We start from the raw sequence: 549,692 nt of genomic DNA, 5'->3' as shown, positions 1-549,692 counted from the left end.
CCTATTTGAGGAATAATCATTGATTAAAAGCTTCGTTTTTAACTTTGAAAGTCTTTATTTCTTTAGTTTTTGAAAGTCTTTGTTTCAGCTGCTACACTGTAATTGGCTCAGTTTGAAGTAAACACTTTAATCACCAAATTCTAAAATCAAGATATACTATCTATGAACAATTTGGAAAGAGAGTGAGATTGAATAATTGATTGAAATAACTATGCAGATTAATTTTCTTGTTCTCGATTTTTTTTGTTTTTGTTTTTTTTTTGGAGACATGGTCAGTCTCACTTTGTCACCCTGGCTGGAGTACAGTGGAGATGTTTCGGCTTAATGCAGCCTCAACCTCCTGGGCTCAAGCTATCCTTGCACCTCAGCCGTATGCTCGGCTAAATTTTTATTCTTTTTCCTTTTCCCTTTTTTTTTTTTTTGTTTTTGTTTTTATGGGATAGACAAGGTCTCACTATGTTTTCGAGGCTGGTCTCAGATTCTGGGCTCAAATGATCTTCCTGCCTCAGATCCTCCCGAAGAAGTTGGGTCTGTAGACATAAGCTGTGTTGCCTGGCTCATAGATCAACATGTTTTTTTATTTTTTATTTTATTTATTTATTTATTTTGAGACGGATTTTCACTGTTGTTGCCCAGGCTGGAGTGCAGTGGCGTGATCTCAGCTCACCGCAACCTCCGCCTCCCGAGTTCAAGCAATTTTTCTGCTTCAGCCTCCTGAGTAGCTGGGATTACAGGCATGTGCCACCACACCTGGATAATTTTGTATTTTTAGTAGAGACAGGGTTTCTCCATGTTGGTCAGGCTGGTCTTGAACTCCTGACTTCAGGTGATCTGCCCGCCTCAGCCTCCCAAAGTGCTGGGATTACAGGTGTGAGCCACCATGCCCAGCCCAGATCAATTTTTTTTTTTTTTTTTTAACCCCCGGAGACAGAGTCTTACTCTTTTGCCCAGGGTGGAGTGCAGTGGCGTGATCTTGGCTCACTGCAACCTCTGCCTCCCAGGTTCAAGCACTTCTCCTGCCTCACTAGCTGGGACTACAGGCACGTGCTACCAGGCCTGGCTAATTTTTTGTATTTTTAATAGAGATGGGGTTTCACCATGTTGCCCAGGCTGGTCTCAAAACGCCTGACCTCATGATCCACCCACCTCGGCCTCCCAAAGTGCTGGGATTACAGGCGTTGAGCCACTGCACCAGGCCTATAGATCAATTTTTATTAGCTTTAACCATACGATGTAATTTATTCTTCTGTGGTAGTTCAGTGATTATTAGTTTTGCGGTTATGTTCTAATCTGTAAGTAAGTTTAAAAAAAACATGTTATACTTCCGCTTTAGATGCTTCTTAGGACATATTGACATTGTTGTTACAAATACTGTTTACCTTTTTGTTTCTAGGCGGTCTATGCTTGCTTGGTGCTTATGCTGACAGTGATGACGATGACAATGATGTTTCCGAAAAACTAGCACAATCCAAAGAGACAAATGGAAACCAGTCAACTGATATTGATAGTACATTGGCCAACTTCCTAGCGGTTAGTGGTGCTTTCGTTTGGAGTTTTAGTTACTGAAGCTACTTTGGGACCTGGATCTTAAGTGGTCAGCGTACTTGTCAGTTCAATGTCTTCCTCCTCCTTTCTCCCTCTCCCTCCAACACTCTCTTGTATTTCTCCCGATCTCTATCTCTCTTTTTGTTTTGTTTTGTTTAACTTTAAGAGATGGGGTCTCACTGTGTTGCTCAGGCTGGTCTTGAACTCTTGGGCTGAAGCGATCCTCCCACCTCGGCCTTCCAAAGTGCTGGGATTATAGGTGTGAGCCATCACACCTGGCTGTCTCTCCTTTTTTTTTTTTTTCTTGAGATAGAATCTCACTCTGTTGCCCAGTCTCGAGTGCAGCGGTACGATCTCGCCTCACCGCAACCTGTCTCCTGGGTTCAAGTAGCTGAGGCTACAGGTATGTGCACCCGAGTAGCTGGGGCTACAGGTATGTGCCACCACACCCAGCTGATTTTTGTATTTTTGGTAGAGACGGGGTTTCACCATGTTGGCCAGGCTGGTCTCAAACTCCTGACCTCAGGTGATCAACCCACCTCGGCCTTCCAAAGTGTTGGGATTACAAGCGTGAGCCACCACCTCCCTTTTCTTTTTGTAAAGCTTTCAAAGAGAAGAAAGGCAAATTAGAAGAGACTGGGGAGCTTGTATAATTGGAAGATGAGGGTTTTGATTTGAGAAGCTTAGAATGAGTATCTAGAATTTTTTTTTTCTCCCTCGAGACTGGGTCTTACTGTCACCCAGGCTGAAATGTGGTGGCGTGATGTTGGCCCACTGCAACCTCTGCCACCCAGGTTCAAGTAATTCTCCCACCTCAGCCTCTTGAGTAGCTGGGATTACAGGCATGTGCCACCACGCCCGATAATAATTGTATTCTTTTTTTTTTGTTTTTTGTTTTTTTTGAGACAGAGTCTTGCTCTTTCACCCAGGTTGGAATGCAGTAGCGTGATCTCGGCTCACTGCAATCCCCGCCTCCCAGATTCAAGCAATTCTAGTGCCTCAGCCTCCCAAGTAGCTGAGATTACAGGTGCCCACCACCACATCCAGCTAATTTTTGTATTTTTAGTAGAGACAAGTTTTCACCATATTGGCCAGGCTGGTTTTGAACTTCTGACCTCAGGTGATCCGCCCGCCTTGGCCGCCCAGAATGCTGGGATTACAGGCGTGAGCCACCGTGCCCAGCCTAATTTTTTTTATTTTTAGTAGAGGGAGATTTCACCATGTTGGCCAGCCTGGTCTCGAATTCCTGACCTCAAGTGATCCACCTGTCTCAGCCTCCCAAAGTGCTGGAACTGTAGGTGTGAGCCACTGTGCCCGGCTCATGTAGAATTTTTAAAAAGTGATTGCCATTTCCTTAAGTTTCTTGTTTTTGATATAATTACTGCATTTGTTACTCTTTTCATACTGAAGGAGATCGATGCCATAACAGCTCCTCAGCCTGCAGCTCCTGTAGGAGCTTCTGCTCCACCTCCAACTCCACCTCGACCAGAGCCAAAGGAAGCAGCAACATCTACCCTTTCTTCTTCTACTTCAAATGGAACAGACTCCACCCAAACATCTGGTTGGCAATATGATACTCAGTGTTCACTGGCAGGAGGTAAACTTGATCCTTTGATTTTTAAAGAAAAGTAAAATCCTTAAAGGGATTCTAGGCATTCACTTTTCTGGTTTTTTGTTTGTTTGTTTGTTTGTTTGTTTTGAGATGGAATCTCGCTCTGTCGCCCAGGCTGGAGTGCACTGGCGCGATCTTGGCTCGCTCCAACCTCCACCTCCTGGGTTCAGACAGTTCTCCTCCCTCAGCCTCCTGAGTAACTGGGACTACAGGCGCACACTGCCATGCCTGGCTAATTTCTCTTTTGTATTTTAGTAGAGACGTGGTTTCACTGTGTTGCCCAAGGCTGGTCTCGAACTCCTGAGCTTAGGAAATCAGCCTGCCTTGGCCTCCCACAGTGCTAGGATTACAGGTGTGAGCCATCGCTCCCGGCTGGCATTCAGTTTTCTAAAGATGAAAGCCCAGAGACTTTAACCTTAGACTTTAGGATTCTGTCTTTTTATTTTTATTTATTTAATTGTTTTTTTTTTTTTTTGAGACTGAGTTTCACCCTTGTTGCCCAGGCTGGAGTGCAGTGATGCGATCTCGGCTCACTGCAACCTCCGCCTCCCAGGTTCAACCAATTCTTCTGCCTCAGTCTCCTGAGCAGCTGGGATTACAGGCACCCACCACCACGCCCAGCAAATTTTTTGTATTTTTAGTAGAGATGGGGTTTCACGATGTTGGCAAAGCTGGTCTCGAACTCCTGACCTCGGGGGATCCACCTGCCTCGGCCTCCCAAGGTGCTGTGATTACAGGTTTGAGCCACCGCGCCCAACCTCTGTCTTTTTAAATAAAGCATGTTGAAGATGGTAGGTAGGATAGTCGGCTCAGAAAACTAGTAGGATGTAATTTTTATCTTTTAAAAAGTAATTGCTTGTCCTTGCCAGTTGAATAAGAAAAGCCATGATATTCAAAGTATTTTAGGTACATTTTTGGACCAGCAAACTGCTTTTTTCTATTTACTAATTTAGAGGTGGAGTTTTGCTCATGTTGCCCAGGCTGGAGTGCAATGGTGCAATCTTGGCTCATCGCAGCCTTTGCCTCCCGAGTTCAAGCAATTCTCCTGCCTCAGCCTCCCGAGTAGCTGGGATTACAGGCACGCACCACCACGCCCAATTTTTGTATTTTTAGTAGAGACAGGGTTTCTGCATGTTGATCAGGCTGGTCTCAAACTCCCGACCTTAGGTGATCTGCCCACCTTGGCCTCCCAAATGCTGGGATTACAGGCATGAGCCACTGTAGCCGGCCAAACTGTTTTTTTTTAAAAAATGTGTTCAAAGGTGACTCTAAATGTTAGATATTGAGAAAATAATTCTTGGTGTTAGGCCAGTGGTTCTCAACCAGTGTTGGGGGGTGCCCCTAGGGGATATTTGACAATGTCTGTCAAATATTTTTTATTGTCACAATGTAGGAGGCAGGGTGGATGGGAGTGCTACTGTATCTAGTGGGCAGAGGCCAGGGGTGCTGCTAAAACCTCCACATAGGATTGCCCCTCCACAACAAAGACCTGTGTGCCCAAAAGTTAACAGTGCTGTTTTGAGAAACTGTTAGGTGATTTTGGCTTTTGAGCTTATATGTAAGCCAGAATTGTAGAGGGATTTGTGCTTAAAATTTGTTTTATCTTCTAGTCGGAATTGAGATGGGCGATTGGCAGGAAGTCTGGGATGAGAACACGGGATGTTATTATTATTGGAATACACAAACAAATGAAGTGACTTGGGAGTTACCCCAATATCTTGCCACACAGGTACAGGGATTACAGCATTACCAGCCCAGGTAAGAATAAATTTAAAAGTGAAATTGCCTAGAAGGAAATTGAAGCCTTATCTTTTGCTGATAGTATTTGTCTTATATTTCTCTTGCTAAGTATATATTTTTTTAGTTCTGTGCCAGGTGCTGAAACTAGTTTTGTGGTAAATACAGACATATATTCTAAGGAGAAAACGATTTCTGTTTCCAGTAGTAAAAGTGGACCAGTCATAGCCAAGCGAGAAGTTAAAAAGGTCAGTGTCGAAACTTACCTCATTTGTTTATTTTCAGATCTAATAAGCGTTACTCTGAGCACAGGAGTGGAAGCCTTCTCTTAATATTTTATGTCATACATGTGAAATAGGATAAGTTTCATAACTTTCACTTTGTTTCTGTGTATTATGTAGCCTTTATAGCGGTTACTCACTTGACTTTTTCTTTTTTCTTTTTTCTTTTTTTTTTTTTTTTTTTTTTTTTTTTTGAGACAGAGTCTCGCCCCGTCACCCAGGCTGGAGTACAGTGGTGCGATCTCAGCTGACTGCAAGCTCCACCTCCCGGGTTCACACCATTCTCCTGCCTCAGCCTCCTGAGTCGCTGGGATTACAAGCACCCGCTACCACACCTGGCTTATTTTTTGTATTTTTAGTGGAGACGGTGTTTCACTGTGTTAGCCAGGATGGTCTCGATCTCCTGACCTCATGATCCGCCTGCCTTGGCCTCCCAGAGTGCTGGGATTACAAGCGTGAGCCACCACATCTGGCCTTTTTTTTTTTTTTTTTTTTTTTTTTGATATGGAGTCTCGCTCTGTTGCCCAGGCTGGAGCGCAGTGGTGCTGTCTCAGCTCACTGCAACCTCTGCCTCCCAGGCTCAAGAAGTGATTCTCCTGCCTCAGCCTTCTGAGTAGCTGGCATTACAGGCACCTGCCACCATGCCTGGCTAATTTTTGTATTTTTATTAGAGGCAGGGTTTCACCATGTTGGTCAGGCTGGTCTCAAACTCCTGACCTCAGGTGATCTACCTGCCTCAGCCTCCCAACGTGCTGAGATTACAGGCATGAGCCACTGCAGCTGGCCCACTTCACTTTTTCTTTGAGAGCTTTAGGGTATCACAGAGGCCTCTTGGATCATTGCAAAGGACGTGGGAGCAGCAGTCCAGACAGGGCTCCACTTCACATAGAATCATTCTATTATTTTTCGGATTCCATATATAAGACATTTTAAAAATATAAAGGTAACTACTTTAAAAACTACTGCAGGTTGAGTATTTCTTAATTGAAATGCCTGGGATCGGAGATAATTTAGATTTTGAATTTTTTTGAATTCTGAAATATTTGCGTTATACTTAGCAGTTGAGTATTCTTAATCTGAAAATGTGAAATCTGAGATGCTCCAGTGAGCATTTCCTTTGATCATCATGTCAGTGCTCAAACGGTTTCAGATTTTGGATTTTTCAATAACGGATACTATGTTAGTGAAACCTGAGCATTTCTATAGCCTAATTAGTAAGAAAAGTAAGTTGTATTCCTTAGGGAGTGTATATTGAATTCCAATTTATCTTCAATTTTAAAGACTTTTTTGCATCAAAATATATTTTAATTTTAATTTTTTTCTTTTTGAGACAGAGTCTTGCTTGGTTACCCAGGCTGGAAGGGAGTGGCGCGATTTCAGCTCATTGCATCCTCCGCCTCCCAGTTTCAAGCAATTCTGCCTCAACTTCCCGAGTAGCTTGGATTACAGGCACAACGCCTGACTAATTTTTCTATTTTTTTTTAGTAGAGACGAGGTTTCACCAGTTGGTCAAGCTGGTCTTGAACTCCTGACCTCAAGTGATCCACCTGCCTCAGACGCTGGGATTACAGGCACAAGCCACCGCACCTTTCCTTTTTATTTACTTATTTTTGAGACAGGATCTGACTCTGTCACCCAGGCTAGAGTACAGTGGCACGACCATGGCTCACTGCAGATTTACTCTCCTGAGCTCAAGCAGTCCTGCCTCAGACTGCTTAGTAGCTGGGACTACAGGTGTGCACCACCATGCCAGGTTTTGTTTGTTTGTTTGTTTGTTTGTTTGTTTTTTGAGAGACGTGGTCTCACCATGTTTGCCAGACAGGTCTCAAACTCTGAGCTCAAGTGATGCTTCTGCCTCGGCCTCCCAAATTGCTTACATTATAGGTGTGAGCTACTGCATGTAGCCCAAAAAAAATACTTTAAAATAATATAATTGAGCTTGGCGCAGTGGCTCACACCTGTAATCCCAGCACTTCGAGAGGTCAAGGCAGGCGGATCACTTGAGGTTAGGAGTTCAAGACCAGCCTGGCCAACATGGTAAAACCCCGTCTATTAAAAATACTAAAATAACTGGGTGTAGTGGCACATGCTTGTAGTCCCAGCTACTTGGGGGTCTGAGGCAGGAGAATCGCTTGAATCTGGGAGGCAGAGGTTGCAATGAGCTGAGACCGCACCACTGCACTCCAGCCTGGGTGACAGAGTGAGACTCCATCTCAAAAAAAAATTTAATAATAATAATAAAATAATAATTTAATCAGGGCAGGAAGATGGCTTGAGTGCAGGAGTTCTAAACCAGCCTGGAAAACATAACAAGATCAACCCCATCTCTACAAAAGAAAAATTACCCAGGCAAGGTAGCACACACCTGTAGTCCCAGCTACTCAGGAGGCAGAGGCAAGAGGATAGCTTGAGCCCAGGAGTTCAAAATTATCATTGTGCCAGTGTGTTCCAGCCTGGACAGAGTGAGACCATCCAGAAATAATAATAATAACTTAAATTTACAGTTACAGAAAGGAGGATAGGACAAGTGTTACCCCAATGGGAGAAGCAGATACTTTAATCACAAATTTCATTTCAGGAATAGTTCATTTTATTTTATTTTATTTTATTTTTATTTTTTATTTTTATTATTTTTTTTTTCTTTGAGACCTAGCCTAGCTCTGTCACCCAGGCTGGAGTGCAGTGGCGCGATCTCTGCTCACTGCAACCTCCACCCCCCGGGTTCAAGCGATTCTCCTGCCTCAGCCTCCCGAGTAGCTGGGAGTACAGGCGCCTGTCCCACGCCCGGCTAATTTTTGTAGTTTAGTAGAGACGGGGTTTCACCATATTGGCCAGGCTGATCTCGAACTCCTGACCATGTGATCCTCCCACCTTGGCCTCCCAAAGTGCTGGGATTACGGGCATGAGCCACCACGCCCAGCTATTTTATTTTTTTGAGACAGTCTCTCACACTGTCATCCGAGCTGGAGTACAGTGGCATGATCTCAGTTCACTGCAACCTCTGCCTCCCAGGTTCAAGCGATTCTTCTGCCTCAGCCTCCCGAATAGCTGGGATTACAGGCGCACGCCGCCATGCCGGGCTAATTTCTGTATTTTTAGCAGAGATGGGGTTTCACTATGTTGGCCAGGCTGGTCTCAAACTCCTGACCTTGTGATCCGCCTGCCTTGGCCTCCCAAAGTGCTGGAATTACAGGCATGAGCCACTGCGCCCGGCCTAGGAATAGTTCACTTTAGTCTAAATCACCTTCATGGCATACTTACTAAATTTTCTTATCAGGCCCAGCATGGTGGCTCACGCCTGTAATCCCAGCACTTTCGGAGGCTGAGGTGGGCAGATCACCTGAGGTCAGGAGTTCAAGATCAACTTGGCCAACCTGGTAAAACCCTGTCTCTACTAAAAATACAAAAATTGGGCCTGTTGCCAAGGTGGGCGGATCACCTGAGGTCAGGAGTTCGAGACCAGCCTGGCCAACGTGGTGAAACCCTGTGTCTACTAAAAGTACAAAAAAAATTAGCCAGGCTTGGTGGCTCTCGCCTATAATCCCAGCTGCTCAGGAGGCTGAGGCAGGGAAATTGCTTGAACCCGGGAGGCAGACGTTGCAGTGAGCCGACATCACACTTTGCACTCCAGCCTGGGCAAGAAGAGCGAGAGTTCGTCTCAAAAACAGAAACAAAAATGAGCTGGGTGTAGTGGTGCATCCCTGTAATCCCAGCTACTTGGGAGGCTAAGGCTGTGAGGCTGGGAATCGCTGGAACCTGGGAGGCAGAGGTTGCAGTGACTTGAGATCACGCAATTGCACTCCTGGGCAACAGAGTGAGACTCTCTCAAAAAAAAAAATTTCTCATCATACAGAAGAAGGTAAAGATTTATCCAGTCATGTTATGAGCTGACAAAATACTGATCTTAAATCTATCTCTGTTTACTACTAGTCTGCCTTTTGACATCCTGAGAATAGCAGGGAGGATATATTTGAATCCTACCTAGAACTAGGCTCTCATTCAGTCAGTGTCTGTCTAAAGTAATAATGTAATGGTATAAATATATACTCACCTGTTGGGAGTAAGTGGTTTTGGCCGGGCACGGTGGCTCACACCTGTAATCCCAGCACTTTGGGAGGCTGAGGTGGGCAAATCACAAGGTCAGTAGTTTGAGACCAGCCTGGCCAACGTGGTGAAAGGCCTCTACTAAAAATACAAAAAATTAGCTGGGCATGGTGGCGGGCGCCTGTAATCCCAGCTACTTGGGAGGCTGAGACAGGAGAATAGCTTGAACCTGGGAGGCAGAGGTTGCAGTGAGCCAAGATTGTGCCACTGCACTCCAGCCTGGGTGACAGTGCGAGACTCCATCTCAAAAAAAAAAAAAGTCGTTTTTACCTTGAGTATTCAGCTACTGAAAACAGTTAATATGAATGTGTGTGCAATTGAATGTATGTGCAGGTGAGATTTGTTTCAGAATTAAATGAGACTAAATTATTTTGTTCTTTATAGGAAGTAAATGAAGGAATTCAGGCTCTCTCAAATAGTGAGGAGGAGAAGAAAGGGGTGGCAGCATCGCTGCTTGCTCCTTTATTGCCTGAGGGAATAAAAGAAGAAGAAGAGAGATGGAGAAGAAAAGTAATTTGTAAAGAGGAGCCAGTTTCAGAAGTAAAAGAAACAAGTACAACAGTAGAAGAAGCAACAACAATAGTAAAGCCACAGGAAATTATGTTGGACAATATAGAAGACCCTTCTCAGGAGGATCTTTGCAGTGTTGTCCAATCTGGAGAAAGTGAGGAGGAAGAGGAACAAGATACCCTTGAACTGGAGCTAGTTTTGGAAAGGAAAAAAGTAAGCTTTTGAAAGTTACTTGTAGAATGTTTTTTCCTCAGTACTACTCTACAGGGATCATTGTGCTTGACTTACAACCATTATTGGGATTTTGTTTTTCTTATCCCATCATCTAGGTATGTTGAAGCTTATGCAGCAAAAACTTTAAACTACAGAGGTGTAGGTTTTTTGGTCCTTGATGATACTTTTGGTAGTTATCGGGGGAACTCACCCCCAATATTTCAACCTAGGTTCTTTCTATTTTCCATAAGTGTCGGCCAGCTGAGAAATAGAAAGAGTATAATGAGAGGAATTTTACAGCTGGGCCGCCGGGGGTGACATCACATATCGGTAGGACTATGATGCCCACCCGAGCCTCAAACCAGCAAGTTTTTTATTAAGGGTTTCAAAAGGGGAGGAGGTGTAAGAACAGGGAGTAGATCATGTGCTTCAAAGGGCAAAAAGGTACTGATAAGGGTCTATGTTCAGCGGTGCACATGTTGTCTTGATAAACATCTTAAACAACAGAAAACAGGGTTCAAGAGCAGAGAATCAGTCTGACCACAGACTTACCAGGGCCGGGTTTTTCCCCACCCTAATAAGCCTGAGGGTACTTCAGGAGACCAGGGCGTATCTCAGTCCTTATCTCAACCGCATAGGACAGACATTCCCAGAGCGGCAGTTTATAGACCTACCCCCAGGAATGCATTCCTTCCCCAGGATATTAATATTAATATTCCTTGCTAGGAAAAGAATTTAGCGATATCTTCCCTACTTGCATGTCCATTTATGGGCTCTATGCAAGAAGAAAAATATGGCTCTTTTTGCCTGACCCTGCAGGCAGTGAGACCTTATGGTTTTCTTCCCTTGTTCCCTAAAAATCACTGTTACTCTGTTCTTTTTCAAGGTGCACTGATTTCATACTGTTCAAACACGTTTTACAATCAATTTGTACAGTTAACACAATTATCACAGTGGTCCTGAGGTGATGTACATCCTCAGCTTACTAAGATAACAGGATTAAGAGATTAAAGTAAGAAAGGCATAAGAAATTGTAAAAGTGTTATTTGGGAATTGATAAATGTCCATATTAAAATGAAATCTTCACAATTTATGTTCCTCTGCCATGGCTTCAGCTGGTCCTTCCATTCAGGATCCCTGACTTCCCACAACAGGTAGTTGATAATCAATAAAGAGACTTGACATTACTCAGACTTATACAAATGGGTACCAGAAAAAAACCAGAAAGAATGAATAAGACCTACTATTTGATAGCACAGTAGGGTGACTAGTCAATAATAACTGTATATTATAAAATAACTTTAAAGAATGAAGTTGGATTATTTGTAACTCAAAGGATAAATGCTTGAGGGGATGGTTATCCCATTCTCCATGATGTGCTTATTTCACATTGCATACCTGTGTCAAAACATCTCATGTATCCCATAAATATATACACTTACTATGTACCCACAAAAAAATGGGCAAAATTAAAAAATAAAAATAGAGTGAGTAGGCCGAGTGCAGTGGCTCATGCCTGTAATCCCAGGACTTTGGGAGGCTGAGCAGGAGATCACTTGAGCCCAGAAGTTGAGACCAATGTGAGCAACATACCCAGATATCATCTCTTACTAGAAAAAAAAAGTATGATGACATGTGCCTGTAGTTCCAGCTACTTGGAAGGGTGAGGTGGGAGGATTGCTTGAGCTCAGAAGGTTGTAGCTACAGCGAGCCATGATCATGCCACTGCACTCCAACCTGGGCAACAGAGGGAGAGCCTGTCTCCAAAAAAAAAAAAGTGCTTTCTGTTCTCAAAGAATTTAAATTTCAACAACATAGTCTTGTTTATTATTCTGATTATACATATTAATAAGCAGTTAATGACACTAACTTAATTGTCATGTTCTTTGTAGGCAGAGTTGCGAGCCTTGGAGGAAGGAGATGGTAGTGTGTCAGGGTCTAGTCCACGTTCTGATATCAGCCAGCCAGCATCTCAAGATGGAATGCGTAGGCTTATGTCTAAAAGAGGAAAATGGAAGATGTTTGTTCGAGCTACCAGTCCAGAATCTACCAGTAGGAGTTCTAGTAAAACTGGACGAGATACTCCAGAAAATGGAGAAACTGGTAATTTGTGCTTCACATTAAACTTCAGAGTTGAAAGATATAGAGGGGAAGGAAACTCTTGTCTTTTTTTGTTTCCTCTTCAACAAAACAGGAGATTGTACTTTTACTCTTTGGGAGAAGTGCTGGGAAGGAAGCTTCCATCCACCTCTCTACCTTTTCCAGATCTTTTTCTAGTAGAGGAGTAAGAGCCTGAGAGGCTGACACCCACTGGATGGTGGTGTATTCAGAGTCCAGTCCCATTTCTTCTCTCTGTCTACGTTGCCCAGCCTCTGTGTGGGTGGGTAGAGAGTTTGATTGTGTCATGAGGACCCAAGTTGTCTTCATTCAGGTAATAAGGACCTTATCATTCATTCATGGTAAGGTCGAAGAGCTCCTGCTGCATTTTTTAATCTATTTTCAGAGATCCCTGGATGAAGCTAATATTTTAATCTCCATTTGGCCCTAATTATTTTTTTTTCTTTTCCTTTTTGAGACGGAGGTCTCACTCTGTCACCCAGGCTGGAGTACAAAGGCATGATCTTGGCTCACTGCAACCTCCGCCTCCCAGATTCAAGCAATTCTCTTACCTCAGCCTCCCGAGTAGCTGGGATTATAGGTGCCTGCCACCGCGCCTGGCTATTTTTTGTATTTTTAGTAGAGACGGAGTTTCGCCATGTTGGCCAGGCTGATCTCGAACTCCTGATCTCAGTTGATCCGCCCGCCTCCCAAAGTGCTGGGATTACAGGCGTGAGCCACCGCTTTCAGCTGTGGCCCTAATTCTGTAGTGGAAAGTCAGCAGTAAGATAAGGACGCCAAACCTTAGTTGAGTACACCTAGAAGAAAATACTTTTATGGATCGTGGTTCAAAAACAGCCCAGTGCTGCTTCACAGGAAACTGAGGCAGAAGGATCCCTGGACCCTAGGAGTTCCAGGCTAGCTGGGCAACATAGCAAGACCCTTGTTTCTTGATAAAAGAAAAAAAAGAAACAAAGAACCAAACAAAAAAAAAACAACAATACAGGTGTTAAATAAAGAAAGACATCCTTGTTTGAATTTTTTCTTTTCTTTTTATTTATATTTTTTGAGACGGAGTTTCACTCTTGTTGCCCAGGCTGGAGTGCAATGGTGCAGTCTTGGCTCACTGCAACCTGTGCCTCCTGGGTTCAAGTGATTCTGCTGCCTCAGCCTCCTGAGTAGCTGGGATTACAGGCGCCCGTCACCACGCCCAGCTAATTTTTTGTATTTTTCAGTAGAGATGGGGTTTCACCATGTTGGCAAGGCTGGTCTCGAACTCCTGACCTCAGGTGACCTGCCCACCTTAGCCTTGCAAGGTGCTGGGATTACAGGCATGAGCCAGCACCCCTAGCCTGAATTTTTTCTTTTCAGTTGGCAGTTCGAAATAACATAAAGGAAAATTCTGTAAATCCTCTTTATCTTTTCATTATTCTCATTCCCTACCCCGTGGTCCTTTTTTTTTTTTTTTTTTTTTTTTTTTTGAGACGGAGTCTTGCTCTGTCCCCCAGCCTGGAGTGCAGTGGTACGATCTCTGCTCACTGGAACCTCCACCTCCCGGGGTCAAGCAATTCTCTGCCTCAGCCTCCTGAGTAGCTGGGATTACAGGCGCCTGCTACCATGCCCAGCTAGTTTTTGTGTTGTTAGTGGAAATGGGATTTCACCATGTTGGCCAGGCTGGTCTCAAACATCTGATCTTAGGTGATCTGCCCACCTTGGCCTCCCAAAGCAGTGGGAGTACAGGCATGTAATCCCAGCTGTGCCCAGCTATTTTCTCTGTCCTTTATAAACATATATCCTTCCAGACCATGTTCTTTATATACGTTTACAGTTAGGTATGTATGAGTGTGTTTATGTGTATATATGTAAATTTTACCATATATGAGAGCATATAGATTATTAGGCAACATACAGTTTTCACTTAACAACGTGCCTTAAAAATTATTGTTCATTGGTTAAAACTGAGTGGTGTAGATGTGCGTATTTAACTCTGCCCACTGTTGATGGACATTTAAATTGTGTCCATGTTTCACTAAAAAAAATTGCTGCATTTGTGCTATGAAAAAAAACCCTATAGAGCACTCAAATGTCCATTAGAGGTATCATAGATAAATTGTGGTGCATTCTTTATTTTTTTATTTTTTTTTGAGACGGAGTCTTACTCTGTCGCCCAGGCTGGAGTGCAGTGGATGATCTTAGCTCACTGCAACCTCCACCCTCCGAGTTCAAGCGATTCCCCGGCCTCAGCCGCCCGAGTAGCTGGGATTACAGGCGCCTGCCACTGCGCCTGACTAATTTTTGTATTTTTAGTAGAGATGGGGTTTCACCATCTTGGCCAGGCTGTTCTTGAACTCCTGACCTTGTGATCCACCCGCCTCAGCCTCCCAAAGTGCTGGGATTACAGGCGTGAGCCACTGCGACCAGCCCTGTGGTATATTCTTAGAAAGGAATACTAAGCAGCAGTGACAAAGTGAACATACCATAGTTATGTGCATCAATGTGGCTTAATCATAGAAACAATAATATTTACTTTCGGAGGGCAAAGCGGAAAGATCATTTGAGGCCAGGAGTCAAGACCAGCCTGGACAATATAGCAAGACACTGTCTCTAAAATGTTTTTTAAAAATTAGCCAGTGTGGTGGCACACGGATATAATCCCAGCTACTCAGGATGTTGAGGGAGGAAGATAGCTTGAGCCCAGGAGTTCGAGGCTGCAGTGAGCTATGATTACACCACTACAGTCCATCCTGAGTGACAGAGCAAGACCCTGCCTCAAAAGAAAAAGAAAAACAGACTGGCGCACGGTGGCTCACGCCTGTAATCCCAGCACTTTGGGAGGCCATGGTGGGTGGATCACCTGAGGTCAGGAGTTCGAGACCAGCCTGGCCAACATGGTGAGACCCCGTCTCTACCAAAACTGCAAAATAGGCTGGGCGTGGCGGCTACTTGGGAGACTGAGGTAGGAGAATCTCTTGAACTGGGGAGGTGGAGGTTGTGGTGAGCTGAGATGGCACCACTGCACTCCAGCCTGGGCAATAGAATGAGACTCCATCACACACACAAAAAAAATGTGGCTGGGTGCAGTGGCTCATGCCTGTAATCCCAGCACTTTGGGAGGCCGTGGCAGGTGGATCACGAGGTCAGGAGATCGAGACCATCTTGGCCAACATGGTGAAACCCCGTCTCTACTAAAAATACAAAATTATCTGCACCTGGTGGTGCTCGCCTGTAATCCCAGCTACTTGGGAGACTGAGGCAGGAAATCACCTGAACCCAGGAGGCGGAAGTTGGAGTGAGCCGAGTTTGTGCCACTGCACTTCAGCCTAAGCGACAGAGTGAGACTGTCTCGGGGAAAAAAAAAACAAATACATATGTATGTTGTGCTTAAAGATCTGTCCATGAGGAAGCTAAAGGAACATAATGACTGGCACCATGAGGGTAGAGGTCATATCTGGTGTGGCTGTGATGGCAGAGAAACCTGGGAAGACTCAATATTAACATGTTAATATTTTGATATTTTAATAAGCCATGTTATATTTACTTTTTTTTTGAGACGGGGTCTCACTCTGTCACCCAGGCTGGACTGCAGTGTCACGATCGTGGCTCACTGCAACTTCCACCTCCCGGGTACAAGCAGTTCTATCTCAGCCTCCCGAGTAGCTGGGATTACAGGCGCACGCCACCTTGCGCAGCTAATTTTTGTATTTTTAGTACAGACAGGGTTTTATCATGTTGGCCAGGCTAATCTCGAACTCCCGACCTCAGGTGATCCGCCCGTCTCTGCCTCCCAAAGTGCTTGGATTACAGGCGTGAGACACTGCGCCTGACCAATTTACTTGAATTTTTGTTTCTTTTAAGAGAGAGGATGTTGGCCTGGCTCACGCCTATAATCCAAGCACTTTGGGAGACCGAGACAGACGGATCACCCGAGATTGAGAGTTCGAGACCAGCCTGACCAACGTGGAGAAACCCTGTCTCTACTAAACAAACAAACAAACAAACAAAAATACATAAAACTAGCCGGGCGTGGTGGCGCATGCCTGTAATCCCAGCTACTCGGGAGGCTGAGGCAGGAGAATCGCTTGAACCTGGGAGATGGAGGTTGTGGTGAGCCAACATCGCACCATTGCACTCCAGGCTGGGCAACAAGAGCAAAACTCCCATCTCAAAAGAAAAAGGAGACAGATTTTACTCTGTCATCCAGGCCGAATATAGTTGACATAATCATAATGCAGCTTTGAATTCATGGGCTCAATTGATGCTCCTGCCTCGCTCCCCCAAAGTGCTGGAATTATAGGCTTGTGCCACCTCACTGAGCTAATTTTATTCTTTATATTATATGCATTTGTTAACCTGTTTCACAATAAATAATACTGTGGTAACATCCTGATGAATATATTTTATGTACATTCTAGTTTCACAGCAGTAAAGATTCCTAGTGGTATATTGCCAGGTCAAAGGGGTGTGTGCATTCTAATTTAATAGAGCCTGTGTACTTGCCCTCCAAAACATTCTAGTCTTTAACTCTAGCCATCCTTAAAATTGTTAAATTCTTGGACCTGCCACCAGATAGAAGACTTTTAATATATAATGGCATTAAAAATTAATAAATGGGATTAGTGGGAAGATTTTGTTTCAGACAATTTGATAATAAAGAGGGAATATTAACGATCAGGTAAAAGGAGAGCCAGGCTATTATATTATAAGGTTAAGGACTTAATAAAAAGTTTTAGGCCGGATGCAATAGCTCAGCTTTAATCCCAGCATTCTGGGAGGCTGAGGCATGGGGATTACTTGAGTTCAGGAGTTCGAGACCAAACTGGGCAACATAGTGAGACTTTGTCTCTACTAAAAAACAAAAAATGAGGCTGGAGGAGGTCAAGACTGCAATAAGCTGTGATCATACCACTATACTCCCACCTGGGCAACAGAGTAAGACCGTGCCTCAAAAAAAAAAAGCCAGGCGCCGTGCCTCACATCTGTAATCCCAGCGGTTTGGGAGGCTGAGGTGGACAAATCACTTGAGGCCAGGAGTTTGAAACCAGCCAGGCCAACATGGCAAAACCCTGTCTCTACTAAAAAAAAAAAAAAAAAAAAAAAAAAAAAAAAAAAAATTACCTGGGCATGGTGGCAAACACCTGAAGCCCCAGCTACTTGGAAGGCTGAGGCAGGAGAATTGCTTGAACCCAGGAGGTTGAGATTGCAATGAGCCGAGATAGCTCCACTGTTCTCCAGCCTGGGCGACAAAGATTCCATCTCAAAAAAAAAAGTTTAAAATATTAAAAGCTATTTAAAGTTACATTTTTACTTTTAATCCTGAAGATGAAGGATTACCCAAAGTCACGGTTTTCACATTTGAGGTATTTTTGGCTTTTTAAAAAATTATGATGATTTTTTAGACGGAGTTTTGCTCTTGTTGCCCAGACTGGACTGCAATGGTGCAATCTCGGCTCACTGCAACCTCCACCTCCCAGGTTCAAGCGATTCTCCTGCCTCGGCCCCCTGAGTAGCTGGGATTACAGGCGCCCAGCACCACACCCAGCTAATTTTTTGTATTTTTAGTAGAGGCAGGGTTTCACCGTGTTGGCCAGGCTGGTCTTGAACTGACCTCAGGTGATCCACCTTCCTCGGCCTCCCAAAGTGCTGGGATTACAGGCGTGAGGCACCATGCCCGGCCATTTTTGGCTTTTTAACTGGCAGTCATTCAGACTGTGTGAATTAGTTTGAGTATGCAGGTGTTGGAAAGCAAAGATAAAAGAGTTCATATTGTGTGCTCCGTTTTAAGTTGGTAGACCTCTTCTCTTTTGGAGATTCCCATTACCAATAGCACCAACTAAGTAGGTGGATTCAATATAGATGTCTGTAGGTCTTCACCAGTTCAGGAAGGAAGTTACCAGATGGTTTGAAAATAATGATGCATGCCGGGCGTGGTGGCTAACGCCTGTAATGCCAGCACTTTGAGAGGCCTAGCCGGGCGGATCACCAGTCAGGAGTTCGAGACTAGCCTGATTAACATGGTGAAACCCCATCTCTACTAAAAATACAAAAGTAGCCAGGCTTGGTGGCACATGCCTGTAATCCCAGTTACTTGGGAGGCTGAGGTAGGAGAATCACTTGAACCTGGGAGGTAAAGGTTGCAATGAGCTAAGATCACGCCACTGTACTCCAGCCTGGGCAACAAGAGCGAAACTCCATCTCAGAAAAAAAAAAAATTATGATGCAGCCTGGGTGCAGTGGCTTACACCTATAATCCCAGCACATTGGGAGGCTGAGGCAGGCAGATTGCGTGAGTCCAGGAGTTTGAGACCAGCCTGGGCAACATGGTGAAACCCCATCTCTACTAAAAATACAAAAACTAGCTGAACACGGTGGCACCTGCCTGTAGTCCCAGCTACTTGGGAGGCTGAGGTGGGAGGATCCGTTGAGCCTAGGAGGTTGAGGCTGCAGTGAGCCGAGATCATGCCACTGCACTCCAGCCTGGGCGACAGAATGAGACCCTGTCTCTAAAAAATAATAATGCTAATAATGTTGCTCTTTTGAGCACCTTCCCCTGCAACTTGTTAAAGAATTCTTACATACTCAGGTTTGCTGTCTAGCTATTATAAGTAATTGAAGCAGTGGTATTCTGGAAGAGAAGATTAGAAAAGATGTTAAGGAGAAGGGGAAAGCAGAAACTTAAGGGTAATTTGATAGGCTAAAGTAAATTTTACTTATAGATGTATTTTAAGAAAGTTGATTATAAAGGATTTTTATTTTATTTATTTATTTTTTGAGATGGAGTCTCACTCTGTCACCCAGGCTGGAGTACAGTGGCGCAATCTCGGCTCACTGCAACCTCCGCCTCTCGGGTTCAAGCATATCTCCTGCCTCAGTTGGGACTACAGGCACATGCCACCATGCGTGGCTAATTTTTTGTATTTTTAGTAGAGACGGTTCTACTGTGTTAGCCAAGATGGTCTCGATCTCCTGACCTCGTGATCTTTTCACCTCCAAATGCCAAAGTGGTGGGATTACAGGCATGAGCCACTGTGCCCGGCCCTGAATTGTTTTTGGGTTATATAGACAGTAGGCTGACATGTTTGAAGAGTTTTAACAAGTAAGTAAAACAGGCAAGAGAGAAAGAACTAATAATCTTTTGCAGATATCTGCTATGGGGGAAAAGGTATATAGTGTTCTATAAGTATTGGTACTTTGGTTTAATTTTACATGTTTTTTTTACAGCAATTGGTGCTGAAAATTCAGAAAAAATAGATGAGAATTCAGATAAAGAGATGGAAGTAGAAGAATCTCCAGAGAAAATAAAAGTACAGACAACACCAAAAGTAGAAGAAGAACAGGATTTGAAAGTATGTATATTACTTAATGCAACTTGACAAATTTTTATTATTATTATCATTATTTTGAGACGGAGTCTTGCTCTGTCACCCAGGCTGGAGTGCAGTGGCACGATCTCAGCTCACTGCAACCTCTGCCTGCCTCCTGGGTTCAAGCCATTCTCCTGCTTCAGCCTCCCCAGTAGCTGGGATTACAGGCACGCACCTCAACTCCCAGCTAATTTTTGTATTTTTAGTAGAAACGGGGTTTCACCATGTTGGCCAGGCCGGTCTCGAACTCCTGGCGTTCATGATTCCCCCACCTTGGCCTCCCAAAGTGCTGGGATTACAGGCGTCAGCCACTGCGCCCGGCCCGCCAAATTTTTTTTTTTTTTCTTTTTTTTTCCCAAGAGAGAGTGTTGCTCTGCCATCCAGGCTGGAGTGCCGTGGCCCGATCTTGGCTCACTGCAACCTCTGCCTCCCACGTTCAAGCACTTCTCCTGCCTCAGCCTCCCAAGTAGCTGAGATTACAGGCACCCACCACTACGCCTGGCAAGTGTTTTTTTTTTGTGAGTCGGAGTCTCGCTCTGTTTCCCAGGCTGGAGTGCAGTGGCATGATCTCGGCTCACTGCAAGCTCCGCCTCCTGGGTTCACACCATTCTCCTGCCTCAGCCTCCCGAGTAGCTGGGACTACAGGTGCCCGCCACCACGCCTGGCTAATTTTTTTATTTTTAGTAGAGATGGGGTTTCACCGTGTTAACCAGGATGGTCTCGATCTCCTGACCTCGTGATACACCTGCCTCGGCCTCCCAAAGTGCTGGGATTACAGGCATGAGCCACCGCACCGGGCCCCATTTTTTTTTAATGCCATTTATTAAACTGCTTTCTGTTAACAAGTAGTAAAAATAATCTTTACTGTTTCCAAACCTAAATTGTTTACTTGGTTAGGTGAAAAGATCATATTTAAGTCTGAAATAATTAAGGCTGACTTGATACTGAGAAATTATCTAAAATTCTAACTGCTCAATTGCTTTCTTCAAATTAAGCCTCTTGTTTGAGAAGCAGTAGCTTATAGGCTTCTCTAGTTTGGGAGAAAAGTCACAGATTTAATTCCTGTGTGAAATACTTGTCTTTACACAAAGGCAAATTTAGTTTGAATTGCATTTCTAACCTAATCTCATGGGAGAGTTAGACCAAATAAGTATTAGCTATTTAAGGGTGGTCTGTTGGAAAAACCACTTAACATATTCTTTTGACTTGAAAGAGTATCCAGTTACTAGTTAGGGAACAACCAAGTAGAAGGGACTGGAATAATTAATTTTGTTTCAGGCTTCAGCAGGTGGCTAATATAAGCAATTAATGGATAAATGGCAATTTGACAATATTGGTATTTATATCATTCAGGATCTATTTTTTCCAGCTTTGTTGAGCTGTAGTTGACTATACATATATCTTGCATGTACTATGTCATAATTTGTTATATGTATATATTATGATATGATTATCACAAACCAGGTAAAGTAACTTACATATCACGTTACCTTGGAGAGTTGTCTTGTGTTTGTATGTGGGGATGATACATCAGATCTATACTCTTAACAAATTTCAGGTATTGTTAACTGTAGTCACCATGCTGTGCTTTAGATTTCCTTTTTTTTTGGGGGGGGGGGTGTTGGGGTGATGGAGTCTTGCTCTGTCACCAGGCTGGATTGCAGTGGCACAATCTTGGCTCACTGCAACCTCCACCTCCCAGGTTCAAGCAATTCTTCTGCCTCAGCCTCCCGAGTAGCTGGGACTACAGGTGTGCACCACCATCCTCACCTAATTTTTGTATTTTTAGTAGAGGTGGGGTTTCACGATGTTGGCGAGGATGGTCTCTATCTATTGACCTTGTGATCCACCTGCCTCAGCCTCCCAAAGTGCTGGGATTACAGGTGTGAGCCACCACACCCAGCCCCAAAATTTATTTTATAACTGAAAGTTTGTATTCTTTGACCAACATCTCCCCATATTCCCCTGTCTCCAGCCCCTAGCAACCACCATTCTAATTCTACTCTTTGAGTTTAGCTTTTCAATATTGGGATCCATTTGCAACTATTGAATTCCATGTTGTATTAGAATGCATTATGATGGGCTGGGCACAGTGGCTCACATCTGTAATCTCAGCACTTTGGGAGACTAAGGCAGGAGGCTGACTTGAGACCAGGAGTTCAGGAGCATCCTGGGCAATAGCAAGACCTTTGTCTGAAACAAAATAATTGTTTTGAATAATTTTTAAAATGCATTGTGATTATGTAGATATGCATTTGATTCCTGTCATTATTTGTCACTTTGTTATGTGTATTATGTTACTATAAATTAGAATTTTATATTCTGGATAACTAAATACAGCTGTTTGGGGAAGGCTGTTTATAGGCAGACCCATATTTCTAATATCTATAAGAATAAATGAAGGATTGTACATAATACAGAAAATGTTACGGATTCTAGTTTTACTTTTTTTCTTTTTTGCATTGTAGTTTCAGATTGGAGAACTGGCAAATACCCTGACAAGTAAATTCGAGTTTCTAGGCATTAATAGACAATCCATCTCCAACTTTCATGTGCTGCTCTTACAGACTGAGGTAAGTCTTTTTTTTTTTTTTTTTGGCATAAACAGTTAAGTGTTTGAATGAAATGCTGTATGTGTTAACGATTCTGTCTTGCTTACATTTTAAGCCTAAATTTAAATTTTTAACCTTGAAGAATATTTGAGCCGACAATCCAGGAAATAAAACTGTGTTAACCAAAGCACAGTAAATAGACTTTTTTCTCACAAATTAAAATTATATTATCATGGTCAGATGAGGCCATGTAATGTTGAAGGTACTTTGTAAGTGTTAAAGCATTATAAGTCTGTTTAAAGAGAAAAGTTGAGTCCTATTTGTAACCTGCATACTTTACAAAATGGCAGGGCAGGATTAGGTAAGGAGCTCCTGTAGGAAGCTGACTGATTTTCTTAAGAACTGAACCCTTGGCCAGGCACGGTGGCTCACACCTGTAATCCCAGCACTTTGGGAGGCCGGGGCAGGTAGATCACCAAGGTCAGGAGTTCGAGACCAGCCTGACCAACATGGTGAAACTCCATCTCTACTAAAAATACAAAATTAGCCGGGCGTGGTGGCACATGCCTGTAATCCCAGCTACTCGGGAAGCTGAGGCAGGAGAATCGCTTGAACCCAGGAGGTGAAGGTTGCGAGCAGAGATTGCTCCACTGTACTCTAGCCTGGGCAACAGAGCCAGAGTCCGAGTCCGTCTCTAAAAAAAAAAAAGAACTGAATCCTTAACTGTGATTACTAACAGTACTGGAATAAGTGAACTATCTCCCAAAAAAAGTAAAACTACTGGGGAAACCAATCTTAATAAGTCCAAAAGGGAAGACAAAACTACTACTACTCATTTTCACACATATTGGAGAGTTGGTAGTGTTAAAATATACTGGAGCCCAATTTCATTTTTCAGAACTCTGCTGCGTACTTGGGATGTTTTTTGAGACGGAGTTTCACTCTTGTCGCCCAGGCTGGAGTGCAATGGCATGATCTCGGCTCACCACAACCTCCGCCTCCCGGGTTCAGTTGATTCTCCTGCCTCAGCCTCTCGAGTAGCTGGGATTACAGGCGCCTGCCACCAAGCCCAGCTAATTTTTGTATTTTTAGTACAGACAGGGTCTCACCTTGTTGGCCAGGCTGGTCTTGAACTCCTGACCTCAGGTGATCCACCCGCCTCAGCCTCCCAAAGTGCTGGGATTACAGGCGTGAGCCACCATGCCCGGCCTTAAGATTATTTTATGAGATGAAGATGGGGTTTATTTTCCTCTCTGGTCTACTGTCCTGCCAGAGCACAGGGATATAGTCTTGGAGCAGAAGGTTTATATCCCCTTTGCCTGTGTCTCCTGACATGTAATAATAAGTCTTTAACTTATTTGTCTGTTTATTCTAGACTCGAATTGCAGACTGGCGGGAAGGGGCTCTTAATGGAAACTACCTTAAACGAAAACTTCAGGATGCAGCAGAACAACTAAAACAGTATGAAATAAACGCCACTCCTAAAGGCTGGTCCTGCCACTGGGACAGGTACGCACTCTTCTCCCCTTTTCACCTTTCACCTTTGACATCTCAGACATGATTTGTGATCACCACCATCTGACGACATGACAGCCTGTCTGGAGACTGAGAGCAGCTGCAGTTAGCGGTGCTGGGCAGGCAAAGCACCGCAAGCACAAAGTTTGGCCAGCCACACATTGGAGAAACAAAAGCAATGTTTAAAGTGTTCCATGTAACGGATTTTTTCCCAAGATATGGACAAAGCTGGTTTTTACTCTCCAGAGTGTTGCACGGAGTAGGGCGGGCTTGGGGGTTAAGCGCATGCGAGAGCTCTGTGCGCTTTACAGGACCTCTGGAAGCAACTACTCCTGATTAACCTCGGTGAAGTTAAGGAAAACTTCGTGGCTGAAGATGTGAATGAAGAACAAGATTACTATCCTCTGCCAGCAGGTCAGATGAAAACATTTCTTTATATATTTGGCTTTTCTTGATTTTTTTTTCGTTATTTGAAATCTTTGCTCTTTTATTTTTCAGCTCCCAGATCCTCTCCCTCTCTTTAGCTTTCACTGTGTTTGATATCAAGAATATGAAATGTGAATTCCACGGTCCAAGAGGGGAAGAGTCACCTTTCACAAACTTCGTTGTTCTCTTCTTTGGAAGGGAAATTAGTGTTCTAGGCGATTGAGTCCCTTCATTAATGAAACTTGAAACCCTGTTATGCATTGGCAAATCACAAAAAAAGAGAAAAGTGTTTTCTAAGTCTCATCTGTTGGAGTGAGAGGGTTCAGGGCTGTATTCACAGAGTTGCTGGCAGTGCAAATAGCTTTGAATTATCCTTGGTTCTCCATTCTCAATTGTCAAAGCTCTTTGTTGCCTTTGTGAATAGCAGTCCATTAAGAGGTTCGTCCCTGTGAAAGCAGACTGCTGTCCTGGGACAGGACCAAATGGAAGTGTCTTTGTAGGAGAACGGGTTTTAAAACATGTGTTTTCTTTCTTGTAATTTAGGGATCATAGACGGTATTTCTATGTAAACGAACAGTCGGGCGAGTCTCAGTGGGAGTTTCCAGATGGTGAAGAGGAAGAAGAAGAAAGCCAAGCACAAGAAAATAGAGATGAGACTCTTGCCAAACAGACCTTGAAAGACAAAACTGGCACTGATTCAAATTCAACAGAATCCTCTGAAACTTCCACAGGTGAGACAATTTACCTTGTACTAATTCAGCCAAAATGACTTTAGAGGAAAAATCTTATTAATTTACATTATTAAAAGATTTTATGTCATAATAATATAAGCTTCTGATTGAGAATAGTGGTGTGAACTAAAACAAGGAATGCATGAGTTATTATGGTTGGAAATCAGCATACTATTGTTATCACGTGTAAAACTGTGCCCCAAAGTGAAAAGATAGGCTAACAGATTTTGATTTTAAAAAATTGTTTTATAACCATTCTATCATGCCACTGACTAAGCTGTGGGTCTCCAAAAATAGGAATGCTTGTGCTGAGGAACTAGATAGTTGAACTGTCAATATATGTGGCATGCTGAGATTTGTTATACATTTCTATACAACACTTAGTCTGTTCATATTGCAACCTCATTTCTCACCTCCACTAATCTTACAAAAAGCGTGGTTGGTACAAATCAAAATGATATGAAGAAATGCCATTAGTACTTGTTTCAGAGAAGCAAAATAATTGATCATGAAAAATCACCAGCAATCTTCTGGTCTAAAACAATTGGCAATAGGATGTCTCATTCCATTTTTAAGGTACTCTTGGAAGAATTTAGTTTAGTTACATACATTTTTTAAAAGATAGGCTTTCATGCTCCTCAGTTCCTTTAGTTTTTAAAAAGTTTCCAATGTGTAAAGAAACTTCCACCTGTTAATCTTAAGAATTGGTAGCTATTTGTTAAACTGATGGCATATGAAGGCAAGAGTCTATGAGTCGTTTCTAAAGTAATAGATCTTTGAAAATTTTAAAAAGTGAAATTTGTCAATAACAGAGTTAAGAGCTGAATTCTTTTGTCTAAAACTTATCGAAATTGATGCTTGTACTCTACTGGCTCCCTGATGATAGTAGAAAAGCACTAGTAATGTACCAAATGAAACTGGTTGTGTACCAGATGATTTTGTTAACTTCTTAAATAGCCTAGAAATCGTCAGCAGGTCACATACAACTGCAGTGATAATTTCAGAACATAGCAAAAGGCTGATTTTATTCTACTTCACATTTTAGAAGTGCATTTTCTCAAGTTACAGGGCATTTCACTTCCCTTTTACATGAAGAGATTTTCTTTTGAATATTTTTCCTCTCTTTTGGTAGCAGTGATAGACATGACTAATAATATATTGGTTCTTTTTGTTTGCTTTTTAGCAGTTAATGAACTGAAGAGGCTTGATCGTAGTTCTGGATAGGTGGCTCCACTCCTGACCACTGTCAACATCCCTTATATGTTCCAAAGTTGAAAATTCCACTGTTACCAATTCTGAATGTTCTGTGAACACTTTAGATGAGTATTAAGCTGTTTTCTCCCTTTATGACACACATAGTTGATACTGTCTGGTAAAAGGAGGCTCTTGAGCCATTCCTATTTAATTAAAACAGAACTAGTTGTAGTGTAGGAAAAAGCCACTGATAAAACAGGTTATATTCTTAAGCCTCTCTTTATTGAGAACCCCTAGAATTGCAGGATAAACTTGATCGAAGTAAAATCCAAATCTTAAACTAAGTTCTGTGAGATTTAAGAGCAATAATCAACAGTTCTAAGCCTAATAAAGAGAGCTCTTAATCAGCTCAGTGGTGGTTAAAACCAGCTATCTTTTAAAGAAGAGAAAAAACAAAACACAGCAATGCCCTGTCTCTTCAGAAAATTGTTTTAAAAAGTTAGCCAGGCATAGTTAGTGGCCCACGCCTGTAGTCCGAGCTGTTTGGGAGGTTGAGGTGGGAAGATTGGTTGAGCCCAAGATTTTGAGGCTGCAGTAAGCCATAATTGTACCACTGCACTCCAGCCTGAGCGACAGAGAACAAGACCCTGTCTCAAAAATAAAGTGGGGGAAGGGGTGCAAAATTACACTGTGAGAAGCCAAGAAGTTTCAAAGTTCTATTTATTTTTCTAAGTCATTTTTAATCATTATTTGTTGTTTCAGTGTTTGAATTTAACATTATGTTTTTAAAGATGGAGTGGATTCTAAAGATGAGTTGGGTTCAAGATATCCAACATATCTTTTATATTGGGCTTATGTCACTTAGGTGAAGTTGAGCTCCTTTTTCTTTTTAATCTCCATGGAACAATTTGTATAATTTCTTGATTTAAATTGCTAAACTGAGCTCTTCATTCAAAATACTAAACAATAATTTCTCTTTGGGGGGAAAATTAAGGAAGGCTTTCTATACATAGAAATAAAGATGCCTAGGCCGGGTGCAGTGGCTCATGCCTGTAATCCCAATACTTTGGGGGGCTGAGGCGGGTGGATCACCTGAGGTCAAGAGTTCAAGACCAGCCTGGGCAACATGGTGAAACCCTGCCTCTACTAAAAGTACAAAAATTAGCTGGGCGTGGTGGCAGCTGCCTGTAATCCCAGCTACTCGGAGGCTGAGGCACGAGAATCACTTGAACCTGGGAGGCGAAGGTTGCAGTGAACCAAGATCATGCCATTGCACTCCAGCCTGGGCGACAGAGCAAAACTCTTTATCTAAAAAAAAAAAAAAAAAAAAAGACGCCTACAGAAGCAAGGTTCTTAGGTGCAGTGACTCATGCCTGTAATTCCAGCACTTTGGGAGTTTGAGGCAAGAGGATCACTTGAGCTCAGGAATTCAAAACCAGCCTGGGCAATATGGCAAGACCCCATCTTTGCAGAATATTAGCCTAGCTTGGTAGCACGAGTATGTGGTCCTAGCTACTTGGAAGGCTGAGGTGGGAAGGATCACTTGAGCCTGGTAGGTTGAAGCTGCAGTGAGCTATATTCACACCATTGCACTCTAGCTTGAACAACAAAGTGAGATCCTGTCTCAAAAAGAAAAAGGAAAAATTACAGCTCACGGCTGTAATCCCAGCACTTTGGGAGGCCAAGGCGCGCAGATCACTTGAGGTCAGGAGTTTGAGACCAGCCAACATGGTATCACCCTGTCTCTACTAAAAATACAAAAATTAGCCAGGTGTCGTGGCGGGTGCCTGTAATCCCAGCTACTCGGGAGGCTGAGGCAGGAGAATCGCTTGAACCCAGGAGGCAGAGATTACAGTGAACCAAGATGACACCTCTGCACTCCAGCCTGGGCAACAGGCTTAAAGACTCCGTCTTAAAAAAAAATTAAGAATTTGTATTCTCATAACATATTCAGTTTTAAGCTTGTAGCTTTTAAATCTTTGAGCACGTAATAAAAGCTGCGTAGGCCAAGTGTGGTGGCTCATGCTTGTAATCCCAGCACTTTGGGAGGCTGAGGCAGGAGGATCACCTGAGGTCGGGAGTTCAAGAGCAGCTTACCCAATATGTAGAAACCCCGCCTCTACTAAAAATACAAAATTAGCCAGGCGTGGTCGCATGCCTGTAATCCTAGCTACTCGGGAGGCTGAGGCAGGAGAATCATTGAACCCAGGAGGCGGAGGTTGTGGTGGGCCAATATCACACCATTGCACTCCAACCTGGGCAACAAGAGCAAGAGTCCATCTAAAAAAAGAGCTGTATATACCACTTTAATCTGTCCTTGGGCTTCAGACTTAAATATTCTCTTAAACAGCAAAAATACTAACTAAGTTAAATTTAAAAGCAAGGAGAAGCATCATTGTAATACGACATCCATGTGTATTCAAACTAGAATTTTCTGATGGTCTTCGTAAGATAAAGGAGATAATTGTCATTTCTATGACACAGCTTTTATAATTTGAATAAACTTAGTTGGAGATTGGAGTATTTTTATTATTTATTTTCATGTGAGATGGGTAATGTGCTGACCTCATAACAAAGTTTGAGGGAGACACATTGTATGTGAGAATTTGAAGTGCTTATGAAGTACAAAAGCAGAGGCCAGGTGCTCACATCTGTAATCCCAGCACTTTGGGAGGCCAAGGCACACAGATCACTTGAGGTCAGGAGTTTGAGACCAGCCTGGCCAACATGGCGAAAACCCCTCTCTTACTAAAAATACAAAAATTAGCTGGATGTGGTGGTGTGGGCCTGTAATCCCAGCTACTCGCGAGGCTGAGGCAGGAGAATCGCTTGAACCTGGCAGGCAGAGGTTGCGGTGAGCCAAGATTGCGTCACTGCACTCCGGCGTGGACAAGAGAGTGAGACTCCGTCACAAAAAAAAAAAAAAAAGAAGAAAAGTATTGGATTCACATATTCTAAAAATGCTCGTCATTTGTGGCTAATTTTATCAAGTCTAGTTTAATCTCATATTTACAGAGTTTAGTTAATTCTAATTAGCTTTGTTGGAGGTCATAAACCACATTATTAACCTTGAACCGACTCTGTGTTTACTTGAGTTCCTCTGCATAATAGCATGTCACCACCATCATAAACATGTTGGTATTGCATTATGCTTCTAGAGGAGACATCCACCAATATTTGAAAATCTGGCTGGTCCGAGTGCAGTGGTGTTTACAACTAATTAATCACAACCAGTTACAGACTTTGTTTCTTCTCCAGTCCTGCTGCTTCACTTGACTAGCCTTTTAAAAAAAAGAAAGAAAATAGAGAAAATCTTAACTTATATTTACTTACTGTATGTTGTGATTAGTTTAATAGAAGGGAGTTTAATCCTTAATAATTAAGTTAGTCCTCAACGTTTATTGACTTAGTTCTGATGTAGTCCTTGTGTACTATTGTATAATGTAGACTACTTGGCCATACTTGATTTTGTCTAAAAGTTAATGCATAAATTAATATTAAATATGGCCAAATATAAAAGTTTAATGAGTCATTTGAGGTCATTTAGCCAGAAAACTGCATTTATGTTCCTGGTGAATTTTTTTCAATGTCCTTTTCCAAAAGTGGCAGTAAGCAGCTGTCTTAAAATAAGGAGACAGTGGGAATGATGTTGTTAAAGTCTTTTATACAATGTATTGTCTGTCTGTTCCATAAAAAGTAAAACTACTCTATTCGTGACCAGCTTGGGCAACATAGTGAGACTGTCTCTTTAAAAAAAAAAAAAAAAAAAAAATTAAAAATTAGCAGGTGTGGTGATGCACACCTGTAGTCCTAGCAATTCGGGAAGCTGAGGTAGGAAGATCGCTTGAGCCAAGTGTTTGAGGTTAGAATGAGCTATGATCGCACCACCTACACTCCAGCCTGGGCAACAGAGCAAGACCCAAATGGCTCATGGTTGCTTTGTTTGTTTTACCTTGTTGAGTGCCAGTGTGTATTTTGAGCAAAGCAGTGTAAATGGCCTTCTTGCCCTAGAGTCTTTCATAATTGAGCCTTATTTAATCTACCACTTTTGACCATGAAATTTAACAGGTGACTTCTTCTGGGTATCTACTCCAGGTGAAGTGATATTTTTTTTGACTGAGATGTCTAAAGCTCTTGGATTCCTGGTATCTCACCAGGACATCTTAGTAAAACAGCAAGTATCAGATGAGGAATCAGACTTGAGTTCTAGCTCTGGTCTGGCCACTAACATTGATATGATCTTGGGCAAGTTAGTTCCTGCCTGGGTTTCATTACCTTTAACTGAGGAGGTTGAAATAGATGATTTCTCATGTCTCTTCTACTCCTAAATTCTATGATTTTAGGGAGAAAATCCCCTTCAACATTCCTGGGATATATATCTAATAGTCCCATATATTGTGAAACTTCCCTATTGACGATAAAGAGGGCTGGGGAAGGCTACAAGTAAGTATATCCTATTTTCTCTAATCTTTAAAGGTTTTCCCAGCAGAGAAAAGACAGTAATCAATGATGGCTTTTACAAAGTTTGAGGAAAGCTGATCCTGCAACTTTTCAGCTGCAATTTCGTAATGTAGACTTCAGCAACAGCAATTTCAAAACCACTGCAGTTTTAAAAAATCTGAGTTATATACTTTGAAGATTTATCTTCCTAAATTTCTCTTTTATCGCAAAAGTAAAAATTGCCATCCCTAACTTGTGTCTCTGTGATATCACAAATGAATGTAATGTATGCAAGGGTGTGAAGGAATGATATAGTTGACAGTAGCACCTTGCAAATGGATTTTTTAAATTTAGTAACCCAAATTAAACACAATGGGTAGAACTTTCCCGAGTATTTTGAATGAATATTCTGGGTTGTCTTTACTCACTTTGTCTAGCTCACTAAAAAATAAAGTATGTGTAATAATTACTGCAGGTGCACATTATTCACTCACTCCTTCACTTTTGAAATAGACTCCAGACTATTACCTTTTATTTGTGTATGTTGAAGCTTGTGAGTGTTTGAAATCAAAAACTTCAAACTACAGATTCAGATGACTGCATTTCTCGTTGAGTTGATGTAATATTCTTCTACTCATCCATAAATATGGACCCGAAGGACAAGTATAATACAGATGGGGAAGGTGCTATGAAGTTCATAAATTTATCTTTCCGTGGAAGTCATTTCTGAACTGAGTTGTTCAATATTTTAGCGATATCAGTATAGAATAGATGCCTGTGGGCCAAATTTTTTTCAAGGAAGGAGCCATTCCCTGCTGTTTGACACCACATTCTGTATTGTTTTGTACACTGTGCTAGGTTCCTATAAATGATTATCTTACTGACCAGTTGAACATTTCTATGAATATAAGCCAGGGAGTTTTTTTCTTGCTTTTTCCCTGACTCTTACCTGTTTTCATAGGTTCTCTTTGTAAAGAATCCTTTTCTGGTCAAGTTTCTTCTTCATCACTCATGCCACTTACTCCATTCTGGACCCTCCTTCAGTCAAATGTTCCTGTGCTTCAACCTCCATTACCCTTGGAAATGCCACCACCCCCACCTCCACCTCCAGAATCACCTCCACCCCCTCCTCCACCACCTCCTCCTGCGGAAGATGGTGAGATCCAGGAGGTAGAGATGGAGGATGAGGGAAGTGAGGAGCCCCCTGCCCCAGGAACAGAGGAAGATACCCCTTTGAAACCTTCAGCACAAACCACAGTTGTAACTAGCCAGGTAAGTAATTCCCTTTGGCATTCTGAGTGATTTTGAGGACTGGAACATGATTGACACCATGTTTTATTTTAGAAGCATATGTTTAAAGGCCGGGCACGGTGGCTCACGCCTATATCCTAGACCTTTGGGAGGTCGAAGCAGGAGGATTGCTTAAGCCCAGGAGGCTGCAATGAGTCATGATCTCACCACTGCAGCTTGTGCAACAGAATGAGAGCCTGTCTCAAAAAAAGGAGGTGGGAGCGGGCTATGTTTAACCATGGCCTTCAGCCACTGATAACAAATGTTTGTGTTTCAGAGTTCAGTTGATTCCACCATCTCTAGTTCTTCTTCCACTAAAGGAATAAAGAGGAAAGCTACAGAAATTAGCACTGCAGTGGTTCAGAGGTCAGCTACCATTGGCAGTTCTCCAGTTCTCTATAGCCAGTCAGCTATAGCTACAGGTAATTGTGCATAGAGCGTGGTTTTTCCTCAATGTATTGTTTCTTTTCTTTTCAGCATTAGATGCCATAAAAACTAAAGAAATGTTAAAGGCTCTTGATTGCAAAGACTGTCAGTATGCATTTATTTTACTTAAAAAAAAAAAAAAAACTTTTGACAGTTTAGCTGACCGTGCACAGTGGCTCACACCTATAATCCCAGCACTTCGGGAGGCTGAGGCAAGCGGATTGCTTGAGCTCAGGAGTTGGAGACCAGCCTGGGCAACACGGCAAAAGCCTGTCTACAAAAAAGACCAAAAATAGCCAGGCATGGTAGTCTGCACCTGTAGTCCCGGCTACTCAGGAGACTGAGGTGGGAGGATCACTTGAGCCCTGGAGGTTGAGGCTGCAGTGAGCTGTGATCACACTGCTATACTTCATCCAGTCTGGGCGACAGAGCAAAACTCTGTCTCAAAAACACAAAAAACGTTCAGCACATATGCTTCCAGATTGTCTTGTATATTTATGTACATTGATGATTTCGATGTTTAGGTAGTTTAATGCCAAGGTATTCAAAATTAATATATTTTGCTACCAGCAAATATGGCTATGCTTTTTAGAAAAGGATATATTGGAATCATTTTCTATGTGATCTAATCCCCACTTCTCTTTTCATTGCATCTGTTCTTGTCATGATGTCCTTTTTATAGTATCATTTTATGTTTTCTGTGTTAGGTCACCAGGCAGCAGGGATTGGAAACCAGGCAACAGGAATTGGACATCAGACAATACCAGTTAGCCTTCCAGCAGCAGGAATGGGTCATCAGGCCAGAGGAATGAGCCTGCAGTCAAATTACCTTGGACTAGCGGCAGCACCTGCAATTATGAGTTATGCAGAATGTTCTGTCCCAATTGGAGTGACTGCTCCCTCATTGCAGCCAGTTCAGGCCCGAGGTGCTGTGCCTACCGCTACCATTATAGAACCACCACCACCACCTCCTCCTCCTCCTCCTCCACCACCACCAGCTCCCAAAATGCCACCACCTGAAAAGACAAAAAAAGGAAGGAAAGACAAGGTATAATAAATTTCCCTTTTTAAAAATTTATTTTTAAAAATTTTATTGAGGTTATATTCACATAACATGAAATTATCCATTTTCAGGCTGGGCACTGTGGCTTAAGCCTGTAATCCCAGCACTTTGGGAGGCCGAGGCGGGCAGATCACCTGAGGTCAGGAGTTCGAGACCAGCCTGCCCAACATGGTGAAACCCTGTCTCTACTAAAAATACAAAAATTAGCTGGGCCTGGTGGCACGCACCTGTAATCCCTGCTACTTGGGAGGCTGAGGCAGGAGAATCGCTTGAACCCAGGAGGCAGAGGTTGCAGTGAGCCAGGATCACAGCACTGCACTCCAGCCTGGGTGACAGAGCAAGACTCCATCTCAAAAAAAGAAAAAAGAAATTGAAATGTCCAGCTTACTTTCTCAGTGGGGGGACCTTATTTAAGAAATCTGTTTGTCTCAAGTGCTGGGAGGAGAATCAGCTTGGGCCCCCATACCTAGTCCTCACATGAGTACAGCACTCAGTCATGTCAACTCCTACTTGTTGAGCCAGCATCACCCAGACGGGTCTTCAAACATACAACTGCTTCTCTTAAAAAGCATAGGGATAAGCTATTAAAGAGGCTGAGGCGGGAGAGTCGCTTGAACCTGGGAGGCTGAGGTTGCAGTGAGCTGAGATCGCACCACTGCATTCCAGCCTGGGTGACAAAAGTGAAACTTTGTCTTAAAAAAAAAAAAGAAAAACGGGGATAAAAATTGGTCTTATCAATATCTAATATATTTGTCAGATACTCTCCCTAGGGGCTTAGGATTTAGCAGTACATCAAACAGACAAAAAAAAAAAAAACCCTCTGCTTTTGTAGAACCTTTCTTCTGGCAGGGGGTGGCTTGGGAGTAGATAAGGGAAAAATAAATCTATGAGAAATATTTTTTTTTCCTTTTTTTTTTTTTTTTTTTTTTTTTTTTTTTTTTTTTTTTTTTTTTGAGTCAGAGACATCCGCCACCACCCCCAGCTAATATGGCAGTTTGCTTTGTTGGTCTTTCCAGCTTTATTTTTTAGCTTTTTTTTTTTTTTTAATCATTTGATAGGAATGCTGCATCTATTTAAAATTTGAAAATGGGAACGCTGTAATTCTGAGGAGACGAGATAAAGGCAATATTTTGAATTGCATAGGGTAGGGAGGTTAAAGGAAATTTATATGACCTGATTTTATAAAATACCACATTTACAAATACCACCTTTTGAAACGGAGTCTCAAGAAAAGGGGCAAAAAATCTGTATGTTTATTATAGACGATTTAGACAATGAAGGTAAGCGAAAAGAAAAAATATTATATCATTATACCTTCTCTTAGAACTAACTGTATCATTGATTTTTTTTGGCAGGGGGAGGGGAGACAGAGTCTCTGTCACCCAGGCTGGTGTGCAGTGGCATGCTCTCAGCTCACTGCAACCTCTGCCTCCCAGTTCAAGCACTTCTCATGCCTCAGTCTCCTGAGTAGCTGGGGCGACAGGCATGTGCACCACCATGCCAGGCTAATTTTTGTATTTTTTATATTTTTAGTAGAGGTGGGTTTTTGTCATGTTGGCCAGGCTGGTCTCAAACTCCTGGCCTCAAGTGATCCACCCACCTTGGCCTCCCAAAGTGCTGAGATTACAGGTGTGACCCACCATGCCTCGCCCCATTGATGTTTTATTTTATTTATTTATTTATTTTTATTTATTTATTTATTTATTTTTGAGATGGAGTCTTGCTCTGTCGCCCAGGCTGAAGTGCAGAGTAGCTGGGACTACAGGCGCCCACCACCACGCCAGGCTTATGTTTTGTATTTTTAGTAGAGACGGGGTTTCACCGTGTTAGCTAGGATGGTCTCGATCACCTGACCTCGTGATCCTCCCGCCTCGGCCTCCCAAAGTGATTACAGGCATGAGCCATCGTGCCCAGCCGATATTTTTAAAAATCTGTTTGCTTTTTTTCATATTTAATTATGGCTATTTATTTATTTGAGACAGAGTCTCACTGTGTTGCCCAGGCTGCAGTGCAATGGTGCAATCTTGGCTCACTGCAAACTCTGACTCCCGGGTTGAAGCGATTCTCCTGCCTCAGCCTCCCAAGCAGCTGGGACTACAGTCGCCCACCGCCGCCGCCACCGCCCCCGGCTAATATGGCAGTTTGCTTTGTTGCTCTTTCCAGCTTTATTTTTTAGCTTTTTTTTTTTTTTTTTAAATCACTTGGGAGGAACACTGCATCTATTTAAAATTTGAAAACGGGAACACTGTAATTCTGAGACGCGATAAAGGCAATATTTTGAATTACATAGGATAGGGAGGTTAAAGGAAGTTTATATGACATAATTTTATAAAATACCGCATTTACAAAGCTTTATAGATTTTATTTATTTATTTATTTATTTATTTATTTTTTTGAGACGGAGTCTCCCTCTGTAGCCCAGGCTGGAGTGCAGTGGTGATCTCGGCTCACTGCAAGATCCGCCTCCCAGGTTCATGCCATTCTCCTATCTCAACCTTCCGAGTAGCTGAGACTACAGGCGCCCGCCACCACGTCTGGCTAATTTTTTGTATTTTTAGTAGAGACAGGGTTTCACCATGTTAGCCAGGATGGTCTCGATCTCCTGACCTTGTGATCCGCCCGCCTCAGCCTCCCAAAGTGCTGGGATTACAGGCTTGAGCCACCGCGCCTGGCCTGCTTTATAGATTTTTAACCAAGCCTTTTTGTTTATAATTGGTAAGAAATTTATGGCAAGAACTTAGAATGGTATTTACTTTCTTTTTTAAAGTGTGCATATTCTTTAGAACTGGGAAAAGGATCCTGACCTCCATTGTAGAGGACGCTTATCCTTATTTTATGTTTTCTATTCCTTTTGACCTTTAACCTTTGTTACAGGCAAAGAAGAGTAAGACCAAAATGCCATCTTTGGTAAAAAAGTGGCAGAGTATCCAGCGTGAGTTAGATGAAGAGGACAATTCTAGTTCCAGTGAAGAGGATCGGGAATCAACTGCACAGAAGCGAATTGAAGAGTGGAAACAGCAGCAGCTGGTTAGGTAAAAGAAAAGGAAACACAGATGAGATGGGGTTTTGGAGTAGGTTGAGACCTACTATGAGATGGAGTAGGTTGTGGTTGTTATAGATGCATTAGAATAGACATATTCTTAAAATCACAGCTTGTAAATTTATCTAAAGGTTTCTAATTTATAAACATGTTTAATTCCTTATAGAAATTATGGGCTAGCCTTTTTTCAAAATCAGAAACAACAGAGTTGTAATACTTTGTCCAGTTGATTGTTGGTCTTAGGCAAAGGCCTGTCTTAACTCTCAGTACATCATTTACTATCTAGATCCAGTGGACCCTTTTATACACACACACACACACACACACACACACACACACACACATACACACATAACATATTAACTTATTTTACAAATAATTTATAGAATTAGACCCTTTTATACACACACACATTATTGTACAAATGATTTACAGAATTAGAATAAAGTTTTTCCCCTGTCCCTATATTTCAGTCAAGCAGGGTAGAATACAGAGCTGCCTTCTCAATTGCACTTATTCTAGAACAGAAGTTAATGAGAGAGCACACCACACTAGGAACTAAATGAACCTCTTCTAGGTAAGAAAATCCTTCACTACCTTGCTTGACTAGAATAAAAGGATAGGGAGAACTGGCTTCAAGTAATTGCACCTCAGCCTCCCAGAGTGTTGGGAATACAAGTGTGAGCCACCACACTCAGGTCAGAAATATTTTTTATGATGAAAGCACATGTTGGGCTGGGCACGGTGGCTCACGCCTGTAATCCCAGCACTTTGGGAGGCCAAGGCGGGTGGATCACGAGGTCAGGAATTCGAGACCAGCCTGGCCAACATGGTGAAACCCCATCTCTACTAAAAATACAAAATTAGCTGGGCCTGGTGGCGAATGCCTGTAATCGCTGAGGCAGAAGAATTGTTTGAACCCGCGAGGCGGAGGTTGCAGTGAGCCAAGACCGTGCTATTGCACTCCAGCCTGGACGACAGAGCAAGACTCCATCTCAAAAAAAAAAAAAAAAAACATGTTGGGTGGGCACTGTGGCTCACACCTGTAGTCCTAGATGCTTGGGAGGCTGAGGCAAGAAGATGGCTTTCTCAAAAATTCTAGAAATTTTAAAGACTTTAGACACAGCAAGTACAATTTTTTATTTCATATTTTCCTTGTTTTGAAGGTATACATTCTGAAATGGGCAGCATTCTTTGACTGCAACTCACTGTTCATCAATTGTCAGTGTATAACCTAGAATATAGCTGTCTATTACTGATGCCAGATTTCAAATTAATCTCTGATAGGTTCTAGCTTAGTTTTTATTAAAGGTTCTAATGCATCCATTCTGTTAATTGCAAGATAGAATTTGAATTTTAATCCTTACAAATAAAACTACTTGAAAGAGAAACTCAAAAACATTAGATCCGGCCGGGCACAGGGGCTCACATCTGTAATCCCAGCACTTTGGGAAGCCGAGGTGGGTGGATCACGAGGTCAGGAGTTCGAGACCAGCCTGGCCAACATAGTGAAAACCTGTCTTTACTAAAAATATAAAAATTAGCTGGACATGGTGGCAGGCGCCTGTAGTCCAAGCCACTTGGGAGGCTGAGGCAGGAGAATCGCTTGGACCTAGGAGGCAGAGGTTGCAGTGAGCCGAGATTGTGCCACTGCACTCCAGTCTGGGCAACAGAGCAAGACTCCATCTCAAAAACAGAAAAAAAAACATTAGATCCCAGGGTCCCTGTTGGTAGACTGAGGATTAGATATATCTGCCCTGAAGAATCATAACTCCTGTGGGCTAAGAAAAACTCTAATAGAACGTGTTTCATTTCTTCAGTGTGCCTTTAATGGTTATTGGAGGTATATTTATATAAAATAAATAAGGCCGGGCACGGTGGCTCACACCTGTAATCCCAGCACTTTGGGAGGCCAAGGCAGTCAGATCACCTGAGGTTGGGAGTTCGAGACCAGCCTGACCAACATGGAGAAACCCTGTCGCTACTTAAAAAAAAAAAAAATTAGCCAGGCATGGTTGCACATGCCTGTAATCCCAGCTACTCTGAGGGGAGGCTGAGGCAGGAGAATCGCTTGAACCTGGGAGGCGGAGGTTGCGGTGAGCCGAGATCGCACCATTGCACTCCAGACTGGGCAACAAGAGCAAAATTCCGTCTCAATCAGTCAATAATAAATAAATAAATATGCACTTAGACATATACGTAAAACTGGGGTAGTGTTTGGTTGACCTATCAGAATGAAGAAGTTTGATGAAGAATATACTGATGTTTGGCTGAGAAACAAAAGATTTTCATAAACATAGACGTGATAGATCAGGTTTTTAATTTCAGTTAGATTTTTATTTGCTGGGAAATGAATACTTTTGTTAATTTTTCTTTCCACTAAAATAATCTGTATGTTGTTTTCACAGTGGCATGGCAGAGAGAAATGCTAATTTTGAAGCCCTTCCTGAGGATTGGAGAGCAAGGCTGAAGAGAAGGAAAATGGCTCCAAACACATAGTTTTTAAGTTTTTAAAACTTTTTTGTATTATTGTTTGTTTTGTGTTCAGTTCAAAGTCTTAACCAGTTTTATTGTCAAATAAACTATAAATGTTATGGGGGAGATCTTATAAATTTCCTGGGCAAGAGTGTATGCATACAAAGTTTTCACTTTTGTGAAATGTAATTTTTCTGTTTTTGCAAAGGGATGAGGTGATTGGAATTGCTTTGACCATGCTGCCTTTATTCTCAAACTGGCAAACTTAGCATGTTAGGTGTATTAACCTCATCAGTCTTGAAGAACATGTGGCTCATGAGTATAACACTTCTGTAGAGGACTCCCTGACAAAAGTGAAGAATTAACTTCTCCTCCAGAACAAGTGCAATTCAGAAGGCAGCTCTGCATTCTACCTTGCTTGACTGGAATTGTCTGAAGCTTTTTCTGGCCTCTTTTCTCTAGTCGGCCACCCCTGAAGTGCTGAGGTCTAAGTGGTTTACCTCGTGCTGATAGATGGCCACACTCTTTAGAGTAGTTCTCATAAGTTCTAGAACTGGTAGCTCGGTCGTTTCGCACACTAGGTGGCATACAGGCAGCAGCAGGTGTTCATATCCTTGATTTTGAGAATTTCCCCTCAAGTATGTGGCAGTAAATACAACAAGACACTCTATGTATTAATGTCTCCATTGTCTTAACCCTGTTCCAAAACAAAATTCACCTCCTTTCTTTATGTGAATGTATTCTCCATAAAATTCCAGTATTTAAAAAGCAGTTTACTGTTCTGTACTTTCTGTTGTATCACAATCAGGTAAAAGTCACTTTAAACTGAGGAAACGGCAAATTGTGTTTTAAAGCTCTTTGTATTTCTCCAGTTTCTGACCTTGTAAATTTGTATATATGCACTAATAAAGCTTTTTTTATAATCCTGATGGGTTATCCTTTTGCTCGTCAACTCCTGTTATTCTGATTATGTAACCAGGACTTGTTTTTTTTTCTAAGCATATACAATGCAAGGTGCAAACATTTAACAACAGCTTTCAAGAAAATGAGCAGGAGATCTTTAATGGGGAGTGGTGGGGCCAGTTTAGACAAACAGGCTTCTAGTCCCAGATGGTGCTGTGTGATCAAAGTTTTGGGGTCTAATATTATCTATAATATCTAGATTGGTTAATAGCCATATTAGATAATATTTTACCTACTTAATTCCTGGCAATGATGTAATATGGTTAACATTTCAGAAAAAAAGGTGCTTTATAGCTTTTTTCCCCCCACTGATAAAAGTAACAGATACGGTTATATTCATATATAGTTAACCAAAGACACGTGTTTGAATTTTATTGTAGTATATTTATTTTTTTGTTGTTGGTTTTTTGTTTTTTTTTTTTCTGGAGACAGAATTTCGCTCTTGTTGCTCAGGCTGGAGTGCAATGGCACGATCTCGGCTCACCGCAACCTCCGCCTCCCAGGTTCAAGTGATTCTCCTGCCTCAGCCTCCCGAGTAGCTGGGATTACAGGCATGCGCCACCACACCCAGCTAATTTTGTATTTTTAGTAGAGATGGGGTTTTTCCATGTTGGTCAGGCTAGTCTCCAACTCTCGACCTCCCAAAGTTCTGGGATTACAGGCGAGAGCCACCGCGCCTGGCCTGGAGTAAATTTCTATGCATATAATTGATTTTTTTAAACCTAATCAAAATGTGTGATTTGAATTTGTTAGCTCTGTTTCTTAAGATTTGCAGTGTAGAAGGTAATTTTTCCTTTCTAGCTGTGCAGTGGAGAGAATGTTAAGGTGAAAGGAGAGAAGCAGCAGCTCTCTTAGAGCAAATTATGCATAACAGTTATCTAAAGCCAACAGCAAACCAGCTTGGAAGTATGTTGAAGGCTACTGGCATCGTACTCATCAATGCGGTTTCGATTCCGAGGCTGGGGCTGTGATGTATGAGGGGAAGAAAGCCGCTGCCCGCCATACATGTTGCAGACCTTCCCGGGGTCCCCGCTCCCTCCTTGGGGGCGAGGCCTAGCTCCCCGGAAGCGCCCGACCGCCCCGCCCTTTCTCCGCTTCCTGCTTTCGGTTGCTAGACTACCCGGGCCCTCACAGAAGGCGGTGGCGGGCGGGTGCAGCGAGTTTGTCCCCTTGCCCGCACACTGCTTGGCCTCTGTACTTAAGTGCGGTGGCCGCCTGCCTCGCTGGAGCTTCTCTGCCGCAGCCATCCGTGCTGCTTGGGACGGGCCGGGGCGCGAAGGCGGTCGCATCCATCGCTCTGCCCTCCTGGGAAGTTTCTGCTCTCCTTCCCCGCTCCTACCCTTAGGAAACCCCCTCACCACCTGCCCCAGACCAGGTTCCTCTGAACCCTAAATTCAATCTTTAGGGCCCACTTTCCCAACCCCCTGACCTTTTTCCATCGGCACCTACCGAGACGACTTCGTCGCGTGCTCCCATACCCATTTCTTTCACTTTCCTGTGGCGAGCATCTCCTTTCTCAGGGAAAGGGAAGCATGGGGCCAGCACCTTGGGAAGAAGAAGCGGGAAGATACGCTGCCCTCCCTGTCTCAGATGCACCTCTGGCCTCGGCGTGACCACCTTGTTTAGCTGAGGAGAAGCTGGGTTGGCAGGGTTTTCTGAAGTCAAGAGGGAGCTGGGGGGCGCCCGGGGAGGTATTGGCAGTTTTTTCACTTGTCCTCTTGTGGCTTTGTAGCTTCTCTTGTGTAATCAGCTGCCTATTTGGAAATTGGGCAGGGTTTGCGACTGGATGCTAATGTCACTGACTAGTTTTCAGCCTACCATCCAGAAGTAACATGTTCCCAGCTTTGGAAACGCACCTAAAGCAGGTCGGTACACAACACGGAAAGCCACAGAAATTTCTTCGGGGAACTCCATTTCTTCGGGAACTCCACAGAAATCTGCTACTAGATGAGAAGGGATGTTCTGGTGGCATCTTTTCTCAGCTGGAGATCTTGATCCCCACGATAGAATAATTCGCATGGAATGCAGCTCGCTTGGTTTAGTCTAGTCCTATGCAACAACGCTCATGTACTTTTTGTTGAGTCTATTATGGTTTGAAAACATTATCTTGATTGAAGTGGCCTTTCCTTTCACAGACTATTCCTGATCCTTATGAAGACTTTATGTACCGTCACCTCCAATATTATGGCTACTTTAAAGGTAATACCATGTTCTTATCTAGTATCACCTTTCCTGGACTCAAGAGGAAAATTGCTTCGTTAGCTGGGAGGGTTGCACTTGGGTAGACTAATAAATAATTTGCATTGACAAATAAATACTTTTTCCTCTACCATTAGTGAAAAGTACTTCCTTTCCCCATTGATCTGCGGGTCACCTCTGTCAAGTAGACAGCATCACTTAATACAAAGGTCTGTTTCTGGGCTCTCTATTCCATTGGTCTGTTTGGCTATCCTTTACCAGTATCACTGTCTCTTAATTACTATATGGCATTAAAATAGTCTTTATCTGGAAAGACATGTCTTCCCACCTTGTTCTTCAGAAGTGTCACGGCTGTTCTTGAGTCTTTGCCTTACTATATAAATTTTACAATTGGCGGCCGGGCACGGTGGCTCACACCTGTAATCACAGCACTTTGGGAGGCCGAGACGGGTGGAGCACGAGGTCAGGAGATCGAGACCATCCTGGCTAACACGGTGAAACCCCGTCTCTACTAAAAATACAAAAAAATTAGCCGGGCGTGGTGGTGGGTGCCTGTAGTCCCAGCTACTGGGAAGGCTGAGGCAGGAGAATGGCGTGAACCTGGGAGGCGGAGCTTGCAGTGAGCCGAGATCAAGCCACTGCACTCCAGCCTGGGCGACAGAGTGAGACTCTGTCTCAAAAAAAATAAATAAATAAAAATTTAAAAAAATAAATTTTGCAATTGGCTTATGACATTTTATTTTATTTTTTATTTATTTTGAGATGAAGTCTCACCCTGTCGCCCAGGCTGGAGTGCAGTGGCACGATCTCGGCTCACTGCAACCTCTGCCTCCCAGGTTCAAGAGATTCTCCTGCCTCAGCCTCCTGAGTAGCTGGGATTACAGGCACGAGCCACCACGCCTGGGTAATTTTTGTTTCTTTCTTTTTTTTTTTTTTTTTGCGATAGAGTCTCACTCTTTTCACCCAGGCTGAAATGCAATGGCGCAATCTCGGCTCACTGCGACCTCCACCTCCTGGGTTCAAGAGATTCTCCTGCCTCAGCCTCCCAAGTAGCTGGGATTACAGGCGCCCACCACCACTCCCAGCTAATTTTTTTGTGTATTTGTAGTAGAGACGGGGTTTCAACATGTTGGCCAGGCTGGTCTTGAACTCCTGACCTCAGGTGATCCACCTGCCTAGGCCTCCCAAAGTGGTGGGATTACAGACGTGAGCTTACCGCGCCCAGTGTTTTTTTTATTCTTGAGACGGAGTTATGCTCTTGTTGCCCAGGCTGGAGTGCAGTGGTGCAATCTAGGCTTGCTGCAACTTCCACCTCGCGGGGTCAAGCGATTTTCCTGCCTCAGCCTCCCAAGTACCCAGGTAGCTGGGATTACAGGCGTGTACCACCATGCCTGGCTAATTTTGTATTTTTAGTAGAAACGGTTTCACCATGTTGGCCAGGCTGGTCTCGAACTGACCTCAGGTGATCCACCCACCTCAGCCTCCCAAAATGCCAAGATTACAGGCATGAGCCACCACGCTCGGCCTAATTTTGGTATTTTTAGTAGACACAGGGTTTCCTCATGTTGGCCAGGCTGTTCTCGAACTCCTGACCTAAGGTGATCCACCCACCTTGGCCTCCCAAAGTGCTGGGATTACAGGCGTGAGCCACTGTCCCCAGCCCGCTTATGACATTTTAAAAGATTATAGGAATTGCATTAAATCTGTAGATCAAATTTCACAAGAACTGGCAATTTTTCAACACTGGGTTCTCCAATCTATGACTATAATATTTATCTCCATTTACTTAGGTCTTTAATGTCTCCCAATAAAGATTTATAGTTTTTCATAATACTTCATATTTTTATGCTATTATAAATATTGATCTTCTTAAAATTTAATTTCCTAACTTTGTTACTGGTATATTGAAATAAGATGGAGTAATATTCATTGTATTAGTATTAATTTTATTTCTATCAAAGAATGTTGTTAAACTTTTTTATTAACTACATTAGTCCCCCCTTATCTACAGGGGGGAGGTTCCAAGGCCCCTGGATGGCCTGAAACCACTGATAGTACTAAATCCAAATCACTGTCATTCAGAACAGACTTCTATCTTCCACCCACAAATTTAATGCCTTTTCCACCATAACTAAGTACTTATGTACTGTGGCCATTACTTTTGCAATATGAAGTATGACAGCAAAACTATTATGATATTTATTTATTTATTTTTTAGACGGTCTGTTTTTTGCCTTGGCCGGAGTGCAATGTTGCAATCACAGCTCATTGCAGCCTTGACTTCCCAGGCTTAAGCGATCCTCCTACCTCCCAACTAGAAGGGAACACAAGCACATGCCAGCACACCCAGCTAATTTAAAAATTTTTTTTGTAGAGACATGGTCTTACTATGTTGCTCAGGCTGGTCATCATACAATTTTTTACTTTCCATACAAAGTCAAGAACTTCAGGCCGGGCGTGGTGGCTCACGCCTGTAATCCCAGCACTTTGGGAGGCCAAGGTGGGCAGATCACCTGAGGTCAGGAGTTCGAGACCAGCCTGGCCAACATGGCAAAACCCTACCTCTACTAAAAATACAAAAAATTAGCTGGGCATGGTGTTGCACGCCTGTAATCCCAGCTACTCGGAAGGCGGAGGCAGGAGAAATGCTTGAACCCGGGAGGCAGAGGTTGCAGTGAGCTGAGATTGCGCTACTGCACTCCAGATTGTTGAAGTTTCAATACCCTCTTCATGGGGAGAGAGACATTCAGGGAGGGGTTGTGTAGGCAATTGTGAAAGGTAGTAAATGATATTCAGGAGAAACGAATGAGCTCCAAAAACCATGTCCTGGGACAAAGTTCCTCTGAGCTCCGGGGAGGGGTGGCAAGCAAGTGAGGGGAGGAGCTTCACTGAAGAAAGGTTGTCTTATGCAAATAGTTGCCCAGGTAATCTCTGAGTTGCCCTCAGAATTGATGAAAAGTCTATCTGGGTGTCGTGACAATTTTTAGTCTCCTCTTCGGTGGTTCATCTTTAGTGGTTATTTGATGAGATTCCTAGGGAAGGGGTCTTAAAATAACTGCTTTTCTTTTGGAAAGAAGTTTCCTTAGAAGGAATTCCAGAGAGGAGTCCCTTCCTGCTCTTGGGGTAGTGGGGAGACAGGAGAGGTCAGAAAGTCCTTGATTCTGAGGCAGCTTCTGCAAGCCTTTTCTATTTTTTTTTTAATTTATTTTTTCAACTTTTATTATAGATTAGAGGGTACATGTGCAGGTTTGTTACATGGGTAAACTGCATGTTATTGAGGGTTGGAACCCTTTCTATGTTGAATTCAAAGTGTTCAGTATGCCAAAGTGCCAAACCTTTGGGCCATAATTTTTTTTTTCTTTTTTTTTTTTTTTGAGACAGGATCTCGCTCTGTCACTCAGGCTGGAGGGCAGTGGCCTCCACATCCCAGGCTCAAGCAACCCTCCCAGCCTTTGGCTATCATTTTCTGAGTTCCAACACAGCCCTTGTAGCTTCAGAATCTTTCTGCCTGCCAAGTCCTTTCTCACTCCACTACACCAGGCTGCTTCTCAAGTCTCCTCTTCACATCCATTTCCTCAGCTGTAAGGTGGGGATAATTATGCTTCACTCACATAAGTTGGAATATGAAAGCTCTTTGAAAAATGCAGTGTATTCATTGCAAAGGGCTGTGGTGGTGGGTGGTGATAAAAGGAGTAGTGGTTTGGTATTGACCTAGATGTTAGAAGTGATGAGTCGGCCTTCCAGCAACTTTAATTAAACTGCCAATTTTTAGCTCAGAGAGGCAGTTTACCAAACTCTGCTACGCATCAGCATGTTCGGAAGAATAACCCTCAATGCCTGTTGAATGGCTCTCTTGGGGAAAAAGATGATTTGATACCAGACACCCTGCAAAAGGAGAAGCTTCTATGTGAGTAACAATCAGTATGTGTGACCTCTAGAACCTCATTGCCTAGTAACTCCTCTGAGTATTCAGAAGAATCTGCTCTAACATGGGAGAGGCCAGGGAGCAGCCTTGGCCTCTGTTTCTAACACCATTCAAAACTTCTCTCTAAATCTACTTTGGATTACAGGTTTAAATCAAAATACTGTATTTTCTAGCCGGGCATGGTGATCACGCCTGTAATCTCAGCACTTTGGGAGGCTGAGGTGGGAGGATCACTTGAGGTTAGGAGTTTGAGACCAGTCTGACCAGCATGGCAAAACCCCAGCTCTACTAAAAATATAAAAATTAGCCGGGTGTGGTGACACACACTGGTAATCTCAGGACTTGGGAGGCTGAGGTGGGAGGATCACTTGAACCCAGGAGGCGGAGGTTGCAATGAGCCGAGGTTGGGCCACTGTACTCCAGCCTGGGTGACAAAGTGAGATTCTGTTTCAAAAAAAAAAAGAGTAATACACCTGGCATCGTGGCTCACGCCTGTAATCCCAGCACTTTGGATTGCTGAGGCAGGCAGATCACTTGAGCTCAGGAGCTCGAGACCAGCCTGGGCAACACGGCAAAACTCTGTCTCTACAGAAACATACAAAAATTAGCTGGGCATGGTGGCAGGTGCCTGTGGTCCCAGCTACTGGGGAGGCTGAGGCAGGAGGATTGTGTGAACCTGGGAGGCGGAAGTTGCGGTGAGCTGAGATTGCGCCACTGCATTCCAGCCTGGGCAACAGAGTGAGACCCTGTCTCAAAAAAAAAAAAAAAAGTAATACATTGATTTTTACAGTTTGATGGATAATGCTTACTAAGGCTCTTTGCATAGGAGCAGTGGAAAACAGTTCTAGCTAGCTTACACAAAAAAATAATTTTTTGCAGAGACACAGGTTTCTTCTAAAATCCAAGGGGAGGAATCCAGTTGAACTTCTCCCTCAAACCAAACACTGATCCACCCCTCTTTTCTCTACAACCCCCCCTGCTTATCCCCAACCTCCACCGCTACCCTTACACCCCCACCCTCAGAGTCCTACCACCTCCCATCCAAGCTGTCATCATTCAGCCTCCTAATTGGTCTCCTGGCTCCTCTTGTTCTGTGCTGCCCCGCCCCCTCCAATCAATTTTCCACATAGCAGTGTTTTTTATATGCAAATCTGATTAGGTCCCTTTTTTACTTAAAACCTTTGAATGACACAAGATCTGAAAACCGTAAAATACAATATTGTTTTGTTTTGTTTTGAGACGGAGTCTCGCTCTTGTCGCCCAGGCTGGAGTACAGTAGCACTATCTCAGCTCACTGCAACCTCTGCCTCCCGGGTTCAAGCTATTCTCCTGCTGCAGCCTCCTGAGTATCTGGGATTACAGGCGCCCGCCACCACTCCTGGCTAATTTTTGTACTTTTAGTAGAGACAGTGTCTCGCCATGTTAGCCAGGCTGGTCTCAAACTCCCAACCTCAGGTGATCGGCCCACCTCAGCCTCCCAAAGTGCTGGGATTACAGGTGCGAGCCAACACACCCAGCCAATATTGATAATTTTTTTTTTTTTTTTGAGACAGAGTCTTGCTCTGTCAAAAGGCTAGAGTGCAGTGGCTCCATCTCGGCTCACTACAACCTCCGCCTCCTGGCTTCAAGTGATTCTCCTGCCTCAGCCTCCCGAGTAGCTGGGACTACAGGCACGCGCCACCATGCCCAGCTAATTTTTGTATTTTTAGTAGAGACGGGGTTTCACCATGTTGACCAGGATGGTCTTGATCTCTTGACCTCGCGACCCGCCTGCCTTGGCCTCCCAAAGTGCTGGGATTACAGGCATGAGCCACTGTGCCCAGCTGATAATTTTTAAAGGAAAAATTTAAACTTCTCTTTGGAAAAAATACCATTGATAAAGTAAAGGACAAACTAAAAAAAAAAAAATTTGCAACAAATATGCCAAAGGGTTCATTTCCTTTACATATAACAGCTCTTTCAAATCAGTAAGTGTTAATAAAAGATGATTGGGCTGGGCACAGTGGCTCATGCCTGTAATCCCAGCACTTTAGGAGGCCAAGGTAGGCGGATCACCTGAGGTCAGGAGTTCGAAGCCAGCCTGGCCAATTTGGTGAAACCCCGTCTCTACTAAAAATAGAAAAATTATCCCAACGTGATGGTGCCCACCTGTAATCCCAGCTACTCAGGAGGCTGAGGCAGGAGAGTCGCTTGAAATTGGGAGGCAGAGGTTGCAGTGAGAGGAAATTGCACCACTGCACTCCAGCCTGGGTGACAGAGCGAGACTCCATCTCAAAAAAAAAAAAGATGACTAAATCTGAACATGGTGGCAAATGGCTGTAGTCTCAGCCACTTGGGAGCCTGAGGCAGGAGGATCATTTGAGCCCCAGAATTGCCCAGGATTTTGAGTCCAGCCTGGGCAACATAGAGAGACCCTTTCTCTAAATAAACACAAACAAAAAAGATGACCAAATAGAAAAATGAGTAAAAGACATGAACAAGTAGTTCATGGAAAAACATAGTCAATAAGCATATGAAAAGATTCTCCACTACTAACTGAAAATGCAAATCAAAATAGCAAGTTACCATTTTTTTAAATTATGAGATTTGGGCAAAATTTTAAAGAAACTTATACGTAGTGTAGGTTAGGGTATGGAGGAACACACTTTCCTATACTGCTGTTGCCAATGTGAGTAAGTAGACTTTTAGGAAGGCAATTTGGCAATAGCTGGTGATATTGTTTGGCTGCGTCCCCACCCAAATCTCATCTTAAATTCCCACGTGTTGTGGGAGGGACCTGGTGGGAGGTAATTGAATCATGGGGGCAGGTTTTTTCCATGCTGTCCTTGTGATAGTGAATAAGTCTCACGAGATCAGATAGTTCTATAAGGGGGAGTTTCCCTGCACAAGCTCTCTCTTGGCCTGGTGCCATTTATTTAAGACATGACTTGCTCCTCCTTGCCTTCTGCCATGATTGTGAGGCCTCCCCAGCCACGTGGAAGTGTAAGTCCATTAAACCTCTTTCTTTTGTAAATTGCCCAGTCTCAGGTATGTCTTTTTCAGCAGTGTGAAAATGGACTAACACAGCTGGGAAAATTAAAACAGTAATTTACCCTTGATGTAGTATTTCCCTTTTCAGGTATGTATCTTATACGTTTGCTTACACCAGCCCAAAAGTTTCCTATATTCTGTGTGCTAAAGCTCCTGGCAGGGAGTAGAAAGGCACGATCTCTGCTCACTGCAACCTCCACCTGCCGGGTTAAAGCAATTCTCCTGCCTCAGCCTCCCTAGTAGCTAGGATTACAGGCACGTGCCACCATGCCTGGCTAAATTTTTTTTTTTTTTTTTTTTTTTTAGTAGAGACAGGGTTTCACCATATTGGCCAGGCTGGTCTTGAACTCCTGACCTCAAGTGATCCGCCTGCCTTGGCCTCCCAAAGTGCTGGGATTACAGGCCCGGCTAATTCTTTTTTTTTTTTTTTTTTTTTTGGAATAGTAGAGACAGGGTTTCACCATGTTGGCCAGGCTGGTCTCGAACTCCTGACCTCAAATGATCCGCCTGCCTTGGCCTCCCAAAGTGCTGGGATTACAGGTGTGAGCCACCACACCCAGCAACCCTGTCTTAAAAAAACAAAAGAGAAAGCCTTTTCATATGAGCACCACAAACAAAACAAAAAACACATTCTTTTGAGGCTGGACTCAAATTCCTGGGCTCAAGTGACCACAACCCAACCCCTACCCTGCAGCCTCTGGACTAGGTGGGACTATAGGCACACGCCACCTCTCCTGCCTTTACCCCATTCTTTATAAGGGCACCTGTCATATTCCACAATTATTTATTTTTATTTTTATTTATTTTTTTTTTGAGACGGAGTCTTGCTCTGTGCCCCAGGCTGGAGTGCAGTGGCGCAATCTAGGCTCACCGCAAGCTCCGCCTCCCGGGTTCACGGCATTCTCCTGCCTCAGCCTCTCGAGTAGCTGGAGCTACAGGCGCCTGCCACCACGCCGGGCTAATCTTTTGTATTTTTAGTAGAGACAGGATTTCACCATGTTAGCCAGGATGGTCTCGATCTCCTGACCTCGTGATCCGCCCACCTCAGCCTCCCAAAGTGCTGGGATTACAGGCATGAGCCACCGCGCCCAGCCGGCCAGGCTGGTCTTGAACTCCCAACCTCAGGTAATCCGCCCGCCTTGGCCTCCCAAAGTGCTAGGATTACATGTGTGAGCTACCGTGCCCAAACTGCTTTATATTTCTTTAGTTATGAGTGACATTGTGCAGCTTTACTATCTTTTCAAATGTTTATTTCCTTTTATTTCCCCCATTAAAGTATGGGAGAAAGATTTAGATAGAAATGCAGGGGTCCAGAGTGAGCATAGGAAATGAGAAGGGATGGGGATAGCAGACAGAAGAAAAGAAGACAACGATCCCTGACACCAAGGGTGCCTCCTCTTCCTCTTTCTAGGGCCTATCAGTTTATCTTCAGCTGTGCACAGACAGATAGAAGCCATCAACAGAGGTATTTCATGTCCTTCCAGACCAGAAGATTCAAGCTCCTTTTTTGGACTATGTCTTCATCACCTGCTGTTCCCACCAGACCTAAGAATTACCAGACAGGAATGGGATTCATGCCTGATGAGCACTGAAGGACCCTCAGCCTTTAGTTCCCCCTTTCATTTCCATTTTTTTCTTTTTTCCTCATTCCCTTTCTTCTTTTTCTTTTTCTTTTTTTTTTTTTTTTGACACAGACTTTCACTCTTGCCTGGGCTGGATGCAGTGGCGCGGCCTCAGCTCACTGCAACCTCCACCTCCCAGATTCAAGGATTCTCCTGCCTCAGCTTTCCGAGTAGCTGGGATTACAGGCATGTGCCACCACGCCCAGCTAATTTTTATGTTTTTAGTAGAGACAGGATTTCACCACGTTGGCCAGGCTGGTCTCGAACTCCTGAACTCAGATGATCAGCCCGCCTCAGCCTCCCAAAGTTCTGGGATTACAGGCTTGAGCCACCACGCCTGGCCCCTCCTTTCTTTTTTATCTTCCTGAAAGCCTTTCTTTTCTTCCCTTTTTTCTCATTCTTTCTTTCCCAAGAGCTCTTCCTCTCTTCTGCCCCATCTCATGCCTTCTCTCCCCTTCCTCTTTCCATCTTCTTTGTTTTATGTCTGTCTTTCCTTTGTATGGTTATATTATGGCCCTGAAATTTTATTTATAGATTATTTCACTATAGTTGATAAAAAAGAAGAAAAAAAGAATAAAGTTTTATGTAATTTTTTCTAAAATGCTAATGGATATATTGAAATTTCCTCTCTTGCCACTAGCTAAACAAAAATAATAAAACATATTAAGTAACTTCTTATTCATTGTAACCCACTGTTGAAATGTCTTGGACCATTAAATTTAATTTTTAAAAGGTTTTTAATTTACCCTAAAGCTTTATATTTAAACATTTAATAGACTGTGCAGAATTTTAACGTTTTATAATTTTGAACCTGTTATTCTGGACTAAATCTTCTTGAAGGAGAAACATGTCAGAGAATCACATATCTGTGCTAATATTTTAATATAATGCTTAAAATAGTTTCATTGTTATAGATGAGCAGTAAAGTTCCCAAGGAGGAAAAGGAAGATGTTCACTTACTCTCTTTCCCTTTGGCAGATTCACATATGCTGAGTTTACCACATCTTAGGAGCAGACAGCTTCTTTATGATGAGTTGGATGAAGTAAACCCACGTCTTCGAGAACCCCAAGAGCTCTTTTCCATTTTGTCTACCAAGAGGCCACTGCAGGCTCCAAGATGGCCAATTGAATGTGAGGTCATCAAGGAAAACATCCATCATATTGGTAATATGACTTACTCACAGTGGTCTTGCTATTCTGCCTGACTTTTTTTTTTTTTTTTTTGAGACGAAGTCTCACTCTATTTCCCAGGCTGGAGTGCAATGGCGCAATCTCAGCTCACTGCAACCTCTGTCTCCCAGGTTCAAGGGATTCTCCTCCCTCAGCCTCCTACTGAGTAGCTGGGATTACAGGCGCACACCACCACGCCCAGCTAATTTTGCATTTTTAAGTAGAGACGGGGTTTCATCATGTGGGCAAAGCTAGTCTCGAACTCCTGACCTCGTGATCCGCCCACCTTGGCCTCCCAAAGTGCTGGGATTACAGGCATAAGCCACCAAGCCCGGCCTTCTGCCTGACTTTATTACAAGATCTGAGAATGTTAAGTCCTACGTGCTTAAGTATAAGGCAGGACAGAGTCAACATTTATTTATTTATTTATTTACTGAGACAGAGTCTCACTCTGTCACTCAGGCTGGAGTGCAGTGGCGCAATCTCGACTCATGGCAACCCCCACCTCCCAGGTTCAAGTGATTCTCCTGCCTAAGCCCCCCAAGTAGCTGGGATTACAGATGCCTGGCCACCACGCCTGGCTAGTTTTTTTTTTGTTTTTTTTTTTTTTTGAGACTGACTTTCGCTCTTGTTGCCCAGGCTGGAGTGCAATGGCATGAGCTCGGCTCACTGCAACCTCCGCCTCGCAGGTTCAAATGATTCTCCTGCCTCAGCCCCCTGAGTAGCTGGGATTACAGGCATGTGCCACCACACCCGGCTAATTTTGTATTTTTAGTAGAAACGGGGTTTCTCCATGTTGGTCAGTCTGGTCTCGAACTCCCCAACCTCAGGTGATCCACCCGCCTCGGCCTCCCAAAGTGCTGGGATTACAGATGTGAGCCACCACACCCGGCTAGTTTTTTATTTTTATTAGAGTCAGCGTTCCTCCATGTTGGCCAGGCTGGTCTCAAACTCCTGATGCTAAGTGATCCACCCGCCTTGGCCTCCCAAAGTGCTGGGATTACAGGCATAAGCCAGTGCACTCAGCCTAGAGTCAACATTTATTAACTCACCCTGGAAAAAATTAAACTGTGAGAAACTGATATAAACTCACCAAAATCAAGTTACACTAATGTGTAAACTAGAATGCTTCTGAGTTTTTCAGAATGAGAGGATACCTTCCTAGAAGCCAAAATATATAAATACTGAAATCTGTTTTCTAGATTAACCTGTTTCAGTGGTTTTTTTCTTTTCTTTTTCATTTTTTGGAGAGAGGGCATAGCATCTTATCTAAAAATACAGGGGTGCTACCCTGTCTCAGTATTAATGTGTTTGGTTGTGTGGTATTTTTACCAGTCTTGGTATAATTGAAGACTACATATACCACGACATAGTTTTTACAGTTTTTAATTAAATATAAAATTAATTTAATTTTATATTTTGAGTTTATTGGAGTTTTCTTGTCGGAATGGTGGAGACTTTTTTATGACATTATGGGTCATACCTGTGAGCTCTTGGAGCAAGTACAATCTTCTGCATCCATTTTATGGATTAAGCATTTATGGAATTGGGTTGCATTAGAAAGTGGGGACTTCTCTAATTACCAGAACAAGTCTAGCAAACATCACGTATGTCTCTGCTTTATACTACTGAATAAACAACTGGATGTTCCTTTTTTTTTTCTGAGACGGAGTCTTGCTCTATCACCCAGGCTAGAGTGCAATGGCTCCATCTCGGCTCACTGCAACCTCCGCCTCCCGGGTTCAAGCGATTCTCCTGCCTCAGCCTCTGGAGTAGCTGGGATTACAGGCACCCACCACCGCACCCAGCTAATTTTTGTATTTTTAGTACAGACGGGGTTTCACCATCTTGGTCAGGCTGGTCTCGAACTCCTGACCTCATGATCCACCCGCCTCGGCCTCCCAAAGTGCTGGGATTACAGCCATGAGCCACCGCACCCAGCTGGATGTTCCTCATTTTCTGTCTCCCTGCTTTATAATATTCGTTCATATGTGTTGTTATATGCTAAGTACAGTGCTTGGTGCTAGAGATAGTAGTGATGAGCAAAGTGGAGAGTTCATGGACCCAGAGTTCATGAACTAGTGGGGAAGTTAAACATTTTAACAGACAATTGCATAGTGCTTGGTCCCTCTGAGCATACCTAACCCAGCTTAGAGATCAGCATAAGTTTTCAAAAGGAGTTGACAACTAAGCTGAGATCTAAAGGATGAGTTCGAAATGATCCAATTAAGAGGGTCAAAGAAAAGTATTTCAGTTGGAAGAAACAGAAAAAGAGCATGGCATGCTTGGGCAACCATAGAACATTGAGCATTAAAAACAAGAGAAGAGTCTGAAAATATAGGGAAAAAATAAAAGTAGAGTTTATTTGACTTTATATTTTATTTTTGAGACAGGGTCTTGTTCTGTCACTCAGGCTGGAGTGCAGTGGTGCAATCATAGCTCACTGCAGCCTTGAACTCCTGGGCACAAGCCATCCTCCCCTCTCAGCCTCCTGAGTAGCTAGGACTATAGGCGTGCACCACCATGCCTGGCTAATTTTTTTTCTTTTTTTTTTTTTTTTTTTGAGAACAGAGTCTCGCTCTGTCGCCCAGGCTGGAGTGCAGTGGCATGATCTTGGCTCACTGCAACCTCCGCCTCCCAGGTTCAAGTGCTTCTCTGCCACAGCCTCCCAAGTAGCTGGGATTACAGGCACGTGCCACCACACTCTGCTCATTTTTTATATTTTTGGTAGAGACGGGGTTTCACCATGTAGGCCAGGCTGGTCTCGAACTCATGACCTCAAGTGATCTGCCTGCCTCAGCCTCCCAAAGTGCTGGGATTACAGGTGTAAGCCACTGTGCCCGGCCACCTGGCTCATTTTTAAATAGTTTTTTTGTAGAGACACATGGTCTCACTATGTTGCCCAGGCTACTCCCAAACTCCTGGCCTCAAATGATCCTCCTGGCCTCCTAAAGTGCTGAGATTACAGGTGTGAGCCACCACCCCCAGCAAGGACACTGGAATTTAATAACCAAGTTAATGCTGTGGTAATTCACTAAACTACAAGATCTTTTTTTTTTTTTTTTTTGAGACGGAGTCTTGCTCTGTCGCCCAGTCTGGAGTGCAATGGCACAATCTCGGCTCACTGCAACCTCCGCCTCCCAGGTTCAAGCAATCTCCCTCCTCAGCCTCCTGAGTAGCTGGGATTACAGGTGTGCACCACCACGCCTGGCTAATTTTTTACTTTTTTTAGTAGAGACGGGGTTTCACCATGTTGGTCAGGCTGGTCTCGAACTCCTGACCTCATGATCCGCCCGCTTCGGCCTCCCAAAGTGCTGGGATTACAGGCGTGAGCCACTCACTGCGCCCAGCCAACTACATGATCTTTTATAAAGCAATTTTTAAAAAAATGTTTCAAAGAAACTTATTAACAAACACCTTATTGTTTAAACTAAATTGTATTAATAAGCACCTTATTGGTTGTTTGTTTGTTTTTTTTTTTGAGACAGAGTCTCACTCTGTCGCCCAGGCTGGAGTGCGGTGGCACCGCGTCAGCTCACTGCAGCCTCTGTCTCCTGGGTTCAAGCAATTCTGCCTCAGCCTCCTGAGTAGCTGGGATTACAGGTGCCCACTGTAACTCGGCTAATTTTTGTATTTTTTAATAGAGACGGGGTTTCACCGTGTTGGCCAGGCTGGTCTCGATCTCCTGACCTCATGATTCACTCTCCTTGGCCTCCCAAAGTGCTGGGATTACAGGCATGCAAGCACCTTATTGTTTAAACTAAATTGTGAAAGCCTCATCACTTCCTATAATCTTCGAGAAAATAAATTCATGTAATATTTGACTGAGGTGTATCTTTATATGCTCTTGGAATTCATCAGTGGCTACTCTTCTAAAAATGATATTGAAAAGTTCAAGTTCCGTAAAGGAAATGTTTGTTTGTTTGTTTGTTGGTTTGTTTGTTTTAAATTTATTTTGAGACAGAGTCTTGCTCTGTTCGCCCAGGCTGGCACGCAGTGGCGTGATCTCGGTTCACTGCAACCTCCGCCTCCCAGGTTAGAGCGATTCTCCTACCTCAGCCTCCCGAGTAGCTGGGACTACAGGCACATGCCACAATACCCGGCTAATTTTTGTATTTTTAGTAGAGGCAGAGTTTCACTATGTTGGCCAGGCTGGTCTCGAACTCCCGACCTCAGGTAATCTACCCACCTTGTCCTCCCAAAGTGCTGGGATTACAGGCATAAGCCGCTGCACCCAGCCAAAGAAATCTTTTTAAATTCAGTGTTAATGAAAAAGCCTTCGCTAGGCACAGTGGCTCACACCTGTAATCCCAGCAGTTTGGGAGGCAGAGGAGGGCGGATCACCTGAGGTCGAGAGTTTGAGACCAGCCTGACCAACATGGAGAAACCCTGTCTCTACTAAAAATACAAAATTAGCCGGGAGTGGTGGCACATGTCTGTAATCCCAGCTACTCAGGAGGCTGAGGCGAGAGAATCGCTTGAACCCGGGAGGCGGAGGTTGCGGTGAGCCGAGATTGCACCATTGCACTCTAGCCTGAGCAATAGAGCAAGACTCCATCTCAAAAAAAAAGAAAGAAAAGAAAAAGGCTTGCTTCCTCTGAAACAATTGATAGACCTAGTCCTCTATGGTAATAAAAAAAATTATGTTAATGACCATATTTTGCTCACTTTAAGGAAACTCAGGGCCAAATTTTGAAGAGCTGTTGCAGCAGCTATATTGACCTTTCTGACTTATTCTTAGGTCTTCTATGGATAGTTTATATTTCATTTTATATGCTCTTTGTTAAAAGTGTCCTCATAAGTCTTTATAGAAAGAAACAAGACATAATTATTTTATAAACAAGCAGGAAATTTAGGGTGGGAATTTGGTTTGATTCAACCAAACTAGCCATTTGAAAAATTATTATTATTATTTTATATTAGTTCTGATAGTGCCGTTTACATTATTTCTTATTTTGTACTTTTTAAAATGTCTTCTTTCAGAGTGGGCTCCACCTCAACCAGAATATTTCTATCAGCCTAAAGGAAATGAAAAGGTACCAGAGATTGTAGGAGAGAAAAAAGGAACAGTTGTCTATCAATTAGATTCAGGTATTGTCATTACACTGAACAATGAATGGTTAATCATGACAAAGTTATAATAAACATATGTTCCATAATAAAAGTGATTTTAAAAATCCATAGTTTAGTGGTAAACTCTTTTCCAGGCCAACATGAGTGGGAGCCTGGAGGAGGAGTCATAACCAGTCTGCTGCAAAATTTCGATAATTTTCTAAAATCAAAGTACATTATTTTTAATAGTTCTAAGTCCATTTTACAGCTTCTCTCTTGTTATTCTCCTTCCTGAAAATCAGATGTTGGATCATCTTTGGGGAGATTTCTTTTCTCCACCTGTTATACGTACTTTAGTGAGTACTTTGTTCTATGTGCATATGACTGTCATTTAGTAATGCAGTTTCCTGTGTTGAGTTTTAAGCTTCTAAGGATTGAATATATATCTTTTATAGAAATATGCAGAACACCATACCTAACAACAACAAAATACTCATTCTTTTTTTTTTTTTTTTTTTGCCATTCCTACTGAAGTCATACACATTCTTTTTAAGGGTACCTGTTAGATTCCCCAGGATAAACCATATGTTAGGCCGTAATGGAAGTTTTTATACATGTAAAAGGATTAAAATAATACAAAGTACATTCTCTGACCATAATAAAATTAAGTTAGAAATCAACAACAGAATGAAATATGAGATATCCATAAATATGTGGAAATTGAATAACATCTTTCTAAATAAACTGTGGGTTAAAGAAATCACAAGTAGACTTCAAAAATATTTTGAATGTAGTGAAAATAAAACCATAACATATCAAAAGTTATAGGATGCAAAACAAAATGAACCAGTGCCAGGGATATTTATGGGTATTTATGGCTTTAAGTGCCTGAATTTCAAAACGAAAAAGGCTTCTTATCAATTACCTAAGCTTCTACCTTAGTAAACTGGAAAAATAAGAGCCAACTAAACCCAAAGCAAGCAGCAGGAAAGTAGTAATAAAAATAAGAATGTGGCTGGGCGCTGTGGCTCACGCCTATAATCCCAGCACTTTGGGAGGCCGAGGCAGGCAGACCACCTGAGGTTGGGAGTTCCAGACCAGCCTGACCAACATGGAGAAACCCTATCTCTACTGAAAATACAAAATTAGCCAGGTGTGGTAGTGCATGCCTGCAATCCCAGCTACTTGGGAGGCTAAGGCAGGAGAGTCTCTTGAACCTGGGAAGCAGAGGTTGTGGTGAGCCAAGATCGTGCCATGCACTCCAGCCTGGGCAACAAGAGTGAAACTCCGTCTCAAAAAAAAAAAAAAAAAAAAAATTATGTAGACTGGGCTTGGTGGCTCATACCTGTAATGCCAGCACTTTGGGAGGCCAAGATGGGCAGATCACCTGAGGTCGGCAGTTCGAGACCAGCCTGCCCAACATGGTGAAACTCTGTCTCTACTAAAACACAGTAAATTAGCCAGTCATGGTGGCAGGCGCCTGTAAACCCAGCTACTCAGGAGGCTGAGGCAGGAGAATCGTTTAAACCTTGGGAGTTGGAGGTTGCTGTGAGCCAAGATGGCGCCACTGCACTCCAGCCTCGGCAACAAGGGTGAAACTCCGTCTCATTAAAAAAAAATAAAAAATAAAATAAAAAAAGGCCGGGCGCGATGACTCACGCCTGTAATCCCAGCACTTTGGGAGTCTGAGGCGGGCGGACGACGAGGTCAGGAAATTGAGACCATCCTGGCTAACACGGAAAAACTCCGTGTCTACTAAAAATACAAAAAAAATAGCCGGGCGTGGTGGCACACGCCTGTAGTCCCAGCTACTCGGGAGGCTGAGGCAGGAGAATGGCGTGAACCCGGGAGGCACAGCTTGCAGTGAGCCAAGATTGCGCCACTGCACTCTAGCCTGGGCGACAGAGCAAGACTCCGTCTCAAAAAAAAAAAAAAAAAAAAAAAGTAGGCTTGGCGAGGTGGCTCACGCCTGTAATCCCAGCACTTTGGAAGGCCAAGGTGGGCGGATCATAAGGTCAGGAGATCGAGACCATCGTGGCTAACATGGTGAAACCCCATCTCTACTAAAAATACAAAAAATTAGCCGGGCATGATGGCATGCGCCTGTAGTTACAGCTATTCAGGAGGCTGAGGCAGGAGAATCCCTTGAACCTTGGGAGGTGGAGGTTGCAGTGAGCCAAGATTGTGCCACTGCACTCCAGCCTGGGCGACAGACCGAGACTCCATCTCAAAAAATCATCATCATCATCATTAAGAGGCTGGATGTGGTGCCTCATACCTGTAATCCTAGCACTTTGGGAGGCTGAGGTGGGTGGATCACTTGAGATCAGGAGTGTGAGACCAGCTTGACCAACATGGTGAAACCCTGTTTCTACTAAAAATACAAAAATTAGTTGGGTGTGGTGGCATGCCCCTGTAATCCCAGCTACTTGGGGGGCTGAGGCAGGGGAATTGCATGAACCCAGGAGGCAGAGGTTGCAGTGAGCCAAGATTGTGCCACTATACTCAGCCTGGGTGACAGAGCGAGACTCTATCTCAAAAATCAATAAATAAATAAAAAATAAAAAAGGAAAGCATTGAATAGAAGACAGAAAACTGATGGAGAAAAACAAACCAAAAGTTGGTTGTTTGGAACATCAACAAAATTGAAACACATTTGCTAACCCAAGAAAGGAAAAGAGGCACAAATTATCAAAATCAGAAATGAAAAAGGTAACATAAGGACCAAACCTGTACAAATCAAAAAAATTACAAGGTAATACTATTAACAACTTTATGACAACAAATTAGACAATTTAGATCAACAGGACGAATTGCTAGAAAGTTACAAAAACTGACTCAAGGAAGAAATAAAAGGTTTAAATACATTATAACAAAGAAATAATAATTAGAAATCTTTCCACAAAGAAAACCCAGGCCCACCTGGGGCCTGGTAGTTCAGGCCTCTAATCCCAGCACTTTAGGAGGCCAAGGCAGGTGGATCAGCTGAGGTCTTGAGTTTGAGACCAGCCTGGCCTACGTGAAACCCTGTCTCTCTACTAAAAACACAAAGAAAGTAGCCTGGTATGGTGGTGCGCACCTGTAGTCCCAGCTACTTGGGAGGCTGAGGCAGGAGAATTGCTTGAACCAGGGAGGTGGAGGTTGCAGTGAGGCAAGATCACACCACTGCACTCCAGCCTGGGCAACACAGCAAGACTCTGTCTCAAAAAACAAAAAACAAACAAACAAACAAACAAAACCCAGGCTCAAATGACCTACTTCACAAGGTTTGTTTGAAATCTTTTTTTTTTTTTTTTTTTGAGACAGAGTCTCACTTACTCTGTCACCCAGGCTGGAGTGCATGGCACTGCAACCTCCACTTTCTAGGTTCAAGCGATTTGTTCCTCAGCCTCCAGGGTAGCTGGGATTACAGGTGTGCGCCACCACGCCCAGCTAATTTTTTTTTTTCTTTTTTTTTTTTTTTTTTTTTTTTTTGTATTTTTAGTACAGACGGAGTTTCACCATATTGGCCAGGCTGGTCTCAAACTTCTGGCCTCAAGTGATCCACCTGCCTCCGCCTCCCACAGTGCTGAGATTACAGGCGTGACCCACCACACCTGGCTGGTTTGTTTGAATTCTGTTAAACATTTAAAGATGAAATAATACCAATATTTCACCAACTCTGAAAACAGAAGAGGAAAAAATGTTTCCCAACTATTTTTTTTAATTTTTAGACAGGATCTTCCTCTGTCGCCCAGGCTGGAGTGCAGTGGGATGAACATGGCTCATTGTATCCTCCACCTTATAGGCTCAAGTGAATTGTCCAACCTTAGCCTCCTGAGTAGCTGGGGCTACAGGCATGTACCACCCTGCCCAGCTAATTTTTTGTATTATTAGTGGAGACAGGGTTTCACCGCTGCCCAGGCTGGTCTCAAACTCCTGTGCTCAAGCAATCTACCCACTTCAACCTCCCAAAGTGCTAGGATTACAGGTCCCATTCCCCTCAACTGTTTTTTTTTTTTTTTTTTTTGAGACAGAGTTTCACTTTCGTCGCCCAGGCTGGAGTGCAGTGGTGTGATTTCGGCTCACCGCAATCTCTGCCTCCCAGGTTCAAGCGATTCTCCTGCCTCAGCCTCCCAAGTAGCTAGAATTATAGTTGCCTACCATCACACCTGACTAATTTTTGCATTTTTAGTAGAGACAGGGTTTCACTATTTCAGCCAGGCTGGTCTCTAACTCCTGACCTCAGGTGATCCACCCACCTCAGCCTCCCAAAGTGCTGGGATTACAGGCGTGAGCCACCATGCCCAGCCTTTGTTGTGGCGTTTTTGTTTTTGTTTTGTTTGTTTGTTTTTTGAGACGGAGTCTCGGTCTGTTGCCCAGTCTGGAGTGCAGTGGCGCAATCTCGGCTCACTGCAACCTCTGCCTCCCGGGTTCAAGCAATTCTCCTGCCTCAGCCTCCTGAGTAGCTGGAATTACAGGCACCCGCCATCACACCTGGCTAATTTTTTATCTTTTTGGTAGACACTGGGTTTCACCATGTTGGCCAGGCTGGTCTTGAACTCCTGACCTCAAGTGATCCACCCGCCTCAGCCTCCCAAAGTGCTGGGATTACAGGCATGAGCCACCACGCCTGGCCTGTTGTGCCATTTTTGTTTGCCCACTTACTATTCCCCATTCCCCTGCCTAGCAGAGGTCATGAGGATAGCAGCCCGCCATCCTGATGTGGAATGCTGGTGTTGGAAGTGGAAGAGGGGAGGAGGACAATGTAGACCTTATTCTCAAACTGGTCGTGACTCTTTTTTACCTTTCTCACAATTCCTTGAGGAGCCAGAGGAAAGACTGACTTTTGTTACTGCCTCCCTCAGGCTAAAGCAGTTTTTCCAGGTGCCATCTGCATCTATCAAATTTTAAAGTGTATTTAAAGACATACACTGCTCATAGCTACCTGGGGCAAGGGATAGCAAATAGGCAAGGAGCAGATAGGCCCAAAAGCCTGGGAAAGAAGCTGAGGAGAAAGATTCTTGGGGAAATGAGCACTTGGAAGGGCCTCCACATATACTGGAGAACGCAGTATACATGGCTAGGGCTGGACCCACATTCAGAAAAAACCTGAGAGGATCCTAGGCTTGCATCTCTGGTTGGTGGTTGGGCTCTGTGCAACTAAAGAGGAAGGCTAACATCGAGTTTTTGGCAGCCTGACTTAGTGTTGAGGAGTGCCTCACCTCAAAGCCAGTCTGCCCAGACTAGGAAAGTTTTGTGCTTTTTTTTTTTTTGGCTTGGGAGTGAGTGAATGAATGAATGAATGAATGATAGGATCTCACTTTGTCACCCAAGCTGGAGTGCAGTGGAAAAATCACAAATCACTGCAGCCTCGACCTCTCAGCTGAAGCAATCCTGCCGCCTCAGCATCCCGAGTAGCTGGGACTACAGGTGCACACCACCACCCAGCTAACTTTTGTATTTTTTGTACAGAGTATATCACACGACATTTTGCCATGTTGCCCAGGCTGGTCTCAAACTTCTGAGCCCAAGCAATCCTCTCACTTCAGCCTCCCAAAGTGCTGGGATTACAGGCATGAGCCACTACACCTAGCCAAGCCCTGGTTATTGAAGAAATCTCTGTCTGGTCACTGGCTGACCACTGATATAATGGAACGGAGAAGACACCTGGTGACCTACACATGACAAGAATAACATATTCAGTGGGGAAAGACTGAAAACTTTCCCTCTAGAATCTGGAAACTTCAAAGGGCTTTTATGCAGAACGAAAAGATGTTCCTCAAATTTATATGGAATTGTAAAGGGCCCTGAATAGCCAATACAAAAAAAGAAGTACAAAATTCGAAGATTCACATTTCTTGATTTCAAAACACTACGAACATACAGTAATCAAAACAGTATAATCCTAACACAGGGTAGGCATATAGGTCACTAAAACAGAACTGAGAGTCCAAAAATAAACTCATATTTTTGGTCAATTCATTTTTGACAAGGGTGCCAAGACTGTTCAGTGGAGAAAGAATGGCCTCTATAACAAATGGTGTTGGGATAACTGTATAGCCACACTCAAAAGAATGAAGTTGAATCCCTACTTCATACCATATTTAAAAATTAACCCAAAATGGATCAGTGGCCTAAAGATAAGTACTGAAACTATAAAAATCTTAAAACAAATGAGCCGGGCAGGGTGGTGCACGCCTGTAGTCCAGGCTACTCAGGAGGCTGAGGCAGGAGGTTCACTTGAACTCAGATGTTTGAGGCTGCCATGAGATATGATTGTGCAACTGCTCCAGCCTGGGTGACAGAGCAAGACCCTGTCAAAAAAAGGAAGGAAGGAAGGGAGGGAGGGAGGCAGGGAGGGAAGAAAGAAAGAAACAGGTATCTGCAGGATGCAATGGCTCATGTCTGTAAACTCAGCACTTTGGGAGGCTGAAGAAGGAGGATCGCTTGGGCCCTGGAGTTCAAGAATAGCCTGGGTGACATAGTGGGACCTCATCTCTACAAAAAAATTAAACAATTAGTTGGGTGTGGTGGTGCACTCCTGTGGTCCCAGCTACTCAGGAAGTTGAGGTGGGAGGATCACTTGAGCACAAAAGGTAGAGGCTGCAGTGAACTGTGATTCACGCTGCTGCATTCCAGCCTGGGTGATAGAGTGAGACCCTGTCTCAAACAAAGAAAACATAGGGATAAATCAAAACATAGGGATAAATCTTCATGACCTTGGATGTGGCAGTGGATTCTAGATATGACACCAAAAGCATAATTCATTTAAAAAAAAATTGATGTTGGATGGCCAGGCGTGGTGGCTCACACCTGTAATCCCAGCACTTTGGGAGGCTGAGACGGGCAGATCACAAGGTCAGGAGATCGAGACCATCCTGGCTAACACGGTGAAACTCCGTCTCTACTAAATATACAAAAAAATTAGCCAGGCGTGGTGGTGGGCGCCTGTAGTCCCAGCTACTCGGGAGGCTGAGGCAGGACAATGGCATGAACCTGGGAGGCGGAGCTTGCAGTGAGCCAAGATCGTGTCACTGCACTCCAGCCTGGGTGACAGAGTGAGACTCTGTCCCAAAAAAAAAAAAAAAAAAAAAAAAAGATTAAAAGTCTCTGCAAAGATAGTTGAAAATTAGAAATTTCATTGTTGGTCTAGAATAGTGTTGACCACTTAGAGGGGCCACTTAAGTATTTGCTGAATGAGTGGATTCTGAGTAGAACCTAGCCTAAATATATCTTTTCTCTGCAGTGCCTATAGAAGGTTCCTATTTTACCAGTTCCAGAGTGGGAGGCAAACGAGGAATTGTCAAGGAACTTGCTGTCACGTTGCAAGGACCAGAAGATAATACTCTACTGTTTGAATCAAGGTTTGAGAGTGGGAATCTGCAAAAAGCTGTCAGAGTGTGAGTAACAATTTCTCAAAGGGATGATAATTGGAGTGACTAGAAGGTGTCTTCAGTAATGATATTAGGAATCAGAAGTACTTGCAAAAAAGAAAGAGGTGATGGGGAATAGTTATGGGTATGAAGAAAAATGGAGTAATTATTACTCATTTTTTCCCCAAAATAAAATGTTTTCTAAATTGTTTACTTTGCTTATAGAAGAAATTAGAGCTCACCTAAAATTTGTATTAGTAAAAATATGTAACATAAAAAGTCCTATAGTCATACTTCCTAGATGCAGCAAATATTAAGTTTAGTGTATATGCCTTAATATTTTTCTGTGTGTGTATATGTAATATGCACAAATTATATATATATATATATATATATATATTTTTTTTTTTTTTTTTTTTCTTGAGATGGAGTCTCTCTCTGTTGCCCAGGCTGGAGTGCAGTGACATGATCTTGGCTCACTGCAAGCTCCGCCTCCCAGGTTCATGCCATTCTCCTGCCTCAGCCTCCTGAGTAGCTAGGACTACAGGCGCCTGCCACCATGCCTGGCTAATTTTTTTGTATTTTTAGTAGAGACGGGATTTCACCATGTTAGCCAGGATGGTCTCGATCTCCTGATTTCGCGATCTGCCCGTCTCGGCCTCCCAAAGTGCAGGGATTACAGGCATGAGCCACTGTGCCCGGCCATTTATATATTTTTAAAATAAAAATTGATTAATGGTGTATGTACATATTGTTTTGCAAATTGGCAAATTTTTTTTCCACTTCATAAATTTCAGGTGTTTTTCTATGGCAGTACCATAGATATACTTCCTTATTGTTTTTGTTTGTTTGTTTGTTTTTTCCTCAAGATGGAGTCTTGCTCTGTTGCTCAGGCTGGAGAGCAATGGCACGATCTCAGCTCACTGCAACCTACACCTCGTGGGTTCAAGTGATTCTCTTGCTTCAGCCTCCTGAGTAGCTGGGATTACAGGCACCCGCCACCACACCTGGCTAATTTTTTTTTTTTTTTGTATATTTAGTAGAGATGGGGTTTCACCATGTTGGCCAGGCTGGTCTTGAACTCCTGACCTCAGGTAATCAGCCCGCCTCAGCCTCCCAAAGTGCTGGGATTACAGAGAATAAATGATTAAGGTAGCAGATTTTTCTGTTGTAATAAGACCTGTTTTTACCAGGAGAAAACAACATTTTCCCAATTTGTTTTTTAAGGCAGGGTGTAAGCTTACAGAGTTGTTCTATTTTCTCCATTACAGAGACACCTATGAGTATGAACTCACCTTGCGAACTGACCTCTACACTAACAAACACACTCAGTGGTTTTATTTTCGTGTTCAGAACACCAGAAAAGATGCTACCTATCGCTTCACCATTGTCAACTTGCTAAAACCCAAGAGTCTTTATACTGTAGGGATGAAGCCACTCTTGTACTCCCAATTGGATGCCAACACCCGCAATATTGGCTGGAGGAGAGAAGGAAATGAAATCAAGTACTACAAGAACAACACGGATGATGGGCAGCAGCCCTTCTACTGTCTCACGTGGACCATTCAGTTTCCATATGACCAGGACACTTGCTTCTTTGCACACTTCTACCCATATACATACACTGATTTGCAATGCTACCTCCTGTCAGTGGCAAACAACCCTATCCAGTCTCAGTTCTGCAAGCTCCAAACTTTATGCAGGAGCCTAGCAGGAAATACCGTTTACTTGCTCACCATCACCAACCCATCCCAGACCCCTCAAGAGGCAGCTGCAAAGAAAGCTGTGGTCTTGAGTGCCAGAGTTCACCCTGGAGAAAGTAATGGCTCCTGGGTTATGAAAGGCTTTTTGGACTTCATCCTTAGCAACTCCCCAGATGCCCAGCTCCTCAGAGATATTTTTGTCTTCAAGGTGCTTCCCATGTTAAATCCAGATGGTGTGATTGTGGGGAATTATCGGTGTTCCTTGGCCGGAAGGGATTTGAACAGGCATTATAAAACCATTCTGAAGGAGTCTTTCCCTTGTATTTGGTACACCAGGAACATGATCAAAAGGTGAGACTTTTTATCTGTTGATCTTTCTGTGACTGCTATGAGTCCTAGCACCAGATATCCCTACCTGATGGGGTATGAGGTCTCTTCTGTTGTTAAAGGAATTGAGTATGACTTTGGAGACAGAGCCCTTACCAGTCTCTTTGTAGTCAAGTGACTTTGTTAATTTTCAGACTTTTAAATCATGTCTTGTCTTTGGGTTGAAACTGGACATGCAACATTTCAGCAAGAGTCATTTCACTTGTAAGTGAAATAATTGAATGGAAAAGGTCAGAGTTCAGGGGAGTTCATAGGTCTTCATGATGAGACTTGTATCATAATAATAGTAGCTAACAATTAGTAAATGTGTATGCATGAAGTGGCAAGCTGTATGGTAGGTGCATTACACACATGACTCATTTAATCTTCACATTAACATTATGAGGTAGGCACAGTCAATATCGCATGTTGTATGATACAGAAATTGAGAACCTAGGCCAGGCGTGGTGGCTCACGGCTGTAATCCCAGCACTTTGGGAGGCTGAAGTGGGCGGATTACCTGGGGTCAGGAGTTCAAGACCAACCTGGCCAACATGGCGAAACCCAGTCTCTGCTAAAGATACAAAAATTAGCCAGGCGTGCTGGTGGGTGCCTGTAATCCCAGCTACTGAAGAGGCTGAGGCAGGAGAATCGCTTGAACCAAAGAGGTAGAGATTGCAGTGAGCCAAGAGCGTGCCACTGCACTCTAGCCTGGGTGGCAGAGTGAGACTCCATCTCAAAAAAAAAAAAAAAAAAAATTGAGAAGTGGGTAGGTTAAGTAACTTGCCTAAGGTCATAAAGCTATTAAGTGACAAAGTAGATATTTAAATACAGGCTCTCTCTCTGGTTCCAGAGTCTAAATTCCTTTTACGATCTTATATTGCCTATCACAAAGAAAGAATCATAACATCAGTCAGCAGTTTTCAAGCCTGTATAAAAGCATTGAAGGCTATAATGTAATAGCACCCACCTTAAAGGAATTTTCATGCCATTGGAAATGAAAATACAGCATATAAGAATATGTGGGCTGGGCTCAGTGGCTGACACCTGTAATCCCAGCACTTTGGGAGGCTGAGGCAGGCAGATCACCTGAGGTCAGGAGTTTGAGACCAGCCTGGCCAACATGGTGAAACCTCGTCTCTACTAAAAATAGAAAAATTAGCCGGGCATGATGGTGGGTGCCTGTAATCCCAGCTACTCAGGAGGCCGAGTCAGGAGAATCACTTGAACCTGGGAGGCAGAGGTTGCAATGAGCTGAGATGGCACCATGGCAGGCATAGCTAAAGAGCATATGTTTCAGAGTCAGACAGGCCTGAGTTTGAGACCTGTTTTTACTGCTGGCTGGTTCTGTGACCTTGGCTAAGTGATTTAATGTGTCTGAGCTTCAGCTTTCTCATCTGTAGAGTGGAAAAATAATACCTGCCTTGGGTGGTTACTGTGAGGATTGAGATAATCACATGATCTATTTACTATAGTACCCAGCATATTATAAATGTGTAGCATTGTTGTTATTATACTCATCATGGGGAAAGTGAACATATTTGGAAAGCTGGAATAGGTGTCCTGGGTGATCATGAGACAAAGAAGAGCTGAGCCTTGTAGGAACTGGCCCTCGAAAGTCAGGAATCAAGGCTTTCTTTGGTTCTTTTTCTTTCCTGCAACTGCCCACTCTCTGCCTCCCTCTCTTTCTTCACAGGTCTGCACCATGGTGAGCTTTTTCTCAATAGGCTTTTTTGCACTTCCTTGTCAACTTACGCAAGGCTACCCACCACCCCTTTCCAAATCAGAACTTTTCCATTTCTGGTCAGGCACAGTGACTCATGCCTGTAATCCCAGCACTTTGAGAGGCCGAGGCAGGAGGATCACTTGAGCCCAGGAGTTGGAGACCAGCCTGAGCAACACAGTGAGACCCCGTGTATTAGGTTGTATTTGCATTGCTATAAAGAAATATCTGGCCAGGCGTGGTGGCTCATGTCTGTAATCCCAGCACTTTGGGAGGCTGAAGCAGGCAGATCACTTGAGGTCAGGAGTTTGAGACCTGCCTAGCCAACATGGTGAAACCCCGTCTCTACTAAAAATACAAAAATTAGCCTGGCATGGTGGTGCACGCCTGTAATCCCAGCTACTCAGGAGGCTGAAGCACTAGAATTGCTTGAACCTGGGAGGCAGAGGTTGCAGTGAGCCGAGATCACGCCACTGCACTCCAGCCTAGGTGACAGAGTGAGACTGTGTCTTAACAAAAAAAAAAAAAAAGAAAGAAAGAAAAGAAAAAAGAAAGAAAGAAATACCTTAGACTGGGTAATTTATAAAGAAAAGAGGTTTAATTGGCTCATAGTTCTGCAGCTTTACAAGAAGCATGGTGCTAGCATCTGCTCAACTTCTAGGGAGCCCTCAGGAAGCGTACAATCATGGCAGAAGGCAAAGAGGGAGCAGGCACATCATATGGCGAAAGCAGGAGTAGGAGAGAGAGAATAAGTGTAGGGGAGGTGCCACACTTTTTTTTTTTTGAGACGGAGTTCATTTTTTTTTTTCAATTTCACATACATTTATTGAATATTTACTGTGTGCCAGGCACTGTGCTAGCAGCCAAACTAAATATTCTTTAGTTTCAATGAATAATTGATAACGGGAATGTTTTTCCATCATTTCTAGTATAAGTGGGGTTCTTTTTCATTTTTAGTAGAGAGCTATATTTTTGTAGGACAAAACATATAATACTGTCCCCTCTGTTGATATTAAGTCAAATATTTTATCTGTTCAGTCAAAGCCCAGTTCTGGTGTTAATGGGCCTGGATTTAATTAATTAAAGGATTAACTTACTGTATCATTACCTGTGTGCACCAGGCACCCTTCTGAATTGCAGACAGCATGTAGGAAGATCTAACTAAACTTTATTTTTTTTTATTATTTATTTATTTATTTTTTTATTATTATTATACTTTAAGTTTCAGGGTACATGTGCACAATGTGCAGCTTAGTTACATATGTATACATGTGCCATGCTGGTGTGCTGCACCCATTAAGTCATCATTTAGCATTAGGTATATCTCCTAATGCTATCCCTCCCCCCTCCCCCCACCATTTTTTTTTTTTTTTTTTTTGAGATAGAGTTTCACTCTTGATGCCCAGGCTAGAATGCAATGGCGCAATCTCGGTTTACTGCAACCTCCACCTCCTGTGTTCAAGTGATTCTCCTGCCTCAGCCTGCCAAGTAGCTGGCATTACAGGTATGCACCACAACACCTAGCTAATTTTGTATTTTTAGTAGAGATGGGGTTCACCAGGTTGGTCAGGCTGGTCTCGAACTCCTAACCTCAGGTGATCCACCCACCTCAGCCTACCAAAGTGCTGGGATTATAGGCATGAGCCACCGTGCCCGGCCAGTGTCACACATTTTTAAACAACCAGATCTTGTGCAAAGTCAGAGTGAGAGCTCATGTATCACCAGGGGATGGCCCAAGCCACTCATGAGGGATCCACCCCCACTATCCAAATACCTCTCGCTAGACGCCACCTCCAACACTAGGGATTATATCTCAACCTGAGATTTGGGCAGAGACAAATACCCAAACTCTATCACCCTGCCTCTACAAAAAAAAAAAAAAAAAAAAAACCAGAAACAAAAATAGCTGGGTGTATTGGTGTGTGCCTGTAGTCCCAACTACTTAGGAGGCTGAGGTGGGCGGATGACTTGAGCCCAGGAGGTCAAGGCTACAGTGAGCCATGGTCAGGCCACTACACTCCAGCCTGAGCAACAGGGCAAGACCCTGTCTCAAAAAAGAAAAAAAGAAATTTTCCATTTCAAGTCCTTCTGACTGGCAAGGCAAGCTGATGACATGTTTTCTGCAGTGGCTGAGAATGGAGATAGGGTCCATTGAAGGCCAATGGAGTTGAGATTTTCTTAGGAGGGAAAGTATTAACAGCTGTATTTAAGGAAGAGATACCAAATGATCCTTAATTATTTGTATGCATTTGGGTGTCCACTGAGTCCTTTGTTTGCCCCCTCAATAGACTTCTTGAAGAAAGAGAGGTTCTGTTGTATTGTGATTTCCATGGCCACAGTCGTAAGAATAATATCTTCCTGTATGGCTGTAATAACAACAATCGCAAATACTGGCTTCATGAACGAGTCTTTCCTTTAATGTTATGCAAAAATGCACCAGATAAGGTAAGCACATAATGTAATTTTCTCTCCATTGAGTTAGGGACATGGGAACTCACTGCTTCCTATATGTAGTGTTTTATTTGGCATTTTGTATCTCTTTTTATTATCTTTGGTAAATCCGAGCAACCTAGACTTCAAGAATTTAGAAAAGCGTGGTTTTAAGAATTGCTGTGGGGCCAGGCACAGTGGCTCACACCTGTAATCCCAGCACTTTGGGGGGCCAAGGCAAGCAGATTACCTGAGGTCAGGAGTTCGAGACCAGCCTGACCAACACGGAGAAACCCCATCTCTATTAAAAATACAAAAAGTAGCCAGGCATGGTGGCACATGCCTGTAATGCCAGTTACTTGGGAGGCTGAGGCAGGAGAATCGCTTAAACTTGGGAAGCAGAGGTTGCAGTGAGCAGAGATCGTGCCATTGCACTCCAGCCTGGGCAACAAGAGCAGAACTCCATCTCAAAAAAAAAAAGAATTGCTGTGTCCTGCCAGCTACAGTGGCTCATGCCTGTAATCCTAGCACTTTGGGAGGCCGAGGTGGGCATATTGCTTGAGCCCAGGAGTTCAAGACCAGCCTGGGCAACATAGGGAGACCCCTGCCACTACTAAACAATAGAATAAAAAAGAATTGCTGTGTCCATCAACCAATCAACAGATAAATAAAATGTGGTATCCTTTTTTATTTTTTTTTTTGAGACGGAGTCTCGCTCTGTCGAGGCTGGAGTGTAGTGGTGCAATCTTGGCTCACTGCAACCTCTGCCTCCCAGATTCAAGCAATTCTCCTGCCTCAGTTTCCTGAGTAGTTGAGAGTACAGGCATGCACAACCATGCCTGGCTAAATTTTTTTGTACTTTTAGTGGAGACGGGGTTTCACCACGTTGGCTAAGCTGTTCTCAAACTCCTGACCTCAAGTGATCCGCCTGCCCCGGCCTCCCAAAGTGCTGAGATTACAGGCGTGAGCTACTGCGCCCCTCCATAAGTTGAAATTCTTGCATATACAGTTATCTATCACCTATCCTGTGGTGGTTGACCCTGGAAGAAGAGATTGAAGGACAAGCAAAATGCTAATGTCATGAGTCTTCATAGGAAAGGTTATATACTAGAAGATCACAAATAATTGTAAGATATTAAAGAGCTTAATGAAAACAATATAAAAGTTTTTAATAATTGACTAATTTTGTGACAGGCATATACAGGTAATCTTCATTGGTGTAGAAGCTGGTTTTTCACATCATAAATAGATCCACAAAATGTAGCTTTCAGAAGAAGAAAGTAGATTGGATTTTTATTTATTTATTTATTTATTTTACTTATTTTTTTTTCTTCTCCTTATTTTTTTTTTTTGAGACAGAGTCTTGTTCTGTCGCCCAGGATGGAGTGCAGTGGCGCGATCTCGGCTCACTGCAACCTCCATCTCCCAGGTTCAAGCAATTCTCTGCCTCAGCCTCCCGAGGGTCTGGGATTACAGGCACCCGCCACCACACCCAGCTAATTTTTGTATTTTTAATAGAGACAGGGTTTCACCATCTTGGCAAGGCTGGTCTTGAACTCCTGACCACCCGCCTCAGCCTCCCAAAGTGCTGGGATTATAGGTGTGAGCCACCATACCCGTCCTTTTATTTATTTTTTCAAGACGTAGTCTTGCTCTGTCACCCAGATCGTGCAGTAACACGATCTCCACTCACTGCAACCTCCGCCTCCCGGGTTCAAGCAATTCTCCTGCCTCAGCCTCCCGAGTAGCTGAGATTACAGGCAGGCGCCACCATGCCTGGCTACTTTTGTATTTTTAGTAGAGATGGGGTTTAGTAGAGATGGGGTATTTTTAGTAGAGATGTAGGCCAGGCTGGTCTCAAACTCCTTACCTTGTGATCTGCCCGCCTTGGTCTCCCAAAGTGTTGGGATTACAAGCTTGAGCCACCACGCCACGCACGGCCTAGACTGGATTTTTTTAAGTTTTTTTTTTTTTTTTTTAATAGAGACAGGGTCTCACTATGTTGCCTAGGCTGGTCTTGAACTCCTGGGTTCAAGCAACTCTCCCGCCTCACCACCTCAGCCTCCCAAAGTGCTGGGATTACAGGTGTGAGCCACTGCACTGGCTTTAGAAAAGTATTTTAATTTTTTTTTTTTTTGAGATGGAGTCTCACTCTGTCTCCCAGGCTGGAGTGCAGTGGTGTGTCTCAGCTCACTGTAACCTCCACCTCCTGAGTTGAAGTGATTCTCCTACCTCAGCCTCCTGGGTAGCTGGGATTACAGGCACAAGCTACCACACTTGGCTAAATTTTTTTGTATTTTTAGTAGAGACGGGGTTTCACCATGTTGACCAGGATGGTCTCAATCTCCTGACCTCATGATCCACCCACCTCGGCCTCCCAAAGTGCTAGGATTCCAGGGGTTAGCCACTGTGCCTGACCGATATTACAGACTTTTTCCCATAAAGATATATGATAAAAATATTTTGTATTGTTACTCTTATTTGTTTAAAAAAAGAAAAGGAGGAAGCTTTCCTTCCTTCCTCTCTCTCTCTTTTGTTTTTTGAGTCTCGCTCTGTCGCCCAAGCCGGAGTCAGTGGCACGATCTCAGCTCACTGCAACCTCCTCCTCCCAGGTTCAAGTAATTCTCCTGCCTCAGCCTCCTGAGTAGCTGGGATTACAGGTGCATGTTGCCATGCCCGGCTAATTTTTTTGTATTTTTAGTAGAGTCGGGGTTTCGCCATCTTGGCCAGGCTGGTCTCAAATTCCTGACCTCAGGTGATTGGGCCGTCTCGGCCTCCCAAAGTGCTGGGATTACAGGCATGAGCCACCATACCCGGCCTCTCTTTCTCTTTCTCTTCTCTTCTCTTTTTTCTTTTCTTTTTTTCTCTTCTCTTCTTCTTTTTCTTTCTTTCTTTTCCTTTCCTTTCCTTCTTTTCTTTCCTTCTTTTCCTTCTCTTATCTTCTTTTCTTTCTTTCAGGAAATCACACCCAGAACCCATATCTAAAACAAACTAATTGAAGCAGGGAACTCTGTCTCCTCTGCTCCTTCCCTCCATGAAGCAGAAATGCCCTGAGGCTCCTCAATAGAACCCCTGGATTCCACAGAGCACAATTTAAAAATCGCTGGACAATGAGATACTTTCCAACTGCAAAATCTTTTTAGCACGATAGGGTGGATAGAGAGAGGTGCCAAGTGTATATTACAAACTCCAAGTGACACACAAGGGCTGAGGGGTCATAAAAGATAAGGGAGGATATTGAACTCCAAGTGATAAGATTAGTGTAAGGGAGAGGGTTCCAGGCAGAGATTATGGGGGTAAGGAATACACATCATAGACAGAAGATAAACACAACTAGATTTAGGGGTTCAAGTTGGGGAGTGGCAGAAAATAAGTCTTAGAAAGGTTGGCTAGTGCCTTGAATGCCAAACGGATGTTCTAGGAAACCAATTCCTGCAAAATTCTCCTTAGGGGAGTGGGGTGGGGACAACAGGAAGGAAGAGTTCATGGGCAAAAATGTTTGGAAAACATATTGCAAATATACTCTCTTCCCTTTGGAAGATTACAGTCCTCATATTAAACACTCTAAGAGGGCTTGCAGAGAGAGCCTGTTTAGTTTTGTTAACCCTTCATCTCCCTGACTAACATGACCACAGAACTCCTTTTTCCCCTGTAATACCTGTTAACATCCCTCCAAATTAGTATTTTGTGGAACATGCTTTGGGAAATAACATATGGACCCCAAGGAAATTATTCTTGTATCATATTAATGAATCTTAGATATTTTACATTTGCTGATTTATGATTAACAGAAAATTTGGATTTCTTTTTAGTTCTCTTTTCACAGTTGTAATTTTAAGGTCCAAAAATGCAAAGAAGGAACAGGACGAGTTGTTATGTGGCGGATGGGAATCCTAAACAGCTACACCATGGAGTCTACCTTTGGCGGGTCCACCCTGGGTACATTCTCTTTTGTATATCATAGGCCAGCATAGGAAGGGAAATCCAAGCAAAGCATCAGGGAGATAAAATGCCTTTGAATGCTGGGGAGATAACTGATCTAGAGGATTTCTTTGTCTAGACTTATGCTAAATTTGAGTGCCCAACATATGAATGTGAAATATATTTGATGAGGCAGTATGGCATAGTGGTTGCTAAAGACCTGGAATCAGGCCAGGCGCAGTGGCTCACGCCTGTAATCCCAGCACTTTGGGAGGCCAAGGCGGGCAGATCACGAGGTCAGGAGATCAAGACCAGCGTGACCAACATGGTGAAACCCCATCTCTACTAAAAATTAGCTGGGCGTGGTGGCACGTGCCGGTAGTCCCAGCTACTCTGGAGGTTGAGGCAGGAGAATCGCTTGAACCCGGGAGGTGAAGGTTGCAGTGAGCCAAGATCGTGCCATTGCACTCCAGCTTGGGTGACAGAGCGAGACTCTGTCTCAAAACAAACAAACAAACAAACAAAAAACCTGGAATCAGGCAGATAGGGGGTTGAATTTCAGCTGCATTAACAAGTTTTGTGTTCTTGGGTAAATTATCTGGCCTTTTTGAACTTCATTTTTTCTTTCTTTTTTTAATTTTTATTTATTTTGTTTTTTTGAGACAGGGTTTCTTTCACCCAGGCTAGAGTGTAGTGGCATGATCATGGCTCTCTGCATTCTCAACCTCCCAGGCTCAAGCGATTCTCCCACCTTAGCCCGTCGTGTAGCTGGGACTATAGGTGCATGTCACCATGCCTGGCTAATTTTTTTATTTTTTTTGTAGAGACAGGGTCTCCTTATGTTGCTCAAGCTGGCCTCAAACTCCCTGGCTCAAGCAATCCTCCTGCCTCGGCCTCTCAAAGTACTGGGATGGCAGGCATGAACCACCATGCCCAGCCTCATTTTCCTTTTACTGCAATAATAATAGTACTTGCATTGTAGGTACTGCTTAGTGAGATGGTGCATGGAGTGCACTTCCCATAGTGCCTAACATGAAGTAAAAACCCCAGTAATTAGAACCATCATGATTATAATTTTTTCATTGCCAAAGATTCTTCTGAACCAAACTAAAACTAGGAGAGCTACACTCTCCTGAAGCATAATATTCTAGAATAAGAGGTGTTTTGTTTTGTTTTGTTTTGTTTTGTTTTGTTTTGTTTCAGGGTCTCCCTCTGTTACCCAGGCTGGAGTGCAGTGGCGCAATCCCAGCTCACTGAAACCTCGCCTCCCTGGCTCAGGCGATCCTCCCACCTTAGCCTCCAACCTCAGCCTCCTGAGTAGCTGGGACTATAGGCACATGCCACAACGTCAGGCTAATTTTTGTATTTTTTGTAGAGACAAGGTCTCACCATGTTGCCCAGGCTAGTCTCGAACTCCTAGGCTCAAGTGAAGGGCCTGCCTTGGTCTCTCAAAGTGCTGGGATTATAGGCATGAGCCACTGTGCCTGGCCAGTGGTGGTATTTTTTTATTTTTTATTTTTATTTTTTTGAGACAGTCTTGCTGTGTCATCCAGGCTGGAGTGCAGTGGCACGATCTCAGCTCATTGCAAGCTCCACCTCCCGGATTCACGCCATTCTCCTGCCTCAGCCTCCTGAGGAGATAGGACTACAGGCTACAGGCGCCCACCACCACGCCCGGCTAATTTTCTTTGTATTTTTTAGTAGAGACGAGCTTTCACCATGTTAGCCAGGATGGTCTCAATCTCCTGACCTCGTGATCTGCCTGCCTTGGCCTCCCAAAGTGCTGGGATTACAGGCGTAAACCACCCCGCCTGGCCAGTGGTGGTATTTTTAAAAAGATAATCATAAATTAGATTTACATTCAGTCACTAAGATTTAATTGGAAATGTTTGCGGGGTTTTTTTTTTTTCCAGGTAATAAAAGAGACACCCACTTTACCATCGAAGATCTGAAGTCCTTAGGTTATCATGTCTGTGACACCCTTCTGGACTTTTGTGATCCTGACCAAATGAAGGTAAAAATGGGGTTTCAAGAAATGTGATGAAGGCCAGGCATGGTGGCTCACACCTGTAATCCTAGCACTTTGGGAGGCTGAAGTGGGTGGATTGCCTGAGCTCAGGAGTTCAAGACCAGCCTGGGCAACATGGCAAAACCCTCTCTCTACTAAAAATACAAAAAATTAGCTGGTCGTGGTGGCATGTGCCTGTAATCCCAGCTCTCGGGAGGCTGAGGCAGGAGAATCACTTGAACCTAGGAGGCGGAGGTTGCACTGAGTCGAGATCACACCACTGCACTCCAGCCTGGGGGACAGAGCGAGACTCAAAAAAAAAAAAAAGAAATGTGATGATGATGCTGTGGTCAGTTTCACATGGGTCCAAAGTGAGCCCAGTGGAATTATAGGCAATCTTTATTTTCCTCTTACTAGTTTTCTGAAGTTTTTATAATAAAAGAAAATAAGAAAGCCCCCAGACTGCATACTGTCTACAAATGGTAAGACCTCATAATTCACCAAGAAGATGGAGACAGTCCTTTGGAACACCTCTCCCTCACTTCTGGACTTAACCTATGGCAACACCTATTCTTTTTTTTTTCTTTTGAGACAGGATCTGACTCTGTTACCCAGGCTGAAGTGCAATGGGGTGATCACGGCTCATTGCAGCCTCAACACCTTAGCCTCCCAAGTAGTTGAGACCACAAGTATGCACCACCACACACAGCTAATTTTTAAGCTTTTATAGAGACAGGGTTTTTCCGTTCCCAGGCTGGTCTCCAGCTCCTGGGCTCGTGATCCTCCTGCCTCAGCCTCTCAAAGTGCTGGGATTACAAGCATGAGCCACTGTGCCCAGCTACAACACTAATTATCTTTCCTTTTATTTTAGAAAATCAGGTGTCTTTTCTTTTTTTTTTTTTTTTTTTTTTTTTTTTTTTGAGACAGGGTCTCCATCTGTCGCCCAGGCTGGAGTGCAGTGGCGCGAACTTGGCTCACTGCAATCTCCACCTCCCAGGATCATGCAATTCTCCTGCCTCAGTCTACTGAGTAGCTGGGATTACAGGCGTGCACCACCACGTCCGGCTAATTTTTGTATTTTTTAGTACAGATGGGGTTTCACCATATTGGTCAGGCTGGTCTGGAACTCCTGACCTCAGGTAATCTGCCCGCCTCAGCCTCCCAAACTGCTGGGATTATAGGCGCGAGCCACTGTGCCCAGCCAGGTGTCTTTTCTCTTCTCCAAAGTTAGCCCTGCTCTGTGTACACTTGTTGACTTCCCCTATGGCCTTTCTGAGGTCTTGCCTCATTAATTATGTCTTCCCAAACAAACAAACAAACAAAAAACTAATAATAATCATCATCAGGCCGGGTGCAGTGGCTCACACCTCTAATCCCAGCACTTTGGGAGGCTAAGGCTGGCAAATCACAAGGTCAGGAGTTCGAGACCAGCCTGACCAACACGGTGAAACCCCCATCTCTACTAAAAATACAAAAATTTAGCCAGGCGTGGTGGCAAGCGCCTGTAATCCCAGCTGCTCGGGAGGCTGAGGCAGGAGAAACACTTGAACCTGGGAGGCAGAGGTTGCAGTGAGCAGAGATCATGCCACTACACTCCAGCCTGGGTGACAGAGCAAGACTCCGTCTCAAAAAAAATAAAATAATAAAATAAAATAAAATAAAATAAAATAAAATAAAATAAAATAAAATAGAGTATTGCATTGTTGAAGAAGTTGGCAGCCAGGCATGATGGCTCACGCCTGTAATCCCAGCACTTTGGGAGGCCAAGGCGGGCAGATCACGAGGTCAGGAGTTCGAGACCATCCTGGCCAACGTGGTGAAACCCCATCTCTACTAAAAATACAAAAATTAGCTGGGCGTGGTGGTGTGCGCCTGTAGTCCCAGCTACTCAGGAGGCTGAGGCAGGAGAATGGCTTGAACCCAGGGGGCGGAGGTTGCAGTGAGCCAAGATCACGCCACTGTACTCCAGCCTGGAGACAGAGCAAGACTCTGTCTCAAAAAAAAATAAAAAAGAAGAAGTTGGCTCTAGTCAGAGAAAAGTGGCTAGAGCAGTGCTCACTGATGTTCTGCCCTAAAAAAATTTCTATTTGTTCCTCCCGCTCATGTAATTTTCTGTTAACATGTCCTTACTAGCAGGGGTGCAGGTTATTCATCTTTGTGTTCCCAGCAATAAATAAAATGCCTTTCAGCATATACTTAGTAAATATTTGATGAATAAATAAAATGGGCCAGGCATGATGGCTCACGCCTGTAATCCCAGCACTTTGGGAAGCTGAGGCAGGTGGATCACCTGAGGTCGGGAGTTCAAAACCAGCCTGACCAATATGGTGAAACCCTGTTTCTACTAAAAATACAAAATTAGCTGAGTGTGGTGGGGCATGCCTGTAATCCCAGCTACTTGGGAGGCTGAGGCAGGAGAATCGCTTGAACCCAGGAGACAGAGGTTGCAGTGAGCCAAGATAGTGCCATTGTACTCCAGCCTGGGCAACAAGAGTCAAACTCCGTCTCAAAAATAATAATAATAAATAAATAAAATAAAATGAATTAACAAAATAGTTCTTTTTTTCACTTTCATAGTTCACTCAGTGTCTAGCAGAGCTTAAGGAGCTTTTACGACAGGAAATCCACAAGAAATTCCATGAACTTGGACAAGATGTAGATTTAGAAGGAAGTTGGAGTGACATCTCTTTGTCTGACATTGAATCCAGGTAACAAAGAAAAAACAGAGTTTTGTTTTTTTTTAAATACTTTGTTGTTAACCTGGGTGATATAGTGAGATGTTGTCTCTACAAAAAATACAAAAATTAGCTGGGCTTGGTGATCTATGCCTGTAGTCCCAGACACTGGGGAGGCTGAGGTGGGAGGATCACCTGAGCCCAGGAAGTTAAGGCTACAGTGAGCCAAGATCATGCCACTGCACTCCAGCATGGGCGACAGGCTCAGAAACAAAAAACAAAACAAAAGAGTGAATATTCTTTGCCAGCCTCTGTTTTAGCCATTAGAAAGGAGTAGGGAGTTGGGCAGGCAGTTTGTGTAGGGCCTTGTAGGGAACTGCAAAGCCTTTGCCTTTCACTCCAACGGAGATGGAAAGCCTTTGGAAGGTTTTGAGTAGAGAAATATCATGGTTTGACAGGTTTTAGTTTCTTTTTTTTTTTTTTTTTTTTTGAGATGGAGGCTCGCTCTGTCGCCCAGGCTGCAGTGGCGCGATCTCCACTCACCGCAAGCTCCGCCTTCCGGGTTCAGGCCATTCTCCGGGCTCAGCCTCCCGAGTAGCTGGGACTACAGGCGCCTGCAACAACGCCCGGCTAATTTTTTGTATTTTTAGTAGAGATGGGGTTTCACCGTGTTAGCCAGGATGGTCTCAATCTCCTGACCTCGTGATCCACCCGCCTGGGCCTCCCAAAGTGCTGGGATTACAGGCGTGAGCCGCCGCGTCCGGCCCCAGACAGGTTTTAGTTTCAACAGGAACACTGGCTGCTGTGTGAAAAGTAGATCATAAAGAGGGAAGTTCTAAGCAGGGAGACTCAATAGGAGGCTCTTGCAATAATATAGGTAAAAGATAATGGAGGCTTAGACCAATAATACAGGTAAAAGGTAATGGAGGCTTAGACCAGAGTAGCAGCAGTGGTTGTGGGGGGATGTGTGAATTGGTTGGATTCTAGATATATTTTGAAATTATAAACATTAGGATTTGCCTGTGGATTGGATATGGGCATGAGAAAAGAAGAGAATGACTCCACAATTGGTTGGATGGAGTTGCCTTTAGCTGAGATGGGAAAGATCAAAGGAGTGGAAAAAATTAGAGAGGTAGTGAAGATCAGGAGTCTAGTGTTAGGCTTGTTAAGTTTGTAATGTCCATTATATATTTAGTGGAGACCTCGAACAAGCAGTAGGCTATATGGGTCTGGAGTTCAGTGGAGAGGTCCAGTGGACCAATGAGAGAGTCATCATTGGATAGATGACTTTTTTTTCTTGAGACAGGGTGTTGCTCTCCACCCAGGCTGGAGTGCAGTGGTATGATCTCTGCTCACTGCATCCTCAACTTCCTGGGCTCAAGCAATCCTCCTGCCTCAGCTCCCCAAGTAGCTGGGACTACAGGTGTGCACCATCATGCCCGGTTAATTTTTGTGTTTTTTGTAGAGAACAGGTTTTGCCATGTTGCCCAGGCTGGTCTCTAACTACTGAGCTCAACGGATCTGCCCGCCTCAGCCTCCCAAAGTGCTGCGATTACAAGCGTGAGACACCATGCCCAGCCTGGTAGATAATATTTAAACCTTAACACTAGATGGGGACTGGATGAAGTGGCTCACACCTGTAATTCCCACTCTTTGGGAGGCCAAGGCAGGCGGATCACTTGAGGTCAGGAGTTCAAGACCTGCCTGGCCAACATTATGAAACCCCATCTCTATTAAAAATACAAAAATTAGCTGGGTGTGGTGGCACATGCCTGTAATCCCAGCTACTTGGGAGGCTGAGGCGGGAGGGAGGATCGCCTGAACCCGAGAGGTGGAGGTTACTGTGAGCTGGGATTGCGCCACTGCGTTTCAGCCTGGGTGACAGAGTGAGACTCTGGTCTCAAAAAAAAAAAAAAAAAAAAAAAAAACTTAGCAGGGGGTCGGGGTATGCACCTGTAGTCCTAGCTACTTAAGAAGCTGAGGCAGGAGGATTGCTGAGCTCAGAAATTCGAGGTTGCAGTGAGGTATGGCCGCGCTAGTGTACTACAATCTGCGCTATAGAGTGAGACCCTGTCTCAGAAAAAAAAAAAAAAAAAAAAAAAAAGACTGGTGGGATCTCAAGGAAGTAAGTGCAGATAGAGAAGAGGTCCAAGTCTGAGGTTTGAGCTGGATAATACAACTTTAATAGGGGAGGAGCCAGCAAAGGCGACTGAGACGAAGGGACTAGCAAGGCTGAAAAAAAGCAGAAGAGTGATTTTTTAAAAAACCTAAATCAGGCGCGGTGGCTCACACCTGTAATCCCAGGACTTTGGGAGGCCGAGGCTGGCAGATCACCTGATGTCAGGAGTTCAAGACCAGCCTAACCAACATGGAGAAACCTCATCTCTACTAAAAATACAAAATCAGTTGTGTGTGATGGCACATGCCTGTAATCCCAGCTACTCGGGAGGCTGCAGCAGGATAATCACTGGAACCCGGAGACGGAGGTTGCAGTGAGCCGAGATCGCACCATTGCACTCCAGCCTGGGCAACAAGAGCGAAACTCCATCTCAAAAAATGAATGAATAAATAAATAAATAACCTAAATCAGATAATATCATGTATCTGTTGAAAGCACTTCAGTATCTCCCCGACTCAGTTTTAAAAAAAGCCAAAGACCCTACAATGGCCTATAAGGCTATAAGCCTCCTGATACCTCTATGGCCTCCACCCTAACCCTTTTTTTTTTTTTTTTTTTGAGACGGAGTCTCGCTCTGTCACCCAGGCTGGAGTGCAGTGGCACGATCTCAGCTCACTGCAACCTCCGCTTCCCAGGTTCAAGCAATTCTCCTGCCTCAGCCCCTCAAGTAGCTGGGACTACAGGTGCACGCCACCACGCCTGGCTAATTTTTTGTATTTTAGTAGAGACAGGGTTTCACTGTGTTGCCTAGGATAGGCTGGTCTCGAACTCCTGACCTCAGGCAATCTGCCCACCTCGGCCTCCCAAAGTGCTGGGATTACAGGCGTGAGCCACCGCGCCCAGCCAAATGCTGCCTTTTTCAACATGACCTACACACATTACTCTAATGCTACAACTTACTCCCCTCCTTCACCCTCCTGCCACTCCTTATCCCCCTTAGGTGCTCTACTTTTTTCCATAGCATTTATTGCCTCTGTCATTCTGTATCATTTAAGTCTTTACTATATCTGTTTTATTTATTTATTTATTTTTGAGACAGACTTTCACTCTTCTTGCCCAGGCTGGAGTGCAATGGCGTGATCTCCACTCACTGCAACCTCTGTCTCCCAGGTTTAAGCTATTCTCCTGCCTCAGCCTCTCGATTAGCTGGGATTACAGGTGCCCACCACCACGGCTGGCTAATTTTTAGTAGAGATGCGGTTTCACCATGTTGGCCAGGCTGGTCACGAACTCCTGACCTCAGGTGATCCACCCATCTCGGCCTCCTCAAGTGCTGGGATTACAGGCATGAACCACTGCGCCTGGCCAATTTTTTTTTTTTTTTTTTTTTTGAGATGGAGTCTCTCTCTGTCACCCAGGCTGGAGTCCAATGGCGTGATCTCAGCTCACTGCAACCTCCGCTTCCCGGGTTCAAGCAATTCTCCTGCCTCAGTCTCCCGAGTAGCTGGGATTATTACAGGCGCCCACCACCATGCCTGCTAATTTTTTTTTTTCTTTTTGAGACAGAATTTCGCTCTTGTTGCCCAGGCTGGAGTGCAACGGCACGATCTCGGCTCACTGCAGTCTCCACCTCCCGGGCTCAAGCGATTCTCCTGCCTCAGTCTCCCAAATAGCTGGGATTACAGGCATGTGCCACCACGCCTGGCTAATTTTGTACTTTTAGTAGAGATGGGGTTTACTCATATTGGTCAGGCTGGTCTCGAACTCCCGACCTCAGGTGATCCGCCCACCTCGGCCTCCCAAAGTCCTGGGATTACAGGCATGAGCCACTGCGCCCGGCCATCTAATTTTTGTATTTTTAGTAGAGATGGGGTTTCACCATGTTGCCCAGGCTGGTCTTGAACTCCTGACCTCAAGTGATCCACCCACCTTGGCCTCCCAAGGTGCTGGGATGACAAGCATGAGCCACCATGCCCAGCCAATATCTGTTGTTTATTGTCTGTTTCCCTCTACTAGGAGATAGGTTCTGCAAAGTCAGAGATCTTTTCGTTTGCTCTGTATCTCATGCACTTAGAATGGTACTGTTCTGTACCTAGCACAGAGGAAGAGCTCAACAAATATTTTTTGAATTAATTTAGCATTCAGGATCTCATCTGTACCTTCATAGTCTCCCCAGCTATTTAGGAAGCCCCCAAAAGGTTATGTCTCCCAGGTATGCAAGAATACCTTCTACTCTAACTTACTGGCTAAAGTGCCTCGTGGATGACCCAGCTGCTTTCAGGCTTCTGAGCTGGCGTGGAAGTCTTCTGACAGAGGCTGCACTGTAGTCTGTGGTGGACAGTGGAAAAGGGATGGCTCTTCCACCCACTCTATGGCACATTGACATCTGGGCCCAAAAGCAATTCTGAGTCTCACAAATATTTCTTTGGGGACCTTAAACTAGGCCATCAGACCAGGTAGTGTGCCCCATTCACCATGTCATCCCTTCCACTCTCTCAGAATCCTATGCCTAACTCACCAAGACCTCTGCACCAACCCCTCTCCAAATACACCCTCAAAAACAAAATGCCGGCTGGATGCAGTGGCTCACGCCTGTAGTCTTAGCACTTTGGGAGGCCAAGATGGGCGGATCACTTTAGCCCAGGAGTTCAAGACAAGCCTGGGCAACATGGAGAAACCCTATCTCTACAAGAAATGCAAAAAGTAGCCAGTCATGGTGACTCATGCCTGTTGTCCCAGCTACTTGGGAGGCTAAGGTGAGAGGATCATTTGAATCCAGGAGGTCAAGGCTGCAGTGAGTCAAGATTGCACTACTGCACTCCAACCTGAGCGACACAGCGAGACCCTGTCTCAAAAAAAAAAAGTGTGCTCTGCATATCAACTCATAGAAATAGTGCCCAAGATGTGGCTAGGCATGATGGCTCATGTCTGTAATAACGGGTATGATGGCTCATGTCTGTAATCCCAGCACTTTGGGAGACTGAGATGGGAGGATTGTTTGAGGCCAGGAGTTGGAGACCAGCTTGGTCAACATAGTGAGATCCCATTTCTATTTTTTAAAAAATTTAAAAAGAAATAAATAGGGCCCAAGGGGAACCAATTCAGAAACAGGCAGACTCTACAGTCTAGTGGCTCAGCAGGGACACTCTGATGCATATGGTTAAGAATTATTGAACCCAATTTGCCAGCCTCTGCCTCAAGAAACTGGCTGTCACAGTCTCCAGTGGGGTTCCACCTATTCATTGTCACGATTGCAAAGGAAAGCAGACTGTGAGTGTACAAGCCCAGTTTGAGTTTGCTCTGTGTGTGTACACACAAAGGTTTTGACACTTTCTGGGACATACTGCTTTTAGTGCTTTTGTCCCATTTGCTAACATTTTCTACCAACAGGACTTCCAGCATCCTAAAAGGCTACTCCTTGACTAGAAAAACACCTTGTGAGAACAGGGAATTGGGAATTAGGTCAGAGAAGATGGGGTTTTCTTCCTGCTGTCTTTCTGTGGGACTACTACTCATTGTGCACTGAGAGGTGGGAGGGGAGCAGAAACAGAATGAAGGCCTGGGCAGCTGAATGGTTTGAAATCCTGACTTCTCCCATGTGATTCGAGCTCTGTGCCAATAAGTGTTTTTTGTTTGTTTGTTTGTTTGTTTGTTTTTGAGATGGAGTCTCACTCTGTCACCCAAGCTGGAGTGTAGTGGTGCGATCTCGGCTCACTGCATCACTGCAATCTCCACCTCCCGGGTTCAAGCAATTCTCATGCCTCAGCCTCCCGAGTAGCTGGAATTACAGGCACCCGCTACCACACCCAGCTAATTTTTTTTTTGTATTTTTAGTAGAGATGGAGTTTCACAATGTTGGCCAGGCTTGTCTCGAATTCCTGACCTCAAGTGATCTGCCCATCTCGGCCTCCCAAAGTGCTGGGATTACAGGCATGAGCCACCGCGCCTGGCCTTGTGCCAGTAAACTGTGTGTATAGACCCCTGTCATAGAGAACAGCTCTTGGTTCTAGCCAACTAAACCCCAGGAAAGGGGAAAATATAATGTGACACTTAAGCAAAAGACATGAAGAAAGAAAGGTTTGATTATTTAAGTTTTCATTCATCCTAGCCCTTGCAGAAAGGGGGAGGACACAGTTTGTGAGGGAAGACTTTAGATTAGTCTAGATGAGCATCCAAACCTTTTTTTTTTTTTAGAAAGAGTGTCGCTCTGTCGCCCAGGCTAGAGTCAGTGGCGCAATCACAGCTCACTATAGCCTCAACCTCCTGAGCTCAAATGATCCTCCCAGCTCAACCTCCCCAGTAGCTGGGACTATAGGCGTACACCACCACACCTGGCTAATTTTTGTATTTTTTTGTAGAGACAGGGTTTTGCCATGTTGCCCAGGCTGGTCTCAAACTCCTGGGCTCAAGAGATCTTTAAGCCTCAGCCTCCCAAAGTGCTGGGATTACAGGTGTGAACCACTGTGCCCAGCCACCCTTTTTTTTTTTTTAATAGAGACAGGGTATCACTGTGTTGCCCAGTCTGGTCTTTAATTCCTGGCCTCAAGTGATCCCTCCTGCCTTGGCCTCCCAAAGTGTGGGGATTATAGTCATGAGCCACCATGCCTGGCCTCATTCAAAACTTTTGAAGGAAAATTGGGGTGATAAAAGTAATCTTGGTCTCTGACCTGAAGGTTCTTTTTGTTATTTATTTATTTTTTTAGATAGTTTCTTGCCCTGTTGCTCAGACTGGAGTGCAGTGGCACAATCTCGGCTCACTGCAGCCTCAACCCCCTGGGCACTAGTGGTCCTCCTATCTCAGCCTCCCAAGTGTCTGGGACCACAGGAGGCACCACCATTACTAGCTAATTTTAAAAAAAACATTTTTTGTAGATACAGCGACGTACTGTATCGCCCAGGCTCAGATTCTTTATTAAATGCATATGTTTATATATTGAATACATTTCTTCAGAGTACCTGTTAGGATCCTGGATTTCTGAATTGGTACCAGCCAAAGAGGAATAAATGAGAAAGATCCCTTGTTTTCAAACAAATGACAGTCCTCTGCTGTTCTCTAGGCCTGCACATTGAGAATCCTGTAGCCTCTCACAACCTCCACCAAGGGCAATTCTGCCCATCTGGCCAGTATTTGCTTTGCCATATGGACTGCAAACTCTTTGGTGCCAGAGGCTCTGCCTCGTTCATCTGTGTTCCCTGTGCCTAGCACACTGCTTGGCATGCAGTAGGTGTTCGGAGTGAATGAATGAATGTGCTTGTCAAGAATTCTTTTTTGGGTACCGGGTACAGTGGCTCACGCCTGTTATCCCAGCACTTTGGGAGGCCGAGGCGGGAGGATCATGAAGTCAGGAGATCGAGACCATCTTGGCTAACACGGTGAAACCCCATCTCTACTAAAAATACAAAAAATTAGCTGGGCATGGTGGCGGGCACCTGTAGTTCCAGCTACTCGAGACGTTGACATAGGGAGACTCTGTCTCAAAAAAAAATTTTTCTTTTTTTTTTTTATTGAGACAGCTTCACTCTTGTTGCTTAGGCTGGAGTGCAATGGCGCAATCTCGGTTCACTGCAACCTCTGCCTCCCAGGTTCAAGCAATTCTCCTGCCTTAGCCTCCTGAGTAGCTGGGACTACAGGCGTGCGCCACCACACCCAGATAATTTTTTTGTATTAATAGAGACGGGGTTTCACCATGTTAGTCCGGGTGGTCTCAAACTCCTGACCACCTCCTGACCAAGGTGATCCACCCACCTTGGCCTCCCAAAATGCTGAGATTACAGGCGTGTGCCACCGCACCCAGCTGTCAAGAATTCTTAGTGATTGCTTGGGCGCAATTTCTCATACCTGTAATCTAAGTACTTTAAGAGGCTGAGGCAAGAGGATCGCTTGAACACAAAAGTTCAAGACTAGCCCAGGCAACATAGTGGGATCCTGTGACTACAAGAATTTTAAAAATTAGCCAGGCATGGCGGCATGAGCCTGTAGTCTCAGTTGCTCAGAAGGCTGAGGTGGGAGGATCTCTTGAGCCGGGGAGGTCAAGGCTGCAGTGATCTATGATCACAGTACTGCACTCCAGCCTGGGTGACAGAGTGAGACCCTGTCCCAAAAATATAAAAAAGGAAGAAAATAATAATTTTTAGTAATTGAAGCATAGACAATGAGAGAAATAGTAGACTAGAAGATATCCTAATCCTAATCCCATACAGCTGGTCTGGTAAATGTTATGCTTCCTAGACATATCAATGACAGTTATTTCCTCTTCTTTTTTTCTTTTGGAAACAGCACCAGTGGCTCTGACAGTTCTCTCTCAGATGGTCTTCCTGTTCACCTAGCAAACATAGCAGATGAGGTAAGCTGAACTCTTATACCCAGGAAATAGCAGCCTTAAAAAAAAGTCATGACACTACCAGACAATTTGTTGGAATTTTCCAACAGTCCTAAGACCTGCAGAAAATATACAGTAATGTCCTAACTAGTCACCTTGCCCTAAAGTCTCTTGTTTTGTCCTTTATAACTTTCTTGCTTAATTTTTAAGGCCATCTTAAGGTAACACCCAAACTGAATCTTTTAACCACACATTTAATGATCATTAATATCTGGGCCTGATATTATTGCCATAAGTAATCTGATTTCATATTGTAAATCACAGATATTTGGTTATTAGTATAAGTGCCCCTTTGTGTTTTTTTGTTTGTTTGTTTGTCTTTTGAGATGGAGTCTTGCTCTGTCTCCTAGGCTGGAGTGCAGTGGCGCAAACTTCCGCCTTCTGGGTTCAAGCAATTCTCCTGCCTCAGCCTCCTGAGTAGCTGGGATTACAGGCACATGCCACCACGCCCGGCTAATTTTTGTATTTTTAGTAGAGATGGGGTTGGCCATCCTGGTCTCAAACTCCTGACCTCGTGATCTGCCCGCCTTGGCCTCCCAAAGTGCTGGGAATATAGGCGTGAGCTGCTGCACTGGGCCTTTTTTTTTTTTTTTTTTGAGATGGAGTCTCACTCTGTCGCCTAGGCTGGAGTTCAGGGGCGTGATCTCAGCTTACTGCAACCTCCACCTCCCAGGTTCAAGCAATTCTCCTGCCTCAGCCTCCTGAGTAACTGGGATTACAGGCACCTGCCACCTCACCCGGCTAATTTTAGTATTTTTAGTAGAGGTGGGGTTTTACCATGTTGGCCAGGCTGGTCTCAAACTCCTGACCTGAAGTGATCCACCCGCTTCAGCCTCCCCAAGTGTTGGGATTACAGGCATGAGCCACCATGCCCAACCATAAGTACCCCTTTGGCAGTTTATCTGTAACAGTGTGATTTGGGGGTATTAAGTAGGAAGCATCCTCCAGTAAGGAGGGAACTGAACTGTTTGTTTATTCTCCAAACCAACACCACAAATCTGCATACCGAGTTAGCCTTTGTGTCTTGAGTGTTGCATGAAGAGTGCCACATGTGGGTGGGCCTAGTTCTGGAATCTTCAATGACCAGTTTCTCTACTTTCTGGAATAGCTGACTCAGAAAAAGAAGATGTTTAAGAAGAAAAAAAAGAAGTCACTTCAGACTAGGAAACAGCGAAATGAGCAGTATCAGAAAAAAAATTTGATGCAGAAGTTAAAGTTAACAGAAGATACCTCAGTAAGAAAGACTTGCTGGCTATTTCTACTGTCTAGTTTCAGACCATTCCATAGAGGGATAAGGAAAGGGGGTTAAAGTTTACTCTAAACCAAAAAGGGGATGGAGATTGGGGCAGAGGGAGACTTTCTGTTTTGCGATCAGAACCCTTCCAGGGGCCCTCCGGACATCTCCGAGCAGGTTTTGGCCTTGGCCCACTGAACCTCTCCTACACTCTGGCATAAGAAATCTGGGTTTTAGCCAAGTCTGAATTTCCAGAGAAAATACATGATACTGGAATGGTAGTGGCTAGAGCTAGTCAGGAGTAGATGGATGGCTGGGGGCCAGGCCTGGTCCAGGCTAAGACAGCTGGATAGCTCATCAATCTTTGTCCAAGCTGCCACACTCCCACCATACCCTCTGCTTTCTAAAGACAAACGTGCTTTCAGAAGTACAAGTTTTGCTGTTGGGTAAATTGGATCAATTTTGAATAGATCAATTGAAAAAGATTCTCTTTTCACTCAATCCTAGGAAAAGGCAGGATTTGCTTCTACTCTGCAAAAGCAGCCAACCTTTTTCAAAAACTCAGAGAATTCCAGTTTTTTACCAATGAAAAATGAAAACCCAAGGTTAAATGAGGTAGTATTTTTGTTTTTGACTCTTTGTCACACAGATTCTCTAACCTCTCGAATTAGCACCTCTCTCCCACAATGTGACAAATGTAATAGCCATTTACGTTACCCTAACCTGACAGTGCCACTGGGAGCAAGAAAACATTAAAACTGGGGGAGACATTGACACTGCTTTGGATTAGACATGACTGAAGTCTGGAATCAAATATTGGTGATTTGTGATTTTACACCAAGAACATAAGAACAGGCTGCCTTACTTACCATCCATTCATCCCTCTACTCACCCATCTACTCAATCAGCAAATGTTATTTTAAAATAAATCAATGAATTTTATTGGGCACCTACTACATGCCAGTCCCTTTACTGGATGCTGTGAATGCAACCTTGAACAAAATACTATCCCTGCCTCGGGGACTTCAGAATCTGGTGGAGATTTCAGCAAGTAAGTAGGAAATTGTATCACAGAGTAGGATGCAGTGGCAACACAGAGGAGAGACACTCAGCCAATGTTTAGTACTTTATAGTTTTATGGCTATAAAATCTTTGATTTTTTTTCTTTTTTTTTTTTTTGAGATGGAGTCTTACTCTGTTACCCAGGCTGGAGTGCAGAGGCAATCTCAGCTCACTGCAACTTCCACCTCTTGGGTTCAAGTGATTCTCGGGTCTCAGCCTCTGGAGTAGCTGGGATTACAGGTGCCCACCACCATGCTCGGCTAATTTTTGTATTTTTAGTAGAGACAGGGTTTCGACATGTTGCCCAGGCTGGTCTCAAACTGCTAAACTCAAGTAATCCACCCACTTTGGCCTCCCAAAGTGCTGGGATTACAGGCATGAGCTACCATGCCCAGTCAAAATCATTGATTTTTTTGTGTAAAAAAATAGGCTGTCCGGCCATGGTGGCTCACACCTGAAAGCCCAACACTTTGTGTGTTTTCTTTTTTGTTTCTTTTTTTGAGACAGAGTCTCATTCTGTCACGCAGGCTTGAGTTCAGTGGCGCGATCTCAGCTCACTACAACCTCCACTTCCCGGGTTCAAGTGATTCTCCCGCCTCAGCCTCCCGAGTAGCTGGGATTACAGGCACATGCCACCTTGCCTGGCTAATTTTTTATTTTTAGTACAGACGGGGTTTCACCATGTTGGCCAGGCTGGTTTTGAACTTCTGATCTCAGGTGATCCGCCTGCCTCAGCCTCCCAAAGTGCTGGGATTACAGGTGTGAGCCACTACGCCTGGCCAAACCCAACACTTTGGAAAGCCGAGGCAGGAGGATCACTGGAGCCCAGGAGTTCAAGACCAGCCTGCACAACATAGTGAAACCTCATCTCTACAAAAAATAAACAAAAATTAGCTGGGCATAGTGGTGCACATAGTCCCACCTATCTGAGACACTGAGGTGGGCAGATCACATGAGACCAGAGTTGGAGGCTGCAGTGAGCCATGATCATACCACTGTACTCCAGCCTGGGTGGCCAGGCACGGTGGCTCACATCTGTAATCCCAGCACTTTGGAAGGCTGAGAGAGGAGGACTGCTTGAGTCCAGAAGTTTGAGACTAGCTCTGGCAACATAGCAAGACCCCATCTCTACAAAAATTTTTTTTAAAAATTAGCTAGGCATGGCTGGGCACGGTGGCTCATACCGGTAATCTCAGCACTTTGGGAGGACAAGATGGGTGGATCACATGAGACCAGGAGTTCAAGACCAGCCTGGCCAACATGGTGAAACCCCACCTCTACTAAAAATGCAAAATTAGCTGGGCATGGTGGTGTATGCCTGTAGTGGCAGCTACTCAGGAAGCTGAGTCACAGTAATTGCTTGAACCTAGGAGGCAGAGGTTGCAGTGAGCTGAGATTGCGCCCAGCTTGGGTGACAGAGCAAGACTCTGTCTTAGAAAAAAAAAAAAGAAGAAAAAAAATGAGCTGTGCATGGTGGCGCATGCTTATAGTCTTAGCTACTTGGGAGGCTGAGGTAGGAGGATTGCTTGAGCCCGAGAGGTCAAGGCTACAGTGAGCTGTGATCCTACCACTGCACCCCAGCCTGGGCGACAGAGCAAGACCTTGCTAAAAATTAAAAAAAAAAAAAAAAAAGGTGGGAGGTGGGTTTTGAGGTCAGGTACGGTAGCTCACACCTGTAATCCCAGCACTTTGGGAGGCAAAGGTGGGAGGATCACTTCAGGCCAGGAGGTCAAGACCAGCCTGAGCAACATAGCAAGATCCTATCTCTACAAAAAACTTTAAAACTTAGCTGGATGTGGGCTGGGCACAGTGGCTCATGCCTGCAATCCCAACACTTTGGGAGGCTGAGGCAGGCGGATCACGAGGTCAGGAGATTGAGACCATCCTAGCTAACACAGTGAAACCCCGTGTCTACTAAAAATACAAAAAATTAGCTGGGCGTGGTGGTGCATCGCTGTAGTCCCAGCTACTCGGGAGGCTGAGGCAGGACAATCACTTGAACCTGGGAGGCAGAGGTTGCAGTGAGCCGAGATCACGCCACTGCACTCCAGCCTGGGCAATAGAGCGAAACCCCGTCTTAAAAAAAAAAAAAAACTTAGCTGGATGTGGTAGCCTGCCCCTGTAGTCCTAGCTACTTGGGAGGCTGAGGTGGGAGAATCACTTGAGTCCAGGAGTTTAAGGTTACAGTGAGCTGTGATCCTGCCACTGCACTCCACCCTAGATGACATAGTGAGACTTTGTCCCAAAAAAATAAAAAAACAGTTTTGGTACAATAGTTAGTAGCTGATTCTTAGGGGATAGGGTGCAAAATGGGCCCTCCTCATGTGAAACACTACCCTATGGTTAACAGTGCTGCCCAGGCACGGTGACTCACGCCTGTAATCCCAGCACTTTGGGAGGCTGAAGTGGGTGGATCACCTGAGGTCAGGGGTTCAAGACCAGCCCAGCCAACATGGTGAAACCCTGTCTCCACTAAAAATATAAAAATTAGCCAGGCGTGGTGGCAGGCGCCTGTAATTCCAGCTACTGGGGAGTCTGAGGCAGGAGAATCGCTTGAACTCAAGAGGTGGAGGTTGCCGTGAGCCAAGATTGCGCCATTGCAACCAGCCTGGGCGACAAGAGTGATACTGTCTCAGAAAAAAAGAGTACTATAGGCTGGGCACGGTGGCTCATGCCTGTAATTCCAGCACTTTGGGAGGCCGAGGCGGGCGGATCACCTGAGGTCGGGAGTTCAAGACCAGCCTGACCAACATGGAAAAACCCTGTCTCTACTAAAAAGACAAAATTAGCAGGGCATGGTGGCGCATGCCTGTAATCCCAGCTACTTGGGAGGCTGAGGCAGGAGAATCGCTTGAACCCGGGAGGCAGAGGTTGCAGTGAGCCAAGATTGCGCCATTGCACTCCAGCCTGGGCAACAAGAGTGAAACTCCGTCTTAAAAAAAAAAAAAAAAGAATACTATAATGAGGCCTCACTGTGTAATACTGGGGAATCCCCACAGAGCACAGCTGGTGGCAAGAGCATACATACATTTTGAAGTCTGCCTTGAGTTCAAATTTCAGCCCCACTATTTAATATTCTGTGAGTCATCTGACCACCCTGGGGTTACTAAGTTTCTGCATCTGAAATACTGAGGTAATAATATCTACATCCTAAAGTTGTGTGAATTAGTGTGAAAGGGTAAAGCACCTGGCATATCGTAGGTACTCAGTAAATTAGTCACTTTTCCTCCTTTGAATTGTTTTTCCTTCTTTGAATTATGTTTTGCCTGTCCTTTTATGTGGGAATATCACAATGAATCAACATGTATGAATAAGAAACAAATGAATAATGTATATTCACTGTAATCACACTTGCTCAAGTGGAAAATTTAGTGAGGATATGTTCATTTATTTTAGACAAATTTAAATAGAAGAGACAAAGACACCCCCCTGGACCCATCAATGGCCACCCTGATTCTGCCTAAGAATAAAGGGAGAATGCAGGTACTTCACCTAATATACTGTATATACTTATATGCCAGTGATTAATTTTAATTAGTTCTCAAATGTATTATGTGATTTGGAGGGCGGTGATGCACAGTCCAGTTTTACCTTCTCGGATTCGTTCTGCGCAGGTGAACATCTAAGGCATTTTGCACCCTCAGGCTACAGTTACCACTGACCATTCAGTACCAAGTTTTGTGAATTGTTTGCTTTTTTAAAAGAGTAAGTTTTAGGCCGGGCACAGTGGCTCATGCCTGTAATCCCAGCACTTTGGGAGGCCAAGGCAGGCAGATGATTTGAGGTCAGGAGTTCAAGACCAGCCTGGCCAACATGGTGAAACCCCATCTCTATTAAAAAATACAAAAATTAGTTGGGCATGGTGGTGTGTGCCTGTAATCCCAGCTACTGGAGAGGCTGAGGCAGGAGAATCGCTTGAACCCGGGAGGCAGAGGTTGCAGTGAGCTGAGATCGTGCCATTGCACTCCAGCCTGGGTGACAGAGTGCGACTCCGTCTAAAAAAAAAAAAAAAAGTGAACGAGTAAGTTTGGTCAGGTGCAGTGGCTCACACCTGTAATCCAAGCACTTTAGGAGGCTGAGGCGAGTGGATCACCTGAGGTTAGGAGTTCCAGTTCAAGACCAGCCTGGCCAACATGGCCAAACCCTGTCTCAACTAAAAATATAAAAATTAGCTGGGTGTAGTGGTGCATGCTTATAACCCCAGCTACTCGGGAGGCTGAGGCAGGAGAATCACTTGAACCCAGGAGGCAGAGTTTGCAGTGAACCAAGATTGCACCACGGCACTCCAGCCTGGGTGACAGAGTGAGACTCTTTCTCAAAATAAATAAATAAATAAAATATAAAAACTTTAAAAAAAGAGTAAGTTTGAATGAATTCATATTTATCCCTATAATAACATTCATCATGCTCATTTGCACTCACATGTTTTTTCCTGAAAGGGAGGAAAAAAGAGGTGGTGAGGCCAGGCGCGGTGGCTTATGCCTGTAATCCCAGCACTTTGGGAGGCCGAGGTGGGCGGATAACCTGAGGTCAGGAGTTCGAGACCAGCCTGGCCAACATGGTGAAACCCTGTCTCTACTAAAAACCAAAAAATTAGCCAGGTGTGGTGGCACACGCCTGTAGTCCCAGCTACTTGGAAGGCTGAGGCAGGAGGATCACTTGAACCCGGAGGTGGAGGTTGCAGTGAGCAGAGATCGCACCACTGCAGCCTGGGCGACAGAGTGAGACTCTGTCTCCAAAAAAAAAAAAGGTGGCAAAACAGCTAGTAAGCTGTTGTTTCTAATAGCCCAGGGAATGTGTACAGGAGGGTGTTGTTCACATGAGTCTGGGTAAAACACAGGTTGAGAATCAGTGGATTATGTTAGGTGTACTAGATATAGAGTAGATGGTTCTCCCAATGGATGGAGTCCCTGCTGTCTTCCCAAGTCTGTTGCTTGGGAATTCTTGCACTGATGCTCTCATTTACCTATCAGTGTCTTCTAGTGTCTACTATGTGCAAGGCCCTTAAAAGACATGAAGACAAGATCCTCTAGGAGTGACAAGACTGATAGTCCAATCACCATATTATGACAGAAAATGAAGAGCGGCGAAAAGATAGGCTTAAATAAAGTCAAATTAAAGAGAGTTTCAGTCCTGACAGACTAATCAAGAATGAGCTTGTCCTCTTTCTTCACTTAGCATTCATTGCTGGAAGGCTATGAGTAGCAAAAACCATATCCCAGAACTGAAACATACTAATTAGGTTGTAACATATAACCATGAATTCAGTTAAATCCAGTGTAGTGGATGAATGTTATCCAAACCTTTATCTTTAGTTCATTTTCTTAAAAAAAAATTTTTTTTTTTGAGACAGGGTCTTGCTCTGTCGCCCAGGCTGGAGTGCAGTGGCATGATCTTGGCTCACTGCAACCTCTGCCTGCCAGGCTCAAGCGATTATCCCACCTCATATTTTCTTAAAATTTATAGTGTGATACTTGTGTAACAGAGATGTGGGTATTTAATTTCTATAACATGTCAGATAAACATAATTGAAAAAAATGAGGCAATCTGCCACCTTGACAGATTGTTTTTCTATTTTTTTGTGTAATGTTTCTAGACAGCTTATAAAATGCAGTCCTTCTGCTTTTGGGGGCAATTAAAATGTTGCCCATGTTGGCCGGCGTGGTGGCTCACGCCTGTAATCCCAGCACTTTGGGAGGCCAAGGCAGGAGGATCACTTGAGGTCAGGAGTTTGAGACCAGCCTGGGCAAAATGGCGAAACCCCATCTCTACTAAAAATACAAAAAAATTAGCTGGGTGTGGTGGTGCACGCCTGTAGTCCCAGCTCCTCGGGAGGCTGAGGCAGGAGAATTGCTTGAGCCCAGAAGGCAGAGGTTGCAGTGAGCTGAGATTGTGCCATTGCACTCCAGCCAGAGCAACAGAGCAAGACTCCATCTCAAAAAAAAAAAAAAATGTGTCTCATGTTGACCTTGATTTGGCTAAGGGACCAGGACAAATGCTCAATTCACCTCTGTTCTGTAACATTGTCAACTACTTTTATATTTGGGGAAGAAATGCAAATATTTCTCACCAGCTCCTTGTAAAGCCAACCCCAACCCTAACTACATATTTGGAAATGGCAAAATAAACTGAATTCAACTTTTTAAAATCTTATTTGCACAGAATAAGAAGCCAGGCTTTACAGTATCATGCTCTCCAAAGAGAACCATAAACTCCAGCCAAGAGCCAGCTCCAGGTATGAAGCCAAACTGGCCTAGGAGCAGATATCCTGCCACAAAGAGAGGCTGTGCTGCCATGGCGGCATACCCATCCTTGCACATATACACATACCCGTAGGTGAGCCTGGGCTGTGCCACACAAGCACTTCATCGGGGGTTTTGAGATTAGACACATTTTATAATGGGGGAGATGTATGACTGGGAACTGCATTTACTTGTGGTATACTGTGTTGTGCACTCATGCACTGACCTTACACTTTGTACTTACACTGTGGGCATGTGGTCAAGATGCATACCTCATGAATTCAACTATTTTTTCATAAAATGAAATTTTATTATGATGTGTAAAAATGCTTTATCAGAAACTGAAGTGTGTTCTCATGGCACACTTCATGGCAGCACAGATATACCTCATTTTAACCAATAGATATTCTCTCTAAAATTATGTGCAAATCAATTTTTAAAAATCAAAATCTATGTTAAACACATTTTGGCAGTGTGCTATAATAAAAAAAAGTGTTGTGTCAAAGCTTTCTAGTGACGGTCAGTCCTACTGCTGTATGTCAGGTTTGCTCACAATGAGGTATTCCCACATAGAAATAACAATGCATGTATTACCCAGAATTTAATGTTGCGTACCTTATGTTCAATGAGGTTTTGTAATTTTTTTAGGCTGATGATTAAAATTCTTTCTCTCTAACCAGTTGTTTCCTTTGATTGGTTAACTGCATAATTTTATGTGAACAGATATTTTTTATCCGCCTTTTCTTTCCAATAGCCTCTCCTGAGCACCAAGCAAAGTCGGCCAGCTGCAGCCTGTCATGTCAACACGCTGGAGTCATTTACAGGGGTGGTCACTCCAGCTCATGCTAGGAGCCCTATTTTGACTACTTTTTTTCTATCACATGGGATTGAAAGTTTTCTAGCACATTTTTCATTATCACTTTTAAACTTTCAGCCACCATCACTACCTGGATTACTAGTGATTAGAACCACATGACAACACAAATTTTATTGCAATCCTAGTGTAGGAGTATTTTAAAAATATTTTAGAACAGTTTTAGATTTACAGACAAATTGAGCAGAGAGTACAGAGAGGTCCTAGGTGCAGCTACCCTCAATCTGTGAGTCTTTTTAAGGGCAATATCAGCCCATACTTTTTTTTTTTTTTTGAGATGGAGTCTTGCTCTGTCACCCAGGTTGGAGTGCAGTGGGGCAATCTTGGCTCACTGCAACCTTCGCCTCCCTGGTTCAAGCAATTCTCCTGCCTCAGCCTCCTGAGTAGCTGGGATTACAGGCGCCACCACCACACCTGGCTAATTTTTGTATTTTTAGTACAGACTGAGTTTCACCATGTTGGCCAGGCTGATCTCGAACTCCTGACCTCGTGATCCTCCCACCTTGGCCTCCCAAAGTGCTGGGATTACAGGCATGAGCCACCATGCCTGGCCCCCATACTCTTTATATAGGGAGTTTGCAAATGGCCTTCTCCTATGCCGCACCTTACATACATCCTAAAACTATTAGCATTTTAAGTATCTAGAAAGCACCCAGCCAAAACCCCACTTTTTATCCCTAAAAGGATATCCTTAAAGGACAAGTCCCAAAAGCAAACCTTGTTTGAAAGTTGTTCAGAAATTCAGCCGGCAGCCTTTGGGAGGCCAAGGCGGGTGGATCAGTTGAGGCCAGGAGTTCGAAACCAGCCTGGCCAACATGGTGAAACCCTGTCTCTACTAAAAATACAAAAATCAGCAGTGTGTGGTGGTGTGTGCCTGTAATCCCAGCTACTCTGGAGGCTGAGGCAGGAGAATAGCTTGAACCCAGGAGGCAGAGGGTGCAGTGAGCCACCTGGCCTATGAACATGGTTTCTTTCGAAGCCTTACTCTTTGGACCACAGGGCCTAATGAAGGTCCTATCACCATCTGGTGGCAGCATATCTTTGTTTTTGGAGAGAGGACAACATCTCTTGAAAGTGAGATAGGCCAGGCATGGTGGTTCATGCCTGTAATCCCAGCACTTTGGGAGGCTGAGGCAAGTGGATCCATTGAGCCCAGCAGTACGAGACCAGTCTTGGCAACGTGGTGAAACCCTGTCTCTAGCAAAAAAATACAAAAATAGCCGGGTGTGGTGGCACATGCCTGTAGTCCCAACTACCCTGGAGGCTGGGGTGGGAGGATCACTTTAGCCCAGGAGGTGGAGGTTGCAGTGAACTGAGATCATGCCACTGTACTCCAGCCTGGGTGAGAGTGAGACTCTGTCTTTAAAAAAAAAAAAAGACTGGGTCATGCCTGTAATCCCAGTACTTTGGGCTGAGGCAGGTGGATCACGAGGTCAGGAGTTCAAGACCAGCCTGGCCAAGATGGTGAAACCCTGTCTGTACAAAAAATGCAAAAATTAGCCAGGTGTGGTGGCAGGGGCCTGTAATCCCAGCTACTCAGGAGGCTGAGGCAGAGAATTGCTTGAACCCGAGAGGTGGAGGTTGCAGTGAGCCGAGATTGTGCCACTGCACTCCAGCCTGGGCAACAGAGCGAGAGTCCTTCTCAAAAAAAAAAAAAAAAAAAAAAAAAAAGGTGCATTGAGCAGTGATTTACTTAGGAACTATGGAGAACTGCCCCTGTGTTTAAAACCTAGATGGAGAACAAAGACTAGTAGGCAAAACAAAGCAGTCAGATGTTTTGCTAGGTTCAGAACATTGTAGTGAGTTAAAGAGCCACCAATGTGGCATTTAGAACACCTGAGTTTGAATCCCACAGAGGCTGGGGGCAAGTAGGCATGGGGCAGTTGCTTAATAGCTCTGCACTTTTACTACCCGACCTTAAAAGTGAAAGGTGAAATGATCTCTAAGGTCCCTTCATTTGACCACTACTCTTAGCTGTTGATCATACATTGCAATAATGTGCTTTAAACAGTTTCCCTCTTCAGCCTGAGCTAGCTAGGTCTTCTCTCCCTCAATCTCTGGTCTTTGGGGAAACAAGACCTCTTTGGTTGCTCTGAGTACAGTTCTTCTCATCTTGTCGCTAACCAATTTTGATACATGCTGGCCGGGTGCGGTGGCTCATGCCTGTAATCCTAGCACTTTGGGAGGCCGAGGCGGGCGGATCACCTGAGGTTGCGAGTTTGAGACCAGCCTGACCAACATGGAGAAACCCCGTCTCTACTAAAAATACAAAAAATTAGCATGGTGGCACATGCCTGTAATCCCAGCTACTCGGGAGGCTGAGGCAGGAGAATCGCTTGAACCCAGGAGGCGGAGGTTTTGGTGAGCCGAAATCACGCCATTGCACTCCAGCCTGAGCAACAAGAGCGAAACACGGTCTCAAGAAAAATAAAATAAAATAAAATAAAATAAAGATAGATGCCATCTCTCCTCATAGCCCCCTGAACTGCTATTCCTAGATTATTGGATTTAGTGACCAGAAATCACATGAATAAACCCCTTCACAGCTCCAGTCATTCCCCTTTCTCTTGGCTTCATTTCTTCCCCAATTCAGCCCAGACTCCAGGGTTCGTGACATCAACCATTCTCTTGCCAGCACCCCAGTGTCCTCACACTCTGTCCTTCTGCCACATCCACCTGGTAGTTCCCCAACTTTGGATCAGCCAGTCATCTCAGCCATCTGTCTTCTCTACTGTACCCAGGCTGCCAAGATGGCTTCGGGAAAATATGCCATCAAGTGGTCCTGGGCCAGCACACAAGTATCTCCTTCAGCCTTGGAAATTTATCTTCTGCTTCTGAAACTGAAGTTCCCGCACCTTTCCCCCTCCGTGGCTATTTCACACCTCCATTTCAAGTCTCTTGCTCCCTCTCTGCTGCCACCTTCCTCCGAGCAAACAGCCATACTAGTCAAGACTGGTTCAGAAGCTAGGCTCCCGTGAGGCAGGGGTAGGAAGATAACTTCAAACAAATTCTGAAGTCTCTTTGGTAGGTTTGTTTATGTAATGGCATTGGCAAATCAATTCTGAAACATTTTAGACATATTATATGCTTGAACAAATGAATAAATGTGTTGATGTTGTTGAAAGCCAAGAACTCATTATTTCTTTCCTTTTTTTTTTTTTTTTTGAGACGGAGTTTTGCTCTTGTTGCCCAGGCTGGAGTGGAGTGGCACAATCTCGGCTCACTGCAACCTCCACCTCCTGGGTTCCAGTGATTCTCCTGCTTCAGCCTCCCAAGTAGCTGGGATTACAGGTGCCCACCACCACACCCAGCTAATTTTTTTTTTTTTTTTGTATTTTTAGTAGAGACGGGGTTTCATCATGTTGGCCAGGCTGGTCTTGAACTCCTGACCTCAGAACTCCACCTGCTTCAGCCTCCCAAAGTGCTGGGATTATGGGCATGAGCCACTGCACCTGGCCAGAACTCATGATTTCTAAAACATGTATATGTCTGAACATACACATGTATGTATACACAAGTATGTATGTGCATGTGTGTATGCATATTCATATATGTAGATAATGTGTGTATGTGTATTCAGCTGTATCTGCTAAAAAGGGCTAAAATCAAATACATCCCATTAGCAATAAGAACATTTTGCACTGAGATCTTGGTCTCTAATACATTCCTCACTAAAAGGAATCAGGGTTCATTAGAGAAATGTCTGGGGCAATGTGGATATGAGATGAGGAGCCTGAAATGTTGTGTTATGTCAAAAAGTAAAAAAGTGCTGGGGGCATGTCACAGGATAAAGGAACCAACTTTAAGGAGCTCCCACTGGCCAAATCTGGGATATTAGGGCACCAAAATGATTAAGGACATTAATAAACTATAACCCATTGAAAAAATAGGAATCATGAGTTCATATCAATGAGAGAGAAAGAGAGGAAGAGCGCTCTTGTTTAAGAAGAATGAAGCTGAGGTCGATGGTGAATGTAGAAGTAGTGCTGCAATTGGGAATTCATTATTTTGCAATTATTGTAGTAAAATGGATCAGGCAAGAAGTACCTATGGATGCAAAATTTAGGAGGAAACTTGAGGAGCAAGATAATTGCATGGTTTTAAAGTGTCTCCACTCAGATTGCTTATTAGTTGGAAGGGAAAAAGTAGTGACTGTATAATAGGGCAATTGGACACCACCTTAACAGTGTGATTGTTTAGGGACAGATGGACATTCTGTGCCCTCTGATGGAAAGCCTGAGACGAACACATCACTTAAGTAGTATTCTGGTTGGAAATGCATATCTTGAATCTAATCATGAAAAAACATCAGATAAAACAAAAATAAGGAACATTCTGCCAAAAAGAATCTAGACTCTGGCATCAGGATGCCTGGGCTCAAAGGCTGACTCCATAGCTTTATGACCTTAGGCTTTATGACCTCTCAAAGATTCAATTTCCTCATCTGTAAAATGGGAACACAAACAAGACACACTTTTCAGAATTGTTGGGAGGACCGGACAAGAAAATGTATATAATGCACTTAGTAGAGTGCTCTACACACAGAAAACACTCGGGAGTGGTGAGCTGGCATCACTCTTGTCCACCCTTACTTCTGTTCCGTTCCTTTGTTCTATTTTTTTGAGACAGTCTTGTTCTGTCACCAAGGCTGGAGTGCAATGGCACCATCTCCGCTCATTGCATCTTCTGCCTCCGAGGTTCAAGTGATCCTTATGCCTCAGCCTCCCAAGTAGCGGGATTACAGCCACGTGCCACCATGCCTGGCTAATTTTTATATTTTTAGTAGAGACAGGGTTTCACCATGTTGGCCAGTCTGATCTTGAACTCCTGACCTCAAGTGATCTGCCTACCTCAGCCTCCCAAAGTGCTGGGATTACAGGTGTGAGCCACCATGCCCGCCCTCTTTCCTTTGTTCTTAGAGAAAAAAAAGTGCCCAACTTTGGGTTTAAGGCTAATCTCTCCACCTTATGCTTCAATTCAGTCTCTCTATTTTCCCAAACTTTCTGCATTGCTTTACCCCCTCTTGTCTTTCTCCTTCCCTACCAGCAACTTCGCTGTGGCCTCAAAACATGCCAGGCTTCTTCCATATTTAAAGAAAGAACATGCAGGCCAGGCACCGTGGCTCACACCTGTAATCCCAGCACTTTGGGAGACCGAGGTGGGTGTATCGCCTGAGATCAGGAGTTCGAGACCAGCCTGGCCAACATGGTGAAACCCGTCTTTACTAAAAATACAAAAATTAGCTGGGTGTAGTGACAGGTGCCTGTAATCCCAGCTACTCAGGAGGCTGAGGCAGGAGAATCGCTTGAACCAGGGAGGTGGAGGTTGCAGCGAGCCGAGATCACACCATTGCACTCCAGCCTGGGCGACAAGAGCAAGACTTCATCTCAAAAAAGAAAAAAAAGAAAAAAAAAAAAAGAACATGCCTTCTGATCAGTTGTGAATAAATAAATATAAAGAAAGTGCAGGCCGAGCACAGTGGCTCACACCTGTAATCCCAGCACTTTGGGAGGCCAAGGCAGGCGGATCAAGAGGTTAGGAGTTCGAGATCAGCCTGGCCAACATGGTGAAACCCCCGTCTCTACTAAAAATACAAAAATTAGCTGGGCATGGTGGCAGGAGGTGGAAAGTGCAGTGAGCCGAGATCACACCACTGCACTCCAGCCTGGGCAACAGAGCGAGACTCCATCTCAAAATAAATAAATAAATAAATAAATAACTTGAGACTGGGTAGTTTATAAAGAAAAGAGGTTTGAGCCGGGCACAGTGGCTCACGCCTGTAATACCAGCACTTTGGGACGCCAAGGCAGGCAGATCACCTGAGGTCGGGAGTTCAAAACCAGCCTGACCAACATGGAGAAACCCCATCTCTACTAAAAATACAAAAATTAGCCAGGCATGGTGGTGCGCACCTGTAATCCCAGCTACTTCGGAGGTTGAGGCAGGAGAATCACTTTAATCCAGGATGCAGAAGTTGCAGTGAGCCAAGATCGAGCCATTGCACTCCAGCCTGGGTGACAGAGTAAGACTCTGTCTCAAAAAAATAAAGTGTCTTCCTAAATTCTGCAAACCGTTCTAGTGTTGACAAAAAGAGCCAAACTTTATGTAATATTTGAAGAGATTTATTCTGAGCCATATATGAGGACCATGACCCATGACACAGCCTCAGGAGGTCCTTATGTGGTTCACAGCCACATGTGCCCAAGGTGGTTGCATTACAGCTTGATATTAGGGGGACAGAAGTTATAGGCAGACATCAATCAATACATATGGGGTGCCGGCTCAGTGGCTCATGCCTGTAATTCCAGCATTTTGGGAAGCCAAGACGGGAGGATTGCTTAAGGCCAGGAGTGTGAGACCAGCCAGCCCAACATGGCCAAACCCTGTCTCTACTAAAATGCAAACAATCAGCTGGGCATGGTGACACGTGCCTGTAGTCCCAGCTACTTGGGAGGTTGAGGAAGGAGAATCACTTGAACCCGGGAGGTGAAAGCTGCAGTGAGCCAAGATCACACCACTGCACTCTGCGTGGGCAACAGAACAAGACTCTGTCTCAACAACAACAACAACAACAAAATGTGGGGTATACATTGGTCCAGAAAAGCAGGACAACTCAAACTGGGGAGAGGGAAGTGCTTCCAGGTCATAGGTGGATTCAGAGATTTTCTGATTGGCAATTGGTTGAAAGAGTTATTATATAGACAGATCTGGAATAAAAGTTTTTATTATGTAGATAAATTGTATGTAGTTTTATTATGTAGATGAAGTCTCATAGGTGGCCACCCTTAGAGGCAATAGGTGGCAAATGTTTCCCATTCAGACTTTTAAAAGGTGCTAGATAGGCGGGGCATGGTGGCTCATGCCTGTAATCCCAGCACTTTGGGAGGCCGAGGCAGGCGGATCATGAGGTCAGGAGTTTGAGACAAGCCTGTCCAACATGGTGAAACCCCATCTCTACTAAGGGAGGAGAATCGCTTGAACTGGGGAGGTGGAGGTTGTGGTGAGCTGAGATGGTGCCATTGCACTCCAGCCTGGGCAACAAGAGTGAAACTCTATCTCAAAAAAAAAAAAAAAAAAGAGGTTTAATTGGCTCAGCTCTGTAGGCTTTACAGGAAGTATGATGCTGGCATCTGCTCAACTTCTAGGGAGGCCTCAGGGAGCTTACAATCATGTAGGAAGGCGAAGGAGGAACATCACATAGCAAAAGCAGGATTGAGAGAGAGAGAGGGAGGGGGAGGTGCCACATAATTTTAAATGACTAGCTCTCATGAGGACTCAATTATCACGAAGACAGCACCAAGCCATGAGGGATCCGCCCCCATGATCCAAACACCTCCCGCCAGGCTGCACCTCCAGCATCCATGGTCATAATTCAACATGACATTTGCACAGGGATAAATGTCCAAACTATATCAGGGGTTTTATTTTTAGTTTACACTAGCAAATTATCAAACCTTAGGAGAGGACTGTGGAAACCCTGATTTATAACCAGTTGGGCATAAAGGTCTTTATAAAAGGGAGGCAGGAGGATCAGACTCAGAAAAAGGACATGTGAATGATCCAGGATTTATGCTCCTTAGTTCAGCTAAATCTGGGTTCTTGTCTCATGACCAGGAAAAATTAGGCATGTGGCCACATTGAAGAATAGAATAGAATTTATTAAACGAAGGGAAAGCTTTCAGCAAGGAGAGGGGTCCTACAAAACAGTTTCCACTTCACAACTGAATACAAGGGCTCCCACACATGAGCTGAAGAGGCAAGGCTCCTCTCCAGCATACAGCATGAAATCCTAGTAGCTCCACCCTGATCCCCCCAGTGCGCATTCGGGCATGCCCACACAAGCCATGGGTAGTATCAGAAAGGCAACATTCAATTGGTTGAAAGGCATTATTCAGAGACAATCAATAGGGAAAGGGCGAACAAACAAGGGCAGAAGATCTCCCTGTGGGTTGCAGGTTTCATCTGGAACAAGCAGTCCGGTCTTTTAGCCTTCAGGCTGTTTTAGGCTTGAAGGTGGGGTTTTCACCAGGGACCCTTCCCTATCTGCCCAGGCATTTGTCTGCCTCCTGCCTCTATCATGAAGACAGAAGAGGTTGAACTGATGCCCTTTGAAGTTGGAGGAAGTGGCCAGAAGGCAAGGAATGCAGATGGCCTCTGGAAGCTTGAAAAGGGAAAGACACAGTTTCTCCTCTGGAAACTGCGGAAGGAATAGCGCCTTGGCAACACCTTGATTTTAACCCTTTAAGACTCATTTCAGGCCAGGCATGGAAGCTTATGCTGGTAATCCCAGACTTTGGGAGGCCAAGTCGGGTGGCTCACCTGAGGTCTGGAGTTCGAGACCAGCCTGGCCAAAATGGCGAAACCCCGTCTGTACTAAAAATACAAAAATCAGCCAGGTGTGGTGGCAGGCCCCTGTAATCACAGCTATTCGGGAGGCTGAGGCAGGAGAATCACTTGAACCCAGGAGGCGGAGGTTGCAGTAAGCCGAGATTGCGCCACTGCACTCCAGACTGGGTGACAGAGCGAAACTCCATCTCAAAAAAAAAAAAAAAAAAAGACTCATTTCAGGCAGGGTGCAGTGGCTCAGGCCTGTAATCCCAGCACTTTGGGAGGCCGAGGTGGGAGGATTGCCTGAGCCCAGGAGTTCGAGACCAGCCTGGTCAACATGGTGAAACCCTCTCTAGTAAAAATACAACAATTAGCCAGGCATGGTGCTGCACGCCTGTAATCCCAGCTACTCAGGTGGCTGAGGCAGGAGAATTGCTCGAACCCGGGAGGCGGAGGTTGCAGTGAGCTGAGATCATGCCACTGCACTCCAGCCTGGGTGACAGAGTGAGACTCCATCTCAAAAAAAGAAAAAATAAAGACTCATTTCAGATTTCTGACCTCCATAATGGTATGATAATAAATTTGTGTTGTTTTAACCCACTAAGTTTGTGGTAATATTCACAGCAGCGAAAGGAAATTAACAGCACTTAAATATTACAAAAAAATAGACCAGGCACAGTGGCTCACGCCTGTAATCCCAACATTTTGGGAGGCCAAGGTGGGCGGATCACGAGGTCAGGAGGTCAGGAGTTCGAGACCAGCCTGGCCAACATAGTGAAACCATGTTTCTACTAAAAATACAAAAATTAGCTGGGCATGGTGGCACACACCTGTAGTCCCAGCTACTCAGGTGGCTGAGGCAGGAGAATCGCTTGAACCCAGGAGGTGGAGGCTGTGATGAGCCGAGATTGCGCCAGTGCACTCCAGCCTGGGCAACAGAGCAAGACTCCATCTCAAAAAAATATATGTTTTTACAAAAAAAATCAATATGATATTTTGAAAATGAGATCACTGAGGTCCATTCTGGAAACTGGTCAGGGTGTACTAAAGAAATAAACCGCATACTTCATAAGGCCAGGGCATAAAGAAGGGTGGCATCATTTACACCTTTGGCAAAATGAGACTTAAGGTGCCCCAGTGTCGTGTGGGAGATCCTAAGTCTGTGTTGAAAACAATGACTGAGGCTGGGCACTGTGGCTCACGACTGTAATCCCAGCACTTTGGGAGGCCGAGGCAGGCGGATCACCTGAGGTCAGGAGTTCGAGACCAGCCTGACCAACCTGGAGAAACCTCGTCTCTTCTAAAAGTACAAAATTAGCCGGGTGTGGTGGCACACACCTACAATCCCAGCTACTCGGGAGGCTGAGGCAGGAGAATTGCTTGAACCTGGGAGGTTGTGGTGGGCCCAGATCATGCCATTGCACTCCAGCCTGGGCAACAAGAGCAAAACTCTGTCTCAAAAAAACAAAAAAGAAAAAAAGAAAACAAGGACCGATGCCAAGAAGGAGAATAATTTTTGCCTTTCCTCCAGTTCTCAGGATTGGAATCCAAAGACAGCATCCACGACTGTGCTGCCAGGCAACATGTTCTTTGTCATTTTTCAGACTTCTCTAGCGAACAAAGATAGGAAAGTAATGTTGAAAGGCTAGTGGAACCCTAACCAAACCAGAAAAATTTGCTATGCTTGAAAAGGAAAAGGGAAAATACTTTCCAAATATGGCTCCCAAGCTGAGATATTTGAAATAAATCTCTAAAGCACACAGATTTTGTGCAAGAGATGGGCTTCTCATGACACTATGCAGGGGAACTATACTTTTCAAAGGATGTTCTCTCTAAGGAACTGTTTTACATGCAAGATAACAGTTTTATTTTTTATTTTATTTATTGATTGATTTTTGGAGACAGAGTCTCACTCTGTCACCCAGGCTGGAGTGCAGTGACTTGATCTTGGCTCAACGCAACCTCTGCCTCCCGGGTTCAAACGATTCTCCTGCCTCAGCCTCCTGAGTAGCTCAGACTGCAGGTGTGTGCCACCATGCCCAGCTAATTTTTTTGTATTTTAGTAGAGTCAAGGTTTCATTGTGTTGGCCAGGCTGGTCTCAAACTCCTGAGCTCAGGTGATCCTCCCACCTTGGCCTCCCAAAGTGCTAGGATTACATGCATGAGCCACCGCGCCCGGCAAGACAATATAGATACTTCTTAGGAAGCTCGAGAAGGACAGGAGGAAAATGTAAGGCCAGCAAAGAGAGTTTGCCTATCCCTTTAGCTGGGTGACCCTTTTCAGTCATTCTAAGACAAATTGAACTTAAGTTGGTGGAAAGAACCCGAGAACCCCAGCTGTCAGGACTTCCCTTCCTTTCGTAGATATTGTGGTCGGCTCCCTAGCAACCCAGATCCTTAGGCAGGACAGGATTTCTCCACAAGTATAGTACTGATGTCTCCAGATACAGGGGTCAAGGGAAGGCCCCTTTGCCCTCTGAAGTTTTGCTGAAAAATCAACTCAAAAAAGGCAGATTAACTGGAAAAAAAAGGCATAGAAATTTATTGACATTAGCATGGTGTGAATCACAGAGTGATTGTCCACCCCTCTAGGTGGTTCAGAAGTTAATATACCATCCTAGAAAAACAGGTTGTAGGAGGGGGAAGAAGAGGAATTTGCTGTTGTTTTGAGACAGGGTCTTGCTCTGTTGCCCAGGCTGGAGTGCAGTGGCACGATCATGGCTCACTGCAGCGGCACGATCATGGCTCACAGCAGCGGCACGATCATGGCTCACTGCAGCTTCAACCTCCCTGGCAATCTTTCCACCTCAGCCTCCTAAGTCACTGGGACTACAAGCACACACCGACAAGCCCAGTTAATTTTTTCTTCTCCTTCTTTTTTTTTTTTTTTTTTTTGAGACGGAGTCTTGCTGTTTTGCCCAGGCCGGAGTGCAGTGTCGCAATCTCAGCTCACTGCAAGCTCCGCTTCCCAGTTTCCCAGCATTCTCCTGCCTCAGCCTCCCAAGTTGCTGGGACTACAGGTGCCTACCACCACACCCGGCTAATTTTTTTGTATTTTTAGTAGAGATGGGGTTTCACCGTGTTAGCCAGGATGTTCTCGATCTTCTGACCTTGTGATCCACCCGCCTCGGCCTCCCAAAGTGTTGGGATTACAGGCGTCAGCCACCGCGCCCGGCCTATTTTTTCTATTTTTTTGTAGAGCCAGGTGTCACTATGTTGCCCAGGCTGGTTTTGAACTACTGGACTCAAACAGTCCTCCTGCCTAGGCCTCCTAAAGTGCTGGGATTACAGGCGTGAGCCACTACGCCCGGCCAGGGTAAAGGTTTTGGGAGAGATTATAGGAGGGTGAAAGCCAGGGAGACCTTGATGCTTTTTCAGTTCAGTATGTCAAAATACCATACATTTTGGGGTATTGGTTTTGGAGCCCTAACACAGACTTTGATAAGTATCCCCTGAGGGCCAAAATTAACCCTGTTGAGAACCACTAGTCTAAGCCAATCATTGGTTTAGGTGGTGGTGGGTGACTCCTGTCCAGTAATTCATGAGAATTCTGCTGGGGAGGTTTCTGAGAAAAGGTTTCTTCCTCCAAAAAGAGCCAATTTGAGAGCCAGGCATGGTGGCTCATGCCTGTAATCCCAGCACTTTGGGAAGTTGAGGCGGGCGGATCATCGAGGTCGGGAGATCGAGACCATCTTGGCTAATACAGTGAAACCCCGTCTCTACTACAAAAAAAAAAATTAGCCAGGCATGGTGGCACATTCCTATAGTCCCAGCTACTTAAGAGGAGGAGGCAGGAGAATCGCTTGAATCTGGGAACAGAGGTTGCAGTGAGCCGAGATCGTGCCATTCCACTCCAGCTTGGGTGACAACGTGAGACTCCGTCTCAAAAAAAAAAAAAAAAAAAAAAGAGCCATTTTGTGATGAGCTTTGGTGTGCCAAAAAAGAGAGAACTATTTTTAAAAAGACACCTTCTCGAAGGCTGGACGCGGTGACTCACACCTGTAATCCCAGCACTTTGGAAGGCCAAGGCAGGCAGATCACCTGAGGTTGGGAGTTCGAGACCAGCCTGACCAACATGGCAAAACCCCGTCTCTACTAAAAATAACAAAAATTAGCTGGGCGTGGTGTTGGGCGCCTGTAATCCCAGCGACTCGGGAGGCTGAGGCAACCTCCTTGAACCCGGGAGGCGGAGGTTGCAGTGAGCCAAGATCACACCATTGCACTGCAGCGTGGTCAACAAGAGTGAAACTCTGTCTCAAAAAAACAAAAACAGAAACAAAAACCCTTCTCTCTTCTTCCTCTGACTATCAGTGTTGCATATGAGGCTCAAAACTATTTTGATACCGGCCTAAGGAGGAAGAGCACAGGGATGGAAAGAATCTAGGTATTTGGTAAGACTCTTGTGTCACAGCCTCATCCAACTCAGAAGGCTCCTTGAACTCAGGTCTTCCTATAAGGCAAAATAAATATAATAAATATATGCCGGCTGGGTAAGCTGGTTCATGCCTGTAATCCCAGCACTTTGGGAGGCCGAGGTGGGAGGGTCACTTGAGCACAGAAGTTCAAGACCAGCCTGGACAGCCTTGGACCAGGTTAGGATTAAGACAGGGGCTTGAATTTTGCTAAGATACAGGCCCAGTTAAACGATAGCTAGTCATTATTCTGGCGATCACGAGATATAGGAGTAACTTTCCCAATTACTCCTATAGATAACATCACTATTGTACAACTTAAGATTGGCCTTTTACGACGTTTTTCAATTACTTGAGGTTTTTTGGTCTTTTTATTTTTCTCCTTTTTGTGGAAAATGGGGTCTTGCTGTGTTGCCCAGGCAGGTCTCAAACTATCCTCCCACCTCTGCCTGAAATGCTGGGATTACAGACGTAAACCATCACACCTGGCAGAGATAACATCACTAACATAGAATCTAAGATTGCCTTTTTGAGATGTTTTGGTGGCTACTGACTCCACTCAGACCCACCACTCATGACATCTGGTCCTGTGGCCTCCATCCAGAGGCTGTCAAGGACCGCTTTCTATACCCCTATGATTTCATCCCCAACCAATCAACATTCCCCATTTGAGCCCCCTGCCACCAAAGCATCCTTGAAAAACCCTCACCTCTGAGCCGTCGGGGAGAGTGATTTGAGCGATAACTTAAGTTCTTCCACATGGCCCACACTGTGTTAATTAAACTCTTTCTTTACTGTAATGCCACAGTCTCAGTGAACTGATTTTGTCTGTGCAGCAGGCAGGAAGAACCCACTGGACAATTACGTGATCTCTCTCCCAAGTCAGACCGCCTCCCAGTCCAGGAGACTTTTTTTTTTTTCTTCAAGACAGGCTCTTACTCTGTCCCCCAGGCTGGAGTGCAGTGGTACAATCTCGGTTCACTGTAACCTCTGCTTCCCAGGCTCGAGCAATCCTCCCACCTCAGCCTCCTAAGAAGCTGAGACTACAGGTGCAAGCCACCATGCTCAATTAATTTTTTTTTCTTTTTTGCAGAGACGGGGTTTCACTATGTTGCCCAGGCTGGTCTCAAACTCCCGAGCTCAAAGCAATCCACCCAAGTGCTGGGATTACAGGCATGTGCCCTGCTCCCAAGAGGCTTTTAACTGGTAAATCCATTCAGCCTTCCCTGGGCTTCATTTTTTTCTGAGATGGAGTTTCACTCTTGTTGCCCAGGCTGGAGTGCAATGGCATGATCTCGGCTCACTGCAACCTCCGCCTCCCGGGTTCAAGCGATTCTCCTGCCTCAGCCTCCCGAGTACCTGGGATTATAGGCATGTGTCACCACGCCCGGCTAATTTTGTTTTTTAGTAGAGATGGGTTATCTCCATGTTGGTCAGGCTGGTCTTGAACTCCTGACCTCAGGTGATCCGCCCACCTCAGCCTCCCAAAGTGCTGGGATTACAGGCGTGAGCCACCGCGCCCGGCTTCTGGGCTTCATTATTGACCTCTTGGAAGCTTTTGACATATTGACTATCCTTTCTTTTTCCAAACTTTTCTGTTGACTTCAGTGACATGCTGTTCTAGTTCTGTTTCCTTCCCAGTTAATTCTGCCCCTTTTGACTTCCGTTATTCCTCTCACCACTGCAATATGGGTCAGCAAATATAACCCATCTTAGGGTCATCATACTGAACTGTATCAGGGAATGCCATTCAGATCATAGTCTTTGTGACTGGCCCCACTCTGAGTTATGCAGTGCACAGCCTAGGCAGCTGTACATAGCACCTCTTCCCTTATCTATACTGCTGACTTCGGTTACCTATTCTCTGCAGATTCTTCCCAAAACCTCATCAGCAGCTTCTGCCTCACACCATTGGAAAATATTGTGGAGCAGACTGAATCCCCCAACCACCCACCCCTGGCAAGAGGCTCTGTGCCTCCCCATGCTCACTAGCATCAGTGGGACAAGGCAATATTATTTGGCACCATCAATGCACAAATCCAAGAATAAATAATCCAACCAGGTGTGGTGACTCACACCTGTAATCCCAGCACTTTGGGAGGCAGGTGGATCACTTGAGTTCAAGAGTTTGAGACCAGCCTGGGGCAACATGGCGAGACCCCATCTCTACTAAAAATACAAAAAAAATAGCTGGGCATGGTGGTGCACACCTGTGGTCCCAGCTAATTGGGAGACTAAGGTAGGAGGATCGCTTGAGCCCAGGAGGTGGAGGTTGCAGTGAGCCGAGATTGCACCACTGCACTCCAGCCTGGGTGACAAAGAGAGACCCTGTCTCAAAAAAAAAAAGAAAAGAATCCCCTGCTAAATAGTCTCTCTGGCTCAGCTTTATGTTTCTAGATTCAGTTAGAAGCAACTTGTTTCTTACAACTTTATTTTTTATTTATTTATTCTTTTGAGACTGAGTCTCGCCCTGTCACCCAGGCTGGAGTGCAATGGCGCAATCTTGGCTCACTGCAACCTCCAACTCCCGAGTTCAAGCGATTCTCCTGCCTCAGCCTCCCGAGTAGCTGGGATTACAGGCACCCGCCATCACACCCAACTAATTTTTGTACTTTTAGTACAGATGGGGTTTCACCATGTCGGTCAGGCTGGTCTTGAACTCCCGACCTCAGGTGATCCACCCACCTCAGCCTTCTAAAGTGTTGGGATTACAGGTGTGAGCCACCGTGCCCAGCCAATATCTGTATTTCAATATAAAGTTTTTTAAAAAAAACCCTTTCCTATGCATAATTTCACTTAATGCTCATAATAACCCTGAGAGATACACAGTAGTGTTAGATTTAGATACAAAAACTGGAAATTAAAGTAGCTAAAATGACAAATGGATGCAGTGGAAAAGCCAGGATCCAAATCCAAGTCTTTCCCCTACAGTACTTCACTCTGCTCCAAGCTCAGATTCACCAAATGTTGTTTGATAGAACACGTGAGCTGGGGCTGAAGGAGCAGGGACAATGCCTTTTTCACTTTTGCCTCTGATAGCCTGTAGACTGGTAGGCACTGAAGTATTTGTTCACTTGTGCAATAAATATTTATTGAGCACCTCGTATGTGCTGGGCACTGAAAACACAACCGTGAACAGAGGCTGTCACGGTTCCTGAACTCATGGAGCTTTCATTCCAGTGGAGGAGACATAATTTCAGTGATAATGCTACGACGGGGCACAATGTGGGAGAAAATAAGAGGGAGGTGGCCAGGCGCGATGGCTCCTCACTCCTGTAATCCCAGCACTTTGGGAGGCCAAGGCGGGTGAATCACGAGGTCAGGAGTTTGAGACCAGCCCGGCCAACATCGTGAAACCCCGTCTCTACTAAATAGACAAAAATTAGCCGGGCGTGGTGGCGTGTGCGTGTAATCCCAGCTACTAGGGAGGCTGAGGCAGGAGCATTGCTTGAACCTGGGAGGCGAAGGTTGCAGTGAGCTGAGATCGGGCCACTGCACTCCAGCCTGGGTGACAGAGCGAGACTCCGTCTCAAAAAAAAAAAAAAAAAGAAAGAAAAAGAAAAGGGGGAGGTAATTTTAGAATGGTCAGAGAAGGTTTTTTTGAAAAGATAACATTAATCAAACGAATAAATGAATGAAAAGCCACTCGCTAGCGGATTCATTATTTGCTATACTTATTTAGAGTTTGTCAGTCACGAGACTGTTACGGCTCTGATGCTGAGTATCTTTTGAATCCTATGTTGATGATGCCCAAAAGGCAAGTGCAGAGATGAAGCATAATGAAGAATCCTTTTCAATTTCTTTTCAGTCCTCTGACCTTGCCTCTGCCGTCACGGTCACACTCCCCCACTGACACTCCCATTCTTCTGTTTCCGGACACTTGCGGCCTGGAAGCGCATGTGCAAGAGAAACCGTCATTCCTGGTGAAGGGCGAGCCCCCGGCAGAACGCATGCGCCTCTGTCCCTTAAGCCCCGCCCCGACCTCAGCGCCCCCTCGCGAGCGCCTGCCGTTTCTCGGGGCGGGACGGGGGGGCGGGGACTGGGCGGAGAGGCGCGTGCTGCTGCGTGCGTGCGCGCGCGCCGCGGGCGGGCCAGTGAAACCGGCGGCCCTGGCACGTGACCTAGGACCGGCTCACCGGGTCGCTTGGTGGCTCCGTCTGTCTGTCCGTCCGCCCGCGGGTGCCATCATGGCGGACGCGGCCAGTCAGGTGCTCCTGGGCTCCGGTCTCACCATCCTGTCCCAGCCGCTCATGTACGTGAAAGTGCTCATCCAGGTATGAGGCGTCGCCGCTCCCTACCCCGCCCGGCGCCCCGTTCGGTCGCTGCTGCTCAGGGCGCCTGAGGATCGGCTCAGCCTTGCGGGCCTTTCATTCTCCCGAGATGCTGCTGCTCCTCCGCTGCCCTTTACCTCCCCGCAGGGACAGCTTCCTCAGTCCCGCGGCCCCGCTTGGGGGCCTCGCCGAGCCCTCGCCTCGCCGCCCAGCGTTGAGGCCCTCTCCTCCCTTAGCCAACCGCCACCCGGCCCTGCCCTGCCCGGCGGATCCTCTGAACTTTGGTTCTTCGTCACTGAGGTGGATCCTGGCCGGTCGCCACCAAAGGCTTCCGAACCCTCCCTCTCGCCCCTCCGAAATTCACATTCACCACTACTCCCCCCAAAATCTCAGACGCAAAACACGAAATACTCAGTTGAAGACAAATGTGAAGTTAGGTGGGAACCAACATTTTATTTTTTATTCCTTTTTTTTTTCTTTTTATGCTACTGTTACTACTGCTTTTCTGTTCCGAGGTTTTCGCACCAGATACTGAGAGAAACACAAGGAGCTCATTCAGAAGTGTTAATGAAGGGGTTGCTCTGTCAGATTTCGGAAGGATGCATTGAGCGCTTTCCAGCAGCGGCCCATGTGGCTCCTGACAATGAAAATCACATTTGTCAGAGCTGGAAATTAGTGAAGCTGAGTTTTAGCGAGTTTAAACATGGGAGTTAGTTTCTAATCTACTGTCAAATAATTATTACATGGTATTTTATATTCACATGCAGGTAGGCCAAGTAAGTGATAGACTTAGTGTTTCCAGTTCCTTTGCTATATCCCTGTAATGGGCAGGTCATTCTTTTTTTTATGCTTTTACTGAGAGTTGACATAATTACCTCATGCACTGTGCCTAGGAATGGAACAGTTTTTAGAACCCCTGTCTCGCCGTCTACTTTTCTGTAAAAAATAGGCAAGACACTAGAGAGGGCCCCATTTCTTATTCTTGAGTTGTTGGGAATCCAAATTATTTCTTGCTGAGTAGACCTGTGTGAATTCAGATTCCATATGTTAAAGGCTATTGCAAATAAATTCTTTGTACTTAGAACAAAGACTGATTAGAATGTACTGTAACATCCAAAACAGAATTGGCACATTTGGGGCTAGATAGCATCGGAGGTGACAGCATGTTGCAGTATATAGTAAGAACCCTTGGGGCCGGGCGCGTTCGCTCACGCCTTCCCAGCACTTTGGGAGGCCGAGGTGAGCGGATCACGAGGTCGATGTTTGAGACCAGTCTGACCAACATGGTGAAACCCCGTCTCTACTAAAAATACAAAATATAGCCAGGTGTGGTGGTGCGTGCACGTAATCCCAGCTAGTCGGGAGGCTGAGGCAGGAGAATCGCTTGAACCCGGGAGGTGAAGGTTGCAGTGAGCCGAGATCGCGCCATTGTACTCCAGCCTGGGCAACAGAGCAAAACTCAGCCTCAAAAAAACAAAACAAAACAAAAAAGAACCCACTACTCAATACTTCTCTGGGAGACGGGGTTTTCTAATGATGTTCAGAGCTCTTGCCCCAAAAACTTTGAATATTCTTAATTCTGATTTCACAACATCTATGTGTTGCCAAGTAGCCCAGGAGTTTTGGTGAAATTCCCAAATGCTCAGTTGTAAAAATAGTTACTTGGGCCGGGCACGGTGGCTCACGCCTGTAAATCCCAACACTTTGGGAGCCTGAAACAGGCGGTTCACCTGAGGTCAGGAGTTAAAGACTAGCCTGGCCAACATGGCAAAACCCCCTCTCTACTAAAAATACAAAAATTAGCTGGGTGTGGTGGTGGGTGCCTGTAATCCCAGCTACTCAGGAGGCTGAGGTACGAGAATGGCTTAAACCTGGGAGATGGAGGTTGCAGTGACCTAGATCGTGCCACTGCACTCCAGCCTGGGCGACAAGAGCGAAACTCTGTCTCCAAAAAATAAATAAGTAACTAAATAAAAATAAAAATGGTTACTTGGTAGCACTTTCAGGGAGCTCAGACAGGAGTTATTTGTTTATTTATTTGTTGTTGTTTTTGAGATGGAGTTTTGCTCTTGTCACCCAGACTGGCATGCAATGGCACAATCTCGGCTCACTGCAACCTCCGCCTCCCAGGTTCAAGCGACTGTCCTGCCTTAGCCTCTTGAGTAGCTGGGATTACAGGTGTCCGCCACCACACCTGGCTAATTTTTGTGTTTTTAGTAGAGACAGGGTTTCACCATGTTGGCCAGGCTGGTCTTGAACTCCTGACCTCAGGTGATCCGCCCACCTTGGCCTCCCAAAGTGCTGGGATTACATGCATGAGCCACCACGCCAGCCCAGGAGTTACTTAATAGGACAGATTAAGAGTCACAACAATAATCAAAACTATGTCCTACAGCATTCATTCTGTCAAGTATCTGTAGTGTTAAAAATCCTGGGTATATTGTACAAAGACCATGGTAATCATTAACTATATAAAATGGACTTCATTAGCTGTTAATGACAGCCTGTGTTTTTTTGTTTGTTCGTTTGTTTGTTTGTTTTTGAGATGGAGTCTCGCTGTTGTCGGCCTCGGCTGGAGTGCAGTGACACAATCTCGGCTCACTGCAACCTCTGCCTCCCGGGTTCAAGTGATTCTCCTGCCTCAGCCTCCCAAGTAGCTGAGATTACAGGCGCCCGCCCCTACGCCCGGCTAATTTTTTAGTTCTAGTAGAGACAGGGTTTCACCATGTTGGCCAGACTGGTCTCGAACTCCTGACCTCAGGTGATCCATCCCCCTCGGTCTCCCAAAGTACTGGGATTACAAGGCATGAGCCACTGCGCCCGACCGACAGCCTGTTCTTCTAACATGAAGTTAGCTTGTAATTCTTTCCTAAGTGAATTATCCAGCTATATCTGCATTTGCCTTTTGAGTGTTTTGTCTGGGTTGCCAAATATGCAGCTGATGCTGGCGTAATGGATGTCTTCTAGTTTTGTTCAAATACAAAATGTGCCTTAGATTTTATTTAGAAGGTATTTTTGAGCCCCCTTAGTAAACTGTAGCTTTCCTAACGCAAAAGTTCCCTTCTTTCAGTTTGATATTAGCCTATTTCAGCTACATGGTTTACGTCATAGAATTTGAACCAAAATGAAACTTGGAGTTTATTGAACTCAGTATTACCAACAGAAGAAAAACCTACAAGAATGATGCTTCATCATTGCCTTGGAAAACCTATGCTGCATTTTTACTTGTGTTTAAAAATAACCCAAATTGTGTTCTTTATTCAAGACCTTGCAAGCAAGACATTTCTGGAAATATTGCTTTAATATTGATATATTCCATTGTTTTTAAAGGTGGGATATGAGCCTCTTCCTCCAACAATAGGACGAAATATTTTTGGGCGGCAAGTGTGTCAGCTTCCTGGTCTCTTTAGTTATGGTAAGTGCCTTTGATTTATTTGGGTTTGCATGACGTTGAGGACTGTGATAGGCAGGAGTTGTTATTGAAAGAAAATATATAGAAAGCTTGTTTCTTTGAAATTGTAGTATATCCATTTCTCTTGACCAGAACTTGACAACATCTCTGACTTGTGTTCTTAGCTCAGCACATTGCCAGTATCGATGGGAGGCGCGGGTTGTTCACAGGCTTAACTCCAAGACTGTGTTCGGGAGTCCTTGGAACTGTGGTCCATGGTAAAGTTTTACAGGTAAGAGGAAAATTAAATCAATCTTCCCATAGATGTTGCTTACCTGTTATGCATAGTTTGTTCTAAATATCAAGAGCAATTTAAAAGATACATTTATAACCCTGTCCTTTCTTCCTCTTGAAAAACACTTTCTTTTTTTTTTTTTTTTTTTTTGAGATGGAGTCTCACTCTGTCGCCCAGGCTGGAGTGTAGTGGCGCGATCTGGGCTCACTGCAAACTCCGCCTGCCGGGTTCACGTCATTCTCCTGCCTCAGCCTGAGTAGCTAGGACTACAGGCTCCCGCCACTGCGCCCGGCTAATTTTTTGTATTTTTAGTAGAGACAGGGTTTCACCGTGTTCTCAATATCCTGACCTCGTGATCCGCCCGCCTCGGCCTCCCAAAGTGCTGGGATTACAAGCATGAGCCACCGCGCCCGGCGGGACTCAGTGAAATTGTTGCTGTTACTTCCATGAAATTTACATATGGAAAGGCAGTTGTCATCTAGCCAAAGAGGTTTGTGTATAGACTTAGAGAAAAAGAGAAAGTGCTGCTTGAGACTAAGTTACTTTATGTAACTGTAAAGTAAGACAAACTTGAGGTAACCAGGTACCCTGAATATGTTCCAAATGTAGTCCAGTGAAATATTACAGGGTTGGTACTACACTTAGCATCCAAAGCTGCTTGTACAGTCAAGAAGAAGGATCTATGCAGGGCTGAGAAAATTATTAACCTTTACAAGAAATAATTTTGTAAACTGAACAAGAATTAAAATGAAATTCAGGAAATGTAGAAGACAGGTTAGATAATTATATCGATGGAGTAAATAACAAAGTATAGAAACAAGTGAAAATTTAGAGACCTGAAGCTATTAGAATTAATTCTAGCCAAGGACCTGGAATTTGGCCAAAATACATTACTTTGCTTTATCTTCACATTTGTTCTCTTGCCCGTGATTTTTTTAAACACAATTCTTTTTACAAGAGAAAATGTTGTCTATTTTTGAAATCTGATATGGCTAGAAAATAATAAAACTGACATTAAAAAATAAGAAAACAATAAAACTGGTGGTTACACAAGAAGGAGCTCTCAATTGATAATTTTATTTTCACCTAGCTCACATTCTATTTCCAAAATACGCCACAAAAAATTCCTCTTGCAAGAATTTTTCTCTGGGCTCTGGCAGTATTCATGATCTCTTCTCTAGAAGAGAAAAAAAAAACCTCTTGCTTGTTTTAGAAACCATCAGATACAAAGGAGAAAGTGAGGCGATTTCAGCTCTTCAGTCTTAATATCAATTCTCTGTCCTTTTATGCAGGGAAGAAAAGAGTCTTGCCCTAATTTGGTATTGGTCATGCGTTTTCCATGAGAAAAGTGGGAACCCTGGGCTATGTTTTTACTGACTTATTTTCTGTTAAAACTGAAAGTTCTTGGCCAGGCGCAGTGGCTCATGCCTGTAATCCCAGCACTTTGGGAGGCTGAGGCGGGTGGATCAGCCGAGGTCAGCAGTTTGAGACCAGCCTGGCCAACATGGTGAAACACTGTCTCTACTAAAAATACAGATGTTAGCCAGGCGTGGTGGTGGGCGCATGTAATCCCAGCTACTCAGGAGGCTGAGGCAGGAGAATCGCTTGAATCTGGGAGGTAGAGGTTGTAGTGAGCTGAGATTGAACCATTGCACTCCAGCAGTGAGCCGAGATTGCACCATTGCACTCCAGCTGGGTGACAAGAGTGAAACTCCATCTAAAAAAAAAAAAAAACAGAGTTCTTGAATTTTCTTTTTTGTTGTTGTTCTTATTTTGTAATTATTTCTTTAAATTTATTATTATTTTTTTAGAGACAAAGTCTCACTATGTTGCCCAGTCTGGTCTTGAATTCCTGGGCTCAAGCAGTCCTCCCTCTTCGGCCTTCCAAAGTGTTGGGATTACAGGCGTGAGTCACTGCGCATGTTCCCTTTTCGTTTTTTGGGTTTTTTTGTTGTTTTTTTTTGAGACAGAGTTTCACTCTTGTTGCCCAGGCTGGAGTGCAATGGCATGGTCTCGGCTCACTGCAGCTTCCACCTACCGGGTTCAAGCAATTCTCCTGCCCCAGCTTCCCACGTAGCTGGGATTACAGGCACCTACCACCACGCCCAGCTAATTTTTGTATTTTTAGTAGAGAGGGGGTTTCGCCATGTCAGCCAGGCTGTTCTCAAACTCCTGACGTCAGGTGATCCGCCTGCCTCAGCCACGCAAAGTGCTGGGATTACAGGCGTGAGGCACCATGCCCGGCCCCTTTTCTTTTTTTCTGAGATGGAGTCTTGCTCTGTTGCCCAGGCTGGAGTGCAGTGATGTGATCTCAGCTCACTGCAGTCTTTACCCCCCGGGTTCAAGCAATTCTCCTGTCTCAGCTTCCCAAGTAGCTGGGATTACAGGCGCCCGCCACCAAGCCCAGCTAATTTTTGTACTTTTAGTAGAGATGGAGTTTCACCACGTAGGCCAGGCTGGTCTCAAATTCCTAACCTCAGGTGATCCACCTGCCTTGGCCTCCCAAAGTGCTGAGATTATAGGCGTGAGCTACCGCACCCAGCCTTCCCTTTTCTTTTTTTTTTTCTTGAGACGGACTCTTGCTCTGTCACCTGGGCTGCAGTGCAGTGGCGTGATCTTGGCTCACTGCAACCTCTGCCTCCTGGGTTCAAGTGATTCTCCTGCCCCAGCCTCCCTAAGAGCTGGGATTAAAAGCGTGCGCCCCAATGCTCCGCTAATTTTTGTATTTTTAGTAGAGATGGGGTTTCACCATGTTGGCCAGGCTAGACTTGAACTCCTGACCTCAGGTGATCTGCCCACCTCGGCCTCCTAAAGTGCTGGGATTACAGGCATGAGCAACCACACCTGTCCCCTTTTCTTTTTTCAAAGAAGAGTTTTCATGACCATTTGCTTTTCTTCCAACTGACCAATATGTTAAACTTAGCAACAAGTTTATCTTGGAGATCCATATTTCCAGTTGATTAATGAGTAGAAGTTAACTGAAGATTTGCAGCTTAAAAAAAAAAACAAAAACTTTAAAAAAAACTTCAGCTAATTTACTTTCTGTCAGTAGAGTTTTCATTTTATGTCTTCTTTCACATGACACTGTAATAACCCTAATCATCCTTTTTCTTTTTTTCTATAGCATTACCAGGAGAGTGACAAGGGTGAGGTATGTTGGAGCTGATTTCTAAGCATGAGGGCCTTTCCCTTGCAAGTTGTTACTGCTTTTGGGGCCTCTTTTGGAGAAAAGCCAAGTAGTCAGTCTCCTATTCATCTCAGTGAGTGTTGTCCTATGGGGTGGCCACCAGTTTGGACAGTTCTGTTTGAAACCATCAGGATGGCTGGGCATGGTGGCTCATGCCTGTAATCCTAGCAGTTTCGGAGGCCAAGGTGGGAGGATCACTTGCATCTAAGAGTTTGAGACCAGCCTGGGCAACATAGACCCCTTCTCTACAGAAAATCAAAGATTAGCGGGGCCTGGTGGCACATACCTCTGTATCTCAGCTACATGGGAGGTTGAGGTGAGAGGATCACTTGAGTCCAGGACGTCAAGACTGCAGTGATCCATGATCACATCACTGCACTCCGCGTGAGTGACAGAGCGAGACCCTATCTCAAAAGAAATAAAAACCGTCAAGATCGGCCGCCCATGGTGGCTCATGCCTGTAATCCCAGCACTTTGGGAGGCCGAGGCAGGTGGAGATCACGAGGTCAGGAAATCGAGACCATCCTGGCTAACACGGTGAAACCCCGTCTCTACTAAAAATACAAAAATTAGCAGGGCGTGGTGGCGAGCACCTGTAATCCTAGCTACTTGGGAGGCTGAGGCAGGAGAAGCACTTGTACCCAGGCGGTGGAGCTTGCAGTGAGCCGAGATTGTGCCACTGCACTCCAGCCTGGGCGACAGAGCGAGACTCTGTCTCAAAAAAAAAAAAAAAAAAAAATCAAGATCTCTATTTTCTTTGATTTTGATTTCCAGGAGTTAGGACCTGGAAATGTACAGAAAGAAGTCTCATCTTCCTTTGACCACGTTATCAAGGAGGTAAGAGATGAATTACATCCTGTGCTGTTTGCCCAGATCAAACTGTGGTGTTGCAACTATGGAATCAGAATCATCAGGCCTGTGTGTTCAGTGTCTGTTCCCAAATGAAATTAAACCTTCAAATTAATTTGGGCTTTACTACATGTATAACATTAAAAAGAGAGAGGATCAGTGCTTGCTGTTCAGAATAGATGCATTTCAAGAAAACTCATTTTGCCCACACATTCCGTCTTTAGAATACTGAAAGTCTTCTAATAGTGTTGAAAACCTCAGGAATAAAAGTGTTAAAATAGGCCAGGTGTGGTGGCTCACGCCTGTAATCCCAGCACTTTGGGAGGCCAAGGCAGGAAGATCACTTGACCCCAGGAGTTAGAGACCAGCCTATGCAACATAGTGAGACTTCCTCTCTACAAAAAAAATAGAAAAATTAGCTAGGTGTGTGGTGGCACATATCTGTAGTCCCAGGTACTCGAGAGGCTGCGGTGAGAAGATGACTTAAGCCCAGGAAGTTGAGGCTGCAGTGAGCTATGATTGTGCCACCATACTCCAGCCTGTGTGATAGAGCAAGACCTTGTCTTTAGAAAAAAGTATTAAAATAGCGACCAGGCCCTTTGTATGTTGGATAGTATCTATGCAGAAAGGCTCTTTTGACATTTTTCTGACTCTGAAAAGTTCCTCATCACCCATTTCCCACCCCCATATGCTGCCATAGGTGTTTCTGTGCCTGGCTTTCAGAACTATTCTCTTATTACTTAAGTCTTCACATTGTCTTAATTGTCATTAATGAAGTCACAATTATCCAGGAAATGCAGCCATCCAAAATACATATTCCAAAGGCTGGGCGCAGTGGCTCATGCCTGTAATCCCAGCACTTTGAGAGGCCGAGGCGGGCGGATCACCTGAGGTTGGGAGTTGGAGACCAGCCTGACCAACATGGAGAAACCCCGTCTCTACTAAAAATACAAAAATTAGCCAGGCATGGTGGCGCATGTCTGTAATCCCAGCTACTTGGGGGGCTGAGGCAGGAGAATGGCTTGAACCCGGGAGGCAGAGGTTGTAATGAGCCAAGATTGCACCATTGCACTCTAGCCTGGGCCACAGGAGTGAGACTCCATCTCAAGAAAAAAAAAAAAAAAAAAAAAAAATATATATATATATATATATATTCCAAAACAAACATTACTAAAGGTCTGGAAACCAGATAAATTAGCTCTATTTTCTGTAAATTTTCATGAAATTAGTTTGCTTAAAAGCAGGGATACGGCCGGGCGTGGTGGCTTACACCTGTAATCCCAACACCTTGGGAGGCCGAGGCGGGCAGATCACGAAGTCAGGAGATTGAGACCACCCTGGCTAACACGGTGAAACCCCGTCTCTACGAAAAATACAAAAAAATTAGCTGGGCATGGTGGCAGGCGCCTGTAGTCCCAGCTACTCGGGAGGCTGAGGCAAGAGCATGGCGTGAACCTGGGAGGTGGAGCTTGCAGTGAGCCAAGACTGCGCCACTGCACTCCAGCCTGGGAGACAGCGAGACTCCCTCTCAAAAAAAAAAAAAAAGCAGGGATACATGTATTACTATGCAATTAGTATTTTCCTTAGTTTGCCCATCCAGTCCCATAGGATCTTATGCCCTTGGAGAAGGGGTGAGGGCTGTCTTAAAACTCAGTGACTAGGCCGGGTGTGGTGGCTCACACCTATAATCCCAGCACTTTGGGAGGCTGAGGCGGGCAGATCACGAGGTCAGGCATTCAAAACCAGCTTGGCCAACATGGCGAAATCCCATCTCTACTAAAAATACAAAAAAAATTAACTGGGCATGGTGGTGTGTGCCTGTAATCCCAGCTACTCAGGAGGCTGAGGCGGGAGAATCACTTGAACCTGGGAGGTGGAGGTTGCAGCAAGCTGAGATCGCACCACTGCACTCCAGCCCGGGCAACAGAGCAAGACTCTGTCTCAAAAAAAAAGAAAAGAAAAAACTCAGTGACCATAAAGATACTGTTTAAATGCAAAAGCCGGCCAGGCACGGTGGCTCATGCCTGTAATCCCAGCAGTTTGGGAGGCCGAGGCGGGCGGATCATGAGGTCAGGAGATCGAGACCATCCTGGCTAACACGGTGAAACCGTCTCTACTAAAAAATACAAAGAAAAAAAATTAGCCGGGCATGATGGCGGGTGCCTGTAGTCCCAGCTACTTGGGAGGCTGAGGCAGGAGAATGGCGTGAACCCGGGAGGCGGAGCTTGCAGTGAACCGAGTTCGCGCCACTGCACTCCAGCGTGGGTGACAGAGCAAGACTGTCCTAAAAAAAAAAAAAAAATGCAAAAGCCAATGGTAGACCTGCTTACATTTGCAATCCCAGAACCTAAATGCAAAGATTATAATTTAATTTTCTTTATTACTTCCTTACAGAGCCCTAGAGTAGAAAGATAAACTAGGAAAAACACAGCAGCTCTAAGATACTGCACAGTTACTGGGTTGTAGTCACAAAACAAAATTGTTCTCTTCTCCCAAAAATGTGAGTAGAGACTAAATGGAGCCTGTCATTTATCTAGAATGATGTCAGACTCTCCAAAATCACTTACCAATAAGAGAGCAACTTAATAATCTCAATAAAGGCCTCATATTTTTTATTTCAGCTTAATGACTTTGTTGGTGACCTTTCCTGTTTCTTTATTTTTTTCTCTTACCTGTAAAATTGAGAAAACAACAGAAGCCTGCTTTGCAGAGAAATTTTGAGAAGTAACTATAATAGAACATTGAGATCCATGAGTGAAAAGTATGATAAAATGACAATGAATGAGATCTTTCACATCCCATTCAAACTCTTCTTGACTCCAGCCAGGGCAGGAGGGCTGTGTCATTCACTTTCTTATCCTATACCACGATATCCACCCACATTCCTTCTCACAGGCATTTGAGTGTCATTTGTTTAGATTTCAGAAGTGTGTGTTGATTGTTTCTAGACAACTCGAGAGATGATCGCTCGTTCTGCTGCTACCCTCATCACACATCCCTTCCATGGTATGTTTGCAGTTGACAACTGACCTTTCTTTTATAACCTGATCTCTCCTGACCACTTAGATAGGTTGACGTGGGAGTTGACTAAAATGCCTTGCCTGCATGTTTTTGTTTGCTTGCTTGTTTTGGCTTTTATCCAATTTATCCAGATAGCAAAATGTCTTTAGGTGGAAAATCTTTTTTTTTCCCAGGGCTATCAAAATCTATCTTAACATAGTTTTTTTTTGTTTGTTTGTTTTTTGTTTTTGAGACGGAGTTTCACTCTTGTTGCCCAGGCTGGAGTGCAATGGCACAATCTTGGCTCACTGCAACCTCAGCCTTCCGGGTTCAAGCAGTACTCCTGTCTCAGCCTCCTAAGGAGCTGGGATTACAGGTGCATGCCACCACGCCTGGATAATTTTTGTATTTTTAGTAGAGATGGGGCTTCATCATATTGGTCAGGCTAGTCTTGAACTCCTGACCTCAGGTGATCCGCCCACCTCGGCCTCTCAAAGTGCTGGGATTACAGGTGTGAGCCACCGCACCTGGCCTTAACATAGTTGTAAACATCTTTTCTCTATATTCCACAGTGATCACTCTGAGATCTATGGTACAGTTCATTGGCAGAGAATCCAAGTACTGGTAAGTATTTTTGTTTTCACATACTCAAGGAGATCTTTTGAAGCCAAAGTACTAGAATAATACTACTTTGTATTTTTATGATACCCTTACAATTTGTAGAACAAATTCGTATCTGATGTCATTTGATCTGCACAAAAAACAATAAAATGGGAGAAAATATACCCAGGCAGGTTTAGTAGCCTACGTAGGATTTCAGAGTAAGTTGCAGAGCCCCTGACTCCATATGACTATACCCCTAGGTAGTTAATATTTTCACTTCTATCTCCAAATTTAGCTATCTTTGCAGAGTGAGAGAGTGCTAGAAAAGTGTGAGGGAAGGAGGTCGTGGATTTGACCTTGTCCAATGTGATAATTGAAATTATTTTGTTTATAGCTCCAAAAGAATCTTAATATATTTTACCTTTTCTTCTTGTGTACGTAGTGGACTTTGTGATTCCATAATAACCATCTATCGGGAAGAGGGCATTCTAGGATTTTTCGCGTGAGTAAATGTTGATTAGTGTGTAATTTTTGCATGAGTGGGAAACGTTTTCTGAAAGTAAGAATAGTGAGTCTTTGTTTAATCCTTGGGGAAAACGTACTCCCTGGGCTTACCTCACGTTACATTCTATTTAGGCCCCTTATTTTTTTTTCTTTTTTCTCTGCAGAAAGGCATATTTAGGCCCCATATGACTAGAATTATCTTGTAAAGATCCCAAACCTTTACTTCTAGATACTTAAAACATTTGAGGCCGGGCGTGGTGGCTCACGCCTGTAATCCCAGCACTTTGAGAGGCCAAGGCGGTTGGATCACCTGAGGTCAGGAGTTCAAGACCAGCCTGGCCAACATGGTAAAACCCCACCTCTAGGTGTGGTGGTGTGTGCCTGTAATCCCAGCTACTCGGGAGGCTGAGGCAGGAGAATTGCATGAACCCGGGAGGTGGAAGTTGCAGTGAGCTGAGATTGCACCACTGTACTCCAGCCCGGGTGACAGAGTGAGACTCCGTCTCAAAAAAATAATAATAATTAATAAATAAATAAGGAATTTCTTTTTTTAACAAAGGACTTAATTCCAAGTTTCTACCCTTGTAGTAAACTCCCAATTCTATATAGATAATAAAATGAGAAAAATTAAATGTTGAAAAATGGGGAAATCATCTTAACTTGTATTTTCCTTACCGTAAAAGAGTAAGTTTTTGCAAGGCTTGAATTTACTTTGGAAGAACTTAGACTACTACCCTCATTCTTCTATGAGGAAAAATTTTGCATCATTACCGAAATGGTGTTTTTTGTTTTTTTTTTTTTAATTTTCAGAGTATCTCCCCATACGGATTTTGAATATCATAAATACCCTGTGAGATAGGCAGGACAGCTATAATTAGTATCACTTTAGAGATTAAAAAACATTGATGCTCTGAGAGTTTCATCTGCTGCCTGTCACATCGCTGCTGAGTGCTGGAGCTGGCATTTGAAGCTGGTCTTCAATCCGTGGGGAAATGCTCTTCCCACTATTCCATGCTGCCTCACCTAGGTCACCCAGACCCTAGAAATGTGGTTTTTGATGCCTCTCATCTGTATCTGTACTTGGGACCATTCTTGCTTTGTAATTTTTCTCGTCTTTTGCTCTGCCAAATATGAATATCAGATAGCTTAGCAAAATCATTTTTTTAAGCTAGTCAAAGCAAAACAATATTTAAGTCTCTTCTGCAAAGCACCTCGCAAATCTTTTGCCTCCCTGCTTACAGTTATGAATAGTAAGGTGAGCCACTGAGGGTATAGCCGACCTGCATTTTAAACATAGGAACAAAAGTCACTGGAGATCAGCTTCAAGTACAGCTGTGTTAACGAGAATGAACTAGGTATGCGGGCTGGATTCTGGTGTTTGATTCCTTTTTTACTTCCCTAGAATGTTTTGTGACCTCTAATTATTTGACAAACATTTGTACTGAAGAGCCTGTCATGTTACTGATCACATTTTTTGGTTCTTATTTTTATTGTTTCTTCATGTAGGGGTCTTGTTCCTCGCCTTCTAGGTGACATCCTTTCTTTGTGGCTGTGTAACTCACTGGCCTACCTCGTCAATACCTATGCACTGGACAGTGGGGTAGGTTGTGACCTTCGTGAGATGTGCTCACCTTGGCTTTAATCTGGCAGCTAGATTAGCTTTTAAAGTAAGATGGGCCGGGCGAGGTGGCTCACACCTGTAATCCCAGCACTTTGGGAGGCCAATGTGGGCGGATCACCTGAGATCAAGAGTTCGAGACCAGCCTGGCCAACATGGTGAAACCTCGTCTCTACTAAAAATACAGAAAAAATTAGCTGGGCGTGGTGGTGCGTGCCTATAGTCCCAGCTACTTGGGAGGCTGAGGCAGGGGAATTGCTTGAACCCAGGAGGCGGAGGTTGCAGTGAGCCAAGATCGCGCCACTGCATTCCAGCCTGGGTGACAGAAGGAGACTCCATTTCAAAAAATAAATAATAAATAAATAAACAAGATGACAGTTTGCTACATGCCAGACTGAACAATTATATAGCTAAAAATTATCAGTCAAATTTTCAAATGCTAATGAAATGAGCATACTGTTCACTGTAGAACGATACTGTTTACTGTAGAACGATACACGTTAAAAGTCCGTAAGATGTGACAGAGTATACCCAAGAGACTTAGCCCTGTGTTACTTCAGGGCTTTAAAGAGATCACTTCTTTACTGATACTTAACTTGAGAGAACCTGGGAAAGCAGGACATCTTTATGGTGTATCGGGGGCTTTTCATCTAATCTGGACTTAAGAGGGTGCCTGTATTGGGCTTTCTAGAAACCTCAGCCTTTTGAGAATCAGTCTTATCTAGAAGTTGTCTTTCTTATCTCAGCAGTTGTGGGGCCTCTTGTATGTCGGCAGCTCCATAGCATGATGATAAATTGAACACATCACAGGGTATATGACTAAATCCATGTTGTAAACCTCTTGAGTACAGAGAGGGATTTTCTTCAACGCATCTGGTAGAAAGCTAGCTGTGTAAAACAAAGGTAGTGAATTGTCCCTTAGATATACTATAAATGTGGTTTTCCAGGGACTGTATTTCTAGGATGTGTGAAAAGGTTATCAATCTCATTTTCTTTAGTATTTGAAATCCTTTTACATTCGTCCCTAAAGCATTTTAGTATAATATGAATTTGTCTGTTAATATTGAATCAGGTTGATCATTTTGACCACTGCCTTATTATTCTAATAATCAGTGTTTTATGGTTTTGTCCTCAAAATTAGTTTTAGACAGGTGTGGTGGCTCATGCTGTAATCCCAACACTTTGGGAGGCTGAAGTGGGAGGGTCACTTGAGCCCAGGAGGTCAAGGTTGTGAGATCACAGCTCACTGCACCTCCAGCCTGGGCAACAAGAGAGATGAGATCCTGTCTCAAAAAAAAAAAAAAAATTAATTTTCAAGCTGTCAAACTGATAATTTAGAGATAGACTATATTGACATGGAGAGCAAGGCACAGTAGCTCCAGCCTATGATTCCAGCGACTCAGGAGGCTTAGGTGGGAGGTTTGCCTGAAGCCAGGAGTTTGAAACCAGCCTAGGCAACATAGCAAGACACCGTCTCTTAGCTGGGCATAGTGGCTTATGCCTATAATCTCAGCACTTTGAGAGGTCAAGGTGGGAGGATCTCTTGAGCCCAGGAGTTTGAGACCAGCCTGGGCAAACATAGGGAGACCCTTATCTCAAAAAAAAAAAGACACCATTTCTTAAAAAATATTTTGAAATTAGCTGGGCGTGGTGATGTGTGCTTCAGGAGGTCACTGCACTTCAGCCTGGGTGACAGAGTGAGGCACTGTCTGAAAGAAAAAAAGAAAAGAAAAGAAAAGGAAAAAAGAATATATTGATGTGTTGTAGTGTTGTAGGTAATTAATTTAAGGCTCTTTTCCTATTTTAGGTTTCTACCATGAATGAAATGAAGAGTTATTCTCAAGCTGTCACAGGAGTGAGTTTTTTAAAATCCTTTTAACCTTCTAGGAATAGTTGTGTTTTGTTTTGTTTTCCTTTTAAATCTGGCTTGTGTCATCACTGCTTTAAGATAACCAGATGTCTCACTGGGACATCTCCCTGAAATTTGTTATATTTGTCAAAGGTAAGAATAACTCAGTTTTCGGCCAGGCGCCATGGCTCATGCCTGTAATCCTAGCACTTTGGGAAGGTGAGGTGGGCGGATCACCTGAGGTCAGGAGTTCGAGACCAGCCTGGCCAACATGATGAATCCCCGTCTCTACTAAAAATACTAACATTAGCCGAGCGTGGTGGTGCATGCCTGTAATCCCAGCTACTCGGGAGGCTGAGGCAGGAGAATCACTGGAACCTGGGAGATGGAGGCTGCAGTGAGCTGAGATCACGCCACTGCACTTCGGCCTGGGCGACAGAGTGAGACTCCATCTCAAAAAAAAAGAGAGAATAACTCAGTTTTCGAAGGAACCACAGACTCACATGTGAAAATAAAGAGAGTAAGGCAGAACCCCTGCCTCACATCCTGCATGGTTTGGTACTGCTTAGCTTTCATAAGGGGCGTGCCTTTCCTCCGAAATAATATTGTTCAGGCCAGACATGGTGGCTCACACCTGTAAACCCAGCACTTCGGGAGGCCAAGGAAGGAGGATCACTTGAGGCCAAGAGTTCAAGACCAGCCTGGGCAACTGAGCAAGACCCCATTTCTACAAAAGTGAAAAAAAAAAAAAAAAGCTGGGGCAGGCGCGGTGGCTCACTCCTGTAATCCCAGCACTTTGGGAGGCTGAGGTCGGGAGTTCGACACCACCTTGGCCAATTTGGAGAAATCTCATCTCTACTAAAACTACAAAATTAGCTGGGCATGGTGGTGCATGCCCGTAATCCCAGCTACTTGGGAGGCTGAGGCAGGAGAATCGCTTGAACCCCAGGAGGCGGAGGTTGCAGGAGAATCGCTTGAACCCAGGAGGCGGAGGTTGCAGTGAGCCAATATCACACCATTACACTCCAGCGTGGGCAACAAGAGGGAAACTCCATCTCAAAAAAAAAAAAAGTAGTTGGGTATGGTGGCGTGCGCCTATAGTCCCAGCTACTCAGGATCAGAGAATTCTTCTGGCCTTTTGTTAAAATGTTGGATGCAGTGGTGTGCTAAGAGGAAGAAGCATCTCCAGGCTCAAAACTGTAACTGTTGTCTTTCCAGGGTACCGATGAAGCGAGACAAGTGTTAGAGTGTCTCACCGCAGTGGCACTAGGCCTTTAAGGTAAAGGAAAGGAGAATAAAGACTAGGAATGATCTAATAACAGCTGCCTTGTTTCCATTTTACAGTTTTTTGCGAGTATGTTGACCTATCCCTTTGTGCTTGTCTCCAATCTTATGGCTGTCAACAACTGTGGGTAAGCACTTTGTATTTCTTATTCTAGTAGGTGGTTGACTGTATGCTGACAGGCGGAGCAGCCTTGTAGAAATTTAGGAAAGATGAATGATCAGTATCAATCTCTGATTGGTATTTTTTTAAAAAGGGGGGGAGGAAAAGTATAATTGATACCATTAGAAGATTCCTAATTTTTTTCTTTGTATGCCCTATGCAGCAGCAGCCTCAATTTGTATTTATTTATTAATTATTATTATTATTTTTTTTTTTTTTGAGATGGAGTCTTGCTATGTTGCCCAGGCTGGAGTGCAGTAGCATGATCTCGGCTCACTGCGACCTCCACCTCCTGGATTCAAGTGATTGTCCCGCCTCAGCCTCCTGAGTAGCTGGGATTACAGGCATTCGCCACCATGCCCAGCTAATATTTTTGTATTTTTGGTAGAGACAGGGTTTCACCATGTTGGCCAGGCTGGTCTCGAACTCCTGACCTCAAGTGATCCACCCGCCTCAGTCTCCCAAAGTGCTGGGATTACAGGCATGAACCACCATGCCAGGCCAATTACTATTATTATTTATAGTTTTTGTTTTTGTTTTTGTTTTTGTTTTTTGAGACAGAATCTCACTCTGTCACCCAGGCTGGAGTGCAGTGGTGCAGTCTCGCTCCATTGCAACAGACACCTCCTGGATTCAAGCAGTTCTCATGCCTCAGCTTCCCAAGAAGTTGTGATTACAGGCATGTGCCACCATGCTGGGCTAATTTTTGCATTTTTAGTAGAGATGGGGTCTTGCTATGTTGGCCAGACTGGTCCTGAACTCCTGACCTCCGGTGATCTGCCTACCTCGGACTTCCAAAGCGCTGGAATTAAAGGCGTGAGCCACTGCACCTGGCCTATTTTTATTTATTTTTAATTTTTTTAGAGATAGGGCTGCAATGTGGTGGTGAAGTCCTAGCTCACTGCAGCCTTGAACTCCTGAGCTCAAGGGATCCTCCCATCTCAGCTTCCCAAGTAGTTGGGAGTACATGTGCATGCCACCATGCCTGGCTAATTATTTTTTGTGAAGACACAGGGTCTCACTTTGTTGCCCAGGCTGTTCTTAAATTTCTAGGCTCAAGTGATTCTCCTTCCTCAGCCTCTTAAAGTGCTGGGATTACAGGGGTGAGCCACCATGCCCAGCCAACATATTGTTATTTTAAATCTTTATCTTTTCTATGAAAGTGACAAAAGGTATATCAGGGATTAAATGACAATCCATACCTGTTTTTCCTAGGGGCTTTATGGAGAAAGTGAGTTTTAAAGAACCAGAATTAGGATATTTAGTCTATGGAAAGTTTGATGACCTTTTCTCTGTATTGGTTAGAAGGGCAGGTTTTGGTATAGTGGTAGACTCCATTGATTTCCAAATTCTAGATGCCAAGTGACTCTACTGAGTTGGGCAAAATTTTGCCTTTTTTTTTTTTTTTTTGAGATGGAGTCTCACTCTGTTGCCCAGGCTATAGTGCAGTGGTGCAATCTCGACTCACTGCAACCTCCACCTCCCAGGTTCAAGCAATTCTCCTGCCTCAGCCTCCTGAGTAGCTGGGATTACAGGTGCCCACCAGCATGCCTGGCTAATTTTTTGTATTTTTTTGTTGTTGTTATTGTTGAGACAGAGTCTTGCTCTGTTGCTCAGGCTGGATTGTGGTGGCGCGATCTTGGTTCACTGCATCCTCCACCTCCTGGGTTCAAGTACTTCTCCTGCCTCAGCCTCCAGAGTAGCTGGGATTATAGGCACTTGCCACCACCCCCGGCTAATTTCTGTATTTCTAGTAGAGACAGTGTTTCACCATGTTGGCCAGGCTGGTCTCGAACTCCTGACCTCAAGTGGTCCACCCTCCTCGACCTCCTAAAGTGCTGGGATTACAGGCGTGAGCCACTGCACCCAGCCTTGCCTTTTTTGTTTAATTCAAAATTCTTTTCCCATATGGTACCTGACATATCATTAAACATGTTACTGTTTTCAAATAAGATCAGATAGCTATGTGGAGTTTTGAACATTTTACATTGTTTGTTTTCTGGTTTTGTTTGTTTCATGTTACTCCTGGCAAGCTGTGATGTTTTCTGATACGTAGAGCAACTGCCATTTTTTAGCACAGTGTAAACTTGAAGGATGAATTAAATGTATTATTATTATTTACAGTTTTTTCAAGATGAAGTGATTATACCTAAGTAGGAACATATATATCTACTGTTTATATCCGTTTTCATGTTTAGTATCTTTGTGAACACCAGTTAGTTTTTAAATCTCCTTTCCCTGCTCTTTTTTTTTTTTTTTTTTTTTAAAAAAAGACTGGTTCTTACTCTGTCACCCAGGCTGGAGTGCAGTAGTGCAATCTTGGCTCACTGCAACTTCCGCCTCCTGGGTTGAAGCAATTCACATGCCTTAGCCTCCCAAGTAGCCGGGATTACAGGCATGCGCCACCATGCCAGCTCATGTTTTTGTATTTTCAGTAGAGATGGGGTTTCACCATGTTGGCCAGGCTGGTCTTGAACTCCTGACCTCAAATGATCCACCTGCCTTGGCCTCCCAAAGTGCTGGAATTACAGGTGTGAGCCACCGTGCCCGGCCACCTTTCCCTGCTCTTTAATCATGTAAATGCTGTGTTCTGGAGTTTCATTTGTCCACAAAGGAAAAGTCTAAATGTTTTAGAAATTAAGGTTGAAGTTTATGTTTATTTATTTATTTGAAACCTAAATATAGGGGAGGAATTCTCTTTTGGATGCTTGATCGTTCCCCTGCTTCAATATGATTTGTTTCATTGAACTAAAATGATCTCTCAGGGAATCTTCTGTGCAGCAGAATATTTTGACAAGGTTTATCAACGTCTCAAGAGAATGGTTAATATTAACATGAATAGCTCCATGTTTTTTTCTATTTTAGTCTTGCTGGTGGATGCCCTCCTTACTCCCCAATATATACGTCTTGGATAGACTGTTGGTGCATGCTACAAAAAGAGGTATTTCTTTTTCTCTGTCTCTCTCATTTTATTTTGTTTTATTTTTATTTATTTGTTTTCTTAAATATTGTCTCTGGAATCCCAAGTTAACTCTTGTAGCTCACTTTAGCTAGAGTTAGTCTAGTCTGCCAGTTAATGTACACTTTACAGTGTTCTGTGTTTTCACTTTGGCATAATAGTAAAATGTGATGTTTAGAAATCATGAGCAGGAGTAATGAAGAAGAAAGAATCCCTAGATGAGACCTAGAAGCCATTTGAGTGCCCACATTCAACTTACAAATACGATCCAGGTAGATTATTATCCTGGTAAAATGATGGCCTTGATTTTAGACTCTTTTTTTCCCCCAAACTCACCTTTCATAACCACTTATTTGTCACAGTGGTATTGACAGAGCTGGTCTTATACTTCTAGAGTCTTGTTAGTGGATGATTTTGCCTAGATACCAATTTAGGGTTTGTTATTACTATGAGGTGTATAATCTGCAACAAAAAATTATTTATTATCTAGGCAAAGCTTTATTGGAAAATAAAATAATGGGCTGGGTGCAGTGGCTCACGCTTATAATTCTAGCACTTCGAGAGGTCTAGGTGGGCAAATTGCTTGAGCCTAGGAGTTTGAGACCAGTTGAGGCAACATGATGAGACCTCATTGCTACAGAAAATACAAAAACTTAGCCAGGCATAGCACCTATAGTCCCAGCTACCCAGGAGGCTAAGGTGGGAGGATCACCTGAGCCCAGGAGGTCAAGGCTGCAGTGAGCCAAGATTGCATCACCGCACTTCAGCCTGGGTGACAGAGTGAGACCCTGTATCCAAAAAAGGAAAATAAAATAACGGCTAGGTATGGTGGCTCATGCCTATAGTTCCAGTTACTCAGGAGGCTGAGCCAGGAGGATCACATGAGTCCAGGAGTTTGAGGCCAGCCTGGGCAACACAGCCAGACGTGTCTCTTAACAAAAAACTACAGGCCAGGTGCAGTGGCTCACAGGTGTAATCCCAGCACTTTGGGAGGCCAAGGCGGGCAGATCACTTGAGGTCAGGAGTTTGAGACCAGCCTGGGCAACGCAGTGAAACCCCATCTCTACTAAAATACAAAAGAAATTAGCTGGGCGTAGCAGCGTGTGCCTGTAGTCCCAGCTACTGGGGAGGCTGAGGGAAGAGAATTGCTTTAACCCAGGAGGTGGAGGTTGCAGTGAGCCAAGATTGTGCCACTGCACTCCAGCCTGGGTGACAGAGCAAGACTCCATCTCAAAAAAAAAAAAAAGACAATAACAACAACAAATGGATTGGCTGTGGGCTAAATTTAGCACAGGATCACTTAAAATGATTATCAGTTTAAAGCTGTTTTTGAAGGGGGGTCCACTTCTTAAAAGATTGTAGAAGAAAGCGTATAAAGAAGCTCTTTGTTGCATTATTTTATAGCACTAGTGATATATAAGAGAAAGGCCTTTGAAATCTGAATGAAAAGGCCTAAGTGTTGTTTGTAGTTGCTCTTGCTTAGTGTGCCCACAAAGCCCCTCTGTGAATCCAAGCTTGAATACTTGAATGATTTCAGTACAGACCTACTATGAACATTGTGCATTTCATTCTGAGTTTTACTCTCTATTGTACAGTGTGGTCCCTGTTTAAATGGAAAAAATGGCCTTTCCTTCCTTCCTTTTCTGACTAACACTCTGTTATAGGAAGAAAGCAGACAGAGAATGGATTACGGTGTCAAACACACTTAAAGTAGGAACAGTTGTTCCTGTAGGTGCTTACAACAACAGCAAATCTTGATTGGGCATTTACTGTATACCAGATATCATGCTAAGAGCTTTTCTTACATCAGCTCATGTAATCCTCAAAACAGCTGTGTGAGAATAGGTGTCATTCTTAATCACCCATTTCACATATGAAGAAACTGGGGCTTAGAGCAGTTTAGTGCCAATTACATAATGCAAGGTCACATGGCCTATATTTGGGAAGGCTCAGATTTATACTCCAGAGTGTACTCAGTTGCACTCAGAACATTATTACTTTATTTTTATTTACTTATTTGGTTCTTTATTTTTTAGAGACAAGCTCTGTCGCCCAGGCTGGTGTGCAGTGGTGGCATCACAACTCACTGTAGCCTCAAACTCCTGGGGTAAAGCAATCCTCCTACCTCAGCCTCCCAAGTAGCTAGGACTACAGGCATGCTTCCACCATGTCCTGTTAATTTTTTTGTTTTGTTTTGTTTTTGAGACAGGGTCTCACTCTGTCACCCAGGCTGGAGTGCAGTGGCATGGTATTGGCTCACTGCAACCTCTGCCTCCTGGCTGAGGTCTCTGGCTCAAGTGATCGTCCCACCTCAGCATCCCAGGTAGCTTGGACTACAGGCACATACCGCTAAGCCCAGCTCATTTTTTTGTTTTTTGTTTTTTGTTTTTTTTAATTTTATTATTATTATACTTTTAAGTTTTAGGGTACATGTGCACAACGTGCAGGTTTGTTACATATGTATACATGTGCCGTGTTGGTGTGCTGCACCCATTAACTCATCATTTAGCATTAGGTATATCTCCTAATGCTATCCCTCCCCCCTCACCCCTGTTTTTTGTTTTTTGTTTGTTTGTTTTTTTGTTTTGTTTTGTTTTGTTTTGTTTGAGACGGAGGCTTGCTCTGTCATCCAGGCTAGAGTGCAATAGCACGATCTTGGCTCACTGCAACCTTCACCTCCCAGGTTCAAGCAATTCCCCTGCCTCAGCCTCCTGAGTAGCTGGGATTACAGGTGTCCGCCACTACGCCCGGCTAATTTTTGTATTTTTAGTAGAGATGGGGTTTCACTATGTTAGTCAGGCTGGTCTCGAACTCCTGACCTCAGGTGATCTGCCTGCCTCAGCCTCCCAAAGTGCTGAGATTACAGGCGTGAGCCACCATGTCTGCCCAATTTTTTGTATTTTTTGTAGCAACGGGGTTTTGCCATGTTGTGCAGGCTGGTCTCAAATTCCTGAGCTCAAGTGATCCTCCTGCCTTGGTCTCTCAAAGTGCTAGGATTACCGGTGTGAACCATCACACCCGGCCTTTAATTTTTTAATTTCTTGTAGAGATGGGGTCTTACTATGTTGTCCAGGTTGTTATTACTTTGATTATAAGATTTTATAAGTAGTCCTTAGAAACATGATTTCATTTCATTAAGAAATAAATAGGCCGGGTATGGTGGATCACACCCGTAATCCCTGCACTTTTGGGAGGCCAAGATAGGCGGATCACTTGAGGTCAGGAGTTTGAGACCAGCCTGGCCAATATGGTGAAACCCCACCTCCACTAAAAGTACAAAAATTAGCCAGGCACGGTGGCGCGTTCCTTTCCCAGCTACTTAGGAGGCTGAGGCAGGAGAATCGCTTGAACCTGGGAGGCAGAGGTTGCAGTGAGCCGAGATTGCACCACTGCACTACAGCCTGGGCAACAGAGCGAGACTCCATCTCAAAAAAGAAAAACAAAGAAATAAATGAAAGCTAGCACTTACTGAATGTTAGGCACTGTTCTACATGACTCATTTGCTAAGCCAGCTGGAAAGTGGCAAAGCCAGAATCCAACCTGGGCGTTCTGTCTGCCCAGAGTAAGAACTTAATAAGGAGAAATTGTAGTTAGTTCATAGTAGCTCAGCCTTTCAGAGAATACTAATCCTTGTTCTGTAGTGATAGTCCCAGTTTTGTCCTAGATTTAGTCACGTCTCCCAATTGGACCTCTCTGCTGATTTGGATTGGCTGATCTCATCTCGCTAGATATTATTTGTGTTTTGTTTTGTTTTGTTTTCCAGGGGAATATGAGCCGAGGAAATAGCTTATTTTTCCGGAAGGTCCCCTTTGGGAAGACTTATTGTTGTGACCTGAAAATGTTAATTTGAAGATGTGGGGCAGGGACAGTGACATTTCTGTAGTCCCAGATGCACAGAATTATGGGAGAGAATGTTGATTTCTATACAGTGTGGCGCGCTTTTTTAATAATCATTTAATCTTGGGAAAATTCAGGTGTTTGGTGTCTGCCTTTTTTGTTCTTTTTTCCAGCACAACATAACTTACCACTGATACTCCCCCTTTAGTTATTCTGAATTAGGATATTTTTGCTCCAAATTCTTATTTTACTTAACCAGAAGGGAAAAAAAGTTGTATTTTCCTGAAGCTACAGGCACTTTGTCATGTGATTTTTGAGTCTCAATTTAAGGCTTTGTAAAATGAAGAGTAGAATTCCAAGAAAAATGAGAAATAATTTTGTAAAACTTAACAAAATCACTAAATTAAACTATATGGGAGGTTATGAATTACTTTTTCTTGGGTAGACCCTAAAATGTCAGTAGCATGCACCAGAATCTGACTCCCATTATGCTTCTAAGCACATTTCATTGACCTTGTCTCTCATACTTCAAGAAAAGGACAGTACATTGCTACATTACCCTAGAAAGTCTGTGTGAGGATCTGCCCCTTCAGTCTGTTATTGCAAAGTAATAAAATGTCACCTACAGGGAGCCTCTGAGCCTACTCTAGTTCAAGAGGCTACCTGAAAAAAAATAAATAAGATAAAGGGTCAGCAACAACAAAGAAAAAGACAATTACAGAAAATAAGCAAGATTTGGAAAGGAAGTATAATGGCACTTTTTTCCTCAAAGGAAGTTCTTGTTTTCACATAAAATATGAAAAGCAGATCCTGCAGGAGTAACCCCCTTCTTTAAGAGCCAAGTATTTGCCAGTGCTTAAATTACACCATACAGTTCTAATTATATATAATCTTTTGTTCTTCAGTTTTTTGTTTTGTTTCCTTTTTGTTATTGTTGCCGAAGGTGAGTAGTTTTGCATTTCTGATGACAGCCTTGGAAAGTATATTTGTAACTCCATGTCTGGTAATGCCAACCCAAGTCGACATGGGTCTTAGGACACTGACCACCTCACATGCCATACCCTCAGTTAAGCATGTTAACATTTATAGGAGGAAAAAAATCACTTTGGGAGAAAATAAAATTCAACTCAAGCATAAAGCTTCTGTTTACTCAGGCCTTCTAAAAAGCAGGTTAAAATGCTCTAAAATGAGAAAGCCTGTGGTTTCACTTATTTATATAACTCACTGGGACATTGCCAAATGAGTAAGCACTTAATTCGCTGCTTCTGAGACTTCTCTGTCAAAACAGCCCCACTGATAATATTAGACAGAACGAGAATGCAGGGGTCTCTTCCCTCCCCTGGGGTTTAGGAAGCTCATGAGGAGCTCGGCTTAAAATGTCTTTGATGTCTCTTCCTTTGTCTCAAAAAGTAATGTCAATTTTATATACTATTTCAATATTACTATCTGCATTTGTTTTAATATAAAAATGTTTGCTGCCTACCTTTTTCTCCCAAAAAATCTTTAAGTAAAGATGATCTGGGAAAATGTGCCATGTTTATCCTGTGGCTTCTGTGAACTTTCATGCTTGCCTATTCCTAGTTGAGAAGCATGTCTGACTCTGATAACCAGTCTACCACCAGAGGACGCCAAGGCTTCAGTTTTTCCTGTGCAAGTTGGGTGGCTGAGAAATTTCTCCAAGGCCTAGGATTGCTCAAAATACTAGTCCAGCTGTTTCAGTCTTGCTGCATCCAAGCTAGAGGTCTAGTCAGAGTCCTATACCTATGATCCTCCATAATATCTTACTATAAGCTACTAACATAAAAGTCTAAAGATATTCAGGGGCTAGGAAATGCAGGTAGGTGCCATTAAGAAACACATGCGACCGGGCGCAATGGCTCATGCCTGCAATCACAGCACTTTGGGAGGCCGAGGCAGGTGGTTCACCTGAGGTCGAGAATTCGAGACCATCCTGACCAACATGAAGAAACCCTGTCTCTACTAAAAATAACAAAATTAGCCGGGCATGGTGGCACATGCCTGTAATCCCAGCTATGCGGGAGGCTGAGGCAGGAGAATCTCTTGAAACCCAGGAGGTGGAGGTTGCAATGAACTGAGATCACGCCATTGCACTCCAGCCTGGGCAACAAGAGTGAAACTCCCATCTCTTAAAAAAAAAAAAAAGAAAAAAAAAGAAACACATGCAAGAAATAATGAACTCAGTAAGTAATATGAACTTAGGCTGGTTGTGGTGGCCCATACCTGTAATCCTAACACTTTGGGAGGCTGAGGCAGGTGGATCACTTGAGGCCAAGAGTTGGAGACCAGCCTGGCCAATATATCTACTAAAAATACAAAAAAATTAGTCGGGCATGGTGGCACGCACCTGTAGTTCAGGAGGCTGAGGCAGGAGAATCGCTTGAACCTGGGAGCTGGAGGTTGCAGTGACCCAAGATTGTGCCACTGGGTGACAGAGTGAGACTCTGTCTCTTAAAAAAAAGAAAAAGAAAAGTAGGGGTTCTCTAGTAAGCCACTTGTGAAACTGGTTTTCCTTTGTGGTACCAAGCTAAGTTGCCACAAACTGTTCCTCTAGAGTATGTGGTGACCATTGAAACCTTGACTTAAGAAGAGTGTGGGGTGGGCTGGGGGCAGTGGATCACTTGAGTCCAGGAGCTCAAGACCAGCCCGGGCAACATGGTAAAACCCTGTCTCTATTTTTTAAAGAAATAAAGGGAGGAAAATTAGCTGGGCGTGGTGGCACATGCCTGTAATCCCAGCTACTTGGGAGGCTGAGGCATGAGAATCGCTTGAACCCAGGAAGCGGAGGTTGCGGTAAGCTGAGATCGTGCCATTGCACTCCAGCCTAGGCAACAAGAGTGAAACTGCATCTTAAAAATAAAGAAGGTATGGGTTTCCTGGAACTTTGGGGGATCATTATAAAAATACTAGGGTAAAAAAGCAACCTTAGTAATCCCAGCAATTTGGGAGGCCGAGGCGGGTGGATCATGAGGTCAGGAATTTGAGACCAGCCTGACCAACATGGTGAAACCCTGTCTCTACTAATACAAAAATTAGGCGTGGTGGCGGGCACCTGTAATCCCAGCTACTCAGGAGGCTGAGGCAGGAGAATCGCTTGAAATCGGAAGGTGGAGGTTGCAGTGAGCTGAGATTGCCCCACTGCACTCCCGCCTGGTCAACAAGAGTGAAACTCTGTCTCAAAAAAAAAAAAAAGCAACCTTAGGATGAAAGAAACATTCAACATAAGCCCTATATTCCATCATCTCTGTTACCTCAGCATACCTTGACTTAACTATAATTTCCTATTCTAGAAATGTCCTCCCCCTCTTGCCAGTGACATGTTTCTGTACTGTCAGATTCAGTTCTAGTGCCATCTCTTTGTGAAGTCACTGAGAGTCCCAACTGGGTGAGAGGGCTGTGCCTTCAAACTCTCCCTCCTTCAGAGCATGTAATGATAGTACAAACTAACTGACAAAAACTACATCCAACACCAAGTTCATGTTTTATACAGCAGGAGCATTACTTCTCTCTGATTTGAAAATCTGTGGGGGAAAAATATATATTTAGTCCTTTAAAACAGGCCAACTAAAACAGCCTGCTTGGATAATATAGTGAGACCTTTTCTCAACACAAAAATTTAAAAATTAGCCAGGCTTGGTGGTGTGCACCTGTAGTGCCAGCTACACAGGAGGCTGAAGTGGGACGACTGGTTGAGTCCTGGGAGGTTGAGGCTGTACTGACCTATGGTCGCACCACTGCACTCCAGCCTAGGTGTCAACTGAGAGCCAAAAAAAAAAAAAAAAAAAAAAAAAAAAAAGCCTCACTGGGCTTTATAGAAAAGCTAGTGGGGTCGTGGCTGGTCTAAGTGCAGCAGTATTGCAACTAGTTGATCACAACCAGTTAACAGATTTTTTTTTCCTTCTCCCTTTCCACTGCTTCACTTAGCCTTTAAAATGTATATTAAAATAAAAGACTGGGTGCGGTGGCTCACGCCTGTAATCCCAGAACTTTGGGAGGCCGAGGTGGGCAGATCACTTGAGGCCAGGAGTTCGAGACCAGCCTGGCTAACATGGTGAAACCCCATCTCTACTAAAATTACAAAAATTAGGTATGGAGGCGCATGCCTATAATTCCAGCTACTTAGGAGACTGAAGCAGGAGAATCGCTGAAACCCAGGAGGTGGAGGTTGCAGTGAGCCAAGGTTGCGCCAACGTACTCCGGCCTGGGCAACAGAGCAAGACTGTCTCAAAGAAAAAAAAGAGGCTGAGGCAGGAGAATTGCCTCAACGTGGGAGGCGGAGGTTGCAGTGGGCAAAAATGGTGCCATTGCACTCCAGCCTGGGCAACAAGCAAAACTCCGTCTCAAAAAAAAAGAAAAAAGAAAAACTAGCTGGTCAAGTGGTAGTAATTGTAGGTGGTCATTTTAAGGTACTGTGGCAGATAAGGGAGCAAGACAGGAGAACAGATTGGTTAGTAGTGACTGCCAAGCCTGTTGTAGAAGTTCTAATTGTCATGATTTTTTGGTAGGATAGGCATCCTCGTTTTATGTGAGACTCTAATTAAGCAACTCACTCGAAATCATAGTCAGGAATTTTCAGGGCTGAATTCAAACCAGGGTCTATCAAATTCCAAGGTTTTTTTTTTTCCTTAATAATTCTTCCAGGACATGAAGCCAGTCGAGGCATTTTTATTCTTTCGTGGAGGCTATAAAATGCTAAAATTGTAGCCAGTAAACCACATTGTGTTTTTGTGTTTGTTTGTTTGTTTGTTTGTTTTTGAGACAAGGTCTCTCTCTGTCTTGCAGTGGCTGATCTCGGCTCACTGCAACCTCCACCTCCTGGGTTCAAGCAATTCTCGTTTCTCACTCTCCCAAGTAGCTGGGATTACAGGTGCATGTCACCACCCGCGGCTCATTTTTTTGTATTTTTAGTAGAGACGGGCTTTCACCATGTTGGCTAGGCTGGTCTTGAACTCCTGACCTCAAATGATCTGCCTGGGCCTCCCAAAGTGCTGTGATTACAGGCATGAGCCACTGTGCCCAGCCAAACCAAATGTTATGTAAGCCATCCATCTGAGGAAAGTGGGCCTGCATTTGTAGTCAAAGCAGTGAACAAGCTCCCAACAGAGTAGAATGGTCTTAAATAAGGAAAGACAGATCTTGCCTCTGCAGAATTATAAATAGCGGAAACAACTGAAAATAGAAATGATCACCATTACTTTTCTAGACTATTATGATGGTTTATATAGATGAAAAGCTAAGTTACTGTATGGCAAGGATTTCTTCCTAGAGAAGAAATCTTCCTAGAGGTACCATTAGTTCAGTGTAGTAGAACTCCTAAGACATTTGGCTGGTAACATTTCTTGAAACTGATCTATGTGTCAGCACCTCTACTGGGTGCTTCTAAAACATCCTTGCAGAATGGATGGGTTCATTCAGGCTGCCTCCCAAGGTGGCATGGTAGTTTCTATTTTGGCATTTTTGTTTTTGTTTTTTTAAATACAAAGATATTTGTCTTACCTCCTTTTCAGAGCTCTGTTTAGGCTTTCCTAAAGAAGTCACAAGTGCTGGGTGCAGTAGCTTATGCCTGTAATCCCAGCATTTTGTGTTTTTTTGTTTTGTTTTGTTTTGTTTGTTTTTGAGACAGTCTCAAAAACACTGTGCCCAGCCAATCCCAGCACTTTGGGAGGCTAAGGTGGGAGGATCACTTGAGTTCTGGAGTTTGAGACCAGCCTAGACAACATAGTGAGATCCTGTCTCTACTAAAACTAAAAAAAAAAAAATTAGCCAGGCATGGTGGAACACATCTGTAGTCCCAGCTACTTGGGAGGCTGGGGCCAGAGAAACCTGAGCCCAGGAGTTTGAGGCTGCGGTGAGCTATCATTGTGCCACTGCACTCCAGCCTGGGTGACAGAGCAAGATCTTGACTTAAAGGAAAAAGTCACATGTGACATCTCATTTTATATTTTTCCCCCTTCTATTCATCTCTCATCTTATTTTTCCCTTTAAACTTGAAAGGAGTCAGAATCTTGCACTCTGATTTTTGCCCTGGAGGGGAAGTTGCCAGTGAGAGATTCTTTTACCACCAACCAAAAATTAGCACTTCTTTTTTTTTTTTTTTTTGAGATAGGGTCTCACTCTGGTTGCCCAGGCTGGACTGAAGTGTAGTGGTGCAGTCTCAGCTCACTGCAGCCTCCACTTCCCAAGCTCAGATGATTCTCCCACCTCAGCCTCCCAAGTAGCTGGGATTACAAGTGTGCGCCACCACATCTGGCTAATTTTTTTTTTGAGATGGAGTCTTGCCCTGTTGCCCAGGCTGGAGTGCAGTGGCACGATCTCGGCTCACCGCAACCTCTGCCTCCCAGGTTCACACCATTCTGCGTCAGCCCCCAAGTAGCTGGGACTACAGGTGCCCGCCACCACGCCCGGCTAATTTTTTTGTATTTTTAGTAGAGACGGGGTTTCACTGTGTTAGCCAGGATGGTCTTGATCTCCTGACCTCATGATCCGCCCATCTCAGCCTCCCAAAGTGCTGGGATTACAGGCGTGAGCCACCGCGCCCGGCCCACACATCTGGCTAATTTTTTTTTGTATTTTTAGTAGAGACAGGGTTTGCTATATTGTTGCCCAGGCTGGTCTTGAACTCCCGGACTCAAGCCATCTGCCTACCTAGGCCTCCCAGAGTGCTGGGATTACTGGTGTAAGCCACTATGCCTGGCCAAAAAATAGCTTCTTTTCAGGAGACTATCTTGGCTAAGAATGAGGATTAATTTTCTAAAGTGAGTGAAAGTTTTCCTTCTATCCAATCTTCCCCATATGACAGCTTCCTCATACATTTGCTGTCTAGAGAGAGGTCCTAGGGAGACCCCTTCCAGTGCATGAGTTAAGTGTTCTGGTCGCCAGTGTCCCATGATTATAAGATGGAATTGCAAAGAGCCCATCTTGCCTTGGTCTAAGTAGAGTCCTCTGTACTCTGGGCACCAAATCTCTTGTCTGGAACTAAGCAGATTTTGCATGAAAACTGTAATTGCTCTGGAATCATCTTATTGCAACTCTGAAAAAGAATGTTTTTAAGTAGATTCCGATCAGTACCATACCACAATACGGTTAGAGGTTGGTACTTGAGAGAGTGGAAGAAGAGGAAGAGAAACCAGTGTGACCTGCAGATGTTATTCAGGACTCAGCAGCTTCCTGAGAGGCAGCAAATAAGGAAACAAATCTTGTCCTCTCTCCAAGTCTCCAAGATGACACGTGGACGAAAGAAAAGTTTGTAACACCAGCCTCTGCCTCGCCAAGGCAGCCAAGAGAATGGACTATTCCCTGGCAGTGCCACATTTCCATGGAAAATCTATTAGGTATTGCTTTTATTTCCACACAGAGTAGCATGAAGAGCCAGAGGTTGGATAAGGACAAGCCAGCACTGCACCTACTCTGGCTGGCCATCTAGCCGGGGCCCTGCCCTTCTGGCATCAGACTGGTGAGAGTGTCCTTTGGCTGGAAAAAAGACAGAGGGTGAAGATGGAAACAACAGAACCATGCCTCACCTCAGACTGCTCACTTTTTGCTGGAATCTCATGCCTTTCCTCCCCCTGAGGGGCTCACATTTAGAGTTTATAAATGCAACTGTCAGTCATTAAGTGAGTAGCTTGGGCAGAGTTCTGTGCGAGGGGCAGCAGAGGATGCAAAGGCCTATAATCTCCCTGTCCTCTTTGGCGCTTACTGTCCACTGACAGGGAGGCAGAATGACAAGAACATAAAACTCTAGGAGTATTGGAGGATTAAGTGAAACCATATGTACAACAGTGAGGCCTGGTGCCCTGAAAGAAGGTATTCGTTGAAGCTCTTTTAACACTCTCTGATGATGGTTCTACAAAGCAGGATACGGCATGAGAAGCCGGAACCAAGCACCATGGGATGCACAGAGAGAAAGCTTACATCCATTTGGGGAGATCAGAGACTTCATGAAGAAGCGGCTCCGATTGTGGCTTTGTCAGGATAGTGGGGATCTTGGGTGGCAGGATGATGGGATGGCAGCAATTTCTAGCTGTCACTAGCTGTGAGACCTTGGGAAAGTTGGTCATTTTAAGCCTCAGGCTCCTCATGTCTAGAATGCAAAGTAATACTCATTACAGTTTTCTTTTCTTTTTGAGACGGAGTTTTGCCCTTTCGCCCAGGCTGGAGTGAAGTGGCTCGATCTCGGCTCACTGCAACCTCTGCCTCCTGGGTTCAAGTGATTCTCATGCCTCAGCCTCCTGAGTAGCTGGGATTACAGGCACGTGCCATCACACCCGGCTAACTTTTGTATTTTTAGTAGAGACGGGGTTTTGCCATGTTACCCAGGCTGGTCTCAAACTCCTGACCTCAGGTGATCCACCCTCCTCGGCCTCCCAAAGTGCTAGGATTACAGGGATGAGCCACCATGCCCACCCTAGAGTATTAGATTTAGTACCATGTCTGGCATAGAGTAAATATTTGGTATGTGATAGTTATTAGAATTTTAAGAATTAGAAGGGAGGGGCTACTTTCCAAGTATAGACAATAATATGGGCAAAGTTACGGCGTTAGTAAAGGCTAAAGCATTTGGAGGCAAGTGGAATTGCATCTCTTACTGTCCTAACCTTTCTTCAAAGCTGGATTTCTGCCATATAATGAGCACCTAGAACAGGGACTGGCACATGGTAGAGACTCCACAGATGTGTGTTGAACAAAGTCAGCTGCCTCCTAGCTGTATCCACTGAATATCCACTGAATGTCCTTGAGGATCCCCAAACTGAGTTACATCTCAAGCCCTCTTCCCAAGCCTGTGGTGGTACTTGCACTCTAAATTCTATTATAAACACAGCATTATGCCCCTATTCCCCAAGCTAGAAACCCTGGAGATGAGTTTGTGTCCTCCCTACCCCTCCCTCTGCTTCTAGAAAATCACTGCTGGATTCTCAGAAACGCCTCTGAATTTGTCACCTCCCTTTCTTTCCCGTCGCCTTTAGGCATCATCTCTGCTCAGCTGTTGCTGCAGCCTCTATCTTGTCTTCCTGCTGCCAGCTCAAGGCAGTAGGCAGTAGATAAAGCTGGAGTTCTACCATCTTTGACCAGGGTACAGAGGATGGCCATGACTCTCCTCTACCTACACAGGCTTCTGGCAGAGGATAAAATACTGCTTTTTGACCCAGGTTTCTTAAGATTTCTTTTCTTCTCTTTTCTTTTTTTTTTTTTTTTTTTTTTTTTGAGACAGAGTCTCGCTCTGTCACCCAGGCTGGAGTGCAGTGGCACGATCCCAACTCACTGCAACCTCCGTCTCCCGGGTTCAAGTGATTCTCCTGCCTCAGCCTCCCTAGTAGCTGGGATTATAGGCACCTGCCATGATGCCTGGCTTTTTTTTTTTTTTTTTTTTTTTGATACAGAATCTCACTCTGTCGCCCAGGCTGGAGTGCAGTGGCACAATCTTGGCTCACTGCAACCTCCACCTCCCAGGTTCAAGCAATTCTCCTGCCTCAGCCTCCCAAGAGTAGCTGGGATCACAGGTGCCTGCCACCACATCCGGCTAATTTTTTGTATTTTTAGTAGAGACGGGGTTTTGCCATGTTGCCCAGGCTGGTCTCAAACTCCTGACCTCAGGTGATCCGCCCGCCTCGGCCTCCCAAAGTGCTGGGATTATAAGCGTGAGCCACCGCGCCCGGGCTCCTTGAGATTTTTTTTTCTTTTTTCTTTTTTTTTTTTTTTTTTTTTTGAGACAGAGTTTTGCTCTTGTTACCCCAGCTGGAGTGCAATGGCGTGATCTCAGGTCACCGCAACTTCCGCCCCCCAAGTTCAAGGATTCTCCTGCCTCAGCCTCCCAAGTAACAGGGATTATAGGTGTGCACCACCACACCCTACTTTTTTTTTTTTTTTTTTTTTGAGACAGAGTCTTGCTCTGTCGCCCAGGCTGGAGGGCAGTGGCACGATCTCGGCTCACTGCAAGCTCCGCCTCCCGGGTTCACGCCATTCTCCTGCCTCAGCCTCCCAAGTAGCTGGGACTACAGGTGCCCACCACCACGCCCGGCTAATTTTTTGTATTTTTAGTAGAGATGGGGTTTCACCATGTTAGCCAGGATGGTCTTGATCTTCTGACCTCATGATCTGCCTGCCTCAGCCTCCCAAAGTGCTGGGATTACAGGCATGAGCCACCGCAATCGGCCAAGATTTCTTGACCTAGCGTCTTTAATCCTTCCGCCCCAAGCCCACATGCAGCCCCAGTTCCCCAACAGCCTCTGCTCTGTACATTTGTGCCGCACTGGCAGCTGCTCTCTGTGTCTGTTGTCTTCCACGGAAGCCTTGTGCAGGAGGAGCTGAGCTGAGAGACAGGGCTATTTATAAATAGAAAGTGGGTGTAAAGTTCTGCAGTCACAAGTGTTTTAAACAAGACTAATTCCATCATCTCCCCCAATCGAACTTTGAAATTTCTGTCCACCTCCTCATCTCCCATCTTTCTCAAAAGCCTGCAAGTTCTTCTCCTCTCCTTGGTCAAAGCCACCATAAGCCTGGATACCATGGTAGCTAAGAGATGTGACATGGAACAAAGTGTAGGAATTATATAGATTCAGCATAGTCAGAGTCAAAGCTACTGACATAACATAAATGTTCCTACCACCTAGTAATATTTAGTGATGGCTCACCATGTGCCCTGCCCATGTCGCCATTAGCTCCAACCCATAAAACAGCCATATAAGCTAAATACTGCTCCCATTTTAGTAGTGGAAAAGTGAGACTCAGAAGGGTTCATTGATTTGCCCAAGACTGGTGGTAAATAGCAAAGCCCAGATTCTGATATGGGTCTGCAAATCTGGAATTTCTAATATGGCACGCACATGCATTGCGTCCCAGTATTTTTCTGCATGATGATCGGAGCACAGATTTTAACGAAGAGTGAAGTATGAATCTTAATGAGAGGAGGGAACTCGTGGTTTTATTATAATAATGAAAGGATCAACATTGTATGCTCAACAGTTAGTTAGATGCCCAGAAGCCCAACTCAAACTGGCTACATTGGCTCAAGTAATAAAAATGGCCAGTGGTGAATCTGGGGGTTCAAACAAGGGCATCGGGATTCGGTCTTCCCACCCCTCGGCTGGTTTCCCTCTCCGACGGGCTCTCCACATGGCAACAAGATGCCAGCTGGCAGCTCCACTCACATGGCTTCTTAGAGCTTGTGATTCCAGAGAAAGAGCAAAATCACTTTGGAGAGCTCCAGCAAAAATCCCCAGGAGGACTCTGGCTTGAAACACACACCCATCTGTAAAGCATTTGGTGTGTCTGGGAGACGCTAGCCAGGCCTGAGTCACAGGCCCATCTGAAGGGGTAGAGGTCCAGGGTCAGCCCCAGAACCACATACATTCTGCTGTTCTGTTCTGTTTCCTGTCCTCCGCCCCCACACTCTTCTCAGAGCTGGACTGTTTTCTAGTGGGATGCATGGCTCATCCAAGGAAGGTTCACTGGGCAAAGACATACATTACACCCTGTCCAAAAGAAACAGTTTTAATAGAAAGGGAAAAAAACAACAGTTCACCCAGAACATGTGACACGTGAGACTCCATGAAGCTAAGCTGAGCACAGAAGCTGGTGTGTTTGAAACCTTCCATGCACAGGTACATACATATGTCAGCTCAATCACCCCATGAGCCTGATAATAGCCACTTTTTCTCACTTTTTAAGTGAGAGAAATGGAAGCTCAGAGATAAAGATTTAAGTGACTTGCTAGTAAATAGCAAAACTAGAATGCAAACCTGGGTATATTGGAGTCCACATCCTGCAAGCTTTACACCACAGCACACTGCCAAATTGGAGGAAACCAGGTGTTGAGGGTGAGACTGCTAGATGAGCTCGTGGAAGTCGTGTCCCCAGGGAAGCACACATCTGACTGCCTGACGTGCTCTGAGAGCAGCAGGCACTGAGCTGGAGACTGCCCTGTCCTGGTAACTACAGTCTCGCCCAGCTAGTCGCTGAGTGGCTGATAAACTCTTCACATTCATCAATGACAGTTTCCTCTCAGCTGGAAGAAAAAGCTGCCAGGGAGCTGCTCCCCCAACCTTCCTTCTGATGGGGAAAGACTCCCCTGGTGCTGTTGATGAGACAGGAACCAAAGGAGAAAGTTGGATTTGGAAGGAAGGGCATGTGGGCATGGGATGAATGGATGATTGGATAAATAAATAATCCCAGAAAAATGATTTGAAAAGTTAGAAAAAAGTTATGATTCTAAGTTTAGAGACAAGATGGCAATATGGCACAAGAGGGATAGGAAGCTCTGGGATAAATTAGGCTATCGCATTTGCTGAAAATCCCTGTGCAGAGAAAAGGAGAGCCAAAGAAACCAGTGTGGCTCTGTAGAGAGCTCTCTGATAAGTTCAAAATTTAAAAGGTGGGGTACAAGAGACGGAAGGAAAGGTGAAGTCCGTGATAAACTGAGACTTGGAAAAGGTGCAGACAATAAAAGATATTGCTGGTTATGTTCAAGCAAGAGGAAAAAGGAGAAGACAGGGTTCCATCTGGGGATGAAGATGTCAGGTTGGCAGTTTTCAGAGAAAGCAGAATACTCAACTCTGATTTTCCTCTTTCTCCCCCGAGGAAAAGCACTTCCAGACTGGGAAGAGTTCAGCAAAACAGGGGTTAGAGGACATTAAACCCCAAATAGAAGAAAAGATAAGAGAAAACCTAACCACCTAGCCATTCAAAATGAGCTGCAAATCCCAAGGTGATGACAGACCTTTGCAGATAAGATCCAGGGACCTTTGCCAATGTGGCTATGAAAGCTGCGGCGAAAAGGACAGGGGCCACAGTCCTGGACAGCTGCAAATACCCTGACAAAAAAGAAGAAAAGGGAGATCCTGGGCACATTTCCCTCAAAATCTATTCTAGAATATAACATTAAACCATGGATTTGAGAACACCTTGCTTGAGAACACCTAGAAAAATAAGTGGTATCTTCACAAAGAACAAGATGCGGCGAAAATGATAAAAATATCAACAATAATTTGTTACTTATTTACTCAGAAGGCCACTAGGAAAATTCCTTGGGCCATACATAGTGTTCCTTGTTTCCAGTTAGACATTGATTGTCTCACGATTGAAGAGGCTAGTAGGAAAATATCGATCTCAGAGACTGCCCAGTCAGGTGGATTCATGTAACTGCTGTGCTCCTTCACCCCAGTTGGTTATCCGATTGCTGCAGAGCTTGCTGAGGAAGTATCTCTAGTTCTGTGCTCCTAGACCCTGGTCAGCCTAGTAGTGGTCAGTGCCCACTACACTTGCCAAATTTGCAGAAGGCACCACTGTTGGGATGAAAAGCTAATATTTCAAAGTCAAGATTCTAAAATAACTTGAAACAGTGGGCTGAAACCAGCAGGATGAAATTTAAAAGAGTAAGTGGAGAGACCTGCATTTAGATTAAAAAAAAAAAATCAGCTGCATAAGCATAGGATATAGGAAGTTTGGTTTGCCAGAGGTGCCTGAGAAAAAGGCTAAGGGCTTGCAGCTGATCTCAGGTTGAATAGAAACCGGTAGGAATGGAGCAGCTGCTTAAAAAGATAGTGGCTCTCCCCACCTCTTGTTATTTTAGTTACAAAGGGGTGAAACAGTGAAAAATATGGGAGACAGCCGGGCACGGTGGCTCACACCTGTAATCCCAACACTTTGGGAGGCCGAGGCGGGCGGATCACGAGGTCAGATCTAGACCATCCTGGCTAACCCGGTAAAACTCTGTCTCTACTAAAAATACAAAAAAATTAGCCAGGCGTGGTGGCAGGCGCCTGTAGTCCCAGCTACTCGGGAGGCTGAGGCAGGAGAATGGCGTGAACCTGGGAGGCGGAGCTTGCAGTGAGCCAAGATCTCGCCACTGCACTCCAGCCTGGGAGATAGAGCAAGACTCCGTCTCAAAAAAAAACAAAAAAAACAAAAAAGAAAAATATGGGAGACATATTAACAGCAACTGCTGTTAATGGTTTCTAATAGATCCCCTCAGAGGTATTCATTCCAAGTACACATAAGCAAATGCATGCTTTTTATTTTTTCACATAAATGGTGGTATGTTGTGCACCTTGTTTTTTATTTCACTTAACTAACAGCATTTCTTAGCGATTATTTCATCAGTATACAAAATGATTCCTCATTCTTTTGTAGGGATGCATCGTATTCTACTGTATATATGTATCATAATTTATTGGTCCTTTTGCCGGACATGTAGATTATTTCCAGTATTTTGCTATTACAAACAATGCTGCAATAAATAACACGTCATTGCTATTACAAACTGTTTGCTATTACAAGCCATGCTAAAATGAATAAGATGTAATTCCCAACAAGTGGGCATGTATCTGAAAAACATCTCTTCAAGAAGTAAAATCACTGACTTAAAGGGCATGCACATTTTTAAACTTGGTAGATACTGTCCAATTGTGTCATTTTACCCTCCTACTAAAAATGTATGAATGTCTGTTTCTCTACATCTCACCAATAGAATGTATAATAAACCTCATTGATCTTTGACAGTTTGAGAGGTAAAAATAATAACAATAGCATCTTATAATTTTTTTTTTTTTTTTGAGAGAGAGGGTCTTGCTCTATTACCCAGGCTGGAGTGCAGTGGTGCAATCATGGCTCACTGCAGCTTCAACCTCCTGGGATCAAGCAATCCTCCCACTTCAGCCTCCTGAGTAGCTGGAACTATGCGTGTGTGCGACCAAGCCCAGCTAATTTTTTTCTTTTTTTTTTTTTTTTGTGGAGACGGGGTTCTCACCATGTTGCCAAGGCTGGTCTCGAACTCCTGGCCTCAAGTAATCCTCCCACCCTAGGGCTCCCAAAGTGTTGGGATTACAGACATGAGCCACCACGCCCAGCCCACAATACTTATAAGTTTGGTCTGACAGGATTGGCATCGGCATCCCCTGGCTTCCAGAATAAAGTCTGGATGGCATAGGCTGGCACTTGAAATCCTTCATGAGACTGGGTGTGGTGGTTCAGGCCTGTAATCCCAGCACTTTGGGAGGCCAAAGTGGGCAGATCACCTGAGGTCCGGAGTTCGAGACCAGCCTGATCAACATGGAGAAACCCCGTCTCTACTAAAAATACAAAATAAGCCAGGCGTGGTGGCACATGCTTGTAATCCCAGCTACTCAGGAGGCTGAGGCAGGAGAATCTCTTGAACCCGGGAGGCGGAGGTTGCAGTGAGCTGAGATCACACCATTGCACTCCAGCCTGGGCAAGCAGAGTGAAACGCTGTCTCAAAAAATAAAAATAAATAAATAAAAAATCCTTCATGATTGGATTCAACCACATTTTTCTGGGCCTATCTCCCATCAGTAGCTCCACATTCCATACTGCAGCCACACCGATATTATTACTCATTTTTCAAACACACCAAACAGTAGTAACAGCCAACACATACTGAGTGCTCACAGTATACCAGTCTCTGTGCTAAATGTCTTTAATCCTTGCAGCAATGGGGCATACTTTTATTATCCCCATTTCACAGGTGGGGAAACAGGTCATACAAATAATGAAGAAGCTGGGATTCAAACTGAAGCAGTCTGATGCCAGACACTACTCTTCACCATGATTCTGAATTGCCTAAGAGCGTTACCTCCTGCTCCCTGCTCCTTTCTCCCAGAATGCTCTTCAGTCTATTGTTACCTGTCAAAGTCCAGTGCAGCCTTCACTGCTTCGTTTAGGTGTTACCTCTCTGATTAAGCCTAGCTGCATTGCTCCACTTAGAATTAATTTCTCTTCCTAATTTCCACCCAGCCCACAAGGAATGGAGTGCAGGTGTGCCATCTTGGCTCACTGCAGCCTCCACCTATTGGGCTCAAGTGATCCTCCCACACTTTCTGGTTTGTATTTCTGCCTACTCTTTTAAAAACTGAGGGGGCACCCCGGCCAGGCGCGGTGGCTCAAGCCTGTAATCCCAGCACTTTGGGAGGCTGAGGCGGGCGGATCACGAAGTCAGGAGATCGAGACCATCCTGGCTAACATGGTGAAACCCCGTCTCTACTAAAAATACAAAAAATTAGCTGGGCGTGGTGGCGGGCGCATGTAGTCCCAGCTACTCGGGAGGCTGAGGCAGGAGAATGAACCCAGGAGGCGGAGGTTGCAGTGAGCCGAGATCGCGCCACTGCACTCCAGCCTGGGCGACAGAGCAAGACTCCGTCTTAAAAACAAACAAACAAACAAAAAACTGAGGGGGCAATGATAAATTGCTATAAGCCTCTCCCTGCCCCCTTCCCTCCTCCTCCAGCAGTTACTCAACTGGGTTGTAGATTATGTTTACATTCAAGTTGTCTCACCAGTCACTCAGGACTCTTCTGACCTACACTCTGGCAGGCACTACACTGGGGTGAACACAGACAAAGCAATTCAACACAACCCCTCACCAGTCAGAATCAGAATGTGACCAGACGTAGTGGCATGCACCTATAATCCCAGCTCCTTGGGAGGCTGAGGCAGGAGGATTGTGTGAGCCTAGGAGTTCAAGGCAGGCGTGGGCAACAAAGTGAGACCCTGTCTCAAAAAAAAAAAAAAAAAAAAAAGCTGGCCGGGCAAGGTGGCTCATGCCTGTAATCCCAGCACTTTGGGAGGCCGAGGTGGGTGGACACTTTGGGAGGCCAACGCAGGTGGATCAAGAGGTCAGGAGTTTGAGACCAGTCTGGCAAAGATGGTGAAACCCCGCCTTTACTAAAAAAATACAAAAATTAGCCGGGGGTGCAGTGGTGGGCACCTGAAATCCCAGCTACTTGGGAGGCTGAGGCAGGAGAATTGCTTGAACCCGGGAGGCGGAGGTTGCAGTGAGCCGATATTGCGCCACTGTACTCTAGCCTGGGCAACAGAGCAAGACTCTGTCTCAAAAAAAGAAAAGAAAAGAAAAGAAAAGAAAAAAAGCCACAGGGCTTCTCTCTGTTACTCACCTTGGCAGGACACAGCCTTCCTTTTCTCCCTTCCTGCAGGCCATGGAGACCCAAACACTGTCTCCTGCCAGTGCCAATACTACCACTGTTTCAGCTCACAGAAGAGTGGGTTTTTTCTCCAACCTCTCCAATTGAAAAGCTGACTTTTGTCCCCAAAGATGTGCAGATCTTGGTGTCAATGTGCAGCATTCCATAGCCAGACATAGGATTTGGGTCTCCTGTCAGTCTGGAGTTATTTGTGCCTCCAATGTCTTCTGCTAACATGGGTCAAGGAGAACATGCAACAACAGTTCAGGGAATGAGCCTGGGTATGGGGAGAAACTTGGTGGCTGTCCTGCATCTTCAGCCAGTTTTGATCAGGTCTGGTTACCCCAGTGTTCCAACTCTCTGTTGCTACAGTAACCCAAAACTTACTGGTTTAAAACAGCAACAGTCGGCTGGGCGCGGTGGCTCACACCTATAATCTCAACACTTTGGGAGGCCGAGGCAGGTGGATCACTTGAAGTCAGGAGTTCAAGACCAGCCTGGCCAATACGGTGAAACCCCGTCTCTACTAAAAATACAAAAAAAATTAGCCGGGTGTGGTGGCAGGCGCCTGTAATCTCAGCTACTCGGGAGGCTGAGGCAAGAGAACTGCTTGAACCCGGGAGGCAGAGGTTGCAGTGAGCTGAGATCGTGCCACTGCACTCCAGCCTGGGTGACAGAGTGAGATTCCGTCTCAAACAAACAACAACAACAAAAAGCCCAGCAACAATCATCTTTATTCCTTGTGGGTCTGGTGGAGTACTAGGTTCAGCTAGGCAGTTCTCATTCAGGGCCGCTCACACAGTTGCAGTCAGAGGCCAGGCCTGGTGTCCTCTTGAAGGCTTCCTCACATCCACATCACTTGCAGTGATGCTGGTACCGCAGCTGGGGCCAGGGCCAGCTTCGTGGCCCCACAACTTGCATGGCTGAGCAAGGTGCCACACTTGGAAGAGCCATATGCTTGGTTTAAAGCTCTAAATTCTTAACTTTTTAACAGTACCCTCCACCTTCTTTTTTTTTTTAAGACAGGGTCTTGCCCTGTCGCCTAGGCTGGAGAGCAGTGGTGCAATCTCGGCTTGCTGCAACCTCTGCCTCCCAGGTTCAAGCGATCCTCATGCCCCAGCCTCCCGAGTAGCTGGGACCACAGGTGAGTGCCATCATGCCCGGCTAATTTTTTTTTTTTTTTTGAGATGGAGTCTTGCTCTGTTGCCCAGGCTGGAGTGCAGTGGTGCGATCTCGGCTCACTGCAACCTCTGCCTCCCAAGTTCAAGCGATTCTTCTGCCTCAGCCTCCTGAGTAGCTGGGATTACAGGCACGTGCCACCACACCTGGCTAATTTTTGTATTTTTAGTAGAGAAGGGGTTTCACCATGTTGGTCAAGCTGGTCTCGAGCTCCTGACCTTTGGTGATCCACCCGCCTTGGCCTCCCAAAGTGCTGGAATTACAGGCGTGAGCCACCACACCTGGCCACTTTTTGTATTTTTTTTTTAGAGACGGGGTTTCGCCATGTTGGCCAGGCCAGTCTCAAACTCTTGGCCTCAAGTGATCTCCCTGCCTTGGCCTCCCAAAGTGCTGGGATTAAAGGCATGAGCCACTGTGCCCAGCCACTCCACAATTTCATTTTGCACTGGACTCTGCAAATGATGTAGCTGGTCCTGACTAGGACTGTTGGCCACAATATTTACACGTGGCCTTTCCATGTGACCTAGGCTTCCTCACAGTCTGATGGCTGGGCTCCAGGGATGAGGGTTTCAAGAGAGAGATCCAGGCAGCAGCGGCATCACCTTTCAATGACCTAACGTAACTCCTCCTTTTCATGAGGACTGGCAAGGTCACATTGTAAGAAGAGCAAGTGGGATGGGAGATGACACTGTCGCATTTGAAAATGCAATTTGTCACATCAGGTCATGAGCAGGTCACCTCCTGGTCCATCTGCAGAAGGGGCCCAGGGGATTCAGTTCTGCCTTCTAGGAAGGCCAGTGTTGGGATCTTAGAGCCCTGCTGGGAAAAAGGCCAGGGGAGAGTTGGGAACTTGGTCTTCACAAGCACTCCCAGCTTCCCCTCTCCGGGGTCATTTACCAAGTGCTCAGAGGAATTGGAACCAAGGGCAATGGGGCCAGGAGCGTGACCAGGAACCCTAAAGTCTGCTCCCCTGGAGGGCTGAAATCTCCGAGAAAGGCAGGGACTCAGCGCCCAGACGTATGTTTCTCCTGCTGGCATCTCTGCTTGGCTAACATTCCTCCTCTTTCATTTCTCCCTGGGGCATGTTGTTGTCTTTCTCATTAATTTCCCCTCAACTCCCAGCAAGGTCCCTAGACTGTGAGCTTTGCTAATTCCCTGTAATCCACTGGCAAAGCAGGAAGCTAATTAAATTGTGAGCTGTGTGCTCACTCTGTCAGTCTCTGAATCTCTCTTCTCAGTCCCTCTCCCATCTGTCTCTTCCTTTCTCACTGCCCCTGGATAGTTTACTTTCATCTGGACACTTTCAGTATCTTCTCACCCATCTGCCTTCCTCTCCCCTCTTCTTTCTCCTGCTTTTCAATCTGCAGAGTAATCTTCTTAAAATACAGCTTTGAGCACACCTTCTTCTCCTCTACTGTAAGGTAAAAGCTCCTTAGCTCAGCAGTTAAGCCCCACACTCCTTACCATAACTTCCCATCACAAACCCTTATCCACAACCAAGCCTGGTACATTTCCTTCCCTAAGCTCCACCTACGCCACCTCCTCACCTTGGTTCACATTCTTATCTTTGACTGGATCCCACCCCCTCACTCCTCCATCTCCACTTCCATCTCACCCTGTCAAAATCCTCACCATTATTTAGAAAGAGCCTCTTCAGGCCGGGCACGGTGGCTCACGCCTGTAATCCCAACACTTTGGGAGGCCGAGGTGGGTGGATCACGAGGTCAGGAGATCGAGACCATCCTGGCCAACACGGTGAAACTGTCTCTACTAAAAATACAAAAAAACTAGCTGGGTGTGGTAGTGCACACCTGTAGTCCCAGCTACTCAGGAGGCTGAGGCAGGAGAATCGCTTGAACCCAGGAGGCAGAGGTTGCAGGGAGCTGAGATCATACCACGCACTACAGCCTCTGTCTTAAAAAATAAAAATAAAAAGGCTGAGAGAGAATCAGAGAAAGGGAGGCTGCAGAGTATACTGGTTAAGGACTGGGTTTGGGAGCCAGATAGCTCTGAGTTTAAATCCTACTCCTGCATTAACTTTTCTGATCCAGAAGGGACACATGGCCCTAAGAAGGGCTGCATGGCCCTAAGAAGGGTTGTGGCTGCCCTAGGTTGGCTTCCAGCCTTCCCCAGCTCTCCTGCGGCATCCCTGTGTGGCTCATCCCACCCTTACCATGCCTCTTGTCTTCCCCATAGTCTTGGGGCCCAAGCTTTTCAAGCTGGTGAAGGAGAGAGTTGTGATCCCAAGAAGCGGAGTGAGCGAGCGGGGAAATGAGACAAAGAGAGGAAACAGAATAAAGTGCACAGATAGGCCGGGCGCAGTGGCTCACACCTGTAATCCCAGCACTTTGGGGGGCCAAGATGGGTGGATCACGAGGTCAGGAGATCGAGACCATCCTGGCTAACACAGTGAAACCCCATCTCTACTAAAAATACAAAAAAAAAAATTAGCCGGGCGTGGTGGCGGGCGCCTGTAGTCCCAGCTACTCAGGAGGCTGAGGCAGCAGAATGGCGTGAACCCGGGAGGCGGAGCTTGCGGTGAGCCAAGATCGCGCCACCGCACTCCAGCCTGGGCGACTGAGCGAGACTCCGTCTCAAAAAAAAAAAAAAAAGCGCACAGATACCAGTGGGTTTTCACCATGGAGAACTTAACTCTGCTGGAGTCTCTCTGAGTCTGAAACATGACCTGGAATTGGGAATTGGAATGCTCCCATCGAGGGACCAGAAAGCTGGGGTATTTACCCCTAACTCTGGACCATTGGCTGATGGTTGCTCTGGGGGTATTAACTCTACAGCCCTTTGGGCCTGCCCCACACTAACTCCCATAGCTGAAAATGCCCTCAGGAGGGACACAGGAAGTAGGCGCCTGGTCAGGAACTGTCTGTGGGTGCCCTCCTGGTAGGCCTGGAGGTGTGGGTGGGCCACTGACAGCATCTACTACACTCAGTGAAAGGAACCTGCTATTAAAATTATTGTTGTTGGCTGGGCACCGTGGCTCACGCCTGTAATCCCAGCATTTTGGGAGGCCGAGGCAGGTGGATTACTTGAGGTCAGGAGTTCAAGACCAGCCTGGCCAACGCCATCTCTACTAAAAATACAAAAATTAGCCTGGTGTGGTGGCATACGCCTGTAATCCCAGCTACTCAGGAGGCTGAGGCAGGAGAATCACTTGAACCCAGGAGGCGGAGGTTGCAGTGAGCCGAGATCGCACCATTGCATTCCAGCTTGGGTGACAAGAGTGAAACTCCATTTCAAAAAATAAAAATAAATAAAAATTATTGTTGTTTATTAGCTGCCACGTGGTGGCAGGCTGACGGGGGAGGATCACTTAAGCCCAGGCTGCAATGAGCCAAGATCGTGCCACTGCACTCCAGCCTGGGTGACAGAGTAAGAACCTATCTCAGCCAGGCGCAGTGGCTCACTCCTGAAATCCCAGCATTTTGGGAGGCTGAGGCGGGCGGATCACCTGAGGTCAGGAGTTTGAGAACAGCCTGACCAACATGCAGAAACTCCATCTCTACTAAGAATACAAAATTAGCCAGGGTGGTGGTGCATACCTGTAATCCCAGCTACTCAGGAGGCTGAGGCAGGAGAATCACTTGAACCTGGGAGCGGGAGGTTGCGGTGAGCCAAGATTGCTCCATTGCACGCCAGCCTGGGCAACAAGAGCAAAACTCCATCTCAAGAAAAGAAAAAAGAACCCGTCTCAATTTATATATATTTTAATGTTAATTTTTTTAACTTTTTTTTTAAGTGATGGGGACAGCTGGGCGCGGTGGCTCACGCCTGTAATCCCAGCACTTTGAGAGGCCAAGGCGGGCGGATCACGAGGTCAGGAGTTCCAAGACCAGCCTGACCAACATGGTGAAACCCCGTCTCTACTAAAAATACAAAATATTAGTCGGACATGGTGGCGCGCTCCTGTAATCCCAGGTACTCAGGAGGCTGAGGCAGGAGAATCGCTTGAACCCGGGAGGCGGAGGTTGCAGTGAGCCAAGATCGCAGCATTGCACTCCAGCCTGGGCAACAGAGCGAGAGTCTGTCTCAGAAAAAAAAAAAAAAAAGAGAGAGAGAGATGGGGTCTCACTCTGTTGCCCAGAGTGGTCTCAAACTTCTGAGCTCAAGCGATCTTCCCACCTTGGCCTCCCAAAGTGCTAATATCATAGGCGTAAGCCACCATGCCCAGCCATACCCGTCTCAATTAAAAAATAAATAAAATAATTGTTGTTTAAGACCAGCCTGGGCAACAGAGTGAGACCTCGTCTCTACAAAAAATTTTAAAAAAAATTAGCCAGGCATGGTGACCTGCACCTGTAGTCCCAGCTACCTGGGAGGCTGAGGTGGGAGAATCACTTGAGCCCGCAAGGTCAAAGCTGCAGTGAGCCAAGATCATACCATTGCACTCCAGCCCAGGTGACACAGCAAGACCCTCTCTCAAAAATAAATAAAATTGTGGCTGCAAAACAAGAGAGGAGGGAGCAGGGACTATAACCAGCCTAGGGCTTTTCTCTGGATCCTGCTGCCACCTCTTCTTAACTCCCATTCTGGAGCCCACCCATCTGCCTTACACCCACCAGCTCATGGCATCATCTTTCTCTATATCCCTTTCCCAGTGGCTTCCTCCCTATCCCAGTCCCCTGATGCAAATCCTGATGTCATCTGCCCCAGCCACCCATCTCTACCTCAACCCTCACTTCTCTGGTGAGAACTCTTGTGGATCCAGGGAGTGTCAAATCCCAGCCTGAACCAAACCTCAACTGAGATTATATTATCCTATAATATACCTTCTCCCCTCCCCTCCCCTCCCACCATTGGAATCACCCTCAGGAGAGCAGCTCCACTCTTCTCATCCAGAAGGGGCCCATGGCCCTAAGAAGGGCCATAGATTGCCATAGGTTGGCTTTTGGCATCCCCCAGCTCTCCTTCGACATCCCTGTGTGGCTCATCCCACCCTTACCCTGCTTCTTGTCCTCCCCACAGTCCTGTGGCCCAAGCTTTTCAAGTTGGTGAAAGAGACAGTTGTGATCTGACAAGGGCTAGACAGGTGCTTCACCCTCTGTCACCAAATACCCTCATTATCCAGCCCAAAACACCTCCATTCATTCCTTTCTATTCTGGCACATATTCGTTAATTCATTCCATCATTCACCTAACACCCTTGAAGCAGAGCCAATCACCTCTACCAACATCTTCCTAGAGACAAATAGATTAACTGGGGTGGGGTAAACTTTGAGAGCTCCAAAAGGAAAGCTCCAGAGGACGGGGGTTCTGCAGGGGTCCAGGCCTCTCAGGGACCACAGAGCAGACCTGCAGCAGAGGCAGAATTAGAGCCCATGGCTCTGGAGTCAACCAGGGCCAGGCAGAGGGCACCAGCTCTTGGCTGCTGAAAGTAGAGCTCTTCAAAAGTCATCCACTCAGTCAGCATCTACTGAGTGCCAGGCAGTGTCGTCACCTCTACAGCCGTCAGGGGAGAGAACAGCAGCCTAGAGAAAGGGAGTCTGAGCCCCCATCCCACGGGCTCGAAGCCCAGAGTAGAGGCCAGCACTAGTGCCTCTGGTGAGTATTACCATGGGAAGACCGCTGTTCCCAGCCCGGGTGCCCTGCTGGACTCTTGCTAGCCTGGCCCCAGCGAGGCAGGGCATCAGTTTCCCTCTCCAGAGGCCTTTCTTCCCCACCTATTGCCCTCTCAATCCTGTCCCTTCTTGCAGGAGCAACCTTCCCAGCAGAAAATTCCATTCTGCCCCAAGGACTCTCCTCCTTACTGCCCCTCACCCCGGGGAACGCAGGCTGCCCCTCTGATGCCTGCAGACTCCCTTCTCCCTCTTTCCTAACCGACCGTGGGCATTTTCCAATTTGGAGGTGAGGAGGAAAAACTAGGTTATTTTCAGCTCTTCCTTTACTGGCAACATTGACCCATTTATCCTTCTCTTCCTTCAGACCTCTCCCCCAAGGCCACTTAGCTTGGACATCTGTCCCAGCCAAAATCTCACCTTCCACTGTCCTTGCAGCCCAAAGGCTAGTCCAGCCTCTGAGTCCAGCTCTAGCCCTCTCTCCCCACACTAGGAAGGAAGCTGGACTGTAGAGCGCTCTGGGCCACCCCGCGTTAGCTGCTGCCTCTGGCCTCAGTTTCCCCAACTGCTCAGATTAATGATGCCTGCTCTCTAGACCCAGAGGACGAAGCTCTAAGGAGGTCACAGATGAGGAAGGGTCCAGTGCTCGGCGCAGACTCCGTGCGGAGCCCCTAGGCCCCGCAGCTCGCCCCTCCCTCTCCCCTACTCCCCTCCTCTCCCCCTCCCGTCTCTCCCCCGCCTCTTCGCTCTCGCTCGGCTCCCTCTCTAGCTGACCTTCCCTTTCCCTCACGCCTCCCCACGCCCGGCCCCTGGCCCCAGCACCCTGTCCGCTGCCGCCTCAGAGCCGGGAAAAGCAGCCGGAGCCCCCGCCGCCCCTGCCGCAGCGCGGGCGGTCAGCGCGCAGCCCGGCACCCGCAGCCTGCAGCCTGCAGCCCGCAGCCCGCAGCCCGGAGCCAGATCGCGGGCTCAGACCGAACCCGACTCGACCGCCGCCCCCAGCCAGGTGAGGGCAGCTGAGGGGAGGCAGGGAGCCGAGGTTCCCCCTTTACTGGAAGCGAGGGCTGGGGAGGCGCGGGGAAATTGGGTCCTTTTTCCTTGAAAGGAGGACCTGGGAGCCTTTTCGTGAAACAGGCACAAGGGCTTTCATTCCAAAGGGATGGATGGATGGAGGGAAGGTCTCGGGGGAGAGGGATTGGTTTTTGTTTTTTAAAAATAAGGATTAATTGGCTTCTGTGAAAGTGGGACTTCTTGGAAGGATGAGGGGCTTTCAAGGTAGGTTGGGGAGGGGGCTCTGGCAGGGCTTGAGGGAAGGGTTAACTGGTGAGTGGCAGGGCAAGGGGGAACTCTGCGATCCCCTCAGCCTGACATCGCTGCACCTCCCGCCTTGGCTCCGGGGCTCTGGGTCTCTCCAGCTCTGTGTCCCAGTTTTTCTCTTTGAAGATGACTATTTTGAACCCCACCTGGACAGAGCCAGGAACAGCCATTTCCTTCCCTGGAGCTATGACACCCACCTGACACACCCTCCCACACCTCTGACCTGCTCAGGGAAGGGGGTTCAGGGAAGGACGAGGATCCAGGGATCTGGGAATTGGGCAGTGTGGGTGAAACGGAGGCTGGGTACTGGGTGCACAGGAAGACCCTTGGCACTGGTGGGGTGCACCAGCCTTGGTCAGGAGGTTGCTGGGCAGCTGCTTCTGGGGCAGGACCCACTAGGAAAGCAGCGGTATGGAAAAGCTGAGCTGTTTTCCGTGTTCCCAGAAGACAAAACACTAGAGAATGTGTTTGCTTGCTTTTGTTTGGTTTTGCTTTCTGTCTTCCTCACCCTGGATCCCAAGACTCATTCCTCTGATCTCCTCTCCTAGTTTTGCAAAAAGGTAAACTGAGGCACAGAACAAATTGGCTGGACATACCTGTGTCTAGGAGGGAAGAGTGACAGGAAGGCATACGGAATTTGAGTCAAAAAACCTCAGTGCTCCATGGGTGACCTTGGGCCAAAATGCTTTCCCTTGTTGGGCCTCAGCTTTCTCATCTATAAAATGGGAGACGGCCCACCTGTCTTGTAGGTTTGCCAAGACCATGTGTCTAAAAGAACTTTGTAAAAGGGAATGCACTGGACACTTGTGAGGTGCCATCTTCACCACTGTGGATGGCCCCTTCCCTCCTCCCTGTCCTAACCAAGGGACACCTAACTAATCCATAGGACACCTTTGTGAGAATTACAAAAAGCACCTCCTCTGGAAGGAGACAGCATTCAGTTGGCTAGCAACTTGGGGTCTTTAGTATGAGAATGAGAAGGTGGCATACTTTACGCCAGGTGCTGCTCTAACATGTGGAGTGTGAGCTAGATTCTAGCTGGGACGTTCTGCACATCTACACCTGACAACCCTTCTCAGCAGGTCCCTGCTGTCTCTAAGAGACACAGAGCTACACATACAGGGCATTTTCTAAAGCAGCCCACATCCCAGGCTGTCTCCAGCTCATTTCTTTCCTGTTTTGTTTCCACATCAGGGCTTTTGGGTATTCAAGCCCCAAAGCACGTGCCCTACTAGGAAGCAGGATGGAATCCCTACATCAGAGAGTGACTCCTTTGAGTTAAGCAGTGCCTTCACCAAGCTCTCAGGGGTAGGAGTGACTGAGTCCCTAAACCCTTACGTCAAGAACTGGACCAGATCACTTTTGTCAGGGCAACCGACAGAAGCATCTGCACACCTCAGCACTGCCGTTGACAAACCATGTTCACACCTATCTCAGCACACCCCCACAGCAAGCCTGTGTGTGAGGTCTCTTCCCCATTTACATGGAGGAAGCCATGCCCAGAGAAGTTAGGGAACCTGCCCAAGGTTTCACAGTGTGAGTGGTAGAGCCAGGACCTGAACCCAGATCTGGCTATCTGTCCTCTCCAATCCATCACTCCCAAGGAACAAAGCTGCTGACTTCACAGCCTTGCCAAAGCCCTGCTGGAATTGTTGCTGTCCCTGTCCATCCCCAGTAGCCCCTGGCTCGCCACTCCTTCTTCTGAGTAACCAGCCTCCAAGCAAAGAGAAAGGAGTCACCTTCTCTTTTACTCTGATTTCAAGGGGGAGGAAGCTACCTCAAAGCCCAACTGTTCTCGCCTCCTCTGTGCAGGAAGGGCCCCTGGTGAGGCCAGGAAAGGGGTCAGGGAGCAGCGATTTCCTTTCCTGCTCAGATGGGGCTTAAACAGTAACGGTCATGCAGAGCGTTGACACAGAGAGCCAGTGCCTGCGTGAGTGGCAGACCAAGGACCATAAAATAACCACAGGAAAATGCAGCCAACTGGAGCTGAGGGGAACTCAGAGACTCCCCTGAATCCCCCGGGTTACCAGGGCCCCTGAGTGTCAAATGGGAGGTGTAGGGGCAAGCCCAGCAGACAGGGCTGTAGGCCTCTTTAACCAGAGTGTTTCTGCTAGTCTGTGTTCAAGCTTTCACTTAAGAAAGGGGTTTCGGCCGGGCGCGGTGGCTCACGCCTGTAATCCCAGCACTTTGGGAGGCCGAGGCAGGCGGATCACAAGGTCAAGAGATCAAGACCATCCTGGCCAACATGGTGAAACCCTGTCTCTACTAAAAATACAAAAATTAGCTGGGTGTGCTGGGTGCAAGCCTGTAGTCCCAGCTACTTGGGAGGCTGAGGCGGGAGAATCGCTTGAACCTGGGAGGTGGAGGCTGCAGTGAGCCGAGATCAAGCCACTGCACTCCAGCCTGGCGACACAGCCAGACTCCGTCTCAAAAAAAAAAGGGGGGGGGGCGGGGTTTCAAGGCCAGGCGCGATGGCTCACGCCTGTAATCCCAGCACTTTGGGAGGCTGAGGCAGGTGGATCACTTGAGGTCAGTTCAAGACCAGCCTGGCCAACATGGTGAAACCCCGTCTCTACTAAAGATACAAAAAATTAGCTGGGCGTGATGGTGCGCACCTGTAATGTCAGCTACTCAGGAGGCTAAGGCAGGAGAACTGCTTGAACCCGGGAGGTGGAGGTTGCAGTGAAACGAGATCGTGCCACTACACTCCAGCCTGGTTCACAGAGCGAGACTCCATCTCAAAACAAACAAACAAAACAAAGAAATGCAAATTATCAGGCCCATCACAGACCTACTGAATGAACTCTGGTGATGGGGCCCAACTATGTATGTTTGAACACGCCCTCCAAGTGACAGTGAGGCTCGCTAGAGTTTGAGAATCCAAGGATGTAGGAAAATTGAAACCTACTTGTGGGTCAAGGGCAGGGCTGGGAAGAGAACCCTTGTCTCCCGGTGGAGAGCCGGGCGTTTGGAAGCCGCCCCTGCCAACACTCCACTCTCGCCCCTCCGTCTCCCTCCCAGGCGCCATGCTGCCGCTTCTGCTGGGCCTGCTGGGCCCAGCGGCCTGCTGGGCCCTGGGCCCGACCCCCGGCCCGGGATCCTCTGAGCTGCGCTCGGCCTTCTCGGCGGCACGCACCACCCCCCTGGAGGGCACGTCGGAGATGGCGGTGACCTTCGACAAGGTGTACGTGAACATCGGGGGCGACTTCGATGTGGCCACCGGCCAGTTTCGCTGCCGCGTGCCCGGCGCCTACTTCTTCTCCTTCACGGCTGGCAAGGCCCCGCACAAGAGCCTGTCGGTGATGCTGGTGCGAAACCGCGACGAGGTGCAGGCGCTGGCCTTCGACGAGCAGCGGCGGCCAGGCGCGCGGCGCGCAGCCAGCCAGAGCGCCATGCTGCAGCTCGACTACGGCGACACAGTGTGGCTGCGGCTGCATGGCGCCCCGCAGTACGCGCTAGGCGCGCCCGGCGCCACCTTCAGCGGCTACCTAGTCTACGCCGACGCCGACGCTGACGCGCCTGCGCGCGGGCCGCCCGCGCCCCCCGAGCCGCGCTCGGCCTTCTCGGCGGCGCGCACGCGCAGCTTGGTGGGCTCGGACGCTGGCCCCGGGCCGCGGCACCAACCACTCGCCTTCGACACCGAGTTCGTCAACATTGGCGGCGACTTCGACGCGGCGGCCGGCGTGTTCCGCTGCCGTCTGCCCGGCGCCTACTTCTTCTCCTTCACGCTGGGCAAGCTGCCGCGTAAGACGCTGTCGGTTAAGCTGATGAAGAACCGCGACGAGGTGCAGGCCATGATTTACGACGACGGCGCGTCGCGGCGCCGCGAGATGCAGAGCCAGAGCGTGATGCTGGCCCTGCGGCGCGGCGACGCCGTCTGGCTGCTCAGCCACGACCACGACGGCTACGGCGCCTACAGCAACCACGGCAAGTACATCACCTTCTCCGGCTTCCTGGTGTACCCCGACCTCGCCCCCGCCGCCCCGCCGGGCCTCGGGGCCTCGGAGCTACTGTGAGCCCCGGGCCAGAGAAGAGCCCGGGAGGGCCAGGGGCGTGCATGCCAGGCCGGGCCGGAGGCTCGAAAGTCCCGCGCGAGCGCCACGGCCTCCGGGCGCGCCTGGACTCTGCCAATAAAGCGGAAAGCGGGCACGCGCAGCGCCCGGCAGCCCAGGCCCCTGCGCTGTCTTGACTGCGACGCATTCGCCGGCGGCAGGCGGGAAGGTGCTGACTACTGCGGGCCCGCAGGCCCGGGGAAGGGGTTGGAGGTTGGAAAGCAAGGTCCCCTTGGACCCTGGGAGGGTGAGGAGGTGGGAATTTGATGGAACCACATTCGCCTAGTCCGTTGGGGGCCTCCCTTTTATATCCCTACCTCGTCTAGCCCTCTGACTCATCATTGACCTACGACCTCAGCCTTAGCCCCCGGCTGATGCCTTTCTGTGACAAGGAACAGCACCCCATTACCCCACAGGGTGCATGGGATTCAAGGAAACAGTGCATTCCTTCTTCCAGCAGGGCGTGGGAATGAGATGAGGAGTTGATACCTGGTTGCCCTGACTCTTGCCTTCCCGGGATGGGGAGAGTGATTTGCCCAGAGCAGGGGTTAGACGCTTATTCCGACATAGAATGACACAGGCTCCAGGAGGCCGAAACAGAACATTTTATGAGAAGAGCAACACAGAATCAGGGCCACACCTGCTCCAGCCCACCTCCGCTTGTCTCTCCTTGGTCTCCCAGCCTTACTCCCCCCTCTGAGGTATTCACCCGACGCTTGTTGAGATATTGCCTCCCTACCCCAAAAGAGATAATGTTCCTCCCTCCCCCTGCTTCCCTCCACTCTTCCAACTGACAGAACTCAAAAAGTCGATTCTCCCAACCCAGATGGGAACTTGGAGGCTCAGAGACCCCAAATCCTTGGTTGTGCCTAAAAGGGGATGCTCAGCACCTAGAGGATTCCTGTGAATTCCACAGGACCTGTCACAGACTGCCAGGGTAGGAGTTGGAAGGTCTGACCAGGCCTTACTTGGGGCAGCTTCCCTTCAGCATCTCTTGAACACACTTCTCAACCCTGACCCCTGATCTCCACACACACACACACACACACACACACACACACACACTCACACACACACTGCCTGCAAGTCGTGCCCTTAGCTCTGTGCCCACTCCTTGCGCACTCCTTGCGACCCAGAGCCTGGGTTCTTAGCCTCTCAAGATCTAGGAAACAAGATCTGGTCGGGGTAAGCAGAGAGGGGGTGTCCAGGGTGCAAGCCAAGCCCAGAGATCTGAACACGGTGAAAAGAATCAGATGCCAGACAGAAGCCCCTGCGCAAGATGGGTCTGCCTGGGGGGTTGAGGAGGAGATGGGAGGGGGTAATGGCAGGTGAAAGAACAAAAGAGGAGGGTCAGGGGAAGGGGTCAAGGATGGAGGCCCAGGACCCCAGGGAAGGGGGCCGGTCCTGGGGGCAGAAACCTTTGCACAGGTCCCAGAGTGTTTCCTGTGCCAGGAGAGCGAAGACCTGGGCCCAGCGGCCCCGTTCCTCAGCCTCACTAGCTGCGTGGAGCCGGTAGACGCAGGACAGGCCTGTGAGGAGCAGATGTTCAAAGTCCCAAGTGCTAAGAGGAGGCCCCTTCCGCAGGTCCTGGAGCTGCTGCAGCCACTGCTCAGTGCCCTCCAAGTCACTGGGCACGTGGTGCTGCAGGAGGAGTCTGAGTCGGCGGCCTGGGTGTGTGGACGCTAGTTCCTCATCCTGGATGTGCAGCTGCCCCATGACATCCAGCTCCAGCCCAGCCCAGAGCAGCTGCAAGGGGAGCCATGTAAGGGGTGGGCTGTGGCCTGGGGAGCAGGGCAGGGAGCAAGAGTGGGCTGGGGGAAGGGGCAGAAGCAGGCAGCAGGACGCATGCTGGCTTGCCCCACCCAACCCTAGCAGGTCCACCCTGAGACATCCCCCTTCCCAACCCTGAGCTTAGGGACCTCTGGACGTGCCCACCCCCATGTCCCAGGCTGGGAGGAAAGACCTCAAACATCACTTCCGGGGCCTCTGGCTCCTGCAGGCCACCTCCCACGCTGGTGCTGTCCATGGGCTGCCCTGGGGCAGCAGAGAGGAGTCAGGCCCCTGCCATGCTACACCATGAACACCCCAGCCTCCCAGAAGTGCCCCTCTGCTGCCTGGTAGAGGTCCCGAGTGCTTCATCATTCTACAAAAGGGCAGGAATGCCATCCCATGCCCTCCTTTCCCCTCCCTCTCACGCACACACATGCACATTGACATTCACCCTCCCAGGCATAGGTCCTCTGATCTCAAAAGCATCATTCCAAGCCCAGTTACCATGTTGGCAAATGCCCAGGACACCTCCTTTAAATTGCACAATGCCCTTGTTAAAGAGCTCCAGGCCAACGGGTCACAAGACCCTTCCCCACCCTCCTCCCCTCCCTATAGTCATCTGAGGATAAAGTCACCTAAAACAGTGCCAGTGACTCTCCCAAGGACAAAGACCTCTTTGGAAAGAGCCTACTCTCCCTGCTCCTCCTCAGCAGTAAGGGAGGGAGGAGGAAGACAGGGCAGGGAGGACAGAGCAGGGGAGGATGTGAGGCAGGGAGGACGGGGCAGGGGAGGATGTGAGGCAGGGAGGACAGAGCAGGGGAGGATGTCTGTGGCAGCTCCGTCCGGCCCACACCTTGGGGTGTTGCCTCACCCTTGCAATGTTTGTTCCAAGCCCAGGCAGGTCAAGAGACCCTGCTTTGGGCATCAGTGGGAATGAGCCCAGGGCCAGCATTAAGAGCACCTAGGGCTATCTCCCTAGGTGTCACCTGTACCTTTCCAGTTCTGGGGGTGGGGCCCACACTGTCACCCACCACAGCACACATCAGCCTGGTACCCACCATGCCCACGCTTCTATGCCCGACTAGCCTCAAATAGAGCCAACTGTTAACTGCTGTCAGCCAGCAGCCTTGGCTCCTCTCCACCCACCCTGAAGCCTGGTACCTGCATGGGGCTGGGTTGTAGTCACACCAGAGAGGAGACAAATGGCTACCACCAGGCAAACCAGGAACTGCAGGGTCGCAGCCATGCTCAACCACGTCCTCTGAGTCTCACTCTGTTCAGCAGTTCTCTGCTCCCTCATCTGCCTGCCACACACCTCAGCTCCAACTTTCCACTGCGGGCTGCTCCAGAGCTCTGTAATGCGTGTCATTCTTCAGTGCTGAACAGGGAGGGGCTGGCTGTGGCCTCGGTCACCTCCCAGGGGCTCTTTCCATCCTTTAGAAATGGGGAATCTTTGGTTGTTGGCAGGAGCCTGGCTCCCTGCTTGTCAGGCCCTCAGCCTGTTCCTGCCCAGCTGGGCGGTATGCTTAGTTAATAGGAAAAAGGTGTTTGGTAGCAAATAGCTGTAGCTTGGCCCTCCCAAAGGGTAGGAAAGAGCTCAGGCAGTAAGACCATCTTACTGTCTGCGCCCTCAAAATATCCTGCGACTGAGGCCAGCCCCGACACCCAGTCTGGCCCAGCCCAGCCTCCAAGGAGCCCCTCAGCTGCCAAAAGCATCAGCTGCAAAGTCTTCCAACTGCATGGTGGGCTGGCTGGGCGGCCCCACAGACAGGCAGAGCCAAGCACTCCCCTCTCAGGCACTCTGCCGCAGGCTGGACAGACAGATCAGCTGGGCTAGGGCGTATTGTCCCCTGGCAGACAGACAAATCTGCAGCTCCTGAGTGGTTTTTGCCCCAGCCCTGGGACCTCTTGTTTCCTAGCAACATTCTTAATTCAGAGCGGGCACGGTGGCTCATGCCTGTAATCCCAGCACTTTAGGAGGGCAAGACAGGAGGATGGCTTGAGCCCAGGAGTTCAAGACCAGCCTGGGCAACATGGTGAGCCCTCATCTCTACAAATAAATTAGCTGGGTATGGTGGTACACACCTGTGGTCCTAGCTACTCAGGAGGCTGAGGTGGGAGGATCACCTGAGCCCAGGCAGTCTAGACTGCAGTGAACCACGATCACACTGCTGTACTCACTCTAGCCTAGGTGACAGACCAAGACCCTGTCTCAAAAAACCCCCACCAGCCTGGCGCGGTGGCTCACGCCTGTAATCCCAGCACTCTGGGAGGCCGAGGCGGGCAGATCACCTGAGGTCGGGAGTTTGAGACCAGCCTGACCAACATGGAGAAACCCCATCTCTACTAAAAATACAAAATTGGCCGGGCGTGGTGGCGCAAGCCTGTAATCCCAGCTACTCGGGAGGCTGAGGCAGAGTTGCTTGAACCCGGGAGGCGGCGGTCACAGTGAACCAAGATCATGCCATTGCACTCCAGCCTGTGCAACAATAGCAAAACTCCATCTCAAAAAAAAAAAAAAAAGAAGAAGAAAAAAAGAACCCCACCATTCTCAGCTCAGGCCAGAAACCAGGGAGATTCCTGTAGCCCAAGAGTGATTGGCTACCATGCCACACCCATCCTGAACCCTGTGGACTGTGAGAACTTTCAGTTACAGCTCCAGAATCCCTCTCAGAAATACATCCATGCCTGCAGGCCACCACGTCTGCAACTACACTCTTTAGTCCCATTAAAATAGACCTCCGGCTGAGTGTGGTGGCTCACGCCTATAATCCCAGCACTTTGGGAGGCCAGTGTGGATCATTTGAGGCCAGGAGTTCGAGACCAGCCTGGGCAACATGGTGAAATCCCATCTCTACAAAAACTATAAAAACTAGCTGGGCGTGGTGGCGTGCATCTGTAATCCCAGCTTCTTGGGAGGCTGAGGGGGGAGAACCGCTTGGGCCTGGGAGGTGGAGGTTGCAGCGAGCTGCGACAGCACCACTGCACTCCAGCCTGGGTGACAGAGCGAGACTCCATCTCAAAAAAACATAAAAGAGCTGGTCACAGTGGCTCACGCCTATAATTCCAGCACTTTGGGAGGCCGAAGCAGACAGATCACCTGAGGTCAGGAGTTCAAGAACAGCCTGACCAATATGGAGAAACCCCGTCTTTACTAAAAATACAAAATTAGCCAGGTGTGGTGGCACACACCTGTAATCCCAGCTACTCGGGAGGCTGAGGCAAGAGAATTACTTGAACCCAGGAGGCGGAGGTTGTGGTGAGCCGAGATCACGCCATTGTACTCCAGCCTCGGCAACAAGAGCGAAACACTGTCTCAAAAAAAAAAAAAAAAACCCATCAAAGACTCCCTGGTTTAGTAGTGCCTCTCTAAGAGAGCAGGGAAACACCCCTGCCTGCCTGTGTCCCCCCCAAAGCATCACTTCTCCACATTACAAGCACACACAAAGTGGTAAGTCTAAGTAGGAATTTATTTACACGGACACTCAATCATAGATAAGGCGCTGTCTAGGATCCACATGCGTTCCCTGGAGCTACTTGGCATCAGGCTTCTTGTCTCCGGCTTCAAGCTTGAGACTCTCCGGGGGTTGGCGATAGACTGGGAAAGCCTCCCAGGGGCTGTTCAGGTCAAATTTGCGGAACTCTTGGGCCAACTCCACCGGCTCTGCCACCACCCGCTTCACTTCATCATCATAACGTAACTGCAGGAGCAAAAGGCAGGCTTGAGCACTAAGGAAGTCCTTATTATAGCTACACAGGAGCCTACTTTTCACAAGGCTATTGGTGACTTCCCCAGCCCATTCCTCTCGGTTACTGACTCCTGTCCCAGCCTCTGTCAGTAAGTCTCCATCCATACCTGTGTTACCCGTCAGATCACATCCCAACCAGCTAGAGTGTGTGATTCCAAAATGTAGGATACCTCTCATGCCCTGCCAGCACCAGTCAGATTCCCCTGCTCACCACTCCCACATCAGGAGCTCCGAACTGACTGCTCACCCACCCACACACTCTTACAAGGTAATGGTAAGCATTTGCCCAGGATTAGGGAGTAGTCGGTGGCTGAAAAGAGTAAACCTAAACTGGCAGATACACAACCTCAGGCCCGGTGCCCTTGGCATATTCACAGTCCAGATCTAAAGCAGTACATTTGACACAGCTTTTCTTGTTACTTGGGGATCAAATGGATAAGGTAAGGATCATCAGGTGCTAGAGTGAAGAGGCAAACCAGGTGAGGCAGATAGCAGGAGTGGGGTGAAAGGGAGAAGCGAGGGAGATAGCCCTGCCCAGAAGTAGCCCAAGAGGGAAATAGGAGCATGCAAAGCACTAACACAGCAGGAGTGACTGGGAACTAAAAGAGCAGGGCTGGAGCACCACATCTCTGCATTTCTAAACAGTTACTTTGCTATAAAATTCACGAGTGATAATATTACACACTATCTTCCTGCAAATAACCTGCAGCACCACTGAAATTCTTTATTCACGTTACTGGTCCCACCTCAGAGGTAATTTTTGAGGGCTAAGCATCTGGTGTCTTCCCCGTCACTGCCTTCCCAGAGAGTCAGGGCAGGGTAAAATAATCCTCTACTTTCAGGTTTTAGGGACAGACTGTGTCGTCAAGGCTGCCTTGATCATTAAAATGATCATTACAATAATGGATAACACTGGCCAGGTGTGGTGGCTCACACCTGTAATCCCAGCACTTTTGAGAAGCTGAGGCGGGCAGATGACTTGAGCCCAGGAATTCGAGACCAGTTTGGGCAACATGGAGAAACCCCGTCTCTACAAAAAATACAAAAATTTGCTGGGCATGTTGGTGCATGCCTGTAGTCCCAGCTACTCGGAGGGCTGAGAGGTGGGAGGATTACTTGAGCCTGGGCGGTCAAGACTGCAGTGAGCCATGATCGCACCACTGCACTCCATCCTAGGTGACAAGAGTGAGACCCTGACACACACACACACACACAGCATCAATTGAGCCTTTACAATACAGCAGGCTTCATACATCATTTATTTATTTAGAGACAGGGTCTCACTCTGTTGCCCAGGCTGGAGAGCAGTGGCGTGATCTCGGCTCACTGCAACCTCCGCCTTCTAGGCTCAAGCGATCCTCCCACCTCAGCCTCTTGAGCAGCCAGGACCACAGGAATGCACCACCATGCCCCGTTAATTTTTCTATTTTTTTGTAGAGAAGAGGTTTCACCATGTTGCCTAGGCTGTTCTCGAACTCCTGGACTCAAGCACTCCTCCTGTCTTGGCTTCCCAAAGTGCTGGGATTACAGGCGTGAGCCTACACATACATTATTTAATGCCAGCCACAAATCTATTAAAGTGCTATTATTATTGCCATTTTAAGATGAGAAAACTGAGTTACAGTCAAACCAAGTAACTTGCCCCAGGTTACAAAAATGAAGCTAGGATCTGAATCCAGGGCCCATGCTCTTAAACCACCACAATCCACAGACCGTATTTCTTGCCATTCCCAGGGATCCCCTGGGTTCTCTGCAAGTCCCTCCCTGAGGCTGCTGTCCCAGTTCCAAGGCTCCTACCTCAACATAGCCAGATAGAGGAAAGTCTTTCCGGAAAGGATGTCCCTCGAAGCCATAATCTGTCAGGATCCTTCTTAGATCAGGGTGGTTAGCAAAGAAGACTCCAAACATGTCCCAGATCTAGGAAAGAGACCACCTCAAACAGCCAATCCATCAAGACTAACAACAGGGGGAAGGGGCTACACTGCATCCCGTAGTCTGAACCAGTTCTGCAACTGTGGCCCAGAGGCAGGTCCACCATATCCGGTAACTCACCTCCCTTTCATACCAGTTGGCTGCCTTGAACACAGAGACAGCAGACTCAATGGGCGTCAGCTCATCTGTGTAGGTCTTCACACGGATCCGTGAGTTGAAGCGCAGAGACAACAGGTTGTAGACAATCTAGGGAGAACAGAAGGATCTGGAGGGCTGAGATGGGAGTCCCTGATTGGGAGAGTTCTGCCCTGTGACCCTGCCTTCTATTCTGAACCTCAAAACCTCAAGATTCTCCTATGCTTACAACTACTTCCAAAGGCCCAGGCCACAGCTGTAGCTTAGCATGTCAGCATGCCTGTGTTTGCTCATGCTATTCACTTTGTCAGGAATATTTCCCTGGTCCATCTCACAAGGCTACCTGGTCTCCTACTCATATTTTAGATTCAGCACAAACATTCTCTCTTTTCAAAGAAGCCTCCCAGACAGGGCCAAGTGCCCCTCCTGCTTTCTTAAAGCATCCCTCTAATATCCTTTGTATTATATGTTACTACAGTAAGCTGTTTAGGTGTCTTTCTCCTTCACTAGAGTGTAGGGGACTCCTGGAGGACAAATACTTCATGTTATTTCTCTCTCCATCCCAGAGTCTGGCAAACAGTAGATAATCAGTAAAATATTAATAGCTAAATGTATTGAAAACACTGTGTGCAAGCAATTTACTTGAACTATCTCATTGGATCCTTATAACCATTCTATAAGATAAGGACAGCTTTATATTTATTTTCCCGGTAAGAAAATGAAAGCTCAGAAAGATTAAACAAGGGCCGGGCATGGTGGCTCATGCCTGTAATCCCAGCACTTTGGGAGGCCAAGGCAGGCAGATCACGAGGTCAGGAAATTGAGACCATCCTGGCCAACATGGTGAAACCCAGTCTTCACTAAAAAAATACAAAAAATTAGCCGGGCGTGGTGGCATGCACCTGTAGTCCCAGCTACTCAAGGGGCTGAGGCAGGGGAATCGCTTGAACCTGGGAGACGGAGGTTGCAGTGAGCCAAGATCATGCCACTGCACTCCAGCCTGGCGACAGAGCAAGATTCCGTCTAAAAAAAAAAAAAATTAAACAAAATATTTGAGTTATCTGAGGTCCCACAGCCATTTAGTGGCAGAACCAAGATCCAACTTCAGATCTACTTGACTCTGAAGTTCCAGTTTAACTGCTGTGTTCTATTGTATGTTACAAACTGAAATTAATATCCTTACCCCCAAAACCTTCTCAGATCTCCCAACTGACCTCAAAACGGTTTTGCCGAGTTGGGACGTCCACTGCTGTCAAGTCAACCAGAGATTTGAACTGTGCATTGGTGTGATCCCTGAGGAAAGTCAGCACTGGGATGACGCCATCAGGATGGATACAGACCTCTAACTCATTGAAGCAGGACACCTGCACACATGAAAGTGAGGGGAGAGGGAACAAAGAGCTACTGAGGGAACAGCTAACTTCAGCTGGAGTCACCTGGTTTAATGCTGAGAGAAAAGTCCAAGCTTGGGATGGAGGAATCTGTAGTTTCTTTGAAACAAGTCTGCCCACTCCCACATGCCCTGCGAACATGGTTCTTTCTTGACCCAGACCCAAATAACATTAGTAAGTATTACCTGAACTTGTTGGACATACTTGGGCAAGATTTCAGCCACATACTCTCCAAAAGCTGAGAGCTGCTTGTGGGCCACATCATTCCGTGGTCTGACAGTGGCTGGAAGGAAAAGGCATATTTAAAAAAGAAATGGAGAAGGCAAAAGCCAGCCCTGCATGCAGTCTCTTAGGCTTGTAAGGGATGTCAAATCCAGGAAAGGCTCCCTGAAGCACCTTGAGAAAGGTGCATGTGAAAGGTTTCCCTTCTAGGGAATACAGTGATGAAAACTTGGGGAAAGTGCCACCTTAACTACACGGTCCTCAGAAAGACTCTTACTATAGCAGCTGGGGTGTTCACCTCTTCTCAAAATTACTCCACAGTTCTTCCCTCACATTGCCTGCATTTCTGCTAAAGCAGTAGTCTCAGTTCTCCTGTCAGACTAAGAGCTGTTTGAGGATGGGAACTGAACTTTTGCCTCTCTGTAGCTCCTTAGCACGCAAGTTTATACCAGGTTCTCAAGCTAAGAACTTCAGGGCTTGAAGATCCCTCACAGACTCTCTCTCTCCTTAAAAGTGTGTGTGTGTGTGTGTGTCAATGAGAAAACTGAGGCCCAGGTGTGTGTGTGTGTGTGTGTGTGTGTGTGTGTGTGTGTGTGTGTGTCAATGAGAAAACCCAGGAAAGGAGAAATGCCAGGTCTCCTAACTCCCAGTCCGTGTATCTTGACTGTAACATAATATGTACATACTCATTCATGCAACCCTAAACCACTGAGCAATCACACATCACAAGCTACAGAATAATGGTTAGGTGTTTCTGCCTCTGGCAGCAGGCAGGCCTACTTTGTCATTCACTAGGTCTTTGACCCTGGGCAGTTTAATTCTTTGGACTGTTTCCTGATCTATAGTAAGAAGAGTAAGATGCTATCTACCCCATAAGGCTGTTGTGAGGACGAAATAAGATCATTCACTAAAACGCTTAGCGAGGTTCCAGGCACACATTAAGCACTCAATTAACGCTAGGTACTATTATTACAGGGCTCTGAGGCCTAAAGGTTATATTGCTTGCTTTCAAAGAGCTGACAGTTTAATCAGACAAAAAGGGGATGATTGAAATGGACAAGGAACAATCAGGGCCATAACAGGCCTAAGGGCACAGGGAGGGCTCGATTCTGCATGCAGGGTGAAGACCACTGCAAGTCAGATCTCCAAGATTTGCCAGGAGGACGTAGGGAAGGGCATCCTAGGGCAAGGACAGGCATCTAAGGGGCCCCGCCGATAGTTCAGAGAAGAGCGCTGCCCGCACATACTCACGGCGCGTGTCGGCCCCGGCGCTCTCCCGCCTCACCGGCAGCAACAGAACGGAGGGTCGCCCAGTCCCTGCACAGGGAGATAAAAGGCACAGACGCGCGGGATGAGCCCTGAGGAGCTCTCTGCACTGGGCACGCCGCTGCGCCTGACCCCGGTCTCAGCTGGCTGCCCGTGCTCACCCCTGGTCAGCGCCGAGGCCCCCAAGATCCCGCGCCACCACAGCCTGGCTACCGCCGCCGCCGCCATGTTACTCAGATGCAGACTAGGCAGCGGACGGAAAGACAGCAGGACACGGAGCCCCAAGGGCACGGACCGGAAACGGAAGTGTGCAGCAGATCTTCTTCCGGGCGGACGTGGAGCCGGAAGCGGAGGTTCCGGGCTCCGGGATGAAAGGAGGGAACGCAGGTGAGAAAGCGAGACAGGCAGGTAGGGAAATCGTGAGGTGAGCGTGGTCCTAGCTCCTTGTGGCAGAGCCTAGAGAGAAGGCGAGGACGCTGAAGAACCAGGCGGGTGAGAGGAGGGGAGGGGGCGGGCGTTTTGGGTTCTACGCTACACACCCCTCCCCCGCTCTCTGAGCCAAGCTTTTGACGAGGGCGGGCGGGCCTGAGCGGGAAGAACGGTTTCCCTGGCGACCGTTTCCAAGACGACTCAAGGTGGAGCGGGGACATTGCACAGGGTGATGGGCCTCCCAGTGCCCCGGCCTGGGGGCGGATGGACTCAAGTTCTGGGACGCAGCCATAGGGAGTCTTTCGAGCGAGCGGGGAAGTGTGGGGGAAGCAGCTCAGAAGAGAGCAAATGTAAGACCCACGGATATCCCAGGCTAGGCTTCATATGGAGCGTCTTAACTCCATGCGCTGGGAAGGAGAGGACCTGGCCACTAGGCCGGGGCCAGGGGTCCTTTTTGTCTGATTCTACTGCCCCTGAGCTTCACTAGTTTTATGCCCCAGTTATTTGGTTAGTAAGGCTTTTACGATCACAGGCCTCTCCCAGCCCTTTGCTTTCATATATTGACCTAAATCCCAAGTCTTTTGTTAACATTATGGAAAGGAATTATTCCGTGTTTTCTCAGGAAAACACCCAGAGTTGGAACTTTTATTTATATCATTAGCGGAGGGGCGCCACTGGGGATAACGAACCCAGATTTGGTTAAAGGATAGCGTCAGGGACATCATGGACAGGGCCAGGACTAAGGCCAATCTGGACCCACTTTGCTCTCACTTCTTCCTTTTCCCTCCCTGAGTTGGACAGTTGGATTCACAGACTATGGCTGTGAATTCCTCAGGTTACTCAAGATGGTGTTGCTTTGCAGACAGCTGGCAGAGAGAGAAGTTGGCTAGCATGGAATCACCAGAGGAGCCTGGAGCATCCATGGATGAGAACTACTTTGTGAACTACACTTTCAAAGATCGGTCACATTCAGGCCGTGTGGCTCAAGGCATCATGAAACTGTGTCTAGAGGAGGAGCTCTTTGCTGATGTCACCATTTCGGTGGAAGGCCGGGAGTTTCAGCTCCATCGGCTGGTCCTCTCAGCTCAGAGCTGCTTCTTCCGATCCATGTTCACTTCCAACCTGAAGGAGGCCCACAACCGGGTGATTGTGCTGCAGGATGTCAGCGAGTCTGTTTTCCAGCTCCTGGTTGATTATATCTACCATGGGACTGTGAAACTTCGAGCTGAGGAGTTGCAGGAAATTTATGAGGTGTCAGACATGTATCAGCTGACATCTCTCTTTGAGGAATGCTCTCGGTTTTTGGCCCGCACAGTGCAAGTGGGAAACTGCCTTCAGGTGATGTGGCTGGCAGATCGGCACAGTGATCCTGAGCTCTATACGGCTGCCAAGCACTGTGCCAAGACCCACCTGGCCCAGCTGCAGAATACAGAGGAATTTCTCCACTTGCCCCACCGCTTACTCACAGATATCATCTCGGGTAAGTTTAGGGAGGGGACACACCATACCCAGTTACTTGGCTATGATGTTCAGTGAATGTTCTAGTTTAGGAGAAAAGAACCCTCAAGCTTCCTGGTGTTAGTTTACATTATTATTCCTGCATTCTTACTGAGATAACCTGCTGAGAAAGATTGAGGTGAGATTCAGTGTAATTGCTGTCAGAGACACAGTGCGTTAGAGGAAGAAGTCAGGAAAATTAAAGCACAACATTTAACCACACAGAGTAGTGAGGAGTGATTTGTATTATACTCTAATTTATCCTGTACTTCGTATGTCCCAGTGGGTCTAATTACCTATGTAAATTGGTGATGGGGCAAGATATCTAAGACTAAAAACTTTTTTAGTGATGGGCCAACGTTAGGAAACAATCCTAACCTTGCAAGTGAGATATAGCCATACTTAAGGTGTGAGGTTGGCCAGGCATGGTGGCTCACACCTGTAATCCCAACACTTTGGGAGGCCGAGGTGGGTGGATCACCTGAGGTCAGGAGTTCAAGACCACCCTGGCCAACATGGCGAAATCCCGTCTCCACAAAAAATACAAAAATTAGCTGGGCATGGTGGCTTGCACCTGTAGTCTCAGCTACTTGGGAAGGCTGAGGCAGGAGAATCACTTGAACCCGGAGGCAGAGGTTGCAGTGAGCCAAGATCACGCCACCGCACTCCAGCCTGGGCGACAGAGCAAGATTCCATCTCAAAAAAAAAAAAAAAAATGGTGTGAGCTCTGTAGCTTAGTAGGTTGCTTCCATGGCAGATGGGAAAATATCGAGTCATCCATTTTGATTTTAAAAAAGCAAGGCACATACTCTGGTTTCTCTTCAGATTGTATAAATCTTTTACCTTTTACTAAAGATTTCCATGGAGAGGAACGGTTATGAGTCTTTACCCAACTTTTTGAGGGCTCATGTAACACATGAGACTATCTTTAAAAAAGAGCAAGGTACGGGCCAGGCGCAGTGGCTCACGCCTGTAATCCCAGCACTTTGGGAGGCCGAGGCGGGCAGATCACGAGGTCAGATCAAGGCCATCCTGGCTAACATGGTGAAAGTACAAAAAATTACCTGGGCATGGTGGCAGGCGCCTGTAGACCCAGCTACTCGGGAGGCTGAGGCAGGAGAATGGCGTGAACCCGGGAGGTGGAGCTTGCAGTGAGCCGAGATCACGCCACTGCACTCCAGCCTGGGCAACAGTGCAAGACTCCATCTCAAAAAAAAAAAAAAAAAAAAAAAAAAGCAAGACCCGCCAGGCATGGTGGCTCATGCCTGTAATCCCAGCACTTTGGGAGGCCAAGGAGGGAGGATCCCTTGATGGCAGGAGTTTGAGACCAGCCTGGACAACAGTGAGACCTTGTCTATACAGAAAATAAGAAAATTAGCCAGGCGTGGTGGTGCACACCTGTAGTCCCAGCTACTTGGGAGGCTGAAACAGGATTGCTTGAGCCCAGGAGGTTGAGGCTATGGTGATGGTGATTGCGCCATTGCACTTCTGCCTGAGCGACAGGGTGAGACCCTGCCTCAAAAAAAAAAAAAAAGCAATTTTAGGTTAATTTCATGTATATGTGTATGTATGCATGTACACATATACACATGCCCAGCAGTAGTCTAATAAAGTGGTTCACATCTTTAAAGTCCCTTACTCTGAATTTCTCTTTCGGATTGTCATTGACCATGCCTTTCCTCTGGCTCTCACAGATGGAGTTCCGTGTTCTCAGAACCCAACAGAGGCAATAGAAGCCTGGATCAACTTTAATAAAGAGGAAAGAGAGGCTTTTGCAGAGTCACTCAGGACAAGCTTGAAGGTAAGGCAAATCTCTTAATTGTTGAGACTGCATACTCTCCATGCATTCTTGCCATCAGTTAATTTGGCCTCTTTTTTTTTTTTTTTGAGATGGAGTCTTGCTCTGTCGTCCAGGCTGGAGTGCAGTGGCGCAATCTCGGCTCACTGCAAGCTCCGCCTCCCGGGTTCACACCATTCTCCTGCCTCAGCCTCCCTAGTAGCTGGGACTACAGGTGCCCACCACCACGCCCGGCTAATTTTTGTATTTTTAGTAGAGACAGGGTTTCATCGTGTTAGCCAGGATGCTCTCGATCTCCTGACCTCGTGATCCGCCCGCCTCCGCCTCCCAAAGTGCTGGGATTACAGGCATGAGCCCCCGCGCCCGGCCTTTTTTTTTTTTTTTTTAAGACGGATTCTCACTTTGTTGCCCAGGCTGGAATGCAGTGGTGCAATCTCAGCTCGCTGCAACCTCCACTTCCCAGTTTCAGGCTATTTTCCTGCCTTAGCCTCCCAAGTAGGTGGGATTACAGGTGCTGCCACCACGCCTAATTTTTGTATTTTTAGTAGAGATGGGGTTTCACCATGTTGGCCAGGCTGGTCTGGAACTCCTGATCTCAGATAGTCTGCCTGCCTCTGCCTCCCAAAATGCTGGGATTACAGGTGTGAGCCACTGTGCCTGGCCTAACCTGGCCTCTTTGTGTGTCTGTGTGTGAGAGAGAGAGATGGGAGTTTCGCTCTTGTTGCCCAGGCTAGAGAGAGAGAGATGGAGTTTCGCTCTTGTTGCCCAGGCTAGAGTGCGATGGTGCGATCTCGGCTCACTGCAACCTCTACCTCCTGGGTTCAAGCGATTTTTCTGCCTCAGCCTCCCGAGTAGCTGAGATTTCAGGCGCCCACGACCACGCCCAGATAATTGTTGTATTTTTAGTAGAGATGGGTTTCACCATGTTGGCCAAACTGGTCTCGAACTCCTGACCTCAGGTGATCCACCCACCTTGGCCTCCCAGAGTCTTGGGATTACAGGCATGAGCCAATGCGCCTGGCCTAACCTGGCCTCTTTTTGATGGCCAGATTATGAATGGTCGTCTCTGTTTTTTGTTTTGTTTTGTTTGTTTGTTTTTGAGACAGAGTCTTACTCCGTCTCCCAGGCTGGAGTGCAATGGCATGATCTCAGCTCACTGCAACCTCCGCCTCTCAAATTCAAGCAATTCTTCTGTCTCAGCCTCCCGAGTAGCTGGGACTACAGGTGCATACCACCACGCCCGGCTAATTTTTGTATTTTTAGTAGAGACAGGGTTTCACCATATTGGTCAGGCTGGTCTCGAACTCTTGAGCTTAGGTGATCTGCCCACCTCGGCCTCCCAAAGTGCTGAGATGACAGGTGTGAGCCACTGTGCCCGGCCATCTCTTGTTTTTTTAATTTTTTGTATTTATTTATTTATTTTTGAATAAGTTATCTCTGGCTTGAAGTTGATATGAGCTGGGGAGAAGGATGTCTTTGTAACCCCAGTACCACCAATCTATGAGCTTTCAAAGTTCCTTGAGAACTACTGTCATCAAGTTAACAATCTTAATCACCCTTTGTCTGAAGCACTAGCTTATGAGAGTTTTTTAAAAGCTACAAGGATGAATACAACAGATTCTCCGCCCGGCATAAATTGCCTCAAAGAAAGTGACTAGAGGAGAGTTGGATGCCATACAGTAATTAGAGAGTAGTATGATAAAGCTAGGAACAAGTGTGAGGGCCAGGATCTTAAGGATATGTGTCTTAGCTGAGCCTTAGCCTAGAATTTAACAGCTGTCATATAATTTTAATTTTGCCAATAGGAAATTGGGGAGAATGTGCACATTTACCTGATTGGGAAAGAGTCATCTCGTACCCACTCGTTGGCTGTGTCCTTGCACTGTGCAGAAGATGACTCCATCAGTGTAAGTGGCCAAAACAGTTTGTGCCACCAGATCACTGCGGCCTGCAAGCATGGTGGAGACTTGTATGTGGTGGGAGGGTCCATCCCACGGCGCATGTGGAAGTGCAACAATGCCACCGTTGACTGGGAGTGGTGTGCTCCTTTGCCTCGGGACCGGCTCCAGCACACCCTGGTGTCTGTGCCCGGGAAAGATGCCATATATTCACTGGGTGGCAAGACACTGCAAGATACCCTCTCCAACGCAGTCATTTATTATCGCGTAGGTGATAATGTGTGGACAGAGACAACTCAGCTAGAGGTGGCTGTGTCAGGGGCTGCTGGTGCCAACCTCAACGGGATCATCTACTTACTAGGGGGGGAGGAGAATGATCTGGACTTCTTTACCAAACCTTCCCGACTCATCCAGTGCTTTGACACAGAGACAGACAAATGCCATGTGAAGCCCTATGTGCTGCCCTTTGCAGGCCGCATGCACGCAGCTGTGCATAAAGATCTGGTGTTCATCGTGGCTGAAGGGGACTCCCTGGTGTGCTACAATCCCTTGCTAGACAGCTTCACCCGGCTTTGCCTTCCTGAGGCCTGGAGCTCTGCCCCATCCCTCTGGAAGATTGCCAGCTGTAACGGGAGCATCTATGTCTTCCGGGACCGATATAAAAAGGGGGATGCCAACACCTACAAGCTTGACCCTGCCACTTCAGCCGTAACTGTCACAAGAGGTATTAAGGTGCTGCTTACCAATTTGCAGTTTGTGTTGGCCTAAGGCTGTGGGGAGGGGAGGAGAACTGCTCACTCCTTTTCCCTCCCCATACAAACTCAAAGTCCCCTGGGCCCCAATTCAGAGTTATGTTTTTTTTGGCACATACTAGAAAGGCAGTGCCTCAGCCCTTCCCTGAATCCATGGAGGTGTTCTGTTTGGGGCTTTTTAGACTGCTGCTGCTCAGCTGGTTGCTTGAACTGACAGTAGGCCAGCCTGTTCTCTGCCATTCCCTAGTCATCCTGTGCCTCACCACAGCTTGCTTAGAGCAAGCCTTTTCTCAGACCTTAGGCACAGCCTCTCCTCTTTACCTGATCAATGTTAAATGTAAGCACCCCTGATCCCAGGACATAAGGAAAGATGCCCAATTGTACTTTTGTTCTATAGCCTGTGAAATGGCTAGTTGATCATTTTTCCACAAAGAATTAGGTGTTAAGAGTTTTCCTTCAGGCTTTACTTAGGAGAATGGACTAAGCTGAAGGTGTACTTCACCAGCAAGAGTCAACTCTAGAATTCAGGATGTTCCTTCTATTGTTTTCTTATCCATCTGTCAGGAAATGTAACTTTGGTTTTATTTTTGGCTTATTCCAAGGGGTAAGCCAGAAAATAGAAATGATTATTTCTGATTAATAGCAGAAACTTTTTCAATCTCAAATATATAAGGTGTCTGCTCTTTTAAAAGCTCTAAGCTAAGTCAAGAGCTAGGAACTGTTGATACAAATAAAAGTTTTTGAAGGGATATGTGTGTCTGTGTTGAATTCCAAAGGGGTGACTTTGAAGGGGTGAGGGTGTTTCATTCCCTCAGGGGAACTCATTACGTACCATCACATGGCTCAGTCTGCAGCAGTCCTGACTGCAGCCCATGCTCCCACTTCTCCAGATAGGATCCCTACTCCACAGGGCCAGTGAGATTCAGATTCTGACAGTGGCAAAGAGCCAGAGGTGAGTCTCCTTTTTTCAAGTGCTAAATGTTTTTTGAGTTGTGGTGCTAAATATTATTAGGCACAATATTAGGTACATAATAGATTTTTGTTAAAATACTTCTTTAGCCCTATTCAAGAAAAGATGATAGCCCCATCCCTGTCCTGTATCCCATGAATACAAGCCACACTAAATCTTTTCCTTTCTAGCCACACAACAGTGTTATTTCAAGAAAACAAAACAAGTCAGAGAAAGAAAAATTACCTATTACCTATTGGCACATTTCTGTTACGTCAAGTCTGGGCTTAAGCCCTGTTGGTCCTGTTAAGCTCTTTTTGTTCTGTATCAAGCAGGAGTGTCTTGAGTTCTTTCTAATCCCCATACATCATGTCTTTGAAATGACAAAAGTCCCATCCTTTGTTGCCCGTGCAGTAATCTGCTTGTGGAACTCTTTAAGAACATCCAGCTGGCCAGGCCTGATGTGGATGTATGACCGGATCTTGGCGATGGCTCTTACAGCCTCCTCTGGACTCCATTTGTGCACCTGAAGTACAGGGTTGGGAAATCAGCAGAGAAAGAAAGAAGCAGGTGTCAAGGTGCCCTTGACCCATGAGCAGGTGCTAAAGGACTCTGAGATTTCATTTCTTTGGAAACTCTATTTTGCAGGCATTAAAAATCATGCTGCTTGTATTATAAATGGGAGAGTACTGTAACCACTGCAGTCAGCCAGTCTCACAATACTATGCAACAGGTCAGGTGGAAAGTCAGTCTTTCTACCCAATTCTTGCTCTGCCAAATCCTAGAAAAAGGAAGTTGCACATGGGAAGCTGAGATCCTAAGTTCAAGACTGCCTCAGCCTACTCCACGTCCTCTCCGAGCTGGGCTTTTGGTTACAAGAATTTCTAGGAACGAGTATGCAATAGATGTTTTTATGCAACTTGTCACCATGGCTAGAAAAACAAGTAACTCATAATTTAAATAGGAGGGTTAACATGTCCTAAGGATACTCATTGGTTTAGAACTCAACAGAACCAAGAAAATACAGATTTCTAACTTGCTAGTTCAATTCTCACTTGGTGCAAAATACCCTCCTGAGACCCTGCTTCCAGCAGAGCCCTTATGACCAAAATTTTAATATTACTCAACTATATACACACTAGTCCACAGTAACACAAGGCCAGACTTAGCTATTCACATGACTTAGAAAATGCTCTGTGGGAGCCAGACATTTTGTAACTTAGGTTACAAAATGATGATGGACTACAGGGTATTTGTTTCTCCTAAATATTTTTAAAGCATCCCACCTGCCAATTATGACACATTAATAGGCAGAATCCAGTTTGGAGCCTGTTTCCAGAAACTAATATCCAGAACTTTACTCTGGAATACTTGAAGAAACTTGAGTACTATAAAGCTGAAAATGATCAGCACTATTATCTATGATATTGTTTCCTGACATGGTATTAGAACAAGTGTCTAGCCTTTTGCTGGGGTTGAATGGCTTTTGCAACTCCGTTTTTAGAGTGCCCGCTATAGGCCAGCACTTGATGTAATTTCTTATTTAAACTTCATAATACATTTAGTTTGAGAAAACATGTTGCATAAGGCAGAAGTCACTTTTGCTGATCCTCACTGGCAGGCAGCAGAGCCCCAGGTTACCCTGTCACAAGGCTCAGGTGCTTTCCATCATACCAAACCACCTCCCAACAGCCTGAAATCAAGCACACAGCTCCTTCCAACAAGGCCCACCAGTAGACCATGCTATTGAAGTTCTGGAAATCTGCTATAAATGGGACCAGAAAGACTTTTTTTTTTTTTTTTTTTTTTTGAGACAGTTTCACTCTGTTGGCTATGCTGCAGTGCAGTGGCACAAATCACGGCTCACTGCAGCCTCTACCTACTGGGCTCCGGTGATCCATCTCAGCCTCCCAAGTAGCTGGGACTACAGGTGCACACCACCACACTGAGCTAACTTGTTGTATTTTTTGTAGAGACGGTTTTGCCATGTTGCCCAGGCTGGTCTCAAACTCCTGGGCTCAAGCCATCCTCCCATCTCAAGCCTCCCAAAGTGCTGGGATCATAAGTGTGTACCACGATGCCCAGCCCAGAAAGAACTTTGGTACCTGAATCAGGTATGCTGCCACCATAGTGGCACTCCTGGAGCGCCCAGCCTTACAATGCACGTAAACACACTGGCCCAGCGACTGGTACTTGAGAGCAAATTGGACTCCCTTCTGGAGGTTGTCCAAGGTGGGGATCCCAGTCATGTCTACTGTGCTGAGCCGCAGCTGCTCGACTCCTAGTCTCTTCCACTCCTGGAACCAGGTCCACCAGTATGAAAAAGAGAATGAAAAAAAACTATGTGGGTGGGATGATAAGGGGCTCCCAAGAAGCAGCAAAGCAACAAGGAAGTTTCAGGGTTTACTACAATGGGAATACACTGTTGCCTGTTTTCTAAAATAGAAACTTCTTACAGAAATGCTTTTTTTTCCCATTCCAGGTGAGGACAGAAATGTCTTTAAAATGGCTGGCCTACATGGTTGGTTTTTCATCAAGCAACAGCTATGCTGCTGAGTTAGAATTATGTCCAAGATTTAAAGTGTTCCTTTTTTTTTTTTTTTTTTTTTTAAAGACAGAGTCTCGCTCTGTTGCCCAGGCTGTAGTACAGTGGCGTGATCTCAGCTCACCACAACCTCCACCTCCCAGTTTCAAGCGATTCTCCTGCCTCAGCCTCCCGAGTAGCTGGGACTACAGGCACGCGCCACCAAGCCTGGCTAATTTTTGCATTTTTAGTAGAGACGGGGTTTCATCATGTTGGCCAGGCTGGTCTCGAACTCCTGACCTCAGGTCATCCGCCTGCCTCAGCCTCCCAAAGTGCTGGGATTACAGGTGTGAGCCACCACACCAGCAGGTAAAGTGTTCTTAAACTACCCTTTGGGTACTTGAATATTTAGCTGCAAGATATTAGCTATATACATTTTAGCTGCAAAAAATTCAGCTGCAAACGTCTTAACATTTTATTTTGGCCGGGCATGGTGGCTCACGCCTGTAATCCCAACAGTTTGCAAGGCCAAGGCGGGCAGATCACCTAAGGTCAGGAGTTTGAGACCAGCCTGGCTAACATGGGGAAACCCTGTCTCTACTAAAAATACAAAAATTAGCCATGCGTGGTGGTGGATGCCTGTGATCCCAGCTACTAGGGAGGCTGAGGCAGGAGAATTGTTTAACCCTGGAGGGAGAGGTTGCAGTGAGCAGAGATCGCACCATTGTACTCCAGCCTGGGAGACAAGAGCAAAACAACATCTCAAAAATATATATATATTTTATTTTAGAGACACGATCTTGCTATGTCACCCAGGTCAGAGAGCAGTGGTATGCAATCATGGCTCCTTGCAGCCTCAAACTCCTAAGCTCAAGCAGTCCTCCCACCTCAGCCTCCCAAGTAGCTGTGACTACAGCTGCATGCCACTGTGCCTGGCTAATTTTGTTATTTTTGTGTGTGTGCAGATGGGGGTCTCGCTATGTTGCCCAGGCTGGTCTCAATCTCCTAGCCTCAAGCCATCCTCCTGTCTCAGCCTCCCAAAATGCTGGGATTACAGGCATGAGCCACCAGGCCCAGCCAGTGTAATTTTTTTGCATAATTTTGGCACCTGTGTAGTGATTCAGCTGCAGATTTGGGGTACAATATTTTGCCAAGGCTTTCTATTTCTCTGTCCATAAGTCTCTTTTTTACCACTGTTTTTTGAGGGAACATATGGTAGAAAATAGGGTTATCATTTTAAAATTAAAACAATGGGCCGGGCATGGTGGCTCATGCCTGTAATCCCAGCACTTTGGGAGGCCAAGGCGGGCGGATCACGAGGTCAGGAGATTTAGACCATCCTGGCTAACACGGTGAAACCCCGTCTCTACTAAAAATACAAAAAAATTAGCCGGGCATGGTGGCAGGCGCCTGTAGTCCCAGCTACTTGGGAGGCTGAGGCAGGAGAATGGCATGAACCCAGGAGGCGGAGCTTGCAGTGAGCCGAGATCGTGCCACTGCACTTCCAGCCTAGGCGACAGAGCAAGACTCCGTCTCAAAAACAAAAACAAAAATAAAATTAAAACAATGCACTGACCTTCATTAGTGCAATGTTATCACTTAGAAGAAATAGGTGGCCAGGTGTGGTGGCTCACGCCTGTAATCCCAGATTTTGAGAGGCCAAGGTGGGCAGATCACCTGAGGTCAGGAGTTCGAGACGACTTTGGCCAGCATGGCAAAACCCTATCTCCATAAAAAATACAAAAATTAGCCAGGCATGCTGGCAGGCACCTGTAATTCCAGCTACTTGGGAGGCTGAGGCAGGAGAATCACTTGAACTGGGAGGCAGAGGTTGCAGTGAGCTGAGATTGCACCATTGCACTCCAGCCTGGGCAAGGGAGTGAGACTCCATCTCAAAAAAAAAAAAAAAAAAAGAAAAGAAATAGAAATAAGGTCTCTGGCAACTGGGCAAACTTTATGCTTTAAGACTTCAGATATGCTCCAGCTACTCTTGTTATTAACCTCTTAATAATGAGTATCAGAGACTTTATGGTTCTAAATGAAGATCAGTAATTCTTTTTTTTTTTTGAGACGGAGACTCACTCTGTCGCCCAGGCTGGCGTGCAGTGGTGCAATCTCGGCCCACTGCAACTTCTGCCTCCCGGGTTCAAGCGATTCTCCTGCCTCAGCCTCCCAAGTAGCTAGGATTACAGGCGCCTGCCACCACGCCCGGCTAATTTTTTTGTGTGATTTTAGTACAGACGGGGTTTCACCATTTTGGCCAGGCTGATCTCAAACTCCTGACCTCAGGTGATCCACCCACCTCAGCCTCCCAAAGTGCTGGGATTACAGGTGTGAGAGCCACCACGCCTGGCCAAGTCACAAATATTTTCAAGGTTTCAAAAAAATCCTCAGGTTGAAATAATAGTATCTTCATCATGCTATATCAGTAAAACAAATGAGAAAGATAATTGTTTAGTGCTATTAGATGCCAAACGCTATAAAGATAGGGCAACATTAAAAAAAAATCAAATAGCTCAGATTGTAGATAACATCTTCTAATAACCATTGTGGAAGATTCCACAAACAGGCCAGTCACATTTAATGAAAGTTATGTTTTAGGCCTAAACTTTGTTATGAGAGAACTTTGGAGTTCCACCATGATTTCTAATATATGACTAAAAATTCCCCCAAATCAGAGCCAAATGAACTCTACAGTTTTCAATGGATAGTTTTATGAAAAATCTGGGGAGGGGAGAGTGTTAAGGGGGTGCTTTTCGTCTTACAGTTGGCAGGGCCTTCATCTGGAATCCCTAACACTGGGAATGCTGACCCATACTCAGAGCTCAAAGTATAGAAAGAATGAATGAAATCAGGAAGGCATGGGAAAGTTGCCTTTCAATTTTAGTTTCTGATTTTGGTTACCGAAATAAGAATACATTACATTTGTTCACAAAGGAGAAATCAGGCTTTGTCAACTTCCACTTTTTTTTTTTTTTTTTTTGAGACATTGTTTCACTCCTGTCGCCCAAGGCTGGGCTGGAATGCAATGGCGAGATGTCGGCTCACTGCAACCTCCACCTCCCGGGCTAAAGTGATTCTCCTGCCTTAGCCTCCCAAGTAGCTGGGAGTACAGGCGCACGCCACCACTCCCGGCTACTTTTTGTATTTTTGTAGGGACGGGGGCCTCGCCATGTTGCCCAGGCTGGTCAGGAACTCCTGGGCTCAAGTGATCTGCCCGCCTCCTCCTCCCGCCTCCCAAAGTGCTGGGATTACAGGCGTGAGTCCCCGCGCCCGGCCCAACTTGAACTTTTAAATAAACGCCTTTCACAGCTTCTAGCCTACCTCCAGGTGCCATTTAGAGGCACAGACCGGAGGCAAAGCAGCTTGAGACACCTGGCTCCGGTGCATGGTGACCTCCCCCACACTTCTCTAGCCGTCCCAGGCTCAGGGCGGTGGGCGAGGGGGAGCGGGCCCCCGAGCCTGCCCCTCGGCCCGGTCCCTCACCTGTGAAGAGTTGCACAGGAACCTCGTCTCGTACTCCTCGTTCATGGTGATCACCCCGCGCACGTTCTCGTCCTGTACCAGCTGCCGAGGCAAAGAGGTGGCTCAGCAAAGACGGTGGAGACCCCAGCGGCCCGACAGGGACGGAGCGGCGGGGACGGGGCAGGGGCCCGGGCTCCCCGGCCCGGCTCACCTGGCGCGTCAAGCTCCGCAACGGCAGCGCGCCCAGCAGCACGGTGGGGTCGATGCGGTGGTACCAGTCCCGGTGCGCCCGACCCGGCACCTTCCCGCGGAACAGGGTGTAGAGCAGCGTCGGGTAGAAGAGCACCCGCGCCAGGCCGGCCTCCAGCAGCGCGGTGGCCGCCATCCCGGCCCGGCGCAGCGGCGACCCGTCGGCCCCCGCGCTCGCGGTCCGGACCCGCGAGAAGAGCAGGCGGGTGCCGGGGCGGGGCTGCCAGCTGCACTAGGCCTCTCGCGGGCTCGCACCGGGTGACGGCGGGGACTGGCCTGGACTCTGGGGGACTGGCGGGACTCTGGAGGAGGGCCCGGCGGCCTCGGAGGAGGGACCGAGGTTTCCTGGGCGGGAAACTGGGACCCCGGCGAAGGGAGAGCGCGTCGCAGGCCAGACACGTGTGAGCCCTGTAGCGTGGGAAACTGAGGCCCCCGCCTGTGGCCGGTGACCTCCCTCCTCCGAGGGAGGGGGGTTGTGACCCCAGGTGAGAGGGGCAGGAAGGACCCCTGCGTGTGGAACTGTGACTCCGGCCGAGGGAGGAGGGGACACTCCCCCCAACCCTCGACCAGAGGAAGGGGGCAGTGACCCAGGTGCGGGTGTGACCCCGCCAAAGGGAAGACAAGACAAGGAGAGGCTGTGTGGCGGGGTAGCCCTGAAGAGGACAGTGGAAGGGCTTAGAGCTTTCAAACAGAGGAGCTACCTGGGTGAGGGCCTGATCCCAGGGTGAACAGGGGTCCTGGGTTGAGGTCGCCTTCCTCCTCCCCTCCCCTGTCCTAGGGCAGGGCTCCCTCCTTCATCTGACCAAACAGCAGTGTTTACATAGCAGGAAAAAATAGGAAAATATACATTATATTAATATATCCTTAAGAAAAATATTATGAAGAGCTCAAATATAAAACCTGCAACCTACAAAAAGGTAAGAAGAATGGTTGTAATGCCAGCTATTTACTTTTTGTTTGTTTGTTTTGAGACGGAGTCTCACTCTGTTGCCCAGGCTAGAGGGCAGTCGCAAGATCTCAGCTCACTGCAACCTCCGCCTCCCGGGTTCAAACGATTCTCCTGCCTCAGCCTCCTGAGTAGCTGGGATTACAGGTGCATGCCACCACACCCAGCTAACTTTTGTTTTTAGTAGAGACGAGGTTTCACCTTGTCAGCCAGGCTGGTCTCGAACCTAAGGTGATCCGCCCACCTCAGCCTCCCAAAGTGCTGGCATTACAGGCATGAGCCACTGCACCCGGCCCAAGCATCTGGTGGAGTTTTTGTTTTTTGTTTTTTGTTTTTGAGACAGAGTTTCACTATTGTCACCCAAGCTGCAGTGCAATGGCGTGATCTCAGCACACTGCAACCTCTGCCTCCCAGGTTCAAGCAATTCTCCTGCCTCAGCCTCCCGAGTAGCTGGGATTACAGGTACATGTCACCACGCCCAGCTAAGTTTTGTATTTTTAGTGAGATGGCTTCAACATGTTGACCAGGCTGGTCTCAAACTCCTGACCTCAGGTGATCCATCCCCCTGGCCTCCCAAAGTGCCAGGATTACAGGCATGAGCCACCGCGCCCGGCTTTCTTTTTTTTTTTTTTTTTTTTTTTGTATTTTTAGTAGAGATGGGGTTTCACCATGTTGGCCAGGCTAGTCTTGAACTCCTGACCTATGGTGATCTGCCAGCCTCAGCCTCCCAAAGTGTTGGGATTACAGGCATGAGCCACACGCCCGGCCCAAGCATCTGGTGGAGATTTTGTTTGTTTGTTTGTTTTTAAGATAGAGTTTCACTCTTGTCACCCAAGCTGGAGTGCAATGGCGTGATCTCAGCTCACTGCAACCTCTGCCTCCCAGGTTCAAGCAATTCTCCTGCCTCAGCCTCCCGAGTAGCTGCCACCACGCCCAGCTAAGTTTTGTATTTTTAGTAGAGACAGGGTTTCACCATGTTGGCCAGACTGGTCTCAAAGTCCTGACCTGAGGAGATCCGTCCCCCTCGGCCTTCCAAAGTGCCGGGATTACAGGCATAAGCCACCATGCCCGGCCCATCTGGTGGTTTTAAAAGATTCATTTTCTTTTTTTTATATTTTGTTTTTGAGACGGAGTCTCCTTCTATTGACTAGGCTGAAGTGTAGTGGCGCCATCTCCACTCACTGCAACCTCCACCTCCCGGGTTCAAGCAGTTCTCCTGCCTCATCCTCCCCAGTAGCTAGAACTACAGGTGCCCGCCACCATGCCTGGCTAATTTTGTGTGTGTTTTTAATAGAGATGGGGTTTCACCATGTTGGCCGGGCTGCTCTTGAACTCCTGACCTCAGGTGTTCCACCCGCCTTGGTCTCCCAAAGTGCTGGGATTACAGGCATGAGCCACCGCACCCAGCCTAATTTTAGAATATTTTCATTGCCCTCAAAATAAGCCCCTTATGAATTAGCAGAGACTCACCATTTTCTCCCAATCATCCTCCAGCCTTAGGCAAACACTACTAACCTGCTTTCTGACTGTATAGATTTACATGTTTAGCATGTTGAGGGCATTTCTTCTTTTTACTTTTCTTTTTTTTTTTTCTAGGAAACAGGGTCTCACTGTCACCCAGGCTAGAGTGCAGTGGCAGCGTGATCATGACTCACTGTAGCCCCGACCTTTTGGGTGCAAGCAGTCCTCCTACCTCAGCCTCCCAAGGAGTTGAGACTACAGACGTGTGCCACGATACCTGGCTAATTTTTTATTATTTGTAGCGATGGGGTCTCACTATGTTGCCCAAACTGATCTCGGGACTGGGCACAGTGGCTCACACCTGTAATCCCAGCACTTTGGGAGGCGGAGGCAGAGGCAGGCAGATCACCTGAGGTCAGGAGTTTGAGACCAGCCTGGCCAACATGGTGAAACCCCGTCTCTACTAAAAAAATACAAAAATTAGCCAGGTATAATAGTGGGCGCCTGTAATCCCAGCTACTTGGGAGGCTGAGGCAGGAGAATCACTTGAACCCAGGAGGCGGAGTTTGTGATAAGCCAAGATCGCGCCACTGCACTTCAGCCTGGGTGACAGAGTGAGACTCCATATCAAAAAAAAAACAAAACAAAACAAAAAAAAACTGATCTGGAACTCCTGGGCTCAAACAATCCTCCTGATTTGGCCTCCCAAAGTACTGGGATTACAGGTCTGAACCACTGCATCCAGCCTAGGGTATTTCAAATAAATGGAGTCATACAATATGTGTTCTTTGTATCTGGCTGCTTTTTTTTTTTTTTTTTTTTGAGATAGAGTTTCACTCCTGTTGCCCAGGCTGGAGTGCAATGGTGTGATCTTAGCTCACTGCAACCTCTACCTCCTGGGCTCAAGCAATTCTCCCACCTCAGCCTCCTGAGTAGCTGGGACCACAGGTGCGTACCACCACACCTGGTGGCGAATTTTTGTATTTTTGGTAGAGACAGGCTTTCACCATATTGCCCAGGTTGGTCTCGAACTCCTGGACTCAAGCGATCTGCCTGCCTCAGCCTCTCTAAGTGCTGGCATTACAGGTGTGAGCCACCCCACCCAACTTTTTTTTTTTTTTTTTTGAGATGGAGTTTCGCTCTTGTTACCCAGGCTGGAGTGCAATGGCACAATCTCAGCTCACCACAACCTCCGCCTCTCAGGTTCAAGCAATTCTCCTGCCTCAGCCTCCCTAGTATCTGGGATTACAGGTATGCACCACCACTCCTGGCTAATTTTGTATTTTTAGTAGAGACGGGGTTTCTCCATGTTGGTTAGCCTGGTCTCGAACTCCCGACCTCAGGTGATCAGCCTGCCTCGGCCTCCCAAAGTGCTGGGATTACAGGTGTGAGCCACTGCGCCCAGCTTTTTTTTTTTCTTAATAGATATCACTTGTGTGTTGATACCTGTCTTATGCTTAGAATGTTTTCAAGGTTCGTCCATGTTGTAGCAAGTATCAGGACTGTCCTTCTTTTTATTGCCAAATAATATTTCAATGTATGGACAGACCACATGTTTTTCTCCATTTATCAGTTTATGAACATTTGAGTTGTTTCCACTTTTGGCTATTTTGAACAATGCTGCTGGGAACATTTGCATACAACTTACGGACATAGGTTTTCATTTCTCTTGTATATTTGACTAATCATGGAATTGTTAGGTCATAGGGTAGTACAGTGTTTAACCTTTTGAAGAACTGTCAGTTTTCCAAAGTGGACTGCACCTTTTTGCATCCCCACCAGGAGAGTATGGAGGGTTCCAATGTTGCCACATGGTTGCCAACACTTATTATCTGTCTTTCATTATAGCCATTTTAGTGGGTGTGGTGTCTCTTTGTGGAATAAACTTTTTTTTTTTTTTTTTTTTTTTGAGACGGAGTCTCGTTCTGTCGCCCAGGCTGGAGTGCAGTGGTGCGATCTCGGCTCACTGCAAGCTCCGCCTCCTGGGTTCATGCCATTCTCCTGCCTCAGCCTCCCAAGTAGCTGGGACTACAGGCGCCCGCTACCACACCCGGCTTATTTTTTGTATTTTTAGTAGAGATGGGTTTCTCCGTGTTAGCCAGGATGGTCTCAATCTCCTGACCTCGTGATCCACCTGTCTCGGCCTCCCAAAATGCTGGGATTACAGGCCTGAGCCACCTCACCCAGCGAAATACACTTTTTTTTTTTTTTTTTGAGACAGAGTCTCACTCTGTTGCCCAGGCTAGAGTGCAGTGGCATGATCTCCACTCAATACAAGCTCTGCCTCCCGGGCTCATGCCATTCTCCTGCCTCTGCCTCTCAAGTAGCTGGGACTACAGGCGCCCACCACCACGCCCGGCTAATTTTTTGTATTTTTAGTAGAGACGGGGTTTCACCATATTAGCCAGGATGGTCTCGATCTCCTGACCTCGTGATCTGTCCGCCTCGGACTCCCAAAGTGCTGGGCTTACAGGCGTGAGCCACTGCGCCCAGCCAGAATAAACTTTTAAATGTGGAATAATTTAGATGCACAGAAAGGTTTTAAAAATAGTACTGAGAGTCCATTATGCCCACCCCCCTCCAATGTTAACATTATTTTTGGGAACAGCTTTATTGAGGTATAATGCATATGCCTTGTCACCCTCCTAACTATACAATTCAGTGTTTGTTAATATACTCACAGGGTTGCACAACTATCACCAATATCTAATTTTAGAGCATTTCATCATCCCAAAAAGAAATCCTATACCCATTAGCAATCACTCCCCATTCCCTCATTCCCTGACAACCACGAATCGACTTTCTGTCTCAGTGGATCTGCCTATTCCAAACATTTCATATACATGGATTCATACAACATGTGGTCTTTGTATATTCATGTACACATATTGATAAAGATCATTATAACCATATAGATGAAATGTTTTGTTTTTTGTTTTTGAGACAGTCTCACTCTGTCACCCAGGCTGGAGTGCAGTGGCGCATCCTCCACTCACTAAAACCTCCACCTCCTGGGTTCAGGCGATTCTCATGCCTCTGGCCTTTTCTGTTCTTTTTTTTATTGAGACGGTCTCACTCCCATCACCCAGGCTGAGAGCAGTGGTGTGATCTTGGCTCAGTGCAGCCTTGACCTCCCAGGCTCAAGTGATCCTCCCACCTCAGCCTCCCCAGTAGCTGGGATTACAGGCGTGCACCACCACGCCCAGCTAATGTTTGTACAGATGGGGTTTTGCCATGTTGCCCAGGCTGCTCTTGAACTCCTGAGCTCTAGCAATCTGCCTGACTCAGCCTCCCAAAGTGCTGGGATTACAAGTGTGAGCCACAACGTCTGGCTTTTTTTTTTTTTTTTTGAGATAGAGTCTTGCTCTGTCACCAAGGGTGGAATACAGTGGCATGATCTCTCCTCACTGCAACTTCTGCCTCTTGGGTTCAAGCGATTCTCCTGGCTCAGCCTCCTGAGCAGCTGGGATTATAGGCATGCACCAAAATGCCTGGCTAATTTTTATATTTTTAGTAGAGATGGGGTTTCACCACGTTGGCCAGGCTGGTCTCGAACTCCTGACCTCAGGTGATCTGCCCGCCGCAGCCTCCCAAAGTGCTAGGATTACAGGCATGGGCCACTGCGCCCGGCCTCTGCTTTTTTCACTCAGTGATATCTGTGAATATTATATTGTCGGTGCAATAGAGGTAGATTTACTTTATTCTTTTCAAAAAGTTACATAGGCCGGGTGCCATGGTTCACATCTACCTGAGGTGGGATGATCGCTTGAGCCCAGGAGTTTAAGATCAGCCTGGGCAACAGAGTGAGACCCCAGCTCTATAAAAAATTACCTGGGCATGGTGGCACGTGCCTGTAGTCCCAGCTACTTGGGAGGCTGAGATGGTAGGATCACCTGAGCCTAAGAAATCAAGGCTAAAGTGAGCAAGCTGTGCCACTGCATTCCAGCCTGGCCACAGAGTGAGACCTTGTCTCACAAAAAAAAAAAAGGCCAGGCGAAGTGGCTCATGCCTATAATCCCAGCACTTTGGAAGCCTGAGGCGGGCAGATCACAAGATCTGGAGATGGAAACCATCCTGGCCAACATGGTGAAACCCCATCTGTAGTCTGCGTGCCTGTAGTCCCAGCTACTCAGGAGGCTGAGGTAGGAGAATTGCTTGAATCCGGGAGACGGAGGTTGTGGTGAGCTGAGATTGCGCCACTGCACTCCAGCCTGGGAGACAGAGCAAGACTCCGTCTCAAAAAATACATATATAATATATATTATATTATTATATATTATATTATTATATATAACATATTATATTATTATATGTAACATATTATATATTATATATAACATATATTATGTATAACATATATTACTATATATAACATATATAATATATTACATATTATATGTAATATATTACATACCGCATTATATACAATATATTATGTGTTATATATTGTAGCTGGGACTACAATTATATATTATATATACATTATATTATATTGTATATATATATTATTGGCTGCAATATATATTGGCTGCAATATATATATTATTGGCTGCAATATATATTATATATATATTATATATACAATTATATATATTATATATATTATATATACAATTATATATAATATATGTCATAATATTATATATTATGACATATATTATATATAATATATTACATATTATATTATGTAATATATTATATCTAATATATTACACATTATATTATATATTATATTGCACATATTTTATACATATATAATATAAATATATATATATATTTATATATTATATATAAATATATATAATATAAATATATAAATATATACATATACATATATTATTTATATAATATAATATATTAAATATATAATATATATATGAGGGTTTCATCTAATATATTATATATATATATAATATATATATGAGGGTTTCATCTAATGCTTTTATCCATTGATGGCTATTGACTAGATCCATTATTTTACCAAAATGCAGATTTTCTGATTATATATATAAAACACTCATAGGAAATTTGACCATAGAGGGATCAGGCTCGGGCCACCTCAACCACTGATGAGTCTGTGTCAGTAAAAGCAGGACAGACAACTTGACATCATAGGCTATAGGCCTCCAGATGTGATGCAGTGTGACGCTCGCAGCACCGCCTGAATGTAACCAGGCCTTAAGAGTTTTCTTTCCGGCCATGCGCGGTGGCTCACGCCTATAATCCCAACACTTTCGGAGGCTGAGGCGGGCAGATCACCTGAGGTTAGGAGTTCAAGACCAGTCTGGCCAACATGGTGAAACCCTGTCTCTACTAAAAATACAAAAAATTAGTTGGGCATGCTGGCAGGTACAGGTAATTCCAGTTACTCGGGAGGATGAGGCAGGAGAATCTCTTGAACCCAGGAGGCGGAGGTTGTAGTGAGCCGATATTGCATCATTGCACTCCAGCCTGGGCAACAAGAGCAAAACTCCATCTCAAAAAAAAAGAGTTTTCTTTTTTTCTTTTAGAGACAAGGGCAGGGCGAGGTGGCATGTGCCTGTAAGTCCCAACTACTCTGGAGGCTGAGGCAGGGGGATCACTTGAGTCCAGAAGTTCTGGGCTATAGTGCAGTATGTCAATCAGGTGTCTGCACTAAGTTCTGCATCAACATCGTGACCTCCAGAGAGTGGGGGACCACCAGGTTGCCTAAGGAGTGGTGAACCGGCTCAGGCTGGAAAAGAAACAGGTCAAAACTCCCATGCTGATCTGTAGTGGAATCATGCCTGTGAAAAGTCACTGCACTCCAGCCTGGGCAACGGAGCGAGACTCCGTCTCAAAAAAAAAAGAAAAATAGGCCGGGCGTGATGGCTCACCCCTGTAATTGAAGCACTTTGGGAGGCCAAGGCGGGTGGATCATGAGGTCAGGAGATCGAGAGTACCCTGGCTAACACGGTGAAACCCGTCTCTACTAAAAATACAAAAAATTAGCCGGATGTGGTGGCATGTGCCTGTAGTCCCAGCTACCCGGGAGGCTGAGGCAGGAGAATCGCTTGAACCCGGGAGGGGGAGGTTGCAGTGAGCTGAGATTGTGCCACTGGACTCCAGCCTGGGCCACAGAGCCAGACTCTGCCTCAAAAAAAAAACAAAACAAAACAAACAAAACCAAGAAAGAAAAGTAAATAGGCCGGGCGTGGTGGCTCCCGGCACTTTGCGAGGCTGAGGCGGGCGGATCACTTGAGGTAAGGAGTTCAAGGCCAACCTGACCAACATGGGGAAACCCCGACTCTACTAAAAATACAAAAATTAGCTGGGCGTGGTGGTGTGCACCTGTAATCCCAGCTACTCAGGAGGCTGAGGCAGCAGAATCGCTTGAATCTGAGAGGCAGACATTGCAGTGAGCCAAGATGGTGCCACTGTACTCCAGCATGGGCAACAGAGCAAGACTCCGTCTCAAAATAAATAATAAATAAATAAATAAATAACCAAATAGAGACAGGGTCTTACTCTGATGCCTAGGCTGGAGTGCAGTGTCGTGATCATAGCTCACTGCAACCTGGAACTCCTGGGCTGAAGGGATCCTCCTACCTCAGCTTCTTAAGTAGTTGGAACTGCAGATGTACATGCCACCATGCCAGGCTAACATTTTTAAATTTTTTATTTATATGGAGATGGTGTCTTGTTATGTTGCCTGGGCTGGTTTTGAATTCCTGGCCTCAAACAGTCCTCCTGCCTTGGCCTCCAGGGTAGCTGGGATTATGGGAGTATGCCATCATGCCTGGCTATCATCATTTCCTCTATATTTATCTATTATTATATGGCTATGAATGAACCATAATTTATCAATCTCATTTTGTATCAAATTTTATGCTGTTTAAACAATGTTATGGTCAGGTGTCATGGCTCGCACCTGTAATCCCAAAACTTCGGAAGGCCGAGTGGGGAGGGTTGCTTGAGCTCAGGAGTTTGAGATCAGCCTGGGCAACATAGTGAGACCCCTGTCTCTACAAAAGAAAAAAAATTAGTTGGACATGGTGGCACACACCTGTGATCTCAGCTACTCACAAGGTTCTGGTGGAAGGATCTCATGAACCCAGGAGTTCAAGGTTGCTGTGAACTATGATAGCACTACTACACTCCAGGCTGGGTGACAGAGCAAGACCCTGTGTCTAGAAAAGTAAAATTAAAAAAATAAAAAATGTTACAATCTCTGCCATTATCCATGAATATTCCCTTAGGATAAATTCCTAGAAAGGTATGTAAAAGTTTAGATTCCTCTAGGCAGATTATCTGAACTTTACTCCCATCACCACTTGGAGAAGGCTATTTCTCTGCACTCTTACTAACACTGGCTTTTTTTTTTTTTTTTTTTTGAGACAGAGTCTTGCTGTGTCGCCCAGGCTGGAGTGCAGTGGTTCGATCTCGACTCACTGCAACCACCGTCTCCCAAGTTCAAGCTATTCTGCCATCTCAGCCTCCCGAGTAGCTGGGATTACAGGCACCCGCCATCATGCCTGGCTAACGTTTGTATTTTTTAGTAGAAACAGGGTTTCACCAGGTTGGTCTTGAACTCCTGACCTCAGGTGATCCATCTGCCTCGGCCTCCCAAAGTGCTAGGATTACAGGCATGAGCTACCGCGCCTGGCCGACATTGGCTATTTTTTAAAAAAAATAAATCTTAATCTATTTGTAAGGCAAAACATGAAACAGGAAGCTTTACATACTCTTAAATCTCACACTAGGCTTTTTTTGTATTTGGACTGTTTAGCATTTTGTCTATGTTGCTGAAACCCTTTGAAGTTACAAGATCTATTTGTGTTCTTCATGTAATTGTTCTTCCCCCCAACCTTGGGCTAACAGTCTGTGGCCTTCCTTGGTAACTAAATGCAAGAGTGATATTAATACCTTACAAGTTCCTCCCTTGCAAATGGGAGCCCTAAGTCAAGGCACAGATAGAATAGGAAAAAGCTTCTGGTTGCTCTTCAAGAAGTTTATCGAGTTAGATACAGTGAAAAGCAATGGAGATATTAGGAGAATAACAAGATGGGCATGGAAGAGTTTCTGTTTGCTCTTCAAGAAATATCTATTGAGTCAGATATTGTGAAAAGCACTGGAGATATAATAAGACGGGCATGGTGCCTTTCCTTATTTAGCTCATGGGCAGGTTCCAAGAAGCTTCTAAAGGCGCAACATTTTGTTTTCCATATCTGGCACCTAGATATACCTATTCAGTAAGTCAACAATATTTATTGAGCATGTACTATGGATTAGGCATTATCAAGGCCCTGAGGATAGAGCAGTGAAATAAAACAGACAAAACCTCTATCCTCATGAAGTTTACCTTTGGTTTACCTTCTGGGCTACTGTCAATAAAACAAGTAAAATATATAAATACAAAATATACTGTGAGGCCGGGTGCAGTGGCTCACGCCTGTAATCCCAGCACTTTGAGAGGCAGAGGCGGGCAGAACACTTGCAGTCAGGAGTTTGAGACCAGCCTGACCAACAGGGGTTGAAACCCCGTCTCCACTAAAAATACAAAAATTAGTCAGGCATCGTGGCACGCGCCTGTAATCCCAGCTACTCGGGAGGCTGAGGCAGGAGAATTGCTTGAACCTGGGAGGTGGAGGTTGCAGTGAGCCGAGATCGCGCCACTGCACTCCAGCCTGGGTGACAAGAGCTAGACTCCGTCTCAAAAAAAAAAAAAAACTGTGTTAGATAATGATAAATGTTTTGGATAAAAATGAAAGTGGGATTGAAAGCATGGGTGTGTGTGTGTGTGCACATGCCATGCATGCAAGCAGTGTAAAATAGAGTGCTTAGGGAAGACTGGACTGAGAAGGTGACACTTAAGTCAAAGTCTGAAGGAGGTGAGGAAGTGAGCCATGTGGATATCCACATGATTCTATGGAGCACAAAAGGAGACAGACTCTCTGCTTGAAACATTTCTACAACCTATAGCAGCAAATATATGGTAATATTTGTGACAACATTCTGTAAGCTATAATGGTCTATAAATATAGGATGTTTTCAGTCAACTACACATAAAACTATTAACAAGAACAAGATCATATATCAGCATTATGAATGTATATAAAACTACCCAGTACAATTAGGGAATATGATCATGTACAATTTAAGGACTATATGGTACCAGAAAAACTCTGGTTAGTTTTTTTCCCCCCCAAAGGCGAAAGAGGAAAACCCTTGAGGCTTCTGCTTGGAAGCCCACTTGTTGTTTGTGGTAAGGTAGGATATAATCAGTATTTGTGGGTATAAAAATTATATTCTCTGGGAAGCCAGATGATGTTAGAGAGAAACCATCCCATGAGTTATTTGCATGTTGATGGGGCCAAAAGCTTCCAGAACAAAGTTTTCTTTCTTAATCTGCATTTAACTGCCTCACAAGGTCTGGAACCTAGGAATAAATGTTGGCTTAAACAACAACAACAACAACAACAAATTGTACTGCTTGCGTTCCATCTAGACCCAGGGATTCCAGAGTAACTCAGGAGGAAGTCTTTAGAGACCTAACCTGAGTTAAGAAAAAAAAATATATATATATATTTTTTTTTCGGTAAAAGCAGGTTATGGCTGGGCAATCGGTCTCTTAATAGAATCTTTGTGAACTTCCTTATGTCGCAGCGATCGTTGCCAGGTTGTGCGTTCACACTGATTATCTTGCTAAAAAGCACTCCCTGCACTTGGAACACACATATTCACATCCCAGCAAAGAAGGAAGGCCTGGATGCTGTTGCTTGTCTGCTGGGGCAAAAAGGGGCGTGCCATGTGCCCAACGCTGGCCAAGCACCAGTCACTCACTCATCCATTTATTCAACAAATATCTTATTATGCTCCTATTCAGTGCCCAGTAGGGGTGCCTCCTTGCCCACCAGGGTCATCTAGAGCTCCTGTGGGTGCGATGGGCGGAGTCGAGAACTTCAGATTCCCAGGCCTGGCTCTTCCCTCCAGTAGGGATCGGAGACAAAGAGATGCGCCCCTGCAGCTCCCTAGGTTGAGGGCTCCGCCCGCGGCCCCAGGGGCTTAGGTGCGGCTGCTCCTCCACTTCCCAGCCCGAGGGGGCGCTGCAGCGCCCGGCGCTCGGCCCGCCCCTACGCCGCGCTCCGCTCGCATCGGCGCTGCGGGCGGCGCCGCGGTGATACGTTCCCCCTCGCCGCGCTCCCCCTCCTCCTCTGCCCTCCCCGCCGGTGGTAGGTGCCGGAAGTGCCGCCATTTTGGGGTGTTCTGCTCTGGCGGCAGCGGCAGCGGCGGCGGGACGCGGAGGCTCCCCCGGGATTCGGCCTCAGCAGCGAGGCGGCGGCGGCGGCTGCGGAGGCGCAGGCAGCAACTGAGGCAGCGGCAGGCTCAGGTGCAGCCGCTGGTGAGTGCTGCGGCCGCAGGATAACGGGCCGCGGGAGGGAGGGAGGGGAAAAAAGGCAAGAGGGAGGCGCCGCGGGGCGGGTCCGGTTAGGGAGGCCGCGGGTCACAGGGCCCTCCGGGCGCGGCCTTTTCTCGTTCCCTGCGTCCTGGGGTAGGGCTGCGATCTCCTCCTGCATGTCGGGGTCCCCGGCTCCCCGGGTCCTGTCGCGTTTGCCCAGCGCGTGCCCCCGCGCCCAGGGAGACCCGCCCTCCTCGTGGCTTTGCTTCCTCTCCCCGCGCCCTTTACCTTCACTCTCTAGGCTCAGAGGCCTCGTGCCCTGCCCAGGGCCAGCTCCGTTTTCCTCGTCTTTCTGGCTGCCGTGCTGGACCCAGGCTACCTGCCCGGGACACCCCATCTCTGCCCCTGTCGTCTCACGTGTTCTTAGTGTCCACTCCTGTGGGTGCCGAAGGGTCCGCGCCCCTAGAAGGCAGCGCTTTTCCCGAGCCTCGAGAGCCCCTCGTTCCTCGCCCCAGATCCGCTACGGCCTTGGCTCGCCCTCCCCCCACATCAGGTGCTCACCCAGTCGTGGCCTAGTAGCTGGGCAGGAATCTCGCACCCGGGAGCGGGAGGAGCACATTAAAGCGCTTTCTTCGCTAGGGACCAGGCTTTGATTTTAAAGCCAGTGGTGTCGTGGTTGTGGTCCTCCGGGTAGGATGTTGTTGTAATTCTTGGAGACCATTACACATGCACCAAGGAGCTTCTCATTGGTTTAGGCTCATACCCATAGTTGAGGGGAATGTGGTAAGATTTTGACTGGAATCTGTTTCCGCAAAATGGAATCTCTTTCTCGCCAGGAGAGAGCTGTAGGTTTATTACCTTCGAGTAAAAAGGCTGTATAACAGTTTTAAAGAGCATGAAATGCTTTATAATGTGTGCAGTGTAAGAGGTTACAAATAATGAATCTTTTACAAGAACTTCATCTTTTTTTTTTTTTTTTTTAAGACGGAGTTTCGCTCTTGTTGCTTAGGCTGGAGTGCAGTGGCGCTATCTCGGCTCACTGCAACCTCCCCAGGTTCAAGCAATTCTCCTGCCTCAGCCTCCCAAGTAGCTGGGATTACAGGCATGTGCCACCAGGCCTGGCTAATTTTCGTATTTTTAGTATAGACGGGGTTTCACCATGTTGATCAGGCTGGATGGTCTCGAACTCCTGACCTCGGGTGATCCACCCGCCTCGACCTCCCAGAGTGCTGGGGATTACAGGCGTGAGCCACCGCCCCCGCCCGGAACTTCACCTTTTAAAGTTCTTTTCACTGTCTTTGATTACCCATGAATTGGGAAGGCTTTAATTGGATGCTTTCCCCTTGCCCACAAGTGTAGCTTCTCTCCAAGCGCTTTGGAAGTTTCAGCCTCTCTATTAATCCTTGGTGAGAATGAAGGCGTCTCAATATAGAATCACCCTTTCTGTTTTAGCATTAAAGAGTCCACTTAGAAAATCATGGAATTACAATAGCATGCACAAACTGTTGCTACAGTGATTTTCTTCTCATGTTAATTTTTATATTCTTCAGGCTTTACTTACCTAGTATGTGGTTTCTGATCATGAGTTAGCCAAGATTGAAGCAGCACTGTTGGTAAAGCAAAGCTGGAGCTTTCAGTTGTTGCTTTAACCAGGAAGGTTATGGTTCCCCTAGTGGTTCTTTCCTCATGACAGTCCACCACCTGTTTCCATTAAGAATGGCCTTTGGCCCAGATCACAGGCCTCAACTTCTATTCAACCATTCATTCTGACCCCTTTAAAGAAAACCCAGGGTTTTCTTTAGAGATTGTGCTATCTAGACTTAAGATCTGGTAGCAAGAGGGGCTGTTAGAGATGGAATATCTTTTCTAGAACCCCTTCACTTTTTGGATGAGGAAACTGAGGGCCCTAGAAATTAAGTGACTTACTTGCCCAAGGTTATGTTTTTTTTTTTTTTAAACAATATCACGAGTAATAATGCAATCTTCCCTTTGAGGTGTAATGAAATGGGAAAGGACCCTGAATTGAAGTTAGAACTAGGCCTGGATTGTAATGCTTGCTCTGTCATTTACTGGTTACACAACCTTGGCAAGTCACTCAACTGTTCTGCTCCTCAGTTTATTCGCACCTGCAAAATGAAAGAAACAGCATCTGTCTCACATGGTATTAGTTCAGCTTCAGTAACATGGTGAAATACCCATGATGTAATAGGCAGACAGTGAAGTTTTTAGCCAAAATGATTTTTTTCTAAAGACTTCCGTGTATTTTTCTTAATACAGAAGTTACAGATTCACTATAAAAAAAAAACAGGTAAGTCAAAAAATGAAGAAACTCACCCATAGTGCCACCACTCAGAGATGATTGTTAAATATTGGGTCTTTATCTTGCCCATCCTTTTCATATGCTATAGAAATGCCTATCTTCCCAAAATAGGCTTATCTTAGTCACAGTTTTGTGATGTGGGTCCGGTCCCCCCCAACCCCGCCATGGAGTCTTGCTCTGTCAACCATACTGGAGTGCTCACTGCACACCCTGTCCCCCGGGCTCAAGCAGTTCTCCTGCCTCAGCCTCCCGAGTAGCTGTGATTACAGGCGCCCACCACTGCGCCCAGAGGGTTTTTGTATTTTTAGTAGAGATGGGGTTTCACCATGTTGGCCAGGCCGATCTAGAACTCCTGACCTCAGGTGATCTGCCCACCTCAGCCTCCCAAAGTACTAGGATTATAGGTGTAAGCCACCGTACCCGGTGTTTTTTTTTGTTTGTTTGTTTTTGTAGAGACAGGGTGTCACTGTTTTGCCCAGGCTGGTTTTGAACTTCGGATTACAGATGTGAGCCACTGAGCCTGGCCTACATTTTAAAATTGTGGTTAAAAACACAAAATTGGCTGGGCGCAGTGGCTCACACCTGTAATCCCAGCACTTTGGGAGGCTGAGGTGGGCGGATCACGAGGTCAGGAGTTCGAGACCAGCCTGGCCAATATGGTCAAACCCCATCTCCACTAAAAATACAGAAATTAACCAGGTGTGGTGGCATGTGCCTGTAGTCCCAGCTACTTGGGAGGCTGAGGCAGGAGAATCCCTTGAGCCCAGGAGGTGGAGGTTGCAGTGAGCTGAGATTGCACCACTGCACTCCAGCCTGGGCAACAAGGCAAGACTCTGTCTCAGAAAAAAAAAAAACAAAAAAAACCCACAACATTTACTAACTTAGCCATTTTTAAGTGTTCTGTGACATTAAGTACATTCGCACTGTTGGAAAACAGATCTGTGAGTTTTTCATCTTGCGTATCTGAAACTCTATGCCTGTTGGACAACAGCTCCCCTTTTCCCCCTCCTACTAGCCCCTGGTAACCACCATTATTTCTGTTTCTACCAATTTGACTACTTTAGATAACATCATGTAAGTGGAATCATACCATGTCTGTTTTTTGTGACAGACTTATTTCACTTAGTGTAATGTCCTCAAGACTCATCCATGTTGTACTGTGTGACCGGATTTATTTCCTTTTTAAGGCTAATACTCCATTGTGTATATATATATATCATATTGTTTATGGACTGCATCCACTAATGGACTTTTGGGTTGCAGCTACCTCTTGGCTATTGTGAATAGTGCTAATGTGACTAGGTGTGCAAATAGGTATTCCAGCCTCTGGAACAATATCAGTTGTTTTGGATATATACCCCAAAGTGGGATTGCTGGATCAAGTGATAATTCTGTTTTTAATTTTTATTATTTTGAAAGAATCTAGGCCACTGGAATAGTGTTTTTTTATTTGTTTGTTTGTTTTTTGAAGAACCCCTATACTTTTTTCTATAGCAGTTGCACCATTTTACAGTCTTGCCAGTAGTACACAAGGGTTCCAGTTTCTCTACATCCTTGACAATACTTTTTATTTTTTCATGGCCATCTTAATGGGTGTGAGATACCTCACTGTGGTAGTTTTGATTTGTATTTCTCTGCTGACTAGTGATGTTGAGCATCTTTTCATATGCTTGTTGGCCATTTATATATTATCTTTGGAGAAATGTCTGTTCAAGGCCATTTCCCAGTTTTTAATCAAGTTTTTTGATTTTGTATTGTTGAATTATAGAAGTTCTTTATATTTTCTGGATTTTTTTTTTTTTTTTTTTTGAGATGGAGTCTTGCTCTGTTGCCCAGGCTGGAGTGCAGTGGTGTGATCTCTGCTCACTGCAACTTCCGCCCACTGGGTTCAAGCCATTCTCCTGCCTTGGCCTCCTGAGTAGCTGGGACTACAGTCATGCGCTACCACGCCCGGCTAATTTTTGTATTTTTAGTAGAGAGGGAGTTTCACCATGTTGGCCAGGCTGGTCTCGAACTCCCAACCTCAGGTGATCCGCCCGCCTCGACCTCCCAAAGTACTGGGATTACAGATGTGAGCCACCGCACCCAGCCTCTATTTTCTGGATATTAACCCCTTATTAGATAGATGATTTGCAGATATTTTCTCCCATTCTGTAATTTGTCTTTCACTTTGTCGATTGTATGCTTTGATACACAAAATATTTCATGTTCGATATAGTCCCATTTGTTTATTTCTGGTTTTGTTGCCTGCGCACTTGGTGTCATATCCATGAAATCATTGTCAAATCCAATATCATGAAGTTTTTCCTCTATATTTTCTTCTAGGAGTTTTATAGTTTTAGGTCTTACATTTAGGTTGTTTTAACCTTTTTTTTTGAGACGGAGTCTCACTCTGTCACCCAGCCTAGAGTGCAGTGACTCGATCTTGGCTCACTGCAATCTCTGTCGCCCTGGTTCAAGCGATTCTCCTACCTCAGCCTCCCGAGTAGCTGGGATTACAGGTTCCTGCCACTGTGCCTGGCTAATTTTTGTATTTTTAGTAGAGACGGGGTTTCACCATCTTGGCCAGGCTGGTCTTGAACTCCAGACCTCGTGATCCACCTGCCTCAGCCTCCCAAAGTGTTGGGATTACAGGCTTGAGCCACCGTGCCCGGCCCGTTTTAACCATTTTTAAGTGTATAATTCAGTGACATTAGTTACATTGAGGTGTTGTGCAATCATCACTGTGATCTTTCCAAAATGTTTTCATCACCGCATACAGAACCTCTGTAACCATTAAGCAATAACTCTCAATTTTCCCCTCCCCCCAGCCTCTGGTAGCCTCTAATCTATCTTTGTTTCTGTGAATTTTCTTATTCTAGATATTTCATGTAACTGGAATCATGTAATACTTGGCTTTTTGTGTCTGGCTTATTTCACTTAGCGTGTTGTTTTCAGGGTCCCTGCATCATTTTGTAGCATGTATCAGGACCTAATTTCCTTTTTTTTTTCTTTTTTTTTTTTTTGAGATGGAGTTTCGCTCTTGTCGCCTAGACTGGAGTGCAGTGGCGCGATCTCGGCTCACTGTAACCTCCGCCTCCCGGGTTCAAGCTGCCTCAGCCTCCTGAGTAGCTGGGACTACAGGCATGAGCCACCTAGCCTGGCTAATTTTGTATTTTTAGTAGAGATGGGGTTTCACCATTTTGGCCAGGCTGGTCTCAAACTCCTGACCTCAGGTGATCTGCCCGCCTCGGCCTCCCAAAGTGCTGGGATTACGGGCATGAACCACCGTGCCCAGCCCTAATTTCCTTTTATGGCTGTGTTCCTTTACTTCTTGAGGTCAGGAATGTCTCCTTTATTTTGCTATCTTCTCCTCTCTTGGAGTTCTATAAAGGTTCAATTGATTACAATTCATGCTCTTCATATGGATTGCCAATCACAGAGAGACGTCCACTGACATATTCAAACTTCTTGAAAATACAAATATGTCAGCATGTATAAAGTGGTCTATAACGATAATCCAAATCACTGTTTATAGCATTTTAAATTTCTAATCTAGTCAGATTTTCCTATCTTTGAATATACAGCATTTTCTTTCTTTCTTTTTTTTTTTTTTTTTTTTTTTTTTTTGAGGTGGAGTTTCGCTTTTGTTGCCCAGACTAAAGTAATGGCATGATCTTGGCTCACCACAACCTCTGCCTCCCGGGTTCAAGTGATTCTCCTGCCTCAGCCTCCCAAATAGCTGGGATTACAGGCATATGCCATGACCCCCAGCTAATTTTTTGTATTTTTAGTAGAGACGGAGGTTTCTCCAGGTTGGTCAAGCTGGTCTTGAACTCCTGACCTCAGGTGATTCACCCACCTCAGCCTCCCAAAGTTCTGCAATTACAGGTGTGAGCCACTGTGCCTGGCACAGCGTTTTCAAAAAATGTGTGCTGAAAAAGTATCACATGAAGAGGATAAGAATTGACAAGTTCCTGCCTTTGCTTTATACCTATAATATATGAATGGCTTTCTTAGGTGGACCAATTTCTAGGTATCTTATGTTGTGCACAGATAAATTTGTAAATCTGTCATTAATGGCCTAGTTAGAATAATACTTTCAGGTATGAACATTTCAAAGATACTCATAGGTCTCTCAGTTTGTTCTAGTGTGAAGAAAGTTGGCCCGGCGTGGTGGCTCATACCTGTAATCCCAGCACTTTGGGAGGCCAGGGTGGGCGGATCATCTGAGAAACCCCGTCTCTGCCAAAAATACACAATTAGCCAGGTGTGGTGGCGCATGCCTGTAATCCCAGCTACTTAGGAGGCTGAGGCAGGAGAATCGCTTGAACTAGGGAGACAGAGGTTGCAGTGAGCCAAGATCAAGCCACTGCACTCCAGCCTGGGCTACAAGAGCAAAACTCCATTCCCTCCCCCGCCCCCGCCCCCGGCCCCCGCCCAAAAAAAAAAAAAAAAAGATACTGAGAGTATCTGTCAATTGCATGAAAGGCCTTTCTCCTATTTTTCTCCCTTAAAAAGATGTAGGGAGGCCGAGGCAGGCAGATCACAAGGTCAGGAGATCGAGACCATCCTGGCTAACACGGTGAAACCCCGTCTCTACTAAAAATACAAAAAATTAGCTGGGCATGGTGGCAGGCACCTGTAGTCGCAGCTACTTGGGAGGCTGAGGCAGGAGAATGGCGTGAACCCGGGAGGCGGAGCTTGCAGTGAGCTGAGATGGCACCACTGCACTCCAGCCTGGGTGAGAGTGGGAGACTCCATCTCAAAAAAAAAAAAATATATATATACACACACACACACACACACACACACACACACACACGCAGACACACACACACACACGTATACATATGAGAGAGAGGGGCTGGGCATGGTGGTGCATGCCTGTAATCCCAGCACTTTGGAAGACTGAGGCGGGCAGATTGCTTGAGCTCAGGAGCTTGAGACCAGCCTGGGCAACATAGCTAGACCTCATCTCTACAAAAAATACAAAAATTATTGTATTTTCCTACAAATTTTGTAAAACTTTTCTACTAAAAAAAGAAGAAATAGAAATAAGGTCTCTGGCAGCTAGGCAAACTTTATGCTGTAAGACTTCAGATTCACTCCTTGTTATTAACCTCTTAATGCTCCTTGTTATTAACAATATGTTCCTTATTAACCTCTTAATAACCTCTTAATAACTCTTGTTATTAACCTCTTAATAATGAGTATTGGAGACTTTATGGTTCTGAATGAAGGTCAGTATTTATTTGTTCTTTTGAGACAGAGTCCCGCTCTGTCGCCCAGGCTAGCGTACAGTGGTTCAATCTCGGCTCACTGCAACCTCTGCTGGGAGGGGTTCAAGCAATTCTCGTGCCTCAGCCTCTCAAGCAGCTGGGATTATAGGTGCCCGCCACCATGCCCGGCTAATTTTTGTATTTTTAGTAGAGATGGGGTTTCTTCATGTTGGTCAGGCTGGTCTCGAATTCCCGACCTCAGGTGATCCGCCCACCTCGGCTTCCCAAAGTGCTGGGATTACAGGCATGAACCACTCCACCCGGTCTTAATTTTTGTATTTTTATTAGAGATGGGGTTTCGCCATGTTGGCCAGGCTTGGCCAGGCTGATCTTGAACTCCTGATCTCAAGTTATCCGCCTGTCTGGGCCTCCCAAAGTGTTGTGATTACAGGCATGAGCCACCATGTCTGGCCTATTCTTTGATTCTTGATTTTTTTATTTTTATTTTTTTGAGAGTGAGTGTCACTGTTGTTACCCAGGCTGGAGTGCAGTGGCACCATCTCAGCTCACTGCAACCTCCACCTCCTGGGCTCAAGTGATTTTCCTTCCTCAGCCTTCCGAGTAGCTGGGATTATAGGCATGTGCCACCATACCTGGCTAATTTTGTATTTTTAGTAGAGATGGGGTTTCTCCATGTTGGTCAGGCTGGTCTCAAACTCCTGACCTCAGGTGAACTGCCCGCCTCAGCCTCCCAAAGTTGATTGCTATTAATATAATCCTATAGTTACCAGAACACGTATACTAGAATTACAGTACACTGAAATGGTCAAAAGGCAAATAAAATAGAAATAAGAAAATTTTGATGAAAATCTGGAGAATTAAGTCTTTCTGTAATTGAGAGTTGATTTTTTGATTGTGGAATCCTTGAAATGGTTTGAAAGAATGATGTGACTTGAATGGGCTTTATAAACACAGCCTGGTAAGGATAGCTGTGACAGCTTGGGACAGTGGATTTGGGGTACCACCAGTTAACATTTCTGGCCCTGTTTTCCTGTCTTTAAAGTGGAGATACCAACTCAGAATAGTAATGTGAGGATTAATTGAGGTAACTTATGCTAGGCACTGAACAGTGCCTGATACAGTATTGATAATGCTGTTTCTTTTTCCATGTGTAAAATGGGCATACCACTAGTCTCTTGGGTCAGTAATGCATTTCAGCCAAATGAAATAAATAACACAGGTGAACTGCCTAGGAGTGCCATACATAGATGAGCAGTAGCTACTATGTCAGTGTTCCTTTTGTTCCCTTTTATGAGTGCATTTTGTTTTGCATTTTCTTGTGTCTGTTGTGGCTTAAGGGATAAGATTTGTGTGTCTGAAATGCTGTGCTAAACAGGACGTTGTTCCTTGTGGAATACTTGGGTAATATGGTTTCCTAGATTTCATATTCACTATTTCTACTTTGAGAGTCTACTGTTAGGAGGCTTCTGTGTTCAAAGAAAACTGAAAATTATAAATGAATATTTTGGATTTGTAATAGGGGACACTTGGGTCTCTTCGTAGTTTCAAGTGACAAGTTGAGGCGGGGAGGAGGGCTCTAATATTTAGAGTTGTAATGCAGATTTAAGACTTAATCAGTTTTAGCTATTTGCTTTGTAAACTATATTGTATCAAGAGTCCTTATTTGCCGAAAACAGCTTTCTTTTTTTTTTAGAGACGGGGTGGGGACAGGGGTCCACGGGTCCGCTATGTAGCCCAAACTGGTGCAAACTCTTGAGCTCAAGCAGTCCTCCTGTCTCAGCCTCCTGAGTAGTTGGGATTGATTACAGGAGGGCAACATCATGACTGCCTTGAAGACAGTTTCCTTGATGAGACCTTTGTAAAATAACTTTGGTCTTGTCATAGAATTGGCTTAGAATCTTCTTAAAGTAGAGGTTTCTTTATAGAATTCTATAGTTATTTTTTAACCTCTGCTGTGCTGTGGAGGCCATGAGTACATATTTGTTTATTTTACACTTCATTAAGTTCCAGATTTGTAAAGTTTGGGGCTTTTTTGGGCTGTTGTTTTCCGAGACAAGGTCTCATTGTGTCACTCAGGCTGGAGTGCAGTGGCGTTATCGTGGCTCACTGTAGCCTCAACCTCCCAGGCCTCAAGTGATTCTTCCCCACCTCAGCCTCCCAAGTAGCCGGGACTATAGGTGCGCAACACCACGCTTGGCTAATTTTATTTTTTGTAGAGATGGGGTCCCACTATGTTTCCCAGGCTGGTCTTGACCCCCTGGTCTCTAGCAATCCTCCTGCCTCGGCCTCCCAAAGTGCTGGGATTACAGGCATGAGCTACCATGCTGGCCTTCTTTTCCATTAGAGACAGGATCTCTCTTTGTTGCCCAGACTTGAGTGCAGTGGTGCAATTATAGCCTGGAACTCTTGGGCTCAAGCGATCCTCCAGCCTCAGCTTTCCGAGTAGCTGGGACTACAGGTGCACACTGCTACACCTGGCTAATTTTTGTAGTATTTGTAGAGACGGGATCTCTCCTAGTCTTGAACACCTGTCCTCAAGTGATCCTCCTGCCTTGGCCTCCCAAAGTGTTGGGATTACAGGTGTGAGCTGCCGCACCCAGCCCTGTTGATATTTTCTAAAGATGAGCACAGTCCAGCCCTGTTGATATGTTGTAAAGCTGAGCACGGTGGCTCACGCCTTTAATCCCAGCACTTTGGGAGGCCAAGACACGCGGATCACGTGAGGCCAGAAGTTTGAGACCAGCCTGGCCAACATGGTGAAACACTGTCTCTACTGAAAATACAAGACTTAGCCAGATGTGGTGGTGCGTGTCTGTAATCCCAGCTCCTCAAGTGGCTGAGGCACAAGAATGGCTTGAACCCAGGAGGTGAAGGTTGCAGTGAACTGAGATCACGCCACTACACTCCAGCCTGGGCAACAGGGAGACCCTGTCTCAAAAAAAAAAAAAAAAAAAAATGGAGAAAGTATCAAGAATGATGAGGTTTTTTTAGTGATTGCATTGATACCTAATGGATCTCACTTAATCAAATTTGATGTGCCACTTTTAGATATGTTCATGGGTGCAGATACGGCTTTATTTATTTGAGACAGAGTTTCACTCTTGTTGCCCAGGGTGGAGTGCAGTGGTGCGATCTCAGCTCACTGCAGCCTTCGCCTCCCGGGTTGAAGCGATTCTTCTGCCTCAACCTCGAGTAGCTGGGATTATAGGCACCTGCCAGCATGCCTGGCTAATTTTTGTATTTTTAGTAGAGATGGGGTTTCACCATGTTGGCTAGGCTGGTCTCGAACTCCTGACCTCAGGTGATCCACCTGCCTCGGCCTCCCGAAGTGCTGAAATTACAGACGCACGCCACCGCGCCCAGCCCAGTACGGCTTTAGAAAGAACTCTCCACTAACTTTATGACCTCCAGGTCTTCTTTTTATAGCTACATTCAGCTTTGACAAAATGGAGTTGAATAATTTTACTTTCTTTCTAAGTTATAACTCCATTAAAACTGTGTTTTGGGGGGGAATGTCTTTAGTTTGGGGATTATGCAAAATGAAGTTTTTTGATTCCTGGGCTGTGTAATTTTGTACTGTTATACTTTTAATTTCGAAGGGTCAGTAGTTTCCATTTTCTTTCTTTCTTTCTTTCTTTCTTTCTTTCTTTCTTTCTTTCGTTCTTTCTTTCGTTCTTTCTTTCGTTCTTTCTTTCGTTCTTTCTTTCTTTCGTTCTTTCTTTCGTTCTTTCTTTCTTTCTTTCTTTCTTTCTTTCTTTCTTTCTTTGACAGTCTCGCCCTGTCACCAGGCTCTGGAGTACAGTGGTGAGATCTTGGCTCGCTGCAACCTCTGCCTCCTGGGTTCAAGCGATTCTCCTGCCTCAGCCTCCCAAGTTGCTGGGATTATAGGCATGCGCCACCACACCCAGCTAATTTTGTGTTTTAAGTAGAGACGGGGTTTCACCATGTTGGCCAGGCTGGTCTCAAACTCCTGACCTCAGGAGATCCACCCGCCTTGGCCTCCCAAAGTGCTGGGATTACAAGTGTGAGCCTCCACACCTGGCCAAGTAGTTTCCATTTTCATAGTAACATTGCTACTCTTTAGCAAAATAATCATTAAGTTAGAAACTGTCACCACTTTCTCCTTGTTCTTTTACCTTTTTGTTTCCTGTGAGATTGAGTAAGCTCTTGCAGACTGTGTGAATATGTATGATATTGGTGATAATGTGAGGTGACTAATAGTCTACTGTGAGTAGATTGTCTTTTTTAACCCAGTATTATTTGGACATCTGTTAAGTTTTTGTTAATTTCTGTTTTGTACAGATAATTTGCTGTACGCTTTTTCCAGTTGCTTTGTACTTCTAGCTTTTGTGTATGGGAAACATTCTACTTTTCAGCTCCAGCCGCTTTCCCTCACACTGCAGTCACATAGCTCAGCTAGTGTTTCTTTCCTGGATGAATTCTGTCTGGGTGTTGCTGCTGCTAACTTACCATGCTAGATCGGGTGGGATATTCTCAGTGAGAAACACCTGTGCCATTTACTGGCTGCTTGCCTGTTTTTTGTTTTGTTGTTGTTGTTGTTGTTGTTTGAGATGGAGTCTCTCTCTGTCGCCCAGGCTGGAGTCCAGTGGCGCGATCTCGGCTCACTGCAGCCTCCACCTCCTGGTTTCAAGCCATTCTCCCTGCCTCAGCCTCCCAAGTAGCTGTGATTACAGGTGCCCACCACCATGCCCGGGTAATTTTTGTATTTTTAGTAGAGACGGGGTTTCACCATCTTGGCCAGGGTGGTCTTGAACTCCTGACCTCGTGATCCACCCACCTCGGCCTCCCCAAAGTGCTGGGATTACAGGCGTGAGCCACCGCGCCCAGCCTGCTTGCCTGATTTTGAGTGCTCTCTGAGCAAGAGTCTCGTGGGGGCCGAGGAGTGAAAGGAAGTCAGGGTGGTGATGACAGCTTGAAAATGCATAACTGTTTGACATTTGTCAGCTAGTGGGTGATTACTGCATGATGAAGCAGCACTGCTTTGTGTTCAAAGTCATTTTATAGCAGGCTTTCAACAAGGATATTTTACTGGAAGCTGTTTATGTGGTAAAAGATTATTTATCCCTTAGGTCTGTATTTCCTAGATGGCTAGAGCAAGAGGAGCAGACATCACATTTCGTGTTTAGGAATGCTCTTCAGCCCCTCCATGCTCATGATTCAGTATTTGTCATTTAGTGCACAGCTAATCTTTTTCATGAGGCTTTTCCTGTCCATTCATTCCTGTACCTGATTTAGTATTTTATTATTTCAGCAAGATTTTAAGCTTTTTGAGGATGGAAACTGCCTTACTGCTTAGTGTATTGCATATACTTTAGGGGAGTGGTTCAGGCATATAGTCCCTACTCTAATTATACCTTGTGATTTAGCCCCTCTTGTAATATCTTATTGCACCAGAGGTGGACACCTGGCCCAAGCTGGGCAAATCACTTTGTCCTAGGAATTTGAGATTAGAACTGAGATTCAAGTCTTTAAGATACAAATAGTCACCTACATTCAGAGAACTCAGGACATAAAATCAGATGCTGGTATGCAGCCAAGTTCAGGCTCGTACAGGTGGAAGCAGTGAAGGTCATTCCGTAGGGAGGGAGAAGTAAGTAGATTTCATCTGGAAAGAAGCATAGATGAGAAATGCAGCTCTGGAGAGAGGGCAGCCATCCACATGCAGAGCAAAAATCTGGATGCCTAAAGACTTTCCAGGTGTGGGCCTGTTTGGAGTTCTTGGAGTGGTCTAGTACCCTTTCAGTTAACTCTAGTTTTTATGTAAGCTTTCTGTTATTTTCAGCCGAAATAACTTTGAGTTAGACTTAGTACAGAGCTCTGCACAGCACTTGTAAAATTTGAAATTTAGAATCATCTTGTCAGGGATCATGGCTCTTTGGAAGAGTAGCTGGGATTACAGGTGTGTGCCACCATTCATGCCTGGCTGATTTTTTGTATTTTTAGTAGAAACAGGGTTTCACCATGTTAGCCGTGACTGGTCTCGAACTCCCGACCTCAGGTGTTCTGTCCGCATCGGCCTCCCAAAGTGCCGGGATTACAGGCTTGAGCCACCACACCCAGCTGTTGGGAAGAGTGCTTTTTCCCCCATACCCTCCTTAGCCCCAGGCAAAAGGCCGCTGGAGGTCTTGACTCCTTCAGTATATATATTTGCATTTGGTGTTTAGAATGCTTTGCCAGATCAAGATTATGAGTTTATTTTTTTAACAAGTTTTTTATAATTATTTGTTTTTAATTTTTTTAGGAATATGAGCCTGTTAAAAATAATACTGCTATTTCAGATAGGAAACTTAAAGTGAGCCATCAGTTTTAGAGAATTTTTGTTTGTGAGGCATATGGATTCAGTCTTTTCTTCATTTCTAGTTAAGTGGCGTTTGTTTTAGTTTCCTGATTGTTTCCTCTTAAAAAAATGTTGATGGGCTTGAGTGGAACACAATAATGTGGGTTGAATGGCTGTTGAGACTTTAAACAAAGGGTAATGGTGAATGGCTGTGTGCCCAGTTGATGGAGTCTCTCTGGTCCCAGCTCAGTAACTTCATGAATGATCTGTGAGAGGAGCATCACAGTGGTGTTTTTCTCTTTGAGAAATGTTAATAAGGGAGAGGGGGAAGCTCTGAGAAAGACAGTTTAGCGCTTCTAACGTGATTTTGTTTTTTTCCTGTGATATTTTGGTTTGTTAGGTTGAAAGACTTTATTCCAGAGAAATGTAAACATTCCCTGTAATACTAATGAGCAGGAATTAAAAAGAGACAAGCTAGTTTTGAAATGGAGATTTTTTTTTTTTTTTTTTTTGAGACGGAGTCTTGCTCTTTTGCCCAGGCTGGAGTGCAGTGGCGCGATCTCGGCTCACTGCAAGCTCTGTCTCCCGGGTTCACGCCATTCTCCTGCCTCAGCCTCCCGAGTAGCTGGGAGTACAGGTGCCCACCACCATGCCTGGCTAATTTTTTGTATTTTTAGTAGAGACGGGGTTTCACCGTGTTGGCCAGGATGGTCTTGATCTACTGACCTCGTGATCTGCCCGCCTGGGCCTCCCAAAGTGCTGGGATTAGAGGCGTGAGCCACCACGCCCAGCCAAAATGGAGATTTATATACAACCTGGTACACAGCCAACATCAAGATTCTGTCTTCCATATATAGATAATGTAGGATAGAAAAAGCTAGAAGATATTATTTGATATCAGAGATCAAATGATGATTGCAAATATATCTAAACAATATTATGGGCCAGGCATGGTAGCTCATGCCTGCATTACCAGCACTTTAGGAGGCTGAGGCAAGAGGATTGCTTGAGGCCAGGAGTTTGAGACCAGCTTGGGCAAATACAGGGACTCTGTCTCTACAAATAAAATTATTTAGCCAGGCATGGTGGTGCACACCTGTAGTCCTAGCTATTTGGGAGGCTGAGGCAGGACTCAACTCCTTGAGCCCAGGAGGTTACAGAAAGCTATCATTGTGCCAATGTACTCCAGCCAGCCTGGGTGAAAAAGTGAAACACCTTTCTTTAAAAAAAAAAAAAGAAAAGAAAAAAAAGAAAACAAAATGATTATGCCTTTATGTGTTGTGTGTATCGTACTAAACCCAGTGCTGTGCATAGAGGAAATTTTACAGTCTATAGTGTTACATAAGTACTGGGGCCTTGCATAAAGTAGATATCTGGTAATTATTTGTTGACTACTCCATGTCTAGTCAAATGGCACTTTAATTTTATGTTTTGGAACAGTTCAGTATTAAGGATTAGTAATAGGAAAAAGACTTAACATTTTAATTCTGTGAATTTAAGTCATTGTCTTCTGAAGATGGAGTACTTTAAAAGCTCCAAGGAGTTATCTGGAAAAAAAATGTAAGCAGCTTTCCATCAAAAGACATTATGGTTAAGGTTTGTACTGTAGGCCTGGTGTGGTGGCTCACGCCTGTAATCCCAGCACATTGGGAGACTGAGTCGGGTGGATCACGAGGTCAGGAGATCGAGACCATCCTGGACAACATGGTGAAACCCCGTCTCTACTAAAAATAACAGAAATTTGTTGAATGTGGTGGTGTGTGCCTATAGTCTCAGCTACTCAGGAGGCTGAGGCAGGAGAATTGCTTGAATCCAGGAGGTGGAGGCTGCAGTGAGCCAAGATGGCGCCACTGCACTCTAGCCTGGGCGACAGAGTGAGACTCTGTCCCAAAAAAAAAAAAAAAAAAAATTTGTATGGTAAAAACCTTGTGGAGCTCTGATCTTGAAACTTCGTAATTTTTATTGCCTGAACAGTCAGAAGGCTCCTAGACAACTCTGATTTTGGCTCAGTTTTCAGTAGCTCCAAAGAATAAGAAAAGGATAATCTGATATTGCTGGCAGTCTGCACTCTTGCCTTTCTGGGCCAAGACATGCTTTTCCAAATAAAATCAAGGAAATAGTAAACCACTAGTAAAAATGAATAAAGCATCCAAGAGTTTGCCTCCTGTCATGTCCTGTTTTCTCCTTTTTGTTTCTAGGCTGTTTGATATTAAACTCATGTGCCAAAACTATACTGTGGACTTGTCCTTCCTACTTCCCCTTTCAAGCTGATGGGAAATAATTATGGAAAGACATTATGTTTATTATATATTCATTGTTTTTATTGCGTGCTATTTCTGTTTAATAGTCTCTGCATACATTTACAAGTGCAATTTTTATTTTTTATTATTATTTTTTGAAATGGAGTCTCACTCTGTCACGCAGGCTGGAGTGCAGTGGTGTGTTCTCAGCTCTGCAGCCCCCGCTTCCCAGGTTCAAGTAACTGCCTCAGCCTTCTGAGTAGCTGGGATTACAGGTGTGCACCACCACGCCCAGGTAATTTTTGTATTTTTTTTAGTAGTGACGGGTTTTCGCCATGTTGGCTAGGCTGACCTCCAACTCCACCTGACCTCAGGTAATCTGCTCACCTTGGCCTCCCAAAGTGCTGAGATTACAGGCATGAGCCACCACACCCGGCCTACAAATGCAGTTTTTTAAAAAGCTTTGCAAACCTCTTTACTGAGCTAATTTGGGTTATAGATAGCATTGGGAAACTATCTATCAGTCTGTCTATCTATCTATCTATTTATTTATGACAATCTCGCCTTGTCGCCCACGATGGAGTACAGTGGTGCAATGTTGGCTCACTGCAACCTCCGCCTCCCGGGTTCAAGTAATTCTCGTGCCTCAGTCTCCAGAAGAGCTACTACAGGCCGTTGGCACCATGCCCAGCTAATTTTTCTATTTTTAGTAGAGATGAGATTTTGCCATGTTGGCTAGGCTGGTCTCAAACTCTTGGCCTCAAGTGATTCACCTGCCTCAGCCTCCCAAAGTGCTGGGATTGCAGGCTTGAGCCACCATGCTGGCCAGAAACTATTTAAAAACAAACTCTTGGGCTGGGTGCAGTGGCTCATGCCTATAATCCCAGCACCTTGGGAGGCTGAGGCGGGCGGATCACAAGGTCAGGAGATCAAGACCATCCTGGCTAACACAGTGAAACCCTGTCTGTACTAAAAACAGAAAAAATTAGCTGGGCACGGTGGCACACGCCTGTAATCCCAGCTACTTGGGAGGCTGAGGCAGGAGGCTCGCTTGAACCCAGGAGGTGGAGATTGCAGTGAGCCGAGATTGCACCACTGCACTTCAGCCTGGGCGACAGAGCAAGACCCTATCTCAAGAAAAAAACAAAAACAAAAAAACTTGTGGGCATGCTACAGGAAAGCTTAGGTGAGTAAATATAGCAAAACAAGACATGATTTATTTTTTTTTTTTTTTTGAGATGGGGTTTCGCTCTTGTTGCCCAGGCTGGAGTGCAGTGGTGCAACCTTGGCTCACTGCAACCTCCACCTCCCCGGGTTCAAGCGATTCTCCTGCCTCAGCCTCCTGAGTAGCTGGGATTACAGGCATGCCCCACCATGCCCGGCTAATTTTCTATTTTTAGTAGAGACGGAGTTTCTCCATGTTGGTCAGGCTGGTCTCGAACTCCTGAACTCAACTGATCCGCCTGCCTCGGCCTCCCAAAGTGCTGGGATTACAGGTGTGAGCCATCTCGCCCAGCCCAAGACATAATATGTTTGTGGAGTATCTTAATAACTATTGCCTACGGTAGTTAATGGTATATCTTATCTCCATAGAACCATTTTTTTTTTCTTTTGGTTTGTGAATTTGTTGTATGAATTGGTTCTGAGTTTGGTTTTCAACACATTTAAATGGAATTTATATTTAGGTTTCAGTAGTTATTAGTGTGAGGGATACTCTTGAAATTTGTGCCAGGTACTTTTCTGGCTCAAACTATTATGGATCAGGCGTAGGGTAGCTGAAGTTCTAGATTATTACTGTGAAATCAAGTGCTGTTTTTGTTAATGTTCATTTGTCTGGTATAAGTTTGCTCTGGGGCTAAGCTAGATCTATGGAAAGACTTAACCCTTTTCCAGAAAGCTTCCAACTTAGGGAAAAAAATTTTTTTTTTTCTAATTCTGACTGTTCCACTTCTGAAAAAAACAGATCCACAGATCAGACTTGTAAATGATCTGTTTTCTTAAGATATCTTCTAACAGAATGGGTCTCCAGGGAACTGAGTGACAACACACATTTAGCTGGGAGTGGCAGTTCATCTCCCTAAACGTAATTTAACATCACATTTATCTACACACTACAGTTTTGGAGGCATACTTGGAGATTGAACTTATACTTCTCTTGGCTTATTTTATTTTATTTTATTTATTTTTGAGATGGAGTCTCGCTCTGTCGCCTAGGCTGGAGTGCAGTGGTGCGATCTCTGCATACTGCAAGCTCCACCTCCTGGGTTCACACCATTCTCCTGCCTCAGCCTCCCGAGTAGCTGGGACTACAGTTGCCCACCACCACGCCCGGCTAATTTTTTGTATGTTTTTAGTAGAGACAGGGTTTCACCATGTTAGCCAGGATGGTCTCGGTCTCCTTACCTTGTGATCTGTCTGCCTTGGCCTCCCAGAGTGCTGGGATTACAGGCATGAGCCATGGCGCCCGGCCAGCTTTATTTTTATAATTTTGTGTCTGATATATTTCTAACATAATTGTGTAGAGAAGCTGAGATTTCTTGAACTTTGGAAAACATTGAAATCTTGATAGAAAAAATACTAAATATGGCCAGGCGCCGTGGCTCATGCCTGTAATCCCAGCACTTTGGGAGGCCAAGGCGGGTGGATCACCTGAGGTCAGGAGTTCGAGACCAGCCTGGCCAATGTGGTGAAACCCCATCTCTACTAGAAATACAAAATATTAGCCGGGCATGGTGGCAGGCGCCTGTAATCTCAGCTACTTCGGAGGCTGAGGCAGGAGAGTAGTTTGAACTAAGGAGGCGGAGGTTGCAGTGAGCAGAGATTGTGTCACTGTACTTCAGCCTGGGCAACAAGAGTGAAACTCTATGTCCAAAAAAAAAAAAAAAAAAAAAAGGAAAGAAAAAATGCTAAATATAACTTATGTTGTGGTCTGGAAAGAAATAGCAGCATACATAGGTCATAGAAACTTCAGTTGAGTTTATATTGATGTAGCTGCTTTTATGAAGAGGGAGGGGAAAAACTAAGAGTTGAATATATTTAACTATTGTGCAACAGAGTGTCACTAAAATAGTTATAAATATTCCTTTTTTTTTTTTTTTTTTTTTTGGGGGAGAGTCTCGCTCTATTGCCCAGGCTGGAGTGCACTTGAGCAATCTCAGCTCACTGTAACCCCTGCCTCTTAGGTTCAAGTGATGCTTCTGCCTTAGCCTCCCAAGTAGCTGGGATTGCAAGTGCCCGCCACCATGCTCAGCTAATTTATGTATGTATGTATGTATGTATTTATTTATTTTTTGAAATGGAGTCTCGCTCTGTAGCCCAGGCTGGAGTGCGGTGGTGCGATCTCAGCTCACTGCCACTTCCGCCTTCCGGAGTTTAAGCAGTTCTCCTGCCTCAGCCTCCTGAGTAGCTGGGACTACAGGCATACACTGCCATGCCTGGCTAATTTTTTGTATTTTAGTAGAGAGGGGGTTTCACCATGTTGCCCAGGCTGGTCGTGAACTCCTGAGCTCAGGCAATCTGCCTGCCTTGGCCTCCCAAAGTGCTGGGATTATAGGCATGAGCCACTATACCCGGCCAATTTTTGTATTTTTAGTAGAAATGGGGTTTCACCATGTTGGCCAGGCTAGTCTTGAATTCCTGACCTCAAGTGATCCCCCCGCCTCAGCTTCCCAAATTGCTGGTATTACAGGCGTGAGTCACTGCGCTTGGTCTAATATTTCTTCAGAAATGTATACTGTATGGTACTATTTCTTGAAGGTAGCTTGCTGAAATAATAAGATCAGCTTTCTGAATTGCCAGATCCAGAACATCAAAAAAAAAAAATACTGTGATAGAAAAAAAAAAGCCTTCTGGATCCACCCCCAGGAATCCTAGTGGGTTCCCATGGTAACAACCTCTTTGCTTACAACTTGTCACTGTGTAACTGTCACTGGGGTTCAGAGAAAAGCCAGTATAGCAAGAACTGTGTGGCATTAACAACTCCTTAATAAAATGCTGTTGCACATTTGCAGTGAGCCAGAAATAGAAAAGAAAGTTTAAAGGTTTTAATTTCTGTGTTCCGTTAATTAGAAGCTTTAAAAAGCTGCCTAATTATGGTAAGGTGCTGCAGCAGTGGGAAGGTGGTGGGTGGCCCAGGCTGGCATAGGAGGGAGAAAAAGTAAGCTATAGGCTGAAAATGCTAGAAACTTCAGAGATTTTTTTCTTCTTTAATCCTATCATTTTGAAAATGAGGGACATGGAATGCCTTACTTAAATTCACATAGAGATAGAAGCAGGAATTTTCCCAGCACTGTTCTGTTGTTTCTACCCACACATTGGATTCACCTTTCCTCTACTTTTCATAGTGAAATCAGTTTCTGAGGTTAGCAAAGGACCTTTACAAAAGTTATGCAGAGAAACTTTCTATCCATGGAAGGAATCCCTTCTACAGCATCCTGGGCAGGCAGCGTCTGCCTCTTTCCTCAGGTGGAGGTGACTTGTTTAATTGGCAAAAGCCCCTGTACTGGAGTTCAAAGGGAAGATAGTTTTATGTGGATTCCCCATTTTAAAGCTATACATTGTTTTTCTCTCATCATAAAAGAGCAATTGTACACTGGGCATGGTGGCTCACGCCTGTAATCCCAGCACTTTGGGAGGCCGAGGTGGATCACCTGAGGTCAGGAGTTTGACACCAGCCTGGCCAACATGGTGAAACCCGTCTCTACTAACAATACAAAAATTATTTAGGCCTGGTGGTGGGTACCTGTAGTCCCAGCTACTCAGGCAGCTGAGGCAGGAGAATCGCTTGAACCTGGGAGGCGAAGGTTGCAGTGAGTTGAGATTGCGCCACTGCACTCCAGCCTGGGCGACAGAGCGAGACTCTGTCTCAAAAAAAAAAAAATAAAAATAAGAGCAGTTGTAATCAGAAAAATTCCCAAATGTTTTTCAGTAGCCTGTTTATCTCCATTTAAGTCATGCTTGTCAGTCATGACAAGAAAAATAATTCTTTAAAGGAATTATGTCATGCCTAAACCCTAGAACTTGGAAAAGATAATGCCATATTTGGAACAAGCTAGTTCTTTAACAAGTGGGAGGGAAGAGATGATGATAAATGCTATATTGAGTTTAAAGTACTTTACAATGTGCTTAACGAGAGGAGATGATTTTGAGCTAAAGAATATCAAAACAGGCCTCAAAAATACTTCTAAGGCAAAATCAGAAGCCAAGTAGGCAAATTGTTTTGTGTTTTTGTGGTGCATTTTGCGAATGCTTTTGTCATTGTTTCTAGAGTAGGTATATCTATACAAAAGTGAGCTTGGGGTTCAAAAATAATATTTCGGGTCTTACTGTTTGTTTGTTTGTTTGTTTGAGATGGAGTCTCGCTCTGTTGCCCAGGCTGGAGTGTAGTGGTGTGATCTTGGCTCACTGCAACCTCTGCCTCCCAGATTCAAGCAATTCTCCTACCTCAGCCCCCAGAGTAGCTGAGACTATAGGCGAGTGCCACCACGCCCGGCTAATGCTTTGTATTTTTAGTAGAGATGGGGTTTCACCATGTTAGCCAGGATGGTCTCTATCTTGTAACCGTGTGATCTGCCCACCTTGGCCTCCCAAAGCGCTGGGTTGACAGGCGTGAGCCACCGCGCCTGGCCTGTTTGTTTTTTTTTGTTTTTTGTTGTTGTTGTTGTTGTTGTTTTGATTCGGAGTCTTGCTGTGACAAGCTGGAGTGCAGTGGTGCGATCTCAGCTCACTGTAACATCGACCTCCCGGGTTCAAGTGATTCTTGTGCCTCAGCTTCCCGAGTAGCTGGGATTACAGGCATCTACCACCATGCCTGGGTAATTTTTGTATTTTTAGTAGAGACGGGGTTTCGCCAAATTGGCCAGGCTGGTCTCAAACTCCTGACCTCAGGGAATCCATCCGCCTCGGCCTCCCAAAGTGTTGGGATTACAGGCATGAGCTACCACGCCGGGCTTTTTGTTTTAAGACAGGGTGTTCCTTTGTCGCCCAGGCTTGGAGTGCAATGGCATGATTGTGGCTCACTGTAGCCTTGACCTCGTGGGCTCAAGCAATCCTCCCGCCTCAACCTCTCAAGTAGCTGGCACTACAGGCACATGCCACCATGCCTGGCTAATTTTTTCCATTTTTGTAGAGACAGGGTCCCCCTGTGTTGCCCAGGCTGGTCTTAAACTCCTGGTCTCAAGCAATCTTCCTGCCTCGGCCTCCGAAAGTACTGGGATTACAGGTATGAGCCACTGTACCCAGCCTTTTTCCTCTTCTTAAAGTCTGGTCCTCTCTCCCAGTTTTCATGTCTCACAGCCATCCTTTTGTCTCTGATACCGCTTCTTAATTCTAAACAGCTATATTCTATAAGCTGCTACCAAAGAGAGAAACATCATCCTCTCTAGACTGCCGTGGAGTCAGTGCCACATATACCAAACTGTCTGATCTGTGACTATGTCCTCTTTTGACTGGGCCCACATTAAAGCATGTCCCAAACGCTATCTTGATATATGTCCTCAGTAGCAATCTTGTTTTTTAAGCCTTCCTTTACAGGTTGATTCACAGTGGGAGAGAGCCATGTTCAGAATTTTTTTCTGATAGCCTGAATTTTCTTCTTGTCTTTCATGTCTTTGCTTCTATTTATGTTCTTTGTACCTCTTCTTCCTTGAACTTGGATCTTCTGCATAGTTGACTCTATTATATCATCTTTGGGGCTGCAGAATAAAATGTGGAAGATTTTAAAGTTAAGGTTCCCAGAATAATGTTGTCGCCCACATTGCACATATGTCACATTTTGAGTTTACTAGTTAAGCCTCTAAATATGCACTTTATATACAATATGCGCAGTGCGATGATTTAGGTTGCCATGAGAACCTAAAAATTTTAGGCTTAAATGGTTCGGTAACAGACACTTTAAAATTATCTTAGATGAAGGCTAATTTTTTCTTTTATATACTCTTTACAAACTGAGGCATAAGGCAATAGCTGTTCTCATATAGTACTTCTGCTGACAGGTTGGGTGGCTTCTTTGTTTGCCTACCTGTTATCAGTCCCCTTCATTCCAGTCTTTCATACTCTGGTGTCCTGTCCCCTGCCCAAGTATTTGTCTCTCTTTTTTTTTTAAGTCTTACCCTGTTGCTCAGGCTGGAGAGCAGTGGCGTGATCTTGGATCACTGCAACCTCCACCTCCCAGGTTTAAGCAGTTCTCCTGCCTCAGCCTCCCCAGTAGCTGAGATTACAGGTGCCTGCCACCACACCCAGCTAATTTTTTTTTTCCCGAGTCGGAGTCTCGCTGTGTTGCCTAGGCTGGAGTGCAGTGACAGGATCTCGGCTCACTACAACCTCCACTTCCTGGGTTCAAATGATTCTCCTGCCTCAGCCTCCCAAGTGGCTGGGACTATTTTTGTATTTTTAGTAGAGACAGGGTTTGCCATGTTGGCCAGGCTGCTCTCGAACTCCTGGCCTCATGTGATCTTCTCGCCTCGGCCTCGCAACGTGCTGGGATTACAGGCGTGAGCCAGCATGCCTGGCCACTAATTTTTATATTTTTAGTAGAGATTGGGTTTCGCCACGTTACCCGGGCTGGTCTCGAACTTCTGACCTCCAGTGATCCACCTGCCTCAGCCTCCCAAAGTGCTGGGAGCCACTGTCCCCGGCCTCGTCTCCTACTTTCTTTGCTCCAAGGTAGGATTAGAAGTAGAAACTGGAGCCAGGAGCTATAGTGCCAGCTACCCGGGAGGCTGAGGTGGGATAATTACTTGAACCTGAGAGGCAGAGGTTGCAGTGAGCTGAGATTGCGCCACTGTGCTCCAGCCTGAGCTACAGAGCAAGACTCTGTCTCAAAAAAAAAAAAAAAAAAGTAAAATAAACTGGGTGAGGTGGCACACATCTGTACTCAGTTCCAGATACTTGGGAGGCTGAAGTGAGAGGATCACTCCAGCCCAGGAGGTTGAGGCTGCAGTGAGCTGTGATCCTGCCACTGGACTCTAGCCTGGGAGACAGATATAAAAGTAAAAGCTGGAAGCTTTACCTTTCTTTTTTTTTTTGAGGCAGGGTCTCACTGTGTTGGCCTGGCTGGAGTGCAGTGGCGTGATCATAGCTCACTGCAGCCTTGAACTCCTGGAATCAAAATGATCCTCCTGCCTCAGCCTCCTGAGTAGCTGGGACCACAGGCAGGTGCCATCATGCCTGGCTAATTTTTGTGGCTTTTGTTTTTTTGTGGAGATGGGGTCTCACTGTATTGCTCAGGCAGGTCTCAAACTCTTGGCCTCAAGTGATACCTCTGCCTCGACCTCCCAATTTTTATTTTTATTTTTTTAAGAGACAGGATCTTGCTTTTTTCCATGCTGGAGTGCAGTGGCACAATCATAGCTCACTGCAGCCTCAAACTCCTGGCCTCAATGAACAGTCCTCCCACCTCGGCCTCCCAAAGTGCTTGTATTACAGATGTGAGCCACTGTGCCTGGCCAAACTTTAACTTTTTAAAAAAATGTGAGATGGAATAACTGTATATTGTTGTCTTGAGTCCTTAAACTGAAAATCTGGTAAAAGTTGTGAATCCATTTCCTTATAAATGCATACAGAGGTAGAGTTTTACACATAGTATAAGGAAGTTTTTTGAATTTATGAAATGTCAATGGGCCATACATATGGACCCCGATCTAGTCCAATCCCGTATTTCTCTTGAGGAAATAAGGGAGGAGAACTGACATATCAAAGGCCATACTTTACGTGTTTATAGTCATTTTGATTTTGAGGTTATACTTGGAGCAATTCCTTTTCATGTACACAACTGTGGTGTATTGCTGTGTGTTTGTTTTTGGGAGGGGTGGGGGGATGGGGGACAGATTTTCACTCTTGTCACCCAGGCCAGAGTGCAATGGTGTGATCCTGGCTCACTGCAACCTCCGCCTCTCGGGTTCAACCCATTCTCCTGTCTCAGCCTCCGGAGTAGCTGGGATTACAGGCATGCACCACCACGCCCAGCTAATTTTTGTATTTTTAGTAGAGACGGGGTTTCACCATGTTGGCCAGGCTGGTCTTGAACTCCTCACCTCAGGTGATCCACCTGCCTCGGCCTCCCAAAGTGCTGAGGTTACAGGCGTGAGCCACCACACCTGGCCTGCTTTGTGTTATTTTTACTTAGTTGCCTTCACACAAGTATTTTTAGTAGAGAACATACAGGTAATTAAAGCTGTGATCTTAAACACGAAAAAAGCATATTAATTCACAGTAAACTGCTCTTTGGGAAGTCAAAGTTGCTGTAATAGGACTGCTCAGATTCTTAAAAAATTAAATACAGTGTATACAATGAAGTCAGTATATACAATGAATAAGCCAGTATATACAATGAAGAGGCTTAATTTTTTTTTTAAGTTTTGTAGAGACAGGGTCTGTGTTGCCCAGGGTGTACTTGAACTCCTGATCTCAAGTGATCCTCTCCCTTGACCTCTCAAAGTGCTGGGATTACAGGGGTGAAACACTGCATGTGGCCCAGTTAAGAGGCTTTTACTTAAGAGGCTTTTACTTAATTTTTTTTGTTTTTTGAGGCAGTGTCTCACTTTGTCACCCAGGCCGGAGTGCGGTGGCACGATCACGGCTAACTGCAGTCTTGACCTCCTGGGCTCAAGGAATCTTCCCACCTCAGCCCCCTGAGTAGTTGGGACTACAGGCACGTGCCACCATGTCCGGCTAATTTTTTACTTCTTTCTGTAGAGATGAGGTCTCCTTATGTTTAGTGTTAAGAGGCTTTTAATAACATGTTGAATACTTGCATGTCTGTTTTATGGGACATGAATGTGCCTCTACTGCTGGAATCCTGCTGTGTACTCAGTAATGGATAGGAGCTAGGCAGTGCTTTTTTCTTTGAAGCTTTTTTTTTTTTTTAGACGGAGTTTTGCTCTTGTCGCCCAGGCTGGAGTGCAGTGGCACAATCTCGGCTGACTGCAACCTCTGCCTCCTGGGTTCAAGTGATTCTCCTGCCTCAGCCTCCTGAGTAGCTGGGATTACAGGCACGCGCCCCCACGCCCAGCTAATTTTTGTATTTTTAATAGAGACAGGGTTTCACCTTGTTGGCCAGGCTGGTCTTGAACTCCTGACCTCAGGTGATCCATCGTGGGATTGCAGGCACGAGCCACCACTGCCCGGCCTGGAACTCCTTTTGATGACTGGTTAACTTAGCAGTGTTTTATAATCAAGGATCTCATAGTTATATCAGCATAAACATTTCTAGTTCCACCATTCTATTTCCCTGTGACAGGGTTTTTGTTTTTGTTTTTTCTTAATAGTGGTTTAAAATTTATTCAACAGGCTAGGCAGAAATGTCTCAGATGGAAGAACATTTTCCTGAAAGTGTTACATGAGAAATGTTACAGTGGATGCTGAGTTATGGTCTGAATTTATTTTTATCTTAGTTTAGAATATGTTTTCTCTAAAGTAGGCAAAAACTATAATTTTGCTTCCATAAGCAGTGTGGTATTAATCTCATACTATGAAACATTTCAGGTTGAAACCACACTCAGAGTTTCAGAAATGGAGGGATCTTAGAAATCATCTTGTTCAAATTCTGTATTCTTCACATTTAAGATATCGCAGGTGCCTTCTTTTTTTCTTCCTTGAGACAGAGTTTTGCTCTTGTTACCTAAGCTGGAGTGCAATGGCACAATCTTGGCTCACGGCAACCTCCGCTTCCCAGGTTCAAGCGATTCTCCTGCCTCAGCCACCCCCACACCTGGCATGCACCACCACACCTGGCTAATTTTGTATTTTTAGTAAAGACGGGGTTTCTCCCTGTTGGTCAGGCTGGTCTCGAACTCCGGACCTGAGGTGATCTGCCCACCTTGGCCTCCCAAAGTGCTGGGATTACAGACGTGAGCTACCACTCCTGGTGCGCAGGTGCCCTTAATGAGAGTTCTGGTAGGTGGGATAAGCAAGAAAGTCTAGGTCTGTCTGTTCTCAGTCTCTCTTCTCTCTTTTCTTTCTTCCTTTTTTTTTTTTGTTTGTTTTTTTGTTTGTTTGTGGATAGAGACGGGTTCTCGCCACATTGCCCAGGCTGGTCTCAAACTCCTGGGCTCAAGTGGTCCACCCACCTTGGCCTACCAAAGTGCTGAGATTATACATGTGAGCTATCAAGGCCAGCCTCTCTTCTCTTAATGTGTATAGCATTTATAGTTTGTACCCCACGCTTTAGTGCAGTAGTCATGTACTGTCTGCCTTTATTATTAATATCTCATGTTAATCTCATCTAGGAATTAGATTGGAGGTCACTGATACTATGGTTTTGATTTGTGCTGTAGCCCCTATGATACCGAATAAATACATAACCAGGCTGGGCTTGGTGGCTCATGCCAGTAATCCCAGCCCTTTGGCAAGCCGAAGTGAGTGGATCACTTGTACCTAGGAGTTTGAGACCCGCCTGGGCAGCATGGTGAAACCCCATCTCTATAAGGGGGGAATAAAATTACATAGGTGGTATGCACTAAGTACTTCAGTAAGGGCTGAAGAATAGAATCATTTGAGCCAATCAGCCATGCATTTCTTATTGTTGGAAAATTCACTCTGGTCAGCAATTAAGCTTTTCACATACTTCACATTGAAGTGAATCTAAATGAATTGTTCTAAGTAAAATAATTTTTGGAACACAAATATTTGGCTTCTGGTTATATAAGCCATCATCCTCAGACATAGATTTTAAAAATTATATTAGAGTTTATTTTAACTTGTATCAACCATAAAATAAAAAAGAGCTCAAAACATACACAGTTGGAATGAGACCTTCATTCTGAAAGCAGCAAGGAACTAGTGAAAGTTAACATTGTTCACTCGAATGGAGAATAACCTTTTTTTGCATGTTAAATTTTAGGATTTAAATGATAAATTGAGCCTCACCACTACTGCTGATCTGGGAAGAATCTGACCTAGTAAAGGTTTTCAAATGTCTTTTCCATTTCCCGTGGCTGAGGGATTCTTGGTGTCAGTGACTGAAATTATTTGGAAGTTCCTTGACTGAAATAGAATATCTCAAACCTTATTTCAAGTACCAGCCTGTGTGTTTCTGTTTTTTGTCTGGAGCATGTGAACAGAATGCATGTGTGTGAGATAATTGGGCTTTCACTAATGGCCCCCTTTCAGCAACCATGTATGGGTAAAGCTGTTCAGTTCCCTGCTCCTCCCTCTCTGAGCACGGAGCAGAATCTGTTCTGCTGAAGCTGCTGTTCCACTTTTTAGCTTGCTATATTTGTACAGCAACAGCAGGAGCAGCCCACTAGCTAGGCCGTGTGGCCACCCTTTGGCACCCGCACCGGCTCAGACCTGCTCAGGACTCAGCCAGGGCACACAGTTTGTGTTCTTACGTGCATCCATCTGTCTGTCTGTGTGCGTCTCTGTGGAGGACTGAGGTTTTCAAGTGAAAGAGGTGACTCGTTTGTCTTTGTTGTTTTGCTGTGTTCAGGTTTGTCAATTGTAAATTGTAGAGAATGCTTCAGGTTGTTAGGGATGGGGTGAGGAGACAAGATTTGTATTTAACAAAATACCGTCTTGGCGAGAGGGTACCAAACAGGGAAATGTGATGTCAGAAATGGTCTTTGGGTTCCCTTAGAAACATACCTTGTTGAAGTGGTAGTGTTTTTTTTTTCCTCTTTGTTTTGTTACAGGTCACAAAGATCAGCTCTTGGGGTGGTATTGAATTCCTTTCCTGGCACTCAAATTTTTTGACATAAAATTTGAGTATAAAAAGATGAGGCACCTCCACCCCTTTAAGAAATGATTTAGTGCACATCTTGAAAGAGTGCAGTAGGGGTTAAGTGTGTTGACTTCGCTGTCTGCCAGGAAAGGAACTGTGGGGAATGCCCTGTTGCTTTGGGCCCCACAGCAACCTATGCTGTTTGCGCTGTTTGAGTGCTTTGTAAAGTTTGGCCTTACAGAGGCCTTGTAATGCCTTTTGGTGTCATGTCTGTTTAAGGAATAGCAGAAGACATGACATGTAGACAAATTTCAGGTTATTTTCAGAAGATACTGGGTTTGTTACTGTATTTTAAAAGGATACTTTCTTGGTTTGTTATGAGATATTCTAATTAAACAGTGATGAATTCTTACTCCTGGTCAGTGTAAGTCTAAATTCAAGTTTGTTGCTTTGTTTTACAGTTTCCTTTCACTCCCCTCCCCCATCCCCTCATGAGTCATAAGCATGCAGTGTTGGGAATAGAACTTGTCAGCTGAGTGGGGATGAGACAGTTCTCTGCCCATACTATTTGTAACTGTAGTCAATGAGGAGAGGAAAGGACGTTATTAAATGCTGGAGAAACACCTTGATTGAGGCAGCTTCTTCTGTGGCTGTGTGGTATGGATGCAGAGTTCTGTGTGACTATACACTGATGTATTCTGGCTCTGAATCACTTAGGGATCTCTTCTGCACCTTGTGCATTGTAGGTTTTGGATGCTTATTTGTTTAGGGTCTAGGACCTGGTGCTTAGCCTCTCCTGGATCCTGTATATTTACTGACTTTCCAAATTCTTTTGAGTGTGGCATTATATCTGCTTCATCTTCTCTTTCTTGGCTATTCTTAGTGCCCTTCTCATTTTACTGTCCTAATGTTTTCCCATTTATACTATGAATCATTGTGCACCCTATGTAGAGCCTGTCATTGGAGATTAAAATCAGTGGCAGCTCTTTGATTTTACAGCTCAGCCTCAGTAAGTGACACTCTGATTAGCACACCTATATTCTAGCTTTCTTTTTGTTCTTGGCCTTTTTTAAAATTTATAACTTCCCTGGTCTCATTTTATTAGTTTATATTTTTCCAGTGTGTCCATTTTGAAAGCTTCATGAAAGAAATTTTTTTTTTGGTTTGATGGAAGGAATGAATAAATGTTTATACATAAATAAGTGTTCTCAGAACAAGTGGTTTGGTAATCCATAATGAAGATATACTGGACTCTAACAGGCCCAGTTGGAGGTGCAAGATCTGTCAGCCTATTGCTGCCAGAATTCTTACCTATTCACTTCCCCCTCCTGCTAGGAAATATTTTGGAATAATCTCAGGTACCCAATTTTTTTTTTAAATAAATGAAGCCTATTTTATTACTTCAAGTTTGCTTTTTTTTTTTTTTTTCTGGAGATGGAGTCTCGCTCTGTTGCCCAGGCTGGAGTGCAGTGGCACGAACTCAGCTCACTGCAGCCTCCACCTCCCAGGTTCAAGCAATTCTCCTGCCTCAGCCTCTGAGTAGCTGCGACTACAAGCGCATGCCACCACACCTGGCTAATTTTTGTATTTTAGTAGAGATGGGGTTTCACCACGTTGGCCAGGCTGGTCTCGAACTCCTGACCTCAGGTGATCCACCCACCTTGGCCTCCCAAAGTGCTGGGATTACAGGCCTGAGCCACTGTGCCTGGCGTTTTGTTGTTGTTGTTGTTGTTGTTTTAGACAGAATCTTGCTCTGTCACCAAGGCTGGAGTGCAATGGCACAATCTCAGCTCACTGCAACCTCTGCCTCCCGGGTTCTCCTGACTCAGCCTCCGTAGTAGTAGCTGGGACTTCAGACGCCCACCACCATGCCCAGCTAATTTTTGTATTTTTAGTAGAGATGGGGTTTCACCATGTTGGCCAGGCTGGTCTCCAACTCCTGATCTCGGGTGATCCACCTGCCTTGGCCTCCCAAAGTGCTGGGGTTACAGGCTTGAGCCACCATGCCCGGCCTACTTCAAGTGTTAATGATAAAAAAAATTTCAGCTGGGCAAGGTGGCTCACACCTGTAATCCTAGCACTTTGGGAGGCCGAGGCAGGCAGATCACCTGAGGTCGGGAGTTCAAGACCAGCCTGACCAACATGGAGAAACCCCGTGTCTACTAAAAATACAAAAAAATCAGCCAGGCTTGGTGGCACATGCCAGTAATCCCAGCTACTCGGGAGGCTGAGGCCGGAGAATCTCTCGAATCCGGGAGATGGAGGTTGTGATGAGCTGAGATCATGCCATTGCACTCCAGCCTGGGCAACAAGAGCAAAACCCGTGTCAAAAAAAAAAAAAAATCAGCATAGCTGTTGCATTTTAAAAAGTGAAACTACACACTATGTTTCTAGCTCAGTAAACAGATGAACCTGTTGTCTTTGAGTAACATAACCATTGAGCGTTGTACAGTACATCTTAAGATCAGGTACTTTATTTTGAAGAGATAGAATCATCATGTAACAGGCTGAAATTTTTTGGGACTCATTCTTTTCCACCATAAACACCAAGCTTGGTGCCCAGAATAATAATAGTAGCAAATGTTTATTGAGCACTTTCTATGTGTCAGGCACTATTCTAAATGCTTTACATGTATAAATTTAATTCTAACAAATATCCTGTAAGGTAGATACTGTTTGTGTAACCATTTTGTGCATGAAGAAACAGAGGTATTTATGAAGAAGTTAAACAATTTCCCCAGTTACCTGGCTAGTAAGCAGCAAAACTGGGATTAGAAAGCAGTGGTATGACTCTAGAGTCTAGGTATAGGGTACATTGTGGGTTTGTAGTAAATATTTGTCTATTTTATTAGCACACTTTGTTATTTGAGATTATTAAATTATGAATCAGTCTAACCCATTTTCATTTTAGAATTTCCTTATGAAAATAACTATATGATTTTGGTTTTGCAGATCACCATCAACTGTACTAGTTCATTTATTTTTTATTTTATTTTTTATTTTTGGAGACGGAGTCTCTCTCAGTCGCCCAGGCTGGAGTGCAGTGGCACGACGTCGGCTCACTGCAAACTCCGCCTCCCAGGTTCACGCCATTCTCCTGCCTCAGCCTCCGGAGTAGCTGGGACTACAGGCGCCCGCCACTATGCCCGGCTAATTTTTTTGTATTTTTAGTAGAGATGGGGTTTCACTGTATTAGCCAGGATGGACTCGATCTCCTAACTTCGTGATCCGCCCATCTTGGCCTCCCAGAGTGCTGGGATTACAGGCGTGAGCCACCACGCCCGGCCCTCTAGTTCATTTATTGGTGGTAAAGAACAGCAAGCCAAGTAACAAGTTTGTGAAACATCTCTAAAATTACTAGTTTATCTCCACTAGTACCAGACTATTTACTGAAGATATTGAAAGCAGAATTAATTTTAGCCTTTTTTGGGTCGGGGGGGAGCGCAGGAAGAGATTGGTTCTCACTGACCCAGGCTGGAGGGCAGTGGCACAATCTTGGCTCACCACAACCTCTGCTCCCAGGGTCAAGTGATCCTCCCACCTCAGCCTCCTGAGTGGCTGGGACCACAGGCACATGCCGCCATGCCCAGTTAATTTTTTTGTATTTTTTGGGTAGAGGTAGGGTTTTGCCATGTTGCCCAGGCTGGTCTTGAACTCCTGAGCTCAAGTGATCTGCCCACCTCGGCTTCCCAAAGTGCTGGGATTACAGGCATGAGCCACAGTGCCTGGCCTGCTTCTTTACCTCGTTCCTGCACCACACATCTTCCGGAGATGCCCTTACAAGGGGAGCATGGGAAGGTAGAACCAGCAAGTTTTGCCATATCCATAAACTTATAATCTGTGTGAGAGTGACAGGAAAACACAGAGAAGTCTGTTCAAAAGAAATGATGATGAAGGAATTATTAGTAGGCCATGTAATTCAGTGGAGGGTAGCAAAAAATGTATTGTATCATGGACAGTGTGATGAAATAGCACAAAAATTTGATTTAGACAGGGAAATAAGAATCAGCTCTCCTGAGATTTTTTAAGTCTTTCACATTTATGGTAACATTTTCCCTTAGATAGATGCTCTCCCATGTTTCTTGTTTCTAGTGCAAGTCGTATTTTCTGAACAAGACCATTAACTCCTTAAGGACAGGGATTGTGCCTTTTTTTTTGGTATCCTCTTTAGTTCTGGGTATATAGTAGATGTTTTCTAAAAATGTAGTTGCTTTTTTGATTGATAGATCTCCTGGCTTTTTTTTTTAAGAGCTTGTTTTTGTAAAAATGAAATCAAAGCACTGACAAGTTAAATTTTGTGGAACAGTTGAGTTTTTTTAGGAGTGATTTGAAGGATGTGACAGATGATTTAAGTGGGTATTTAAATGTGAGAAGCACTCCTTTTTTTTTTTTTTGAGACGGAGTCTGGCTCCGTCGCCCAGGCTGGAATGCAGTGGCACGATCTCAGCTCACTAAAAGCTGCGCCTCCTGGGTTCATGCCATTCTCCTGCCTCAGCCTCCCGAGTAGCGGGGACTACAGGCGCCCACGACCACGCCCAGCTAATTTTTATTTTCAGTAGGGGTTTCACCGTGTTAGCCAGGATGGTCTCGATCTCCTGACCTTGTGATCCACCCGCCTTGGCCTCCCAAAGTGCAAGTGCTGGGATTATAGGCGTGAGCCACCACGCCCGGCGAGAAGCACCTTTAGGAGCACAATTGCAGAGTGATGAAAGCATGATAATTGAAGTACCTTATTTATTTATTTATTTATTTATTTATTTATTTATTTATTTATTTAGAGATGGAGTCTCGCTCTGTCACACAGGCTGGAGTGCAGTGGTGTGATCTCAGCTCACTGCAACCTGTGCCTCCCTGTTCAAGTGATTCTTCTGCCCCAGCCTCCCAAGTAACTGGGATTACAGGTTCCCGCCTCCACGCCGGGCTAATTTGTTTGTATTTGTAGTAGAGATGGGGTTTCACCCCGTTGGCCAGGCTGGTCTCGAACTCTGACCTCAAGTGATCCACCTGCCTCGGCCTCCCAAAATGCTGGGATTACAGGCCAGCCAAAGTAACTTTTTTTAAAAAGTGATAATAGAATAGAATAGAATTTGTCTTAGGGCTGTGCGTCCTTTAGGGTGAATCAAGCTTTGCTGAACATGTTCCCTGATTGGCTGAAGCAGAGGTACAAAATTTGCATTTTCTGGCCTATAACCTAACTGTCTCAGGAAGTGTCTCTACAGAAGTAGTTTCTGGTTTCTCTAGTTTTATAGAATTAAGAATTTAAGAACAGAAAGAAAATAAAGTTTCCTGCTTTTCAACAGAACAGGGCAAAGCTCCTGAAACAAGACCATATGGAAGCATCCCGCATGAGTGCCCGTGTGTTTGATGGTGAGGTTGGGGCAGATGGTAAAGGCAGGGTTCTTGGCTGCTTGGTCAAGGATTTTGGAGATGATAGAAGTTAGGTGGCTAGTGCTAAGGAAAGACTGTTGTATGTTGTGTGTATTGGGCCTGTCTGCCTAAGAGGTGGAGCAGCCTCACAGAGAGGAAGGAAATTGATGTGTTTGGTAGGGTAGAGGTGGTAAGATAAGAAAAGAGGCAGGGGAGATGCAGAGTTGGAATGATAAAGCTTGCAATTGCATCTAAACCTGCCCCTGAGATAAGGGAGAGAGAGACAAGATATTACAGTGTGAGAAATAAGATTCCAGTTCCCTGGTGTCTTCTGTTCTCTAGAGCCTTCAAGTAAGATACTGCAGGGACTGTAGGGTTTTTCTGTTTAAACTTGAAGCTCTTTTGATTCCTTTTTGAGATACAAGCCAAAAGCTGTATTTATAGAACTTGTTTTGACATATTATCTCACCCTGTCCCTTGCCTTCTTTACTGGAATCCAGCTAATGTTGCACTTTGCCTTGGCAGGAAAGGTTGATTGAAGAAAATGTATAGCTATACAGCTGAGTGATTGAAATAGCTTCAGACTTTGTAAATAGGCCATACATGATGAGGTCCCAGCTGCATGAACGTTATTTGAGTTGCTGGGGTCATTTAAAATGGTGTGATGTAATTATGATATACTGCTGGATCACCTGGACAATGGCAGTTTCCACACAGAAGTTTCAGGCAAAGCAGGAAAAAAATACAAAACCAAAATGCTGTTTTGGAAAAGAGTATGAGTTGAGGTTTTTCTTTACTTTGTGCTTTATAGTTCCACGAGTTTTCCTTTTTTTAAGTGGTAGGAATGGACTTATGGGTTGCAGGGGGAAGTGGACAAGGGGATACGGTGTCTGCAGGCTAGGTTGCCATGCTCCAAAAGCTCAAGTTTTCTTTAAAAAAATTTTCAGTAGGCCGGGCACAGTGGCTCGTGCCTGTAATCCTAGCACTTCAGGTCGATCACCTAAGGTCAGGAGTTCGAGACCAGCTTGGCCAACATGGTGAAACCCCATCTCTACTAAAAATACAAAAAAGTAGCTGGGTTTGGTGGCAGGTGCCTGTAATCCCAGCTGCTCGGGAGGCTGAGGCAGTAGAATTGCTTGAACCCGGGAGGCGGAGGTTGCAGTGAGCCAATATTGCGCCATTGTACTCTAGCCTGGGCAACAAGAGCATAACTTCGTCTCAAAAAAAAAAAAATTTCTGTAGAATAGGTAACGTGTTCACATGTAAACAATTCAACCACTGTTCCACCTCTACAACTACTGTTAGCAGTTATTTCTTTATCCATCCAGAGATACTCTGTTCATATACAAGCCATGTGTAATTCCTTTCTTATTATATGAATACGTCTTGATCAGTTAGCTGCCTTATTTTCTTTAATAGCTACATAGTGTTCTGTTGTATGGTTATACTGTATTTAATAGCCTTCAATTAATGGGCATATGTTTTCAGGTTTTGCTGATGTAAACAATGTTCTTATGAATGCCCCTTTGCATACTTTGTATACATCAGATACAAGATTATTTGTAAACTATATTTCTAGAACTGGGATTGCTGAATTCAAAGGGCATGTCTTTTTTTTTTTTTTTTTTTCTCTGTTTGTTTTTTTAGACAGGCTCTCTCTCAGTTGTCCAGGCTGGAGTGCAGTGGCATGATCACAGTTCACTGCAGCCCGACCTCCTGGGCTCAAGTGATTCTCCCGCCTCAGCTTCCCAAGTAACTGGGACTACAGGCACGTGCCACCACACCCAGCTAATTTTTGAATTTTTTTGTAGAGATAAGTCTCACTATATTGCCTGGGCTGGTCTGGAACTTGTGGGCTCAAGCAGTCCTCCCAAAGTGCTGAGATTATAAGTGTGAGCCACTGTGCTCAGCTCAGTTTTCAATATTGATGAGATACTATCCCTTTTTATATTTTGCAAGTGATATTATCCATTGAAAAATACTAGTGAGCTGGGCGTGGTGGCTCATGTCTGTAATCCCAGCACTTGGGGACACTGAGGCAAGTGGATCACCTGAGGTCAGGAGTTCAAAACCAGCCTGGCCAACATGATGAAACCTTGTCTCTACTAAAAAAATATAAAAATTAGCCAGGCTTGGTGGCTTGGGCCTGTAGTCCCAGCTACTGGGGAGGCTGAGGCAGGAAAATTGCTTACAACTGGGAGGCAGAGATTGCAGTGAGCCAAGATCATGCCACTGCACTCCAGCCTAGGCGACAGAGCGAGACTCTGTCTCAAACAAAAAAAAAAAAAGAGAATATTATTAATGGAGATGGGGAGGCCTAATAATTGCAATGTCAGTCAAGCAATTACCCTAAAGAGTTGCTAGAATAAACATAGGATCTGCAATACCCGGAAGATTTAAGAAACCCTCTTGAGATGAGCTTAATTATCAGCTGTAGCAACCATTATTGCTATTATTGTTGGAGAAGAGGCAGGTTGCCTAGAGGAGGTGGAAGCAGCTGCTCGCCTTCCTTTTAAACTAAATTCGGGGGAATTTGGTGATACTAGCTAAATCTGCAAGTCATCTCTATTTTACTTTCAGTGTATTAGAGCATTACTTTCACTCACTTATTATGATCTTGACCAATTCAAAAAACATTTGTGGTCCATGGGCCATTCAGTCCTTTTCTCTCTCTCTTTTTATTTTTATTTTTTATTTTGAGACAGAGTCTTGCTCTGTCACCCAGGCTGGAGTGCAGTGACATGATTTCAGTTCACCTCCTGGGTTCAAGCAATTCTTCCTGCCGTAGCCTCCCAAGTAGCTGGGATTACAGGCGCCTGCCACCATGCCCAGCTAATTTTTGTATTTTTAGTAGAGATAGGGTTTCACCATGTTGAACCCGGGAGGCAGAGGTTGCAGGGAGCCAAGATTGCACCACTACCCTCTAGCCTGGGTGACAGAGCAAGACTCTATCTAAAAAAAAATAAATAAGTAAATAATAAAGAGAGGCAAAGTAATATTTTGAGTTTCCCAATAAAAGGCATTTTACAAGCTGCCTTATTTTACCAAATACAGCACTGTGACTCAAGAAAGTCCAAGTCCCAGTGGTTGGTTGTGGAACCCAGGTCTCTTAATCCCTTATCTTCCCTTTAGTTCCTTCATCTGAAAAATGGGAATGAAAATGCTGAAGAATCTCCTTTGAGCACTCAGAAAAATAATTATAGTCCTTTCCAAAGGTTATGTGTTATAATGACTCCGCAAGAGACATCAAGATTATAAGGTGATTTTAAAAGTCGCTCTGACAGGGCTTGAGAAAAAAATTAGTCACATTCTGCCTACATGGTACTAACATATGGTGCAGCCCTGATGAGCTGCACAAGTGGGCTGAAATCAAAATGCAGTTGGAAAGAGGAGCAGTAGTGACTCACTAGATAAGACAGATTTGGCCTCATGGCAGGGCAGTGAAACTAAGAAGGAACTGTGGTCTTAGAACATGCCAGATTTGAGCAAGTGATCATGAATATTATGGAAAGGTTGAATGACTGAGCCTTTGGGTTTGAATTAGGTACTTTGTCTGGTGTCACAGTCCTTGGAGCGAGCACCCTCCCTCGGTGGGTTCAGAGCTCCCACTCCCTCCACCTCCCTCACTTCTGTGTATTACTTCTGTGTATCATTCCCTGTGCCTTTGAAGGTAGAAGCCACCAGGCAAATACTTAACACTGGTGTGCCTGGAACATTGGGTTCAAACTGCAATGATAGGTAGAAGCGTTAGTAATTCTGCCCAGAGAAAGCTGTGCATTAGCTTAGCTACCATATGTAAATTGCTACTGCTGCATCCAGCAATTTGTTGTCCATTGTTGACAGTACTGCCATGGTAAAGAAACAGGAACTATAGAAAGAATTAGATTCCTCCTCCCACCTCCCAGCTCTCACCACAGTAGGAAGCTGTTTGGGGAGCAGAGAGGAAATACGGGGGATTTGAGAGTTACACCCAGTGTGTGGGCATTTGGGGAGGAAATAGGAAAAGAGATTTTTTAAATTATTTTATTTTTTGAAACAAGGTCTTGCTCTGTCAGCCAGACTGGAGTGCAGTGGCACGATCATGGCTCACTGCAGCCTCAAATTTCTGGACTCAAGCAATCTTCCTACCTCAGCATCCAAATTAGGGCTACAGGCGTGCACTGCCATGCCTGTCTGATTTTTTTTTTTTTTTTTTTTGTAGAGATAGGGTCTTGCTATGTTGCCGAGGCTGGTCTCAAACTCCTGGGTGCTAGAGATGTTCCTGCCTTGGCCTCCCAAAGTGCTGGGATTACAGGCATGAGCCATCATGCCTGGCCAAAAAGAGATTTTTAAAAATGTTTTTTGCATGCTCTGTTTGCCTCATCTGAGTGCCTCTAAAATAGGGTGTCTCTCAGGTGAGACGACCTCTGGTTTAGGTGCTTATATACTCATGGAAAGATCATATAACTAAATGGGAGGTGAGCTAGATTAGGGAGGTAGTTCTATTTATTGGTTGTGAATATGCAAGGATGCTATTGGCAGAGTCAAGCTTTAGGCCATTTGTGGCTCTGATCCTTTAATAATGGCTGCTTACGAGAAAATGTTTATCATTGTTAGGTGCAAAAAAGTAGGTTGTGCAGTATTATACTTAGTATAATATTGAATTTGAAAATTCTGTGTATTTGAGGCCAGACATGGTGGCTCATGCCTGTAATCCCAGTACTTTGGGAGGCCAAGGTGAGCCCATCACTTGAGGTCAGGAGTTCCAGCCTGGCCAACATGTCGAAACCCTGTCTGTACTAAAAAATACAAAAATTAGCTGGGTGTGGTGGTGCACGCCTGTAGTCCCAGCTACTTGGGAGGCTGAGGCAGGAGAATTGCTTGAACCCGGGAGGCAGAGGCTGCAGTGAGCTGAGATCATGCCACTGCACTCCAGCCTGGACAACAGAACAAGACTCCATCTGGGGGGAAAAAAAAAAGGAAAATTTTGTGTATTTGAGTGTTTGTACATTTTATTGTATGCATGGAAGAAATCCTGGTAGAAGATAAACCAAAATATGGTTGTAAGTATAATTAATTAAAGTTGGGGAAATGGAAAAATTAAAACAGGAAGGAATACTTATGAAATATTTTGTTTAAAAAAAAAAAAAGAGGGTGGCCGGGCGCAGTGGCTCACGCCTGTAATCCTAGCACTTTGGGAGGCCGAGGTGGGCGGATCACGAGGTCAGGAGATCGAGACCATCCTGGCTAACATGGTGAAACCCCATCTCTACTAAAAATACAAAAAATTAGGCGTGGTGGCGGGTGCCTGTAGTCCCAGCTACTCGGAAGGCTGAGGCAGGAGAATGGCATGCACCCGAGAGGCGGAGCTTGCAGTGAGCTGAGATCACGCCACTGCACTCCAGCCTGGGTGACAGAGCGAGACTCTGTCTCAAAAAAAAAAAAAGAGGGGGTGCTGCCCACATGTTGCTTTTACAGTACCTGCAATTTCAGGGGGGAAAACCCCCAAAAAACTAGGAAGTGCAAGTATGTCTCAATTCAGGAAAGTTCATAGAAACTTTACAAATTACACCAGATAAACTGGGGAATTAAGTTCAACAATTGAAGGTCTGATATGTGTTACTTTTATTCAGGTGTTCTGTGGATATGAATATAAATGAGAAAGTTGAAACATAGTTCACTAACAACATTTTGAAATGAGATTAAAATCACTAACAACATTTTAAATGAGGTGAATTGTATGTGATGTGGACTAAACTAGATAGCTGTTTAAAAACTTGTTTAGAGAAAATACAATTATAGTTTTAGATGACCTAGTGTTAGTCTAGATTAATCTAGTCCCATCCTCTAGGGATTGGAAGTCCAAGAGGGGACCATTCTAAGAATGGTTGTGAACCCCTTATAGAATCTGATGAAAGCTGTGGATTTTGTTTTCAGGAAATCTCACTTGTCCATTTTCACACGGTTTAGCATAAAGTTTAGTCTGTTTAGCCTAAAGCATTGTTGGGCTTACAGGCCTCCAGCTCCTGAGAGGTCTGCTTCCCGCTTGATCCTTTTATCTGTTTACTTGGCTCTCTGGAGCATGAGAGTAGGTGAACATGGAGTTTTCCAAAGCAGGGGGCCTAACTTACTTATTGAGCTAGGCATGTAACAGGAAGAAAGAAGTAAAGGGCATTGCAAGCTGACCAAAAAGTAATACTTTAAAGAGAATATACTTTTCCCAAGTTATTTCTATTATTTGTCTTTTTTCTCTTTTCCAGTTAAAAGTTTGGGCAGGGTGCGGAGGCTCACATCTGTAATCCCAACATTTCGGGAGGCTGAGGCAGGCAGATCATTTGAGGTCAGGAGTTCGAGACCACCCTGGCTAACATGGCCAGACTCTGTCTCTACTAAAAATACAAAAAAAATTAGCTGGGCAGAGTGATCCCTCATCTCTAAAAAAAAAAAAAAAAAAAAAATTCTGGGCACGGTGGCTCATGCCTGTAATTCCAGCACTTTGGGAGGCCAAGGCAGGTGGATCATGAGGTCAGGAGATCAGGACTATCCTGGCTAATACAGTGAAAACCTGTCTCTACTAAAAATACAAAAAAATTAGCCAGGCTTGGTGGCCAGTGCCTGTAGTCCCAGCTACTCAGGAGGTTGAGGCAGGAGAATCGTTTGAACCTGGGAGGCGGAGGTTGCAGTAAGCAGAGATCATGCCACCGCACTCCAGCCTGGGAAACAGAGCGGGACTCCATCTCAAAACAAAACAAAACAAAAAACCGGGCACAGTGGCTCACTCCTGTAATCCTAGCTTACTCTGGGAGGCCAAGGAGGGTGGATTGCCTAAACTCAGGAGTTCAAGACCAGCTTTGGCAACATGGGGAAACCCTGTTTCTGCTGAAAATACAAAACATTAGCTGGGCATGATGGCTTGTGCCTGTAGTCCTAGCTGCTTGGGAGGCTGAGGCACAAGAAGCACTTGAACCCGGGAGGCAGAGGTTGCAGTGAGTCGAGATCATGCCACTTCACTTCAGCCTGGAAAAGAGAGAGAGACTCTGTCTCAAAAAAAAAGTCAGACTCAACTTTATGGCCCTTAGCATTTAAACAGACTTTCTGTGGGTTATGTGCATGAGCTTCCTTGGAGACAATTTTTAACCTGAAGCAGCCTTCTTAGCCCGGATCTCTGTGATCTTGAGGGAGTCATTTCATCTCTGTATCTTTTCTCATCTGCAAAATGGAGATAGCGTACGTATGAGGATTAAATGTAAAGCACCCAAAACAGGTCATAGTGTATGGTAAATGCTCAAAAAATGTTAGCTCGTACTTATTGCCACTTTACAAATGTCTAGACATTTCTCTTTACTTTTAGGTGATAAGGGTTTACAAACTTTAAATGCCATATTCCATCAATTTGAAGATGCACATTTATTAGCACTGATGGTATGTTAAATACATTGATTCTAAAGATAGAAAAATTTATTGTTCAAAAAACCATTTATGTCAAAGCCAGATATAATATTGATGAATTATCTATTGTTTGAATTATTTCATCTAGTTCTCATATTTCCCAAGAGGTTATCCTGAGGGCCAAGAGAGACTGACAGTTGGGGCCTGCCTCTCCCTCCTCTATCTTTGACCTGAACAGCCTGACTTTCATGTTTAGGAGAAAAACAGTTCTGCTTTTAAGATCGTTTAAAAACCTCTAATCTGGATAGTAGTTAGATTATTTTTTTGTTTTGGTTTTTGAGACGATCTTGCTCTGTTGCCTAGGCTGGAGTGCAGTGGTGCCATCACAGCTCACTGCAGCCTCGACCTCTGGGCTCAAGCAATCCTCCCACCTCAGCCTTCCAAGTAGCTGGGACTACAGACACATGTCACCACACCCATCTAATTTTTTTTTTTCTTTTTGGGTAGCAACAGGGTTTCATGATGTTGCCCAGGCTGGTCTCAAACTTGTGGGCTCATGCAGTCCTCTCACTTGAGCTTCCCAGAGTGTTGGGATTATAGGTATGAGCCACTGTACCCAGCTAAATTCTTTTTCTTCCTGGCTAAATTCTTTATTAGCTCCCTGTCTTATATCAAGGAAGTTTTTCAAGGAATTTTAAGGTTGCTTACTAACAGTTGTTAGTTAAGAGTGAGTTGGCCAGATGCGGGGGCTTGCACCTGTAATCCCAGCACTTTGTGAGGCCAAGAGGGGGTGGATCGCTTGAGCCCAGGAGTTCAAGACCAGCCTGGGCAACATGGCAAAACCCCTTCTCTACAAAAAATACAAAAATTAGCCGGGCGTGGTGGTGCACACCTGTAGTTCAAGCTACTTGGGAAGCCGTGGTGGGAGGATTGCTTGAGCCCAGGAGGCGGAGGTTGCAGTGAGCCGAGATGACACCGCTGCATTCCAGCCTGGGCAACAGAGCGAGACCCTCAAAAACAAAAAACAGTGAGTCTTACTAATGAGGCCAAGTTCATGGGTTTAGGACTGATGTATGTTATTGAACATCATCGTGCCACAGGCCCTTGTCTCTGGACTTTGTGATCTAGCACGTGCTATGTAAGAGCTGCTGATGGTGACTGAGTCAGTGCCAGTCATCCTGGGAAAGACAATATTTTGTCATTTACTCAGCATACAAGCTGTATAGGCCAGTAGAAAACACTAAGAATAAAGAGCTTATTACCTTGCCTATTCTAAGAAAGGCTTTTAGAGGATCTGAGAGCCTTTTCTGTCAGTGAAGTTAAAAAACTTCTTATGAGGTTGTATTTTAAATGTCTTTAAACATTTATCGCAGGTAGATAATATTGGAACTCTCAGCTAGCTTGCCCTTCATCTTGCTCTCACCACTCTCCCTACTTCCTTACTTTTTTTTTTCTTTTTTGAGACAGTATCTCACCCTGTTGCCCAGGCTGGAATGCAGTGGCGGGATCTCGGCTCACTGCAACCTCCGCTTCCCGAGTTCAAGTGATTCTTATGCCTTAGCCTCGCAAGTAGCTGGGATTACAGGTGCACGCCACCATGTCCGGCCATTTTTTTTTTTTTTTTGAGACACCACACCCAGCTAATTTTTGTGTTTTTAGTAGAGATAGGGTTTCACCGTGTTGGCCAGACTGGTCTTGAATTCCTGACCTCAAGTGACCCGCCCACCTCAGCCTCCCAAAGTGCTAGGATTACAGGCGTGAGCCACTGCATCTGGCCTAATGTTTGTATTTTTAGTAGAGACGGTGTTTCCTCACATTGGCCAGGCTGGTCTGGAACTCCTGGCCTTAAGTGATCCACCTGCCTCGGCCTCCCAAAGTGCTGGGATTACAGGCATGAACCACTCCTGGCTGTTCCCTACATTTTTTTTGCTCCTTTTTCCCTTTAGCCTTATTTTGGAGTGGGGTGGGGAGACAAGGTCTCACTGTGTGGCCTAAGCTGGAGTGCAGTGGTGCCAGCATAGCTCACTACAGCCTCAAACTTCCGGGCTCAAACAGTGCTCCTGCCTTATCCTTCCAAGTTGCTAGGACTACAGGTGTATACCGTCACACCCAGCCCCCCTCTTAGCTTTTTTACTCCTCTTTAGAACCACCTGTGTACTTCCTGGTTCTTGCATTGTGATAGAGAAAGGTAGAGATAATGTTAATAGAAACAGACATCCGTGGAGTTCCAAGGAAATACAGTACAAACAGTTCAGGCTTTCTCACAGAGCATGTGCCCTTTGGTTCCCCACAGAAATGAAAGGAAAGATGTAAAACAGTCAAAGCTTTTAGTTTCCATTCAGCTCTTCTCTCTCACCAAAGCGTTTCAGTTTTCTCACAGAATAGGCAATAAAATAACATAGGAAAAGCAAAACTGGGAAGACAAAGCTTTAAAAAAATATAACTTTTTTGAGGCCGGGCACGGTGGCTCACCCCCTATAATCCCAGCACATTGGGAGGCGGAGGTGGGCGGATCCCCTGAGGTCAGGAGTTCGAGACTAGCCTGACCAACATGGTGAAACCCCATCTCTACTAAAAACACAAAATTAGCTGGGCATGGTGGCGCATGCCTGTAATCCCAGCTACTCAGGAGGCTGAGGCAAAGGATTGCTTAAACCTGGGAGGCGGAGGTTGCAGTAAGCCGAGATCGCGTCATTGCACTCCACCCTGGGCAACAAGAGCGAAACTCCGTCTCAAAACAGCCTTTTTTGTGTATTGGACTATTCATTTGCCCTTCTCCAGGTGACAGAATCCTGTGTGGAAGATTACAGTGTTGTTTATTTATGTGTGTGTGTGTGTGTGTGTGTTTGAGGTTTCCTTTAAAAAGTCTTGGTGGCTTAGGAGTAGGATGATACCCTGTTTATGTGGAGGTTTTTTGTTTTTTTGTTCTTTTGGGTTTTTTTTTTTTTTTTTAAAGAAATTCATTTTTTTTTCTTTCTCTTGGCCTGGCAGTTAAAATGTTCCTAGCCCCCTGAGGGCTGCTATGTTCTCCAGGACTTAAGATACCTGTCCCTTACCCTTTTGTGTATTGGTCTTTCTTAACAACTCCAGATCTCCCTTTTGCTCTCTTTATCTTGGAGATTCCCTGACTAGCTTGCAGTCTGAGTCTCGTCTCAGAGGGTGGAAGTGATGCCTATGAAAAACCAATCACATAATAACACTGTTTTTCAAACTGTGTTCCACATAAAATTTGGAGGGAAATGTGGTTCCCTGGCCTTTTCTTTGACTTTTACATCTTCCAGAAGAACTCTTAACAGGTAGAAATTTAACTTGCTGTCTACCATCTGTGATAATCATTACAGAGCCTTCTCAGGACACACTATCTCAGTAAAAGTTGATATCTCCTAAATTATGGTCACATTTCTCTAGAGAGACAGACCTACCAAGAAGCCACGGGCAGGTTATCTTCCTTAGCATCTGAATCCTTAGGGTAGTCCTCACCTTAAATGGTCATAATGATAAAGGATTGAATGAAGTTTGTGAACTTAGTAAATGGAAGTTCCTTTCTTCTTGGTAACTTTTGATGGTAGAGGCAGGTGCAAGTAAATGCTTTTAGGAAGTTCTGTTTTTTTTTTTAATTAGTTTAAACTTTGCCCTTAAAATTACTGGAACTATCACTACTTTATTAGCAAAATTGGAAACTAATTAAATCTGCATGAAAAGTTAATACTTGAGCACCTATTTTATGCCAGTTAAGAAATCTCTCTGTCTTCAGGGAGGATAGGCAGTGTCTTACTAGTTAGTTCTGGGTCTGGCTTTGTCTTTCAGAATTCTTGTACTTTCCAGTTTAGACATTGTCCTTGGTGAATTTGAATAGTTTATTGTCTGTAGTGAAAGCCAGACAGAAATACAGCTGGCAGGAGTTGTATTTGGAAGTTTGTAGGAATTTGGGCAGTTTTATAGAATCAGTCTTTACTTGCAAGATTGTTCGATATGCTTAAAAATAAAACAAATTGGTTTTGTGGTTCCTCTGTTTGCTTTTACCATCAATTAACTTCCCCATCTTCTGATTTTTTTTTTTGTTTCAGTGGTTCACCGCCACCCTAGGGCCACCAAGATGCATTTACAGTGGCAGGAACGTGGTTGCTTTTGTAGAGTTTCATGCCCGGCACCTATGTATTCAGGAAGGTTGCTTTGGGGAAATAGTGTGGTCTCTCCACATGAATAACACGATCCTTAATTGCTAAAAGAATTATACAGCCATTAGCTTTTCTTAGTCTCCAATCCAAAAGCAGATGTTAAAAATGATTGTTTTGGTGACCTAGATGTACTGAAATTCAACCTCATAAATTTTAGTCATTGTTTTGCTATTTGTTACGACATTTTAGGGCAAGACTCTTTTAAACCTTTTAGTATTTTACTTCCCCCATCGTTTAAGTTGATGGTGTTTTAAAATTAGCCTTGAGATATTAAATGCAACTTATCTTTAAGGCATTGAGTAAAAAGGGCGCAGGAGGAGTACTTCTGTATTTTTATCTTCTGCCATGGTGACAGAGGGGCTTTTCTTTGGAAAGAGGTGATATATCTGGAGTCATGAGAGACGTCTAGGCATGGCCCACTTATTTTTCTTTCCTTGGTTTTTTAGAGTGAAGACATAGTCCAGAGAGGGAAGTGTAAAGCTACAGGTATGGGCTAACTACTGAATGGGTGTGCTCCGTGGCTATCTTTTTAACCTTCTTGCATGAGGCCTGCTATGCAGATATGAAAAAGTTGCTTTCAGAAAGGTGATGGCTTCTTTTGTACATTATGGGATAACATTTGCAAAATGTGTGTCCCTGGGAAGCTAGAAATATTTTCTTGCCCTCTTTTCCAACTCTTTCTCCTTAGCTATTTTCCAAGGCAGGCTTATCTCCCACTAAAACTAGCTGCTTCCTAGTTCTTACAGCTGTTGCGGTGAGCGTGTGTATGTTGGAGGGAGCCGGGAGGAATACTCTACACCAGACTTGTCCAACCCGCAGCCTGTGGGCTGCATGTAGCCCAGGACAGCTTTGGATATAGCCTAACACAAATTTATCAACTTTCTTAAAACATGAGATTTTTTTTTTCTTTTTTTTGAGCCGGAGTCTCGCTCTGTCACCCAGGCTGGAGAGCAGTGGCGCGATCTTGGCTCACTGCAACCCCTCCGCCTCCCGGGTTCAAGCAATTCTCCTGGCTCAGCCTCCCGAGTAGCTGGGATTAACAGGCCTGTGCCACCACGCCTGGCTAATGTTTTGTATTTTTAGTAGAGACGGGGTTTCATCGTGTTAGCCAGGATGGTCTCTATCTCTTGACCTTGTGATCCTCCCACCTCGGCCTCCCAAAGTGCTGGGATTACAGGTGTGAGCCACCGCGCCCAGCCTGCAAATTTTTTTTTTTTAACTCATCGGCTATCATTAGTATATTTTATTTGTGGCCTAAGACAATTCCTCTTCCAGTGTGGCACAAGGAAGCCTAAAGATTGGACACCACTGGAACAGAGATGAGGACGGAACTTAGTAGATTCCATGCACGTACTAATACCTTCCTTGAACCAGAATTTGTTCAACATACTTTTTTTTTTTTTTTTTGGAGACAGAGTTTCACTCTTGTCACCCAGGCTGGAGTGCAGTGGCACGATCTCAGCTCACTGCAGCCTCTGCCTCCTGGGTTCAGGCAATTCTCGTGCCTCAGCCTCCTGAGTAGCTGGGATTACAGGTGCCTGCTACTGTGCCTGGCTAATTTTTGTATTTTTGTATTTTTAGTAGAGACAGGTCTCGAACTCCTGACCTCAGGTGATCTGCCAGCCTCGGCCTCCCAAAGTACTGGGATTACAGATAGGAGCCACTGTGCCCGGCTAACATACTGATTTTTTTTTTTTTTTGGAGACAGAGTCTCACTCTGTCAGCCAGGCTGGAGTACAGTGGCACGATCTCGGCTCACTGCAAGCTCTGCCTCCCAGGTTCACGCCATTCTCCTGCCTCAGTCTCCTGAGTAGCTGGGACTACAGCTGCCTGCCACCATGGCCGGCTAATTTTTTTGTATTTTTTGTATTTTTTTTAGTAGAGAGGGGATTTCACCGTGTTAACCAGGGTGGTCTCGATCTGACCTCGTGATCTGCCCATCTTGGGCTCCTAAAGTGTTGGGATTCCAGGCATGAGCCACCGTGCCTGGCCTAACATACTGATTTTTAAATCAGCACTGGAGCTTAAATAAAGTGTAAACTTACAGTATATTGTTACCAACTAAGAAATGCACTTAAGTTCCAGAACTAGTGTGGGATCTGAAAGTATGACTTGATTGGAAGGGTGGTCACAATTTGACAGGACTGTTGGGTCAGTGTTACTGACAGATACTCCAAGGAAGGCTCTGAGGCTATACTATTGCTGAGTACACAGCAGTAGTACAGAGCTGAGTACAGAGTCTTTCTGTGATTAAGGATAGGGGAGGAAATGGAAAACTTTTTCGTTTTCAAAATGGTGATGTTTTTGTCATATCCTTTCAGTATACTGTATGTGGTAATTTTACAGGCAAGGCAACTTGTACACAACAAATTATTAAATGTAGTGCTTTTTTGGTACAGTGATTTTAGATTTGAAATGGAAATTTTTTTTTTTTTTTTTTTGGTGACAGAGTCTCACTCTATCGCCCAGGCTGGAGTGCAATGGCATGGTGTCGGCTTACTGCAACCTCCGCCTCCTGGGTTCAAGCGATTCTCCTGTCTCAGCCTCCCAAGTAGCTGGGACTACAGGCACCTGCCACCACATCCGGCTAATTTTTGTATTTTTAGTAGAGATGGGGTTTCACCATGTTGATCAAACTGGTCTAGAACTCCTGACCTTAGGTGATCTGCTCACCTCGGCCTTCCAAAGTGCTGGGATTAGAGGCGGTGAGCCACCGCGCCCAGCCTGAAATGGAGGTTTTTTATGTTTTATTTATTTTGTTTTGTAAGGCAGGGTCTCACGCTGTTGCCCATGCTGGAGTGTAGTGGTGCGATCAAGTATCACTGCAGCGTTGACCTTCCTGGGGTCAGGTGATCCTCCCACTTCAGCCTCACAAGTAGCTGGGACTACAGGTGGGCACCATCATGCCTCACTATTTTTTGTATTTTTTTGTAGAGATGGCGCCATGTTGCCCAGGCTAGTCTTGCCTGAGCTCAAATGATGCTCCTGCCTTGGCCTCCCAAAGTGCTGGGATTACAGGCGTTTCCCACTGTGCCCAGCCAGAAAAATTCTTTTTACAATATTTCTATTTCTTCTTTAACCCCCCTCCCCCACCATTCAGAAATTTTTACATTGTCTAGATTCTTATGGAAAACTTATTTTGTTGTTTTGTTTTTTGTTTGTTTGTTTTGAGACAGGGTCTTATTCTGTTGCCCAGGCTAGAGTGCAGTGGCTCAATCTTGGTTCACTGCAGCCTTGACCTCCTGGGCCCAGTCACTCCTCCTGCCTCAGCCTCCTGAGTAGCTGAGACTACAGTATGCATCACCACACTCAGCTAATGTTTTGTATTTTTTTGTAGAGATAGGTCTCTCTTTGTTGGTCAGACTAGTCTCAAACTCCTGGGCTTGAACAGTCTGCCCACCTTGGCCTCCCAAAGTGTTGGGAATATAGGCGTGAAGCCTGTGTTCTTGCCCCGTAAATTATTCTTAACCGTCACATTTTGTAACAATAACAGAAATCTTCCACAAAGTGAAATGCCACAGAGATAATTACCAGTTTGTGTCACCATATTTTACCTATGCAAGCAAGGTACTTGGCTGGGAGCTCAGGAGACCCAGTAGTTATATTAGAAATACTCGATTTTAGAAATGAAATTTAGGTCCAAAAAGGTACTGTGCAAAAATTTAAGTTACTGTAGTTGGTTATTTTCAAGTATCAATTGCTTACTTTTTTTCTCTCTTATGAAACTTGGGGGTAAAATACCCAGTCCACTTAGCAGCAATCTGAGGTTATAACCATTCCCTAGATTTTTGCAATTTGAATTCCCTCATATAGATTGATGGTGATTTTTAATGACATTGATTCCCTTTTCAGTAGTAGCTTCTAATCTCCTCTGTGCTTATATAACTAGACTTTACTTTATTGCCCTTTCAAACATACTTAGATTTATTGGGGTGGAAGTGTAAAATCTGTTCACCTGTTGTAGAACTCCCTGGTTATATCTATCAAGGTAGACATTTGCATATGCCAACTAGGCTTTTTTGCTTAACTGTGCTTTTGTTTGCTTTTTCATCCTTTTGGCAAAACATACTGTGATTGCTAGCCTTTCTCTTTTCTAATCCAGTTTTACATCTTCCTGTTAAGTTTATACTATTCCTATATCCTAAATGCAATGAATGCTGTTCTTTTGAGTGTTTTTCTTACCTATATTGATCACTTTTAATGATTTGGGTTCTTAATGTTACAGCAGGCTGACTACTCCTACCTTCACTTAATCAGGCTTTGAATTGTTGCTCTTTTAAAAAGTAGAGAATATTCAAGGCAGAGAATACTGAGACAGACGGACAACCAGGGAGAGAAGAGGAAACCATGAAAGTACATTCAGAGTGAAAGGAACAGGTGATGAAAAGAGGCTGAGGGAAAGTTAAGGCCTTCTTTTGCAGCAGACCCTTGGTTATAACCCCTCCTGTCACCTCTGTATTTCTAATGCTTCCTTTGTGGGAAAAGCCTGGAATGTCTATCTGATTTTTTTTTGAGACAGAGTCTCACTCTGTCGTCCAGGCTGGAGTGCAGTGGCGCAATCTCAGCTCACTGCAACCTCCGCCTCCCGGGTTCAAGTGATTCTCCTGCCTCAGCCTCCCGAGTAGCTGGGATTACAGGCATGTGCCACCACGCCCAGCTAATTTTTTGTATTTTTAGTAGAGACAGGGTTTCACCGTGTTAGCCAGGATGGTCTCGATCTCCTGACCTCATGATCCACCTGCATCGGCCTCCCAAAGTGCTGGGATTACAGGCTTGAGCCACCGTGTCCGGACTAATTAAGACATTAAACACACACACACACATACACACACACGCACACACGGGCAGTTTTTTGTGAATAACTTTCTTTTAATTCTACTTTTAAATTTCCCTTAATATTTGCATTTTTGTATTCCCATAATTGCTTTTATCACTTAACTTCATAACCTCTTTCTAAAATTGACTTGTGATTAATTTCTGTGCTCTCTTTTCCCAAAGTATGTTGAATTTAATTATACTGAGATAACTCTGGTGACCTGCCTGAGAAGAAGTGCCCTCTTTCATGTAATAACATTTCCATCTTGTAGGTTTTTAAAGCGGTGTTGCTTTATAAATCATAAAATGGACTTTAATAGCAGTATAAGCACAGAGAATTTATGGGCCCTGCTTTCTATTTTCAACTGCTTTATAAATTGGGCCTCTGGAGACTTCTTTTGAACAAAAGTTCTATGACTGGGAAAAAATGATTTTAAGACATTACTCTAAATCATATTTCCCAGCCCTTGGCTTGGTGGAAACTATTTTAAGGAGAGCACATCTTTTCATACATTGGACAGTGCCTGGCAACTCAGTAATGTCTCCATTTAAGTAGTCTTTTGTTATAGATGTGATTCTGATTTGAACTAGAGATACAATTAGATTTCATATGTTTTTAGGAAATATTAAAAACACAATAACCTTGAAATTTAGGTAAGTTCCTTGAAATTTATTGAATCCTTTTTAAAGGATTTTTTTTTGGTGGGGGAGACGGAGTCTTACTGTCGCCCAGGCTGGAGTGCAGTGGCGTGATCTCAGCTCACCACAGCCTCTGCCTCCTGGGTTCAAGCTATTCTCCTGCCTTAGCCTCCCGAGTAGCTGGGGTTACAGGCGTGTGCCACCTCGCCCAGCTAATTTTTTTTTTTGATATTTTTTAGTAGAGATGGGGTTTCACTATCTTAGCCAGGCTGGCCTTCAACTTCTGACCTCAGGTGATCCGCCCGCCTTGGCCTCCCAAAAGTGTTGGGATTGATTACAGGCGTGAGCCACCATGAGCTGTTGTTGCTCAGCCTTTTTAAAGCCTGGAATGTCTTTTTAGAGGAATTCTTGCACTAAAAGATCTAATTTGGTTGTCGACTCAGTTATTCTTTGGTCTAGGCAGCTTTCTATAGGAAGAGGCATGCCATCAGTTCCAATGTACGTAGGAGAAACTAGGACAAACATAGCCAGTAATCTAACCAGCCCCAGCTAGGGTTACCATCTTCTGCCTGACAGGCATGGGCTTGGTAAACTGTGTACTGTGTGTCAGTTGCACAGTCTCCTCTCACTTGCAGTTTGTTTTTGCCGCTTTAATAGGGTGGAAGAGAGCTCCTGCCACTTCTGCCTCTATAGTAGTAAATCAGATGAGCGAGTCTCTGGCAAAAATAGAAAAAGCAGTAAGCTGCTGTTACAGTACAGTTCTAGATTTTGGATGATGACGTCTGGACATGGACAGAAGAGACAGTTTTCACCTTCCTGGGTCAGGTGCAGACAGATGTTAGCCATTGTTACACAGATTAGAACTTCTAGGCCTATGCCATTGTGTGTTGCCTTTCTTTTTTTTTTTTAACGTTAACTCTGTGTGTTTAGTAGTTCATTCGTTTTACTTCTTTGCAGGCTGAACATAACTTCTTTTTTTCAAAGTTCCCTGTGTTGTGAACTGAGCTTGGGTGAAGTGAAATCTTTGAGGTAAGGCAACTCTAATGATAAAAATGGAAAGAAAGCCTGTGAAATTTGGGAGCCTTCAGAGATAACATTTTAGAGTCACTGCCTAAATATTGAAATGCCGCCATTTGTTGTTTGGGGGGATGTGGAGCTAAATTGAGAACGGGAGCACACATCTGCCTTGACTGCTAAGTATATCCATCTCTACTGCTCACCCATAATAGAATTTTTATGTGTGCACTCACTAGTCTTGGTTTTATCAACAGTTTAAAGGAGGAAAAAGAGAATGAAGAGACTTCATTTCTTGGTTTTTCCCTTACATGTTTGAGTGTTGTCCCTGGTAGGCCCTAGTTCTTTTTCATTATTATCACTAAAGTGGCTTTTGTTCTTTGTTTCTTTAGAAAGGACAACAGAGAACTGAAAATACATTATTTCCTAGTATGCTAGTAAGAAGCAGAATATTACTATTCCATTTTTATTTTCTGGCAGATGAAGCTTCAGAGTTAGTAAAGAAAATTTCCCTGTGCCATCTAATGAGTGTTACTGAACAAAGGATTTTTGAAGTCTTTCACCCAGATGAGGAACCATTAGATAGCACACCTTGCTCTAACCATTAGATAGCACATCAAGAAAGCAAGGTCAGTTGAGAAATTGATGCTCTTTTGAAAATATCAAGAAAAAAAAAAAAGCAAGGCTGATCAACTGTAGGCAGTTGTATGTGAGTGGTAAGTTTCTGGTGGCCAGTTTATTCAACCAGTTTGCCTCTGGCCTGCTTCTGATGGTCTTATCATTCCTCTTTATGTGACTGTTCTGAGGTTAGTTTGGACCTAAGCACTGTGCTCATTGCTGTCTTTGGCACATGGAAACGTAAGTTTAAAAGCAAGGCTAACAACCCATTTCTTCGGTGAGCCTTTTCTTGCTTCAGGTAGTTTCAGGCTTTGGGGGACCTTAAAAACTGGTTTGCAGGGAGGAGTTTGGAGGATGTGAAACAAGTTTGTGTTTCTTCTGCTCTGTTAGCCACTGCTATCTTCATGGATCTGACACTATTTATCTGACAGTGCACTTAGTACTGCTTCGCCAGGGAAAATTGCACAAAACAAGCCTGGCGCATCAGCACTTTCATTGTGTGCTGGGCTGAGCCTCCCTTCACATGGTCACATCCCCATTTTAATCCAATACTCCCTTTCCCTACCCCTTCCCCAGTCCTGCCTCTTTCTGTGGCACTTATTGCTGGTTTCCCTGAGCTCCTGTTTCCACTTTGTGTTTTTTGTGGGGCCCAGGAAGCTAAAGCTGTGTGTATTTGTGGATCAGACAAGTGCAGCAAGTTAATATCATTGGCTTCTGAAGGGGAGAGTGAGGTGATGGCTGCGTTTAAGTTGGATTTCCTTCCAGAAATGATGGTGGATCATTGCTCTTTGAATTCCAGTCCCGTGTAAGTATTTTTGTTGTCTAATTTTTATCATAAGCAGAGGAACTGGGCTGTTTTCTTTATTTGATGAAATTGGTTCCTTTTTTTAAGAAGGGGAAGAGAAAAATGGGGAAAGAAGCCAAAACAACCTGAATTCTCTCATGCTATTATTTTCAATTGTAGTCTGTCTCATTACTGCTTATTTCCTCAAGGCTTTAAGTTATTTACATAAAGGTGCACTTGATATATGACCAGCAGCATCAGCTCAAGTGTGCTAGCTCCAATTCCTTTAAGCTGTAGTGTTTTCCTATATGATAGATTACAAGGTATTTTTTTTTTAAACTGTAGCATTGTCGCTTTGGGTTGGACATGCAATTTCAAATAATCTTTTGGGAAGGAAGTATTTTATTATTTTAAATTACTGGATTCTTAGTCTCCTATCACAGAGAAGACTGGTAGCTACAGTCAGTGTGTTTAGTATCATCTACAACATTCTGTATTAACATACAAAGTGCAATCCTGGACCTTGATTCCCCCCACCCCCGCCGAGTCTAATTGAAAATACAGCTCAGCACGTGATTTTAGGAACATCAAATTGTCCTTTACCCTCCAAAAAAAGCAAAACTGGATCAATCTTGATTGGCAATTTGCCCAAATAAATTGTGAGAGTGAGAAACCTTGTTAGCTTGCAGTACTGTCCAAGAACTGCTGTTGTACACAGCCAAAATGCTAACCTAACCCTGAGTTGTAGCTGCTAGGAACCTGAATTCTGGACTTTGTAGAGAAGGACACATTTCCAACCCCTGATTTCAGTCACTGTAACCAGGCTTCAGAGTATTTTGGAACCTCCAGCAAATGAGCTTTAGGTTATTCAAAGCCAAGAATATTAAATGGTAGAATATTCTCTAGATAACAAGTGTTAATGCAAGTCTTTGAGGTTAGGCCTCCATGTGCAAATCAGTCTACCCTGGGATTAGATGTAACAGGTGTGGATAATAGTAGATACCAAACAGTTCTTTGTGGAATAGTTGGGGGGCAGGGCTCAAAGTTAGCTCTTTCTCTCTCTGTTTTTGAAACAGGGTCTTGCTTTGTTGCCCAGGCTGGAGTGCAGTGGCACAGTCACAGTTCACTGTAGCCTCAACCTCCTGGGCTCAAGCAGTCCTCTCGCCTCCGCTTCCCAAGTAGCTGGGACCACAGGCATGCACCACCACCTGGCTAATTTTTAAACTTTTTGTAGATATGAGGTCTCCCTGTGTTGCCCAGGCTGGTCTTGAACTCCTGGGCTCAAGCTATCCTGCTGCCTCGGCACCTGGCCTGTCTTACTCTTTTGAAGTGGATCTTATGCCTCCTCTGTAGTCTCCAAAATTACGGTAATTTAAATGTCTTTTTATGAGAGTTCTTTACTACTAAAATTTTATTTTAGCTGTAACAGGTGAAATTAAAGTGAATATCATGATAAAGATTTAATACATAATAAGGATATTTCCATGTCCCAGGATTTATGATCCTTAGAAACAAGGCTGTTGCTCAAATTGTCTTTCATTGTAATACTTCCTGTGCTTTGCCACTGCCTGGTGTTCAACCCAACATTGACACAGCATTCTTCTCAGCCTGCTTTCTAATCTTTTAAGAGATTGGACCCATTCAATATCCCATTAAATCTGGACCATGGACCACTGCATGAAAGTCACCTGGAACTTAAAAATTCAGATGTTTTTATTCTAGAATAGGACCCCCAAGACTCTAGAAACAAGTGTCCAGCATGTTTTTTTGTGCACACTAAAGTTCGAGAGCTAGTGGACTTAACACAGGTCATTCTCAGAGTCAGTCGGGGAATGGATTGTCAACATTTTTTCCAAGTACGTTTGCATCTGTTTTAGTCACCCATCTTCACCAAAACTTTGCAAGGGTGCCTGGGCGTAGGCCATTGCCCCGATTTTAAACATGAGAAACCCAGTTGAGAGAGAGATTGAGGACAAATAGTAATCAGTGTTGGGCCTGAAGTACAAGTTTAAAGGTAAAGGTCTTTTTATTTTTGCCCACTAGACCAGGCTGCCTCTAGTGTCAGTGAACGGTTAGCCAATGTTCTTGATTCTTCATTGATCACTCTTAAGCTTCCACTGGTGCTACTTTGCCTGCATCCTAAGATATGGATATTTTCATGAGTTGTGTCCCAGACTTTTTTCTTTTCATTCTCCCATTGCTTAAGGGGACACTGATGTGCTTCTCTGCTTCTCAGATCTCTGTTCCCCCAAATGTCTTCTGAGGTCTAAGACTTTATTCTAAATACTGCTCATTGATTACTTTTCATCTAGAGACTTCCCCACAAAAAGTAATTCCCATATTGTCTTCACTAGAACCCAAGAGTTGTTAGTTTCTTTCTCTTCCTCTCCTCCTTGGAGTTCAAGTGAACTCCAGATCCTAGTGTATCCTGGCCCAAAATTCCTCAGTATTGGCTGAGACTGGGTGCTAATCTTAGGTACTAGTTTATGCAAGAGCCTTCTGATCTCCATGTTCCCTGCCTTATTTCATCCTCCAGATTATTTTTAGGTATCTTTTAAAAGGACAGATCTGATCATTCACTTAATCTAAAATCTTGGAATAAACTCCAAACCTGTCTATAACATGGAAAGCCCTTCACTGGGTCTCTCTGACCTACCTCTTTATTCTTAGTCAGCTTTCTAGTATGATCTCTTCTCTGTTTCTGTACTCTGCCCACAACTTTCTCAAGTCCTTTTTCTCCCTTCTGATGTTATCCCACTTTTCCCATCTCTCCTCAGTCCTTACCATTTCTTCATCACCCTTAGGCCTCTTTCCTCCATGCCACGTAGCACTTTTTCTAGTTGCCTACTCTATGCAGCTGAAATCTCTGCACACACACCTCCCCCTCCTCCAAATAAAGTAAAATCATATTAGCCACTTCTTTCATAGAACTTTTAAACATTCCTTTATAGGATTTGTAGAGGATTATAGTTGTGCCCTTCTACTTTTTCAGTGACATTGCCTCAAGGGCACATATTGCTCAGTCTTACAGAGCCCTATAGTGTGTAGTATCTGGCACCATAGCAAAAGCTTGGGAATTACAGTTGAATGAATGATATTAAAGATGATTGCAGAGATAAGATCTCCAGATCTTATCTCCATACCTCAGGGAAGAAGGCTGAAAACCTTTAAAAGCATATTGTTAGCTATTCTGTTGTTGGATGGTGACTTTAAATTATTATTGTCTTTATTGTCCTTAGAGATAGCTTTTTCTAGTACCTAACACCCCACATGATAGGAAGATTGACCTTTATCCAAATGAAAATTAACTTTCTCACAGCATAAATGTATTATTCTGTCTTGTTCTCACTAGGGAGCAGCTGGTAAGTAACTCAGGCCAGTGTTTCTGGGCCCTTTTTATTCTCACGCACTTCTGTTCCAGTTTTTCCACAGCACTGTATGTGAGCCAGAGGGACCTTGTATAAGGGTGGGTGGTAGCAGAAGTTTGGAATGCAACAAGTATTTTTGCCTGCTGGGGAGGTGGAGGGATTGGTAAGTATCTGAATTTTTTCTTTTTGTATAATTAAAGGGAAGTCAACAGGTAATGAGAAAGGGGGAGTGAAAAAATAATGAAAGGTTTCAGGAATTATTTTTAAACAGGTCCCGTTTGAAGGTCTTGTTTGGCTGCAAGGAACAGATGTCCACTCAAGCTAGCATATATGAAAGGGCTTTCTTATAAGGACACAGGTGGACTGAACTGTAATCTAATCAGGAGCTCTGCAGCTAGAAGACCTAGAAAGTGTATCTTTCTGACTCCAGGATATATAACTGCTCACTCTACATGTACCTCCTTTCTACTCTTAACTACCTTATAACTTTGGTTGCAACATGACTTTTCTTCGGATCCCTTCTCCCTCCCCTTCACATTGAGACATAATTCACATACTATAAAGTTTACCCTTTAAAGTGAGCAATTCAGTGATTTTTAGTATATTCCAGAGTTGTGTAACCATTTCCACTATTTAATTGCAGAACATTTCATCACCCTTAAAAGAAACCCTGTACCCATTAGCAACCATTCCCCTCTTCTTCTCCATGTCTCCCTTCCCCCATCCCCATTCCTAAGCAACCACCAACCTACTTTCTGTCTGTAGATTTGCCTGTTCTGGGCATTTCATATAAATGGTAACATATACTATGTGGCCTTTTGTGACTGGTTTCTTTTACTTAGCATAATGTTTTCAAGGTCTTTGTTGTAGCATGACCCATTGTCTTTTGACCACAGCACTTTGAGCTTCTCCATTTAACCCATGCTATCTCTAGTTGCAACTTTTCCACTTCTGACTTCACTACTAACTGCCTGTTTCTGTTAACCAGTTCCAGATTCTGTAAAGTAGTGCTGTCAAATAAAACATTCTGTGATGATGAAAATATTCTGTATCGCAGCTGGGGGCAGTGGCTCGTGCCTATAATCCCAGCATTTGGCAGGCTGAGATGGAAGGATCCCTTGAGGCCAGGAGTTCGAGACCAGCCTGGGTTTCACAGCAAGACCCCTGTCTTTACAAAAACAACAACAACTATAAAATGTTCTGTCTCTGTCTCATACAGTAGCCACTAGCCACATGTGGCAAGTGCAACTGAAGAACTTAGTTTTTTAAATTAAGTTTAAATAGCCACTTGTGGCTAGTGGCTATCATCGTATTGCTCAGTGCAGCTATAAAGGAGCTTGATTGGCCAGGCCCGTTTTTGTTTTAAGCATAGGTCAAGGGTCTTAAGTTTCTGGCCAGCCAATGGATCAGCTTGCCATTGGGTTAAGACCCACCACATGGTTTAGTCACTTGGGGCCAGAGGATGGGAAAAATTTGGAATAGAACATTTGTGCTGCCCCTGAGATAGGCCTGGGGTGGGGAAATTTTGAGAGGGGAAAAGAAAGGAGAAAGAGAAGAGAGTGTTCAAGAATTTTGAACAAATACATACTTTGAAAATAACAGCTCTTTTTTGTTCCCTCGTGTGTCTCTTCCCAATTGTATCCCTATTGTATTTTCTCATAGTATGTTTCAGCAGAAATCAAGGTAGACGAAGTAACCTCTTGTCCTGAATTTTCATAGTTGCTCATTCTTAATAATGGCAGCAGAAGCAACAATGAGAGTAACTACCTCCTCAGGTATTACTATTACTGCTTCTGCTGCCAGTAGTAGAAACATAAAAAGAGAGGGGGTAGGTTTCATCCCTTTCCCCTAAAACACTTGCCACTTTCTGATCTTCCTCCTCTTCACATTCTTGCAGGCCCTGATTTGCCTTTCTTCTATCCTGTTCCCAGGTCAGGGCTGGCAGTACTGCCCCAGGAAATAGGAATTTCCATAGACTTGCCTCTTAGGAATGACAGGGACACTATAGATACTTCTCCAGGGAACTGCTGAATTCACTGGTTCTTGAATGGAGATGATAAATATACATAACTCTCCATTGAATGGGGAAGTAAGGTACAAATTTGAGAATGTATTTAATGATACAAAGAGTAAATGGATGATGTGGTAGCTGATGTGTACCCAGATGGCTTTTTTAATACAATGGTTACTTTTAATCATAATGACAACATGCATATTGGAAGTATATGTGGAAGAGGGAGAGTGTTGTTTCTCTTCAGACACAATATCAGAGAAAGTTTGTGACTGCTTATTACATACACACGGGTATACATGCGGGTTGTTGCTATACCTTGGTAGTGCTTCTCAAGCTGTGTTAAGGGACCATATCTCTCCCCACCCCCACTCCCTTGTAAAATGCAATGAGAATGATGTAGGGGAAAAAATAAGGTATGAGCTTGTATTTTACATTTATTATTACTAGACTGAACAAATACAAAATTGCTCAGTCTAATTTCTGTAAAAATTTCCAAAGAGTTAAGTTTGAAGATTGCCCCTGGTCCTTAGGCCACACCTTGTGTGTGTGCACGCCCTTTTTTTTTTTTTTTTTTTTTTCTTTTTGAGATGGAGTCTTGCTCTGTCGCCCAGGCTGGAGTACAATGGCACGATCTCGGCTCACTGTAGTCTCCGCCTCCCGGGTTCAAGTGATTCTCCTGCTTCAGCCTCCTGAGTAGCTGGGACTACAGGTGTGTGCCACTACACCCAGCTAATTTTTTTTTTTTTTTTTTTAAGTAGGGACGGGGTTTCACCGTGTTGTTCAGGCTGGTCTCAAACTCCTGACCTCAGGTGAGTCACTGTCCCCAGCCTCTTGGGCCACAGTTTGAACAGTGCTACTCTATGGGAGTCTTCTGGCTATTGAATTGGTATATAAACAGGGAAGGGGAGGTTCATGGTGTAGGTAGACCTGGAAAAATAGAGAAGGATTTGGAGAGCTAAAGAAGAGCAAAGGATGACATTTCTCTAGAATCTTGAGTCCCTGCTAAACTTTTGGGTAAACTGTAATCTACATATATTGACTTGTGTTTATGCTTTAGCACTAAACAGGATGCAAAAGTTCAGAATTGGCACACAAACAACAGAGGGAAGGGGCAATCTGGGAGCAGTTGCCTCCGTAATACAGATTGATAAAACTGCTTTTCAGAAATAGCTGTCAGCTTCCTTATCAAAATGTATTCTGGGCACCATTGGGGTTCTTTGTTAACCCACTCTAGAATAGAAATAGAATGAAAGATTAGCAACATTCTAGTAAAATGCTATTACAACTGGTAATTAAAGTTGTCGGGACAGGTTGTAGGGAGCCAGTGTTTCACTAGTGATAGGGCTGCCTTTTTTTTCTGGAGACAAGATCTCACTCTGCCACCCAGGCTGGAGTGCAGTGGCCCCGTCTCAGCTCACTGCAACCTCCACCTCCCAGGTTCAAGCGATTCTTGTGCCTTAGCCTCCCGAGTAGCTGGGATTACAGGTGCACGCCACCACACCCAGCTAATTGCTTTGTATTTTTTGGTAGAGACGGAGTTTACCATGTTGGCCAGGGTGGTCTCGAACTCCTGACCTCAAGTGATCTGCCTGCCTCGGCCTCCCACAGTTGCTAGGATTACAGGCATGAGCCACCATGCCTGGCCATAGGGCTTTTTTTCATCATGGTAGCTGATTTCTGTTGGAACATTAGGATTAAGCATTTAAAAGCAGTCACATTATGTTTTTGCCATGACCTGCCACACATTTTAAATTAACAGATTACAGGAAAACCAGTAAAATGATGCCATCTGAAACACTCAAAAGAAAATAGGCCAGGCGCAGTAGTTCCATGCCTATAATCCCAGCACTTTGGGAGGCTGAGGTGGGAGAATCGTTTGAGCCCAGGAGTTTCAGACCAGCCCTTGCAACATAGTGAGACCCTCTCTCTACAAAAAAATGTTAAAAACTAGCCAGATGTGGTGGCGCACACCCGTAGTTCCATCTACTGGGATTGCTGAGGTAGGAGAATCGCTTGAGCCTGGGAGGTCGAGGCTGCAGTTAGCTGTGGTCATGCCACTGCACTCCAGCCTGGGCAACAGAGCGAGACCATGTCTTTAAAAGAAAAAGGCGTATTAATCCTGTGGCAATTAAATAATCATAGGAGATAATAGCTGCTCTTAAATTTGGGTGCTGTTTTTGTGCATAGCACTCATTTTATCAGAGCTAATTGGTTAAATGGGGACTGTTGAAACTTAAGGAATTTCTCCTTTCACACATTTGAGTGCTTACTTTGAACCGGATACTATACCCAGTGTGTTTACAAGAATGAACAGGAAATAAAATGGTTTCTGCCTGCAAGGAGCTGTCAGTTTAATTGGGAAGAGGTGGATACAGCCCGATTATGTTCAAAGGTGTTAAGCATAATTTTAATGCTAAAATTTCCACAACGAAGGTGGAAATTTAGTACTGTTGGAGTCCTAGGATTGTAGCTGATTAGTTAACCTGGAAGAATATGGGGAGCCTTCACAGATATAGGGTTAGGAATTGGTCTATATTCCATTTGTCTTACAGCTTTTGAATTTAGATAGTGCTAGAGTCATCAAAGGTGATGTGAGAATAACCCCTGTAAGTGTTGAATTATAAAAGATTCAAGGCTGGGTGCGGTGGCTCAGGCCTGTAATCCCAGCACTTGGGAGGCCAAGGCAGGTGGATCACTTGAGCTCAGTTCAAGACCAGCCTGGCCAACATGGCTAAACCCCAGCTCTACTAAAAATACAAAAATTAGCCAGGCATGGTGGCGCATACCTGTAATCCCAGCTACTCAGGAGGCTGAGGCATGAGAATCACTTGAACCTGGGAGGTGGAGGTTGCAGTGAGCTGAGATTACGCCACTGCACTCCAGCCTGGGCAACAGAGAGAATCTGTCTCAAATAAAAAATAAAGAAATAGGCTGGGCACGGTGGCTCATCCCTGTAATCCCAGCACTTTTGGAAGGCTGAGGCAGGCAGATCACCTGAGGTCAGGAGTTTGTGACCAGCCTGGCCAACATGGCAAAGCCCCATCTCTACTAAAAATACAAAAATTAGCTGGGCATGGTGACACGCGCCTGTAATCCCAGCTACTTGGGAGGCTAAGGCAGGAAAATCACTTGAACCTAGGAGGCAGAGGTTGCAGTGAGCCGAGATGGCACCATTGCACTCCAGCCCGGGCGACAGAGCGAGACTCCATTTCAAAAAAAAAAAAAAGAAAGAAAATATATAGTAATTAAAAGAAGGTGAGCTACTTTCATAGATTCAGCATTCTTAAGGATCTTCAGACACTATTCAGAAGATAGCAATGGTGGAAAAATGATTTTTTTGTTGTTGTTTAAAGAGAACTAGCACATTGGCTGGGTGCAGTGCTTCACGCCTGTAATCCAGCACTTTGGGAGACCGAGGTGGGCAGATCACCTGAGGTCAGGAGTTTGAGACCAGCCTGACCAATATGGTGAAACCCCATCTCTACTAAAAATACAAAATTAACCACGCATGGTGGTGCATGCCTTCAATCCTAGCTACTTGGGAGGCTGAGGCAGGAGAATTGCTTGAACCTGGGAGGAGGAGGTTGCAGAGAGCTGAGATCATGCCATTGCACTCCAGCCTGGGCAATAAGAGTGAAAGTCAGCCTCAAAAAAAAAAAAAAAAAACTAGCATGTTGTTTGGGATTGGATATTAGAACGTGGCAATTTTTGTATATGATTTTTAGATTAAGCAGATACTAACAGAAAAGCTAATAGTGCTAGATATTGGGAATTTAAGTTATTAATGGTTTAGATAAATGTTCAGAGTTAAATTTAGAAACAAATAGGACGAAGGACTTTGAAGTAGATGGTATGAGGCCAGGCGTGGTGGCTCACACCTGTAATCCCAGCACTTTAGGAGGCCGAGGCGGGTGGATCACCTGAGGTCAGTTCGAGACTAGCCTGGCCAACATGGTGAAAGCCCGTCTCTACTAAAAATACAAAAATTAGCTGGGCATGGTAGCAGACACCTGTAATCCCAGCCACTTGGGAGGCTGAGGCAGGAGAATCTCTTGAACCTGGGAAGTGGAGATTGCCATGAGCTGAGATCAGGCCATTACACTCCAGCCTGGGCAACAAGAGTGAAATTCCGTCTCAAAAAAAAAAAAAAAAAAAACAAGATGGTATGTTCTGAGTGGAAACATCTATAGTGTAAGAATTCACCTAGGTTGTTTACAGTGGCAAGATAGGAATGAAGGTATTAAAATAGCTGATTATCCTTCAGGTTCTAAAGGTAATAAAACTGAAATAGGAGAATTACAAGTACAATGTGATAGGACTAGAGAAACTTGGGATCGTTAAAATGGTTGCCCTCAGTAAGGGAATCTTAACTGGTCTTAGAGTAATAGCAGTAAATTGGATAACTCAGAAACAGAAAATCTAAAATGATGGTAACATTGTTTATGTTCATCGCACAATCATCTGGAAATATAAGAGGTGGAGCTCTGTTTTGGTCTGGAGACCTAACTCGAGCATTATGATTATACATGAGTCAGCTACATTCAAAGGCCAGCATTCTAGTCCTTAGTTTAATCCTTGAAAATCAAGTGCTTCTTTTCTAACTTCTACTGAAAGGAAACTTCACCTGTCATTGTATACATTGAAGTGTTCTGAATCTTATTTGTAATCAATAGTCCTTTGTTATTTTGTGGGCCTTTTTTTAAGTGTTTGTTTTGTTAACTATGCTTAAAAGTTATTAAAACTTGATCTTGTTTTGGGAGTTTTACCCTTTAAGTTCCTCCTCTAGCATGGTAATTCTCATGCTAGATAAGAAATGTACACTGTCAGTTCCCTGGTAACAGCTGGGATGTCCCAATCAGAATGGTGACTTTAGTTTGGCATCTGATGGAATGGGTGGCCATGGTGAGGGAGAACCAGGGAACTCTGGTAAACTGAATGGAAGTAGTGAAAGAAGTAGATTTTTTTTCCCTTACGTTCTCAGAACTAGTTAAGATCATTAAAGAAAAGAAAATTTCCTCTGGAAAGCAACATTATTACATAATAGAAGTTTCATTTTATCTCACACAGCTCAAAGAAAATGAACGGCACCCTGGACCACCCAGACCAACCAGATCTTGATGCTATCAAGATGTTTGTGGGCCAGGTTCCAAGGACCTGGTCTGAAAAGGACTTGCGGGAACTCTTCGAACAGTATGGTGCTGTGTATGAAATCAACGTCCTAAGGGATAGGAGCCAAAACCCGCCTCAGAGCAAAGGTTAGGGCTTTGGGTTTTGGTTTATCTTATTTTTTCCACTGACTCTCAGAGCAGGTGAGGGCTTTGGGTTTTTAACAGGATACAAAAAATTGGATTTTTATATGTAATTTCTTTCATGTGCATTCTCTCTGTCATTGCCAGAATACTCCTGTCTGTCTGTCTATTGGAAAAAATCTGTCCTTTTATAGTAGTAATATCTTGTAATCCAAACATATTTAATGGCTTTAAAAAGTTAAGGTGTTAGCATGAGGATAATTTGTAAATTGGGTCTTGGGCAGTCCTTTGTGAGGGTTCTAAATTTAAGAGACAGACTCACGTGAGTGTCTTATTTGACCTTGGGAACAGATAACAAAGATAAAATTGAAGTTAAACCACATAAAGTTTTCTTTAGTGTTTGGGCTAGCATAAGCTGAAGGAGAAAGACTGTCCACATACCCATTGGTTTCTTGTTAGTATTACAGAGGCCTTGCGGGATAGTTTATCAAATAGAAAGGATTTGTTTAGGCAGCTTGTTTGCTGTTGCCACAAAGTGAACAGGAGAGGAAAGGCGGAGCTGCTTCCAGAATTGCCTAGCAGAGTGGAAGTTTCACAAGACTGATGGTAGATAGGTATTAACTTTGCCCCGTATATACACACAGACATGTTCTTATTTTCCATTTTACCAGTTTTCAAATAATTTTCTGTGAAAGCTGTCCAACAGTGCAAATGTAAGCAAGCATGATTATCATATTGAAACTAGCTTAATAGCAGAGGATCTAGAAGCAGAGGAATTACTTTCTCTTTTTGGCATGGTTAACTAAAAATATAAAGTATAATAGTTTCTGAACATGACTGGCAATATAACCTTCAGTAATTTGTAGTTCTAACTGCTGCAGCATGATTTAAAAAAAAATCTATATTGTATCTCATGAGAATATGGGAGTGTCAGAACATTTAAGCCCAAGATTTACAAGATATACTTCCTCTCCTACTACCCAAAATAAAGATACAAAGCACAAAATCTACAGATCTGAGGCAGCACCATGTGCTTTTAGAAGCTTAATTATATTTGATGAGAACCAAGAGTCCAAAAAAAGATGTTAAGAGGTGCTTGCTCTTAAGTCATTTTATAATTTAATAAGTGATAATTATGTTTGAGGCATATGGTAGAATCTGGCTACGAAGTAGGGAGTGGTTTATTCTGAGAGAGCAGGGAAAGAAAGAGTTCCTGGTAGACTACAGGCTGCAAAAGTATAGAGCCCCATCTGTCTTCTTGTCTCATATACCACCTGGTGTTCCAAGTAGGGTAGGTTGAGTCAAATGGCACATGACCTTTCTTTATGAGAAGTCGTATTTTCCAGAGAAGTTACATGAGCAGCTAAATAAGACTTATAGTGTAACTAACTAGGAGGAGACTAAAACAATAAAGTGTATAGAAAATAATCTCTTATTCCTCTGCTAGATATTCTATTCGTTCTTTTCCACTACCCTCCCCCTCTCACTAATTTTAATAAACCCAGCCCTCTTTTAAGATCTGATCTGTCAGTGGAGGAAGGATTGCTCTAGGAATTCTCTGCTTTCCAAAGTTTGATTTTATGAAATCTTATTTATTGCAGGGTGCTGTTTTGTTACATTTTACACCCGTAAAGCTGCATTAGAAGCTCAGAATGCTCTTCACAACATGAAAGTCCTCCCAGGGGTAAGAAAGCTCCCACTAGTAAATGGAAATGTGGTAACTTTGATATGTGGGATATACTTACACATATCAGACACACACTGAAAACCATTTTGGGGAAAAGGTAACTGCTGCAGGAATTGATGTAAAGGAAGACATAAAGGGAGCAGTTCAGAGATTACCTGACATTAGTTCTCTCTCAGTCAAGAGTCTTGTGTATTTTGACTTCTTGACTCACATTCTGTTTTCTGGGGAAAGATCATGAAGCAGACATGAGTTCAGAGAGAACTCTTTAAAGCTCTAGTTCTGGTATTTTAGAGTCCATATGTATTTTTGAATACCATCAATATATACAGTGATAATAATCATATTTTTCCTTTTCAGATGCATCACCCTATACAGATGAAACCTGCTGACAGTGAGAAGAACAATGGTAAGCAAATGTATACAATCTTCCCCTTAAGATTTCTGCCTAGGCCAGGCACGGTGGCTCACACCTGTAATCCCAGCACTTTGGGAGGCCAAGACAGATGGATTGCTTGAGGCCGGAGTTCGAGCCAGTCTGGCCAACATGGTGAAACCCCGTCTCTACTAAAAATACAAACATTAGCTGGGTATGGTTGTGCATGCCTGTAATCCCAGCTACTCAGGAGGCTGAGGCATGAGAATCTCTTGAACCCGGGAGGCGGAGGTTGCAATGAGCTAAGATCATGCCAGTGTACTCCCGCCCAGGCAACAGAGTGAGACTCTGTCTCAAAAAAAAAAAAGATTTCTGCCTAGTTTGTTTGCTGTTCTTAGGTTATCTGAATTGAATTGTGCTTTAAGTAATCCGTTGTCTAAGTTGTCTCAGTTTTTTCTTTAAAAGTATGATGAAGAACAGAGCTGACAGAGAAATATTATAAGAACATTGTAGAATGAACTGGAATATACTTGGTCAGTATAATTTCTTTTGGACAGGAATGAGGGGGCAAAATGAACAAATTAGGAAGGAGAACTTAATTCTCGAATTTTTTTTTTTTTTTGAGATGGAGTCTCACTCTGTTGCCTGGGCGGGAGTACACTGGCATGATCTTAGCTCATTGCAACCTCCGCCTCCCGGGTTCACTGCATTCTCCTGCCTCAGCCTCCCGAGTAGCTGGGACTACAGGTGCCTGCCACCACGCCCGGCTAATTTTTTGTATTTTTAGTAGAGACGGGGTTTCACTGTGTTAGCCAGGATGGTCTCGATCTCCTGACCTTGTGATCCGCCCGCCTCGGCCTCCCAAAGTGCTGGGATTACAGGCGTGAGCCACCACGCCTGGCCTTAATTCTCAAGAAGATAGTCAGGACCAGGTGAGGTGGCTCATGCTTGTAATCCCAGCACTTTGGGAGCGCACGGCGGGCGGATCACCCGGCCAACATGGTGAAACCCTGTCTCTACTAAAAATACAAAAATTAGCTGAGTGTGGTGGTGCATGCCTGTAATCCCAGCTACTCAGGAGGCTGAGACAGGAGAATCGCTTGGACCCAGGAGACGGTGGTTGCAGTATGCTGAGATCGTGCCACTGCACTCCAGCCTGGGTGACAGAGCAAGACTCTGTCTCAAAAAAAAAAAAAATTCAGAAAAGTAGACAGTTACATTCACTGAAAGGTGTATTCTCTTCCACTTGTCATATCAAGTGTGAAAACCTCTTCTTTCTTTAGTAGTATTGCCAGTAAGAGCAAACAATGCTGGCTGGGCACAGTGGCGCACACCTGTAATCACAGCACTTTAAGAGGCTGAGGCCGGAGGATTGCGTAAGCCCAGGAGTTTGAGACCAGCCTTGGCAATAAGAGTGAAACCTCTCTGCAAAAAATTAGCTGGGTGTGGTGGTACATACCTGTGGTCCCAGCTATTCGGGAAGCTGAGGTGGGAAGATTGCTTAAACCCGGCAGGTCAAGGCTGTAGTGAGCCATGATCATGCCACCGCACTTCAGCCTGGGTGACAGCGAGACTCTTGTCTCAAAAAGAGGAAACAATACAAAGGACTAGGGAAGATGCCAAGTACTTCACATTTAATAGCAACTGCTACCCTTTGAAGTAAACCTGATTATTCCTATTAGTTAGATGAGGAAACAGGCACAGAATGGTTGAGTAACTTTCACAAGATTACAAAGCTACCATATTTCATCTAAATGCTTCTAATTATAATTTTAAGATAACATTGGTTATAAAAAGAGACGTGAAGCCGGGCGTGGTGGGTCACACCTGTAATCCCAGCACTTTGGGAGGCCGAGGCGGGTGGATCACCTGAGGTCGAGAGTTCAAGAACAGCCTGACCAACATGGAGAAACCCCATCTCTACTAAAAATACAAAATTAGCCAGGCATTTTGGCGCATGCCTGTAATCCCAGCTACTCAGGAGGCTGAGGCAGGAGAATCACTTGAATCCGGGAGGCGGAGCTTGCGGTGAGCCGAGATCGCGCCATTACACTCCAGCCTGGGCAACAAGAGCGAAACTCCATCTCAAAAACAAGAAAAAAAGAGATGTGAAAAATACAAAAAACAAATGTGTGTCTTTGAATCTGTAAAATATGGTACAGAGCCAGGATTCAAACCCAGGCGGTCTGGCTCCCAAATCTGTGCCACATTGCCTCTTTAAGTAGTAATATTCAAGTCTTTTCTGTTTTACTCTCTTAGCAGTGGAAGACAGGAAGCTGTTTATTGGTATGATTTCCAAGAAGTGCACTGAAAATGACATCCGAGTCATGTTCTCTTCGTTTGGACAGATTGAAGAATGCCGGATATTGCGGGGACCTGATGGCCTGAGCCGAGGTAGGTAGTTTTAGCTTTTAAATAATCTTTTGGTTTTTTGTTTTGGTTTGGTTTGGGGTTTTTTTTTTTTTGGAGACAAGGTCTTGCTCTCTCTCACCCAGGCTGGAGTGCAGTGGTGCCTTCACAACTCACTGCAGCCTGAACCTCCCAGGATCAGCCTCCTGAGTAGCTGGGACCACAGGCATGCATCATGACACCCAGCTAATTTTTAAATTTTTTATAGAGAAAAGGTCTCCCTGTGTTGCCCAGGCTGGTCTTGAACTCCTGGACTCAAACGATCCTGTCATCTTGGCCTCCCAAAGTGCCAGGATTGTAGGTGTGAGCCACTGCACCGGGCTTGGAATCTTTTTAATTTGACCGGTGGAAACTAGCAACAGTGATTCCCTAGCCAATATGGCCCAGTCAAGATAAAGAGGTTGGGCCTGCTGCTTCCTGCTGTATATCTATGTCCTGTCTTGACTCCTCCTATCAGTTCATTCTTTTTGTCTCCCAGCCCCTCTAAGGAGTCTACATTCTATATTTCATTGTCATGTATTAAAATTTTCTCTTTTGGTGCTTTGCAAGATCCTTGATGCCAAAATGGAAATACTTTCTTCTTCCATTTTCTTTTATTTTCAAGAGGAACTAGAGGATATGAGTCCTCCTTTCTCCTGTCAAGCATTTTTTTTTTCTGTCAGTGGTTCTGTTTTTTCATTATAGCACATATCACCCTGTTGCAACATACCAGCACATGATTCCCTGAAAACAGGGACTGTGTCTGTATTGCTAGCATGATAGTCAGCACATAGTAGGTGCTCAGTTAATGTTTGTCAGAGAAATAAATGAATGCATGAGTTACTGACTCTTCTCTTACCAGGTTGTGCATTTGTGACTTTTACAACAAGAGCCATGGCACAGACGGCTATCAAGGCAATGCACCAAGCACAGACCATGGAGGTAGGGAGCAGATAGGTGATGGGGAAAATTCCTCAGCTTGGGAATGCTGGGACAGTTGGCCATTAAAGTCCAGCAGCATGTGCAGCATCTGATTGCCCAGAAGGTTAAACAGCCAACATCTTAAAGTTAAAAACCACTGATTTCTTTAAAATTAACGTATTGGAAATGCTCTCCCTACCCCTTTTTTTGAGATGGGGTCTTACTTTGTCACCTGGGCTGGAGTGCAGTGGGAATATCATGGCTCACTGCAGCCCCAACCACCCAGGCTCAAGTGATCCCCCCTACCTCTGCCACTCAAGTAGCTGGGACTACAGGTGCACACCAGCACGCCCAGTTAATTTTTGTATTTTTTTTTAATAGCGACCGTTTTGCCATGTTGCCCAGGCTGGTCTAAAATTCCTGGGCTCAAGTGATCCACCCGCCTCAGCCTCCCAAAGTGTTGGGATTACAGTCTCTTCTCTCTTGTGTCTATCATGAGGAGAATCATTTGGCAGTGAATGAAATTAGAATGTAACCTGCATGTCATCCAAAAGGAAGATTTTTTTTCTTCTTTTCAGATGGAGGAATTTGACCCTTTCGTTATGGTCTTTTCACAGGGTTGCTCATCACCCATGGTGGTAAAATTTGCTGATACACAGAAGGACAAAGAACAGAAGAGAATGGCCCAGCAGCTCCAGCAGCAGATGCAGCAAATCAGCGCAGCATCTGTGTGGGGAAACCTTGCTGGTCTAAATACTCTTGGACCCCAGTATTTAGCAGTGAGTCTTTGTGGTTTGCTTTCTGCAGACTGTGCAAGCTCCCAGCTGTTCCTTCTTCTGCTGTCCCTAGCCAACAAACACAGTGGCATTTACAACTTTTGGCATATAGAAATTATATGTAAAAATTCAGGTAGTACTATTTCTTTTAGTCCTGTTAGTCTCTTTCTCTCTCTATATATATGTATCTCTGGACATGCATCTCTGGTTATATCTTGAGGCTTTTGCTGCAACTAAAGTGAATTCCTGGTTTCCCGTTTTAAAGATTTAGAAACATCTTGTGTCCTTGCCTCCAAGAAAGAAATTCCTGAGGGAATCTTAACTACCAGTGTCTTTCTCCATATCTCTTTCTACCAGATGTAGAGGGCATCATTAAAATCCTTATTGAGTCTTTCCTAAAGAGTATGATAAATGTTTCTTTCAGCGGACTTGAGAGATCAAGAGATTTTTTTTCTTTTTTTGCTTTATTTATTTATTTATTTATTTATTTTTTGAGACGGAGTCTCACTCACTCTGTCACCCAGGCTAGAGTGCAGTGGCACAATCTTGGCTTACTGCAACCTCCACCTCGGGTTCAAGTGATTCTCCTGCCTCAACTTCCCAAGTAGCTGGGACTACAGACACACACCATCACACCCAGCTAATTTTTGTATTTCTAGTAGGGATGGGCTTTCACTGTGTTGGCCAGGCTGGTCTCGAACTCACGACCTCAGGTGATCCACCTGTCTTGGCCTCCCAAAGTGCTGGGTTTACAGGTGTGAGCCACTGCGCCTGGCGGAGATCAAGAGATTAACATGAACATTTTTAAATGAGCATTACAGGTGTATATTCAAGTTTACTACATTGTAAATAGACTTCCTTTAATTTGATCTCTCTGTTGTCGTGAGCCAAAAGAAGGTTGTCTAGTCCAAAAGAAGGTCTCGCCCCAATTTGTGATTTAGATTTACTAGGTCTGCAGTGTATATGTTACAGGGGATTATTAATGGAAAAGAATTGGGCCAGCACAAGACAGTTAAAACCACCCATTTGTGAGTCAAAGAGGAAAAAGGTCATCTTAGGCTATTAATGGTGAAACCACTAGATTTGTATGGATGATACAAAAATATTCACATAGAAATAGCTAGTATAGTCATTTATTCCTCATCATTTCAAGTATTATTCTGTATGGAAACAGACAAAAGGCACTGATTTCTGTCTCCCAGTACTGAATTTTGGTTTAGTTCCAGTGGTTTTCATATTTCTAATATCTTATAAGAAATCCCAGTTTAGGCCGGGCGCTGTGACTCACGCCTGTAATCCCAACACTTTGGGAGGCTGAGGTGAGTGGATCGCCTGAGGTTGGGAGTTTGAGACCAGCCTGGCCAGCATGGTGAAACCCTGTCTATACTAAAAATACAAAAAAATTACATGGGTGTGGTGGCAGGTGCCTGTAATCCCAGCTGCTCGGGAAGCTGAGGCAGGAGAATGGCTTGAACCTGGGAGGCGGAGGTTGCACTGAGCGGAGGTTGCAGTGAGCCAAGATCGCACCATTGCACTCCAGCCTGGGCAATAGAGCGAGACTCTGTCTCACAAAAAAAAAAAAAAAAAAAAAAAAAGAAGAAGAAAAAAAAAAAAAACCCCAGTTTATCCTAGCTAGTATTTCTCTGAAGTTTTTTTAAAAAAATATAAAGAGTTGGGGTTGTTTTGTTTTGTTTTGTTTTGAAGCCTCGCTCTGTTGCCCAGGTTGGAAAACAGTGGCGCAATCTCTGCTCACTGCAACCTCCAACTGCAAGCAGCTGGGATTACAGTCATGTGCCACCACGCCTGGCTAATTTTTGTAGTTTTAGTAGAGACAGGGTTTTGCTTATGTGAGCCAGGCTGGTCTCAAACTCCCGACCTCAAGTGATTTGCCTACCTTGCCCTCCCAAAGTTCTGGGATTACAGGCGTGAACCACTGGGTCCGGTTATATTTCAACAGAAAAAATTGTTTCTTAGTGCTGAAACATTGCTTATATGTTCAGAAAATTCAGGGAGGTTTTAGTCATCTGCAGAAATGATAATGCTTTGAAAATGGTCTACATGCTATGCATTTGCTTTTCTTAGAGACTTTTGGAGCCCCCCTTTAGGGAAGGTTAACCTTTTTGTTGTCATTGCCACTACCAGCAAGTACATGATGGCATGTGTTGAGAGCTGTGTTCTCTTTGTTTTGGTTAGACATGATTCCTGCCCTAAGAGCTAATCTCATTTGGAGGGAAATGAAGGGACCAAGTACAGTATTCACCGTCCACCAGTTAGGACTGAACACATAGCCCAAGGTGTTTAAGAAGAAAAAGGCCAGGCGCGGTGGCTTATGCCTGTAATCCCAGCATTTTGGGAAGCCGAGGCAGGCAAATCACCTGAGGTTAGGAGTTTGAGACCAGCCTGACCAACATGGTGAAACCCCGTCTCTACTAAAAATACAAAAATTAGCTGGGTGTGATGGTACACACCTGTGGTCCCAGCTACTCGGGAGGCTGAGGCAGGAGAATCGCTTGAACCTGGAAGGCGGAGGTTGCAGTGAGCTGAGATCACCATTGTACTCCAGCCTGGCGACAGAGCGAGACTCCGTCTCAAAAAAAAAAAAAAAAAAGTGTAGACGTGGGTGCTAGTGGACTGTGTGATAGTACATCATCATTAATTATGAGGTTCTTTCTGGACTATGTGGACTTGAGTTAGCCAGGCTCTACTGTCCTGGAGGAGTTGGTTTTTATCTTTTTATCCTTTGAGAAGCGGGGGGAAAGGGTGTATAGGTGCATTTTTTCCCCCATTCTGTTCCTGGAGGTTTGTAGACCTCCTGAAACTTATCCATGGTCTCTAGCCTGGAAGGATTTGCGGCGACAGAGAAACCAGGTCAGATGTTTATAGGAATGGGAAACAGGTTGAATAAAAGGATCCTGTACAAGAATACCAATTTTCCATAAACAATACTAATTGGGTTTAGTTGGAGCAAAAGTTTTCAGCAAGCTGGTTAGATGAAGGTTGTGGTTTGCCAATATACAAAGTAAACTAATGCCACAAACTCAGGGACAGGCCCTCTTACTTTATTTGTCATGGGACCATCATTGAAGGAGAACGTACTCTGAACCTGGTATAGACTAATCCATCAGTCATTTGGTCATCTGCAACAGGGAAGACCAGTTTGGAGGGGAGGAAGTAAATAAGGTTGGATAGATGTGTAGCTGGAGTGATTATTAGTCATGTGGTCCATTGTGACCAATAAAGGGTAACTCCAAGAAATACTATGAAATGTTTAGATTTGATATTTAAAATAGTTGTGTGAAGTAGAAATTGAGTATCCAGATGGAAACAATCTGCAGAGTGAGATGTGTGGACCTAACTAAGGAGAACTTGGGAGAGGGTAGCTGGAAATGGCATTCATTCATTCGCAGACAATAATCACAGTTGACTGCGTAGCTCCTCAAGTTTAGCTTATTATCCTGCTGTAGTTCTGTCCTTTGCTGTGCTGAATTCTGCTGCCCAGGGACTTGAGCTTGGCTCAGTATTCAGTGAACATACTATCTTCTGGGCCAGTGCTTTAGCTGTGTTTTTTTTTTGTCCTGTGCTGTCATAAGCCTCATGTTTCTGTTGTGTTGGCTTGGGTTCTTGTCTTTGACTTTCTTCTCTCTGGGGGCCTCTGCACTCTCGCTTTGCTGTGCTGTAGAGTTATCCCAGATGCAGAACCAGCCCTCACTCTCACTCTTGTTCTGTTTTTTGGTGTAATGTCTAGCTTTATTTGCAGCTCCTTCAGCAGACTGCCTCCTCTGGGAACCTCAACACCCTGAGCAGCCTCCACCCAATGGGAGGTAAGTGTTTCACTGCTGCAGAGGAGCAGCAGCACCCAGGCCAGCAGACCCAGCTAACAACAGTCTTGGGAGTTTGGCATCGTTTCTGTGAAAACATTTTTTTGCTTATTATGTAAACCTGACCTAGGATAAACATCCCAGGACTCAATTTTCTTGTCTCTATACAGTGGCTCTATGGCTAGTTGATGCCACATTGCTCTGACGTTATCTGGTGCCTCCTAACCTTTTAGGTCACTGTTGAAGAAGAATATGGAAAAGGGCTGTTTAGCTCCTATAGACTGAGGCTGTTCTCTGATAAGGGGAAAAAATTGCAAGAACTCTTTATTTCCATTATAAAGTGACTTTTCCAGTGACTGCAGAAAAGCCAAAGATGGCTTCCATGCAAATGCCCTACCTTGAAGCTTCTAGAACCCAGGCATTTGGTTTACCTGTGTATCTTCTTGTTTCTTAGGTGAATTCCTATTTTGTTGTTGCTATTATCGTACACAGAAAACTTAAATGGAGTGCCACAACAAACCTGAGCTAGGGCCCATCAGGAGTCGGTTGGGGGTAGGGCATGGGACAGCTTCAAAGCTGCCTGTGCCTACACCCTCTGCATTGGATTTAGGCTAGGCCAAATGTGCATTTGAGAAAGGCATAGTTTTCAGTGAACTGCATTTTGCTCTTTGAAAATTTTTGATAGTCATTCACTTTGTCTCAGGAAATTATAGTTGGCTATATTTTTGGAAAGTTGCTAGATTGTAATCTGTATTGTATTTTAATTCTCGTTTACTCTTTCCACTCCCCCCACCCCTCACCCCATCCATCTTTCCATTGTCTAGTAAATGGTTTGCAGCAGCGACAGCACAGTTTAGATTCCTTCTTCCCCTTTCAACTGTGTTGTCTGGGCTCTACTTGGAAGTCTTTCACTCAGTGATTTTTCCTCTCTCCTCTTTCTGGTGATGAATCTGCTATTCAAGTGACAGTGTCTTTATTCTTTGTGTCATTGCTGCTCTGCTGTGTTCTCCCTTGTTTGCTCCTGGGCCTTCTGCATCTGCCATGTTTTCTGCGTGTTCCCCTCTATTACAGAGAGCGAATCCCCTGTAAAGTGTGAGTGAGGGGCCTGGATGCAGTCCCATTCTGTGCTGTAGGTTTTGGCATTGTTCTCCTGTGCTCCTGGCCCTATGGTAGGCAGTTTTTCTTGGTTTCCTAATTGCCCACACCTTTATTAATGTACACTTGGCATGGTATGCTATTGGATTAGCCATCTCTTCTCTGAGGAAATGATTTCAAGTTTCTTAATGAGTGATACATGAATCATTTTTGGAGCCCTGTAATGTTGTTTGTAAGGCTTATCTAGAACAGTTCCTCTTTGTCAGGGACCAGCCCTCTGCCAGTGTGTGCTTGTCATTGCTGGAATGGATATGAAGCACCCTTATCTGCTGGCTAATCTCTTGCTTTGGATGTTGTAGGGTTGAATGCAATGCAGTTACAGAATTTGGCTGCACTAGCTGCTGCAGCTAGTGCAGCTCAGAACACACCAAGTGGTACCAATGCTCTCACTACATCCAGCAGTCCCCTCAGCGTGCTCACTAGTTCAGGTAAGCATGAGGATGACCCAGTGTGCCATTATGTGCCTTGGACAGATGCTTTGTGTTTAAAGGCAGAGTCCAGAGAGGGAAAATAGTTAACACCTGTTTCCAGAGAGGTCAGATTATGAGCAACAAATTTTCAAATGTCATCTTTTGTACTTAAGAGAAATCTTCCTGATTTTCAATGTGCTGTGGCCATTATTTGTCTCTGTCCTGCAAGGACAGTTGTTAGAATTAGTAACTGAAAACCTCTTTACAAATAGCATACTTGGATAGTGACACTTTTTCTTGTATTTGGCGAGAATGCCAGTGATGGGTTGAATTTTAACTCCTTGCTTTCTAATAGCAGGGTCCTCACCTAGCTCTAGCAGCAGTAATTCTGTCAACCCCATAGCCTCACTTGGAGCCCTGCAGACATTAGCTGGAGCAACGGCTGGCCTCAATGTTGGCTCTTTGGCAGGTAAGGGGCAGCACCTGGCTGTCATCAGACTATTCTTTGTGCAGGTAGCACATCTTAACCCTGGTAGGGGCACCACTGGAATGATTGCAGTGGCCCAGTGAAGTTAAAAATAATCATGAGGGCCAGGTGTGGTGGCTCACACCTCTAATCCCAGCACTTTGGGAGGTCAAGGTGGGCGAATCACGAGGTCAGGAGATCGAGACCATTCTGGCTAACACGGTGAAACCCCGTCTCCCCTAAAAATACAAAAAAATTAGCTGGGCCTGGTGGCGGGCGCCTGTAGTCCTAGCTACTTGGGAGGCTGAGGCAGGAGAATGGCATGAACCGGGGAGGCAGAAGTTGCAGTGAGCCAAGATTGCGCCACTGCACTCCAGCCTGGGTGACAGAGCGAGAGTCCGTCTCAAAAAAGCATGGGATTTTTAAATCAGACCTGAGTTAAATCCCACCTGTGTCCGTTAGCTAGCTATAACTTCGGACCACCTTTCTAAGGACATTTTCTCATCTTTGAAGTGGGAATAATAGAATACTTTGAAGGATTGTTAAAAATTAAATGAGGCCAGGTACAGTGGCTCATACCTATAGTCCCAGCAGTTTGGGAGGCCAAAGCAGGGGATCACCCTAGGTCACAAGTTCCAGACCAGCCTGAGCAACATAGTGAGAACTCCATCTCTACAAAAATTATCTGGGTGTAGTGGTGCATGCCTGTAGTCCCAGCTACTTGGGAGGCTGAGGCCGGGAGGATTGCTTGAGCCTGGGAGCTTGAGGCTGCAGTGAGCTATGATTGTACCACTGAACTCCAACCTAGGTGACAGAGTGAGACTCTGTCTCCAAAAAAAAAAAAAAAAATTAGAACATAGGTAAAGTGCTGCTGAGCACATTGCATAGTACAGTAGATGACACATAGAATGTACTTAGTACCTGTTAGTTGCTGTTTTAATGGTAGGGTTCACCCACATCTTGTCAGAAATCACATGTACCCCTTTGAGTTTGCAGTCTTGGGCCTCTTCTTTTATGACATTCTAGCTCATTATGAGAAAGTGGCAGAATAGCCAGATAGAAAATGGAGGCTCTCATTCCACAGATTGGATGAAGGTAATGGGGAGCACAACACCCGCGTATGGCATTTCTTAATGTCCCCATTAGCAAGGCCTGGTGAATGTCCTGAAATCTAGCCAGTCAGATAGTTTCTTCTCAGGGAGAAACTAAGAGGGAGATAAAGGGGAGAACTTTGGAGTTTTCCCTCTTCTAGATGTCCCAAGTAGACTTGTCTTTGGCATCAGTTTAGTCTTTCTAGTATATTAATCCTTCTCTTCCTCCAACCAAGGAATGGCTGCTTTAAATGGTGGCCTGGGCAGCAGTGGCCTTTCCAATGGCACCGGGAGCACCATGGAGGCCCTCACTCAGGCCTACTCGGGTATCCAGCAATATGCTGCTGCTGCGCTCCCCACTCTGTACAACCAGAATCTTCTGACACAGCAGAGTATTGGTGCTGCTGGAAGCCAGAAGGAAGGTGAGTGCAAAGGGAGATCGGGGTCAGGTATGGGGGGCGGTTTTCCTCCTATACCAGAACGGAAAGGCAGAGCAAAGGCTGAGGGAACCAGTTAGGTCGTCAGACCATTGTTTTTCTTTGACAGTGTCAAGTGTAGACTGAGAAACCCTGTGAAGTGTGATCTGCTTTTTAAATGTTTTCTGGATGTGGCTCAAATCAGAACCTCTGTGTGCCCTCTTGGGATGGGGCTGCAGTTTTTAGATGAAGCAACAGACACTGACCTTATCGGGTCTGACACATTTGACAAGAATGTTTCTGTTAGGAGGTCTTCTCTACAGATTACAAATCTATCAGAGGATCTTCTGTCTGGATGTCTTCTGTTTCAGTGTCCCTTTTAGCTATATCATTTGGCATTTTCCTCACTTTCTGATTGATGTTTGTCCTGATTGAAGACAAACTGAGGGGTGATGGGACAGAGTTTGGCCCATGAGTTGATGGAGTGGGAAGTATGTCGTTTGACACAAATGGTATTCAATTTAGGAGAAAAATAGGAGAGACTCTTTAGCCAGAAAGAGGCCTGAAGGTGACTTACATGAATAGAAGGTCCTGCTGACACCTCTGTGCTCAGATTTGACTGGGTTTTTATAACCAGGAGCTGGTATAAGCACTAATGTAGGAAAAAGATGAGTGTCCTCTTGTCACAGCAGAAAGTCCTGGTTCATCTCTCCTCACCTGCTGTGAATCACTTATATCCCCTAGGGATGTGGTAGTAGGAGAATGTAGCGTGAACCAATATTTTAGTGGAGACTGTGGAGACAGACAATAAATAAATGAAAGCATGAGGTGTTTCAGATGATCCTCTGGAGAATGACAAGCCGGGAAGAGAGATAGGGAGTGTCAGAGGCACTGCATTTTATGCAGAATGCTCAGAGAATGTCTCTCTAGATTGACATTTAAGCAGAGAACTGAAGGAAGTAGGAAGCAAGTCATGCCTGAATCTAGAGAAAGAAGAGTAACAGGGGCATAGGAAAAGCAAGTACAGAGGCCCTGAGGCAGCAATGTTCCCTGATGTGTTTGAAAAAAACAGGGAGGCCAGGGTGGCTGGAGAATGGCTGGACTGCAATTGTAATAAAGCTTTTTGGTTAGAAAATCATTGAGTAGGCTGGGCGCAGTGGCTCGCGCCTGTAATCCCAGCACTTTGAGAGGCCAAGGCAGGCAGATCATGAGATCAGGAGTTCGAGACCAGCCTGACCAACATGGTGAAACCCCATCGCTACTAAAAATACGCCAGGCATGGTGGCGCCTGCCTGTAATCCCAGCTACTCGGGAGGCTGAGGCAGGAGAATTGCTTGAACCCGGGAGGCGGAGGTTGCAGTGACCTGAGTTCACGCCACTGCACTCCAACCTGGGCAACAGAGTGAGCCTCTATCTCAAAAAAAAAGAAAGAAAAAAAAAGAAAATCATTGAGTGTAAATAGTCAGATGAAGAATGTATATTCTGTTTTTAAGCTCAGTGTTAATCATGGGTGCATTTTTAAAACTAATTTCTTATTTTCCCATTTACATATGATGAAACTCACTGATTTTGGCATACAGCTATATGAGTATTGACAAACAGTCCTAGTCCTGCAACCATCACCACAGATTAGGAACATTTCCATCACCCCTAGAAATTCCCTCGTGCCCCTTTGTAGTCATTCCCTGCATCTGGCAACTACCAATCTGTTTGCTGTCCCTGTGGTTTCTAGGCATTATTTGGAAACCTGTTTTGTTTATAACCCCTTTTCACCTCCTCTTCTGTGTTCCTCTCTGAGCCTACAGTCTCTGTTTTCCTGCTCCACACACAAGTCGGCCTGCTTTATTATCCCAACACTCCTCCTCCTGCGGGTAGAATTTCTCACATCCTCAATGAGATGGAGCTTGGCTGAATGTGAGGGAAGGAATCTGTTTTAATGTTTGCCTTTGGTTCCTTGCTTTGTATTTAGAGAATCTGTTTAGTTCCCCAGATGAATCTCTGTTTTTAGGGATTGTGACAGTTTTAACATAGGTGGAAATGAAAGATCACTGGTGCAGGGCGACGAGCATGTTTGACACTGATACTTTTCCAATTCCTGGGTATTTTGAAGGTCCAGAGGGAGCCAACCTGTTCATCTACCACCTGCCCCAGGAGTTTGGTGATCAGGACCTGCTGCAGATGTTTATGCCCTTTGGGAATGTCGTGTCTGCCAAGGTTTTCATAGACAAGCAGACAAACCTGAGCAAGTGTTTTGGTATGTTGGCTTCTCTCTGGTGTCAGGATGGGATTAGTATTTTACCACTGAGAAAGAAGGAGCTCACTGCAGAAAGATCTGAATATGAGTTTGTGGTGTTGTTTTAACTTGGCCATGGGCAGGTCATTATGACCTCTTTTTGAGCCCCAGTTTCTCATTGCTGTAGTGGAGGTAAGGATTTCTACCCACACTGTTGCTCCAGAGAGAAAAATAATATATGGAAAATGGTTTGCAAAAAAACCTTTAAACAGTCCAGGTTTGTGCCTGTAAGTCCCAGTACTTGGGGAGGCCAAGGCAGGAGGATCGCTTGAGCCTAGGAGTTCGAGACCAGCCTGAGCAACAGAGTGAGACCTCATGGCTACAAAAAATTAGTCAGACGTGGTGGCGTGTACCTGTGTTCCCAGCTACTTGAGGCTGAGGTGAGAGGATCACCTGAGCCCAGGAGGCCAAGGTTGCAGTGAACCATGGTCACACCACTGTACTCCACCCTGGGTGACAGAGCAAGACCCTGTCTCAAGAAAAAGAAAAAAACCTTTAAATTACCATGTAGCTGTTAAGTGGTACTATTAAGAACCTAATTTATTTCGTATGACATAATGTCCAGATTTCTTGTCCCTGCTGAATAAAATTGGGATTTGAGATGAAGCACATAAGGTATCTTGCATAAGGAGGACTGAGAATCTCCTTGCCTCATTATGTCCCTCACCTAGGTTTCTGCTTGGACACACAGGTTTTGTAAGTTACGACAATCCTGTTTCGGCCCAAGCTGCCATCCAGTCCATGAACGGCTTTCAGATTGGCATGAAGCGGCTTAAAGTGCAGCTCAAACGTTCGAAGAATGACAGCAAGCCCTACTGAGCGTGCTCCCCTCTGAGACTGGAGTGAGAGGGTCTTCTGGTAAGTGGGGGAGGAGCACCCTTAATGATTCGAAGCCCTGAGGCTGTGTGTTGACAGCCCTGGACCCTGATCCCTGCCACTCTCGCAGGCACAGCTTGCCCTGAAGACTCGGCTACTGCCTTCTGTGGGAGTTTCGCTTCGTACAGAGGACAAGTTTGTGCTTTGGTTTCCAGTGTTTTACTTTGGAGTTTAGGTGCCATATCCTGAGGTTTTTTTTGTTTTTGTTTTTGTTTCTCCTTTATTTAAAGTTTGCTGTGTTTGTAACCAGTGTGTGTTGAGAAGGACCAACACCAAACCACCCTGGGGAAGGGGGACAGGGAAACATTTAACACAGACGATGATCAGGATTTGCCCCAAACCACCCCAAGAGAGAGGACTGAGTGGAACAAAAAAGTGACCCCCAGAACCTCTCTTAGTGTGAGGGTGGGTAGAATGAGAACTGACACCTGGGAGCTGTGGGGAGCAGAGCGGCTTTGGGGAAGAGTGGAGTGACTAGACACCTAATGCCCTGGCAGCTGGAGACTCAAACTCCTGTACAGCTACCTTCTGGGAAATAGTTTTTGACACCTATTTTTCAGATTCTTGTCCGGAATTTCTGCTGCTCTTTTCAAAAAAGGGCATTAACAATTCTCTGGAAATAAAGCACCTGTTAGCCTGACATATGCAAAAAGCAGGGCGGCATCACCCATTACGAGCTCCCCCAGCCAGCAGTCAGTATTGGATTGGCCTTGCCTGGCTGGTGGCAGTTTGGGAGAAACAGCCAAAGAGGTTAGTTTATTTCAACACCAAATTAGACCATGGCCCATTTCCAACGGGTCTCTTTAAAGGCCTCTATGGAATACATTGCCTGGTTTCCTTCTTTGCAGTTCACCACAGCAAGGAATGTCACCTCCATCCCAAGCCACCATTTTCTCATGAAGGCAAATCCAAGAAGGGCTTGCAGTTCTTGCTGAAGGGGGTACCATTTGTGGGCAGAGTGATCAATACCATCTAGTTGGGGGAGGAGGAGCTTATTTCTTGGTGTACTTGAATCAGAAGGTCCCTGCAAGCCAGTATGCTTCATTTGCCAGTGGCCAGAAATTCTCCCTTGCCTCCTTGATTGAGGTGTCCCAGATGTAGTATTCCCACAGGGGTCTGGCAGGCCCCTCCTGTAACCACTCCAGTCACATTTTCTGCTCTTGAGGCAGAGGTGACATCAGGACGTTTACAGCCTCCACATGAATTGAGTGTTCATTTACCTCAGTATTACCGTGTTCATTTTTGTCCTCGTGCTACAGTTAGCTCCCTGCCGCCTCTTGCAGGTCTTACTTCAGCTCTTGCCTGTGACCCACACAGCTTCTGGGCTCTGCCTCTGCTCTAAGAAGTGCTGTGGGGGTAGAGAACCAGGAAGGACATGCTGTTGGGAATGTACACCTGGGCAGAGGTGGCCCTGTTAAGATGTGACTGTAGCCACAGCCAGGGATGGGATCCCTGGGTCTCTGGAATCTGAAACCTCAACAAATACCAGTCTTGACCCCTAGCAGCAGAGATAAGAATAAAGGGGTTGGTTTGCTATTAAGTCAGATGGGGGCTCTCTCCTTGTCATGCTGTCCCTGTGGGTAACAGACAGGGATTGACCATCTTACTGTTGTACAGGTAGCTGGTGGTGTTGGATTATCCCATTGAAGCTGGGACAGCTGTTCCTTTCTCATAGTGATAACTTGGGTCTGTTGTCCTCTAAGGAACGTGAAACATACACTTCTTAAGCTGAACCACGTAAACTTGAAATTCTGCGCACTGGGAGAAATGTGTCCTGTGTTTCAAAGGATAAAACTGTTCTAAAGGCTTCCAGGGTCATGATGGGATTTTTTAAATAAATGCAAAAAATAAAAATAAAAAAGAAAAAAGAAAACAAAAAAAAAAAAGAAAAAAATGCTAGGTTGGGGAGGCGCTGTTCTGAATCCCAACCGGCTGGAACCAAGAATGTCGTTTCTATTTTTATAGAAGTTTTATACAGCTCCGGGGTGGAGAATATTTATTACCTAAATTATATCTCTGGAAAAGGCCAGGATTTTGTAGAATCCAGAATGTGATTGTTATACACACAGGGTGCTGTGTATGATTGAAACTACTGACTTTCTGTGGCCCGTTTGCAGCCCAGCTAACCTGCCCAAGGGGAAGGTGTTAATGCTGTGAATTGGCAGAGGAGAGAGCTGTGCTCCATAGGGTGCTGCCGGTGCTGTGCTCCCTAGCCTTCTGTTCTGTCTTCCTCCTTAGCCAGAACGCCACTCCCTTCCCACATCCCCTTCTTCTCTCCGCCTTCCCCCATCTCACCATTATTTGTCCATGGATTTGTCCTGGGCTCTGGGACCTTATGAAACCCCTTTCCTAATGACATAAGAGGCCAAGGTGCAATCCACCCACCTTTGATACCAGACCCTGAGGGCTTCATACCTGCTGATGGGTTTTCTTTTCTAAAAGGAATGCTCGCCCCAGCAGGGTCCTGGGCTGCTTGAGCAGCCAGCTGGTGAGACCATGCACTTCTCTGTTCTCTCCTCCCCCTGCCCAGTGAGTTAGCACAGCAGTAGCACTGCCCTTGAGCACAGTTCTTTCCCCAGGCCAAAGATGGTTTTGTGAAGAAGCTGCTCCCCTACAAGTCTCACGTGTGAAAGGGCTCAGCTCAGAGTGGAGACTCGCTGTCAAGTCTTAAGCAATCCTTTTCTGTTGTGTGAAGGTTTCACTTACAATGTGTTTTCTGCTGTAGTTTTGTTTCTTACTTGGGTTACATCATGAAATTGATTTGCCTTGAATGCAGCCAGACCACTGTCTCCTGGGTTCCCCTTGAGTGGCCAGGGCCTGGATGGAAGCTAAGAGCTTGGATTTCTGGGAACAAAGGGCCATCCCCATAAGATTGAGCAGAAATTCTGGTCCTCTTCCCTGAAAAATTTTCCCCACCCCAGCCAGCATCTTCTGCTTCCCCTTGGGTTGTGACCAGGGAGTGGGGAGAGAGGCTGAGGCTCTGCTCCCCTGGAGACCTTCTCTTAGGAGTTGGGTGCTTCATGGAAAATCCAAGCCTTAGGTTCCCTTCTGTCTCTGGCAATTAGATGTGTTCTTGGTGTCCTCCATGTCCTTTTTGACTTTTCCCTGTGTCCATTGTTAGCATGTGCAAAAGTTCCCTGTCATTACCCAACCCCTGCCCGCCCACCTCATTTCAGGGCTGTACACACAGTGAGTGTTCCTGTTCTCTCTCTCTTTGTTTGGATGTATTGCTCTGTGTAACTCAGTGGGTCTCCCTCTTTCTGGTTTGTTTTTTTTTCTAGATTCCTGCCGTTTGTTCATCGTTGTGCCTAAAGCATGTCGATGTGGCGTCAAGTACATCGTCCAAATCCCTGTCTCTTCAGCTTCTCTGATGCTTGAACTCTCACCTTTGACCTTGTGTTGACCTTTGATGCTGATGTGTATTTTTATTATGTTTGTTTCTTTCTTCGTTTTTTTTTCTTTTTTTCTTTCCTTTTTTTTTCCTTTTGTGCTGCCAAATTGGTTTTGCTAGAACGACTGCTGAAGGGGAAATATTTAAACTTGCATTTGAATATAAAAAAAATCTATTTTTCTAGAACTTCATAAGATAACCACTTGATTTTGTGATTCCAATTCTTTGTAATTGTCTTCAGAGCAGCCCTACTAGCACATACCGCGTGGTGTTTGTATTTCTGTGAACACACAGCCAGTCCGTTTCTAGGCTTTGTTTCTCTGTGTGCTTAGTTTTAAAGACAACTTTGAAGTAAACAATGAAATAAAAGATGTCACTAAAACCTCTGAGGCTCCTGAGCACATTTTGCTGATACAGTCTGTGGGGCTTGAGGAGACCGCATGTATTGTTCTTTCTTTTGTTTTTCTTCTGAGTTCTCAACTGCGGAGAGCACCTGAACCCCCTTTCCTTTTTGACCGCAGGCTGCACTTTGGGCCCCAGCCAGCCCTTTTTCTTTTTCTTTTTCTTTTGTGGTTCTTCCCTGGAGCGACTCTGGGGAGTCCTGGATATCCCGCCTGCCCCTTCCCCTCAGCCCCATGCTTGTTCCAACAGTCTCCACAGCAAAATGTGATGCTTTGATTTTTTTGTTGTTGTTTTTGTTTTTGTATTGTTTTTGTGTTTTTGTTTTGAATTTTTTCCTTTCCTACTAAGATTATGCCCAGAAAAAAGTTTTGCATGTTTCCTGCTGTTTCTTCACACCTTCGTATATATCACCTTCACCTCTCTGTTTTCTATAGTTTGTGCAAAAACTGATCGATTTAAAAGGGTTTCAAAGAAGCTGTTTTAAATTGTTGTAGGGTTGATTATTTTTTTCAAGATTGTATTGTTTAATTTTGAAGTGGCAACTTTCTCCTCTATTGCCCTTAGAGCGTTTGCCTGTGCACTTAGACTGTCACTTCGTGTGGCCTCCAGGTCTTACCGGGGCTTCCGGGAGGCTGGCTGCTTTGCTCAGAGAGGGTGGGAAGGGGGCCTGGAGAGACACGAGAAGCAGAGGTAGAGCCTAGAAGGTGGCAGCAGGTGGGTAAGAGGCTTATTTAGCACATTAGGGGCAGTGAGCACCTGGAGGAAGGAGGGCGCTCCCAATCACCCGTAGGAGGCCATCTGCACACCAAGCGGCAATTCACCTGCTGGCGCTTTTCCTAGGTGACAAGCACAATACTACAGTCTTCACACTGTTTACAGCCCTGGGCACCAGCCACCCGGCACTGGCTCTTCATCACAGCTCTGCTCTTGCTTAGCTAGTGGGGTGGGGGAAAGGGCAGGGATTTGTTTTTTTAATTGGGTGGAGAGCCAAACAGCTACTGTCCCTGGGTGCCAAGCAAGCCAGTTTTTTGGTTCCCTGAGGGAAACTGACCCTCCTCTCTTGTGGCACCATCCAGCCTCAGGGTCTTGGAGACTTGAGTAAGAATGTGAGTGGAGGGGGAGAGGTGAGGAGAGGAGCACAGGGTGGATCTGTGGAGGGAAGAGGTTACAGGGGGAGGAGCTGATGATAGATCCCACCCAGACTTAAGCTGCTGGTGGGTGGGTGAGCTGGGAAGTAGGACTGTCCAGGGAAGGGTGGAGAGATGTAGCTAGGGGCTGGGGAGGGGGAGGTGGAAGCGCTATTGAGCATCCTCCACACCAAGGTTGATGAAGGAAGGGATCCCAGCAGGGTTTCTGCTCTGGGGCTGGCAGGTTGCCTGGTATTATGCCCAAGGCCGCTCTGCCTGGGGGAAAGGGCAGCCAGGCAGAGGCCCAGTGTCTGGTAGGCTGCTGAATTTCCTGGAAGGGGTGATTGGATGGAAAGAGGCCAGAAACCCCAGCCTGAGAGACTGCTGTGCACCCCACAGTCTGACTGCACAGAGCCGCCTCTGTTGGCAGGAGGCACTGAGGCTCCCCTTCCTGTGTATTGAGAAGCAGTGTTTGCCAATATATTTTGCTTTCAATTCCAAGAGGAGCTCTGGGAAAACCTGTGGATAAAACCAAATGCCAAATGTTGGACGTTGTTTCCTTTTCCTTTTCTCTCTCTGATTGTTTTAATTGTTCTGTGGTGGTTTTAATGGATTTGAGACCCTGGAGCGGCAGCTGCCTTTCTGATTTCCAGCTGCTTTTTGTGAATAATTTAAAAAGAAAAAAAAAAAGAAACTTTACATTTTGGAGACAAACCTGTGTGAGTTTTTTATTGGTACAAACGTTGTATTTAACACTAGGGGTTTTGTACAGTTTTTTGCCTTTTCTACTAGAAAACAATGTAAAGTGATTTCACAATGTGAAGAGAAAAAAAAATTGCCACTATGACCAAACGCACAGTCTGTTCTGCAGCAACAACGGGATTCAATCAACTCAGTCGTGATTCAGCCGTAGAAATGCTTTTCCTTTATCTTGTTTGAGCTTTTCCTTTCTTTCCTGTTTTGATTTGCAAAAGAAAATGTCTTTTTTGTGTGAACTTGTGTTGTACTCTGTAGAAAATTATGGATTTTACTTTAATGGTTTAAAAAAAGGCAAGGAGAGCCCTCGTCGCTTTTCTTACCTAATCACAGAGTTTGTGTAGTGAATTTAAAAAGAAAAAAAAATTGTTATAAGTTTGGAGCAAGGGAGTATGTGTTTCAAAGGAATCTCCTTCCTTTTTTTGTGTGTTTTTCCTTTTGTCCCAATGGGGAACCTAAATCTGTTTTAATTGCACAGACACATGGACAAAAAGTCATTTTGTATCTGCCAAGTGTGGTACCTTCCTTTGTTTATTTGCTATTAAACTGTTTGAGAAGAACTGATGTCTTCAGAGTTACTGATTGTTGGGGAGGGTGATGTGTCCTTGGAGCAGGTGGGGTTGCCATGTTCCTGAAGAGGGGGTGTGGGTGCCCTATAAGGCTTCATTTTTATGTACCTGAAGATGTGCAGCTGAACCCCCCAAAAGCTCCGGAAGGAAAACATAATTTCTCCCCAGAAAACTGCCTTCCCCATCTTTTTGTATTCTCCAGGATTTCTACTTATGCGGAAACACCTTAAAACTTTTTTGCCCACCCTAATTTTTGAGCATCTCCTGTTCTCCTTGGCTGCCACAAAACAGAGCTGGTCCAGACCTGCCAGTGCACATCTCTTCCCTAGTGCGCAGAGTCCCTGCTCCCTAGGACTCTGCTGGCCAGCACCAAATCCCAGAGCCCCGGCAGTCTTCCTCCCTCCAGACCTTTAAAGCTCTGGCCCAAAGTTCTTAAGCTTCTACTTCCCTCACTCTGACCTCAGTACAAGGCCCCTGAATGGCATGCTTCTAAGGCTCTGTGGACTACTCAATAGTGCTGGATGGACCAGGCCTCAGCCTTCTCCTACATGTCCCTCTATGTGGAGTGGGTCTTGGGTAGCATTTCTCAGTGAGGGTTGCATTGAGTACTAGACCATGATATGTTCTATGAAATAAGGATTCTTAACACAAATAAGTTTGTGAATGTTGTCCCTGCAATAAAGAATGTTCTCTCTGAAATTAGGCAGTAAAGAAGCCTCAGACTTGATTTAGCCAAGCGTCTCCCAGACTGGGGATCCCTTTTGCTGTCCACTTGTTCTCAAAAACAAGTGGCAGCTTGGGGGTTTTAGATTTTGTCTACCAAGTTCTGCATTTGGGTGTTCCTTTGTTCACGTCCCCATTTTTATTCATTAAAAATGTTTAAAAATCAGAACTTATATGCAAATAATTATCCTAGCTAATGTTGATTGTTTACCACCATCAGGCGCTGCAGGATACACATGATACCCACTACATGTTCCAGGCTTCATAGCATCCCTAGGAGGTAGCTAGTTTTCCCATCCTCGTTTTACAGATGAGCAAACAGGTTAAAAGAAATTGGGTTGCCTGCTAGAAAGTGGTGTGCACTGGGAATCAAACCACATTGCCCAACTCCTGAGCCCTTTCTCCTAACCACTACTGAATAGAAAGAATTCAAAAGCCAATAAATGTGCTTTAATTAACCTGTGTCTCATCACAGATTGATTGCTCTCTGTCCTCTAGGCCCCAGTGAGAGGAGCTTAGAGGACCTATGGCTTTTGTGGCTCCCCTGGGAGGTGACTCATTGCAGCTGCGCCCTCCTTAAAGCAGCCATTTTGGTGTTTGAGAGGTTCACTTGTAACTGGTTGGTCAGCGGGCTCCTGCAGGGCGCTGCTGCCTGTGGGGGACGGGCAACTTCTAAAGAGCACTCCTCTCCATACTCTCACGTCACTAGATCTGAGACCAGCTCAACCATTGTTTACCCAGTGTCGTTTGTTTTTATTGTGACAAAATCAAATTTGCCATTTTAAACACTTTTAAGTATAATTTTTAAGAATTTTGTTTTACTTTGGAGTATAGATTCAAGTTGCCCTGAATATATACTCCCTATAATTTTATAATTTACTACCATTAAACACATTCACAATGCTTGTGCAATCATCATCACCTGATTTTTTGTTTTTGAGACAGGGTCTCACTGTCAACGACGCTGGCATACAGTGGTGCAGTCATTGCTCACAACAGCCTCAGCCTCCCCAGGCTCATGTGATCCTCCCACCTCAGCCTTCGAATAGCTGGGACTTACAGGCACATGCCATCATGCCTAGCTAATTTTTGTATTTTTTGTAGAGACAGGTGTCGCCATGTTGCCCAGGCTAGTCTTGAACTTCTGGACTCAAGCAGTCTGCCTGCCTTGGCCTCCCAAAGTGCTGGGATTACAGGCATGAGCCACCATGCACAGCCCCATTACCACCTAATTTTGTAAATCAACTTGAAATGTACTTTTTTCATTCTGACCCACTGATATTTGTGAAATTACAAGTTTGATGCTGTAATCATTACATTATAAAATACACATTAGCAGGGCTCGGTGGCTCCGCCTGTAATCCCAACACTTTGGGAGGCCAAGTGGGAGGATCAATTGAGACCAGGCTGGGCAACAGAGTGAGACCCCATCTCAACAAAAAATAAAATCAGGCATGGTGGCACACACCTGGGGTCCCAGCTACTCCAGAAGCAAAGGTGGAAAGATTGCTTGAGCCCAGGAGGTCCAGGCTGCAGTGAGCTGTGATCATGCCACTGCACTCCAGCATAGGTGGCAGAGTGAGACCCTGTCTCCAAAAATACACACACACACACATATAACTACTAATATAAAGTGTCCATGGAGTGCCTTCTTAGTGAGTTCTGCATTTCACACTTGGGGAAATTGGTGTAGTGGAGGGCAAGGGTAGAGAATCAGAGGCTTCCCCCTCAGACTCTCTTCCTGGGCCTTTTATCTAAAAATAGAATATTAAGTATAACTTGAGCATCTTTTAATTGAAATAATGCTTAAAGGCTGTTGCTTCTCTTTAAAATTGACCCAAGGCCGGGCACGGTGGCTCACGCCTGTAATCCCAGCACTTTGGGAGGCCGAGGCAGGCAGATCACGAGGTCAGGAGATCAAGACCATCCTGGCTAACACGGTGAAACCCCGTTTCCATTAAAAATACAAAAAATTCTCTGGGCATGGTGGCGGGCGCCTGTAGTCCCAGCTACTCCAGAGGCTGAGGCAGGAGAATGGCGTGAGCCTGAGCTGGCAGTGAGCCGAGATCGCGCCACTGCACTCCAGCCTGGGCGACAGAGCAAGACTCCATCTCAAAATAAATAATAAATAAAATTGACCCAAAAAAGGAAATATGTCAAGTACTATTTCAGCCTTTTAAAAAAGTTTAGGCTTTTGCATATTTATTATAATAAAGCTGTATCTTTTTTTGAGACGCAGTTTATCTCTTGTTGTCCACTCTGGAGTGCAATGGTGCGATTTCAGCTCACTGCAACCTCTGCCTCTCAGGTTCAAGCGATTGTCCTGCCTCAGCCTCCCTAGTAGCTGGGACCACAGGCACGCACCACCATGCCCAGCTAATTTTTGTATTTTTAGTAGAGATGGGGTTTCACCATGTTGATCAGTCTGGTCTCGAACTCCCAACCTCAGGTGATTGACCTGCCTTGGCCTCCCAAAGTGCTGGGATTACAGGCATGAGCCACCGTGCCTGGCCAATAAAGCTGTATCTTAATTAAGTGTTTTGTTGGATTTTGTTTTGTTTTTGTTTTTGTTTTGAGACAGAGTCTTGCTCTGTCACCCAGTCTGGAATGCAGTGGCACAGTCTGCTCACTGCAGCCTCCACCTCCCAGGCTCAAGCAACTCCCTTGCCTCAGCTTCAGGCATGTGCCACCACATTCGACTAATTTTTTGTATTTTTAGTAGAGACAGGGTTTCACCATGTTAGCCAGGCTGGTCTCAAACTCCTGGCCTCAAGTTGATCACCCACCTTGGCCTCCCAAAGTGCTGGGATTACAGACATGAGCCACCTCGCCCGGCCAATGTTTTGTATTCTTTGAAAACCTCTTCATCCTTCTGTAGCTTGCTCAACACCTACTTTTTGCCACATTCCTGTTCATCTGGCTGGCAGAGGCACCTCCGCACTGACTTTCTCGGTCAGCACACAGCTTCCCTAATGCTCACATACTATGCTCACCTGAGCAGCTCGGTCCCTGATGAGGAAAAAGCCACCAGGCTGGAAATTAAACACCAGGTTGTGCCTGCACCTCAGGGAATGTCAGACTAATGTTTGATAATATTTCCCTTCAGGAGAGATCGGAGCTGGACTTGCCTTGCACCTTGTGCCTTCAAGCATTTTCCTTCCTTCTCAGGAGTCCTTTCCAACCCCCACCATCTGGTGTTTAATTGCTTTTGCATGCATTGACTTTCTCTGTACTGGTTGAAGGCTCCAGCTATAGGGAAGGCTTTTGTTTTTTAAAAATTCAAGGCAGGTCGGGCGCGGTGGCTCACTCCTGTAATCCCAACACTTAGGGAGGGCAAGGCAGGCAGATCAGTTGAGTTCAGGAGTTGAAGACCAGCAGTGCTAGCATGGTGAAACCCTGTCTCTACCAAAAATACAAAAATTAGCTGGGCATAGTGGCGGGCACCTGTAATCCCAGCCACTCGGGAGGCTGCGGCAGGAGAATCTCGAACCCGGCGGGCGGAGGTTGCAGTGAGCCAAGATCATTCCGCTGCATTTCAGTCTGGGCGACAGAGTGAGACTCCCATCTCAAAAATAAATTGAAGGCAGCCTTGGGATGGGAAATTGAACTCACACAACCAGGAAGGGCTTTCCCGCAGTCCCCGACACTTTCCAGGCCCAGGTCTTGGCCTGCTCTACCCAAGGTTTTTCCATTAGTGGGGATGGGTCTTACTAATCTGAGTCCTCTTGAGATTTGGGTTGTATTTAAACGGCTTTATTGCATGACGTGGTGGCTCATGCCTGTAATTCCAGCACCTTGAAAGACCAAGGTCGGTGGACCACTTGAGGCCAGGAGTTCAAGACCAGCCTGGCCAATATAGCGAAACCCCTTCTCTACTAAAAATAAACCAGGCATGGTGGCGCATGGCTGTAATCCCAGCTACTCAGGAGGCTGAGGCACAAGAATTGCTTGAACCCAGGAGGCGGAGGTTGCAGTGAGCAGAGATTGTGCCACTGTCCCAGCCCAGGGAACAAAGTGAGACCGAGACCCTGTCTCAAGAAAAAAATAATAAACAGGTTTATTGAGATATAATTCACACACAACACAACTCATCCACTTAAAGCATACCATTCACTGAGTTTCAGAGTTGTGCAACCATGAATGCAGCCTAATTTTAGAACATTTTCAGAACCCTGTACTCATTTAGCAGTCACTCCCCATCCTCTCCCTCACTCCCTTTCCCATTTCCTAGTAACCACAAATATACCTCTGTCTGTATCTTTACTGGTTCTGGACATTTCATTAAAATACAGTCATGGGATATGTGGCCTTTTGTGTCTGGCCTTCACTTAGTCAACATCCTGAGGTATTTTCTCCTTTCTTCCTCCTACTTGAAAGCTAGTGGCAGCACCCACTGCCTTGTGGCACCTGCTCCTGCCATCCCTCATCCTTCTGAGCTTGTCTGCTCCCAATCCAGCCTTGTTTCTGCAGCTCTCCCAGCTCCTCTTTCTGGTTGCCGATATTATCTGCCTCAGCCTGAATCTGGAAGGCTTCTAGACTCACAGTTGTCCAATACAGTTACCCACTAGGCACTGTAGCTTTTTTTGTTTAAATAACTAAATATGGGCCCAGCCAGTGGCTCACCTTACCTCTCCATGCCTGTAATCCCAGCGCTTTGGGAGGACGAGGCAGGCGGATCACTTGAGGTTGGGAGTTTGAGACCAGCCTGACCGACATGGAGAAACCCCGTCTCTACTAAAGATACAAAATTAGCCCCGCGTGGTGGTGCATGCCTGTAATCTCAGCCACTCGGGAGGCTGAGGCAGGAGAATTGCTTGAACCCGGGAAGTGAAGGTTGTGGTAAGCTGAGATCATGCCATTGCACTCCAGCCTGGGCAACAAGAGCGAAACTCCCTCTTAAAATAACAAAAATGTAGTACCTCGGTTTCACTAGCCACATTTCAAGTGACTGGTGGCTATCCTATTGGACAGTGCCGATACAAAACATTTCCATCATCACAGGCAGTGGCAGGACTGTTCTAGACAGTTTGCTGTTTTTGTTTGTTTGCTTGTTTGTTTTTGAGATGGAGTCTCACTGTTGCCCAGGCTGGAGTGCAGTGGCAGGATCTCGGCTCACTGCAGCCTCTGCCCTCTGGGTTCAAGCAGTTCTCCCGCCTCAGCCTCCCGAGTAGCTGGGACTACAGGCACCTGGCATCACACCTGACTAATTTTTCTATTTTTAGTAGAGACGGGGTTTTACCATGTTGGCCAGGCTGGTCTCGAACTCCTGACCTCAGGTGATCCGCCCACCTCAGCCTCCCAAAGTGCTGGGATTACAGGCGTGAGCTACCACGCCCGACCTATTCTGCTTTTAAGAAAACAAAGCCACCATTTATTAATCAGCCACAGCCACTGCATTCGTCCTCCCAGCAACTGGTAGCATAGGAAGATAGACTGAGGCACAGAGAAGCTGCAGTTCTTCTGTTCATGTGGCTAATAAGTAGGACAGTTGTGTTTTCATGCAGGCCAACCTGACCCCGTAGTCCTGTAGAACATATTCCTTTGAGGGGTCACTAAGGTGGACCCTGGGGTGCCCTGGTTTAAATTCCACCTCTGGGACAGAGCTTCATGAAGACAGGAGCCATACTTCATTTCTCACTGGAGGCCTCACCATTCCACACACACTGGCGGGTAAGTATTCAGTAGACATTTCTGTCACCATCCAACACAAATGACCGCCAAGTCCCTCAGAGCGACTTTACAGGAATTCTAATACAACTTCTGAGTCCGCTCACCAGGGGCCCTGCCACTTGAAGTTGGTGCCAGCACCTGTTTCAGTAGCAGGGCCCTGTGCTGTTAGAGGTTCCCCCTTGGCGGTCAGGGAAGGACCCAGGTGAGGGGAGCCTACCTGTGGCCATTCAGCCCTGAGAGTGCCACTAACCTGCCCTTCCCTAGAATGGGATGTGCCTGGAGCCCGAAACACCTGACAGCAATGACTTGTTTACAAAATCAGGTGAGGGTTTGAATTTTTTTTTTTTTTTTGAGATGGAGTGTCACTCTTGTTGCCCAGGCTGGAGTACAGCAGTATGGTATCAGCTCACTGCAACCTCCGCCTCCCAGGTTCAACCAATTCTCCTGCCTCAGCCTCCTGAGTAGCTGGGATTACAGGCGCGTGCCACCACGCCTGGCAAATTTTTGTATTTTTAGTAGAGATGGGGTTTCACCATGTTGGTCAGACTGGTCTCGAACTCCTGACCTCGTGAGCCACCACGCCTGGCCTTAATTTTTTTTTATTAAATGCAAAACATTTAGGTGGTTCTTCAAAAGGCTTAGAGTATGTTGGGGAAATCTTTGTTTTAAGGATTCCCTAATCCGGTAATACCAAGTCTACCATCAGCACCCCTGTGACCTTGGACAAATTACTTGATTCTCAGCCCCAGATTGTTCATCTGTTAAATGGAAACAAAAGCACCTGCCCCGTACAGTTGGGAAGATGAGAGATTGTCTCAAAAACTAGCCAAAGGGGCCGGGTGTGGTGGCTCATGCCTGTAATCCCAGCACATGGGGAGGCGAAGGCAGGGGGATTGCTTGAGCCCAGGAGTTCAAAACCAGCCTGGGCAACATAGCGAGACTCCATCTCTACAAAAAGAATAAATGCACAGCCGGGCGCGGTGGCTCACGCCTTTAATCCCAGCACTTTGGGGGGCCGAGGCGGGCGGATCACGAGGTCAGGAGATCAAGACCATCCTGGCTAACAAGGTGAAACCCCGTCTCTACTAAAAATACAAAAAAAAAAATTAGCCGGGAGTGGTGGCGGGTGCCTGTAGTCCCAGGTTCTCAGGAGGCTGAGGCAGGAGAATGGCGTGAACCTGGGAGGCGGAGCTTGCAGTGAACCGAGATGCCGTCACTGCACTCCAGCCTGGGCGACAGAGCAAGACTCCGTCTCAAAAAAGAATAAATGCACAAACAAATAGCCAAGCTACTGCCCCTGGCAAGCACTCATTAAAGTCGCTAGTAACAACAGTAAGTCATGGTTAAAAGTGAGCGAATGCCCCATCCCACAGCCCATTGATAACAGATGGGGTCATATGCTTCCAGGATTTTGCTTTTTTCTTTCTTTTTTTTTTTTTTTTTTTTTTGAGACGGAGTCTCGCAGTCTCGCTCTGTCACCCAGGCTGGAGTGCAGTGGCGCAAACTCGGCTCACTGCAAGCTCCACCTCTTGGGTGCATGCCATTCTCCTGCCTCAGCCTCCCGAGTAGCTGGGACTACAGGCACCCGCCACCACGCCCAGCTAATTTTTTGCATTTTTAGTGGAGACGGGGTTTCACCATGTTAGCCAGGATGGTCTGGATCTCCTGACCTCGTGATCCGCCAGCCTCGGCCTCCCAAAGTGCAGGGATTACAGGCGTGAGCCACCGCACCTGGCCGGATTTTTCCTTATAAACACAAAAAATAAGTAATTTTTGTTAATAAAAATGAGATCATGTTGAGATCATGCTGAGTATGGTAGCTCGGATTATGCCTATAATCCCAGCACTTTGGGAGGCTGAAGCAGGAGGATTACTTGAGCCCAGGAGTTTGAGACCAGCCTGGGCAACACAGACCTGTCTCTACAAAAAATTTAAAAAATTAGCCAGGTGTGATGGCACACACCTGTAGTCCAAGCCACTTGGGAGGCTGAAGCGGGAGGATTGCTTGAGCCCAAGAGGTTGAGGCTGCAGTGAGCCATGATCGCACCACTGTACTCCAGCCTGGGTAACAGAGCGAGACCCTGTTTCAAAAAAAAAAAAAAAAAATGGCTGGGTGCAGTGGCTCACGCCTGTAATCCCAGCACTTTGGGAGGCCAAGGCGGGCAGATCACGAGGTCAGGAGATCGAGACCATCCTGGCTAACACAGTGAAACCCCGTCTCTACTAAAAATACAAAACTAGCCAGGCATGATGGTGCATGCCTGTAATCCCAGCTACTCGGAGGCCGAGGCAGAAGAATCACTTGAACCCAGGAGGCGGAGGTTGCAATGAGCCGAGATCGCGCCATTGCACTCCAGCCTGGGCAACAAGAGCGAAACCATCTCAGAAAAAAAAGGCCAGGTGCGGTAGTTCATGCCTATAATCCCAGTACTTTAGGAGGCCAAGGCGGGTAGATCACGAGGTCAGGAGATCCAGACCATCCTGGCTAACACAGTGAAACCCTGTCTCTACTAAAAATACAAAATATTAGCCGGGTGTGTTGGCAGGCACCTGTAGTCCCAGCTACTCAGGAGCCTGAGGCGGGAGACTAGCTTGAACCCGGGAGGCGAAGCTTGCAGTGAGCTGAGATCGCGCCACTGCACTTCAGCCTGGGTGACAGAGTGAGACTCCGTCTCAAGAATAATAATAATAATAAAATAAAAATCACACCGTAATATACAGAATGTTTTGCAGCTTGTTTTTTTTTTTTTTTTTTTTTTAGAAGGAGTCTCACTCTTGTTAGCCAGGCTGGAGTGCAGTGGCACGATCTCGGCTCACCGCAACCTCTGCCTCCCGGGTTCAAGCGATTCTCCTGCCTCAGCCTCCTGAGTAGCTGGAATTAACAGGTGCCCGCCACCATGCCCAGCTAATTTTTTGTATTTATTAGAGACCAGGTTTCACCATGTTGGTCGGGTTGGTCTTGAACTCCTGACCTCAGGTGATCCACCTGCCTCGGCCTCCCAAAATGCTGGGATTACAGCCGTGAGCCACCACGCCCAGTCTGCAGCTTGCTTTTTTAAGTTACTATGCCCTGGGCTCCCTTCCATCTGGGTACACAGGTATCTACTGCTTCCTTATTTAGAGTCTACATAGCACTTCATGGTTATGAACACCCTTCTATCAGACACAGATTCTTTCTAGTTTTTCACTACCGTAAATAATAAGCCAATAGAGGGATGTTAGTTCAATGGCTTCTTTTCAAAGCAAGTTATCTTATCATCTCATTTGATTTTCACAGAAAACTTGCCAGAGAGGTGATATCTTTTTTTTTTTTTTTTGGAACAGAGTCTCGCTCTATCGCCAGGCTGGAGCGTAGTGGTGCAATCTCTACTCACTGCAACCTCCGCCTCCCGGGTTCAAGCGATTCTCCTCCTTCAGCCTCCCACGTAGCTGGGACTACAGGCACGCACCACCACGCCAGCTAATTTTTGTATTTTTAGTAGAGACAGGGTGTCACCATGTTGGGCAGGATGGTCTCAATCTCTTGACCTTGTGATCCGCCTGCCTCAGCCTCTTAAAGTGCTGGGATTACAGGCGTGAGCCACCACGCCCGGCCAATATCTTTTTAATTGGGGAAACTAACTTGGTAAGATGGGGAGACTTCCCAAGAATCCCGATAGTCGTGGTAGAGGGACCTTGGGACTGTCCCCTTCAGTTACATTTCGTCATGCATCTGGAGCAGGGGCTGCAACTGTGATGTACTCATGTGAAAGGAGGCCAGCATAAGACAAGTGGCATTTGGCTTCAGTGTCAAGGCGAGAACAGGGAGTCAGGGGTGCATGGTTCCAATGAATGAATTGGTAAGACATTCATGGTCTCTTGGGGCCAGACCCCGACCACTGGAGTGGTTGGTAGGCAGTCAAGGTCTGAGCATGCGTGAGTTTCCACTTTTTTTTTTTTTTTTTTTTTTTTTGAGACAGAGTTTTCCTCTTGTCACCCAGGCTGGAGTGCAATGGCACAATCTCGGCTCACTGCCACCTCCACCTCCCAGGTTCAAGCAATTCTCGTGCCTCTGCCTCCTGAGTAGCTGGGACTACAGGTGCATGCCACCATGCCTGGCTAATTTTTTGTATTTTCCATGGAGACAAAGTTTCATCATATTGGCCAGGCTGGTCTCGAACTCTTGAGCTCAGGTGATCTGCCCGCCTCAGCTTCCCAAAGTGCTGGGACTACAGGAGTGAGCCCCTGCACCAGGCCAAGCTTCCACTCTTCAAGAGAAGCAAGGAAATGTACATTTTTATGTAAAATCTCCTAGATAACACATGTTGCCAACCAACTCAGAAATATTTAGTCCTCACATGCCAGATTGTGACTCTTGCTTCAGGCCCAAACTTAATTTTCTACTTTTGATTATAAAACAGGGATCTAAAATGTGAGGTGTGCAGCTGGTACCTGGCCCAGCAGGCACTCTGGTGATAGCCCTGAATCCCCCGACTGTATCACCACCTTGTGAGGTTAAGTGGCACTGAAAAGACCATTTCATTTTGTGGCTGTTCCCTAACACCTTCCAGGGCTTTTCATCTACTGGGCACTGGTAAGCAAGTCTTAACTCTTTACCCTCTCCTTAATACATGCCTTCTGCCCACCCAGGCTACAGCTTTGGATAAGTTCCCAGTGACTTTGCTGTGCTTCAGGTAAAGATCGCAATGAATTCCGGAAAACTATTGTTCTGTTCTCCACTTTCTCCATCTCCCTTGTCCTCGCCTCCTTTCTAGTACAGTATAATGGTTAAGAATGGGAGTCCTGGCCAGGTGTGTTGGCTCACACCTGTAATCCCAGCACTTTGGGAAGCCGAGGCAGGCATATCACCTGAGGTCAGGAGTTCGAGACCAGCCTGGACAACATGATGAAAGCCCGTCTCTACTAAAAATACAAAAAAAAAAAAAAGCCAAGAGTGGTGGCACGTACCTATAATTCCAGCTACTCAGGAGGCTGAGGCATGAGAATCGCTTGAACCCGGGAGGTGGAGGTTGCAGTGAGCCAGGATTGCGCCACTGCACTCCAGCCTCGGCAACAGAGCTAGATTCCATCTCAAAAAAAAAAAAAAAAAGAACGAGACTCTACAACCACACTGCTTCTGGTCCCAGCTGTCTAGGACCAGCAGATGGCAGTGTAGTCTTGGGCAGGTCACCTTACCTCTCCATGCCTGTTTCCTCATTTGTAAACTGGAAGAAATGCTTAACTCAGAAAATGTTAGAATGTTAAATAGGATTCTCTGTTGGTCTCCTCTTACCTTGCCAGGGGCCGTGCCGTTAGTTACTAGTAGTACAAAGACAAGTAAACCACAGTCGTTGCCATAGAGGAGCATGCCCTTAACCTAACTACAGTCGCTGATTTCTGGAAAACGTGCTCAGAAATGAAATTTTTGAGGCCGGGCATGGTGGCTCACGGGAGGCTGAGGCGGGCAGATCACTTAAGGCCAAAAGTTCGAGACCAGCCTGGCCAACATGGTGGAACCCCGTCTCTACTAAAACTGCAAAACTTAGCCAGGTGTAGTGGTGCTCGCCTGTAATTCCAGCTTCTTGGGAGGCTGAGGCAGGAGAATTGCTTGAACCCAGGAGGCAGAGGTTGCAGTGAGCCGAGATCCCACTGTGTCCGCAGTTGGTTCCTTCTAGTGGGTTCGTGGTCCCGCTGACTTCAAGAATGAAGCCGTAAACCTCTGTGGTGAGTGTTACAGCTATTAAAGGTGGTGCAGACCCAAAGAGTGAGCAACAGCAAGATTTATTGTGGAGAGCAAAAGAACAAAGCTCCCACAGCGTGGAACGGAACCTAAGCGGGTTTCTGCTGCTGGCTTGTTGGGGTGGGGATGGGCTGGTCGGGGAGGCAGCTTTTATTCCTTTATTTGTCTCCACCCATGTCCTGCTGATTGGCCCATTTTACAGAGCACTGATTGGTCCATTTTACAGGGTGCTGATTGGTCCATTTTACAAATCTCCAGCTAGCTACGGAGCACCGATTGGTGTGTTTTTACAGAGCACTGATTGGTGCATTTTACAAACCTCTAGTTAGCTACAGAAAAGTTCTCCTAGTCACCACTCCACCCAGGAAGTCCAGCTGGCTTCACCTCTCACCACCACGGGCACTCCAGCCTGGGCGACAAGAGTGAAAAACTCCATCTCAAAAAAAAAAATAATAATAAAGAAGAAATGAAATGTTTCAAGGAAACATAAGGTACTCTGCTACCTAGAATAAGCGAGTATGGGCATATTCCCATCACTGAAGTCAGATGAGCAAAGACCTGTCTCAGGGAAAGGACAGCTTGATCCCATCAAGTTTTCAAGTTTTGAGGTCATTTGAGTTCCCCAGGAAAGAGGAAGGCTGTGGTCCCCAACTCTGTTGGGGTGTAGATGCAGGCCGCCCTTCCTCCATTCCTTCCTGCCAGAGACTCAATGTGAATAGTGTCTGGGCCTTGGAGTGGGGAGAATCTGCTGGCCCTTCACACCTTCGCTGTGGGCCCAGCTTCCCTCCCATCTGCAGCTCAGCATCAACCCAGGCCTCCCTGAGATGAGAGAAGACCCCAGCCAGCTCTCCCTCCCTTTCCCAGGCTTAGGAGCACTCCTTTGGGGAGTCCAGGTGGCCTTGCCCAGCCACCTGTCCCAGAGCCTGCTCCCACTCTGCCTCTGTTGAGCCTGGGGCATTTGCCTTCTGACCCCCAGAGCGTCCCCTCTGACCCGTTGGGCTCTCAGGAAGCAGGCCGTGTAGTTGCTCTGAATTTCCCGGTGAAGCCGTCTTTCCTCCGCTTCTTCCCCATTCACCGATATTTGACATTTATTGAGGGGCCACAGTGTGCCGGGCCTTGCTCTGGGAATACAGTCAGTAATGAAGGAGACAAAGTCCTGCCCTGGGTTAGGGCCCAGCCATATGACCTCATTTGAGTGAAGAATAAAGACATTCAGCAAACAACCTCACTAATATAAAATTATAGAGAGGCTGGGCGTGGTGGCTCACGCCTGTAATCCCAGCACTTTGGGATGCCCAGGCCAGCGGATCACTTGAGCACAGGAGTTCAAAACCAGCCTGGCCAACATGGTGAAACCCCGTCTCTACTAAAAATATAAAAATTAGCTGGGCATGGTGGCATTGCCTGTAATGCCAGCTACTTGCGAGGGTTGAGGTGGGAGGGTGGCTTGAGCCCAGGAGGTCGAGGCCTCAGTGAGCCTAGATTGTACCACTGCACTCCAGCCTGGGCGACAAAGTGAGACCCTGTCTCAAAATAAAATTATAGAGATAAGTCCTGTATCAGAATGCAGTGTAATTCAATGAGAGGATAATATGCTGATTCATCCTAATTATGACTTACGAGGCAGAGTGTGGGTGTGGTGAACAGAGAAGGAATTAGGAGGTGCAAAGGCCCTGGGGCAGACAGGTAGGCAGGTACCAGAATGTAACAGTTGCCATATTACTCACACTTCTGCTCCAAGCATATACCTAAGAGAAATGAAAACATGTCCCCATAAAACCTAGTACATGAATTTTTTATTTTTTTGAAACAGGGTCTCGCTCTGTCACCCAGGCTGGAGTGTAGTGACATGATTGCGGCTCACTGCAGTCCAAGCTTGTAGGCTCAAGCGATTCTCCTGCCTCAGCCTCGCGAGTAGCTGGGACCACAGCTGTGCACCACCACACCCAGCTAATTTTTTTTTTTTTTTGTATTTTTTGTAGATATGGGGTCTCGCTATGTTTCCCAAGCTGGTCTCCAACTCCTGGGCTCAAGTGATCTGCCTGCTTCAGCCTCCTAGTGTGCTGGGATTACAGGCGTGAGCCACCGTGCCCAGCCCAATTTGTACATGAATTTTTATAGCATCATTATTCATAGTAGCCAAAAATGAAACAACCCAAATGCCTATTAACTGCTGAATCAACAAAATGTATATCCAGACAATGAGTATTAACCAACCACAATAAGTAATGAAGTTCTGATACGGTTGAAAACATAGTTGAATCTTGAAAACATTATGCCAAGTTAAAGAAGCCAGTCACAGATGACCACATATTGTATGATTCCATTCCTGTGAAGGGTCCACAATAGACAGGTCCATAGACACCAGGTGGCTTAAATAACAGAAATTTATTTTCTCACAGTTCTGGACGCTAGAAGTCCAAGATCAAGGAATTGGCAGAGTTGGTTTCATTCTAAGGCCTTGCTCCTGGGCTTGTAGATAGCCATCTTCTCCCTGTGTCTTCACGTGCTCTTCTTCTGTGTGACTGTGTCCTTTTTAAACATTTATTGTGGGCCAGGTGCGGGGGCTCACGCCTGTAATCCCAACACTTTGGGAGGCAGAGGTGGGCAGATCATGAAGTCAGGAGTTCCAGACCAGCCTGACCAACATGGTGAAACCCCGTCTCTACTAAAAATACAAAAATTAGCCAGGTGTGGTGGTGCGCAGCTGTAATCCCAGCTACTCAGGAGGCTGAGGCAGGAGAATCACTTGAACCTGGGAGGTGAAGGTTGCAGTGAGCCAAGATGGCACCACCACACTCCAGCCTGGGTGACAGAGGGAAAGTGTCTCAAAAAAAAAAAAAAGTATTGTGGTCAGGCATGGTGGCTCACGCCTATAACCCCAATACTTCGGGAGGCTCTGAGGCAGGTGGATCAACTGAGGTCAGAAGTTCAAGACCAGCCTGACCAACATGGTGAAACCCCGTCTCTACTAAATACAAAAACTTAGCCAGGCGTGGTGGCATACACCTGTCATCCCAGCTACTTGGGAGGCTGAGGCAGGAGAATTGCTTGAACCCGGGAGGTAGAAGTCTCAGTGAGCTGAGATTGTGCCACTGCACTCCAGCCTATGCAACAAGAGCAAAACTCCGTCTCAAAAATAATTTTTAAAAATAAAAATTTATTGTTTATTTATTTTTTGAGACAAGGTCTTGCTCTGGTGCTCAGGCTGGAGTGCAGTGGCACAATCACGGCTCACTGAAACCTCCACCTCCAGGAGTTCAAGACCAGCCTGGGCAACATGGTGAAACCCATCTCTACAAAAACTAGACAGCTGTGGTCTCAGCTACCCAGGAGACTGAGGTGGGAGGGTCACTTGAGCCTAGGAGGTAGAGGTTGCAGTGAGCTGTGACTGCACCACTGCACTCCAGCCTAGGTGACAGAGTGAGACCCTGTCTCAAAAAAAAGGGGGGGGGGATACCAGTCTTAACTGGATGAGGTACAATGTGACTTCATTTTACCTTAATCACCCTTTAAAGACCCTGTCTCCAAAGACAGTCACCTTATGAGATACTGAGTGTTAGGACTTAAACATATGCGTTTGGTTGCGGGGGGACATGATTCAGTCATATCAAGGTGGGGAATGGAGTGGTGTAACTGCTGATGGGTGTGCGTCTCCTTTTTGGGGTGGTTAAAATGTTCTGGAATTAGTGGCAATTAATGTGCATCTCTGTGAATATACTAAAAACCACTGAATTGCCCAGCCAGAAAGGATAAACTTTTGCCCTGGGGCAGGAAGAAGGCTGGCATGCAGAGAGAGGAGAAAGGGGGGCTGGATGAGCTGGCCTGCTAGCGGGGGCCCCAATACTACATAAGACCTTGCCCTTCTCCACAGTATCTGGTGTTAAATCTCATTATGAGGACCCTTTCAGCCCGGGGTTGGGATTGGAAGTGAGACATTGAAACTTCAAGGGCTGGGTTCTGGCCCGGGTGGGGATTTGCCATGGAGCAAAATAGCCTCTTGCAGCACATGCGGGGTTTCCTGTGCCGGGCACTGTCCTAAGTCCTTCTCAACTCTTTCGTCATTGAGTTCTCATAGCAGTCCAGTGAGCCAGGTACCATTCCTCTCTTCAGTCCACGGTGCCAGGTCACTTGGCTAGGGTCCCACTGAGAGTTCGAAGGAAGCCAGGCTAGAGCTCAGGCCTCTCACCAGCTGGAGGTCTTTCCCAGACTCTCTAAGGTGAGAGTTGGTGAATGGTGTCAGCCTGGGCCTGGATGAGTGACCCACGGTGCTCAGTGAATTTCAGGAACAGAGCCAGGGGATGCTGCGGTCAGGGGTGTCTTGATGGGGAAGAAGCAGGGCTGGGCGCTCACCTGGCTTCCCCGGACCTGCAGGTCCAGCCTCGCTCTCCTTCCCCCGAGCACCTCTAGCCCAAGGCCTGCCCACTTGCTGGAGCTGGCCCCTTGGCAAGGCTGCTGGGAGGGCCCGTGCTGCCAGGGCGGTCAGGGTCAGTGTCAGAGGTGCCTAAGGGACGCCCAAGGGGGTGCCCAGGTGGCAAGGTGCCTGTATGCTCAGGGAAGCCACGTCCCAGCTCGCGGGTGGGTGCAGCAGAGGCCCACGTGACCTTGCTGCTGACATTCCTCAGAGGCCATGTGGCCCCAACTGGCAGCGACAGCTGCAGACGGGCTGAACCAGCTTTGTTCCCAGGGTGGCGCCTGCTCTCCATCCAGGCCCCATTCCGGCTCCCACCCGACGCTGCTTTTGTTCCCACGTTTCGGGGGGCAGCTGGCACTGTGATTCCTGCCCCATGAGTGCCTAGAGGCACGGAGCCACCAGGGATCACCCCACGTGGGACACAGGGCTTGGGGAGGATGGGGCAGGACCAGACCAAGCAGCAGATCGAGAAGGGGCTCCAGCTGTACCAGTCCAACCAGACAGAGAAGGCATTGCAGGTGTGGACAAAGGTGCTGGAGAAGAGCTCGGACCTCATGGGGCGCTTCCGCGTGCTGGGCTGCCTGGTCACAGCCCACTCGGAGATGGGCCGCTACAAGGAGATGCTGAAGGTGGGTGTACCCGGCCTGGGGGCGTTCGAGGGTCAGGCTGGGGCCGGATGTCTCCCAGGCTCCCCAGTCCCCTCTCGGCCTCCTCGGGCTCCCCTGTGTCCCACAGGCTGGCAGCCAGGGCCCGAGGCTCTGAATTTATATCTAAGGCCCTGGGTCTTAGATACTGAGTCTTGGCATCAGATTCAGGCCTGTGGCCTTGAACTGTGGTGCCCGAGTCTCTGAGACTGAGGTTCTCCAGCCTCAGGGTCGAGGGTTTGTGGGTCTCAAGCCCATTGTAGGTTTCAGCCTTCCTGTCTGGTGTTCTGTGTCTGAGCCTGGCGGGGTGTGGGCTCCAGGGTTGCGGCTGGGGGTGGGTGGGTGGTGGAGACTCCAGATCTGAGGCTTGGGATAGAAGGTGAAGGCTGCAAGCCTGAGCTTGGGAGGTGAGGCTGGGGTGTAGGGAAGGTAGCTGAGGCTGGCGGGTAGAAGCTCTGGGTCTGAAAAGAAGCTTTGGGATCTGCTGCTTTGGGTGTGAGGCTGGGGGGTGGGTGTGGGGCCTCCAGGTCTGAGCCTGCAGTGCAGGCTGGGGTCCAAGGCTCAGAGTCCAGGCTGAGCACCACCTGCCCACCGTCGCTGTGTGCAGTTCGCTGTGGTCCAGATCGACACGGCCCGGGAGCTGGAGGATGCCGACTTCCTCCTGGAGAGCTACCTGAACCTGGCACGCAGCAACGAGAAGCTGTGCGAGTTTCACAAGACCATCTCCTACTGCAAGACCTGCCTTGGGCTGCCTGGTACCAGGGCAGGTGCCCAGCTCGGAGGCCAGGTCAGCCTGAGCATGGGCAATGCCTTCCTGGGCCTCAGCGTCTTCCAGAAGGCCCTGGAGAGCTTCGAGAAGGCCCTGCGCTATGCCCACAACAATGATGACGCCATGCTCGAGTGCCGCGTGTGCTGCAGCCTGGGCAGCTTCTATGCCCAGGTCAAGGTGGGCCTGCACCCCAGGGGGACAGCAGTGGAGGGTTTTGGGGCTCCCCTCTCATGAGGCACACACCCTGTGGCACTACCTCATTCAGCCCTCCTTTTAGGGAGGGCTGAGGAGAGTGAGAATCAGAGAGCAAAAAGGCTTATCCAGGAAGGTAACAACTTGGCCAGGAAGCCAGCAAGGGCAGAGCCAGGATTCAAACCTTGATCTGTGTGACTTCCTGGAGGAATAATGGGAGGCTCCTCTGTGAGGACAGGCCAGCGGCCTGCACTGCCATGTTTGCTGTGTGGTCTTGGGCAAGTCACCTATCCTCTCTGAACCTTGGGAGAGATCTGTAAAATGAAGGAGAATAGGACTCACCTTACAGTGGGGTTGTATGGAGTCAGTCATCAAATATTTATTGACCAGCTACTGTATCCCAAGACTGTTGACCCAGGGTGTAGCAGTGAGAAAAACAGCCAAGTCCCCGTCCTCACGAGGGTTGCATTCTAGTTGGAGAAGAAAGACGATCAACACAGTCAGGAAGTCAAGTGGTTAGGAGAAAGCGAAGCGGGGCAAAGGGCTGGCAGCACTGGGCGTGGGGGTGTCATAATTTCAAATATAGTGGTCGGAGGGCCTCGCAGAGGTGATGTTTGATGGCTTGAAGAAGAGAGGGTGTGCCATGCAAAAATCTGGTGAGAGAGCATTCTAGGCAAAAATGGGCGAGCCCCTAAAGCCAAGCTGGACCCTGGGGGAGCATCCTGGAATGTTTCCTGGAATGTTCCAGGAAGGACAGAGGCCAGCATGGCTGCCAGGCGTGTCTCAGGTGTGTGCGGAGGTAGGGAGGTGAGAGGAGGAGGGCCAACTGTGAAGGAACTGATAGGATCAGCCACAGCAGGTTCTGATCCTGGGTATTTTTTGGCGGGGGCAGGGGCGGAGTTTTGCTCTTGTCACCCAGGCTGGAGTGCAGTGGTGCCATCTCGGCTCACTGCAACCTCCGCCTCCTGGGTTCAAGCGATTCTCCTGCCCCAGCCTCCCAAGTAGCTGGGACTACAGGCGTATACCACCACGCCCGGCTAATTTTTGTGTTTTTAGTAGAAATGGGGTTTCACCATGTTGGCCAGGCTGGTCTTGAACTCCTGACCTCAGGGATCCGCCCGTCTTGGCCTCCCAAAGTGCTGGGATTACAGGCGTGAGCCACCGCACCCGGCCAACCCTGGGTATTTTTGTTCCCTTTCCCCTCAGGTATCTGTGCTGTGCTTGGTCCATGGGGGATTTAATGCCTGGCCCCAGTAGATGCTTAATAAATCTTGGAGTTAGTGAGTGGATAAATGCTGATGGATCCAAGGTGGGATGGGAGGAAACGAGTCACCAAGGATGACAGCCAGGACTTTGTTTTTAGGAAGCAGATGTAAGGGGGAGCCATTCAGTGAGATGAGATAGGACTGGGGCAGGACAGGGGTTTTTAAAAACCTTTTTAATTCTGAAGAAAAGTAAGCTAGGCCTGGTGGCTCACACTTGTAATCCCAGCACTTTGAGAAGCTGAGGGGTGAGGATCGCTCAAGACCAGGAGTTCCAGACCAGCGTCTACAAACAGTTTTTTTTTTTTTTTAATTTGGCAAGGCTCATGCCTATAATCTGAGCACTTTGAGAGGCCAAGCAGAAGGATTGCTTGAGCCCAGGAGTTTGAGAGCAGCTTGAGTCGCATAGCAAGACCCCATCTGCACCAAACTTTAAAAATGAACCAGACATGGTGGCTCACACCTATTGTTTCAGCTACTCAGGAGGCTGAGGCGGGAGGATCGCTTGAGCCCAGGAGTTTGAGGCTGCAGTGAGCCATGAGTGTTCCACTGCATTCCAGCCTGGGCAACAGAGCAAGACCCTGTGTGAGAGAAAAAAAAAAAAAGCCCAAGTGTGGGCTTGTGGGGTGTTCATTGCTAGTGGGATGTCCGTGCTTCTAAATCTTTTCAGTTATCAGAATAATGGAAGTTTATACTGACATTTCCAATTCAAATCTAATGTTTCAGGAGCTCCCCTTAACTTATTTTAAACTTGATTGTCTTTTCTCTTAGATGAAAAATCTTAGTTTCTAACCACATAATTAAATATTTGCTTTACCCTACAAAATACGTAAAATAATTCCAAAAGACAATACCAATATTACTCTAGAAAATAAAGACAACTGAATGAAGTTTAAGATTTCTTTGCTGTTCTTTTGGCTTTTTTTTTTTTTTTTTTTTTTGAGACAGTCTCGCTCTGTTGCCTAGGCTGGAGTGCAGTGGCTCGATCTCGGCTCACTGCCACTTCTGCCTCCCGGGTTCAAGCGATTCTCCTGGCTCAGCCTCCCGAGTAGCTGGGACTACCGGCACACGCCACTATGCCCAGCTAATTTTCTGTATTTTTAGTAGAGACGGGGTTTCACCATGTTGGCCAGGATGGTCTCAATCTCTTGACCTGGTGATCCACCCGCTTCAGCCTCCCAAAGTGCTGGGATTACCGGTGTGAGCCACTGTGCCCAGCCTTGTTTTTGTAATGTATCCCACTATGGGTAAACTGAGTACTTTTGTTCCAAAGTCATTGAAATAATATATATATATTTTTTTTTAGAGACGGAGTCTTACTCTGTCACCCAGGCTGGAGTGCAGTGGCACGATCTCGGTCACTGCACCCTCCGCCTCCCGGGTTCACGCCATTCTCCTGCCTCAGCCTCCCGAGTAGCTGGGACTACAGGCGCCTGCCACCACGCCCCGCTAATTTTTTTTGTGTGTGTATTTCTAGTAGAGACGGGGTTTCACCATGTTAGCCAGGATGGTCTGGATCTCTTGACCTTGTAGTCCACCCGCCTTGGCCTCCCAAAGTGCTGGGATTACAGGCATAAGCCACTGCGCCCGGCCAAAATAATTATTTGTGTGTGTGGTTGTAGTAATATGACACACAGTTAGGGACATTTATTTACTTTTTTTTTTTTTTTTTTTTTTGAGACAGTGTCTTGCTCTGTTGCCCAGGCTGGAGTGCAGTGGCGCGATCTCGGCTCACTGCAACCTCTGTCTCCCAGATTCAAGTGATTCTCCTGCCTCAGCCTCCCAAGTAGCTGGGACCACAGGCACTTGTCACCACACCTAGCTAGTTTTTTTGTATTTTAGTGGAGATGGGGTTTCACCATATTAGCCAGGATGGTCTCGATCTCCTGACTTCATGATCTGCCCATCTTGGCCTCCCAAAGTGCTGGGATTACAGGTGTGAGCCACTGCACCCAGCCTTAGGTTTTTGTTTTTGTTTTTGTTTTTGTTTTTTTTTGAGACAGGATCTTGCTCTGTCACCCAGGATGGAGTGCAGTGGCTCAATCACGGTTCACTGTAACCTAAAACTCCTGTGTTCAAGCGATCCTCCCTCCTCAGCTTCCTGAGTAGCTGGGACTACAGGCACATTCTTCCACATCTGGCTAATTTTTAAATTTTTTGTAGAGACAGTGGTCTTGCAATGTTGCCCAGGCTGATCTTGAACTCCTGGCCTCAAGCTGTTCTCCCAACTCAGCTTCCCCGAGTGCTGGGATTACAGACATGAGCCATTGCACCTGACCTCCATTTTCTATTTTTAGGTATTTTTCAAATTAAATTTAATTTTTTAATCTGTAAAACATTTATGTGGCTTCAAAAGTATGTAATAAGGCATATTAGGAAAAGGGTTTTTTGGGGGGGTTATTGACACTTCTCTTTTGGTCATGTTAACTTGGAGCTGCTTGTTAAATATTAAGTGAAAGATCAAATAGATTTACCTTGAAAAAGAACAGTGAAATGGGGCTTTAGCTGAAGGGAAATGACGTCACGAGAAGGTGGGTTAGTTTTCTTTTTTCTTTCCTTCTTTTCTTTTCTTTTCTTTTTTTTTTTTTTTTTTTTTTTTTTTTGTGAGACAGAGTCTGCCTCTGTCACCCAGGCTGGAGTGCAGTGGTGCAATCTCAGCTCACCATATCCTCGACCTCCTGTGCTCAAGTGATTCTCCCACCTCAGCCTCTTGAGTAGCTTGGAACTACAGGCGTGCACCACTATGCACAGCTGATTTTATTTTTGTAGAGACAGGGTCTCACTAAGTTGCCCAGGCCATTCTCCAACTCCTATGCTCAAGCGTTCCTCCTGTCTTGGCCTCCCAAAGTGCTGGGATTCCAGGCGTGAACCACTGTGCCTGGCCCAGTTTTTATTTTTTAAATGAGATGAGAAATGCCAGACATGTTTGCACGTGGATGGGAAAGATTCTGTAGAAAGAGAGGACCTGACGATGCAGAGACTGCTCATCGGAGGCTGGCATTTGATGGGAACAGGAGCCATCCTCCACAGTGACAGGAAAGGAGGCAGGGAGCGTGGGAGCAGAGGTGCGGAGATGGGAGATCTGGTGGAGACAGGAGGGGAAGGAGCTTCTCCCTGATTTTCTTCCTTTTCCTCGTGGAGTTGAGGCGAGGTCATCAGCTGACCATGAGCAGGTAGAAAATGCATTTGGAAGCTTGAGGAAAAAGTACAAGCCAATGGTTGCATCGCCTCGCTGAGTCTGTCTGATGTTCTTTTGAGCCTGTTGTGCTGCCAGTCTGCCACTGAGCTTCAGTGAACACCTGCTTCCGGGTGCCAGCAGGCAAGCTCTAGTGGAGGGATCTGGTATCTCCCATCCCTGTGCATCTCTGAAGCTGAGGAGCCCATTTGGCATTGGGAGAAAAGAGAAGCCAACTGTGTTTTCTTGTCTTTTCATTCATTCACTCAACAAATATTTATTGTGCATCTACCAAGTGCCAAGAACTGTGCTAGGCTCTTGGGATGCGTCACAAACCAGATGAGAATCCCTGAGTCCACAGAGCGACACCTTTGCACTGGCTGTTCCCTCTACCGGGCCACTCTTGTCCTGGATGTCACAATGAATGAGCAGACACTCGGGCCCCCTGCCCCTACCTGCTGTTAGAGAAACCTAGCCCAGGAGCCCTTGACTTGGGGCAGCCTCTGCCACTCAGTTTGCCTCCTTCCATTCCATGTCCCCTGCAGGACTACGAGAAAGCCCTGTTCTTCCCCTGCAAGGCGGCAGAGCTTGTCAACAACTATGGCAAAGGCTGGAGCCTGAAGTACCGGGCCATGAGCCAGTACCACATGGCCGTGGCCTATCGCCTGCTGGGCCGCCTGGGCAGTGCCATGGAGTGTTGTGAGGTGGGGCAGCGGGGAAGGGGGCAGGTCGGGGATGAGGTGGTGTGGGCCAGGGGCTGGGGCCTGGGACAGCAGGGCTTCCTTCTTCCAAATCAGCCCATGGAAGCCCCCTAGGGCTTGCCTCTGGCCCAGCCTCTCTAAAGGCGTGCACCACCATGCACAGCTAATTTTATTTTTGTAGAGACGGGGTCTCACTAAACCACCCTCCTGTGCTGAAGCGATCCTCGTGTCTTGGCCTCCCAAAGTGCTGGGATTCCAGGCATGAGCCACTTGTGCCTGGCCCAGTTTTTATTTTTTAAATGAGATGAGTTCTCTACAGCTGAACCCCTGAAGGAAACATTTGTCCCCCAGCCTCATCCCAAACCCACTCCCTTCCAATCCATCTGCAGGGGAGGGGGCTTCCTTCTGCCCCAACACCCTATATGGGGTACTTTGAAGGGTAGAGACGGAAGAGGGCCAGTTTCTGGAGTCCCACTGACCTGGGTTCACATCCCAGCTTTGTCACTTACTGGGTGACCCCAATCAAGTCACTTCTCTTTGAGCCTCACTTTCCACCCACCTTGCTGGGTGCTGTGACTTCAGTGGTTCAGTGTGTGAGCCCTCAGCACCATGATAGATTCACTAGGCTCTGAGGATGTTGCTTCCCTGGGCTGTCCCTTCAGAGGGGTCTGTTGAGGGGAGGGCACTCCAGTGGTGGTGGCAGAGGAGTAGGCCTGAGCCACTGGCCTCCCTCGCAGGAGTCTATGAAGATCGCGCTGCAGCACGGGGACCGGCCACTGCAGGCGCTCTGCCTGCTCTGCTTCGCTGACATCCACCGGAGCCGTGGGGACCTGGAGGTGAGGTCACCGGGATGCAGGGGCTGGGGGCAGGGGGCAGGGGCACAGGCCTGATACAGCCTGATTCCATCCCCCACCTGGCTCTGCAGACAGCCTTCCCCAGGTACGACTCCGCCATGAGCATCATGACCGAGATCGGAAACCGCCTGGGGCAGGTGCAGGCGCTGCTGGGTGTGGCCAAGTGCTGGGTGGCCAGGAAGGCGCTGGACAAGGTGAGGTCGGGCCTTTCCCACAGCCTCCAGCCCTCCCAGCACTCCCCACTTGGGGCCAGTAGGTTAGCCGGCTCTTTCAGCCACTTTGTCTGACGTCAGCCTCACCCTGATCCTACGAGGCCAGGACATTCCTGGTCATTTTCCAGGCTCAGAGAAGGCCCATCACTTGCCCTAGGACCCACAGCTAGTAAAGGGCTGGAACCCTGGGTAAACTGAGGCAGGAGGTCACTTGCCCACACAGCCCCTATGACTGTGCCCTAGTCTCTTCCTGCTGCCTTCACACACAAGGCAGCTGCCATGTCACCCTCCCTAGGCCTGCCCCCCTACCCTGTGCTTCCCTGTGAGCAAGGCCTGTCAGACAGCTCTGCCCGCAGCCCTGGCCTATGCTCACCTTCCAGGCTCTGGATGCCATCGAGAGAGCCCAGGATCTGGCCGAGGAGGTGGGGAACAAGGTCAGACTTGATTCTGTGTCCTGGATCTGGGGTCAAGGGCCCAAGTGGGGAACTTGGGTCTGGGGAAGGGCCTTCCTGAGCCTACTCACGTCATGAGCCCTTCCTGATGCTGGGAGCTGCCTGCAGCCAACCCCATACTCTGGCTCTTTCTCTGCCACACACACAGCACTTCTGAGGGCAGGGCAGAAGTTTCATAGCTTGGAGGATAGCAGAATTCCTCAGAAGCTTCCTGATGTTGATTAAAACCCCTAACAGTGGGCTGGACATGGTGGCTCACATCTATAATCCTAGAATTTTGGGAGGCCGAGGTAGGAGGATCACTTGAGCCCAGAAGTTCGAGAGCAGCCTGGGCTACATAATGAGACCCATGCTCTAAAAAAGAAAAGAAAAGAAAAGAAAAAAACATTTTTGAGATTGAGTTTTGCTCTTGTCTCCCAGGCTGGAGTGCAATAGCGCGATCCCAGCTTACTGCAACCTCTGCCTCCCAGGTTGAAGTGATTCTCCTGCTTCAGCCTCCTGAGTAGCTGGGATTATAGGCACCCGCCACCACACTGGGCTAATTTTTGTATTTTTTATAGAGATGGGGATTCACTGCGTTGGCCAGGCTTGTCTGAAACTCCTGACCTCAGGTGATCCACCTGCCTCGGCCTCCCAAAGTGCTGGGATTACAGGCATGAGCCACCAGGCCCGGCCTCTACAAAAAATGTTTTAAAATTAGCCAGCTGTTGTGGCACACACCTGAGGTCCCAACTACTTGGGAGGCTGAGGTGGGAGGATAGCTTGAGCCCAGGAGGTCAAGGCTGCAGTGAGCTGTGATTGCTCCACTGCACTCCAGCCTGGGTAACAGAGTGAGACCTTATCTCAAAACAAACAAAAACTAACAGTGGCCTCCACTCCCTGAGCACTGAGCACACACAGGGTCCTTATGGGTACTGGGTCCAGTCCTCACTCTCTCCCTGTGAGGTGAGTACAGCAAGCCCCATTTTACAGATGAGGAAAAGTGAGGCTCAAAGAGGCGTCCAAGGTCCCACACCTACTAACTTGTCTGTTTTAACTACAAAGCCCATGTTCCAAATTTAATAATGGTATCTAGTGCTTGCTTTGGCAGCCCATATTCTGAAATTGGAACAATACAGAGAAGATTAGCATGGCCTAAAAACCAAAACCAAGGCCGGGTGCGGTGGCTCACACCTGCATTTTGGGAGGCCGAGGTGGGCAGATCACCTGAGATCAGCCTGACCAACATGGTGAAACTCTGTCTCTACTAAAAATACAAAAATTAGCCAGGTGTGGTAGTGCACGCCTGTAATCCCAGCTGCTTGGGAGGCTGAGGCAGGAGAATCACTTGAACCCGGGAGGTGGAGGTTGCCATGAACCAAGATTGTGCCACTGTACTCCAGCCTGGGTGACAGAGCAAGACTCCATCTAAAAAAAAAAAAAAAAAAATCGTCATAATCTTATTAAAACCTTAAAATCTTGAAAACAGGTTCACCACTTCTCAAAGCCTTCCAGATGTGCATTTCTACGAGATCCTGTGCACAGTCCAACCAAAATGCCAAAATTTGGTTGGATTATAGCCACTCTGGTTTACCTGGGTATCAGGCTGATCAGAAATGCTGATGAGCTATTGTGTGTATATTTAATTAATAAAAACAGGAAAGCAGATTAATTATTATTTTTTTTTGAGACGGAGTTTCACTATTAGAGCCCAGGCTGGAGTGCAGTGGTGCGATTTCGGCTTACTGCAACCTCCGCCTCCTGGGTTCAAGCGATTCTCCTGCCTCAGTCTCCTGAGTAGCAGGGATTACAGGCACTCACCACCACCCCCGGCTAATTTTTGTATTTTTAGTAGAGATGGGGTTTCGCCATGTTGGCCAGGCTGGTCTCGAACTCCTGGCCTCAGGTGATCCACCTGCCTCGGCCTCCCCAAGTGCTGGGATTACAGGCATGAGCCACGGCGCCCTGCCGCAAATTATTATGGAGTCTGTGCACCAGGTTTGGTCATAAAATCTGTCAAAAACATGGGGTCTCCAGGCAGTTCTGGGGGGTGAAGTCTTCTGATCTCACCCACCGCCTCATTCTGCATGAAAGGAAGCAAGGTCCCAGAGAGGGCAGGACATTTTTCCAAGGTCCATCAGCAAGACAGGGAAGTGGCTGAGACCGGAGCCTACCTGCACTGACTTTGTTCTCATCCCCCACTGGCGCTCTCCACTCCTGCGGGCCCCAGCTGAGCCAGCTCAAGCTGCACTGTCTGAGCGAGAGCATTTACCGCAGCAAAGGGCTGCAGCGGGAACTGCGGGCGCACGTTGTGAGGTTCCACGAGTGCGTGGAGGAGACGGAGCTCTACTGCGGCCTGTGCGGCGAGTCCATAGGCGAGAAGAACAGCCGGCTGCAGGCCCTACCTTGCTCCCACATCTTCCACCTCAGGTGGGGGCTCCTGGGGGGGTGGACAGGGGTGGGCAGGATCTCTTCGGGGCACTCTAGGGCCCAGCTGGCTTAATCACAGCAATAATACTAATAGCAAACACTTAACCTTGGCCAGGCGTGGTGCCTCACGTCTGTCTCGCAAGCACTTTGGGAGGCCGAGGCGGGCTGATCACTTGAGCCCCGGGGTTCAAGATCATCTTGGCCAACATGGTGAAACCCCGTCTCTACTAAAAATACAAAAATTACCCAGGCATGGTGGTGGGAGCCTGTAATCCCAACTACTCGGGAGGCTGAGGCAGGAGAATCACTTGAACCCGGGAGGCAGAGGCTGCAGTGAGCTGAGATCTGTGGCCATTCTTTTCATAATCCCCAAAGAGGAGTCAGAGAGGCCCCTCAAAGGTCATTAGGTCGGACGTCCAGGGCCAGACCTGCCGTGGGTCTGGTTCCATCCCATCCTCTCAACTCCCAGCCCCTGCTCTGCCCTGGAGGTCCCTGGGGCAGAGGAGGAGAGGGGCAAGCCGGGTGCAGTGGGAGCCTGGGGGGACCGTTCCCTTCCCTTCCACTGCTGCTGAACAGCCACCAGGATGCATCCCAGCCCCTGCAGAGGGCAGGCAAGGAAGGAAGAGAGGGCCCGGAGGGAAGGACAGGCCTCAGGGGAGTGGACAGGGCCCTTTGCCTCCCCAGGTGCCTGCAGAACAACGGGACCCGGAGCTGTCCCAACTGCCGCCGCTCATCCATGAAGCCTGGCTTTGTATGACTCCTGGCAGCAGGCGTGGGCTTCCTCCTCGCCACTCCTGCTCTTTCTCCACTGCACGCCAGAGGCCCATTTACTCCTGGGGCAGCTGCCAGGTCGTCCTCACCATAGCCAAGGCCTTGGGGCCTGCCCAGGGCTGCTCCCCTGGGCCCAGCTCCCCTCCCTGCCTCTTTGTACTTTGCTCTTTATAGAAAAATAAACTGTTTGTACCTGGTCCCAGGGATTCCGACTTTCCATGCCCAAGGTCTGAGGAGTGGGGAGAGTGGGAGTGAGGCGCCCCACAGGAGCTTCCTCAGACGCAAGCGTTTCCTCTGCACATATGTACAAGGGCCTCCAGCAGCCCCTCCAGGAACTTGGGATGCCACAGAGACACGATCCCTGCAGTGAGAAGCTGACGTGCAGTGGGTGGGAGGGTATATGATAAACAGGAAACACACAGTTTGGAAAGCCTGGTGGGAAGCTGCTATAGACGAATCGTGTCCCCCCAGATTCCCATGTTGAAGGCTTAGTCCGTTTGGGCTGTTGTAACGAAACAGACTGGGTGGCTTGTAAACAACAGGAATTGATATGTCACAGTTCTGGAGGCTGGGAAGTCCAAGATCAAGGCACCTGCAGATTGGGTGTCTGGTGAGGGCGCACATTCTTGCTCACAGATTGAGTTTTCTTGCTGTGTTCTTGCATGGTGGAAGGGACAAGGAAGTTCTCTGCATTCCTTTTTTTTTTTTCTTTTTGAGACAGGGTCTCACTCTGTCGCCCAGGCTGGAGTGCAGTGGTGAGATCTCAGCTCACTGCAACCTCCGCCTCCCGGGTTCAAGCAGTTCTCCTGCCTCAGCCTCCTGAGTAGCTGGGATTACAGACACGCATCAACATGCCTGGCTAATTTTTCTATTTTTAGTAGAGACAGGGTTTCTCCAAGTTGGCCAGGCTGGTCTCTAACTCCTGACCTCAAAAGATCCACCTGTCTTGGCCTCCCAAAGTGCTGGGATTACAGGCGAGAACAACCATGCCAGGCACAGTCCCTTAATAAGGGCACTAATCCCATATATAAGGGCTCCACCCTCATGACCTAATTGCCTCCCAAAGGCCTCACCTGCCTAATGACAGTCCTAGCAGGCTCATATAATGTGATAAGTTCTTTGTAACAATAAAGAGTAGAGCCTGGTTGTGTGCAGTGGTTCCTGCTTGTAATTCCAGCACTTTGGGAGGCCGAGGTGGGTGGGTCACTTGAACCCAGGAGTTCAAGACCAGCCTGTACAACATGGCAAAACCCTGTCTCTAGAAAAAAAAAAATACAAAAATTAGTCAGCATGGTGGCACACACCTGTAGTCCCAGCTACTCGGGAGGATGAAGCAGGAGAATCTCTTGAACCTGGGAGGCAGAGGTTGCAGTGAGCCAAGATCATACTACTGCACTTCAGCCTGGGGGACAGAGCAATACTCTGTCTCAAAAAAAAAAAAATAAGAGTAGAGGCCTGGCGCAGTGGCTCACACCTGTAATCCCAGCACTCTGGGAGGCAGAGGGGAGGTTGGATCACCTGAGGTCAGGAGTTCGAGACCAGCCTGACCAACATGGTGAAACCCCGTCTCTACTAAAAATACAAACATTAGCTGGGCGCGGTGGTGGGCGCCTGTAATCCCAGCTCCTCCGGAGGCTGAAGCAGGAGAATCGCTTGATCCTGGGAGGTGGCAGTTGTGGTGGGCTGAGATTGTGCCATTGCACTCCAGCCTGGGCAACAGAGCGAGACTCCATCTCAAAAAAGAAAAAAGAGTAGAGCCTGGTCCCTCTTCCTCATGTTCACCCCCTTCCCTAAACCAGTTCTAAAACCATTAAGTGGGACAGAGCAAGACAAGCATCTGTGTGGAGGGGTGACCTGGTGTGAGGCACTGGAATCTAAGCAGGCTGAAGAGTGTCCACACAGGGCAAGGCCTGGGGTGAGAGGTCAGAACCTGTGTGGAGAGAGGACAGAATCCACACATGGGGTTGGGTTGTTTTGAAGTGTCAGAGACCAAGCCCAAGGAGGGGCAGCCTGGCGTGGGCCATTGGGACCTCACCAGAGTAAGGAGGCATCCAAATTGGTGAAGGTTTGTGTGAGGCATCAGAGCTTGAGTAGAGCGAATAGGCCATGCACATGATTTGGGGCATCCTGGCAGGGGGCATTAGGTCAAGGATGGAGTGAAGAGGGTTCTGTGTGTGGAAGGGAGTGGCAGTGGAACACTGGGTACACAGAGGGGGTTGATCAAACAAGTAAGTAGGTCAGGTGCGGTGGCTCACAGTCTATAATCCCAGCACTCTGGGAAGCCGAGGCAAGTGGATCACTTGAGGTCAGGAGTTCGAAAGCAGCCTGGCCAACATGGTGAAACCCCATCTCTACTAAAAATACAAAAAAAAATTAGCCTGGCGTGGTGGCAGGCGCCTGTAGTCCCAGCTACTCAGGAGGCTGAGGCAGGAGAATGGCGTGAACCAAGGAAGCAGAGCTTGCAGTGAGCCGAAATCCTGCCACTGCACTCCAGCCTGGGTGACAGAGCAAGACTCTGTCTCAAAAAAAAAAAAAAAAAAAAATTAGCTGGGCGTGGTGGTGCACACTTGTAATCCCAGCTACTTGGAGGCTGAGGCAGGAGAATCCCTTGAGCCCAGGAGGTGGAGGTTGCAGTGAGCTGAGAGCACACCACTGCACTCCAGCCTGGGCAACAAGAGTGAGACTCCATCTCAAAAAAAAAAAAAAAAAAAGTAGGTAGATTAAGGACAGTGGAAGGCAGCTTTCTCACTTTTTTTTTTTTTTAGATGGAGTCTTGCTTTGTCACCCAAGCTGGAGTGCAATGCCTCCATCTTGGCTCACTGCAACCTCTGCCTCCTGGGTTGAAGCAATTCTCCTGCCTCAGCCTCCTGAGTAACTGGGACTACAGGCATGTGCCACCATGCCGGCTAATTTTTTGCATTTTTAGTAGAGACAGGTTTTCACTGTGTTAGCCAGGATGGTCTCGATCTCCTGACCCCATGATCCGCCTGCCTCAGCCTCCCAAAGTGCTGAGATTACAGGTGTGAGCCACCGTGCCTGGCCGCTTTCTCACTATTGATGGAGAGAATTACAAATATGGAAAGGGAGAGAACCAGAGTGGACCCTGTGGCGCTGAATTAGAATTGTAAGAATCAGTGTGAACTCATGGATTTCAAAATATACGGGTAGATCTAGAAATAAATATAGTTATAAATGTGCGTGTCCACCAGCCTGGGCGCAGTGATATGCCAACAGCAATGAGCTCACCCAGCAGCCAGGGCTTGGCTTTGAAACACCATGTTTCACAAAAAGGAACCAAGGCTCTTTGGTCAAGGGCCTGATTCCAGGGCTGGGTCATAGAGAGTACAAGATGAGCCAGAGCTATTTTGTGCCAGAAAGCAAGGGAAGTTGAAAGAATAATGAGGAAAACTCAAAGGCCACAGGAGCCAGCTTGGATGGGCTCCCAGCAGCCACTGATAATGAGTAACAGTGAATGTCGCAGCTCAGGCTGCCATAACAAGGCACCTTAGGATGAGAAGCTTAAACAACTAAAACTTACAGTTCTAGAGACAGGACATCCAAGATCGAGGTGCCAGAAAATTCAAGAAGCCTCTCCTCCTGACTTGCCCTTCTCTCTGTGTTCTTACAAGACTTTCCCCCCATGCTGCTGTGGTGACAGCAAGATTGAGCCCTCTCTCTCTCTCTTTTTATGTATTTATTTATTTTTGAGACAGAGTCTCGCTCTGTTGCCCAGGCTAGAGTGCAGTGGCATGGTCTTGGCTCACTGCCTCAGCCTCCCAAGTAGCCAGGATTACAGGTATGTGCCACTATGCCTGCCTAATTTTTGTATTTTTAGTAGAGATAGGGTTTCACCATGTTGGTCAGGCTGGTCATGAAGTCCTGGACTCAAGCAATCCACCTGCCTCAGCCTCCCAAAATGCTGGGATTACAGGCACGTGTCACCACACCCGGCTAATTTTTGTATTTTTAGTAGAGACAGAATTTGGCCATGTTGGCCAGGCTGGTCTCGAACACCTGACCTCAGGTGATCTGCCCCCCACCCCCTAGTCTCTTTCCCTCCCTCCCTCTGTCTTCCTCTTCCTATAAAGGCACTAATTGTCTGGGTGTGGTGGCTCACGCCTGTAACTCCAGTAGTTTGGGAGGCGGAGGCAGGCAAATCACTTGAGGTCAGGAGTTCGAGACCAGCCTGGGCAACACGGCAAAACCCTGTCTCTACTAAAAATACAAAAATTAGCCACATGTGGTGGTGCACATCTGTAATCCCAACTACTTGGGAGGCTGAGGTGGGAGTATCACTTAAGCCCAGGAGGCAGAGGCTGCAAAGAGCTGAGATGGCACCACTGCACTCCAGCCTGGGCCAGAGTGAGACCCTGTGAAAAAAAAAAAACGAAACAGGCTGGGCCTCATTGAGAAGGTGGCATGTGAGTGAAACCTTAAAGGAGGTGAGAGATTGAACTAAGCAGATTTCCTGGAAAGAGCATTCTCCTAGAGAACAGAATCCTAAGACAGGAGCTTGCCTGATGTGCTCAGGAGCAGCAGGGAGGCCTGTAAGTGAGCAGGAGGGAAGGAGGAGGAGTGGAGGCCAGGAGGAGAGTGTGGTGTGAACACATGCAGGACTTGGGAAGGACTTTGGCTCCTGCTCTGGCGAGTCGGGCACCTGCTGAGGATTTTGAGCAGAGGAGTGACGTGATCTGACTTGGTTTTACAAGAATTCCTCTGGTTGCTATGTGGAGAACAGATTCCATACAAGACAGCTGGCCTGAATGTTTCAAAAATGCCAAGGCCATGAAAGACCAAAATGATTGAGAGATTGTTCTGGAATAAAGAAGATTAAAGAGATGTGACAACTAAATGGATCATGTGACCCTTGACTTGATGCTGGATTTTTAAAATTATTTTATTTTATTTATTTATTTATTTATTTCTTAGATGGAGTCTTGCTCTGTTGCCCAGGCTGGAGTGCAGTGGCGCGATATCGGCTCACTGCAACCTCCACTTTCCAGGTTCAAGCAATTCTCCTGCCTCAGCCTCCCAAGTAGCTGGGATTACAGGCGCCCACCACAGCGCCCAGCTAATTTTTTGTATTTTTAGTAGAGACAGGGTTTCGCCATGTTGGCCAGGCTGGTCTATGAACTCCTGACCTCAGGTGATCCACCCGCCTCGGCCTCCCAAAGTGCTGGGATTACAGGCGTGAGCCACCGCACCTGGCCAACGATACTGGATTTTTTTTTTAAAGGCTATAAGGGATGTTTAGGGAATAATTTAAGACATTTTTATATAGACTATATATTGGATATTATTGCATCAATATTAAATTCCCTGGGTATGACTATATATATAGATAGATAGATTTTTTTTTTTTTTTTTTTTTTTTGGAGACAGAGTCTCCCTCTGTCACCTAGGCTGGAGTGCAGTGGCGCAATCTTGACTCACTGCTACCTCCACCTCCCAGGCTCAAGTGATTCTCCTGCCTCAGCCTCCTGAGTAGCTGGGATTACAGGCATGCACCACCATGCCCAGCTAATTTTTGTATTTTTAGTAGAGACAGGGTTTCTCCATGTTGGCCAGACTGGTCTCGGATACCAACCTCAAGTGATCCGCCTGCTTTGGCCTCCCAAAATTCTGGGACTACAGGCGTGAGCCACCACCCCCAGCTGACAAGGTATTATACTACCAATGTATCATAGCTATGTATGAAAATGTCTGTTTTTAGGAGACACGGGCTGAAGTATTTACAGGTGAAGTGTCATGAAGTCTGGAAGTTATTTTGATTTTTTTTTTTATGACGGAGTCTTGCTGTGTTGCCCAGGCTGGAGTGCAGTGGCCTGATCTCAGCTCACTGCATCCTCTGCCTCCCAGGTTCAAGTGATTATCTTGCCTCAGCCTCCCAAGTAACTGGAACTATAGGCACGCGCCACTGATTTTTGTATTTTTAGTAGAGACGAGGTTTTACCATGTTGGCCAGGCTGGTCTCAAATTTCTGACCTCAAGTGATCTGTTCACCTTGGCCTCCCAAAGTGCTGAGATTACAGGCATGAGCCACTGTGCCCGGACAGAAATGACGTTCTCTGTCATCCATGCCAGAGTGTGGTGGCATGATCATAGCTCACCGCGGCCTTGACCTCCTGGGCTCAGGTGTTCCTCCTGCCTCCACCTCCTGAGTAGCTGGGACTACAGGCATGTGCCACCGCACCTGGCTAATTTTTTAAAATTATTTTTAGAGATGGGCTCTCCCTACATTGCCCAGGCTGGTCTCAAACCCCTGGGCTCAAGAGATTCTCCTATCTTGGCCTCCCAGACTGCTGGGATTATAGCCATGAGCTACCTCACCCAGCCTGTAGCTTACTTTGAAATGGTTTGGGAATAAATGTGTGTGTGTACACACACAGAGGAAGAGAGAGCAAAGTCAAATGTGGCAAAATGTTATCAATTGGCAAATCTAGACGAAAGGTACACAGGTGTTCATTGTCTATTCTTTAAACTTTGTTGTATGTTCAACATTTTTCAAAATAAAGGGTTTTTCAAAATAGTAGATTTTAGGAAGCATTGTCCAGAGAAACAGAACCAATAGGATCTTTTTGCTTGTACTTTTGTTTTTTGTGTTTTTTTGTTTGTTTGTTTTGAGATGGAGTCTTGGTCTAGTCGCACAGGCTGGAGTGCAATAGTGCGATCTCAGCTCATTGCAACCTCCACCTCCCAGGTTCAAGCAATTCCCCTGCCTCAGCGTCCTGAGTATCTGGGATTACAGATGCCCACCACCAACGCCCGGCTAATTTTTTTTGTATTTTTAGTAGAGACGGGGTTACTCTTGGTCAGCCTGGTCTCGAATTCCTGACCTCAGGTGATCTACCGGCCTCGGCCTCCCAAAGTGCTGGGATTACAGGCGTGAGCCACCGCGCCTGGCTGCTTGTACTTTTAATGGCAAAAACTGCAATTACTTCTGCACCAACCTGCTATATAAAGAGATGTAGTATAAGGACTTGGCTCATGTGATTATGGAGTCTGGCAAGTCCCTAGATCTGCAGGGTGAGTTCTGGAGACCGAGGAGACTTGATGGTTTTGTTCCAGCCTGATTCAGAAGGTCTGAGAACCAGGAGAGCCGATGGGGTAGTTCTCCTCTGAAGGCTGTCAGGCTCAAGCCCTGTGAAGAATAATGTTTCAGTTCAACTCCAAAGGCAGAAAAGACCTTTATGCCTGTCAGAAGGGAATCTGGCAGGAAGAACTCCCTCGGAGTCAGCCTTTCTGTTCAACGCCTGCAACTGACAGGATGAGGCCCGCCCACATTAGAGAGGGCAACCTGCTTTCCTCAGTCTCCTGATTTAAATGTCAATCTTGTCTAAAAACAGCCTGACAAAAAGACCCAGAATAATGTTGAACCAAACACCTGGGCATCCCATGGCCCAGTCAAAATTAATCATCACAGGAGGGTTAGGGTAGAATCCAGGAGACCAGTGGAAAGGTCCCCATAATAATCTAGGGGTAGCGGTGGCTCATGCCTATAATCCCAGCACTTTGGGAGATGGAGGCGGGCAGACCGCTTGAGGTCAGGAGTTCGAGACCAGCCTGGCCAACATGGTGAAACCCCATCTCTACTAAAAATATAAAAATTAGCCAGGCATGGTGGTGTACACCTGTAATCTCAGCTACTTGGGAGGCTGAGGGAAGAGAATTGCTTGAACCTCGGAGGCAGAGGTTGCAGTGAGCCAAGATAGTACCACCACACTCCAGCCTGGGCAACAGAGCAAGACTCCATCTCAAATGCAACAGCAATGCCAAATAATAATAATAAGCTAGGTCTGAGATGATGGTGGCTTGAACCAGGGTGATAGGCAATGGAGGGAGTGAGAAATGGTCCTATTCAAGGGGGTTAGGAGGAGTTATATCTTTCGTTTTGGAAATTTTCAAATAGATACAAAAGGAGAGAAACCAATGATTTCCATCTCAGCCTTAACTATGCATTTCAGCACATGGACAATCTTGTTTACCCCCAAAAGCCCCACCAAGCTCCACACCCTCCGCTTGATTGTTTTGATTCAGATCTTACTATTTCTGAATTCTGGATATTTGTTTAAGGTAAAGTAATCCCAGCACTTTGGGAGGCCAAGACGGGTGGATCACCTGAGGTTAGGAGTTCAAGACCAGCCTGACCAACATGGAGAAACCCCACCTCTACTAAAAATACAAAATTAGCCAGGCATGGTGGTGCATGCCTGTAATCCCAGCTACTCGGGAGGCTGAGGCAGGAGAATTGCTTGAACCCAGGAGGTGGAGGTTGCAGTGAGCCCAGATCGTGCCACTGCACTCCAGCCTGGACAACAAGAGTGAAACTCTGTCTCAGAAAAAAAAAACCAAAAACACAAAAATTAGCTGGGTGTGGTGGTGTGCATCTGTAGTCCCAGCTACTCAGGAGGCTGAGGTGGGAGAATCACCACTGCACTCCAGCCTGGGTGACAGACTGAGACTCTGTCTCAAAACAAACAAACAAAAACAAAGAATGACTCCAGGGTTTTGGCCTGGTGGCTCTCACCCTAGCTTGATGCCAAGACAGAAACATCTGTTCTAGGCCTGGCCTAGACCTCTTCTCTCTAGAGGCCCAGATGGACCAGAGGTCCCTAATTCAGCCAACCTCTTTCTCCCTGAAGACATGCTCTGCTCCAGGTTCCCAGCTCCTTGCTGGGACTGACCTCCTGGTACTTCCTTGACCTTTTTGAGCAGAGTGAACCTTCATAAACTATTCTCCTTTTTCTCCCATCTCCCCAAGACATTCCTACTCCTGGGCTCCCAAGATAATCAATCCCTGTCATTCTAGCCAGGATTAAAGAAGGAGATGTTCAGGGCCGGGTGCAGTGGCTCACGCCTCTAATCCCAGCACTTTGGGAGGTGGAGGCGAGAGGATCATGAGGCGGTCGAGACCATCCTGGCCAACATGGTGACACCCCGTCTCTACTAAAATACAAAAATTAGCTGGGCTTGGTGGTGGGTGTCTGTAATCCCAGCTACTCAGGAGGCTGAGACAGGAGAATTGCTTGAACACAGGAGGCGGAGGTTGCAGTGAGCCAAGATCGCACCACTGAACTCAAGCCTGGGCGACAGAGCAAGACTTCGTCTCAAAAAAAAAAAAAAAAAAAAAAAAAGCAGGCCAAGGGCTTATACTTCAAAGGTGAAGGATAAATGAGGACCTGGATCATATATCTAGAGGGATGAGGTATCAGGGGTGGGGGGATTCCGTTAAACTGACTAGCAGGATTTTTGTGAAAACAGGGTTAGACAGGTTGATGACAGGGATGAAGGAACAGCCCACAAGGCCTAGTCAAAAAAAGATGGCTCAGGCCGGGCGCGGTGGCTCATGCCTGTAGTCCCAGCACTTTGGGAGGCCGAGGCGGGCGGATCACGAGGTCAGGAGATCGAGGCCATCCCGGCTAAAACGGTGAAACCCCGTCTCTACTAAAAATACAAAAAATTAGCCGGGCGTAGTGGCGGGCGCCTGTAGTCCCAGCTACTTGGGAGGCTGAGGCAGGAGAATGGCGTGAACCCGGGAGGCGGAGCTTGCAGTGAGCCGAGATCCCGCCACTGCACTCCAGCCTGGGCGACAGAGCGAAACTCCGTCTCAAAAAAAAAAAAAAAAAAAAAAAGATGGCTCAGAAGAGCCTACCTAAAAGTTGGTTAAGGGGAGAATGTCTGCATCCCTCCTAGGCCCAGGCTGGAGGCTTTCTAAACATATTCGTATTTGTCAGGATCTCCAAAAGTAGGCCCCAGAATGGGACCCAACTGACCCAGGCATAGTGGGACCAGCACAGATTGGACAGTCTTTCCCCTCTGGGCTTCTTGGCTCCTATCGGGCAACTCAAAGTGAGAATTTGGGGTCAGCAGTCCTAGTGCTGCCAGTGACTCACTGAATAACCTCCAGCAAGGCACTTAACCTCTCTGAGCCTCCCTATGCTTATTTAAATTTGAGAATGGTAATTCAGTCTGTCCACAAGGCAGGCTTGTTGAGAGAATGGAATAAAGCACTGTTACTTGAGGAGACGCTTTGTCAGCCTGAGTGAGCAGCTGTACATGTTGTTATTTAAAGAAAAAAATTCTGCTTTCAACCGTGTTCCAAAAAAAACTACTGCAAAGGCTAGGTGTAGTGGTTCATGCCTATAGTACCAACACTTTAGGAGGCTGAGGCAGGAAGATCACTTACGCCCAGGAGTTTGAGACCAGCCTGGTCAACATGGTGAAACCTTGTCTCTACTAAAAATACAAAAATTAGTTGGGCGTGGTGGTGGGTGCCTGTAATCCCAGCTACTTGAGAGGCTGAGGCAGGAGAATCCATTGAACCCGGGAGGCGGAGGTTGCGGTAGGGAGAGACCGCGCCACTGCATTCCAGCCTGGGCGACAGAGCGAGACTCCGTCTCAAAAAACAAAAAACAAACAAGCAAACAAAAAAAAGGCAACGATTGCACAGATTTTCATCAGGTTAACAGAGTGTTTGTGATGGTTTGACTTGAAATATAAGCTATGTTGCTTACATGAAGTTCCCTTTAAAGGGGCTCCAGGGCTCACCTCAAAGGATAAGGAGAGATCATTTAAAATAGCCGACAAGGGTACAACGAATGAGTCTCCCATGATCCGGAGACCCGCTCTGCTCACTGAGATTACTAACCATGGTCAGAGAAAACAAACAATTGCAGATACGAGACATAATTTTTTTTGAGACGGAGTCTCGCTCTGTCGCCCAGGCTGGAGTGCAGTGGCGCGATCACGGCTCACTGCAAGCTCCGCCTCCGAGGTTCATGCCATTCTCCTGGCTCAGCCCGGAGTAGCTGGGACTACGGGCGCCCACCACCACGCCCGGCTAATTTTTTGTATATTTAGTAGAGACGGGGTTTCACCGTGTTAGCCAGGATGGTCTCGATCTCCTGACCTCGTGATCCGCCCGCCTCGGCCTCCCAAAGTGCTGGGATTACAGGCGTGAGCCACCGCGCCCGGCCCGAGTCATAATGTTTTTAATCGTAGAGGCTGATGGTCAATTGAGTTCTTCCCACGTGGACAATTCCGTGAAGCCTGCTCTGACGTTAGGAGCAGCAGCGATTTCTCTTTAAAGCTGGTTAATGATTCCCTCCCGTAACTCCGGGTGGCCAGCTTGTACTTAAATAATTGTAAAAATGCGGACTGAGGTGGCATGCCTTTTTGGCCCTTTGCACACGGCTGGCCTATGTCGTTTATTAATTGGGAGGCAGTGTCATTGTGTAAATCCCCTTATTCCTAGCGGGGTCACGGTCTGAGTTTGAACGCGCCCCTCCGCAAGCATCTGTCACGGGCCAGATTAAAGACTACATTTCCCAAAGGCCCTCGCGGATCCCACCCTTCTCCCTCCCTTTCCGGTTTTACACATAGGCCCCGCCCCCAACGCGCGTGTCGGCCAATAGCGGCCCCACCTCTCGCGCCCGGCAAAAATAGGACGCGGGCGGGAACGTTTCGGGGTCCGCGGGGGCGGGGCCTGTGGCCAGGGGTTGGTCTTTGGAATCGGAGAGGCAGATTCGCTGCTCCGCAGCACGGCCGGAGCTGGTCGGGTCAAGAGTCGGGATTTGTGGGGAGAGGTTTTCCACTGGTCAAGAGAAGGCTTTAAGAAAGACGGTATTAATCTCCCGTTGCGGCTCCCGCCTGGTCCCATCTTCTGCCCGCTCCTCCAGGAAATGAATCTGCTGCCGAATATTGAGAGTCCAGTGACTCGGCAGGAGAAGATGGCGACCGTGTGGGATGAGGCCGAGGTGGGCACCGGGCGAGCTGGCGGTCCGGGAACCGGGGCCCGCAGGGAGACGCCATTGACAAGAGGGAAGGAGGTGGCTGGGGGTCAAGGTCTGGCCCGATCCCGGGGACGGGGTTGTTTGGGATGTGGGCAGGGGTCCTGACTCCATCCTGGTTTTATGGGCGTGGAAACTGAGGCTGTGAGTGGGTTCGGAGAACGAGGGATGCTTGTCCTGAGTAAAAGTAAATATATAAATAAACAAATAATTTTTTACAGCAAGATGGAATTGGGGAGGAGGTGCTCAAGATGTCCACGGAGGAGATCATCCAGCGCACACGGCTGCTGGACAGTGAGATCAAGGTGGGCGCACAGCTCCTGTGCGGGCGATGGAGCCCCCACAGGACAGGCCCCGGCGATCCGAGTCGCCTCTCGTACTTCCTAATCGGGCACCCTGGGGGAGACATGGGGCTCGGGCTTCCCCCTCATATCAGGAAGAGAGGAAAGAAAACTAAGCCTTAAAAGGGACAAGAAGACAGGTAGGGGGTGGTGGGAGGCCTGGGCTGAGATGAGAAGTTATCAGATTGCCTTTCCCAGTGAGAACTGGGAATAATCCTCTCAAGAATCCTTCTTTTAGTAAAATGCCTATTTTACAGATGAGGAGACAGGCCCAGAGAGGTTTGTACTGCGATAAAGCACCCAGTTCTTACTATGAGGCAGAACCTAAAACCTATGTTTGCCTCTCTCGGAGGCCTGCTTTTATTCCAATACTACCACTATTTCACCAGGAGGTTTCCAAACTGGCCTCCTCTTTTGACTTCTGCAGGATGTGGACACAGTCAGACTCTGCCTTCAGAGAGCCTCAGAGCTGGATGAATGGATGCGGGAGGGTCCCCTGGGCACCCTGGACCTCACTAGTTACAGGGCTCTAGCATAAGCTGTGCCAGGGTTTATATTTGCTTCTCCTCCCCTCCTGATCTCAGATCATGAAGAGTGAAGTGTTGAGAGTCACCCATGAGCTCCAAGCCATGAAGGACAAGATAAAAGAGAACAGTGAGAAAATCAAAGTGAACAAGACCCTGCCGTACCTTGTCTCCAACGTCATCGAGGTGTGTGTGTATGTGGAGGGGAAGAGAGGGAGTCAGCAGGGAATGGGGACAGCCTGGGGTGGGGCCACTAGGGAAAGAGTGGGTGGAGGTATTGAGGCCAAACTGCATGTCAGAGCTACACCTCCTGGGGCACTTTCATGGGGAAGACGGGGCCTGCAAAGTCCTGGGAGGTCTCACGTGTCTCCTTTTCTGTTGGTTATGTCTCCTCCGGGGTAGATGAGCCCTGTGCAGAGGAGCAGCACCTACACAGAGATCAATCCCTGGGCTTAGCAGGGGCACCCACGTTTGGTGGGCTCAGGGCTATTGGAGGAGGGAGGTAAGGATGGCCAGCCCTGCAGGTATTAGGAACTGTCTTAGGAAGCACTGGGCCTTGGGGAGTTCAAGGAGCTGAGTATTTTTTCCTTCCCAGCTCCTGGATGTTGATCCTAATGACCAAGAGGAGGATGGTGCCAATATTGACCTGGACTCCCAGAGGAAGGGCAAGTGTGCTGTGATCAAAACCTCTACACGACAGGTGAGCGTGGCTCAGCAATGAGAGACTGGAGGAGGGTGAGGAGCGGATGTGGGACAGGACTAGGGAGCCTTCCCTGAGGACACTAACTGAGACTGCCCCTGTAACTTGTCCACAGACGTACTTCCTTCCTGTGATTGGGTTGGTGGATGCTGAAAAGCTAAAGCCAGGAGACCTGGTGGTGAGTGGGGCCTGAGCCCAGGCAGTGCTTTTCTGGTGACTAGCTGAGCCCCTGTACCCGCCCCAGGTCACTGTTGGCTCTGAATCTTGGCAGAACAGCTCCGAGAGTCTGGGATTCTGTCTACTTGCTGTTTGATTCTTGTATTGCCCAGTCCTGTGTCTTTCCCTCTGCAGACACCTGTCACCCAGTCAGTTGGGTAGCCCTTGAGCTGGGCCAAATCTGAAGGCCCTGTGCTGTGTCCTTAGGGTGTGAACAAAGACTCCTATCTGATCCTGGAGACGCTGCCCACAGAGTATGACTCGCGGGTGAAGGCCATGGAGGTAGACGAGAGGCCCACGGAGCAATACAGTGACATTGGGGGTTTGGACAAGCAGATCCAGGAGGTGAGGGAGGCACGGCAGCTGCCAGCAGCCTTGTCAGCCTTTTAGTTTCTCCACGCCATTGATGCAGCTCATCTCCCTAATGTGTCTTTCATCCTCATAGCAACCTAGGGAGGAAGGGAGGGGTGCCATGTGACAGGTGAGGAGACTGAAGCCCAGAGAGTTTAAATGCCTTGCCCAGGATCACAGAGAGACCAGAGCCAGGACTGGAGCCCAGGCTCCTGGTTCTTGGCCCAGTGTCCTTTTTTTTTTTTTTTCCGAGATGGAGTTTTGCTTTTACTGCCCATGCTGGAGTGCAATGGCACGATCTCGGCTCACCGCAACCTCTGCCTCCCGGGTTCAAGCAATTCTGCCTCAGCCTCTCGAGTAGCTGGGATTACAGGCATGCGACACCAAGCCTGGCTAATTTTAGCGGAGTATTTTTAGTAGAGACGGGGTTTCTCCATGTTGGTCAGGCTGGTCTCGAACTCCCAACCTCAGGTGATCCGCGTGCCTTGGCCTCCCAAAGTGCTGGGATTACAGGCATGAGCCACTGCTCCCAGCCCCTGGCCCGGTGTCTTTTCTGCCATATACTCCCGTTCCTGGAGAGTCCATAGCCAGCCTGGGTGGGGATGAGTGTTCTGTGTCCTCTTTTTTTTTTTTTTGTGACGGAGTCTTGCTCTGCCGCTCAGGCTGGCTGGTGTGCAGTGGCGTGATCTTGGCTCACTACGAGCTCCGCGTCCCGGGTTCATGCCATTCTCCTGCCTCAGCCTCCTGAGTAGCTGGGACTACAGGCACCCGACCACCCCGCCCGGCTAATGTTTTTGTATTTTTAGTAGAGACGGAGTTTCACCGTGTTAGCCAGGATGGTCTCGATCTCCTGACCTTGTGATCCGCCCGCCTCAGCCTCCCAAAGTGCTAGGATTACAGGCGTGAGCCACCGCGCCCAGCCTTGTGTCCTCTTGATATGGGGAAAGAAATGGGCGTGTCCCTGAGTTAGAGTAGGAGGGATGCAGATTGGGGTTGGAGCCATGAAGGGTTGGGCTGTAGAAGCCCTCAGGGCTTCATCTCCTCACCCAGGACTTCCTCCTGGCAGCTGGTGGAGGCCATTGTCTTGCCAATGAACCACAAGGAGAAGTTTGAGAACTTGGGGATCCAACCTCCAAAAGGGGTGCTGATGTATGGGCCCCCAGGGACGGGGAAGACCCTCCTGGCCCGGGCCTGTGCCGCACAGACTAAGGTGAGTACTTTGGGAGGGATGCGGGGGAAGTGGGCAGGAGCAGAAACTCTACCAGATGGGCTCAAAGGGTCTGCCTTTGACCTGACTCTACCACCTTTTCCTGCCAGGCCACCTTCCTAAAGCTGGCTGGCCCCCAGCTGGTGCAGATGTTCATTGGAGATGGTGCCAAGCTAGTCCGGGATGCCTTTGCCCTGGCCAAGGAGAAAGCGCCCTCTATCATCTTCATTGATGAGTTGGATGCCATCGGCACCAAGCGGTAAGGGAGGGCCAAGGGTCCCTAGCGATCTCTGTGGCGGTAAGGGGAAGCGGGTTGACTCTCAGTTGTGCTAAATTGTGGTTCCTTCCCACCCTGTATCCCCTCCTGCCCCTGGATGGTGGCTCCTCAACTCTTGAGATTCCAATTCCTAACTCCTGATCAATAGCCTCCCTGTTTCCCCAGCCATTCATTCCCACAGCTGCCAGCATGTTCCTTTCAAAACAGGAATCTGGGCCGGGCACGGTGGCTCACGCCTGTAATCCCAGCACTTTGGGAGGCCGAGGCAGGCGGATCACGAGGTCAGGAGATCGAGACCATCCTGGCTAACATGGTGAAACCCTGTCTCTACTAAAAATACAAAAAATTAGCTGGGCGTGGTAGCAGGCGCCTGTAGTCCCAGATGCCTGGGAGGCTGAGGCACAAGAATCACTTGAACCTGGGAGGCAGAGATTGGAGTGAGCCAAGATTGCGCCACTGCACTCCAGCCTGGTGAAAGAGTGAGACTCTGTCTCAAAAAAAAAAAAAGAAAACAAAACAAAAAAAGCCAAAGCAGGAATCTGGCCACCTCGCTCACATGAACCCACAGTGGTCCCTGACATAAACCAATCCTGTTAAAAACCCTGGCTGGGTGCAGTGGCTCACTCCTGTATTCCCTACACTTTGGAAGGCTGAGGTGGGCAGATCACTTGAGGTCAGGAATTCGAGACCAGCCTGGCCAACATGGTGAAACACATCTCTACTAAAAATAGAAAAATTAGCCGGGTGTGGTGGTGTGCGCCTGTAATTCCAGCTACTTGGGAGGCTGAGGCAGGAGAATCACTTGAACTTGGGAGGCGGAGGTTGCAGTGGGCTGAGATTGTGCCACTGTGCTCCGGCCTGGATGACAGAGTGAGCCTCTGTTTCAAAAAAAAAAAAAAAATCAAACTTTCCTGGGCCTCCCTGTTGCTCCCTGGGATAAATGCTGGAATTACAAGGCTCAACGTGTGCTGCCTTTTTGCGCCTTCACCCTCATCTCATGCCTGTCCCCAGCCTCCCCTGCTCTGGACTCCTGCCACGGTGCTTCCTGCGTTTCAGGCCCGCCGTGGCTCTTACCCTGTTCTCCACTGGTTGGTTGCCTAGCTGGTGTGCTTTCAACCTTCAGATCTCAGCCTCAGGGATACTTCCCGGGGGATGCCTGCCTGGGCTCTCCTGTACAGCACCGTCCAAGGCTGGGCCAGATACCTGTGTTTTTAAGCGTTAGCTCAGTTTGCAAGTGTACATTCATCACAGTTAACAGCCCAAGCAGTGGTTGGTTTTGCTTTTTTTTTTTTTTTTTTTTTTTTTTGAGATGGAGTCTCGCTCTGTCGTCCAGGCTGGAGTGCAGTGGCGTGATCTCGGCTCACTGCAACCTCCACCTCCCGGGTTCAAGTAATTCTGCCTCAGTGTCCCGAGTAGCTGAGATTACAGGTGGCTGCCACCACGCCTGGCTAATTTTTGTATTTTTAGTAGAGATGGGGTTTCACCATCTCACCTGGTTGGCCAGGCTGGTCTCGAACTCCTGACCTCAGGTGATAGGCCCACCTTGGCCTCCCAAAGTGCTGGGATTACAGGCATGAGCCACCACACCCAGCCTTGCTCACTGTTTTATCCTCAGCCCAGCACCTGATTCTAGGAGTCTCTTCAGTCTCTGAATGTGGTCAACAATTAATGACACTTTTTATGTGCCAGTCCCTGGGCTGGGGGCCCCAAGTTGAGTGAGCCATTTCCCTGCCCTGGACGGGTTAGGTTAGGCTTCCAGGGGGTAGAGGAGGGGAGGGCTCTGCCTAAGCTGTGCCCTCACCAGCATCTCGGGCTTCCTGTGCCCTAGCTTTGACAGTGAGAAGGCTGGGGACCGGGAGGTGCAGAGGACAATGCTGGAGCTTCTGAACCAGCTGGATGGCTTCCAGCCCAACACCCAAGTTAAGGTGAGTATTAGCACTCCCAGGCAAAGATGATGAGGCTCAGAGGTCAGGAGCTGTCAGGCCCCCAGCTAGCCAGTGGTGGAGCTGGAATGAGAATTGGGATCTGTCTTTAACATCCCATGTGTCTCACCTGCACTCTGGGGGCTGCCTCTCTGCCTTTTTTGACCGTGTCTGCCCATCTGTGAACACCTTGCTCCTTTCAAGTTGTGGCTTCTCTTCCTCAGGTAATTGCAGCCACAAACAGGGTGGACATCCTGGACCCCGCCCTCCTCCGCTCGGGCCGCCTTGACCGCAAGATAGAGTTCCCGATGCCCAATGAGGAGGCCCGGGCCAGAATCATGCAGATCCACTCCCGAAAGATGAATGTCAGGTGAGCAGGAGCACGGGCAGGGCACAGAGACCTGAACAGGCGCAGGAGGATGTCTCTGCCATGCTTCTCTGTACTGATCTTCCCCAGCCTCCACGACCACCACCTCCCAGGCCCCAGGCACACACAGCACCGTTCCACACGCCAGCCTCCGTTTCTCCTCAGTTGTGTGATGTAGCGTCTTGCCAGGGCCCATGTCGTAATTCTGGGTGCTCTGCTCCTTAGACTCCACCCCTCATCTGAAGGCACAGAGGCTGGAGGCACTTAGTTTCCTGGCCTCACACCTCAGCCCATTAACACACGCCAGGAATGGCCGGGACCAGATGGACTTGAGTTCAGATATGTATGACTCTCAGCAGGTGGCATGCCCTCTCTCAGCCTTACTTTTTTTTTTTTTTTTAATTTTTGGAGACAGTGTCTCGCTCTGTCGCCCAGGCTGGAGTACAGTGGCGCGATCTCGGCTCACTGCAAGCTCCGCCTCCTGGGTTCACGCCATTCTCCTGCCTCAGCCTCCCGAGTAGCTGGGACTACAGGCGCCCGCCACCACGCCCGGCTAATTTTTTGTATTTTTAGTAGAGACGAGGTTTCACCTTGTTAGCCAGAATGGTCTTGATTTCCTGACCTTGTGATCCGCCCACCTTGGCCTCCCAAAGTGCTGGGATTATAGGTATGAGCCACCACGCCCGGCCTCAGCCTCACTTTTCTTATTTGGGACTTGGGGATGATAGCACTGATTTCACAGGGTCGTGGTAAGGATTAGATGTGACAGTGTCAAGCGCAGTGCTGGGCACAGGATGAGGACAGTCAGTCCCTGGAGTCCCAGATGCAGATTTCTAGAAGGCCAGAGCTCAAGAGACCCTAGAAATAACCTGTTATAACCTGCATTAACTTCCTCCCTTCATCCCCCACATCTTGTACTGAGAAGAAAACAAGGCGCATTGAGTAAGGGACTTGCCTCTGATCACAGGGCAACTTGACTTTGTTGCTTGACGGGGCCAGGGGAGGATATTTGGCCCCTCTGCCCATTCCGCATAAGCCACTGAGCCTGTGGTATCTGTCCTGTCCCCAGTCCTGACGTGAACTACGAGGAGCTGGCCCGCTGCACAGATGACTTCAATGGGGCCCAGTGCAAGGCTGTGTGTGTGGAGGCGGTGAGTGGTCAGCTGGGGTGGGTGCGTTGCTTTGTGCCTTCTTGCCCCCTCCCTGGACAGGATGGGGGCATTTGGCTGGTGGAGACGGCTGAGGGAAGAGGCCTGAGCCTCAGGGAGCCAGGGAAGGCATTCAGGCGTTCAGACCTAGACTCTGTTTGTCCCGGCTGTAGGGCATGATCGCACTGCGCAGGGGTGCCACGGAGCTCACCCACGAGGACTACATGGAAGGCATCCTGGAGGTGCAGGCCAAGAAGAAAGCCAACCTACAATACTACGCCTAGGGCACACAGGCCAGCCCCAGTCTCACGGCTGAAGTGCGCAATAAAAGATGGTTTAGGGTCCCTGCCGCTGCTTGTCTGCCTTCCCTGGGCTCTGGCTGGAGGAGTGGGGGCGTGTGTGGGAGGCACCTTCCCCAGGTGCTGACGCCTGGAAACCCGGAGACAGCCGTGGGCCCCATACCACTGGTCAGGATGAGGCTTTCTGGGGCTGTGTGTGGTGCTGCAGCTGCTGCCTGGGCCTTCAGGCCCCTCAGAGCCCTCTCTCCCCGAGCACCACTCTGCTCTGAGCTTTCAGAGGCTCATGGCCCTGCAGTTCCTGCACAGAGGACCTGGATAGAAGCCACCCTTTCACTTTCGGCATTTTGGTGTCTGGCACTAGTCCTTGCCTCCTGGTAAAGCCAGGCTTGGGTTTAGGCTTTCAGCATCCTCCCTTGTTTCCTGGCCCTTGGGTCCCCTTTTCTCCAGATACCCCCTTAGCTCTTTCTCTCCCTATCTTTGGCCAAAAACTGAGCCTGAACAGGATCCACTGGGAGCCCCTCTAGGACTGGTCTGTCACGCTGTGCTCCCCTCCCCCAATTCTGCTATCTCTTCACTCCAGCTGGCCCCTTGCCTTCCCTGGGTGGCCCTGCTTGGCTTCCCACTGACTCCCCAGCCCCTGCCTCAGGAGTCCAGCAGCACAACCCCTGAAGTGCTTCTGTTTCTGTCCCCTGCCCTGGACTTGGCCGCCCCAGTCCTCCATTCCTGTTCTCTCTTCTAACCGGACAGGGCATTTGCTCCTGACCATGACACCCAAGTTCCCCCACAGGGACCACACCCACCCTGCTTTGGGTTCCTCATCTCTAAAATGGGGCCCCCGGCCTCTTCCAGTGGGCTGTGATGCTTGCACGCACTGTCTGCCATCCAGCAGGGCTTGGCACCCCAGCTAGCAGCCCTGAGCACCTGCATAGGTGAGGGGGGCAGCCGGCTGGGACGGCCATGGCTCATTCCTTGGATCTGAGGCCAGGAGTCAATGGGTCCTTGAGACAGTTATCTTACGGGATGTGTTGCAGCTAGGTGAAGCAAATACTATGTTGTTTTAAAATGTTTTGCTGATAGAAATACTGACAGCCAAGCACTCCCAGCTAAGGACATCACTGGGGTTTCACACCCACCTCTCCCACGCTCCATGACACTGCCCAGACTGCAGATCCCAGCCAGTGGGCTATTGACGGTGGTCCTGGGAGGGAAGAGGTGGACTGGACACCCCCACCCCCATTCTCTTGACAGGACTGGGGAAGGGGCGCCCTGCGCCTGGTGTTCTTATACTCCACACATTCAGAAGGGAGGGTGTGTGGTTTTGAATAAGGGTCCCATATTCTTTTTTCTTCTTTTCTCTTTCTTTTTTATTTATTTATTTTTGAGATGGAGTCTTGCTCTGTCACCCGGGCTGGAGTGCAGTGGTGTGATCTCAGCTCACTACAGCCTCCGCCTCTGGGTTCAAGCAATTCTGCCTCAGCTTCCTGAGTAGGTGAGATTACAGGCACGTGCCACCGCGCCTGGCTAATTTTTGTATCTTTAGTAGAGACAGGGTTTCACCTTATTGGCCAGGCTGGTCTCGAACTGCTGACCTCGCGATCCCCCTACCTTGGCCTCCCAAAGTTCTGGCATTACAGGCGTGAGCCACCACATCCGGCCTTTCTTTTTTAAGCGAATGAGAGCTTAATTTCACTGAGGCCAAACCTAGAGATGACTTTGTGGCTGGAGCTCCCTTCCCTGATAACATTTTCAGTCAAGGTGGAATGGGGGGCAGGTGGGGAAAATGCTCCAGCTTTCAGGTCTATAAGGACAGCACTAACTGGGTGCGGTGGCTCACACCTGTAAGCCCAGCACTTTGGGAGGCTGAGGCGGGCAGATCACAAGGTCAGGAGTTCAAGACCAGCCTGGCCAATATGGCAAAACCCTATCTCTACTTTTAAAAAAAAGCCAGGCGTGGTGGCACACACCTGTAAATCCCAGCTACTTGGGAGGTTGAGGCAGGAGAATTGCTTGAACCCAGGAGGCGGAGGTTGCAGTGAGCCAAGACCGCACCACTGCACTCCAGTGTGGGTGACAGAGTGAGACTCTGTCTCAAAAAAAAAAAAAAGATAAGGACAGCGTCCTGGAGTTTGTGGTGGTGAGGGGCTAAAATGGCATACGGCCAGGCTCATATAGGTGCTCAGTCATTGGAATAAAAAGTTAAGCCAGGAAGACATGGAACGTTCAGAGATGCACTGGGGTGACAGTTCAGAGACAAGGGCCTGGCAGTGGCAGTAAGGAAGGCCCTGCCTGGCCATGGAAGGCCGTGCAGAACCAAGGCAGCCAGTATGTGGATAATATTTATTTGTATCTTATCTATAGAACAAATATTTACAGATACAAACGGAATCACAGCAAAGTTGCTATAAAACCATCCAGACCTCTCGATGGCCACTTCTGAAAACATCCACGGTGAAGGGCAGGGCCAGGCCTGGCTGTGGAGTGGGCCAGCTGAGTACCTGGGCGTCAGCCAAGGGAAATGGTTGGGGATTATGGCTTCAGCACTCTGCCGGAGCACATTCCTGAGCGCTGACAACGTGGAGCCCTCACCGCCCCCACCTACCCCAACCTCAATGGGGAAGGAAAGGGGCCTGAGCTGGGCAGGGCTGCCCGGGCTCACTATGTGCCTGCTCCAGGAGTCCCTGGCCCCTGTGCTGGCAGGAGCATCCCTGAGCTGGACCGGGAGGCCTCTCTGGCCTGGGGCTGCTCCCTGCCCGGCAGGCTGCTGTTTGGCAGCTGGAGGTGGCAAGAGCTGCTGGTGCTGCCAGGGCGTGTTGGCCAGGAATGAGCTCCCAGGGCAGCCCTGAGGAAAGGGTCTTAGGAAGCGCCTCCCAGCTCACTACTAGGAGCTGGGGACTGTCAGTGCTGAGTGGGGCTGGGGTACAGGAGCACCTGCCTCTCCTTTCTTTGGCTTAGAAGTGGGGAAGGAAGGGCCAGGAAAAGGGACCAAAGCCGCCCCAGCCTTGGCCCCTAGGCCGCCTGGGGACTGTGTGTGTGCTGAGGGGGCAGTGGGAGGTGGGCAGCTCTGGAGTTCCCTGCACCCTGGATCCTTGGGCTGCTCTCACTCCCGGGGTCCCAGCAGGGCAAGGCCTCTGCTTGGGACCAGTGCTGCTCTTCCTCGCTGCTTACTCCGGGAGGTGAAGGTGACAGGGCGGCAAGGAGAGGTAACCACAGCATGGCTGGGGACAGGCGCTACACTGGGCCCCGGACCCAGCACAGGGATCACAGTGTCGGTCTCGCGCACACACCTCTGGCCACATGTGCACACCACATACATCCACACGCACCTCCCTCCTGTCTGGCGGGAGGCTCATTCTCTCTCGCAGCCACTCGCCCTCTCTGCCTCTCACATATGCGGTCACAGAGTGAATCCGAGCATCTTATTGCTGCAGGGGGCAGGGGCGTCGGCATCAGGGAAAGTTAATCCACGAAGAGCGAGAACAGCACCATTACCACGATGCCCGCACAGAGCAGAAGCAGCTGCTGCAGGGAGCGCCTGTGGGGAGGGAACGGCTCACGGTGGAGGCATGGGCAGGGGGAGCAGGCAGCGGCCAGGAGCCCTTCCCTCCTGAGCCCCTAAGGGCCCTGTGAGTGGCAGTCCTCTTCCTCCAACAGGTCACTCACCACGGGTCCTCTTCTTCCAAGAGGTCAGGGAGCACGTTCACCAAGGCGATGTAGAGAAAGCCGCCAGAGGTGAAGGGCAGGACCCAGGCTGCCGTCTCCTCTGCAGCGGGAGAACACCCAACTGGGTACCCAAGGCACTGTGTGTGCTCCCCACCTCCCGGGCCTGGGGACCAGCAGTGCGGTAGCCACACCCTTTGGCTGGTGCCCCTCTGCTGATGCCACCCGCCACAACCACCCGCCACGCCCGTACCTACTCCCTTGGGGGACTGGGTACAGATGGCGAAGCCAGCGCCCAGTAGGCCCCCCAGCGCTGTTGAGAGTTGCAGCTTGGCTGCGCTCCATCGGTCAAAGCCGGCCCGGAGCAGGATGGCAAAGTCGCCCACCTGAAGGGAGGTCCAGAGGTTCACCCTGCGCCCCAGCGGGGCCTGATGCCCTGAGTGCTCAGGTACGATATACACACTGAGCCCCCTGCCCTTCCCCACCCTTCCCCTGGGACCCCCATCCTGAGTATGGCAGAGATGGCAGCTGCAGGCTGCTGGGGTGAGGAGCTCCAGCCCTCACAGCCCAGCCCCAGAGTGCCATGCTGGACAGGCCCAGCCCCACACCCTCCTGAGCTCCACACCCATGCTGATCATGGGCACTGTGGGGGCCTGGGCCCCTGGGGGCTGCCCTACAAGCGCTCACCTCATGGGGGATCTCATGCAGGAGGATGGCCATGGTTGTCAGGAGCCCGATCTGCAGGGAGGGGAGCCGTGGCTGCGGGGTCTGTGTTGAGGGCTGAGCACCCCACTCGCCCACTCATTCCACAGAGGTTTACTCTGCTCTGAGCTGGCTCTGGGTGGGCACTGTGTTGGCCACTGGAAATACAGCAGTGACTAAAGGGGACAAGGAACCTGCCTTCACGAAGCTAGCGGTATAGAGGGGAGAGACAGGACTCACTCACACACTCACAGGCGCTGGGAAGGAAAGGATGGATAGAGTGCCCAGGGGAGCAGGCCCAGGAACCAAATTTAGATGAGGAGGTCAGCAAAGGCCTGGTGGAGGAGTCCATGTAAGTCGAGGCCCCAAGGATGAGTCGTCAGCCGCTCGAAGCGTGGGCGGGAGAACATTCCAGGCAGGGGGAACAGTGTGAGGTGGGAAAGATCTCGGCCAGCTGCAGAGTAGGCTGCCTCTGGGCCAGAGGCCAGAGGCCAGAGGGAGGAGGTAGAGGAAGAAGCATCTAGGAGCAGGCAGGGGCCACGCCTAGCAGCTTGACAGAGGCACCCAACAAGGAGTACTGGGAACAGGAACAGACCAGGGGCTCAGGATCAGAGAACAGTGGCGGCCAGGACAGCAGCAGGGAGGATGGGGGATGAGAGCCTTAGATGAGGGCGCTGGCAATGGAGGGGCAAGAAGCAGAGACTCCAGACACAGGTGGAATCCACATGGCTGCCACTGGAATCGCCAGAGCCCCACTGGCCCCAAGCCCCTCACCTTCTTGCTCACAAGGAAGCTGGCAGCCACAGCCAGCCCGTGGGTGAAGTTATCGATGGTGTTGGCCAGCAGGTTGAGGTAGCCGCTGACCTGGGAAGGAGGGAAGGCAGGAGGCAGGGCTGAGTGGGGCTGGCCACTCAGGGCAGTACGGCTGCAGGGGCCCTGAGCAGGCCACTCACTTTGATGCTCCGGACCACGGCACCGAGGCCGGGCTCTGCAGCCGGCTGGGCCAGACAGTGGCCTCCATTGAGCGCGGCGGCAGCAGCAGTGGGGTCTTTGTTGGGGGCCTAGGGCCAGGAGAAGGAGGGAGAGGTGACATTAGATGCCCCCCACTCAGCCAGGGCAGACAGAAGGGGAGAGAGATGGAGAAAGAGAGACGGGGGCTGGGTGCAGTGGCTCATGCCTGTAATCCCAGCACTTTGGGAGCCCAAGGCAGATGGATCACCTGAGGTCAGGAGTTCGAGACCAGCCTGGCCAACATGGTGAAACCCCACCTCTACTAAAAATACAAAAATTAGCTGGGCGTGGTCCCAGCTACTTGGGAGGCTGAGGCAGAAGAATTGCTTGAACCTGGGAGGTGAAAGCTGTAGTGAGCCGAGATCGCGCCACTGCACTCCAGCCTGGGTGACAGAGCGAGACTCTTCTCAAAAAAATAATAATAATAATTGGGAGGCTGAGGTGGGTGGATCAAGAAGTCAAGAGATCGAGACCATCCTGGACAACATGGTGAAACCCCGTCTCCACTAAAAATACAAAAGTTAGCTGGGCATGGTGGCGCGCACCTGTGGTCCCAGCTACTCGGGAGGCTGAGGCAGGAGAATCGCTTGAACCCGGGAGGCAGAGGTTGCCGTGAGCCACGATCGTGCCACTGCACTTCAGCCTGGGTGACAGAGCGAGACTCCGTCTCAAAAAAAAAAAAAAAAAAAAAGATAGGAACCCCTGTTTTTTCTAGCTAGAATCCTCTGCTGCTATATCAGTTGGGTGCCCCCAAACTCAACAAACCCTCCCCAACTGCTGTCACCATCAGGCTACCAGAACAAGCTACATCAGGGGCTAATGGTGTCAGTCCCAAAGAAGGTGGCCCAACCTCCCGCAGCTCCCAGGAGAGGGCCAGGAGACCCCTCTTTTCAGGGCTCAACTCAGACCCTGGGCCTCCAGGCCCCGGGCACTACCACAGAACAGAGGCTGATATATCCAGGCCCTTGAGTGTGGGGCCCACCTGGCTGGTCCCCTCCTCCTTGCTGTCCAGGAACATCTTCTCCAACGCCAGGAAGGTCAGGATGCCAGCAATGACCCACAGCCCCAGCTGTTGCTGCTGCTGCAGGCTCTGCCCCTCACCACCTGCAGGGGGCGGCAATGCCAGGCCAGGCCAGGCCAAGCCAAGCCAGGGCCATAGGAGGGGGCCATTTGGAATGGGATCTCATCCAGGGCACCAGGGCAGTGACAAGGGTGGGTTGGGCAGCTGGGGCCCAGAACTCCCACTGGGACCAGGGCCCAGAGACCAGGACAATGACCCTCCCTCCCTCCCAGGCAAGCTCCTGCCAGAAACCCAGAATCCCTCTCCTGGTCATCCTGGCCATCCCTGGGCGTGGGCACCAGGCCCCCACTCCTGGCACTGTCTTGCCCCTGGCGTGTGGCCTCACTTACCAGGGCTGGCGCTGCACGTGTAGGCCCAGGCTTCGGGCAGCAGATGCAGAAACACATTGCCCAAGAGTCCCCCCAGGGCGAAGCTGAGCAGCTGCTTCAGGCGCCAGGCCCCAGCTACAAGGGAGAGATGCGGGGTCTGGGGGCTGACTGGCTGGAGCTCCTGGCCTGACCTTCATCCCACCCCACTCACTGGGCTCTTTCTGGGCCTGCAAGGCTGGATATGGGTGGCTGCTCTTCCTGGGTCCCCCACCTCACAGCAGAAACACCACACCCTGCCAAATGCCCACAGGGCCACCACCATGTCATGGTGAAGAGCTGACAGGTCCCAGCTCCCAACCCACTAGCTGGTGACCTTGGCAGATGACTTTGGAGACTCGGTTTCTCCATCTGTAAATTGGGTCTTATGGGAATTATTATTTTATCTTGTTTTGTTTTGAGATGGAGTCTCGCTCTGTTGCCCAGGCTGGAGTGCAGTGGCGTGATCTTGGTTCACTGCAACCTCCATCTCCCAGGTTCAAGCGACTCTCCTGCCTCAGCCTCCTGAGTAGCTGGGATTACAGGTGTGTGCCACCACATCCGGCTAATTTTTGTATTTTTGGTAGAGACGGGGTTTCATCATGTTGGCCAGGCTGGTCTCGAACTCCTGACCTCAGGTGATCTGCCCACCTCAGCCTCCCAAACTGCTGAGATTACAGCTGTGAGCCTTTTATGGGCTCTTATGGGAATTAAATGACAATATGTACAGCAAGTGCTCATTACGTGGGAATTTTTCTCTTCTCAGCTGCTGTCACTCTCAGAAAAGTGGCAGAGATTTGGGGACTTGCAGCATCCAGGGTTGGAAGTCGCCTGCCTGAAAGCCATGTCCAACCCTTTGGCTTGATAGAGAAACTGAGGCCTAGAGGACAGAGGCAGCTGGGTTTGGGGTGGGATCCCAGGGGAAACTGCTATTTCCTGGCTGGGTGACCTTGGACTGGTCAAAGAACCTCTCTGTGCCTGTGCATCCCCACTTGTAAAATGGAACTAATAATCCAGGTGCTCCCTGCACTGACCCCGCAGGGCTGCTCTGAGGGTTGAGCACAGGCCTGACCATGGCCCAAGCAGGGCTCTATTCACAGCTGTGGCACCGCCCTCAGCCCAGTGCCTGGCACAGAGCTGCTGGGTAACCATCTGGTAAGTGAATGGTTCCTGAGCATCCAGCTGGCAGCACCAGCCCCTGGGATGCTCGTTTCTAACAGATTCCCAGGGCCTTGGTCCACCCCTCTTAGGTGGGGGATAGGCACGTGCATTCTTAGCAGCTCCCTAGAGCTCTCCTGCGTGTTTTGTTACAACATGTTATTTGTGAACGGGCAGTACATGCTCATGGTACAAAAGGGTAGTCAGGACAAAGCTCCCACCCGTGCCCACATCCCCATCTCCTAGACCCCCTCCCCAGGGGCAGGCCCTGCTACCAGGTGCTCATAGCTTCCTGGGGAAGCCAGAGCCAGCCGCCCCTGGCTAGATAGCTCCTACAGGACCAAGGGGAGAAGTTCTATTCTATCCTCTCCCTCCATCTCAGACACTCTGTGACCTGGGGTCTCCTAAGAAGAGCAGCAGCATGCTTCCCACACCCTGGCCAGCCCTGGGCGCCACCGGAGAGTCACCTACCTTCTGAGCGCAGCATGGTCCCCATCTCTAGGGGAATGACAAGCAACGGGAAGACCCCACTGAGCCCCACCATGAGGGAACCCAGGAGGGAGCAGATCCAGGTGTCCAGCCGCTCTCCGCTCAGCAGAGCCCCCCAGGACTCGCTTTCCTTGTTGTCCAGGCGACAGGCCGTCGCAGTCCCCCGGCTCCGGAGGGCCGGCTGGGAACCCCCAGCCCTTTCCAAGAGCTCCAGGGCAAGGGCAGTGAGGAAGAGGAGCCTTGGGCCCGCCATGCCACAGCCAGGGCAGGGACATCCAGGCATGCCACGTACTGAAAAACACAAAAGGCCACCTATATGAGCTACAGCCTTGGCCGCACACCTGCTTAGGAAACGTGGCGCCTCCCTCCTCCCCGCAAGGGACCCTGGCATCCACCCTCCTGCTGTCCTTGCCAGAGCGTCTGAGCATCCAAATGCTGGGTGCACAGCAATGGGGCCCTGTGTCTCCACACCCTACTCCTGAGCACTGCGTATTTTTTCCTTCTGAGCAGCTCCAGACTGTGTCAGCACCTCCGCCTGAGGCTAAACTTTCCCTAATGACAGGGTGAGGCGCTGGCTGGCTCTCCTCAGCCACCGGCGGCACGGCCCGGCCCAGCTGGGTGTCTCTGGCTGCCAGGGGAGGCCCTGCCGCCCGCGACACCCCAGAGACTGAGGCACCCCTTCTAAGGGGATGGGGTGGATTCAGAGAGACATACGTGGGGAAACTGAGCAGATGAGCCAGGGCAAGACCATCCACGCTTCTTCCTAGGACATGAGACCAATGTCCCCAGGGCACTGAGGGCAACAGGAGATGGGGCTGATGAGGAAGGAGCCTTTAGCCAGGGGATGCCTCTCTCTTGTATAGCGCAGGCTTTAGAGCCCCCACGGTGAATTCTATGCTGCACTTTGAGCTGTCTAACTCTGGGCAAATCTCTGAAGCCCCCCCTCTGAGCCTCAGTGCCCTCATCTGCAGGACAGGGATCAATATCACCTGCCTCAGCTGTGAGGACGAGATAAGCCTGAAAGTGCAGGTGGATGTACCCGGCATGAGGAGGCGCAGAGGCCCTGCCTGTGCCAGGGAAGGCCTGGGGCTCCCTGCAGCAGGAATGTGCCCAGCCGGCCGATCACAGGATGTGGACGTGAGTCAACCAAGCGAGAAGTTCCATCTGGAAACTCGGGCATGAGGTTTAAATGTGGTCTGCTCTGCCTCAGGCTGGCTGTGACCTTGAGCTGGTGATGTCCCTGCCTCAGTTTCCTCACCTTCTGATGGAGATGGGAGGGGAAGAAAGCAGCTGCCTCTGGGTGGTGGCAGAGATGCCCATGTCTAGGACCTCCAGGCCTTAACTAATCAGGGGCACTGATGAAGCCAGCGGGGCTCCACTGGGGACCACAGGCAAGACTGGGCCAGGACGAGGCGGTCACGCAGAGGTGAGGGGACCACAGGCTAGCGGGAGGGAATACACGGAGAGTCCAAGGGGAGAGGAAAGTAGAGAGTGAGAGAGCTAGAGAGAGGCGGGTGGGACGCGGAGAGGACAGCGAGGGAGGGATGGGGCGTGGGGCGCGGAGCGATGGGGGAGAGGAGGCCGAAGCGGGCGAGCCTGACTCCCGGGTCCTGGGAGCCGGCCCAGGTCTGATGAGGACCAGTCGGACGGGGCGAGGGATCGGCCGGGTCCATCACGCCCGGGGCGCGGGCCCCGAGGGTCCTGCTGGCACTCACCGTGCGGCGGCGGCGGCGGCGATCCGGGCGGCCCCAGCCATCCAGCTGCGGTGCCGCGCCCCGCCCAGGCTCTGCCCCGCCCGGCCGCCCGGCCGCCCGGCCCCCGGCCCGGGGCCGCCCCCGGCGCGCGGCCACGTCACAAGGGGCCTGTCCGGAACCCGAGGCGCCGCGTGCCGCGGGGTCGGGGGGAGTGGCGGCGGGAGGGCGCTTCCGCCTCGCGGCGGTGGGGGACCCGGGTAGAGGGCGCACTTCCGTTTGGGCAGGGCTGCGGGCCGGAGGGGAGGGTCGGTCGGAAGTGAGAGAGCCACACGCACCGCGCTCAGCCAGGCTGGGCAGGGACGGAAGCGGCGGCTCTGCGGGGACCGCGATCGACCAGGCTGCGGGGCTTGCGGATCTGGCCGCCGCTTCCCGTCCAGGGCCGCAGTCTGCCCGTGGCCGCACGGGGGCGCGCCCGGCCGCCAGACCACGCCGCCCAGGTCGGGCTGGGAGGACTACTGTGCGCTCCTGCTCTGAGTCAGCCCGGCCTGGCTCCTCCATGAGCAAGGGAAAGGGGAAGTGCCTGCCGCAGGGAGGGGCCTGGCCCCGGGAACCTCAGAAGAGGGAATTTTATTCTTACTCATCGAATTATTTTTATGCTTTGGTTTTTCACTGGGAACCTCAGGCCACTGTCTCCAGGGCTTGTAACCCTTTGGGGTCCAATGCATGGTGGCTGGACCCTGCTGATGGGAACTCCAAACCTGGGAGGCGAGGGCTCTGTGCTTCCCTCACCTGGAGGAAGCTAGACCTGACCTCTTTGGTTAGACTAAGGCAGCAAACACTGGATAGCAGTTCTTATAACCGCAATTTACTGACCACCTACTATGTGCTATTCACTTTACTCGCACTATCTCACTGAATCCTCATATTATCCCATTGTGGTGGGTACTGTTAGCCCAGGGTCACACAGTGGCACAGATGGCAGAGCCAGGATTCAAACCTGGGTGTCCTGAAGCCAGAGTATGTGATACCACTTCTCACGTCTAGGTCCTGAACAGCAGTGGGAGTCTGGCTTGGCGTTTCGAGTTTGTATTCTTCTCTGGAAATCAGCCAGTACAGGAGAAGATTCAGGAAGGGGCATGTGGGTACTCACTTGGGCAGAGATAGCGACTGAGTACAGGTCTCTTAAGTCTCTGACCCTCATCAGCCTCCCATGGCAGCTCCAACCATTTACTCTGTCACTTTCCCCTCTGCTGGGGCTCTTGAGAGCACACTCAGCTCTCAGGGCTGCCTCTGGTGCCTGTCCCACTTCATGTTGCACTGTTGGCCTTCCTTAGACCGCCAACTTCTCCCTGGTGGCCCAGCTTGTCTTCTGAAGCTTTCTGTCCATCTCACCCCACCGGGCCCATACAACTGCCAGGACGTTCTGTTCCCTCCCTGAGTTCCAAAATGGAATCCCTGGGTTAGTTTCTTGGCAAAGAAAAGCTACTCAGGGATCCTGCCCTAGGACTTCTAAAATGCCCCCCTCCCTGTATGCAAAAGCGCTCCATCTTATGCAAAGCACTTCACAATATGCAAATGATTTCACAATAACACAGTCAGCATTCCTGCCTCTGGAGGCTGAGCGCTCCTGGCCACCCAACAAGGGGATGGGCAAGACCCAGCCAGAAACGTTACTTGGTGCCAATGCACTACCCTTTCCTCCCACCTGGCCTGGAATTCCCATCGGATACCTAAGGCCCGGTGGCTCACATCTGTAATCCCAGCACTTTGGGAGGCCTAGGAAGGAAGATCTTTTGAGCCCAGGAGTTCCAGACCAGCCTGGGTAACAAACTGAGAACTGGTCTCTACAAAAAAATTTAAAATTAGTCAGGTGTAATGGTGCGCACCTGTAGCCCCAGCTACTCAGGAGGCTGAGGTGGAAGGATTGCTTGAACCCGGGAGGTCAAGGCTGCAGTGAGCCCTGATCGTGCCACTGCACTCCAGTCTGGGTAACAGAGCGAGACCCTGTCTCAAAAATAAAAAAATAAAAAAAATTACAAATTAATAAAATTGCAGGGGTTTCCAGGTGTGTGAGAAAAGTGAGATGCAGAAATATTTATTTAATATGATCCACTATTTTTATTTTTTAAGAGACTATTTTAAAATAATGACAAAAAGAAACCTTGTATATGTGTATGTGATTAAAGGTATCAGTATATATAAGTCTATGTATAATGAATACATAAAAAACATAGATAACACATTAAAGTGATATTATGGATTCTATGGTGGGAGGAACTAATGTGAATAGGGAAGGAAAAAATGTTAAAGGAAAACAACACATTAAAAGATGTGTATGGCCATATATGGCTGGGCATGGTGGCTTATGCCTGTAATCCCAGCACTTTGGGAGGCCAAGGTGGGCAGATCACCTGCGGTCGGGAGTTCAAGACCAGCCTGACCAACATGGAGAAACCCCCTCTACTAAAAATACAAGATCAGCCAGGTGTGGTGGCGCATGCCTGTAATCCCAGCTACTCGGGAGGCTGAGGCAGGAGAATCGCTTGAACCTGGGAGGTAGAGGTTGCAGTGAGCCGAGATCGCGCCATTGCACTCCAGCCTGGGCAACAAGAGCGAAACTCCATCTCAAAATAAATAAATAAAAGGTGTATATGATCACATGTATGCAATGTGTAAAATTGTATACATATATCAAATCTCATCTCAGATATATGAAAATCTCACTATATAAAATCTCTTTCTCTTTCTCTTTTTTTTTTTTTTTTTTTTGAGACAGGGTCTCACTCTGTCACCCAGACTGGAGTATAGTGGCATGATCTCGGTTCACTGCAACCTCCGCCTCCCAGGCTCAAGTAATTCTCCAGCCTCAGCCTCCCAAGTAGCTGGAATTATAGGCATGGGCCACTACTTCCCGGCCAATTTTTGTAGTAGAGACAGGGTTTCACCATGTTGGCCAGGCTGGTCTTGAACTCCTTACCTCAAATGATCCACCCGCCTCAGCCTCCCAAAGTGCTGGGATTATAGGCGTGAGCCACTGCACCTAGCCTCTGTCTTTCTCTCTCTCTCTCTCTCTCTGGCTTACCTCTTGGTGTCTTGGTGGTTAAGACAATACGATTCTTTGTTTTGTTTTGTTTAGAAAGAAGATAAAAGGGAACAGAAGAGAAAATTCAAAAGGTGAATATAACAAATTTTTTTTTAACTCTGTCACCCAGGCTGGAGTGCAGTGGTGTGATCACAGCTCACTGCAGCTTCGATCTCCTGGGCTCAAGCAATCCTCTCGCCTCGGCCTCCCAAAGCACTGGGATTATAGGCGTGTGCCACTGTGCCCATTCAAGACAGTAAGATTCTGATGCCAGACTTCCTGGGACAAATTACTTAACTCCTTATGCCTCAGTTTCCTCATCTCGAAATTAGACTTAGATGTTGTTGTGAAGATTAAATGGATAAATACAGACAAAGCACTTAGAACTATGCCTGACATATGGGAAGTTTTATATAGAGCTAGAAATTAATGCTGTTTATATGTATGGATATATGGGTATAAAAATATTAAAGCAACATAAAGAATAGCTACATTAAAGATACAGAGTGGGGACACCCTCTCTCCTTGCTAAGCATAAGAAAGTGTTTTTTTGTTTTGTTTTGTTTTGTTTTTTGAGATGGAGTCTTGCTTCGTCACCCAGGCTGGAGTTCAGTGGCGCGATTTCGGCTCACTGCAACCTCTGCCTCCCAGGTTCAAGCAATTCTTCTGCTTAAGCCTTCTGAGTAGCTGGGACTATAGGCACTCACCACCACGCCCAGCTAATTTTTTATATTTTTAGTAGTGACAGGGTTTCACCATGTTGGTCTCGAACTCCTGACCTGGTGATCTGCCCGCCTCCGCCTCCCAAAGTGCTGGGATTACAAGTGTGAGCCACCGCTCCCGGCCTGTTTTGTTTTTTGTTTTTTGTTTTGTTGTTGTTGTTTGAGACGGAGTCTTGCTCTGTCACCAGTCTGGAGTGCAGTGGCACGATCTTGTCTCACTGCAGCCTCCACCTCCCGGGTTCAAGCCATTCTCCTGCCTCAGCCTCCTGAGTAGCTGGGATTACAAGCTCCCGCCACCACTCCCGGCTAATTTTTTTATTTTTAGTAGAGACGGGGTTTCACTATGTTGGCCAGGCTGGTCTTGAACTCCTGACCTTGTGATCCGCCCGCCTCAGCCTCCCAAAGTGCTGGGACTACAGACGTAAGCCACCAGGCCCGGCCTGTTTTTTTGTTTTTGAGTTGGAGTCTTGCTCTGTCACCTAGGCTGGAGTGCAATGGTGTGATCTCAGCTCACTGTAACCTCCGCCTCCCAGGTTCACGTGATTCTTATGCCTCAGCCCCCCGACTACAGGCACCCACCACCATGCCCGGCTAATTTTTGTATTTTTGGTAGAGACGGGGTTTCAACATGTTGGCCAGGCTGGTTTTGAACTCTTGACCTCAGGTGATCTGCCCTCCTCGGCCTCCCAAAGTGTTGGGATTACAGGCGTGAGCCACTGCACCCAGCCACAAATGAGTGTTTTCTGACATATTTATCAGTTGGTTTGGAGGCCATAGGGTTTTCCTGGGTTGAAGCACTGGACAAACTTCAGCAGAGCTGGATGGGCCTGGGTACTGCGTGGCTCTAAGTGGCTGAGAGGTGTCTGGGATCAGGGAGCCACAGATCTATTTCTCTGACTTCACTGCAATGCCCAGAATCTGACTTTAACCCCTTGTTCCTGTCTCTGGCCCCTGCAAGACTGGCTGGCCTGGCAATGGCCAATGCTTTGACATCCTTCCCTCCACTCTGGCAATCGAGGGCTAGAGACTTGGGCTGGGGATGGATACTTCCAGAGTGTGGTCTCTAGTGAGATATCTGGCCTTATCCTTGTCACAGGGCTTCCTCCCGTGGGGGTCAGCAGGAAGATAGCAGTCTCTTATTGAAAGGCATATGGGGCTCAGGATGGTAATCACATTACGCAGGGTCACAGCTAAAAAGAGGCACAGCAGCTCCCCCAGGGCCACAGGTTCAGCTTCTCCAAAGGAGCCCTGCCCCTCTGAAACCCCTGACCCCAATCCTTTCTCAATCCTTCTTTCCAGGGTAGCCTTAGCTCCCTCATGAGTTCCTGGGGTATTTTCTCCACTGAATCCTAAGCCCTGGCTGGGCAATGCTCCAGTGACCCCACAGGGCCTCTCCCCTCTTCCCTTGCCACCAGCAGCTCCACCATGAACAGCTGAGTCCCACTACTCTCTGTCCAGCCTCTCCACTGTGGCAAGTTCTGTCACCCCCACCCCACTCTCGGCAGGCCTGGGATGTCCTTCCCCTTTCGCCATCTCAGTCGATTGAAACCTAGCCTGTTGACAAGGCCACCTCCTCCCTGCAGCCTTCCTGACCTGTCCATTCTGAAGGCTCTGCATGTCGGTGTGTCTTTGGATCCCTTAGCCTTGTCCCCTGGATACACAGGCCTCTTTCCCTGCCAGGTGTGGGCTGCTAGAAAAAGCAAGCTTTTGCCCATACTCTGAATAAAAGTTTATCCAAATCAATTTCATGTCTCCCATTCCCCTTCTCTTGTCTCAGGTGCACAAATTGGGGTGAAATCCTTGTGCGTTCTGCACTGCCCTTTTGGTCCCTGCAAGGCTCTTGTTTAATTTTTGTGTTGATTTACATCTTTCCTTACTTGTTACCCTTCCCCTATCCCATCTCCCTGTCTCCTCCTTCAGTGAAACCTGAATTTTGTGATGATCAGTCCTTTGCTTTTTATTTTTCTTTCTTTCTTTTTTTCTTTTTGAGACAGATTCTAGCTCTGTCACCCAGGCTGCAGAGCAGTGGCGCAATCTCAGCTCACTACAACCCCTGCCTCCCAGGTTCAAGCGATTCTCCTGCCTCAGCCTCCCGAGAAGCTGGGACTATAGGCGCCCACCATGCCCAGCTAATTTTTGTGTTTTTAGTAGAAACAGGGTTTCACCATGTTGGCCAGGCTGGTCTTGAACTCCTGACCTCAAGTGATTCGCTGGTCTCGGCCTCCCAAAGTGCTGGGATTACAGGTGTGAGCCACCACGCCTGGCCTTTCTTTTTTTAAAATTAGAGATTTTAATTTTAATTTTAAAATTTTTTTAAAATTGTTGCCCAGGCTGGTCTCAAGCTTCCGGGCTCACATGGTCCTCTGGCCCCAGTCTCCCAAGAAGCTAGGACTACAGGCACACACCACCACACCTGACTCTTGCTTTTATTTTTTTGATAAAGCTTTTTCTGACATATGTATGTATACCTAGACAATATTCCATTTGAATTGGCTTTTTTAAAAAAAAAACTATTTTAAGGTTTTACATTATTTAGTGAATTTAACAATTGTTTTCCTATAGGTTCTGCATAATTATTACCAAGTTTACTTCTAGATATTTTATATTTGTGGGGATATATATATATATATATATATATATATATTTTTTTTTTTTTTTTTTTTTTTTTTTTTTTGAGACAGAGTCTCACTCCGTTGCCCATGCTGGAGTATAGCACAATCTCCGCTGACCACAACCTCGGCCTTCTGGGCTCAAATGATCCTCCCACTTCAGCCTCCCAAGTAGCTGGGACCACAGGCACAAACCACCATGCTCGGCTAATTTTTTTTTGGTATTTTTTGTAGAGATGGGGTTTTGCCATGTTGCCCAGGCTGGTCTTGAACTCCTGGCCTCCCAAAGTGCTAGGGACACAGGCTTGGGCTACCATGCCCAGCCTAGAGTCTTTTATGTGGGTAATCATACCATCTCCTAATAACAAAGGTATTAGAAACAGGGAAGGAACATTGTTATTTGTAAAGATATGGCTTGGCTTGGTTTTGAACTTCATGAGAAGGGTAAGGACAGCTGTCCTTTGGCGTCCTGGCGGGGATGGGGGGGAGTTGGTTCCAAGACCCCCTGAGGATACCAAAATCCACAGATGCTCAATCCCTGATATAAAATGGTGTGGTATTAAATATTTGCATATTTAGCCTACCACATCCTCCCATATACTTTAAATCATCTCTAGATTGCCGAAAACAATGTAAATGCTATGTTAATCGCTGTTACATGGTATTGTTTGGGGAACAATGACAAGAAAAAAAGTCTGTACATGTTTAGTACAGACACAACCATCCATTTTTTTCTCCAAATATTTTCCATCCGAGGTTGGTTGAATCCATGGATGTGGAACCCAGGGATACAGAGAGCCGCAAGTATCCATCTTCTGGGACTGACTTTTTCCACTCAATACCATGGTGCAAAGATTCCTTCATGATATTGGTGAACCTGTGGGTCACCTGCTTGCATTGCTGAATGATCTCCACCCTGTGAATGTGTCTACTGTAATTTATTTATCCATTCTCTTATCAGTGGGCCCTGGGGTTATTTCAGGATTTTTTTTGCTATTAGGGACAACGTGAATATTTTTGTCCCTGTCTCTTGGCGCACTTGTCAGAGAACTTATCTTGATTTGCTGCCTGGGGGGATGTGTGGGTGACAGCCTCTGTACCTCCACTTCGTGAGATAAGGCCAGATTGCTCTCCCTAGGGGGCTATTTGGAGCCGCATCCTGACTAGCCACATGCAGGAGGGCCTGCTGCTCCCCTCCTTGCCAGCTCTGGCTGAAGGACAGTTCCCTTCTGCCCTTCAGCCAGCTCTGGCTGAAGGACAGTTCCCTTCTGCCCTTCAGCCAGCTCTGGCTGAAGGACAGTTCCCTTCTGCCCTTCAGATGGTGTAAATAGCATCTCATTGTGGTCTGAATTTGCATCGCCCTCATCAGCAGTGAGGCTGAGCCTCCCTTAGATGGTATTTGAGCAAATTCGTTTTCTCTGCCCTAACATGCCTGCGCTGCGTGTGTGTTATCTATTTTTTTATATTGGATTGCTTGATTTTCTTTTCCTTGATTTGCAAGAGTTCCTTATGTATTTTTGAGGCTATGCCCCGCTGCACTCCGCAGGCATCTCCAGTTGTGACTTCCTTTTCACTTTCTCTGAGGTGTCTCCGCTTCTCTCTCCCCCCCCCACACCTGTCCCAGGGAGGCCACTTGGCATTGTTAGTGTGGGGGGAGGTCGTGTGCCTCTCAGAGCCCTGTTTAAACTGACTCCACTGTTCCTCTTGTCCCTGGGGCCTTAAGGAACCCCTTTCCTCTTCCTTCTCAGACCCCCTCCCATTTTTGGCGAAGACAACTTAGTTTGGGGAGCTCCTATTGGGTTGTGGGCGAGTATCCCGGGACAACTCGGGCCTCACTGCAATGGTGTCCCCCCCCCCCCGTCTCGGTTATTTATCACTTCCGGCTGCCCACCTGGGGGGGCTGGGCCCCCTCTCCGCTCGACTGGGCCGCAGCCGGGCAGCTCGGGCGCTCCCCTGGGGGCGGGCGGCGCGGGGGAGGGGCCCTAGGGGGGCGGGGCCGGGGGCCGGGCCTGCGGCGGGGGCTGGAGTTGGGGGGCGGAAGCTGCCGGAGCAGATAAGGGCCGAGGTCGGCCCTGCGGTGGGACAGTGCGGGACACCGCCTCCGCCCCCGGCCTCCCCAGAGCGCCCCCGCACCCTGGAGACCCCCTCCTGCTACCCAGGCTTGGCATCCCGGGAGGAGACCCCAGGGAGCAGTGGGGGATGAGGCTCCAGCCTGCTCACAGCCTCAGCGACGAGCGGCAGCGGGGCTTCACGCCTCAGTTATCTCAGCTGGAAAATGGGGGTAGGAGCTCGGTTTTCCCCACAGGGCTGTTGGTGATGGACCAAGTGCAGGCTTGTGAAGGTCTCTGTGGGTTGGGCGAGTTTTGAACAGAGGGTCCTCTAAGCATCGCATCGCCTCATTCATCCCCATTGTATAGATGGCAAAGTGGGGAGTTTCACCCAAAGCCCCAGAGCCAGCATGCAAAAAGCAAGTGGGAGGGGGTTGGAACGCTTTCCACCGCCCCACCCTGGGGACAGATCTAGGTTCCCAGGAGCCTGAAGCTTAAAACCATTTGGGGGGGCACTCTTTAAGGAAAAGATTACAAAGTCACAAATACAAAATTGCTGAGAGGCTGGGCGCAGTGGCTCACACCTGTAATCCCAGCACCTTGGGAAGCCAAGGTGGGCGGATCACTTGACGTCAGGAGTTCCAGACCAGCCTGGCCAACATGGTGAAACCCTGTCTCTACTAAAATACACAAATTAGCTGGACGTGATGGTGGGCGCCTGTAATCCCAGCTACTCGGGAGACTGAGGCAGGAGAATCGTTGAACCCGGGAGGCAGAGGTTGCAGTGAGCTGAGATGATCGCACCACTGCACTCCAGTCTGGGTGACAGAGCTAAACTCTGTCTCAAAACAAAAAACAAAAACAAAACAAAACAAAACAAAACAGCCGTTCGCGGTGGCTCACACCTGTAATCTCAACACTTTGGGAGGCCAAGGTGGGTGGATCACCTGAGGTCAGGAGTTCGAGACCAGCCTGGCCAACGTGGTGAAATCCTGTCTCTACTAAAAATACAAAACATAAAATAAAATAATTAGCCAGGCGTGGTGGCGCTCTCCTGTAGTCCCAGCTACTCGGGAGGCTGAGGCAGCAAAATTACTTGAACCCGGGAGGCAGAGGTTGCAGTGAGCCGAGATTGTGTCACTGCATTCCAGCCTGGGCAATAGAGTGAGACTTCATCAAAAAAAAAACCAAAAAAATAAAAAACAAAAACAAAATTGCTGAGACCCCTTCCAGGGCCTCAGAAGGAGCTGAGCCAGTGAGGAAGCTCAAATGCAGCTTTCTTAGTGTCTCAGCCCCACCATGCAGGCCCCCTGGAAGGGGTTATACCCCTCTCCCAAGAAAGTCAGACACCAACAAGCTTAGAGGGCAGGGTGGCCCAAGGCAATATGTCAGGGAGGTGCCGCTGCAGCTGGTCCCCAACCCCTTGCATGCCCAGGCAGCAGTCCCTCAGCCCAACCAAGAGCAAGGGCAGTCAGGTATTTGCAGACTGCAGCCTCAGCCAGGCAGGGCCAAGCCCTCCAGTCCCATCCAGTCATGGTTCAACTTGCCACCCAGGGCCCCAACCCTGCAAGCTAGGAAGGTACAGAAGAACTCCTAGGAGAAAAGGAAGGAGGGGCTCTCAGGTATATGTAAGTGCATGGGACTTGGAGTTAGACAGGATTGGGGTTCAAGCCCCTGCAAGGCTGTGTGACCTTGGGACATCTCTTTTCCCTGGGTTTCCTCGTATGTAAAATGGGAGTAATAATCGTACCTACTGGACAGAGCCGGTGCCTGAAGGAGGGCTGGGCCCATGGCTGTTAGAAACACATTTCCCTCCTGTGAGATCTCCAGGCCAGGAGAGGCATTTTCTCCCATTTTCATGTTGTCACTTACCCAGGGGGTGGTCTCTCCATTGCAGAGCTGAGATTTAAATGCGGAAATGTCTGGTGCAGATGCACTCAGGTCTCACCACCAGGAATGCTGCCTCTTTGGGCCTGTCTCCCAGGGAGTTAAGTCCCACTGTTACGTGTTCATGCCCAGGGCTGAGAGCCAAGGGGAGCCTGGCTCATCCCCTTTCTGGATTTTATCATCTCTCTGGTCCCATGGGCACCTGAGGCTGGAATTTTTTCAACTCTGATATCCTCCAGCCTGGACCAGGAGAAGCAGGACAACTGAGAATAGGGACAGGGTAGGGGAGCTGGGAAGAGGTGGTGGCCGTGGGCCTGGAGGCAGCAGTGAGACTCTAAAAGGCTTGAAGTCTTTTTCCAAAGAGATGCTGCTTTGCCTCAGGGTTTGCATGGGACTTCCACTGGATGGGCACACAGGAAAACTGAGTTCTCATCTCAGCATTGCCCCTTTCTTTTACTTTTTTTTTTTTTTTTTTTTTGAGACGGAGTCTTGCTTTGTCACCCTGTTACCTAGGCTGGAGTGCAATGGCATGATATCGGCTCACTGCAACCTCCGCCTCCTGGGTTCAAGCTATTCTTGTGCCTCAGCCTCCTGAGTAGCTGGGATTACAGCTGCCCGCCACCATGCCCAGCTAATTTTTGTATTTTTAGTAGAGATGGGGTTTCACCATGTTGGCCAGACTGGTCTCGAATTCCTGACCTCAGGTGATCCACTTGCCTTGGCTTCCCAATGTGCTGAGATTACAGGTGTGAGCCATTGCGCCCGGCCAGTGCTGCCCCTTTCTAGCCAGCTGAGCTTGCACCTGTCAGTCCTCCCCGAGCCTCAGTTTCCTTATCTGTGAAATGGGGATGAGAATACCTGCATCGTCAAGGATTACAAGATGCTGTGTATGTAGAGTGCCTGGTGAATACCTCTAGTTATTAAGACAGTCTCGGGGCAGCAGTGGGGATGTCATGTGAGGGGCACAGAGTGTGAGCAGAACTGGGGAGTCCTGCCAAGGTGGGAGTTGGGGCCTCTAAGGTTTCTGTCCCAGAGAGGGAGCACCTTGAGGGTGGGGCTGGGAACCTCAGCTTCAGGACTCCTCCAGGTCAGGAAGGGCCAGAGGGAGGCCAGGGAGGGGCCCTGGGGGTTCTCAGAGAAGAGTGGCGAGCTGGAGTGTTCACCCCAACTCAGGCAGGTGAGAGGGGGGCGACAGGTGGGTGGCCGCAGTGTGTTGCCGGCCAAACGATTACCCCAAGGCCCCACTCCACAGCCTCATTTGTCCCTCATTGCAAACTTCTGAGCTAGGCATTTCTCCATTTGTTTATTTACTTATTTTATTTTATTTATTTATTTATTTTGAGACAGTCTCACTCTGTCACCCAGGCTGGAGTGCAATGGCATGGTCTCGGCTCACTGCAACCTCCGCCTCCCGGGTTCAAGCTATTCTCCCGCCTCAGCCTCTCAAGTAGCTGAGACTACAGGTGCGTGCCACCACACCTGGCTAATTTTTGTATTTTTAGTAGAGATGGGGTTCCACTATGTTGGCCAGGCTGGTCTCGAACTCCTGACCTCGGGTGATCCACCTGCCTCGGCCTCCCAAAGTGCTGGGATTACAGGCGTGAGCTACCAAGCCCAGCCTTTTTTTTTTTTTTTTTTGAGACAGAATCTCACTCTGTCTCCCAGGCTGGAGTGTGCAGTGGCACAATCTTGGTTCACTGCAACCTCCGCCTCCTGGGTTCAACGATTCTTCTGCCTCAACCTCCCAAGTAGCTGAGTAGCTGGGATTACAGGCACGTGGCACTGCACCTGGCTAATTTTTGTATTTTTAGCAGAGATGGGGGTTTCACAATGTTGGCCAGGCTGGTCTCGAACTCCTGACCTCAGGCGATCCACCTGTCTCAGCCTCCCAATGTGCTGGGATTACAGGTGTGAGCCACTGGGCCCAGCCTGAAATTCCTTATTTTATCTTAAAAAAATCATACAAGTTTGCATCCTTCTCTTTAATGTGTGGGGATTTCCCTCCCCTTTCCTAAAACATCTTCCTCTCAGTCTTCTACCTGAGTGGATGTTCCGAGAAGATACACCCGGGTTATGTCCTGAGGCTGTGGACATCTCATGCCCCACGGTGACCTCCAGGCCCTTCAAGCCCCAGGCCCTGGGCCACCTGGTCTGGCTGGGGAGAAGTTCAGGGATGGCTGAGGTTGATGGTTGAGGGCCTGCCAGCTGTCATGGCCTGGGGCTGGCCCCATCTCTGCTCTGAACTCTGCTGCCTCTCCCTCTCATCTTGGCTCCCAGATGTTTGTCCATCCGGCTCCAAGTGTCCCGCTAGGAGTTCTCAGGACACCTCACCCCTCCCTTTGTCCACTGAGGGGCCTTGGTTCAGAGGGGGCACTGCCTGTCTTCTGTCTTCATCCCTGTCTGCTGGGCAGCCTGACCACGCGACCCAGGGCTTTCTGTGCCAATTAAGAGGAAACTGAGGCCAAGTGGAGAGGTGCCAGCCCGGGGAGTGCAGCGAGGAGGGCTGTTGGGTGTCCAGGGGCGGGTGTCTCTGGGTAGATGGGGGTACCTAGGCCTGAAGAGAGATCTGGGTACTGGCCAGGGAGGCAGGAGGAAGGAGGGAAGGCCGCGGGGCACCCGGGGGCTGCTGCCTGGCAGGTCCCCATGCCCAGGCAAGGGAAGTTTGTTATTTCTCTTGCTTCGACTTCCCCCTTTGATTTATTATAGCCATGAAATGCTCTGCTCTCTTCTCTTTTCCTTGCTGTCCCTGGGGCTGGAGGAGCACGGGCCTCCCCGGGAGTGGGCTTCAGCCTCCCTAGACTCCTGTCTCCTTCCAAGGGCTAGGCCTGGGGGACCAGAAGCAAGAGGTGAGTGACGGCCGGCAGGGTGGGAGGAGGAGGGCCCATGCCTCCCCAAGGCAAGGTGGGGCAGGACCCCCAGGGACCAGCACGGTCCCGGTTGGGAGGGGCTGGGGCCCGGCAGAGGGTGTGGCAGGTGTGGACGTGGCAACAGGCGGCTCCCGGGGGTCTCGGGGGATGGCGGGCTCTGGGCCAATGGCCTCAGTGAGGACTGCCAGGGTCTGAAGGTTGGGCACAGAGTTCCCGGACGCCAAACACTAGGTCAGAGAAATGGCTTTTCTGTGACCCCTGACCCCACATTCTGATTTAAGGGTGGCCAAAGTAGGCCTGGCCCTGGCTGGCCTGGGGATTGAGCTGAGAGCCCAGAAGAAGGCTGAGGCCTGAGGCCTGGGGGACTCTGGGCTCCTCCAGGCCGCGGCTGGACATCCCCCTGAGGCCTGGCCCAGGCTGGCGAGGGCCGGAGGCTGTGTCCGGCTCCTCGGCAGGCCTGGTGGCCGGAGCGTTTCTCTGGGCCGCTGTGCGGTGCCTGTGGTAATGGGCTGTTGGCGTTTTGCAATGGGCCGGGGGTGGGGAGGCGGCGCACACATGCTTCCTGTGGTGACTGGGCGCTTCCTGTTTTCTCAGGCGCCGGCCTTGCTGCTGCCGATGTGGAAACAGGGGCAGCTGCAGCCCGGGCGGCTCCAGGCTGGGCGCTGTGACCCTGCCCAGAGGGGCCTACGTGGGCCCAGCAGCCCTAGGCCCCAGACCCCAGACCCAAGCAGTGGTGGCCCGAGTTTTCCCCCACAGCAGGCCACCATCCCTCCCTTCCCTAACAGCTTCCGCCAAGAGGAAGGGGCCAGGCAGGTGGTCTCAGAGGTCGGAGGTCAGAGGTCCAGGGGTGAGAGCGCTAGGAGGGGAGTCAGGGCACGTGGCTCTGGTCTCAACTCTGCGCTCGCCAGGCGCCACCGCCATCTCTCCCGCTCCAGGCCCGCCTTCCTCTTTCCTGCAGTACCTCGGCATCCATGGTCTAAAACCCCTCGCCCATTCCCATCCCGGTTCTCACATTCGTTGGGCTTTGCATTCCCAAGAGCCAAAGCTTTGGGGACAGCACTGAGGCTGGGGCCTTGGAGGTGGAACCTGGTGTAGACCTTGGCAGAGAGGGGAACAGGCGAGGCCGGTGGGGGTTCCACACTGGAGCAAGGCTTGGAGGTGGGAGGAGCAGGCCCATGTTTTGCAGACAGGGTGCTGATGGAATCTGGGGCGGCGGAGGCCACGCTGATCTGGGAGGACTAGGCTTTATTCCTGCAAACCTTGGGAAAGGGCCTGACACCCCCTCGCACACTTCCTCAGAAAGAAGACGCGGTCATTTGCAGGGTGGGGCAGGACCAGCCCTTCCCAGCTGCCGAGGAGGTGGATGCTGGTGTGGGGTGACGTGGGCACCTCAGGAAAGACCCACGCCTCTCCCACCTGCCAGCCTGCCTGGGGTCAGGCCTTCGGTGTCCGAACTGCCCTTTCCCCGAATCTGTTGTGTTTTGTTTTTAAGCTGATATTGCAAGAAGGGGAGGGAGATGACTTTGCTTCTGGTCAAGTTTGCTGACAGCATCTGACCTCGGAGGAAGAGGCTCTTTGCGAGAAGGCCGAGCCCTGTGCCCCCTGGTAGTGGCCAGTCCACCGGCTAGGCTCAACCATCCCTTTGGTCCAGGAGGTTCAAGACGACGGCTCCACAAGAAGCTCCCCTAAAACCCAAGTCCCGCCCATCACATCACAGTCCCAGCCAAAGAGGCCTTGGAGAACCCAAGACCCCTTGACTCAGCCTGAGGGGCCGTCAGGGCAGCCTGGCCCTCACTGTCCTGTTCCCTGCCTTGGTGTTTCAGGCCAGCCTGAGTGCTGAGTTGGCGGCTCAGCAGCTGCTCTGGCCACGGAGGCCCAGTTATAAATAAGCCCAGGGTGGCCGAGTCATCATGTTCTGAAGCTCCCCCAGCCCAGCTGCATTACCTCAGTGACCACAGGTTGCAACTGCCCAGAACTGGGCCCCCAGAACCCACCGACCCAGGCAAAGGCTGGCTGGGTTGCAGGCATCCTGGGGTCCCCCAATCCAGGGCTTGAGCATCTGTAGCTCCTTAGATCTGGGCTTCCCTGGACACAGGCCACAGAAGGGACAGGCCCATCCTGCCCTACGGAGCCGACAGCTATTTACAAACCGAAACCAGGAGAAGTGAAGTGGCTGCGGCCAAAGTGGCTCCAGGCCCCCAGCCCCCACCCCCACTCCATCCCCAGCAGCCCATCCCCCTCTCCCCTTGGCTTCCTCTTTCCTTCCCCGCACAGCTCCCCCACCTCCCACTGCCTGGCCAGCCCACTCTGGATTGACCTGCAAGCACCCCATGGTGTCCCCCAACCCCACCTCTGCCTGGGGCTCCCCCTCTCCTCTTCACCCCAGGACCCCATCAGTCTGAGCTCCCGGGAGCAGGCCCCCTCCCACCAGGCCCGGCCCACCCTGCACTACACAAGGCCCATTCCCACAGTTCTCAGTTCCCCTTCATGCTTGGAAACACTCCAACCCCGATGGTCACCTCCATGCCACCGGTCCTCGCCTGAGGGCAGCTTCTCAGGATGCCCTTGACCTTCAAGCAGACACGAGAGGGCCCAGAAATCTGGGGTGCTGTGGTGGAGCTGGAGCAGCTGAGGCCGTCAGGGGGCTCGTTTCTGGACAGGAAGCCCCGGCCATCATTCTCAGCCATCCAAGTTGGGTTTTGACCCCCTTGTCAGGCTGGCGCAGGTCATAGGCCTTCACCAGGCACAGACTTGAGCTGGGACAGATGGACGCTGGGCCCGAGCCTAACACTGCTTAGGAGCTGGCTGGTGGGATGGTACTGCCACAGCCCCCAGGGAGAGACCAGACTACACAATAGTCACTGCAGCTAACAGGCAGTTTCCCTCACGTCGGTACAAAGGTTTACAGTTACATCCATTAGTTTATTCTGTCCTCAGAACAAGCCTATTCCATTTCCTCCATCATAAAGTGGAAACTGAGGGCAGGACACAGTAGCTCATGCTTGTAATCCCAGCATTTTGAGAGGTCAAGGCAGGAAGATCACTTGAGCCCAGGAGTTGGAGGTCAGCCTGGGCCACAGAGCGAGACCCCGACTCTACCAAAAAAAAAAAAAAAAAAAAAGTCCAGCATGGTGGCGCATGCCTATAGTGCCGGCTACTGGGGAAGCTGAGGTGGGAGGATTGCTTGAGCCTGGGAGTTTGAGGCTGCAGTGAGCTATGATCACACCACTGCACTCCAGCCTGGGCAACAGAGTGAGACCCTGTCCAAGGTCAGGCAGCTACAAAGTGTCTGGAGATTCTAGATTTCACTGGGGAAATCTAGAACCCAGTGTCCTTCTCTCTTCCTCTGACTGCTCCTTGCTTCATCTTGTACCTTCATCTCCCTCCTGGGAGGGCGGACGTTTTCTAGCGCTGTGACCAGGGCAGGAGCAGGGTTGGCCTGAAGCTCAAGGGGGAAGCAGGGCGTGGACCATAGCACCACCTGTTACCTTCCCTGGCTGGCCATCAGCGCCCAGTGGCCCCTGCCGTCTCCCCCTGCCCTGCCCCAGGGGAGGGATCTTCCTGCCATGTTCCTTCCCTCCTGACCAGTCCCAACTGAGGAGGAGCCCGGCCTGAGCCCCGCTCTGCCGCACCAGCTGGCTGACTGAGCACCCCCGACCTCTCTGGGTCCCACATTCCTCTTCTGCGAAATTGTCATTCCACAAATACAGAGCGCCTACTTGGTGCTGGCCCTGTGCTGGGCACAAGCTGTTTCTACAGCTGGGACACAGCCCCTGCCCTTGTGGAACCCATAGTCCTATGGGGAAGGCAGATAACTTACAAAATCCTATGAGCTCCAAGAGGGAAACCAAGGCAGTGGGACTTAGAGGAGTTATGAGTGTTGCCTGGGGTGGGGAGAGGTGTTACTTGGATGGGCCTTGAAGGACAGAAACGAGTTTGCCAGCAAAAGCAGAGTGGATAGGCTCCATGCTGAGTCACAGCCCTGTGCCTTGGCTCTAGCATTTCCTCTGGTCTGAAGTGCCTTTCTTTGGTCTGGGCCTGGTGAACTCCTATTCATCCATCAGGGCCCATGGACACACCATGGCACAATCAGGCCTGGCCTGGCCTGGTGGCTCCTCAACTCCTTCTTCCCGCCCAAGGCCTGAGCAGACCTGGACGCCAGGCCTCCTTTGTCACAATACCCTCACCAGCCCCACCCAGGCTGGTGTCTGCTCCCTAGCTCCAGCCCCCGCCGTCCCCTGCTCCGAAAAGCACCGTTTCCCTTTTCTGGGTGACCACACGCCATGCACAGGGAATTTCCATCATAGCTTGCGGAGCCTCTGATTCACTCGGGCCCCTCACGCAGTTAACTCCTTCCAGGCCCAGGCCTCCTGCTCCTTCACCCTGGGCTGCCCCCCAACCCCTAACCGGGACCCCTGGGCATCCCTGCACTGTTCTTGGGCCCCAGAGCCTCAAAGCTGAATTCAGCTCCTCATTCACTGGCCCCTCAGGGCCCACTCTCCCTTGTTTGTCCCAAGGGCTCAAGGCACACACTCAGGCAGCCTTGGGCTAAGAGCACAGGCTTGAGAGGAATTCAAGCCTGGGTGCAAATCCTGATTTTGGCCCTTCTTCCTGGAGCAGGTGTAAGCGTCCACTCTGAGCCCCATTTCTCATCTGTAAAATGGATAACCCTATTGTAAAGATCTCATGTGCTGGGCCCATGGTGGGAGCTGTCATTATTAGTTTCCTTGTCTTTTCAAAGGGCCCTGCTCATCTTATCACAGGGTCCCTATTCCAGAGCTAGGCCCTTTTTCCCAGGCTGGCTTTTCCTCCCAAGAGCTGGTTTCTCAGACAGGGAGAGTGAGCGCAAAATGCAGCCCGGGGGCCCCAGGCAGGTGGGGAACCATCCAGGGACAGAGGCTAAGATGCCGCTGCCTCAGGGCCTCCTCTGCCAGCTTCCAGAGCTTCTCTCTGCATTTCTGTTTCTCCGAGTCCGCGGTGGAGAGGCCCAGGGTGGGAGCTTGGAGGGCTGAAGACAGGGCTGAACTTGCTCCCTATGGTGGGATGCAGGGCCTGTCACACACAGATAGCCACATGCTACCTCATCTAGTTCATGCAACCCCGCGAGGTATATTCTATTAATGTTCCCATTTTGCAGATGAGGACACTGAGGCTCTGAGAAGTGAGTGACTCTCCCGTCAGCCACATAGTGAATGAGGAGCGAGGATAGGATTCTAATCAGGGTCTCCGAAGCCATACTCCTAACCTCTGCATTTGTGGAGGTCAATGGAGGAAATGTGCATTTATTGAACTGCTACTGTATACCAAGCAAAGGCTTTCACAGACCATCTCTTTCCGTCCTCAGGACAATGCTGGGAAGTGGGTACTGTTGACCGCTCTGTAAAATTGGAGCATCTGAGCTCTGCAGAGGGGAAGGAACTCACCCAAAGGCCACACAGCCAATCCGTAGGGAAAGACTCAGGGGAACCTAGAGACCAGGGCATGGTGGAGGGGGCTCCACAGGGGAAGGGTCTGGGGTGGGGAGGCAGCTCCTGTCCTCAGTGAGCGAGCAGGGGGGTGTGGTGCTGCCCGTGGTGAGCAGAAGGAAGTCGCTGTGGGTGGCGGTGGGTTTGAGGTGCCGAAGCCTGAGTGATGTGGCCGGGAGGTGAGCGCCCCATCTGTAGAGCTGGTCAGCAGGGACAAGGGTGTGGGAGGCTGGCCAGGATTTGGGATTCAGAGGAGGTCTAGCTGCCCCTGGCCACTGGGGCTGGGGCAGAGTGGGACAAGAGACTGAGGCAGAGCTGGGGAGCGGTGGGGGGAAACTAGAGGGAAGGCGGTCTTGGGTGGCAGCCTGGAGGAGGCAAGCCCTTGAAAGAGAGAGATCTGAGGGTGTGGAAGTGGGTGGGCTTGTGCGCAAAAGCTGGGGAGACTGAGAAAGGTTCCAGGAATGCTGAGCGGTGTCCTCTGGCTGGAGGTGGAGGTGGGGCTGGCCACTTGGGCTGGGGACGGGCAGAAAGGCTGGCCGGACTCCGGGCGTTGGAGGTTCCCGCACAGGCCTCGGAGGTTTGGGCTTCAGCTTGAGGACAGGCAAGAGCTCAGGAAGACTTTTAGGTGGGGAAATATCCATGAGAGAACCTCGAGATAGGGACAGCCACGGAGGCACAGGCCTGAGGGGCCCTGAGAACCACAATCACCTCCTGCCCTGCTCCCGGCTGTGTGCCCTTGGCCGTGCCCCTTACCTCCGGGAACTGCACTTCCGTCATCTGCAGAATGGCACTGACAAGGCCTGCCTCGTACGGTTACGTGAGGGAGGGGTGAGTTAGTGCCCAGCACGGGCACCCTCCAGTGCTTGCCTGTCACCACCCACAAGCACTGGAGCACTGCCATGGTGCAGAGCTGGGGTCTAGGTCTCAGGTGGATCTGGGCGAAAGCCTCACCTACACCCCGGATTGACCAAGCCACGCTGTGCCGACTCACGGCCACTTCTGAGCCTCAGTCTCCTCATGTGTACCACGGCACCAGCTTCAGGTTTGAATAAGAGAGGACACACCCTGCGACACACTCCATGTTTCCTGGAGTCAAAGCCAAATTCCATACCATGGCCTGACCTGACTGGCCCTGTCTGAGCTTCTGCCACTGGCTGTGCCCCCATAGGCCTCCTTGCCATCTCTGGCTCACGCTCCTGCCTGGGGCATTGGCACTGACTAGTCCCTCTGCCCGGAATTCTTCTCCCAGACATCTGCTTGGCTCGCTCCCTCACTTGCTTCCAGGGTTTGCCGGATGCACCTCTCTTGGTGAAGCCTGCCCTGCCTGCTCTCGTGAATGCTGCAAACTGTCCCCGCCCACTCCATCCCCTACCGCAAGCCCCTTATCCAGCTGCATGCCCTTGTTCCTATGGCGAGTGTCACCTTCCAACATGCAATGAACACTCGCTATCATGAGTTCATCGTGGGTCTTGCCCTGCTGAAGAGCAGGCCCATGAGGGCGGGGATGAAGGGCCCTGCCTGTTTGGGCTGCCTGGCATGCAGAGGCCCCGAGTCAATCATTGTTGAAGGCCTTAATGCACTGAAGAGCCAGCCCAGTGCTGTCAACAAAACTTGGGGAGCTCGGAGGGGCCCAGTTGACCCTGGCTGGGGCCCAGGGAGCCTCTCCCAGTGTCTCAACCATGAGAGGAAGTTGCAAGACTGCCATTTCTGTCCACAGGCTCAGCTCTTTTTGGTCAACTTTCCCAGCTCTTGGTCTGAGGCCTGTGTGTTCTCACATGCCTTGTCACACCCTATGGGGACAGGTTGCTAGGAAAGTGGGTGGGGGGACATTTCCTCATTTTCTAGCTCGTTTGGGCCAAGGCTGAGAGATCTATGAGGTCAGGGGTCGTGCTCCCCTCTGTGGACTCAGCTTTGAGGACACCCCCTCAAGTTTCCTGTTGCCCGCCTGCTTTGTGATTGCATTAGCACCCGGCCTGCCCCTATCATCAACCCAGCCAGCAGGGGCAAAGGGCCACACTACCCTAGGCCTGCCCAGCCTCCCTGTCACTCTGCAAGGCCCAGCCCCTGCAGGGTCTCCCACTTGTCTAGTAGGCTGGGAAGCTGCACTGTCTAGCAGGACTGGTAGGATAATGAATAGGTATAACTTTTATTTTTATTATTATTTATTTATTTATTTTTGAGATGGAGTTTCACTCTTGTCACCCAGGTTGGAGTGTAGTGGTGCCATCTTGGCTCACTGCAACCTCTGCCTCCCAGGTTCAAGTGATTCTCCTGCCTCAGCCTCCTGAGTAGCTGGGACTACAGGTGTGCACCACCACACCCAGCTAAATTTTGTATTTTTAGTGGAGACGGGGTTTCACCATGTTGGCCAGGCTGGTCTCAAACTCCTGACCTCAGGAGATCCACTCGCCTCTGGGAGTGCTGGGATTACAGGCGTGAGCTATCATGCCTGGCTGATACAACTTTTGTTAAGGGCAATGTGATAATATCTGTTTCCAGTCTTATTTTTTTTTTTAAGACAGGGTCTTGTTCTGTCACCCAGGCTGCAGTGCAGTGGCGTGATCATGGTTCACTGCACCCTCATCCTCCAGGGCTCAACCAATCCTCCCATTTCAGCCTCCTGAGTAGCTGGCACCACAGGCACACACCACCACCACCACCACCCCACCAAGCTAATTTTGAAAATTTTTTTAGAGATGGGGTCTCCCTATGTTGCCCAGGCTGGTCTCAAACTCCTGGGTTCAAGTGATTCTCCCACTTTGGCCTCTCAAAGTGTTGGGATTACAGGCGTGAGCCACTGCACCCGCCCTGTCTGTCTATCCATCATCTGTCTCAAAATTAACAATGCACAGAGGGCATAGTGGCTCACACGTGTAATCTCAGCACTTTGGGAGGCCAAGGCAGGAGGATGGCTGGAGGGCAGGAGTTCGAGACCACCCTGGGCAGCAGAGGGAGACTCTATCTCTAAAAAATAAATACAGGCCAGGAGTGGTGGCTCATGCCTGTAATCCCAGCACTTTGGGAGGCCAAGGTGGGTGGATCGCTTGAGCCCAGGGGTTTGAGACCCAGCCTTGGCAACATGGCAAAACTCCTGTCTCTACTAAAAATACAAAAAACATTAGCTGGGCATGGTGGCGTGCACCCGTAATCCCAGCTACTCAGGAGGCTGAGGCAGGAGAATTGCTTGAACCCAGAAGGTGGAGGCTGCAGTGAGCCAAGATTGCTCCACTGCACTCCAGCCTGGGTGACAGGGCAAGACTCCATCTCAATAAAATAAAATAAAATAAAATACATAAATACATACATAAAAATTAAAAAATGAAAAATGCACTGTCCTTTGACCTGGTAATTCAACTTTTGGGAATCTCTCCTAGACATCCTCCCTCCTGCATATATGTAATTTAGCATATGTTATTGATTGCTGTATTATTTGTAATAGCAAAAGACTCGAAACAAATGTCCATCAATAAGTGGTTAAAGCTACTTGGGGGGCTGAGGTGGGAGGATCGCCTGAGCCCAGGAGGTCGAGGCTGCAGTGAGCCATGATAGAACCACTACACTCCAGCTGTGTGTGCAGAATGAGACCCTGTCTCAAAAATACATATATACTGATGAGAGACTGGTTAAATAACAATGGAATGCTGGGTGCGGTGGCTCACGCCTGTATTCCCAGCACTTTGGGAGGCCAAGGCAGGGGGATCACTGGAGATCAGGAGTTTGAGACCAGCCTGGCCAACATGGTGAAACCCTGTCTCTACCAAAAATACAAAAATTAGCTGGGAGTGGTTGCCCATGTCTGTAATCCCAGCTACTGGAGAGGCTGAGGCAGGATAATTGCTTGAACCCAGGAAGCGGAGGTTGCAGTGAGCCGAGATCATGCCACTGCACTCCAGCCTGGGTGACAAAGCGAGACTCCATCTCAAAAAGATAAGTAAATAAATAACACTGGAATACTATCCAGCAATGAAAATGGACCATAGCGACACAGAATAACATGGTGGGGAAAAGAAGAAAGACCCAAAAGGATATTTACACTATGATTTTTTTAATATAAAGATTAAAACCTGTTAAAATAAAAACTGAACTATAAGGGAAAGCAAGAGAAAAAGCAAGAGGCCTGTGCGTTGGCTCATGCCTGTAATTCCAGAACTTTGGGAGGCTGAGGCGGGCAAATAATGAGGTCAGGAGTTTGAGACCAGCCTGGCCAACATGGTGAAACCCTGTCTCTACTAAAGATACAAACAATTAGCCGGGTGTGGTGGCACACGGCTGTAATCCCAGCTACACGGGAGGGTGAGGCAGGAGAATCACTTCAATCTGGGAGGCAGAGGTTGCAGTGAGCCAAGATCATGCCATCGCACTCCAGCCTGGGCGACAGGGTGAGACTCCGTCGGAAAAAAAATAAATAAATAAAAAATAAAAGAAAAGCAAGTAGAAAATTACTGAAAAAGTTAGGACAGTGTTATTTCTAGAGGGAAGTAGGGGACATTTGGGGATTCTTCTGGGGTTCTGGCAATGTTTTTTTGTTGTTTTGTTTTGTTTTTTTTTTTGAGATGGAGTCTTGCCCTGTCACCCAGGCTGGAGTGCAGTGGCGCGATCTCGGCTCACTGCAATCTCTTCCTCCCAGGTTCACGTCATTCTCCTGCCTCAGCCTCCCAAGTAGCTGGGACTACAGGCACCCGCCACCACGCCCGGCTAATTTTTTTTTGTATTTTTAGTACAGATGGGGTTTCACCGTGTTAGCCAGGATGGTCTCGATCGCCTGACCTCGTGATCTGCCCACCTCAGCCTCCCAAAGTGCTGGGATTACAGGCGTGAGCCACCGCGCCCGGCCTTTCTGGCAACTTTTTTATTTCTTTACCTGGATGGTGGTTACATAGATGTCAGCTTTATAATTATCTTTTTTTTTTTTTTTTGGAGACGGAGTCTTGCTCTGTCGCCCAGGCTGGAGTGCAGTGGCGCGATCTCGGCTCACTGCAAGCTCTGCCTCCCGGGTTCACACCATTCTCCTACCTTAGCCTCCCGAGTAGTTGGGACTACAGACCGTGCCACCATGCCTGGCTAATTTTTTTTTTTGTATTTTTAGTAGAGACGGGGTTTCACCGTGTTAGCCAGGATGGTCTCAATCTCCTGACTTGGTGATCTGCCTGCCTCGGCCTCCCAAAGTGATGGCATTACAGGCATGAGCCACTGCACCCGGCTGCTTTATAATTATTCTTTAAACTGCACATAAATATTGTATTTACTCTTCTAAATGAACGATGTCTCTCATGACTTAAAAATATCCTGGTAAATCCAAATAGTGGAATACTATACGGCCATTAAAAAGACACTACAGTCAACACTAATTTATAGTGTATTTAAAAATAACTAAAAGAATATAATTGGAATGTTGGTAACACAAGGAAATGAAAAATGCTTGAGGTGGTGGATACCCCATTTACTGATGTGATTATTACACAATTTATGCCTGTATCAAAATATCTCATGTACCCCATAAATAAACACACCTACTATGTACCCACAAAAACTATAAATGGAAAAAACTCAGAAGGACAAGACAGTGCTACATGGGTGTGACATGTATATTGGGGAAAAAAAACAAGGGAACTACAATATGTTTAATGTGCCCCCCTCTGTGTAAAAAATTTTTTTCTTTCCTTTTTTTTTTTTGAGACGGAGTCTCGCTCTAACGCCCAGGCTGGAGTGCAGTGGCACGATCTCGGCTCACTGCAAGCTCCGCCTCCCGGGTTCACACCATTCTCCTGCCTCAGCCTCCCGAGTAGCTGGGACTACAGGCGCCCGCCACCACGCCCGGCTAATTTTTTGTATTTTTTTTTTAGTAGAGATGGGGTTTCACCGTGTTAGCCAGGATGGTCTCAATCTCCTGACCTCGTGATCCACCCCCCTTGGCCTCCCAAAATGCTGGGATTACAGGCGTGAGCCACCACGCCCGGCCCCCTCTGTGTAAAATTTTTAAAAATATATCTGCTACACGCTGTGTAGATGATTTCTAGACCAAAACACAAGATCAGGTAACAAGTGGGCTAGTCTGTGGAAGGGGAACTGGGCAGTTGTTTACCTTTTTTGTACCTTTTGAATTTTGTACCATGTGCACATGTTATCTATTCAAAAAATAAAATAATTAAAAATGATGTTTTTGTTTTTCAGTCCCTAGAGCGTCCAAGATTTTTGGTTTCAAACCAATTTCCTGCTGACCAGAATGAAATGGAGCCACATTCCAGCACGATGCACCTGCTGACCTCCTGCAAGTCAGGGACCTTCTCTGCCCCTCTTTTGCTCTGCTGCAGGAGGGAGAAGCTGGGAATGTGTTCCTCTGGGGTCCCATCACCTCCAGCCAGCCACTGTCCCTGTCTCCCCAAAACCTCCTCGTTGTCCCTCCTCTGTCCTCCTCCTCCTCCATCTGCCTTCGCCCTGCTCTCCTCTTTTTCGCCTGAGGTTCGTGCTGCCTCCTCACCTCTTGTCCTGTTTCTCCCTTCTCTCTGCTCCCTCCTTTGATCTTGCTATTTTGCTTCTCTTTCCCTTCCTCTCTTCTCCTCCCTCCCCTTCCTCCCTGCTCCCTGCCTCAGCTTCTCAGTCTCTCTCCGTTCTTCCTCTAGCTTCCTTCCCTCCCCAGAAGACCCAGCCCTTCCTAGAGCCCCAGAAGCCAGGGTTCATGCCCCAGCTCTCTACCCACACATGCTGTGCAACCCTGGGCCAGTCACTGGTCTCTTGGGCCTCAGTTCAACAGATGGCTGTCTTGGTGATGTGAGATCATAGGGTGGAAGCACCCAGAATGGTGCCAGGCACTCAAAAATTTTTTTCTTTTCCTTTTTAAGGAACTACTAACCGTGAGGTTATGGATTACCAAACCGTTCCTGTTCTTGGAATCTGGGTCCTACTATTCCCAAGAATTTGAATTACCACGGGTCCCTGGGGATGTAAGGGGATGAGGCTTCTGATGTACTTTGGGAGGGGGAGGAGTGGAAAGAGGAGTTGGGAGGACACTCTAGCATTGCCCAGAGGGCAGAGGACATTCTGCCTATTTCCAGAGGTTATTGACCCTGGATCTCTTTTATGGAGTTCCTCACCCAGGCCCCTTGAGCTTGGCCATACTTGAGGCAATGGGATATCTTCCTTCTCCTGGAGCCCCTTGAATCTTAGGCCTCGGGAACACACAGTCTACTGTGTTTCTTGGCTGCACCCACGGAGGACAGCCCCCATACTCCTTGCTTACAACCAGCAAAGACTCCACAGCCATCCCTGCACACGACTCAGGCTCCTTGGCTTGGCACTCAAGGCTCTTTGCTTTCCTGTCCTGCTTTGCTTCCAGCTGCAAAGATGGTGGCTTCCTGTTTTCCTCTTCGTTTCCTTTGCTTAAGTTGATTCTCAGCCAGACATGCTTTCCCCCTGCACGCTTCCCTAAGCCATCCTATCTGGGACCCTGACCCAATCAATGGTTCCCTAATGCACCTTTGAGACCAAGTGTACCTGGCACCTCCTCTCTTGCCCCACTATCTGCTCACATGACCCTCTGCAGGCCTGTAAGCTGCTGGAGGCTCCGAGTATGCCTCATTCATGTCTATCCCCCTTACTAGGCCCAGACCATGGAAGACACTCAATAAAAAGTAAGTGATTAAATGACAACCTCTACGGAAAAGAGTATGGAGATTTCTCAAAGAACTAAAAACAGAACTACCTTTTGGCCAGATGCAGTGGCTCACACCTATAATCCCAACATTTGGGAAGGCTGAGGCAGGTGGATTGCTTGAGCCCAGGAGTTCAAGATCAGCCTGGGCAACATGGTGAAACCCTATCTCTACAAAAAATACAGAAAATTAGATGAGACTACAGGTGGCACACATCCATAGTACCAGCTACTCCAGAGGCTGAGGCGGGAGGATCGCTTGAGCCCAGGAGGTCCAGGCTACAGTGGGCCAAGATCACGCCATTGCACTCCAGCCTCAGTGATAAAGTGGCATTCTGTCTCAAAAGAAAAAGAACTGGCCAAGCATGGTGGCTCACGTCTGTAATCCCAGCACTTTGGGAGGCCGAGGCAGGTGGATCACATGAGATCAGGAGTTTGAGACTAGCCTGGCCAACAATGATGAAACCCCATCTCTACTAAAAATACAATAATTAGCTGGGCGTGGTGGCGGGCGCCTGTAATCCCAGCTACTCAGGAGGCTGAGGCAGGAGAATCATTTGAACCCGGGAGGCAAAGTGAGCCAAGATTGTGCCACTGCACTCCAGCCTGGGCAACAAGAGCGAAACTCAGTCTCAAAAGAAAAAGAAAAAGAGAGAAAAGAAGAAAGGAAAAGAAATATCATTTGATCCAGCAATCTCACTGAGTATCTAACCAAAGGAAAATAAATCACTATACCAAAAAGATACTGCATTTTTATGTTTATCACAGCACTATTCATAATAGCAAAGACACAGAATCAACCTAAGTGTCCATCAACGGATGAGTGAATAAATAAAATGTTATATTTTTATATATATATATATATATAATGAAATACTATTCAGCCATAAAAAAGAATGAAATTATGTCTTTGCAGCAACATGGATGGAATTGGAGGCCATTATCATAAGCGAAACAATGCAGAAACAGAAAGTCAAATACTGCCTGTTCTCATGTATAAGTAGGAGCTAAATAATGTGTACACATGGACATAGAATGTGGAATGACAGACACTGGAGACTTGCAAGGGTGGGAGAGTGGGGAGGCATGGTGAGGGATGAGAAATTACTTAAAGGGCACAATGTACACTATTCTGGTGATGGATAAACTGAAAGCCTAGACTTCTCCATTATGCAATATATCCATGGAACAAAACTGCATTTGTACCCCTTACATTTATACAAAAAAGTGATTAAATGAATGAATGAATAAATAAGCATATAAACAAACCAAAGCAAGACAATAACACACACGAGTGAATGAATGAACACATCAAGCAGGGCCTAGATCTTGTGGAGTGGATAACCTTACACCCCACTGCACCCAGTCAGCTGGGGCTTGGCCTTCTTGATGGGGAAGTGGGAACAAGGATGGAACTGATGCCAAGCCAACCTGTCCCTCCCCTCCTTTTTGGGAGAGGCCTTGGTCAGGTTCCTAGGGAGCCCTGAGGACCTGTGGCCTGGAGCCTTTGGAGAGTCCCAAGTGCAGATACAAAGTCAGTGAAGGTGGAAGTCAAGTAGATCTAATGGTGAGCCCAGAGCTGTGAAATTCTGGTGTTTGCTGCTAATGAAAAAACACTTGTGGCCTAGGAATCCACTGGCAAGAAGGCAGGCCTGTCTTAGTGGAGTGGGAATTTAAAGCAAGGGGTTAGATTATACAGGGGAGGACACTGAATGTTCAAAATTCCTTCCCAGCAGAGGGGACTCACCAGAGATCACTGGGCCAGAAAAACAACAACAACAACAACAACAACAAAACAAAAATGCCTCTACTCATCCCTCCACCCCCCAGAAAAGATCAGGAACTCTCTGAAGGCAGGGGTCTTGTATAATACTTTTTTGTTTTCCCAGCGCTCAGCTTAGAGCCTGGAACTCAACATTGGGAAGATGCATGGATGGACAGATAAGTGGATAGACAGATAGATGAATGAGTGGATGGATGGATAGATGGATGGGTAGATGAGTGGATTGGTGGATGGGTGGATTAGTGAATCGGTAGATGTGTGGATGAGTGGATGGATGGATGGATGAATGGATGGATGGATAGATAAGTGGATGAGTGGATTGGTGGATGGATGAATGGATGGATGGATAGATAAGTGGATGGGTGGATTTGTGGATGGCTGGATGAATGAGTGGATGGATGGATAGGTGGATGAGTGGATGGATGAATGGGTAGATAGCTGGATTGGTGGACAGGTGGATGAGTAAATGGGTAGATGGGTAGATGGGTGGATAGGTGGATGAATGGATGGATGGATGAATGGATGGCTGGATGGATGAGTGATACCAAAAAGATACTGCATTTGTATGTTTATCACAGCACTATTCATAATAGCAAAGATACAGAATCAACATAAGTGTCCATCAACGGGTGAGTGAATAAATAACATGTTATATTGTATTTATATATATATATAATGAAATACTATTCAGCCATAAAAAAGAATGAAATTATGTCTTTGCAGCAACATGGATGGAATTGGAGGACATTATCATATGCGAAACAACGCAGAAACAGAAAGTCAAATACTGCCTGTTCTCATGGGGCTCCTGGAAACCGAAGCTGATAGGTGAATGGATGGATAGGTGGATGAATAGATGGGTGGAATGGTAGGTGGGTGGATTGGTAGATGGGTGGATGAGTGGACTGGTGGATGGATGGATGAATGAATGAAGGGGTAGGTGGATGATGGATGGGTTGATGGACAGATGAGTGGATGGGTAGATGGGTGGATGAGTGGATGGGTGGATGGATGGACAGGTGGATGAATGGATGAGCAGATTCATAGATGGATAAACAGATGGAATTGTGGACTGATGGACTGATAGCAGGTGGACGGGCTGATTAATGGACATATAGATGGTTAGATAGACAAGTAGATAAACAGATGGGTGGGTGGATGAATTGACTGACAGATGAATGAACAAACAAACGGACAGTTGGATAAATGGACACATAAGTGAATGCATGGTGGGCTTGATGAATGGATAGCTGGATGGACAAATAGACAGACAAATAGATGCATGGGAAAACAGATGAATGGTGGATAGGCAAGAAAGGTTTGTAAACCAGGAGGGTTAGATTGATATTCAGGCATTGCCAAGGGATGGGGAAACTGAGAAACCTGGGCTGGAAACAGAGCCCTAGGGATTTGAATGTGGTAATCAAGAAGCTGGGAGGGGAGGGTATAAGAACCCAGGACCCTCTTCTGGTGGTAGGGAAGCCCATGTGAACAGATTCAGAGGGAAGGAAGAAAGCAGCACTATGCTGAAGACCCTACACCTGAGCCCAGCCTCAGCCTAGGGATAGCCTAGGCAGTGGGGGTGCAGGGCCACAGGAAGAGCCAGGCCTGATAGCCTGCTAGATCAGAGCCCTCACCCAGGAAGGCTGACTCCAGAAAGTGGAGGCCCCAAGAGGCCACCCCTTCCAGCTCTGACCCCAATGAGGTGACTGTTGGCTACATAGGGATCTCAAAAGAAGCAGGCATTTGTTGGGTTAGAGCAAAAGCCTCCCAGTGGTGTGGCAGAGCTACACGTTCTCCCTCCCATCCTCCCTCCCCAGCTTAGCCCCCAAAGTCATCCCTCTCAGTCCCAGCTTCCTCTGGGCAGGGGGCCTGGACCCCATGGCTTCCCAGGCCAGCCCTTTGAGCACCACCTGCCCCAGCCGGCCAGAGACTTCCTGTATGTAGCGCAAGAGATTTATGCAAACGGGTTGGGGCGGTGATGTCACCCCAAGGGGACTATCTCCCAGCGGCAGGCCCTTCGATAAAATCAGGAACTTGTGCTGGCCCTGCAATGTCAAGGGAGGGGGCTCACCCAGGGCTCCTGTAGCTCAGGGGGCAGGCCTGAGCCCTGCACCCGCCCCACGACCGTCCAGCCCCTGACGGGGCACCCCATCCTGAGGGGCTCTGCATTGGCCCCCACCGAGGCAGGGGATCTGACCGACTCGGAGCCCGGCTGGATGTTACAGGCGTGCAAAATGGAAGGGTTTCCCCTCGTCCCCCCTGTGAGTACCGGGACTCCTCCACCAGCCCAACCCGTGGCCCTCGGACGCCTGCCTGCCTGCCCACGAACCCGCCAGCCCACCCACTGCCCTCCTGGCTTGCTATCAGTGGGAAGTCAGGGTTTCCTCCCTGGAACTCCTGGCCTGAGACCCAGCGAGGGGGCCATTGGCTTCCTCGGAGCATGCCCTGGCGGGCTGAGGCCAGGCCCACGGTGGGGCTGTGATCGGTGGGGCCTGAACAGTTATTTATAGACAGGGCTCGGGTGGCAGGCGGAGGCCGGGGCTCCTGGGGAGGGTGCTGGGCTGAGGATGGTGAAGGCGGTGGTAGAGAGGTAGAGGAGGGAGATGGGGGGACTGGCTTGGGGGAGGCCGGTCCCCTGGATGGGAAGGGGTTGAAGGCAGGAGGCAATGGGCAGAAGTCTTGGCCCATGGCCTTGGGGCTCCTGGAAACCAAAGCTGATGGAACTCTGGGTCCCCAACGCCCAGTCTGGGGCCTGGCACAGAGGACATGATTGTTGACCAAAGGGTCAGGGCCATGGGCCCACAGGGGTACCCACAGGAGACAGGGACTGGTGCTGGAAAGGAGCCAGGAGTGGAGCTGAGACAGTGCAGTTAGGGCTGGCCCCAGGGCTGGAGTTCAGGGAGAGGCGCGGCAGGGGACAGGGCTGGGACAAGGCCAGGACTGAGATTGGGGCTGGGTGGGACCTGGGGTGAGCATGTGATAAGTGAGAATGGGGGCTGAGGCTGGGACAAGGACAGGGACTGGGTCTTGGGGGTGAAGAAGTGGGAGCCCCAGGGGACCCCGAGAAGAGAAGGGCAGATCGCCACTGCTCCTCACTCTCAGTGACAGTTGCAGCCTTAGGCAGGTGTCAGACCAGGGTCCCTCGGAAAGGACCCTTCTCCCTTTTCCCACCCCATGACCTCTCAGGAGTGAGGAGGCTTGAGGGGAGCCGGGAAGGGCTTGGCAGGCTGCCCACCTGAATCCACTTTCCTGGTCTAGAGGCAGCTCCCTTCCCCCACTATGCCCTGGCTCAGAGCCACCCCAGGAGGCTGGGAGGCACCCCAGGCCTGACATCACACCAACCCGACCAGAGCCGGGCTGACATCCTGCAGCGAGGCTGTACTACCTGGAAACCCAGAGGGGCAGGCTCAGTGCTGGGCTCCTGGCCTCCTCACTTGGCCAGCCACAGGCAGGACCAGGCAGGACCAGCCAGCCTGCTGTGGCATCCACACCGACACCCCTTCCCACCTGGGAACACGAAGTGGGCGGCCCAGGCAGAGGGTGACGGAGGTTGTCTCAGAAAGAGCCAATTCTGCCTCAAGAAAGCCACAGGCCCACTGTCTCTGATCCCTGACCTCTCAATTCTGAACTCCAGGTGGAGCTAGATGGGTGGCAGAGCTCCTTGGGCCATCCCTAGGCACCCCCAGCCCTCTCTGCAAGCTCCAGGGTCACTCTGAGTGTCTCCTGGTAGGGTGGGCTCCCAAGGCAGCCCCGGTCCCCCAAGCCCAGCCCTAAGGGCCACAGTGACTGTTATGCAATCCTGGGCCACACGCTGCGGGGGCGGGGAGGCCTGATGACTGTTGGGAAGGCTCCTGGGTGTGCACGGCCCTGTGTCTGTGCCAGTAGGGGGAGGAGGACAGGGAGGAGGGAGGAAGGTGGGAGGAAAGAAGGAGGACAGGGAAGAGGGGGAAGAAAAGGAGGACAGAGGGGAGTGAGGAGGGGGAGGAGGAAGCAAAGGAGACGGGGAGGGGGATGCAGTGAGGAGGGAAGGAGGAGGATAGGGAGGACTCAGGAGGGAGAGTGAGGGGATCAAGGCCCTCCATGCGCTCGGCCCCTAAGTCTGCCTGGGTGACCCCTGCACCAACCGTCAGTGTGGAGGGTCATTGTGGTGCCACTCTTGCCCAGGCTGTGTGAGAGGCATAGGCTGTGAGAGTGGGGCTGGGCAGGCAAGTGTGTGCTGTGCGGTTGAGTGTGCAGGTGGAATGTGAGTGGCTCTGGGGGTGTGAGTGTGTGTGTTGATGGCTGGAACGTGGTGTCATGTGAGTGTCAATCAAGGAGACTCTGCGTGTGTGCATGAGCTGAGTGTACAATGTCTCTGTGAGGTGGGTGACCTCTGAGTGGGTATGAAGATGTGTGTGTGAGGGATAGTGTGCAGGCGCCTGCATGGGGGTGGGTAGGGGCTGTGAGAGTGAGTCCTCGTGTGGGATTATGAGTGTGAGGGTGACACAGGGATCGTGTGGACATGTGCATCAGTGTGACCAGGAGAGGTGTGTGGGATGAGGATGGGGGCACACAGGCGTGAGTGTGAGTGTGAGCGTGAGGTGGCTATGGGGAGTAGCCCAGCAGAGGGGGACCCTGGTCCTCTTCTGACCTCTCACCCCCAAGGTCCCTGTCACCCCTTTTCAGGCCTTCTGGGTCCCCTGCCCCACTCTCTGTCCCAGTTCCAGGCAGAGGGAGGGCTGTAGGTCCAACGCAGCCACTGAGCCAGGGAAGGTGATGGGGACCCAGCGTGCGGGGGTGCTGCAGGCCTGGCTGGGGTCTCCCACCATGGTGCAGGCCCTGACACCTCCTCTCTCAGCAGCCATCAGAAGACCTGGTGCCCTATGACACGGATCTATACCAACGCCAAACGCACGAGTATTACCCCTATCTCAGCAGTGATGGGGAGAGCCATAGCGGTGAGTACGGGGCCTGCCACGCCCCCATCCCCCAGCCCAGCCTGGGCTCCTGGGGTCTGGAGAGAGAAAAAGAATAAATGATTCCCAGGACTTCTTTGGAATTCTGAGAATCAGATCAAGTTTGCTCTCAAAGGCAGTGAACTGCAGCATCATCGCTGCACCCCCACACCTGAGCCTCCATTATGGAGCCTCTGCAGTGTGTCAAGGTGCGGGGTTCATTTCTTCCATGGTTATCTGCTGGTTCTGTCCTTGTGGTCTTCTTTATAAACAAGGAAACAGGCTTAGGGTGCTAGGAGACTTGCACAAGGTCACACGGCTGCTGGGTGGAACCCAGGTCTGTCCGCTCCAGGTCCTGTGCTTTTTTTTCTGCCCCTGCCTAACTACCCACCTCCTCCTCTCTGTTCTCGTCACTCTCTGTCCCAAACTCCCCGCCGGCACATCCGCACTTCCTGCCATGTGTGGTTGGCAGGGTTTCCTAACTGTGGCACTGCTGACATTTTGGGTGGGATGATTCCTGGGTGGGCTGTCCCGGGTACCGTAGGAAGCTTAGTGGCATCCTTGCTTCTACCTACCACATGCCAGGGCCATGGCCAATCATGACAACCAAAAATGTCTCCACCCATTGGCAGATCCCCCCGGGAGGCAAAATCACCCCTAATTGGGAACTGCTGGGCCGAAGGAAAACCTATGAGAACCTCTTGTTCAGCAGAGGCCGAGGCCCCCAGTTTGCTGAAGTGGGAGGAAGAGGCCTGGGCCAGGGTGTCCTTCTGTCTGTCCAGTCCTTCTGGGTCTGACTGTCTGCCCCATAGCCCAGCCTCCGTCCTGGAGCAAATTCAGGGGATGGGAGAGAGGCATTAGGTGCCTGGGACCTGAGCAGGGGGCTGCGGGAGGTTGCCCAAAGTGGATCTTGGCTTATTGATGTAGACATCCCTGACCCAAAGCGAGGTGGCCTAGTCAGTGGGTGAGTCGTCACTGGGGAATTCCTCAGGGCGTCTGGGACCCGGGCAGACCAGCGACTGGGGTGTCTGCACCTCAGAGGGCAGAGGCCCACAGCCTAGGAAGGTGTCACTCCTGAAGGCCACCCCTGCGGCCAGTCATGCCTGTAGCTCCATTCTGCAGATGCACCTGTGGCGGTCTAAACCTGATGGGCCCAGCTAGGGATCCACATGTGCCTGGTCCACATTTAGGGCCCCAGATTCATCCGGAACTCAGACTGGAAGCCATATCCCAGGGGTAGGCGGATATGCCTCCAGGCCACAGCTGGGAACGCACAGGCATCTTTTAGAATCTTTCAGGGCTAGAAAGCCTTTAAAATATCCTTTTTAATTCCTTCAAGCTTATTTGTAATTATGTAAAAAACACATCCTCTTGGTGGGAAACCCAGGCAATGTAGAGAGAAAGTCCCCCTCCCCCAACTCCATCCCCAGCTCTCCCTACCAGAGTGAAGAGCCCGGTCTGGGGGACCCAGAGACCACGCACCCACCTTCCCAAGCGGTTCCAGGACTCCAGGAGGTCCCGCTGGGCCCTGGGACAGGCGCCCCCTGGTGGCTCGGGTCACCACAGACAGTGCTGTCAGGCCTCCTCCAACAAGGACGCATTCTCCCTGGCCCAATCCCTCTTCAGTTCACTGGGCTTGGGTGCGTTTCCTTTGGGCCTTTTGCAGCCTCAGTTTTCCTTCCTGTAATATGAGGGCGCTGCCCACATAGCTGGAAACCAGTGAGCCTGGGGCTGGGCCTGATGGAGTGAGCACTTTAGAGAAAGCATGTGTTTTCGTGGCTCAGGGTCCAAGCAGGTTCCTTATATCTCAGGTGGGACTCTAGGAATGACTCCTGATTGGATGCCTGGGCACCCCATGTTGGTCATGAACCCCTAGTTCCTCCAGAGACTCCACCAGTGTTCCCAGGTGTCCTCGGCCTTGGCTCTGTCCCACTCTTAATCACTGCCAATCAGGGCATTTGGGCTGTCCTTTTCTTTTTTTTTTTTTTTTAGGACAGTCTTGCTCTGTTGCCCAGGCTAGAGCGCAGTGGCCCAATCTTGGCTCACTGCAACCTCCGCCTCCTGGGTCCAAGCGATTCTCTTGCCTCAACATCCCAAGTAGCTAGGATTACAATCGTGCACTACCATGCCTGGCTAATTTTTGTATTTTTAGTAGAGATGAGGTTTTACCATGTTGGCCAGGCTGCTCTCAAACTCCTGACCTCAAGTGATCCACTTGCCTCGGCCTCCCAAAGTGCTGGGATTACAGGTGTGAACCACCGCGCCCAGTCTGTCCCTTTTTTTTGATACGGAGTCTCGTACTGTCGCCCGGGCTGGTGTGCAGTGGCACAATCTTGGCTCACTGCAACCTCCGCCTCCCGGATTCAAGCGATTCTCCTGCCTCAGCCTCCCAAGTAGCTAGGATTACAGGCGCCTGCCACCACGCTCAGCTAATTTTTTGTATTTTTAGTAGAGACAGGGTTTCACTATGTTGGCCAGGCTGGTCTCGAACTCCTGACCTGGTGATCCGCCTGCCTCAGCCTCCCAAAGTGCTGGGATTACAGGCGTGAGCCACTGCGCCCGGCCGGGCTGTCCCTTTTTATACCCGCTGGAAGGTATCGTCTGAAGACTCAACCATAGAGACCCCCACACACTTCTGTCAATTCCTGCACGTCCTCTTTGTCCACATTTTTAGGTACTGAAGCTTAGTGAAAAAGCTTTGGCCCAGCCCTGGCTCCATCACTTACCAGCTGTGAAAACTTGGGGCAAGTAACATAACCTTTCTGAGTCCCTATTTCCCCATTTATAAAACTGACAGCATGAAAATACTTACCTCCTAGGGCTGTGATGATTCAGCGAGGTAAGGCATATAATCTCTGAGGTAAGGTAACGTGCAGAGGACGAGGCCCGTGCTAGCTTCACTGCATTCCTCAAGGCAGGAGGGACAAAGCGGCTGGGGAGTGGGAAAAGCACAGAGGGCTCTGTGAGAGACCAACTGGGTTATTTTCCACTGACCCAGGGGACAGTCAATCTGCCACCCACCCCCACATCCATGCACTCACCCTCCCATCCACCCACCTACTCGTCCATCCTGCCAGCCGCTTCCCATCTGATCCACTTTTCCTCCCTATTCCATCCATTAAATAGTTTCTGAGTATCAGACACTCTTGTAGGCTCTGGGGAGTCCATGATGAGCACCAGACAAGGCCACTGCTCTCACAGAGCTCACTCTCCAGCGAGGGGATGGGGACATAAGGAATTAAATAGGCTGGGGCGTGGTGGCTCATGCCTGTAATTTCAGCATTTTGGGTGGCTGAGGTGGGTGGATCACGAGGTCAAGAGATAGAGGCTATCCTGGCCAACATGGTGAAACCCCATCTCTACTAGAAATACAGGTGGTGGTGCCCACTTGTACTCCTAGCTACTTGGGAGGCTGAGGCAGGAGAATCGCTTGAACTCCGGAGGCGGAGGTTGCAGTGAGCTGAGATCGCGCCACTGAACTCCAACCTGGTGACAGACAAAGCGAGACTCCAGCAAAAAAAAAAAAAAAAGAATCAGACAAAGAGACCATTTTCTGCAGATGTAATGCGGAGTGTCTACATGGGGGGCTGCTTTCATTTGAGTGGTCAGGGAAGGCCTTTGAGGTGGCAGCTGAGCTAAGAGAAGGAACTCGTAATTCACATGTGACCATAGGTAGGGGAGAGGTATTCAAGGTAAAGGGAACAGAAAATGCAAAAGCAGAAAGGACCCTGACAGAGGACCAGAGAGGCCAGTGAGCACAGGGCAGGGGACAGAAAGGGAAGCCAAAGGGGTCAGCTGCTCACGCAGGGCGAAGGCCATGGCAGGCATTTGGATTTTATCATACACACCATGGGAAGCCACTGGGGAGTTCTGAGCAGGGAAATGACATGACCATGATCTGAATAACCTTCTGTGTATGTGTGTGTGCTGAAAATTTAAATACATTTACAATCTTTTTTTTTTTTTTTAAGACGGAGTTTCACTCTTGTTGCCCAGGCTGGAGTGCAGTGGTGTGATCTTGGCTCACTGCAACCTCTGGCTCCCAGGTTCAAGCGATTCTCCTACCTCAGCCTCCTAAGTAGCTGGGATTACAGGTGTGCACCACCATGCCCAGCTAATGTTGTATTTTTTAGTAGAGATGGGGTTTCACCATGTTGGCCAGGCTGGTCTCAAACTCCTGACCTCAGGTGATCCTCCTACCTTGGCTTCCCAAAGTGCTGGGATTATAGGCATGAGCCATCACGCCTTGCCTTTTTTTTTTTTTTTTTTTTTTTTTGAGATGGACTCTCGCTCTGTCGCCCAGGCTGGATTGCAGTGGTGTGATGTCAGCTCACTGCAACCTCCACCTCCCGGGTTCAAGCGATTCTCCTGCCTCAGCCTCCCGAGTAGCTGGAACTACAAGCGAGTGCCACCATGCCCAGCTAGTTTTTTGTATTTTTAGTAGAGGCAGGGTTTCACCGTGTTAGCCAGGATGGTCTTGATCTCCTGACGTTGTGATCCACCCGCCTTGGCCTCCCAAAGTGCTGGGATTACAGGCGTGAGCCACCGTGCCCGGCCTCCAGTCTTTCTATTCCAGTGCTATGTAAATGTACAAATGAAGATGTGGAATAGAGACTTAGAGCATTATTTATTGGCAAATATTTATTGAGTGCCTTTGATGTGTCAGGCAGCTTGATTTTTCAGTTAGAGATATATTTTATTTACTTGTACAATCAGAATTCAACTTTAGTCATTCACAACACACACACACACACACTCACATTTCTCCACACATCCCCAATTCATTACTCTATATGGTAACATTTGTTAAATCAGTATTTGAATTTTCCACTGTTATGACCATGTGGCTATTACTCACAGCTGAGCCACATGGCATCCTTTCTTTACCTGTACTTTCTCATATCCATATTTCTTTTAATTATTATTATTTTTTTATGAGACAGTCTCACTCTGTCGCCTAGGCTGGAGCACAGTGGCGCAATCTCTGCTCACTGCAGCCTCAGCCTCCTGGGTTCAAGCAATTCTCCTGCCTCAGCCTCCTGAGTAGCTGGGATTACAGGTGCCCGCCACCACGCCCAGCTAATTTTTGTATTTTTAGTAGAGATGGGGTTTCGCCATGTTGGCCAGGCTAGTCTTGAACTCCTGACCTAGTGATCTGCCCGCCTCGGACTCCCAAAGTGCTGGAATTACAGGCGTGAGCCACCATGCCTGGCCTTTTTTTTTTTCTTTTTTTTGAGACGGTGTCTCTCTGTGTTGCCCAGGCTGCAGTGCAGTGTGCAATCTCAGCTCACTGCAGCCTCCACTTCCCGGGTTCCAGCAATTCTCCTGCTTCAGCCTCCTGGGTAGCTGGGATTACAGGTGTGTGCCACCATGCCCAGTTAATTTTTATATTTTTAGTAGAGGTGGGGTTTCACCATGTTGGCCAGGCTGGTCTCAAACTCCTGACCTCAGGCGATCCACTGGCCTCAGCCTCCCAAAGTGCTGGGATTACAGGCGTGAGCCACTGTCCCCGGGCCTCATCCCCATATTTCTGAGGGGAAATGTAGCAAGGAGATAAGAACTCTTCTGAAACCAGGCTGCTGAAACTCATCCCCCATCTCCTCCATTGCTATCCGGGTGACCATGGGCAAGATCTCCAACCTCTCTGTGCCTCAACTTCTTCATGACAATACCAACTTCACAGGATGGCTGTAAGGACTGAACGAGCTACTGTATGTCAAATGCTTAGAACAGTGCCTGGAAATAGCAAATGTTTTGTACAGATTTGTTATCATGGTCGTCTCCTAAGAAAGGGTGTGTGGGAGGTGAGGTTTTTGTTGTGGTGGTGATGGTTTTATTTTGTGTTTTGCCTCATGTCTTTTATTCTATGCTGTCACTTAATTAATCATAGTTTGGCTGTGTATGGAAATCTAAGTTGAAAATCATTTTTTCCCTTAGAAATTGGAAAGCATTTTTCTACTGTCTTCTGGTTACTAGAGTTTTTCCTATGAAGTCTGATACCACTCCATGTTCCTTTAAATTTCTTTTATAATTAACCTAGCTTTTTGTTTGTTTCATTTGTTGTTTTTTTTTTTTCTCTCTCTCTCTTTTGTTTTCTTTCTCTGGAAGTTTTTAGTATCTTTTCCCAATGTCTCATGATTCAACTGAGTAAGCTTTTTAAAAGGTCACTCTGGGTGGAGAGCAGATGGAAAAGAGGCAAGAATAGGAGCTGGAAAAAAGAACATTGAGGAAACTATTGCAATAATCCAGGAAAGAGATGGTGGTGACCTGGACAAGGGTGGTGGCAACAGAGACAGAAAGGGGGGGACAGATTCAAGATAGACTTTGAAGGGCTTACAGGATTTGCTATTGTTTATTATGCTTTTTGTTTGTTTGTTTGCTTTTTTGAGACAGTCTCACTCTGTCACCCAGGCTGGAGTGCAGTGGCGTGATCTCGGCTCACTGCAACCTCTGCCTCCTGGGATCAAGTGATTCTCCTGCCTCAGCCTCCCGAGTAGCTGGGATTACAGGCATGCGCCACCACACCTGGCTAATTTCTTTGTGTGTATTTTTAGTAGAGACAGGGTTTCACCATGTTGGCCAGGCTGGTCTTGAAGTCCTGACCTCAGGTGATCCACCCGGCTCAGCCTCCCAAATAGCTGGGATTACAGGAATAAGCCACCATGCCCAGCCTATTACTCTTTTTAATTGTGGTAAAATACACATAATATTAACCATTTTTTAAACCATCTTAACCATTTCTTTACATTTTAAGTGTATAGTTCTGTGATATTAAATATATTCACGTTATCATCACCATCCATCTCTATAATTATTTTCATCTTGCAAAACGGAGACTCTGTATTCACTGAACAACAGCTCATTTTCCCTCCCCCCAGCCTCTGGCAGCTACCATTCCACTTTCTGTCTCTATGAATTTGCCTATTCTAGGTACCCCGCATGAGTGGATTCACACAGTATTTGTTCTTTTATGCCTTCATTTAGCATAATGTTCTCAAGGCTTACCCATTTACCCATGGTGTAGCACGTGTCAGCATTTCCTTCATCTTTAAGGTTGAATCATATTCCATTGTATGCGCGCGCCACGTTTTGCGCATGTGCCACGTTTTGCGTATCCAGCCGTCCGACACTTAGGGTGTTTCTGCCGTTTGGCTATTGTGAAGAACGCTGCTATGAAGAAGGGTGTGGAAAGACCCTGTTTTCAATTTTTTTGGATATATACCCAGAAGTAGGATTGCTAGATCATATGCTAATTCTATTTTTATTTTTTTGAGACGGAGTCTCACCCTGTCACCCAGGCTGGAGTGGAGTGGTACGATCTCAGCTGACTGCAACCTCCGCCTCCCAGGTTCAAGTGATTCTTCTGTCTCAGAATCCCGAGTAGCTGGGATTACAGGTGTCCACCACTATGCCCGGGTAATTTTTGTATTTTTAGTAGAGACAGATTTTGCCATGTTGGCCAGGCTGGTCTCGAACTCCTGACCTCAGGCGATCTGCCCGTCTTGGCCTCGCAAAGTGCTGGGAATACAGGTGTGAGCCACTGCGCCCGGCCTATTTTTAGTTTTATTAAAAATTAAACCATCGGCCGGGCACAGTGGCTCATGCCTGTAATCCCATCTCTTTGGGAGGCTGAGGCAGGCGGATCACAAGGTCAAGAGATTGAGACCTGGCTAACATGGTGAAACCCCATCTCTACTAAAAATACAAAAAATGAGCCAGGCGTGGTGGTGGGTGCCTGTAGTCCCAGCTACTCAGGAGGCTGACGCAGGAGAATGGTGTGAACCTGGGAGGTGGAGCTTGCAGTGAGCTGAGATTGCCCCACTGCACTCCAGCCTGGGCGAGAGCAAGACTCCGTCTCAAAAAAAAAAAAAAAAAAAAAAAAAAAAATTTAACCATCATCTATTTCCCATAGTGGCTGCATCATTTTACATTTCCAACAACAGTATACTAATATCCTAATTTTTCTGCACCTTCACTAACACTTGTTATTTTCTTTTTTTCTTTCTTTTTTTTTTAACTAGAAGCTATCCTAATGAGTGTGCTGGGATTTGCTATTTACGATAGGATTTTTTTTTTTTTTTTGAGGCAGAGTCTCACTCTGTCGCCCAGACTGGAGTGCAGTGGTGTGACCTTGGCTCACTGCAACCTCCACCTCCCAGGCTCAAGTGATTTTCCTGCCTTAGCCTCCCAAGTAGCTGGGATTACAGGTGCATGCCACCACGCCCGGCTACTTTTTGTATTTCTAGTAGAGACGGGGTTTCACCATGTTGACCAGGCTGGTCTCAAACTCCTGACCTAAAATGATCCACCCACCTCGGCCTCCCAAAGTGCTGGGATTACAAGCATAAGCCACCATGCTTGGCCTACAATAGGATTGATGAAGAAAAGAGTTCCAAAATGTGAATTCTATCCATCCATCCATCCATCCATCTATCCATCCAATTTCCATATACTTCTTCATCCTTTCATAGCACTAACCATCTACACATTCATTAATTTATTCACACACCCATCTAATCATCCACTTAGCCACCTTTCCAACTATCCTTCCCTCTACCTACCAAGCCCTCCATCTTGCACTGGCCTATCCATCTAATAAATATATACTAAGTATCTTTTATATGCCAGGCACATTGCTAGATGCTGTGGAATGAATAAAACACAGGTTCTACAAGATCCATCTTTGTAACAAGGAAAAGAATTAAAACTCTAATAATTAGAATCCAAGGTAGAGAGTAACAAGTGCCCCGAAACCTTCAGTTCTCTGTTCTCTGAGCCTGTTTCTTTTCTTTTCTTTTCTTTTCTTTTCTTTTTGAGACAGCGTTCCACTCTTATCGTCCAGGCTGTAGTGCAATGGTGCGATCTCTGCTCACTGCAACCTCCATCTCCTGGGTTCAAGTAATTCTCCTGACTCAGCCTCCTGAGTAGGTGGGATTACAGATGCCTGCCACCACGCCCAGCTAATTTTTTTTCTATTTTTAGTAGAGACAGGGTTTCAACATGTCGGCCAGGCTGATCTTGAACTCCTGATGTCAGTTGATCCACCTGCCTCGACCTCTGAGCCTGTTTCTACGTCTGAATAATTTTCAGGAGAGGCTGGGCTTCGGGAGCCCTAGTCTAGTGGTCTGTGATCTTCTGAGAAGGTTTTTTTCTTGGCCCCTCCTTTCCTGATTCCTCATCTTTCTTCTCTGTTTTGATCACACTTTTGCTCCCCTGGGAAGAGCCCAGGGCTTCAGGCTGGAGGTTCTGTTCTGAGGAGATAAGGTCAGCTGAATGACACTTAAGGCTTGACATTTTTTGTGGGGTTGTTTTGAATATGATTTTATTTTTATACTGGTGACGTACAGGTGTTAGTGACACCAAAAAAGTGAGTAAGACTAGGGATGTGTGGGTAGGACTTTGGCCCCAGATTAAGAACTGGTTTAGAGAGAGGAAATGAGAGATGAAGATGAATGGGTCATTTCTGGCTGGCTGGATGATAGTTGGATGGATAATGGTTCCATGATGAATGGATGGATGAAGGATAGATGGGTGGATGATGGGGGGATGAAGGATGGATGTAGGGTGGATGAAGAATGACAGGTGATGGGTAATGATGGTGGTCAGGTGGATAAAAGTACTCATTAAAATCTCTCAGTGTTGGCTGGGTGCAGTGGCTCATGCCTGTAATCCCAGCACTTTGGAAGGCCAAGGCGGGTGGGTCACAAGGTCAGGAGTTTGAGACCGGCCTGGCCAACATGGTGAAACCCCATTTATACTAAAAATACAAAAATTAGTTGGGCGGAGTGGCAGGCGCCTGTAGTCCCAGCTACTTGGGAGGCTGAGGCAGAAGAATCACTTGAACCCAGGAGGCGGAGGTTGCAGTGAGCCGAGATCGTGCCACTGCATTCCAGTCTGGGCGAAAGCATGAGACTCCATCTCAAAAAAATAAAATAAAAAATCTCTCAGCGTCACCACAGGTCTTACTGAAAGTTTTCATTAATCATCTTGTTTCTCAGAGGTGCTATGGTATAGTGGTAAGATTTCAGTCCTTGGGGTCAGATACAGGTGGGTTTGGGTCCTGATTCTATCAATATCTGCTGCAAAGGACTTAACTTCTCTGAGCCATAGATTCCTCCTATGCAAAAGATAGATTATACTGTAGTGGCCACCTCCTGAGTGCTAGGGTTAGGATTAAATGAGATAATGTGGATTGAACACTTAGCACAGTGTCTGGTATATAAAAAATATGCTAAAAGCTAACTTTTGTTGATCATTTAATCAAATAGCGATTGAGATCTACTGCCTGTTGGGTGCCTACCGGTCTGTAGAAATGAGGGTCCAGAGCCATGTCCAGATGTTATGCAAATGACATTATATTCTTTCGAGGAGCTGAGAGTCATGCTAAGGGGGCATATGGGTGACCCCTGAATGGATGGTCTGGGTGGCCCAGTGAAGGGACATAAAGAAATAAAGCAATTTGTTCTCGAAGAGTCATCCGGAAATGGGGTCCAAAGAGTCCAGGAGTGCTGACCTCTGCACTAGGAAGGATTCCTTGTATTGTGTTCTCACAGAGGGCTCTGTATTTGGAATATTTCTGCCTACCAGACAGTATTTATTACATAATTGCCTGAGCACCAAATCACAGGTAAAGGCGAGGTATCCATTGGGCCTTCTGAAACCTTAATTGTAGCTCGGGAGTCTCAGTTGCAGCCTTCAGGAGACCCCAGGTGGAATTCCAGAGTTTTTGTGAGCACAAAACCTCCTTGGGTGGCTTTAGATGCAGAGTCCCAGCTCCCCTTAGTGCTTCTGCTTCAGTGGGTCTCCAGCAGGATCCCACATTTACAGGCTTTTCCAGCCTCTCCAAGTGATGGATGATGGTGGACTGAGACCAGCTTTGGGAAATGCTGGCCTCAGGCTGGGACCACCACAGTGAGGTCATGGGTCTAATGTGGAGCTAGAACAGAGGTGGGGGTGCGGAGGAAAACAGAGCAATTGGGTGCCTCTTACCCCACACCTAAGGGGTGCATGCACTCAGGGTCCCTCCAGCCCTGGAATGGGAGTGGGTTCAAGGATGGGGGTTTGATGGCAGGATCCATTCGGCATTATACCAGGGCACTCCAACTTGGGCAGGAGAAGGCAAAAATGGGCAGAGCCAGAAGTGGGGCTGAAGCAGGGATCAATAACTGGAGAGGAATCATTTCACCAAATCCCAGAGCCCCAGGACAGCCTCCTCACTAAAGAGCAGAGCAAACTCTCCTACAGCGAGGAGAGTTTCGGGATCCTGTTAGCTCACTGCAAGATGAAAATGCAAATTAAGGCCAGACGCCTGTAATCCCAGCACTTTGGGAGGCCGAGGCGGGTGGATCACGAGGTCAGGAGATCGCGACCATCCTGGCTAACACAGTGAAAACCCGTCTCTACTAAAAAATAGAAAAAATTAGCCGGGCGTGGTGGCAGGCACCTGTAGTCCCAGCTACTCGGGAGGCTGAGGCAGGAGAATGGCGTGAACCCAGGAGGCGGAGCTGCAGTGAGCCAAGATCGTGCCACTGCACTCCAGCCTGGGCGACAGAGCCAGACTCCATCTCAAAAAAAAAAGAAAATGCAAATTAAGTTTTGTTTTGTTTTCGCTTCAGGTTTAGATAATTTTGCAGAGGAGAGTCTCAGAGGCTTTTTTTTTTTTTTTTTTTTTTGGAGACCGAGTCTGGCTCTATTGCCCAGGCGGGAATGCAGTGGCATGATCTCGGCTCACCACAACCTCCACCTCCCTAGGTTCAAGGGATTCTCCTGCCTCAGCCTCCTGAGTAGCTGGGATTACAGGCACCTGCCATCAGGCCCAGCTAATTTTTATATTTTTGTAGAGACGGGGTTTCACTATGTTGGCCAGGCTGGTCTCAAACTCCTGACCTTAGGTGATCTGCCCACCTTGGCTTCCCAAAGTGCTTGGATTACAGGCATAAGCCACCATGCCCGGCCTGAGAGGCTTCTTAAGAGGCTAGGATTCAGCTGGGCTCGGTGGCTCATGCCTGTAATCCAAGCATTTGGGGAGGCTGAGGTGGGAGGATCACTTGAGCCCAGGAGTTGGAGGCAACATAGTGAGATTCCATCTCAATTTAAAAAGAGATTTTTTTTTTTTGAGATGGAGTCTCACTCTGTCACCCAGGCTGGAGTGCAGTGGTGTGATCTTGGCTCACTGCAACCTCCGCCTCCCAGGTTCAAGCGATTCTCCTGCCTCAGCCTCCCATGTAGCTGGGATTACAGGCGCCTGCCATCACACCCAGCTAATTTTTGTATTTTCAGTAGAGACGGGGTTTCATCATGTTGGCCAGGTTGATCTCGGACTCCTGACCTCAGGTGATTCGCTCGCCTTGGCCTCCCAAAGTGCTGGGATTACAGGCGTGAGCCACTGCACCTGGCCTAGAAAGACATTTTTATTTTTAAAAAGAGGCAATCATTGATTCATTCATTCAGGAAATGTTTGTTGAGTGCCCACTCTACTTAGGCACTGGGAAGACGGAGGTGAACAAAACCAGTCCCTGCCCTCATGGTGCCATGCTTGGGCTTCAACTGCAGTGACAACATGGTCCCCTAAAGTTATTTCTCTGGGCCATTGACTAAGGTGGCCAGGAGCAGGGAGAACAAGAGGAAAGAAACATGTATTAAAAGCATTTGCTCTATGCTTGTTCAAGTGCTAATCCAGGCTTTTTTTTTTAGTTAAAAAAAATTTTTTGTAAGCCCCTCCCCCTGCACACTGAATACTTTTTTGTTAAGAGACAGGGTCTCAGCTGGGCGCAGTGGCTCAAGCCTGTAATCCCAGCACTTTGGGAGGCTGAGGTGGGCAGATCACGAGGTCAGGAGATCAAGACCAGCCTGGCCAATATAGTGAAACCCCATCTCTACTAAAAATACAAAAATTAGCTGGGCATGGTGGTACATGCCTGTATTACCAGCTACTTGGGAGGCTGAGGCAGGAGAATCACTTGAACCCGGGAGGTGGAGGTTGCAGTGAGCCGATATCGTGCCACTGCACTCCAGCTTGGGCAAGAGTGAGACTTCATCTCAGAGAAAAAAAAAAAAAAAAAAAAAGAGACAGGGTCTCACTCTGTCACCCAGGCTGGAGGCAGTGATGTAATCATAGCTCACTGCAGCCTCAAACTCCTGGGTTCAAACGATCTTTTCGTATCAGCCTCCCAAGTAGCTGGGACTAGAAGTGTGTGCCACCATGTCTGGCAAATTTTTAAACATTTTTTGTAGAGATAGGGTCTCACTATGTTGCCCAGGCCGGTCTCAAACTCCTGGGCTGAAGTGATCCTCCCTCTCCAGCCTCCTGGGTAGCTGGGATTATAGGTGTAACCACACTCAGTGGGAATCTAGGCTCTTTAGAATAAACTATTATTATTATTAATAATAATGATAATGATGAAGTTAATGTTTATCAAGGTCTGTCTTTGTGCCAAGTTCTAGTCTAAGCACTTTGCAAGCAATAGGTCATTTGCTTCTCAAAACAAGCCTGTGAGATGGGTGTAATTGTTAGCCCCATTTAACAGATGAGGACACAGGCTTGGAGAAATAGAATGACCTGCCCATTGTCACACAGTGGTAAATGGCAGAGCCAGAACTTGAGCCCAGCTCTGCCTTTCTCTCCTCTCTGCCATGTGGCTTCCTAAAGGTGGGAGTCTGGGTTGTCTGGACTGTGAGGCCAAATAATTATACATGTAGACAAGGCCTCAGTAACTACCCAGGTCTAAAAGCATTTCTGACTTTTAGAGTGGGGAATGAGAGGCTCCGGGAGAAAAAAATGTCTTGTCCATGGTCATACTGCAAAGCAGGTTTAGAAAGCGAGTACTCCGAGATCCAGTCCAGAACCAAAAATCATGATTATCTATTAGGGATGTGTGATTAGGTGTTTGTGTGAGAGAGAAAGAGAGATGCAGGCAGACATGTGTACACCTTTGTACACACGTACACACGCACGCATGGCTGGTGGTGGACTTGTCCCAGAGACACTGCCTGGACCTGGAGTCTCGTAGGCGCCCTCTTTGGCCCACATGAGACAGCCGATCTTGTCACTTTATTACCACGCTTCATTTTGGACCCCGAATTGCGCCCAGGAAGTCCCGCAGATGTGTGGCAGTTTTTGTTCCTGGAAAAGGTGTTCATGCTGAAGATCTTCCCCAGTTCCAAGACAGGGCTTTTGGTGGCATGGGGTTATTCCCCGGACTTCAGTCTCCTCCACCACAGACTCAAGGAACCCACAGGGGGTTTTCCAGGAAAGTCTCAGGTCCCAGGAACCTCACGGGAACACAGGTGCCACTGCTTAAGGTCATGGCTTTGAAGAGGAAGGGCCACCGTGTGCCTGGACAAGTTCTAGTGTGTGAGGAATGTCAGCCCTGTGACTCTGCTGTCACACCTTGGCCATGTGACAAGGCTGTGTGAGTGTGTGTGTGTGAGACAGAGAGAGAGACTGTGGGCAGCCAGGGAGCTCAGGAACCCGTGGGAGGTTTTTTTCTTTTCTTTTTTCTTTTTTTTTCTTTTTGAGACGGAGTCTCGCTCCGTCGCCCAGGCTGGAGTGCAGTGGCGCAATCTCGGCTCACTGCAGCCTCCGCCTCCTGGGTTCACACCATTCTCCTGCCTCAGCCTCCTGAGTAGCTGGGACTACAGGCACCCGCCACCACGCCCAGCTAATTTTTTTGTATTTTACTAGAGACGGGGTTTCACTGTGTTAGCCAGGATGGTCTTGATCTCCTGACCTCGTTATCCACCCACCTCGGCCTCCCAAAGTGCTGGGATTACAGGCGTGAGCCACTGCGCCCGGCCGAGTTTTTTTTTTTTTGAGGCAGAGTCTCACTCTGTCGCCAGGCTGGAGTGCAGTGGCGCAATCTCGGCTCACTGCTACCTCCACCTCTCGGGTTCAAGCGATTCTCCTGCCTCAGCCTCCTGAGTAGCTGGGATTACGGCACCTACCACCACGCCCAGCTAATATTTTGTATTTTAGTAGAGATGGGATTTCACCACGTTGGCCAGGATGGTCTCAATCTCCTGACCTCATGATCCGCCCGCCTCCGCCTCCCAAAATGCTGGGTTTACAGGCGTGAGCCACCGCGCGCGGCCCTGGCTGGGAGGTTTTAACAGGATAGGAGGGGAATCAACTTTCCCTGAGGGCCGGCTCTGGTGCGAGGTGTTTTACAAATGTGTACTCATTCGTATCTTCCCAATAACTGTGATCCCCATTTTACAGGCAACTCAACTGAGGTTAGAGAGGCCACATATGTGCCTGAGGTCACACAGCAAGTAAATGGCAGAGCCAGGATTAGACGCTCGGTCTGTGTGACTGCACAGGAATCAGGATGGAATTGCTGAGAACACGAGCTTTGCTTCAGCCCTGAGTCCTGGCTGTGACCCGGATGCTTTTGACCTTGGGCATGCTATGTAGCCGCTCGAAGCCTCAGTGTCCTCATCTATAAAATGCAGGCCTAGAGTAACCATGCAGGTGGCGAGGGTTAAACGAGATGGTTAGGCCCCATATGGCCTGGCAGTATTATTTAATGTTACTATAACCTTTTCCTGCCCTGCCCAACCCTGAGCTCACCCCATACTGCCTGGCTGTCCCCCACAGACCATTACTGGGACTTCCACCCCCACCACGTGCACAGCGAGTTCGAGAGCTTCGCCGAGAACAACTTCACGGAGCTCCAGAGCGTGCAGCCCCCGCAGCTGCAGCAGCTCTACCGCCACATGGAGCTGGAGCAGATGCACGTCCTCGATACCCCCATGGTGCCACCCCATCCCAGTCTTGGCCACCAGGTGCATGCCACCGCCTGCCCCGTCCCCCAGGAGACTGCCAGGCCTGTGGTGGGGCCCGGGAGCTTCACAGGAAGCTGACACAGGCTCTTACCCAACTCAGCTTCCTGCCCCACAGTGCCAACGGCGGCTGGAGCTCCAACGGCTGCCGCCTGACCCCCCAAGTGACCTCATGACCCCACACCCCTTATCTCATCTCACCCCGAGTATGGACAGACCCCAGATAATTCTCGCACCCTCACCAAGCCTCCCCATCCCAACGCCTTGTTGTGGGCCCTCCTGGGCCTCACTGTCTGCCACCCCCATTCACTAGCCCTCATGGATCCCACACCAAGTCACTGAACACCTCTACTGACCCTGCCTCTCCCCAGTGACCCTCCCTACTGACCCTAACCCGGATCAGTGACCTCTGCTGACCTCTACCACCCCTACTGACCTCCAGGGTCCCTCCACTCACTCATCATCCCACCTATGAAACCCCCTTCCAGACCCAACGCACCGGTCCCTAGCATGCCCTCTTCTGACCCCAGCCTAATGCGGGTCCACACAGCACCGCTGCAGGGAGGAGAACAAGGCACCACTTCCCCGGTGCCCACAGTCCTAAACCAGGAGGCCCAGCTGGGAGGGCTGGGTGGGCTGGATGTCAGCACCCCTCGCCCCACAGCCTGCACCCTATGTGCAGCACCTCAACTGGCCCCCCTTTTCCCTGGTCTTCTTCCTCCAGTCTCCTGTGCCTGCCATTGTCCCCTGCCCTCTGCACTCCTTCTCTCCCCAGCTGACCTCCCTCCCAGCCCCCCTGAGCTGTAAGCTGGCCCTTCCTGACTCTGATCTCCTTCCCCCACCGTCCAGGTCTCCTACCTGCCCCGGATGTGCCTCCAGTACCCATCCCTGTCCCCAGCCCAGCCCAGCTCAGATGAGGAGGAGGGCGAGCGGCAGAGCCCCCCACTGGAGGTGTCTGACGGCGAGGCGGATGGCCTGGAGCCCGGGCCTGGGCTCCTGCCTGGGGAGACAGGTGGGGCACCTGGCCCTCCACCCTGGCCCCGACCCTGGCCGTGTCTGTGCCCTGCCCCCACCCAGCCAGGCCAACTGACCCAGCAGCCACGCCACCGAGTCGCGTGTGTGTGTGTGTGCATGTTTGCCAGTGTGTGTGTTTTGTGGGGCTGTCTGTGGCTGTCTCTGTGTGTGTGTATCTGCTGTGTAGTGCATACGGGCATCTCCATGAAGTGTGCCAGGTGTGTGTGTCTCTCTGTGCCATGAGTGTGTGTACATCTGGGTGTGTGTGAGCAAGTGTGCAGAGGGTGCGTGTGCACAGGTACGGGCAGGTGCATGTGTGCGAGTGGCTGTGTGAGTGGGTGTGTGAGAAGGTGAATGTGAGAGCTGGTGTGGCTGAGAGTGGGTGTGGCCATGTTTGTGTGTCTGTCAACACATGAATGTATTTCAGTGCGTGTGAGCAGCTGTGCACGTATGATGTCAGTGGGTGTCAGCAGTGTGTGGGTGTGCCTGTGTGAGCAGGGATGTGAGCATGGTATATGTGAGTGGCTGTAAGCAGGCATGTGTGAGTGATATGTGTGAGTGGGGGTGTGACAGCAGGTGTGTGAGCAAGTGTATATGTGTGAATGTGTATGTAAGCAGGGATGTGTGTGATATAAGTGTGTGTGAATGGGCATAGGTGTGTGTCAGTGGATGTGTGAGTGGGTGTGAACATGTTTGAGGGTGTATGTAAGCAGGTGTGTGTGAGCAGGAAGGTGTGAGCTGGGGTGTGTGAGCATGTATGTGTATATGTGAGCAGGTCTGTGCATGTATGTGAGTGGATATGTGTTTTAACATGTGTAAGCATGTGTGTGTTCCCATGTGTGAGCAGGTGTGTGTGGGGGGTGAGGACGTGCTTAAGCACCTGCGTGTGTGAGCAGGTGTGCATGTGTGTGAACAGGTATGTGTATGTGTGAAAGCAGGTGTGTGAATGAGTGTGTGAGCATGAATGGGTGTGAGTGGGCCGGGCGTGGTGGCTCACGCCTGTATCCCAGCACTTTGGGAGGCTGAGGCAGGCGGATCACCTGAGGTCAGGTGTTCGAGACCAGCCTGGCCAACATGGCGAAACCCCGTCTCCACTAAAAATACAAAAATTAGTCAGGCGTGGTGGTGAACGCCTGTAATCCCAGCTACTTGGAAGGCTGAGACAGGAGAATTGCTTGAACCCGGGAGGTGGAGGTTGCAGTGAGCCGAGATCGTGCCATTGCACTCCAGCCTGGGCAACAAGAGCAACTCCATCTCAAAAACAAGAGAATGGGTGTGATGTGTGAGTGTGAGAGCAGGTGTGTGTGAGCATGCATGAGTGTGAGCTGCTGTGAGTGGATGTGAGAGCAGAATGTGTGTGAGCATTTGAGTGTGCAAGTAGGTGTCTGAGTGGTTGTGTGTGAACAGGCGTGTAAGCATGCAAGTGGATATGCATGAGCAGAATGTATGTGCATGCGTGAGCAGGTGTGAGGTGCAAGTGTAAGTGGTGTGAAATATGAGTGAGCAGGTGTCAATGAGGTGTGAAAGAGCTGGTGTGAGCGTGTGAGTGATAAGTGAGCAGCTGTGAGGTGTGAGCATGTATGTGAGCAGGTATGTGTGATGTGTGAGCATATGTGTGAGCATGTGTGTGTGCAGATATGTGTGGGCAGGTGTGTGTGAGTGGGTGTGAGATGTGAGCATGTGTGTGAGGTATGAGGTGTGAGCATGTGTGAGGTGTGAGCATGTGAGTGGGTGTGAATGTGTGAGGTGTTAGCATGTGTGAAGTGTTAGCATGTGTGTGAGCATGAGTTTGTAAGCATAAGTGTGTGTGAGACTTGGTGTGAGGTGTGTGAGGAAGTGTGTGTATGGATAGGTGAGCATGTGTGTGAGCAGACGTGAGCATGTGTGAGTGGGTGTGTGCGTGAGTGAATGGTGTGAGGTGTGTGAGCACAAGTGTGTGAGCAGGGGCGTGTGTGTGTAGCTGAGTAATGTGAGATGTGTGTGAGCAGGTGTGTGCGTGTGGGGCTGAGTAACGTGAGATGTGTGTAAGCAGGTGTGTGCGTGCAAGTGTGTGTGAGGTGTGGGTAGGTGCGATCATATGTGAGTGGATATGTGTGAGTGAATGGTGTGGTGTAAGCATGTGTGTGTGAGCAGGGGCATGTGTGTGCAAGGGTGAGCAATGTAAGGTGTGAGGGTGAGCAGTGTAAGATGTGTAAGCAGGTGTGTTTGTGCAAGCATGTGTAAGCAAGTATAAGCAGGTGTGATTATGAGACCTGGTGTGAGGTGTATGAGCAGGTGTGTGAACATGAGTGTGTGAACCTGGTGTGAGGTGTGTGTGAGCAGGTGTGAGTGGGCATATGAGTGTGAGAAGGTGCATTGGGTGTGACCGTGTGTGGGGGCAGTAAGTGGGTCTGAGTGTGTGTGCATGTGTGTGAGTGGGTGCATTGGGTGGGTGTGAGTGTGCATGTGAGTGGGTGTGAATGAGGTGTGAGCATGAGTGGGTGTGACCAGGTGTGTGTGAGTGGGTTGTGAATGTGTAAGCAGATGCAGTGTGGGTTTGAACATGTGGGTGGGTGCAAGCATGTGAGTGGGTGTGTCGTGTGGGTGCCAGTGTGTGGGGGCATGTTAGTGAATGAGTGTGTGAGCATGTGTGTGAGTGTGAGCTGGTGCATTGTGTGGGTGTGTGAGAAAGTGACAGTGTGTGAGGGCAGATGTGGGTGTGAATGTGCAAGTGGGTGGGTGTGGGTGCAATCTGGCGTTTGGGTGCATTGCACAAGCATGTGTGTGAGCATGTGGGTGTGAGTCTGTGAGCACGTGCATTGTGTGTGCATGTGTGTGACAGCATGTGTGTGATCAGATACATTGTACGTGTGAGCGTGTGTGGGTGTGAGCATGAGTGAGTGGTTGCATTGTGTTTAAGCATGAGTGTGAGTGGGTGTGAGAAGGTGCGTTGTGTGAGCACGTGTGTGAGTGGGTGTGGGCGTGATGTGTGAGCATGTGTAAGGAGGTGTGGGTGCGTTATGTGGATGTGAGCATGTGTGTGTACTTGGTGCACTGTGTGGGTGCGAGTGTGTGCGCGTGGGGGGGGTGAGTGCGTGGGTGTGAGTGGGTGTGTGTGAACGCCTGTGTGTGCGCAAGCATGTGTGTGTGTGTGAGTGTGGGTGCGTTGTGTATGCACGCCCGGCGCGGGCTGGGGCAGCCGTTCCCCTGCCCTTCCCGGCCACCCCGTCCCCGGGCCCCTGTGCGTACGCAAGGCGGTGGGGGCGGCTCCCATGTGGGCCCCGGGCCCCCTCCCACCGGGCCCTCCCCCCCGCAGGCAGCAAGAAGAAGATCCGCCTGTACCAGTTCCTGTTGGACCTGCTCCGCAGCGGCGACATGAAGGACAGCATCTGGTGGGTGGACAAGGACAAGGGCACCTTCCAGTTCTCGTCCAAGCACAAGGAGGCGCTGGCGCACCGCTGGGGCATCCAGAAGGGCAACCGCAAGAAGATGACCTACCAGAAGATGGCGCGCGCGCTGCGCAACTACGGCAAGACGGGCGAGGTCAAGAAGGTGAAGAAGAAGCTCACCTACCAGTTCAGCGGCGAAGTGCTGGGCCGCGGGGGCCTGGCCGAGCGGCGCCACCCGCCCCACTGAGCCCGCAGCCCCCGCCGGGCCCCGCCAGGCCTCCCCGCTGGCCATAGCATTAAGCCCTCGCCCGGCCCGGACACAGGGAGGACGCTCCCGGGGCCCAGAGGCAGGACTGTGGCGGGCCGGGCCTCGCCTCACCCGCCCCCTCCCCCCACTCCAGGCCCCCTCCACATCCCGCTTCGCCTCCCTCCAGGACTCCACCCCGGCTCCCGGACGCCAGCTGGGCGTCAGACCCCACCGGGGCAACCTTGCAGAGGACGACCCGGGGTACTGCCTTGGGAGTCTCAAGTCCGTATGTAAATCAGATCTCCCCTCTCACCCCTCCCACCCATTAACCTCCTCCCAAAAAACAAGTAAAGTTATTCTCAATCCATCCTCTTGCAGCACAGAGTCTCTTTTAAAATTTGTTGTGTATCTCTTTTGGCCCCTGTGTGCTGCGACGTCTCTTTTTGTCATTTGTCCATCGGGTGTTTACCGAGGACTGTACCCAATGCTGGACCCTGGGAACATGAGGACCAATGACACAGAGCGCCTGAACAGGAGTTAGAGTTTGGTGGAAAGAACAAGTCCTCAATTGTGATTAGGAGAGCAGATCCTATTTAAAAGCTCTCTACTCCTGATAGTTGTTGTTTTTAAGCCTTGATGAGGTTTGAACTCATGATGATGATGATGATGATGATGATGACCATGACCAGCAACAACATTTGATATTCTGGTCAATTAGTATCTGCCAACCTTGAGATGTGGAGTCTAATATCACTCCATTTTATAGAATGGGAAACTGAGGCTTGTAGAGGTCAAATTATTTCCCCAAGGTCACAGCCGTTGAGTGGCCAAGTTGGATCACACTCCAGGTCTGTCCCGACACGTCAACATGGAGTGGGAGGCCTTGCTTATCTGGAAGAGGATACTCTTCAGCATTCCGAGGACAGGAATTAAGCCCCAAAGCTCCTGTGGGCCGCAAAGGGTTCTCACGAGCTGCACGCCCAGCAGGACTTTAGACCCAAGTGAATCCCTGGTGGGACCCCCAGGTTCTATTTGCTTTCTAGCTCCTAGCCACAGCAGGGGAGAAACAGACCAAGCTGAGCGGAGAAGCCTGTAAGTCCTGTGTTTTCCTCCAGACGGTAGCAAGTAGTGGCAGTAGACAGCCTGGGAGTGAGGGACTTCCCAACGCTGTCAAAGACCTTAGGGAACCCAGATTCTGGGGCCATTATCGTAGGGACAAATACCCGCCCCACACCTCCTCAACCCCAGAGGGCTCACTGCAGCCCAACCCTGCAGCTCCCTAGTCCTACTGCAGGGCCACAAGAGAAGGCAAAATGGTGTTGTGTCTTCATTCTTCTATTTTTATTTTTTTTTTTTTGAGACAGGGTCTTACTTTGTTGCCCAGGCTGGAGTGCAGTGGCACGAACATGGCTCACTGCAGCCCTGACCCCCCGGGCTCAAGTGATTCTCCTGCCTCAGCCTCCCGAGCATCTGGGACTACAGGTGTGCGTCACATGCCTGACTGATTTTTGTATTTTTTGTACAGATGGGGTTTCATCATGTTGCCCAGGCTGGTCTCGAACTCCTGAGCTCAAGTGATCTGCCCGCCTCAGCCTCCCAAAGTGCTGGGATTACAGGTGTGAGCCACTTCGCCCAGCCCATTTTTATTTTTTTATTATTATTCTTTGAGATATTAATAATAAAAAATAATAATAAATAATATTTTTATTATTATTATCACTCTGTCACCCAGGCTGCAGTGCAGTGGTGCGATTTTGGCTCACTGCAGCCCGGAACTCCTTGGACTCAAGCGATCCTCCCACCTCAGCCTCCTGGGTAGCTGATACTACAGGTCCACACCACCACACCTGGCTAATTTGTGTGTGTGTGTGTATTTATTTTATTTTTTATTTTTTTAGTAGAGATGGGGTTTTGCCATGTTGCCCAGGCTGGTCTCAAACTCCTGGCCTCAAATAATCTGCCTGCCTCGGCCTCCCAAAGTGCTGGGATTACAGATGAGCCACCACACCCGGCCTAACATTTTTAAAATTATAAACCCACTTCATACGTGTGACAATCCTGTGCAGTGGGTGCTGCTTTCACCCACCCCGCTTTACAGATGAGGAAACCAGGTGCTTTGAGATTAAAGAGATGGCAGTGCTAGGACTCAGAGACACCCTGGCCCCAGGGTCTGTGGACATGACCACTGCCTGAACTGCCTGCGAGGATGCTCCTGACCCGTTAGCCTTAGGGTTATGGGCCCAGCATGCTCCCACCGTACAATTTGCTGTAAGAGGGACACACACGGGGCTTGGAGTACCCCTGAGGCTTGCCAAAGGTTGGGGAGGCAGAATTGTGCTGCGGGGGGTGAGGGGGGAAGGGACAGGAGCCAGCCAGGGACAATGTGGCCCTACCTTCTCCCTGGAGAGACCTCAGCTCTCTGGAATTCATCTATATTTAGCAGGTGGCTGGACAGGAGGCAGATAAGCAGAGCCTGGGGAGGGGGGAGGTCCCCATATATAGTGGGAAGGACAGGACCCCACTCAGTCCCTCTTTGGGTGACCTGTGCCTGCTTCGTGCCTGGTGTGACGTCTCTCAGGATGCCTGAGCCGGGGAAGAAGCCAGGTAGCTTTAGGACTGGGGTTGGGTCTAAGTGTGGGAGCAGGGGGGTGTCTACAATTGGGGAGCAGGGCTAGGAGGGAGTTCTTGAGGGGGTTGACGAGGACGTGGCCTCTGAGCCCCAGGACAGGGGCAGCCAGTCCTCCAGGGTCCTTTTTTGATTCTCGGTTTCTTTTTCCCATCCCTCTGATGAGAGGTGAAGGTAAACCCAAGGTCAGGGACGCAGAGAGGGGACACAGCCAAGACAGGAAGCACCCGGGGTCAACCCATTCTGAGAATGCAAAGGGACCCCTTCCCTGTCCCATTGCCTTCACCTTCCACAGCAAGGTTCCCCGCGGACAGAGCCCACGTTTAGTATGGAGCTGAGCCAGGCTCACGGCATGCCTTCAGACCAGTCTCTACCCACTATGGGTCTCAGTCTCCCAACCTGGGGTGCCGGGGGTGGTGGTGGCATTGGGTTGGTTCCTCCTGGCTGTGACATTATCTGCTTCATGAGCCTGTACGGTGTGGCCCCCATGTTGAGGGTGACACAGCCCCTCTTCTCTGAGAGAGGACAGTCAGGAGCCCCTGAACCCAGGCCAAGGGCAGGGAAAATCACAGCCCAGGGACCTGGGCCTGGGCTGTGCCCTTATGAAGGTTGTCCAGGGCAGAGATCCAGGTCCCCATCCCCCAGCGCCCTCCCAGGCCAGCTTTATCTCAGTTGCTGATACCCAGCCTGAGGTCCTTGGAGGACAAATTTGGCCACATTCCAAGTAGGCAGACTTCCCCGCCCCCTGCCAAGGGCCCGAAATGGTTGGGGGAAAGGGAGCTGGGTTCATCACGGGTGTCTCCAAGCAGGGAAAGTGGACACATGCAGAAAAAGTCTTGTTGGGAGGTCAGGACCACAGCCCTGGCTCTCCCGACTGCTAGCTGTGTGATCTTGGAGGAGCCGCTTAGCTTCTCTGAGCCTCAGTGTCCTCCTCTGAGAAATGAACAGAATAACTGCAACTACCTCAGAGAACTGGTAGAGTATTACGTGAGGGGATGCATAGAAAGTGCTAGCACAGTATTTACTGAGAGGGGCTGCAGGGGCGGGGTGCACGCTCCAACCAGGGGCCGCTGTAGCCTCCACCTGGCCCTTCAGTCTCAGCTTTTAGCAAGAAGCCACGGTCAGTGGAAGTGGCCGCAGGCAGCCCTGCCGTGTTCGAGGCCGAGACAGAGCGGGCAGGAGTGAAGGTGCGCTGGCAGCGCGGAGGCAGTGACATCAGCGCCAGCAACAAGTACGGCCTGGCCACAGAGGGCACACGGCATACGCTGACAGTGCGGGAAGTGGGCCCTGCCGACCAGGGATCTTACGCAGTCATTGCTGGCTCCTCCAAGGTCAAGTTCGACCTCAAGGTCATAGAGGCAGGTAAGATCCTGATCAGCCTTCCCTGAGGTTTGGGCTGCTGGGGGAGGGGCAGCCCAGCGACTCTCCATCCATCCAGGGAACAGGAGGTGCTTTCACACTTTCTTGCCTTTGCTGTGGCTGTGCCCCCCGCCAGGAACGCCCTTTCCCCCTTTTCTGCACATGACCTCTCTGAGTACCCCCATGTGCCATCCTGGCTTGTTCCAGCCATGGGGTAGGTGGGAGAGATGAACAAGACACAACCCCACTCTCCCCCTGCAGACCTCCCTGGGGAGATGACCCTGCACAGACGGCCGGGAAGCCCCAGGAGCTGTGGATGAGGGGAGTGCAGCCCAGTCTGAGGGGCTGCTCTAAGGCTGGGGCAGAGCAGGGATGGACCTGGAGCTGTTCAGGGCAGATGCAGAGGACATGGGAACTGATGGCCTGGGACGGGGAGGAGAATGTGAGAGGCAGGCTGGCTCTCCAGCTCAGCATGAGCTGCCTCTGAGGGGCCCAGGCAGCGGGAGGACAGCCATGGCAGACTTTCCTCATCCACAGCGGGCTCATGGGTCCAATGCTCAGGAGAGAGAGGGTGGAGGGGTCTCTGGTTAGTGGCTGCACCACGACTCCCATCTGATCCCCTCCAGAGAAGGCAGAGCCCATGCTGGCCCCTGCCCCTGCCCCTGCTGAGGCCACTGGAGCCCCTGGAGAAGCCCCGGCCCCAGCCGCTGAGCTGGGAGAAAGTGCCCCAAGTCCCAAAGGTGAGAGGGGCTGGGCAGGGAGGGGCAGGATCCGTGGGTAGGGCGTGTCCAGGGCAGGTCTCAAAAGCCTTTGCTGGGCCAGGTGCGGTGGCTCAGGCCTATAATCCCCAGTACTTTGGGAGGCCGAGGTGGGCGGATCATGAGGTCAGGAGATTGAGACCATCCTGGCTAACATGATGAAACCCCATCTCTACTAAAAATACAAAAAAATTAGCCGGGCGTGGTGGCGGGCACCTGCGGTCCCAGCTAACTTGGGAGGCTGAGGCAGGAGAATGGTGTGAACCTGGGAGGCGGAGCTTGCAGTGAGCCGAGATTGTGCCTCTGCACTCCAGCCTGGGTGACAGAGCAAGACTCCATCTCAAACAAACAGAAAAAGCCTTTGCTCACAGGGTCAAGCTCAGCAGCTCTCAATGGTCCTACCCCTGGAGCCCCCGATGACCCCATTGGCCTCTTCGTGATGCGGCCACAGGATGGCGAGGTGACCGTGGGTGAGTGTGAGCTGCTGTGCCCAGCATTGGGGTGGGAAGGGGGGGCAGCAGGACACTCCCCAAGCCGGGCCTGTCGCCCCTGCCTTTGCAGGTGGCAGCATCACCTTCTCAGCCCGCGTGGCCGGCGCCAGCCTCCTGAAGCCGCCTGTGGTCAAGTGGTTCAAGGGCAAATGGGTGGACCTGAGCAGCAAGGTGGGCCAGCACCTGCAGCTGCACGACAGCTACGACCGCGCCAGCAAGGTGGGTCCACCGGGGTCGTGGAGACACGGAGAGAGGGGACATGGAGAGCCCTAGAAGGCACAAGGCACACAGAGGGCACCATGAGACCCAGAGGCACACACGAGCTGCAAGCAAGGGGTGTGGGGAATCTGGGAGGCAGGTGGAGGGGCCAGGGGCCCACAGGGAGATCCCGGAGGCCTGGGGGCCAGGGAGTGCGATGAGGCTCATGGGAGCACTGTCGGGGACCTGGGAGACTTGGTGGACATGATCACCTCAAGGGGGCACCTAATAAGGTTTGGCCGGGGGTGGGGGGTCGCCCAGGGTGGTCAGGAAGCCTGGAGGACACTGTGAAGCATGGGGGCACCAGCTAGTGGGGTTGTAAAGCCCCTGGATGGGTGAGTATCAGGGCTAAGGGCTCAAGGGACTCTCAGGGATTAACCAGAACAATTCCTCATTATACAGACACGGAAACCAAAGCTTGAGAGGTTAAGTGGCTGCTCCAAGGTCACTTAGACATAGGCCTAGAACCTTAAGCCTTCGTTTTTTGTGTTTTGTTTTTTTCCGCCCTGCCCACCAGAACCTTAAGGCTTAAGTCCCCTTGTTTGTTCACTCCAAGCCTCTGCTTTTCCCAACCTTCCCCAGTCCTGGGCTAGGCAAGGGGGCCTCTAGCAAGAGAGGCCAACATGTTCTGCTGTGCGGGGCTGTGCATTGCACAAAAGCCTGTATTTCACCACAACCATGTGCCAGCAGATGGCAATCATGGGTTTCGAGATAGTCCCCTTTCTCTGTACAAAAACTCTGTATGGGTTAACTAAAGCCTGAGGGTGCGAAGATCGATGAGCATTTGTCACTCCCAGCCTCCTTTAAATATATATATATATATATAATTTGAGACAGGGTCTCGCTCTGTCGCTCAGGCTGGAGTGCAGTGGCTCAATCTCGGCTCACTGCAACCTCCACCTCCTGGGTTCAAGCGATTCTCCCACCTCAGCCTCCCGAGTAGCTGAAACTAGAGGTGTGCACCACCATACTTGGCTAATTTTCGTTATTTTTAGTAGAGACGGAATTTCACCACGTTGGCCAGGCTGGTCTGGAGCTCCTGGTCTTATGTGATCCGCCCGCCTCAGCCTCCCAAAGTGGGGATTACAGGCCTGAGCCACCGCGCCCGGCCACTCCCAGTCTCCTTTAAGGGTGCGGAGCCTTGTCTCCCGGCCCCTGGTGTCCCCTGACGCCCCGTCCCTCCATGCACACAGGTCTATCTGTTCGAGCTGCACATCACCGATGCCCAGCCTGCCTTCACTGGCAGCTACCGCTGTGAGGTGTCCACCAAGGACAAATTTGACTGCTCCAACTTCAATCTCACTGTCCACGGTGAGGGGGCCCTGGTGTCTGTCCTGGGCTCGGGCTCCCCATGGGTCCTGGTCTCCTACCTCCTTTTCCCAACACTAAGGAGGATGCCTCGTCCCATCCAGACATGAGTGCTGGCCACGTGCCCAGTGCTGCACACACAGGGTGTGAGAGAAACCCCAAGGCTTGCAGGGTAGGCGTGGGGGCTTAGGGCTGAGTCCGGGTCTCATCTGGGTGGGACTCTGTTTTATCATCTTGGTGTCACGGCTCCTGGCCCATGGCCTGGCACTGTCTGAATGTTTGGGCGATGGGTGAAGGTGAGTTGAGAGATGGGTGGGAATTGGGGACAATAAACCGTCCCACCTGCCTGGTACCTTGACCCTGGGAAAGGCTGGGAAGGTGAGATCCTGGGGCAGATGCCCAGCCTCATGGGGTCATGAATGGGCAAGTCTGTGAATACTCAGAGGCCGCCCCCAGGGCAGGGCTTCTCAAACGGCCCCCTCTGAAGCCCCTTCCCCCATCTCTCCACCCTTTGAACCCAGAGGCCATGGGCACCGGAGACCTGGACCTCCTATCAGCCTTCCGCCGCACGTGAGTGGCCATCCTCAGGGCCTGGGGGAGGCCAGTGCTGGAGTCTGAGGCCCTTCAGGGTCTCGACTGGGGGTCAGGGCTGGGGATGATTTGCGGGGCGGAGCTGAAGTCAGTGGGGGCTGCAGGGGAGAGCAAGCTTCCCAGGCAGGTGAGGATACTGAGTCTAACCCCCACAGGAGCCTGGCTGGAGGTGGTCGGCGGATCAGGTACCCCTGCCCCAGGCCCTACCTGCACCATCCGCAGACCCCCAGGGGTCTGAGACGGGTGGGAGCCCAATCTGGCTAGTGTCCCTTTCTCCCTCCCCACTCCACTCCCATCCTGCTCCTAATCCCTTTCCAGTCCCTCACTGCAGCCTCACTGGGGGTCCCTCTCCATAGTGATAGCCATGAGGACACTGGGATTCTGGACTTCAGCTCACTGCTGAAAAAGAGGTGAGTCCTGGGTGGCAGTTCCTGGGGCAGCTGGTGAGGCCTGGCTCCAAATCCCAGCACTGTGGTTTGCCAGCTGTGTGACCCTGAGCACAACACTGCACCTCTCTGAGTTGGTTTCCTTGTCTGTCGAGGGGATGATCCCAGTGTGGAAGGAGTTAAAGGGCTCTGCAGACATTATGTCCCGTCAACAGTCATCCTCACAGTGTCCCCCACGGCCACTCCACACTTGAGGCTGCAAAAGCTCCCTCCGTAAACTCCGGGGACCCAGAAGGAACAGAGAGAGGGTCCCCAGAGCTGCAGGGTCTACCAGGTCGGCCCAACTGACTTATGTTCTCTCTGCCCTCTCTCTCCCTCTCCCCCGGCCCCTCCATTATGGCTGCTGCTGCTGTGGCCCAGAGAGTAAGAATCGGGGTCTGGGTGTTTGGGGGCGGCAGGGCGCTGGTGGGTGCAGAGGGGATTCCCGTCCCCTCTCTGAGAGGCTGTGGTGAGAGACTCAGAGCAGGGTGCGGCTCCCCACGGACAGGGGTGAGTCTCTGTGCCTTGGGCTTCTCCTGCCACCCACCTATCTGTCAGAGCTTAGGAGGGATAAGAAAAAGTAATGCACACAGGAGGTCCTGCCAGAGCCTCCGGAGCAGCATGGGTGCCCCACAACACAGGGAGTGCAAGTGCGGAAAATAGGGAGGAAGTAAAGGCCCATGGGTGGGGTCCAGGTCTTTGAGGGAAGGTGGCCATACCTCTCATGTGCCACCTACCCTTTCTCCCACCCCCACCCCTGGAGCAGCAGTTTCCGGACCCCGAGGTGAGTGCCCAACATAGCACAGCACCCTCATCACCCCTAATTCTGCCAGGAGCCCCTCCAGATCCCCAGCCCCTCTTCAGCTCCCTTGGCCCCCAGTCCTGCCTGGCCTGGGACCCAGAGCAGCTCCAGCTGCCCCACCAGAAGGGAAGGGGCAGAGGGACAGGGGTGGCTACAGCTCCTTGGTCCTGGGCCCAGGAAGCCCCGCCCAGGGGGCTGCAGTCTTGCCCCCGGCCACAGCCTAGACTGCGGGACACAGGGACTCGAAGCTGGAGGCACCAGCAGAGGAGGACGTGTGGGAGATCCTACGGCAGGCACCCCCATCTGAGTACGAGCGCATCGCCTTCCAGTACGGCGTCACTGACCTGCGCGGCATGCTAAAGAGGCTCAAGGGCATGAGGCGCGATGAGAAGAAGAGCACAGGTTAGCCCTTCCTCAGAGGGGAGAGGAGAGGGCACAGGCTAGCCCTTCCCTACACAGGAGAGGAGAGGGCATAGGTTAGCCCTTCCCCACAGGGGAGAGGAGAGGGCACAGGTTAGCCCCCCACCTCGTCCACATACATGGAAAGAGCGGAGTCCGGCTTAGCACAGAGACTCACAGGAAAGAAGAGCCCAGGTTAACCCCTCCTTGTGTAGAAAAAGCCAAGAATGCCCAGGTTAGCCCCTTACCACAGAGATAGAAGAGAAGAGCAAAAGTTAGGCCAGGACAGCCACAAGGAAAAGGACAGAGCTCAGGTTAACCCTCCTCACCAAGGAAAAATCAGGCTACACTTTCTTTCTCTACCCTCTTCTGAAAAGAAATGAAGCCCGGTTAACCCTCTCCACACCCAAAAGAAAAGGGAAGAGGCCCGCTAAGCCTGGAGAGCCACACACAGGCAAAGAAAAGAGCCTGGCTAATCTTTCTCTCAGGCAAACAAAGCAGGAGGGCTTGGGTTAACTACCCTCACCCCCAGGCAGATGGAAAGAGGAGAGCCCAGGAATAGCCCTTCTCCACTGAGGGGTTGACAAGGGCGGGTGTGAGCCGGGAAAGCAGGGGTCTCACATGCCTTCTCCCCACCATGTCTGGGTCTAGCACAGGGCCTGGCACACACCTCGAGCGCTCTATAAACACCGACTGAATGGAGGGGTCAGCTTCCATGCAGGATATGGGAGACAAGCCCCTCCCAAAGCACACACACAAAACACACACGATCATGGGGACGGGGAGAGGAGCTGGTTAGTCCCTCCCTGCTGACCTCCCCCAGGCCCCTTATCCCTCTGCCCTGCCTCCCTGTTGTCTCAGCCTCACTGGGTTTCCCATCACCCCATCGCTAGGTGGCCTGGCCCTTACCGGCACCGTGGCCCCATTTAAGCCAGGGATCCCCTGAATGCCACCAATGTTCCTCTGGGTTAACTCCTGAACTGCTGAGCCCAGAGGGCACCAAGCAAAGGACTGTAGGTGCCCAAGGAGGAAAAGATGGAGGCTGGCAAGGCAGATGGGGACCTCCGAGGGTAGGGGTGTCTTCCAGGAATAGCAACAACAGTAAAAAGAGCAAATTGCTGGCCAGGTGCAGTGGCTCACGCCTGTAATCCCAGCACTTTGGGAGGCCGAGGCAGGTGGATCACCTGAGGTTAGGCGTTCAAGACCAGCCTGACCAACATGGTGAAACCCCGTCTCTACTAAAAATACAAAATTACCTGGGCATGGTGGCAGGCGCCTGTAATCCCAGCTACTCCGGAGGCTGAGGCAGGAGAATCACTTGAACCCGGGAGGCAGAGGTTGCAGTGAGTCAGGATTGTGCCATTGCACTCCAACCTGGGTGACAGAATGAGACTCCATCTCAAAAAAAGTGAGTGAGTTCCTTCCTAAGCCAGCCACTAGGTGCTTTATGTAATTATCTCATTTAATTCTCGAAACAACACTATGATGGAAGGACTATTACCATTTCCATGTTACTGAGGAAACCGAGGCACAGAGGGTTTAAGGAACTAGCGCAAGGTCACAGAGCACCCAGCAGTAGATCTCTGCCCCTCCGCAGCTGACTCCAGGCCCAGCCAGAGTATTTGAGGACTCAGGGGTCCTTCTCTGCTCGGTGGATGGAGCCCCCACTTCCTCCCTGGGCTCAGCAGCAGCAACATGGGCTTTTACAAACACGGCCGCAAGAGGAGGCATTGTTGTGGAGCAGGGCTGGGCTCAAGACCCAGCTCTGCCACACACCTGCTGGGCTGGTGGCATTGGGCCAGTCGCCTCTCTGAGCCCTATTTCCCCCACTGCAGCAGCATGGGGACCACCGCACTGGCCCTGGGGGCTGAGATGGGAGTGAGAGTGCTGGGCACAGAGGGCTGCTAGGTGGGAGCGCCTGGGAAGAGTACACAACTCAGGGGTTGCTGAGAGAAGAGAAGGCACAGCTGTCCCAGCCCCAGTTCTCCTGACAAGCTTCTGTCTTTCTGGAAGCCCCTAACCCAATCCCTGAGCTGAGCAGGTGGAGAGGACCCCAAGGAAGACAGAAGGACAAGGTCAGACAGACAGAGACAAGGAGGTGGGTTGACACATAGACACAGATAAAGAAATGAAGACACCATGCCTGTAATCCCAGCACTTTGGGAGGCTGAGGCGGGCGCATCACCTGAGGTCAGGATTTCAAGACCAGCCCGGCCAACATGGTAAAACCCCGTCTCTACTAAAAATACAAAAATTAGCTGGGCGTGGTGGCACATGCCTGTAATCCCAGCTACTCGGGAGGCCGAGGCAGGAGAATCACTTGAACCTGGGAGGCAGAGGTTGCAGTGAGCCAAGATGGCGCCATTGCACTCCAGCCTGGCCAACAGAGCAAGACTCTGTCCAAAAAACAAACAAACAGACAAACAAACAAAACAAAAAGAAATAGAGACACAGAGAAGTGGAAGCGGGGCGGCACAGAGGGGATTGGAGGGGGGGACCTGGGCCCCAGCCACAGCCACAGTAGCTTGGCCTGGGGGAGCAGGGTGCGGGCGGTGGGGTGGCCGGGGCTGAGGGGTGGTGCTCAGCCTTTCAGAAGAAGCTGGAGCCGGCCTACCAGGTGAGCAAAGGCCACAAGATCCGGCTGACCGTGGAACTGGCTGACCATGACGCTGAGGTCAAATGGCTCAAGAATGGCCAGGAGATCCAGATGAGCGGCAGGTGCAGCCTGGGGTGGGGAGGGGGGCTCGGGTGGAGGTGGGGACCCCCATAGCCTTGCCTCCTGCCCCTCTCCACATGCGTATCTCTGACTCGGTGTGGCTCTCAGCCCCATCTCTCTGGGCCTAATTTCCCATCCTTTTGCTCCTGCCGGTCCCTCTCTCTCTCTCCTTTTGTCTCGGGCTCACTTCCTCCCGTCGGGAACACTTCAACGGCCCCTTCTGTTCTACAGCAAGTAAGTTCCCCTCTGGATGGCTTGGGGTGGGGGGCACAGGGATTATCATGGGGCGCACTGGGCCCGGAGGGGTGTCCGCAGCTTTCCTGCCACTTCCCTGCGGCCCCCACCCAGGTACATCTTTGAGTCCATCGGTGCCAAGCGTACCCTGACCATCAGCCAGTGCTCATTGGCGGACGACGCAGCCTACCAGTGCGTGGTGGGTGGCGAGAAGTGTAGCACGGAGCTCTTTGTGAAAGGTGGGCCTGGGACCTGAGGATGTGGGAACCTGGGGAGGAGATGGCCTCAGGGGAGCCAACCCTCATGCTCACCCTGCCTGGACAGAGCCCCCTGTGCTCATCACGCGCCCCTTGGAGGACCAGCTGGTGATGGTGGGGCAGCGGGTGGAGTTTGAGTGTGAAGTATCGGAGGAGGGGGCGCAAGTCAAATGGTGAGTTCCAGAAGCACGGGGCATGGGTGTTGGGGGCATCTGCCCAGAAGAGGCCACAGCACTTGCCACCCACCCACCCGGCTAGGCTGAAGGACGGGGTGGAGCTGACCCGGGAGGAGACCTTCAAATACCGGTTCAAGAAGGACGGGCAGAGACACCACCTGATCATCAACGAGGCCATGCTGGAGGACGCGGGGCACTATGCACTGTGCACTAGCGGGGGCCAGGCGCTGGCTGAGCTCATTGTGCAGGGTGAGCCTGGCTGGGGGGGCACATGAGGCTTTAGGGCTTGGACCCCTCAGCCCCCACCCCACCTAGCCCTGTAGGGGAGCAGGCAAACCTGGGCTCAAGGCCTCTGTGACCTTGGGCCTTTGACAGCCTAAACCTCATCCTTCTCATCTCTAAAATGACGATGCTGAGGTGACCGCTCCAGAGGGTACTGAGAGGGTCATACGGGCCTGGTGAGCATCACCACCCCTCAGACACTTGAGGTTCCTTATGTGCACTGCACCATCACAGGCAAACATGGCACACACAGGCACACGTGTTTTCACATGCCCACATGCACCCAGACACGTGCGCACCAGCGCCCATGGGCCCACACGCCCTCCACAGGGATTCACGCCACACCCACACACCCTCCCGAGCTCAATGGCTCTGCCCTGCCCTGCAGAAAAGAAGCTGGAGGTGTACCAGAGCATCGCAGACCTGATGGTGGGCGCAAAGGACCAGGCGGTGTTCAAATGTGAGGTCTCAGATGAGAATGTTCGGGGTGTGTGGCTGAAGAATGGGAAGGAGCTGGTGCCCGACAGCCGCATAAAGGTGTCCCACATCGGGCGGTGAGTGTGCAGGGCAGGTGGATGGGACAGGTGGAGACTGAGATGGAGACAGAGAGAGACACAGGGAGAAACAGAGAGAGAGAGATAAAGACAGGTGGACAGAGAGGCAGATGCACAGAGACAGGACAGAGACTGAGACAGAGACCCACAGAGAGGGAGAAACAGACAGACCCAAAAAGACAAAGAGACAGAAAGACAGAAATAGTTCTATAGAGACAGAAAGATATGCACAGGGAGGCACACACATAGGAGAGTTCGTCAGAGACAGAGAAGAACAGAGGGACAGAGACAAAGAGGCAGCAGGGAGAGACACGGACGGGGTCGAGCGCTCCCCAGCACCCTCCCCCAGCTTGTGACCAGGGCAGGGCAGGAGGCCACCAAGGAGGCCGGCTCTGGCCAGAGGCCCTCACTGCCTCTCCCGCCCTCTTGCTCATCCCTGGAGCAACTGGGCTGGCCGTGCTGGGCCCAAGTTCACAGAGATTAATGAGACCCAGCCCCTGCCCAGTCTCCAAGGGCCCAGCCAAGGAGATGCTTTGATGTAGAAATCACTTTTACGCTGCCTACCTCTGAAGGCACATTAAAAAGCTGGAAAATTAGATAATATAGAAAAAAAAAGGCATTTTTAAAAATCAGAATACCAACAAGCCAGGACAAGGTGAGGGCCTCCTGGGACCCTGGCTGGGGTATCTGGCAAGGCCAGGGGTGTGTGGCCCAGTGGGGTCCCCTGAGCCACTGCTCCCCTGCAGGGTCCACAAACTGACCATTGACGACGTCACACCTGCCGACGAGGCTGACTACAGCTTTGTGCCCGAGGGCTTCGCCTGCAACCTGTCAGCCAAGCTCCACTTCATGGGTGAGCCTGCTCCAGGGTAGGGTGGGTCGGGGCAGTGGGGCCAGGAGCCCCTGTCACTGGGCCCTGCCTTTGCCCCCGTGCTACTTGCTCTTCCTTCTCTTGCAGAGGTCAAGATTGACTTCGTACCCAGGCAGGGTAAGTCTTGGGGCCCCTGAGTCTTGGTTCTGCTCACTTTCCCGCAACCCACCCACGCAGGCCTCCCCTCCACTCACAGAGGGAAGAGCAAGGATCAAAAGTGGGGGTCCTGGGGCCCAGCTTCAGCTTTGCCACTCATGACCATGGGTCAATTATAATCTCTGTGAGCCTCAGTTTCCTCTTCTCTAAAATGGGAACCCTGATAGTGCCACCTCATAGGATAGTTATAAAGATGAGGTGACATGATGTATCAGACCTGTCAAGTGCTGTCACATGTGTGACTGTTATTATTACATCTTTTCTTCTTCTTCCTTTTTTTTTATTTTTATTTTTTTTGAGACGGAGTCTCCCTCTGTCGCCCACGCTGGAGAGAAGTGGCGCGATCTCGGCTCACTGCAAGCTCCGCCTCCCAGGTTCACACCACTCTCCTGCCTCAGCCTCCTGAGTAGCTGGGACTACAGGCGCCCGCCACCATGCCCAGCTAATTATTTTTTGTATTTTTAGTAGAGACGGGGTTTCACCATGTTAGCCAGGATGGTTTCGATCTCCTGATCTCATGATCTGCCTGCCTCGGCCTCCCAAAGTGCTGGGATTACAGGCGTGAGCCACTGCGTCCAGACTGCTTTGCTTTGTTTAACTGAGGGCAGATTCCTGATTTATTTGGCCAGGGAACCTTTTTAATGTGTGCATGTGTGCGTGCATGTGTGCGCGCGTGTGTGTGTGTGCATGTGTCTGTGTGTGTATGTATATATGTGTGTCTGTGTCTGTGTGTGTGCGTGTATGTATGTGTATTTGTGTCTGTGTGCATGTGTGTGTCTGTGTGTGCATGTGTGTATGTGTATGTGTGTCTGTGTGTATGTGTATATGCGTGTGTGTGTGTGTATTGTGTGTGTGTGTATGTGTGTGGCAAGACACTGATGTTCCCCCAGTTTTCAAAATGCTATGCTAGGTGACCTGACCTGAATATTACAAGCCTCCCAGCCAACGTCCTGGGGTGATGGGAATGTTCCAGATCTTGGTTGGATTAATAATTGCATGGGTGTATTCATCTGTCAGAACTCAGCCTACTGTCAGATCTGAGCATAAACTATACCTCAATACAAATCTAAAAAACCAATAACCAGGGGCCCAGGCTCTTGAGCAGCCCCGCCCCAGTGACCTGTGCTCCTCCTGGCTCTCCCGTTTCTCTGAACTACATTGTGTCTTCTGCAGAACCTCCCAAGATCCACCTGGACTGCCCAGGCCGCATACCAGACACCATTGTGGTTGTAGCTGGAAATAAGCTACGTCTGGACGTCCCTATCTCTGGGGACCCTGCTCCCACTGTGATCTGGCAGAAGGCTATCACGCAGGTACTGTGGGTCCCTCCTCAGTCTCCCCATCTATAAGATGGGTGTGTGGAACCAGCCAAGTGCTAGGACCTGCTGCACACCCCACCCACATGTGCACGCCCTGCTGTTGGCTACCCCATGGGAGAGACTGGTCAGGGGGCAGGCAAGGTGGGCAGTGTGGGTCAGGGGGTGGAAGAAGCAGCAGAGGGGCGCTTCCAGGCTGAGTCAGCTCCTCTGCTCCCTACTTCCCTCCTGCCCTGTTCCCAGGGGAATAAGGCCCCAGCCAGGCCAGCCCCAGATGCCCCAGAGGACACAGGTGACAGCGATGAGTGGGTGTTTGACAAGAAGGTGAGTGAGACTGAGGTCAGGAGGAGGCTCGTTTGTCTTTCATCACTTTCTACCTACGTGGTGCCGAGCCCTTGGCGAGGTCTCCATGGAGGTGCCACACTTGGCCGGGTGTGTTGCTGCCCCCAGCAGGGTCCCTGTGGGGCCCTCACACCTCAGGCAGAGGGTCTCTGTGAAGTGTGCTGATGGCCATCACAAGGATGTGGACACCCTCTCATTGCCAGGAAGCCCTCATGACTGGGCTGCTCCCTGGCTCCCTTCATCCTAAGCTGACCTTGACCTTGACCTTGTGCTCCCTCTCAACTCAGGAGTAGTTTCTGAGACACTTTTCTGCCAGTGTAGCTGCCGGGGTCTTGCTCCTGCCTGGCACTGTTGGTTCTTCTGAAGGCTGGGGTCTTGAGGGGTCCTCATGATAGCTCATCTGAGAGGACAGGTGGTTGCCCCAGGTCCCGTGACAAAGCTAGAACCCGAGCCCCTGCCCTCAGTCGGTGCCACAGAGATGATTTTGAACTAGATGCTGACGTGGATGCAGTCTTCCCACAGGCTGTGTTCCCCCCATGGACCCCCGGGACATCTGGCTGTTGGCGGAGGCTGCAAGGGCCTCTGGGGTCTGACTTGGATCTCACCCCAACTCTGCACCCCCCCAGCTGCTGTGTGAGACCGAGGGCCGGGTCCGCGTGGAGACCACCAAGGACCGCAGCATCTTCACGGTCGAGGGGGCAGAGAAGGAAGATGAGGGCGTCTACACGGTCACAGTGAAGAACCCTGTGGGCGAGGACCAGGTCAACCTCACAGTCAAGGTCATCGGTGAGGCCGGCCGGGGTCCAAGCTGGAGAACACAGAGGGGCAGCCCCAAGGAGGGCCCATCCGTTCGCTCATTCAGCCACTCGACAAACATCACGGGCATGCTCCCTGAGCCGAGCGGCAACAGGACAGGTTTTTCTGCCCAAAAGGAGCCCCGCTCTGGGGGAGATGGAGGCAGATGCATCCAGCAGATTTCCTGCGACACTGCTGTACATGAGCCATGTCCAGAGTGCCGTGGGAGCACTGAGCAGAGAGCCATCCCTGTGCCTGGGGGTGATGCCTTTAGGAGGCTGAGAAGATGGTGAGGAAAGGCATCCCAGGCAGAGGAAACTGTGTACAAAGGGGTGGAGGAGGGAAAGGGCCTTTTGGGTGTGGAGAATGAATGAAACATGTCAGGAGAGGACTGGGTGGGGTTGGGAGGATCAGAGCCAGGACAGGGGTGAATATGGGCAGTGAGAAGCCTTAAAGGGTTGACGGAGGGCTGGCGACATGATCAGAAATGCATCCTGTTGAGACCCAGCCTGGACAACACAGTGAGACTCCATATCACTAAAAAAAAAAAAAAAAAAAGGAAAAGAAGAAAGAAATGCATTCTAGAAAGATCTCTTTGGATCTGGGGGTGGTGGGGGCAGCCTGTGGCGGTTAGTTGGAGTGGGAAGGGGACGAGCAACGTTACTCAAGGCCCTGAGCGGGGCAGGGCTGATGTGGGTCCATCCCACCCCATCCAGACGTGCCAGACGCACCTGCGGCCCCCAAGATCAGCAACGTGGGAGAGGACTCCTGCACAGTACAGTGGGAGCCGCCTGCCTACGATGGCGGGCAGCCCATCCTGGGTGAGTGCAAGGGCACCGGATGGAGGTGTGAGGGCGCCAAACAGATCCGAGGGAAGGTGGTGTGGGGATGCCTGGGTTCCAGACCAGAGCTGCCACCTCCCCTGAGCCAGGCTACATCCTGGAGCGCAAGAAGAAGAAGAGCTACCGGTGGATGCGGCTGAACTTCGACCTGATTCAGGAGCTGAGTCATGAAGCGCGGCGCATGATCGAGGGCGTGGTGTACGAGATGCGCGTCTACGCGGTCAACGCCATCGGCATGTCCAGGCCCAGCCCTGCCTCCCAGCCCTTCATGCCTATCGGTGAGCCTGCCTGGCCTGGTCCTGCCCCCCGCCCCCTCCCCAGTTAAAAACCTCCAATAATAGCAGGTGCTCTGCAGGCAGCCATGCTAGACACTCACATCCACAGTCTCCTTTCATCCTCGACTGGGGATACTCAGCCGCATTTTACAGATGAGGAAACAGGCTCCAAGCAGTTAAATGACCTGCTTGAGATCTCCCAGCTGGTTGGGGTGGAGCTGACTCTCACACTACGCCGACCCCTAGTTCACGTTTCAAGCCTCTCTTTCCATGTCTACAAAATGGGAATAATGACACTGCCTATCTCAGAGAGCTGTTAGGATGATATGGGATGACCAGGCAGGCCATCTGGCATCTAACAGGTGCTCAATAAATGTTCATTGTCCCCTGTTCTCCACACCCTTCAACCCAGGGTTTTCACCTATGGGATGGGGCAAGGGCTGTAGTTAGTGGAGGGGTCTCAGGGGCATCTGTCTGTGGAAAGAGTCCTGGACCAAGACTCAGAGATGGCAGAGGCAGCTCCATGGTCCCCGGGGGGCCAACTGGAGTCATCCCTCCCTGAAGCCTCAGCTTCCTCATCTGTATAATGGGGTCTGAGTGGGCAGAACAGGTGTTGAGACTGTGGCAGGGCTCAGGAGGACACCTGTTCCCACTAGGGTGGGTGAGTCCGGGGGCAGCTGCCTGTGGCAAGGGCAGGCCAAGGACCCCTGGGCCCAGGGATGGGGCACAGCTTGGGAAGATGGCAGGAATCGGGGCCTGTGGGGAGAAGGGTCCAGGCCTCTCGTTTTAGGGACTGATTCCTGGTTTGTTCAGTTCTTAGTCAACTCACCTAATCATACGTGCCAGGAAATTCCCATGTTTTCTGTAGTTTTAGTTTTAGTTTTTTTTTTTTTTTTTTTTTTTTGAGATGGAGTCTCGCTCTGTCACCCAGACTGGAGTGCAGTCCTGGCGCGATCTGGGGTCACTGTAACCTTCACCTCCCAGGTTCAAGCAATTCTCCCACCTCAGCCTTCTGAGTAGCTGGGATTACAGGCATCCACCACCATGCCCAGCTAATTTTTGTATTTTTGTAGAGACGGAGTTTCACCATGTTGGCCAGGCTGGTCTTGAACTCCTGACCTCAGGTGATCCTCCCACCTCGGCCTCCCAAAGTGCTGGGATTACAGGCGTGAGCCACCGTGCCTGGCTGCTGTTGCTGTTTGTTTTTAAGCCAATCTACAGACATGTCTTGTAACAGGGACAAAATATTCCTTAAAGTGGCCAAAAGCCAGCTGAACAGGAAGTGCCCCCTATGTGACCAGTGGGCAGTTCAGAGTCTAGGGCATGGATCTCCAGCTTCCCCAGGCTTGCTCAGACCCCTCTCTGACCTCTCCTCTGCCCAGGTCCCCCCAGCGAACCCACCCACCTGGCAGTAGAGGACGTCTCTGACACCACGGTCTCCCTCAAGTGGCGGCCCCCAGAGCGCGTGGGAGCAGGAGGCCTGGATGGCTACAGCGTGGAGTACTGCCCAGAGGGCTGTGAGTGTCCCCGCCCCCAACCCCCCTCCCCAAAGGAAGAACATGCTCACCTTGCCATTGAGCAGATTCACCTGTAGTCAAGTTTTTTAGGCCCACTTTTGCCGAAAGTTGAGGACACCCAGAGAAATATCTGTCCTGTTTTCAGAAGTAAAAAAGCTTGCCTAGTGAAAAACAAATGCAGAGTAAAGCTGACTGTAACACTTCTTTGAGCAGTGCGAAATCAGCAACTACATTTTAAAAACATATTTAAGGCCAGGCGCGATGGCTTACGCCTGTAATCCCAGCACTTTGGGAGGCCAAGGTGGGCGGATCACCTGAGGTCGGGAGTTCGAGACCAGTCTGACCAACGTGGAGAAACCCCGTCTCTACTAAAAATACAAAATTAGCCGGGTGTGGTGGTGGGCACCTGTGATCCCAGCTACGCGGGAGGCTGAGGCAGGAGAATCACTTGAACTCGGGAGGCAGAAGTTGCGGTGAGCCAAGATCATGCCATTGCACTCCAGCCTGGGAGACAAGAGCGAAACTCCATCTCAAAAATAAATAAACAAATAAAAATTTAAAAAAACATATTTAAATCCTGGAGATTCCTATCAGAGGAGTGGGCAGTGGGAGTGGGGTGTCAGTGGTGACACAGCCTGTGGCCTTGCCTCCCCCTCCCCACCCCCAGGCTCAGAGTGGGTGGCTGCCCTGCAGGGGCTGACAGAGCACACATCGATACTGGTGAAGGACCTGCCCACGGGGGCCCGGCTGCTTTTCCGAGTGCGGGCACACAATATGGCAGGGCCTGGAGCCCCTGTTACCACCACGGAGCCGGTGACAGTGCAGGAGATCCTGCGTGAGTGCCCCTTTGTGCAGTCACAAGACCCGCCATTGACACCCCAGGCCCTTGGTGTCCAGTGGAGGTGGGGACAGTTGGGGAGGCCCAGAATGCTCTGCCCAGAACGCTGGGCAGAGACAGGAGGGGTTGGAGCCATCGTCCATGCGCTAGGCCTAGGGAAAAAGTGCAGAGAGGGTGGCCAGGCACAGTGGCTCAAGCCTGTAATCCCAGCACTTTAGGAGGCCAAGGCAGGCAGATCACTTGAGGTCAGGAGTTTGAGACCAGCCTGGCCAACATAGTGAAACCCTGTCTCTACTAAAAATACAAAAACTAGCCAGGTGTGGTGGCGCGTGCCTGTAGTCCCTCAACTACTTGGGAGGCTGAGGCAGAAGAATCGCTTGGACCCGGGAGGTGGCAGTTGCAATGAGCTGAGATCACACTATTGCACTCCAGTCTGGGTGACAGAGTGAGACAACGTCTCAAAAAAAAAAAAAGTGCAGAAAGGGCTCTCTTGGTGTATGTCAGTCCCTTAGTTCTGGAACAGGGAAAGTAAAAGCCACAGTACCCAAGCTCTCTTCCAGGAGTGTCTCAGCTCCAACAGGTAAATATTGTCTATGTAGTCAGATTGGTCCCTCTGGGATCCACTTCCCATTCCTTTGTTCCTTGTCCCAACAAAGGGTCCATCTTTTGTAAGGATTGGTTCTCAAAGCTGGAACGAGGCAGCAAACTCAGGTGGTAACAACACAGGGCATAGGGTGTCAAAGCCCAGGCTTACACCCTGGTCTATGACTTACTAGCTGTGTGACTTCAGTCAAGTTGCTTACCCTCTCTGATCCCTGCCTTTTGAAGTGGTGAGGCTCGGGGAAGCCAGCTGGGCTTGGGCAGCCTGGAGTTGCTGTGTTAGCAGGAGCTAAAGGAGGCGCAGGGCCCAGCAGGCAGCTTTTTTCTTAGCTGCAGCTCTCTGGGCCTTGTCTCAAGGGAGGTTGGAGCTGTGGAGCCCCTCAGAGCTGTGGCGGGCCCTCACTTAGCTACCCACTCTATACCCACAGAACGGCCACGGCTTCAGCTGCCCAGGCACCTGCGCCAGACCATTCAGAAGAAGGTCGGGGAGCCTGTGAACCTTCTCATCCCTTTCCAGGTGGGACTGGCCCCCTTCCCTGTCCCCCAGGGGAGAGAGGCTATAGTGTGTTGTTCCCATCCAGTGGACTGATGTCTCAGGGCTGGCCTGATCTGAGGTACCAGAGGCTGGGGTGGCGGCCGGCCCTTGGAGTGATCCAGGTTCAGGGTTAAGCTTTTCCTCCCCTCAGGGCAAGCCCCGGCCTCAGGTGACCTGGACCAAAGAGGGGCAGCCCCTGGCAGGCGAGGAGGTGAGCATCCGCAACAGCCCCACAGACACCATCCTGTTCATCCGGGCCGCTCGCCGCGTGCATTCAGGCACTTACCAGGTGACGGTGCGCATTGAGAACATGGAGGACAAGGCCACGCTGGTGCTGCAGGTTGTTGGTGCGTGGCCAAGGCCTCCTTGAGCCCCCTTGTTTCCCTTCCCTGGGCTGGGCTGCTGGGGCCAAGGGTGGGGCCAGGGGACCCAACCCACAGCTCACATTTTCCAGTCCACTGCCCCAGCAGGCCTGGCCCTGGTTGGCAGGGGTGGGGTGGTCCCTGGAGCCAGTGACCCCCTGCTCACTGTCAGGAGGCGTGGTGACCCAACTGGGTCTGTCTCCCGCAGACAAGCCAAGTCCTCCCCAGGATCTCCGGGTGACTGACGCCTGGGGTCTTAATGTGGCTCTGGAGTGGAAGCCACCCCAGGATGTCGGCAACACGGAGCTCTGGGGGTACACAGTGCAGAAAGCCGACAAGAAGACCATGGTGAGCCCAGGGTCTGGGGTCCCCACGTGCACCCTGCCTAGGCCCGGCAGACCCAGGCCGCAGCTACCCTTCACTGTCCTCACCGTGGACCCCTCACCCTCCCTCTGCTGATCTGAATCCCTCCATAGTAGGGGTGGAGATGCCAAGGGCACCCAGGAGAGGCTCTCGGCATCAGGAAGGGCCTGGCCCAGAGATGCCTCCCCTCCCTCCCTGCCCCCAGGAGTGGTTCACCGTCTTGGAGCATTACCGCCGCACCCACTGCGTGGTGCCAGAGCTCATCATTGGCAATGGCTACTACTTCCGCGTCTTCAGCCAGAATATGGTTGGCTTTAGTGACAGAGCGGCCACCACCAAGGAGCCCGTCTTTATCCCCAGACCAGGTGCTGTACCCTCATTCTTCCAACCAGGGGCTGGGGCAGGGAGGCTGTGGGAACAGGGAGAGGGGCCTAGCTTTGTGTGGCCCTCTCGGTACCAAGTCCTGTCACCAACAGGCATCACCTATGAGCCACCCAACTATAAGGCCCTGGACTTCTCCGAGGCCCCAAGCTTCACCCAGCCCCTGGTGAACCGCTCGGTCATCGCGGGCTACACTGCTATGCTCTGCTGTGCTGTCCGGGGTAGCCCCAAGGTAGGGAACTTTAGGCGCTGGTCCAGGCCGACCAGGAGGCAGGGCTCACAGGCCCCGACGTTGAGCAGTCCTCTCCCCAGCCTGTCTCCCCTGCTTTCTCTCCACCTTGGGGTGTATGGACCGGGTTCCTCCCCCTGGGCAGGGCCATGGTACTCACTCTTGGTTCCATGTTTGTTTCCAGCCTTGGGCATAGTCAGGGACTCTCGTGGGACCCCCCGAGTAGAAACACAGATGTGTCTCCCTGGGTCCCTGCCAGGTCCCCTCTCAGCCTGGATGGCTTCCCTCCCTCTCTTTACCTTATTTATAGCCCAAGATTTCCTGGTTCAAGAATGGCCTGGACCTGGGAGAAGACGCCCGCTTCCGCATGTTCAGCAAGCAGGGAGTGTTGACTCTGGAGATTAGAAAGCCCTGCCCCTTTGACGGGGGCATCTATGTCTGCAGGGCCACCAACTTACAGGGCGAGGCACGGTGTGAGTGCCGCCTGGAGGTGCGAGGTGAGGAGCCCTCGGGGCCAGGGCCTGGGAGATGGGAAGAGCGGGCGGCAGTGGGGACCCTGGGCTTTGCTCCGTTGTCCTCGGCCAAGCACCTGCCCTGGCTGCAAGGGCACGGACCCTGCCACGCCCAGATGGGCAATAGCTTCCAGAAGGCTGGGAGGACACAGTGACATGGCCTCCTCTTCTGCAGTGCCTCAGTGACCAGGCTGGCTCCTGGGGATGGCCAGGTATGTACCACCCGACACCCAGGGCACAAGTCAGTGGCTGAGCCCTGGCCCTTGGTCCTGGGGCAGCCATCAGTAAATGGGAGGCTGTAGGGGCCCTCCATTCACTCGTAAGATAACCTGTGTTGCAGGTACAACCGGATGCCAGCCCCGTGCCAGGAGCCTGGAGGGAAGTTGGGGAAACCCCTCCCTACTGTTGGATGTATGTGTGACAAGTGTGTCTCCTGTGCTGCGATGGGGGATCAGCAGGGCAGTTGTCGGGCAGTCCTGAGTGGGTGTTGCACAGACTGGTCCACAGGGCTCCTGAAGGAAGCCCCTGGATCTTTGGGGTAAAAGGAGGGTGGCCTCAAGAAACAATGTCTGGGGACAGGCCTTTCTGGCCTGCTATGTCTTCCCAATGTTTATTGGGCAATAAAAGATAAGTGCAGTCACAGAGAACTCACTCTTCTCAATTTCGGTGTGCCTGTTTTCATAAAAATGCACAGGGGATGGCCAGGTGCGGTGGCTCATGCCTGTTATCCCAGCACTTTGGGAGGCGGAGGCGGGCCGATCACCTGAGGTCAGGAGATCAAGACCAGCCTGGCCAACATGGTGAAACCCCGTCTCTACTAAAAATACAAAAATTAGCTGGGCAAGGTGGCGCGCCTATAATCCCAGCTATTTGGAAGGCTGAGGCAGGAGAATCACCTGAACCCAGGAGGTAGAGTTTGAGGTGGGCCGAGATCATGCCACTGCACTTCAGCCTGGGTGATGGAGTGAGACCATGTCTCAAAAAAAAAAAAAGAAAAAAGCCCAGGGACATTGATCTTCACAGCAAAGTGAGAGCAGATACTGTTTTTTGTTTTGTTTTCCCGATGATTAAACCAGGCCCAGAGTGGTTTCTGAGTTCATAAAACATTAACGCTAGAAGGAACCTGTCTTCCCCTACAGCATTCACTCTTCAGATGATGAAACTGAGCTGTGACAGCGGAAAGTGCATTTAACTGGTCCCAGGTGCTCAGCGTGATCCTTGTGCCAGGGGCCGTGGTCACAACCGCCTGGAGGTGGGGTGAGGCAGAATCTCAGTGTTGTGATTGTGCTGGGGTGGAGCTGCACTAGGTGGCTTTGGAGTCCCAGCCAGCAATAAGCCAGCAGCGGGTTCAGACCCATATCCCCGGTGGGAGACAGCAACCCAATCCAGTCCAGGACGCTGGGCACCAGAAAGGTGTCAGGGCCAGGGCCCCACTCTGCTCTCACTTCCCCCATGGGGAGCCTAAATCCGAGCATCTGTTTCCTTTTGGGCGCGGGAAGCCAGCAGGTCTCAAATTCCCTGAGAGTGCAGCCAGGTTTTTCCAGGACAGAATTCCATGAAGGCAGCTCCTAGGGGAGCTTCTGGGAGTTCTATGCAGTGGAAGACACTCCTGGCCAGGAGTCCGGGGCCCTGTGGGAGGCCCTGGCTGAATCACCACACCTCTCTCGACCATACCCACCTGTAAGGGAACGGAGAGGGCCAGGGCCTTGGCTTTCTTTCACTTAATCTCAGTTCAGGTGAGGACGCCCAGTCTGGCTGCTCCCTCTAGCAGCCTGTTCATTCATGGCAGCCCAGCTCTCTGCAGGGCCCTCAGGTGCCCAGGAAGGAAAGCTCCTCCCGCAGCCTTGCTCTAGGAGCCCAGAACAGGGGAGCTGGGGCCTCCGTGTGCCAAAGCTTGGACATGGATGACCTCATCTCCTTCCTTCCTTCCAGCCTGAGGTGACTTTTTAGAGTCCAGGGATAGCTTTCCTCAGGCCTGAGCCAAGAGGAGGTGTCATTTAACACAAGGCAGCCAGGGAGCCTGAAGGGAGTTGAGGACATTTATTTCACATTCACACAACTGTACATTTTCTATAAATAATGTGGGGCTGAAATATTTACAGTCATTTCTTGCCCATACCCAGGCTGTCTCTCCCTCCTGACACCCCGTGCCTGGAGAGACAGCCTGCAGACAGATGTGCAAACCCAGCTTGGTCTTTCCTGCCCCCTCCCTGATGCTCAGGCAGAGCAGCCAGCGGTCCCTGGGACTCCACTAGCCTCGACCACTCCATCCTCTGATGCCGAAGGCATGGCAGGCCACAGGGAATTCGCCGCTCCACTGCAGTCACAGAGGCTGTGGCAGGCAGCAGCCAACACTGCGGGCCCTGGGCAGTAGCTGCCGGCTTGGGAATGCAGAAGGAAGCAGGGAGGCTGCCACTCACTCCGGCTGCCCCCCAATTCTTCCCTTCCTCTCTGTGCCCTTCCTCTGAGAGGGTGAGCCCCAGGGTTCCCTCACTCCTCACAGAGTGAAACTGCTCCAGGCGCCCAGTCATGCCGGGTCACAGAGAAGGGAGAGCCAGACTCTTGCAGTGGACAGTTATAACGCCAGGGACAAGGACAAGGAACCACAACACAAATGTCTCAAGGACACAAAATAGTGGGTTCACACCGGCCCCACAGACTGTACACATTCTTGAGCCCTGAGGGGAAGGCAGTTTGGTCTTCTGGGAGTGGAGAGGGAGAAGGTGGACACGCTCAAGACACACTCAGAGGGACACATAACCGGTAACCAACCAAGCCACAGCAGGGGGCTTGCAGAGGACACACGAGCATCATCCACTCCTCAGTCACAGCAGCATCGTGCACTTGGGAACAGCAAGGGGCCAGGGGCGTGCCCTGGGCTGGGGCAGCTGCGTAGCCCCTCTCCATCAGCTAGAGACAGGCCGGGGCGGGGTTCTGAGATCTTCCTCACTGCTATGAACTGCAGCCACGTACGAGAAGAGACATAATACGGAGTAGCAGATTTCGTGGGCCTAGAGGAGAGAAAACCAGGCGGATCACGATACTGAGACTCCTCCATCTCCATATGTGAAGGATCTGCCAATGGGCAACTCCTGCCCTAACACTGGGCATGGGCCTCTGGGCTAAACGTGAGCTCCAAGCAAGGAAGCTGTCCCCATGGGAGAGGGGATCCGTGTGTGTGTGTCTGTCTCTCAGGGCTCAAGACCTGTTTCAGCCTGAGTTGAACCTTTGGCAACAAAACGAGGTCCCCACTCACCCCTGTGCGCTCAGAGGGCCCTCCCCTCCTCCTGTCCGAAGGTCCCCCAGGGAGCCCTGCGCACCGTGGCCCATCAGGGTTGAGCGGCACACTCACCATTGGTGTCTTGTACTTGTGGCTCACCACTTCTTTAATTTCAGGAACTAAAACCGGACGGGCAAGAGACAAAACAGAAAGTTCAACACTAAGAGCAATCGTGCCATGCTCCCCCAGGCGGCAGCGCCCGGCGTCAGGGTCCCCTTCCCCTCTGTGGCCTCTCACAGTGGCTGCAGCAGCTTAGGCTATGACAGGGCAGAGGCCACCAGAGGCTCTGTCCAGACTCTGCCAGCTGGGAGGACATGGCCCTAGCCTCCTCAGCTAGGCCTCTGTCATCCGCAGTGGCGTTTACTTGATGGCCGTGATTCTACCCACTTCTTTGAAAGCCCTGGATGGGAGGGACGGGCCTTTCACCAGCCTGGTCACAGCTACTGTCCAGGGCCCCTGAGGAGCTGCAGTGGGGAATTCCCAGGTTTTGGCTGGGAGGAGAGAGCTCTCTCTAGCTTGTGTCCAACTTTGCTGAGACACCCGTGAACTCGTCACCAGCCTGAAAATTGGGTCATGTTAAACACAGTTCCCGTTATTCCCAGCCCCCTACACAGAGGGTCTTGAGGCTGGATGAAGAGGTAACATGATATAAACCCACAGGATGTGGCAGTGTCCTTCCCTGAGTGGCAGGAGAAGCCCAGACCTGCCTGTGTGAGGGAGAGCGTCTGAGGGCTCTGGAGCAACACACCCAGCAGAAGACAGGCGAGTACAGCACCCAGGGAGGGAGGTGACAGGGAGCATCAGGCAAAATACACACATGTCCACAGCCCAGAAGGCAAGAGTGAGAGTCCCCCCGCTCCAGCCATGCAGGGGTTCTGCTTGGCCAGAGGAAGGAGTAGGCCCCCCAGGCTCAGCCACCATCATGGCCCCTTGAGACTGGGAGCAGAGGGGCCTGGCATCTCCCTGGGGGCCAGAAAAGGCAGGAGGAGAATTGGCCGTACCTTCTTCTGACCCTGGGAGGTAGAATTTGGGGGAACCCAGGGTCAGCAGGGAATAAACTCATCAAAGGTAGAGCAAGAAGCCCCAGGCCATTCTCCCGAGTTGGAAGATTCCCCCAAGTATCTCTCTGACAGAAGAGAGAAGGGAACACACGGGGAGGAAAGTCCAGTGAGCCGGTGAGAAGGGGGAGGCAAGGTAGGAAGAAAGAGGGTAGGGGAGAAAGGAAGAGACGAGCTGGCAGTGTGAGGAGCTGGTTCGATGGGAGCTACCCACCCAGGGCAGGGCCCAAGGCAGAGACCTGGGGAGAGGCAGCACGAGCCGAGGTCACTTTACCTGCTGGAGAACGAAGGTTTTCATAGCAGCGATGAGGGGCACAAAAGAATGAAGCACAAACACAGCAGGAACTCAAAGCCCCAGGGTGAGAACCCACTACACCACTCCCTAGCGCTGGCTCCCAGCTTCCGGCTACAGCTGTCCCGCTAGACTCCTCTGTCCCTCAAGTGAGTCTGCCTGCGACGCCCGGTGCCCCTTTGTCTGGCACAGAGGCCAGGTGGAGACCAGAGCGGCGCCAGGGAGGCTGGCTAGCGCACTGGGCTGCTAGAGAGATTGCAGCAGGTGACATGGACATAGTGGAGCTTGGGGGTCGCCAGTCTGCTGTGTCCCAAACTTTCTGACCACTGGCTGGCCCAGCACGGGGAGGTGGTGCTACTTCACTGAGCTGCTTCAGGACCACCTCTAAACTCGAAACCCACCTGAGGCCCCATTTGCTCTTCTGCGATCCATTATCTATCTTTCCCTTCCACATCCCGGCTCTCATCTCAGGGGTCCCTTTTCTTCCTTGTCACTCCTGCTCCTCCTGACTTCTCTACAGAGGTTCTTCTTCTCCCTGCCCCTAGACCCTCCTCTGGAGCTCCGAGGTTTGAGTTACTGCCATGTGAGTCCAGACCTAAGAGCAAAATAGTGTAATTACCAAATTCCTCCAGGACAAAGACGCCTCGAACTGTATTGCACTTTTTAATGTGATTCAGCTCTATGAAAACCTGCAAGAGAGGGAGGGAGGCCGGGGTAAGGCCCACAGGCTCCACCCCTGCCCCACACAGCACACTCTCCCAGCTACAGCCCCACCCACACAAAGAAAGTCTATTTCCCAAAGAGAGGACAGAAGAATCCACACGCACACAACTCAAAAGCGCTAAGAAGCGAAGATAGCAGAAAGGGCATGTACCTTCCGCTCCTGGCCGGAGGAGAAAGCATGGGAGAGAAATGAAGGCGTTAGTTTGAATGGTCAAACCCAACCCGAAGGCCCTGCTGCTGGCCTGGGCTGCCCGCCCGTACCCTCTGCCCAGGGCAGTGCTTGTAAGACACAGTGCCCCAGGGGTCCCCACTCAGCCCATTAGGTCTCTACCCTTCCATGCATCCTCCTCCGGCGCAGAGGGCTGGCACGGGCGCAAAGCTCCCCTCAGACTGTCCTCAGGGTGGGAGGTGTTGGTATCCTCCTTGAAACAGGATCCAGGATCTCCCAAGAGGTATGTGGTGATAATAATATCAGCTACCACTTGCTGAGCACCTACTTGGGGTTTTACAAATACGATTTCTAATCTCTGCACCTACTACGTGACACAGTAAATAGTATTACCCCCATTTTCTACATGAGGAAACTATGGATCAGAAAGTTTCTTTGCCCATGAACGTGGAAGCTGGGCTTCAAATCCAAGCATGTCCTCACACCGAAGCCTGTGCTTTTCCCATTTACCCCAGACTGCACAGCTCCACCAGGAGGTCTGCTGCCTCCTCCACTCCAACTGAACACTGTGTGGCAGAATAGGGGGCAGGTCGCTATCTCATTACTAACTGTGAGGTGAGATTGAGAACCCGGGCTTTCCTCCCCTTCTCTGCAGTCTATCTTCTAGGGGCCAAGCCTTCAACCACAGACTGGCTTGGATGGCTGCCCAGTGGGGCTATGCCAAGGGCAGGACGAGGAACAGGGCAGAGCACCTGGGCGTTGCTCAGCAAGATCTCATCTTCAGAGGCCACGGCGCTAAAATGTGGTCAGAAGTCTGCTCCCCAAGAAGTACTGACACCTTTGTGGTCCAGAAAAGCACTTAGGTAGACCCCTCTCTGGGATGGTCCTAAGGTCTTTGGGGTTGGCTACTGCCCTAAGTCCTAAATTGAAAATATACTAAGGGGCTGCTGGCAGCCTGCGCAGCCATTTCCTGTTAAACCAAAGCTGCCCAGCTACGTTCCTGAAAGAGAGCTACAACGGCTAGCGGAGGGAGGGAGACAGCCACGTCAGTCAGGCATCCACCTCCCCTGAGGGTCTGCGGCCTGGCCAGGGTCTGTGGGGCTTCACACATTTGGGTCTGGCTCAGAGCCTCAGGGAGAGGAACCCGGACATCAGGGAAAGAGGAGGGAAGGCACTTGTGTGAGGAGTCAGAGCTGTGAACGGACCTGGGATGATGCGCTGGCCTCAGAAAGGAATTAGCTTAAGGAATGTCCACTGAGAGAAAAAGGTAACACTGTGTTAAAAGACCAAGAGAGAAAAAAAAAAGTCAGCTCCTATGGTGGAATTACAATGAGGGAAAGATGTATCCACAAGTGCTCCCCAATCAAAAGAAAGGGAATGGGGCCTGTGGAGCAGGGGACAGAGTGGGAACACTCAGAGGAAGGAAAAGAACAGGAAGAAGAATCCGCAGAAGAAAAAGGCAAATAAACACACTCCAGAGAGGACAGATACAAGCTACTTACACACAAGCACGCAGGCACGCACGCACGCACACGCAAGCTGCACGCACACCAGAAAGACACAAGGAGATCGGCCAGTCTAGACTCTCAAAGCAAAACCACCAAGCAGAAGCATATCCTGGGAATAGAGGAAGGCAGAGACACTGCAGGGGAAGGGCCAAGTGAGACGCTCCCACTCACACTGTGTGGAGTCCAACGGATGGGGCAGCGTGGCCACCTGGCCTCGCTCCTGCCCAGCCTCCCCCACGGGCTCCCTGGTGCACCTTCACAGCGCCAGGTGGTCGCCAACGTCACTGTGCCCTCCCCTGGGGTTTCTTTCCTGGGTCCAGCTGCTCCAGTTCTCCCTCTAGCTCCAGAGGGCCCTCTCTCATGCTTGCTGGGGAAGTACTGGGGGCTTGGACATTGGTCCTTCTTACAGATGGAACGACAGGGAGCCTCGTGCTGCCGCTCGCACCTACCTGATTGTGCATGAATTTGAGGTTGATCCCTTCCAGGGTCACCTGCAGCAGGCCACCCTCACCAGTCTTCAGGTCCTGCACAGGGAACTCGCCACCCAATTCAGGTCCTGTGGTGAGGGAGGGGGCTATCAGCTCACTGGTGAGGTGGGGAATCCCACCCCTGACTTCCCTGCCAGGCCCCTGACACTCAGAAGGACTGGTAGAAACAGGGAAGACACTCTCAGGAAAAACTCTCCTCACCGGGTTTGATGCTTTGCTGTCGGGCGGCAGCGCGCTCCATGCTGTCCTTCACACAGTAGTACAGCTCCCGACACTGTGGCACAGGGGGAGAGTGGTCCCATCATGAGGGCTGTCCAGGGTTCCCCACCCACTGCTCTATAATGGCCACTGAAGGCTGGAGGTTGAAGTGAGGGGTAAAATTTTAAGTAGTCCTCCTATTTTTCGGATGTCTTATTCATTGTTGAGGTTATGAATGATAGATCCGGAGCATATGAATAGTATGGCTTTAAAGAAGGCATGGGTACAGATGTGTAGGAATGCTAGATATGGTTGGTTAATACCGATTGTGACTACTATTAGGCCTAGTTGGCTTGACAGAGACAGCTTTAGGTACTCCACCCAACAGCTGGAGACAGAAGTGTGGCTCCAGATGTGTGTTTTGGAATTTTAACTTCCCAAAGAGAAATTCACTATTTGGTCTTCAATGCCTACTAGCCCCAACCCAAACACAGATCCTGCGTACCTTTTTAGTATAGAACTTGTTGAGCTGGGTCTCAGAGCCATTTCTACGCCACAAGCACAACACCTTCGTCTTGGGACAGTAGGTCATGTTGATGAGCTTCTCGTACCACCAGCGCTCATACACTGTTCCGATGTTACTACGCAACACCACACAGTCATCGCACACCTGGAGAAGTGCACAAAGCGGCTCAGTGGTTCCTGTCTCTGACAGCCTCTCCCTAGACTGTTTCCTACAGGGAAAGGTGGTCCTGGGGCATCCCCATGGTCAGGTTTTCTGCCTTACGCTCATGGTTTCCCTAGGTGAAGACACAAAACAGAACTACTGACATGCTGCCTGCTACAAGGATTGTTGGAAGAGATGGAGTCATTAGAAGGAACCGATGTATAAGGGAGGAGGCACAAATCAATCAGTTATTTATTACCTCTTTTTTTTTTTTTTGAGACAGGGTCTCACTTTGTACCCCAGGCTTGACTGCAGTGGCGCCATCTCAGCTCACTGCAGCCTCGACCAGCCAGGTTCTTCCTGCCTCAGCCCCCAAAGTAGCAGGGACTACAGGTGCACACCATCACATTGGCTATAATTTTTTTTTTTTTTTTTTGAGATGGAGTCCCACTCTGTTGCCCAGGCTGGAGTGCAGTGGTGCAATCTCGACTCACTGCAACCTCTGCCTTGTGGGTTAAAATGATTCTCCTGCCTCAGCCTCCCGAGTAGCTGAGATTACAGGCACACATCACCATGCTCAGCTAATTTTTGTATTTTTAGTAGAGACAGGGTTTCACCATGTTGGCCAGGCTGGTCTCGAACTCCTGACCTCAAGTGATACACCCGTCTTGGCCTCCCAAAGTGCTGGGATTACAGGCGTGAGCCACCGCGCCCGGCCCAGTTATTTATTACCTCTTATGTGCTCTACGGACTTAAAGTATTTGGAGGAGATCTCATGCCTCCATCTTACAAGCTCAGGAATCATCTTTGTTGACAAACACAAAGGTAGGAGATCATGACAGACTTAACCAAGGAGAAAAATGGAGCTGATGCACTTTCTAATCCTGGGTCTACCCTTTTTCTATAAAAATATTTTTAAAAATTAATTACACAAGTGACACATGAACAATGCTTATTACATAAAAATGATACAATACAGGATGATATAAATTAAAAAGCAAATATCTTTGACACCTTCTTGTTCAACATTCTCTTTCAGGTGAAGTTATCTGTTCTTCTTTTTGAGACGGATCTCGCTCTGTCGCCCAGGCTGGAGTGCAGTGGCGCAATCCCGTCTCACTGCAAGCTCCGCCTCCCAGGTTCACGCCATTCTCCTGCCTCAGCCTCTCGAGTAGCTGGGACTACAGGCACCCACCACCATGCCCGGCTAATTTTTTATATATTTTTTTAAGTAGAGACGGGGTTTCACCGTGTTAGCAAGGATAGTCTTGATCTCCTGACTTCATGATCCGCCCGCCTCGGCCTCCCAAAGTGCTGGGATTACAGACGTGAGCCACCATGCGCAGCCAGTTATCCGTTCTTAAGGCTTCAAATGTTACGGGAGACATTACAGCACAATGGTGAAGGGCACAGGTCTAAAGTCAGCCTGAGTTTAGATTCCAGCTCTGCCATTACTGAGCTGTGCCACCCTGAGCAAGTTCATCTGTGTCCACAATTCCTCACAGGTAAGATGGGGATAGTAACAGTAATAACTTCCTACAGTTACTATGAAGACTAAATGAGTTAATGTGCATAAAGTATTTAAGGTGCACACAAAGCCAGGCACACAGAAAGTACCCTAATTAGCTACTAGATATCAGAACTATGATACTAATGATTATTACCATGTTGATGGTTCTTACCTTTCTCCATCTTAGACCTCTCTTCCTGAGCTCCTGAGCTTCTCAGTGTCTGGATGCTTCACATGTAGCACCTCAAACTCATTGTGTCCAAATCTGAACTCAACATCTCCTCCTGGGCAGATCCTCCTTTTAAGTCTGCTATTTGAGGAAATGGCACCACCATCCACCCAGCTGCCCCAGCCTGAAATGAAGAATTGATGCCCGACTCCTTCCTCTTCCCTCTAACTAACTACACTCCATCACTGAGTCCCATTGGTTCTAGCTCAAATATCCCTGACTGCTCTTCCACTCCCCAACCATTAACTCTTACTCTTTCTTCAAGTCTAAGCTCAAAGGTCAACTTCTCAAAGGAGTTGTCCACAGCTCCTAGGCCCTCTGGTATTTATTCTGCCCCCCCTGAGCTTCTTTCATAATGCTCACCATATTTTATAATACTCTTTAATTATCTGATTTCCCCAATAGCTTGTCAATGCTAAGGGCAATAGAAATCACGTCTGTCTTATTCACTGCTATAATCCCAACACCCAACAAAGTACCTAGCATATAATACGTGCTCCACAAATATTAGGTGAGTGAGTAAGGAACACACAAGACTATCAGGTTTAAGCTACTGTATAAGACTTTACTGGAGTTCTAAAGCCTTTGAAGAATCAGTCAAAGTGGCAGAGTAGGAATGGGAAACTTGAGTTCTAGGCCCAGTCTGACTCTGTGGTTATCTCCAGGGGGAAAATGGACAATACCACTCCACCTTTCATAATCCTTTAAGAACATCATGTAAAGGCAGGCAGAACACATTTAGGAGAACACATGATTTCTAAGCTAGAGCATTCTAGTCTAGAGAAATGCTTGTAATATACTGTTATAGTCGTCTAAGTGGCTGTTGGAGGTGTAAACTGGTATAGTTTTTGGGATGGCAATTTGGCAAAATCTACCGAAATTTTAAACGTATATAAGCTTGACTTGAAATTTTCATGTCTAGGACTATATCCTATAGAAATTCTCATGTGAGGGTGCAAAAATATATGTTCAAGGATATTCAATGAGCAATTATTATTATTATTATTATTTTTTGAGACAGGGTTTTGCTCTGTCACCCAGGATGGACTGAAGTGGTGTAATCAGAGCTCACTGAAGCCTTGACCTCCCAGGCTCAAGGATCCTCCCAACTTAGCCTCCCCAGTAGCTAGGACCATAGGCATGCACTAGCATGCCTAGCTTATTTTAAAATTTTTTGTGGAGACGGGGTTTCCCTATGTTGCCCAGGCTGGTTTTGACCTCCTGGGCTCAAGCGAACCTCCCACCTCAGCCTCCCCAGTAGCTGGTACCACAGGCATACATCACCACATGTATGACTAATTTTTAAATTTTTTATAGAGACAGGGTCTCCCTATGTTGCCCAGGCTGGTCTCAAACTCTGGGCTCAAGCAATCCTCCTGCCTCAGCCTCCCAAAGTACTGGGATTACAGGCGTGAGCCAACATGCTTGGCCTAATGAGTAATATATAAATATATATTTCATTTTTTTAAATTTTTTTTTTGAGACGGAGTCTTGCTCTGTCGCCCAGGCTGGAGTGAAGTGGTGCAATCTCGGCTCACTGCAACCTCCGCCTCCCAGGTTCAAACAATTCTCTGCCTCAGCCTCCCAAGTAACTGGGATTACAAGCACCCACCACCTCGCCTGGCTAATTTTTTGTATTTTTAGTAGAGGCAGGGTTTCACCATCTTGGCCAGGCTGATCTTGAACTCTTGACCTCGTGATCCACCCACCTTGGCCTCCCAAAGTGCTGGGATTACAGGCGTGAGCCACCACACCCAGCATGAGTAATATTTTTTTAAAAAATAGTGAGAGGCACTAGTTAAACCAATTATGGTACACCATACGACATCTAATGGCTAAGCATCCATTAAAGAAAAAAAAAAAAAGACACGGAAAGGTATATCATTAAGTGAAAAAAGCAAATTATTTAACAATATTTGTAATTTTTTTTTTTTTTTTTTTTTTGCGATGGAGTCTCGCTTTGTCACCCAGGCTGGAGAGCAGTGGCATGATCTCGGCTCACTGCAACCTCCGCCTCCGGGTTCAAGCGATTCTCCTGCCTCAGCCTCCCATGTAGCTGGGATTGCAGGCGCCTGCCCAACACGCCCGGCTAATTTTTGTATTTTTAGTAGAAACAGGGTGTCACCACGTTGGCTAGGCTTGTCTGGAACTCCTGACCTCAAGTTATCCACCTGCCTCGGCCTCCCAATGTGCTGGGATTACAGGCTCATGTGAGCCACCATGCCCAGCCCAATATTTGTAATTTGATACCACTTTCGTAAGTGCAAAAACAAAATTCCATATAAATAAATTATATTTGCACAAATATGCATTTTCAATAATCTGAAAGGAGTCACATAAAACTCTTCATTACTGGTTACCTCTGGGACAAAGGATTGAAAGGCAGTGAGTAAAACTTTTAATTATTTTTTAACTTTGGCACGGTTTGAAACATTTACAGCATATACTGTTTTACTTCTGTAACTAAAAAAAGGGCAACAAAGACAATTTTTAAAAATCTTTGGCTGGGTATGGTGGCTCACACCTGTAATCCTAGCATTTTGGGAGGCCAAGGCAGACGGATCACTTAAGGTCAGGAGTTCAAGACCATCCTGGCCAACATGGCAAAACCCCATCTCTGCTAAAAATACCAAAAATTAGCCAAGCGTGGTGATGCGTGCCTGTAGTCCCAGCTACTCGGGAGTCTGAGGTAGGAGAATCTCTTGAAGTCGGTGGGTGGATGTTGCAGTGAGCCAAGATTGTGCCACTGCACTCCAGCCTGGGTGACAGAGCAAGACTCCACCTCCAAAAAAAAAAAAAAAATTATATATATATATATATTTTCCTTGGCCAGGTGTGGCAGCTCACACCTGTAATCCCAGCACTTTGGGAGGCTGAGGTGGGCAGATCACTTGAGGTCAGGAGTTCGAGACCAGCTTGGCCAAAATGGTGAAACCCCGTCTCTACTACAAATACAAAAATTAGCCAGACATGATGGCATGTGCCTGTAGTCCCAGCTACTCAGGAGGCTGAGGCAGGAGAATCGCTTGAACCTGGGAAGTGGAGGTTGCAGTGAACCAAGATTGTACCACTGCACTTCAGCCTGGGCAACAGAGTGAGACTCTGTCTCAAAAAAAAAAAAAAAAAAAAAAAAAAAAAAAAAAAATTCCCAAACTGCTGTCCAGTTGATCATGCAAAAAGCAGGCTATGCTCTGAGAAAGGCTAAATCAAATAGCCTCACAGGAGCCAGGTGATGGCACAGTGACCATGGTGCACTCTTCCCTGGCATGGCACCACTTCGAGGAAGAGGCATCTATTTGGGTAATGGGTCCAGTCCCACACTCCAGAGACTTAGCATGAGGCTCCCTTTGTACGGTGGTGAGAGTAAGAGTAGTTCAAGGAATCTGCTGGAGATATTTTTTTTAAAAGGAAAAGAAAAGGGCAAGAGTCATGTGCCACTTCTGCTGTGGTGCAGATGTCCTAAGTCAGCCCTAGGCTCTGAGAGGCAACTAGCCAAATTCTAACACTTTAAAGGGTGACATGAAAATGACTCCTTCTTGGCTACACTGACATGTATGTTTCTGCTTCAGGGTAAGCCCTTCTTGCGTTTGGTAGACCACCTGTTCAAAAAAACTGTGAATGTGATATTCAAATTCAGCTAAACCACAGGGGAACAGATAACATAGGCAAAATTTTACTACTTTATATATAGGAGTTGTATTTGGTCCTTAAAATTACTTAGGTCTGTTTCAGAATTAAAAACACAGAAATGAAGAAAACACGGCCAATTTCCTTTATAATCCTGGAGAGTAAGGCTTTTTCTAACCATGCCTCAAAATCCAGAAGCCGTAAAAGAAACTATTGATTAATTTAATTATATAAAAGTAGCCAGGCGTGATGGCTCACACCTGTAATCCCAGCACTTTGGGAGGCCGAGGTGGGTGGATCACTTGAGGTCAGGAGTGCGAGACCACCCTGGCCAACATGGTAAAACCCCATCTCTACTAAAAACACAAAAATTAGCCGGGTGTGGTGGCAGGCACCTGTAAACCCAGCTACTTGGGAGGCTGAGGCAGGAGAACTGCTTGAACCCGGGAGGTATAGGTTGCAGTGAGCCGAGATCATGCCACTGCATCCAGCCTGGGCGATAGAGAGAGACTCTGTCTCAAAAAAAAAAAAAAGTTATATACAAATAAAAAATTTATGTGTGTCAAAAAATACCATAGGCAAAATCAGAAGACAAATGAGGAACTTTCTGGTGGGCAGATCAGGTTGCCCACATCTGAGCCCACTGATGTGTAAGAGAGGGACAACCATATGAGGCAATAGGAAGCGTATAGCACCACTCATTAAGTATTCTTCCCAAAAGAGTGAATCTGAAAGTGATCAAACCTCTAAACTGAACTACCAGTCTATGAGAAATATGTGACAGGAAACACGCTAATACAAAGGAGACACAATCAGCAAAAAATCTAGAATGTAGGAGACTCCACAGGGCAAACGATCCAATTTCTTCAACAAAATTAATGGCAAAGGGGGTATTACGTGTTATGAGACACTTAAGAATTATATCAACCAAAATTACAAATGCATTGTCCCTCTGACCCAGCAATCTCATTTCTGGGAATCCTTAGACACACTTGCACATGTATGAAATGAAGCAGGCACAGCATCATTCACAGTATGACTATCAGTAACAGCAAATTTGGAAGCAACCCAAGGATCCATATGTACTGACTGGTTAAATAAATTAAGGCACAGTCACACAGTGGAATACATGTAGCCATAAAACCAATGGGAAAGCTTTCTTGGTACTGATACAGAAGAGGACCAGGACAATGTTAAATGAAAAAAGCAAGGGATAAAGCAATGGATAAGATGTGCTATCTTTCTGAAAGAAAGGAGAAAAATAGGCCAGGCGGGGTGGCTCACGCCTATAATCCCAGCACTTTGTGAGGCTAAGGTGGGCAGATCACTTGAGGTCAGGAGTTTGAGACCAGCCTGGCCAATATGGTGAAGCCCCGTCTCTACTAAAAATAGAAAAATTATCTGGGCATGGTGGTGGGCGACTGTAATCCCAGCTACTCAGGCAGCTGAGGCAGGAGAATCACTTGAACCCAAGGGGCAGAGGTTGCAGTGAGCTGAGTTTGGACCACTGCACTCCAGCCTGAGCAAAAGAGCAACACTCTGTCTCAAAGAAAAAAAAGAAAGGAGGAAAATAAGAATTTGTGTTCATATTTTATTGTTTGCATAAAAGTCCACTGGAAGGCCGGGTGCACCGGCTCACGCCTATGATCTCAGCACTTTGGGAGGCCGAGGCGGGTGGATCAGTGAGGTCAGGAGTTGGAGACCAGCCTGACCAACATGGTGAAACCCCATCCCTACTAAAAATACAAAAAATTAGCTGGGTGCGGTGGTGGGCGCCTGTAATCCCAGCTACTTGGGAGCCTGAGGCAGGAGAATCGCTTGAACCCAGGAGGTGGAGGTTGCAGTGAGCTGAGATCAAGCCATTGCACTCCAGCCTGGGCGACAGAGTGAGACTCCGTCTCAAAAAAAAAAAAAAAAAAAAAGAAAAAGAAAAAAAAAATCCACTGGAATTTACAAAGGAAACCAATAAAAGTGGTTGTCTATAGGATGAAGGGGTGAGGGGAGTGGGAAATTCAGTGGAAGGGGACAAGAATGAGTGCAAGACCTCCCAATGTGTACTATTTTCTGTTATTCTGATTTATGAACAATGTGACTATATCATCTATATATAGATATCTTTATGTATATGTGTGTGCGCGTGTGTGTGCGCGCGCACGTGTATAAAAGAAATGGGGCCGGGCGCAGTGGCTCACACCTGTAATCCCAGCACTTTGGGAGGTCGAGGCAGGTGGATCACTTGAGGTCAGGAGTTCAAGACCAGCCTGGCCAACGAACATGGTGAAACCCCACCTCTACTAAAATACAAAAAATTGGCCGGGCATGGTGGCGCATGCCTGTAATCCTAGCTACTCAGGAAGCTGAGGCAGGAGAATTGCTTGAACCTGGGAGGTGGAGGCTGCAGTGAGCCAAGATCACACCACTGCACTCCAGCCTGGGTGACAGAGCGATACTCTGTCTCAAAAAAAAAAAAAAAAAGAAATGGGTATCATCTACTATATAAAATTTAATTATTTGAATAACAATCTGATAATTTGGCCGGGTGCGGTGGCTCATGCCTATAATACCAGCATTTTGGAAGGCCAAGGTGGGTGGATTACTTGAGGTCAGGAGTTTGAGACCAGCCTGGCCAACATGATCAAACCCCATCTCTATTAAAAATAGAAAAATCACCTGGGCTTGGTGGCTGGCGCCTGTAATCCCAGCTACTTGGGAGGCTGTGGCAGGAGAACTGCTTGAACCCGGGAGGCGGAGGTTGCAGTGAGCCGAGATCAAGCCACTACACTCCAGCCTGGGTGACAGAGCGAGACACTATCTCAAAAAAACACACACGCAAAAAACAAAAAAACCAATCTGATAATTTAATGATAAATAGATCATGAAGATGAATGAGATAAATGAGAAAAATATCCTGGCATCGGTCCTATGAGTTCCCTGTGACTCTCAATAGCCCTTTGGGCCCCCAGCATGAACCAGCACCTACCTCCATGAAAAAGATATCTCCGTTTGTATCTGTCCCTGCATGTACCACAAATGTCTGCTTCTTCATGTGCCGGCTGCCACTGGACCAGATAGAGAGATCGCGTCCATTCTGATGAAAGAGAGATTTTTTAGGGACAGTCATACATCCCTCTCAGAGGGCTCTGGGCCAAGAATTCCCCATCCAGCAATCAAATTCATATCGGCTTCCTCAGCACAGTCTCATCTGCTGGCCACTGGTCACCAGGGAAGTGGTTTCAGATGTTTTGGTCTCAGAGGCCCTATATCTCTTAAAATTTATTGAAGATTCCAAAGAGCTTTTGTTTATGTGAGTTATATTTATAGATATTTACATACTAGAAATTTAAACAGAAATTTCTCAAATGATTAATTATAAAAACAATTAATGATTAATATAACCCATTACATAGTAATATAAACATTTTTAATAAAATAACTATATTTTCAAAAAAAAGGCACTGTTTCACATTTTTGCAAATCTCTTTAATGTTTGGCTTAGAATCAAATAGTTGCATTCTCCTATCTGCCTCTGCATTGAGTCTGTTGCAGTATGTTGCTTTGGTTGAGGTATATGAAAAAAACTTGACCTCAGAGATACGTATTTGGAAAATGGAAGAGGATTTTCATAGCCTTTTCAGATAAATAGACGTATTCTTCTTTAACACTACACCAGAACTTGGGAAGCAGAAGCTTCTTTTTTTTTAGAGACAAGGTTTCGCTCTGTCATCCAGGCTGGAGTGCAGTGGCATGACCATAGCCCACCACAGCTCTGAACTCCTGGGCTTAAGTGACACTCCTGCCTCAGCCTCCCAAGTACCTGGAATTACAGGCATAAACCACAACACCCAGCAAAAGCAGCTTTTGAAAGTTAGTTGCAGTGTGGAATCTGAAAGCACATCAATGAACATTTTACATTGTTACATTAAAATCCATTTAGGCCAGACATGGTGGCTCATTCCTATAATCCCAACACTTTGGGAGGCCAAGTCAGGAGTACCGTTTGAGCCCAGGCAGGAGTTGGAGACCAGCCTGGGCAACAAAGTGAGACCCTATTCTCCATACACTTTTTTTTTTTTTTTGAGACAGGGTCTCATTCTGTCACCCAGGCTGGAGTGCAGTGGTGCTCACGGCAGCCTCAACCTCCTGAGCTCAAGTGATCCTCCCACCTCAGCCTCCCAAGTAGCTGGGACTACAGGTGCATGCCACCATGCCTAGCTAATTTTTTTATTTTTTGTAGAAATGGGGTCTCCCTTGGCTGGGCGCGGTGGCTCACACCTGTAATCCCAGCACTTTGGGAGGCCGAGGTGGGCGGATCAAAAGGTCAGGAGTTGGAGACCAGCCTGACCAGCGTGGTGAAACCCCATCTCTACTAAAAACATAAAAATTAGCCGGGCGTTGTGGCGGGCACCTGTAATCCCAGCTACTCATGAGGCTGAGGCAGGAGAATAGCTTGAACCTGGGAGGCGGAGGTTGTAGTGAGCCGAGATCGCGCCGCTGCACTCCAGCCCGGGTGACAGAGTGAGACTCCGTCTCAAAAACAAACAAACAAACAAAAAGAAATGGGGTCTATGTTCCCCAGACTGAAAAAAAATGTTATTTAAAAATTAAGATCCATATCTCTGCCTTGCATTTTGAGTAGATCTTTTATCCATACTTGAATTTACAACATCATACATTGGTATTTAGAAAATACTGTTGGCTGGGTGCCTGTAATCCTAGAACTTTGGAAGGCCAAGGTGGGCGGATTGACTAAACTCAGGAGTTCAAGACCACAGCCTGGGCAAGATGGTGAAACCCCGTCTCTATTAAAATACAAAAAAAAAAAAAAACTAGCCAGGTGTGGCAGCATACGCCTGTACTCCCAGCTGCTCAGGAGGCTGAGGCAGGAGAATTGCTTGAACCCAGGAGCCCAGGAGGCGGAGGTAGCAGTGAGCCAGCATCCTGCCACTGCACTCCAGCCTGGGCCACAGAGCGAGACTCCGTCTCCAAAAAAAAAAAAAGAAAGAAAATAGTGTTTCACTGAGTTACACAGCTCTTCCAAATGTTGACATATTTTGTAATATTAAATCAATGTTTAAAAAATCACATTCATTAATATCACCACCAATCTCATTAGAAAAGTCTTTAAATATTGGGAAGCTTCAAGTTCAAAACTCTGCCAAAATTCTTATTTTCACTTAAAAGCTGAATCTTATCATTGGCAACAAATACTGTCAGTTGTTTTCCCTGAAACAACAGGCTCACTTGATTAACTGAAGGAAAATGTCTGCCAGTTGGGTACTCTGAATAACCATGGTTTATTAATTGTCCTTTCCAGTAAAAATGATGTTCAATGAACAAAGCGATTAAGTTCACTTGCAACTCAAGGTGAACAAATCAAGGCTGCAAATTGCTTTTCTTCAAAACAACCATCATACTGGGTTTGCAACAGAGATGCTTTATGTGTACTTCCCATTTTGTCACAAAGAATATTAAAAACATTTATAATTAATCAATCTAATAAGAGTAACAGTCTTCACTGCTTCTTCAAGGACATTTACAAGCACAACTGGCATTTTTAAAAAACTAAGAGTGTAAGCCAGGTGCGGTGGTTCACACCCGTAATCCCAGAACTTTGGGAGCTAAGGCAGGCAGATCACTTGAGGTCAGGAGTTCAAGATCAGCCTGGCCAACATGGGGAATGCCCATCTCTACTGAAAATACAAAAATTAGCTGGGCGTGGTGGTGCATGCCTGTAACCTCAGGAGCTTCAGCTACTCGGGAGGCTGAAGCAGGAAAACTGCTTGAACTCGGGAGGCAGAGGTTGCAGTGAGCCAAAATTGCGCCATTGCACTCCAGTCTGGGCAACAAGAGAGTGAAACTCTGTCTCAAAAAATATATATGTATATACAAAAATTAGCTGGGTGGGCGGGCACATGCCTGTAATCCCAGCTACTTGGGAGGCTGAGGCATGAGAATCGCTTGAACCCAGGAGGTGGAGGTTGCAGTGAGCCAAGATTGCGCTACTGCACTCCAGCCTGGGCGACAGAGTGAGAGTCAGTCTCAAAAAACAAACAAACAAAACAAAAACGAAAAACTGAGAGTATATGAAGGCAAGGAATGCAATGGCTGCTGGCATAGTTTGGGGCCATTGTCTTCACTTGGGTTACAGTGCCAGCAGTTTTACCCATCACTGCGTTGGTACCATCAGTGCAAATGTAACCCCGTGAAAACAGCAAATAACATTTTAGAATCATTTGAAATCGTTTTCACCTTCTGAACCCTCAGCAGTTCACAGACCACACATCAAAACTGATGCACTACGATGGTTTTATACAGAGAATCCCATCACAGAACACAGGGACTAATGCCTCATTTACAGTCAAAGACAACTGCTCCATTTTCAAAAACGGGGTGAACTGGACTGCAAGTGACACAAACCAAGAAATGACCCATGGGGAAGCCTAAGGGGTGGCCAGACGTGCTTACCAGGTTCGCCAGCTGATCAAGCACCTCATTGATTTGCTGGCTGTACACAAGCCCAATGTGCGACTTTCCCATTAGGCGCCTCACCTTCTTGCGGATGTCATTCTTATTTACCTGAAAAGCCAACACATGACTCTTAACAAGGGATCTGCTCTCCTCCCGACTGAGGTAGAGAAAAGAGAATGTACAAGTGGGCTTCCCACCATCTGAGAGAAGTGGAATTCTGAAAGACCACATCACTGAACATGGGAGAAAACTTTCAACTGTGTATTCTGCCACCATGAGGGGAAGAAAAGTCCTGGCTCTGTCTCTAGTTAGCTTCTGCAGAAAAGTGGCTCTTAGAGCGGTTCTGGTTCCAGGGGACACTTTCTCCCTATCCCCACTCAATACCACAACATTCACCCCTACAAGGGCTCTAAAAACACCCAAGGCTCTTCATAGTGTAATTCAGAAACAATGACTTAGAGTGGCAACACCAGACTGGGTAGCCAAGACATCTCTGAAGGTTAGGGATCATCATCGTTTCTCAGCCAGAGTCAACTGGTACCCTCCAAATTCCACAGAGTACAGTGCAACTTACACCAGGAAATGAAGCACACCAAGAGGGGCTGGGGGCATTCTCTGCATTTGATCAACTGATCCCTTCACACTTAGGGAGGTTGGGGAGAACAGAAGGAGGAGAAACCCAGTGGCTCGTTCTCCAAACAATTCTCTTCTACCCATCAACTCCAGATTTATGTTTCCCTTTCAGAGCAGAACTCTTCTACTTGGTAACATACTTCTTCCACAGCTATAAAACCAAGTACAACCAAATCAAGTTAAAATCTACTATTACTTTGTTAATGAGTGGCTCTTTTTATAACTATAGAAAATTCTGTAAGATATAGGGCTGTGCTGAAAAACAAATTCTGAGCATCATTTCTTTTTTTTTTTTTTTTGAGATGGATTTTCGCTCTTGTTGCCCAGGCTGGAGTACAATGGTGGAATCTCGGCTCACTGCAACCTCCTTCTCTCAGGTTCAAGCAATTCTCCTGTCTCAGCCTCCCAAGTAGCTGGGATTAGAGGCATGAGCCACCATGCCCAGCTAACTTTTGTATTTTTAGTAGAGACAGGATTTCACCATATTGGTCAAGGCTGGTCTCGAACTCCTGACCTCAGGTGATCTGCCCGCCCTGTTCTCCCAAAGTGCTTGGATTACAGGCATGAGCCACCGCGCCTGGTCCTGAGCATCCTTTCTAAGGTTTTAAAATCTACTATTGTAAAAAAAAAAATTAATTCATTGTATTTTGTGGGAAGCTCTATTGGCACCCTAAAACTACTTAGTAAAGAGAGACCACATAAATCTCAAAATAAATAAATAATGGCTGGGTGTGGTGGCTCCTGCCTGTAATCCCAGCACTTTGGGAGGCTGAGGCAGGAGGATCACTTGAGGTCAGAAGTACGAGAGACCAGCCTGGCCAACATTGTGAAACCCCGTCTCTACTAAAAATAGAAAAATTAGCCAGGCATGGTGGTAGATGCCTGTAATCCCAGCTACTTGGGAGGCTGAGGCAGGAGAATTGCTTGAACCCGGGAGGCAGAGGATGTGGTGAGCCAAGATCGTGCCACTGTACTCCAGCCTGGGTGACAGAGTGTGACTCTGTCTCAAAAAAAAAGAAAATGAAAATAAATAAATAAATAAATACTATGGAATCATCAGTTCTTGGTCGGGCGCACTGGCTCACGCCTGTAATCCCAGCGCTTTGGGAGGCCAAGGTGGGTGGACCACTTGAGGTCAGGAGTTTGAGACCAGCCTGGCCAACATGGTGAAACCCTGTCTCTACTAAAAATACAAAAACTAGCTGGGTATGGTGGTGTGCGCCTGTAATCGCAGCTACTTGGGAGGCTGAGGCACAAGAATCACTTGAACTGGGGAGGCAGAGGTTGCAGTGAGCTGAGATTGCGCCACTGCACTCCTGCCTGGGTGACAGAGCAAGACTCCGTCTCAAAAAAAAAAAAAAAAAAAAAGAGAATCATCAGTTCTTCCTACAACACTCCTTAGTAAAACTGGCTGGCAGCTTCAGATAAATGGAACATTTGTAAGCTGGCAGAGAGGCCTCAGACTTTCAATCAAGAAGATAGCCCTAAGTTAAGATACCTTGATAGCTTCCCAGCTACCCCGAAATTTAGGCGACAGGAACAAGCCTTGCCCCTCTAGGATCAGCGGAGCTGGACACAGCAAAATTGACATTACCTTCATCAGCAGCATGTAGGAGATGAGGTTGTGCAGAAGTGTGGCCAACAAGCGATCTTCATCATCTTCCAGGCGCTTCCGGTCATGTTCTCCAAGGGACAGGTACCTAAGGAGAAGACCAAGCACAAGTCAGCCCTCAAGTGGGAGACCACAGAACTAACTGGGAGGAGGCTGAGTTTGCTGATTCCCAATGGTTTCCTAAGCCCCATACCTGTCGATCATTTCCTGGGGACCCTGGTCCATACCCATCCCTTCTCTCTCCAACATCACAGCATCTAAGAAGGCATCTTCCCAGAATTGCATTTGGTCCCATAAAGTAGAACGCTCTTTGCCTGCATAGAATAAAGGTTTCTTAGGGGGCCTATTTAACATTTAAGAATATAGCTGCCAAACAAAAATAAAGAGTAAAATCCAGATAAAAGGGAATAATTACAAATTCCAGGGCAAAGGAAACACAATCTTTCTACCCCAGATCTAACATGCCTGCCACCAGCCCCAGATGCCTCCAAGTAAGGCCCAGTCCCTCCCAAGGAGGAGGGATGAACACAGCACACAAATAAATGTGGTTACTTATAGAAAAGGTCTCCATAGCTGCATCCTCTAACTGGTCCCACATGGATCCTTTGTCCCTTCCTGCCAATTTGAGAGCAGGAAGGACCATGGTAGCAAGAAAGGAAAGAAAGGAAGACAGAAAGGCAAAGGCTGTTGATTAACACCAAAACCCAATCTTGTCCAGTTTTCACCCACTGCTTGTTCTGGACCCAGTAAGTCGCTTGCTTCAGGTATAAAACTGCTATCTAATGTTAGCATTAAGATCAGCAGAAAGACAACCAGCTACTTGTTCAGTGTGACCCTCTCCCCTGGCTGAGTCAGCTTTCTCCAGTGCAAAGGGCCTTCCCAGTGTGTTTCTCACCTAGGAGTCCCTCATAGAGATAGACTCGCTGGCTCACATCTTCAGAAGTACGAATGGGGCTGCCTGCCAGCTTCTCCTTTATGCTTGGCTTCAAGCTGTGGGCTTTACCCTAGAGAGAAGAGGTGATAGGTCAGTGGCCAGAGGTAGCAATGAATAGAGACAAAGGAAACCACGCACTTCACTAAGAGGCTCTCACACCAGTCACCATCCATTAGCAACATAAACTCCAGTACCCCTGCTTCTGCAAGTCCACTTACGCTGCTTTCTGTTACTGCCTCCTAAACTATACAATAAAGTTTTCATTTTTGACTTATCTTTACTCCTTAGTCTCTGTAAGGTTATTTTCTCTTTAAAGCAACAAAAACAACAATCAGATTAATTCTCTGTGTAGCAACATAACACAGCAGAAAGAACCCAGGGTTTGCCATCAGACTGACCAAAGTTCAGATCCGTGCCTCTTATTAGCTGTGTGACCTTAGGTACAGAAATCAGCTTCGCTGAGCCTCATTTTCCTTATCTGTCAAAGGAAGGTTATAATACCTACCTCATAGGACTACTTTACAAGAATTAAATTTGAAGATACATATAAGGCACCTAACAGTGCCTAGCACCTGGCCAGTAACTGAGAAATGTTCATTTCTTCTTTCCTATCAACTCTTACTGACCCTAAAAAATATCACTAACTTCATCTGCTACTTCTGAGTAGATTTTCTATTCATTAAAAGATTTTCAGCTGGGTGCAGTGGCTCACGCCTGTAATCCCAACACTTTGGGAGGCCAAGGTGGTTGGGATCACCACGTCAGGAGATTGAGACCATCCTGGCTAACATGGTGAAACCCTGTCTCTATTAAAAATACAAAAAATTAGCTGGGTGTGGTGGCATGCACCTATAGTCCCAGCTACTCGGGAGGCTAAGGCAGGAGAATCGCTTGAACCCTGGAGGCGGAGGTTGCAGTGAGCCAAGATTGCACCACTGCACTCCAGCTTGGGTGACAGAGTGAGACTCCAACTTGGGTGACAGAATGAGACTCCATCTCACAAAAAAAAAAAAAAGATTTTCAACTAGATCAGAGGTAGGTAATATCATGCCATTTCACAACACATGAAATAGAGTAAGTAGAGAGGCAACTGATCAAAGGTTATTGGGTAAGACCTAATCAGTGTGACTAAATACCAGTCTCCTGGTTCACAGCCCAATATTTTACTAAATGGATCACGTGACTTTATATAATTTATTTCTTATTAAAACAGCCTTGTTTGAGCAAAAAAATTTAGGTCGCTACACTCAGCAGCTCTGTATAAAGAGCCCTTGCTCACCAGCATAGAACAAATACGAATTTGTCCCAGAAAGATGCCAGAAAAGGTAGCACACTGAAGCTGAATGGCTTCCTGCAAGACCGATACTCCATCATACCTATTTTAATACATTTGGAATTAAAACACACTGGAATAATTTCAAATACTCTTATTAAAGCAGCTCACTTTGGCCAGGCATGATAGCTCACATCTATAGTCCTGGCACTTTGGTAGGATGAAACAGGAGGATCACTTAAGCCCAGAAGTTCAAGACCAGCCTGGGCAACATAGCAAGAACCTGTTTCTACCAAAAAAAAAAAAAAGTATAAAAATCTCAGCCAGGAGGGATGGTGCATGCCTACAGTCCCAGCTACTTGGGAGGCTGAGGTGGGTGGATTGCTTGAGCCCAGAAGTTTGAGGCTGGAGTAAGCCATGACTGCACCAAGCCATGACTGCACCCTGCACTGCAGTCTGGGCACCAGAGCAAGACCTTGTCTCAAAAGTAAATAAATAAACATTTTTAAAAAGTTACAACAAAAAAAAACAGCCTAGGGGAGTAATGTCAGCAAGATGGCCGAGCAGCCCCTAAAGCACATCCCCCTCACAAAGAGAGGTAGAGTAATAAACAGCTATACTTTTAACAAAAATAACTGAGGGAGACTGTGGGGGTGTATCAGAAGGGTGACAGGAATGCTGATGAGCACAGAAACTCAGGATGGCCACATAGAGAACAGATGGCAATATCAGGCCTCCCCCCCATCCCCCTTCCCCCATCTAGGATCAGCTGGGAACAAGGAGGAACTTCTCCCCACAGCAAGGAAGTAAGCAAGACAATTCTAGAAACTGCCACCAGCACCTTGGACACCTACAGACTTCACCACTGGCTTCCCTACAGTCCTCTAGGCACTAAGCCCAGCTGAAGGAGCTGCCTGGAGTCCATACAGCTGTGCTCCCTCCAGAGAAGGAGCCAATACTATGCGCCAGCCCCTGTGGCCTGTGCAGCTACTGTGCTATGCCATCTTGGAAGTGGAGCTACAGTGGGATTGTGTTTTGCTCTGGGGACAGATGGCCACAGCTCCCCTTCATTCCTGAGGCTAAGCCACCAACAAACCACTCTAGCCTGATGTCTTGACAATCTAAGCCAAGCTGTGAGCAGCTATTACATGATTCCCCAAGGGGCCAAGTGGAGGCAGAGCCACTCCACCTACCCCTCCCCACTCCCCTTGGGCTGCAGCTGAAGCAGTACCCTATCCACTATGAAAACAGTACTTAGACTGCTCAGAGCAGTCAGGCCTCCCTGGTGCCTAAGGTGAAGAAGCAATCTGTATCCCAGGAAATGGTGCCTTGGCCACCCAGGGCAGTCATGCATCCTAGCACCTAACTTGAAGCGGCACCCTGCATTCCAATGATACTGTGCCTGGGTCACCCAGAACAGTCATGCCCACACTAGGCCTGTGCTAAAGCAGCACATTGTCCCCAGGGGAATTGGTGGCTGGCCAAGCTGAGCAGCTACGCATTCCAGGGCTGAGCTGACACAGTACCCCATGTCCCAGGAAACAGAGCAGTGGCTGAGCTGAGATACCTTGCCCTAGCCAAACAACTCCAGTACCCTGCTTCCCTGGAACTGGACTTGCCCCTAGAGTCTGAGCTGCTAAGATACCCTCTTCCTGGGGAGTGGAGTCATTGCTGTGCTGCTCCCTGACCCCCAGGGCCCAAATGACAGCTGTGCTCTGCCACGCTGGGGTATTCGCTGCCATTGCACTTGGCTTCACAGAGTCTAGGATACAGCCAAGCCCCACCATCCTGGAGTCTAGAGTCACTACTACATGGTGCCTCATTCCGTGGGACCTGAGCTGCCACTGAGCCCTATTGGCTCAGATCCCTGAATTGCAGCTGTACCCTGCTCCCTAGGCCCAAACCTCCAGAGCACCCCTTCTTCCACAGAGTAAGGCCAGTGCTATGGCCTATCCCCCAGTATTAGAATCACAGTTATGAGCCAGTCCCCTGGGCCTGAGCTGCTAGCGGGTGCCTCAGATCCTGGCTCTGTGGGCAACCTACATCCAACCTTGCCACAGAGAGCAAATCTGTACCCCAATACCCAGGTGCCACAATAGGTTTGTGAGACCCTAAGCCTGGAAACCTGACTCCACAGCTACTCCACGCATCTGTACCTGGAACCCAGTGCCTCTGCAGCTGCTTGTAGGCCATGTCAGTCAGACCTGACACCAAGAGGGATTCTCTTGGCTGAGTCACTCCATTGTGAGGAAAATGAGAATAGGAGGACTCCAAAACTCCTTGACACCAAGGATATTAACAACATATACCACCACTGCCACTGCCACACTTCTATAGCCTAGGACTCTTGAGGCACCCATAGTTATTGCTCATGTTGAATGCAGCTGAAGAAGCTACACAGAAAACATACCACTACATCTATCCAGAAACAGAGTTGCCATACCCTTCCCAACTGGCACACTAAAACCCAACTGCATGTGAAAGTCTTTCTCTATGAAAGCCACTCCAGAGAGTTTGGAAGAAGTGACTGTTCTGCCAGATGTGGGGTATCAACACAGAGACATAAGAAACATGAAAAAAACAAGGACATATGACTCCACCACAGGAACATAATAACTCTTTGGTAATAGACCCCAATGAAAAGGAAATCAATTAATTGCCAGAAAATAAATTAAAAGTAATGATCTTAAGGAAATGCAATGAGATACAAGAAAATACAGATAGATGATTCAACAAAATCAGAAGAACAGTTCATGATATGAATTAGAAATTCAACAAAGAGATAAAAATCATAACAAAAAAACAGAAATCTTGCAGCTGAATAATTCAATGAACAAAGTTTAAAAAATACAATAGAGGGCCAGGCGTGGGGGCTCACACCTGTAATCCCAACACTTTGGGAGGTGAGGTGGGTGGATCGCCTGAGGTTGGGAGCTCAAGGCCAGCCGAAGCAACATGGAGAAACCCCGTCCCTATTAAAAAATACAAAATTAGCCAGGTGTGGTGGCGCATGCCTGTAATCCCAGCTACTTGGGAGGCTGAGGCAGGAGAATTGCTTTAACCCACGAGTCAGAGGTTGCGGTGAGCCGAGATAGTGCCATTGCATTCCAGCCTAGGCAACAAGAGCGAAACTCCGTCTCAAAAAAAAAAAAAAGGAAAAAATACAATAGAGAACTACAACAGCAGACTTGATCAAGCAGAAGAATGACTCTATATTTGAAGATAAGTCATTCGAAATTAGTCAGAGGGAAAAAAGTTAGAATGGAAAACAGTCAAGAAGGTCTACAACACTTAGGGGATCTCATTAAGTAAACAAATATTCATATTATTGGATTTCCAAAGAGAGAAGGGGAAAGGCATAAAAAACTTATTTAATGAAATAATAGCTGAAAACTTCCCAAGTCTGGGGAGAGAGATGGACAGCCAGATCCAGGAAGCTCAAAAGTCCCCAAACAGATTCAACCCAAAAAAGTCCTCTCCAGCCAGATGCGGTGGCTCACGCCTGTAATCCCAGCACTTTGGGAGGCCAAGGCGGGCAGATCATTTGAAGTCAGGAGTTCGAGACCAGCCTGACCAACACGGTGAAATCCTATCTCTACTAAAAATACAAAAAAATTAGCCGAGCGTGGTGGTGCATGCCTGTAATCCCAGCTACTCAGGAAGCTGAGGCAGGAGAAAAGCTTGAACCCAAGCGGCGCAGGTTGCAGTGAGCTGAGATCACACTACTACACTCCAGCCTGGGTGACAGAGTGAGACTGTCTCAAAAAAAAAAAAAAAAAAGGCCTCTCCAAGGTACATTACAGTCAAATTGTCAAAAGTCAAAGAGAGAATTCTAAAAACAGCCAGAGAAGGCCGGGTGCAGTGGCTCACGCCTGTAATCCCAGCACTTTGGGAGGCCGAGGCAGGCAGATCACGAGGTCAGGAGATCGAGACCATCCTGGCTAACATGGTGAAACCCCGTCTCTACTAAAAATACATAAAAATTAGCCAGGCATGGTAGCAGGCACCTTAGTCCTAGCTACTCAGGAGGCTGAGGTAGAATGGTGTGAACCCAGGAGGCGGAGCTTGCAGTGAGCCGAGATTGCACCACTGTACTCCAGCCTGGGTGACAGAGTGAGACTCCGTCTCAAAAAAAAAAAAAAAAAAAACAGCAAGAGAAAAGTGTTAAGTCACATTTAAGGGAATCTCTATTAAACTAACAGATTTCTCTGCAGAAACTTTACAAGCCAGTAGAGAATGGGATGATATATTCAAAGCGCTGCAAGAAAAAGAATCTCAGTCAAGAATACTATACCCAGCAAAGTTGTGCTTCAGAAATGAAGGATAAACTAAGTCTTTCCCAGACATGAAAAAAAAAATGAGGAAGTCATCACACCCTTACAAGACATGCTCAAGGGAGTCCTACATCTGGAAGTAAAAAGATGATAATTACTATCATGAAAATACACAAAAGTATGAAATCCACTTGTAGAACAGACACACAAAGGAGAAAAAGAAAAGAATCAAACCTTATCTCTACAGAAAACCACCAAACCATAATGATAAATGAGAGGAAGAAACAAAGGACATACAAAATAATCAGAAAACAATTAACAAAACAACAGAAGTAAGTCCACACTATCAATAACAACCTTGAATGTAAATAGATTAAATTCCCTCACTTAAAAGGGGTAGACTGGCTGAATGGATTAAAAAAAAAAAATACTTGACCTAACTATATGCTGCCTACAAGAAACTCATTTCACTAGCAAAGACACATACAGACTGAAAGTGAAGGGATGGAGAAAGATATTTCACACAAATAGAAACCAAAAGCAAGCAAGAGTAGCTATAATTATATCAGATAAAACAGACTTTATGTCAAAAACTAAAAAGAGGCTGAGCACGGTGGCTCACGCCTGTAATCCCAGCACTTTGGGAGGCCGAAGCGGGCAGATCACAAGGTCAGGAGTTTGAGACCAGCCTGGCCAACATGGTGAAACCCTGTCTTTACTAAAAATACAAAAATTAGCTGGGCATGGCAGCAGACACCTGTAGTCCCAGCTACTTGGGAGGCTGAGGCAGGAGAATCGCTTGAACCCAGGAGGTGGAGGTTGCAGTGAGCGGAGATTGCGCCACTGCACTCCAGCCTGGGCGACAGAGTGAGACTCTGTCTCACACACACAAAAAAAACCTAAAAAGAGACAAAGAAAGTAATTATGTAATAACAATAAGAGGATATAACAATTGCAAATATATATGCATTCAACACAGAACAGCTATATAAAGCAAGTATTATTAGATCTAAAGGGAGAGATACACACCAATACAATAACAGTTGGGGACTTCAATACCCCACTCTCAGCATTGGACAGATCATCTAGACAGAAAATCAACACAGAAATACCGGATTTATACTACATTTTACATTTAGATTGCATTTTAGACCAAATGGACCTAACAGACATTTACAGAACATTCCATCCAACAGGTGTAGAATACACATTCTTTTCATCAACACCCAGAACATTCTCTAGGACAGACCACATATGAGGCCACAAAATAAGTATAATGAGAAATTTAAGAAAACTGAAATCACAGCAAGTATCTTTTCAGACCACAAAGGAACACTGTGCTCTGAAAATTAGAAATAAATAACAAGAAACTTTTAAAATCATACAAATAAATGGAAATTAAACAATATGCTCCTGAGTGACCAATGGGTCAACAAAGAAATTAAGAAGGAAATTTAAAAATTTCTTCACACAAATGAACATAAAAACACAGCATACCAAAACCTATGGGATACACCAAAAGCAGTATTAAGAAAGAAGCTTATAGCAATAAACGTCACATCAAAAAAGTAGGAAGATTTCAAATCAACTTAATGATGCAGCTCAAAGAATTGTGAAAGCAAGAACAAACCAAACCCAAAATTAGAAGAAATAATCAAGATCAGAGCAGAAATAAAACTTGAGACTTAAAAAAATAGGCCGGGCGTGGTGGCTCATGCCTATAATCCCAGCATTTTGGGAGGCTGAGATGGGTGGATCACCTTAGGCCAGGAGTTTGAGACCAGCCTGGCCAACATGGCAAAACCCCATCTCTACTAAAAATACAAAAAAAAATTTAGCCGGTTGTGGTGGTGGGCACCTGTAATCTCAGCTACTTGGGAAGCTGAGGCAGAAGAATCACTTGAACCTGGGAGGTGGAGACTGCAGTGAGCCAAGATTGCACCACTGCACTCCAGCCTGGGCAACAAGAGCAAAACTCCATCTCAAAATAAATAAATTAATAATCAACAAAATGAAAAGTTCATCTTTGTAAAGATAAACAAAATCCACAAACCATTAGAGCTAGACTAACCAAAAAAAAAAAAAGAGAGAGAGTGAAAAGACCTCCACCAAGAAAACACCAAAAACAAAAAAGTAAACATTACAATTGACATCACAGAAAAACAAAAAATCACTGGAGACTATAACTATATGCCAACAAATTAGAAACGGATAAATTTAGACATAGACAACCTACCAAGATTTAACCAAGAAACAGAAACCTGAATAGTCCAATTTCAAGTAATGAGATTGAATCTGTAATAAAAAGCTTCCCATCACAGGGCACGGTGGTTCACGCCTATAATCCCAGCACTTTGGGAGGCTGAGGCGGGCAGATCACTTGAGGCCTGGAGTTCAAGACTAGCCTGGCCAACGTGGTGAAACTCTGTCTCTACTAAAAATACAAAAATTAGCCAGGCATGGTGGTGAATACCTGTAATCCCAGCTACTCAAGAGGCTGAGGTATGAGAATTGCTTGAACCTGGGAGGCAGAGGTTGCAGTGAGCCAACATCACACCATTGCACTCCAGCCTGAGCAACAGAGCGAGACTCTGTCTCAAAGAAAAAAAGCTGGGCGCAGTGGCTCACGCCTGTAATCCCAGCACTTTGGGGCGGGCGGGGGGTAGATCACTTGAGGTCAGGAGTTCGAGACCACCCTGGCCAACATGGTGAAACCCTGTCTCTACTGAAAATACAAAAATTAGCCAGGCGTGGTCGTGGGCGCCTGTAATCCCAGCTACTTGGGAGACTGAGGCAGGAGAACTGCTTGAACCCGGGAGGCGGGGGTAGCAGTGAGCCGAGATCGCACAACTGCACTCCAGCCTGGGCAACAGAGCAAGACTCCGTCTTAAAAAAAAAAAAAAAAAAGAAAGAAAAAAGAAAAGAAAGCCTCAGGACCCAATAGCTTCAATGCAGAATTCTAAAAACATTTAAAGAAGAACGAATACCAAATACAAAAGTATTTGATAAAAGTCAACATTCCTTCATGATAAAAGCTCTCAACAAGTTAGGTACAGAGCGAACATACCTCAAAACAATAAAAGTCATATATGACAAACCCACAACCAACATCATACTGAATGGGGAAAGATGAAAGTTTTTCCTCTACAATCTGTAGCAAGACAAGGATGTCTACTTCCACCACTTTTATTCAACTGGAAATGCTAATCAAAGCAATTGGCCAGAGAAAGAAATAAAGGGCATCCAACTTGGACAGAAGGAAGTCAAACTGTCCCTAAAATTAGGCTGGGTGTTGTGCTTCACACCTGTTAATCCTAGCACTTTGGGTGGCCAAGGCGGGTGGACTGCTTGAGCCCAGGAGTTCTAGACCAGCCTGGGCAACATGGCAACACCTTGTCTCTACAAAGAATACAAAAATCAGCTGGGCACGGTGGTGCATGCCTACAGTCCCAGCTACTCGGGAGACTGAGATGGAAGGACTGCTTGAGCCTGGTTCCATCTAAAAAAAAAAAAAAAAAAAAAAAAAAAGCCCTAAAATCTCCACTAGAAAACTCAGAACTAATAAGTGAATTCAATAAACTTGCAGGATACAAAATCAACATAAAAATCAGTAGTGTGTCTATATACCAACAATAAAATAGCAGAAAAAGAAATCAAGAAGGCAATCTCATTTACGATAGCCACAAATTAATGCCCTAAGAATAAATTCTTAGGAGAAATTTATCTTTTATGAAGGAGGTAAAAGATCTCCATGAGGAAAAATAAAAAACACTGATGTAAGAAAGAGTATAGGGAAAAAATGGAAAGATATACCATGTTCATGGATTGGACGAATATTGTGAAAATGACCATACTACCAAAAGTGATCTACAGATTCAATGCAATCCCTACCAAAATACCAACGGTATTCTTCACAGAAATAGAAAAAAAATCCTAAAATTCATATGGAACCACAAAAGACCCCAGATAGCCAAAACAATCCTGGACAAAAAGGAATCACACTACTAGACTTCAAAATATAAGACAAAGCTATAGTAACCATAACTGCATGCTACTGGCATAAAAAACAGACCCATAGACCAATGGAACAGAATAGAGAACCCAGAAAGAAATCCATATATTTATAGCCAACTGTTTTTTGACAAAGGAACCAAGAATATTCACTGGGGATAGGGACAGTCTCTTCAATAAATGCTGCTCGGAAAACTTGATATCCATTATTCAGAAAAATAAAACTAGACCCCTTAGCTCTCACCATATACAAAAATCAACCCAAAATGGATTAAAGACTTAACTGTAAGACCCAAAACTATAAAACTACTAGAAGAAAACGTAGCAGAAATGCTTCAGGACATTGGTCTGGGCAAAAAGTTTATGGAGACCTCAAAAGTACAGGCAACAAAAGCAAAAGCAAAAACAGGATTATATTAAACTAAAAAGCTTCTACACAACAAAGGACACGATGAAATGAGTGAAGAGACAGTCTGCAGAATGGGAGAAAATATTTACAAACTATTCATCTGACAAGGGATTAATAGCCAGAATATACAAGAAAGAAAAAACTCAACAGCAAAAAAACACAAATAATCTATTTAAAAATGGGCAAATGAGCTGAATAGATCTCTCTCAAAAGAAGACATACAAATGGCTAACAGGTGTTTTGGAATAATGGGCCTCTACACAGGCCTTGAAGCCAAACTGCTGTAGACGGTTCTCACTGCCGCTTCCATTTATGAGAAACTGATGGTTGCTATCTTCACAGTTATGCGGCTGAAGAGTACAAGCAAGCACTGAGATGTCTTATAGTAAAAAGTTCAGAAGATGCTCAAGGTGGAGGATTTTCTTCTAAGCGAAGAGAAGTAATTTTCCTATTACTCTGGCTCCTTCCACCACAAATGTCATCCTTATTGGTTTGAAAAGCATCTAAAAGTAAACAGGAAGTATAGCAGGCTAGCCCCGTTGCCAATTTAATTTTTACGATCCATGGTTAGATTTTGTGGTGAAGGTTGAACTAATATGTAAAGAAGGCCGGGCGCGGTGGCTCATGCCTGTAATCCCAGCATTTTGGGAGGCCGAGGTGGGCAGATCACAAGGTCAGGAGATTGATACCATCCTGGCTAACACGGTGAAACCCCATCTCTCCTAAAAATACAAAAAATTAGCCGGGCATGGTGGTGGGCGCCTGTAGTCCCAGCTACTCGGGAGGCTGAGGAAGGAGAATGGTGTGAACCTGGGAGGTGGAGATTGCAGTGAGCAGAGATCGCGCCACTGCACTCCAGCCTGGGCGACAGAGCAAGATTCTATCTCAAAAAAAAAAAAAAAAAGAAAGAAAGAAAGAAAAGAAAAGAAAACATTATTGAAAACCCTTGGCCGGGAGCAGTGGCTCACGCCTGTAATCCCAGCACTTTGGTAGGCCAAGGCGAGCAGATCACGAAGTCAGGAGATCAAGACCGTCCTGGCTAACATGGTGAAACCCCATCTCCACTAAAAATACAAAAAATTAGCTGGGCGTGGTGGCGGGCACCCGTAGTCCCAGCTACTTGGGAGGCTGAGGCAAGAGAAGAGTGTGAACCCAGGAGGCGGAGCTTGCCGTGAGCCGAGATCGCACCACTGCACTCCAGCCTGGGTGACACAGCGAGACTCCATCTCAAAAAAAAAAAAAAGAAAAGAAAAGAAAACCCCTAATAAACTGTCAGCACAAAAGAAAAATCAATCACTCAATCAGCCAATCAGTCTGTTCAGACTGAGAGAGAGTTAAGGCCCATTAACTTGAGTAGCCTCTCAGTCCTATTCCCAATCTCCACTCTGGGAGGTCACTGACTCTATTAAAAACACACATACAGAAGGCTCTGGGGGTGGGAATGATAACCAGTTTTAAATAGTTGGTTTCATTTAACTTTTATCTTCCTTTCTCCCCATAGGCCTTAAAGATAAGGACCTATGCGTATAAGCTCTTGTAGAGAACATCCATTCTCATCTCTGTTTAATAAAGTAACAAGTCTATCAGTGTTTTAACACAGCCTATAGAGGCACATACACATTAAAAAGCAGAGGCTGGGCACAGTGGCTCATGCCACTTTAAGAGGCCAAGGCAGGAGGCTCACTTAACCCAGGAGTTTGAGACTGGCCTAGACAACAGAGGGAAACCCCATCTCTACAAAAAACTAAAAAATTAGCCAGGCATGGTGGTGTATGCCTGCAGTCCCAGCTACTTGGGAGGCTGAGGTGGGAGGATCACTTGAGCCTAACAGGTCAAAGCTGCAGTGAGCAGTTGAGCAGTGACTGTGCCACTACACTCCAGCCTGGGCAACAGAGTGAGACCCTGTGTAAAAAAAAAAAAAAAAAAAAACAACAAAAAACAGATGTCTACGGCAAGGACTAAAAAGAATTCATCTCCTTCCAGCTGATCATGGGCTTACTGTGTGATCTAGGGAAGTTCTTTTTTCCTAAGGCATTGTTCCCCTCACCTATTAGAAGAGACTACTCACAGCAATATAGTGAATCACAAACTTCTTGAGTAGAAACCATGCCTTTTTCATCCCTGTTTCTTTAGCACAAAATCTGGCACTTAGTAAATCACTTCATGGATGTTTATTAATGAATGAAAACTTCAAATAACTGTTAGGAATATACTAAAATAAAATGCTATTTTATTTATAAATAGAGCAGTGACCAAAATAAAACTGGATAGTCCATAGAAATAGGCAGACTGGTACTAAACGAGAGCTGTAATTGTCCTGACATTGCCACAAAGGTATTACTTTGCCTGTGTTAAACCTGGGGGTTAATACTACATAGGATTCAAAGCCCTTACGTGACTGGGCACGGAGCCTAACTCATCAATGATTCAGGAGAGGGTTCTAAAAGCCCCAGATTGTGAGTCAAATGACTCTGAACAAAGCCTTAAGAAATGTTTTCCTTAAAGCCAAATATAAGAAGATTACCTCTTCCTTATTTAACCTTTACCTCTTTAGCGTCTCTTAACTTTCATTCTTTTCTTGCCTGCTTCCCTCCCCCATTAAAGAAATGGTTTTCTTTTGTTAATAAACAAAGCTTACAAAGATGGTGCTTGTGGCAGAGTTGGTCTCAATTTCACTATCAGACAAAGTGCCCCGAGAGCTTGCCAGGTGAACACTGCCCTCGCCACCTGGTCCATCACCTGCATTGCTGCTCAAGTCACTGTCAGCTCCAAGGGTCTCTCCAGAGCTATTACTCACCTGGAAAGGAAAAAAGGTAGTAAGAGACAGTCCCCAGGGATGGGCCCCAGAAATACCAAGCTGTTAGAGCTCCCTGCCACCATAAAAAAGTATTAAATTTCAAAAGTGTGTCAGATAGCCTCTGGAAGTACCTTCTTTATAAGATGAGAAGCTCTGGGTGAAATCTCGTATACACACACCTATGATGGTAAACATCTCCACCATGAGAACCATGCTGACCTGAGACTCAGAGCAGCCTCCAAAGAGAAAGTAGCACCCTTTTCCAAAGGGGAAATCCACACCCCACCCACCAAGATGCCAGTGTGGTGTTCCCCTACCACGGTGCTAACTTCAGAATCCTGACTTGAGCTGCGGATCATAACAGCTGGACTCACGCCGATGACAGAGTCTTGATCAGTCCTCTGAAACAAGACACAGGAACATTAGGGGAGGTGTCCAATCTCCTCTCAGTTTCCCACAGAAATACTGTACCTTTTTCTTTCTCCTCATCCCCACCCTTCTGTTATCATCCTTAGAGAAGTCACGAGCAACTTTTGTTTCCAGAATATAAAATATGTACAACTTATGTAATAAAAAAAAGAAATAGGCCGGGCACAGTGGCTCACGCCTGTAGTCCTAGCACTTTGGGAGGCTGAGGTGGGAGGATCATTTCAGCCCAGGAGTTGGAGACCAGGCTGGGCAACATGGCGAAACCCCATCTCTACAAAAAATACACAAACTTAGCCAGGCATGGTGGTGGGTGCCTGCGGTCCCAGATGCTCAGGACGCTGAGGTGGGAGCATCACTTGAGCCCAGGAGTTTGAGGCTGCAGTGAGCAGAGAGCACACCACTGCTCTCCAGCTGCAGCGACAGAATGAGACCCTGTCTCAAAAAAAAAAACAAAAAAACAAAAAACAATGCGTTAAAGAAGTACATGCTCACTGTAGAAAATACATGAAAGAATAAGGAAATAAGAACAAGCTGTAAATCTACCTCCCACGTTAACCACTGTTTTTAGTATATTTCCTTTCAGTTTTTTCTCAATACATTTTAAAAATAAAATTGGAGTCACACTATAGGTAGCTTTGTTAAACAGTTTCCCATGTCACTAAATTTTTGAAAACACAATCTTTAATGGATACTAATATTGCATTACATGGATCTATTATACTTATTTAATAATTCCCTTATCATTAGTTATTTATATTGTTTTGAGGTTGTTCATTTTTTTTTTTTTTTTTTTTTTTTGAGACGGAGTCTCACTCTGCGGCACAGGCTGGAGTGCAGTGGCGCAATCTCAGCTCGCTGCAACCTCTGCCTCCCGGGTTCCAGTGATTCTCCTGCCTCAGCCTCCTAAGTAGCTGGGATTACAGGTGCCCGCCACCACACCCAGCTAACTTTTGTATTTTTAGTAGAGACGGGGTTTCACTACGTTGGCCAGGCTGGTCTCCAACTCCAACTCCTGACCTCAAGTGACCCACCTGCCTCGGCCTCCCAAAGTCCTGTGATTACAGGCATGAACCACCGCACCTGGCTATTTTATTTTTATTTTTATTTTTTTTTTTTTTTGAGATGGAGTTTCACCTTTGTTGCCCAGGCTGGAGTGCAACAGCACAATCTCGGCTCACCACAACCTCCGCCCACCGGTTAAAGCATTTCTCCTGCCTCAGCCTCCCGAGTAGCTGGGATTACAGGCATGCGCCACCATGCCTGGCTAATTTTGTATTTTTCATAGGGGCGGGGTTTCACCATGTTGGTCAGGCTGGTCTCGAACTCCCGACCTCAGGTGACCCACCCGCCTCGGCCTCCCAAAGTGCTGGGATTACAAGCATGAGCCACTGTGCCCGGCTGTCTGACTGTTCTATTTTAACTTAAAGAAGTATTCTGAGACAGCATATTTAATACTTGCAAATTTCAACAAGGTTGTCACAAACCTGGGAACTAGACGTCAGGCTCACACCACTGTCTGCGCTGATCTGGGACTTTTTCTCCTCTGTCTCACCAAGGTCAAAGACAGGTTTGATTACTTCAGGCCCTGAGTAGGGGAAGACTTCTGTTACTCCGTGCACAAAGGCTAGGGGCAGGCTGGTAAAGGGGGTGGGACGGCAGCACAGGCTGTTCCCAGACCCGTTCAGCCCATCCTAGTCACCTTTCCAAGGACTACCCCCCACTCAGGACCCACTGGAAAAAGAGGACCCCAGATGCCTTAAGAACCAAGTAGGACAAATCAGACCTGGTCTCAATGGGTTCTCCAGCCATCTTCTCAACCTGAGAAAATTCTGAGCAAATCATCTTAAAACAGAGAAGCTCCACAAGGCTGGGCATGGTGGCTCACGACTGTAATCCCAGCACTTTGGGAGGCTGAGGCAGGTAGATCACCTGAAGTCAGGAGTTTGAGACCAGCCTGGCCAACATGATGAAACCCTGTCTCTACCAAAAAATACAAAAATTAGCCGGGCGTGGTGATGCACACCTGTAATCTCAGCTACTCGGGAGGTTGAGGCACGACAATTGCTTGAGCCCTGGAGGCAGAGGTTGCAGTGAGGCAAGATCGTACCACTGCACTCCAGCCTGAGCAGCAGAGCAAGACTCCATCTCAAAAAAAAAAAAAAAGAAAAGCTCCACGAACAAATGTCTAAACCACATTCCATGGCACTCAAGAGTCTGAGCTTCACTGGTACCTGAAACCATTTAATGGTCCCCAGGTCCCTTAATGCTTCCCAAACAAATGTGTCTAAAGGAGGTAGAAAAGGTTGGGCCCGATGAGATAAGAAACACCAGCTGTTTTGGTGGGCACTGCCTACCTCCATCCTACAACTTCTATGTTTGAGATGAAAACCACCCCCCTTGTCCCCCACCCACCCACAATGGTATGGCAGAAAGACAGAATGACAGAAAGCAAGAAAGCGTGCCTAGGCAAGCCACCAGAGAGTGGGGCAGCTACAGACTCAACATGGAGGGACAGCAACCATCTCTGCCAACTGTGCCCACAGGCCTTCTAACAGGTGTGGGAGATATCAGCCAATGGGGGGCACTAAAATAGGCAAACATTCTCCCCACCAACTCTGAAGCAACAGAGAACCAAGTTCTGGGGAGTTGTATTCAGTAGACACCTGGTTATAGCCTGATTGACACGAGGGGAGGGGGAAAGAAGCGGCCTACACACACCTAGGAGTCACATGCTACCTACCTGCTGCCATTCCAAACACGCTCTAAGAGCAAATTTGGGGTGGGGCTGACAAAGGGAGCCTGCCCCAACTGGGCCTGGGGAGTTGGCAGGTATGGAGGACTTGGGAACAGGAAAGGGCATTTGTTCCTTACTCTGTTTTTCCAAAGCTTTTTGCTTTTTCACTTCCTGGTGCTTGTTCCACAATTCTACCCCAGATGCAATGCAAGCAGGAGAGAAAGACAGAAAGTCAGAGGCTGGTCAGACAGACGAAATGGAAACCCACCCACCCAAGTCGATTCAGTCTCAGGCACTGGATTACCAACCAAGAGATACAAAGATATCTTCATGGGGAGAAGGGGCAGAAAACAAGAGATCTAACCCCTCCACCCAAACTCATGAACAGATTCCAAATTTCTAATTCCAATCCCAATGTGGCAGTAAAAACCCTGCAGAATGTTAGAGCTGGAAGTGCCCTTAACAAAGCTCCTTCATTTTTGCATGAGGAACTGGTCCTAAAGAGGCTGGAGCACTTGATCAAGATCATGTAACTTAGGATCCATTTAAACTCCCACCATGCCACACACTCTCTCTACCAAATGAGCTGGGGAAGGGCAATTTTTCAGATTCCAGATGAGACAGATGAACACCTCAAGCAGCCAGAGTTTCAGAAGGAAGAACACCAATCTTTGCTTGATTCACTGGACTGAACAAAGGCCAATTCATGCAGGCAGTTAGCATCCCTCCTCATTGCTCCTCAAGAAACCAACTCACCCCTACCTGCCCTACCCACCAGTGATCTGGAAAAATGCCTCCAGTTGAGGTGACAGAGAACATAAAATGGTCAAGACCAGCATCTTCATAGGGAAAAGCAGACAGAATGGCAACCACAGCAATTCTTTTCCTGGAAGGAACTTCAGAGTGTACTTAGTATGATTTCCTCATTTCCCAGATGAAGAGACAGATACCCTGAGAGGTGAAGTTATTTGCCCAAAGTTGCATTCCTAGTTGGAGGCTGATATGGGACTAAAACTCCAGATCTCCAGACTAGCAGGTCAGTACATTTTCTACAACATCACATGAGGCAGGAGAAAGCCAGGAGTTGACTGCTACTAGAATAATATTCTGCTGGCTAGGGAAGTGTAGCTCCCCTAAAAAGGAATCTGGTTCCATGTCACCATTTATGGGAGCATATGGCAACTGCTAATGGCCATGGCAATGAGATGTCAGCTGGAAGCAGAGTGCCTAGGGACCTAGAACCAGAAAAAGAAAGATCCAACCTCGATGACTCAAGGTCAAGCAGGGAGTGAGCCAAACAGAGGTGATGCCTAGAAAGCTCACTAAGGCACTGCCTTTGTGGGAACGGAGAAACACCAAATGTAAACGAGATTATAATCAAGTCCAGTGAAGAAGCATTTAAAGAACTGACTTGGAAACCTATACCTCAAAGATCCAGAACCCAGGGAAATGGGGTTGCCAGGCATGCCCCAGAGGAGCACATTCCAGAGGAGTATAATGGTTGGATGGGAGGACACTGGCTTCAGAGACACAAATGTCATAATTTTATAGCCCAAAAATGCATCTATAAACTTCCTGAGCACTTCCAGGAATTCTCTCCACTATGTGAAGAAATGCAGACGTAAATAAAAGGAGGGGCCAGGAGTACAGCTCACACCCCCTGCAGTAAGCCTCATTGGGCCCTCTAAACAAAACTTACCATTCTTCATCTAAGATACGGGGTGGGGGGTGGCTGTGGATGAAGCATAAAGACTAGAGAAGTACAAAGAAACACCACCAGAAATGGACACAGGCCCCCTTCCCTCTCTAAGAAGCAAAGCATGGGGCAGAGAAAGGCAGGATTCTGGATGAATTGAGGAGAAAGGGATATTTAAGAAGCCAGGACCCCTCCACCACACCAAACACACTGATACGTACCAATAGATGCTATAAAATTTTCTTCCTTTAAACTTCTGGTGTCCAGTTCCTTAGGACCCTTTCCTGTGGCACTTGGTGCCCGAGGTCCCAGTTGTGGAACTCTCAGTTGTGCCATAGCCTTTGGGTCCCCCCGCCCAGCTAGGCCAGGATCCTTGCCAACTGGGGTATTTACACTTTCTGTTGGACTTCTCTTCCGCTTGTCTGGTTCTGAGGGAAAAATATCAAGAGGTCAAGAGAAGTAGTGAGTAGGAATCAAGGCGCAGATATGAGGTGGGAGGAGCCAGGATACAGGAGGGTGCGGAATGGAAGAAGTTCAAGGAAAGATGAGCTGATGTCTTATTTTTCGTAACAAAGAATACCCACTGCGTATAAACATGCATTAGAAAATAAAATCCCAAAGCCTAATGGGAAGCAGCGTGGCACTGGGAAACGTGTCCTGGGTACACATATATTTTCTCTTCAGGAGACAAGTGGCAGAGTTAGGGATGGCGTGGTGCCCAGCAAGTACGATCCCTACCTTTACTATAGTAGTGGGTCTGGGCAATCTCCAAAAGCCCAAAGATGCTGGCCATGCCACCCAGACCCGCGTGGGCATAGGACTGCTCCAAGCTGAGGACTGTACACTTGAGGAGGTCTAACATTCCCTTGTACACCTTCCGACTGATCTCCTGCAACAATAACCCAGGGGCTAGCGTTGGCAAATTGCCTGTGGTGTTCACATCCCTCTCTCCAGTTACTCCGATTCCCTACCCCCAACACTGACCACATCCGGGATGATGTCCTGCCGGGCATCGTCCTCTGACTGCACCATGCGGTTCAGCTTGCTCAGGACAAAGACTCGCAGCTGCTCGCTCTCCAGCAGCCGGCGCACCTTTTTCATGTTGAGCCAGCCAACTCCCTGGCCGTCCAGCACGCTGTGCACCACCTCCTTCAGGAACTGCTGGTTCTCACTACAGGGTCCACACACCGCTTCTGTGGTCATCAGCTCCTTTGCAGAGCACCCCCCACCTTTCACCCAGACTAGATGTCTGCCTCCAGGGGTAAAACACAAAGCCATGTCTCTGAATGTCCAAGTGCACCACATCCCCACCTCTCTGGAGCACGCGATTTGTCCAAATACCCACCGCTGCTGATTAACCCCCCTCAACACTGTAAGCTTTCAGTTGCATGGAGATCAAGCCAGAATGAGAAGTGCTGGCAAGAAATTGATTACATCTACCCCATTGAGAGCTTCTCTCCCACTCTTGAGCATCCCTAAAGTTCTGTAGAGGAACCACCCCACCTCTGCCTGAGAACTTTTAAAACAGCTCTACCATTTATTACCTAGAATTGCTGGATCGACCCTGGGGTGATGGAGGTTCTCTTTTCACTGTTGGGCTGTGTTTAATGACAGATGACTTCTGATCCACTAACGCCCTCCTGTTTCCTGTGGCAGGGAAGGCAGGAATGAGAGACATCACTATTGTAGTACAGGAGCTCATGCCAGCACAGCCCTAAGTAGCCATGTTCCATGCCCGTTCCTCAGAAGGGCTGGGTGAGGGTAGCACCAAGGCATCATACGTAGGTAGAAACCAGCCATGGCAATGTGGAGGAGGTGGGGATGGAGACTCAGGCCACTCCACATGCACCAGCAGCAAGCCCCATGGGCAAGCATGGGCGTCACGGGGGACGGGGCAAGCAGGTCACTCATGTGACGCTGCTTGCTCCATGAGAAGGATGGCCCTCGGGCAGGCACAGAAGATGCTAGAGAAAAAAAAAAGATCATGCACAGCTCACAGGCAAGACCCACCTTCACCACTCCCGGGGCCGGCTTCAGTAACAATCTCCATTAGAGTATTTAGCCCAAATACTGGGACACAAAATACACAATTAGTAGGTGTACCACAATACCGCAACCCCTCTACCCCTCCGAGGAGCAGTAAGCCAGATAATCTGAGCATTCTCCCAAAGCTTGAGGAATGCACATAACCTTGGTTCTTGGGCACCTCAGAGCTGGAAGCCAAGTGACCAGGAGACAACCAAGGCTCTAAGAAAAGACCACCCTTAAAACTGGCCTCTCAAGCCAGGGGCGGGTAAATGACACAGGGAGCCTTCAGGTACTGAACACACACATGCATGAAACAGGGACCGCTGGTTTTCAGAAAACATCCAGCACAGAGGGCCAGGGGCCTGAGGGTATGTGCAGGGAAGCAACCCATCTTGCAGATGCTGTTGTGGGGAGTGGGGTCAGGGTATGAGGATGGGAGATGGGTGAGAGGGTAAGTGCAGCAAATGCGACAAAGCATCAGCATGCAATGAAAGAGTTTCAATCGCTCTTCTCTTCAAATGTACCAAATGAAGGCCAGTGACACTGACACCCTTCCATCCTTAGCCTACCCGGCCACATGTGGATTCCCTGGCAGTGCTAGTTCGCTCCTTTCACTGCCAGCTCTGATGTCCTTTTGCCCATTTATCCAATGTTCCCATCCTCACCTAAGAACATGTCTTAGACTCCTGACAACTTTGTTTGTTTCTGTTGGCTTCTTTTAGAGACAGGGTTTCACTCTGTCGTCCAGGCTGGAGTGCACTGGCCTAATTATAGCTCACTGTACCTCAAACTCCTGGGCTCAAATGAACCTCCTGCCTCTGCCTAACAAGTAGCTAGGATGACAGGTGTGAGCTACTGCACCCAAGTAACCTGACATTTTTTACCACTAGGAATGAGAGGTCAGTTAAAGAATACATGAGGTTGGCCAGGTGCGGTGGCTCACGCCTGTAATCCCAACCCTTTGGGAGGCCAAGGCGGGTAGATCACAAGGTCAGGAGATCGAGACCATCCTGGCTAACACGGTGAAACCTTGTCTCTACTAAAAATACAAAAAATTAGGCAGGCGTGGTGGCAGGCTCCTATAGTCCCGGCTGCTCAGGAGGCTGAGGCAGAATGGTGTGAACCCGGGAGGCGGAGCTTGCAGTGAGGCAAGATTGCACCACTGCACTCCAGCCTGGGCAACAGAGCGAGACTCTTGTCTCAAAAAAAAAAAAAAAAAAAAAAAAATACATGTTTCTCACTGCACTTCCTACCACAGTTAAATATTTCGTCATACCATCCAGAGAAAACAAAAAAATCAGGCCAGGTGCAGTGGCTCACACCTGTAATCCTGGCACTTTGGGAGGCCAAGGTGGGCAGATCACTCAAGGTCAGGAGTTCAAGACCAGCCTGGCCAACATGGTGAAACCCCGTCTCTACTAAAAATACAACAATTAGCCAGGCGAGGTGGTATGTGCCTATAATTCCAACTACACGGGAGGCTGAAGCATGTGAATCACTTGAGCCTGGATGGCGGCAGTTACAGTGAGCCAAGATCACCACCTTGCACTCCATCCAGCCTGGGTGACGGAGTGACACTGTCTCAGAAAATAAAAAAAATAAAAAATCAAATTCAGAAAAGCCCCTGAAACTGTCAGATAGCACAAACCAATTCAAATAAGGTTTCGTTTTTTGTTTTTTGTTTTTTTAAGACGGAGTCTTGCTCTGTCACCCAGGCTGGAGTGCAGTGGCGCGACCTCGGCTCACTGCAACCTCCGCCTCCTGGATTCAAGCGATTCTCCTGCCTCAGCCTCCCAAGTAGCTGGGATTACAGGTGCGTGACACCAGATGGCTAACTTTTGTATTTTTAGCAGAGACGGCGTTTCGCCATGTTGGTCAGTCTGGTCTCGAACTCCTGACCTCGTGATCCACCCGCCTCGGCCTCCCAAAGTGCTGGGATTACAGGCGTGAGCCACCGCGCCTGGCTTTCACATAAGGTTTTAACTGCCCCTAGAAACTAACCAATACTACCTGGCGCACTCATTAAGCCCTGGGTTGACAGGCTTATGAGTGCGTGAGAGGTGAGAGGCTGTGCTCTATGAACGCTGCCAGGCTCTCCATAACCATTCTCTGGTGGGCCAGCTCCTTGGCACGGAATTTGCCCTAAGTTCATGCAGTGGCAACCCAGCAGACGACTGGGGGCAGCTGATGATCCCTATGTTAATCATATACCCTGACAGGGTCCTCCCGCGAAGCAGCAGTAATCCCACAGTTGCCATTGTCCTAAATGACATAACAGGGCCGTCTCTAGCTACAAAGATGGTTTCCATCTGACAACCATCAGAGCCCAGGATGTGCGGTGAAAGCCATGAGGAGCAACATGAGGGACGACAACCAGGTCAAAGGATTCAGCAGATGCAGGGCTCCTGACATGAACCCACAGCCCGAAACATCTCCCGGAGAAACCTGGCTTGGCAAAAGGAAGGCTGTAGTTACCTTTCAGACTGGGGAAGGGCGTGGCCTTCTCTCGGGCACCTTTGGTGGGCAGTGTGAGGTTTGAAAGACTGAAGCTGGTACTGTGGTTCCGATAGAGGCTGCCTATCAAGGGGAGGGTGCAAGAGCGATGACTTGGCAGAGTAAGTAATCAAAGCAGTAGACTAATGACTATCAGCATCTGCACCTCCCTCCTTTTCAAACACAATCCCAGTTTGGTGGATCAGATCATCTCTGATCTGTCTTAGAAAGGATCAAGTCTAACTCCAGGCAAACAATGGAGCCACTGCCAGGATCAGCCAAAACCCAGTAACAGCTTTCTCTGTCCACCTCACATGATAATATCCAAGTCTCTCATCCACTGCTACACAGCATGAAAGCTGGCAGTTAACAGGCTTCTGGTCTGAAGCTGGCACTGTCCCTCCCTGGCTGCTGAAGAAACTCACAATCACAGGGATCCTCTACGTTCGCTCTCTCTAGTCCATGGTCTGTCTTCAATCTTTAGCTGATACGACCCTGCACTGCTGGGAATACTATCTAAGCACAAAATTCAATCTCATATCGATTTCAAAGCACATTCATGGAAGAGTCCGTTATGAGGCAAAGAAGATACCAGATATGGACTCAAATCAAATTTGACCAGAGTATTTCCACAAAATATAAGTACAAGTGTGTGATTTTGAATTTACTGCCTGTTTTCCAGTTACCCATCCAGCTGTCTTACCTGAAATAGACTGAAATGTCCAGGCATAATGACTAATCTGTCCCTGTCCTTTACTGACCTCACTTGAAAACGCCTTATTCAGTATCACCCAAATGACTGGATTAGGGCTTGCTAATGCCAACCTAGCCCTACATGTGAAGTTCTAAGCAACATTTGCCATAGTCAGGCTCTGCTGTAGAGAAAATGGAACACAGGAGTGAGAGAGACAGCTGAAGGCACTTACTGGCAAAAGACATGATGCCCCCGAAGCCCTCGGTGCTGGTGTTGGAGACGGTGGAGTTGGGAGAGCTTGCCCGAGAGTCTGACTCTGCATCTGAGTCACTTGCCAGTCTCAAGCTGTTGGGCCGCAGCAGCTTTTGAGCCCTTGAATGCACAGAGGCACCTATGATCCCCAGGCAGGGGTACCTGATCTTGGGAGTATGGGCCATAATTATGCTATACTACAGTTGCCACTCCCTTCCCGTAATTCCTAAGCCCCTGGATCAGAACACCATCCTCTGGGGATGGCAGGACCACGAGAGCATTCAGACTTCTCAGACTTTCTGATTAACCCTTGCCCAGGGTCCACTGAGGTGAGGTCCTTCAGTCACCCATCTAGAAGGGATGCCCAGGCTCTCACCGATTGCCACTGACATGTTGGCTGAATCGGGGAGTGTAACTTTCCCCCTGCTCATCCTCATCTTCCTCAGGGGGAAAGCCATATTGGGGCTCGAAGTATGGATTGTCATAGATTCGCCGGCGCACTGACCCCTCTCCAATTTCTGCCTGACGTCTGTCCACGTTCGATTTGCCAATGCTGGGAGGCACGGAAGGGAGGGGCTTGGAGACGCCTACTGCTGCCTTATCATCCATCTCCGTAGAGTCAGCAGGTTCCTAAAGGCCGCATGAAATTAAAAGTGGTTACCTGGTGCCCAATGGTACCTTCCTGTAATCCCAGTTTGGCAGGGCTGGACCAGGCCTGTCAGATTTCTAGCCTAAGGAATGTGTGGGAAATGATCTCTGTAGCACCCGTTCTCTGTCCCCACAAACTATATAAGGGGGATCATAGCTGTACCCTGAACAAAGCCTGATGACCTCCTTTTGGGGTCAAAAGTAGGTCTCTTAGGCTCTAAGCTCTAGGGCCCATGAAGAGGAAGATGAGAAAATTGTGTGAGAAGCAGCAAATGAATAGCTACAGCCTGGCTTTCCTAATAGATGAGGCCCACATCCCAGGCCATGGTTCTCACTCATCCACCGCTCCTCACTTACAGAGTTGGCTCCGTGGATGACAGTGCTGGGGCTGCTGCTGGCTGTGGTGCTAGAGCTGGAGCGCAGTGGGGGGTTTTCCTGAGAGTTCTCACTGTCTGGGCCAGGCTCTTCTGCTTCCTTCTGATTCTGCAGCTCGTCAATCTCCACCTCGCTGGCATCCCCCAGTGCTGCATGTGTCAGAGGGTCCACATCTGCCAAAATCCAAGGGAGGCAGGTACAGACCACTCCATCCTTGGGCCCCCAACCCCTGCCCAGGGCTGGCCAATCTCCCCAAGCACACTTACTGGGAGTATCACCATTAATGTCACATTTCATCATTTCACTGACAAAGTCACCAAGGGAGGAGTAAGAAGAGCTTGAATCGTCATAATCCATACTATCACTGCCACTGCAGAGTGAAGTGCATAAAAAACAAACAAAACAGAAAGGGGCAGGGAGAACACCTACAATCAGCACCAGGAAAAATAAAAGGGGGAGCACTCCGAACTCAAGGCCAGGGAACAAATCAAATAAAGAAGCCAAGAAAAACAGTCAACCAAAGCATAAAGACTGATATGGGGGCCGGGACAGTGGCCCATGCCTGTAATCCAAGCACTTTGGGACGCTAAGGCGGGTGGATCACCTGAGGTCTGGAGTTTGAGACCAGCCTGGCAAACATGGTGAAACACCATCTCTACTAAAAATACAAAAAGTAGCCGGGTGCAGTGGCTCGCGCCTGTAATCCTAGCACTTTGGGAGGCCGAGGCAGGCGAATTGCTTGAAGGCATGAGTTTGAAACCAGCCTGGCCAACATGGTGAAACCTTGTCTCTACTAAAAACACAAAAAATTAGCTGGGCGTGATGGCATGTGCCTGTAATCCCAGCTACTCGGGTGGCTGGGGCAAGAGAATCGCTTGAACCCGAGAGGCGGAGGTTGCAGTGAGCCCAGATCACGCCACTGCGCTCTAGCCTGGGCGACAGAGCAAGACTCCATCTCAAAAAATATATATATACAAAAATTAGCCAGGCAAGGTGGCAGCACCTGTAGTCCCAGCTACTTGGGAGGCGGAGGCAGGAGAATCACTTGAACCTGGGAGGGAGAACTTGCAGTGAGCTGAGACGGCACCACTGCACTCCAGACCGCGTGACAGAGCAGCAAGACTCTGTCACATACATACAAAAATAAATAAATAAGGCCGGGCGCGGTGGCTCACGCCTGTATTCTCAGCACTTTGGGAGGCCGAGGCGGGCAGATCACAAGGTCAGGAGATCGAGATCATCCTGGCTAACACGGTGAAACCCCATCTCTACTAAAAATACAAAAAATTAGCCGGGCGTGGTGGCGGGCGCCTGTAGTCCCAGCTACTCGGGAGGCTGAGGCAGGAGAATGGCATGAAGCCGGGAGGCGGAGCTGGCAGTGAGCCGAGATTGCGTCACTGCACTCCAGCCTGGGTGACAGAGCGAGACTCCGTCTCAAAAAAATAAATAAATAAAATAAAATAAAATTAAAAACACTGATATGGGAAGCCTATGAGACTTTGCCTTCTCTGTGCTAAAGAAGGGCTAGTGAGAGCCTCCTCACCTTTAAAACCTTTTTGCTGCCCTAAGGATGCTCACCTATCATCAGTAGGTTCGGAGTCAGAGTCCCGCTCTGGTGGTACACTCAGGGCCTCAGCCAGCTGGGAATTGCTGTCATAGACGCGATAGTGGATAGGCTGCAGCTGATGAGCATACCACTTTGGCTTGTCACCAATCAGGGCTGGATCAAACATATCTACCCCATGAGGGAAAAGAACAGAAAGTCAGCAGCAAGGAAAAAAAGGCAAGCAACGCCTGAAAGAAAGGCAGGAAAAAGTCTAAAGCAGAGCCAGGATAGAAGGCACAGGTCAAACATTAGCAAAGGAAAAATCAAAGTCCATCAGGAGGACAGAGGCACAAGGCAGAGCGGAGCAGAGGGCAGGTAGACTCACTGTTGTGAATTCGCTGAAAGGCATAGTTGGTGGGGTTAAGGATCCATTCCCCAAAGTACTCCACAGCCTGAGTCCTGGCCAATTTCTCGGCAAAAGGAGTCTGCCGGGGACGTGAGGCTAGAAAGGAGCCAGCTTGAAAAGCTACCACAGGCCGAGGAAAGAGGCGCAGGGTACGCGTGTGCATCTGAAATCCCTGCAGCACGTTGGCGGAATTGAAGAACCGTACCATGGCAACCCTGGGGAAGCAGATGATGAGATAATCTGAGACCCATAGGGTAAGGATTCCCATGATCCAAAGTCTTAGAACACCTCCCAAAGCCATCACTTAACAGGCTTCCAACATCAAGGGGAGAGATATCTTAAAGAATCATCAGCCCCCTCTTCATCCTGAGCACGTGGTTTACTATTTCTTCACTTTGATTTTACTAAGGTGGAAAATAACAACCAAATATAGTATATATTTTATACATAAAGAAACCCTGGGCTGGGTGCGGTGGCTCACGGCTGTAATCCCAGCACTTTGGGAGGACAAGGCGGGTGGATCAACTGAGGTCAGGAGTTCCAGACCAGCCTGGCCAACATGGTGAAACCCCGTCTCTACTAAAAATGTAAAAATTAGCCAGGCGTGGTGGCAGGCGCCTGTAATCCCAGCCACTCAGGAAGCTGAGGCAGGAGAATCACTTGAACCCGGGAGGTGGAAGTTGCAGTGAGCTGAGATTATGCCATTGCACTCCAACAAGAGTGAGAATCTATCTCAAAAAAAAAAGGAACCCTGGTTCAGAGAAATAGTCTGCCCCAAGGTCCCTTAGAGAGCAAAGAAATTAATTTAAGAACTTGTGATTATACAGTCGGCTTGGTCTTACCTGGTTGCAACATCCACAGAATCCACATCATTGCCATAGATGAGTGGGTTGAATTCAGTGGACGGTGTGGACTGCAGGTCATTAGAAGGCCTTCCCAAGAGAAGGGGGATCTCCTGGCCCTCATGAAATTTCTCCAGATTGAGGATGGGCTGGGTGTTGAGACTCATGCTGGCCAAGGCCTGTGGAACAACAAGAAAATTCCTTACACAAGGAACGTCCCTGGGCAGCTAGCCAATCTTAACTCCAAGGAAAAGGCCTTCCTAAGGTCTGCTACCTCGTATTCTCTGGTCAAAAAGTTCTGCAACAAAGAACGGTGCTAATTTGCAAATCACGGCCAACCCATTTCAGACCTTTCATCTTTGAAATAAAAATCCCAATATTCTAGCCTTTAGAAAACAGTTTGAAATATGTAGCTCTCCATCTTAAGACAACCTAGCTCAAGGCAACTTGATCTTATCTGAAGTCCACGACAGTCGTTTGCAAAATTATTATAGTCATTAAATGTTTTTTAAAATTGGAATCTATGTGAAATTATATAGAATGGAAATTTGAAAACAGAGCTGCTCTGAAGGACACAGGAAGCAGAGCCTCAAATGCTCAGGGCTCCCAAGCTAAATCGGCCCCTCAGAGGCTCAATGGGGCAGCGTGAAGACCACTGGTCGAGAGCAGCAGTGCTTCTCAAATGTGAGTGAGGAGAAGAATCACCAGGGGAGGCTGTTAAAATGCAGATCCCGATTCAATATGCCTGGAGTGATCCTGCACTTTAACAAGCCCGAGTGATGCTAATGTTGCTGGTTCACAAACCACACTTTGAATAGCAGGAGTTAGAACACAGGATCAATGAGTCCAAGGATCTTAGCTCCTACAAACATTTAAAATATAATTCTGGCTGGGCACGGTGGCTCATGCCTGTAATCCCAATACTTTGGGAGGCCAAGGCAAGTGGATCACCTGAAGTTAGGAGTTTGAGACCAGCCTGGCCAACATGATGAAACCCCAGCTCTACTAAAAATACAAACAAATTAGCTGGGCACAGTGGTGTGTGCCTGGAATCCCAGCTACTCAGGAGGCTGAGGCAAGAGATTCGCTTGAACTTGGGAGGCAGAGAATGCAGTGAGCCAAGATTGTGCCACTGCACTCCAGCCTGGGTGACAGAGTGGGACTCCATCTCAAAATAAATAAATAAATTAATTAATTAATTTAATTAAATATAATTCCATTTATTAACCTCTCCATCTCATTAGTCATACTAAAGCAATCATCAAGACTGAAAACACAGCAAGTGAAGGCAGCTAGAGAACTTTCTGAACTTAAAATTCCCACTAGACTCTGCAGTAACAAGGTATCATATTATATTAGCAGTGATGAAGCAACTGAGGTGAGAGGGATGAAACACAATGACCCATTTAAACCCAAACATAGCATCTAGAGATACTACTAAGTACTTCAGACAACACAGAAAAAGATTTCTAAAGGCCCTTCAAATGAGAGCAGGGATTCCTAAAAATAAACACAGTGTTATCTACTGGTGTTCCTGTACAACACATAAGGCAGAGGAAGGGAATGAAGCTTTGTCATGTGTTACCTTCAGGTACTGTGTTCAGCATGCAGAGGAAGAAGAAAATCAATCAATAAAAAATGGATGTGAGGAATTACTCAAAGAAAGGAATTTTTTTGTTTGTTTGAGACTGAGTCTCACTCTGTGGCCCAGGCAGGAGTGCAATGGCGCAATCTTGGCTCACTGCAACCTCTGCCTCCTGGGTTCAAGTGATTCTTCTACCTCAGCCTCCTGAGTAGCTGGACTACGGGCGTCCACCACCATGCCCGGCTAATTTTTGTATTTTTAGTAGAGACAGGGTTTCAACATAATGGCCAGGCTGGTCTTCAACTCCTGACCTCGTGATTCACCTGCCTCGGCCTCCCAAAGTGCTGGGATTACAGGCATGAGGCACCGTGCCCAGCCAAATAAAGGAATTTTTGAAGAAAGGAACCCTCAGGATCAACTCTAGAAGATAATATAAAAGCAGCCAGACGGTCCACACTACTAACTTCCACCTAACAAGACTGAGAAAATCGGCCGGGCGCAGTGGCTCACGCCTGTAATCCCAGCACTTCGGGAGGCTGAGGCAGGCGGATCATGAGGTCAGGAGATAGAGGCCATCCTGGCTAACATGGCAAAACCCCGTCTCTACCAAAAATACAAAAAAATTAGCCGGGTGTGGCGGCGTGCGCCTATAGTCCCAGCTCCTGGAGAGGCAGAAGAATGGCGTGAACTCAGAAGGCAGAGCTTGCAGTGAGCCGAGATCGCGCCACTGCACTCCAGCCTAGGGGACAGAGCAAGACTCCACATCTCAAAAAAAAAAAAAAAAAAAGACTGAGAAAATGTTCTGAAGCCATAGAGAGTGGCACACATACAAGAAACAGAGAGTGAAGGGCTATTTTATACAGCATCATAAGCATTAGAAGATGGTAAAGCATACAATGAATTGGAATCAAAAACAGAAATTCACTCTGCCACCCAGAAATGGGATACGCGTTTTCTTAAGCCCATCCAGGGTGAAGAAAACTACTCCACTTGAAGTTTGATAGGAAATTGGCTCTGAGAATAGCTGTCTTCTTATAGGAATCCCACAGCATCTAATACTCCCCTTTCTTTCCTTCGTTCTTCACCTACCTGCTTTAAATGCTTTTTCAGCTCTAGTGATTCTGGTTCTGGCAGGATAGGCAGCACTTCTGCATTGGTGGGGGCAATCACCTGCACCAGAGAAATGATAAAAGACGTGACCTTAGAGTTTATTGCTCAGGAATTTCACTTACATAAATAAAAATAAGAGGACGTATATACATTATTATTATATAAACGAATATACATTATATAACTGCACAGTAAGATATATGTACACACATATATGACATACATATGCATCTGAAATGAAATATAACTTAATGTTATTGGTTATTATCTCTAGATAAAAGGATTATGGTTTTTCTTTTCACTTATTTTATTTACGCTTATTTTTATTTTTTTTAAGTTTTACAATGAGCACACATAAGGGCTTCCCACCAAAGTCTGAATGTATTCACATTGCAGAATGGTCATATAATTAATTAAGCCTGCACTGAAAGACAGTTTCTTACTGGAAACTATACCCCAGGGAAACCATTAAGAGATGATCTATACCACATGTAATGGCCCTCAGATCACAACTGTCTGACTGCTCTTGGAGGATATGGTGGGGGGTCACTTAATTCTGGCAAAAATAAATCCTGTAATTCTCTGAGACCTAACCAAGGGTTTATTTGGCTAATAAGGTAAAAGGAGCATTTAAAAAAACTTGTTTCAGTAAGTCTCGCAATAGAAATTATCCAACAACTTAGGACGTTCCTGAAAGGAATCTAGAAACAGATATCTCAGGACTGGGTCTAGAATGCAATCCTCCTCTAGACTCTACAATGCCTCAGCCAAGAACCTCACCCTATTGCTGTCCAGATCCACTAGCCATACATCATCAGGCATTTTGAAGTCCAGTTTGTAGAGGAAGAAGCTGGCAGGAACCCCAATGATGTACGGGGTTGGAGCCAACAGCAGCTGTGGAAATGATAAAGAAGGTGAGAAACAAAGACAAAACCTATCATGAGCACTTATCAAGTCTGGATTCTTCTAGATAAGGAAATGCAGATACAATCCCTCTTCCAAAACTCTTGAGGCCAGATGTATTTGAAAATTCAGAATTTTTCAGATTTTTTGAAAGGTAACATGGTACATTTTTTTGTATACAGTAGTCTTTCTTATCCACAGTTTCACTTTCTGTGATTCCAGTTAACTGAGGCAAACTGTAGTCTGAAAATATTAAAAGGAAAATTCCAGAAATAAACAATTCATAAATTTTAAACTGCAGCTTGATCATATCTGAAGTGCAGGACAATAGTTCTGAGAAGCATGATGAAATCTCATGCTGTCCCGCTCTGTCCCACCCAGACATGAATCACCCCTGTGTCCAGCCTGTAGCCATCTCGGTTATCAGATCAACTGTCACACAATCTCAGCGTTTGTGTTCAAGTAACCCTTATTTTACTTAATAATGGCCCCAAAGCACAAGGGTACTGATGCTGGCAATTGGGATATGCCAAAGAGAAGCCAAATATATGTAGAAAGAGGCTGGGCACGGTGGCTCATGCCTGTAATCCCAGCACTTTGGGAGGCTGAGGCAGGCGGATCACCTAAGGTCAAGAGTTCAAGACCAGCCCAGCCAACATGGTGAAACCCCGCCTCTACTAAAAATACAAAAAATTATTTGGTGTGTGGTGGTGGCAGTGCCTGTAATCCCAGCTACTAGGGAGGCTGAAGCAGGAGAATCACTTGAACCTGGAAGGCAGAGGCTCCAGTGGGCCGAGATTGTGCCACTGTACTCCAGCCTGGGGGATAGAGGGAGACTCTGTCTCCAAAAAACACCAAATATATGCCCAAAGAGAAAACTGTTACTCTCTTACTGTGTCTAATTCATAAATTAAACGGTATCACCGGTATATATGTATAGAAAAAAACAAAGTATCTATAGAGTTTGGAACTATCTGTGGTTTGAGGCATCCACTGGTGGGTCTTGGAATGTGTCCTCCACAGATAAGGAGGAACTACTGTATTACGTAACACACGTAACACCTGCTGCAGTGTAGCCAGTGGCCTACAGTCATTAACATTTGTTGTGATAAATGAAAACTAAAATAGCATAAGCCTTGCCACCAGATCAGTTCAAATCAGTCAGATTTTGTAGACAAATAAGTTATGACAAAGGATTGAGGACCAGCACTCACTTACAACTTCTTTGAGCATTAAGCCTCCTCCCTCAGGAAGACAGAGGTGAGAAAGCCGGAAGTCGCCTTGAGACTCACCTGCTCTGCTGATGCCATGCAGGTGGGTAGCAGCGGGATGACAGGAAACATATACTCCAGTGGGTAGATCATTGCCACGAATGCCATCACAGACATGGAGAGTGCATTGTAGTCTCGGGACTGTAGCACCACCTGTCATGAGCCATCCAGTAAGAATCACTCCAAAACATAAAATATGGTTTACAAGAAAACAGCTTCCAACATTACAACTTGGTTTCCACTTCATCGAGCCTACAGCTCCAGCTTTGTCTCTCCCACTGCCCCCTGCCCCACCATGCCTGCCACCTCCCAATCCAGGCACAATGGTGATCCTCAGTCACCTGAGATATGCAAATCACTCCCTTACCTTCCTAGTTCTTGTACTGCCCATCCCAGGACCACTCACTGAAACAGAACTACTGATATTTCCAAAGAATTAGGTCAGTACAATTAAGGATAAGCCCTAATGAATGGTAAACCCTCTAAATACATCCCACATGATACCAGTATCTTAATTCAACCCACATCTACGGAACACCTGCTGTTTACCAGGCATCATGTTACCTCCTGAAGACAAAAAGGTGAAAAATATGTAGTCCCTGTCCTCTAAGAGCTCGTGGTCTGGCCACTGGCATATTTAAGAGTTTCTCCCCTAGAAAGGTCTAGGAAGCTTGCCTCTCACCTTGTGCTCTAACAGAATGCAGGTTAGCACCTGGAGACAGGCGTCCACACCTAGAAGTTCCAAGGGAAGGTGCAGTGGGAAATCCACTAGGGTGAATCGAGATGGGTCTGGAAGAGCAAAGGTCAGAGCTGGCTGGAGCTCTTGGGGTAGGACCTCGATGTCTACTCGCTTCTGCCCAGAGACGGGTACTGGGGAGCGCAGCAATCGATAGATCCAGGCCTCAATCTCTCGAAGGTCATGCAGAAGGGCACTTGACTTCTCCTCTACCAGCAGCGATCCAGTAAAGATCCGCCACATGGTGTCCCTGAGAAGCAGACAGCAGGAATCAGACACATTAGCATCAGAAGCTGATACCCTACTGCAACTCAGTATCACCACAGAGGCTCTAATGATGACAATGGGAAACGGAGCATCATTAAGAAAGCCCAGTCTCTGAGCTCAGATAGGACCGGAAAGTATATACAATGGCAAAAGCAAATGTAAAGATATATACTGGGTAAGACTTACTGTCCTAACCACAGTTAAAACACCAAATTCCAGCATTACTCCAAACACAATTTTGGAAAGAGGTCTAACTCTGCAGCAGTCTTTTGCTTAGTAAAGATTAACTCTTGGCTGGGGATGATGCTCACGCCTATAATCCCAGCACTTTGGGAGGCCAACGTGGGTGGACCACCTGAGGTGAGGAGTTTGAGACCAGCCTGGCCAACATGGCGAAACCTTGTCTCTACAAAAATACCAAAATTAGCTGGTCATGGTGGCGTGCACCTGTAATCCCAGCTACTCGGGAGGCTGAGGCAGAAGGATCACTTGAACCCAGGAGGCAGGGGTTGCAGTGAGCCGAGATCGCACCACTGTACTCCAGCCTGGGCAACAGAGCGAGACTGTCTCCAAAAGAAAAAAGATTAACTCTAAATACTCTAAATATGCTTAATAGGTCTGAAGGACCTTGAGCTGTAGAGGAAATTTCCTATGCCCCTCAAAGACCAATTACATGGAATCTCTAAATGCTTCCCCCATTAGGCATCAGCAGCAAACTGTACCTTTGTACGCCTCGAGGGATGCCCAGTTTCTTGCCCAGAAGGCGCTCACTACAGCAGTCCACCAGGCGCTTGAGAGTATACAAACACTCTCGGAAGGTGGAGAAGAAAGGGTAGTGGCTGAGCACGCACAGGGACGTGAGAGTACTGTTGCGGGAGCGGCTCCCCGCCTTGGCCCGGCGTTTGCCCCGAGGAGACTGGTTCACATCAGGGGTAGAGTCAGCACTGAGAGGCTGCAGGGATGAGCCACTCTCTGAGCTCTCAGTGCCACCCTCTTCTGAGGCACAGGTGGCATGGGTTCCTTCCTTCCCACGGGACCCTGCCCCACCTTCCCCCTTCTCCTTAGAGATTCGCTTTTGGAAGGAGCGGTAGAAGTTAACACAGATGCCATATCGCGTGACTCCAGTGTCCTTGTCAGTGAGGGTGAAGACAAAAGAGGTATCATCCCGAAGGCTCATGCGCCGCTGCCGCACGCTCAGGCAGCCCTCGGGCTGGCAGAAGAACACTACATCTGGGGGCAGGGGAAACTCAGTGTGATCCTCCAAGGGGTATCGCCGTAGCAATTCAGGAGTCTGGGCCACGCTATCACTGCTCGGGTGCCTGAAGAACATAAAGACAAATTCAGCAGCCTGAAGGGATGGAATGGGCTATCAAATTTTAACCACAGTCAACAAATAAAGCTCAAGATGCTATTTTGGATAAAGTAACCTGACTGTAACACCTTGGAAAATATGGGTGCTGCCTGCCGCATGGAGCTGGTAACCTAAGTGAAGTCTACACTGTCATGAAGGCATCTATTCTGAAACGAAGGGGAGATTTTGACAATAAAATTATCACTGGCACCTTAAGATGATTAACATCTTTTAAAGTGAATTAACTAATAAATTACCAAAAAAGTATACATAGAGGAGTAGCTTATAATGTACTTTTTCTTTTTACAAAATAAGAAAACTGAGGTATAAAGAGTATATTTGCTCGACATCAAGAAGATGTTAGTTAAGAGCAGGGTTTTGCTTTCAATCCACCTGATTTTGTTTTTTCCCTACTGGCTTCGATGCTCCCATCAGGGTAAAATAACAGGAGAAGATGAGCTATGCAAAGCAACATGGAAATCGGAGAAGGGAACAACTGCAGATTTTATGGCTATCCCAGATATTAAGACAAAAGTCAATCTCTTCTTGGTTACCTGGCCCCTACGATCACTAGATAGTCAAGTAACCGAGGACAGAACTTCTTCTTTTGCACCATGGTTCCAATTCATCAGTTTATCTCAGAGAAGCATCAGGGCACCAAGCAAGGAGTCAGCATTCCCAGGAGGAATTCTGAAAATCGAAGTCTAATAGGAAAAAAAGTACTGATAAGATCCACTGCTGTGCCTAAGGGACTCATCCCTCTCAACTTCTTCCCGGCCAGAGGCAGAGGTCAGAAGGTCTTCCACTTTCATACTAATGATAGGAGAACTTGACGCTTGCCTAGCCTCGTGTCTAGGCTCATGAGCTCACAGAATCGAATGTTAAAAAATAGATAGGCCAGGCATGGTGGCTCACGCCTGTAATCCCAGAACTCTGGGAGGCCGAGGCGGATCACCTGAGGTCAGGAGTTTGAGACCAGCTGGCCAACATGGCAAAACCCCATCTCTACTAAAAATACAAAAAAATTAGCCGGGTGTGGTGGCACACATCTGTAATCCCAGCTACTCGGGAGTCTGAGGCATGAGAATCGCTTGAACCCAGGAGGTGGAGGCTGTGGTGAGCTGAGATCGCACCACTGCACTCGAGCCTGGGTGACAGAGTGAGACTCCGTCTCAAGAAAAAAAAAAAAATGTAGATAAATAATGGTTCACCTACCTATCCCTACCAATGACTTAATTTCCAGCTTAACGCCTGGGGCTCTGTTTCTGAAAAACAGACCTAGGCCATCTAATCTGGACTCAGTCATTGTAACAAAAATTGAAGTCACTCTCAGGATCCCTCCAGGGTGGATCAGGATCAAACCAGACTCCTCAACTAGCTAGCACTAACCTGCACTTCTAGGTCTAGATGGAAACTTAATTATTCTGTTTCAACAATCTACATTCAGCTTGATGTAAAACTACCACATAGACTGTCTAGTTAACCATGCTCAGACAATAACAGCTGGCTATTCTACCTCATGTGATCTCAAATGAAAATGTCCATGCCCCAATTGCCTAATCTGCACCACTTTTCTCCCTCCTTCAGGCAAGAAAGGAGCCCAGAGGCCACTGCTACTAGCTCTGCCCTTGGTGCTGAATCATAATCTCTCCTCTATTTTGATCTCAGGCTCAGAATCAGTAATACAATACCCACAGATGAGTCCTTGTCCTACTATACATTACAGAGGCTATGAATTAGAGGCAGAAATACCAGGATTTCTGCAAGGACAGGGAGACGTGCTCAGAGAAATTTCTAAACTATGTCCTAAAATTAGGAAAAGCTTTCATGGTCTTAATTATAATTTATTTCGTGTTAAGTGTCTATACACTTCTCTAAATAAAACGTTTCACCCCGCTGCACAGCTATTTCTGGTAGGGCTACTTCTTCTATGAGTAGAAGTTCTTTTCTCATATTTCTAGTGTTCCAGGATTCTACCTCTGTGCTCTACATGCGGCCTAAGACCTTGTTCAATGCACACGGAGAGAAACCCATTATCGTATACACACACACACCCTCTACTCCCTCACCTGCTGCTGCGGGCACTCCCATATATACAGACATACACACTCCCTGGATGCTTAAGGCCCTATTTGGTTTAGGTAATGAGTAGAAGTTTTTTCTCCCCTACCTAACAATAAACAAGACCTATTTGCAATACCTCTCAAATCCTCAAAATACTGCTTTCTCCTTTCCCTTGCTCCCAGTAGAGGACCTGCAGGTAATAGGATTCAGTTTTATCTCTATAGCGACTCTGGCTCCCAGCACTATTTATAGCAGAGCCACAGCCCCTCCCCTGCTTGGTGACCGCACAGTGCTAGCAGCTGCTACTCCAGAGTCAGCCAAGGCCCATAACAATTCACTCTCCTCGAACCTAGAGACACTTCTCCCACTGACAGTACCTGCTAAGAATTAGGTTGTCTTCTCCCTCATCTGTCTGTAGTTTGTACTTCGTCCTAATTCTGGCTTTTGATAGTGATATCTCTAGAACACCACCAGGTTTCTGAGCACGCCATATATTCATTTCTAGGTATCACCACTGCTTAACGAACCCAAATAGTCCCTTGGTTCTCCCAACTGCAATAGAGTCATGAGCAAACTGCAGGAGGTGGGGCACTATAACAGAGCCGCACTCAGCTCCTCCTGAGCAGAATCCAAGGGGGAGAGAAATAGAGAAATGAAATGGGATATGAGTAAAAAGCATAATTTGTTTTAATAAAGAATTATGTAGTTAACCTGTCATGGGATTCGAAAAAAAAAAAAGAATTATGTAGAAATGACTAGAGTGAGAGCCAAAGTATCTTAAAGTAAAACAGAATTTATAGAACCAGAGCTCTAGACTACACCTTGCAATCTATGTTTACATTGAAAACCCGGAGCCCTCTCCAACCAAAATCTCAAAGATCAGGCCTGAAGCACCTCCTACTGAGTACGCATCAGGCCTCTCTAGCCTTGGTGGGATCTCAGTCCCTCTCCACTGACAACTATCTGACGAAACTCAAGTCACTCACAATCATTTCCTTCCAGAGCCACAAGGACCCTGAGATCTTGTTATTATTCTAGCTACGGGTGGTAGGATAAATTTTTAGCCAGAGTTCACATCTGATCAGCAGCCACTGCCTTCAGTTATTCAGATTGCAAAGATAACTAAGATTTTCCTTCTCATTCTCTCCTCTCTCCCCTCCCCAAAAAGACTAACACCTTTAACTCCTCTAAAGACTAAATCCTCTAACATCACCCACAACTCACACTCTTGTCTTCACAACCAACGAGGCTCCGACTCTGCCTCTTGCCTCAACCATGTTTACTAACGTAGAGCCTCTGGTTCCTATCTTCCTGTATTCCAAAAGCATCCAGCTCAAAATGCATATCTATCTGCTGAAGTCCGACATCACCATCAGCTCCACCCAGAGGTAGATTTAGGATTCACAAACTTTTAAGTTATCTATGCCTTTTCAGCAGAAATAGCCATGCTAACCAACCCTTTGGATTCGTCCCTCATTTTGGACAGGATCTCACAGTAAAACCACAGGAACCAGAGAGCGATATGACATCTCTGCTGACGTGAACACAACAGGAGGCTCTCCTCCCCTCCTCTACCTCCCCAGGCAGTGACCTTGCAAGCTCATCAGCACAGACTGGTCCAGCGTATGGGAGAACTGGAGCAAGGAGGCTGGCAGCTGGCAGGGTTGGGGTAGAGGGGAGGGCAGGGAAAGGTGGAAGAAGGTAGATACACGAGGATGGGGAGGAGAGCGATTGCAGAAAGATGAAATGGTGTTCTCTCTCCAGCAAGTCAATTTTGAAATATCAAGTTAAAAAAAAAATTTCTTGAGAACCAAACGTGTTTCTCCAAATTCTAGCCAAAAATAAGGCGCAAGCACGCACACGCACAAGCACACCCGCCAAGCGCTGTGCGGGTTCGGCCCCAGGGCTGGCCAGCTCTGCCCGCCCCCTCACCTGCTGGACAGTTCTCCCCCGCCCCCGCCCCCGCCCCGAACCTGAACCCGAGCCGCCCGCTCGGCAGGAACCAAGCCCAGTAGCCTGAGCCCCCTCCTCTGCCCGGGGCGCCCCCATCCCCGTCCCCGCCCCTCCTCGGCAGACCCCCGTCCCCACGCCCCTTCACACTCCCCCAGGGCCTCCTGAGAGACCCCTTCCTCCAAGAGCCACGGTGTCCTCTCAGAGCCCGTCTCCCGCTCGGAGTCCCCAGACGCTCGCCCAGGACCCCACCGGCCCAGACTCTCCTACCTCCCAAGCTCTGGGGGACTGGCCAGGCCCAGCCCGACGTCCCCCGGCAGCGGGGCGTCAGTCGCTCCCCAGCGCGGCGCCGCTCCGAGCGGGCGCCAGTTCCGCGTCTGCACTGGGGGGCACGCACCACTCGCGCGGGGTGCGGAGGGGGAGGCCGGGGCCGGGGCCGTACCATTCAGCCCGGGGGGCCGGGGCTGCACCGAGCCGAGCGCCGCGGGGCGGGGCCGACCTCGGGAGACAGCGGCTGCGCACAGACCTAGCCTAGCGCCCGTGGGCGCGGGAGGGCGCGCCAGGCCGACCCAGCGCCGTCGCGTGCCAAGTGGGGGACCCACAGCAGTACCTTCTGTTTGGGTTGCTCAGAGAGACTCTCACCCGACGGGGTCATAGCGCCCGTTTCGACGACATGGGGATTCCTCTGAAAGTCACTTCCCAAGATAATCGGCCCCTGAGACTTCCTGACGGGCTCCCCATCCCCCAGTCCCCACCCCCCACTCACGCGCTTTGGCGGTGCTCGGCGTCCGAGCAGGGAAGCCGGCTGCCGAGCGGTGGAGCCTACCAATCCTGGGCAGCGGGGGCAGAGGGGGGCGCGCGGCCGCGGTTACCTCCACCGGGCGCGCGCGGGGAGTGGGGGGGCGTGGCCGCGCCGCGGCGCCCGCTGGGAGATGGAGTCCAGTCAGTCCGCGAGGACAGCCCCGCCTCAGGACATCCTCCCCGCGGCCACACGGCTCTTCTCTTCCTGTCCCAAAGGGCCTGGGGACCGACACTGGGTTCTAGGTCTTTCAGGTTGTGCCTTTTTCAGATGCCAAAGGAAAAACCAAGGCATGCTACACATGCACGTGAGGTGCACCGCCGACGCCTTAGCGCTGAAATCCAACACTTCCTCCTCCACCGCAGAAAGGCAACCGGATCCTACCCGGATCCCAGCAGGGGAAGGGGGCGCCTAAGCCTCAGCATTCCATTTACCCATATGGCGCAGTGGGGGTTAGTAAGAAGAGGCCCCCTCTCACGGCCAAGGCTGTCATTTGTGACTCTCCCTCCTCTGGGCCTGGAGGCGGATCCTAAAGATCGCAGGCTTCCTCCTCTATTACCGTGTCCCCACCCCCAATCCAGAAATTGGTTTCTCTCATTTTGTATTCATTTTGATCTTCCTGTTCAAACAGTACCAGACCTATCAGTGAGGCGGCGCTGAGGCATTTATGGCCATACCACAGAGTGACAGTGGAGAATTTTTCTTGGGGCCCTGTGGGAAAAACAGGAAGTGGTGGAGGCAGGATGGGCAGGGCTCTGGAGAACCCTGTGCAAAGTGGCCCCCAGGCCCATCCGTTTGTGGGGTCAGCATGATCTTCAGACACAGCACAGTGTTAGCGAGGGCTCCACTGCTCAGTAGCCACAAAACTCGCAACCCTTTGACTCTCTTTTAATGCCACGGGAGGATCTCCTTGCCCAGCTCCCAGGAATGTTTGCCCTTCTCAGTCTGTTCCACTTCTAGGAGGCAGCCACCAGGCCTCAGCCATCCGGCCAAGAAAACAGAAAATATGGGGACAGAACAGTCATTCGTGCACATCCCAGATCTCAGAGAGCAGCGGTGGGAGCTTTTTGTCCTGCAGACGCAGTGCAAACACTTGCTCTGAGTGGACGCTGCTCAGGGTCCGGAGGCTCACCAGTTTCATTAGCATCCGTGGGAACATCAGTCGGTCCTGGGGAAAGGAGAGAGACAAACACAGCTTTTGCCTGTCCCCAGGGAAGCGGGGCAAGAGTAGGGGAGTTGTGGGAGAGGTGAATTGTCTGCACAGCATGCAGTCAGAGAGAAATTCTTGAAGGGAAAGTAGGTATGTCAGGGAATGGGCCTGTGTGTGGGAAGGAGGAAAAGGAACACCATGGGGAGACTCACATGGGGATGGTGGATGGAGACGTAGGCATGCAGGGCTTCCACATATGTGTGCTGCAGCCTCTCTACCTGGAGCTGGTCCTGCACGTTGGGCCGGTCTATAGGTCACCAAGAGAGTTGAGGAGCAGGTCTGGCCAGGGTCCAGTTCCATACCCCAAATTGCAACCAAAATATAGAGACATGCTCCAGCCAAGCTCTCTCATCCTAAAATAACACAGCAAATGCCTCCACCCTCCCAAGCCACCACCCCCCTCCCCCCACCGATTCCTGTGGGACCTGCAGCCCTCCTTGGTGTAAGTCTCTTGCTGTTTCCCATTGCCCCTCCTCCACACCTGCAGAGAAGATGCTGATAGCAATGAGCAAGGCAAACTCGGCATCATTGAGTTGCAGCTCATTCATGGCCCTGGAGAACTCGAAGATGGGGTTGATGAATTCCACTTGCAGCCCTGGGGAGGAAGAAGGGAGGCTGACGCAAGCAGCAGGAGCAGCAGGAACTTTCTTCTCTCCTCACCTTAGGGAACTATTAGGAACTCACTAAGAAGTTTACTGAGGCCGGGCACAGTGGCTCACGCCTGTAATCCCAGCACTTTCGGAGGCTGAGGCGGGCGGATCACCTGAAGTCAGGAGTTCGAGAAGAGCCTGGCCAACATGGCGAAACCCCGTCTGTACTAAAAACACAAAAACTAGCCGGGCGTGGTGGCAGGTGCCTGTAATCCCAGCTACTTGGGAGGCTGAGGCAGGAGAATTGCTTGAACACGGGAGGCAGAGGTTGCAGTGACCCAAGATTGCACTACTGCACTCCAGCCTGGGCGATAGAGCGAGATTCCGTCAAAAAAAAAAAAAAGGTCTACAAGGCTTTGCTGTGTAACCTTGAGCAAATGTCTTAACCCCTCTATAAGCCTCATCTGTGAAATGGGAATCATATCTGAACCCTTCTCAGAAAATTGTTGGTATAGTTCAATGACAAAGTATGCAGGGCACTTAGCGCTGTGTCTGGCACACAAGAGGTGCTGAATTAAATAATAATTCTGGTATTCTTGTTTTTTTTCTTTGAGACAGGGTCTTGTTCTATCACCCAGACTGGAGTGCAGTGGCACAATCACAGCTCACTGCAGCCTCGACCTCCCGGGTGCAAGCCATCCTCCTACTTCAGCCTCCCTAGTAGCTGGGACTACAGGTGCATACCATCACAAGTAGCTAATTCTTATATTTTCAGTTGTGACAGGATTTCACCATGTTGCCCAGGCTGGTCTCGAACTCCTGGACTCAAGCAATCCACCCGCCTCGCCCTCCCAAAGTGCTGGGATTACAGGCACCAGACACCATCACCTGCCAATTCTGTCATTAAAATTCTTGAGGGCTCCACATTTCTAGAAATAGAGGCAACTCTTATTTTTGTTTATCAAGAATCGTTTTTCAGCAAGGCACGGCGGTTCATGCCTGTAATCCCAGTATTTTGGGAGGCCGAGGCAGGGGGATCACCTGAGTTCAGGAGTTTGAGACCAGCCTGGCCGACATGGCAAAACCCTGTCTCACTGAAAATACAAAAATTAGCTGGGCGTGGTGGTGCACTCCTGTAATTCCAGCTACTTAGGAGGCTGAGGCAGGAGAATTGCTTGAATCTGGGAGGCGGAGGTTGCAGTAAGCCGAGATCACGCCACTGCACTCCAGCCTGGATGACAGAGCGAAACTCCATCTCAAAAAAAAAAAAAGAAAAAGAAAAAAGGCTGGATGCGGTGGCTTATCCCTATAATCCCAGCACTTTAGGAGGCCGAGGCAGACGGATTGCCTGAGCTCAAGAGTTTGAGACCAGCCTGGGCAACACAGTGAAACCCGGTCTCTACTAAAAATACAAAAATTAACTGGGCATGGTGGCGCACCTGTAGTCCCAGCTACTCGGGAGGCTGAGCAGGCGAATTGCTTGAACCTGGGAGGTGGAGGTTGCAGTGAGCCGAGATTGTTCTACTTGCACTCCAGCCTGGGCGACAGAGCAAGATTCTGGCTCAAAAAAAAAAAAAATCCTTTTTCAGCAGGGCACGGTGGTTCACACCTGTAGTCCCAGCTACTCAAGGAGGATCACTTGAGCCCAGAAGGTCGAGGCTGCATTGAGCCATGATTGATCACACCACTGCATTCAGCCTGGGCGACAGAGCGAGACCCTGTTTCAAAGAAAAAAAAAAGACTTGTTTTTCACTGGCATTGGCCTTACTTATTTGAACACTAGAGATACATTTCATGTATCACATCCTCGAGGGAATATTGCAGTATGGGTGAGGATGTGGATTTTGGTGCCAGACTGCCTCGGGTTGAGTCCTGCCTCTACCACTTACAAGGCAGTGTGACCTTGTGTAAGTTATTTAACCTCTCTGGGCTTTGGTTTTCCCATCTGTAAAATGGGAATAATAATAGTACCTATCTCATAAATATGTGGCATATATGGTAACTACCACATAAGTGTTTGTAAAATAAATAAAAAAATTTTTTTTGAGACAAAGAGTCTTGCTCTGTTGCCAGACTAGAGTGCAGTTGCATGATCTCGGCTCACTGCAAGCTCTGCCTCCCAGGTTCAAGCAATTCTCCTGCCTCAGCCTCTTGAGTAGCTGGGACTACTGGTGCATGTCACCACGCCCAGCTAATTTTTGTATTTTTAGTAGAGACAGGATTTCACCATGTTGGCCAGGATGGTCTCGATCTCTTGACCTCGTGATCTGCCTGCCTCGGCCTCCCAAAGTACTGGGATTACAGGCATGAGCCACCGCGCCTGGTCAATAAATAATACATTTTTCTTGGAAACAGTCTTCCTGCTGAGAAGACTAAAATGCAACAAAACATGAGCTAAAGTAATGATACCTAGAGAATGTCTCTCATACACATTGTCAAAGTCTCTGCACCCTACAGAGTTCCCCAGGCTTTGTCAGATTTCTTTTAGCAACCATCTGCTACACTTTTCCATTCAAGGCTTCTTGGTGAGTCACTTCCTGTACTTTCACCCTGATGTTTATCAAGTGTTGTGTGTTGGTCCATTTAATGGGCAGGCCCCATTTTCTTTTTCTTTTTTCTTTTTTTGAGATGGAGTCTTGCTCTGTCACCCAGGCTGGAGTGCAGTGGCGCGATCTCAGCTCACTGCAACCTCAGCCTTCTGGTTCAAGCAATTCTCCTGCCTCAGCCTCCTGAGTAGCTGGGACCACAGGTGTGCACCACCACGCCCAGCTAATTTTTGTATTTTCAGTAGAGATGGGGTTTTGCCATATGGGCCAGGCTGGTCTCGAACTCCTGACCTCAGGTGATCCGCCTGCCTCGGCCTCCCAAAGTGCTGGGATTTCAGGTGTAAGCCACCACGCCCGGCGGCAAGCCCCATTTTCTAAAGCATTTCTTGGTGAGGTTTTGAGCCCCAAAGTGTGGCAAACAGCCCCCTTTATAGAGAAATTAAGAGGAGGTTCTATAGTTAGCTAATGCACCTCTGAGGGTCTGCTGATGCCCACGGAATGAACACCTCAAATGTGCTCAGTCCATGTCACCAGTTATCTACTGCATGCAGTAAATAGTAGCGGATAGGGAGGGGAGGAGACTTGACAAGCAGAGCTCCTGTTCCTTCTCCCCAAGACCTCACTCATGAAATAAGAAATGCAAGCATGATTACTTCAAAACTGCTTGTATAAATAAATCTATGAATAGGTGCAGATTCAGATAGCATGAGTCTACAAGTGCCAAAGGAATACAAAGATCTTAGAACTGGGCAGGGTTCCACAAGGAGGATATTCTGAAGGAGGGGAGAGCCACGGTTAAGAAGGTCTGAGATAATAACCATCGAGGAAAAAGTGGTTTGGAAGAGGGGAGCAGGGCTGGGCTTTAAAGCTGGATAAAGTCATTAAATCACCCCATTAGGTGTCAATACATCCAGGCAGCACACCGGTTACTATAGAAGGCAAAAGGTGCCAACATAGCCCTGTTATGCCCTACAGCGAAGAGTGGCCTTCCTAGAAAGCTCACTGGGTGGACTGCGTTGGGAGAGCAAGAGGCACGTGAGCTGGCCTGAGTTATCAGAAACCAAGGAAGGCTTGATGACTGGCCTGGCCACAGATCTACCAGCCCTGAGAGTGGAGTCAGGGCATCAGCCATATTTTACAGCCCCACTCATCCAGTCGTTAAGCTACTTGGTTTCCTGCTGAAGCTCAATTCCAGTCCCTCCAAAACTCCCTCAGCCTCCCGTCCTTTCCCAGGCCAGTTCTCATGATACAAACATTATCAATAGTTGAATATGAAGAAACCCCTTCTGCGTAGCTCCCAAGCGAGCATCAGATAGAGAGCCGCAGAATGAACTAATTTTTGGAGAAAATACTTCAGATATAGGATGGAGATGGAAGCATTCGCTCTTATTGTACATCCTCTCTGGGCATGTTTGCCATGCCATGGTTCTGGTTCGTCAGAAAGTGCAATTGAAAAAGAGTAGGGGAGGGGCCTGGACAAGTGGCTCATGGCTGTAATCCCAGGACTTTGGGAGGCCAAGGCGGGCGGATTGCCTGAGCTCAGGAGTTCAAGACCAGCCTGGGCAAAACAGTGAAACCCCATCTCTACTAAAAATACAAAAGTTAGCTGAGCGTAGTGGCGCGCGCCTGTAGTCCCAGCTACTCAGGAGGCTGAGGCAGGGGAATCGTTTGAATCCGGGAGGCAGAAGTTGCAGTGAGCCAAGATCGCGTCACTGCACTCCAGCCTGGCAACAGAGTGAGAATCCATCTCAAAAAAAAAAAAAAAGAAAAGAAAAAAAAAGAAAAAGAGTAGGGGAGGCTGTGTGTGGTGGCTCATGCCTGTAATCCCAGCACATTGGGAGGCCGAGGTGGGTGGATCACTTGAGCTCAGGAGTTCGAGACCATTTTGAGACCAGCCTGGGCAACATGGCGAAACCCACTCTCTACAAAAAAATATAAAAATTAGCCTGGCATGGTGGTGCATGCCTGTAGTCCCACCTACTTGGGGGCTGAGGCAGGAGGATTACTGGAGCCCAGGTGGTTGAGGCTGCAGTGAGCCACGTTCATGCCACTGCACTTCAGCCTGCGTGACAGAGCAAGAACTTATCTCAAAAAAAAAAAAAAAGTAGGGGAAATCAGCCCCCATGATCCCCAAAGAGCACATGTGAGGAAGATTTGTTCACTTTTTGACTACTAAAAAGTTGAGTGCACTGAGTTTCAAACTTTTTTTTCAAGCTGTAAAATCTGCAAGCAAAATACTATGTAGCAGTGCAATATATAATGCAGATTTAAATGGAGCTTCTTGTTTGGCTAAAGTAAAGATGAAGGACATTCCTGTGCCTCCCTGTTTCTCCTCCAAGGTGCCATTCCATATATCTCTCAGGTTCCTTGGAATACAGTTTGAAAACCACTGACCTAAAGCAACAGAGGACAGGGGTCTATCTGGAGCAGCTGAGAGAAGCCTATCAGCATTCCAATTTTCTATCTTCAAAAAACAAGGGAGCCTTCCCTTACCAGCCACCCAAACATTGGGCCTGTGGCTCTGTAGTCACTATGGGCCTCTGACAAAAAGCACCAGTCCTGGCCAGGTTCAGTGGCTCATGCCTGTAATCCCAGCATTTTGGGAGGCTGAGGCACATGGATCACTTAAGGTCAGGAGTTCAAGACCAGCCTGGTCAACATGGTAAAACCCTGTCTCTACTAAAAGTACAAAAATTAGCTGGGCATGGTGGTGCACCTAATCCCAGCTACTTGAGAAGCTGAAGCAGGAGAATTGCTTGAACCCGGGAGGCGGAGGTTGTAGTGAGCCAAGATCACGCCACTGCACTCCTGCTTGGGTGACAGAGCAAACTCTGTCTAAAAAAAAAAATGAAACAAAAAAAAAGTACTTGGCCGGGCATGGTGGGTGGCTCACGCCTGTAATCCCAGCACTTTGGGAGTCAGAGGCAGGAGGATCACTTGAGGCCAGGAGTTTGGGACCAACCTGGGCAACATAGTAAGACTCTATCTCAATTTTTGTTGTTGTTGTTGTTGTTGCCCAGGCTGGAGTGCAGTGGTGCGATCTTGGCTCACTACAACCTCTGCCTCCCAGATTCAAGTGATTCTCCTGCCTCGATCTCCCAAGTAGCTGGGGCTACAGGCGCGTGCCACCATGCCTGACTAATTTTTTGTATTTTCAGTAGAGACAGGGTTTCACCGTGTTAGCCAGAATGGTCTTGATCTACTGACCTGGTGATCTGCCCACCTCGGCCTCCCAAAGTGCTGGGATTACAGGCATGAGCCACCGCGCCTGGCCCTCAATTTTTAAAAATAAAAAATAAAAAAAGAAGCATCTGTCCACCCAACCCCAATCCCTGTGTGATCTCAGTTCTCACCTGCTTTGGCAAAGTCTTCCCGGTTATAACTGAAATCCTTGAGGAAGGTGATACTCTCACTCCCAGGGTTGTACCTCCGAGATGTCTCCAGAAGCATCACCTGCACACAAGCAGCAAACCTCAAACGGGGACTAGGAGGGCTGGTCTTGGAGCATGGCCTCTTCCAGGGAGGCCGATTCTCCTCATCCCTGCTTCCCAGCAGATTTGGCTCTCCCAGCTCGATGTCTGGAGGCCCCTCCCACAGATAATCCCACTCTGCTTCTCCCTTCATCCCTTGCCCTTCTCCAGCCACCTCGATCGCAGAGGTCTTCAGCAGGGCAATCTGGTCCTCCCGGCTGAGCTGCAGGAAGCCGGGTAGCTGTTTAGCAAAGTCAACTATCTCCTGCACAGAGACGATGGCCAGCTCAGTGAAGTGGGCAAAGCGCTGCTGACGGGCCTCCCGGCTATGGGGATCTGGTGCCATGGGCCAAGGCTACCCAGGAGGGAAAAGGCAAAGCGCTTTGAGTCGGACATCAAGAAGCCCACTGGTGATCTGGGCGCAGCCGCCTCTCCCCAGGTGTGTCAAGTACCGTGACTCGAAGCCGGTCAGAAAAGGAGCGCCGGTTACACTGTTGCTGGGCAGCGACGAGCTTCTCGATCATGCCCAGTTGTTCCGGGCTGAGCTGGGGCAGGATTTGGGGGGGTGAGGAAGCCCTGGGGGGCAAGGATGTGGCATGAGCCTGTTCCTCCTCTTGCCGCTTCAGTTTCTTCAGGCGGATCTGTTCTTCTGACAGGACACCTAAGGACAGGGCCAAATATGAGGAAGGGAGCAGATGGGGAAAGGATGGGGCAAGGGGGTGGGGGAAAGACAGGAGGGAAGGATGGGGCAAAGGGGGTGGTTTGGGGCTCCAGAAAAGCAGACAGCACTGGGTAAAGGCAAGAAGATTTTTTTTTTTTGAAACAGAGTCTCACACTTGCTCAGGCTGGAGTGCAGTGGCATGATCTTGGCACACTGCAACCTCCACCTCCCGTGTTCAAGTGATTCTCCTGCCTCAGTCTCTTGAGTAGCTGGGATTACAGGCGCTCACCACCACACCCGGCTAATTTTTGTATTTTTAGTAGAGTCGGGGTTTCACTATGTTGGCCAGGCTGGTCTCGGACTTCTGATCTCAGGTGATCCACCCGCTTCGGCCTCCCAAAGTGCTGGGATTACAGGCATGAGCCACCGCGCCCGGTCAAGAAAGATACTGGGATCCATACTTAGGGATCAGTTAGCCCCTGCAAGTTCAGGCACCTGTTTTGGGTCACACCCTGGCCCCCTCTTTCCCCTCAGCCTCTTCCCCACTCCAGCCCCAGAAACTCACACTCCTCCCGCATGCCAGCCTGACGGCATTTGCGAAGCCGACACTCCTGGCACTTGCGACGCATGTAGGTGTCCATGGGGCAGTGGCCGCCACTGTGGCAGATGTAGTGCGCTCCCTTGATGACGCTGCGGCGGAAGAATCCCTTGCAGCCCTCGCAGCTCAGAACATTGTAGTGGAAGCCCGAGGCCTTGTCCCCACACACGCTGCATAGCTCGTTCCCCAGCATTTTGGGGGCTGGCCCCTTTTTCCGCTTTTGTGGACGGATCTCTGGATACAGGAAAGTGCTTCAACGCTCTCCCCCGAGGAAAAACATCATGTTCTCCCTGACTCAGCCACTGCCCTGGGCACTCAGTGACCTTCATTCCCTTCATTATACAAACTCCAGTCTCTCTTTTATGAGAAGAGTAGCCCTCATTTGCCAAGTGCCATTATGTTCTAGGTACTGTATGAGCCTTTTATATGCACTGATCCTTATGACAACCATAATTTTTATTTCCATTTTATAAACAAGGAAAGTGAGGCTCAGAAAGGCCTAGAGACAAAATTCACACTTAGATCAGTCAGATTTAGTTAGCTCTAAAGCCTCTGAACTTAACCATGAGATTATATATAAAGTAAAAACCCCCAAGGAACCTCTTCCAGATCCAGGACCTGGAATCTGGACCCCTACCTCCTCCAAACCCAGAAGCTCCTCACCTGTGGGTTCTGAAGGGGGCTCTGCCCTGGTGAGCAGGGCTGTGGGCTCTGCAGCCTCCAGCCCCACCCCTGCAGTACCCCCAGCAGAGTGGGGCATCCTGGCTTCCTCTCTGAGGATGCAGCTGCTGCCTCCCTGGGCCTGGCTGCTTGCATCCTGTGCGCCTGGCTTCCACAGCTCCACCGCAGAGTCTGAGCTCCAAAAGAGAGGCACAAGGGGGTCTCAGGCCCCATCCCGGCTCCACGGCCCAGCGTCCTAGCTGGGAAACTGCAAACTTATCCCCACCCTTAGAGGGCAGCAAAGTCCCAGCTCAGGCTTTGGGACCCTAGAGTCTGTGTGGGCTCTAGCTAGGACTAGTCACTTGTAGTTTCTTACATCTCAGGACCTTAAATGAAGATGTTAATCCTTGTCCCTTTGGGGGGCTGGAGTGTATGCATTTCAGAGATCAGATAAAACTCTTCAAAGCCAGAGCAGGGTAAGCACTCAGCTGGCCAACTCTCTAGCAGCAAATCCAGACTGGGGAGGACTGGGCGGGTGCCTGCAAGGGCCAGGCACTGGAACCAGGGGAGAGGTGATCTGGGCGGGAGGCAAGCACGACTAAGAATGACTCTGGACTGCTCTCTGGAGGAAGGAAGAAGGCAGGTAATGAAGGAGGCTGATTCCTACAGGAGGCGTGGAGCCTGCGGTCTGGGCTCAGGGGAGAGGGATGGAATGAAGCTTACCAGGAGGAATGTCAGGCACAGGGGCCCCCAGCCACAAGGACATCTCTTCCTGGAGCCCTGGTCATTACCAAGGCACTGTCCTGCAGGAAGGACCCAGATTATACTCTTCTAGAACTGGGCTCCTTTCTGGCCTCAGCTCCCTTCTCCACCTGATCCTCCCTTTTATCAATATCAACAATATCAGCTAACATTTACTTGCCATATATTAGCCTGTACTAAGGCTTTATTATATTACTATTATGTTTTTTAGAGACAGGTTCTCCCTATTTTGCCCAGGCTAGTCTAGGAATTCCTGGGCTCAAGTGATCCTCTCACCTGGGCCTCCCAAAGTGTGGGGATTATTGGAGTAAGCCACTGCGCCCAGCCTGTTATAAGGCTTTATGTGCTTTCCTCATAATATCCCTCTGAGGTCAAAACTATTAATTTTTTTTTTGAGATGGGGTCTCTCTATGTTGCCCAGGCTGGAACTCAGTGCTATTCACAGGTGCAATAATAGGACACTATCGCCTCAAACTACTGGGCTGAAGCAATCAGGTTTCAGCTTCCTGAGTATCTGAGATTATGGGCGCACGCTACTGCTCCTGGCTCAGGACTATTCTTAAACTCATTTTACAGATAAGCAAACTGAGGTTCAAAGAGATTAAGTAACTATGGTCACACAGTTAGGCGGCGGTAGAGTCAAGACTCCAACCCTCCTCTGACTCCAAAGTCTGGGCTCCCAGCCACCGTGCCGGCTTTTCTCCCCCAAAGTCCCCTCCAGGCCAGCAGGGAATGTTTGGGTGCATCTGCCCTGCTTCTCTTGGGCCCCTTCCCCCTCACTCCAACACTGAGGACAGCTCACTCCACCCAGTGAAACACGCTGCTTATTAGAGAACCTCGCTCGTGCCACTTTCCAGGGTCCCAGCACAAACCTGTCTCCAAGAATCTCCCCAATTCACATAGAGGACCTCCTCCCCTGAGCCCCTCATGAGTTATTCTGGGACCCAGAGTCCTGCTCCTGTCCCAAGCTTCCATCACCATCACCCCTCACTTCTCCCCAGAAACCCCCTTCTCAGATCCTTAGGACATTCCCCGACCCCACCCCAGATACACACACAGAGCCCCAGGCCACTGCTAAGGAGCAGACCCACCAAATCCCCAGGCCACCAGACTTCCTGGGTGGGCAGTCTCTGGAGCCCCCTTGCTGGGAGAAGAGGATGGTGCAGTTTCCTGTCCAGAAGTCTCGGTGGCCAGCCAGTGAGCTGGAGCTGAGCACAAGCAGGACCTGGAGCCCCAGAGAAGTAGCAATTTGGGGAAAGGCTGAGGGGAGGGACTGCCGAGGGGTCAGGCCACCCCTCCTTCCTGCCTGGTGACCACAGCCCTCCCCTCCTCACCCCCGCCCACAGGGCAGCTTCTCCACCAGGCTGGCTCCTCCCCAGCCGGCCACCCCCTCTCCCGCCACTCCCGCCCCCTACTCCCGGCCAAAACAGTGGCATTTCCCTGCAGACCAGCCAAGTTCCATGTCTCTCCCCTTCCTCTCCTTACCCAGCGCTCTTAGCAGCTCTTGCAAAAGGACTGCCTCCCAGGAACCCCCACCCCAATCCCAGCAGCCTCCAGAATCGTGTTCCCTCCCCTCCATAGGCACCTCGTGGAGCAAAGGTCCCAGCACGGCCCGGAATTGCGACACTGAGCCCCAGCGGCTTTCCCAGCCTCCCTCCTCCTCCCTTGCCTCTGGGAAGAGGCCAAGAAGCTCTCCCCACTAGCCCCAGGCCTCAGCCAAGCTGGTAGAAATCCAGGGGTGGAGAGAGGCAGGTGCTGGGCCTTCCAGGGAGTTTCTGAAAGTGGGTGCCCTGCGGGGGCCACAGATAAGAGAGGAGGCCAGGAGAGCCTTTGATAGGAAATCTGCTATGAGCAGTGGCAGGCCTGGGATAGGGGTGGAGGTGGCAGAAGGAAGACAGGCAACTCAGGTGGCAGCCCAGGATGGACCTGGGAAGGTATGCGGGTTGCCTCTTCTGGGGAACAACCCCATCTGAAGTGATGGCAGGCTCCAACCAGCAGCTACTGAGACTATAGTCATTCTTCCTACTCTGCTGCCTGGGGCATGAAATCCATCCCTGAAAGTAGACATCATATTTTATTGATTTCATCTCCCCCAACACCCCTGAAACAGGGCTGGCATAGATGTGGCAACAGAGTAGGTACTGTGTTCCTATTTGTTGAATGAATAACAAGAAAAATATAATATATTCTCGGCCGGGCGCGGTGGCTCACGCCTGTAATCCCAGCACTTTGGGAGGCCGAGGCAGGCGGATCACGAGGTCAGGAGATCGAGACCATCCTGGCTAACACGGTGAAACCCCGTCTCTCCTAAAAATACAAAAAATTAGCCGGGCATGGTGGCAGGCGCCTGTAGTTCCAGCTACTCGGGAGGCTGAGACAGAAGAATGGCGTGAACCCGGGAGGCAGAGCTTGCAGTGAGCCGAGATTGCGCCACTGCACTCCTGCCTGAGTGACAGAGCGAGACTCTGTCCCCAAAAAAAAAAAAAAAAGAAATATTATTCTCGTCTATCCCGTACTTATTAGCCCTAGTCAATTTTTTTTATTATTCCTTTTTTTTTTTTTTTTTACCTTTTTTGGGGTAGGGTCTCACTATGTTGCCCAGGCTGGCTTCACACTCCTGGGCTCAAGCCATCCTCCCACCTCAGCCTTCCAAAGTGCTAGGATTACAGGCACACGCCATCACAACTGCTGTAGTCAATTTCAACTCAGCATGTTGATTTAGCGTTCAGACTCTGGGCTCAGATTTTGGGTTCAAATCCTAAACCTCTTATTACCTATGTGATCTTGATTGAGCAAGTTACTTAACGTCTCTGAATCTTTGTTTCCCTATCTTTAAAATAAGAATAGTTGAGCCAGCAATGGTGTGTTGAAAAATAAATAGAACGGGCACGGTGGCTCACGCCTGTAATCCCAGCACTTTGGGAGGCCTAGGCGGGTGGATCACTTGAGGTCAGGAGTTCGAGACCAGCCTGGCCAACATGGTGAAACCCCGTCTCTACTAAAAATACAAAAGTTAGCCAGGCATAGTGATGCGGGTCTGTAATCCCAGCTACTCGGGAGGCTGAGGGAGGAGAATCACTTGAATCTGGGAGGTTGCAGTGAGCCGAGATTGTGCCACCACACTCCAGCCTGGGTGACAGACTGAGACTCCATCTCAAAATAAAAAAAAGAAAAAGAAAGAAAGATAAATAAAATAGGGATAATAGTAATTTTTACCACACAAGGTTGTTGTGGGATTGAAACTACAGATCATGCAGGGTGCGGTGGCTCATGCCTGTAATCCCAGCAGTTTGGGAGGCCAAGGCAGATGGATCACTTGAGGTCAGGAGTTCCAGACCAGCCTGGCCAACATGGTGAAACCCCATCACTACTAAAAATACAAAAAATTAGCCGGGTGTGATGATGCATTCCTGTAATCCCAGCTACTCAGGAGGCTGAGGCAGGAGAATCACTTGAACCTGGCAGGCAGAAGTTGCAATGACCCGAGATCGCGCCATTGCCCTCCAGCCCGGGCAACAACAGCAAAACTCCAAAAAAAAAGAAGAAAGAAAGAGAGAGAGAGAGAGAAAGAGAAAGAAAGAAAGAAAGAAAGAAAGAAAGAAAGAGAGAGAGAGAGAGAGAGAGAAAGAAAGAAAGAAAGAAAGAAAGAAAGAAAGAAAGAAAGAAAGAAAGAAAGAAAAAGAAAGAAAGAAAGAGAGTCTATCACAACGTGTGGCACATAGTGTTTGAGAAATGGCACGAGTTATCATCACCCTCCCAGTTCTTTCAGCTGTAGGTCTTCCCATTGCTTTAACTTGGTGGATTTTGAACTTTGTACTTGTTTCCATACACAGCACAAACCCTTCACTATCTTTTCTGGTCCTTAGAGCAGCGCTGGGAGGAAAGGAGGGTAAGTAACCCGAGCTCCATTTGACAGAGAACACTGAAACTCATGTGAGGGCCTTTTCCAAGACCACACAGTTAGTGGCTGGGCTGGGATCAGAACCCAGATGTCCTCACTCCAGTCCCTTTGCTGTGTCAGAGTCCAGGACAATCTTGTCTTGTTGCGTCTTGGGCCAGTGAAGTGCTGTAATGGAAGCAGCCAGGGCTGGTGGGCTACAGGGGAGAGGCTGAGAACCCTGCAGATGCTCCAGTCCAGATGTGGGAGGCAAGCTGCTGAGGTTACTGCTGGTCATTCACCCCCTGCCCCATTCCCAGTTTCCTGCTCACCGGCTCTTCCTGTTTTGCTATGAACTCCAGTTCCCATGGGCCCCACATTAAAGCATAGAAGGACGGGGGCCAGGGCAAGCAGCCAAAGAGACCGAAACAGATGAACAGGGCACCAGGGAAGAGAACACAGGAAACAGGGAAAGAGTGGACAGGGGGTGTAGATGGGACAGAAGGAACCAGATGAGAAAAAGATGAAGGCTGAGGCAGAAGAGCAGCCTGGTGAAAGATGAGAGGAAGCACAGGGTGGGAGAGGGGGAACAGGCCGGGGCTGGGGAGCAGAGTGTGAGAAGACAGCAGGCTGGGTGCTGTTGCAAAATCTGCCCATGTATTCATTTTCACATTTCAGAAAAGCCCCTGTGACACCCCCATCTCAGACTTCTGCCTCCAGCTTTTGCTTTTGTTCCCCCTCATCACAAGGTCGTCCCCTCCCAAGGCCCCCACCCTGGTCTGGGTATCTCTGAGTCACAAGCACAAGGCTCTCCATTCCTCTCGCCTGTGTTCCCTCTCTGATTTTCACAAGGCCCCAGCTGTCCTGGAAAAGCAGAAACCAGGGACTCTAGTCACTGAGAGACTGGCACTATTCTGTCCCAGCACCCACATCACCAGTCCAGCTCCCTCCTCTACCTCCCTGCTCCCAGAAGCTCCAGCCCAGCAGGGCAGCCAGAGATGTCACAGAGATGGCTGGTTTCAAGAAACTCAGGACTCAATGGTCTGGGGCCTGGTGCCCTATCTTCTGGGAGCTGGGAGAAGCCTCTTTCATCCACTTTGTTCTTCAACTCCCTCCCCTGACACCTAGTCTCCCCACAGGTGGCTTCCCAGGACCCAGGACCACATACGAGCCCCATCTTGTGGGAGTGGGGGTGGGCAGGCTAGGGTCTCCTGTTTAGGAGGAATTATAACCAGGACTTCAACTGCCAGAGCCGTCCTATCAGGTTACAGCTCAGAAACCCCAACCCTCATCCCTACAAAGAGGGAAAAGGAGAGGAAAATGGGAGAAGACCAAAACCTGTGGGCAGTATTTCCATGGAGTTTCTGGAGACCAACCACTGAGACTTACTTCAAGCCAGGGCAAGCAGTGAAGTGATCAGCAGCTGGAATCATGTTCCCACTTTGGCAGCCCCACCCCCGTGCCACAGTCCCACCAGCCCACAGTTGTTAGGTCCAAAGTCCCCCAGTCCTATGGGCCTCTTCTGTGTTTCCTTGGCTCCTGCAGGAGGCAATGTCTCTGGGAACACACTCGGGGATCTACCAAGTCACATATCTGGCCCCCCAGAACCTCCACAGGTTTCTTCTCACAGCAAGGAGAAACTTGAAGCAGAAACAGGAGCATTCACCAGCCATGGTCACAGGTAGTACTGGCTAACTGCCCTGAAAGTACTCATTCCCATGAAGCAGGCCACAGGGTAAGGTCTGCAGGGATGGACCAGGAGAACTGCTTCTTGTTCCCTCCTTCACCGTTCTGGAAGGGTGGAAAGTGCAGGGATCATCTTGCAGACCACTGCGTATCTACTCAAGTGACTTCTGCCCAACCTTCCAATCACAACATAGAGAATAATCCAGAAACCTGGATTCCCAGACCTGAGTTCAGAGATGATACAGAAGGCAGAAAGGAAAGATGTGACATTTATTTCATCCCTACTACATACATTTATCTTTACATGCATTATTTCATTTATTCTCACAGTAAACTCTAGGAGATAGTTACTAGCAAGGGGCAAATATCAAATTTGAATACAGGTATAAGACTGGGTGTGGTGGCTCACACTTGTAATCCTAGCACTTTGGGAGGCCAAGAAGGGCAGATCGCTTGAGTCCAGGAGTTTGAGACTAGCCTAGGCAACATGGCGAAACCTCACCTTTACAGAAAACACACACACGCACAAAAATTAGCCAGGCGTGGTGGCATCTGCCTGTAGTCCCAGCCACTTGGGGGGCTGAGGTAGGAGGACTGTTGGAGCCCAGGAGGTCGAGGCTGCAGTGAGCCATGATTGCACCACTGCACTCCAGCCTGGGTGACAGAGGGAGACTGTCTCAAAAAAAAAAAAAAAAAAAGAATACAAGTTTAGCTGATTCAAAAGTTTGAGCTCAAGCTCAAACAAACAAAAATCACAAATACACTCCATTATATAAAACTGCCGGCTGGGGCCGGGCGCAGTAGCTCATGCCTGTAATCCCAGCACTTTGGGAGGCCGAGTGGGTGGATCACTAGGTCAGGCTAACACGGCGAAACCCTGTCTCTACTAAAAATACAAAAAAAAAAAGCCAAAAAAATTAGCCAGGTGTGGTGGCAGGTGCCTGTAGTCCCAGCTACTCGAGAGGCTGAGGCAGGAGAATGGCGTGAACCTGGGAGGTGAAGCTTGCAGTGAGCCGAGACTGTGCCACTGCACTCCAGCCTGGGCGACAGTGGGAGACTCTGTCACAAAAACAAAACAAAACAAACAAAAAAAACAGCCGGGTGGGTGCGGTGGCTCACACCTGTAATCCCAGCACTTTGGGAGGCCAAAATGGGCAGATCACCTGAGGTCGGGAGTTCGAGACCAGCCTGACCAACATGGAGAAGCTGTCTCTACTAAAAATACAAAATTAGCCAGGCGTGGTGGCACATGCCTGTAATCCCAGCTACTCGGGAGGCTGAGGCAGGAGAATCGCTTGAACCCGGGAGGCGGAGGTTGCTGTGAGCCGAGATAACGCCATTGCACTCCAGCCTGGGCAACAAGAGCAAAACTCCATCTCAAAAACAACAACAACAACAACAACAACAACAAAACAAAACAAAAACTGCCTCTTCAGATGGAAAAAAAATGGCTAACATACCTGGATTTAGGTTTGCTTCTGCCAACACAGAATATGGTAGTGGTTCCTGTCCTCACCTTCAGAGATTCTGATTTATTTGATCTGGGATAGGCCCACATATCCATCTATCTACATGTGTTTTTTTTTTTTCTTTTTTTTTTTTGCACCTGTAGTTACGAACCAAAGTGTAAGAACCACAGAATCATCTGGCAGAAAATGCAAAAGCTGAAGGCAAAGGGGTGAAGAAACTAGGGCTCAGCTTCAGGCTCTACTATCTACTTGCGCTGTAATCCCCACCCTTCCTGGAATAGTTTCTCCCTATAAAAACTGAAATAGTATCTGCTTCATCAATCCCTCCTACGTGGGATACTTGCATGCACAAAGAATATAGACATATTTGAGCAAGTGGGAAGAAAAGCAAAAGCTGAATTTGAGAGATAGCTGAAATTTGGTGAGCCAAAGATTTACACTCTGAAAGTACAATGGTCTGGCTAGTTTGCAAGGAGTAAGAGGCCCATTAAAACAAAACACTCAACTGCCTCCCACTACCACTAATATGCAGCATTTTGCCAATTACCCAAGCCCTCTTTATTTTATTTTTTTTTTTGAGACAGAGTCTCGCTCTGTTGCCCAGGCTGGAGTGAAGTGGCACAATCTCGGCTCACGGCAGCCTCTGTATCCTGGGTTCAAGTGATTCTCCTGTCTCAGCCTCCCCGGTAGCTGGGATTACAGGCACACGCCACCACGACTGGCTAATTTTTGTATTTTTAGTAGAGATGGGGTTTCACCATGGTGGCCAGGCTGGTCTTGAACTGCTGACCTCAGGTGATCCACCCGCCTCGTCCTCCCAAAGTGCTGGGATTACAGGTGTGAGCCATGTCCGGCCTAGGTCCCGTTTAGTCCAACTAATTTGAAAAGGTTTCCTTTGACAGATACCTCTTTATTGAAAGGATTTCGGGATCACCAATTACAGTTTAGTAATGCAGTTTGAGTAGCCTGCAAGAAGCAGCCCATTATAGACTATTTAACTGAAAATCACAAAACCTGACTTTTTTTTTTTGAGACGGAGTCTTGCTCTGTCGCCCAGGCTGGGGTGCAGTGGCACGATCTCCGCTCACTGCAAGCTCCGCCTGCTGGGTTCACGACATTCTCCTGCCTCAGCCTCCTGAGTAGCTGGGACTACCGGCACCTGCCACCACACCCGGCTAACTTTTTGTATTTTTAGTAGAGATGGGGTTTCACCATGTTAGCCAGGATGGTCTTGATCTCCTGACCTCGTGATCCACCCGCCTCGGCCTCCCAAAGTGCCGGGATTACAGGCGTGAGCACGCACCCGGCCAAAACTTGACTTTTAATCCATTCTCAAACTGTGCCCATGCCCAAACTGTGAATTTGGGCAAGTCACTTCCTCTCTTTAGGTTTGTTTCCTAAGCTGTAAAGTAAGAGGACTAGGTTAAATCAGGTATTCAGAGATGCTGATTTATGAAACCTGTAATAAATGGTCTTTGTGAACCATTTGGGATTATATGCAAAATTCCATGTGTGTGTTTATATGTGTGAACATTTTTCTGGAGGAGAGGTGCAAAATTTTCATGTGATTCATAAAGGGGCTTGTGATTAAATAAGAAGGTTAAGAACTGTTTGGCTACCCAGGCTTTGGCTCTTACTCTATTTGCTTCTTGGCCTCCTCCATGACAACTCTGGAAGCAAAGTTTAAATCCTGAAGTATATATAAATAATTGAATCTGGAGTCCTAGGACAAAATAAAGACAGATAATCCTGATCTTTTTTTTTCTTTTCTTCTTTTTGAGACACAGTCTTGCTCTGTCATCTAGACTGGAGTGCAGTTGCACCATCATGGCTCACTGCAGCCTCAACCTCCTGGGCTGAAGGTGATCCTCCCACCTCAGCCTCCCGAGGAGCTAGGACCACAGGTGTGTGCCACCACACCCAGCTAATTTTTAAACTTTTTTTTGTAGAGAGGAGATCTTCCTAAGCTGCTCAGGCTGGTCTCCAACTCCTGGGCTCAAGCAATCTTCCCACCCTGGCCTCCCAAAGTGCTGGGATTAGAAACGTGAGCCACCACACCAAGCCTAATCAGGTTTTTGTTGTTGTTGTTTTGAGACAGTCTCACTCTGTCGCGCAGGCTGGAGTGCAGTGGCGTGATCTCAGCTCACTGCAACCTCCGCTTTCCGAGTTCAAGCGATTCTCCTGCCTCAGCCTCCAGAGTAGCTGGGATTACAGGAGCACGCCACTGCACCCGGCTAATTTTTTTTTTTTTGTATTTTTAGTAGAGACGGGGTTTCGCCACGTTGGCCAGGCTGGTCTCGAACTCCTGACCTCAGGTGATCTGCCTGCTTCGGCCTCTCAAAGTGCTGGTATTACAGGTGAGCCACGGCGCCCAGGCCAAGCCTGATCAGTTTTGTTTCCCAAAGATCTGAGGAGATTTGCTTCCAGTAGGCAGATCTGAATCAAAGCATCCCCAGGACCTATGATCTGACCTGCAACCGTCACAGGAGTCACAAAGTCCTGAGGCCAAACTGGCTGCACCTGAATCCTAATGGTCAATGCCAAGAGGGCCATTGATTCTGTGGAAACCCCACCTACTCCCACTTTATGATATGCGCCTGTCCCTTACCTCAAAATACCTCCCCACTGGTCTGAAATTCCTCCCCCAGGGATTCAGTGCTTTGGGTTTGTAAAGTCTGAACATCCTGTGCAACCCAACTCCTTTGGGAAGAGGCATGACATGACGTCTTGACTCTAATTAACTAAAACTTGGAAGTGGAGGGGAGGGAGGACAGGGAAAGGACTGGAAGGGAAAGTGAGAGGGCTACTGAAGCTTTGTGCAGGGCAGGAACGGTAGGCCAGACTGGGGCAACCTCAAGGACACACGGAGTCCAAAGGGTTGTTTACATACTGTGTCCTGCACCCCAAGCAAAACATCTCCTGGAGAACAGGGCCAGGGCTCAATCTCCCCACAAAGGCAGGGGCGTGGAGAGAAGCGACCTCTACTTTCCCATCCCTCGCCTCAATTCTGCACCCGATCTAGCTATGGGGTCAAGCCTGGAGGGGACGCTGGTTCTCCAGACATGGTCCCGCCCACTGCAAGTGCCACCTTGGTAAGGGATTTCTCCGAGCAGAGGCAAACGCGAATTTGTGGCCTTCTTAATCAAGATGAGGTCTTCGAGCCCTGTCTGCCGCGCCAGGTCGCGTTACCTTCTTATGCTCCTCCGCCACAGCCAGACCACGACCCTCCTGCACGCAATCCCACCGAGACTGCGCCTTTTCCCCGCACCCCAGCAGGTCCCTAAGTAAGATGGCGGCGAACGCACTTCCGGCGTGTGTCCTTACGGGTGCGTCCGGGCGGCTGCTTGCAGGTGCCACCCAGCGGGTTCCAGCTTGTTTGCTGCATAGATTACAACGGTGATGGCGGGCAAGCGGTCCGGCTGGAGCCGGGCGGCTCTCCTCCAGCTCCTTCTCGGCGTGAACCTGGTGGTGATGCCGCCCACCCGGGCCCGGAGTCTGCGCTTCGTTACCTTGGTAATGAGAGATGGGCTCACCAAAGACTTCCCTGAAGCTAAAAGGGCAAAGGCCAGCTGGTGGAGGTCGAGGATCTCGGGAAGGAACAGCTGGTTTAGGAGGGGACGACTGGCCTGGGTAGTTGGGAGGCTGGATTCAGGATTGACCTGGAGCCCTGGCTTATGGGAGTCAGGATGACCGAATACGTCGGGGTGAGTCTGCCTTGAGACAGGGAAGTGGTTGAATGGTTAAGACTCATCCCTAAAGAAGCCTTTGGTTATCTTTTTTCCCCAGTTGTCCCCACCACATACGTTGCTTTCACTTCTCTTTTCCCTTCCTACCTGTACCTTGGCTTTGCCTATGGTCTCCAGTAGCATTGCTTAGCTAAGTTAGAATCTCTGGAATCTGGAAGAAGTGACTGACTCCTAGCTGGGGTCTTTTGCAGCCAGTAGGCTTCCCAGAGGGAATGAGACTTCCTTCCCTAACATGGGGCAAAAGGTAGGCTCTGGGTCCCTATCAAGGGGATGCTTCTGACCTATAGGCAAACCATTTTATTCTCTCAGCTGTACCGCCATGGAGACCGTTCACCAGTGAAGACATATCCCAAGGACCCCTATCAGGAAGAAGAATGGCCCCAGGGGTTTGGTCAGTTAACCAAGGTGGGTCAGAAGCCAGCCTTTCCTCAGGATGAGCTGCAGAATGAGCGACGTCTAGAGCAGTCTACAAAACTTGGGGTCCTACTAAACTGCCTTTTCCCATATGGGTGCTGACTTTGACCAGATTTCATAACCTTAATCTCTGTGCCCATGATATTGCTGTGCATGACTGGCCACTTAATGAAAGACTTCTGGGATCAGATTAATTGACTCCAGCAAAGCGTGAACCTGGAAAGCAACAGGGCCTAAACCCCATGGGGCTTGAAGCCACCCCTTCCCTCTAGACCCTCTTAACCCTTGGGTTTGCCCACAGGAGGGGATGCTACAGCACTGGGAACTGGGCCAGGCCCTGCGGCAGCGCTATCACGGCTTCCTAAACACCTCTTATCACCGGCAAGAGGTAAGGTTGGGAGCTCCAGAGGCAAGGGGAACAAGGTATGCTGCCCTCATCTTTTGCCCTCAGGGAGCCTAAGGCTGAGGCTGGGCACTTTGGCCTCCTTCTTGTATTTTTGGTCACAACTACAGGAAAAGACATCTGAGAGCTGTCTGGAACAAAGCCCTAGGAGCTGAGTTGCCCCTGCTTGGCTGGGATGAGGCAAATTTGATTAAGCATCCAAATTCGGACTTAAGGGCGGGCCTGGCAAAGTGGTTTCTGACTGTGAAATCACAGGCTTTCCATCCAAGACATTGAGTACCTATTAAAGGCCAAGGACTGTGCTAGCACTTTGCATTCAGTTGTGCACCATACAGATATGATCTCTGTCTTCATGGAGCTTAGAATGTTGTGGGGGTATCTAATGATAAACCAGACAGGGCCAAGATGAAAGACAGCGGGGAAGACATGCGTAGAGAGGGCTTGTCTTTTCTTGATCAAGATGAGGTTTTTGAGCCCTGTCTGCTGCGCCAGGTCGTGCTATATTCCTAGGGCACATCAGGGAGGACTGGTGAGTGTGCCTGCTCCTTGAGTCTTCGCCCCACCCCAGGAATGGGGGAAGCTGTTCCTCTGATTACCACTGTCAGCCTCAGCCGTATCAAGAATCCATAGACATTGTTATTGTTCTCTTAAGGCCCAGCTCTGTCCTGAGCTTGTCCTTCCCCAGTTTCCTCCTCCCTTTTCATGAGCCACTATCTCTGAATAAGCTCTTCAAAAAAAATTTTTTTTTTTGAGACAGAGTCTTGCTGTGTTGCTCAGGCTGGAGTGCAGTGACATGGTCTTGGCTCACTGCAACCTCCACCTCCTAGGTTCAAGCGATTCTCCTGTCTCAGCCTCCCAAGTAGCTGGGATTACAGGTGTGTGCCACCATGCCTGGCTAATTTTTGTATTTTTAGTAGAGACAGGATTTCATCATGTTGGCCAGGCTGGTCTTGAACTCCTGACCTCAGCTGATCCGCCTGCCTCGGCCTCCTAAAGTGCTGGGATTACAGGCATGAGCCACCGTGCCCGGCCCAAAATATATACATATATTTTAAAGGGGTCTCACTCTGTCACCCAAACTGTAGCACATGCCTCAGTCATAGCTCACTGCAGCCTCAAACTCCTGGGCTCAAGTGATCCTCCTGCCTCAGCATCCCAAGTAGCTGGGACTACAAGTGCCCGCCACACTTGGGTAATTAAAAAATTTTTTTTTGTAGAGACAGGGTCTCACTATGTTGCCCAGGCTGGTCTCGAGCTCCTGGCCTCAAGCGATCCTCCTGCATTGGCCTCCCAAAGTGCTAGGATTATAGGTGTGAGCCACCAGGCCCAGCCCTTTATCTTATTTTTTTCTCCCTGGTCTCTAAGGGTCGTCACTGGAGCCAGTTTCTGCCCCAAGGACCCTGATCTAGACAGGGAGAGAGGTGTTGTTATGAAACCAGACAGACCAGAGAGCCTTACTGATTGACTCAGCACTTTTGACTGGAAGGGGCATTTCAACTAAGGCCATTCCCACAAGAGTTCTTCACAGAGTGGTGACAACCCCCAGTGGAGTGTTTGGGGGATGGGGAAGGCCAGAGGCCAGAGGAGGGTGAGGGCCAGATGTATGGTAGGTTTAGTTTGCTGGGTGACCATCAGGAACAGGTTCTCCTCTGGGGCTCCACTTTGGGGTGACCAAAACTTCCCACCACACACACACACATACATACAAGGCTCCACTTCAGGGTGACCAAAACTTCCCCAACACACACACACACACACACACACACACGACTTGTGTTGCTATCGCTGCAGGTTTATGTGCGAAGCACAGACTTTGACCGGACTCTCATGAGTGCTGAGGCCAACCTGGCTGGACTCTTCCCTCCCAACGGGATGCAGCGCTTCAACCCGAACATCTCGTGGCAGCCTATTCCTGTGCACACTGTGCCCATCACTGAGGACAGGGTAAGAGTGGCCAGCCCTTCCCTGGGGTGGTGAGGGGACAGCTCTGGCCGTAGGCCTGCTGATGCCAGGCTCCTTTTCCCGCTGCCTGTTTCCCCGCTTCGCTCTACAGCTGCTGAAGTTCCCGTTGGGCCCATGTCCCCGTTATGAGCAGCTGCAGAACGAGACCCGGCAGACACCAGAGTATCAGAATGAGAGTTCTCGGAATGCAGTGAGTGGGGGCAGAGGTGCAGCTCACCACGCTGTCTTTTCCCCAGAGCAGGACTGAGACCCTGATCCATTTTTCATAGCAATTTCTGGACATGGTGGCCAACGAGACAGGGCTTACAGACCTGACACTGGAGACCGTCTGGAATGTCTATGACACACTCTTCTGTGAGGTGAGCCCACTAGGGTGCCCACTGTGATCATTCTTTTCCCTCTCAGCAGGCCCAGGTCACCAGGACGGTAGAACACAGTGCCTGATACCGTCACGCCCCTGGGGAGGTCCAGGGAGGCTGTGCTTGTGAAACACGGGAACTTCCCTCATGGGTGACAGAGATCCTCAGAGTGGGAAATGGTTTATTAATTGTCAGCAGTCCCTGCTGCTCTCCACCCAGAGCTCCTTTCTGCTGAGTCTCACTTTTTGTGCCTGAGCTTCCTTTCCTGTGCCCTGAAGCATCCACACCGCCTGCCATGTCTACTGGTTCCAGCCCCTCTGCCTCTCTCCCCTCTCCCTCCCTCACACACACAGGCACCTTCCCACTAGGGAAGAGAGCTGCCCCCTGGAGAGGCTGGCCTAGGCCTGGGGCGCTAACCTGCCTGCTGCGATACACAGCAAACGCACGGGCTGCGCCTGCCGCCCTGGGCCTCACCCCAAACCATGCAGCGTCTCAGCCGGCTAAAGGACTTCAGCTTCCGCTTCCTCTTCGGAATCTACCAGCAGGCGGAGAAGGCCCGGCTTCAGGGGGGTGAGTGACAAGGACAGCGTGTCACTCTACTCCTCAGGACCCTAAGGCGTTAAAAATCTGCTGTGGGGGCTTCTCACACACTTCCCTCTCTACTGAAACACTCCCTGCTCTTTCAAAACCAAATCCCCCTCCTCATGCCGCTAGTCACCAAATTTCCCCACCTCTCTTCCTTTTCTGCCATTCATATTCTTTTTAAAAAAATTGTTATTTTTTTTCGGGGGGATGGAGTTTCCCTCTTGTCACCCAGGCTGGAGTGCAATGGCTCGATCTTGGCTCACTACAACCTCTGCCTCCTGAGTTCAAGCAATTCTCCTGCCTCAGTCTTCTGAGTAGCTGGGATTGCAGGCACATGCCATCATGCCTGGCTAACTTTTGTATTTTTAGTAGGAACGGGGTTTCACCATGTTCGCCAGGCTGGACTCAAACTCCTGACCTCAGCCACCATGCCCAGCTAATTTTTGTATTTTTAGTAGAAACAGGGTTTCACCATGTTGGCCAAGCTGGTCTTGAACTCCTGACCTCAGGTGATCCACCCACCTTGGCCTCCCAAAGTGCTGGGATTACAGGCATGAGCCGCCATACCCAGCCTATTTATTTTGAGACAGAGTCTTGCTCTGTCACCCAGGCTATAGTAGAGTGGCACGATCTCGGCTCATTGCAGCCTCCACCTCCCAGGTTCAAGCGATTCTCCCGCCTCAGCCTCCTAAGTAGCTGGGACTACAAGTGCCTGCCACCACGCCCAACTAATTTTTATATTTTTAGTAGAGATGGGGTTTCACTATGTTGGCCAGGCTGGTCTCAAACTCCTGACCTCTGGTGATCTGCCCGCCTCAGCCTTCCAAAGTGCTGGGATTACACACATGAGCCACCACGCCCAGCCCTGCCATTCATGTTCTTAAGTTTCGCCCACATCAGAAGACCCTCCCTCTCCTAAATGAATAGCTGCCCCAAGAGAACCACTGGGGGCCATTTTGAGAAGGCTGAGAGTAACACACATGCCAGCTTCCTTATTTGAGCACCTAAGGGCATGCCTGCTGTCACACCTTTTTGACATCTCACTTTTCAGAGCATATGGTAGTTACCCGGGCATGCACCCACCCGCTGTGTACTCTGAAGCAATCTTAAGTTTACATTTGTTTCAAACTGAAGTGCTTCTGTAAACACAGGCAGGTTTCTACATCCGTGTTGAAATATAGGCAGATATCTTGTTTTGTCTTGCTTCCTTCTGTACATTTGACAGTTCTTAGAGAGGAGGGGTGCCACAGAGTTCTTACATGGTCCCTATGACACTAAAGAGTTCTCCGTGTAGGTGATGAGGCCCAGGCCTGGCAGAGGGTGAAAGGAGCACAGATAGGTCTAATTAGAAGGCAGAGGTGGCTGTAGCCAGCAACACCGGGGACTTTTCTCCTTCAGGAGTCCTGCTGGCTCAGATAAGGAAGAACCTGACCCTAATGGCGACCACCTCCCAGCTCCCCAAGCTGCTGGTTTACTCTGCGGTGAGTGCCTGCGCTCCCTAGCGTGCTGTGTCAGGCAAGGAGCTGGATTTCTTCTCTGTTCGGTTCCTGCGGGTGTGGGGAACAATGCTGACGGGCAGCCCCTCTCCCCCGCAGCACGACACTACCCTGGTTGCCCTGCAAATGGCACTGGATGTCTACAATGGTGAACAAGCCCCCTACGCCTCCTGCCACATATTTGAACTGTACCAGGAAGATTCTGGGTGAGTGGAGCTAGCAGTGTCCTCTGGAGGGGGGCCCTCGGGAGGTGGCTCGGGGCAGCCCAAGGACCCCATGATGGGCAGGCTGAGCAGCTCCCATGTTGCCTCCTGTCGACCCTCAGGAATTTCTCAGTGGAGATGTACTTTCGGAACGAGAGTGACAAGGCCCCCTGGCCGCTCAGCCTGCCTGGCTGCCCTCACCGCTGCCCACTGCAGGACTTCCTTCGCCTCACAGAGCCCGTCGTGCCCAAGGATTGGCAGCAGGAGTGCCAGCTGGCAAGCGGTCCTGCAGACACAGGTGAGCTGTCACCGGCCTCCTTGCTAGTCATGCCCTAGACCAGCCTGCAGTTCACATCCACGCATCTCAAGAGCTGTCGCACTTCCAGCCATTTGACTGCATTTGCTAGGAGTTCCCTCCCCGACCCCAGACTGCTTTATACCTTCTCCCCACTTCTCACCCTCGGGTGATGTCTCACTTGTATCACCGAGAAAATAAGAGCCAAGAGAGAATTGGCTCGTTCTCCCACCACCAGGTTACTTCCTGGGGGAAGCCACCGCTTAGGGTGGCCTCTCCACCCGCACTTGGGTTCTCTCCTCATCTCTGCAAGGAGCTCTGACGCCTCTGCTTCTCTACTGGATCACTTCCCTCCCAAAAGCCCATCCATGACCTCTGAGAGCCACCTCTTCCCCAGCCACCAGCCTCTTCCCTCTCAGAATGGAATCCTTGAAAGAGCTGCCTAGAATCTGGCTCTGCTTCCTCACCACTTGTTCTCTTAGACTCACATTAGACAGTCTTGTGTCACCTTCCACTACCCTGAAGCCATACTTGTCTGGTGACCAGTCACCTCCTACCAAAGCCAGTGACTAATTCTTAGCTTCTCTCACCTCTCAGCAGCATTACATAATTGGTCACCCCTTCCTGAAACACTTTCTTGGCTTCTGACTTTCAGGCGTCCCTTCCTCACTAAAGAACGGATGACCCAGGACTCATCCCTGGAGCTTTCCCCATCTGTGCACACTCCCAAGTGATCTCATGCAGCCTCATGACTTTATGCCCATCTCCATGCCCACTTCTGTCCTTACGCCCTGACTCACAGATTCACAACCTCTTCTCTGAGCTAGAGACTCATATCCAGCTGCCAACTTGAGATCTCTACATGCATGTTAAGTAAGGCATCTCAAAGTTGCAATGTCTAAAACCAGATGCTTTTCCTTCCACAGCTGCTCTTCTTCCAGGCTTCCTTGTTTCAGTCAATGCCACGAGTCACCTAGTGGCACAGTATAACCCTTGGGGTCATTCTGCATACCGTTTCTCATACCCCTCATCCAGCCCACTGCCAGATCAGCTCAACCTTTCAAATATTAATATGTGCTCTTGCCTCCGCAGTCCAATCTACCGTCAGCTCTTGCCTGACCGAATGAAAAGCTTCCTAGTTCTTTCTGGTTCTATTCTTGTCCCTACCAGTCTTTCAACACAGCAGAGTTAACTTTTTTTATTTTTTTGAGATGGAGTTTTGCTCTTGTTGCCCAGGCTGGAGTGCAGTGGCGCAATCTCGGCTCACTGCAACCTCCGCCTCCCGGGTGTAAGTGATTCTCCTGCCTCAGCCTCCCGAGTAGCTGGGATTACAGGCATGCATCACCATGCCCAGCTGATTTTGTATTTTCAGTAGAGATGAGGTTTCTCCATGTTGGTCAGGCTGGTCTCAAACTCCCAACCTCAGGTGATCCGCCCGCCTTAGTCTCCCAAATTGCTGGGATTACAGGCATGAGCCACCGCGGCCGACTGAGTTAACTTTTAAAAAATGTAAACCAGTTCATACTACTGTCCTCTCAGAATTTTCTAGTGGCTTCCCATCACATATAGAATAAAATCCAAGTTCTTCACCATGGCCTTCTAGGCCCTACTCCATCTGGTCTCCTGCCCCATCTCCTACATGCCCCTTGCTTACTCTACTCTGGTGAGACTGACTCTTGATGATACTAGCATGTGCCAGGCTTATCCCCACATCTGGGCCTTTTGCCCTTCGTCTCCTCTGCCCTGTGATACTCTTCTCAGATTGTTGTATGTCATTCATTGACTCCAGGTCTCTGTTAAACTTCTCACTTTCTCAATGATGCCTTCCCTGCTGACCTACTTTGCTTTGTCTCTCTGTATCACATTCGTCACTGACCTGTCACTCCTAATTTTTTTTTTTTTTTTGAGACGGTGTCTCATCCTGTCACCCAGGCTGGAGTGCAGTGGCGTGATCTCGGCTCACTGCAACCTCTGTCTCCCAGGTTCAAGCAATTCTCCTGCCTCAGCCTCCCGAGTAGTTGGGATTACAGGTGCACACCACCATGCCCAGCTAATTTTTTGTATTTTTAGTAGAGACGGCATTTCACCACGTTGGCCAGGCTGGTCTCAAACTCTTGACCTCAGGTGATCCACCCACCTCGGCCTCCCAAAGTGCTGGGATTACAGGTGTGAGCCACTGCGCACGGCCAACTTTATTTAGTAGAGATGGGTTTTCACCATGATGGCCAGGCTGGTCTCCAACTCCTGACCTCAGGTGATCTGCCCACCTCAACCTTCCAAAGTGTTGGGATTATAGGCGTGAGCCACTGTGACCAGCCCATTTGCTTATTTATTACATCCCCTCTCCTAGAATGTAAACTCCATGAGAGCAGGGACTCTGTCTTGGCCACCTCTGTGTATCTCCTATATGTCAGAACAGTAGCTGGCATATGATGGAACGCTGACATGACCTTTCTCTTGCCTCCCCCATGCCCAGAGGTGATTGTGGCCTTGGCTGTATGTGGCTCCATCCTCTTCCTCCTCATAGTGCTGCTCCTCACCGTCCTCTTCCGGATGCAGGCCCAGCCTCCTGGCTACCGCCACGTCGCAGATGGGGAGGACCACGCCTGACAACCACTCAGCCCCCTTCCCTCCACCTCCTAGGGGAGGTGGGCTGGGCCCTCGCTCCTGACTGTTGCTGCTCCCCAGCCCATGGACAGGAGATCCTGGGTTGGGCCTCCCTCTGATGACCCCAGCCAGATGAGCGAGTGGGGCTCAGCGTGGCCCATGGTGCCTGTCACTCAGCATTCCCATGCCTGATGTTTACCAAGTGCTGTGTTGGACACTGGCTTTCTCCAAACAGGATTTGCCTCCTCCACGCTCCCTACACACCTGAGATGTAAACTGGCAGTCAGTGTTCACTCAGGACCTAGGATTAGAAAATGGCAGAGTTGGTGCTGGATCCACCTTGCACTTCTATCAAGCCCTGTTCTTTTTCCTCCAGCCTGAAGTCTTCGGCAAATAGCTCAGAGGGACACGGTCTTGCCTCTCAGTGCTTATTTTAGTGGGAAAAACAGCTAATACCAGGGGTACAAACATTGGCTCCCAAGGAACTGGATCACCCAACAGCCAGCCAGCCACATTTCCCTGTGTCTGGCTAGAGCCACCATTAGACTCAGACAGAATGCTTCAGGAATCGTTGTCACCCCTTCAACTGGAGCAGGACGGAAGGTTGTCTGTACTTGGGAGGGAGTAGGGAGTGGTGGGAAGGGAGTTGCTTGTCACACGAATCAGGAAACTGCTCTCCCTCAGCTGGGCTGGGGTCTCCAGGGACCTGAGCTACATGCAGGTTGTGAGCTGGAAAAGAAAGTTCTAGACTGTGGCCCAGAATAGGGCTGGGGCAGCTCCCAGAGAATGAATAGTGCTGTTTCCTATTGGACTGATAGTGCTGTTTCCTGTGCTTTTTCTTCATTTCTGAGACGCAAGAAGCTCTCTGACCAGGTCACTTCTGGAAGATCCACGCAGAAGCTCAGTCGGTATGGTTTTATTGGCCATATCAAAAGTGAGCACAAATCAAATAACTGCTTGATCCCTCTGCTACCACCCACTGAGAGGAGAAAAGTCATTTAGTTCCAAGATAACCTTGGTTCCAGGCTAGATACAGAGGGGCCCTTGGGACAGCTGTGTCACCAACTCTGGAGCAGTCTCTGGAGGCAAGTCCAGAGCATTAACATAAAAGTGTCCCAGTCCCACAGTGCCCCAGGTCCCAGCACCCCTGCTCCAACCCTAACCTTGGATACTTTTGGCCCTTTAACAAATCGCCACCTCTGCTTGCAGGACTTGATCCCATGTGTGGGCTCCAAGGCCTTGTCTGGCCCACACCTTCTTTAGTGTCTCTCACTTCCGTGTCCTGGCTTCCTCCTGGCTCCAGATGAGAATGTGGTAACCTAGGAAGAGTGAGACCAGTCTGACTTACACTTTCTGTTACCAATCTCTCAGAGCCTGGGGCTGGCCCGCAAACCTACAATTTGGTAAAGAAATACTAGGAAGGCCGGGCGCGGTGGCTCAAGTCTGTAATCCCAGCACTTTGGGAGGCTGAGGTGGGCGGATCACGAGGTCAGGAGACCGAGACCATCCTGGCTAACACGGTGAAACCCTGTCTCTACTAAAAATACAAAAAATTAGCTGGGCGTGGTAGCGGGCACCTGTAGTCCTAGCTACTCGAGAGGTTGAGGCAGGAGAATGGCGTGAACCCAGGAGGCGGAGCTTGCATTGAGCCAAGATCACGCCACTGCACTCCAGCCCGGGGGGACAGAGCGAGACTCCGTCTCAAAAAAAAAAAAGAAATACTAGGAAACTGGACAGTAGCCAGGCATTGCATGACCAAGACAAAGCCAGAGGAATGGAGGGCCTTGGCTATAGAGACCACTGTCTCCCAGCCATCTTCTTCGTGGGCCACTGCCCTGGGGTGAATGTGGCAGGGCGGGGCTGAGGCTGGCCCGCACTGAACCTTGGGAAGTAGGATCGGACTTGGCAAGTCAGAGACATTCTCCTCCTACTCACCCATTGCAGAGGCCAGCGTGTCCCCCATGGGATTGAATTCATTAAGCTGCAGAGACAAGAGTGTCAACATGAGGAGAGGGTGAAGGTATTAGCAGAGACACCTGATTTCTGGTCACTTTTGGTCAATAAGGTAGGTTGAATCCCTGCTTCCTCCCATCATTATTTGAGGACCCAAGCCTCACCGAACTGATGCCAGAAGATTCTGGGTCATAGAGCTGACACATCATCTTCCCTGAGTTTCCATCGAACACGTCGATCGTCCTCAATTCATAAGGGGTACAACTTTTGAAATTAGGATCTGGGTATCGGCCCACAACAATGAGGTTGTAGCGAGGATGCCAGGCTGCCTAGGAGATGGAGAGGCCGGCCATGAGGGTAAACACAGAACATGATCAAGGGGGACATCAAAAACAAATATGAACAAAGAGGAACATCAAAAGTATTCTTTGGGCTGAGTGCAGTGGCTCACACCTGTAATCTCAACACTTTGGGAGGCTGAGGCAGGCGGATCACGAGGTCAGGAGATCGAGACCATCCTGGCTAACATGGTGAAACCCCGTCCCTACTAAAAATACCAAAAAAAAAATTAGCTGGGCGTGGTGGTACATGCCTGTAGTCCCAGCTACTTGGGAGGCTGAGGCAGGGGAATCACTTGAACCCGGGAGGCGGAGGTTGCAGTGAGTGAAGATCATGTCACTGCACTCCAGCCTAGGTGACAGAGCAAGACTCTCAAAAAAAAAAAAAAAAAAGTAGTATTTGCCAGTAACAAGCCAACCTAATAATGGAGATAAGTCTTACAGAAAACTACAAGAATGGTTTTAGGTTGTGTGTGCCTCTGCCATTGCACATTTTTAATCCCTAGCTGGCCTCCCTGGCCCTTAGGGCACCTTCAGGCCTTCTCCCTCATTTGCATTTCCTAAGATCATACCAACTGGTAAACGTTTTAACATCAGCCTGACCCAGATACTGACCTAAGAGGCCTACAACAAAGCAGAAAAAGCCTCTGGTGACCAAACCCTAACAGGACTTGAGTTCTGGAGGAGCCCCACTGTCATCCTGTCTCCATCAACACGAATAACTAAGAGCTGAGTGTAAAATTGCTAATGGCTAAAAAAGAGAAGGAAACCCACATTCCCCAGATCACCCCACTAAAAACAAATCTGGCAGTTATTAAAATGGCAGAATTGGATGGGATTTTCCTAAACTTCTCAAGGAAGTTTTGAAGGAAGAAAGACATGGTTAGCAGGAAGGAAGAAATAGTACATGCGAAGGCTTAGAAATAAGTCACAAATCACACACAGGAAGCTGTAATGACTTACGACACCTGGCTAGATACAAACTGGGACATGCAGACAGATGGATTATCGGGAACACTGATGGATTAACAGGAACACCAACTGGGGAAGGATTCTTGACATTATTTATTAAGAGCTTGGATGTGATTGAGGTACGTGGGGGCCACTCAATATTCAATCATCATTTATTGAATACTTACCAGTACTTACCAGGTGCTGGGCATGGGGCCAAGTGCTTTAAGTATACTGACTCATCTTCACAACAACCCTATCAGTTAGAGACTAGTATTCCCTTTTTGCAGATGAGGAAACAGATCCAAAATATAAGTAATTTGCCCAAGGATTCTAACCCGGGGGGTCTGGCTGCTGGAAACTGGCGCTCCCCACCACTATTCTGAACTGACCAGAGAAGTATAGGCATAAAACCTGAAGATCTGAAGAGGATCTGTAGTTTTGGAAAAGAATGCAGAACTAGCAGAGCTCAGTCTGCATGGGGGCTTAGGCAAAAAGGCATCAAAGGACTTGAAAGCTATTAGTGTTGGGGACTAATGATAGAGAAGCTATTAACAAGAGCCTGAGAAAAGGTGGGAAAATAAAAGACTTATTTTTATTATTAGAAGCACTGAAACCTGCAAGACAAACTAAGAAGGCAAAGTTGCCAGGCGCAGTGGCTCATGCCTGTAATCCTAGCACTTTGGGAGGCCAAGGTTGGGGGATGGCTTCAACCTAGGAGTTCAAGACCAGCTTGGGCAACATGGCAAAACCCCATCTCTATAAAAAATAAAAAAATTAGCTGGGTATGGTGGCGCATACCTGTAGTCCAATCTACTTCCGAGGCTAAGGCGGAAGGATTGCTTGAACCCAGGAGGTTGAGGCTGCAGTGAGCTATGTTTGTGCCACTGCACTCCAGCCTGGGTGACAGAGCAAGACCGTTTCAAGAAAAAAAAAAAAAAAAAAAAAAAGGATCAGCCTGGGTAACACAAGAATACCCTGTCTCTACAAAAAAAAAAAAAGTGAGGCAGGAGGATCGCTTGAGCCTGGGAGATCAAGGCTGTAATGAACCATGCTTGCCCCACTGTACTCCCACCTGGGTGACAGAGCGAGACCCTGCCTTAAAAAAAATAATAAAAAAATAAAAAATGAAGGTTTGTGGGTCAACTGTACACAGGTAACTGAAGCTGAGAAGACAGAACAGAGGGTCAGGATCTTAGAAAATTCTCACAGTGAGATCAGAGCTGGGCTGAAAAAACTCAGAAAAATATCTTATCAGCGAGACAGAAAACTCAACCATATGGGATGGCAGAAGTGGGATAAAAGGAAGAGAGAGAGCCAATGGGTAAGAGATGCTCTGTGCTCGGGCCAGGAGCGATCTGGGGTGGCAGGCTTACCACATCAGCCCTTCCCCACTGTGGGCAGACCTGCTCCGGCCTCATGATCACAGCCTCCTTCTGCGAGCTCCTTCCCACCGCCACTCACCTTGATGGGTGTGAGGTGCTGGAAGTGACGGTGAGGGTGCGGGATCAGGCCCAGGGGGCAGTCCCACTGGGAAGCAGAGTAAACTCGGATCTCGCTCTTCTGGTCCGTGGTCAGGAGCCGGGCTCCATCGGGACTGAAACAAGCTGGCAAAGTGAAAAGCCCCTGAGCTGAAGGAACCACAAGCCCTCTGTGGTCCTGGCCTTGCAGGCCTTCTCCTGCAGGGGTACTCTCCCTCCCACTCCTCTCTAGACAGGAGCGGAAAGGAAGAGGTGAATCTGGGCTGTGAACAACAACAAAAAAATTCTGGAAACTCAGCAGCTGATGGGGACAGCCACAGCCACAAAGGTTCCCAGACATCAGCTTGGCAGACGCTATCAGGGGTAAAGGTTTGACGTAGTGGCTTCCACACTGAGGGAAAACCCCAGCAGTGGTCAGACAGGCAGGGTCTGCAGGAGAGATGAGGTCTGGGATATCACACCTGCGTTGACAGGATGCCTGTGCGGCAGCGAGTAGAGGAAGCTGGCTTTCCCTCTAACCTGGCGCAGGTCCCAAATTTTCACTGTTTGATCTACGGAGGCTGTGGCCAGGAACCAATCACAGCATGGGTTCAGGGCCACATGCGTCACTTTCTTTTTGTGCATTCTGAGATTCCAAAGCTGCAGAGAAGAGCTCGGTTCAGGTGGGGACACAGAACCGAGGTGGGGGTGAGGGAGGGAAAGGCAGGACCTCGGAGAACGCACCTCTTTGCCGTCCATGTTCAGCAGGATCACGTTCCCCACGTTGTCTCCTGTGACCACCATTCGGCTACTAGCAGACACATCCAGGCTACAAAACCAGATGCTGGAGGGAGAGACTGTGTTGTAAGATTCTTGGGGACAGAGATAGTCCTATTTACTCACTGTTGCCGCTCCGGTGACTAACCCACAGCGGGCATTCAATAAATATTTGTTGAATGAATGAATAACTGTCTTGCCGTGGATTCCTAGTGAGGAACATTCAGACTGCTCTACCGTCCAGACAGAGGGGATGGGATAATGGGGCTCAGAAATCTGTCTGGTTATGGCTGGGCCCAGGATCCCCAGCTCCTAAAAGTCCCTGAAGCAGACAAAGCTTATACCATAAAGCAAGCCCTGAGGCACGCCTGCCCCCCACACCCCGGGTTCTGAGCAAGCCTCCTTTACTGCTCTCTCCTTTCACTCTTCACCCTTTAGGCCAAAGGAGACACAAGCCAAAGAGGGATTGCCTGGCCCTGTTCCTCAGAGCTGGCTAGAAAAGCACTTCTGCCCCCTTCTGAACACTGGGGGAAAAAACACAACCAGGAGCTCTTCTGGTCCCTCAAACCACTGGACTGGGAGGCTGACTAGGAGGGTGCTTCAGGGATCCTGCTATTCAGCCAGAAGAGCTCAGCTCACAGTTTTTCTCTCAAACTCTCAAATCCATGCTACACTGCCTTTTGCCATCCCCTATGAATATCTTCAAGCAGGAAGATTTCTTGCGGAAGAGTAGCCTGGAGCCTTGTCTATCCAATTGCCTGCTGATTTGCGTGCGCATGCACTCCTCATCCCTGCGGGACAGCCCAGGATCCAATCCAATGCTAGTTACACCCCAGCACCCTCACTTAATTCCTCAGGGAGCAGTCAGAGTCACGGCTCTAGCTGGAAATCAAAGTGACGAGTATTCTGTAATTTTTTTTTTTTTTTTTTGAGATAGATTTTCGCTCTTGTTGCCCAGGATGGAGTGCAATGGCGCCATCTCGGCTCACTGCAACCTCTGCCTCCTGGGTTCAAGCGATTCTCTTGCTTCAGCCTCCCAAGTAGCTGGGAATTACAGGGGCCTACCACCACGCCCAGCTAATTTTTTGTATTGTTAGTAGAGATGGGGGTTTCACCATGTTGGCCAGGCTGGTCTCGAACTCCTGACCTCAGGTGATCCACCCACCTTGGCCTCCCAAAGTGCTGGGATTTCAAGCATGAGCCACTGCACCCGGCCGCATTCTGTAATTTCTCCAGCCACTTTCTCTTGGGAAGTCCAGAGCACTTTATGGAAAAGATTCCATCCATATAAGCTTCCACCCAGGAACAGGTCAGGTCATTACACCACAGTGAGTGCAGGGCATTCAGTCTCAAGTTCTGAGCTGTTGCTCCATTCTCTAGGTGGCTTTCTGGGTCCACGCCATGCTGGCTTATCTAGTGAGGGTCAAGGTCCAGTCTAATACAGGTATGACTTACAGAAGAGCTGAGGCTCCAGAACACCTTCCCAAAGCAGTAACCCACCTGGACCAAAGTGAGGGCAGCCAAGGAGCAGTTTGAGAAAGAGAAAGAAGGGCGGAAAGTGGCTGACATCTTTCCTTTCTTCCCTGGGCCAGGTTGGGTTAAGGAAATGGGATCTGGATGCTCTTGCCGGAACTACACCTAAGCTTAGAAGCCCTTTCCCCTGCTAGTTAAACTACTCACTTGATGGTGTCTGAGCTGGCAAAAACTCGTAGAATGTTGCCTTTAAAGTCTTGCAGCCTAGTTGTTCCCTCCATTGAGGAGGCGTAAAACTGGTTGGTATTGAGAGGGTTAAACTTCAGCCCAGTGATGCTCCCTCCAGCTCCAATCTAACACGAGGAAGGAAAAAGCCAGTGAGTGATGATGGGCCTGGCCGTGAGGAACCAGGCCTGGGCACACATGCTGCGCCGTCACAGAAGCACCCCTCGAGCAGCGCTTGGGGCCAGGTCAGCTTAGACACTAGGACGCTCTCTACAGGGCCTTCACTTCTTTTTCTTTTCCTTTGAAATAGGGTCTTTCTCTGTCACTTAGGCTGAAGTGCAGTGGCACAAACACGGCTCACTGCAGCCTCAATCTCCTGGGCTCAAGCGATCCTCCCACCTCAGCCTCCCAAGTGCGTGCCACCATGCCCAGCTAATTTTTCTATTTTTTTTTTTTAAGATGGGGTTTTGTCACGTTGCCCAAGCTGGTCTTGAACTCCTAAGCTCAAGCGATCCCCCTGCCACGGCTTCCCAAAGTGCTAAGATTACAGGCATGAGCCGCTTTGTCTGGCCCCTTCATTTCTTTCTTTTTTTTATTTTTATTTTTATTTTTATGTTTTTGAGATGGAGTCCTGCTCTGTCACGACCTCGGCTCACTGCAACCTCTGCCTTCCAGGTTCAAGCGATTCTCCTGCCTCAGCCTCCCAAGCAGCTGGGATTACAGGTGCCCACCACCACGCATGGCTAAATTGTATATTTTTAGTAGAGACAGGGTTTCACCATGTTGGCCAGGCTGGTCTGGAACTCCTGCCCTCAGGTAATCCGCCACCCTTGGCCTCCCAAAGTGCTGGGATTACAGGCGTGAGCCACCGTGCCCCGCCTCCCTTCATTTCTTAAGGCTTTATTTTTACTTTTTTTTTTAATTAACATATAGCAAATTTGGGATATAAAGTTCTCTGAATTTTAACATATGTATAGACTTAAATAACCACCACCCAAATCAGGATGCAGAACATTTGCAACAGCCCAAAAACTCCATCGTGGTATCCCATTGTAATCACACCCTCCCCTCGCCCCCAGCCCCTGGCTGATCTGTTCTCCATCACTATTGTTTTGCCCTCATAGAATGTCCTATAGACCGAGCACAGTAATCCCAACACCTGGGGAGACTGAGGCGGGGGGATTGCTTGAGGCCAGGAGTTCAAGACCAGCCTAAGCAATATAGGGAGACCCCATCTCTACACACACAAAAAAAATTTAGACATGGTGGTAGGTGCATGTGGTTCTAGCTACTCAGAAGGCTGAGGTGGGAAGATGACGGAAGCCTGGAGGTCGAGGCTGCAGTGAGTTGCGATCGAATCACTGCACTCTAGCGTGGGTGACAGAGCAAGACCCTGTCTCTAAAAATAAAATAAAATAAAATTAAAAATAGAATGTCATGTAAATGAATTAGGCAGTATGCAACCTTTTGAGACTGTCTTGTTTCATTTCACTCATCATGCCTCTGAGATTCATCTGAGTTTGCTGTATCAAGAGCTCATCTCATTTTATTGCTGAGGTATTCCATTACATGGATGTGCCCTAATTTGTTATTCCCACAGTGCTCTCTTTAGAAGAGCTTCAGCTCAGAGCAGTGGCTGAGTTAGGAGGGCAGGAGTCAGATCTGTGCCCCTTCCTATTCTTCCAAACATTCATGAAAATGATGATGAAAATAATCATGAGAATATCAATGGCTTAACCTTATTAAGTGCTTACTATGTACTAGGCGCTGGTTTTTTGGGGGGATTTTCTTTGTGTGTTTTTTTTTTTTTTTTTTTTTTTTTGAGATGAAGGCTTGCTCTGTCGCCCAGGCTGAAGTGCGGTGGCACAACCTCAGCTCACTGCAGCCTCCACCTCCTGGATTCCAGTGATCCTCCTGCCTCAGCCTCCTGAGTAGCTGGGATTACATGCCCACACCATCACACCCAGCTAATTTTTGTATTTTTAGTAAAGACAGGTTTCACCATGTTGGTCAGGCTGGTCTCGAACTCCTGACCTCAGGTGATTGGCCTGCCTCGGCTTCCCAAAGTGCTGGGATTACAGGCGTGAGCCACTGCGCCCAGTCAGGCACTGTTTTAAGAACTTTACATCCCCAAGATGTAAAGTTCTCCACTTGTCCGCCTTTCTCCACCTTTTCCACTTCTTCTTTACGCTGCAGCTATCCCAGCCTCACAGACCTGTACAAGTTCTTCTATGCAACAACCACTTAGCTATCACAACATACTAACTGGCACATTCCCTTCCCTCTATAAAACATTCTAACCTCACGGTCATTCTAATGCTCATGGTCTGCCAAATGCTTGCTGGTAGTATGACAATCTTCGGCTCCCTCCAGTTGAGTTCTATGCTTACCAAACCAAGGGTTGGTTGTAGTTGTTCTCAAACCTGTTTATTCCAATTGTATCTTTTATTGCAATTAACACCAAATTTAATTAAGCATGTAAATTGATGAAATACATGCAAAAACAAAGGCCATTATTACTACTATAAAAGCCGTGTTGAAAGCTTTGGAAGAACTTGATAATGAGTTGCAAAAATAATAGCTATTGGCTGGGCACAGTAGCTCACATCTATAATCCCAGTATTTTGAGGGGCTGGGGCAGGAGAATCGCTTAAGGCCAGGAGTTCAAAACCTTGATGCAGTGGTGCAATCCTGGCTCAGCGTAGCCCCAACCTCCTGGGCTCAAGCAATCCTCCCGCCTCAGCCTCCCAAGTAGCTGGTGCTATAGGCTATAGGTGTGTGTCACCAATTTTTTTTTTTTTTTTTTTTTAGAGACAGGGTCTCACTATGTAACTCAGGCCAGTCTCAAATTCCTGGGCTCAAGCAATCCTTCCACCTCAACGTCCCAAAGTGCTGTTACAGGCATGACCCACTGGGTCCAGCCTCTATAAAAAATTATTAAAAATTAGCTGGGAGTGATGGTGCACACCTGTGCTCATAGCTATTCGAGAGGCTGAGGTGGGATGGTGACTTGAGCCCAGGAGTTCAAGGCTGTAGTTAGCTATGATCCTGCCACTGCATTCCAGCCTGGGTGGCAGAGCAAGACCCTGTCTCTATTAGGAAGAAGAAAAAAAAAAAAAAAAAGAAGAGCCATCAAATTAAGCATAGGGTGAGATACTTATAAAAGATTAAGGTAATAAAAATGTAAAAGGAATCTGCAATCAGATTGCTTCACAACTGTCTTACTTTGTATACTGAAAACCTTAAATTTGTATCAATGTCTTCAATTCAAAGTCAACACCACAGAGTTGATTCGAGTTTCTCTCTTTCCATGTTTATAATTCCCTTCTTTGACAGTGAAAAATGTGGTTCCCATTTTACTCAATATACTTACATATTTGATTAATCTCCTTGTATGTAACCAGTCTTCCACTATTGCTGCCACACACTCCCCAAATGCACGTCTTCCTTAGGATGCTTGGACTCTTTTACCCTCCCGAGGGCACAATCACCCTCTTCCCTCTCTCCACTCCCTCAACCATGCAGACACAACTTCCTTGCCCACATCAGGCGCCACGGCCGCCCCTCTCCATGCAAAAGCCCTGCTCACCCCACTTGACTCCGCCACCCCACTCTAGGCCTCCCTGTGGTTCAGCATCCTCAACCCCGCTTCAGACTTCACTATTCCATGCCCGGCCTCCTCTACTCTTCACCCCTGCCTACATGGATGCCCTTCTGATCTTGTTTGGGCCCAGTCTCTATGTACTGAGCTGCCACCTGCCACCTGTAATGACATTCACCTCAGCTTCAGGGGCCCCAGCATCTGGCACTTCCAGCACTGTAGCCTTCCCACTACGTAAACATCTATCTTGCTTGATCCTACCTAATGACTTTTGGTTTGAACTGTTCAGGAAGGGAAAAAGAAGATGAAGAAAGAGGAAGATAGATAGATAGATAGATAGATAGATAGATAGATAGATAGATATTTCTTTTTTTTTTTTTTTTTGAGATGGAGTCTCACTCTGTAGCCCAGGCTGGAGTGCAATGGTGCCATCTCAGGTCACTGCAACCTCCGCCTCCTGGGTTTAAACAATTCTCCAGCCTCAGCTTCCCAAGTACCTGGGATTACAGGCTCACGCCACCACGCTTAGCTAAGTTATGTATTTTTAGGAGAGATGGAGTTTCATCATGTTGGCCAGGCTGGTCTCGAACTCCTGACTTCAAGTGATCCGCCTGCCTCGGCCTCCCAACAGTCATGAGCCACCGGACCTGGCTGAGGAAGAGATATTGATCTTTCCTTCCTTTTTTTTTTTTTTTTTTGAGACAGAGTCCCATGCTGTTGCCCAGGCTGGAGTGCAGTGGCACAATCTTGGCTCACTGCAACCTCTGCCTCCTGGGTTCAAGCAATTCTCCTGCCTCAGCCTCCCGAGTAGCTGGGATTACAGGTACCTGCTACCATGCTTGGCGAATTTTTGTGTATTTTTAGTAGAGACAGGGTTTTGCCATGTTGGCCAGGCTGGTCTTGAACTCCTGACCTCAGGTGATCTGCCCACCTTGGCCACCCAAAGTGCTGAGATTACAGGAGTGAGCCACCGCACCCAGCCAGATATTGATCTTAAACCCTCCGTCTCCACAGACTAGAAAAAGAGGGAATAATTCCCAAGCTAAAGAGGGCAGCATAATTTTTTTTTTTTTTGAGACAGAGTTGTGCTCTGTCGCTCAGGCTGGACTGCAGTGGTGCACTCAGCTTACTACAACCTCTGCCTCCTGGGCTCAAGCAATTCACAGAAATCAGCATAATCTTTTTTTTTTTTTTTTTTTTTTGAGACAGAGCCTCACTCTGTTGCCAGGCTGGAGTGCAGTGGTACGATCTCACCTCACTGCAACCTCCACTTCCCAAGTTCAAACGATTCTCTTGCCTCAACCTCCCGGGTAGCTGGGATGACAGGAGTGCGCCACCACGCCCAGCTAATTTTTGCATATTTAGTAGAGACGGGGTTTCACCATGTTGGCCAGGATGGTCTCCATCTCCTGACCTCATAATCCGACCCCCTCGGCCTCCCAAAGTGCTGGAATTACAGGCGTGATCCACCACGCCTGGCCAGAAATCAGCATAATCTTGATACACAAATGTGACAAGGATTTGGCCAATTTTACACATGAACACAAATGCAAAGATCTTAAAATATTTGCCAGCTCAATCCAGTAATATTTAAAAACGATAAATATGTTATGGCCAGGATGAACTTATTCCAAGAATGCAAAGTTGGTTTAACTATTAAAAATCAATCGGGCCAGCTGGGCGTGGTGGTGGGTGCCAGCTTCTTGGGAGGCTGAGGCAGGAGAATTGCTTGAACCCGGGAGGTGGAGGTTGCAGTGAGCCAAGATTGCGCCATTGCACTCCAGCCTGGGTGACAAGAGTGAAACTCCATCTCAAAATTAAAAAAAAAAAAAAAATTCAGGCATCAAAAGAAACAATCGACAAAGTGAAAAGGCAATCTATGAAGTGGGAGAAGATATTTTCAAATCATAGATCTGATAAGAGGTTAATATCATGGCCGGGCGCAGTGTCTCACACCTATAATCCCAGCACTTTGGGAGGCCGAGGCGGGTAGATCACCTGAGGTCAGGAGTTCAAGACCAGCCTGGCCAACATGGTGAAACCCTGTCTCTACTAAAAGCACAAAAATTAGCCGGGCATGGTGGCGCATGCCTGTAATCCCAGCTACTCAGGAGGCTGAAGCAGGAGAATTGCTTGAACCCGGGAGGTGGAGACTGCAGTGAGCCGAGATTGAGCCATTACACTCCAGCCTGTACAACAGGAGCAAAACTCCATCTCAAAAAAAAAAAAAAAAAAAAAAAAGGTTAATATCCAGAATATATAAAGAACCCCTACAAAACAACAACAAATAACCCAACTAAAAAACAGGCAAACAGGAGTTCAAGACCAGCCTGGGAGACATAGCAAGATCCAATCTCTATAAAAAAAAATTTTTTTTTAACTTAGTAAGTCCTTTCTGTAAGAGACAGCGAAAAAAACAAAACAAAACAAAGTTAGCAAGGTATGATGGTGAGCACCTGCAGTCCCAGTTACTCGGGTGGCTAAGGCAGCAGGATCACTGGAGCCCAGAAGTTCGAGGCTGCAGTGAGCTATGATTGTGCCACTGTACTGCAGCCTGGGTGACCAAGTAAGACCCTGTTTCAAAAAAAAAAAAAAAAAAAAAAAAAGGCAAAGGACTTGAATAGACATTCCTTCAAAGAAAATATACAAATGGCCAAGAAGCACACGTAAAGATGCTCAATATCACTAATCATTAGAGAAATGCAAATGAAACTACACTGCTATCACCTCACATCCCTTAGGATGGCCACTATCAAAAAAACAGAAAAGGCCGAGCATGGTGGCTCACACTTGTAATCCCAGCAATTTGGGAGGCCAAGGCAAATGAATCACCTGAGGTCGGGAGTTCAAGACCAGCCTGGCCAACGTGGCAAAACCCGTCTCTACTGAAAATACAAAAATTAGCCGGGCATGGTGGTGTGCGCCTATAATCTCAGCTACTGGAGGCTGAGCCAGGAGAATCAGTTGAACTCAGGAGGCAGAGGTTGCAGTAAGCTGAGGCTGTGCCACTGCATTCCAGCCTGGGCGACAGAGGGAGACTTCATCTCAAAAAAAAAAAAAAAGAAAATAAATGTTGGTGGGGAAGTAGAGAAGTTGGGACATTTGTACACTGCTGATGGGAACATGAGATGGTATAGCCAGTATGGAAAACAATATAGCGGTTCCTCAAAAAATGAACAACAAAATTACCATTTGATGAAGCAATCGTACTTATTGGCATAAGCCCCAAAGAACTGAAATCGGGGTCTCAAAGGGATATTTGCACATCCACATTCACTGCAGCATTATTCACAATAGCCAAAAGATGAAATCAACCCAAGTGTCTGTCAATTAATAAACAGATAAACAAAAGGTGGTACACGCAAACAATGGAACATTATTCAGCCTTAAAAAAGGAAATTCTGCCACATGCTACAACATGGATGAATCTTAAAACACTGCATTAAGTGAAATAAGCCTGTCACAAAAAGACAAATACTGTATGATTCCACTTAGATGAGATATCTAAAGTAGTCAAACTCACAGAAACAGAAAGTAGTACTGTGGTTGCCAGGGGCTAAGGGGAGGGAGAAGTGGAGGCTTGTTCAGTGGGTATAGAGTTTCAGTTTTACAAGAAAAAAGTTCTAGTGATCTGTTGCACAACAATGTGAATATAGTTAACATTACTAAACTGTACACTTAAAAATAGTAAAGATTGTAAATTGTTTTACGTGTTTTCTACCAGTTTTTTGTTTTTTTTTTTTAAAATAGAGATGGAGTCTCGCTCTGTTGCCCAGGCTGGAGTGCAGTGGCATAATCTCGGGTCACTGCAACTTCTGCCTCCCGGGTTCAAGTGATTCTCCTGCCTCAGCCTCCCCAGTAGCTGGGATTACAGGCGCCCACGACCATGCCCAGCTAATTTTTTGTGTTTTTAGTAGAGACGGGGTTTCACCATGTTGGCCAGGATGGTCTCGATCTCCTGACCTTGTGATCCGTCCACCTCAGCTTCCCAAAGTGCTGGGATTACAGGCGTGAGCCACTGAGCCTGGCCCACAATTTTTTTTAAAAAAAGCAGTATTACTTGTTAGAGTTTTTTTTTTTTTTTTTAAAGACACAGGATCGGGCCAGGAGCAGTGTCTCAAGCCTGTAATCCCAGCACTTTGGGAGGCCAAGGTGGGTGGATAACTTGAGGTTAGGAGTCTGAGACCAGCCTGGCCAATATGGTGAAACTTGGTCTCTACTAAAAATACAAAAATTAGCTGGGCGTGGTGGTGCACACTTGTAATCCCAGCTACTCAGGAGGCTGAGGCAGAAGGGTCGCTTGAACCTGGGAGGTGGAGGTTGCAGTGAGCTGAGATCTCATGCCAGTGCACTCCAGCCTGGAAGAGAGAGTGAGACCTCATCTCAAAAAAGAAAGAAGAGGAAATAATAAATATGAGGAGAGAAATGGAAGACATGAAAAAAAATCCAAATTAAACTTCTAGAGGGGATATACAGTATCTGAAATGAAAAATACGCTGGGCTACTTTGCCTATGGAGCAGCCCTGCTCTGCACAGGCAAGAAAGAGAAGAGAAAAGGAAGAGGAAGAGAAGAGAGAGAAAGGAACGAAGGGAGGGAGGGAGGGAGGGATTGACAGCAGAAGGTTAGATATTACAGAAGTAAAGATCAGTGAACAACTGCACAAAATGAAACAGGGAAAAAGACAAAAATGAACAGTGCATCAACCACCTGCAGGACCATATGTAATCGCAGTCCCAAGAAAAAAAGAACTGTTCTTTTTCTTCATTTTGAACTCTTTGTAAGAAATAATGGGCTGGGCAAGGTGGCTCACGCCTGTAATCCCAGCACTTCAGGAGGCCAAGGTGGGCGGATCACTGGAGGTCAGGAGTTCAAGACCAGCCTGGCCAACATGGTGAAACCCTGTCTCTACTAAAAAAATAAAATAAAAATAAATAAATACAAAAATTAGCCAGGTGAGGTGGTGGGCACCTGTAATCCCAGCTACTCGGGAGGCTGAGGCAGGGAGAATCGCTTGAACCCTGGAGGTGGAGGTTGCAGTGAGCCGAGATTGTGGCACTGCACACCAGCCTGGGCGACAGAGTGAGACTTTGTCTCAAAAGAAAAAAAAAATCCATAAATCAAAGAAGCTTAGTGATCCCCCCACAAGCACATCATAATCATTTTTAAAGCGACCAGAAGAAAAATTACATAGACAGGAACATAAGGATAGTAGCAGACTTCTCATCAGGATGTTTTGTTTTGTTTTGTTTTTAATTGAGACAGGATCTTGCTCTGTCACCCAGGCTTGCCTAGCTCACTGAAGCCTTGTCCCCCTGGGCTTAAGCAATTCTCCCACCTCAGCCTCCTGAACAGCTGGAACTACAAGTTCAAGCCACTAGCTAATTTTTAAGATTTTTTTGTAGAGATGGGGTCTTGCTGTGTTTCCTAGGCTGGTCTTAAAGTCCTGGCCTCAAGAGGTCCCCCAGCCTCAGCCTCTCAAAGTGTTGAGATTACAGGCATGAACCATTGAGCCCAACTAGAAATCATCTTTATTTTTATTCTTTATTTATTTATTTATTTTAGACGGAGTCTTGCTCTGTCACCCAGGCTGGAGTGAAGTGGCCGATCTCGGCTCACTGCCAGCTCTGCCTCCTGGGTTCACACCATTCTCCTGCCTCAGCCTCCCAAGTAGCTGGGACTACAGGCGCCCACCACCACGCCTGGCTAATTTTTTTTGTATTTTTAGAACAGACAGGGTTTCACCGTGTTAGCCAGGGTGGTCTCAATCTCTTGATCTCGTGATCCGCCTGCCTCGGCCTCCCAAAGCGCTGGGATTACAGGTGTCAGCCACCGCGCCCAGCCTTATTTATTTATTTTTGAGACACAGTCTTGCTCTGTCACCCAGAATGGAGTGCAGTGACACCATCTCGGCTCACTGCAACCTCTGCCTCCCAGGTTCAAGATTCTCATGCCTCAGCCTCCCGGGTAGCTGGGATTACTGGTGAGCGCCACCACACCCAGCTAATTTTTGTATTTTTAGTAGAGGCGGGGTTTCACCATGTTAGCCAGGCTGGTCTAAAACTCATGATCGCAAATGATCCACTTGCCTTGGCCCCCCAAAATGCTGGGATTACAGGCGTAAGCCACAGCGCCCAGCCTAGACATCATCTTTAAAGTACTGACAGGAGAAAACTGTGAACAAATATATTGTATGCAATAAAATACAATTTTAATTTACCAATTAAAAAATAAAAGTTAAATAATTTTAAAAACTGTGAACCTAGAATTCTATACTTAGCAAAAACATCCTCCCTCAAAATAAAGGCAAAATACTTTTCTAGATAAACAACAGTGGAAAGTATTTATCACCAATCTGCATTATAAGAAATATGAAAGGAATTTCTTCAGGCAGAAAGAAAATATTACCAAAAGGAAATCTGGATCACATGAAAGAATGAAAGCACTGGAAATGACAATATGTGGGCAAATAGAAAAACCTTTTCTCATTTAAAAAGTATCTTTAAAACATTCCTACTCTATAATCCAGCCATTCCACTGCTAAGTATTTACCCAAGAAAAATGAAAACATATATCCACACAAATACTTGTACGTGAATGTTCACAGTCGCTTTATATGTTGCATTCAAAAACTAGAAAAAAATTCAAATGTCCTTGAACAGGTAAATGAATAAACTGTATCATATCAGTACAATGTGGCTGGGTGCAGGGGCTCACGCCTATAATCCCGGCACTTTGGGAGGCTAAGGCAGGAGGATAGCTTGAGGCCAGGAGTTTGAAACCAGCCTGTGCAACACAGTGAGACCTCTGTCTCTATAACAAAATTTTAAAATTAGCCAGGTATGGTGGCCTGTGCATGTAGTGCCAGCTACTCAGGAGGCTGAGGTGGGAGAATCGCTTGAGCTGAGGAGGTTGAGGCTATGCTGAACCATGATCATCCCTGGGTGACACAGCAAGACCCTGTCTTAAAACAAAAAACAATGAACCATTATTCAGAAAGAAAAAAAAAACTACACATAAAAATGTAGATAAATTTCAAATAATTATACTGAAACAAGCTAGAACAAAAATAAAAGACCATATATTCTATGATTCTATTTATATATAGTTCTAGAAAATGTAAATTAATTTCTAAAAATAAAAAATAGATCAGCAGTTTACAGTGAATAAGATATTGGGTAGAGAGGGGTGGATTACAAAGGGGCATAGATAACTCATCTATCTATCACTCTCCAAATATTCAACAAAGGGTGGGGAAATGGGAGTTATTTTAATTGTGGTGATGGCTTCACAGTTGTACACATATGTCAAAACTCATGGAATTGTACAATTTATTCTTTTTTTCTTACTGCTTCTCTGGAGTAGGACTACCCCATAGGCTGAGAATAGCCAAATTGTACACTTGAAATAGCTGCAGTTTATGTCCACTATACCTCAATAAAGATATAATTTTAAAAACCCAGGCCGGGTGCAGTGGCTCGTGCCTGTAATCCCAGCATTTTGGGAGGCCGAGGCGGGCGGATCACTTGAGGTCAGGAGTTCGAGACCAGCCTGGCCAATATGGTGAAACCCTGTTTCTACCAAAAATATAAAATTCAGGCTGGGCACGGTGGCTCACACCTGTAATGCCAGCACTTTGGGAGGCCAAGGCAGGTGGATCACCTTAGGCCAGGAGTTCAAGACGAGCCTGGCCAACACGGTGAAACCCCGTCTCTACTAAAAATACAAAAATTAGCTGGGCATGGTGGTAGGCTCCTGTAATCCCAGCTACTCAGGAGGCTGAGGCAGGAGAATCATTTCAACTCAGGAGGCAGAGGTTGCAGTGGGCCGAGATCGTGCTACTGCACTCCAGCCTGGGCAATAGAGTGAAACTCTGTCTTAAAAAAACAAAACAAAACAAAAATTAGCTGGTGTGGTGGTGCATGCCTGTAATCCCAGCTACTCGGGAGGCTGAGGAAGGAGAATAGCTTGAACCCAGGAGGCGGAGGTTGCAGTGAGGTGAGATCGCACCACTGCACTCCAGCCTGAGCGACAGAGCAAGACTCAGACTTGGAAAAAAAAAAAAATAGTGTACACATGCACAGAGGGATGCTGAAAATGGGGATTTTGGATCATATTTAATTTATTTTTTACACTTTTCTCTGTATTTTATGATAAGAATACACTGTTTTGTTTTTTGAGAGATGGAGTCTCACTGTGTCGCCCAGGCTGGAGTGCAGTGGCACCATCTCAGCTCACTGCAACCTCCACCTCCCAGGTTCAAGTGATTCTCCTGCCTCAGATTCCTGAGTAGCTGGAACTACAGACGTGCACCACTACTCCCGGCTAATTTTTGTATTTTTAGTAGAGACAGGGTTTCACTATGTGTTGGTCAGGCTGGTCTCGGAACTCCTGACCTCAGGTGATCCACCCGCCTCGGCCTCCCAAAGTGCTGGGATTACAGGCGTGGGCCACTGCGCCTGGCCCCATACATTGTTTTTATAATAGGAATAAAATTAAGCTATCTTCATTGTGAAACTGTAATACATGTTCCCTTGCCAAGGGCCTGAAGAATGTAAAGGTCACAGCCAAGGTCAGATGACTAAAGAAGTGACAAAATGAGGCACTGTTGCTCCTCCAGTAACTGGTCTCAAATCAGCATTCTGCTGTCAGCATCTGGGAGTAAAACCAGACAGGTCTCTTCCAGACTGCCATACCCTTCCTCTGCTCCAACCTAGCTCCCTGCAAATGCAAGCCACAAAATTCAATGCCTAGACCAATCTTCATTACAGTGTAAAGAAAGTTTACACTGTAAAGAAGGTTACACGCATGTCATAAGGTGATGCAACAAAGAAAAAAAGCAATCTCAGTCTGGCACAAGTTCAAAGCACTTGTCATTATCCTGTTAGTCAGGAAGCTCTTCCCCTAGAATACCCTACACTGCTTCTTCCCATCTCCAGGCATAAGCTAAATTCCTCTATTCCCATGTCCTAGACTCCTGGAGAAAACAAGAAAACAAATTTCTTCCTGTCTGAGCTCTGGGTTCTGACTTCAACTTCAAGCTGCCTTATTAGCGGTCACCTGCCTCTTTAGCTGGGCAGGAAACCTACCCCACTCTGTCCGCGGCACTCCTCTGACTGCCTTTCTGGGGGCTTCTGGCACTTGTTCCTTGAACACCCATCTCACACTTTGAATTCCAGTCTCCCACACCTGTCTAACCTGGCCTTTTCTGGTGGTCTGCTCTCCAAATCCCTCCACTTAAGAGACCTCCTGCTGGCTGGGTGCAGTGGCTCACGCCTGTAATCCCAGCACTTTGGGAGGTCGAGGCGGGCGGATCACGAGGTCAGGAGATCGAGACCATCATGGCTAACACGGTGAAACCCCATCTCCACTAAAAAATATAAAAAAAGTAGCCGGGTGTGGTGGCGGGCACCAGTAGTCCCAGCTACTTCGGAGGCTGAGGCAGGAGAATCGCGTGAACCTGGGAGGCGGAGCTTGCAGTGAGCCGAGATTGCGCCACTGCACTCCAGCCTGGGCGGCGGAGTGAGACTCCATCTCAAAAAAATAAACAAATAAATAAATAAAGAGACCTCCTCCTGGGTTCCCCCTCATGTCTACCTTTAAACCAGAGCTAGAAAAATAGTGGACTGAAGCAGAATTCGGCTGAGACGTGTGTTTAGTTTCATTCAGTGCCAATATTAAGACGTTCTAGAGGCCCAGCACAGTGGCTCAGCCCTGTAATCCCGAGCAATTTGGGAAGACAAGACAGAAGGATTGCTTGAGGCCAGTAGTTTGAGACCAGCCTGGGCAATATAGAGAGACCACATCTCTAAAAATTAGCCAGGCATGGTGGTGCGTACCTGTAGTCCCTGATACATGGGAGGCTGAAGCCGGAGGATTCCTTGAGTCAGGAAGGTGGAGGCTGCAGTGAGCTATGGTTGTGTCACTGCACTCCAGCCTGGGTGACAGAATGAGACTCAAAAAATAAAAATAAAAAAAAATAATGAAGTTCTGGAGACTGCTTACACAATTTACCCAACGCCATTGAACTGTGCACTTTAAAATGGTTACGAAAGTAAATTTCATGTTATATGTATTTTATCATTATTTTTTAAAAAGTTGGCTGGGGGCGGTGGCTCACGCCTGTAATCCCAGCACTTTGGGAGGCCGAGGCAGGCAGATCACAAGGTCAGGAGATAGAGACCATCGTGGCTAACACGGTGAAACCCCATCTCTACTAAAAATACAAAAATTAGCCAGGCGTGGCAGCATGCACCTGCAGTCCCAGCTGCTGGGGAGGCTGAGGCAGGAGAATGGCATGAATCCGGGAGGCGGAGCTTGCAGTGAGCCAAGATTGCGCCACTGCACTCCAGCCTGGGTGACAGAGCGAGAGTCCGCCTCAAAAAAAAAACACTTTTAAATGGTTAAGGTGATACATTTTATGTTACGTGTATTTTACAATTTTTTTTAAAACTCAAGATATATGACATTTAAAAAATGAGGATTTGTGTCTTTGTTTGAGAAAAATCACATCTGATATCAAAAGACCTACATTTTTGCACAACAGTCATCTCTAGTTTACCCCTGACCCTACCACCATACATTCTTTTTTTTTTTTTTTCCACTCTGGCTTCTGGAGCCCTATAAGTTTGTGACTCCTGCTCTAAACCCAGTGTCACTTTTCACAGCACAGCCCTCCAATGTCAGCCACCAGCTGGGCTGGCTAAAGGTCCTAGAGGGGACGACACACTCACCCCTCAGCAATGGATGATAAACTCTAGCACAACAAAGACCATTCCCAAGAACTCTGTGCCAAACCTCACCCAGTCACACTATGTCTTTCCTTCTTTTCTCTCCATTTATCTAATACTGCTCCTCCTCGCTCATCCATGGAGTCTTCTTTATTGACTCCAATTCACAAGGGGTTCTTCCTTCTTTCACATTCTGTAGCACTTGGCATCTGTATTGTTAATTACCTCGTATGTATACATCCCATCTGCTCAATTACACTTCAAGCCCCTCACTCATTCAACAAATATAAAGCAGCTACTCTAGGCCAAACTTTGTTCCAGGCACTGGGAATAGGATGGTGAACCAGAAAGGAAAGGTCCCTGCCATCAGTGGGCAAACATACAAATAAGCATCAGATCTCAGACACCCATCAACACTTGGGGGAAACATGAAGCAGGGTAATGATACAGGGAATGACGGTGGAGGAGTGGGATCTACGTTATGAGTAAGGACAACCAGCGAAAGCCTCTTTGAAGAGGTAGAATCAGCAAAGACCTGCAGAGAAGACGCCAGCCATGAGAAGACCATGGGGGAAAAGCACTCCAGTCAAAGGGAACAGCAATTACAGAGACCCGGTTTCAGGAATAGAAACAGCTGGTGTGGCTACAGCATAGAAGTGAGAAAAGACAATGGCGTAAGATGAGGTCAATGTGGTAAGAAGGGGCTTCAATTCTTTTTTTTTGAGATGGAGTCTCGCTCTGTTGCCCAGGCTGGAGTGCAGTGGCGTGATTTCGGCTCACTGCAACCTTCGCCTCCCGGGTTCAAGCGATTCTCCTGCCTCAGTGTCCCAAGTAGCTGGGACTACAGGCGCACACCACCACATCCAGCTAATTTTTTGTATCTTTAGTAGAGACGGGGTTTCACCATGTTGGCCAGGATGGTCTCCATCTCTTGACCTCGTGGTCAGCCCACCTTGGCCTCCCAAAGTGCTAGGATTACAGGCCTGAGCCACTGCGCCCAGCCCAGAAGGGGCTTCAATTCTATGGGTGATCAATAGTCTATATCTTCTAGTATTTTAAGGACAGGCATTAGAAAAATATATATCATCATCATTTACGTATTTGAAAATGCCCACAGTTAATTTTGATCCCAGTCCTCTTCCTGATGATTACTGGATGACATCAATATTCCTTTCATGCCTTCAACAAACACTCCTTATTTTTATTTTCTTTTATTATTATTATTATTATTATTTTGAGATGGAGTTTCACTCTTGTTGCCCAGGCTGGAGTGTAATGGTGCAATCTTGGCTCACTGCAACCTCTGCCTCCCGGGTTCAAGCAATTCTCCTGCCTCAGCCTCCTGAGTAGCTGGGATTATAGGCGCCTGCCACCACACCCAGCTAATTTTTGTATTTTTAGTAGAGACGGGGTTTCACCATGTTGGCCAGGCTGGTCTCAAACTCCATACCTCAGGTGATCCACCCACCTTGGCCTCCCAAAGTGCTGGGATTACAGGTGCGAACCACTGCACCCAGCCAACAAACACTTCTTTAGCACGACCTGGCATGGGGAACTGCTCACCCCTTTGATGAAGGTGGGTTTGTCCTTGATGCCAAAATTCCAGAGCATGATATCTCCCCCTTTGGAACCCACAGCCACGGTGCTGGGGTGAGTTGGGTGCCACGCCAAGGATGTAGCCCTCCTGTCAAAGGGGGCAGCCTTTTGTAATATCCGGTAAGAATCCAGAGTGTGCAAAAAGGACTGCTGGAGCCCCTGCCACAGAGAGAAATGAATTAGGTTGAATTAAAACCCAAGTTCTGGGTAAACTGCCAATCTCTGCCTCCTTCATGGATGAGCCCTAGATCCAAGTCCTCCCACCAAAGGAAAGCTAACTGCCTGCCCTGTGCATGAAAATATTTGCAATGTACACGAACGAATAATCTTGGAAAGCAAAAGGGGCAGAGTGCATTCCAGCTGGGACCTTTACAACATAAGACATTTTTTACCTGGCTGAGTGCCCAGTAGGCCAGTCACCACAGTCTGGGTGATCGGACCACTCTGACAAGCTGGTGAACCAAGCCATCATCTAATTTGGGAGCATGCAATAGTAAAAATGCACGTGTAAACCCTTGAGGACTTGAGGCAAAAAATGCCTTACCTGCTGGACAGATGGCCAGGAAGCTCTGCCCAGCTTATGCTGGTGGAGGGTCCTGACGATGCTGCGGCATGGTGGCAGGATCTGTGGGCCAGCCAGCCCCACCCAGAGGCAGTCTGAGTCACATCTTCTGCTAGGACCTGCCAAGCAGAACAGACATATTTTCCTCTCCAATCTCACGAAAGGTTTTTCTGCTGAATTCCCCGAAAGGAAGCCTTGTTTCATTCGGCACGGTTAATCTCTGTCTCATCACCTCCTGCGGCCTTTCCATGTCTGTGTGGTCTCAACGAGCACCAGAAATAAAAAAATGAGTGAGGATTTGGCCCCTTCCCCAAAACACTCCCACAAACAGTAAGTCTGAAGTGAAAGTAAATACAGTCGTGCAGGGTTCCTGAGACCCCAGCCAAAGAAACACACAAGGATAAAGTACAATGCAGAACTCTTCCCAGTTTGGGCTGCAAAACTCGAGATGGGACTGGGTCACAATTTTATAAATCACATATAATGCACAATAAAAAGATTTTAGGGCAGCATGGCAGAAGTCACCGTTTAGGAAAAGAAGGAATAGGAAGGCCTGGAAATGCTCTTAACTAGGTTACTTCTGGGGAGGTAAGTGAAATTAGAATAGCAATAAAGCAACAACTCCTGATCACCAAACTGTATTTGAGGACCCAATCACTATAGGTCCGACGTCTTGACAACCAATTCTTTCTTCTCATGGACAAAAACCACTTGATTAACAAGCCCCAGCTCGTTTTTGAGTGTCTCGAAACTCCTTATAGCCCCAGGTTCAAGCCCCAGTAAACCTCAGAGAATGAGCTTTCTAAGGAGGAAGGAATTGGGGGCTCTCACAACTGACCACCGAGGACGTGCAGCTAACAAGCGTGACTATGAAATCCAGCACACACAGCGCCAGGAAAGGTAGGATTCTCTGAAGCCGTCCTAACTGTGCAAGAACCCTGATACGAACAAGGAATCTGACAAGTCCGTGTGTCTGTTGTTACGGAGCTCATCTGCTTCCTGTTACCTAGCGGGAGAGGTGTTGAAACCTAAACACTCTGGTGTCAAAGGACCTGCAGGTAGAATGCACAGCCGGAGGCACCCGTGACCTGCGCGGGCCTCGGGAGCCTCGGAGCACCCATCCCCCGCTGCAGCCTCCTGCGCGAGCACCCTAAAAGGCGGAAATATTCAAGCAGCAGGCACAGGCAGTACCGGAGCCCTTCGCACAGAGCTTCTTGGCCTCGGGCTCCAGCTCCAGGGGACTCCTGCTCCTCTTGTTCCTGGGGCGTAATACAATCTCGGAGGTCTTCTGGGTTTCTGGGCGTTTCTTGGGAGCCATCGCGTCCTCCGTGTGAAGGGGTACTGTGCTCTATGCGAAGATCATGGAGGGAGGATTGAGAGGCCTCTGGGGAGAAACAAGGCGGGGACTACAAAACTGCGGGGCCACAGGTAGCCGAGCTAAGCCAACTTCCCGCCAAACATGCCCAGGGCTTGTTCAAACCAGCTTGGAGCTCCGGCCCCACCCGTCTCGGAGACCCCGCCCCTTCCTGGAAGGCGGGGGCGCGGGGAGGGGGTGGTGCCAAGGGGCGGTGCCAGCGCTCCCGGGAGGGGCGGGAACTGCGCCAGGGCCAGTGCCAGCCCGGGTCAGCTGACCTCCCTGGAGCAAAGATGGTCCCCGGCTTTATGGATTTTTTTTTTTTTTTTAGCAACAGGGTCTGGCTCTGTCGCTCACTCTGGAGGGCAGTGGGGCGATCATAGCTCAGTGCAGCCTCCACCTCCTGGGCTCAAGCGATCCTCCCACCTCAGCCTCCTAAGTAGATGGGACTACAAGCGTACGCCACCACGCCCGGCTAATTTCTCTCTCTCTCTCTCTTTTTTTCTTTTTCTGGAGAGACGGGGTCTCGCTTTGTTGTCCGGGCCGGTCTTTAACTCCTGGGCTTAAGCGATCATCCAGCCTTGACTTCCTGACACGAACCCTCCTCAAACGCGGCGCTGCCAGGCCTCTGCGGGTCCGGGGAGGAGGCCCGGTGCCAGCCAAGGCTCTGTCTCCCGCCTTGCAATTGGTGATGACGCCCGCTCGGGCTTTGGGATTGGCTGGTCCCTACAGGGTGTAGTTGGGGAGTGGCGGCTTTGTAGAGAGCTAGTGCCTTTCCTAAGTTAGAAGCTGGGCTCTACCAGCGGTCAGCTTTGCAGTCGGATTCCAGAAACTACAGTCCCATCGAATCCAAGCTGCTTCTCTGTGAAGGGAGAATGATTGGAACTCCTTGCCTTTTTTTTTTTTTTTTTTTTTTTTTCCTAGAGGCAGTGTCTCTCTTCCGTTACCCAGGCTGGAGTGCAGTGATGTAATCACAGCTCACTGCAGCCTTGACCTCAAGTTTCACTGATCCTCCCACCTCAGCCTCCCAAGTAGGCTTGCAGACCTGTATCCCCAAGCCTAATTTTTTTATTTTTATTTTTGTAGAGACAAGGTCTTGCTATGTTTCCCACGTTGGTCTGGACCTCCTGGGCTCAAGTGATCCTCCTGCCTCTGCCTCCCAAAGTGCTGGGATTACAGGCATGAGCCACCGTGTCTGGTTCTCACTGCTCTTTTATTTGTTTGGTCGTTGGCTGTTTTTATTTTTTCTTTCTTTCTTTCTCTCTTTCTTTTTTTTTTTTTTTTTTTTGAGACAGGGCCTCTCTCTGTCACCCAGGCTGGAGTGCAGTGGCAGGATGTGGGCTCAATGCAGGCTGGACTTCCTGGACATCGATCCTCCCACCTCAGCCTCCCGAGTAGCTGGGACTACAGGTGCGCGCCGCAACACTCAGCTAATTTTTGCATTTTTTGTAGAGACAGAGTCTCCCTAAGTTGCCTAGGCTGGTCTAGAACTCCTGGCATCCATCCACCTCGGTCTGCCAAAGTGCTGAGATTACAGGTGTGAGCCACTGTGCCCAGCCTCCTCACTGCTTTTTTTTTTTTTTTTTTTTTGAGACGGAGTCTCACTCTGTTGCCCAGGCCGGAGTGCAGTGGCACAATCTCGGCTCACTGCAATCTCCGCCTCCCGGGTTCAAGCGATTCCCCTGCCTCAGTCTCCGGAGCAGCTGGGACTAGAGGCACACACCACCACGCCTGACTAATTTTTTGTATTTTAGTAGAGACAGGGTTTCACCATGTTGGCCAGGATGGTCTCGATCTTCTGACCTTGTGATCTGCCTGCCTCGGCCTCCCAAAATGCTGGGATTATAGGCGTGAGCCACCATGCCCAGCCTCTTGGCCTCTCACTGCTTTTAACTAAGACTTGCCTAACCTGTTGGGTGTCCACCTAGGAGCAGCCTGGGACGTGATGGGCCAGAGGGCGTGCAGCCAGCGGTACTTAGAACTCCTACGCCCTCGCTTCAGCCAAAGTCCAAGTCTTGAAGGTTCACAGGTGAGGCCGCGCTGTCCTGCCTAGCCTGAGAAGAGACAGTTTGGATGCACCCTAGTTTCTGCGAAGAGGCAGGCAGGAGTTGGGCTTACTCAGGCATTGCTGGGCCTTTCCTCCACCCACTAAGCCCCGTGCCTGACAGTTTGTGGGGGTGGGAGGAGATATACAAAAATGCATTAATGGTAGGCCATCGCATTGGCTCAAGCCTGTAATCCCAGCACTTTGGGAGCCTAAGGCAGGTGAATCACTTGAGGCCAGGAGTTCAAGACCAGCCGGGCCAACATGGTGAAACCCTTTCTCTACTAAAAATACCATCAGGCGCAGTGGCTCATGCCTGTAATCCCAGCGCTTTGGGAGGATGAAGCAGGCAGATCACTTGAGGTCAGGAGTTCGAGACTAGCCTGACCAACATGGTGAAACCCCGTCTCTACTAAAAATACAAAAATTAGCTGGGGCGTGGTGGCACTTGCCTGTGGTCCCAGCTACTCAGGAGGCTGAGGTAGGAGAATCGCTTGAACCGAGGAGAGGGAGGCTGCAGTGAGCCAAGATCATGCCACAGCATTCCAGCCTAGGCGACAGAGCAAGACTCCAACTCAAAAAAATAAAAATAAAAATAAATAAATATAAAAAATTAGCTGGGCATCATGGCACGCACCTGTAATCCCAGCTATTCAGGAGGCTGAGGCAGGAGAATCACTTGAACCTGGGAGGCAGAGGTTTCAGTGAGCTGAGATAGCGCCACTGCACTCTAGCCTGGGTTACAGAGTAAGACTCCATCTCAAAATAAACAAACAAAAAATAATAATTTGTTTAATGCATTAATGGTAGATCCTACTCTCAAGGATTTTTCAGACAGATAGGGACAGAAGATGTTACCAAAATCAACTCTTGGTCCAGTGTGGTGGCTCATGCTGGTAATCTCAGCACTTCGAGAGGGCAAGAGGATAGGATCGCTTCAGCCCAGGAGTTGGAGATCAGCCTCAGCAATACTGAGACCCCTGTCTAAAAAATTAGAAAATACACAACTTAGCTAGGTGCGGTAGCACACGCCTGTAGTCCCAGCTACTTGGGAGGCCAAGGCAGGAGGATCGCTTAAGCCCAGGAGTTTGGGACTGCAGTGAGCTACAATTGTGCCACTGCACTCCAGCCCGGATGACAGAGGTTTACCCTGTTTCTAAATAAATAAATAAAAATTGGCCAGGCGCAGTGGCTCACGCCTGTAATTCCAGCACTTTGGGAGGCCGAGGCGGCCGGATCACCTGAGGTCGGGAGTTCGAGACCTGCCTGACCAACATGGAGAAAACCCATCTCTAGTGAAAATACAAAATTAGCAGGGCATGGTGGCACATGCCTGTAATCCCAGCTACTCAGGAGCCTGAGGCAGGACAATCACTTGGACCCAGGAGGCGAAGGTTGCGGTGAGCCAAGATGGCGTGATAGCCCTCCAGCCTGGGCAACAAGAGCAAAACTCTGTCTCAAAAATAAATAAATAAATAAATAAATAAAAATTAAATAAGCTCTTGCAACGGAATGAATGCTCCAAAAGGGAAATTAGAAGGCCGGTTGCGGTGGCTCACGCCTATAATCCCAATAGGAGACCGAGGTGGGCAGATCACCTGAGGCCAGGAGTTTGAGACCCACCTGGCCAACATGGTGAAACCCCTCTCTATTAAAAATACAAAAATTAGCCAGGCATGGGGCACGTGCCGGTCATCCCAGCTACTCAGGAGGCTGAGGCATGAGAATCGCTTGAACCGGGAAGGCAGAGGTTGCAGTAAGCTGAGATCACGGCCAGGCGTGGTGGCTCACGCCTGTAATCCCAGCACTTTGGGAGGCCCAGGCGGGCAGATCACGAGGTCAGGAGATTGAGACCATCCTGGCTAACACGGTGAAACCCTGTCTCTACTAAAAATACAAAAAAAATTAGCCAGGCGTGGTGGCGGGCGCCTGTAGTCCCAGCTACTCGGGAGGCTGAGGCAGGAGAATGGCGTGAACTTGGGAGGCAGAGCTTACAGTGAGCCGAGATCGCGCCACTGCACTCCAGCCTGGGTGACAGAGTGAGACTCCGTCTCAAAAAAAAGAAAAAAAAACACAAAAAGGCTGAGATCACATCACTGCACTCCAGCCTGGACGACAGAGTAAGACTCTGTCTCAAAAAATAAAAAATTAAAAATTAAAAAAAAGAAATGGTTTTGCCTGGGAAAGGGGCAAGCTGGGAGCTTCTCCCCTGCTAGCCTAGAGCTGTGTTTTCAGAGCTGTGTTGCAGAAGCAAACTGTTCGCCCCCTCCCCTTATTCAGACCAACCAACATGCCAACTAAGACCAACCTGTCCTTCAGCAGGGTGCTCAGTTGCAGGGGATATTGAAGTGTAAGAAATGGACTTTGCCTCTAAAAGATTTACAACCTACTGGGAACTGAATAAAAATATATGTGAAACAAGTAAAATACTTCAAGGTAGGTACACATTTGAAGACTAAGTATGCTATGCCCACCAAGGTTTTTGGTTTTTGGTTTTATAGAGACAAGGTCTCACTATGTTGCCCAGACTGGCCTTGAACTCCTGGGCTCAAGCCATCCTCTAGCCTCAGCTTCCCAAATTGCTTTGATTACAGGCATGAACTACCATGCCTGGTCACCAATTAAGATTTTTGGATGCACTCAGGAAAGCTAATTCTATGGAGACAGTAGTACTGTTGTAACGACCCAAGGGGTTCACTTTGCCTGAGCCAACTCATCAAGACAGGGGAATTGCAACAGAGAAAGAGTAATTCACGCAGAGCCAGCTGTGCAGGATACCGGAGTTTTATTATTACTCAAGTCAGTTTCCCCAAGCATTGGGGGAGCAGAGTTTTTGTTGTTGGTGGTGGTGTTTTGGTTTTTTGTTTTGTTTTGTTCTGAGACGGAGTCTCGCTCTGCCACCTAGGCTGGAGTGTGGTGGCGCAATCTCAGCTCACTGCGGTCTCCACCTCCTGGGCTCAGGGAATTCTGCCTCAGCACCCAGAGTAGCTGGGATTACAGGCATGCGCCACCATGCCCAGCTAATTTTGTATTTTTAGTAGAGACGGGGTTTCACCATGTTGGCCAGGCTGGTCTCGAACTCCTGACCTCAGGTGATCCACCCGCCTCTGCCTCCCAAAGTGCTGGGATTACAGGCATGAGCCACCATGCCCAGTCGGGGAGCAGAGTTTTTAAGAATAACTTGGTGATTTGGGGGAAGCCAGTGAGCCAGGAGTGCTGACTGGTCAGGGATGAAATCATAGGCCGTCGATGTTGTCTTCTTGCTCTGAGTCAGTTCCTGGATGGGGGCCACAAGATCAGGTGAGCCAGTTTATCGACCTGGGTGGGGCCAGCTGATCCATCAAGTGCAGGGTCTGCAAAATATCTCAAGCACTGATCTTAGGAGCAGTTTAGGGAGGGTCAGAATCTTGTATCCTCCAGCTGCATGACTCCTAAACCATAATTATTTATAATCTTGCAGCTAATGTTAGTCCTACAGAGGCAACCTAGTCCCTAGGCAAGAAGGAAGATGGTCTGCTTTGGGAAAGGGCTGTTATCGTCTTTGTTTTATGTATTGTATGTATGTACGTATGTATTTATTTTCGAGACAGAGTCTCTCTCTGTTGCCTAGGCTGGAGTGCAGCGGTGCAATCTCTGCCTTCTGGGTTCAAGCAATTCTCCTGTCTCAGCCTCCCTGGTAGCTAGGACTACAGTCACACGCCACCATGCTCAGCTGATTTTTGTATTTTTAGTAGAAACGGGGTTTCACCATATTGGTCAGATTGGTCTCGAACTCCTGACCTCAAGTGATCCACCCACCTCGGCCTCTCAAAGTGCTGGGATTACAGGCATGAGCCACTGTGCCCAGCCATTGTCTTTGTTTCACTGTAAATTATAAATAAATTTCTCCCAAAGTTAGTTCAGCCTACGCCCAGGAATGAACAAGGACAGCTTGGAGGTTAAAAACAAGATGGAGTTGGTTAAGTTAGATCACTTTCACTGTATCAGTTATAATATTGCAAAGGTGGTTTCACTGTCTTTGGGAAGACCTCACAGGAGAGATGGAATTTTGTGCAGTTTGACTTGAAAAAAGTAGTGTTTGGCTGGGGAATGGAAAAGAGCCTCTTAGGCAAGGAACAGCTTGGTAACATTTGGGAACGGGTGTGAGTTCTGAGAAAGGAAATGAAGCCCTGGCATGTGGTAGTGGGCCTGGTACTATCAGCTAGGCCTTGATGTTCCACTGAAGTAAATAATTTCACAATACATGAACACCAGACAAGGCTACTCTGTGGCCATGATAAACCAAGAGAAAAACATCATCACAGCCGGGCATGGTGGCTCACGCCTATAATCCCAGGGAGGCCGAGGCAGGTGGGTCATGAGGTCAGCAGTTCAAGACTAGCCTGGCCAAGATGGTGAAACCCCGTCTCTACTAAAAACACAAAAATTAGCCAGGCACGGTGGCAGGTGCCTGTAATCCCAGCTACTCGGCAGGCTGAGGCAGGAGAATCGCTTGAACTCAGGGGCGGAGGTTGCAGTGAGCTGAAATCACACCACTGCACTCCAGCCTGGGCGACAGAGTAAGACTCCGTCTCAAAAAAAAAAACAAAAAACAAAACACAACACCATCATCACGGCCGGGCACAGTGGCTCATGCCTGTAATCCCAGCACTTTTGGAGGCTGAGGCGGGAAGATCATGAGGTCAGGAGTTCAAGGCCAGCCTGACCAACATGATGAAATCCCGTCTCTACTAAAATTACAAAATTTAGTTTGGCATGGTGGCATGCGCCTGTAATCCCAGCTACTCAGGAGGCTGAGGCAGGAGAATTGCTTGAACCCAGGACGCGGAGTTTGCAGTGAGCCAAGATTGCGCCATTGCACTCCAGCCTGGGCAACAGAGCAAGACTCCATCTCAAAAAAAAAAAATTAGCTGGGTGTGGTGGCGCATGCCTGTAATCCCAGCTACTTGGAGGCTGAGGCAGGAGAATCGCTTAAACCCAGGAGATGGAGGTTGCAATGAGCAAAGATCATGCCACTGCACTCCAGCCCAGGCAACAGAGTGAGACTCTGTCTCAAAAAAAAAAAAAGAAAAGAAAAAAGAAAGCAAAAATGACGTCCAGATGTTTAGCTACCTGGAAATACCATTTATTGAGATGAGGTAAACTGTGAAAGAGACAGAAAAAGAAGGAAAGATCAAGAGTTCACCTTTGGACACATTGGATTTGAGATGCTGATGAGATGTCTGGGAGGATTTGTCAAGAAGGCAGGGTCATGCACTATTCTGGACATCACCAATGAACCCGAGTCCCAGGAAAAGGTATAGGAACCCTGCTCCTCAGCCTTGCAATGGGAGCTCTGTGCCCAAGGTGAGGTTGGACCAGGGTGGAGAAGGGGGAGGATGGGAACTCATGCGTAAGTTGCGTCTGTGGTACACCTGGCATTCCGCTCAGCACTCTGTCACCATGGCCTCACAACAACCTGGCAGAGTAGGACTTACTCTTCCCGTTTTACAAAGGAGGAGACTGAAAATCAGAGAGGTGCTAAGATTTGCAGAGGGACACAGCTAAGAACTGGGAAAGTGAGGACCGGTTGGTAACACTGAGCACCACAGCAGAGACCAGGTGTATTCGTTTCCCAGGGTGGCTGTAACCAGTTACTGTAAATGAGTGGCTTCAAATGACAGAAATATATTCTCTCACAGTTCTGGAGGCCAGAAATCCAAAATTAAAGTGTTGGCAGGGCCACACTCCCCAGGCTCCGGGGTAAAATTTTTTTTTTTTTTTTTTTTGAGATGGAGTCTTGTTCTGTCATCTAGGCTGGAGTGCAGTGGCATGATCACAGCTGACTGAAGCCTCAAATTCAAGGGATCCTCCTTCTTCAGCGTCCCCAGTAGCTGAGAGTACAGGTATGCACTGCCATGCCTGGCTAATTTTTTTTTTTTTAGTTTTTGTAGAGATGTTAACCAGGATGGTCTTGAACTTCCTGGCCTCAAGTGATCCTCCAGCCTCAGCCTCCTAAAGTGCTGGGATTACAGGCATGAGCCACTGCACCAAGCCTCGAATCTTTCCTTGCCTTTCTCCTAGCTTTTGTGGCTGCCAGCAATCTTTAGCATCCCTTGGTTTACAGCCTGTCATTCCAATCTCTGCCTCCATTTTCCCAGGATCTTCTCCTCTGTGCATCTATTTCTCTGTATCTGACCTCCTTCTCCTTCGCTCTTTTGTTTGTTTTTAGAGATGGGGTCTCACTGTGTTGCCCAGGCTGGTCTCGAACTCCTGGGCTCAAGAGATCCTCCCACCTCAGCCTCCCAAGTAACTGGCAAAATAGGCATGGGCCACCACGCTGGCTTGCCTTACTCTTTTTGGTATGTGCTTCACTTTTTTTTTTTTTTTTTTTTTTTGAGACAAAGTCTTGCTCTGTCGCCCAGGTTGGAGTGCAGTGGTACGATCTTGGCTCACTGCAACCTCTGCTCCCTGGGTTCAAGCAATTCTTGTGCCTCAGCCTCCTGAGTGGCTGGGATTATAGGTGTGCACCACCATAACCAGCTAATTTTTGTATTTTTAGTAGAGACAGGGTTTCAGCATGTTAACCAGGCTGGTCTCGAACTCCTGGGGTCAAGTGATCCGCCTGCCTCAGCCTCCCAAAGTGCTGGGATTACAAGTGTGAGCCACCACACCTGGCCAATGTGCCTTACTCTTATTAGGACACTTGCCA

The 549,692-nt window shown here is 47.9% G+C and overlaps 18 protein-coding genes, 3 long non-coding RNA genes, 1 other non-coding gene and 3 pseudogenes across 380 annotated transcripts in view, besides 64 other annotated features; 16 read left to right on the top strand and 9 right to left on the bottom strand.

The window, feature by feature from the left end:
- The window catches only part of FNBP4 (formin binding protein 4), a 50,848-nt gene extending 11,284 nt beyond the window's left edge, over positions 1-39,564 (top strand). For 6 of the 26 annotated variants that reach the window (NM_001441104.1, NM_001441102.1, NM_001441103.1 and 3 more), the window contains 15 exons: positions 1,394-1,530; positions 2,956-3,142; positions 4,768-4,915; positions 5,022-5,142; positions 9,664-10,002; positions 11,895-12,105; positions 19,318-19,442; positions 21,929-22,033; positions 23,388-23,521; positions 24,497-24,684; positions 31,280-31,590; positions 31,886-32,030; positions 32,742-33,082; positions 35,972-36,129; positions 38,546-39,541. In NM_001441104.1, coding sequence (NP_001428033.1) covers positions 1,394-1,530; positions 2,956-3,142; positions 4,768-4,915; positions 5,022-5,142; positions 9,664-10,002; positions 11,895-12,105; positions 19,318-19,442; positions 21,929-22,033; positions 23,388-23,521; positions 24,497-24,684; positions 31,280-31,590; positions 31,886-32,030; positions 32,742-33,082; positions 35,972-36,129; positions 38,546-38,636 — 2,741 coding nt within the window. In that variant the 3' untranslated portion in view covers positions 38,637-39,541. Of the gene's footprint in view, positions 1-1,393; positions 1,531-2,955; positions 3,143-3,660; positions 3,880-4,767; positions 4,916-5,021; positions 5,143-5,924; positions 6,119-9,663; positions 10,003-11,894; positions 12,106-19,317; positions 19,443-21,928; positions 22,034-23,387; positions 28,399-30,221; positions 30,322-31,279; positions 31,591-31,885; positions 32,031-32,741; positions 33,083-35,971; positions 36,130-38,545 lie in introns of those variants that run through there. The other 20 variants (XR_007062466.1, XR_002957136.2, NM_001441112.1 and 17 more) reach the window with 15 other exon arrangements.
- Positions 40,689-96,467, top strand: AGBL2 (AGBL carboxypeptidase 2). Its single transcript, NM_024783.4, has 19 exons — positions 40,689-40,883; positions 41,308-41,440; positions 41,711-41,774; positions 45,547-45,681; positions 50,141-50,194; positions 50,424-50,537; positions 51,330-51,515; positions 56,505-56,612; positions 63,802-63,955; positions 65,200-65,982; positions 70,009-70,165; positions 73,963-74,089; positions 75,985-76,085; positions 78,657-78,787; positions 87,151-87,217; positions 88,362-88,487; positions 88,995-89,102; positions 92,946-93,032; positions 95,712-96,467. Exons 2-19 carry the CDS (start codon positions 41,408-41,410, stop codon positions 95,883-95,885), a joined length of 2,709 nt encoding a protein of 902 aa, NP_079059.2. The 5' UTR covers positions 40,689-40,883; positions 41,308-41,407; the 3' UTR covers positions 95,886-96,467.
- Positions 40,952-41,011: an enhancer, noted in NCBI's record as "active region_4702". NCBI's record gives its function as "activates an Ori minimal core promoter by ATAC-STARR-seq in GM12878 lymphoblastoid cells {active_cell/tissue: GM12878}" and the evidence as "EXISTENCE:reporter gene assay evidence [ECO:0000049][PMID:35858748]".
- Positions 75,627-75,921: a silencer, noted in NCBI's record as "tiled region #12296; K562 Repressive DNase matched - State 5:Enh". NCBI's record gives its function as "represses a minimal TATA promoter and a strong SV40 promoter by Sharpr-MPRA in K562 cells {active_cell/tissue: K562}" and the evidence as "EXISTENCE:reporter gene assay evidence [ECO:0000049][PMID:27701403]".
- Positions 113,309-113,578: a silencer, noted in NCBI's record as "silent region_3337". NCBI's record gives its function as "represses an Ori minimal core promoter by ATAC-STARR-seq in GM12878 lymphoblastoid cells {active_cell/tissue: GM12878}" and the evidence as "EXISTENCE:reporter gene assay evidence [ECO:0000049][PMID:35858748]".
- MTCH2 (mitochondrial carrier 2) lies at positions 113,499-151,741 on the top strand. 11 transcript variants are annotated; one of them, NM_014342.4, is made up of 13 exons: positions 113,499-113,679; positions 117,007-117,091; positions 117,253-117,359; positions 120,487-120,513; positions 121,324-121,386; positions 124,347-124,404; positions 124,971-125,022; positions 125,444-125,503; positions 127,012-127,105; positions 128,931-128,978; positions 130,317-130,384; positions 133,282-133,357; positions 137,139-138,741. In NM_014342.4, exons 1-13 carry the CDS (start codon positions 113,593-113,595, stop codon positions 137,223-137,225), a joined length of 912 nt encoding a protein of 303 aa, NP_055157.1. In that variant the 5' UTR covers positions 113,499-113,592; the 3' UTR covers positions 137,226-138,741. The 11 variants fall into 10 exon arrangements, with proteins under 11 accessions (XP_011518261.1, XP_047282657.1, NP_055157.1 ...); XM_011519959.3 differs by lacking the exon at positions 137,139-138,741 and adding an exon at positions 149,804-151,741; XM_047426701.1 differs by having other exon boundaries at positions 113,499-113,657.
- Positions 138,446-138,505: a silencer, noted in NCBI's record as "silent region_3336". NCBI's record gives its function as "represses an Ori minimal core promoter by ATAC-STARR-seq in GM12878 lymphoblastoid cells {active_cell/tissue: GM12878}" and the evidence as "EXISTENCE:reporter gene assay evidence [ECO:0000049][PMID:35858748]".
- Positions 144,124-144,173: an enhancer, noted in NCBI's record as "active region_4701". NCBI's record gives its function as "activates an Ori minimal core promoter by ATAC-STARR-seq in GM12878 lymphoblastoid cells {active_cell/tissue: GM12878}" and the evidence as "EXISTENCE:reporter gene assay evidence [ECO:0000049][PMID:35858748]".
- Positions 151,742-160,753: 9,012 nt separating the features above from the next.
- C1QTNF4 (C1q and TNF related 4) lies at positions 160,754-166,391 on the top strand. Of its 2 annotated transcripts, XM_017017166.2 has the most exons (3): positions 160,754-160,893; positions 161,727-161,910; positions 165,243-166,391. In XM_017017166.2, exon 3 carries the CDS (start codon positions 165,248-165,250, stop codon positions 166,235-166,237), a length of 990 nt encoding a protein of 329 aa, XP_016872655.1. In that variant the 5' UTR covers positions 160,754-160,893; positions 161,727-161,910; positions 165,243-165,247; the 3' UTR covers positions 166,238-166,391. The 2 variants fall into 2 exon arrangements, with proteins under 2 accessions (XP_016872655.1, NP_114115.2); NM_031909.3 differs by lacking the exon at positions 160,754-160,893 and having other exon boundaries at positions 161,647-161,910.
- Positions 166,650-166,850: a silencer, noted in NCBI's record as "peak1275 fragment used in MPRA reporter construct". NCBI's record gives its function as "represses an SCP1 promoter by STARR-seq MPRAs in K562 erythroleukemia cells {active_cell/tissue: K562}" and the evidence as "EXISTENCE:reporter gene assay evidence [ECO:0000049][PMID:32103011]".
- On the bottom strand, positions 166,864-169,407 carry FAM180B (family with sequence similarity 180 member B). 4 transcript variants are annotated; one of them, NM_001367968.1, is made up of 3 exons: positions 169,205-169,407; positions 168,237-168,307; positions 166,864-168,054 (listed from the first exon to the last, which is right to left on the bottom strand). In NM_001367968.1, exon 3 carries the CDS (start codon positions 167,987-167,989, stop codon positions 167,624-167,626), a length of 366 nt encoding a protein of 121 aa, NP_001354897.1. In that variant the 5' UTR covers positions 167,990-168,054; positions 168,237-168,307; positions 169,205-169,407; the 3' UTR covers positions 166,864-167,623. The 4 variants fall into 4 exon arrangements, with proteins under 4 accessions (NP_001354897.1, NP_001157851.1, NP_001354895.1 ...); NM_001164379.3 differs by having other exon boundaries at positions 166,864-168,019; positions 169,205-169,380; NM_001367966.1 differs by lacking the exon at positions 168,237-168,307.
- Positions 168,475-168,675: a silencer, noted in NCBI's record as "peak1274 fragment used in MPRA reporter construct". NCBI's record gives its function as "represses an SCP1 promoter by STARR-seq MPRAs in K562 erythroleukemia cells {active_cell/tissue: K562}" and the evidence as "EXISTENCE:reporter gene assay evidence [ECO:0000049][PMID:32103011]".
- NDUFS3 (NADH:ubiquinone oxidoreductase core subunit S3) lies at positions 171,496-176,984 on the bottom strand. Its single transcript, NM_004551.3, has 7 exons — positions 176,900-176,984; positions 176,724-176,789; positions 175,436-175,533; positions 175,074-175,223; positions 173,845-173,970; positions 173,590-173,709; positions 171,496-171,744 (listed from the first exon to the last, which is right to left on the bottom strand). Exons 1-7 carry the CDS (start codon positions 176,964-176,966, stop codon positions 171,577-171,579), a joined length of 795 nt encoding a protein of 264 aa, NP_004542.1. The 5' UTR covers positions 176,967-176,984; the 3' UTR covers positions 171,496-171,576.
- Positions 175,252-175,469: a silencer, noted in NCBI's record as "fragment chr11:47602141-47602358 (GRCh37/hg19 assembly coordinates)". NCBI's record gives its function as "represses an EF-1alpha promoter that drives an FKBP-Casp9 reporter gene in an ReSE screen in HepG2 liver carcinoma cells {active_cell/tissue: HepG2}" and the evidence as "EXISTENCE:reporter gene assay evidence [ECO:0000049][PMID:32094911]".
- Positions 176,211-176,869: an enhancer, noted in NCBI's record as "NANOG-H3K27ac-H3K4me1 hESC enhancer chr11:47600741-47601399 (GRCh37/hg19 assembly coordinates)". NCBI's record gives its function as "activates a minimal SCP1, AML or CMV promoter by ChIP-STARR-seq in primed H9 embryonic stem cells {active_cell/tissue: H9 hESC(primed)}" and the evidence as "EXISTENCE:reporter gene assay evidence [ECO:0000049][PMID:30033119]".
- Positions 176,870-177,529: an enhancer, noted in NCBI's record as "NANOG-H3K27ac-H3K4me1 hESC enhancer chr11:47600081-47600740 (GRCh37/hg19 assembly coordinates)". NCBI's record gives its function as "activates a minimal SCP1, AML or CMV promoter by ChIP-STARR-seq in primed H9 embryonic stem cells {active_cell/tissue: H9 hESC(primed)}" and the evidence as "EXISTENCE:reporter gene assay evidence [ECO:0000049][PMID:30033119]".
- Positions 176,938-177,177: an enhancer, noted in NCBI's record as "active region_4700". NCBI's record gives its function as "activates an Ori minimal core promoter by ATAC-STARR-seq in GM12878 lymphoblastoid cells {active_cell/tissue: GM12878}" and the evidence as "EXISTENCE:reporter gene assay evidence [ECO:0000049][PMID:35858748]".
- KBTBD4 (kelch repeat and BTB domain containing 4) lies at positions 177,088-183,861 on the top strand. 12 transcript variants are annotated; one of them, NM_001318721.2, is made up of 4 exons: positions 177,088-177,125; positions 178,034-178,647; positions 180,359-180,465; positions 182,268-183,861. In NM_001318721.2, exons 2-4 carry the CDS (start codon positions 178,059-178,061, stop codon positions 183,126-183,128), a joined length of 1,557 nt encoding a protein of 518 aa, NP_001305650.1. In that variant the 5' UTR covers positions 177,088-177,125; positions 178,034-178,058; the 3' UTR covers positions 183,129-183,861. The 12 variants fall into 12 exon arrangements, with proteins under 12 accessions (NP_001305650.1, NP_060565.4, NP_001305648.1 ...); NM_018095.6 differs by having other exon boundaries at positions 178,030-178,647; NM_001318719.2 differs by having other exon boundaries at positions 178,003-178,647.
- Positions 179,470-179,587, top strand: RNU5E-10P (RNA, U5E small nuclear 10, pseudogene; annotated as a pseudogene).
- Positions 179,920-180,100: a silencer, noted in NCBI's record as "fragment chr11:47597510-47597690 (GRCh37/hg19 assembly coordinates)". NCBI's record gives its function as "represses an EF-1alpha promoter that drives an FKBP-Casp9 reporter gene in an ReSE screen in phorbol 12-myristate 13-acetate-treated (for megakaryocytic differentiation) K562 erythroleukemia cells {active_cell/tissue: K562(+PMA)}" and the evidence as "EXISTENCE:reporter gene assay evidence [ECO:0000049][PMID:32094911]".
- PTPMT1 (protein tyrosine phosphatase mitochondrial 1) lies at positions 182,597-190,459 on the bottom strand. Of its 2 annotated transcripts, NM_175732.3 has the most exons (4): positions 190,262-190,459; positions 190,072-190,152; positions 186,167-186,358; positions 182,597-184,587 (listed from the first exon to the last, which is right to left on the bottom strand). In NM_175732.3, exons 1-4 carry the CDS (start codon positions 190,433-190,435, stop codon positions 184,429-184,431), a joined length of 606 nt encoding a protein of 201 aa, NP_783859.1. In that variant the 5' UTR covers positions 190,436-190,459; the 3' UTR covers positions 182,597-184,428. The 2 variants fall into 2 exon arrangements, with proteins under 2 accessions (NP_783859.1, NP_001137456.1); NM_001143984.2 differs by lacking the exon at positions 186,167-186,358 and having other exon boundaries at positions 190,072-190,459.
- Positions 189,947-190,447: an enhancer, noted in NCBI's record as "H3K27ac hESC enhancer chr11:47587163-47587663 (GRCh37/hg19 assembly coordinates)". NCBI's record gives its function as "activates a minimal SCP1, AML or CMV promoter by ChIP-STARR-seq in naive H9 embryonic stem cells {active_cell/tissue: H9 hESC(naive)}" and the evidence as "EXISTENCE:reporter gene assay evidence [ECO:0000049][PMID:30033119]".
- Positions 189,947-190,948: a biological region, named in NCBI's record as "H3K27ac hESC enhancers GRCh37_chr11:47586662-47587162 and GRCh37_chr11:47587163-47587663".
- Positions 189,948-190,027: a silencer, noted in NCBI's record as "silent region_3335". NCBI's record gives its function as "represses an Ori minimal core promoter by ATAC-STARR-seq in GM12878 lymphoblastoid cells {active_cell/tissue: GM12878}" and the evidence as "EXISTENCE:reporter gene assay evidence [ECO:0000049][PMID:35858748]".
- Positions 190,158-190,637: a silencer, noted in NCBI's record as "silent region_3334". NCBI's record gives its function as "represses an Ori minimal core promoter by ATAC-STARR-seq in GM12878 lymphoblastoid cells {active_cell/tissue: GM12878}" and the evidence as "EXISTENCE:reporter gene assay evidence [ECO:0000049][PMID:35858748]".
- Positions 190,448-190,948: an enhancer, noted in NCBI's record as "H3K27ac hESC enhancer chr11:47586662-47587162 (GRCh37/hg19 assembly coordinates)". NCBI's record gives its function as "activates a minimal SCP1, AML or CMV promoter by ChIP-STARR-seq in naive H9 embryonic stem cells {active_cell/tissue: H9 hESC(naive)}" and the evidence as "EXISTENCE:reporter gene assay evidence [ECO:0000049][PMID:30033119]".
- Positions 190,519-290,121, top strand: CELF1 (CUGBP Elav-like family member 1). Of its 121 annotated transcripts, none has more exons than NM_001376384.1 (17): positions 202,926-203,066; positions 249,161-249,200; positions 255,126-255,197; positions 256,454-256,605; positions 267,034-267,221; positions 268,817-268,899; positions 269,260-269,308; positions 271,538-271,669; positions 272,526-272,605; positions 273,202-273,363; positions 277,106-277,181; positions 278,633-278,761; positions 279,102-279,212; positions 280,537-280,722; positions 282,827-282,970; positions 283,701-283,867; positions 287,167-290,121. In NM_001376384.1, exons 4-16 carry the CDS (start codon positions 256,535-256,537, stop codon positions 283,826-283,828), a joined length of 1,539 nt encoding a protein of 512 aa, NP_001363313.1. In that variant the 5' UTR covers positions 202,926-203,066; positions 249,161-249,200; positions 255,126-255,197; positions 256,454-256,534; the 3' UTR covers positions 283,829-283,867; positions 287,167-290,121. The 121 variants fall into 121 exon arrangements, with proteins under 121 accessions (NP_001363338.1, XP_047282226.1, NP_001363372.1 ...); NM_001376387.1 differs by having other exon boundaries at positions 271,535-271,669; positions 277,118-277,181; NM_001376372.1 differs by having other exon boundaries at positions 271,535-271,669; positions 279,099-279,212; positions 283,956-290,121.
- On the top strand, positions 198,225-198,524 carry RN7SL652P (RNA, 7SL, cytoplasmic 652, pseudogene; annotated as a pseudogene).
- Positions 202,651-203,180: a silencer, noted in NCBI's record as "silent region_3333". NCBI's record gives its function as "represses an Ori minimal core promoter by ATAC-STARR-seq in GM12878 lymphoblastoid cells {active_cell/tissue: GM12878}" and the evidence as "EXISTENCE:reporter gene assay evidence [ECO:0000049][PMID:35858748]".
- Positions 202,651-203,363: a biological region, named in NCBI's record as "NANOG-H3K27ac-H3K4me1 hESC enhancer GRCh37_chr11:47574247-47574922".
- Positions 202,688-203,363: an enhancer, noted in NCBI's record as "NANOG-H3K27ac-H3K4me1 hESC enhancer chr11:47574247-47574922 (GRCh37/hg19 assembly coordinates)". NCBI's record gives its function as "activates a minimal SCP1, AML or CMV promoter by ChIP-STARR-seq in naive H9 embryonic stem cells {active_cell/tissue: H9 hESC(naive)}" and the evidence as "EXISTENCE:reporter gene assay evidence [ECO:0000049][PMID:30033119]".
- Positions 203,251-203,340: a silencer, noted in NCBI's record as "silent region_3332". NCBI's record gives its function as "represses an Ori minimal core promoter by ATAC-STARR-seq in GM12878 lymphoblastoid cells {active_cell/tissue: GM12878}" and the evidence as "EXISTENCE:reporter gene assay evidence [ECO:0000049][PMID:35858748]".
- Positions 204,039-204,714: an enhancer, noted in NCBI's record as "H3K27ac hESC enhancer chr11:47572896-47573571 (GRCh37/hg19 assembly coordinates)". NCBI's record gives its function as "activates a minimal SCP1, AML or CMV promoter by ChIP-STARR-seq in naive H9 embryonic stem cells {active_cell/tissue: H9 hESC(naive)}" and the evidence as "EXISTENCE:reporter gene assay evidence [ECO:0000049][PMID:30033119]".
- Positions 213,392-213,891: an enhancer, noted in NCBI's record as "H3K4me1 hESC enhancer chr11:47563719-47564218 (GRCh37/hg19 assembly coordinates)". NCBI's record gives its function as "activates a minimal SCP1, AML or CMV promoter by ChIP-STARR-seq in naive H9 embryonic stem cells {active_cell/tissue: H9 hESC(naive)}" and the evidence as "EXISTENCE:reporter gene assay evidence [ECO:0000049][PMID:30033119]".
- Positions 231,161-231,220: a silencer, noted in NCBI's record as "silent region_3331". NCBI's record gives its function as "represses an Ori minimal core promoter by ATAC-STARR-seq in GM12878 lymphoblastoid cells {active_cell/tissue: GM12878}" and the evidence as "EXISTENCE:reporter gene assay evidence [ECO:0000049][PMID:35858748]".
- Positions 242,359-242,498: a silencer, noted in NCBI's record as "silent region_3330". NCBI's record gives its function as "represses an Ori minimal core promoter by ATAC-STARR-seq in GM12878 lymphoblastoid cells {active_cell/tissue: GM12878}" and the evidence as "EXISTENCE:reporter gene assay evidence [ECO:0000049][PMID:35858748]".
- Positions 244,933-245,807: an enhancer, noted in NCBI's record as "H3K27ac-H3K4me1 hESC enhancer chr11:47531803-47532677 (GRCh37/hg19 assembly coordinates)". NCBI's record gives its function as "activates a minimal SCP1, AML or CMV promoter by ChIP-STARR-seq in naive H9 embryonic stem cells {active_cell/tissue: H9 hESC(naive)}" and the evidence as "EXISTENCE:reporter gene assay evidence [ECO:0000049][PMID:30033119]".
- Positions 300,146-300,645: an enhancer, noted in NCBI's record as "H3K27ac hESC enhancer chr11:47476965-47477464 (GRCh37/hg19 assembly coordinates)". NCBI's record gives its function as "activates a minimal SCP1, AML or CMV promoter by ChIP-STARR-seq in primed H9 embryonic stem cells {active_cell/tissue: H9 hESC(primed)}" and the evidence as "EXISTENCE:reporter gene assay evidence [ECO:0000049][PMID:30033119]".
- RAPSN (receptor associated protein of the synapse) lies at positions 306,922-318,294 on the top strand. 17 transcript variants are annotated; one of them, NM_005055.5, is made up of 8 exons: positions 306,922-307,285; positions 307,908-308,246; positions 313,244-313,402; positions 314,137-314,235; positions 314,325-314,447; positions 314,846-314,899; positions 317,127-317,326; positions 318,011-318,294. In NM_005055.5, the coding sequence occupies exons 1-8, from the start codon at positions 307,094-307,096 to the stop codon at positions 318,081-318,083; spliced, it is 1,239 nt and encodes a 412-aa protein (NP_005046.2). In that variant the 5' UTR covers positions 306,922-307,093; the 3' UTR covers positions 318,084-318,294. The 17 variants fall into 17 exon arrangements, with proteins under 17 accessions (NP_005046.2, NP_001427419.1, NP_001427420.1 ...); NM_001440490.1 differs by having other exon boundaries at positions 316,991-317,326; NM_001440491.1 differs by having other exon boundaries at positions 314,761-314,899.
- LOC124902673 (uncharacterized) lies at positions 308,621-318,434 on the bottom strand. Its single transcript, XR_007062669.1, has 2 exons — positions 318,291-318,434; positions 308,621-308,731 (listed from the first exon to the last, which is right to left on the bottom strand). It is a non-coding gene; the product is annotated as an uncharacterized LOC124902673 (long non-coding RNA).
- On the top strand, positions 315,992-316,052 carry LOC124902820 (uncharacterized; annotated as a pseudogene).
- Positions 329,381-329,510: a silencer, noted in NCBI's record as "silent region_3329". NCBI's record gives its function as "represses an Ori minimal core promoter by ATAC-STARR-seq in GM12878 lymphoblastoid cells {active_cell/tissue: GM12878}" and the evidence as "EXISTENCE:reporter gene assay evidence [ECO:0000049][PMID:35858748]".
- Positions 329,611-329,810: an enhancer, noted in NCBI's record as "active region_4699". NCBI's record gives its function as "activates an Ori minimal core promoter by ATAC-STARR-seq in GM12878 lymphoblastoid cells {active_cell/tissue: GM12878}" and the evidence as "EXISTENCE:reporter gene assay evidence [ECO:0000049][PMID:35858748]".
- Positions 329,619-337,283, top strand: PSMC3 (proteasome 26S subunit, ATPase 3). The gene is made up of 12 exons (NM_002804.5): positions 329,619-329,853; positions 330,108-330,191; positions 330,812-330,937; positions 331,347-331,451; positions 331,567-331,629; positions 331,875-332,012; positions 333,085-333,228; positions 333,336-333,484; positions 335,331-335,427; positions 335,649-335,794; positions 336,861-336,942; positions 337,113-337,283. Exons 1-12 carry the CDS (start codon positions 329,779-329,781, stop codon positions 337,221-337,223), a joined length of 1,320 nt encoding a protein of 439 aa, NP_002795.2. The 5' UTR covers positions 329,619-329,778; the 3' UTR covers positions 337,224-337,283.
- Positions 329,781-329,992: a silencer, noted in NCBI's record as "fragment chr11:47447617-47447828 (GRCh37/hg19 assembly coordinates)". NCBI's record gives its function as "represses an EF-1alpha promoter that drives an FKBP-Casp9 reporter gene in an ReSE screen in phorbol 12-myristate 13-acetate-treated (for megakaryocytic differentiation) K562 erythroleukemia cells {active_cell/tissue: K562(+PMA)}" and the evidence as "EXISTENCE:reporter gene assay evidence [ECO:0000049][PMID:32094911]".
- SLC39A13 (solute carrier family 39 member 13) lies at positions 339,558-348,782 on the bottom strand. 27 transcript variants are annotated; one of them, NR_134854.1, is given in 11 exon segments: positions 339,558-339,733; positions 340,562-340,770; positions 340,899-340,998; positions 341,153-341,281; positions 341,583-341,633; positions 342,372-342,461; positions 342,551-342,658; positions 343,591-343,712; positions 344,019-344,132; positions 345,663-345,971; positions 348,525-348,782. NR_134854.1 is itself a non-coding variant. In NM_001441271.1 (11 exons), exons 3-11 carry the CDS (start codon positions 345,961-345,963, stop codon positions 340,695-340,697), a joined length of 1,095 nt encoding a protein of 364 aa, NP_001428200.1. In that variant the 5' UTR covers positions 345,964-345,971; positions 346,395-346,473; positions 347,396-347,468; the 3' UTR covers positions 339,562-340,694.
- Positions 341,673-342,172: an enhancer, noted in NCBI's record as "H3K4me1 hESC enhancer chr11:47435437-47435936 (GRCh37/hg19 assembly coordinates)". NCBI's record gives its function as "activates a minimal SCP1, AML or CMV promoter by ChIP-STARR-seq in naive H9 embryonic stem cells {active_cell/tissue: H9 hESC(naive)}" and the evidence as "EXISTENCE:reporter gene assay evidence [ECO:0000049][PMID:30033119]".
- Positions 345,344-346,208: an enhancer, noted in NCBI's record as "H3K4me1 hESC enhancer chr11:47431401-47432265 (GRCh37/hg19 assembly coordinates)". NCBI's record gives its function as "activates a minimal SCP1, AML or CMV promoter by ChIP-STARR-seq in naive H9 embryonic stem cells {active_cell/tissue: H9 hESC(naive)}" and the evidence as "EXISTENCE:reporter gene assay evidence [ECO:0000049][PMID:30033119]".
- Positions 346,209-347,075: an enhancer, noted in NCBI's record as "H3K4me1 hESC enhancer chr11:47430534-47431400 (GRCh37/hg19 assembly coordinates)". NCBI's record gives its function as "activates a minimal SCP1, AML or CMV promoter by ChIP-STARR-seq in naive H9 embryonic stem cells {active_cell/tissue: H9 hESC(naive)}" and the evidence as "EXISTENCE:reporter gene assay evidence [ECO:0000049][PMID:30033119]".
- SLC39A13-AS1 (SLC39A13 antisense RNA 1) lies at positions 346,776-374,443 on the top strand. Of its 5 annotated transcripts, none has more exons than NR_182308.1 (4): positions 346,776-347,106; positions 350,511-350,548; positions 360,481-360,568; positions 372,226-374,443. It is a non-coding gene; the product is annotated as an SLC39A13 antisense RNA 1 (long non-coding RNA). The 5 variants fall into 5 exon arrangements; NR_182306.1 differs by having other exon boundaries at positions 360,429-360,568; NR_182304.1 differs by lacking the exon at positions 350,511-350,548.
- Positions 347,166-347,955: a silencer, noted in NCBI's record as "silent region_3328". NCBI's record gives its function as "represses an Ori minimal core promoter by ATAC-STARR-seq in GM12878 lymphoblastoid cells {active_cell/tissue: GM12878}" and the evidence as "EXISTENCE:reporter gene assay evidence [ECO:0000049][PMID:35858748]".
- Positions 347,166-348,186: a biological region, named in NCBI's record as "H3K27ac hESC enhancer GRCh37_chr11:47429423-47430245".
- Positions 347,364-348,186: an enhancer, noted in NCBI's record as "H3K27ac hESC enhancer chr11:47429423-47430245 (GRCh37/hg19 assembly coordinates)". NCBI's record gives its function as "activates a minimal SCP1, AML or CMV promoter by ChIP-STARR-seq in primed H9 embryonic stem cells {active_cell/tissue: H9 hESC(primed)}" and the evidence as "EXISTENCE:reporter gene assay evidence [ECO:0000049][PMID:30033119]".
- Positions 354,620-355,620: an enhancer, noted in NCBI's record as "H3K27ac-H3K4me1 hESC enhancer chr11:47421989-47422989 (GRCh37/hg19 assembly coordinates)". NCBI's record gives its function as "activates a minimal SCP1, AML or CMV promoter by ChIP-STARR-seq in naive H9 embryonic stem cells {active_cell/tissue: H9 hESC(naive)}" and the evidence as "EXISTENCE:reporter gene assay evidence [ECO:0000049][PMID:30033119]".
- MIR4487 (microRNA 4487) lies at positions 355,016-355,088 on the bottom strand. The gene has a single exon (NR_039707.1). It is a non-coding gene; the product is annotated as a microRNA 4487 (primary transcript).
- Positions 355,670-356,029: a silencer, noted in NCBI's record as "silent region_3327". NCBI's record gives its function as "represses an Ori minimal core promoter by ATAC-STARR-seq in GM12878 lymphoblastoid cells {active_cell/tissue: GM12878}" and the evidence as "EXISTENCE:reporter gene assay evidence [ECO:0000049][PMID:35858748]".
- Positions 361,193-361,750: an enhancer, noted in NCBI's record as "H3K27ac-H3K4me1 hESC enhancer chr11:47415859-47416416 (GRCh37/hg19 assembly coordinates)". NCBI's record gives its function as "activates a minimal SCP1, AML or CMV promoter by ChIP-STARR-seq in naive and primed H9 embryonic stem cells {active_cell/tissue: H9 hESC(naive and primed)}" and the evidence as "EXISTENCE:reporter gene assay evidence [ECO:0000049][PMID:30033119]".
- Positions 376,913-377,864: an enhancer, noted in NCBI's record as "H3K4me1 hESC enhancer chr11:47399745-47400696 (GRCh37/hg19 assembly coordinates)". NCBI's record gives its function as "activates a minimal SCP1, AML or CMV promoter by ChIP-STARR-seq in primed H9 embryonic stem cells {active_cell/tissue: H9 hESC(primed)}" and the evidence as "EXISTENCE:reporter gene assay evidence [ECO:0000049][PMID:30033119]".
- Positions 377,348-377,417: an enhancer, noted in NCBI's record as "active region_4698". NCBI's record gives its function as "activates an Ori minimal core promoter by ATAC-STARR-seq in GM12878 lymphoblastoid cells {active_cell/tissue: GM12878}" and the evidence as "EXISTENCE:reporter gene assay evidence [ECO:0000049][PMID:35858748]".
- SPI1 (Spi-1 proto-oncogene) lies at positions 377,511-401,198 on the top strand. 2 transcript variants are annotated; one of them, NM_003120.3, is made up of 5 exons: positions 377,511-377,749; positions 380,329-380,425; positions 396,018-396,205; positions 397,052-397,214; positions 400,512-401,198. In NM_003120.3, the coding sequence occupies exons 1-5, from the start codon at positions 377,705-377,707 to the stop codon at positions 400,829-400,831; spliced, it is 813 nt and encodes a 270-aa protein (NP_003111.2). In that variant the 5' UTR covers positions 377,511-377,704; the 3' UTR covers positions 400,832-401,198. The 2 variants fall into 2 exon arrangements, with proteins under 2 accessions (NP_003111.2, NP_001074016.1); NM_001080547.2 differs by having other exon boundaries at positions 380,326-380,425.
- Positions 378,038-378,087: an enhancer, noted in NCBI's record as "active region_4697". NCBI's record gives its function as "activates an Ori minimal core promoter by ATAC-STARR-seq in GM12878 lymphoblastoid cells {active_cell/tissue: GM12878}" and the evidence as "EXISTENCE:reporter gene assay evidence [ECO:0000049][PMID:35858748]".
- Positions 378,758-378,957: an enhancer, noted in NCBI's record as "active region_4696". NCBI's record gives its function as "activates an Ori minimal core promoter by ATAC-STARR-seq in GM12878 lymphoblastoid cells {active_cell/tissue: GM12878}" and the evidence as "EXISTENCE:reporter gene assay evidence [ECO:0000049][PMID:35858748]".
- Positions 381,391-381,892: an enhancer, noted in NCBI's record as "H3K4me1 hESC enhancer chr11:47395717-47396218 (GRCh37/hg19 assembly coordinates)". NCBI's record gives its function as "activates a minimal SCP1, AML or CMV promoter by ChIP-STARR-seq in primed H9 embryonic stem cells {active_cell/tissue: H9 hESC(primed)}" and the evidence as "EXISTENCE:reporter gene assay evidence [ECO:0000049][PMID:30033119]".
- Positions 390,107-390,282: a silencer, noted in NCBI's record as "fragment chr11:47387327-47387502 (GRCh37/hg19 assembly coordinates)". NCBI's record gives its function as "represses an EF-1alpha promoter that drives an FKBP-Casp9 reporter gene in an ReSE screen in HepG2 liver carcinoma cells {active_cell/tissue: HepG2}" and the evidence as "EXISTENCE:reporter gene assay evidence [ECO:0000049][PMID:32094911]".
- MYBPC3 (myosin binding protein C3) lies at positions 403,356-424,652 on the top strand. Its single transcript, NM_000256.3, has 35 exons — positions 403,356-403,435; positions 404,553-404,819; positions 405,443-405,556; positions 405,946-406,044; positions 406,136-406,284; positions 407,517-407,634; positions 408,153-408,201; positions 408,378-408,407; positions 408,579-408,632; positions 409,029-409,031; positions 409,414-409,431; positions 409,688-409,851; positions 412,434-412,566; positions 412,796-412,798; positions 412,913-413,037; positions 413,123-413,228; positions 413,314-413,480; positions 413,902-414,067; positions 414,814-414,920; positions 415,026-415,055; positions 416,268-416,407; positions 416,654-416,734; positions 417,379-417,538; positions 418,264-418,368; positions 418,479-418,667; positions 420,047-420,181; positions 420,849-421,016; positions 422,048-422,136; positions 422,306-422,501; positions 422,725-422,864; positions 423,085-423,244; positions 423,356-423,492; positions 423,800-423,986; positions 424,177-424,213; positions 424,342-424,652. Exons 1-34 carry the CDS (start codon positions 403,411-403,413, stop codon positions 424,185-424,187), a joined length of 3,825 nt encoding a protein of 1,274 aa, NP_000247.2. The 5' UTR covers positions 403,356-403,410; the 3' UTR covers positions 424,188-424,213; positions 424,342-424,652.
- Positions 403,732-404,712: an enhancer, noted in NCBI's record as "H3K4me1 hESC enhancer chr11:47372897-47373877 (GRCh37/hg19 assembly coordinates)". NCBI's record gives its function as "activates a minimal SCP1, AML or CMV promoter by ChIP-STARR-seq in naive H9 embryonic stem cells {active_cell/tissue: H9 hESC(naive)}" and the evidence as "EXISTENCE:reporter gene assay evidence [ECO:0000049][PMID:30033119]".
- Positions 404,713-405,694: an enhancer, noted in NCBI's record as "H3K4me1 hESC enhancer chr11:47371915-47372896 (GRCh37/hg19 assembly coordinates)". NCBI's record gives its function as "activates a minimal SCP1, AML or CMV promoter by ChIP-STARR-seq in naive H9 embryonic stem cells {active_cell/tissue: H9 hESC(naive)}" and the evidence as "EXISTENCE:reporter gene assay evidence [ECO:0000049][PMID:30033119]".
- Positions 426,027-486,870, bottom strand: MADD (MAP kinase activating death domain). 105 transcript variants are annotated; one of them, NR_164835.1, is made up of 37 exons: positions 485,812-485,925; positions 482,082-482,231; positions 480,899-481,495; positions 479,856-480,159; positions 479,195-479,326; positions 477,780-477,893; positions 476,979-477,059; positions 474,305-474,483; positions 473,442-473,677; positions 473,089-473,245; positions 471,777-471,880; positions 471,493-471,683; positions 470,864-471,117; positions 470,468-470,607; positions 469,524-469,625; positions 467,031-467,090; positions 466,565-466,667; positions 466,005-466,191; positions 465,759-465,909; positions 465,242-465,448; positions 463,462-463,515; positions 462,075-462,175; positions 460,491-460,562; positions 460,003-460,161; positions 447,359-447,467; positions 447,016-447,078; positions 446,657-446,777; positions 446,446-446,551; positions 444,216-444,326; positions 440,731-440,838; positions 432,223-432,387; positions 431,721-431,793; positions 431,481-431,587; positions 430,725-430,796; positions 429,251-429,320; positions 427,354-427,400; positions 426,027-427,012 (listed from the first exon to the last, which is right to left on the bottom strand). NR_164835.1 is itself a non-coding variant. In NM_001376571.1 (37 exons), the coding sequence occupies exons 2-37, from the start codon at positions 482,141-482,143 to the stop codon at positions 426,908-426,910; spliced, it is 4,953 nt and encodes a 1,650-aa protein (NP_001363500.1). In that variant the 5' UTR covers positions 482,144-482,231; positions 485,812-485,925; the 3' UTR covers positions 426,027-426,907. The 105 variants fall into 105 exon arrangements, 97 of the variants coding, with proteins under 97 accessions (NP_001363500.1, NP_001363501.1, NP_001363510.1 ...); NR_164836.1 differs by having other exon boundaries at positions 430,729-430,796; positions 470,993-471,117; NM_001376571.1 differs by lacking the exon at positions 430,725-430,796 and adding an exon at positions 429,506-429,514 and having other exon boundaries at positions 460,479-460,562.
- Positions 483,948-485,401, top strand: MADD-AS1 (MADD antisense RNA 1). 2 transcript variants are annotated; one of them, NR_120569.1, is made up of 3 exons: positions 483,948-483,982; positions 484,917-484,979; positions 485,078-485,401. It is a non-coding gene; the product is annotated as an MADD antisense RNA 1 (long non-coding RNA). The 2 variants fall into 2 exon arrangements; NR_120568.1 differs by lacking the exon at positions 483,948-483,982 and adding an exon at positions 483,983-484,096.
- Positions 485,634-486,163: a silencer, noted in NCBI's record as "silent region_3326". NCBI's record gives its function as "represses an Ori minimal core promoter by ATAC-STARR-seq in GM12878 lymphoblastoid cells {active_cell/tissue: GM12878}" and the evidence as "EXISTENCE:reporter gene assay evidence [ECO:0000049][PMID:35858748]".
- Positions 485,866-486,160: an enhancer, noted in NCBI's record as "tiled region #9889; HepG2 Activating DNase matched - State 1:Tss". NCBI's record gives its function as "activates a minimal TATA promoter and a strong SV40 promoter by Sharpr-MPRA in HepG2 cells {active_cell/tissue: HepG2}" and the evidence as "EXISTENCE:reporter gene assay evidence [ECO:0000049][PMID:27701403]".
- Positions 486,374-486,483: a silencer, noted in NCBI's record as "silent region_3325". NCBI's record gives its function as "represses an Ori minimal core promoter by ATAC-STARR-seq in GM12878 lymphoblastoid cells {active_cell/tissue: GM12878}" and the evidence as "EXISTENCE:reporter gene assay evidence [ECO:0000049][PMID:35858748]".
- Positions 486,634-486,743: an enhancer, noted in NCBI's record as "active region_4695". NCBI's record gives its function as "activates an Ori minimal core promoter by ATAC-STARR-seq in GM12878 lymphoblastoid cells {active_cell/tissue: GM12878}" and the evidence as "EXISTENCE:reporter gene assay evidence [ECO:0000049][PMID:35858748]".
- Positions 487,025-507,758, bottom strand: NR1H3 (nuclear receptor subfamily 1 group H member 3). Of its 22 annotated transcripts, none has more exons than NM_001251935.2 (10): positions 507,703-507,758; positions 507,194-507,419; positions 496,079-496,267; positions 495,383-495,649; positions 494,609-494,817; positions 494,332-494,511; positions 494,040-494,139; positions 488,032-488,145; positions 487,703-487,797; positions 487,025-487,508 (listed from the first exon to the last, which is right to left on the bottom strand). In NM_001251935.2, the coding sequence occupies exons 2-10, from the start codon at positions 507,252-507,254 to the stop codon at positions 487,362-487,364; spliced, it is 1,362 nt and encodes a 453-aa protein (NP_001238864.1). In that variant the 5' UTR covers positions 507,255-507,419; positions 507,703-507,758; the 3' UTR covers positions 487,025-487,361. The 22 variants fall into 22 exon arrangements, with proteins under 22 accessions (NP_001238864.1, NP_001238863.1, XP_047282157.1 ...); NM_001251934.2 differs by having other exon boundaries at positions 507,194-507,378; XM_047426201.1 differs by lacking the exons at positions 507,194-507,419; positions 507,703-507,758 and adding exons at positions 497,929-498,062; positions 507,059-507,163.
- Positions 490,526-490,820: an enhancer, noted in NCBI's record as "tiled region #2100; HepG2 Activating DNase matched - State 3:PromF, and K562 Activating DNase unmatched - State 5:Enh". NCBI's record gives its function as "activates a minimal TATA promoter and a strong SV40 promoter by Sharpr-MPRA in HepG2 and K562 cells {active_cell/tissue: HepG2 | K562}" and the evidence as "EXISTENCE:reporter gene assay evidence [ECO:0000049][PMID:27701403]".
- Positions 496,054-496,622: an enhancer, noted in NCBI's record as "H3K27ac-H3K4me1 hESC enhancer chr11:47280987-47281555 (GRCh37/hg19 assembly coordinates)". NCBI's record gives its function as "activates a minimal SCP1, AML or CMV promoter by ChIP-STARR-seq in naive H9 embryonic stem cells {active_cell/tissue: H9 hESC(naive)}" and the evidence as "EXISTENCE:reporter gene assay evidence [ECO:0000049][PMID:30033119]".
- Positions 506,801-506,968: a silencer, noted in NCBI's record as "fragment chr11:47270641-47270808 (GRCh37/hg19 assembly coordinates)". NCBI's record gives its function as "represses an EF-1alpha promoter that drives an FKBP-Casp9 reporter gene in an ReSE screen in K562 erythroleukemia cells {active_cell/tissue: K562}" and the evidence as "EXISTENCE:reporter gene assay evidence [ECO:0000049][PMID:32094911]".
- Positions 507,049-507,558: an enhancer, noted in NCBI's record as "active region_4694". NCBI's record gives its function as "activates an Ori minimal core promoter by ATAC-STARR-seq in GM12878 lymphoblastoid cells {active_cell/tissue: GM12878}" and the evidence as "EXISTENCE:reporter gene assay evidence [ECO:0000049][PMID:35858748]".
- ACP2 (acid phosphatase 2, lysosomal) lies at positions 507,244-516,756 on the top strand. 7 transcript variants are annotated; one of them, NM_001610.4, is made up of 11 exons: positions 507,244-507,382; positions 507,925-508,020; positions 508,331-508,417; positions 510,224-510,376; positions 510,486-510,584; positions 510,664-510,753; positions 511,191-511,323; positions 512,737-512,819; positions 512,934-513,040; positions 513,160-513,335; positions 515,809-516,756. In NM_001610.4, the coding sequence occupies exons 1-11, from the start codon at positions 507,269-507,271 to the stop codon at positions 515,940-515,942; spliced, it is 1,272 nt and encodes a 423-aa protein (NP_001601.1). In that variant the 5' UTR covers positions 507,244-507,268; the 3' UTR covers positions 515,943-516,756. The 7 variants fall into 6 exon arrangements, 6 of the variants coding, with proteins under 6 accessions (NP_001601.1, NP_001343945.1, NP_001289419.1 ...); NM_001302489.2 differs by lacking the exon at positions 507,244-507,382 and adding an exon at positions 507,430-507,573; NM_001302490.2 differs by lacking the exon at positions 507,925-508,020.
- Positions 507,689-507,778: an enhancer, noted in NCBI's record as "active region_4693". NCBI's record gives its function as "activates an Ori minimal core promoter by ATAC-STARR-seq in GM12878 lymphoblastoid cells {active_cell/tissue: GM12878}" and the evidence as "EXISTENCE:reporter gene assay evidence [ECO:0000049][PMID:35858748]".
- Positions 516,841-541,604, bottom strand: DDB2 (damage specific DNA binding protein 2). 9 transcript variants are annotated; one of them, NR_174611.1, is made up of 11 exons: positions 541,384-541,604; positions 540,795-540,987; positions 539,586-539,722; positions 539,009-539,200; positions 523,099-523,244; positions 521,386-521,485; positions 521,182-521,301; positions 520,646-520,788; positions 518,057-518,221; positions 517,875-517,920; positions 516,841-517,258 (listed from the first exon to the last, which is right to left on the bottom strand). NR_174611.1 is itself a non-coding variant. In NM_001399874.1 (11 exons), the coding sequence occupies exons 2-11, from the start codon at positions 540,919-540,921 to the stop codon at positions 517,209-517,211; spliced, it is 1,284 nt and encodes a 427-aa protein (NP_001386803.1). In that variant the 5' UTR covers positions 540,922-540,987; positions 541,384-541,604; the 3' UTR covers positions 516,841-517,208. The 9 variants fall into 9 exon arrangements, 7 of the variants coding, with proteins under 7 accessions (NP_001386803.1, NP_001386804.1, NP_000098.1 ...); NM_001399874.1 differs by having other exon boundaries at positions 521,124-521,301; NM_001399875.1 differs by having other exon boundaries at positions 521,124-521,301; positions 540,795-540,985.
- Positions 540,321-541,520: an enhancer, noted in NCBI's record as "MED14-independent group 3 enhancer chr11:47236089-47237288 (GRCh37/hg19 assembly coordinates)". NCBI's record gives its function as "activates an origin of replication core promoter dependent on BRD2, BRD4, P300/CBP and CDK7 cofactors, and independent of MED14, by STARR-seq in HCT116 cells {active_cell/tissue: HCT116}" and the evidence as "EXISTENCE:reporter gene assay evidence [ECO:0000049][PMID:35650434]".
- Positions 540,321-541,643: a biological region, named in NCBI's record as "MED14-independent group 3 enhancer GRCh37_chr11:47236089-47237288".
- Positions 540,752-541,031: an enhancer, noted in NCBI's record as "active region_4692". NCBI's record gives its function as "activates an Ori minimal core promoter by ATAC-STARR-seq in GM12878 lymphoblastoid cells {active_cell/tissue: GM12878}" and the evidence as "EXISTENCE:reporter gene assay evidence [ECO:0000049][PMID:35858748]".
- Positions 540,808-541,643: an enhancer, noted in NCBI's record as "NANOG-H3K27ac-H3K4me1 hESC enhancer chr11:47235966-47236801 (GRCh37/hg19 assembly coordinates)". NCBI's record gives its function as "activates a minimal SCP1, AML or CMV promoter by ChIP-STARR-seq in naive H9 embryonic stem cells {active_cell/tissue: H9 hESC(naive)}" and the evidence as "EXISTENCE:reporter gene assay evidence [ECO:0000049][PMID:30033119]".
- Positions 541,082-541,291: a silencer, noted in NCBI's record as "silent region_3324". NCBI's record gives its function as "represses an Ori minimal core promoter by ATAC-STARR-seq in GM12878 lymphoblastoid cells {active_cell/tissue: GM12878}" and the evidence as "EXISTENCE:reporter gene assay evidence [ECO:0000049][PMID:35858748]".
- Positions 541,362-541,601: an enhancer, noted in NCBI's record as "active region_4691". NCBI's record gives its function as "activates an Ori minimal core promoter by ATAC-STARR-seq in GM12878 lymphoblastoid cells {active_cell/tissue: GM12878}" and the evidence as "EXISTENCE:reporter gene assay evidence [ECO:0000049][PMID:35858748]".
- Positions 541,644-542,480: an enhancer, noted in NCBI's record as "H3K27ac-H3K4me1 hESC enhancer chr11:47235129-47235965 (GRCh37/hg19 assembly coordinates)". NCBI's record gives its function as "activates a minimal SCP1, AML or CMV promoter by ChIP-STARR-seq in naive H9 embryonic stem cells {active_cell/tissue: H9 hESC(naive)}" and the evidence as "EXISTENCE:reporter gene assay evidence [ECO:0000049][PMID:30033119]".
- Positions 546,166-546,345: a silencer, noted in NCBI's record as "fragment chr11:47231264-47231443 (GRCh37/hg19 assembly coordinates)". NCBI's record gives its function as "represses an EF-1alpha promoter that drives an FKBP-Casp9 reporter gene in an ReSE screen in HepG2 liver carcinoma cells {active_cell/tissue: HepG2}" and the evidence as "EXISTENCE:reporter gene assay evidence [ECO:0000049][PMID:32094911]".

This window comes from Homo sapiens, chromosome 11 (assembly GCF_000001405.40).
Source record: "Homo sapiens chromosome 11, GRCh38.p14 Primary Assembly".
Lineage (NCBI taxonomy): Eukaryota > Metazoa > Chordata > Mammalia > Primates > Hominidae > Homo > Homo sapiens.
The sequence above is the reverse complement of the archived record's forward strand: the minus strand, read 5'-3'. Positions and strand labels throughout refer to the sequence as shown.

What these genes read in the sequence shown, in the direction of transcription:
- MTCH2 (XM_011519959.3), top strand. Translation starts at nt 113,593, where the DNA reads ATGGCGGACGCGGCCAGTCAGGTGCTCCTGGGCTCCGGTCTCACCATC. An exon ending in TCCATGGTAAAGTTTTACAG is followed by an intron (nt 117,360 to 120,486) that starts GTAAGAGGAAAA and finishes TTTTTTCTATAG; the next exon opens with CATTACCAGGAGAGTGACAA. An exon ending in CATCACACATCCCTTCCATG is followed by an intron (nt 124,405 to 124,970) that starts GTATGTTTGCAG and finishes TATATTCCACAG; the next exon opens with TGATCACTCTGAGATCTATG.
- SLC39A13 (XM_011520466.2), bottom strand. Translation starts at nt 346,431, where the DNA reads ATGGTCTTGCCCTGGCTCATCTGCTCAGTTTCCCCAC. An exon ending in CCGTGGTCCGGAGCATCAAA is followed by an intron (nt 342,462 to 342,550) that starts GTGAGTGGCCTG and finishes CCTCCTTCCCAG; the next exon opens with GTCAGCGGCTACCTCAACCT. An exon ending in TTGGAAGAAGAGGACCCGTG is followed by an intron (nt 340,771 to 340,898) that starts GTGAGTGACCTG and finishes CCCTCCCCACAG; the next exon opens with GCGCTCCCTGCAGCAGCTGC.
- MADD (NM_001376571.1), bottom strand. Translation starts at nt 482,143, where the DNA reads ATGGTGCAAAAGAAGAAGTTCTGTCCTCGGTTACTTGACTATCTAGTG. An exon ending in CTAGTGATCGTAGGGGCCAG is followed by an intron (nt 481,496 to 482,081) that starts GTAACCAAGAAG and finishes TATGTTCTTCAG; the next exon opens with GCACCCGAGCAGTGATAGCG. An exon ending in GACCCACTACTATAGTAAAG is followed by an intron (nt 465,449 to 465,758) that starts GTAGGGATCGTA and finishes TTTTTCCCTCAG; the next exon opens with AACCAGACAAGCGGAAGAGA.
- C1QTNF4 (XM_017017166.2), top strand. Translation starts at nt 165,248, where the DNA reads ATGCTGCCGCTTCTGCTGGGCCTGCTGGGCCCAGCGGCCTGCTGGGCC.
- FAM180B (NM_001164379.3), bottom strand. Translation starts at nt 169,289, where the DNA reads ATGGCTGCGACCCTGCAGTTCCTGGTTTGCCTGGTGGTAGCCATTTGT. An exon ending in TACAACCCAGCCCCATGCAG is followed by an intron (nt 168,308 to 169,204) that starts GTACCAGGCTTC and finishes CTGCTGCCCCAG; the next exon opens with GGCAGCCCATGGACAGCACC. An exon ending in CCCCGGAAGTGATGTTTGAG is followed by an intron (nt 168,020 to 168,236) that starts GTCTTTCCTCCC and finishes CTCCCCTTGCAG; the next exon opens with CTGCTCTGGGCTGGGCTGGA.
- PSMC3 (NM_002804.5), top strand. Translation starts at nt 329,779, where the DNA reads ATGAATCTGCTGCCGAATATTGAGAGTCCAGTGACTCGGCAGGAGAAG. An exon ending in TGGACAAGCAGATCCAGGAG is followed by an intron (nt 332,013 to 333,084) that starts GTGAGGGAGGCA and finishes TCCTCCTGGCAG; the next exon opens with CTGGTGGAGGCCATTGTCTT. An exon ending in CCTGTGCCGCACAGACTAAG is followed by an intron (nt 333,229 to 333,335) that starts GTGAGTACTTTG and finishes TTTTCCTGCCAG; the next exon opens with GCCACCTTCCTAAAGCTGGC.
- SPI1 (NM_001080547.2), top strand. Translation starts at nt 377,705, where the DNA reads ATGTTACAGGCGTGCAAAATGGAAGGGTTTCCCCTCGTCCCCCCT. An exon ending in ATCCCAGTCTTGGCCACCAG is followed by an intron (nt 396,206 to 397,051) that starts GTGCATGCCACC and finishes CCCACCGTCCAG; the next exon opens with GTCTCCTACCTGCCCCGGAT. An exon ending in GCTCCTGCCTGGGGAGACAG is followed by an intron (nt 397,215 to 400,511) that starts GTGGGGCACCTG and finishes TCCCCCCCGCAG; the next exon opens with GCAGCAAGAAGAAGATCCGC.
- ACP2 (NM_001610.4), top strand. Translation starts at nt 507,269, where the DNA reads ATGGCGGGCAAGCGGTCCGGCTGGAGCCGGGCGGCTCTCCTCCAGCTC. An exon ending in ATGACACACTCTTCTGTGAG is followed by an intron (nt 510,754 to 511,190) that starts GTGAGCCCACTA and finishes TGCGATACACAG; the next exon opens with CAAACGCACGGGCTGCGCCT. An exon ending in CTGTACCAGGAAGATTCTGG is followed by an intron (nt 513,041 to 513,159) that starts GTGAGTGGAGCT and finishes GTCGACCCTCAG; the next exon opens with GAATTTCTCAGTGGAGATGT.
- CELF1 (XM_047426270.1), top strand. Translation starts at nt 256,535, where the DNA reads ATGGCTGCGTTTAAGTTGGATTTCCTTCCAGAAATGATGGTGGATCAT. An exon ending in ACATGAAAGTCCTCCCAGGG is followed by an intron (nt 268,900 to 269,259) that starts GTAAGAAAGCTC and finishes TTTCCTTTTCAG; the next exon opens with ATGCATCACCCTATACAGAT. An exon ending in CAGCCTCCACCCAATGGGAG is followed by an intron (nt 277,182 to 278,632) that starts GTAAGTGTTTCA and finishes TGGATGTTGTAG; the next exon opens with GGTTGAATGCAATGCAGTTA.
- MYBPC3 (NM_000256.3), top strand. Translation starts at nt 403,411, where the DNA reads ATGCCTGAGCCGGGGAAGAAGCCAG. An exon ending in TGAGCCGGGGAAGAAGCCAG is followed by an intron (nt 403,436 to 404,552) that starts GTAGCTTTAGGA and finishes CTGGCCCTTCAG; the next exon opens with TCTCAGCTTTTAGCAAGAAG. An exon ending in ACCTTCTCATCCCTTTCCAG is followed by an intron (nt 422,137 to 422,305) that starts GTGGGACTGGCC and finishes TCCTCCCCTCAG; the next exon opens with GGCAAGCCCCGGCCTCAGGT.
- NDUFS3 (NM_004551.3), bottom strand. Translation starts at nt 176,966, where the DNA reads ATGGCGGCGGCGGCGGTAGCCAGGCTGTGGTGGCGCGGGATCTTGGGG. An exon ending in CGCCGGGGCCGACACGCGCC is followed by an intron (nt 175,534 to 176,723) that starts GTGAGTATGTGC and finishes TTTTCCTTCCAG; the next exon opens with CCACTGTCAGACCACGGAAT. An exon ending in CCAACTGGTATGAAAGGGAG is followed by an intron (nt 173,710 to 173,844) that starts GTGAGTTACCGG and finishes TCTCTTTCCTAG; the next exon opens with ATCTGGGACATGTTTGGAGT.
- KBTBD4 (NM_001318716.2), top strand. Translation starts at nt 177,400, where the DNA reads ATGGGCCTCCCAGTGCCCCGGCCTGGGGGCGGATGGACTCAAGTTCTG. An exon ending in CAGCTCAGAAGAGAGCAAAT is followed by an intron (nt 177,518 to 178,029) that starts GTAAGACCCACG and finishes GTTGCTTTGCAG; the next exon opens with ACAGCTGGCAGAGAGAGAAG. An exon ending in ACTCACAGATATCATCTCGG is followed by an intron (nt 178,648 to 180,358) that starts GTAAGTTTAGGG and finishes TGGCTCTCACAG; the next exon opens with ATGGAGTTCCGTGTTCTCAG.
- AGBL2 (NM_024783.4), top strand. Translation starts at nt 41,408, where the DNA reads ATGTTCCCAGCTTTGGAAACGCACCTAAAGCAG. An exon ending in GCAAAAGGAGAAGCTTCTAT is followed by an intron (nt 45,682 to 50,140) that starts GTGAGTAACAAT and finishes TCCTCTTTCTAG; the next exon opens with GGCCTATCAGTTTATCTTCA. An exon ending in TGTCTATCAATTAGATTCAG is followed by an intron (nt 56,613 to 63,801) that starts GTATTGTCATTA and finishes TTTTCTCTGCAG; the next exon opens with TGCCTATAGAAGGTTCCTAT.
- NR1H3 (NM_001251935.2), bottom strand. Translation starts at nt 507,254, where the DNA reads ATGCAGCAAACAAGCTGGAACCCGCTGGGTGGCACCTGCAAGCAGCCG. An exon ending in GCAGCCGCCCGGACGCACCC is followed by an intron (nt 496,268 to 507,193) that starts GTAAGGACACAC and finishes TTTGGAGCTCAG; the next exon opens with ACTCTGCGGTGGAGCTGTGG. An exon ending in CTGACCGGCTTCGAGTCACG is followed by an intron (nt 494,512 to 494,608) that starts GTACTTGACACA and finishes CCTCCTGGGTAG; the next exon opens with CCTTGGCCCATGGCACCAGA.
- PTPMT1 (NM_175732.3), bottom strand. Translation starts at nt 190,435, where the DNA reads ATGGCGGCCACCGCGCTGCTGGAGGCCGGCCTGGCGCGGGTGCTCTTC. An exon ending in TGCGGAGCTTGACGCGCCAG is followed by an intron (nt 190,153 to 190,261) that starts GTGAGCCGGGCC and finishes TTGCCTCGGCAG; the next exon opens with CTGGTACAGGACGAGAACGT. An exon ending in TCCTGTGCAACTCTTCACAG is followed by an intron (nt 186,359 to 190,071) that starts GTGAGGGACCGG and finishes ACCTGGTTCCAG; the next exon opens with GAGTGGAAGAGACTAGGAGT.
- DDB2 (NM_001399874.1), bottom strand. Translation starts at nt 540,921, where the DNA reads ATGGCTCCCAAGAAACGCCCAGAAACCCAGAAGACCTCCGAGATTGTA. An exon ending in AGCACCTCACACCCATCAAG is followed by an intron (nt 518,222 to 520,645) that starts GTGAGTGGCGGT and finishes TCCATCTCCTAG; the next exon opens with GCAGCCTGGCATCCTCGCTA. An exon ending in AATCTTCTGGCATCAGTTCG is followed by an intron (nt 517,921 to 518,056) that starts GTGAGGCTTGGG and finishes TTGTCTCTGCAG; the next exon opens with CTTAATGAATTCAATCCCAT.
- RAPSN (NM_001440490.1), top strand. Translation starts at nt 307,094, where the DNA reads ATGGGGCAGGACCAGACCAAGCAGCAGATCGAGAAGGGGCTCCAGCTG. An exon ending in GGAGCCGTGGGGACCTGGAG is followed by an intron (nt 314,236 to 314,324) that starts GTGAGGTCACCG and finishes CTGGCTCTGCAG; the next exon opens with ACAGCCTTCCCCAGGTACGA. An exon ending in CCGAGGAGGTGGGGAACAAG is followed by an intron (nt 314,900 to 316,990) that starts GTCAGACTTGAT and finishes TCTGCATGAAAG; the next exon opens with GAAGCAAGGTCCCAGAGAGG.